The following is a 576,716-nucleotide window of genomic DNA, read 5'->3' on the forward strand; positions in this document are numbered from 1 at the left end:
GCAGAGCCCCGGCGTCCATTCACATGAGGCCACGCCCCCCTTCTCTTATGAATGGAGCTCTCCCACACATAGGTGTTGTTGGGCCGCTCGGCCCGGTGACGTCACGGCTCCAGCTCCGGCTCATTCATTCACGGCCCGGCCAGCCATTGTGAAGGGAGGGAACGGGAGAGAAAGAGACGGCTCCTCACACACACTTCTCCCTGACGTCTGGACAAATAAGTCACGCTACCACCGACGGGCGCACATTGCTAGTACTCCTATAGAGCTGTGTGTAATAGAGCAGACACGGAGGTGTGAAAGAAAAGACAGGATGTAGAGAGGGTGAAGGGTAAAGCACTCTCCCCTCCCCCATTCCGTCTCTCTCCTCACCCCGCCCCCCTTCCTAACACACACAGCAACAAAGCTGAGAGCGCCTCATAATGCATCCCTGCATACACCCAGACGTGCTGCACTCCTGCTGGCCTCCAGGTGGCGCTGTATAAGTCAGGTGCGCTGATAACATGCTGTATAGATACTGTGTGTGGAGTGTGTGTGTGTATATATATATATATATATATATATATATATATATATATATATATATATATATATATATAATCCTGAGGAAGACAAGTTTGTGCCTCATCGAAACGTTGATTAAAACTGTCATTGTGCGTTTACCTTTCAAGACCAGTGAGTGCCACTCATATTAGGCCTGGGGAATATAATTGCCGAATCGATGCATCGCGATGCGACCCTTCGCGATTCTGCATTGATTCGGGGTGACTGCAAAATCGATGAGCTTGACGTCACTTCTGGGGGTGGGCGGCGCTGGCGCTTGATGAGAGTGGCGGCGGCGGCCAGGCTTGCGGAACACGGAGCTCCTCGTGGGAGAGGAGAGGAGGAGAGCGGAGCCTGCAAATCAAACTGCTCCCCGACCCTAAGACTGCCCCCCCCCCCCAAGGCCCTGCTTTCCGCCTGTACCGTGCACTGCATGATATCCGCTACGAGTCCGAGCTCCAAATGCCCGACATCATGAGGCTCATCACCCGGGACCTGTCCGAGCCCTACTCCATACACCTACCGCTACTTCACCCACAACTGGCTGCAGCTCTGCTTCCTGGTAAGTCGGGGGAACTACAGGGCCCAGCATTCCTCCTTACCAGGGCCTGCTATAATACAACTAGGGGCACTACAGAGCCCAGCATTCCTCCTTACCAGGGCCTGTTATACTACAACTAGGGGGAATACTAGTCCCCCTAGTTGTAGTATAACAGGCCCTGGTAAGGAGGAATGCTGGGCTCTGTAGTGCCCCTAGTTGTAGTACAGTAGGCCCTGGTAAGGAGGAATGCTGGGCTCTGTAGTCCCCCTAGTTGTAGAACAGCAGGCCCTGGTAAGGAGGAATGCTGGGCTCTGTAGTCCCCCTAGTTGTAGTATAACAGGCCCTGGTAAAGAGGAATGCTGGGCTCTGTAGTCCTCCTAGTTGTAGTACAGTAGGCCCTGGTAAGGAGGAATGCTGGGCTCTGTAGTCCCCCTAGTTGTAGTACAGTAGGCCCTGGTAAGGAGGAATGCTGGGCTCTGTAGCTCTGTACAGAGCCCAGCATTCCTCCTTACCAGAGCCTGCTATACTACAACTAGGAGGACTACAGAGCCCAGCATTCCTCCTTACCAGGGCCTGCTATAATACAACTAGGGGCACTACAGAGCCCAGCATTCCTCCTTACCAGGGCCTGTTATACTACAACTAGGGGGAATACTAGTCCCCCTAGTTGTAGTATAACAGGCCCTGGTAAGGAGGAATGCTGGGCTCTGTAGTGCCCCTAGTTGTAGTACAGTAGGCCCTGGTAAGGAGGAATGCTGGGCTCTGTAGTCCCCCTAGTTGTAGAACAGCAGGCCCTGGTAAGGAGGAATGCTGGGCTCTGTAGTCCCCCTAGTTGTAGTATAACAGGCCCTGGTAAAGAGGAATGCTGGGCTCTGTAGTCCTCCTAGTTGTAGTACAGTAGGCCCTGGTAAGGAGGAATGCTGGGCTCTGTAGTCCCCCTAGTTGTAGTACAGTAGGCCCTGGTAAGGAGGAATGCTGGGCTCTGTAGCTCTGTACAGAGCCCAGCATTCCTCCTTACCAGAGCCTGCTATACTACAACTAGGAGGACTACAGAGCCCAGCATTCCTCTTTACCAGGGCCTACGGTACTACAACTAGCATCAGGTAACTCTTCTAACCTGATGCCCGGGCCTACCATGATCGGTCTCAGCAGTGCGCAGCATGCCCCAGCCCGCCCGGGTTCCAGCTTCTCATAAGAGATGTCACGTGAGTAAATCAACACTTCTTTCATTCTGCATTGTGAGTGTCCTCCTATAACAGCAATTGCAGACTTTAAAATTGGAATGGATCATTAAAGGAGAAGTGGGGGACCCTGCCTAGTGCCTTGTCTGCTCTAAAGGGAATATATGGAGGACCCTACGTGGCCTGCTCTAAAGGGGGATCTATGAGGGGACCTGCTCTACTAAAGGGGGATCTATGGGGGGACCTGTTTTACTAAAGGGGGATCTCTGGGGATGCTGGCCTGCTCTAAAGGGGGATCTATGGCGACCCTGCACTAAAGGGGATCTATTCCATAGATCCCCCTTTAGAGCAGGGTCCCCATAGATCCCCCTTTAGAGCTCAGTTCCCCTGGATCCCCTTTAGGGCAGGCCCAGGCTCCCCATAGATCCCCTCTTTAGAGCAGGGTCCCCATAGATCCCTCTTTAGAAAAGGGTCCCCATAGTAATCGTGATGCAACGCTGAATCGAATCGCGACCCTAATAATCGCATCGAATCATGAGGTAAGTGAAGATGCGCAGCCCTAATATATATATTTTTTTTTTTTTTTACACTCATCCATTTAAACCAGGACACTCATTAATTACACAGGTTCTGTGGCTGATTAAGGTGGTAATTAAACTCACTTAGTGCCTTACGTGCATTATATTGGCCTCAGAACCTACGTAATTAATATGTGTCCTGGTTTAAAGGGATGAGGTGGCAACCCTACTCACAGGCCACTTTATCACACTTTATCAGGTACATCTTGCTAGTACAGGATTGGACCCCCTTTTGCCTTTAGAACTGCCTTAATTCTTCATGGTATAGATTCAACAGGTTTTTGGAAACCTTCCTCAGCAAGCTGCTTGCTGTGGGGGCACTCAACAGGAGGGAGGGGCCAGGAGCACAGAAGAGGAGGATCCGGGCTGCTCTGTGCTAAACCACTTCACAGAGCAGGTAAGTATAACATGTTTGTTATTTTTATAGTAAAGAAAACAAGACTTTACAATCACTTTAAGGTTTCTTGGCTGTCACTTGGCAACTCAAAGTTTCAGCTCCCTCCCTATAAATTTTCTATAATATTAAGGTCTGGAGACTGACTAGGCCACTCCATTACCTTAATGTGCTTCTTCTTGAGCCATTCCTTTGTTGCCTTGGTGGTATGTTTTGGATCATTGTCATGCTGAAAGACCCATCCAGGACCCATCTTCAGTGTTATGGCTGAGTGAAGAAGGTTCTCATCTAAATTTTTTTTAATACGTGGCCCTGTCCATTGGCCCCTCAGTGCGGCAAAGTTGGCCTGTACCTTTTAGAAGAGAAACACTCCCAAAGCATCATGTTTTCACCTCCATGCATGACGTTAGGGATAGTGTTCTTGGGGTCAGCATTTTTCTTCCTCCAAACACAGCGAGTCCAATTAATGCCAAAGAGCTCAATTTTGGTCTCATATGACCACAGCACTTTCTCCCAATCCTTCTCTGAATTATTTAGATCAAGGGTCTTTAATATGGCTCTACAGCTGTTCAGGAACTACAATCCCCATCATGTCTGTGAATGTCACAGTTTTACAACGCCTCATGGGATGTGTATTTCTGCAACAGCTGGAGGGCCGTAGTTTGAGGATCCCTGATATAGATTTTCATTGGCATGGCTGTACATGTGCCTTCTTGAGGAGGAGGACTCTCCGTGTTTGGAGGAAGAAAAATGCTGACTATGAACCTAAGAACACCATCTCTACAGTCAAGTATGCAGGTGGAAACATGATGCTTTGGGGCTGTTTCTCTGCTAAAGGTACAGACTGACTTTGCTGCATTGACGGGTCAATAGATGGGACCATGTATTGTTAAATCTTGGATAAGAACCTTCTTCCCTCAGCCAGAACACTAAAGATCAATCCAGGGCTGTGGAGTCGGTAGATAAATGTTCTGACTCCTCAGTTTTTTGTACTTCCGACTCACCGACTCTGACTCCTCTGTATTAATATGTATTAATTTTCGACACTGACTTGGGTGGGTGGCATTGCAGTAACTATTCTGGCCACATCACTAACGATCTCTGGATAAACAAGGATGGCTTCTTCAACAGTAAGTTTTGATGAGCGATCATACTTTTCAACTTCTTTTCCTGTTGGAATTTTTTTATTTGGACATTTACTGGTTCTGTAACGCTTATGCGATGTCGCTTTCCTTTAGCAACTTCCATTTTGTCTAAGAAGGAATCAAAGTCTAATTCTTCGTTTGAAGAAGATGATCCTGATTTACCACTATTGCTTAAAATAACTTCATCCTGTGGAGGTATTTCAGGTCGTAATCCCTTCATGGGAACTGCTACATCATAGAGGGCCTTTTTCCCAGTAGCAGTCTGTTCACTGTTCAACAAAAGTCGGCTCATTGGGTCGACATAAATAGCCGCTAACAAGATTTCATTTTCCAGCAAAAGACTCTCTTTTCATCATTGAAGATGCAATGCCCTCAGCTATTAACCCTCCGTTTTGGTTCAGGCGATATAACCGGCTCTTCCATTCCAAGTGGAATTTACCCGGGGTTAGATCGTCACATTGCAACCTCTTGATGACAGTGAAGGGGTGAGAAAGAAGGTTCTCCAGCTCTTTTGTTTGTGTCCACTGGCTTTCAGCTAATGCAAGATTTTCATTGTCCATTTCTTCTATGAAGTCTTTAAGTTCAAGCAAACCCTTCACCATTAAATAAGTGCTTCCCCAGCGAGTTGTTTGATCCAAAATGGCTTCTTTTCCTGCACGTCTTTTCAAAATTGCATCTGTTTTCAGGGCCCTGGCTTCAACAGTTACTTGCCATAATTTGCCAATTAGTATAGCTGCATGGCGATCTTTTAATCCATCTCTTATGGCAAGTTGCAGTGTATGAACAGCACATCGCATATGATGAATAGTAGCAAGCTTCAATGCTTCTTCAACAAAGTTGTCTAAAAAAAATATCAGCATTCTCTTCAGTTTCTAAACTTTCTCCAATACTTGCAGAGCTGTCTTCCTCTAACTCTAATATCTGTTTGTTACCTTCTTCATCTGCGTTCATCTTCTCAATTGTGCTCAACATGTTAGAAGCGTTGTCTGTCACAACACATAAAATCTGTTCCTTTGTAATTTCAAAATCTTCTAGAACACCCTCCACTAACTTCTAAAGGTAATCACTGGTGTGATGTGCCTGAGTGTCCTTTAATCTGAGGCTCAGTGTTATTGTTTTGTTATTTTCATCCACAAATCTAACATTAATAGTAGGGATGCACCGAAATTTCTGCCACCAAAATTTTCGGACGAAAATGGGCTTATCCATTTCGGCCGAAAATGGGTTAAAAATGCAGAAATTAACGATCTGTGCATTAATGAACTAACAGACCGGGCGGGAGGGAGGGCGGGCGAGCGGCCGCTAATAGCTGTCACTATGTGAGCCTTAACTTCTCTTCAATTCCCTGTCAGCGGCACGATGTACATGAATTAACTGACACTCCGGGCGGGGGGAGCGGCCGCTAGTAGATATAACTATGTGATCCTTCACTTCCCTGTCAGAGGGACTGTGTGTGAATGAACTGACCTGACTCCGGGCGGGGGGAGCGGCTGCTAATAACTATAACTATGTGAGCCTTCACTTCCCTGTCAGGCATGTATCTCCTCTGACAGGGAAGTGAAGGCTCACATAGTTATATCTATTAGCAGCCGCTCACCCGCTCTCCCGCCCGGAGTCTCAGTTAATTCATGTACATCGTGCCACTGACAGGGAATTGAAGAGAAGTTAAGGCTCACATAGTGACAGCTATTAGCGGCCGCTTGCCCGCCCTCCCTCCCGCCCGGTGTGTCAGTTCATTCATGTAGTTGTACAGATCGTAGTAGTAGTGACATCACCGGGAGGCGGGCGGCCGGCCAGAGGCGGGACTTTTGAATAATGGACACCGGAGGAGCTGAGTGAGTAGGAGAGGGACGCTGAGGCTGATGCGAGGGGGAGGGGGGGGGGTGATAGCTGAGGCAGCTTACCATTGGTATTAGTATTAATTATGCAGCATGAGGGGGTTAATGTATTGTCACTGCTGCATTAGTGGCCGACCAGTGGCGGTTAATTAACCCCTTTGTGCTGCATTAGTGCAACCAGTATCAGTGTTAATTAACACTGATACTGGTTGCACTAATGCAGCACAAAGGGGTTAATTAACTGCCACTGGTTGGTCACTAATGCAGCAGTGACCAGAAGTGACAATACATTAATCCCCTCATGCTGCATAATACAAATACCATTGGTAATTAAATTAACCTATTGCCAACCCGTCACAGTACATATACTGTGACAGGGTGGCAGCGACAGGTGTACGTCGCTGCCTGTTTTTGGTGTATGCCCCTGTTCCATCTATCTTAAAATTATTTGGGGGAAAAAGTCATTTTCGGTTTTCGGCAGAGGGCATCCTGCATTTTCAGTTTCGGCCCAAAATTTTCATTTCGGTGCATCCCTAATTAATAGCAAAATAATTGACTCTGTGACGTGTGCATGCATCCATTTTAAGGAAGACAAAACATCCTTTCAGAACTTTCTGTAGTTCTTCCTTTTTACATTTGGCCTCCTCAATTATAAGTTTCCTTATACTAAGTCATTAATTATAACTTTTTGTGAATTGGGACATTTAAACTTGCTTTTTTTTTTAATTCCAATCTAAATTTGGTAGGAGTCGGAGTCGGTGCATTGTTTTCCGACTCTGACTCCAGGTACCCAAAATTTCCTCCGACTCCTCGACTCCGACTCCACATCCCTGGATAAATCATGGATGGGTCTTCCAGCATGACAACGACCCAAAACATACCGCAAAGGCAACAAAGGAGTGGCTCAAGAAGTTGCACATTAAGGTCATGGAGTGGCCTAGCCAGTCCCCAGACCTTAATCCTATAGAAAAAGTATGGAGGGAGCTGAAAATTTGAGTTGCCAAGAGACAGACAAGGAACCTTAAGGATTTAGAGAAGATCTATAAAAAGGAATGGACCAAAAACCCCACCTGAGATGTGTACAAACCTGGTCACTAACTGCCAGAAACGTCTTATCTCTGTGCTTGCCAACAAGGGTTTCTCCACCATGTACTAAGTCATATTTTACTTGGGGATCAAATACTACTTTTACTAACTGAACTGCAACTCAGTTTATAACATTTGTATTGTGTGTTTTTTTTGGTTGATATTCTCTATCATTTAAAATACACATATGATAAAAATTATAGACCCTTCATTTTTTTTGTAAGTGGGCAAACTTACAAAATCTGCAGGGGATCAAATAAATATTTTCCCCACTGTGTAATATAATATATATATATATATTGCTCAGCCATAACTTTAGGACAGGTGAAGTGAATGACAGTGATTATCTGGTTAAAATGGCACATACAGTGCCTTGCAAAAGTATTCAGCCCCCTTGAACTTTGCAACCTTTTGCCACATTTCAGGCTTCAAACATAAAGATATAAAACTGTAATTTTTTGTGAAGAATCAACAACAAGTGGGACACAATCATGAAGTGGAACGAAATTTATTGGATATTTCAAACTTTGTTAACAAATAAAAAACTGAAAAATTGGGCATGCAAAATTATTCAGCCCCTTTACTTTCAGTGCAGCAAACTCTCTCCAGAAGTTCAGTGAGGATCTCTGAATGATCCAATGTTGACCTAAATGACTAATGATGATAAATAGAATCCACCTGTGTGTAATCAAGTCTCCGTATAAATGCACCTGCACTGTAATAGTCTCAGAGGTCCGCTTAAAGCTCAGAGAGCATCATGAAGAACAAGGAACACACCAGGCAGGTCCGAGATACTGTTGTGGAGAAGTTTAAAGCTGGATTTGGATACAAAAAGATTTCCCAAGCTTTAAGCATCCCAAGGAGCACTGTGCAAGCGATAATATTGAAATGGAAGGAGTATCAGACCACTGCAAATCTACGGAGACCTGGCCGTCCCTCTAAATTTTCAGCTCATACAAGGAGAAGACTGATCAGAGATGCAGCCAAGAGGTCCATGATCACTCTGGATGAACTGCAGAGATCTACAGCTGAGGTGGGAGACTCTGTCCATAGGACAACAATCAGTCGTATACTGCACAAATCTGGCCTTTATGGAAGAGTGGCAAGAAGAAAGCCATTTCTTAAAGATATCCATAAAAAGTGTCATTTAAAGTTTGCCACAAGCCACCTGGTAGACACACCAAACATGTGGAAGAAGGTACTCTGGTCAGATGAAACCAAAATCGAACTTTTTGGCAACAATGCAAAACGTTATGTTTGGCGTAAAAGCAACACAGCTCATCACCCTGAACACACCATCCCCACTGTCAAACATGGTGGTGGCAGCATCATGGTTTGGGACTGCTTTTCTTCAGCAGGGACAGGGAAGATGGTTAAAATTGATGGGAAGATGGATGGAGCCAAATACAGGACCGTTCTGGAAGAAAACCTGATGGAGTCTGCAAAAGACCTGAGACTGGGACGGAGATTTGTCTTCCAACAAGACAATGATCCAAAACATAAAGCAAAATCTACAATGGAATGGTTCACAAATAAACATATCCAGGTGTTAGAATGGCCAAGTCAAAGTCAAGACCTGAATCTAATCGAGAATCTGTGGAAAGAACTGAAAACTGCTGTTTTGCAAGGAGGAATGGGCAAAAATTTCAGTCTCTCGATGTGCAAAACTGATAGAGACATACCCCAAGCGACTTACAGCTGTAATCGCAGTAAAAGGTGGCACTACAAAGTATTAACTTAAGGGGGCTGAATAATTTTGCACGCCCAATTTTTCAGTTTTTTATTTGTTAAAAAAGTTTGAAATATTCAATAAATTTCGTTCCACTTCATGATTGTGTCCCACTTGTTGTTGATTCTTCACAAAAAATTACAGTTTTATATCTTTGTTTGAAGCCTGAAATGTGGCGAAAGGTCAAAAAGTTCAAGGGGGCTGAATACTTTCGCAAGGCACTGTAGAGGTGGATATAATATGTTAGGTAGCGGTATATGGACATGTTGATGTGTTGGAAGCAGAAAAAATGGACAAGTGTCTAGTCCACATGATCAGAAAATCGGACAAAAAAAAATGCCGTTTTCGATTCGATCGTACACAGCTTTCGAGAGCCAATTATGACAGTTCATGCAAAATTATCAGAGGGGACAAACCTGAACGTTTCTAAACATTGTTGCTAACCAAGTACACACCTTTATGGAAACTGTATTCCTTGATGGCAGTGGTCTCTTTTAGTAGGATAATGTGCCCTGCCACACTGCAAAAAATGGTTCAAGAATGGTTTGAGGAACACAAAAATTCACAGTGTGTAAAATTCAAAACTTCAAACTCCAGATCTCAATCCATTTAAGCAACTGTGGGAAGTGCTGGAAAAACAAGTCTAATCCATTGGGACTCAACCTCACAACTTACAGGACTTAAAGTGATTTGTAACCCCTTTTTAAAAAAACAAAACAACAATATAACAAACCTCTTATACTTACCTGCTCTTTTCAATGGTTTTTGCACAGAACAGCCCCAGTCCTCCTCTTCTCGGGTCCCCCACCAGCATTCCTGGCTCCCCCCCCTCCACCCCGCTTGCTATGGGGGTACCAAGTTGGCCCAAACAAACTATAACCCTCGGTAACGTGAAGCCATTGGATGTGCTATATAAACAACTGAATGTAGCATACAGCACTGTGTTCCTGGTTCAAGGTGGTGAGACCTTCCTACAGAAAGCTAGTCTGCTACTAGGGGGCTCTGTCCAGGGCCACTGATAGGGGGGACCACCAGTCCTCCTGTAGGGGGCCCAGGAACACAGGGGGACCCCAACAGCATAGGGAATCGGTGTGGTCAGGTAGAGTGGCAATTACAGACGGAAGCCCTGTGCGGCTCTCTGCAGCAGCTGAAAGCCAGTTTCTCCCCCTCCTGACAGCTTTTAGCTGCCGTAGGGAGAGACACAGACACAGGGCATTGTTCCTGTAATTGCTTCTCTGACACCGATTTCCCCCCCTCCCTATTCTGCCTGCTTCTGATCCCCACCCTCCCTGTGTACTCCCCTTTCACTGTGACCGCCCCCCCCCCCCTCCTGAAGCACTGCAGGGTTCCCTGTCCTGTAAAAAAAAAAAAAAAAGTAACAAATAAATAATTAAACAGTATAATAATTTTAAAAAAATTGTAAAATAAAATAATTGTAAACATTTTTAATATTTTTTTTATGTAAAAAAGAATTAAAAAGGGCTAATTCACACAGGTTCTCTGTTATGTTTGTGTCCACTAATAATGGTTTTAGTGTATTTTTTGTGGAAATATTGTCTAGATATACTTTGGGGGGGGGGGGGGGGGGCTGCCAAGTAGGCTGTACGGGGCCCCATGATTTCTAACAGCAGCCCTGGCTCTGTCGCAAAATAGTGTGTAATGGGGAATTAATAAGTGGTTGTTAGGTCCCAATTTAGACTGAGTTTTTCTGTAGTGATGTAATAGTTGGAGTTAGAGCTCATATACATACCAGTTTGGGAGGAGCCTAGTGCAGTCAGGGCATGGAAGCCACACACCCCAAACCTATGCAGATGTAGTCAGCATGACCAAGGCTCTGCACTGGGCAGTAGTCCCTGGGTGAGATAATCCAATACCCAGAAGAGCTGGCTGTATCCTGTCTACTGGGAGGGGGAATGCAAAAGGCCATTTAGGCTAGGTCAGAGTTATTTGGGGAACGTATAAATGCTCCTGGAACTTCTAGTGACACCTGGGTAACAAGTTAGAGGAGCAGCTGCAGCAGTCCTGTCTCTGGAACAACATGAAGGAAGTCTTGAGCTGGATGCATCAAGCCTAATAGGTACAGTATCTCACAAAAATGAGTACACCCCTCACATTTTTGTAAATATTTTATTATATCTTTTCATGTGACAACACTGAAGAAATGACACTTTGCTACAATGTAAAGTAGTGAGTGTACAGCTTGTATAACAGTGTAAATTTGCTGTCTCCTCAAAATAACTCAACACATAGCCATTAATGTCTAAACCACTGGCAACAAGTGAGTAAATCCCTAAGTGAAGATGTCTGAATTGGGCCCAATTATTCATTTTCCCTCCCTGGTGTCATGTGACCTGTTAGTGTTACAAAGTATCAGGTGTGAATGGGGAGTAGGTGTGTTAAATTTGGTGTTATCGCTCTCACTCTCTCATACTGGTCACTTAAAGTTCAACATGGCAAAGAACTCTCTGAGGATCTGAAAAAATGAACTGATGCTCTACATAAAGATGGCCTAGGCTATAAGAAGATTGCCAAGACCCTGAAACTGAGCTGCAGCACGGTGGCCAAGACCATACAGCGGTTTAACAGGACAGGTTCCACTCAGAACAGGCCTCGCCATGGTCGACCAAAGAAGTTGAGTGCACATGCTCAGAGTCATATCCAGAGGTTGTCTTTTGGAAATAGATGTATGAGTGCTGCCAGCATTGCTGCAGAGGTTGAATGGATCGGGGGGGGGGGGGGTTTAGGGAGGGCAGCCTGTCGGTGCTCAGACCATACGCTGCACACTGCATCAAATTGGTCTGCATGGCGGTCATCCCAGAAGGAAGCCTCTTCTAAAGATGATGCACAAGAAAGCCCGCAAACAGTTTGCTGAAGACAATCAAACTAAAGCCCCATACACACACGCAGATCGTCGTCATACAAATGTTCGTCTTTTCTCCCCGGGATGTCTGTTGAAAAGTGCAAAGACAGCACAAGGACAGCACAAGAATTTTGTCCGCAGACTTCAGCTGACTGCAGAAGTGATGTCATGTAATGGTTAACTTTCCCTGTGTTTTTTATTTTCTGAGCATGCCCAGTCTTGCAAATCTGCGGTCTGTCGGCTGATTTCTGTACTGACAGGCAAACAATTGTCCGTTCTGGTGTCCGCAGACAAAAATTTTCATGTTTGCAAGAAAGACTCTTGTCCGCGGATTGTGTGCAGACAGCTGTCGGAGGCACCATACTAACACGCATACAATCGGCAGATCATTCGTCCGCCGACGTTTGTATGACGACGATCTGCGTGTGTGTATGGGGCTTTAGGACATGGATTACTGGAACCATGTCCTGTGGTCTGATGAGGCCAAGATAAGCTTATTTGGTTCAGATTGTGTCAAATGTGTGTGGCGGCAACCAGGTGAGGAGTACAAAGACAAGTGTGTCTTGTATACAGTCAAGCATTGTGGTGGGAGTGTCATGGTCTGGGGCTGCATTAGTGCTGCCGTCATTGGGGAGCTACAGTTCATTGAGGGAACCATGAATGCCAACATGTACTGTGACATACTGAAGCAGAGCTTGATCCTCTCCCTTCGGAGACTGGGCCGCAGGGCAGTATCCCAACATGATAAAGACCCCCAAACACACCTCCAAGATGACCACTGCTTTGCTAAAGAAGCTGAGGGTAAAGGTGATGGACTGGCCAAGCATGTCTCCATACCTAAACCCTATTGAGCATCTGTGGGGCATCCTCAAACCGAAGACAGAAGAGCGCAAGGTCTCTAACCTCCACCAGCTCCGTGATGTGGTCATGGAGGAGTGGAAGAGGACTCCAGTGGCAACCTGTGAAGCTCTGGTGAACTCCATGCCCAAGAGGGTTAAGGCAATGCTGGAAAATAATGGTGGCCACACAAAATATTGACACTTTGGGCTCAATTTGGACATGTTCTCACTTTTGTTGCCAGTGGTTTAGACATTAATGGCTGTGTGTTGAGTTCTTTTGAGGGGGACAGCAAATTTCCACTGTTATACAAGCTGTACACTCACTACTTTACATTGTAGCAAAGTGTCATATCTTCAGTGTTGTCACATGAAAAGATATAATAAAATATTTACAAAAACGTTAGGGGTGTACTCACTTTTGTAAGATACTGTTAGTCAGAGCCCTCCCCGTGAGTACTTATGACCCTGGGAATTGAGAGAGCGACAGCCTGGAGCTGGGTTCTGATAGTCGTGGAGAGGAGAGAGACATTGAAGGAAGATGACTAAACTGTAATGTGCAATGTGCGGCTTTCACATTCCTTTTCTGCAGACCGGCCACAATGTCTGATTTGGTGAAGAATGCCAATAGATAGTATGCCTATGTGATGTATCATTGTCATCTTTTAAGTGCTACAGTAAAGTACGGGAACTATAAATTTATGTGAACATTCCTTTCTTTTGACTATAAAGGCTAATGGCTGGGGATGTTATGGTAAGGTCTATGGCAAGAAGCTGGGCACAATATGGCAAAGGCTAACATACTACCAAGCTGTGGGTTATTGTCCTATCCAAGAAGAGGCAGGGTGTGGACTTTAGAAGTTGGCACCAACACACAACTAATCAGAAGTTCCCTTACACACTGTAAGCTGCAGTGTTTGCTAGGGAGAGCCTGTGGGCCAAAAATGCAGGAGTAATAGGCTCAGTCAGAGAAAGGATGGGAAACTTCTTCGGCAAGGTATACTTACCAATCCACACGCCCTTGCCACTTTCCTATTGCAGGAGTACACCCTGTGTATGATCCAGTGTTGGAGTCTACCATGGTGGATGATGTTAGTGCTCCTCCCCACGTGACTTCACATAGGGGTAAATTACTCCCCCCATACCCAGAAGCCTATGCTCTGTTACAGCTAGGGAATGAATGCTCTGATGGAACAGGAAGGCATGAAAGAAGCACAGATAGGTGTTTATACTTTACTGAGGGGTAAACTCCTAATCACTTTGCCCTGAATGTCTAAAGTTCCACATACAGTATATGAGAAATAGTGCTCCAACGTTGGTGTCAGTGAGAGAAAGAGTGCTCTATTGTTTGTCAGTGGGAGGAATAGTGCCCCATCGTTGGTGTCAATGGGAGGAATAGTGCCCCATCATTGGAAGATATAGTACTCTACAGAGATGTATAGTAACGAAGTAGAACTACTTAAGTACTGTACTTAAGTACCGAAATGCGGTATCTGTACTTTCCTAGAGTAGAATTTTTTTCTCCTACTTCTACTTTTACTTCACTACATTTTTTCGATGATTTCGATACTTCTACTCAAGTATTTTTTTTTGTGCTGCATAGTTACTAGTTACTTTAAAAAAAAATTACCACTACCAGAACAGTAGATGGCAGGTTGCATAAAGCTCAAAAAAATGTGCATAATGTCATTTATAAATCAGCGCATACGAAAATAAAGGCTGTGTATAATAAAAGCTGCTATACCAAATCTTTCCAATAAAAAGAAAATATGAAACAAACAAATAAATGGTGCTACAACGCTTAAAGTGCATCAAGAAACTACTAACAAACACAACTTGGCTGTGCGAATAAAGTGCCTGTGCAATCGATATAATATCATCGTTGCCCCCAGTGCCCTGCCCACACTCCACACAGTATCAAAAATAAAGTGATATGAATGTGCTAAAGCCTAAATGCAGTGAAAATAATTATTCCCACAATGTAACAGTAAATTCAATTCATATAAAATATGACAATAAATCACAATAAAATAAGTTATGAAATAAGTTAGGCCAGGTGCGTGCAACAAGTTGAAGTGTGTAAACCTATCTATAACGAAAAGTCCATAAATGAATTCCAGTGTGCAAATCTAAAGTGTCACTTCACTTGTCAGATGCTTCCACCTCCTTCAGTGCTCGAGTGACCGACCAACACACTTAATGGTGGTGGCACTGGTGGATAGTGTCTGGGTGGCACTGTGGCACTGACTGCACTGGTTCAAAAAGCCATATATATTTAATTATTTCAATTCTCAATCTCATAGGTCCTCTCCTCATAAGATATTAATAACTTAAGATTAGGTGATGAACTTCTTGGCGACCCTGGCAGGATGACGGGGACACCCGCCACTTCTGGAGCTGAGCCGATGTGATTCCCCAACATGTGACAAAGTGACGCTTTTATATATAAAAATGAAATAAAATATACTGACTCACAATTATGTAGTAGTAGTAGGTAGCGTGTAGCAGTAGGCAGCACAACTCAATTCAATCAATCCCACAGCCTCGCTCGCGCCGCGGCCCGTGGAATCACTGTCATGATCATCAAGTTAAGACCGCACAGGAGGAGCCATGCTGCCGTCTTCTCGCTCAAAGGTCTCTGCCTCTAGATGTGTTGTGTGTCACTCAGACTCCACCCCTTAGGGCACTTACTGAGAGGAGTTGTGACGCGGGCGGCGGGACACGGGAGCATTTTCTTCGTTATCTCATCTTCTTCTCTCTGTGAGTGAGGTGGACCGTGGAGAGGGCCTAATCCTTGCCATGGCAAATGTGCCATTTGAGAATCAAATAATCAATATAAAATATTAATATATTATATACACACGGGTCATGGGTGGCTTTTTTGAACCAAGAAGAGTGAGACTGACGGCTATGATGATTATCCGACCATCCGTGGTCCATGGACCATAAGTGTTGTGTTGTGGTGGTGCCTGTGCTTCCTGCGGCCTGCCTCTGCCTGTGCTTCCTGCGGCCTGCCTCTGCCTGTGCTTCCTGCGGCCTGCCTCTGCCTGTGCTTCCTGCGGCCTGCCTCTGCCTGTGCTTCCTGCGGCCTGCCTCTGCCTGTGCTTCCTGCGGCCTGCCTCTGCCTGTGCTTCCTGCGGCCTGCCTCTGCCTGTGCGGCTGTGCCTGCACTGCAGTGGCCATTGGCAGTGGCACTTGACTTGAGCAAAGCAAATGAGCACTACTAGTGTGAAGGACAGGTGGTGGAAGCATGTTCTGACAAGTTCTTATAATGAAAATAATATAGACAGCTTTTTGAACCAGTGCAGTGCCAGTGCTACTAAGGTGAGAGGCAGAGAGAGAGGCTATCCAGTCCACCACTTTACTTGAGCAGATCACAGAAGAAAGGTGGAAGCATCTGACAGCAAGTGACAAGCACTTCTTAGATTGCACACTGGAATTCAGTTATGGACTTTTCGTTATAAAGTTTAGTTTACACACTTAAACTTGCACCTAACTTATTCACAATCACAACTTATTTTATTGTGGTATTGTCATATATATTTTATATGAATTAAATTTACATTGTGGGAATAATTTGCACTGCATTTAGCACAGACATGTCACTTTATTTTTGATACTGTGGGCGATGATTTTGAATACAAGAAGAATATATATAATTGCAGGCACTTTATTAGCATTTTTAGCACAGCCACTTTGTTTGTAGTTTTTGATGCATTTTTCACTTTAAGCGTTGTAGGTTTGATGAAGCTGGCCTGGCACATCATCATCAATTGAGCAAATCAAATCAAACCGCGATTAAGAAGATTGCGCATGCTCCTGTTCTGCCTTTTGATCAGCTGAAAAGATGGACGAACCAAAAACACCACCTTCCACCCCTGGCCCTTCAACTTCAAGTGATCTGCCTGGCTGTGAGACTGAGGAAGCTCAGGAAGGAGACCACCCTTGGCTTTAAAAGGGGAAGGGAGGGACATACTTTATCTGTTTTTGTTTACAAAAAGTTACAGCCTAAGGAATTGTGATTGTCCTTTAGGTTAATCATTTGAATAAATCATTTGAAATAATAAAAAACAATATGATGTTCAAACTTTTGACTTCTTTCTTTAATAACTACATAATACAGTACTTCTACTTCTACTTTCAGTACTTGAGTAGAATTTTTTTTTCAAAACTACTGGTACTTTTTACTTTTAGTACTTAAGTAGCAAATTTTTTTGAAAAAACTACTTGCAATACTTAAGTAAAAAAAATGTTGAATACTTTAGTACTTCCACTTAAGTAACTTTTTCTGCGAGCACTTCCACTTCTACTCAAGTCACTTTTTGATCGAGCACTTGTACTTTTACTCAAGTAGAAATTTTGAGTACTTTATACAAGTCTGGTACTCTATCATCGGTGTCATTTAGAGAAGAAGTGCTCATTGTTGGTGTCAGTTAGAGAAATTGTGCCCCATTGTTTGTATCAAAGGAAGCAATAGTGTCCCATTGTTGATGTCAGTTGGAGATATTGTGCCCCATTATTTGTGTAAAGGGAGAATTGTGCCCCACTGTTGGTGTGAGTGTGCTTTATTGTTGGTATCAGTAAGAGGTTTGCTCCATCAATCTACACTATATTACCAAAAGTTTTAGAATGCCTGCCTTTACATGCACATGAACTTTAATGACATCCCAGTCTTAGTCCATAGGGTTAAATATTGAGTTGTCCCACCCTTTGCAGCTATAACAGCTTCAACTCTTCTGGGAAGGCTGTCCACAAGGTTTAGGAGTGTGTCTATGGGAATGTTTGACCATTCTTCCAGGAGTGCATTTGTGAGGTCAGGCTCGCAGTCTCCAAAGGTGTTCTATTGGGTAGAATGGTCAAACATTCCCATAGAGACACACCTAAACCTTGTGGACAGCCTTCCCAGAAGAGTTGAAGCTGTTATAGCTGCAAAGGGTGGGCCAACTCAATATTGAACCCTACGGACAAAGACGGGGGTGCCTTTAAAGTTAATGTCCATGTAAAGGCAAACGTCCCAATACTTTTGGTAATATAGTGTATGTGTCAGTTTGAGAAATTGTGCCCTAATGTTGGTGACATATAATATAATGCCCCATAACCGGTATTAGTAGGAATAATGGTGTCTCATTGTTGGTGCATTGGAAGACATAGTTCTCTGCGGTTCATGTCAGTGGGAGGAATTGTGCCCCATTGTTTGTGTTGGTGAAAGGCATAGTGCCCCACTGTTGGTGTCGGTAGAAGAATTAGTGCCCTTTTGTTGGCGGAAGGAAGAGTGCCCTATCATTGGTGTTGGTGAAAGGAATAGTGCCCCATCATTGGTGTCAGCAGAAATAATAGTGCCCCATCCTTGGTGTCAGTAGAAGGAATAGTGCCCTATTATTGGTGTCAGTTAGCGGAATAGTGCCCCATAATTGGTGTTGGTGGAACAAAGTGCTCCATCATGGGTGTCGATAAAAGGGATAGTGCCCCACTGTTGGTGTGAGAGGAAGAAATAGTGCCCTATTGTTGGTGTCAGTGAGAGGAGGTATTGGTGGAAGGAATAAGTGCCCCATGGTTGGTGTTGGTGGAAGAAATAGTGCCCCATTGTTGGTATCAGTGGGAGGAATAACTGCCCCTCCGTTGGTATCAGTGCCCCATGGTATCAATGGGAGGAAAAAGAGAACCATGGTTGGTACCAGTGGGAGGAATAGTGGTTGGTACCAGTGGGAGGAATAGTGCCCCATGGTTGGTATCAGTGAGGAGAATAGTGCCCCATGGTTGGTATCAGTGGAAGGAATAAGTGCCCCATGGTTGGTATCAGTGGAAAGAATAAGGGCCCCATGGTTGGTATTAGTGAAAGGAATAGGTGCCGTGCCCCATGGTTGGTATCAGTGGAAAGAATAAGAGCTTCATGGTTAGCATTAGTGAAAGGAATAAGTGCCCCATGGTTGGTATCAGTGGAAAGAATAAGAGCCCCATGGTTGGTATCAGTGGGAGGAATAGTGCCCCATGGTTGGTATCAGTGGGAGGAATAGTGCCCCATGGTTGGTATCAGTGGGAGGAATAGTGCCCCATGGTGGGTATCAGTGGAAGAATAAGAGCCCCATGGTTGGTATCAGTGGAAAGAATAAGAGCTTCATGGTTAGCATTAGTGAAAGGAATAAGTGCCCCATGGTTGGTATCAGTGGAAAGAATGAGAGCCCCATGGTTGGTATTAGTGAAAGGAATAGGTGCCGTGCCCCATGGTTGGTATCAGTGGAAAGAATAAGAGCTTCATGGTTGGTATCAGTGGAAGAATAAGAGCCCCATGGTTGGTATCAGTGGAAAGAATAAGAGCTCCATGGTTGGTATTAGTGAAAGGAATAGGTGCCCCATGTTTGGTATCAGTGGAAAGAATAAGAGCTCCATGGTTGGTATTAGTGGGAAGAATAAGAGCTCCATGGTTGGTATCAGTGGAAAGAATAGGAAGCCCCATGGTTGGTATCAGTGAAAGGAATAAGTGCCCATGGTTGGTATCAGTGGGAAGAATATGAAGCCCCATGGTTGGTATTAGTGAAAGGAATAAGTGCCCATGGTTGGTATCAGTGGGAAGAATATGAAGCCCCATGGTTGGTATTAGTGAAAGGAATAAGTGCCCATGGTTGGTATCAGTGGGAAGAATATGAAGCCCCATGGTTGGTATTAGTGAAAGGAATAAGTGCCCATGGTTGGTATCAGTGAAAGGAATAGGTGCCCCATGGTTGGTATCAGTGGAAAGAATAGGAAGCCCCATGGTTGGTATTAATGAAATGAATAAGTGCCCCATGGTTGGTATGAGTGGAAAGAATAGGAAGCCCCATGGTTGGTATTAGTGAAAGGAATAAGTGCCCATGGTTGGTATCAGTGGAAAGAATAGGAAGCCCCATGGTTGGTATTAATGAAAGGAATAAGTGCCCATGGTTGGTATCAGTGAAAGGAATAGGAAGCCCCATGGTTGGTATGAGTGGAAAGAATAGGAAGCCCCATGGTTGGTATTAATGAAAGGAATAAGTGCCCATGGTTGGTATTCGTGAAAGGAATAGGTGCCCCATGGTTGGTATGAGTGGAAAGAATAGGAAGCCCCATGGTTGGTATTAGTGAAAGGAATAAGTGCCCATGGTTGGTATCAGTGGAAAGAATAGCACCCTACTGGTGTTGGTGGAAGGGAATAATGTCCCATATTTGGTGGGAAGAAATAAGCCCCATGGTTGGTGGCAGTTGGAGGTAATGTGCCCCAAGGACTGGTAACATAGTTAGGTAGCCCTGTTAGGACACGTGTGTAGGGAGGCTGGGGATGCTGTGTTCCCTCTCCCCGTCACCAGTATAGGGCGGAGAGAAGGACAACGTGCAGTAGATTGGTCTCACTCATTTCTCTGGCTGCAGACAAGACGTCAGTGAGGGAGGCAGAGTAGTGCTGCCTTGTCTCCTCTTCTCTCCTCCACCACCACCAGGTACCTACCTTTGTAGCAGCCTTCCTCCCTCCCAATCTCTATTATGCTGATCATGGATGAGCTGAGAGAGATGGATTGCAGCGTACTGAAACGGCTACTGAAAAGAGACGGCTTACCCAACCGGAGCACTACCGACAAGCTGTACCATTCCAGCCCGATCAGCCATAGTAATAACGGCAGTGTGGGGGTCGGAGGCACTTGCCTGCTTCTGGACTGTAGACCTTTCTTGGCGCACAGTGCGGGCTTCATCCAGGGATCGGTGAACGTTCGCTGTAACACCATAGTACGGAGAAGAGCCAAGGGTTCTGTGAGCCTAGAACAGATCCTACCGGCTGGGAGCAAGGAGGAGGAAGAGGTACTGACCCGGCTCCGATCAGGACTTTACTCTGCCATCATTGTGTATGATGAGAGGAGCCCCAGAGCCGAGTGTCTGCGGGAGGACAGCACGGTATCATTGGTGGTACAGGCTCTACGCAAGGACAACGACACCACTGACATCTGTCTACTCAAAGGTACAACAATGCACATAGCACAGCACTGGGAGGGGATCTTTATCAATGAAGGAACCAGCTCCATTCATAAGTGTGACTATTCCATCTGCAAACCCCATATGGTAAATGCATACATAAATGAAGAATAGTACAAGCTTTATAGTCACCTGTATCTCACCAGGTGGGGGGGACCCAAAATGACAGCGCCTTGTTTCGGTAGCCATCTTTTTTTTGGGGAGTCTTAGAACAATAGCATCAATGTAGCTTGGGTTCCCAGAGAACACCAACAACAAAAGTCTCTGCATCCATTCTATATTTCTTTAAATGTAGAGTAGACTAGGTAGGTGGTCACTTCTAGTAGTGTCATGTTGTGACTTATTTGGTATCTTCTGACTACTATTTGTTGAAAAACAATTATGGGTTGGCACAAGGTGGGTTTGAGACCTCTCCAAATCTAGATTTTAGAAACTCACATTTTTTTACCCCTACACCAATGTTTTAGAAGCTCATATTTTTGATCCCTACACCTGTATAGGTTTTTGGAGCTCACATATTTGCAAGGTTTTAGAAACTCACATTTTTTTTATTACCTTCGGTAACCTAGGCTTTAGAAGCTTACATATTTGCTCCCTACACCAATCCAGATTTTAGAAGCTCACGTTCTTTTTACCCCTACGTCATCCTAGGTTGAGAAGCTCATATTTTTGATCCCCTCACCTAAATAGGTTTTTGGAGCTCACATTTATGCTCCTTACACCAATCAAGGTTTTAGAAACTCACATTTTTCTATCCCTTCGGCAACTTGGACCTTAGAAGCTTACATATTTGCTCCCTATGCCAATCCAGATTTTAGAAGCTCGCATTTTTTTTACCCCTACATCATCCTAGGTTGAGAAGCTCACATTTTTGATCCCTACACCTATATAGGTTTTTGGAGCTCACATATTTGCTCCTTACACCAATCAAGGTTTTAGAAACTCACATTTTTCTATGCCTTCGGCAACTTGCGCTTTAGAAGCTTACATACCGTATTTGCTCCCTATGCCAATCCAGATTTTAGAAGCTCACATTTTTTGTTACCCCTACATCATCCTAGGTTTTAGAAGCTCATATTTTTAAACTCTGCACCTATATGGGTTTTAGAAGCTCACATTTCTGCTCTCTACATTTTTAGACCCTCACATTTTTGCTTCATACACCAATCTACATTTAAGACCTTCACATTTTTGCTCCCTACACCAATCTACTTTTTTTGGACCTTCACATTTTTGCTCCCTACACCAATCTACATTTTGTACCTTCACATTTTTGCTCCATACACCAATGTACGATTTTATACCCTCACATTTTTGCTCCATAAACCAATCCACATTTTAAACCCTCACATTTTGCCCCATACACCAATCCACATTTTACACCCTCACATTTGTGCTCCATACACCAATCTGCGTTTTAGACCCTCACATTTTTGCTCCATACTTCAATCTACATTTTGACCTTTAAATTTTGACCCCACACACCAATCTACGTTTTAGACCAGTGGTCTCCAAACTGTGGCCCTGGGGCCAGATGCGGCCCTTTGCTTGCTTTTATCTGGTCCTTGGGGCACTTTCATCCACTGATACCAACAATGGGGCATAATTTCCCCCCACTGACCCCAGCGAAGGGCCATAATTCCTCCCAATGACACCAATAATGGGGCTAAATTCTTGCCAATGGCACCAACGATAGGGCACAATTCCTCTCACTGACATCAAAGATGGGGCATGGTTTTTTCCACTGACATCTGGACCTTTTCTACCCCCAATGGCCATAATCTGGCCCCCCAAAAATCTTAAGAACAGTAAACTGGCTCTTTGTTTAAAAAGTTTAGAGACCCCTGTATTAGACCCTCACATTTTTGCCCTCTACACCAATCTATGTTTTAGACCCACACATTTTTGCTCGATACACCAATCTACATTTTAGTCCCTCACATTTTTGCTCCACTCACCAACCTACGTTTTAAGACCTTCACATTTTTGCTCCACTCACCAACCTACGTTTTAACCACCTCACATTTTTGCTCCATACACCAACCTACGTTTTTAGACCTTCACATTTTTGCTTCATACACCAACCTACGTTTTTAGACCCTCACATTTTTGCTCCATACACCAATGTACGATTTTATACCCTCACATTTTTACTCCATAAACCAATCCAGATTTTAGACTCTCAAATTTTTGCTCCATACACCAACCTACAATTTTATACCCTCACACTTTTGCTCCATACACCAACCTATGGTTTTATACCCTTATATTTTTGCCTCATACACCAACCTACGTTTTTAGACCTTCACATTTTTGCTTCATACACCAACCTACGTTTTTAGACCTTCACATTTTTGCTTCATACACCAACCTATGTTTTTAGACCCTCACACTTTTGCTCCATACACCAACCTAAGGTTTTATACCCTTATATTTCTGCCTCATACACCAATCTATGTTTTAGACCCTCACATTTTTGCTCCATACTCCAACCTAGATTTTTAGACCTTCACATTTTTGCTCCATACACCAGTCTACGTTTTATACTCCATATGGTTACCATACATGGCTTTTGTGAATTCGGTAGCACACTGATATAACAGTGTATTAAACCATTTCTCTTGTAAGGTTTGCTGTAGTCTGGTAGGCCACAAGTTAATTCTTATACTCGAGAAAGCTTAAAATGACCCTTTGACCATCACTATATTTTAAAGTTTAAAGAAACAGCTTTAATAGGCCTTAAATGTGGTCCTCTTCAGAAAGGCGGTGTAAGGAAGGGTATCTCACAGCAACTAGCATTGGATTTTTCACTAATTTAAGTAAACAGAAATCCAGACTTTTTGGTATTTCTCCTTTGTAGGACCTTGTTGTAGAAACCCGTCTTTGTGATGTCATTCTTTAGAAGTGTAATATTTTTCTTTTGTGTGCACCAACTAAAAATATTTATTTATATTTATTTATTTTTAAAATCAAATGATACAATGTTATAACATTGTACACATCTCCTATGTGGTAAAAGGTCAGACATATACGTCTATGTCAGTATACATACAAGAATCACATTTACTGCCAGGAATATTGAGCTTGCAGGCAATTTCAGTTCTTTGAATGAGCTGTCAAGTACAGTTATATTTCCTTTCCTTTACGGTTACCCAAATGTATTTGCTATGCTGTTTAACATTTTAGAAATAAAGTCATTTTTATTTATTTGTTGTGGTATATAGATTAGAATGTGAGATTTAGTAGATTTTAACAGTTGACACAAACATTTTGTTTTTATAACAGAATCATCCTAATGTCATTGTTCAATCATACACTTCGATCATATTCTTTCTAGCCAACAATTAGTTTGAGTTTGGTTGTAGAATGAAGTCATTCAGAATCTAAAGGCAGAGTAATATTGAGGTTCCTCAAACTGTCACCCATATTTAATACAGACATGCTCATCTTTTATTTTAATGGCTAAACCTGATTGCAAGCAAGCCTTGACCTCAATGAACCAGGGTGGGAAAATGCCATATGTCGTTAGGTCATTGGGTTCTATTTTTTCTCTTTCTTTACTTTGATCTTTCACCATATAGATGTGTATGATTAAGAGAAATAAGTATTACCTGTACAGTGGACAGCCTTACAAATCTGCTTTGTCTCTCACTATATCATGTATCGGTTAAACAGCGTGAACTGCTAGCTGCAGACATTTTTAAAACCAAATCTATTTAGTAAATACATTTACTACATTTAGATGTTATTGTGTTTAATACTTGTTAGAGGCAGTGCTCCTGTGAAATCCGAGAATGTGAATTTCTATTGATACGTGATGGATCCAACCGTGTTTATATTTAATTCATTGCTGTCTGTAAACCTGCCCTTCCATTCACGGTTTCTCATTGATATCCAGCTATGCCCATTCATGATTTTCTACAACGGAAGAGCCCGCTGATCACAAGACCTTTTTACTTGCAATGCATTCATTTTAGGAATCCTGCCTTTGCTGACTTTTTTCGGTTATTTCTTTTTTCCTGCTGAATATTTAGCATACATTCTTGTCGTTTCTAAGCCTTTGTTGTCTGTGAGTGTGTGAACAGATCTCAATCCCCCCCACCCCACTCACTCAGCCCACCCTGTTATTATCCAATGAAAAAAGACCAGAATTATTACCTTTTTCTTAATCAATGAAACTTCAATATCAACAACTATGGTACTCTGTTTCATTTGTGCGTAATTATGCAAAGACTGACGTGGGTTAATAAATATGGCATGGCCAGAATATCAGTTTTTCTTCCTACATGTGTTACAAACAAAGAGAATGCAGGGCAGACTTCAGAGGCTGGTGCCATCAAAATAAAATATGTGCTAGCTCTTCTAAGCCTATTCACTAAGCATGGTGCACATTGAGTAGTGAGAATGGGATACAAAGGGAAGGTGTACACAATAACATCTTATATAATACAATAGTCTGATCTACTAATGCTTTTGGTTTATATAGGTAACAGCACTTTGATTCAGTTTTTTTTTTCTTTTTTTTTGTGCTGCCGTGCAGACTTTCAGTCTATCCTGCTTTTACAGGAAATATATATATATATATATATATTAGAATAATAAATTATTATATAATATTATTATAAAATAATAATATTATTGTATAATAATAATAATATTATTATTATAATAATATAATAAAATACACACATAAAAAAAATATATATATATATATATTTTTTTGAATGTGTGTATTTTTATTATAATAATAATAATATTATTATTATACAATAATATTATATAATAATAATTTATTATTCTAATATATATATATATATATATATATATATATATATATATATATATATTAGAATAATAAATTATTATTATATAATATTATTGTATAATAATAATATTATTATAATAAAAATACACACATTAAAAAAAAATATATATATATATTTTTTTTTATGTGTGTATTTTTATTATATTATTATAATAATAATATTATTATTATTATTATTATACAATAATATTATTATTTTATAATAGTATTATATAATAATTTATTATTCTAATATATATATATTTCCTGTAAAAGCAGGATAGACTGAAAGTCTGCACGGCAGCACAAAAAAAAAATATGTATATATTATATATAAAAAAAAAAAAATATATATATATATATATATATATATATATATAATTTTTTTATATATATATATAATACATTTATACATACATACATTTTTTTTTTAATTTTTTTTTTATAACTGTTCATGACATGAGCATACTAAGGGTATTGTTTTTTAAGACAAACATGTTGGGCTAGATTAGTCATCATGTTAGTAGCTCTAATGTTTCATTCACATTTCTAACCCTACAGACTTCCATTTCCTTTTCAGTCTTCCCCTTCTTACCACATTCGATGCGTTTCTTTCATTTTGAAAAAGGACCTATTACCTGGGAACAGCAGTAAAAAAAAAAAAGAAAATGTGACCGGATACAACATATAACTGACTATAATACAATTACTGCATATCATATTTGGCACAGCATAGTCCAATATTCAGCCATTTGATATTATTATTATTATTATTAATATACAGGATTTATATAGCGCCAACTGTATGTTTAGCGCTTTACAACATAAGAGCAGACAGTGCAATTAAAATAATACAGTAAGACTCGGAGGACATGTATATGAACCTACTGTTTTCTAGGCAGGAAGGAATATTGGGGGAAATTTTCCTAAAACTGGTACATCCGGTGCAGCTGTTCGTAGTAACCAATCACCTTCTAGGTTTTAGCCCCCCGTACACATAAGGCCGATTTGACATGTCAGTCGGAGCATATTGCCCGCAACGGCACAGCCCGAATCAGTGTGACACCACACCGATTCCCAAATGTAGTTTCCGCACTCCTTTTGCCAACTTCGGGGGCAATTTCAAAAGACATCTGTGCAGGAACCCGCACAGATGTTTGTCAAATCGCCTCCGAACTCACACTGACGTGCAGGATTGAAGAACCCAAAGATTTCAAACCCACCCTCAGTGTGAACGAGGGCTTAGTGCGGGTTTACACTATGTGGGGCGGGTACCGCATGCAATCTTGAACAGGAATTGCACCACATTCCTGTTCAAATTATATGTGATTCTTGAGCAGTGTGATTTGAGCCATTATTCTGTATGGCTCAGATTGCACGGAATCCTCAGTAAAAAATATTTTCGGGGTGTCGTTAACGTAACACACACAACCGCAGTGGTTTGCATGAATGGGGTGCGATTTGGATGTGGTGCGGAATACGCATCCGTTTGAATCAGGACTGATTGTCAAAGCTTAATTGAACAAGCTACAGTTAGAAGCCGATTGGTTGCTATGCACAGCTGTACCAGATTCTGTGTGCTCCGGGTCTTGTAAAGCTCCACCATTGATGGCATCATTAAGAAATTTAACATTCCATTTACTGACACAGAGCATGCTAACCGTGCACAATATTTCTAGTATACAGCATTCATTGGACACATGCAGATTAGGGATAGTAATAGCTGTGGCATTTCATACATATTAAGCGGATATTGATTATAAAAACATGATTGATGGAAATTGTAAAAGGTTTTCTTCTTTGGCGTGGGAGTAGAACATTCTATTCTTAGTGCAGCACTGTAAATATAGAAGATATATTAAAGCCGAGGTAAAGTCACAGAAAGGGCTTGTTCACACCGTGGTGGATTGCTTTTCAAATGGCAGTTGACAGGCGGCTGGGAGGCAATGTGTCACCTCCTCGCTGCCTATTTTAACCCTAAAAAGCACAATCGCGCCACATCTTTGTGCATTGCACGCGGTTGAGGCACAGGCCCGTTTACCAGTACAAAAGGAGGAATACTTTTTTGTTGCAGCATTTGTACAACACCCTCTTCTGGGCGCTATGTTAGGTTAGGGGGAGCAGTCAGGAGGCAGTAAAACTGCAGCATAATCATCTATTTTTAACCCCCCCCCCAATCCCACCAGCTGTGTGTATTAACAAGCCCAAATAGGTGTTCAGTCAGTTTGACATTTTACTAACATACATCAATATTGTAGTCTTACCCCAGCCTTCCTGTTATAGCGATTGCACAGTGTGTCTAAATATATCTGTACCATATAGACAGCAGATCCTGACCATACTGCCCAGTGCACTGTAATCTTAAGCTGGCTATACAGAGATCAAATTCGATCCATGTATGGACAGGCTGGTTGTACCCAAGGTGATCTATCGATCGTCTTGGATACAACCAGCTTGTCAGATTTGTTACACATGATTACTGCCAGTGGCTATAGCCGCCAGAGGTAATTATTGTGTTGTGCTGGCTGGGAAAGCTCCCCATGCCCCCCCTGCTGGCAGAACCCAATAGTACTATAGGAGGGATTTCCCGTGGTGGAAGGAAAGAAAATCAAGTCAATTATGGGGCTGCTTTACAGACCTGGAGAAACCCACCTACTCTCTTCTTCAACACTACAAGTCTGTGTGAAGATGCTTTTGAAAAAGAGTTTGGCTATTTTTATGCTAGCATAGAACACTGAAGGGGAAGAGCAAGAATAATAGGTAATTGCATTTTTTAATTCTTTGCATACCTTATTTCTTCTTTTCCTCCCCCTTCTTGCTACAGTGGCCATTTTTACTTAGGGCAGATACATTCCTCTCCCTTCTCTTGCTGGAATTCTGGGACTGCCTCCTGGTATGTGACAGTGCACATCATATTGGAAGTAGGGGTAGGGGGGGGGGTCTTTCCCTTTCCCCTGGGATCAGATCAGCAGTACAGTGCTTCACTAACCCAGGAAGTAGAAAAAACATTGGTTGTAATTAAAAACAACAAATGTTTAAAGAGGTTGTAACCCCCACCCAAAAGAGAGATCCTGTTGCTTTAAAGCAGGTTAAACAGCATAGTGCTTGTGCTGTCTAATCTGTCCGTTTCAATGCTGTAAAACACCTGGTTGATCCTGCCTGTTCCTGTGTCCACCTATGTAAACTGACCACGGTAATTATGGCTGCTGATCCATGATACCATGTTCAGTTTATGTGCCTCCGTCATCCTATGGTCTCTCCTCTCTCCCCCTCCCTCCCTGCCTGTCAGCTCCTGTGTGTGTATGAGCGATCTTCTCAACCCCCTCCCCTCCTGCCACTATTGGTAGCTGGCAGTAAAGTCAGAGTAGGATTATTGCCAGCCCCTCTGTTATATCAAGATACTACTCTGACTTTTCAACCATTTTAACTAATGAATGTAGGTTGCTTTCAAATCAGCCTACAGAGCTGCTAAATTATCCTAACTGTCTGTTACTATGTGGTATACTTGATATAAAACAGTGCAACCAATGTATCATTTTGGCTTTTGTTTTGTGATGCTTTTGTATGCTTCATGCATTTCTTCATAGCATAACATTGATTTCTTAAATGAGGTCCAAACCTCTCATTTTTTTTAATGTCTAAAATAATGAAGCCTAAATACCGCCTGTTTTAAAAAGAAGCTATGATGCGATTTTAGCGAGCACTGTACATTTTGCCTAACCGTTTTGGTGTGACTTTTTAAGATATAGTCTTTCAATCCCAGATTCGTAGCCTTTAAACTGGGTGCACACCTATCGAAATTCAGCCAGTTCAACAGGTAGCGGCTGAATTTCGATTTGAGTATGGCCCTACCTGTCCGATAGAATTTGATCAGTACTGCTGGAAAACTTTCTTTTAATCGGCTGCTGCAGCCAATCAGCTGCAGCACTGATCAGTGTATTCTGACAGTAGAGGATTCCTGCTAATACAATAGCACAATTGGGAAGATTCCTCCATCCACCTCGCTTGTGTAGGGAGTCTGTTTTTTTTTTGTCCAGCTTTTCGGCTGTACAAAAAGAAAATGATGCCTGTATACGCAGCTTTAAATTCTGTCTGTATATATGTATGGAATGATTAGACCTGGGGCTAAAAGTGATAAAGAATACACCACACATAGTTTATTGTTTTAAGTCATGCTGAGTCAAATGATTATGTTAATAGAGAGGAAAAAGGAAGTCACATCTTTTGCACAACACTACTACATCAGGAAACGGTTGTGGCAAGCAAATAAGACTCGTATCTTATCATATGCAGTAAATATATAATTTAATTAGTAAGTAGCAAGATTTATTTTACATTAAAACACAATTAATATCTGCGTTAAAGTTACTGCATGTGTTTCTTAAACAAAGAAAAACATATATTTCTTTTGGCCAACTTAGCCCCAGACTGTGCTGTAGTAGTAGCTCCTCTAAGCCAAAGCTCAATGGGTTTCAGTGGGTGCATAAAAGTATGGTAGGGCTGGAACCAAATGATAACCAGGACAGTTGATCAGTTCCTGGATTTTTAAAATGTAGGACAAAGGCCACTGTAAGAGTACCCTATACCACAATTTAGCCAGTTCTGCTTTGTGGTTATGTGGGACATCCCAACAACATTTCTCTAATATTGTCATGATTTCCTGCATACTCTAGCAGCCATCTTGAAGGAGACCAAACTCTACCCTGTGCAGTAACAAATCACCGCAAAGGTGACTTTTTTTTTTTCTTTTCTCCTTGCGGTAAATCAACTGTAAACCTACGCTTTAACAAGAATTCTGATTGGTCACTATGGGCAACTTCTCCACTTTGAGGTCATTTTCTTTTTTTCATTTTTTTTTTTTTTTTTATGAATCCGGCTGTTTCTGCACATGTAAACCATTTTATTGTCACACTAATGAAACTATTTTTTTATGTTTTGTGCACAGTATATCATGGGATGGTAAAGAGGAAGGAATGGTCATCTAAATGGATAGGTACACTTTTACTTTTGGCTTTACCACCCCACTACTTGTCACGTTGCTATTTTACGGCAACCTTCTAATGTAAAATATATAATTTTTTGGCAAGATTCTGGTGTTTGCATAAAAGTAGCATTGGAGTAAAACTCACAGATATTTTATATTTTTCCTTCTGTGGATAAAAAGTTAATTCTATGGTAAAATAGGTCTAGTGCTGGCCTTTTTGGCAACCTATAAAATATTAAATAAAATGAGAACATTTTTGTGATAGGTGAGCTATATTTGGTTGAATTCAGTGGATTCACTGATTTGTTATTCCTTTATTTTCAAAGCTGTTCTGAACACTGTAAAACTTATTTGATTTAGCAGTGCAAGAATCAACCTGATGGGCCAGTACCAACCATCTTGTGTTGGCCTGGCTTGATACGGTTTTTCTGCATGCAGTTTATTAAATAATCATGTATTCAATTTAAAAAACAAAGGTGCATGCTGGACCGGTCTCAACCACCATATAATAGTCTGTCCTAACAGGATGAATTCTAGATGGTTGCTGTGGTTTATTGTACTTTCCACTTTACTAATTACCAAGTTTATTAAAAAACATACATGTTGTCCTTAGTAGCAAAAGCACATAAAGTCTAGACTGTGAAGACATCATTGGATATGCTTTTCTGGAGTTATGCATTGTAAAATCTGCTTGCTACATCTTTGTTGTGCTTTCCAACAAAACACAGATTACATAGGGCTCAATGGTAATGAATGTAAAATGCATCTAATACACAAAAGGGTTGATTTACTGAAACAGGAGAGCGCAAAATCTGGTGCACCTGTGCATGGTAGTCAAACAGCTTCCATTTATTTTGTCAAAGCTTAATTGAACAAGCTGAAGTTAGAAGCTGATTGGCTACCATGCATAGCTACATCAGATTTTGCACTCTCTGGTTTTAGTAAATCAACCCCAAAGTGCCTACTTGGAACCATACCTACAACATATCTAAAATGTGAAAAAAATGAACGGACCTTCTATGCCATATCCGAATTCTTTTGGAAGTTACTCAACAGACTAATACTTGCTACTAGTATTTACAAATTATAGTCTGTCTCCCCACCCATAAGGACATAAGGAAAGTGTCATACTCTCATAACTTGACAGATCATGATCGATCATTTGTAAAATGACTGATCATTATTGTAAAATGGCCCCTTCAGTCTGGCAGAGCTGGGAATTCCAACCGCTGAAGTCTCCTAGGGATTTAACAAGCTAGTATGCAGTTAATCTTGCTAGAACCCACAGAGCTCAAAAATATTAGTTTTGGGTAAAGATGGCATTTTTTATATACTGTATTTTTCGCCGTATAAGATGCTCCGGGAATATAAGACGCACCCAATTTTAAAGGAGGAAAATCTAGAAAAAAAAGATTCTGAACCAAATACTGTAGTAAAATATTTTATATCAACTGTATAAAGTTAACAGCAGAAAAATTTTATGTCAACCATGCAACATATTAAGAACTCTCTTTACTCTCATTAACAGTCAGTAAAGTCAGTAAACAGTGAAAGTAACACGGGCATCAAATCAAGTAGGAGCGGGGCGGAGCAGAGCATGGACAGCACACAGTAAACATTGGCCGGAGGAGGCGGAATGTATGAAGCAGGAGGGGCAGACGTGCGGACATTTCAGGGCAGCATAGATTGATATAGTGCCCGGGAGATATGCACAGAAGCGGTGCGATTGTGCCCACACTGCCCAGCAAGGAGTGAGACTGCCCGGGGAGACAGGAGGAGGCACAGCCCGCACTGATGGAGGGAAAGGTACCGTTAAGCTCAGCAGAGCGTTGACATGGTGCCCGGGCAGCACGTGGTTAGACTGTCGGGAGGGGGGGACAAGGCGCGCTATAGGAGGGAGAGGGAAGCCCGAACACACACAGCCTGGCCATGCAGGGAGGGTCAGAGAAGTCTCCACAGCCCGCAGTACATGCGAGCAAGCACCACACAAAGTTAGGGGCAGTTTTAATGCAGGCAAAATGTGTATTTGTTGTATAAGACGCACCAACTTTCCCCCCCCAGTTTTGGGGAAGAAAAAGTGTGTCTTATACGGTGAAAAATACGGTAATTAAACTTTATTAAAGTTTAAAGACAATACAAAAAATACCACAATAGGAAATCAATAAGAGGCTGATATCAAGTCCTGAAATTCTACAGCAGATCTCACAAAACCAAAATGTTAACAGCAAAATAAGCAAGGTCCAGGTATAATCTAGGTATTTGGCAAGATATTATCAACATCTCTGGACAAGCCTCATAAAATGTATAATTGGTGAAGTACATTACTCTATAAATAATTAAGCAATAAAAACAGCCTAAGAAAAAAAAGGGAAAAAAAAAAAGAGAAAACATCCTATCCAAATAATACCTGGGTAGGGAAAAAAAAAAGAGGATTGAGTATTACCATTTATCAAGCTGCCCAAAAAATACATAGGGAAATGATCAATCACCTGGGATCTCAGCAGAATAGTACATCCAGCTCGTCCACATGTCTTTAAATTTCTATTGTTTGTTGTTGACCATGTATTCTCAATGTTCTACCTCCATAATAGTATCTACCTCCATTATCCCATCTGAAAGTTTAGGGCAGGTTTTCTGTTTCCAGAACCTAGGGATTAAGGATTTGCCTGCATTTACGAGATGGGGAGTAAAGTTTCTCTTGTTTCATTGAGGAGGGTACCCCATGAAAAAGAAATTAAAAGGGAGAACTTTATAGTGGTCGAAGGGTCATTTTCTTGAAATCTAAGACTAATTTTGGGACAGGACCATCAAAGGTGGAGAAATGTGCCAAGTTGGTCACACCCTCTCCAACAACGGGCATCATTGGTGGGAAACATCTGTACTAAATGAGATGGAGTCTTGTACCACTTGAGGAGAAATTTATATGCTGACTCCTGGATACAGAAAATGGAGATTGTGTGTGCCGGTTAGAGTGGGCATTTAAAGCTGAAGTCTGGACACAAACTTCTATTTGCATATATTTTTGATAGCCACAAAGCATATAAAGCATATAAATATGCAGTGTGTGCACGGAATGCCATTGCATATCATAAAAAAAAATTATTTGTAAAAGTAGCAGTAGCATCATTACTGTGCTGCACTGTAGAGAGCAGAGCTTTGGGACAAACCCAAATACCAACAATCAAATAAGATTACCGGGAAGAACGAGTCCAGAAGTAGAAGGCCTTTTTCAATGCTTTACTGAACAGTCCATCAAATCCATATGGACCCACGTGGTCATTCTGGACCCAAGAAGGGGCTTAGTTACCAACAGTCGATAGATAGTTTAGACGAAAGAGTCAAGGAGGAGCCCCTTACCAGAGTCCTGCATCCTTAGACAGAGGATGCAAGTAATCTTAAAAATCCTTACCTTTCCTTTCCGGTTTCTCAACCCCTAAGAGGAAGGGGAAAGGTGGAGCCTTGCTGTCTAAATCTTATTGTAGACTGGTCCTCAGATGCTTTCCATGATAAAACCCTGGTGGCTCCCCACCAATATACGCTAGCCCTCTACCCAAGGTACCCCACTGCTTGCAGGGGCAGGGCTGGCATTAACTCCATGTTCCCCCAACCTACCAATGGTATCTTACATATGGGGACCTCTAGCGGCTCCTGTGGAACCTGCACTGCCTAGTAATCCAAATGGCCCTCTACCGCCATCTTGTGCAGAAAGGGGAACTACTGCAGACAAATCTGTGCCCTTACACTACAAAGAGTAAATCTCTCCAATGGAGCCCCAGAGACCAGTAAAAAAGCAACAGCGGTTCTAATCCTTTGCCACTCTATCACCAACTAGAAAAAAAAAAAAAAAATTGGCTTCACTTACGATTTAAAGCACACAAGCTTTGGAAGCGGTCTGGGGCATGTTTTATATTGGCACAGAGGAAGGCATGAATAAAGCACTGATGTTATTGTACATCTGCCTGTTCCTGTTTAGCGCTGCCATGCTGTGTAGCAAAGCTAAACCATCTAAATTTCCTAAAATCTGACTAGAGGGTAACGTTGTCAAAAATATAAAATGTGGTTCCTTATTTTGTCAAGCTGCAAAAAATATTTTTAAAATGAATCAAATTGCACTTTTTCTGTATTTTCATTTATATGATTGCACTTGTTTTATTAAGGTATTCTTCACATTGAACTGCATCTTTGGTTATGGCAGATGGGATTGTTACAGTTCATATTTTTATCATATCATTATTAGTATATTTATTTGCACTAAAGATAACCAGAGACAGACGCCTTACTTTTCAGTCTGGAATTAGCGTTGGTTGCCAGGTCAGCTAATTAAAAATGGACATCCATAAAATCACATGCTGCCCGCTTCCGATACATCCCAACATAGCAGCAAGTAGAATAGTAGCCAGCATGGAGGACTAATTGTAAAACAACCTTGGAGCATGAATATTTAATGTGTCTGGTTTTAAATGTCTGACCTAGCAACTCTAGCAAGCAAACCTGCTCTGCCCGGTCTTGCCTTGCTGCTGCTCATAATTATAGACTGTTACCATTGCTATTCACAGACCATTTTTTTGTGTAATTTAAAGGACCACAAGGCCTAACGCACTGCAGTGCCAAGGTAATAAAAATACATGTAAAAGTATTGGAATGACCGAATGTTTGAGAGAAATACCATGTTTTTTTTTTTTTTGCCAGACATCCATCTTCCTTTTATTCCATTTTCATGGAGCGTACATTGTGATACAACAGATATGCTGCCATAGAAACTGGCCTATGTGATTGGTATATTTTAAAACGGTGGCAAAGCTGTGCGTGAAAATATGAATCATTGCAGTGATACCATCGTATAGGCAGCGCGGCTCCTCTCTTCAATCCCTGCGATGACGATAATTAATGAACACGGGAAGCCTGTCCTTGGATGCTGTTGCAACGTGGGCCCATTCAGAAATTTCTGAGCAACCCTAGGGAAATTAAAGCGGGGCAGCTGCTCTGCTTCCTTCCTGAGCTTGTGTTTCCAGTTGTAGCTAAGGTGTTAATCCTGCCTCCCACTCAGATTTTTCTCATGGTTCCATTCAAAAATGTGAAGGCACTTCTCCTGGGCTAATATTGTTGCAGCTTGGCTCAAACATCGAGCAGAAACAAAAGAAAATACATTGGATTACAGAGTGCTTAGAGCTTTATCATATGTTCATTGGAGGTGTACAGGGCCTGCCTTAGAGTCATGGGGGTGGATTTACTAAAGGAAAATAGACTGGTTTCTTCACAAGGAAAATGCACTTTGCAAGGGAATTACCCCCAGAGCTCAGTAAATGAGGTGAAGCTCTGCTGACTTCTATCATCCAATCATGTGCAGACAAAAATGCTGCTTTTTTATTTTCCTTGCACGTGATTGGGTATCCAGGGGATACATTGCACCACATTCACAAGTGACATTGCACCACATTCACTAAGCTCTAGGGAAAATGTCCTTGCAGAATGCAACTTCCCTTGCAAAGGTAACAGCCAGATTGCCTTTAGTAAATCACCCCAATAGTATTTGTATTGAAATAGATCTATCTATCTAGATCTATCTGTCGAGATAAATATATATATAGAGAGAGAGGTGTATATATATATATATATATATATATATATATAATTATATATATGTGTGTGTGTGTGTATGTGTATATATATATATATATATATATATATATATATATATATATATATATATATAGAGAGAGAGAGAGAGCGCTATATAAATACACACTAAATTACAAAGTTAAGACATGTGTGATAAACAATGCTTTTATTTTTTAAACCACAAGTCACGTACCTAGTAGGGGCGTGCTGCTTCTGCTGTGATTAGTCAAAGCAGAAGCCAATCAGCGGGTTCCAGCCAATGCATGACCACCGGCACCTGCTGATTGGCAAGAAGACAGTCAGAACAGAGTACTGCCTATGTACCCAAGCAAAGCAAGGGCATGACATGCAAAGCAGGGGATAAAATCCAGCACATTATTTAGTAAAAGCACTACATAGTAAACACAAAAACACTGGTTAGGCACACATTTACCCTTTGATTGCCCCTAAAGTTTAACCCCTTCCCAAATGTAATTACTACAGTGGCTGCATATTTTTAGCACTGATCACTATATTAGTGTCAGGGGATCCCACAAAGTGTCAGTGTTCGATTGTCCGCCGTAATATCACAATCCCGCTTTAAGTCGCTGACCCCCGCTATTACTAGTAAAGAAAAAATCAAATAAAAAATTCAGTATATACCATAGTAGATGCTATAACTTTTGCACAAACCAATCAATATATGCATTTTGGGATTTTGTTTTTTTTTACCAAAAATATGTAGCTGAATACATATTGGCCTAAATTTATGAAGAAATTCCATTTTTTAATTTTTTATTTAGTATGTGAAGTCCGCAAGGTTCTAAATGTCAGTTTTTTGGGCTTTATTTGATATGTTTTATAACAGGAAGTTTTTTTTTTTTTTTCTTTTTTTTACATTTTCAGTCTTTTTTTATTTATAGCGCAAAAATAAAAACCAAGTGGTGATCACATACCATCAAGAGAAAGCTCTACTTGTGCGGAAAAAAGGACATATATTTCATTAATGTACAGCGTTGCATGACAGCACAATTGTCTCAGTTAAAGTAAAGCAGTGATGTAAAGCAAAATATGGCCTGGTCACTATAGTAAATCTTCCGGAGGTCAAGTAGTATGTACTTGGGCTCCATTTTTAAGCTCCTAGAAGCGGTTATTAACATTTTTTTTCTGCTCCTAGAAGCTAAGTAGTGTTTTCCTATGTGTCCATGCACCCTACTTTAAGCTATTAGTGTTTTTGAGCTTCAGTGTCTAAGAGCAGAAAAAAACAGTTGTTTTGTAGAGTTTCTTGGAGTGTTTTTTTCCAGTAGAAATGCTCCTAAATGCTACTACGTATAAGGTGAGGGTAAGGAGCATAAGGTTATAGATTGCTATTGTAGGTCCCTGTATTTGAATAATACTTGTCTGACCTAGAAAAAGGTGTTCTGTTCAGGAGTCAGAACTAAGGATTTTTAGATGGTCAGTACAAAAATTTAGGGATTCAGAAGTGAAATGTAAATCATATCAATTTATTTGTGAATAATATTATGTAAGTACAACACCGTACAGATATTTGCTTTGCCGTATTGTATGTGACCAGTATAAACACAAAAAACAAGACATACAACATAATATATTAAAAAATTAACAGGGTACCGGCCGGTGCATAATAAATGACATCACTGGGCTATTATTAATCAGTGTAATTTCTAGCGGTGTACACCGTTTCTGTATCCTTCCTGCGATGTGTGTCTGTGGACTTGTGGGGGGAAAAAAAAATAAAAAATTTTATAGTCAATCGTTTTTTGCTTAATAGAGCAGAGTGAGTGGGAGTTTTCAGTGGTGGGTAGCTGAGATAATTTCTCCTCCAATTGGCATCATTTACACAATCCGAGGGTATGGTAGTATATTTTCCTTTTTATTCCGAGTCTGTACTGTGACTTGTGATCAGGTCCGCAATCGCCGTGATTTCAGACTCCTTCCCTCTTATAGTGTAAATGGAGTATCAGGTTTCAGCGGTTCATTGGTTGGGGATGGTTCATTTTGGTGTTAAATATGTCCTTTGTGAACTGGTTGTTTTGGAGGTTGCAGAGCATATGGATGTCTCCTTTTATATTTTTGTGTTTGCGGCACTGATGGTGGGGTGTCAGGTGGTTTAGAGTCTATCACCGATTCTTGGGGACTATGCAGAGTGTGTGTCTGGGTTCCTTCAATGGGGAATACCTCAGTAGTTTACCCCGTCTCATCAGAGACACTCTGTCAGCCGAGCGACTGATTCTTCACCCCTCTTCCCGAACGGTGTAGTGTTGTCACTTACCTGACCTCCGACCCATTGCCGCACTGCTCTGGTTCCCATCCTCCGCTGAAGTGCCTGGTGCGTGTGCTGATCCCGATCCTCCGGCTCCCGCTGGCTTCCCCCGCCGTCCACGTCTGTGACACTGCTCGTTGCACCGGCGGTGAAGATGACATCTAAATGCTACTAACTGCGTTTTTGAGCTTTTTTTCTCTTTTTTTAAAGGAACGGCAAAAATTCTAATAAAACCCTAACGCTCCTAAAATGCTACTATAAAAAGCTATTACCAGCGTTTTTTTCCCCCAGCTTTTTTAGCTTAAAAAAGATGCTATTGTGCATAGAGACTTAAAGAGTAAGTTCTCCTCTATCCCTCATTACCTGTTATTCAGTATTGTTCTTGAATCAAATACTCAACTACCAAGCAAATCCAGCGGTGTCCTGCTGTGATCCACCAGCCTGGGTCACCCACTGGCATCTTCTCTGACCTCATTGAGAAATGGCTGTCTTTTCTGTGTTCAGGCAACCACCCCCTTGATAACCCACAGCTAACTCTGCCCACCAACCACCATGTGTCCCTGCTGCTGCAGCCTCCTGGGATACAGGATAGGGGTATCCTAAGAGGCAAGAATGGCAGTGGGGAGTAGGCCAAACCTAAACATTTTTTTAAAGTGGGCAGAAGGGGTTTCCTGGAGAAAAAGGGAATTTCTGGAGAAGCTAAATAGTGTTATCCTATGTGTTCATGCACCCTACTTTAGGCTATTAGCGTTTTTTTGAGCTTCAGTGTCTAGGAGTTTCTTGGAGCGTTTTTCCAGCAGAAAATGTAGTAATGAAGCACTTCACTTATTTTGGAACAAAGCAAAGTCACATTTATTTAATTAAATGGGGGGAGAATTCAAGTGTGGAAACGTGTCACATGACCTGGTTATGGGGCGCCAAAAATGCATCTTCTATCTTTCCTATTGCAAGAAAGTAAAACTGTTAACTGTATATATTTAGTGATTTTTAGCTTCCCATTCTAAAGAGAACGTAAACCCTGATTGTATGGCATTTAGTTTGATAAAGCGCTGTAATATAAATGGCTCCTATTTTTATTTTCCTATTTTTATCCCTTGTTGCATCTCTGTTTCCCTACAGCCTCTCCCTGCCAATTCAGTCTATATCCTTGATCTAGAATGGCTTACTGTTAGTGACAGTAGCAGCTCATGCCTGCCTGTCCTATGTGCGTTGGCACCACTGCTCCTTATAGTCCCCAACTGAAGCACATACAACAGGGTGACATTGCTGGAGCAGTGACGGGTTGGTGCCACCCCCCCCCCCCCCCCCCATTAGCAGAAAATGCCTTCATGGTGGGATCGCCAGGTATTCATTCTTTTAATGAAAGTTGTAGTTTAAAAAAAGAAAATAATGTTTAAAATTACATGAACACAAAAAGGCTTTTACGAGATTTTAAAGATTTGGATTGCATCTACAGTGTCTTTCTTTTTAATTAGGCCAGCGTTCCTCTTTCAGACAGCTGTAGTGTAAATAACAGCTCTCAGAGAGCTTGACAATGTCTGCTTTTCAAGATAATGTTTGCAAATATAGCAATTAGTAATCAAACCATGGAAAACATTACGAAAAAGGTTGTTTGTGGAGTTAAGCTTATTTTAAAAAAAAATTGTAATGTGCATGATGAAAGAACCTAGACTGTTGCATGTGTGGGGTTAGAGGGTTCGTACGAAGTGTGGAGGCTGCCACTGCTGACCTCTCCTCCTAAAAAAAATAAAATAATGTACTGGTTCCCTGACCGATACACTTATCCTGCACTATACTTGAAAATGCAATGAGAAAGGGTAATTGAGAGTGCAAATAGCAGTGCCCCATTAAATCACTATATTTTACTGGTGTTTTATAGATATATATATTATAAATATTTATTATCACCTTTTATACATTTGCATGTAAAATGTGAATTTCTGAGTATCAATAGGTCTGGAATAACACTGTAGCTAATGTGAAATTGATAATATAGGAGCTCTCACAAATGTGCTACATAAACACGTATCTCCCCTGCCTGGGAAACCCAGGTGCGACATACAGCTGCCCATTAACCAGTACATCCATACTCGCTTGTATGGTGTATGGGTGTATTCTGAAAATAGAAAATGATCTATTTTTGTAATACACTCAAACGCTGTGCCAATGTTGTAGGATATTTTGTATATATGCAAAAAAAATGAATAAATAATGTGTGTGTGTGTATGTGTATATGTGTATATATATATATATATATATATATATATATATATATATATATTATTATTTTTTTTTATTGTATGTATATATATATGTATATACAGTGGGTACGGAAAGTATTCAGACCCCCTTAAATTTTTCACTCTTTGTTATATTGCAGCCATTTGCTAAAATCATTTAAGTTCATTCTTCTTCCTCATGAATGTACACATAGCACCCCATACTGACAGAAAAACACAGAATTGTTGACATTGTTGCAGATTTATTAAAAATGAAAAACTGAAATATCACATGGTCCTAAGTATTCAGACCCTTTGCTGTGACACTCATATATTTAACTCAGGTGCTTTCCATTTCTTCTGATCATCCTTGAGATGGTTCTACACCTTCATTTGAGTCCAGCTGTGTTTGATTATACTGATTGGACTTGATTAGGAAAGCCACACACCTGTCTATATAAGACCTTCCAGATCACAATGCATGTCAGAGCAAATGAGAATCATGAGGTCAAAGGAACTGCCTGAAGAGCTCAGAGACAGAATTGTGGCAAGGCACAGATCTGGCCAAGGTTACCAAAAGATTTCTGCTGCACTTAAGGTTCCTAAGAGCACAGTGGCCTCCATAATCCTCAAATGGAAGATGTTTGGGACGACCAGAACCCTTCCTAGAGCTGTCCGTCCGGCCAAACTGAGCTATCGGGGGAAAAGAGCCTTGGTGAGAGAGGTAAAGAAGAACCCAAAGATCACTGTGGCTGAGCTCCAGAGATGCAGTCAGGAGATGGGAGAAAGTTGTAGAAAGTCAACCATCACTGCAGCCCTCCACCAGTCGGGGCTTTATGGCAGAGTGGCCTGATGGAAGCCTCTCCTCAGTGTAAGACACATGAAAGCCCGCATGGAGTTTGCTAAAAAACACCTGAAGGACTCCAAGATGGTGAGAAATAAGATTCTCTGGTCTGATGAGACCAAAATAGAACTTTTTGGCCTTAATTCTAAGCAGTATGTGTGGAGAAAACCAGGCACTGCTCATCACCTGTCCAATACAGTCCCAACAGTGAAGCATGGTCGTGGCAGCATCATGCTGTGGGGGTGTTTTTCAGCTGCAGGGACAGGACGACTGGTTGCAATCGAGGGAAAGATGAATGCGGCCAAGTACAGGGATATCCTGGACAAAAACCTTCTCCAGAGTGCTCTGGACCTCAGACTGGGCCGAAGGTTTACCTTCCAACAAGACAATGACCCTAAGCACACAGCTAAAATAACGAAGGAGTGGCTTCACAACAACTCCGTGACTATTCTTAAATGGCCCAGCCAGAGCCCTGACTTAAACCCAATTGAGCATCTCTGGAGAGACCTAAAAATGGCTGTCCACCAACGTTTACCATCCAACCTGACAGAACTGGAGAGGATCTGCAAGGAGGAATGGCAGAGGATCCCCAAATCCAGGTGTGAAAGACTTGTTGCATCTTTCCCAAAAAGACTCCTGGCTGTATTTGATCAAAAGTGGGCTTCTACTAAATACTGAACAAAGGGTCTGAATACTTAGGACCATGTGATATTTCAGTTTTTCTTTTTTAATAAATCTGCAACAATGTCAACAATTCTGTGTTTTTCTGTCAGTATGGGGTGCTATGTGTACATTCATGAGGAAGAAGAATGAACTTAAATGATTTTAGCAAATGGCTGCAATATAACAAAGAGTGAAAAATTTAAGGGGGTCTGAATACTTTCTGTACCCACTGTGTGTATATAATATATATATATATATATATATATATATACACACACACACACACACTATATTACCAAAATGTATTGGTAAGCCTGCCTTTACACGCACATGAACTTTAATGCCATCGCTGTCTTAGTCCGTAGGATTTAGTATTGAGTTGGCCCACCCTTTGCAGTTATAACAGCTTCAACTCTTCTGGGAAGGCTGTACACAAGGTTTAGTAGTGTGTCTATGGGAATGTTTGACCATTCTTCCAGAAACACATTTGTGAGGCCAGGCACTGATGTTAGAGAGAAGGCCTGGCTTGCAATCTGCGCTCATGTTCTATCAGGTTGAGGTCAAGACTCTGTGCAGGCCAGTAAAGTTTCTCCACCCCAAACTCGCTCATCAATGTCTTTATGGACCTTGCTTTGTGCACTGGTCCAAATCATTTGATGGAGGGGGGATTATGGTGTGGGGTTGTTTTTCAGGAGTTGGGCTTAGCCCCTTAGTTCCAGTGAAGGGAACTCTTAAGGCTTCAACATACCAAGACATTTTGCACAATTTCATGTTCCCAACTTTGTGGGAACAGTTTGGGGATGGCCCCTTTCTTTTCCAACATGACTGCACACCAGTGCACAAAGCAAGGTCCATAAAGACATGGATGAGCAAGTTTGGGGTGGAGTCCTGACCTCAACCCAATAGAACACCTTTGGGATGAATTTGAGCGCAAACTGCAAGCCAGGCCTTCTCATCCAATGCCACGCCTCACATATGCTTCTGGAAGAATGGTCAAACATTTCCATAGACGCACTCCTAAACCTTGTGGACAGCCTTCCCAGAAGAGTTGAAGCTGTTATAGCTGCAAAGGATGGGCCAACTCAATATTGAACCCTACGGACTTAAGACCGGGATGCCATTCAAGTTTGTGTAAAGGCAGACATCCCAATACTTTTGACAATATAGTGAGTATATATATTACAGTATAAACATACATATCCTACATATCCTGTGCACAGCAATTCATGTCTGTTGATGGCTGTATACAGCACCTGGGCTGCACGCCGGACTTTATGCTGCACAATCTTAGAGCGCCCCTGTGCCAAAGCCCTAAGTGCATAGGGCTAAGGCGATTCCTATACTATTATTTGATAACGTTTGTTTTTTTTTTTTTTTGTCTGCAGAATGCATTAAAACTTAGCAGATTATATTTGGGTTTGCAGCTGCAAAGGATTTTCACCATTTTGTTTTTCTTTTCGCTGCAGGAGGTTATGAAAGATTTCACTCGGAGTACCCAGAATTCTGTGCAAAGACAAAATCTATAAACAGTATTTCCCTGCCTACCAGCTTAGAGCCTACAGAAACAGGCTGCAGTTCCTGTACAACACCACTTCATGATCAGGTAAAGGACCATATATATTTAGTTTTGTTCAAAAAATGTTTCCTGAACCTATTTATGCTAAGGACATGCTTGTATGCTTTCTAGCAGAAGCGTTAAAGGATAAGGGTTACGGGTTCTGAATAGAGATGAGAGGAATTTGACAGCTTAACACTTTCATGACCAGAAGTCATTGAAGGCTTCATGCTCAAACCAAATGAAGCAGGGTTTGTATTCACAAATTACCTTAACAGTAAAGCTGGCCATACACTAATAGATTTTTTCCTTTAGCCTGTAGGCTGAACACAAAAAAAATCAAATTCTTCCATCCATACTATACAGCCCCTGTGGATGACTCTCCCGCTGGGGCTGGCTATCAAAATACCTGAACAGTAGCTGCATCTAATTGGATGCTGACAATTTTCCCCCAGACTCATTAGATTTCTCAGTAGAAGGGATGTCGGACTGGAGGAGGCCGACCAGGCAACTCACTGATCGAATTTCAGCGGGTTCATCAGGAACAGTGTATAGCCATCCTAAATCTAATTACTAATTTGCCTGTCCATTGTGTCTTTAAAAGACATATTAGGCTCGTATATTGTTTTAATAAATATCATGCTCTGTGTTTTCTATTATTCTATTATAAAAATGGGGAAAATTTGAAAAAAAAAAAAAATGCAATCAAACCTCTAGGCGGGAGGTTTGCCAACAAATATCTGTTACCCTGCGATTGGCTGCCAGGGTGATAACCTGTTCAGAAGACCTGGAGCTGTCAGTGGCCGCTCTTCTCACCCCTCTTTTCTGCTGCCCATTCACAGAAGCCTTTGTATTTTGTGAATGATTTCACATAACACAAAGTGTGATTAGGCAGAAGGAGGGCAGGGGCGGGAATAGCAGCTGCATCAACTCTGCACTTGAGGGAGCTGAGCCCAGAGTTTCCAGCATGGATCTCTGGAAACCATCATCCTGGAGCACAGTAAACCTGTCAGATGTAAATTAAAGCGAAAAGTTCAGGGAGGTGACACGCACTTCCGTTGGACTTAACACATAGTGTGCCTGTGCTTTTTACAAACTTGCTGAATTCCTAGAGTTCAGCTTTAAATAATGTAATGAACAATACAAATTTAGCAATGGCAGTGTATATATGCAGCAGGCAATTTGTTCTGTAATAGCAGGTTCTGAAATTAAAGGACATTTTTTCCTTTAATTTAATCAGAGCAGCCCTGATACTCCTTTTCTCCGGTCCCCCACCATTGCTCCTGGCTCCACCCTCCTGCCAAGTGTCCCCATAGCAAGGAGCTTGCAATGGGGGTACCCAAGCAGGCACGCTGTGTAGCCGCTGCTCTGTGTGCCATTTCACACACGGAGCACGGTCAGCCTACGCCCCGCTCTTTCCTTATTGGCTCATTGGCTGTGGTTTACACAGTAGCAGGAGCCAATGAGGAGGAAGAGACCTGGGAGAGCTGCTGCTCTCAGGTAAGTATTGGGGGGGGGGGCTGCTGCACACAGTTTTTACCTTGATGCATACAATTCATTAAGGTAAAATCCTTGAGGCTTTACAAACACTTTAAAGTGTATGTAAACCGTAACAATGAACTTTAATGTGCTCTCTTTTGGTCAGTTAAGTGTACTCTTGAGAAATACTTGTTGATCCTGCCAGTCAGCACCTAACTTCCTCTACACGCTGCCTGTCCTGCAAACAAACCTGAACTATATAACACTCTCCCCCCCCCCCCCTAAATGTTAGGGAGGAATTCTGTAGCAGTAACATACTTTCTGTTCTAGGGTGACAACTTGCTCCTTACTAGATACAATAAAGTGAGTGAGTATTGTAGCCTTAGGACAAGAATTTATTTTACTAGCAAGATCACTAGTTGAAAATAAAGGTATTCAAAACCCGAGAAAAGAGAATGAATGCAGCAAAATTTTTGTTCTTATGTTTAGATGCATTTTTACTTTCCTATATGCCCCATTCACAACTGTGCGTTTTCGGTTGCTTTAAAAAAAAAAAAAGAATCATCTTTGATGTGCATACAGTTCAGCGCAGTTGGCTTAAACCACACCGTACTGGTGTGTACAGGCCTATATTAAAAAAAAAATTAAAAATCACATGCTTGTTATGAAATGGGGGGGGGGGGTCTGTCCAAAAGAATGTAATTATTCATGTGTTTAAAGGTAGCAAAATATGCCCTTTTTACTGTTAAGTGAAAAAGATCGTATGATTACGATCAGCACATGGAGTCCTTTTCTTAATATTGTGTTTTACTGCTCTTATGTCAAAACTAGATGGCCTGTCCAATATCACTAATGGATTATACTCCATGGACATGTAGGTATCAGTAAGGAAATTGACAAGATAAGAGCATGTTGTAAGTTAGATGTTTTTTAACGATGGGGAAACCTATGTTTGGGTGGTCTGTTTAGCTTTGTTGAAATATTCTTATGCATATCTAGTGTGTTTCCTCCTCCATGCTAAGAAACCATTGTTTTGTATTTCCTTTTGGAACAGGGAGGTCCAGTGGACATCCTTCCCTTCCTTTACCTCGGTAGTGCTTATCATGCTGCCCGACGAGACATGTTGGATGCCTTAGGTATCACAGCCTTACTGAACGTATCTTCCGACTGTCCAAACCATTTTGAAGGTCATTTCCAGTATAAATGTATTCCAGTGGAAGACAACCATAAAGCTGACATTAGCTCCTGGTTTATGGAGGCAATAGAATATATTGGTAAGTATTACCTTTATAATATCCTAAGTACCGTTGTTGTACGTGTATATTTTGGCTGCTATGAAGTTGCTCTAAATGGACCAATATAATTATCACAACTTATTTATCTCAGCAATGTTAAGACATTCACAAAAAAATGTAAACACTTCAAGGGGTTTATTACTGCGCTATTGAACCCAAAAGCAAACATTTATTATATTGCAGCTTACTAAGTCTTAGATATGATGGCTGCATTCGTTGTCTTTTATTTTCATCTGGTGATCTGGCAAGTCTGTTGTTTTTTAAAAAGAACAAGCTCTTACAAATGTATGAGTTACCGGGATGAGAAAAACATTCTGCACAGGCAGGGGTGCATACAAAGATCAGCTTTTATTTATGGAAAAAAGTGTATCCCAAAAGGAAAAAGTTGCTGTAGCTGCTTCTAAAGTGTAAGCTGGAGTTTGGCTTCAATGTGTTAGTGTATTTAAATCTTCTTTTACATCTAACTCTCCCCCAGACTAGAAATACTGCTGTCCAAATGTGCCCCTTGTGCTCGTTCATGCAGAGTTGGGACATTATAATAGAGGAGGTGTGATACTGGCCAGATCACCAGTTAAAAACACAGGGAGAAAAGCCTATAAAAAACAAATACAGCCGCCACATCTAATGATCTGTAAGCTGCAATATATTACACTTTTGGCTTTGGGTTTAATATATAGTATATATTCACATTATACAAATAACAGGTGTTGTGTTTCCATCCCACATAAAATTTAGATATGGGACGCAATTGACCAGTACAAAGTTACTTTCTTTGCGTCACCTACACTGCTACTCAGCCCAGCTCTGCTGCATACCCTCTGCTCTTCTTTCTATGTAAGGTTGCATAACAGTGCTTTGGGCATCCACCCTCTGCTCTTCTTTCTATGTAAGGTACATAACAGTGCTTTGGGCATCCCCCCTCTGCTCTTCTTTCTATGTAAGGTACATAACAGTGCTTTGGGCATCCACCCTCTGCTCTTCTTTCAATGTAAGGTACATAACAGTGCTTTGGGCATCCACCCTCTGCTCTTCTTTCTATGTAAGGTACATAACAGTGCTTTGGGCATCCACCCTCTGCTCTTCTTTCTATGTAAGGTACATAACAGTGCTTTGGGCATCCACCCTCTGCTCTTCTTTCTAAGTAAGGTTGCATAACAGTGCTTTGGGCATCCACCCTCTGCTCTTCTTTCTATGTAAGGTACATAACAGTGCTTTGGGCATCCACCCTCTGCTCTTCTTTCTATGTAAGGTTGCATGACAGTGCTTCTGGCATTTTTGGCATTCCTGCAATCTGATTGTAGAATCTCCTTTAAAGGCCCCCCATAGGCGGATCAAGTTTTGGTTGATGCCTGCTGAATCTTCTGAAATTTGAGCCTTGGGTGGCCCCTGCATGGTCCCTTCACCCCAGCTCCAAAACTCAGATTAAAAATCAACTGAGCTAAGTGAAAGTTTATCAGCCAAACAGTGACTGATTCTATCAGATGCAGGCACTGTTTGGCAGCGCAATAATAGTCAGCAGTGGAGATTCCGCCATTCACTCTATTAGCGGGAATCGCATGATTTAGACACAGGCTGAATGTCAGCCTTTGGATTTACTAACTGCTTTGGGGTATGAGGGCATGCCTAAAAAAAATCAATTCAATTTGAAGTGATATTAAAGTCTTCTTTTTTTTTTTTATTTACATAACAAACCTGTCACACTTACCGGTTCTGTGCAGTGTTTTTGCACAGAGCAGTCCCGATTCTCCTCTTCACTGGTCCCCCACCGGTGCTCCTGGTCCCTCCGTCCTACCAAGTGCCCCCATAGAAAGCAGCTTGCAATGGGGGCACCCAAGCCGCAGCTCTGCATGTCCATTCTCATTACACAGCTGTGTCTCTGCCCCGCCCCTTTTTTCTCCTGGCACAGCAGCGGGAGCAAATGGAGCCAAAATGCTGCTGTCTTGGCCAATGAGGAGGGAGAATCCCTGGAGAGCCGAGGCTCTCGTGCACATTGCTGGATCGCGATGGGGCTCAGCTAAGTATTAGGGGCGCTGCACATAGGTTTTTTTTTTTTTTTAACTTCATGCATTCTATTCTAAAAAACCTTTACAAACAAACACTTTAATATCCATCAGACAGTCCCTCAAACTACATAGACACGAAACAATCTTGTACAATTAGATGGCCAACTTTTAATTTATGCAAAATTTGTAAGGCCCTGGGTATGAAGTAGGAGAAAGGTATTTCTTTACATTGTGCTAAATTGCTGTTCAGCAACTAAAAGTAATAGTTTGCCTACAATGAAATGGCTAAAAATTTAATTTGAGCCACATAGTAAATTCTTTTACAATCTGAAGTGCTTCAGATTTAAGCAATATAAATTAAGAGTTCAGGGAAAATGAGAAAATGAGGGACAAAAGATCTCCTAGAGATTCACAGGGTAGATCCTTACTGCTCTTCCTGTTAAAAAAAAAACAACGTGATGCTTATACACCTGGTCAATGCTCCCAGAACGTATATCTCTCTCTAATGTAGGAAACCACTACTTAACCATAACATTCTGGTTCAATAAGTTAATGAAAGATATCTAGAAGACCTAACAATAGTAAAAAGGTAATGCAGATTCCTTTTGTTAAACCTGGTTTGACTTAAAGAAATTTAGCACCACTGCAGAATCAAACGTTCTGCATTCAACACAGGGTCTCTAAAACTGCTCTATGTATTGGATGAATCACAGCAGGAGGCCTTATGTACCAATATTTGCCTAAACTTAACTACATGTCACAATCCACTGTCCATTTACCTCCCCAGCTCCTGGAGTCCCCTCCACATTTCTTTTTCTCTTCTTCACCCTTTTTGCCTTTGCTTCCCTTTTTTCATATGTACATTCAATATACTTTTCTTCATTAAAGAAAAATAAAAATGTTATTGGGAAATTTTAGGTGCAAAGAGACTTGTATGCATTTGTTTGGAAACCTTGTATAAACTTTAGGTATAACCCAGTCTTTGAACTAAATTATACCTTTGGAATGTTCATATTCTTTTGATGCCTAATTACTTCTGTTAATATTTGTTTTTCACCTCTGTTCTCAACATATGGGATTTTTTAGTTATATTTATTAATTTTTAATACAATTTGCTTAAATAACTGTAAAGCATTACAAAGGGTGATTTCCATTACTTGTAGTACTAATACTTACTTTGTTTCAAAGGGTAACTTCCCTTTTTCCAGCTCCGTACTACAAAGTGCAGATAGAGGCAATTTTTTCATTTGATTGAAATAAATATATAGTGTTGCGCAAATAAAAAATTATTAAATTAATTAATTTGTGCTTAAATTATTAAAAACCCAGAATATTTATATGTGACATAATATTAAAGTGCCAATAGTATATAAATATTTGGGGTTTTTAATAATTTAAGCACAAATTAATTAATTTAATAATTTTTTATTTGCGCAACACTATATCTTTATTTCAATTAAGTACACTATTATGAGAAGTGGAGTGTCTGCGACAAATAACTGATCGATTTAGAGCCTCATGGTCGCTCGCAGGACTTATTCCTTATAATTTTTTCATTTGATACTTCCCTAAATAGATAGGGATGGGGCATACATGTGAGGAATCACAACTTTCCTTTGCCACTAAAGTAATTGTGTTTTTTCTTTTCAGATTCCATCAAGGATAATCATGGACGTGTATTGGTGCATTGCCATGCTGGCATTTCCCGGTCTGCTACCATTTGCTTGGCCTACTTGATGATGAAGAAAAGGGTGAAATTGGAGGAGGCCTTTGAATTTGTCAAGCAACGCAGGAGTATAATCTCTCCCAACTTCAGTTTCATGGGACAACTGCTACAATTTGAATCTCAGGTCTTGACCACTACCTGTGCGACAGAGGCTGCCAGTCCCTCTGCCACACTTTTAGAACGCAGTAAGGCTTCCTCTTCACCCACATCTCCTTTTGTCTTCAGCTTTCCTGTGTCAGTAGCAGCTCCAAACAGCCTTCCTTATCTTCACAGTCCCATCACAACATCTCCCAGTTGCTAGAAGTGAATGAAATATGACCAGAAAACTGACTGGCTTTGGCCACTTTAGGCCCAAAAGACCTTTTATATAGAGAGAAAAACTTACACTGCGGAAAATGTAAATCCTGAAATAGGGGGAACCCCACAAGCAATAATAATTTAGCAGTTTTCCATCTTCAAAGCCATCTGAGGTGTAGTCGTCTCTTTTATTTCAACATTTGATTTTGACTTTTATTATAAATATTTATATATATATAAACATGGATATTTCATGTTTAACTTGTATTTATAACTTTTTAAGTTTCTTTTTTCTTCTTAACAGAGTGGCTTCAGGGCAGCTTTTTTGTCTTAAAGCAAATAAAGTTTGGGAAATTTTTTCTATTTTCCCAAAGTGCCTATTTTTATTTATATGTTCCTCCAATTTCAATCTGGTATTGTATTTTAAATTATTTTGTATTCTGTCCTCCAAAGTATCAAAATGCAATAAGGGAAAAGCAACATTTCTGGAACATCAAGGTTACTAGTTATTGTAATCGAGAGCACAACAAAGATTACACTGGATATTATCATTGGCCATCATTTCTTAAGCTCGAGCCTGGAACTTGCGTTGTTCTGTATGCGTTTCTCTAGTATTTCATACCTATGATACAAGATGGATTATAAATGTTCTTGGCATGTTCTTACCATAAGCTAGCCTGTTAGTGGGCATTTTTTTTAGAGTCTGGAAAATGACACTGGATATGTTATACTCATGTAATAAGCTTTTAGAATGCAGACGTTAAAATTATATTTAATGCTTTAGACAGTCGTTCTTGTTTGGATTACTGTTGATTTCATCCTGTTCATACAGTATCCACATTATGTCTTTGTATGGTTGTGGATGCCAGTCTGCTGCATCATTTGCAACTATATAGTGCTGTGTGTATTTTCATTAACCATGCCTATTTAAGGCGTTGCTCACCTTAGCAATGCTGTCAGTATTCCGCTAACCTGAGTGATGACTTTTTGTTCTGAAAACAAATTGGGTATGCAAAAGGTAGCATATACATTTTACCTGAGTATTTTTCATCAGTGTTGGGTTTTGTAATCCGACTTATATCTGATCCATAAAGAAATGGTCAGTTTAAGTTCCCTTTCATGATCTTCTCATACAGTAGCATTTCAATGCCTTCATATAAGCTGCCTTTTTGATGTCTACAGCTTTCAATCATGCAAATACATTAATTGTCCAGATCCTTTCTAAACATTTAGTTAGAGGTATTGGAAAAGAAGAATGCTAAACAGTAGTTCCTGATGGGTCATCTAAAAATATTCAAAGAATTTTTTTTTTTTTTTTTACAATTTTGAGTTTGTTGATCTATATTTTCCAAAAGCTTAGGTGTCTAGTGACAGGTCACTGGAATCTTAATGCATCATATCTGCAGGATAATTCAGTTCTGTACTTTGACACTTGGTAGTTAGGCATCAGGTATTTCTAGAAAAATGTATGCATTGGAAAAAGAGAATGATTTAGTGTAATGTTAAGACTTAAAAGTGTTATCATCGATATACCTAAAACATAGGCATAATAGGATTAGGCCAAGTATTTGAGAATTTGTTAAAAAAATGTTGATTTGTTAAATTCTTCAGAAGCATTTCCACTTGCAGATCTTATTTTACAGTCAAACCAAACGATCTAGATTGTAATCTACATGACCAGCTTAGCAAAAATCAGAATATGATCCTTGTCCATACGCTCTCATTTCAAAGGACATCCATTTTATTTCCTGTTGATAGAGAATAAAGACAAACTCAATGCCCGGCTTGTTTTGGTGATAAATTTAATGGTAGTTTCCTTAAACTATGCCGTAACAAAGCATATAAAAGACATCATGAGAAAGGCAGTTTTTGTTTTGTACTATTTCATATAGTCTTCCATTAAAGATGCATGGTAGGCTTTTTTAAAATATCATTTTTAAAATGAAATGGCATCTTTAATTTTATCTGTTGTGTTTTGTGTCTTTGTAGGAAGGTAGATACAGGGGAGTGCACCCATAAGTTTTACTTATAGCCCTATTTATACTTGAAGGTACTCATAAATATGAATTTCTCCTTTCCTGATACTAGAAATGTTACAATCCAAAAAAAAACTTTGAACGCCATTGTCTAAAAACCTGAGGTAGTTAGATAATTTCTTTACATTTTTCCATAGAAATAAAGATTAAATTTTCTTCAGCAATCTATATATGGAGCATTAAATATGAACAGGATAGTTTTTGTTTGCTAGAAATATGCAGGTCCTGTGGATTCGCTTATTAACACAAGACCATTAGTGCATGTTAAGATATCCACAGACGTAATAAAAGGGGCAGCTTTCCCACATCTACAACAGTCAGGAATCAGGATCCAGTAGGTAACACATGCCAAGTCGCCTGACAAGTCGGATTAGTGTGAACCGGCACTTAATGGCATTGCTAGTCAATGATATCACAAGATGGTTACGTTTAGCACTTGTTACATTTTCTTCAGTCTGGTGGGGTATATTCTGTATCTCTGCTTAAAGCTTGCATTCCAGACTTCTCGAAAGTTCATTTTCCATTGCCCTTTCCATTTCAGTATTTTTTTTATTAGATTGTTCTTAGAAAATGTTACCATGAATAACTTTTACTTCTAATCTGAAATCCTAGTTAAATAATCCATTGCATCTCACACATAGCTGGCCAAGGGGAGAAGAAACACGGGAATAAAACACAAAAGTTTTACTGCTCCAGGTGAAAGTATCACTCGCATGATGCAATCCCCATGTTGGGTGCTCACCACTGCAAAGTAGTAATGTGAGGAAAGTTGGAGGCACACCGCGCTGTAGCGATGCCAAATGTTTATTCCATATGTTAATCGAGGACAACACAAACACACAGTGGCCGGAGCTGTTAACGTGTTTCACACATATGTTAGTGCTTATAAATAGCATGGTGAGCGTGGTGTGCCGCCAACTTTCTTCACATTAGAAGAAACATGGAGCCACTATTTAAAAAATCATTGCCGTAGAGCACAACTGAAGGACTACAATTTCCACTATTTACTATGGGTGTGCTGCAATAGTCACACTTACTGAGGCATCCATAGTATCCATCATTTATGCTCCACTAAGAGACAGTGCTGCAAGTCTGTGGTTAGGGGCATTACTAGGGGGAGGGGAGTGCACTCTGCACCCATATTAGCTGTAAGTTTAGAATTGTTCAAAAGGACATTTCATCCTACATTTTCTATTTTATTTCTATTCTATCTGGAGATCAGCTTTAAGTGCTAAACTCACAGATCCGTCGAAACAGATTATATACCTGTGCACTTGACAGGGCCCATGTGAAGGTATCCTCTATTTCATGCAGGGCTAGATCTCTGCATTTCCAAAGTAGGATATGGGCTGGGAAGGCAAGGCTATATATTTCCATATATAGTAAAAGGATGCAGACTGCTGCCCTCCCTGCCAGAGCAACCTGTCCAGGTCCCCAATGTTGCTTCCCTGCACAGTTTGTACATTGTTAAAAGAATAGTGTACTGTGTGCTTAAAGGTAACCACCTCTTGCTCTGTACTTCTTTACCTGAACTGCAGTTGACTATTACAGTTGGTTTTAGGTCACTGAGGAAGAGCAGTCAACAAACTTGCGTAGAAGGGGGACAGCAAGCATGTTGGCCTGGGTGGGGAGGGGAGAAAATAAATCTGGCCTGTTGGTAAAAAAAAAATGTTATTGATATATAACATATCTGTTCTAGGGAGCAATTGAATTGGGATACTGGAAACAATTAAAATGAATGTCAGGTTTCTAAATGAACTGACAAGTAAAAATGCTAATGTTCTTCAAGGAAATAAAGTTGTGTTTGGACAATAATAATATTTAGTTTGGCTAGATACATGTTTAGTGGTTCAGTGTTTATAGACCGATCCATACAGGTATTTGGCATTTCTTTTTTATTATTAAGGCACTGTTGTGCTACCCCATACTATTGTGAGAACTCTGCGTCAGCTTGTTGTAGGAGGCTTTAGAGCAGGTGTCTCCAGACTATGGTCCTCCAGTTGTTCAGGAACTACAATTCCCATCATGCCTTGTCATGTCTGTGAATGTCATAGTTTTCCAATGCCTCATGGGACATGTAGTCCTGCAACAGCTGGAGGGCCATAGTTTGGAGATCCCTGCTTTAGAGGAATGTCTCCCTCTTGTACATCATGGGGGAACATACCAACATAATCCTGATGGAGTATTATCCAGCTCAACATGGGCAAAGTATGCCAAGGCTTTTATTAAAGAAAATCATTGCATACAAAAACACCTGTTTATATTCATACCTATGACAACAAGTTTCTGGCATCAGTTTTCTAAAATGACCTTCTTTGTAGCATGTCTGACCAGCCTAAATTATTGAAATATTGGAGCTGCATTTCAATTATATGAGGTAGAAATTTAAAGTTAACAGATTACCAAGGTTTCACAGACTGAATAAGCATCATGTGTGTTGTAATTTAGTTTTAGCAGAAGTGCTTTACCACATGAAAGATATTTTTAAAAAATACATTAATTTCCTAGAAGTAATGTTCTGCAATTAAAATAAAGAGGATTGTTCATGCACTTATACCTGGTGAAAATGTCTGCAGGAGGAAGTGTGCAGGAGGGTAGGGAGACTAGTCTTTACCACTGGAAGCATGAGATTCTAAAATCGATGCAATAGCATAATTCTATATTTTAGTGGAAGTATCTTATTATCATTTTAAGTGGTTTTATTTCATTCTGTATCAGGGCAGCTCTATGATGTGTGTGTATATATGTCTCTGTTTTCTGATTATTTAAAATGTTAATTTATTGCCTGAAAGATTGTTTGAAGAAAAAATAAAAACCCAATTAAAAAAAAAATGAAAATTTGTATCCATGCTTCTGTTTGATAATATTTGCTTTCTTAGTAAAAGAGTAACCAATAGCAAATTGGAATCTTATTGCCATGGATTACTTCACTTTAAATGGTTTCTCTTTGGAATGATTTGTTCAACCATCTTCATATTACAGAATCCAGGTAGCCAAAGTCATTGAAACTAAACCCACGGTATAGCCTTATGGGCCAATCACACTTACCTGCTGTCGTGCTGTAAAAGACGTGAATTTTACTGCTTAAAATGCATTTCAAGTCGAAATCACATACTATGTATCACGTACTATGTGGCTGTTTCACATCCATGGGTTTAAAGTAGGGATCAGCCGATATATCGAGGGCCGATATGCACTTTTCCCGATATATCGGAATCGGCCCCCAAGGTTACCGATATTGACGATATTTCGGGAAAGTACATGTACCGGAGTGATGCCTGCAGCTAGAGGCATCACCCCGGTACCGGCGTCTATAGCCGACGGTCGGCTGTCTTGTAATGACAACCGATGCGGCTGAGTAGCCGCTCGGCTGTCATTACAAGGAGCGGGAGGGGACTACCCCCCCGCCACCTTCCCTGCCTCGCCCGGGTCTTCTGTCCCACCTGGAGACCCGGGCAACCATCCTGCATGGCCGCCGAAGAGAAGACCCGATCAAAGCCGCATTCGGCTCTGATCGGGTCTCCATGTAAAAACCCGGAAGTGATGTAATGACCTCACTTCCAGGTACTCGGTGCCAAATTCAAAAAAATTACAGCATTCAAAACAGCCAAACTTGACATTTTGAATGCTTTCAATTGCAGAGGAGGGGGTTGGGGTCTTTTTTTCCCTCCACAAGACTACCTTTTAAACAACATTTTTTTTTTTATTTTTTAATGTACGAAAATATCGGCTGATACCGATATGCGATGACCAAAATATCGGCAATAAAAAAACTATATCGGTCGATCACTAGTTTAAAGTTCAGGACATGTAGCTTTTGTTGGCACATGCACATATTTACCAGGACCATTGAACACGTGTGTATGTTTTTGCACCTCCTTCAATGTTCATATTACATGAACAAGAATCTTGCATTAAAAGCATGGGTAATCTCATGGGAAAAATGTCCTGTTGCTGCATGTGTGAGAAGACCCCTATGGACCTCTAAGAATCCAGATCCATGAGCAGGCATCATTGTGTCGTACTGCTTTGCCCACTACTACTGTGTTTTTAGCTTTGGATCAAATACAGTAATGAAAACTGTTCACAAAGTGTAATATGAGTGAATCATAAAACATTATCTTAGCTCTGGAGGTTCTCCTATGTATTACCCAACATTTCAGTCTCACCGATTCCAGAACATAGAAAAGGCTACTTTCCTTACAGCTGTTAGAATAGATGCCCTTTAAAACAACCTTCTATTCTCTGAAAACCACTGCAGTAGTAGTAGTATAGAGCTTTCCCTCATAGCCAGCCAGGTTTCAGTATTTCTACTTGAGTCTTCACTGATAAAATTACACAACTACTCTGGTTGCTATGAATACAACACCTTTATTTCTCTTCCTTGGGGTTTCATAAATCTTAAACCAAATAAAGTTGTGCTTATATCATAAAGAAAATAGAAATAGTTCAAAAAATGATGTCACAAAGTCCATAAAGTCACAAAGTGAACTCTTCATCACCCAATTGATTGTGAACCCACGTGAAAAAAAAGCCACCACCACAAAAATTGGCTGCTTACCAAATTATAAATGAACTCCTGTCACGGAAGGTCTTTCTCGCCTGCGGCTATAGCCCAGTCTAGGCCTCTGTTCAAACAATGGGACTTAATGAGGAAACCGATGTCCGTCACTTTTGAGGAGACTCAGTCAAAGATAACTCCAGAAGAAAAAACTTCCATAGTATAAAATCCTTTTAACATTTATTTAAAAAAATAAAGGTTGCACTTCCATAAGAAAATTATCAGAATAGAGGTACTCACCGAGGCCGAGATGCCGAGAGCGGTTCGCTGTTGCGACTAAGCGCACTCCGCCCCTCTGGAGGTGATACAGAGGGTGGATGGCACAAAGAGGCACAAGCTACCAGCAGGCAGGGTAGAGCTTGCGTGGAGGTCCTGTAGAGCTGGAGCAGAGACTGATCAGGATCCAGCAGTAGAAGTCCGGAGCAGGCTGAGGGTCAAACACAGGTAAGCAGACAATCCAGGTCACAGGCTGAGGGTCAAGGCACTGGAGATAGGAGACAAGACTAGGTCACAAGCAGAAGGTCAAGGCACAGGAGACTGAAGGTAAATCCGGGTCGCAGGCAGAGGGTCAAACACAGGTAAGCAAAAGCAAAGTCCGTAAAACAAGCCAAGGTCGGGTCCAGGAGAAGAGCAGAGCAGGTCAGGGTCAATCCGGGTCACAGCAGGTAAACGATCACACAGGAAACAGGAACTCAGGTACAGGAAGCTGAAAGACAAACCAGCAATTCCTCTGAGCACTTGCTCAGCTTTTATAGGCAGCCAGGAAGTCATGTGGAAGTCATGTGGTGCTTGTCATGTGATGACCAGTCTGCAGCTGAAGGTTTCTCTGACAGTGCCCCCCCCCCGAGGGGCGGCCTCCGGACGCCCAAACTGGACATCAACTCCGGGTGATTCACATGAAAAGCTCGGATCAAGCGAGGGGCGTGTATGTTTCTTGAGGGTTCCCAAGAGTTGTTTTCAGGTGGGTACCCCTTCCACTTGATTAGGTATTGGAGAAGTCTACCCCTCTTCCTGCAGTTCAGTATGGCTTCAACCTCAAATTCGTTTTCTCCATCCACCTGGACCGGTGGAGGAGGCGGCTCCTCTCTTCCCTGGAAGGGGCTAGGAATCACTGGTTTTAGTAAGGATGCATGAAAAACAGAATGAATCCTGTAAGAGCTGGGTAAGGCCAATTCAAAGGCCACAGGGTTAACCATCCTCTTGATTTTGAACGGCCCTATGAACTTTGGGCCCAACTTCCGTGAGGGAAAAGGTAATTTGAGGTTAGCTGAAGATAACCAAACTTCCTCACCGACCTTGAAAACCGGGTTCTCCTTCCTTCCCCTGTTGTAGTACTTCTTATAGTCATCCTGGGCCTTTTGCATGGTTTCCTGAATCCTTTGAAAGTTCTGTTGGATGGAGGCTATGCGATCTTGGACAGCAGGAACAGATAATTCAGGGGTAGCATTTGGAAGGAAAGAAGGGTGAAACCCAAAGTTAGACCAGAAGGGCGTTTGGTTGGTGGCTGAATGAACTGAATTATTATACGCGAACTCCGCGTAGGGTAGCAGAGAGGACCAGTCATCCTGGGAGCCAGAAGAGAAACAGCGGAGATACTGCTCCAGAGTTTGGTTCGTTCTCTCTGTTTGGCCATTGCTTTGAGGGTGATACGCAAAGGAGAGACAGACCTTTATTTGTAGTGCTTTACAAAGCTCTTTCCAAAATTTGGAGGTGAACTGAACCCCTCTGTCAGAAACAACACTGTCAGGTACTCCATGTAGCCTTATTATTTCTTTGATAAAAATGTTAGCTGTCTCCAAAGCAGAGGGGGTGCCCACCATGGGCAAGAAGTGTGCCATTTTGGAAAGGCGGTCGACAACAACCAGAATGGAGGTGAAACCTTCCGAGGGAGGAAGATCAACAATGAAGTCCATAGAAACTTCAGCCCATGGGCGTTCTGGAATGGGTAAAGGTCTAAGTAATCCCCAAGATTTGGTGTTAGTCACTTTACTGCGCTGGCAAGAAATACAAGAGAGAACATACTTTTTACAGTCCTGCCTCCAACCAGGCCACCAAAAAGAACGGGCAACCAATTCCAAAGTCTTTTGAGTCCCAAAGTGACCAGCCAGTTTATGGTCATGAAGCAACTTTAACGTCATGGGTCTAGCCTCCGGTGGGACAAAAATTCTTCCTTGGGACCAGAACAAGTCATCTCGTTTCTCCAAGGAGGATATTTCTGGGTCAGTACAATGGCTGGATGCCAACCTGATGGTGGTCATAAGATCAGTGTCTGTGAGCAGAAGGAAGTTTTGTGGAGATAAGATGGTGCTAGGTTCCGTTGACTGGAGAGATTCAGGGAACATCCGGGAGAGTGCGTCTGCTTTCCCATTCTTGAGGCCAGGTCTATAAGAGATATGAAAGTTGAACCTAGAAAAGAAGAGGGCCCACCGGGCTTGCCTGGGTCTTAAGCGTTTGGCTGTCCTGAGGTATTCTAGGTTTTTATGATCGGTGAAGATCATGATAGAATGGGAAGCACCCTCCAACAGATATCTCCACTCCTCCAAAGCGAACTTGATGGCCAACAGCTCCCGGTCTCCCACATCATAATTCCTTTCCGGGGAACTTAGTTTCCGAGATGCGAAAGCTACAGGATGGAGGAGAGCCTTGGGGCCCTGTCTCTGGGAGAGGATGGCTCCAGTGGCAGTTTCTGAGGCGTCTACCTCCAACACAAATGGCAGGGCTGGATCCGGATGCCGTAGGATTGGTGCAGAGGTGAACAGGGCTTTGAGCTTGGTAAAAGCTTCCTGGGCCTCTTGGGACCACTGAAAACGACTGTGTTGGCGGGTTAGTTGGGTGATGGGTGCAACAATGGATGAGAAGCCAACGATAAACCTCCGGTAAAAATTAGCGAATCCGATAAACCGCTGTACCCCCTTTTTGTCTACTGGAGCCGGCCACTCCTGAATTGCCTTGACCTTCTGTGGATCCATTGCGACCCCGTTGGTAGAAATGATAAAGCCTAGGAATTGCACAACAGATTTTTCGAATTCGCATTTCTCTGCTTTAAGGTACAATTTGTGTCTCCTGAGAATTGCAAGGACTGTCTTTACATGAACCCGGTGTAGCTCAATGGTGGCAGAAAAAATAAGAATGTCGTCCAGGTAAACAACTAGGAAATTGTCCAGATATTCTCGAAAAATGTCGTTTACCAGGTGCTGAAATGTGGCCGGGGCGTTACACAACCCAAAGGGCATTACCAAATATTCATAATGTCCAAACCTGGACCTGAAGGCAGTCTTCCATTCATCTCCAGGCCTGATTCGGATGAGGTTATAGGCACCTCGCAGATCCAACTTAGAGAAAATTCGGGCAGACCGGAAACGCTGAAACAACTCTGGGATAAGTGGAAGAGGATAGCGATTTTTTATCGTTATTTTGTTTAGTTCTCTATAGTCTATGCATGGTCTTAGGGAACCATCTTTCTTTTCCACAAAGAAGATGCCGGCTCCGGCCGGTGAAGATGATGGACGAATGAAACCCTTATCCAAGTTCTCATCAATATACGTTTTAAGAGCCGCTAGTTCAGTCTCTGATAGTGGAAAGATGCGGCCAAAGGGTATTTCGGAACCGGGTAGCAAATCAATGGGGCAGTCGTAAGACCGATGAGGTGGTAGGCAATCAGCTTTTTGTTTATCAAAGACATCTCTAAATTCAAGATATACCGGAGGGACGTGCTGGAGATTGTCAGGTGTAGGTGCTACGGTTAAACAGGCGGCTGGAGCTGGAGGAAAGCAATGCTGGGAACAGTAGGGAGAGGAGAAGGAGACTTTCTTCTTGTTCCAATTGATGTCAGGTTCATGTGCCTGTAGCCAGGGGAGCCCCAAAATGATGGGGAACATGGGGGAGAAGATGATGTCAAAGCTTAAAAGCTCCTGATGGCCGGAGTCCGTGGTGACAAGGATGGGCCTTGTCTGTTGTGTGACAACTCCAGAGCGAGGGAGAGACCCATCAGCCAGGTAGACTTGGAGGCCTTGTTCTTTGGTTTGCAGTGGAATGTGTAGTTTTTGGGCCAGTGAAGTGTCTAGAAAACAACTACAGGCTCCGGAATCAATAATTGCTGGTAGATGAACTTCCTTTTCCATTAGCTGTAAGGAGACAGAGAGGGTGACATAAGTCTGGGATAAACCAGGGTTCTGAAAGTTCATGAAAAACTGCAAGCGTGACTTACTGGGTCTCACGGGGCAGGTACGCAGAAAATGTCCAGTTCCCCCACAGTACAGACAGAGATTGGCCTGTCGCCGTCGTTGCTTCTCTTCAGGGGTAAGAGGAGCTCGGACCAATCCAAGCTGCATGGGCTCAGCCTCTGGAGCAGAGGTGACAGGAGTCACTGGAAAGGATGGGTGAACGGGAGAAGGTTTAGGGAGCATCCAACTAGGTCGGGGACCCTGGGAGCGCTCAGAGCGCCGCTCGCGCATGCGCCTGTCTAGCTTGGTAGCGGATTGGATTAAATCCTCCAAAGTGGCAGGGGTTTCAATCCTGGCCAACTCATCTTTCAAAGCTTCTGACAGCCCCTGGCGGTACTGGTATTTAAGAGCGGGTTCGTTCCACCCTGTGTCAGCTGACCATTTTCGAAATTCAGCAGTGTAGTCCTCCACTGGTCTCTTTCCTTGAGACAGGGAGTGTAGCACGGCTTCTGCAGTAGCGGTGCGTTGAGGGTCGTCATATAGTTGAGACATACTTTCAAAGAAAAGGTCCAAAGAATTCAGAAGAGAGCTCCTCTGTTCCATCAGGCTGTGGGCCCAGGCCTGCGGCTCTTCGGTCAACAGGGAGATGACAAATCCCACCTTAACTACTTCGGACGAAAAAGTCCTGGGCTGAAGGGCTAAGTACAAGGAGCATGCATTTTTGAAGGCCCGGAACTTTTTGCGATCGCCTGAAAAACGCTCAGGTGTGGGAACCCTGGGCTCAGGGGTAGCCATGATCACTGTGGGGCTTGATGCAACTTGAGAAGAGGAGGCTCCGCTGGTGGGCGCAGGGGCTGCGGCTGTTGAGGCAGGTGACCCTGAAAGTTGCTGAAGACGACCGTCAATCTGGGCATAGCCTTCCTGCAGTTTCTGGACTGCATCAATGAGGGTTGTGACCTGCTGGCACAGGATCTCAAGAGGAGAACGCGCTCTGTCGGCCTCTGACATGGCTGGTTTGTACTATCAGAATAGAGGTACTCACCGAGGCCGAGATGCCGAGAGCGGTTCGCTGTTGCGACTAAGCGCACTCCGCCCCTCTGGAGGTGATACAGAGGGTGGATGGCACAAAGAGGCACAAGCTACCAGCAGGCAGGGTAGAGCTTGCGTGGAGGTCCTGTAGAGCTGGAGCAGAGACTGATCAGGATCCAGCAGTAGAAGTCCGGAGCAGGCTGAGGGTCAAACACAGGTAAGCAGACAATCCAGGTCACAGGCTGAGGGTCAAGGCACTGGAGATAGGAGACAAGACTAGGTCACAAGCAGAAGGTCAAGGCACAGGAGACTGAAGGTAAATCCGGGTCGCAGGCAGAGGGTCAAACACAGGTAAGCAAAAGCAAAGTCCGTAAAACAAGCCAAGGTCGGGTCCAGGAGAAGAGCAGAGCAGGTCAGGGTCAATCCGGGTCACAGCAGGTAAACGATCACACAGGAAACAGGAACTCAGGTACAGGAAGCTGAAAGACAAACCAGCAATTCCTCTGAGCACTTGCTCAGCTTTTATAGGCAGCCAGGAAGTCATGTGGAAGTCATGTGGTGCTTGTCATGTGATGACCAGTCTGCAGCTGAAGGTTTCTCTGACAAAAATGAATAACACGCATAAATGAAGCCGGCCAGTTCTGCACAGCAGCCCGTCCTTTCGGGACTTAGGAAAACGTGGGGATGTCAGCACTTCACTCCTACCGATGTGTTTCGTCACAATCTGATGTCGTCCTGGGGCAAATCTGCTTTAAATTCAATACACATCAATATGCAGAATATAATGTACTATACTATGTAAATGGGACTGCTATAAGCTTATGACTACTAGTTTTGCAGCTTTTTGGCCCTACAAAATGCAACAAAACTAAAACGTGATATAAAGTGTACTCATTGAACAAATATTACATACATATTTTTGCCAGCTCTTTCTGCTTTGTCACTTAAAAGTTCTAGCATTTTGATTGGCTGCTTTTGCAGATTTTGTTCCATGTCCTTATAGAATGCTAAAGGTTCGAAAAGATGGGAGCACCACACAAGCTTTTATTTGGCAACAGCCAACATGTTTCGTGGACTCAGCACTCCCCATTCACCAGGGTTAAAAAGTAGACAATAGAAAAAATACAAAATCCCTTAAAACATGTTAAAAGAGATATACACTTACTGGCCACTTGATTAGGTACACCTGTTCAATTCCTTGATAACACAAATTGCTAATCAGCCAATCACATGGCAGCAACTCAATGCATTTAGGCATCTAGACGTGGTGAAGACAACTTGATGAAGTCCAAACCGAGCATCAGAATGGGTAAGAAAGGGGATTTAAGTTGAATGTGGAATGGTTGTTGGTGCCAGATGGGCTGGTCTGAGTATTTCAAAAACTGCTGATCTACTGGGATTTTCATGCACAACCATCTCTAGGGTTTACAGAGAATGGTTTGAAAAAGAGAAAATATCCAGTGAGCAGCAGTGTTGTGGATGGGAATGCCGTGTTGATATCAGAGGAGAATGGGCAGACTGGTTTGACATGATAGGAAGACAACATTAACTCAAATGACCACTACTTACAACCAAGGTATGCAGAATACCATCTCTGAAGGCACAACACATCGAACCTTGGAGCAGATTTCAAAGCCACGGCCTATCTGAATATCGTTTCTGACCATGTCCATCCCTTTATTACTACAGTGTACCCATCTTCTGATTGCTACTTCCAGCAGGATAATGCCCCATGTCACAAAGCTCAAATCATCTCACCACGGTTTGAACATGACAATAAGTTCACTGTACCAACACATCTCCATAAGGTTCAGCTCAGAATGCTAAGGATTGATAAAAGCATATGTAAGCCACTCTCTGCCTACTTAACAGATATTAAAGGAAATGTATGGTCACAGCATACACTTTCATTTTAGAAAATTAGCATTATAATAACAATAAAAACAATAGTTATATTTGACAACTCATTATAAGCCTATTTGAAAATTCTCCTTTCATGTTGTCTGTTTGCTGGCTTTTTCTTGCAAAGACTTCCTGGATTCCCTGCATGCTTTGCAGGTTTTATTCTGCTGTTTACTTTCAATTTCTACGGACTACATTTCCCATGGTACCTTGATGGCTGCAAGCACTGATTCCTGTACTGAATCCACATGCTGCTTGCTATGGTGGCACTCGGAGAAGAAGTGGAGCCTGGAATACTAACAGGGGACACCAGAAGTGGAATTTCATGGTTGCTCTCTACAATACTATTGCGCAGAGCAGGTAAGTATAACGTTTGCTATTTTAATTAAAAAAAAAAAAAAAAAATTACATTTATTTTAAAGGAGGTTCAGATGAATATGAGGAAACTTGAAATAACTAAAATACAATATAAAAAATGAATATATGATTTTACATTTTCACCATAGATATGCTTTATTTTGTCTGGTGAATACCATCTCTTTAACATTAAATAAAATAATTATAAACAAGTTACCATAGTATACCATCAGTTAGGTGTGCCTAGCTTAGCCAAAATACCTTTTTGTGCCCCCCCCCCCCCAGCATGTTCCATCAATCCTTATTTCCCCCTTTATCCCAATCTTTAACCCCTATCAAATCTACCCTTAGTTCCTTTAAAAAAAAAAAAAAAATCTGCTGTTATTAAATGACAAAAATCAAGCATGTTGTAAATTTCATGCAATCAGGAAAATATTTTTTCTGCTACCTACTGAAGTTATCCTGCTGACAAGTCCTCTGAGTGCATCAACCAATATTTGATTATTCCATAAGAATTTCCATAAGAATATCACAAGATAACAATTGTTTACACATTTCTGCCTTCACAATCTTAGTCATAGTTTCCAAGCTACCTGAGAGAGGGTAAAATACTCTCCAGCCCAATGGGAGGTGAAACATCAAATAACATAAAATAACAGGTTTTGTACATACAAAGAAAAAAACATAGTATAAGTAGGTATCAGAATATCAGAAGACAAAAAGAAAAAAAAAAAACACAATGGGAACACCTGGAAGAGCAACATATAAAATATCCTGAGGAGAAATTTGTAAAGGGTGTCGTAGACACTAAAGCCCCGTACACACGTACCGATGGTCGGCTTACAAATGTTCCTCTTTTCTCCCCGGGATGTCGGTGTCTGCTGAAAAGTGCAAAGACAGCACAAGGACAGCACAAGAATTTTGTCCGCCGACTGCAGAAGTGATGTCATGCAATGGTTAACTTTCCCTGTGTTTTCTATTTTCTGAGCATGCCCAGTCTTGCAAATCTGCGGTCTGTCGGCCGAATTGTGTACTGACAGGCGAACAATCGTCCGTTCTGGTGTCGGCATACAAATATTTTCATGTTTGCACGAAAGACTTTTGTCCGCGGATTGTGCGCAGACATCTGTCGGAGGCACCATACTAACACGCGTACAATCGGCAGATCCTTCGTCCACCGACGTTTGTATGCCGACGATCGGTACGTGTGTACGGGCCTTTAAGAATTCTGTTGGCCTACACCAGATTCATCAGTGCTTGTGGCCGATTCAAAGACAGGTCTAGGAATCTTTTGGTGCCAGGCTCATAGGTCAACGTGTCTGTACAGGACCATCTGCCTTCCTCAGTGTGCCCACTCTGCTCATCACATTGACATTTGCATGGAGAAGTTATGTAGTAGGAGTAGGAGGAGGATGATGAGGGACTGAGAGACTAATTTCCCATCTGGTCTGCCAGGCTATTGATTGCTATTGATTGACAGCACGTTGCATTGGGTGGATCCATAGCTGCTATTTATTCCAATCACAGCTTTCTAATTCACCTGCTGCTGTGCGCTGTCAATCAAGAGTAAGGCCCCTTTAACACATGGGAGTCCGTCGGCGGACTCTGTTTTCCTCAGCGGGGGATCGATCCGCCGATCCCCCGCTGAGCAGGCAGATGGCAGCTCTGTCTCCGCGCTGTGTGCGGAGATAGAGCTGTCAGGTCCCCGCTGTTCTCTATGGGGGAATCGGATGAGAATGAACCACCTGTCCGTTCTCATCCGATCCCATCCGATCCATTGGACGGATGGAAAATAGGGTTCAAATCCCAACCACAACACTACCTGCCTGGAGTTTACATGGTTTCCATGTGCCTGTGTGGGTTTCCTACAGACACTCCGGCTTCCACCCACACTCCAAAGACATGCTGGTAGGTTATTTGGATCCTGTCTAAATTGGCCCTAGTATGTGTATGTATGAATGTGAGCTAGGGACCTTAGATTGTAAGCTCCTTGAGGGTAGGGACTGAGGGACCTTAGATTGTAAGCTCCTTGAAGGTAAGGACTGAGGGACCTTAGATTGTAAGCTCCTTGAGGGTAGGGACTGAGGGACCTTAGATTGTAAGCTCCTTGAGGGTAGGGACTGAGGGACCTTAGATTGTAAGCTCCTTGAGGGTAGGGACTGAGGGACCTTAGATTGTAAGCTCCTTGAAGGTAAGGACTGAGGGACCTTAGATTGTAAGCTCCTTGAGGGTAGGGACTGAGGGACCTTAGATTGTAAGCTCCTTGAGGGTAGGGACTGAGGGACCTTAGATTGTAAGCTCCTTGAGGGTAGGGACTGAGGGACCTTAGATTGTAAGCTCCTTGAAGGTAAGGACTGAGGGACCTTAGATTGTAAGCTCCTTGAGGGTAGGGACTGACGGCCCTTAGATTGTAAGCTCCTTGAGGGTAGGGACTGAGGGACCTTAGTTTGTAAGCTCCTTGAAGGTAGGGACTCAGGGACCTTAGATTGTAAGCTCCTTGAGGGTAGGGACTGAGGGGCCTTAGATTGTAAGCTCCTTGAAGGTAGGGACTCAGGGACCTTAGATTGTAAGCTCCTTGAGGGTAGGGACTGAGGGACCTTAGATTGTAAGCTCCTTGAGGGTAGGGACTGATGTGAATGTACAATGTATATGTAAGGCGCTGCGTAAATTGACGGCGCTATATAAGTACCTGAAATAAATAAATAATAATTACAGGTAGCGGTCACATTCATGACAGCTTCCCAGCATAGACATGCCTCATTCTAAGCACTGGCATCCCTTTGCACATTAGCTCAGAGCTGGTCTTAATTATTACCAGTTTCCTAATCTGCGAACAAGAGTTAATTCTTTAGGACTCTGTTGCTGCCATAAAGTGGCGGTAGTAAGAACTACCTAAGCTTGTTGCCTATGTCGGTAATGTTACTGAACCTGGCTCAAACATTTGCCTGACTTAGGCGTAGGTGGTAGAGTTAATGCCATATAACCCATTTAAAGCAGATAGTATCTCCAGTACTGTCTCTTTAGCTAACTCACAGTGCTCTAGGAATCCTTTCACATTTACCTTTGTACACCATCTTGGTTTTTGGTCTTTATTATCACCACTTTCTTAGCCTATGAACTGGCGGTAATTCTTTAGGATTCTGTTGCTGCCATAGTGACAGCTTGTTAAAGTGGCAGTAGTATGTTTTTCTGATATTTGGCTGATAACTGATTTCAAGTTTGCTCAATTTCTAAGACCTGTTGGCTGCTAACTGATTTGATGTTTGTTTTACTTTTGTATGCATATTATTGCTAAGTAGACACTAATGTCTACCCATCAAACTGAATTCTGGTAATCTTTGTACCCCTTTATGCTTATTCTTGCATAGGTTGTACTGTGCAATTTTGGGTACACAAATAAAGGAATAACAAAAAGTAGTAGTAGTATATTTGCCTGAATTAGGTGCAGGTAGTCTAGTTAGGGCTTTATTGACCATTTAAAGCAGATAGTATTTCTAGTACTGTCTCTTTAGGTAACCCACAGTGCTATAGGAATCCTTCCTCATGTATTCATTGTTTATTTGTAAAACAAATATTGTATAGTGGAGAATTGATATTCAATAGTTTCAGTAGTATCAATTTTGCTCATTTAAATATCTTTGAAGTAAGCACTGTTGCTATGGCCATTCAAGTATTTACTTTTTCTGAATGTATGTTTATTAGAAATTCCTTGCAGGTTATCAAAATAAGAAAATACACAGATATTGTCATATAACAAAAAAGTCATAACCACGTCCCCTATGTCTCCAGGGGAAATCTTAAAGGTTCAATATTGAAAAACTGGCTTCCCTTTCAGAATGGTCTGCCCACCATACCTAGTACATGATCTGACACTTCTGGGTCTGAGGCCCATTCGCGTGCGCTCCGCCGGGGACCCATTCCGCTGTGCTCACACACAGCGGGAGCCCAGCAGTGAGTACCACACACTCAATGTAAACAAGACAGATTGTCGTTCTGTCAGAAGGGAAGGTATTGATCCTGTGTTTCTGCAAAGCAGGAACCCGGATCTTTGCCTTCCCCTAATCAAAGCACCTCCCCCACAGTGAGTAAGCACAGTCTAGGCACACAGTTAACCCTTTGATTGCCCCTGATATAAACCCCTTCCCAGTCAGTGTCATTAGTGCAGTGACAGTGCATATGTTTAAAAGTGATCACTGTAATAATGTCACTGGTCCCCAAAAAGTGTCAGGTGTCTGATTTGTTCGCCGAAATATCACAGTCCTGCTATAAGTTGCTGATCGCTGCCATTACTAGTAAAAATAAATAAGTAAATAAATAAAAATATCTCTTAGTTTGTAGATGCTATAACTTTGCGCAAACCAATCAATACATGCATATTGGGATTTTTTTTTTTTTTTTTAACCAAAGCAAACCATGTAGCAGAATAAATATTGGCTTAAATTTATGAAGAAATAATATTTAAAAAAAAAAAAATATTGGCTGTGTTTTATAGCAGAAAGTAAAAAATATTGTTTTTTTTTTTCTTTCACAATTGTCTTTTTTTGTTTATAGCGCAAAAAAATAAAAACCGCAGAGGTGGTCAAATACTATCAAAAGAAAGCTCTATTTTTGGGAAAAAAAGGACAAAAATGGTATTTGGATGCGTGAACTTGGATGCGTAAAACTTAGAACTTGTTCTGGTTAGCTCAGTAATAGCTGTCGTAGGAATAAAAGTGATCAAAAAATATATATATATTTAAAGAGGAAGTAAACCCTCCTCTGCAAGTTGTACCTATAGGTTAGTCTATGATAAGGCTTACCTATAGGTACTGTAAATATCTCCTATACATGTACCGTTTAGGAGATATTTACCTTACATGCATCCAGTGACGTCACTGGCGCATGCGCTCTGAAGGAACGGCCGCTCGTGCCGTTCCTTCAGAGCCCCTTGCCGTGACCGTCGGCTCCCGCGCGCGTGCGCGGGAGTGACGTCACCGTGGCTCCGGCCAATCAGATGGTCGGATGCCGCGATCCCCGAAGACGGGCGACTGGACATGTCGCCCGTCATAGAGGTAAGCGGGCGGCGCGGCGGGGGCTCGTTCTAAGGTAAGTATCTGATAATGAGCTAGTATGCGATGCTTTTTTTCAGGGTGAAAAAAATAAAAAATAAAAATTTTGCGGTTTACAACCTCTTTAAAGGTAAAGTGTAAAGATAAATTTTTTATTTATTAACTACTTTAACCCCGCCCACCGTACATATACTGCGGCACTCTGCCGCTTCTGGGCAAAGCGACGTAGTCCTACGTCGCTCGCTCAGGAGACTGTAGGGGGCAAGCGCGCACCACTGGCGGCGCGCTCCCGCCCCTGCTCATTCCCTGGGGAGCCAGCGCGTGTGACCGGCGGCTACGATGGCCACCGGCTACTCGCGATCTCCCGCAGCTGAGGGAGAAAGACAGACGGCTGATGTAAACACAGCCGTCTGTCATTCTCCCTGAAGTAATCATAGAGGCTATGCGATCCTGCTATGTAGGATCGCATGTCTCTGTGCTTACTTCACTAGCCACACCCCCTGACAGTTAGAATCACTCCCCTACGGACACATTTAACCCCTTGATCACCAGTACAGGTAACCCCTTCCCTGCCAGTGTCATTTTTACGGTAACAGTGCATATTTTTAGCACTGATTAGTATAGTAATGTCACTGGTACCCCCAAAAGTGTCAAAAATGTCAGTCAGGGGTCCGATCTGTCCTCCGCAATGTCGCAGTCCCGCAAAAAAAAAAAAAACACAGATCGCCGCCATTACTAGTAAAAAAAAACAATAAAAATGACATAAATCTTTCCCGTAGTTGGTAAACGAAATAACGATTGCAATTTTTTTTTAACAAAAATATATAGCAGAAAACAAATTGGCCTAAAATGTTAAAACACTTTGATTTTTAATTTTTTTTTTGAGAATTTCATATAAAAAAAATGTGAAAAATAATGTTATTTTTTCAAAATTGTCGCTCATTTTTGTTTATAGCGCAAAAAATTTAAAATCGCACAGGTGATCAAATACCACCAAAAGAAAGCTCTGTTTGTGGGGAAAAAAAGGACGTCAAATTTGTTTGGGTACAGCGTCGCATGACCGCGCAATTGTCTGTTAAATTCACGCAGTGCCGAATCGCAAAATAGGGCCTGGTCATTGAGCAGCCAAATCCTCCGGGGCTAAAGTGGTTAAAATAAACAATAATAAAAAAAATTTAAAACGCCCCCATCCCGCTTGCTTGCACACAGAAGCGAATGCATATGTATGTTGCGTCTGCATATGTAAACAACGTTCAAACCACACATGAGGTATCGCCGCGAACATCAGAGCGAGAGCAATAATTCTAGCACAAGACCTCCTCTGTAACTCTAAACTGGTAATCTGTAAAAAAAATTTTAAAGCGTTGCCTATGGGGATTTTTAAGTACCAAAGTTTGGCGCCATTCCACGAGTGTGCCCATTGTTAAAGCTTGACATGTTAGGTATCTTTTTACTCGATGTAACATCATCTTTCACATTATAAAAAAAAAAAGGGGCTAACTTTACTTTTTTTTTTTTTTTAGTTCCTGAAAATGTAGAACTAGTTCTGGTCAGCCCAGTAATAAAAAAAGAAAAAAAAAAAAGGCTGGATGCATTCTTAAATGAACTGAATAGTGACTCGCCATAGTAGTGGGAAGCCTCTCTGGGACCCCTTGGTCCTCATGGGTCCATGAACCCTCCTAGTCATTGCTGTTATATTAGCTCTTGTTTCTTCTGTTCATGTATCACTTCATTGTTTGTCTTCCTTGTGAGCTGACTCCTGTTACCACTTCAATGCTAGCCCCTGCATGGGAGTAACTTTTGCGTGTTCGCTATTTTTTTTTAATACCAAATAAAAACTATTGAAAAGGAAAAATAGAACTGAATACTAACATTTATTGGGATTGTTGATCCAGGGAATATCAATCTGCCTTCTAGGGGATCAGGAAGGAATTTATTTTCTCCGCTGGATTAAATTGAGTCATGCTTTATTGGGTTTTTTTGCCGTCCTCTGGATCAACTGTGGGTATAGGATTGTGTATATGGTGGTGTTCTATTTATTTATTTGATTGAACTAGATGCACTTGTGTCTTTTTTCATCCTAACTATGGAACTAGTTTGGGCCATCTCTTTGCTCTATCCTACTGTAAGCATGTTCACAGTGTTAGACTGACAGCGCTGGCAAGAGCATTAGAGCCCTGATTGGTGCAGAAAGGTGATCTTCTCTTTCTCAGGCTGAGTAATGTTGTGTAGGAGAGCACAGGAAGATAGGTAAAGGTACCAAAGTATTCAGGTACCAAACTGCTCGCATGCCAAAAAAAAAATGAATCACTTCAGGTTCGCTCCATAGCAGTTTTACTGCTACAGGGCGGCATCTGTGGCGGGCGGCATATATACGTGAGCTGGCTCTTCCGGGTAGAATGTGCGCTGCCAGTGGCTCGCTTCCTCTGTGATCGCACACAGCCGGAGCTCAGCGGTGGGTACTGCAGACTCCATGTCCACCAGCACCCACTGATGATCGAGGAGAGAGGCAGAATGGTGGTCTGCCTATGTAAACAAGTTTGAGTGGCTCTGAGGAAGAGGCGTATGCCTTGAAACGCGTCAGCCGTCATCCTAATAGGACAAGGGACATTTGTATGGACTACTCTCGATACTCAAGATTTTGAGTCCGATGTGATTGATTTATACCTTTGCTTGTGAGTAGCCATTTCTATGTTTTAACAATAAAGCCTATATTGAGTATAATGCGCTAGGTCGGTGCGCCTTTCTTTGTGTTTCTTGTTTGCAGTATTGTTGGACTGCCCCAGTCCTTTAAGGCAGCAGGATCCTAGCCATCCAAGACACCATTTGGAAAGTCCCGTGGGCAGAGCAGTCAAGGAGTCTGCTTTTCTAAGCGCAGGAGATAGGTGGTTTATCCACCTTGTTTTGTTTGGAGCTATGTAAACAACACAGATTGCCGATCTGTCAGTAGGGAAGGCATGGATCCTGTGTTCCTGCAAAGCAGGAACATTGATATTTGCCTTCCCCTAGTAACAGCACCTCCAGTACAGTACACAAACACTGGCTAGGCACACATTTAACCCTTTGATCACCCCTGATGTTAACCCCTTTCCAGCCAGTGTCATTAGTACAGTGACAGTGCATATTTTTTTTTAGCACTGATCATTGTAATAATGTCTTTGGTCCCCAAAAATGGTCAAAAGTGTTAGTGTCCAAATTGTCTGCCACAATATCATACTCCCACTATAAGTTGCTAAATGCCACCATTACTAATAAAAAAATATCCCATAGTTTGTAGATGCTATAACTTTTGCGCAAACTAATCAATATACGATTATTGGGATTTTTCTATACCAAAAATTTGTAGCAGAATATATATTGGCCTAATTTGATGAAGAAATTTGATGTTTTAAATTATTTTATTGGATGTGCTATAAAGCAGAAAATAAAAAAAATGTTTTTTTGTTTTTTTTTTCAAAATTATCTTTTTTTTTGTGTTTATAGCACAAAAAAAAAAAAATGCAGAGGTGATCAAATACCACCAAAAGAAAGTTCTATTTGTGGGGAAAAAAGGACATATATTTTATTTGAGTACAGCGTCAAACGACCACACAATTGGCAGTGAAATAAAGTAGTGCCATATCGCAAAAAATGGCCTGGTCATGATGGGGGGTAAATCTTCCTCAGGTCAAGTGGTTAATAATGTTTTAAAACCGCTTCCGGACCGCCCATCACACATTTCTGCAGCAGGGCGGCTCGACTGCGCAAAACGATGTACCTGTACGTCGCATCCTCTTCCTGGTCTGGGGCGCATGCATGCGCCTCCGGCGCCCTGCTCCTGCTGTGATTGGACACAGCATTAGCCAATCAGCGGGTCCTCCAGGAACCGCCCATTGTTCCTGAGAGAGGCAGAATGGCGGTCTGCCTATGTAAACAAGGCAGATCATCGTTCTGTCACGGGAGAAGATGAAGATCTTATGTTCCTGGCCAAACAGGAACCCAGATCTTTGTCTTCCCCCAGTCAGACCATCCCCCCACACAGTTAGAAAGCACTCCTTAGGGACACATTTAACCTTTTGATCGCCCCTGATGTTAACTCCTTCCCTGCCAATGTCATTAGTACAGTGACAGTGAATTTTTTTTAGCACTGATCACTGTAATAATGGAACTGGTCCCCAAAAAAGTGTCAGTTAGGGGTCCGATTTGTCTGCCACAATGTCACAGTCCTGCTAAAAAATCGCTGATCGCCGCCATTATTATTAAAATAAATAAATGTCACAAATATCCCATTGTTTGTAGACGCGATAACTTTTGCGCAAACCAATCAATATACGCTTATTGGGATTTTTATAGCAGAATACATATTGGCCTAAATTGATGAAGAAATTAGATTTTTTTTTCTTTTTTTTATTGGATGTGATTATTAGCAGAAAGTAAAAAAATATAGTTTTGTTTTCAAAATTGTTGCTCTTTTTTTTTTTTTTATAGCACAAAACAAAAAAAAAATGCTGTAGTGATCAAATACCATTAAAAGAAAGCTTAATTTGTGGGGAAAAAAAGGAAATCAATTTTATTTGGGTACAGCGTCGCACCACGGCGCAATTGTCAGGTAAATAACGCGGTGCCGTATCTCAAAAAATGGCCTGTTCATTAGGGGGGTAAAACCTTCCAGGGCTGAAGAGGTTAATACATAACATGCCTAAAATAAGCGTTTTTTTTTTACATTTGCCTGGAGTCTAGTTTTAAACAGAGTGCTGCACAATAGGCTTTCAGTCAGAGACAGTTAAAGCAAATGAATGCGCCAATGAGATTTTTTTTTTTTTTTTACGTAAGTGCGGATGATCTGATTTTGCCTGGTCTCTCTGCATTTGTATCACAACATTCACATAGCGCTTAGCTACAGCCAGCAGATGTGGAATTATGTAACAGAAACAAGAGGGAATCAGGGCTATTTCATAACTCGGATCAGGGTGACGACAAATACCCGGCTTCACAATCACAGAAAAGCTTTCCTATTTTGTCAAAAGGCTGTGATCTCTAAAGAGGAAGCTTTTCACGTATTGCCCTCATCTTTTATTGATGCGTTTATTGCTATTGTATGACGCATGCTTTATTTTGGCTCACAAAACATTTTTTTTTTGACTGATTTTGAGTTAGTGGAAATGCTACATAAACCCCCATCCCACCGGAGCATTTGGATGTGCGATTCTTTAACCACTTTAACCACTTAAGCCCCGGAAGATTTTACCCCTTTCCTGACCAGGGGGTATTTTGCTATTCGGCACTGCGTGACTTTAACGGACAATTGCGCGGTCGTGCGACGCTATACCTAAACGAATTTGACGTCCTTTTTTTCCCACAAACAGAGCTTTCTTTTGGTGGTATTTGATCACCTGTGCGATTTTTTGATCATGCGCTATAAACAAAAAAAGAGCGTAAATTTTGCAAAAATAACAATATTTTTCACATTTTTTTATATGAAATTCCCCCCCCAAAAAAATGTAAAAATCTAAATTTTTTAACATTTTCAGATAATTTGTTTTATGCTACCTATGTTTGGTAAAAAAAATCGCAAAAAGCGTATTTTGATTGGTTTGCGCAAAAGTTATCGCGTTTACTAACAAAGGGAAAGATTTTTGTCATTTTTGGTGGTTTTTTTTTAACGAGTAATGGCGGCGATCTGCGATTTTTTTTGCGGTACTGCGACATTGCGGCTGACAGATCAGACCCTTGACTGACATTTTTGACACTTTTGGGGTTACCAGTGACATTACTGCAGTAATCAGTGCTATACATATGCACTGTTACTGTAAAATTACACTGGCAGGGAAGGGGTTAACTGTATTGGAGAGGGAGGGGTTAAGTGTGTCCTAGGGGCGTGCTTCTAACTGTGATGGGACAGGTCTCCTATTGTAAAAACAGAGATCAACGGTTCTACATAGTAGAACTGTCTGATCTCCATTTTTACACAGGGGAGAATGACAGGCGGCTTGTTTACATAAGCCGCCCGCCTTTCTCCCGCTCTACCGACGATCGTAGTGTGACCGGCGGACATCAGGTCCGCCGGTCACACGCCCGCACTCCTCTGTAAACGAGCCGAGGCGGGCGCGCGCTCGCCCGCTATTGGCTCAAAACCCGGTGACAGGCTAGCGACGTAGATCTACGTCACTCTGCCTGGCCGGGGCTGCCTGCCGCAGTAAATATACTGTGCGCAGTCGGCAACCGGTTAAGACTGGAAGGATTTTCCTCTTAATGACCAGGCCCTATTTTGCGATTCGGCACTGCGTGATTTTAACGGACAATTGTGCGGTTAGTGCGATGCTGTACCCAAACAAAATTTACGTCCTTTTTTCCCCCAAAAATAGAGCTTTCTCTTGGTGTTATTTGATCACCTGTGCGATATTTATTTTTTGTGCTATAAACAAAAAAATGAGCGACAATTTTGAAAAAAAAAATATATATATTTTTCACATTCTGCTATATAACATTCCCCAGAAAAAAAATGTAAAAAAACAAAATTTTTTAACATTTTAGGCCAATTTGTTCTCTGCTACATATTTTTGGTAAAAAAAATCGCAATAAGTGTAATTTGATTGGTTTGCGCAAAAATTATTGCGTCTGCTAACTTGTTTTTTCTTTTTTTTTACTAGTAATGGCGGCAATCTGCGATTTTTTTGCGGGACTGCAACATCCAACCCCCCCCCCCCACAGTTAGAATCACTCCCCTAGGGTCACATTTAACCCCTTTATCACCTATACTGTTAACCCCTTCTGTGCCAGTGTCATTATTACAGTAACACTGCATATTTATAGCACTGATTACTGTAGTAATGTCACTGGTCCCCCTAAAAATGTCAAATATGTCAGTCAGGGGTCCGATCTGTCTGCCGCAATGTCGCAGTCCCGCAAAAAAAATCGGATCGCCGCCATTACTAGTAAAAAAACAAAAACAATAAAAATGACAAAAATCTTTCCCGTAGTTAGTAGATGCGATAACTTTTGTGCAAACCAATCAAAATACGCTTATTGCAATTTTTTTTACCAAACATATGTAGCAAAAAACAAATTGGCCTAAAATGTTGAAAAATTTGTATTTTTACATTTTTTTTTTGGGGGGGGGGGGGTTTCATATAAAAAAAGTGAAAAATATTGTTATTTTTTCAAAATTGTCGCTCTTTTTTTGTTTATAGCGCAAAAAGTAAAAATCGCACAGGTGATCAAATACCACCAAAAGAAAGCTCTGTGGGAAAAAAAGGACATCAATTTAATTTGGGTACAGCGTCACGCGACCGCGCAATTGTCCGTTAAAGTCACGCAGTGCCGAATCCCAAAATAGGCCTTGGTCTTTGAGCAGCCAAATCCCCAGGGGCTTAAGTGGTTAAGCTCCTGATGAGTGGATGGAGAGCCACGAAATGCGTAGAGCTCATAGATATGAAGATACACAATTTGAAGGCTGACTATATGTTATGTATTTTTTGATATATATATTTTTTTATATATATATTTATTCATTATTGTAATATGAAATGTATTTATGTATGACATTCATTTACTTTATGTCAAGTCCTCCATTTATGTATGTCTAAATTTTACCTGTATATTATTGTGTCTAACTATCTATATTATTAATTAATTATTATTCTGTGACTGTATACGATTTTGATATTTAGCAAATGATTTACCTTACACAAAGTCCCACGACCACTGTCTCTTTTTTGTATGTTTAATTTGGGATGGAGGTTTGTCACTGTGCATATCTCAGATCATATTCCCTTCTTAGCTGACAGGGGTGGCGCCCAGTGTGGTCTTCTATTGCTGTAGCCAATCTGCTTCAAGGTTCAATGTTCAAGGTTCAAAGAGATGCTATTCTGCATACCTTGGTTGTAACAAGTGGTTATTTGAGTTGCCTTTCAATCATCTCTAACCAGTCTGCCCATTCTCCTCTGACCCCTGACATCAACAAGGCATTTTCCACCACACAACTCCCGCTCACTGATTATTTTCTCTTTTTCGGACCTTTCTCTGCAAACCCTAGAGCTGGATGTGCCATAAATCCTAGTAGATCAGCAGTTTTTGAAATTCTCCGACCAGCCCTTCCGGCACCAACAAACGTGCCACGATCAAAATCACCCTAAATCCCCTTTGTTCCCCATTCTCATGCTCGCTTTGAACTTCAGCAAGTCATCTTCACCACGTCTGGATGCCTAAATGCATTAAGTTGCTGCCATGTGATTGACTGATTAGCAATTTGTGTTACCAAGAAATTGAACAGATGTACCAAATAAAGTGCCCTGTGAGTGTATGGGTGCATTGGGAGTGGGGCATGCGACCGTTCATATCGCTTCTGCAGTAGATTGGGGGCACGTGAGAAGAATTGAATGTGGCTGATTAACCACTTGCTGACCGCCGCAAGTACATATACTGCGGCGGTCAGCCCCGGCCAGGCAAAGTGACTTACCGGTACGTCACTAGCCTGTCACTAGCTTGAGAGCCAATAGCGGGTGAGCGCGCGCCTGCCCAAGCTCGTTCCCTAACAAGTCAGTGCGTGTGACCGGCGGACCCTAATGTAAACAAGCCGCCTGTCATTCTCCCCTGTGTAAAAGTGGAGATCAGACAGTTCTACTATGTAGGACCATTGATCTCTGTTTTTACACTAGTAGCCATGTCCAATGACAGTTAGAAGCACGCCCCTAGGACACACTTAACCCCTCCCTCTCTAATACAGTTAACCCCTTCCCTGCCAGTGTAATTTTTGCAGTAACAGTGCATATGTATAGCACTGATTACTGCAGTAATGTCACTGGTAACCCCAAAAGTGTCAAAAATGTCAGTCAAGGGTCCGATCTGTCCGCCGCAATGTCGCAGTCACGCAAAAAAAATCGCAGATCGCCGCCATTACTCGTTAAAAAAAAAAACACCAAAAATGACAAAAATCTTTCCCTTTGTTAGTAAACGCGATAACTTTTGTGCAAACCAATCAAAATACGCTTTTTGTGATTTTTTGTTACCAAACATATGTAGCATAAAACAAATTGGCCGAAAATGTTAAAAAATTTTGATTTTTAAATTTTTTTGGGGGGAATTTCATATAAAAAAAAAGTGAAAAATATTGTTATTTTTGCAAAATTGTCGCTGTTTTTTTGTTTATAGCGCATAATCAAAAAATCGCACAGGTGATCAAATACCACCAAAAGAAAGCTTTATTTGTTGGAAAAAAAGGACGTCAAATTCGTTTAAGTACAGCATCGCACGACCGCGCAATTGTCCGTTAAATTCACGCAGTGAAAAATTAAAAAAAAAACCCTGGTCAGGAAGGGGGTAAAATCTTCCAGGGCTTAAGTGGTTAAAAAAAACCTCTTGTGTCAAATTAAAGCTGCGTTGTTTTTGCTTCTTCTGAGGACGTGTGATGGAAGGCAACACTTTGTGCGTCATCCAGCCTCCCCGTAAACCCTTGGTACCTCCCCTACTCCTCTCCCCAATCTTTAATTGGCTCTATAAAATCTTCCTCTTTATATTAATTGTAGTAGTACCAGTGTTATAAATTACTATTATTTTTTTATTATTATTATTATTATTACAGGATTTTACAGCGCTTTACAGAATAAAGACAGACAGTACAGTTATAATACAATTCAATACAAAGGGCCCTGCTTGTTAGAGCTTACAATCTAGGAGGGAGGGTCAAGGGACACAAAATGTAATAACCGTGGGGGATGATCTGATGGCGAAAGTAAAAAGACAGTTTATTAATTAGAAGCAGGATAGGCTTCTGTAAAGAGATGGGTTTATATATAGAGAGATTTGTCAGTCTAGAAGACACCGTATGGTGTTGCTCTGTGGGAGGCCTGAGATGATGATATAGCTTCATTGGAGGAAAGGAATAAACTGCACAATCTTCAAAACCTGGAACTATTTTAGAATAACCATTATCTGATTTACATCAGGCTGGAAACCCTCACTGCATAATGTATTTAAATTGAGGTGAGGCTTCCAAATGATAGTCACCAACTGAATTCATCTATAGGAGGCATCTGTGGTCCCACCACCTGCTTCTTTACATAAAGCTATGGTGGTAGGGGTTTTCTTATTTTTTTTTTTTTACTAGCTGGTACTTAGGTGGGGAGGGGGTGAGGAATGGAAAAAATGTAAACTTGTCAGTGTTCTTGTTTGCTTTTGCAGTGTTGTATATAAAAAATAAAAAAAATGCTGACCCGGGCTTTTTCTGACATTTGTTGTTTACAAGTTAAAATCAGCATTTTTTGCTAGAAAATCACTTAAAACCCCCAAAACATTTTATATATATATATATATATTTTTTTTTTAGCGGAGACCCTAGAGAATAAAATGGTAGTTGTTGGTTGCAATATTTTAAGTTACACTGTATTTGCGCAATTTATTTTGAAAAAAATACACTTTAACCATTTAAGCCCCGGAAGATTTTACCCCCTTCCTGACCAGGGCCTATTATGCGATTCGGCACTGCGTGACTTTAACGGACAATTGCACGGTCGTGCGACGCTGTACCCAAATTGAAATTGACGTCCTTTTTTTTCCCACAAACAGAGCTTTCTTTTGGTGGTATTTGATCACCTGTGCGATTTTTTTGATCATGCGCTATAAACAAAAAAAGAGCGACAATTTTGCAATAATAACAATATTTTTCACTAGTGGATTTGGTTCCCAAGACCCTGTTAGTAAGTTTTAGCCTTCATCCCTGAAAAATTGGTATGGGTTGTTTTGGTACCTCAGGCCAGTGGTTGGGACTTTATGGGCTAGTATAGAATCAAGTTTGGTCAAAGTAAATTTTATTCAGAAAAATGTATTCAAGGAAATTGAAGGTAACAATACATATGTAGAATAATCACATAAAGTGAGGGTTAGAGACCCATTGGTGATTGGTGAAAAGTAAGAAAAAGAGAGGGTGACATGTGTGATGGGTGACAATTGGTATTCCCCCCTATTATCTTCACGCTTGCATGGCGTGGAGTCTGTAGGGGGAGATATCCTTAGTTCCTACGCGTTTCGGCTTACGCCTTTTTCAAGGAATTTTTATCACTGTATCTGTAAGTATATGGTATATAATTAATTAGAATATTGCGCTGCCAATGGAAAACTTTCATTGGTAGCCAATAAAATACATACTTTGAGGGGGAGGGTTGCTGCCATGAAAGACTTTATCCTTGGTCCTTGTTTCTCCACACAGAAATTAGAGGTGGGCACTGGTCTCTGGAGTATAAATTGTGGGTAGATTGATTAATGTATATATGTATATAAGGATAGTATGAGATTTACATGTTGAGGTACTTACAACTGATATAGTATTTGAAAGCACCAACGGTGAGGTAATCCTCCATCTTGATCCTAATGTTCTATTAGGACAGAAAAGGGAGTCCATTTAGAGGAGGGTCATCTCTGTTGTATTAATAGAGGTAACCTAGAATTGAATTACTTTGTATAAAGACAATCAGGGTGTGATATTTCTTTTGGCCACCGGGTGGTGTTCTCATAAGTGTTAACCTATTGGTAAAGAAAGTAGTGCTTTTACTTCTCATGGTGATTTAGGAAGAAAACCATCAATGCATGTTTCGCATTGTGGTTTACTTACAGTTTTAGTTGGTAGGTCCTGTGTCCTTACAAGGTTTGTGGTTCGGCAGAGCAGCAGCGTCCAGGCGTCCTATCGTTCCCTCGGCTAGAGGGAAGTGGCGCCCTGTTGTAATTCCCGGCCTTTATATAGTGCCCGCGCATGCGCAGTAGAGTGCATGACGTAATTGGCTGACTTCCGGGTATCGGGTGCAGTGCGCACGCATCTTGTCAGCTCTGCGGGGATCATGTAATCAGCGGCCGCCAACACAGTAAAAGGGCAGAGATCCTGCTGGGGATCATATGGTTAGATGTATTTTGGCCATCCGCTCGTTTTGTCCCTGGATTAGTGAAAAACCAGGGACACCTGTGCCGGGTGTGGGTTAAATTAAAGGAGCAAGGATTGTAGTTTCCAGGCAGGTTAGGGAGGTAGTATGTACTAGTATTCTGAGTATGAATTTTTTATATAAGACACATGGAATACATACATATATATAATAAATTACAGTGTTGAATATCTGTTTAAACAGCAATTTCAATAAATGCATACATGGAGTTTGGGATATCAATGGTGGTTAGGATGACATGGATGAGGGTTTCCCGGATTGGAGATAGTTTGCAAATTATCCAAGAAAATAAAAACATATATTTAAAAATAAATGAAAATAAAATAAAATAAAATAAATTAAATAGGGAAATCAAAAGTTAATAAAAATTATAAAAAAAAAAAAAAATGAAATAAAATAAAAATTGAAAAATTAATTATATGAAAAGTATATAATAATACTGAAAATAACAAATGGTTGGATGAGGATTTATAAATATATTAGTAATTATACTAATAATTGGAATTGAATGGATAAGGGAAAGATAAATAAAAGAATTATATTTGGTACGGCTATTTTTGGAGGAGTTTCAGTCTGTTTTGCCCGAGATAAATCCTTCTAAGAATGGGCGGTAGCTCGCATTCTCATTTAGTCCTGGTGGCTGTGTAGCATTTAGTTGTTTAATCCAGCGCATTTCTATCTGGAGTAGCAGTTTGTTCCAGTCCCCACCGCGGGGGGGGGGATATGGACTCTGTCTAGGATAGAGAAATGAACTCTGGGCATTTTGTAGTTGTGGTTATTGGTGACGTGGCGGCCCAATGGAAGGTGAAAATTCCCCATGGACATCGTGTTCATGTGTTGATTGACTCGGAGGCCAAATTCTTGGCGGGTCTTGCCCACATAGAAACCCCCACACTCACATTCCATGAGGTATATCACACCCTTAGTCTTGCAATTTGCAAAGTGTTTAGGGGTAAATAAATCTCCGTTTGGTAGTATTTTAGTTGTAGATTTTCGGATGACTGCACATTGTGTGCAGGACCCGCAGGGAAATGTTCCCTTGGTCTTGCATGGGTCTTAGATTTGAACTCGCTATGCACTAGCGTTTGTTGTAAGGAGGTGGTCTTCCTATATGTGATTAGAGGTTTTTCTGTAATCAGATCCTTAATGGATGGGTCTTCTCTCAAGATATTCCAATTTTTTTGCACAATGTTACGTATTTTTTGGTGTTCGTTTGAGAATCTCATTATGATTCTAGTTGGTTGTTGGTTAGTCTTCTCGTTCTGTTGATTTGTTTTTTTGAAAATAAGTTCTTGTCTGTCCTTTTTTTGAGCTTTATTAAACGCTTTCCTGAGACCTGTCTTGGTGTATCCCCTTTCTCTGAGTCTATTAGTCAGGGCATCCACTTCTTTTTGATATTCCTCTTGGGTCTTACAATTCCTTTTTAGTCTAAGGAATTGGCTGTATGGTATCGATTGTTTTAATGATTCAGGATGGAAGCTTGTAGCATGGAGTATGGTGTTGCCGGCGGTCTCCTTACGGTATAGGGTGGTCATTATATTGCCTTCTGGGTCCTTATAGATATATGTGTCCAGGAATGCGACTTTAGATGTACTATATGTCATAGTAAAGTACATATTGTGGTTGTTTTGATTCATTTTGGTTAGGCATCCTTCAATAAGATTTTCTGGTCCATCCCATATTATCAGGATGTCATCCAAGTATCTCTGCCAGATTATTATATTTTCGGTAAATTCGATGTTGTCTTCTGATGTCAGGAATTCTTGTTCCCATTCCCTCATGTATATATTGGCATATGAAGGAGTGCAACTAGTTCCCATTGCTACTCCACAGGTTTGTACGTAGTATGTACCCTTGAATGAGAAGGTGTTGTGATTCAGTATGAAGTCCAGCATGGTGAGGATAAAGTTATTCAATTTTTTGTCATGTTTGCTGTGTTGATTTAATGTTCTTTCTACTGCTTTAAGTCCTTTGGAGTGTGGAATGTTGTTGTACAGGGACTCTACGTCGATGGTCATCAGAATTGCGTCTTTTGGTATGGTTAATCCATCCAGGATCTGCAATAAATGGACTGTATCCTTTGTGTAAGAGGCCAACTGAGTAACATGTGGTCTGAGGTAATTGTCGATAACTTGACTTATTTTTTCGGTAATGTTGCCGTTTCCCGAGATTATAGGTTGTCCAGGGGGGTCTGTTGGATTCTTGTGTACTTTGGGTAGTGAATAAAAAGTGGGGGTTCTGGGGTGTTTGGTCTTAATGAACTCCCAGAGGTTTTGTGATATTATTTGTTCGTGGAATGCTTGATCCACCAATTTGTAGAATTTTTGATAGTATGTTTGGATCATCAGTGGAGAAATGGGTTTATAGCATTTTTTGTTTTCAAGGATTCTTTGACAGATTTGTTTGTAGTGTTCCACGTCTAGGACTACCACATTGCCCCCCTTGTCCGATGGTTTGATTATGATTGTGTCATTCTCACTTAGTTCTTTTAGGGCTTTCTTGTGTTCTTTGCTCATGTTGGTGGGTTGCTCCTCTACTGAATTGTAGGACAAAAATTAATATAAATGACACATCTGGACACAAAAGAAGGCATGAACAAATAAGATGTATATAAAAATTTAATTTTGTTTTCCTGCAATGTGCAGTTTATAAATCTAATTATATAAATAAATAGTTAAGTGTAAAAATTATCAGCCATGCTGCTCAGCCCCCTGCACTGGGGTTAGAAAAGATGAATGACTTGATAGAAGAGATAGCGAATAACTTAGTACCCTGCTGACCGGTTCATTCATTCAGAAAGTGATTTTTCCTCCCAAGCGTATCCAGGGAATGGAATCTGTCTCCTCTCCGTTGAGTAATAGTGACATCCAGAGGCCGTTTCGGCCCACTTGCATTTTTTCTGCCTTTGGGTAGTCATTTTCTGCATTTTCTACAAGTACAGTTTTAGCACAATGAAATATTTATAATGTCGCACTAAGCCTCTGCTGTCAGTGCACATAGCCGCTGCTATTTTTAGCTCATTTCTTGGCAAAGAGTTAGGGTACTTCATTTTTAAATTCCTCACATCCTCCCAAGCGATGGCTTTCTGCAGATGTCACCTGAGGCTGCATATTAAAGTCAAGTTTGAAAGGCCAGTACATATCCTCTGCTGGAGAGCTTTTAAGAACAAAGGCTCCATTAGAGCCTAGTAGGCAAAGTTGTGTTTTGACATTAATAGCCTATCCCAATTAAAAGGCTCGTTTTAGTTCACCAGAGCGCACACTTGAAAATATCTTGAATTTTCTACACCTTAAAATCTTAGACGCTACAGGTTAGTCCTGTTGTAGGTGTTTTTTTTTTTTGCCTGGTTTCCTTATGTGAACATTGCTGTACTGAAGACTGAAGCGATCAACAGCATTCTGTATACCTACCGGTTGGTGGGTACTTGTCTGTCATGCAATACCATAAGGGAGGCATGTGATTGGCCCCAAATTTATTCTGCAGCAGGACAATGACGAACATACACCCACTATCATTAAGAACTATCCACAGTGTAAAGAAGAACAAGGAGCATTGGAAGTGACGGTTTGACCCCAACAGAGTGCTGATCTCAACAACATTAAGTTTGTCTGGGATTATATGAAGAAACAGAAGCATTTGAGGCAGCCTACATCCACAGAAGATCGATGGTTATCTCTTCAAGAGGTTTGGAACAACCTAGCTGCCGAGTTCCTGCAAGTGTGCCTAGAAGAATTGATTCTGGTTTGAAGCCAAGAGGGTAGTCACACCAAATATTGATTTTTTTATTTCGATTTTTCTTCTGTTCGCTCACTTTGCATTTTGTAAATTGATAAAAATAAACAATTAAAATATATATTTTTGAATGCATTCTTACTTTACAGCATTATTTCACAGCTCGCTAAAACTTTTACACAGTACTGTGTGTGTGTATATGTACAGTATGTATGTGTTTATATGTGTCTATGTTTATACTGTAGGTGTGTATATGTACAGTATGTATGTGTTTATATGTGTCTATGTTTATACTGTAGGTGTGTATGTACAGTATGTATGTGTTTATATGTGTCTATGTTTATACTGTAGGTGTGTATATGTACAGTATGTATGTGTTTATATGTGTCTATGTTTATACTGTAGGTGTGTATATGTACAGTATGTATGTGTTTATATGTGTCTATGTTTATACTGTAGGTGTGTATATGTACAGTATGTGTTTGTTTATACTGTGTGTGTATATGTAAAGGATGTGTAGCACCCTACAAGGTAGGTGCTAGGCAAAAGTATAGTGGGCCTTGACTGCCTAACAGCAGGGCCATGATTTTCAGCTGGGCTGTCATGTCTCCCAGGTGTGTCTGCTGAGAGGGGAGTCTCCCCACTGGCTCCATGAGAGGATTCTTATTGGGCAGTGGTGGAAACCCAATCAGTGGCTCATTCAGGCCTGTATCTACCCCAGAAGGCAGATTCTGCCGCAGAGGATTCTGGGAGTGGGACAAGTTTGAGGGGAATGCATGACGCAGCGTCTTTGGTGGGAAGCAGAGTCCCAGGAGGGAGGGTGTCTCGGGTGGTTGCCTGAGAGTCCAGAAAGAGAGCTGAGCTAAGCTGCAGAGAGGATCCAGTGTGCCAAGGACCAATGGAGATAGAGGGGTTCAGTTCCAGGAAAGCATGCCAAGTTCGTGAGTACTGTGAATTGCCCCTGAGAGTCTGCCTAAAGTGTAGAAGGGACCACTCCAGTGAAGGTCCCAGGGAGCCAACTAGTGTCAAGGGGGGTGCCTAGTGAGAGGACCCTGAAGTGTCAGAGGGGATGCCTAGCGAGAGGACCCTGAAGTGTAGAGAGGGCGCCAGCGGTTGGGCCCTGAAGAGTTAATCGTACAGTGTTAAGGGTTGCAGCAGCACAAGCAGTTACAAGGAGCTACCTCAGTCAGTGAAGTAGTGGAGGGAGCTGTTCACCGGACTTTTGAGCTAAACAGAGTGTCAGGAGTCAAATGTCCTATAGTCCGGGATCTTCTGAGTTAACCTGAGTATTAAAGTCGAAGTTCCAGCACAGTTCAGCAGAACAGTATCTTCAAGCGCCAGGGAGCGTTGGCCGGCATTCAGCTGGCGTCAAGACAGCGCTAACAGGCATTTTTCTGTACAGTGTCCCAGTTGAACCTAGTTGAGCCAGGGGACTATCCCACTCATTCAGTGGTGGGATTCAAAAATTTTAGTAACCAGTTCCGACTTTCCCAGCAGAATGACCAGCGTGCCCCCTTTCAATGCACAGTGACCAGCATGCCCCCCTTTCAATGCACAGTGACAAGCGTGCCCCCCTTTCAATGCACAGTGACCACAGCATTGCCCCTAATGATTGCAGAGTGCCACAGCATTGCCCTCAATCATTGCAGAGTGCCACAGCATTGCCCCCAATCATTGCAGAGTGCCACAGCATTGCCCCCAATCATTGCAGAGTGCCCACAGCATTGCCCCCAATGATTGCAGAGTGCCCACAGCATTGCCCCCAATGATTGCAGAGTGGCCACAGAATTGCCCCCAATGATCATTGCAGAGTGCCACAGCATTGCCCCAATGATCATTGCAGAGTGCCCACAGCATTGCCCCCAATGATTGCAGAGTGCCCACAGCATTGCCCCCAATGATTGCAGAGTGCCCACAGCATTGCCCCCAATAATTGCAGAGTGCCACAGCATTGCCCCCAATAAATGCAGAGTGCCAGAGCTTTGCCCCCAATAATTGCAGAGTGCCCACAGCATTGCCCCCAATGATTGCAGAGTGCCCACAGCATGCCCCCGATGATTGCAGAGTGCCCACAGCATGCCCCCAATAATTGCAGAGTGCCCACAGCATTGCCCCCAATAATTGCAGAGTGCCCACAGCATTGCCCCCAATAATTGCAGAGTGCCACAGCAATGCCCCCAATAATTGCAGAGTGCCACAGCATTGCCCACAATGATTGCAGAGTGCCACAGCGTTGCACCCAATAAATGCAGAGTGCCACAGCAATGCCCCCAATAATTGCAGAGTGCCACAGCATGCCCCCAATGATTGCAGAGTGCGCAGAGCATTGCCCCCAATGATTGCAGAGTGCTCAGAGCATTGCCCCCAATAATTGCAGAGTGCCCACAGCATTGCCCCAATAATTGCAGAGTGCCACAGCATTGCCCCCAATAATTGCAGAGTGCCAGAGCATTGCCCCCAATAATTGCAGAGAGCCACAGCATTGCCCCCAATAATTGCAGAGAGCCAGAGCATTGCCCCCAATAATTGCAGAGTGCCACAGCATTGCCCCCAATAAATGCAGAGCACCACAGCATTGCCCCCAATGATTGCAGAGCGCCACAGCATTGCCCCCAATAATTGCAGAGTGCCACAGCATGCCCCCAATGATTGCAGAGTGCGCAGAGCATTGCCCCCAATGATTGCAGAGTGCCCAGAGCATTGCCCCCAATAATTGCAGAGTGCCCACAGCATTGCCCCAATAATTGCAGAGTGCCACAGCATTGCCCCCAATAATTGCAGAGTGCCAGAGCATTGCCCCCCATTAATTGCAGAGAGCCACAGCATTGCCCCCAATAATTGCAGAGAGCCACAGCATTGCCCCCAATAATTGCAGAGTGCCACAGCATTGCCCCCAATAAATGCAGAGCGCCACAGCATTGCCCCCAATGATTGCAGAGCGCCACAGCATTGGCCCCAATAATTGCAGAGTGCCTCAGCATTGCCCCCAATAATTGCAGAGCGCCACAGCATTGCCCCCAATGATTGCAGAGCGCCACAGCATTGCCCCCAATAATTGCAGAGCACCACAGCATTGCCCCCAATAATTGCAGAGTGCCACAGCATTGCCCCCAATAAATGCAGAGCGCCACAGCATTGCCCCCAATAATTGCAGAGCGCCACAGCATTGCCCCCAATAATTGCAGAGCGCCACATCATTGCCCCCAATAATTGCAGAGTGCCACAGCATTGCCCCCAATAATTGCAGAGTGCCCACAGCATTGCCCCCAATAATTGCAGAGTGCCCACAGCATTGCCCCCAATAATTGCAGAGTGCCCACAGAATTGCCCCCAATGATTGCAGAGTGCCACAGCATTGCCCCCAATGATTGCAGAGTGCCACAGCATTGCCCCCAATGATTGCAGAGTGCCCACAGCATTGCCCCCAATGATTGCAGAGCGCCACAGCATTGCCCCCAATGATTGCAGAGCGCCACAGCATTGTCCCCAATGATTGCAGAGTGCCCACAGCATTGCCCCCAATAATTGCAGAGCGCCACAGCATTGCCCCCAATGATTGCAGAGCACCACAGCATTGCCCCCAATAAATGCAGAGCACCACAGCATTGCCCCCAATGATTGCAGAGCGCCACAGCATTGCCCCCAATGATTGCAGAGTGCCAGCGATCCCCCCCCCCGATCCCCATGCACTTACCTCACGGTCGGCTTCTCTTCAGTCCCCGGCTCCCCGCGTCTCCGAGTTCTTAGTCCTCCCGCCTCCTCGTCCAATGGCACGAGGTTTGCCTTTCGGCCAATCAGGAAGCGGGAGGAGCCGCTCCCTGATTGGCCAGGAGGAGGATCCGTGTGACAATAGCGAATTTTCATTCACTATTGTCACAGAATGGGCGGGTCGGGGCGCACTACTCTGCTCCCTGACCTTTATGTCTCATTCAGTTGTACTGCGCGTCCTTAGACGCGCAGAGGGATTCAGCCGGTTCTGCGAACTTGCAGAAAGTTAGTAACCGGTTCTATGGAACCGGTGCGAACCGGCTGAATCCCACCACTGCACTCATTCCCTTCTCCCTTCCCCATTACAAAATAAACAAAACAAAACAAACCAAAGGTGCCGGAAGGGTCATTGTCTCAGCTCTCACACTTGTGTTTTCAACTTAGATGTGTTGGAAGTGTTACCGGTAACAGTGACAGACCCATATCAGGCCCAATGCCTGGAAATATTGCTACACATGTATGTGTCTATATGTGTGTATGTTTTTACTGTGTGTGTACAGTATCTCACAAAAGTGAGTACACCCCTCACATTTTTGTAAATATTTTATTATATCTTTTCATGTGACAACACTGAAGAAATGACACTTTGCTACAATGTAAAGTAGTGAGTGTACAGCTTGTATAACAGTGTAAATTTGCTCCCACCACCACCAGGGCCTTCCGCACGTTATTGAGCTTGCTGCTCTTTTATGCTCGTAAGGCCCTGCTCCTGCACTGGAAAAGACCGATAGCTCCAACCGTCCTCTTTTGGAAGGGTCTGGTGAACAAGGTGACTCCGAACTATAAGGCTACATATTTGAATAGGAGTTGTCCGCACAAGTTTGATAAAGTCTAAAAAGCTATGGCTGGACTGCCCGGCCTCGACCCCCTGCTGAATGGTCATGGGTATCCTATTTAAGCTGTCTGCCTGAGCTGCTGCTAAGTATCTGCTGCTGAACGATTTCCTCGCCTCAAAGTTGCACGGTGACGGGTATTGTATTTTATTACTGTATTCAAGGGTGGGTGCTGGAATATGCTTCCAAACAAATTCTACATCCTAGTGGCACTACTGTGAAGCTGTTGGCGTGCTGGGAATCTCCTGAAGTGTTTTGGCCTCCTTGGAGGCTTATCCATCTATTGTGATGGGCACTGGCTTGTTTCCGGCTGTTCTTGTGTTTTTGTGTTCGCCCTGTGTGGTGCCTATGTTTTATTGAGTCTTTTTCTTATTTAAAATCAATAAAAAGAAATTTATAAAAAAAAAAAAAAAAACGGCCTAGACTGTAAGATGATTGCCAAGACACTGAAACTGAGCTGCAGCACGGTAGCCAAGACCATACAGCGGTTTAACAGGACAGGTTCCACTCAGAACAGGACTCACCATGGTTGACCAAAGAAGTTGAGTGCACATGCTCAGCATCATATCCAGAGATTATCTTTGGGAAATAGACATATGAGTGCTGCCAGCATTGCTGCAGAGGTTGAAGGGGTGTGGGGTCAGCCTGTCGGTGCTCAGACCATACGTCGCACATTGCATCAAATTGGTCTGCAAGGCTGTCATCCCAGAAGGAAGCCGCTTCTAAAGATGATGCACAAGAAAGCCCCCAAACAGTTTGCTGAAGACAAGCAGGCTAAGGATTACTGGAACCATGTCCTGTGGTCTGATGAGACCAAGATAAACTTATTTGGTTCAGATGGTGACAAGTGTGTGTGGCGGCAACCAGGTGAGGAGTACAAAGACAAGTGTGTCTTTTCTACAGTCAAGCATGGTGGTGGGCGTGTCATGGTCTGGGGCTGCATGAGTGCTGCCGACACTGGGGAGCTACATTTAATTGGGGGAACCATGAATGTCAACATGTACTGTGACATAATGAAGCAGAGCATGATCCTCTCCCTTGGGAGTCTAGGCCCAGGGCAGTATTCCAACATGATAACGACTCCAAACACATCTCCAAGACGACCACTGCCTTGCTATAAAAGCTGAGAGTAAAGGTGATGGACTGCCCAAGCATGTCTCCAGACCTAAACCCTAATGAGCATCTGTGGGGCGTCCTCAAACGGAAGGTGGAGGAGTGCAAGGTCTCTACATCCACCAGCTCCATGATGTCATCATGGAAGAGAGCTCCAGTGGCAACCTGTGAAGCTCTGGTGAACTCCATGCCAAAGAAGGTCAAGGCCGTGCTGGAAAATAATGGTGGCTACACAAAATATTGACACTTTGGGACCAATTTTGACTTAGGGGCGGTTTAGACATTAATGTGTTGAGTTATTTTGAGGGGACAGCAAATTTACACTGTTATACAAGATGCACACTCACTACTTTACATTGTAGCAAAGTGTCATTTCTTCAGTGTTGTCACATGAAAAGATATAATAAAACATTTACAAAAATGTGAGGGGTGGGCTCACTTTTGTGAAATACTGTATATGTATAGTATGTGTTTATATGTGTGTATGTTTATACTATATGTCTGTGTATATGTACAGTATGTAAGTTTATACTGTGTATGTACAGTATGTGTTTGTGTGTATGTTTATACTGTAGGTGTGCATATGTACAGTATGTATGTGTTTATACTGTGTGCGTATGTTTATACTGTAGGTGTATACGTACAGTATGTATGTGTGTTTGTGTGTATGTTAATACTGTAGGTGTGTGTATATGTACAGTATGTTTGTTTATACTGTGTGTATATGTAAAGTATGTATGTGTTTATACTGTGTGTGTATTTGTACAGTATGTGTTTATATGTGTGTATGTTTATACTGTATGTGTGTGTATATGTGCAGTATGTTTAGATGTGTGTATGTTTTTACTGTGTGTGTATATATGTACAGTATGTGTTAATGTTTATACTGTAGGTGTGTATATGTACAGTATGTATGTGTTTATGTGTTAATGTTTATACTGTAGGTGTGTATATGTACAGTATGTGTTTATGTGTGTAGGTTTTTTTTTTTTATATAAAATACATATTCTTTATTTTATCAAAAAAGGTTAAAAAAACATGTTACATAAAGACAGACCAATACATCTAAAATGATTCCTACAGTGGAATAACAATTGATACAGTGGGTCCTAATATGTAGTGCAGGTCTTCAATATGTGTGTAGGTTTATACTGTAGGTGTGTGTATATATACAGTATGATTGTGTTTATGTGTGTATGTTTATACTGTAGGTATGTGTATATGTACAGTATGTGTGTGTGTGTTTGTTTATACTGTATGTGTGTATATGTAAAGTATGTATGTGTTTATATGTATACACAAAAAAAAAAATAGTCCAGGCGCTGATCCTATAGAAATGTCCATAGGTGATGATGGAACCGAACAATGCGGTAGCATGTAAATGACCAATAGGCTGTGACGTGCCAAGGCTGCCAAACCCTAAACATGGGATGAAGTCATGAATTGGCAATACTGGAAAAGAAGGGTGGCGCTCACTGGTGTCTATAAGTTACTGTCCTCTATGGATAAAAAGGCTGGAGAGTGTCTCTTTAAATAGAAATGGCATTTATTGAAATCATAAGTGAATAAACAGTTAAAATATTTGCCACAAGTCCCAACGATCCTAGACCTCCTTGGGTTGCTATGGGATACCAAGGGAAATGTAAATTCAACAGATAATGCTCGGTGTAGCCTGGGGATCTGCTGGCGTCCCACTTGATGAATAATAACTAATGGAGAATAGGGTACCTCGAGTGGCGCATAAGCGCCGTTGTCAGGCTGGGAGGGGGACGCTGTGCGCGGCCACCGCACAGTCCCACGTTTGGTGACAGTCTGCCTGCATTCGGGTTCCCGAGTCCTCCGCTGCTTCCGCGACGTGGGGATCGCGTCACCGGAAGTGACGATTAACTGTAGTCAGGAAGTCGGGGCTGATCACGGGCATAAATAAACTTGCTTTCTGGTTGCCGCAACTACATGTTTCGCGCGCATGCGCTTTGTCAAGTTGCGGCAATCGGCAACCAGAGAGCATTTAAAACCAGACTAATGGGCGGGCTTGTGAAAATTCACCAATAGCAAACAACCAAAAACAAAAAAAGAGGGGGAGAGAAAAAGGGAGGAGGAGCAAAACGGAAGAAACGAAAAAGTATATTACAGAATCCCACAGCAACCCTGAGGATGAATATATATACATAACAATGCAACATTGCGCAGAAAAAATAAATAACAATTCGAAATATTGATGCATTATTTAAAAAAAAAAATATGTATTACTAATAAATAAATAATGAACTAAAACTTATTATCAGAGTACCGTCACATACTAAGACCATAATATTATAAAACTACATTATAGTAAAGAATATGTAATAAAGTATTACTGAGTAATGATTAAATAATAGACGTGAACTAATCGGAGTACCGTCATATACTAAGACCATAATATATTAAAAAAAATATATATTAAATATATAAAAGATATCTATTAAAAATTATCAATAAAATACATAAAATGACTTCATCATACTGGACCTGTATGCATACATAATAGATATAGCCGTTACACTAAAATGCAATTAACCATATATAAATCACATCAATAAGAAATATATAGAAAATATCAGTAAAAAAGATAAAATCAATAAAAATATATATATATAAAAAATAAATATATATATATATATATAAAACCATTTAAGACAAAGGGAGTATCTGGAGTACCTACTATCTCGCGGGAACCCGATAAGGGGCCCAGGTATCAGACCACACTGTTGATCTCTAGCTCCTCATTCAACCCATTTGGAGCCAAGGAATTGAATTTATATATCCAAAAAACCTCCCTTTTGCATAAAAGGGAGTAACGCTCGTTGTCCGCTAATGTGCCCTTTGGAATAGTTTCAATAGCCATGACCTCCAAATGTTTGAAATCTTTGTCATGCATTTTGGAAAAATGTCGGGGGACACTGTGTTTGTCGCATCCCTTTTGGATGAACCTACGGTGTTCACTTACGCATTTGCGTAGGGTACGCATGGTCCGTCCTATATAAAGTAACCCACAAGGACACCTTAACACATAAATCACGTACTCTGTAGAGCACGTGATGAAGTGTTTGATGTTAAACGTGTCACCTTTGTTGCTAATGGAGGCACACCCGTGGACAACAGACTGACACGTCAAACATCCCCTCTTTTTACATTGGAAAATTCCTGTTCTGTTGTCGAAGTAAGATCTAATGTCATGGAGGGCCCGTGATTGGATTTTCAGCTTACTGGGAGCCAACACATTTTTAATGGTTCGTGCCCGCTTGAAGGTGACCTGTGGGATAGATGGTAAAATGGGAGCCAATCTACTATCGAGGCGGAGGATGCCAAAATGTTTTTTAATGATATTGGAAATGGCCCTGTACTGATCATTAGATTGGCTCCCATTTTACCATCCTATTTTTATCTTTTATATATTTAATATATATATTTTTTTAATATATTATGGTCTTAGTATATGACGGTACTCCGATTAGTTCTAGTCTATTATTTAATCATTACTCAGTAATACTTTATTACATATTCTTTACTATAATGTAGTTTTATAATATTATGGTCTTAGTATGTGACGGTACTCTGATAATAAGTTTTAGTTCATTATTTATTTATTAGTAATACATATTTTTTTTTTTTTAATATAATGCATCAATATTTCGAATTGTTATTTATTTTGTCTGCGCAATGTTGCATTGTTATGTATATATATTCATTCTCAGGGTTGCTGTGGGATTCTGTAATATACTTTTTCGTTTCTTCCCTTTTGCTCCTCCTCCCTTTTTCTCTCCCCCTCTTTTTTTGTTTTTGGTTGTTTGCTATTGGTGAATTTTCACAAGCCCGCCCATTAGTCTGGTTTTAAATGCTCTCTGGTTGCCGATTGCGGCAACCAGAAAGCAAGTTTGTTTATGCCCGTGATCACACCCGACTTCCTGACTACAGTTCATCGTCACTTCCGGTGACGCGATCCCCACGTCACTTCCGGCTATCGCGGAAGCAGCAGAGGACTCGGGAACCCGAATGCAGGCAGACTGTCACCAAACGTGGGACTGTGCGGTGGCCGCGCACAGCGTCCCCCTCCCAGCCTGACAACAGCGCTTATGCGCCACTCGAGGTACCCTATTCTCCATTAGTTATTATTCATCAAGCGGGACGCCAGCAGATCCCCAGGCTACACCGAGCATTATCTGTTGAATTTACATTTCCCTTGGTATCCCATAGCAACCCAAGGAGGTCTAGGATCGTTGGGACTGTTGTGGCAAATATTTTAACTGTTTATTCACTTATGATTTTAATAAATGCCATTTCTATTTAAAGAGACACTCTCCAGCCTTTTTATCCATAGAGGACAGTAACTTATAGACACCAGTGAGCGCCACCCTTCATTTCCAGTAATGTGTTTATATGTGTGTATATGTACAGTATGTGTTTTTATGTGTGTATGTTTATACTGTGTGTATATGTATAGTATGTATGTGTGTGTATATGTACAGTATGTATGTGTTTGTATATGTAAAGTACGGTATGGTCATAAATGCTTTTTTTTTTTTTTTTTTTAGGTCTCGTTCATAACATCCGCAAGGACTACCACTTCTTTGCAAAGCAATTCATGCTGAGATCACTTTTTCAGAGGCATTTGACAGGCGGTGAAGACGTGATATGTCACCTTCTCAATGCCTGCTTTAACCCCCTAAATGCACCATCCCCATTCCTCAACCATGTACAATGCACACATTTGCAGTGTTTTTGCAGTGTATACCTGGGGGTTTGCTTCCAGCTGCTGCCTCTGCGGCTAAGGGGGAGGAGTTGGAAGTGGTAAAAATGGCTCAATTGAAAGGTTTTATAAACCCTTCCAATTTCACATGGGAACATGCCCTTGGTTCATATCTGTGCATCTGTGTGTGAGGCAGACAATTTCTCTAAATCGGCTGCCCTACTCGCAGAAAGCCAGGTAAAGAATTCCCAAACCGTTTGGTAAAATTGCACCGCATCGAAAATGCACTGTTTGCAAATGCATGAGAGTACTATTAGGAATTAATGGCATCCCTGCATATCTGCTAAAAAGCAGCGCGTTCGCGTGTCAAGAACACACACGATTTGGCACAAGTTCAGCAACACGCAGTAATGTGAACCAAGATAAAAAGACAGTAGGCTCTGAGTATTTATTAGGTTAAAAGTATAAAAGCACTCACATTTGGTAAATGTGACATGGGCATAGCAAAGATCTGTCTTGAGTCTTCCTATCTGCTGTGCTGAGTGGTTGAAATGAGGAAATCCGGTGATCCGCTTCCTGTAGATGCGTCCTTTCGTCTGTGTCTCAGCCTGGTCGGCATGAGATTTCCTGAAGGCAGGGTGTGGACGCAGCGGCTGGTGTCCAACAGAGCGGGTGGTGGGCGGTTACATGTTTCAGTGCTCAGCTCCTTCGTCAGACCTCCTAGGGAGGTCTCCCACTCAGCACAGCGGATAGGAAGACTCCAGACAGATCTTTGCTATGCCCATGTCACATTTACCAAATGTGAGTGCTTTTATACTTTTAACCTAATAAATACTCAGAGCCTACTGCACCTCGAGGCACCTCGTCTTTTTATCTTTATCACTTTCAGAGCAGCTTCTCCTCTTCAGTGCTGCCGAAGTGCAGTGTCTCACCTAAAGCCTGCTGTATTCCACGGAAGCGCCCATACAACAAACCCTTGTTCTCAGTAATGTGAACCAAGCCTTTGATTGGGGGGGGGGGCTTTGAGACTAAAAATACTTTTCAAAGGCACCCTGACTGAAAAAGGTTGAGAAACACTGAGATATACAATTTCTTTCAAAGCCATGTTGTAATTTAGTGTTATGAAAAATTACCCTTCCATTTTAATCTGAAGGCACTGTAATTTCACTGTAAAATTCAGTGTAATATGGCAACTGCAATGGAATCTTCAATTGTAAAATCATATATGCATTTCCACATTTTATTTGACTCTGAATATTTTGAAGGATTTGAAGTTTATAAACTTACTTTGTGAAGATGTCCACACATTTACTTCCTTAAATTCTCCGAAAAATTCAGATGGCCAGCAGATAGGCAGAACTCAGGATAGTCAAATATAACTATTGTTTATATTGCTTTTACAATTCTAATGTTATATATAAAAAGTGTATTCTGTGACCAGAATTTCCTTTAACTCCCTTAGACTTATGTACACTACAGCTCCTAAACATGAGTTTAGGAGCTTTTGATTTTTTTTTTTTGCCAAAGCTCCTAAACTCAACTCAAACTCAACGATGTGTTAATGTACACATAGGCTTTAAGCAGAGTTTAGGAGCTGCTGTGGTTAGGAGATTTTCAACCTCCCTCTTCTGAATGTGGAAGAATCGCGGTCAGGATAGGAACGTTTTGACTGCCGGCCACAAAAAAATGCAAAATAGCATAGTCATTTTGCGTTTTCCTGCAGCCAGCGGTCAAAGTAGGCTATGTGTACTTGAAACCTTATTGTGGGAAGAGTGAAACCTGACACAGAGTGGTACAGGTTTTGATTAAGAATATCCCTGAATTTAGCACCATCCATCTTTCCCTCAACCCTGACCAGTTTCAAAGTCCTGGCTGCTGAAAAACATTCCCACAGCATGATGCTGCCACCACCATGTTTCACTGTGGGGATGATGTTCTTTGGGTGATGTGATGTGTTGGGTTTGCATCAGACATAGCGTTTTCTTTGATGGCCGAAAAGTTCAATTTTAGTCTCATCAGACCAGAGCACCTTCCGCCATACAATTTGGGAGTCTCCCACATGCCTTTTCGCAAACTCAAAACGTGCCATTTTGTTTTTTTGCTGAAAGTAATGGCTTTCTTCTGGCCACTCTGCCATAAAGCCCAACTCTATGGAGCGTACGGCTTATTGTCGTCCTATGTACAGATACTCCAGTCTCTGTTGTGGAACTCTGCAGCTCCTCCAGGGTTACCTTAGGTCTCTGTGCTGCCTCTCTGATTAATGCCCTCCTTGCCCAGTCTGTGAGTTTTGGTGGGCGGCCATCTCTTGGCAGGTTTGCTGTTGTGCCATGTTCTTTCCATTTGGTTATGATAGATTTGATGGTGCTTCTGGGGATCATCAAAGATATGGATATTTTTTTATAACCTAACCCTGACTTGTACTTCTCAACAACATTGTCCCTTACTTGTTTGGAGAGTTCCTTGGTCTTCATGGCAGTGTTTGGTTAGTTGGTGCCTCTTGCTTAGGTGTTGCAGCCTCTGGGACCTTTCAAAAAAGGTGTGTATATGTAATGACAGATCATGTGACACTTAGATTGCACACAGGTGGACATCATTTCACTAATTATGTGACTTCTGAAAGTAATTGGTTGCGCCTGACTTTTTTTTATGGGCTTCATAACAAAGGGGGTGAAAACATACACACATGCCAATTTTCTATTTCTAAAAAATAGTTTTATGTATATATTTTTCTCATTTCACTTCACCAACTTAGACTATTGTGTTCTGATCCATCACATAAAATTCAGATTAACAAGACACTGAACTTAAGACTTTAATGTAACAAAATAGGTAAAAAGTCAAGGGGGTGAATACTTTTGCAAGGCACTGTATGTAGCACTGCCCTCTTGAGGGCTGCTGGTTGATGGGTGTTCCTCAGCACTCCTGTGATCCTGTGAACCGTCCAACCCACCTGATACTCTAGGTTCCGACATTATATGTATACCTTTAAGAACACACTGACACACGATAAAGGAGGTTTTGCTGTTTTACATCCACAGTGAAGCTATCAGCATTCGCTCTGCTGAGGACGAGCTCCGCACGTGGGTTAGGCCTCATGTACTAGGCCTCAGCCACCACCAGTCCTGTAGGCACGCAACAGGCTGATCCACACTCACTGGGTCCTGGAAGCAAGAGAGCGTTCACACTGTGGAGAAGATAGATTTATAGTCTCTCCCATGGTCCTTCGCTTCCCCGCTGCTACCTGGGAGAACAGTTCCCCCAGCAATCCAGATAACAGCCTGCTCTCGATTCAGAACTAAATCTCCCACAATCCAGTTCTTCCACTTCCTGTGAGAAGCCGATCTCCGCTGAAAGCAGTCTTAAAGGGGCACACAGACAACTCCAACAGTAACGATAAGCATATACATGTATATATATTTTAGTAGTCCGATCCCGGCTACACCTACATATTTGGTGGGACTGTTGCAGACTTGCACTCTTCTAGAAAGAGGTAAAAGAACGGATACATTGAGTAATTGACTCAAACGTAATTGAAGATCCAGGGATGCAGAAGTCACACACTTATGATGCTAGATTCTGTGATCAAGCCTGTACTGGGTAAAGTTGGATGTGACAGACACCATTGGTGTGCGACTCCCTACTGAATTTGTGGAGCAGGGTTGGGCTTCCGTTGGGCAGCACCTTGAGTTTCAATGGCAATGGATTTTTTATTCGGGCTTTGAGCGCTGATATCTCTCTACATGTTCAGCAGAGTGTGAAGGACACAAGCCAACGGTGACTAGCTAAGCGAGGCAAGGACCGGGTTTGGTGTAGGAAGGAATAAAAAGGGAGCACATTTCAAGACCTTTGGCCACAACTTGAGGGAGACTGGCCCCACATGGGCAGACACAAATTACACATGCAATCTAGTGCACTCTAAAGCCTGGTACACACAGTTAGTTCAATCCCGGTGGGTGGAACGAAAAAAAACAACTGTCAGCTCCGATTGGAGCCGCTGTGCTAACTATGCAAAGTTAGTATAGCAATCTCCCCCGCTGAGCTGTTGTGTACTGAACACTCTGATCAGCGGTCACTGCCATTGGCTGAGAGCGCTAATCAGGAGTCAGCCGGCTGCTGGTTTTCCAGTATGCATGTCCGACACAAGCCGGACAGACGCACAGGCCGAATTTTGGTTGCTTTTTTTTTTTGGAGCCAGCAAATGTCTCCCGACATCCGGCCCGTGTGTTCTTGGCTAAAGGGTTGAGGAGCAGTCCAGTGGTTAGACTCACTGTCAGAATACACTGATTAGCACTGCTGCTAATTGACTGCAGTGCTGATCGAACAAACATTTTCCAACAAGCCCATTCATGAGAAAAGTCAATCATTAAATTAGGTCCCTGCTATCTTAAAGCACTTGTAAGTTATAACAAACATGTTATACTTCCCTGTTCTATGCAATGGTGTTTCAGAGAGCAACCCTGAACCTTTTCTTCTGGGGTCCGTGTTTCTCTGCTCCTTCTCTTCTGTATCTGCTGCCACAGCAAGTCACTTGCTATTGAGGCACATGTGCAGGCTGATTTCTGAGCAAGGTCTTGTGTGTCCATAGACACAAACAGTGAGGCCCAGCCCCACCCTCCCCCACTCTCTGCTCACAGGAGTTTATTGACAGCAACAGGAGCCAATGGCTCCCGCTGCTGCCTCTCTGCCCTGTGAATGCAGGGAGAGAGCCACTACAGATAGGCACAGCACTGAACTGAGTATTGCTACTGGGATATTTTTTACCTTAATGCAGGGAATGCATTAAAGTAAAAAAAAATGTCTTGGCTTTAGAACAACTTTAATACCTGTCTATGACACTTGAATACTATGTAAGCCCTAGTTTAGTCTTTGAATCCTGCTTCTGTTTCAGATAAAAAGATGCATTTTGTATTTGTTCTATGTTTTGGGAAGTTAGTAAGACCTGAAATTACCATGCTGAACAGTGTAGCAAATGTTTTGGCATAACACTGTGTCTGGTTGCATATTCCTATATTGTTTTTACTTGGCAAACGGAAAAAAAAAAAAAAAAAGAAAAAAAAAAAAGGAAGATCTGTACAATGAACTGCGCGTGTGCAGCCTACTGTACAGGGGGCGGACAGGCAGGTAACTTTGCAGAAGAGACATGCTATGCTAAAATCCTGCCTGTTTGGCAATTTTTAATTTTTCTAACAGTTCCCCATTTTAAATTTTTTACATACAATTCCACTTTAAGGGAAGTAAAATGGGCATTTAGCTTATTTTTTTCAATCAGTGGTGGGGGGTATTGTAATTCCCAGGGACAGACAATGAATAATTTCCTGTGTTTATATACAGTATTCTATGTAATAAGACAGAAAATTTAAAGTACTAAAAAATATAATTGGTAAAAAAATGAGGAAAAAAAAAAGTCTTGTTGGTTTTAAACAATCTGCTAATAATGATAAAGAAACTGATTTAGCATTTAATTTGTAATATACCCCAATACCACTCATAAAATACTTGCAGCACAACCTTGTCTGGCCACCGATGCACAACAAAATGAGGAGAATAATTGCCAGGAATAGGGAGGTTTATTGTTTAGAAAATGTTCCAGGTATTTACAGGAATCCCAACCCTGACAATTCAGTAGCAAAGGTGACCTTTTCGTTTAAAGATATTTTTTATTGAGTTTTACAACACATTAAAAAAAAAAAAGGTTACCTGCAAGAAAGAAAAAAACACCCCATAAGTAGCAACCAATACAACAACACAGCCCGACATAGCCTACATCTGATACAGTATACAGTATAGTAGCCTACAGTATACAGTAAGGAGATAATCCGGCATAACAAAATTGGTGTTATCAATAACAGCCAAATGTATCAAAGGGTAAAACTGTTAGAAACAATGGGTAATCAAGTTCCTGGATCTACAGAGGCAGCCGTATGAGGGCTGGCATTCCAGCAGCCCCATACATTCTCAAAGAGTCAAGGTAGTTTTCGGAACTCATACAATGGGAGGTTGTTGTGGAAATTAATAGGGCTTGAAGCATAGAAATTCCCTTGGTGCGCTGAAGAGCGCACTTGTGGATATTAATACGCGCCAAACGCCATTAATCCCTTGTACTGAAAAGTACAATGTACAGCTCTTTTGTATAAAGTTAGGCCATCGCACTCGGTGACAAGAAAGAAACAGACACGCTGGGTCATATTGATGCACAGTGGGCATCATTTTAAATTTCACTCCTCCCTCTTTAAATTGAAGTAAGGAAGGTTCAATTGACTTGAAATTGTCCAATGAGAACCCCTTAGTGCCACTGTGCATGTGTGGGGACATCAAACATGATGATATCCCCCTTGCACCCACCACTCTGCCTTTCCCGGCTTGAAAAACTCTCAGAAGGAGGCATACCAAATGCCAGAGAGAGTCAAAACCAAGTACAGGGAAAACACAACTAAATATAAACATTACTGAGAGTATGGAAAATAGCAGATAGGAGAGCACAATCTAAAAGGTCAGGAGATAGCCACACATCATTATTGGCTTTTTAAAATAGAAGCCGGCATACAATATGACTAAAAAGGAGTGCTATCAGGCTGCCAGCTTCCACAACTTTGGAGCAATCACTTGTAGATCATCGCTGCATAGCAATTAAATGCGAGCAGACACAATTAGCTGTGTGAGCCGACAGCATCCTATTGTTTTCAATAGGGCTGCCTCCTGTAGCTAATCACCAGGAACCTCAGCTGGAATTCTTATATGTAAACGCTGTGAGGCACACCCATAAGTGTGAATGCAGCCTTATCCAACTCGCTTTGGATAAACTCCAGTCAAATACAGGGAGTGCAGAATTATTAGGCAAATGAGTATTTTTGAGGATTAATTTTATTATTGAACAACAACCATGTTCTCAATGAACCCAAAAAACTCATTAATATCAAAGCTGACTATTTTTGGAAGTAGTTTTTAGTTTGTTTTTAGTTTTAGCTATTTTAGGGGGATATCTGTGTGTGCAGGTGACTATTACTGTGCATAATTATTAGGCAACTTAACAAAAATCAAATATACAGTATACCCATTTCAATTATTTTTTTTACCAGTGAAACCAATATAACATCTCAACATTCACAAATATACATTTCTGACATTCAAAAACAAATCAGTGACCAATATAGCCACCTTTCTTTGCAAGGACACTCAAAAGCCTGCCATCCATGGATTCTGTCAGTGTTTTGATCTGTTCACCATCAACATTGCGTGCAGCAGCAACCACAGCCTCCCAGACACTGTTCAGAGAGGTGTACTGTTTTCCCTCCTTGTAAATCTCACATTTGATGATGGACCACAGGTTCTCAATGGGGTTCAGATCAGGTGAACAAGGAGGCCATGTCATTAGCTTTTTTTCTTTTATACCCTTTCTTGCCAGCCACGCTGTGGAGTACTTGGACGGGTGTGATGGAGCATTGTCCTGCATGAAAATCATGTTTTTCTTGAAGGATGCAGACTTCTTCCTGTACCACTGCTTGAAGAAGGTGTCTTCCAGAAACTGGCAGTAGGACTGGGAGTTGAGCTTGACTCCATCCTCAACCTGAAAAGGCCCCACAAGCTCATCTTTGATGATACCAGCCCAAACCAGTACTCCACCTCCCCCTTGCTGGCGTCTTAGTCGGACTGGAGCTCTCTGCCCTTTACCAATCCAGCCACGGGCCCATCCATCTGGCCCATCAAGACTCACTCTCATTTCATCAGTCCATAAAACCTTTGAAAAATCAGTCTTGAGATATGTCTTGACGTTTCAGCTTGTGTGTCTTGTTCAGTGGTGGTCGTCTTTCAGCCTTTCTTACCTTGGCCATGTCTCTGAGTATTGCACACCTTGTGTTTTTGGGCACTCCAGTGATGTTGCAGCTCTGAAATATTGCCAAACTGGTGGCAAGTGGCATCTTGGCAGCTGCACGCTTGACTTTTCTCAGTTCATGGGCTGTTATTTTGCTCCTTGGTTTTTCCACACGCTTCTTGCGACCCTGTTGACTATTTTGAATGAAATGCTTGATTGTTCGATGATCGCGCTTCAGAAGCTTTGCAATTTTAAGAGTGCTGCATCCCTCTGCAAGATATCTCACTATTTTTGACTTTTCTGAGCCTGTCAAGTCCTTCTTTTGACCCATTTTGCCCAAGGAAAGGAAGTTGCCTAATAATTATGCACACCTGATATAGGGTGTTGATGTCATTAGACCACACCCCTTCTCATTACAGAGATGCACATCACCTAATATGCTTAATTGGTAGTAGGCTTTCGAGCCTATACAGCTTGGAGTAAGACAACATGCATAAAGAGGATGATGTGGTCAAAATACTCATTTGCCTAATAATTCTGCACTCCCTGTATAAAAGACACTAACTAATGCAGATAGGTATTTGATAAAAAAAAAAAAAAAATCATTAAATGTATTTTTTAATTGCAACTTGTACATTTTGACATGGTTTCAGCTTTTTTTTAGGAGTTCAATGATCCTTCTACTTTGGCCTACAAAGGAAGGAACACTTTAAATGTGTACATGGTGGGTTTTCCCTCTTCCCTTAATAGGAGGCTGATATCAAGACAGATCAATATAACTAGCATAAGGCCCCTTTCACACATGCGGACTGTTCAGATCTGCCTGTCAGTTTTTTCAGGCGGATCTGAACAGATGCCCCATGCATCTCTATGGGGCAGCGGATGTGAGCGGAAACATGTCTGCTGACATCCGATTCTGTCTGTCAAATCCGGATGGATCTAAACCCTATTTTCCATCTGTCTGGTGGATGAGATCGGATGAGAAAGAACAGGCGGTCCATTCTCATCCGATTCCCCCATAGGGGACAGCGGGGATCTGGCACCTCCGTCTCCACACACAGAGCAGAGACAGAGCTGTCATCCGCCTGCTCAGCGGGGGATCGGCGGATCAATACCCCGCTGAGCAGAACGGCTCTGTCAACGGAACGGAGCCGCGTGAAAGGGGCCTAAGGGTTTTGAAAGTATTCATCAGCAAGCTGGACAATCTTTATGTGTGATGATACATGTTTTACAATGTCAGAAGGTCCTGTTAGTTACCGTATTTAGGAGATACCCATAATTAGTGTCAATTCTCAACTGGGTATATAAATTTACAAGTTTCTTAGTTCTTTTATTACAATATTCGCAATTTAAACAATTTACTCGGCAGGAAGGTAAATAAATAAGAAATAAGGAAAGGAGTATAGTTTGTAAGTAATTTTGGCTATTTCAGTCACCATGATAGACTGCTGTGTTATGTCAGTAAATAAAGGATGGCTAAAACATGTAGAAATTGTGCTAGTTTACATTTACATACAAAATTCAGCATTTCTTTAGATTTGAGAGGATAGTTCACAGATGAGAAGTCACCATTTAATTGGTGTTTGCGTTCCCCGTCCTCTGGTAATATGGTACTTATATGTTTTTCAGCGAGCCTCCTCGAGTTAATGTGAAAAGTGAAATGGGAAAGCTCTTGGTCCTCCATGTGGCATGAATAGTTTCATGTGCTTCTGTGTTACCATTTATAATATCTAAACTGTAAAGTTCAAGAGACTGCCATCTGTGCCATTAAAAAATAAATGTTTGGGTAAACAAGCTTTATTGTTCAAAAAAGGACAATTGTATGGACTCCATAAAGATGACCTGTCTGAGAAAGTGGGCAATTACAAGAGGAAAGTGGTTGACAATGGCTGACAGGAGACTGAAGGTGCAGCATATATCAAGGTCCAGGGAGAAGCAACGGGTTGAATAGAAATTGAGAAATAAATGGACTTAATCTGATGATTTTCTTTGATAGGGATAGCTAGTTTTCTCCCAGAAAGATTAGTTGGTAGCATGGTGTCGTTCACAACTGATTATACGCTAGTATAATGCGGATCTGCCTGAGGCCTATAGAGTCCTGCCCGTTGACAGCGAAGGAAAACATTTAGATCTGAGTGCACTAAAGGAAGAGTGTAATTCCTGAATGTATAGTAGACATCTAGCATTACTGTTATGAGGTGCTAGTAAAAAGCATGCAAAAGATTGAAAAATATCTCTGCCTTAGTAAGTCCACTTCCACTCTCTTGTGTAGTAGCCAGGACCCATGTTCATATTATACTTGTTATTAAGTTTTCATTTGAACATCTATCAATTGTTGAATGCAGTGTCCCATATTGATTGTTTATTCCACAATAGTAGACAAAAGTTAGTTTATTTTGCCAATTTATTTCTAAGCATGTTCTTATGCTGAAAGCAATGACTCAAATTCAGCCTCTACCCTACTGACATTTACCATTTCTTCTGTCATTGAAATGTAAGTATTCAGATTCCATGTCACCATACTGACAATGTGCTTAATATAGCTTTTTTACAGGCTTCAGCAGCTCCATAGAATACAATCAAGGAAGGCCAACAGTTTGGATATTTAAGATACCTATCAGTGTATGCACAAGCCTGTAAGCGATAAGCAAAAAACGGAATTTTTGTAAAATCTTACCGTAAAATTCCTTTCTCTGAGTCCTCCGGCAGTCGCCGCCACTTCATAATCTTCACTAATGGGGTATTGACCTTTGCTCCGTAGGAGTAGCTAGGCAACAAGATTTGTTAATATAAAAGCTTTTAGCATATCACACCCCTAGGGGGCGGTCCCCTCAGTCAATACCTCCCTGCTTCCTGCATTCTCAACTCAGTTTCAGTAGCATAGCAGTAGAGTACATAAACAAACCCCAAAAGAGGGGCGGGGGCGGCGACTGTCGGAGGACTCAGAGAAAGGAATTTTACGGTAAGATTTTACAAAAATTCCGTTTTCTCTTACGTCCTCCGACAGTCGCCGCCACTTCATAATCTTCACTAATGGGGACGTTCCAGAGCAGTGTAGACATGAGGGGTGGGAAAAACGCAGCCGCGCCTAAAGCAACGCAGTACCCACATCAGAGAAAGGAACCTTACCAAAGTAAGAGAACCAACTGGGCAACAGGAAAACGTGCTCAACAGGAGCAACAACCCAGGAAAGAACAAGTAACCTAGGGGTAAAAATACCCCAACAGCCAAGCACCCAAAACAAGGGACCCTAAGGCACTGCCGCACTAAGAACTTTACGGCCAAAGGAAGCATCTGCCGATGCCTGAACATCCACTTTGTAAAATTTGGAGAAGGTGTGAACGGATGACCAAGTCGCCGCCTTACACACCTGGGCCACAGAGGCCTGATGACGATAGGCCCAAGACGTACTCAGAGACCTGGTAGAGTGCGCCTTCACAGGGAAAGGAGGAACCTTCCCCTTCAAAGCATAGGCTTGCACAATGGTCTGTCTGATCCATTTGGCGATGGTCGCAGCCGACGCTGCCATGCCCTTCCGAGGACCCTCTGGAAGGACAAAGAGAATCCGACTTGCGAAAGGATTTCATCGATGACAGGTAAACCCTGATCGCCCGAACAACATCCAAGGAATGCAAAGCCACCTCCTTTGGATGCTTAGGCTTCGCGCAAAGCGAAGGCAAGACAATGTCCTCATTGAGGTGAAATTCCGAGATCCTCTTCGGAAGAAAAGAAGGGTTAGGTCGTAAGACACCAAGAAGGGAGAGCTGCAGGACAAGGCCGCCAGCTCCGACACCCTGCGAGCCGAAGTGATCGCTACCAAAAAGGCAACCTTCTTGGACAACAGAGACAACGAGATCTCCCTGATCTTCTCAAAGGGAGCATGCTGTAACACAGACAGAACAAGGTTCAAGTCCCATGGAGGTAAAGGATCCCTCCGAGGAGGGGCCAAGTGTCGCACCCCCTGAACAAAGGTGCTAAGCAAAGAATTAGACGCCACAGGGCTTTGAAAGAGAACGGCCAGCGCAGAAATCTGACCCTTAATCGTGGCCAAAGCCAAACGCTGGTCCACGCACGTTTGAAGGAAAGCCAACACTCTCGATACCGAGTATGAGCGAGGGGAATACCCCCTGGACTCACACCAGGCAAAATACGCCTTCAAAGTACGGTAGTAAATCTTCCCGGAAGAGGCTTTTCTAGCCTTGATCAAAGTGGGAATGACCTCAGGGGAGAGACCCCTATCCTTCAGGACCTGGCTTTCAACAGCCAGGCCGTTAAAGCCAGCGACTGTAAAGCAGGATGGAATATCGGTCCTTGAGACAGGAGATCTCCTCGAAGAGGTAGACGCCACGGAGCGTCGACCGCCAGATTCACGAGGTCTGCGTACCAAGACCGGCGAGGCCAGCCTGGCGCCACCAGAATCACCGTGTGCGGTTCCGAGGCCAACCTGCGAAGGAGCCTGGACAGCAGCTGAATCGGTGGAAAGGCATACATCAGATACTGATGCCAGGGCGCCACTAACGCGTCTGAGGCGTCTGCCCGAGGATCGCGCGTCCTTGCCACAAACCTTTCCACCTTGTTGTTTAGACGAGACGCGAACAGGTCCACATCTGGGGAACCCCACTTCGCGCACAGCATCTGAAAGACATCCGGGTGAAGGGACCATTCTCCCTGGTCCAGGGTCTGGCGACTCAGATAGTCCGCCTGCCAGTTCTCCACCCCCGGAATGTGAACTGCAGATATCGCCGGGACGTGCGTCTCGGCCCAAGACAGAATGTCGGCTACTTCCCGAGCCGCTCGGGCACTCCTGGTGCCCCCTTGGTGGTTGATGTAGGCCACCGCTGTGGCATTGTTCGTCTGCACCCGAACCGGACGGCCCTGAAGCCTGTCCGTCCAACGCAGAAGGCAGAGATTTATTGCTCGCAATTCCAGAATGTTGATCGGAAGGGAGGATTCCTCCACCGACCAAGTTCCCTGGGCGGACAGAACGCCCAGAACACCACCCCAGCCCGACAGGCTGGCATCCGTGGTGATCACCGTCCACGACAAAGGACGAAAAGACTTGCCCCCCGACACCGCCGGGGACTGGAGCCACCACAAAAGACCCCTTTGGGCGAGGCGGCTCAACGAAACCCGCAGATCCAGAGATTGCGGACGCCCGTCCCACTTGGCCAGGATCTCCGCCTGAAGATTCCGTGTGTGAAACTGGGCGAAGGGAATCGCCTCGAACGCCGAGACCATCAATCCCAGACACCTCATACATGTCCGAAGAGACGAGCACTGAGTGTCCCTGAGGGACCTGACCTCGTCCTGAAGTGTCCAGAGCTTGTCTTCCGGAAGGAAGACCTTCGCTTGAACAGAGTCCAGGAACATCCCCAGGTAGGGAAGACGAACCGATGGACACAACGTCGACTTTGGAAAATTTACCGTCCAACCGAACTCCTGTAGAGTCTGCATCGTGATGGACAGGTTGTTCACCAGGCCCTGACTGGTCGCAGACCGAATCAAGATATCGTCTAGATACCCCAAGACAGAGATGCCCTGGGCTCTCAACAAAGCCAGGACCGGCGCAAGCACGTTGGTGAAAACCCGCGGAGCCGAAGCGAGACCGAAGGGTAACGCCACGAATTGATCCTCCGCAATGGCGAATCGAAGGTACCTCTGGTGACCCTCGAAAATGGGGATGTGAAGGTACGCATCCTTCAAGTCGATGGAGGCCATGAATTCCCCCGGAACCAGGGCAGCCACCACCGAGCGCAGGGATTGAACTTGCGAATCCGCACAAAGCGGTACAGAGCTTTCAAGTCCAGAATCGGACGTACCTTGCCCTCCTTCCTGGGCACAGTGAACAGATTGGAGTAGAACCCCCGAAATCTGTCCTGATGAGGCACCGGAACCACCACTCCCTGGGCCCGCAGGTCCCGCACCGCCAGGTGCAGATCCTGCAAACGCTCCGGAGACAGCTGAAGATTTGAGGGAAAAAATCTGCTCGCCGGCCGAGAGAGGAACTCGATCTTGTATGCAGATCGAACGATTTCCTGAACCCATCTGTCCCGAATGCGGGCCAGCCAGGGTTGAAGAAAACCAAGCAAACGTCCCCCCACCCCAGAGCCGGGTGAGGGCGCCCCTTCAGGCCGAATTGGCATGGGCAGAGGACCCGGACTGGCCGGACTTCTGCTTACCTGCCCACGGCTTCTTCTGGGAGCCTTGGCCCTTGAAGGGCTTGCCCTTGTATTGCGACCGAAAGGCACGAAAGGACCCCTGAGAGGGCCTAAACAAGGTATTCTTCTTACCGCGAACAAACTTATTCTTGTGAGATTGGGGTAAGAGAGAGCTCTTACCCCCGGAGATCCCCTTTATCAGCGTATCCAAAGACTCGCCAAAAAGGCGAGATCCCGCATAGGGCAAATTAGCTAAAGTCTTGCGAGATGATTGGTCAACCGACCAGCATTTCAGCCAGATCAGGCGACGGTGCAATACCGCCACACTAGAGAGGCGTGCAGCCAAAGGGACTAAATCCAAGTCCGCATCAAACAAATACATGACACCCTGATGAATTTGATCCACCATAGCCAATGTTGTCGGCGGAGCAGAGTCAGCCACCAGGGTGCGCCTGAGCACCTGCGTCCAATCCGCAATAGCCTGGGCTGCCAAAATGGAAGCAAAAATAGGCTTCAGCATAGAACCGGCAACCGTATAAGCATGACGGGCAAGAGACTCCAATCTCCTGTCCGTAGGGTCCCGGAACACCGGGGTATCCTCAGCAGGAATCGCAGTAGATTTATTCAAAATCGCCACAGCATGATCCACCTGAGGCGGCACACACCAACGCTCATCAGTGGTGGGCGTAAATGGATAACGCAGCTTGAACTTACTTGGCACAGTAAATGGCTTCTTTAAATTGCGCCATTGCTCATCAACAGCGCGCTGAAATTCCGCAGGGCAGGGAAAAACCTGCGCTGTTTTGCGCTTCCTTTGTGTCCCATAAGAGGACAGCAAAGCAGGAGGACATGGTTCATCCTGCAAATGCAGTGTTTCTTTGATAGAAGCAACCAACTCAGGCGAGCCAGGGGGAGAATTATCAACCCCTTCTACCTCAGCCTCCCCCTCAGACCCCCCAAGGTCCAGAGATGAACGAGACCCTGAGAAGGGCACTCCAGCCATAGCAGCCCCATCGCCCTCTGAATCAGAGGAAATAGACAATCTGGGCCGTTTTGCGGATCGATCAGCCATTAGCAATTGCACCTGAGAAGCCAAGTTCGCCACAATAGCAGCCAGATCAGCCCCCTCGGGGGATGCAGCAGCCCCTTGGCCCCCCACCAAGGTGGGAGGAAACTTGCAATCCTGAGAATCCATGCCCCAGCAAAAATTGGAAAAAGGAGTACTGTCCCTTTAAGACCGCGGCGAGCGTAGCCCACCGCACACTACTGCATGGATCGACCCCCACAGGGATAAGAACACTGAGCAGGGAAATACAGGATAAGGAGAAGTAAAAACCTGGAGAGGCCACACAGGCTGCTGCCACCGATCGCTGTCCCAGAGCAAAAGGAAGTGATGTAATGACTGACCGCCCTATAAAGCCTATGTAGGCTACACAAACATGGCCGCTGGCTGAGGCATTGTTTGGGCAATGACAAAATGGTGCCGACATGTGGTTGTACATCGATCGCCATCAAAATGACGGCGTTTGGCGCCAAAACACAGCGCCCTACTCACTTAGGGCCGGACACCACAAGTTTGCCTCAAAAAAATGGCGGACCGCAATAGCGGCCGCCGCACAGCATGTCTAACCCCAGTCTGCCCACACAGCACACATAGCAGATCGGGAGAGCCCCCCCCCGCAGCCCACAGAAAAGGCAGCTATTCCACACAGGAATCTGACAGGGAGCTCAGCACAGATACAGACATGCAGGGTCACACATTCACAGACTGACACCCAAACAGACAGGTCCCCACATAGAAATGTACTTACCAGTCCATATGGCGTGGGGAGCCTTCTTCCAGCGACCAAACCGCTGTACCGAGGACAGGGAGTGTCGCAGCCAGGACGCAGTGGAACTGCGGTGCGAAACCGCAAATGGCGTCCAGTGAGGTAGCCACCTCACAGGCAGCATCCCTGCAGCGAACAGGGATGGGTCGTTCAATATGCCAGGGAAACCTGACTGAACGCTCGATGGCAGGCTGGGAAGCCCCTGACCCTGAGCCCTGGGATCCAGGGTGGCCAGTCCGAGACCCAGCTCCGCATGATCATCTTCATCCGAAGAACTAAACTAATGCTGAGAAAAATAACAGCTAGTAAAAGAAAGAGAAAAAATACTCAAATAAAATCAAAAAAGAGGATAGAAAGCTGAGACTGAGAGCCCCAGCAGAGTATCAGCTAGCTACTCCTAAGCTAGGCATTATAAACTGAGTTGAGAATGCAGGAAGCAGGGAGGTATTGACTGAGGGGACCGCCCCCTAGGGGTGTGATATGCTAAAAGCTTTTATATTAACAAATCTTGTTGCCTAGCTACTCCTACGGAGCAAAGGTCAATACCCCATTAGTGAAGATTATGAAGTGGCGGCGACTGTCGGAGGACGTAAGAGAAATGAATGTTTGCTTCCACTTTAATATAACAGTTACAGTGATGATTTCTGTTGAATTAGAGGTGTAATGTATTTCAGTATATCACTTGCAAGCTGTGAAAATAACTTCTTCGTGATCAGCCTGGATGGGGAAAGGTGACAAGTCTTTGCACTGGTGCAACTGCACTGTTAAGAACCCAAAAGCTTTTATACTGTATTAGTCTCATTACCTTGCCAAGATTCTTTGCAACACTCTAGGAACAAAAATGAATAGATAAAATACTCCCTTTTTCATTGTGTTGGGCTCCATATACGGTACAAGGTTGAGAGTCCATAAGACACTGCTGTGCTGCAAAGCATCATAATGCTCCCCATTAAATTTCTTTAAGGAGATCTATTTTGTCATTATTGGTCACCTCATTATTGGTTTTCTCCTTCAGGCTAGAATGTCATGATACATTGATCTGTGGATGTTAAAACTTTGCCAGAAAAGCATTCAAGCCAACTCAATTTATTTCCATGTGGGGTTGGTAAGTTACAGTCATTTTCTTGTAATGTTTGCTCAAGGGATACTTGAAAGAAGTCATCCCAGTACACCACAATCTATTTATATATATATATGTATATATATATATATATATATATTTATTTATATATACACAGACACACACACTGTACTTATAAACATACACAGCGGTTGGAGAAAAATCTGGAAACACCAAATGATTTGCAGGAGTGAAAGTGACGACATGTTTCAAGTTAAAGTGATGTAACATGGAACAACGGGCGGCATAAACTCCAAACATGCAAAGAACACTAGACACACCAAACTGGATTAGTAACGGCCGCAGCCTTGTTTATTGCTTTTCACATATATAAACAATTAACAATTCACCATAACTCTTTTAATCAAGACATACTTTAAAACTAAACAAAATCAGTGGGACGCTCTTCAAATATTCCTCTGGTAAATGGTAAAGACCGCCCTCAGCCTCCTGCCCAAATAGGGGTCCTGGGATTTTCTGGAAAGTTCTGGGGGGTCAGGTGACCTTAAATGACTTATGCTAGAGAACCCTCCAGTACATTCCCAATCAGCTGACCTTTTTTGACTTTTCACAACACCCCCCCCCCCATTGAAATCAATTAGTGGGTGGCTTGAAGCTCCTACTGCCACCATCCAATGAGGGAAAGTGGGGCCTTAAAACAGGCTATCCCCCCTTTATTTTGCTTTGGCTGTGTGATGAGACAGCAAGCCGTAATTCAATGCAGGTTTTGCTATTAATATGAGTCATTTCAGAGCTTACGGAGTTTCAAAAAGGGCAAATTGTTGGTGCCCATTTAGATGGTGCCTCTGTGACTGAAGTTGCCAATTGTATTTGCGGGGTCGCTAGGTACAGTATCAAAGGTTATGACAGTATATACAGTTTCTGGGAAAACCTTGTCTGATAAGCATCATCGCGGTCGACATGGTCAAATGACAGAAAGAGGCAAAAGGACATTGCCCAGGATTGTGACCTGTAATAATATTTGTCAATTCCCATGAGAATTCAGGCCATCTTAGATGCCAAAAGTGGTCCAACACCATATTAGGTAACGATTTTGTTCTTTTACTTGGTGTTTCCAAATTTTTGTCCAACCCCTGTATATATAACAGATAAACCCAGGTCCCAAGCACTGCAAGGCCACTGTCACAGATTCCTGTGTACCCTGTATCACCCAAGACAGAGGTAAGCTACACTTGGGGAAGGCAACAGACTCCTCTGATGTTTTTGCTTTGCTGCATAAGGAAACTGAAGCAAAGTATCAAATAATTACACAGAGTGAAATCTGTAAAAAAAAAAAAAAAGATTAAAATAAAAATTAAATAAAAAATCAAGACTGGAGGATCTTAGGTAGAGCTGAAACACAGAAAGGAAGATAAAGGAAAGGTGCAGATCAACTGGAAACCGTGCAGAGGCTGGGATCAAAAGCACAACGACATTCAAGATTTGTGGGCCATACTGAAGCACTTCCAGTGACCAAGAATTGATCAAGCATTGTCCCCATTGTACTGAGCAAGATGTTTCATTGGTGACATCTATGATTTAAAAAAGCGATGTTAATCACTTGCCGACTGCTGTCAGTATATTTACTGTGGCAGTCAGCCCCTCACAGGCAAAGCGGCGTAGTACTATGTCGCTAGCCTGTGAGGCTCTAGGGGGGGAGCGCGCGCCGCCAGAGGCGCGCTCCCGCCCCCGCTCGTTCGCGGAACACCCCCCGCGCGTGTGACCGGCGGGGTCTTTTGCGATCGTCGGGTGGAGAGGGAGAAAGGCAGGCGGCTAATGTAAACAAAGCCGCCTGTCATTCTCCCCTGTGTAATAACAGAGATCATACGGTCCTGCTATGCAGGATCCTATTTCTCTGTTGTTACACAAACAGACACATCTCTATACAGTTAGAAGCACGCCCCTAGGGACACACTTAACACCTCCTTCTCCAATAAAGTTAACCCCTTCCCTGCCAGTGTTATTTTTGCAGTAACAGTGCATATTTTTAGCACTGATTACTGTAGTAATGTCACTGGTACCCCTAAAAGTGTCAAAAATGTCAGTCAAGGGTCCGATCTGTACGCCGAAATGTCGCAGTCCCGCAAAAAAAAAAAATCGCAGATTGCCGCCATTACTCGTTAAAAAAAATAAATAAAAATGACACAAATCTTTCCCTTAGTAAACGCAATAACTTTTGCGCAAACCAATCAAAATACACTTATTGCAATTTTACCAAACAGATGTAGCAGAAAACAAATTGGCCTAAAATGTTAAAAAATTTTGATTTTTATATTTTTGGGGGGGGAATTTCATATAAAAAAAATGAGAAAAATATTTTATTTTTGCTAAATTGTCGCTCTTTTTTTGTTTATAGCGCATGATCAAAAAATCGCACAGGTGATCAAATACCACCAAAAGAAAGCTCTGTTTGTGGGAAAAAAAGGACGTCAATTTCATTTGGGTACAGCATCGCACGACCACGCAATTGTCCGTTAAATTCAAGCAGTGCCAAATCGCAAAATAGGCCCTGGTCAGGATGGGGGTAAAATCTTCCGGGGCTTAAGTAGTTAAAAAAAAAAAAAAGGTTTAAAAAAATCTTATTCTTATTAAATTATCAGCAAGTGGAGGAAGCAGGTAAGAATTTGAAATAGCACTTGCAGTTCTACAAAGGCAGAACTTTGTATTCTGATTTTACACTGATACATTAGGCATTAACTAAATTCACAATAGCTATCTCCATCATGTATGACGAAAATAGCATGATTTCTGCATATTCTAATTTTCTATGTCCTGTACACCAGTCTGGATCTGTAGGCTTTTCATTGTTTGATGTCTGGTGTGGGGCAACTCTGCATATATGCCGGATTAACTAGAGTCAAGTCGCTGTTTAGGAAATTGTTTTTTAAGTCCTGACCAAATGAAACAAAGAAAGAAAATATGTACAAAACCATTTTACATTCCCCTTAAAGCAAGAGGGTCTATAAAAGACAGATCACTAGTACTTTCTTTTCCAGGCGAGGTCAGCAATGACAACCCTTGGGTTCCTCCTCTGACAGACTTGCAAAAGAAGCAAAATTTAAACATTTCATAATAAAGCCAGATAAATGCTAAAGTCTTGACAACAATTACTTTCTGGTAAATGCTAAAACAATTACCTAAAATGTGTAATAAAAATACATTATAGCTTCCATTCCATGACCATTGTTTGGTTCACATCATTTAATGGTGTTATACGGGTCCTTTTACACCTATGCTGGTAAAGTTAATGTGGGTTTTTGACATGCATGATGTGATTATACCAGATCTGTTTATCTGTTTTTTGTGTATTCATACAACCATTTAGATTAGGAATTTTCCATTGTGAAAATATATTGCCAGCAAACAGAACTGTATGATATGAGTTTTTGTGCATATCTTTTTTTTTAATGGCTTGTTTAACACACTTAAATGCACAGAAGTTCAGCATATATTAAAAAGATATTAAACTGCATTGCATCAAGGTGGACTAAGTTAGAAACAATTACAATCCAACTTAAAATGCATCTCCATGCAGTAAAATGCAAGCCTTTAACCACTTGCCGACCGCCGCACGACTATATACTGCGGCAGTCAGCCCCTCCTGGGCAAAGTGACGTAACGGTACGTCACTCGCCCATGAGCCTGAAGGGGGCAAGCGTGCGCCGCCGCCATCGCGCTCCTGCCCCTGCTCGTTCACTAACATCCCCACGCGTGTGACTGGCGGCTCCGATGTCCGCCGGCCACTTGCGATCTCGCTCAGGAGAAGGAGAATGGCAGGCGGCTGATGTAAACACAGCCATCTGTCATTCTCCCTTAGATCATGACAAAGGCTATGCGATCCTGCTATGTAGGATCGTATGTCTCTGTTATGATCTAACAAGCCACGCCCCTTGACAGTTAGAATCACGCCCCTAGGGACACATTTAACCCCTTGATCACCAATAAAGTTAACCCCTTCCCTGCCAGTGTCATTTTTACAGTAACAGTGCATATTTATAGCACTGATTACTGTAGTAATGTCACTGGTACCCCCAAAAGTGTCAAAATGTCAGTCAGGGGTCTAATCTATCCGCCACAATGTCGCAGTCCCGCATTAAAAAAAAAAAAAAAAAAAAATCGCAGATCGCCGCCATTACTAGCTAAAAAAAAAAACAATAAAAATGACATAAATCTTTCCCTTAGTTAGTAAATGCAATAACTTTTGCCCAAAACCAATTAAAATATGCTTATTGCGATTTTTTTTTACCAAAACTATGTAGCAGAAAACAAATCGGTCTAAAATGTTAAAAAATTTTGATTTTTACATTTTTTTTGAGAATTTCAAATTTCATATAAAAAATGTGAAAAATATTGTTATTTTTTCATAATTGTCACTCTTTATTTTGTTTATAGCGCAAAAATTAAAAATTGCACAGGTGATCAAATACCACCAAAAGAAAGCTCTGTTTGTGGGGAAAAAAGGACGTCAATTTCATTAGGGTACAGCGTCGCATGACCGCGCAATTGTCCGTTATAGTCACGCAGTGCCGAATCGCAAAATAGGGCCTGGTCTTTGAGCAGCCAAATCCTCTGGGGCTTAAGTGGTTAAAAGATAAGTTTGCTTTTTTAAAAAAAAAAAAAAATAATAATAATAAATGCAAATTTTTTGCAGGTAAAAAAAACGGAATTTTTGTAAAATCTTACCTGTAAAATTCCTTTCTCTGAGTCCTCCGACAGTCGCCGCCTCTTCATATTCGTCACATATGGGTATTAGACTTTGCTCCGAAGGAGTAGCTAGGCAACAGAATATGTTAACAATAAAGCTTTAACATATCCCACCCTCAAGGGGTGGTCCCCTCAGTCAATACCCTCCTACTTCCTGCAACCATATCTCAGTTTTAGCGGAATAGCAGTAGAGTATACATTCAAACCCCAAAGAGGGGCGGGGGCGGCGACTGTCGGAGGACTCAGAGAAAGGAATTTTACAGGTAAGATTTTACAAAAATTCCGTTTTCTCTTACGTCCTCCGACAGTCGCCGCCTCTTCATATTCGTCACATATGGGGACGTCCCAAAGCAGTGCAAACATGAGGGGTGGGAAACGCATCCGCGCCGAAAGGCAACGCAGTCTCCACATCAAAGAAAGGAACCTTACCAAAGGAAGGAAACTAGCTGGGCAACAGCAAAAATAAGTGCTCAACAGGAGCAACAACCCAGGAAAAGACAAAAAACCAGGGGATACAAAACTTATCCCAACAGCCAGGAGTCCCCAACAAGGGACCCTAGGGAACAGCCGCACTAAGAACCTTGCGGCCAAAGGAAGCATCCGCCGATGCCTGAACATCTACTTTGTAGAATTTTGTGAAAGTGTGCACGGTCGACCAAGTCGCCGCCTTACACACCTGGGCTACAGAAGCCCCATGACGACAGGCCCAAGACGTACTCAGAGATCTAGTAGAGTGCGCCTTCACAGGCACAGGGGGAACCTTCCCCTGCAAGGCATAAGCCTGTTCAATGGTCTGCCTGATCCATTTGGCAATGGTAGAGGCGGAAGCCGCCATGCCCTTCCGAGGACCCTCTGGAAGAACAAACAAGGAGTCCGTCTTTCGAAAAGACTCAGTCGATTTAAGGTAAACCCTAATCGCTCGAACAACATCCAGAGAATGCAATCTCACCTCCTTAGGATGTTTAGGCTTCGTGCACAACGAAGGCAAAACAATATCCTCGTTAAGATGGAATTCCGAAACTCGTTTCGGCAGAAAAGAAGGATTAGGTCGCAAGACCACCTTATCCAAATGAACAACCAGGTACGGAGACTTGCAGGACAAAGCCGCCAGTTCCGACACTCTGCGAGCCGAAGTGATCGCCACCAAAAAGGCGACCTTTTTGGACAACATAGACAACGAGATCTCCCTGATCTGTTCAAAAGGAGCACGTTGTAACACAGACAGGACTAGATTCAAGTCCCAAGGGGGCAAGGGATCCCTCCTAGGAGGAACCAGATGCCGCACACCCTGAATAAAAGTGCCAACCAAGGAGTTGGAAGCTACGGGACGTTGAAACAGAACGGCCAGCGCAGACACCTGACCCTTTATCGTAGCCAGCGCCAAACGCTGATCGACACCCGTCTGAAGGAAAGACAGCACACGGGAAACCGAGTACGTGCGGGGTGAAAACCCCCTGGACTCACACCAGGCAAAATAGGCCTTCCAAGTACGGTAATAAACCTTTCCCGAGGAAGACTTCCTCGCGTTGATCAAGGTATGAACAACCTCTGGAGAGAGACCCTTCTCCTTCAGGACCTCGGTCTCAACAGCCAGGCCGTCAAAGCCAGCGACTGTAAAGCAGGATGGTAAATCGGTCCTTGAGACAGTAGATCGTCCCGAAGAGGCAGACGCCAGGGGGCGTCGACCGCCAGATTCACGAGGTCTGCGTACCAGGACCGGCGAGGCCAGTCCGGTGCCACAAGAATCACCGTGCTGCGTTCCGAGTGTAACCTGCGAAGGAACCGGGACAGCAACTGAATCGGTGGAAACGCGTACATCAGCCTGTACTGATGCCACGGGGCCACTAACGCGTCCGACGCGTCCGCCCGAGGGTCGCGCGTCCTTGCCACGAACCTCTTCACCTTGTAGTTGAGGCGAGACGCGAACAGGTCCACATCTGGAAGACCCCACTTCGCGCACAACATCTGGAAGACAGCCGGGTGGAGAGACCATTCCCCCTGATCCAGGGTCTGGCGACTCAGATAGTCCGCCTGCCAGTTCTCCACTCCCGGAATGTGAACCGCCGTTATCGCCGGGACATGAGTCTCGGCCCAAGACAGAATGTCGGCCACTTCTCGAGCCGCTCGGGCACTCCTGGTGCCCCCTTGGTGGTTGATGTAGGCCACCGCCGTGGCATTGTCCGTCTGCACCCGAACCGGGCAGCCCTGCAGCCGGTCCGTCCAGCGATGAAGACAGAGCCTTATCGCACGCAATTCCAGAATGTTGATCGGGAGGGAAGACTCCCCCTCCGACCAGGTCCCCTGGGCGGACAGAACGCCCAGAACACCACCCCAGCCCGACAGGCTGGCATCCGTGGTGATTATCGTCCACGAGATCGGACGAAACGACTTGCCCCCGGACACCAACGGGGACTGGAGCCACCACAGGAGGTTTTCCCTGGTGCGATGACTCAACGAGATCTGAAGATCCAGAGATTGAGGTCGCCCGTCCCACTTGGACAAGATCTCCGCTTGGAGACCCCGCGTGTGAAACTGCGCGAAAGGAATCGCCTCGAAAGCCGAGACCATCAATCCCAGACATCTCATACACGTCCGCAGAGACGAGTTCGGAACGTCCCTGAGGGACCTGACTTCCTCCTGAAGAGTCCTGAGTTTGTCTTCCGGCAGGAAGACCTTCGCCTGCACCGAGTCCAGTATCATTCCCAGATAGGGAAGACGAACCGACGGACTCAGAGTCGACTTTGGAACATTTATCGTCCAACCGAACTCCTGCAGAGTTTGCATCGTGACAGACAGGTCCTTCTCCAGACCCTGACTGGTCGCAGACCGAATCAGAATGTCGTCCAGATACCCCAGGACAGAAATGCCCTGGGCTCTCAATAATGCCAGAACCGGTGCAAGCACCTTGGTGAAGACCCGCGGAGCCGAGGCGAGCCCAAAGGGCAACGCCACGAACTGGTAGTGATCCTCCGCAATGGCAAATCGAAGGTATCTCTGATGACCCTCGAATATGGGGATGTGAAGATACGCATCCTTCAAATCGATGGAGGCCATGAATTCCCCCGGAACCAGGGCAGCCACCACCGAGCGCAGGGATTCCATGCGGAACTTGCGAACCCGCACAGAGCGGTTCAGAGCTTTCAAGTCCAGAATTGGACGAACCTTGCCCTCCTTTCTGGGCACAGTGAACAGATTGGAATAAAACCCCCGAAATCTGTCCCGATGAGGCACCGGAACCACCACTCCCTGAGCCCTCAGGTCCCGCACCGCCAGGCGCAGATCCCGCAGGCGCTCTGGAGACAGTTGTAGATTTGAGGGAAAAAATCTGCTCTCTGGCCGAGAGAGAAACTCGATCTTGTAACCAGATCGAACGATTTCCAGAACCCATCTGTCCCGCACACGGGCCAACCAGGGCTGAAGAAAACCGAGCAAGCGTCCCCCCACCCCAAAACTGGGTGAGGGCGCCCCTTCAGGCCGAACTGTTATGGGCCGCAGGTCCGGATTGGCCGGACTTCTGTTTTCCAGACCAGGGCTTCTTCTGAGAGCCCTGGCCCTTGAACGGTTTGCCCTTGTAGTGCGGCCGAAAGGCACGAAAGGACCCCTGAGGGGGCCGAAAATTAGCATGCTTCTTCCCAGAAGCCCCCTTAGCCTTGGGGAAATGGGGCAAGAGAGTGCTCTTACCCCCAGTAATCCCCTTAATCAACACATCCAGGGACTCCCCAAAAAGGCGAGACCCATCATAAGGCAGATTGGCCAAGGTTTTACGTGAAGATTGGTCCACCGACCAACATTTCAACCAAACCAGGCGGCGAGACAACACCGCCACGCTGTGCACACGCGCGGCCAACGGAATCAGGTCCAGGTCCGCATCACACAGATACATGACACCCTGGTGGATCTGATCCACCATATCCAGGGTCGCCGCTGAGGCCGAATCGGCCACTAGGACGCGCCTAAGCATCTGCGTCCAACTTGCGATCGCCTGGGCCGCCATGAGAGAAGCAAACAGAGCCTTAAGCATAGAACCCGTAACAGAATAAGTATGACGGGCAAGAGACTCCAGTCTCCTATCCGTGGCATCACGGAAAATAGGGGATCCCTCTGCCGGGATCGCAGTGGCTTTGTTCAAAACCGCAATAGCATGATCCACTGGCGGAGGCACACACCACCGTTCATCAGTGGCAGGCGAGAAAGGATAACGCAGCTTAAATTTACTTGGTACCGCAAAAGGCTTGCGCAAATCGCGCCATTGGTCCTTAACAGCGCGCTGAAAATCAGCATTGCAGGGAAAGACCTGCGGCGTCCTGCGTTTTCTCTGCGTCCCATAAGCCGCCAAGGCAGCTGGGGGACACACCTCGTCCTGCAAACGTAGCGTCTGCTTAATGGAAGCAATCAACTCATCCATGATTGCAAGCTCTTCAGGCGAGCCAGGGGGAGAATTATCAACCCCCTCAACTTCAGCCTCTACCTCAGACCCCACTAGATCCAGAGAGGAGCGGGACCCCGATAGGGGGGTCCCCGCCAGAACAGCCCCATCACCTTCACCCTCAGAATCAGAGGACAGAGCAACTCTGGGCCGTTTAGTAGATTGAGCAGCCACCAGCATTTGCACCTGTGCAGCAAGGCCAGCCACAATAGTGGCCAAATCCCCCCCTGGGGGGGAAACAGCGGTCCCCTGGCTTTCCACCAAGACTGTGGGAAATTTGCCCTCCTGAGAATCCATTGCCCCTGTATGCCAGACAACCAAGGGTAAACTGCCCCCTTACAGCAAGCGCGGCAAGCGCAGCCCACCGCACCACACTCAGGCACAATGAGACCCCCACAGGGAATATACAGACTGAATACAGGCAATGGAACACAGGAATAGAAGGATAAAACCTGAGGAGACTCCGCTGCTGCTGCTGCCTCGATCGGTGCTTCCAGGAGAGAGGAAGTGATGCTGCCAGGGCGCTCTATGTAAGCCTATGGAGGCTACAAGAAAATGGCCGCCGTGTATGTAAACCATGCGGCCGGAGCGGGCGCCGGTAAAATGGCGCCGTTTGGCGCCGAAATCGCCGCTCCACAGTGCATAAAATCACACACAATATCATCCCATAATATGGATACATGTTAGATCGCCGCAGCGATCGCTGTATATGCCCCAACATGCCATTAAAAACATGCCCCACAGCACACAGCTCCTCACACTGCCCAGCCTGACATACTCAGTGTCATACAGCTCCCCCCCCCCCTTGCAGCCCACAGCATGCAGCCGAGAGATAGGGAGACAAGCAGTGTGATTAAAGGCAGGTTACACAGTCCCAGACTGAGACCCCCCCAGACAGACAGGTCCCCACATAGATACACTTACCTCACATGGCGTGGGGAACCCGCACAGGCGAACAAGCCGCTGCACATGAGGCAGGGAGAGTCGCTACTCAAGACGCACACAATGGCGGTTCAGAAACCGCACAGCGTCCGGTGAGGTAGCCACCTCACCAATCATCCCTGCACCGAACAGGGATGGGTCGTTCACCGTGCCAGGAGCGTTACCTGGCTGAACGCTCGATGGCAGACTGGGAAGCCACTGACCCACGACCTGCGACCAGGGGGATCAGCCCGAGACCCAGTCCGCATGATCCTCTTCGTCCGAAGAACTAACTAATGCTGACAAAAATAACAGCTAAGTAAAGGTAGAGAGAAAACTCAAACAAAATATCAAAAAGAAGAAAGAGTCTGGGACAAAAAGTCCCAGCACAGAGAGAGCCAGCCACTCCTGACAAGCTAGACATTAAAACTGAGATATGGTTGCAGGAAGTAGGAGGGTATTGACTGAGGGGACCACCCCTTGAGGGTGGGATATGTTAAAGCTTTATTGTTAACATATTCTGTTGCCTAGCTACTCCTTCGGAGCAAAGTCTAATACCCATATGTGACGAATATGAAGAGGCGGCGACTGTCGGAGGACGTAAGAGAAATGTGCATTTATTTATTTTGTTGCAGGAGCCTGGGAAGCATTGCACCAGTGATCAGCAGATCGCCAATGCCATGCAGGTCTTCTGCACACTGTCAGTGTTTCTGCTTGCCTGTACATCCTGAACGGGTAATACTCCCTGACAGGAAGAAAATGAACTACCACGGTGCTCCAAATGCTGTGGCAGTTCATGGAGAACTACACGCTGACAGCCGCTAAGGATGTCGGTTTTGTAGATCAGAATAGTTCATATTCCCATTGCAGTTCATTCAGACACATGGTGCTGGCTTTTTCAAACAGTGGCCGCTAGTATGGGGAACTTCTCCCCGTACTGCTGCCACAAAATCCGATGGAACATGTAACATGTTCCCAAAGGTGAACTTATTCTTTAACTGCAACAATATTCATGCATTCCTATTACAGGGCACGATAAGGCGACCTTGGCTCACCGACAGCTGAATGTGCCAAAAAACTTCCAGTGCAATCCACGCAACCAATACATTGTGAAAATGAGACCAAACTGCAGATTAAAATAAATATGTATAGCATTGTTTTGATTTTTGAAAAAGACACCATAAAGACACAGTGCAATTTTATATACAAAACATATAAAAACATTTATTGAAGGGCTGGAGGAATTGCACAGTACAGTTCAATTTTAGGGAAAAAAATGCCATTTTTCTGCCATGTAAAGATGAACTGTAAATTATGTAGAAAGCCCTCATATTAAACACTGTATGCATTTTCCTTTATAATACAAGTTAAAACACAACTTTATTTTTATTTTTTTAAGAATCGATCTAACCTCTTTAGAATCTTTAAGCACAGTATACTTTACTGTGGCATGGAATTACAGTAAACCCCCCTCCATTGCGGGGGTTACGTTCCGGATCCAGCCGCGAAAAGTGAAATTCCGCGAAATAGAAAAACCCTATTAAAATGCATTGTAGGCATGTTTATTTTACTGTCACTGTACGTGTAGAAGCATTTTAAGGTCTTTAAACACACTTTTAAAACAATAGAAACTCATTTAAACACATAAAAGATACTGAGAGACATAGCAAGAGCTATGGAAAACACACAAATATTTAATTTTTAATGATTTATATAGTAAACTAACATTACAAAAAAAAACGCGAATTACCGGGACCGCAAAAACTGAACCGCGATGGAGCGGGGGATTACTGTATACAGAAAATAAAATACCATGTAAACTTTTACATGACACCAAAATAGCAAAATTACTATCCAATAGATATAGCTAAATGTATCCTGGCTGTTTTGAATTTCTGAAGTATCTATATTTTTATAAATGCACATATATTATGATACCCCTGCATCAATGGATTGATAAGTAATGCTCACACATCATGGAGAGTTCTAAATGAGGACAAGCCAATGATTCTAATCATTACCCACTTATTCCAAACTGAGGGAAAGACTTTTGACTGGAGTTAGGCTGGCCATATATTATACAATTTTCTTATTCAATTTTCCTTTCGATTTACCAAAACCATATAGAGTAATATGAGGTCAAACCTAAACACTTTCCATTTTTATGAAATCAGGCAGGCATAGTTGAAGGTAAATCTAAAGGTAATTGAAAAATAAGACTGTAAAATGTATAGCCAGCCTTACACATCATAATTCAGTCCCTTCATTCTGCCAGGAATAAACATGCATAATCCACAAACAAAGCTTATAACAAGGGTTCCGACTTTCCTTGACAGAAAGAACTCTGTGCTAAAACTCTGAAGGGTCTATAGCAGGAGAGTCTACTTTAAATTCAGAATGGAAAAGGGGGAAAAAAAAACACTTTAAAATGACCCTGTCTCTGCAAAAATTTTAAAAAATGTTCCTGTAAGAACACACTTTACAATTTTCCATAGCAGCACCTGTTTGGAGGTTCTTCGCTACTGTAAAAAGTTGCCCAGAGAATAAGACTCTCTTCACCTGTGCTCTCAACAAAGTGTGTGCTTTCCCCTGCCAGGCTGAACGAAAAAAAAAAGACTGACAAATCGCCATACCAATACAAACAATGTTGGTGCGGCGATTGGTATGGCGATCTCCTCCACTGTGCTTTTGTGTTCTGACAGGGGAAGTCCACCCACCAGAATACACTGATCAGGGCTCGCAGCCATGGTCTGCAAGCGCTGATCTTTGATGGACTCACAAATAAGTTGGACTTACGAACGAGCTCCCTGAATGGAACTTAATTTGGGGACTTACTGTACTTCCTGACAAACCAGGAAGTATTTCAGAAATTATAATTCTTTGGGCAGTTTTGCACAGCAGTGGAGCAAAGATTCTACAAAGTGTTGGCACAGATAAATATGAATTATCATCTTTTAAAGGTACATTTTTTTTTTTTTTTTTTTCACTGACAGCGTGGCTTTAAAGGAAATCTCTAGTCACAGCATAAACTATCATTTTAGTACACCAGAGTAGTAATAGCAAAATACAATTCAATATAGGCTTACGTGAAAAATCTCCTTTCATGCTGTGAGTGCTGCCTGTCTGCTGGCCATCACTTTCCACTTCCTGGATTCCCAGCATGCTTTGCAGTTTCTCCTCTGATGATTACTTTCAATTTCTAAGGACTACATATTCCCTTTCTGTATGCAAGCAGTGATTACTGAACTGACTTCTTAAACTCCTCCATCATCTCTGTAGTTTAGAAGGAAGGCTCTGTGAAATGTGTGACACAGCAATGCCTATCAACAGGTGTCACATAATTCAAGGTGAATGTGTCAGGGAGCTTCACAATGTAAGTTTAAAAACTTCAAGATCATTCAAACTAATAGAAATAGGCGATAAATAACTGAAATACAATGTAGAAATTAATATATGATTTTATATTTTTACCATAGATACACTTTAAAACAGATTTTCTTCAAGCTTTCTTAATGAAGACAGACCGAGTGGCTCAATGTAGCTAGCTTAACAATATTTTCCAGGGATCAGAAGAATAATGGGAGCTTTTCAGGATTCTTATATAGGTATACATGTATAGGTTACAGCTCTCTGCCTTTCATTAAACCCTTTTGCTAACAAACAGAGACAAAGGGAAAAAAAACAGTCACAACTAAAACAGAACAGACAAAACTGTTTTATTAATAACACAGCATAAAACAGTCAACTGTGCTGTAACTCACAGCAACCAGACATTAATTTTATTTTTAGTTGGTATTTGACTCTCGAGATGATGAAAAAGCTGAGTGGTTGCTGTGGGTCACAAAACTTTAATAGTCCATCTTATTAAATATGTCTTTGTATCTGTATATAACAACTGATCCTTAATTCAGCAAAAAAAAAAAACAAAAAAAAAAAAAACCCCAGATTAACGATTTACTTGCCAGAGGGTTCTCTGTGTGGAATAAACCACTGTAAACTTTTTGGAATTGAGTTTTAGTGTTAACGCGCCTCCTTCATTTCTAATTTATTTATTTTTGTTTTTGAGGGTAGATAGAGAGAGAAAAAGTGAAACAGAGAAAATGAAAGGTGGGTGTATGTGGGAGAGAGTGAAATTAGCAAGGAGAAGTAAGAAAGGAGGAGAATAAAGTAAATAGGAGGATAAAGTAAAGATGAAATTGAGAAAGAAAAGGGAAGAAGGGAGGGGGAGAGAGAGGAGGTGCATGTGTGTAAGTGAGCGCAAAAGGTGCAGGTAACAGAAGGAAAGGAGGAAACAGGGAAAATGTTTGTGTGTGTGAGCGAGAGTGAAATATTAGATGCAAGAGAGAATTGGTAAAGAACGAGAGAGAGACTGAGAAAAAGGGGAGTTGGGAGAGAGAAAGATGGTAGAAAGGGGGATGAGGGAGAAGAAGCGAGAGAGAGAGAGAGAGAGAGAGAAAGAGAGAGAACGAGAGAGAAAGAGAGAGAGCGAGAGAGAACGAGAGAGAAAGAGAGAGAGAAAGAGAGAGAGAAAGAGAGAGAAAGAGAGAGAGAGAAAAGGGATCATCAAACAATCTGATTTGTTTCTTGGTCATTAAACATTGCATTGCTAATGAACTTTGTGCAAAAGAAAGAAAATGCTTTTTTTTTAAAATTTTAGCTAGGTTTACATTTATACACAAATATAAAAAAAATAAATAGTGGATTACAGTGAATCCTACTTTCAAGGTACTTAAGATGAAAGTATATTAAAATGCTCACGTAAATGTTACCAATACATGTAACGTCCATACCACCTTGGAAATGCTATTGTGGTAATATTTGTAGTATTACTGAAATCTTAGACAATCCTTGTTGTTCCCTCCTTTTTTTGCCAAGATTACCAACTTAAAATGGGCCTGAGAAACTTTACGAAAAGGTGGCCCCTTGTAAACATCTCCTTTTGAGGATCAGTAGCAACTAGGAACATCCTTACCCAGAACAAACCATCAATGTAATACTTAAATATATAATTTATTTCCAGGTTTTTAGTTTTTCCTTTTATGGAAAATGTTCCCAGTCATTCGGGTAACAATTCATTTCTAGCTAAAGGTTTTATAGAGTCCACTCATAATACTAAGTCTTCTGTTCTGCTGTTGTGGCAGCTTGTAATGGTGCATCTGGTTTTACTATCTGGTAAGTGATGAGATATTCCGGGTATGCCTGTACAGAGAATAAAAAAAAGTATTACTACACCATAAAAAGAACTGATTTCACATCAATGCAATTCAAATTTCCCTCACACTGAAACCACTACCTGAGAATGACTACTTTTAACAGTTCCAATGCTCATATGTCATGGTAAACACAATCACACTTTATTATGAAAACTGGTGCCAATACCAATTCAACTGAAAGGCTAAATACAGAGATTACCATCTTCAGATCACTTTCATTGAACATCTACTGTAAGAAGGTTCTATGTTTCCTATTAGTAAAAACCATTTTCCTTTTTCTTAAATAGTTTTTCTTTATTTGTTTCATTTTTTCCTTGGTGTTAAAGCAGACCTTCTACCTCAGTTTGTACATTCGTTAGCCTTTTTTTTTAACTTCTTCTTTAAGAAAACTTTCCTTTAGGTACCTTTTTCTGATTTAATGTTCCCCTGCTTTTCTTTCCTAGGTGACAATGACGTGTCCAGGACTACCCAATTTCTGCAGACTTTTGGAATATGAACATTATATATCCCAAAGGTCTTAAGGTAACTCTCAGACCACTGGCTGCACATGCACGCTGCCTATACCCCACACGTACAGCCAGTACTCTAGCAGGAAAATCAAACAAAAAGATTAGAGTATAGTGAGTCAAGGAAGTAATGGGAGAGAGATTCCTCCACCCTTACTGCAAAATAGCCACAGCAATAAGAGCTGTGAAATGATAAACACATAGGTCTTGCAGGAAAAGCCTGCATTTAAAAGTTAAAACTTATTTTTTGCCATTTCACAACAAAGGTGGCATTTTTTTATTTTGAACAATTCTGGTAAAGTTCTTCTTTAGGGTCCAATGATAAACTAAAACATGGAGTACTTAGTACTTCCTGAAGGGTTACATATCATCTCTACTTTATTACTTTCATAAGGGGTATATCATATTTACTGCTTGCTTTTGCTCTGTGGAGACGATTAGCTGCATTTCTGTCACTTATTCCTTTTTTAAAACATACAGTGCCCTAAAAAATGTATTCATAGCACTTGAAATCTTCCACATTTTGTCATATTACAACCAAAAACATAAATGTATTTTATTGGGATTTTATGTGATAGACCAACACAAAGTGGCACATAATTGTAAAATGAAAATGAAAAATAATGATAAATGGTTTTCAAATTTTTTTTACAAAGAAATATCTGAAACGTGTGGCGTGCATTTGTATTCAGCCCCCCCCATTGCCTTCAGAAGTCACCTAGTTAGTAAATAGCATCCACCTGTGTGTAATTTAATCTCAGTACACGTACAGTTGTTCTGTGAAGCCCTCAGAGGTTTGTTAGTGAACCTTAGTGAACAAACAGCATCATGAAGGCCAAGGAACACACCAGACAGGTCAGGGATAAAGTTGTGGAGAAGGTTAAAGCAGGCTTAGGTTATGAAAAAATCCCAAGCTTTGAACATCTCACGAAGCACTGTTCAATCCATCCTCTGAAAATGGAAAGAGTATGACACAACTGCAAACCTTCCAAGACATGGCCATCCACCTAAACTGACAGGCCAGGCAAGGAGAGTAATATTCAGAGCAGCAGCCAAGAGGCCCATGGTAACTCTGGAGGAGCTGCAGAGATCCACAGCTCAGGTGGCAGAATCTGTCCACAGGACAATGATTAGTCGTGTACTCCACAAATCTGGCCTTTATGGAAGAGTGGCAAGAGGAAAGACATTGCTGAAAGAAAGCCATAAGAAGTCCCTTTTGCAGTTTGTGAGAAGCCATGTGGGGGACACAGCAAACATGTGAATAAGGTGCTCTGGTCAGAGGAGACCAAAAATGAACTTTTTGGCCTAAAAGAAAAATGTGTTGTGTGGCGGAAAACTAACACTGCACACACCATCCCCACCGTGAAACATGGTGGTGGCAGCATCACGTTGTGGGAATGCTTTTCTTCAGCAGGGACAGGGAAGCTGGTCAGAGTTGATGTGAAGATGGATGGAGCAAAATACAGGGCAATCTTAGAGGAAAACCTGTTAGAGTCTACAAAAGACTTGAGACTGGAGCGGAGGTTCACCTTCCAGCAGGACAACGATCCTAAGCATACAGCCAGAGCTACAATGGAATGGATTAGATCAAAGCATATTCATGTGTTAGAATGACTCAGTCAAAGTCCAGACCTAAATCAAATCCAATTAGGAATCTGTGGCAAAACTCAAAACTTGAAAATTGCTGTTCACAAACGCTCTCTATCCAATCTGACAGATCTTGAGCCATTTTGCAAAGAAGAATGGGCAAAAATGTCACTCTCTAGATGTGAAAAGCTGGTAGAGAAAACCCCAAAAAGACTGGCAGCTGTAATTGCAGGGAAAGGGGATTCTACAAAGTATTGACTCAGCACACCAGACTTTTCAGATATTTGTAAAAGGTTTTGAAAACCATTTATCATTTTTCATTTTCACTTCACAAATGCGCCACTTTGTTTTGGTCTATCACATAAAATCCCAATAAAATACATTTACGTTTTTGGTTGTAACGTGACAAAATGCAGAAAATTTCAAGGAGTATGAATAAAAAACCCCACAAGAGCAAGAAATTATATTTTTGGGGTGTGTACTATACCCCACAGTTGTTACAGTTACAGGTAACATACACGTGCATTTTCTCCTTACAGCTTTAGAAAATGATGGATAGGTGATGATTAAAATCAAAGGTAATTGTTAAAAATAATAAAAATGGTTTGTTATGGAATGTTATAACTTTTTAAGAAGAAGAATTTTCATTTTAAATTTAAATGTTTGTACACAGCGAAAACAACATCTGAATGATATAATCAACAATAACATTTTCTAACTTTGTACAGAAGGCCAATCAATTAGAAGAGTCATGCTCCCGTTGTATGATATACATTTTGAACAGGGTGTATTGCCTTGTAGGACACGAGTGGCCTGGTACACACTAGAAATACTGGATTGATCCAGCACTTCACTTGCAAGCACACAGAGTGAAAGGCTCAGTAAAATAAAAAGTAAATGTATTCAAGGACAGGAAGTAGAAACATATTACCTATACCTGACAGATATAAATTAGGAGCAAGCCTCACAGTATTAATGAATCGTGTTAAATGTGTAATTTTCTGCCTACATTAATGTTGATTCATATGCCATAATGAATTGCAAATGATAAATAACGGAACCAAACAACATATTGGATACCTGTTCTCCTCTGTAGATGACATATTCTGCATATGCCAGCCCATTTACACTTGGCCTGCCGATAACAGAGTGATGTCCTGGAGGAGCGTGGGCCATTTTCATTGTGCTGAATTGCAAAAATGATTTGCCAAGTGTCACTCTGCAGAATAACATTTGTCTGAGAGAAAAACAAAAAAAAAGAAACAGAACAGTTAAGATGAATTTCACAGCACATTCAAGTATGACTTCGAAGATTTACTTTGCACTGCAGCCTTTCCTTCCAACTTGGTAGGAGTAAAATGTCACTTACCAATGTATAAGCTAACATATCTGGGCCGCAACTACCCTAAAAAGTTAGTTCTATAAAATTTGGTCCGCCAGACATCTTACAATGTATTTCCATAACATAAGTATTTACCATGTGTTTTCCTATCCTCCTCTTCCCTCACCCGCGATCGCTTCCCACTGAGAGAGGATGACGGTCAGCTGTTGTCTTCTCTCTGAAATGATCACAGCGCGCCTGTGATCCTGGATCACAGGTCCCTATGGTCATTTCACACGCCCCTCCCCCCACAGTTAGTAAACAATACCCTAGACTCACAATAACCCTTTGATCAACCACTAGGTTAACCCCTTCCCTGTCAATGTCATTATTTTTAAATTGTATATTTTAGTTTGGCGAAAGTGTTATTTCACTTTATTAATGTCATTATTACAGTAACAGTGCATATTTTTAGCACTGATTACTGTAGTAATGTCACTGCTACCCCCAAAAGTGTAAAAAATGTCAGTTAATGGTCCGATCTGTTTGCCGCAATGACGCAGTCCGGCTAAAAATCGCAAATTGCCGCCATTACTAGTAAAAATTTAAAAAATAAACAAAATTGACATAAATCTTTCCCCTAGTTTGTAGTTGCGATAACATTTGCGCAAACCAATCAAAATATGATTTTTTTTTACCAAAAATATGTAGCAGAATACAAATTGGCCTACAAGGATGAAAAATGTTGATTTTAATTTTTTTTTTTTTTAATGTTATATAGCAGAATGTGAAAAATATAGTTTTTTTTTGGAATTGTTGCTTTTTTTGTTTATAGCGCAAAAAATAAAAACCGAACAGGTGATCAATTACCACCAAAAGAAAGCTCTATTTGTGGGAAAAAAAGGACATCAATTTTATTTCAGTGTGACCACGCAATTTTCCGTTAAAGTAACGCAATGCCGAAAAAAATGGCCTGGTCATTAAGGGGGCAAATACTTCCGGTCCAGAAGTGGTTAAAAGAGAAGTATGGGGTTATTGCATATTTATATTTGCGTTGTCCGATGCTGCATCTGTCCCCCGGCGCCTCTACACTGAGAACCGAGCAATCGAACACCGCTGTTCGCTTGCTTCTGACAGCTCCCCGAGCAGAGAGATGGTGACTGTCAGTCAGCAGCTCTCTTCTCTGCCCCCTCCTCACTCGTTGGAGCCTCTGGCTGTGGAGAAGTGGGGATCGGCCGGCTCAGACTCTCAGCGGCTCGCTGATATGCTGAGCCGAGTGTCGGTCCTGGCACCTGGCGGATCCAGACTCCGTGGTCGTGATGACGCGGTGCCTGGACTGACATCTGTGATGTCAGCAGAGAGCGGACTTCAGACCGCTCTCTGCTAGAAACAGGCCACAGGAGTGCAGAACAGACTGCACTCCTGTGATTCATTGATGTACAGCCAAATGAGCTTTGGCTGTACATCTCCTTTAAGGGCGACATACCCAGAAGTATATTATGTCTATTTTTCTCTTAACTAAATTTCTCTGACCACCTAATCCCGTTTATGTACTGCACTATTGGATTATGTGTACTTTTCTCTTGTGATATCTGCTGCTTCTATTCACAAGTACACTGCTGTTTTGTATCAAACATTTCTTCTGTTAAAAAAAAAAAAAAATGTCACTAATTTCTATTTTAAGTAATGATTACAATGCTGCTCAGAATTTGCTTACTCTTATACCAGTTTGCCACAACATTTGTTTGTGAGCCCTGTGCTTCAGGGATTATTTATCTGTAGGCCCCTTTCACACGGGATTTCCGATCAGATACGCCTGCCAGTTTTTCAGGTGGACCGGATTGGATGCTCCATGTACCCCTATGGGGCTGTGGATGTCAGCGGTGACATGTCCGCTTACACCTGCTGCTATCCGATCCGATCCGTGAAATCCAGACAGATGGTAACCCTATTTTCCATCCATCTGGAGGATCAGATGAAAATGGACAGCCGGTTCATTTTCATCCGATCTCCCATAGAGGGGAGAGCGGGGCTCTGACAAGTCTGTCTCAGCAAAGTGAGCTGAGGCGGACCTGTTATCCGCCTGATCAGCGAGGATCAGTGGAGTGATCCCCTGCTGAGCAAAGCGGAATCCGCCGGGTGGAAAGCCCGTATGAAAGGATCCTTAGGGTAAATGTAGATCCAGTACTCATAGTGCACCTTTCAGACTACATTTAAATATGATGTACTGTTGTTGGAAATGTCACCATAAATTAAATTGTGCAGCAGAGGCTTACAAATGACCCACAAAACATCCCTAGGTATTCTAAATATTGACAATTTTAGCGATTTTACACCCAATCATTTTCATTAAAGACCAAGTTCACATTTGAGGAAAAAATAATAAATGAAGATATTATTGCAAAAAAAAAAGTGCATTTATTATTTTTCCTATGTGAGACTGCACAGCATTTCAGCCCCTGATTCAGTGGATAGCAGATGCAATGTCAGACTCCTGTAGACAATTCCTCCAGCTTTCTTGCCCATACCTCTGCACGGTCTTTCTGTTTGAAAGCTGGAGAAGTGTCAGTGGGGTATGGGGGCACTTCCGTGGCAGTCCAATCAGAACTATAAACCGGCCTGCCTTGGTGGTTTGCTGTGAATGAATGAAGCAACTATATGGGCAGAAGCCCCACATAGCCACACCAATTTCGAATGTGACAGCAGGCTGCGGGGGAGAGGAACCCCTGCCCGCTATCACAAGGGAAGGGTGAGGGGGCAGATATTGGAACATGTTACATCCTAAATACAGGTGTAACATACAAAATGTTCCAAAGGTGAGCTTAGCCTTTAAGACCCTAACTTTTAGTTTTTTGGAGATAATTAATTATTCACAACTCCAATATTTTTTTTTAAGAGTAAGCAAGGCTGCACATAAATCACAGCAGAGACCAAGAAACGCATTTCTTCCAAATGCCTACATTTGATGGCTCTATGAGGAAATAGTGGATGTTTTGTCATCTCTCCTAGCAAATATCCTTTTTCTTTGTTCCTTGCATGTGATAGGCTATTCTTTGCTGAGTGAATTTTCACTTTACTTCATTCACTAAGCTCAGTGAAAAGTAATTGAGCAAAGTGAACATACTCTACTCTAATAGTACATCAACCTCAATCTCATTTTAAATTACCCTAAACTAAACAAAACATGCTAGGACAGCTCTTATTTGTCCAGTCATAGCTCCTATAGTCGTCAGTCGCAGGCAGAACTAATTACATACACTATATTACCAAAAGTATTGAGACACCTGCCTTTAAAGGAACATGAACTTTAATAACATCCCAGTCTTAGTCCGTAGGGTTTAATATTGAGTTGGCCCACCCTTTGCAGCTATAACAGCTTAAACTCTTCTGGGAAGGCTGTCCACAAGGTTTAGGAGTGTTTTTATGGGAATGTTTGACCATTCTTCCAGAAGCGCATTTGTGAGGTCAAGCACTGATGTTGGATGAGAAGGCCTGGCTTGCAGTCGCCGCTCTAATTCATCCAAAAAGTATTTTATTGGGTTGAGGTCAGGACTCTGTGCAGGCCAGTCAAGTTGGCTCATCCAAATCTTAATGGACTTTACTTTGTGCACTGGTGCGCAGTCATGTTGGGACGGGGCCAACCCACAAAGTTGGGAGCATGAAATTGTCCAAAATGTCTTGGTATGCTGATGCCTTAAGTTTCCTTCACTGGAACTAAGGGGCCAAGCCCAACACCTGAAAAACAACCCACCACCATAATCCCACACCCACCAAATAAGGTGGACCAGTGCACAAAGCAAGGTCCATTAAGACATGGATGAGCTACTTCTTTTGGGCGACAAGCATTCTGCGATTCGGTTTGTGTGATTTTACAGCGATTCGTTGGGCGACAATCGTGGCAAAATTGCACCGCGATCAGGGTGGCATTGGAAGTGATGAGGATGGCAAGCGCGTCCCGCGATTTGTGACAATTCGGGATCGGCGGAAAAAACGTGGCATTTCCACCCGCAATCCGGGATGCCTAGATGTGAATGGAGCCTAAACCTTTTTTCCCCCAGAAGTAAAGAGTGGCTAACTTGTCCTCTAATGACCTGAAAGTGAATATCTCTACATCAAGTTCACTGTAAGGACCACCTATGAATTTATACATTCATCAAATCCCCACTTAATCGACTCTTCTCCAGAGAGAATTTATTAATTTTAGCCAATCTTTCCTCGTAGCTGAACTCCTCCATGCCTCTCATAAGTTTGGGTCACCTTTTCTGTATTTCTCAATATTCTTTTTGTGAAATATTGCCCAAAACTAAATTGCAAATTCCAGATGACCGCTTACGAATGATTTGTACAACGCATATGCTTCTGGTGCTGCACAGGCGAGCTCTGCTCTGAAACCAACACCATTTATTGATTTGAGTAATGGCTCTGGTAGGGACCCTTAACGGTGACAAATAACAGCTATTCTGACAAGTTTTGTTTCAATGTAAAGAGAAATCAAGCTTAGCATTTTAGAGTTTTTAAGAAACAAACCTATGGCAAATATAACACGATCTGTCTTTGTGTGTTGGGCAGCCAGTTCCACCACCTATGCCATATACATATTGGTTGCTTTTGGAAGAGTTTTCTGCAAAATAGATACCAGCTCCGAACATTCCCCCAATGTATGCATGTCGCTCATCAAATCCTTTGTGAATGATCGCATTAATAAATGGAGATCCTGCAGAAAAAAAAAAAAGACAACAGTTAATCATACAAAATCTTTACTAGAGTTTTTATTCAAAATAAGTAAAGACTACATTAACAAGAACCAAGCTCATTAAACAGTTGCTTTGTTTGGACACATTTTACATAAAATGTACACTTGTTGAAAAAATGTATTTGGTTTAAAAATGGGTCGCACAATTCAAGATGGGTTAAAGCTATTTTCTACATTAATACAGTGCTTTGCGAAAGTATTCGGCCCCCTTGAACTTTGCAACCTTTTGCCACATTTCAGGCTTCAAACAAAGATATAAAACTGGAATTTTTTTTGAAGAATCAACAAGTGGGACACAATCATCAAGTGGAACGCAATTTAGTGGATATTTCAAACTTTTTTAACAAATAAAAAACTGAAAAATTGGGCATGCAAAATTATTCAGCCCCTTTACTTTCAGTGCAGCAAACTTTCTCCAGAAGTTCAGTGAGGATCTCTGAATGATCCAATGTTGACCTAAACGACTAATGATGATAAATAGAATCCACTTTTGTGTAATCAAGTCTCCGTATAAATGCACCTGCACTGTGATAGTCTCAGAGGTCTGTTTAAAGCGCAGAGAACATCATGAAGAACAGGCAGGTCCGAGATACTGTTGTGGAGAAGTTTAAAGTCGGATTTGGATACAAAACAAAAAGATTTCCCAAGCTTTAAACATCCCAAGGAGTATCAGACCACTGCAAATCTACGAAGACCTGGCCGTCCCTCTAAACTTTCAGCTCATACAAGGAGAAGACTGATCAGAGATGCAGCCAAGAGGCCCATGATCACTCTGGATGAACTGCAGAGATATACAGCTGAGGTGAGAATATCTCTAATTGGTTCAAAGGGGGGGAGGGGGGGTCACTAAAATACAGAGAGCACAAGGTTGATATCCCAAGGTGACACAGGAGTTTGAACTGAGGGATTTATATGAGCAACTCCCAGAAGAAATGTTTTGCAGGGGAATAGTGAGGCAAAAGGTTTCTGGAACAAAATGAATAAAGCAGAAGGTTGTTTGGGGCCTTAGGGAAGCAACCTTCTTTTAGGGGAAGGAAAATTCTGGCTTGGGTTGTGTCCAAGATTAGATCCAGGTACTATAGATGGTGTGAGGGCTGGAGAGCAGACTTTAGAAGTTTAAAGGAACTGAATCATCCCCTGGATGTTGGTAGCCAAGGTTGTAGCAAAGAAGTTTGTCCAGGTAACCTGTGACATGAATATCTGTTTTTGTAGAAGAACCAGAAGCAGGAAAATGTATGATCATTGTCCGCTGACATCCGATCCGTCAAATCTGGACGGATGGAAACCCTATTTTCCATCCGTCCAGCGGATCGGATTAGAACGGACAAACAATCCGCTCACATCCGATTCCCCCATAGAGAACAGCGGGACCTGACAGCTGTGTCTCTGCACACAGCGCAGAGACACAGCTGCCATCCGCCTGCTCAGCGGGGGATTAGCGGATCGATCCCCAGCTGAGAAAAAAGGAGTGCGCCTGACGGACTCCCTGCGTGAAAGGGGCCTAAAGGGTAGAAGCTTGATTTACTTTCTTACAGCAATATGGGCAGACATATTCCCCAGTTTAGAGAGTTACCTAATGGACTCTACCGAGGTACCCAGGAAGACCCAGCACCAGTGCTACTTATTTGTTGGGGAGAGGTTGTTCTGCCACTGAATGACTTTGACAGTGCTTCCCACGTGTGCGTCGATGCTATCGTGCATGCTTTCCGCCACCAGACCCTCACTGCTCACCACAGCGGAATGCACATAGCAGCGACAGCACACCAGTAGCACACCTTAGGACAGGCTGTAGTCACGCTGCCCCTCCTAGCACACTGCCCACAATTGCCCCTGCATTAGGAAACAATTAAATGCGCACAGCCACAAATGGGAACTTCCACTCAAGAAGGCACTCGCCAATCTGGGCTGCAGGGCTAATTTAAACCCCAGTCCCAATTTAAACCCCAAAGGGGCCCTTTGAGACATGACTCCCCCCTCAGGGGATCACCGCCCTGGAGTTGCAAAGTACCCTACCAGCAACATTTAGGATGAAAGGTACACTGGTTAGCATTGCTGGCAGAATCAAGTGCTGACTAGCAACACTACACGCTGTCCCAAGCTACTCAGCAGGGTCTGGGTATTGTCCCTCTGTGCCCCAGGGCCAAAAGTGACCAATCTGAATAAATCCCTTCCCTTTCTCAGCAGGGGTGTATAGAAAAGGCAGCAAAAAAATAGGTCAATGCCCATAGTAAAAGGTCTTCAAGAAGAGGCACATCATCATCTATAGGCACTAGCAGAAAACCGAGGATTAGCTGTGCTGGGAGAGACTATACCTGGGTAGAGAATACTAATTTTCTTAATGGCCAGTGACCATTTACCTGAAGGTGGCAGCGTAACCTAAGTCGTCAACAATATGAAGGTATTATGTGTCCTGACACATATAAGGGTCCTTTCACACGGCCGCTCCGTGTGTCCGCAAATCATCCTATTTTTTTGCGGATGATTTGCGGACATATTGTAAGTGAATGGCACTGCGGATGTCAGCGGAATACCATCCGCTGACATCTGATTTTCCTCCTTTCAGTTCTGTTCCGTTTTTTCGAATGGAACAGAACCCTATTTTTTCATCCGTGTAAAAAACGGAAAGGAAGGAAAATCGGATGTCAGCGGTGTCATCCGCAATGCCCATAGACTTACATTATGTCCGCATATCATCCGCAAACGGATGGGATGATATGCGGGCACACGGAGCGGATGACACAAATGTCATCCGCTCCGTAAAAAAAAAAAAAAAGTCCCGCAGCGGACTAAAGCAGCGGAGCGGCCGTGTGAAAGGACCCTTAGAAAGAAGTGTGTACTGAACCATTCAGTAAAGTGCACACAGTAAGTAGACAAATAAAAATATTGAACAAAAAACACAGCAAAGTAAAACCAAAGAAAACTTATATGCTATTGCGCTGCTAGATCCCAGCCGTCATTTAACGGGGCACATAAGAGGGTCAAGAGAGTGGTAGGGAACACCAAATGAACTGGATGCAGCTCCTCTCAGATTAGGTCTTGAGATCTTTACAGGCATATATAAAACAAATATAAGTGGGCGCCTCCATCTAGGTGTAGCAATTTAATAAAAAGAATAAAAGAAATAAAAATGTACTCGCTACTTAAAAGTGGATTAAGGCTTGTCATAAACCCATATAGACTTCCATAGGATCATTGTGAGGCTGCAGAGCTCAGCAGGCAAGCGGCTGGCTTAAGCAGAACTCTTGGTGTAAGCACAGCTGTCCGACTTCAGGCTGCAACATAGGCCCCAGTGGGTTTTGGTTGTAACAAAATGGCTGGGGATCCGTTCAGCACCTTCCTTGTCTTGATGATGGTGACAGAAAATGGAGGGGGCGTGAAGTTCTATATGGGTTTATGAATGCATTTTACAGTCCTTTATTCTTTTTAATAAATCACTACATCTAGATGGAGGTGCCCTCTTCTGTTTGTTTTACACAACAAAATAAAAGCCTGTGTGGCAGAGCCCCACAGAAACCCCTCACGGATTCCCTGAAAAAACAAATACATGCTGAAAAAAGGGAGACGTACCATGAAAAAGCATCCGTTCGTTATGGTGGTTGTGGTTTTCTTCAGACACTTCTTTTTGGCGATGACAAAACCTCTCTCTGAGCTTCTTGTTCACTACTTTTTGAATCTATTTTTAACCCAGAAATAAATCACAAAAAAAGAAAGCAGGATTTTCAATAAGACAAGAATTGAGAAGTTCTACTTATTTCCTAGCCTTTCTCATGTTTATACCGAAAATATGTAATGCTTGCATGATTAAGTATAGATTTTTTCTACATGGGAGAATTAGGGTGTATATATATATATATATATATATATATTAATTAGTTGTACATGGGAATGCCATTTCTACATGGGAGAATTAGGGTGTATATATATATATATATATATATATATATATATTAATTAGTTGTACATGGGAATGCCATTTTTAATAACTACATTTATAGGCTCTGCTTTCATACTTCCTGCAGCTTTATCTCATCAGTTAAGCAGGAGCATACTATTCTTCTAGTGGCTACTCTACAAAAGTCCATATTAAATGCAACTAAAATATGGAATGGCAAACATGAAAAATGTCAGTCACATCAGCTTTATTACTCAACATATGTACTAACTAAAGATATTCTATACTTTTGCTTATGTGGTGATGGCAAAGCAACTCAGAACTAATTAAACCTGAAATGACTCCAGTAAATTTACATTATCCTACACATTCCTTTAGAAAAAAAAAAAAAAAAAAAAAAAAAAAAAAATATATATATATATATATATATATATATATAGACTTCACTGCATACATATTATTTTGCAGTAATTATTTTCAGAAAAGGGTTAATTCTTTTTCTCTTGCTACAAAGTATTTCACTAAAATCAAGGACACATGGACAGGATATCCCTAGTATAAATTTTAATAAAGAACACCATTTAGCTGAACATTTTAATGTCCACTTACTCTTATGACATTATATCGGTTGAAAACTCCTCCAGCATTGCCCCCATCTCTGTGCTCACGGATAGAGTTCTGCATCTACACACGTAAAAAACAAAGATTTACTGAAGTGGCATATACTAACTGTATAATATTAGACAGGATTTCACAAGCAGATAACTTATTATAAACATTTAAAATCACAGCCATTGAGGCAATGAGGAGAGAGAGGGGGCAGGGCCAAACTGCGGCTGTGTCTGTGCATGGACACATAGAGCTGTGGTTAGGGAGCGAGCCCGCTCGCGTGCCCCCATTGCAAGCTGTTTGCTCTGCTTGGCAGGAGGGAGGGGCCGGGAGCACCAGTGAGGGACCTGAGAAGAGGAGGTTCAGGGCTGCTCTGTGAAAAATCACTGTACAGAGCAGGTAAGTATGACATGTTTGTTATTTAAAAAAAAAGCCTCAGTTTTGTAGCAAGCCATGAGCAACATAGGAAGAGGTGTGGGATCCCTATGTCCTATGAAGTAGCTCAAGAAAAGTATTTACATGTAAAACCAAAAATCCCATTTTTTGTATTGTACATCACAGGACATCTTCAAATCCATTACAATAGGGTCGTCCCACAGCACTTAATATGAACAGAGAGTAACACGGCAACAAGCCAATAGGCTCCCAAAAAAACAAAACCAGAACAGCTTAGAACCTCATGCAGCCGCTTGCAAGACCCTCTGACCAAATTACGTGTCTGCAGAGGCCCAAATGTCTACCTAGAACTTAGTAAAAGTTTGAACTATGAGCCACAGAAACTTGATGTTGAATAGCCCAGGATGCAGCAACATTTCTGGTGGAATGAGCGGTTACAGGGAACAGCTGAACATTTCCTTTGAGGCTGCAAGTCTGAGAACCAAACTGACAGATCCATTTAGAAATGGTAGATTTTGAAGCTGCTTGACGCTTCCTCAGGCCTTTAGGCAGCACAAAAGACATCAGGTTGTTGAATCAAAGCTGTTGAGGTTACAAGACCACTTTACATTGATGAATGACCAGAAAAAATCTGGTTACAGGCAAGAGCAGCCAACTCTGAAACCCTGCGTGCCGATGTAAAGGCCACAAAAAAAAAAAAAAAAAAAAAAGTCAACCTTACACGTTAAATTCAAATGGAATGTCTCAGTTGGGTTCAAACAGAGACTTCTGTAACACAGAATAATACCAAGTTAAGGTCCCATGGAATTAATGGAGTTCAGAAACCAGAGCACATGGATGGAAGCCTCCAAGATGGCAACTAAACACCTCTGGATCAACTCCGGGCCAGCTGAGACAGGAGATCGTGGAAACTGGGGCACAGAGCCAGGACCAGGCACCACATAAGGGAGGGGGGAGTAAAGGACAGGAGACATGGGGAATAAAGACACCCCACCATCCCACTGAGTACAGCCAACAAAGCGACAACCCATTAGAGGCGCTCAAAATTCCACACTGCAGGATCTCAAGGGGGTTAAACATCACCTATCTTGACAGGCACGCCACTAGGTACTTCAGAGACACGACTTCCCAGTTGGGGAACACCGCTCTGGACCTCTAGAGCACACTGCCAGTCCACCAAAAATATAATTACACAGTTTCCCATTACACAAGGTCCCAGGCTGAATGGCAACATTATAGACTGTCCATGCACGTCCATTGTGGGCTATGGGTACCATTCCTCTTGACCATGGCAATAGGCAACACATCCAGATGAAGCCGGACTCCTGTTACCAATGGGTAATTTGGGAAAAAAACAGCTAGAAAAGACAAATTGTGCAGAGACTGCATAGACATGACCATTGCCTAAGTATAATAGCAAAAAACTGAGGCTGTGCTAAGCTGGGAGAGATTATGCCTGGGTTGGGTATTCCTGTCATTTTTGCCAGTGTCCAGTCACCCTATCTCAGTGATGATGAACCTTGGCACCCCAGTTGTTTTGGAACTACATTTCCCATGATGCTCATGCACTCTGCAGTGTAGTTGAGCATCATGGAAAATGTAGTTCCAAAACATCTGGGGTGCCAAGGTTTACCATCACTGCCCTATCTCAATGGGTATGATGATGCATTGAGATGTACAATAGAGAAAGTTATATATATATATATATATATATATATATATATATATATATATATATATATATATAGCCATACACATTCATACTCACATCCAAGATCATTTCTCAGTGGATGGGCAAATTATGATGTTCCTCTGGTTATATGCAAGAACCAAAGCTCTTTTTACCAGTTGTGCTGATAGGTGGAGAATGGCAGAAAGACTATCTGGGAAATTTGGCAACCATTCAGGAATCTGATGATTAGCTCGGCTAAAGATTTATGTGCATGCAGGTATTTGGTTGAGCCAAATGACAAATTCTTAAAAGGAAAACATAACCATACATCCGTGTGTTGAACTGAGCATTCAGAACTGCTGACGGCAATTGTTTTTGGCTTCCGCCATGAAATATGTAAACCTTAGTTTAACTAAGCTAGGGAGTATAAATCACATATGCAAATGACCTATGTTTTGTGTTAAAAAGACCTACTTGGCCATTAAGAGATGGAAGAATAAAAAAACATTGAGGAAAAACCCTTCAAGGAGTTTGTCAGCAAAAGGAGATAAATACCAATGTTTATTTTGCAATTTTATGCCAGTAAATGTACTTGCAAAAAGGAATAGTCAGTATGATTACCTCTTCTTCCACCGACTGATATTCTTTGTCATCTGGCGCAAGATCCAGCAAAACAGTGCCCTGACTAACACAGTGAAAAGTCAAATAAGGGTTGGTTCCTGAAATAAAGGATAACTCAGTCAAACAAATTGTTACAGTAGCTGAGCAGAGAAAACAGTTAACAAAGTCCCAATACAGAAAGAATAGCAGCAAAATCTGCACTGAAACAGCAAAGTCTTTAAAGAGAAAGTTTTAAGTTTAATTGTGTAAAATGTACCCACACAAAATAAAAACTGGAAAATCACGTCCTTATTGCCACTGTTGAAATGCCTTATTGAAAAAACATGAAAGGCAATTGCAGTTCTGTACTACATGATGTTAAACTGTGCAACAGCAATATTGTTGAGTAGTGTTTATTTTAAAACTGATTTTCAGAATCATAACCCTCACCATAAAACCCAATGTTTCATACTTTTTATTATCATAGACCCCAGAAGGTGTTAAAAATAATAAACAGCTTAGGCTGCAATACTCAAACCTTTAATCCAAAGATGTCCACTATCTTCTGGACTGAAATATACCCAGTGTCATTCAACCCAGAGGAGATACTGTGGGTACAGGAAAACCTACAGTAAGGTGGCAAAGAGATTTCACTGGGGGCAGCTGGCTGAACCCAGAGCTGTGGCTTAAATTTCAATAAGGGTGCTACAAAAAAAAAGTGTCAGATGGTGCCCATTTTGTGTTTGTTTTATACACTGTCATCTTTTAGTGCTTGCATAGCCTAAAACCATTAAGACATTTTAATTCAAGTGATATTATACACTGCATGGTTCTACAGCCGCTATTTAGGGTACAACTTCTCTGCTGGTTAGACATGGTAAAAATTATGTAGTTATATGATTTGGAATGAGGAGGAGGGTAAACCTTAAAGCGTTACTAAACCCACAACCGTAAAATCTGTCATTAGATGCAGAATAGCATGCTTGATATACTCACTGTGTAACATGAGTGATGAATCATCTGCATTGTGTAAAAAGGCTGTGTGATCCTGAATGCACAGATCCTCCACCTCCTGCACATTCACTCTGGACAAGTCCAGATAAGCGCAGTAAGTGTAGTTCAGCTGCACATGCTCAGTTTGGTCTCTATTGCTCAGAGAACACTCCCTGGTTTGAGCGGAGCTATTCAGGTCACATGGTATCAACATCACACATATGGGAGTGTATACAGATCCTAAAAGACAGCCCAGTCCCTCCCTCCTCCTCCATGCCCAGTAACTAAAAAAGAACACAGTGGGTGGGATGTCACATCATGATTAATGGATGTGGGTACATGTAATCAGCACAGGGCCAATCAGCACTGTTCAGACAGAGAATTAAGGGTCTTGAAGGCTGATAGGACAATCATGGGAGAAATGAAAACTCCTCCTACAATCTATCAGCACTCACTGATACAAGTCACAAGACTGCTCTAATTGCTATATACAGCTAATGAGAAAAGAGATTCATCAGTTTATATTTATTAAAATAATTGCATTTCCATGTTCTGTGCACTGTAGGGTACCAGATATAGTGAATGCAGGATCAGGAGTTTAGGAACACTTTAACCACTTCTGGACCGGAAGGTTTCCCCCTTAACCACTTCCCGTGAATCGACATACCTGTACGTCAACTTGGAGAAGCAATTGCAGGCATCATCCCAGTACTGTTCTTTAAAGCCGGCAGTCGGCTTTCAGAAGATAACTGCCGATTGCGGCTCGGGAGCTGCTCGGCCGTTATCCTAGTGAGCGGGAGGGAACGTCCCCCCCTCCCGTTGCCTTCCGCAGCTCTGCCTGGGTCTCCTGCACCACCGGGAGACCTGAGCAACCAGCCGGTATGTCCGCTGGCGCATTGGAGTCCCGAACAAAGTGGATTCAGCTTTGATCGGGTCTCAGATGTATTAACCCAGAAGTGGCGTCATGACGCCACTTCCTGTTTACTCGGCAGCTAATTGCGCCGAATTTAAAAAACTGTCAGTATTCAAAAATGCAGATTTTAGCATTTTGAATACTTTGAAGTGCTGTGGAGGGGGTCTGGGGTCTTTTAGACCCCCAATCCCTCCATAAAGAGTACCTGACATTGCCTATTATGGTCACAACATGTTTACGCTCCTTGCGACAGCAATAGAAGTGATCAGATTTAAAAAAAAAAAAACAAGGCTAAAAAGAAAAATTAAATAAAATAAATTGGAAAAAACATGTTTTTTTAAAGTTCCCCTGTGACCGTGAGCTCGCACACAGAAAAAAAACGCATATGTAAGTCACGCCTGAAAATGGTGTTCAAATCACTTGTGAGGTATCGCCATGGTCGCCAGAGGGAGAGCAATAATTAAAAAAAAAAAAGACCTACGCTGTAACTCTAAACTGGTGACTGTTATATTTTTTTTTTAAAGCTTTGCCTGTGGAGATTTTTAAGTACCCTAGTTTGCCGCCATTCCACGAGTGTGCGCAATTTTTAACCGTAACATATTCGGTCTCTATTTACTCGGCGTGACATCATCTTTCACAATATACAAAAAAATTGGGCTAACTTCACTGTTTAGTTTTTTTAAATGCAGTGAAAAATATTTTTTCCCAAAAAATTGCATTTGAAAGACTGCTCTGCAAATACTGCGTGATCAAAAAAAATATTGCAACAACCGCCATTTTATTCTCCAGAGTCTTTGTTTAAAATTATATATATATATAATTTTTGGGGGTTCCAAGTAATTTTCTAGCTAAAATAATGGATTTTTGTAAGAACTTACCGTAAAATCCTTTTCTCTGAAGTTTATTGACAGACGCAGCTCTGCTTAATCATAGACAATAGGGTTAGGCTCCTTCCACTAGGGATAGGCACTAGGCGGAAAAAACTTGTCCACGCTTATAGGGGCTGTCCCAGACAGGCATAACCCCTCAGGCTCTGCTATACTGCAACTGTTGCAAGCAGTGACAGAAAAAGACCCCATAACTCAAAAGTAGAGGGGCGGGTGCTGCGTCTGTCGATGAACTTCAGAGAAAAGGATTTTACGATAAGTTATTCCAAAAATCCAGTTTTCTCTATCGTTCATTTACAGACGCAGCTCTGCTTAATCATAGACCATAGAGATGTCCGAAAGCAGTAAAAACATGAGGGGTGGGAACAAGACAGGAACAAAAAACCTGAATGCCCCAATGGCCAGCGTAGCCAACCAGGTAAAACAGAGCTCAACCAGAAACAACAGAAGCTCCACCGAAATAACGAACCCTCAAAGAGAAAACAAAAAAAGGAGGTTCTCTCTTAAACTGCAGCCTGCAAAACCTTGTGGCCAAAAGAAGCATCTGCTGATACCAGCACATCTACCTTGTAGAATTTAGTAAAGGTACGCACAGACGACCAAGATGCCGCCTTGCAAACTTGTAGCACAGACGCCTGATGGCAAAAAGCCCAAGAGGCACTCAGCACTCTAGTAAAATGTGCCTTCACTGGAAAAGGAGGAATCTGACCCTTCAGTGAATAGGCCTGTACCACCGTCTGTCTGATCAATCTGGAAATGATTGCAGCAGACGCAGCCAGTCCCTTACAAGGTCCATCCGTAAGGACAAAAAGAGCATACGATTTTCTGAAGGAAGCAGTGGTCTCTAAGTAAACCCTGATAGCCCAGGCCACATCTAAAGAATGTAAGGCATACTCCTTAGGATGCAGAGGTTTAGGACAAAGGGAAGGCAGTACAATGTCTTCATTTAAATGAAAATCAGAAACCACCTTAGGAAGGAACGACTGATTAGGTTAAAGTACCACCTTATCTCTGTGAACCAGCAGATAAGGTGAGCGGCAAGACAACGCCGCCAATTCAGATACTCTGCGGGCAGAAGTGATCACCGCCAATAAGGCAACCTTCTAAGAAAAAGCAAGCAGCGAAATCTCCCAAATTTTCTCAAAAGGAGGCTTTTAAAGAACAGACAGCACCAAATTGAGATCCCATGGTGGTAACGGGGATCGCCGCGGAGGTGCCAAATGGCGCACACCTTGAATTAATTTTTTTGGATAAGGACGTGCTTGGCTAATGGGCATTGAAAATAGATAGCCAAAGCCGCAACTTGGCCTTTGATAGTACCCAAGGCCAACCGCTGTTCAACCCCTTTCTGTAGCAAAGCAAAAACCCTGGCGATAGAAAACGAGGGTGTACTTTCAGCAATTCACACTATGAAATGTATGATTTCCACGTGCGATGATAGATCTTTCAAGAAGTCGACTTCCTAGCCTTCAAGAGAATGGGGATTACAGATTCAGAGACCCCTATCTCTCAACACCTGACTTTCAACGGCCATGCCGTTAAAGCCAGCGACCGTAAAGCAGGATGGAAGATCAGACTTTGACACAACAGATCTTCCCTGAGAGGAAGCCCCCAAGGGGTACCGGTGGTCAATCTTATGAGGTCTGCGTATCAAGACCAATGAGGCCAGTCTGGAGCCACCAGAATGACTGGAATGTTTTCCACCTCTATCCTGCGCAGAAGATGCGGCAGAAGTTTCAACTTCTGTATAAAAATGCATAAATCAGCTGATACTGATCCCAAGGAGCCACCAGGGCATCTGTGGCATTGGCCAGAGGATCTCGAGTCCTGGCTACGAATCTCTGCACCTTCTTGTTGAGACAGGAGGCAAACAGATCGACCTTGCGGGTCCCCCACCGAACGCACAGTAGGTGAAACACCTCAGGGTGTAGGGACCACTCCCCTTGATCCAACACCTGACGACTCAAGTAATCCGCCTGACAGTTTTCCACACCTAGGATATGGACCGCAGGGGGCTGGAACAAATCTTTCTGCCCAAGTCAGAATCTCAGCCACCTCCTTGGCTGCCAGGACACTCCTGGTGCCCCCCTGGTGATTGATGTAAGCCACAGCCGTGGCGTTATCTGATTGCACCCGAACCAGACAACAGCGTAGGCGAGTCGTCCAATGACGCAGACAAAGTTTGATTGCTTTGAGTTCCAAAACATTGATCAGAAGTGGCTGGCATCTGTGGTTACAACCCTCCAGAACAACGGAAGGAAGGACTTGCCGTGGCATAGTGCTGAAGACTGCATCCACCACAATAGAGCAGACTTGGTGTTGTGGCTCAATTGAATTAAGGAGTCCAAAGACTTCGGGATCCTTGTTCCACTTTATCAGAATCTCCCTCTGCAAGGGTCTTGTATGGAACTGAGCAAACAGAACCACTTTGAAGGTAGACACCATCAGACCCAAAGCTCGCATGCAAACTCTGAGGGAAGACAGCTTGTTGTCCAACGACGACTGAATCGACTGTAGCTTGTCCGGGGAAAACCCTCGCCAAGGCTGAATCCAGAGTCAGGCCTAGGTACTTCAGTCTCTGGACCGGAGTCAACGCAGTTTTTTTTAAATCAATGTTTCAACCGAACTTTTGTAGAGTTTGGACAGTGACCTCTAGATTCTCCAACAGAACCGAATGAGAGTCCGCACTCAACAGGAGATCGTCCAGGTATCCCAGTACCGCAATCCCCTTCCGTCACAGCAATGCTAACACTGGAGCCAGAACCTTGGTAAACACCCTGGGAGCAGAGGCGAGACCAAAGGGTAATGCCACAAACTGATAATGCTGCTCCACTACTGCAAAGCGAAGAAAGCGCTGGTGTTCAGCGTAGATAGGGATGTGTAGATATGCATGCTTGATATTTATGGAGGCCAAGAAATCTCCCGGATGTAGAGACGCCACTACTGTACGGATGGACTCCATCCGAAACCTCTGTACCCGCACAAAGAAGTTTAGGGCTTTGAGATCTAGAATGGGGTGCACCTTGCTTTCTTTTCTGGGCACGGTGAACAGGTTTGAATAAAACCCCTAAAAGCGTTCCGAAGCTGGAACCGGCACAATCACCACTTGCGACAGCAAGTCGTGTACTGCCCCTCTCAAGTCCCTTAACCTGGCTGGGGACAACAATAGAAGATTGGACGGGAAGAACCTGTTTCATGGATGAGACTGGACTGTGCTCTGAGAACCTTCACAAAGTTTGCTTTTAACATATGACCCGTTACCACATGTACATGGCAGGATAAGGATTCCACCCGTCTATCCACTGGATCCGAAAAGGTTGGCGACTCTACCACCAGGACCAGAGTCGCTTTATTTAACCTGGCCACCGGGGAGTCCACCTTCGGTTGTACAGTCCACCTATTATCCACCACCTCCGCAAAGGGATAACGGTGCGCACAACGCTTAGGAACCACCAGCATGTGCTTAATGCGTTGCCATTGTTTATCCACAATAGAGTAAAACAAATTAGGACAAGGGAATACTTTACCCGATTTGCGATATTTGAGGGAGCCAAAAGACACCTGCGTACCTGATGCTGTGGTTTCATCAGCCATTTTAAGAGTTTCCCGCAAACTATCAAATTTTCCACCAAGGCGCGTTCTCGCGCGACAGCGGAGGAGGACAAGTCCTCTTCACCGCCAGAATGTGAAGACACCGACCCCTCAGGGTGGTCTGCGTCTGCGGCAACCATACCTGTGTCAGTGAAAAATTGGGTGGTACCCTGCGCTATCACACTTTACAAAGTATTTTCAGGGGAACAGCTGCAAACACCAAAAATGACAAATCCCTAATGTCAAATAGGCAGACAAATAAAGAAAAAATTGTGCTGGGCAATTCAAAATAAATGTGCTGGATCTCAGATAGAATATTCAGAATGTATGGTGGGTAAAATTAAATCAAAGGTGCACTAGTGAAGAATACTTAATGTATAGAGGTGACTCCAAAAGCAATAAAATGATGTAAAATAGCAGAAGTCTACAATAAATGTGATAAAAGAAGAAATATTTTTATGTCCTAAATCCCGTGAATAAAAGTGAAAAATATGAGCACAATTAGTGCAGTAAACCGGTAATTAACTTCAATCTCATCAATACAAATGAAAAAGATAATATTAGAGTGCTGGATTGCAAGCGTAATATATGAAATATTTTATAAAAACCAGGTACTAAATCTTCTAATTATGCTTAAATGATGGAAACACTCATGGGAATCAAACTAAAAAGCTCAGGCAAATAATTACTTTAAGACAAATAGCGTTGGGACTAGTAGATAGATTGCTAACAAAGGCACCCAAAGGTAAGTCCACGGACTCCTCTTAGTGTTAAAAAAAAATAGCATATTGATGAGTCTAACGAAGTCCATAAGTGAGGTTCTATAGGAGTTAAATAGACAGGGCACTCTCCAGCTGTCTCCTCCAAAGTTTTCTCAGTCAGTCCAAGGCAAGAGGGGGGGGGGGGGTGTGTGTGCACGATTAATCGTCAAAATTAGGTTTGCACAAAAGTTATTGCGTCTACAAACTAGGGGAAAGATTTATGTCATTTTTTTTTCTGCTAGTAATGGCGGCGATGAACGATTTTTAGCGGGGCTGCAATATTGCGGCGGACAGGACAGATTGGACACCTGACATTTTTGGGGGGACCAGGGACATTACTACAGTAATCAGTGCTAAAAATATGCACTGTTACTGTACTGACACTGGAAGGGAAGGGGTAAACACCAGGGGCGATCAAAGGGTTAAATGTGCCCTTAGGGGGTGCTTTCTAGGCATGCACCTAGGGGTCTCCTACACTGGGACCCTCCAAACTATCAGGGCAGGACACACACTATCCCAGGACCCTTACAGAGTAGGGATAACAGGGGAGACCCCAGGGGTCTCTGCTGCATTCTCTGCCCTGGGACCCCCACCAGACTCTGGTTACCTAGAGCAGAGAGGGAGGTTATATACCAGCTGAGGATGGCCCATGGGCGTAGCCAGGTGTTTTTTGTTCTGCCTAGTCCTTCTCCTGGAGGAAGCACTATAACCCACTAGTTAAAATTTATAGCGCTATGTCCGTCGATGAACAAAAGAGAAATTATTGCAATGTGAAATGCAACTAGAAGTTTTGCCTGTCAGAATTGACGGGAAGGTTTGGGAGGCTGCAACAGGTATGTAACTCTACTTTATATCTGCAGTAGTTTATTTTATGATTTTATTTTTTATGACACTAGTTCTTTTATGTTGAAATTTATAATTCATGTATGTTACCGTATTTTATGGATAACAGGCAACAGGCCTTACTTAAAAAAAAAATCACTATTTGTATATTTGGAAATTGTGGAACATAAAATGTGGAATAACAATTATGACGACACAGATACTTGCTTACCTTGCTGGCCTCCTAGCAGCCTTTCAACTCCCTTTATCAACTTGTGTCTGTGGCCATATGCATTAATTCCAATTTCCTTTAACTCTTCATGACCCATGTCTGCCAGAACATCCAATGTTATCTAAAAAAATGGCAAAAAACCCACAAACATTATCATACCTAAACGATAATTGGAGCCTCTCAGATTTATACAGCATGGAAGGTCAATTACTACTTCAAGGAAGCTAAACCACTGTACATATTTTGTCTGAAAACCCCCCAATCATAGTAGCCATAAAACCTACACGTGTTGCCTGCATGCTTGCAATTTGCCTTCAATGTCTGTTTATAAAGTCTGGTATATATGAATTATACTGATTTTAACTTGTAAACAAGTGTCCAGAAGTGGTTAACAAACTCTGAAAGCTGTAAGGGAAAAATAAAAAAGCAAAGGAAAAAAATTGCAAAAATGATCCGGCCAGCTAAGTTTAAAAGTGGAGCACAGGGCTTGGCAGTGAAAGGGTTAAAAAATCAATGGGGACTGTTTGACATTTAGGCTCGGTTCACATTGGTGTGATGCAGGAACCCTGCGAATCCACTGTGGGTTCCCGCATTGCACTCGACTCGCTGGTAGTTCACACTGCCATATGCAAACAGCTGGGAGTGTCAATACAAAGTTAATGACACCCCCAGATCAGTTCGCATATCGCTGTGCGAACTGTCCATTCGAACAGGAATCGGATCGCATAGGTGTGAACATCCATGCGATCCGATTCTGGTGCGGACTAAAAAAAGGGTCCTGCACAAGTTTGGTCCAAATGCGATGCAAATTCAGACATACAATATGTATGGCTGAATTCACATCACACAGACATCGCATGCGATTTGCAGAGCAGTGCGGTGCGAAACACATGAGCTCTCTGACATCGCTACAGTGTGAATCGGCCCTTACAAGAATAATAGAGATTTACATATAACAGCAGAAGGAGAAATGAGGTCCATGCGGCGTACAGACCTGGCCAGCTGCAAGCAGTGCTTAGGGGGTGTGACGGTGTTCACCGTCACTGGGAGTGAGGGACAGATACTTGAGGGACGCTAAGAGAATGGTTTGGATGGCTTCAGATGGGACAGTATTATCTGTCAGCAACATCTCTCGGGAAATATATAAAGATAAACAATTTGACTGTTCAGATTGCTAGAATATTGCAGGAATGTCTCATAGACCCTTGCTAGTGGTGTGGGGTTTGTTATTGGTAAGTGCCTGTATTCCATTGTTCTATTGTTTCTGTCTGCCTTAAGATAAACTTATTATGGGATGTATATGTGTATGTGGATAGGCTGCTAAGGGGGAGGGGGGATTGTCCCACAGTGTATATCTCTTTGTGCATGTGTGTGAATAAACAGTTTGAGTTCGTCTTACCCTCAATCTAGAGTTCTGTCTATTATTGGGGGAATATGCTACAAGGGATTGCTATGCTCTTCATACCCCCTTGGATAATCACTAAGCTCTTGTAAGAGCTTGTTCCTGCTTCACTCGATGGGGAAAGAGAGGTTCACCCACGGGAACCTGGAGCCTTGTCTTAGGTCCAGGGTGGGTAGGGGACGGCGAGACCCCAACCAAGCTGCGGCGGTTCATGGGGACTGAGGTGGTTATGGTGTCTGGAGGAGTGCTTGGAGCCCTCGGGAAGCACTAGGAGCATCCGTCAACTGAGATACCAAGTTTGGGTGCCGGCTGATTTGTTACAGGGGGCCTTTCAAACCACTGGGGAAACTTGAGAGTCAGAAAGGTTGTGCCAAGCTTGAAATAACAGGACAATACAAATCAAAATTGTCAACTGCAGCTTGATATATTAATAATCATTTGGACGTATTTTTTTCACTAATAACTTTTTCTATTTTTTTTGGATTTTTTTTCTTCATATGATCACTCTCAAATTGCATAGTTAGAGAAACACCAAGTATTTTTCTTACTAAAATATAATTTGAAACAAGAAAAAAACAGGTGCACTCTAAATTGTATGTCTATTTTAGCAAGACAACCGGTATCAAGTAAGGTTTTTGTCATTTTTAAATGTGCTTCAAAACACTAGTTAACTATGCAAGCAAACAGGAAAAAAACATTGCTTCTGTTTTACCGTGTAAGCGCAAAGATAATGGACTTGGCATCTTTCCTACCTGTTCAGTTTCAAAGATATCCCGAAGGTGTTCTAGGCCCAGACTTTTCAGAAATTGATTGATGTTCATGTCAAGACCTACAACTGTAAAAAAAAAAGTTTATAGAACAATGTATTTCTGACAGAGGAAATATGCAGACATCTACAGAAACCAATCTGATCTCTTACACAATTCCTTATGGCTCATTACCAATTAAAAGTCACAAGGCTTTATTTATATCTGCTACTCTGCTATACAGAATAAAATAAATAATCACTACCACCGAGAACCTAGTTGCTGAGACAGGATATTCAGTATATATATATATATATATATATATATATATATATATATGCCCATAAGCAACAATGGACATTGGTAAAAAAGATTAGAATAAAGATCACGATTCTCGGTGTAACATCATCCTTTACATTATACAAAAAAAAATTGGGATAACTTTACTGTTTTAGTTTTTTTTTAATTTATTAAAGTGTATTTTTTCCACCAAAAACTGCATTTGCGCAAATACAGTGTGACATAAAAGATTGCAACGACCACCATTTTATTCTCTAAGATCTTTGCTAAAAAAAAAAAAATATATATATATATATATATATATATATATATATATATTATAATGTTTGGGGGTATTAACAAAAAAATACTGATTTTAATTTGTCAACAGCAAATGTCACAGAAAGGCTGGGTCTTTCAGAGGTTAAACTGCCCTCACTTACAGACGGAAGTTCACTCCTTTGAGCTAAGACCCTGTCCACACAGGGGCGACCCGACTTGCTGGGGCGACCTGTGAAGTCGCGGTGCACAGCATGCACCGCGACCTCGGAGCGACATGCACGGACTTCATATAATTGAAGTCAATGCAGGTCGCCCCAAAGTAGTACAGGACCCTTTTTCTAAGTCGGAGCGACTTGTGTCGCTCCTATTAGAACGGGTCCTGTGCTAATCTATGGCAGGCGACCCACCGGGACTTGTCAGGTGACCAAGTCGCCTGACAAGTCGCGCTAGTGTGAATGGGGACTTAGGCTCCGTTCACATCTAGGCGTTTTGGGGCGTTTTTCTGCTCTAGGATCAGCTCTCAAAACGCCCAACAAGACAAATCCTATTCATTTCAATGGCCCCTGTTCACATCTGAGCATTTTGACTCTGTAAGCAAAACGCCCAACGCTCAAAAAAGTACATGAGCTTCTTTTTGGGCAGATTACAGGCGTTTTCCATTGGTATCTATTCAATCAAAAAACTCCTGCACAAAAAACGCCTGTAAATCGCGGTAAAAATCGCGGTAAAAAACGGCGAAAACGCTACGCTCAGGTGTGAATGTAGCCTAAAAGAACGAAAAAAAAAACATTGTAAAGCATTTTGTTTATAGTTATCTTAGCAGCCTTAACAATGTTAATAAACATTTGCCAGGGCTCTTTTTTTTTTTTGAAAGCGGTGAGTGAGCAGAGAACGGTTCTGTAAGAATCGGGGACATGTTGTTTTAAGATCGTGTGGGTGGGTGAATCGAGATCGCGATTTTTAATGGTTAATCGTGCAACTCTCACTCAGGTAAACCAAAAACTTGCAGATTGTGGTATTCCCTGATTTGATCACAAAATCACTGCCTTCTCCAGTTCTATATATACATATATTTTCCATATATGCATTTTGGAACATAATATGCAATTTTTGTACATTTTTATGGACTTCTGAAAAAAATTTAAGTGCAGCAATCTCTGATTAAATTTCTATATATGAAAACTTTGCTCATTACTGCAATTCTCTATTGATAGGTGGTGCTTGGACAGATGTATCTATCATGTAAAAATACATTATAATTCACTGGCTTTATTCAACTGCAAAATCTAATGTCTGAAAGGTTTGAAAATAAAAGGGAAAAAACTGTTGATAAAGGCAAAATAAAGTTCTTTCACGGAAATTTTAATACATACATTTGCATATTCCTAATAACCATTTAACATTAAGTTTTACCTTCACTTTCCTTCCTCTCTGTGCCCGCCGCACCATCACCAGCATTTGATGTTCCTCCAACTGCAAGGTCAGTGAGGGGACCCGTCAGATTATCAATACTACTAGCTGCAGACAAACAAGAGGGAGTAGATGCTGGAGAGATGATAGAGGCACTGACTACTGTTGCTTGAGGTTTGAAGCAGCTGGGCAAGGCTTCTGGAGGCATTGCATCTATCAGCAAAGCTCGAATATCGTCTGCCTAAAATATATAGAAAGAAATTTATGTGCAGGTTTCTCCCTAAATGCACTGGTTTAATCCTATCAATGTTAAATACTCTCTTCTGTGAAAAAGTCAGTCCTGACAACAATAACACTGGAGGGAAAAGTTCTGAATTAGAAGTACCAGTAATTCCTTTTCAAGAAAGCTTCCATAATTAGGTGCTTAATAGCAACATTTCAGGGCCTAGCATCAAATAGCAATGCTTCGGAGCCTCGCAGGACCTCTTCATCAGGCATGCGATGAGGCTCCTACGAGGCTCCGAAACATTTCTATTTTCTTTAACGATGTGATCACTGAATAAATCTTTGGATTCATTCTGGACATCCATGGTGTGTTGGTGACACTTTCTTGCTCTATGATTTCAGCCAGTGGTCGCTTCAGCACCCTCTCATACACAGCTATTTCTGAAGGAACGTGTGCATTAGGAATAGCGCGTGTAGGAATCAATGAACTAAGAGTGCTCAGCAGCACCCTCATAGTTAATTCAGAACCACAAGCCCTCAGTTGCAGTACTTGTAGGCATTAATTCACAGGAAACCGTGAATGAATGATGCGGCCGTGTAGATGGAGCCCTACACGACCATGCTATTTTCAAATTTTGACAGGGGGTGTGGAGAAAGAATCCCCCACCCATTGTCACAAGGGGGTAGGGGTGTTGGGGGTTGGGGTGTGTGTGTGTGTGTGTGGGGGGGGGGGGATCAAGGGAGAGAGGCTGCAGATGCAGGAACATGTTACATGTTCTATCCTAAAAATGAGTAGAACTTGTAACTTGTTCCAAAGGTGAACTTATCCTTTAACCACAGGAATAATAGCTATGAGATAGATAGTCCTGCATACCTGATAGAAGAAAAGGACATATAACATTTAAAAAACAGATGCAAAATTACATAGGGTATTACCATGTAAGTTTTGACAATCACAGTTCAGTTTTAACATGATCAATTATTACATTTAAAGTTTTACCATTACCAATTACTACATTTAAAGTGGTTCTAAAAGTAGTTTTTATTTTATTTTTTCTCTTCATTAAGGTAAAAAAAAAACCCCATTCAATAGAAGCTACCCCAGCTCTCCCCCCTCAAACATTTACTTGAGTCCATTCTCGATCCAGTCTGACCCATCTGCAGTAGCTCTTCTCTCCTCTTCCTTCCTTCCAGATTGCTATGGAAGCACTCTAGAAAAAGCTTGGAGCAGAGAGCGCTGGTGGGGATCCCCAGAAGAGGACGTTTGGGCCACAAAACCATTGCACAGAACAAGTATGATTATTAAAATTAAATTAGCACTAAACTTTTTTAATAGGCAATTAAAGCCATGCTGAATCATCTGTCTTAATCAGAGGTTGGAATTAGATTACATTTCTTACAGGTAACACCAGGATGAAATGTAAACCCGTTGATGAAAAAGTATGATACACCTAAGACTGCTTAACAGCTCAGTGGAGCATAAAATGTTATAAAGATCTGGAAAAAAAAATCACATGCTACACAAGAATATTGAGACTAGTCTACGTCAAAGATAAGCATTTGTACAAACTGATCAATTAACTACTTCGAGTCAGCGCCTCCCGGCCCTTTAAGGGGTTTAGGATGCCAGGAGGCGTGGCGGGGTTTATGATCCTCTGCCATCGGGAGCTTTCTCTGTGACCGCCGTGATACGTGCGCGCTCTCGGCACAGCTGTATTCACACCAATTCACGTAAACATACTACTGTTCGACACCAAAGCCGCATATTTGCATGCAGCCAGTGCCAACGGGTTAAACATTTAAAGCAGCATTAAACACAAAAACACAAGAGTGTATTTTTTTAATTCCTTTATTTTCACCTGCCAAACTGGCAAAAAAAAAGCCCGTTATTTTTCAGCTTCCTTTAACAGACTAAGCTAAATCTGCTAGCGCATCTAGCACTACCCTCTCCCCAGACTGATATTGCTAGTGTCCAAGGTTTTTTCCCAATACCCCATTCTTGGGGGTTGTTCTACCCCATGCACCGTCTCTTCCTCTTTGTGTGTAGTTTTCTGAGCATTGTGATAGAGCTTTGCAATTGAAATGGAGTACAGAGAAAAGCTAGTGCTTACCATTGTGTGTCTGAGAGGAGAGAAGATAATGGAGGCAGAGAGAGAGGCAAATTAAGTGAAGATGGGTACATCCCCTAAAATCCCAGCGTCTAAACAAGGAGATATTTTTGTCCTGATGTATGAGGAAATTGGAACCTATCCTGACAGATTTTATAACTTTATCAGAATGTCAATGTCCAACTTTGACAGCTTACTAACTATTGTTAGACCACCTCTAAAATAATGAATATTATGATATATAGGCATAAGTGGGATCACAATGATTATAGTTCATGGTCATATACTGCTTACTGTTGATGGTTGTTATTGTAGCTGATATAACTATCCTGTTTTAAGTTCATCTGAAAAGATACCTAAGTGAAACGCCTGCAAGCTATTTTATTTTATTTACTTTATTTTACCCTACATGTTTTGATTTCTTTACTTGTATGTTTGCAAAGATTCAATAAAAACATTTGAAAGTAAAAAATAATGAATATTAACAAAAGGATAAATGAGAACCAACATGAGAATGAATATCAACATTCCAGGAAGAAAAGGGGAAGTGCATTATTTACTGCTGCTACACTAAATGTGCGTTTATCTGCAGATAGGAACCAAAATTTGTAAATTAATAAAAAGTCTTCTAAACACAGCTAAACTCTGAAATTTAGACACCCATGCGAATGTAGCCCTAAACTGCAAAATATTACATTTTTGTTCTGGGTTCTAATACCGCTTTAGGTTGCTTTAATGTTACTATCTAGAGCAGTACAGGTTAATGAGTGAAAATTTGTGATGTAAGCCGTGAAGCATCCCTCTGGCTAGCAGGACACATTGTATATGTTCCCTTTTAGCCTTGTGTAAATTCTCAACATAATGCCCACCTTGGATTAGAAACATACACACAAGGCTTTGAAAGAAAAGCCAGTAAATCATTGCTAAACCTCAGGGCCCATGCAATGGCACAAAACCTTGTATCTTTATTAGACCCACAATTTTGTTCACTCTTTCTTCTTTCTTAGAGATAACATGCATCACTACTATGTTCAAACATCTGAGCAGCACTGCATGCTAGAGACAAGTATATTAATAACAATTTGTCTCTTGAACAGAACTACAGATAGGTATTCACATATATGTGTCAAGCAGTATTATTAGTAAGAAAAATATAATTCTCTGAAGGCCACAACTGAGAAAGCAACCAAAGAACAACCCACAAATTGGCCCAGGTTGGGAAGCCACTCAGAGAGAACACAATGAATAATGCTAGCAGCTAGAGCCACCGGCATTAATCGCATGCAAAAAAATCTGACAGGCTGGTTCTACTGAAATCAACTGATGGATCCACTTCTGTACAACCAGCCTGCCCATAGATGGATTGGATCTTGGCCAGTCCCTGCTGAACCGCCAAGATTCAATTTATCTATAGCTGGCTTAACTGCTGATCTGTGGTCAACTAGACTTGACTTCAGGGTTTAACATACAAACATGATTTAAGATGCCAGGAAACCACCCTAAAAACAGACAGTTTAAGGGGCTTCTGTGTCTTTTAGTTAAATGACAGCTGCTCATCAAGCACTTCCAAAGCAACTTCTGATGGGATATGTGGAGACTTAAAATGTTACTAAACCCAGGACCCTGCATTCACTATATTTGGTCCCACATAGTATATCAGTGTCTGGCTGAGCACTGGTTAAAGCTTGTAGAAGGAGTCTTCATTCTATTCTGACTGTCCTATGAGGCTACATGACCCCTGACCCTCTGTTTAGACAGTGCTGATTGGCCCTGTGCTGATCACATGCACCTTCCTAAAAAAAACAAAAAAAAACTCTCAAGCAATACACACTCAAGTGAGCATGTGCAGAGGGCCCCCCAATGCTCTGTTCCATCAGGAGATGGATTGGGGTCTCTAAAAGAAGGGGAGGATTGGAGAAGACAGGATCAAACAGCCTTTTTACACAATGCGCAGGATTACCCCTTAGGTTCCACATTTTACTGTTGTGGGTTTAGTAACACTTTAAGCTGGACATAGATGCAATAAAATTCAGCCGGTTCAGCAGGGACTGGCTGGATTTTGATCCATCTATGTCTGTTACAGTTCATAAGAACATCTCACAAATGTGCTTGTTGGAAAATATTTGTTCAATCAGTGCTGCAAAAATTTGCTGCAGCGCTGATCAGTGTATTCTAAAAAGCAGGAGTCCCTATTGTCAGAATACAATAAAAAGGAGGGGAGGATTCCTCTATCCACCTCAACTGTGTGGATGAGGTAATCCGTTCAGTTTTGTCGATCAGCCCTCTGACTGATCAAAAAAAAACAAAAAAAAAAAAACAGACCCATGTAGGCCCAGCTTCACAGTTTTACAGAAGCTACTCACAAAATCTCCGAAAACCAGAGGACCTGCTGTGTGTAGCACTGAGGCTACCTGAGTACTCAGAGGTGCTCAGAGACTCATTAAAAGCACCTGGAAGTTCTGGACAAATGTCAAACAGCTTATGAATGATCTCAAAAACTTGAACTCTGCATTTCTAAACACCGAGAACAGCTCTATATTTGCTTAAAATGGCACTTATTAGATCGGTAAGGAGGTCAAATTATCAACTTATGACTAAGGGTAATACTTATACAAGAGTAATACGTACTGTAGCTAAATCTAATGGCGTCTGGCTTTCCTGGTTCTTCATTGTGGGATCTGCACCATGGGCCAAAAGTAAAGCACATAGTTGCGTCCTTCCTTTCTGAGCTGCTTCATGGAGAGGAGTGAATGCCCATTTATCTGTGGCATTTACACAAGTGTTGTATTTTATCAACAAAGCTGCAATATCAACATGCTGGAGAGAAAGAAAGAAATATGTTGTTTAGTACTTATTTTACTTGGTTCTGCACATGATTTAAAGTGGATCAATTTGGGAGCTGAAGGCAATGAGGTGGAAAGGACTGCAATAATGCTGCATGTTTGTATCACTGCATTGACCACTGGGCATGCCCCCCCCCCCCCCCGCCCCTATGCTTCAATGGCACTTTTCCTGTGAACTTTTTCATTCTCCTCTGGTTGATATATGTACAATGCAAGGATTTTAACAAACCTAATTGCAGATTCCTAACTTTTGTTGTTCTGAAGAAACAGCTGTTTGTTTGTCTGTGTCCATGTGAATCTGAATGGGAGTGATTTTATAATTATCAATCAGCTGCTGCACTAGCAGGGTTCTAATGAGGAAAGTGGGTCTGCTTCTCTTTAGATGTGATCTCTCTCTGAGAGTATCTTACCAAAACTGACGTGTGTTGCAGAGGATGCCCAAAATCTGACTTGTATCTTAGTGCAAATCAGTAAGCCAATTACACAAGCAGGAAATTACATTTATGTGGGGCGTGCTGTACACATTCTGTGCACATAACTCCTCCAGGTAGCCATATTGCATTTTACAGAAATTTACAGAGCTGCAGATTGTAAAAAGGAAAGCTCATTTCATTAACATTCAATGACAAATCACAATTACATAAGCTACATTATTTTTTATATTTGCTAGTTTTTCCCTTTAATGTATTTACTGAAATAGTATGTTGGGCCAAACTTGAACAGTTAAGCAAAGTATAATGCTCTCTGTTGAAATAAACCAACACTTATTTATGAGATTTTATTTTACAAACAATTCAATAATTGGATTTCTTTTAGCAAATCATGCTGTTTAAATTCCATAACAGCCTGCATGATTTTTGGCAGTCTGTGTGTAACCTACTAAACCAGCTGGTCCTGTCTCTGCTGAGAGAGATGGGGAGAGGGAATAACTCTCCTCTTGGTCATTCATCAGCAGTGTAAAATCTAACCTCTCCTGCTATACATACAACCAGGAGTTGCTTAAATTAAAAAATACATCCACTAATTATTGCTTACCTTTTTCTCTTAAAAACTACTACATGTAGACAGGAGCAGCTGCATGGATGTAAATGCTCAGTGTCTGCGTCCGAATCCATGCACCTACTCCTGCTCGCATGCCAAATTTTGACATGCAGGTGTGTCTGTGCAGCCGCTGCGTATGCATCTATTTCTATGGGCTGCCTGCATGCAGCTCCAAGGTGGATGCACACACAGCAAAAAGTGTCTCAGCACCCATCTGAAAAAGCCCTTAATCTAATGGTTTATTTAGATTTTAGTGCACCTATCCTTGGTTAATTATAAAATGATTCATGCAGCTGCCATTTTTTTTGTTTTAGTTGATCTGGTGCAGGCATATTAGGGGTACTCAGCTGTCCTAAGCGAGTCTCTGCCTCTTGTTTGTAGTTTTTAAAGATGTTGTAAACCCATTAAAAGTTTTTTTTTTTTTTTCAACCTGAGAGAGAAACACATAATGAGCTAGTATGCATCGCATACTAGCTAATTATGAAATACTTACCTTAGAACGAGCCCCCGCCGTGCCGCCCGCTTACCTGTATGACGGGCGACATGTTCAGTCGCCCGTCTTCCGGGATCGCGGCATCCGGCCATCTGATTGGCCGGAGCCCCGGGGACGTCACTCCCGCCGACGGTCGCGGCACGGGGCTCTGAAGAAAGGGCACCAGCGGCCGTTCCTTCAGAGCGCATGCGCCAGTGATGTCACTGGCTGCATTTAAGGTAAATATCTCCTAACGGTACATGTTTAGGAGATATTTACAGTACCTATAGGTAAGCCTTATCATAGGCATACCTATAGGTAAAAGTTGCAGAGGGTTTACTTCCTCTTTAAGGTAACCCTACTTTCAAGTTACTTACTGCTACAAAAGTTCCAGGTTCGGAGTTTAGCTTGGAACTAGGGACCACATTTGGCAGAAGTGTAGTAGCAGCATTTGAAGAGGAGTTCCGGCCTATTTTGCAACTTTAGTGATTCCTGGAGTGCTCGCTATGCTGATCAACAATTGGGCATTTTCAATTTTTTTTTAGGGTCCCTTACCTTATTTTCAAGGCATTTGTGATTGTACTTCCTCCTTCTCCCCACTCTGTGGCCACTGCCACCGACATCACTTCCGCCTTTGCATTGCATCCTGGGAGCTGTTTGTCATCACTCCCAGGAGGCTAGAATCAGGAAGCAATCCCAGAACACTCCCTGGAGTCATGAAGAAGGACACAGCAGATTGCACTGCGGCTTCAGATGCCCACATCCAAGATGGCCGCGCTCAGACAGCATTTTTAAAAGTAAGATTTTGACTAAAATCCAATACCGTACACCTTGTAAGTATTAGAATAGCGGTTCTATAAAGGGCGATGGATTAGTATCATAGGGGTATTTTTAGTTAAAAAAGGTATTTGAGGCCAGAACTCCGCTTTAACTGCAAATGTATAGAACAAAACCTCTCTATTTAAGGTGGAATCAATTAATTTAGGTTTTCTAAACGGACTAATTAAAGAGAATGATAGGGTAAATTTGTATTGTTTTACTTGCCATTTAGCTAAGATTAAGATTTAGAATGAAAAAACATTCACACAAAATATTACTGCAAACCCTCTTGCATTAATACTTGAGCCCCTAGCACAGAATAAGAATACAGATAACAGACATCTGATTTTACTCTAACTTTCCTGATATGTATACTTATCCTAGATCAGCAACTCAAAGTTTAAAGCCAGTTGGCCTATTAGCCAGGAAACTAGTATTCACATGAAGTAGGCAATGACAGCCTTCTGTATTTCACTTAGAAAGGTTAATTTTAAAGACAAAAGGTTGCCTGGTAACAAGGCCATGTAAAAGAAAACGGGACATGATACCCTTGAAGTACTAAAGAAAGGGGGGTAACCGCGCTATGCAAATAATGTATGAAGCAGCAGCTTAAAGTGTGACATACACCCAAAAAATATAATCAAAAACGTCATTTCTGACGAAACGTACATCGGTCGCGGCGTGCTGACGTCATCAGAGTGAGATGGAGGACGGCGGAAGAGCCGGCCGGCCGGCGGCTTGTCATTCTGTTCTGAGCGCTCTCAATCCGATGCGTGTAAGTTGCTTTCCTGTGTCTTTATATTAAAGTATACAGTTTTACACTATGGGGTATTTTTTTTTATTTATGTAACCCTGTGACTGATGCCTCCATTGGGAGATACGAATTTCCACTACATTTGGAGGAATTTGAGCTGGAACTTTGGAGCACATAAAATTTTGGAGAATTGATTTTTATGCCTGGCGTTATCTTATTATCCATCTGGTAAGCAGTTTGTGGATTGGGGTGGCGGCCATCGCTTTTGTGTGGAGTGCGGTATCCATCTACATCACTTTTCATTCCTTTTCATTGGCAACAATATATTATCTGTTTTGTAAGCAGATAGCACTATCGGTGGTGGTATTGCCCTCTGGAGACAGTTGGGTGTTCTAATTACACTTTTATTGGCGACTTTATTTTATTTATCTGGTAAGCAGATTGCACACTTGGTGGTGGTCACTGCACTTTCGGTGTTGATATTATACTTGGAATTTTTCACTTCATTTCCCATGGTTTAGAGGGATATATTCCACGTCCATTATCTATTAGCCATTTATTATTTATCAGTTTTACGTTATGGGATCCTATACCATTTTCTTTTCTATGTGAGTGGTCTAAAATGCCTGCTGAGTCATGTTATGGTACAAGACCCGAAACACAGTGGAATTTGATCTGGCTGTAGGATATCCGTCTGGAGATCTTGGGTGTTCAAACCCCTGCATTGGGCATTATTTTTATGCACTTCGGTAAGTAGTTTGTACCACTAGTGGATGCTCACCCATATCCAGTGGACTTTATGAACACTTAATTCAATTCATTTCCTTTGGAGTTTCAATCAGAGACTTAAGGACTTTTTGGAATTTCATTATTTTGATATTGTGTGGTTATAGCACCTTTTAATTTAGTAGCGCGGCTTATTTTTGATTACCCTTGAAGTACTGTATGTTGGATTTAGATCTCTCAGTCATCTTTTTCTCTATCAGGCCTGTAAATTTTTTTAACAAGATGAGTCAATATCAAATCTTACCCCATATGATGCTGCATTGTGTAAGGGAATAAGTCCTCCTTTATCTTGTGCATTTACATCTGCACCATGTTCTAAGAGATATTCCGCAACTTCAAGATTGTTATAGCCAGCTGCAAAGAAAAAAAAAAAGGATATTTTAAACCAAAAGGTCAACTGCATGTCAAAGTAAATCGACACACTGTACTATGTAAAATGATTTCCAAATTTAGGTTTAAAAATCTAATTCTAGTGAACCTAAAATTAGTTTTTGTACTGTCCATAAAATCCATAAGTCTTTGAGGTACACACAGGGACAGAGGCAAAAAATAAAAAAAATGTGGCCAGCCCAGTATAACCCCTCCTACTGCCAGCATGCCTTTGTTTTGTGGAAAAGCAGTACCAAGAGCATGATCACAGACAAGGGTAACCTATTCAGGCACTGCTACAGTACTCTGTTAGCCTTTCCCCATACAAGTTTTCGAACGGTTGACCATTTATCAGTGGAGCTGATGAACTCTTGATTACTGCAACAGGAGAGCCGGACTCCAGCAGACTGACCTAGAGGGAATGCCTGTTCTAATAAGCCTATATTACAGATCTGCTTGTGAGTGCAATGATGTTTTTATACTATAAACAATATTTGTGATACTATTTAAGGACAAGCACTTGTGTTTGTTAGCATTATAGTATTTTCACAATTTGTGAAGAAGGGGTGAATGCTGCTCAGGAGAGCACTAGAAGAAATAGAGATCCAGTAGAGATTCAGTGTTGACATGGAGGAAGGAAGGAATGAAAAGACTCTGAATTTTGTCAGTAAGTAAAGCAAAGCAGCAGTGGATTGAGCTTCCCTATGTATGTGAGCCGACAGAGACATTGTTTGCTGCATTCACCTAGCCTAGAGGCTAACCTATGAGTGACAGTGTGATATCCGCTGTAATCACAAATAATACTTTGCTCCTCACAAGAGCTTTTAGGTTTATTGAACTGATTTAGAGAGCTGTCAATGTGCAGTGCTTTATGCTCTAAGTGTATCCTTTGTTTTATACAGAGGATTTTTTACTTGTTTTTTAGCATATGTATGTTGATTGAAATATTGCCAGATTGGGTTACTGGTCAGTTGAGGAATTGTATGGTTTGAGATCTGAATTATTAACCTGGAGCTACCGCTAAAGGAGAGAGAGAGAGAGCGCATGGATTGTAGTGTTACTGTCCACATCACCAGGTAAATAAAAAGAAACAAAAATGCCTAAAAAGCTGCAATATATTACATTTTTAGTTTTTGGTTTAATACCACTTTTACATAGGTTCTCTAGTGCATTCTGTCATCACTGTATTAACATCAACTGCTAAAGCCCTGAAGAAGGGGGAGGCTTTTTACCTCTGAAATGCATTGGTTGTATATGATGCTCTTAACTATTAAATATTTCAAAAAGTCCTTCAAGTGAGGTGAACTTTTGTACCAGGCCCGCCTCAGTACACAATCAAATTCGTGTTAATTTAGGGGAACAGAAATTCAAATACTGTTGAGACACCCAAAAGCAGTCCAACTGATAGGTGGGCAACAGCCACAAAAAAATCAACATATTCACAATAAAAAAACAAAATTGGAGACTGACTGCAGCTCAAAGAGCTGCCTGAAGCTGGCATCAGATGAGACATGAACATCCACCTGGTGCAGTTTTGGGACTGTGAACAGAAGACTAGGTGGCAGCCTTGCAAATCTGGAAAATCATAGCCCAATGCCAAAAATTCTATAAAGCACCCATAGACTAAGTACAGCGCACCTTGACAGAAAACTGTTGAAACCGAACCTTAAGACCATAAACTCAGACGATGATCTGTCTGAGCCATTGAGAAAGGGTGGAACGAGAAGATTCCCTTTTATAGGGATCATCAGGAATAGCAAATGAAGAGTCAGTATTTCTAATGAAAGCAGTGGGCGGGTGGTATAGGCACACACAGCATGGATTAGATCCTGGCAATGTGGGAAGATCACTTCTGATGAACTGAAGCTTAAAGCGTTTGTTACCCCATCACTTCATATTACTGATATGTGCCTGCTGTACCATGTACTTGTATGAGAAAGTATCTTTTTCTCTTTGTATTGCTTTCTTTGTGTGAAATCCCTGGTATTCCTGCTAGTCCCCTTGCTTTCCTGTTAAAACTGACCACCCTAGGCATGGGAGCACATCGTGGTCAGTTCTTTAGCTGGACTGGGAACTCAGCCTGCTCTCCTCCAATGATCAGACTTGTCCTGACACGCCCCCCCTGCAAGCCTTTCACTGGGAAGCTCAGTGTACTGCTGCTTCTCCTCCCCCAGCTCTTATGCAGCTAAGAACAGAGAGGATGTGATCACTTCTATAAAAGAAAAAAAAGGTATTCAAAAAGTTTTCTTTTTTTTTTATATCTATACAAAAATGTTTTGCATTTCATTTTTATTTTAAACTGAATAGGTTGTTTTACAAAGTGATCATTTACAATCCCTAGTATGGAAGAACTAAATATCTTGGTTGAGGTGAAAAGCCGTATTTACCTCATAGCTAGGCAATGGCAATATAGCTCAAAGTACAAGACAAAGCCTTGAGCACTTATGAACCAGGTCACTGTAGTCAGTCAGCAGAGACACACCAAGGATAGATCCATGTGTCACTTGAGGACCGCAGCCCCTACACAACCTACTAGCAAAGTGATTCTTTGGTAACAGGCTCACACCCGGGGCTGTGGTATGACTGCACCTGGAAAGTACTCTGCAGCTAACACAATTCATGTTAGTTGTGAAAAGCACTACAATGCAGAGCTTAATGCCCGAAGGTCACTTTCCATTCTGGCTCCAAAATCTTACACTCAAGCAGGGTCTGGGAAAAGCTGATATGGATGCATTTAGGGCATATCGACCATCTGAAGCAGCTTGTAGAGGAATACTGATTGAAGAAAAATAGCAAGCAAAAAGGTTAGATTTTTCTCAGCAAGAAAAAGAAACAAAGACAACCTTCCTTTTCTTTCCACTAGCAAAAACTTAAGTGTGTACGAGTAGGAGGGGGTTATACTGGGCTGGCAAAATTTTTTTTTATTTGCCATTTCCAAAATCCTTCTGTAGGCAGCAGTATAACCCAAGAGTCTAAATTATTGTTCCCCTCAACAAGAATACTGTAGAGTCTGTGGCAGAGCTCAGTGCTGGAGGATATGGGTGCAACAAGAATAAATGTATTTTGTCTGAAAGGGCACCTATTCTTTATAGTGAGGCACTCCTCCTCTCACTGATGCTGTGCATTCCTTCTTCCACCGAGTGCCGCCTTACCAAGTGCTAAGGGGGATACTGTGTGCGTGCACTCCCAAGTCAGTCTGCGTGCGCCCATAGGCACACACAGCACTGGCAAGCCATGCACTCACTCTCTGCTCACAGGAGTTTGACTGACAGCTGCGGGAGCCTATGGTAAGGTCAAAAACAGTTTTAAGTTTAGAACCACTTTAAGTTCTGGTGCAAGCTCGAGATCAACTGCAGCAGCCACTTTTGTGCTAGTAGCCTAATCAGCACATGTGAGGGAATAGACCAGCTCTGATTTCCCCGTCTCTTGCCACATATACAAGCGATCCGTTGAATAACTATGGGATATAATCCTAATGTAAGCGAATAAAACAATGAATATCCGAAGCACATTTTTTCTTTTGACAACCATCTTGTTACCATAAACTTCCAGCTCAAAAAAAAAACAAAAAAAAAAAAAAAAAAAAGTGACGAAAACAAAAAGATACATAGTGAAACGTTGTACACATGGGTCTGAATACTTGCCTGCCAAATGAAGAGGTGTAGAGTTTCTTCCCTGGGTATCCCTGCAGTTAATGTTTTCCTGTGTGCAAAGCTTTTGAACTCTAGCCAAACAGCCTTTCTTTGCTGCATCAAGTAAAGCTGCATCTCCCCGCAGCAAATCCTGAATGTCTGTGTCTCCATCTTTTACCAAGTCTAGGGGTGTGTTTCCATCCCTGTTTTTCTTTGTTGGATCAGCTCCATGCTAGAAGACAGAGAAGCAGCGAATTGATACTTTATTACTTTGAGACTCTTTCATGTTCATGTCAATCTTCTGTTGGCTTCCACTTTTTCTCAATATGGAATACCAAAACATGCATAAGAAGGAAGATATATATTGGCATGTTCTTTCATATTTGCCAGTCTCAGAAAAAAATTAAAGTGGTTGTTAAGGCTGCAGGTTTTTTACCTTCATGTATTCTAAAAAAAAAACCTTCTGTGTGCAGCAGGCCCATTTCGATTAAGTGATGTGCTTGAGAGCCTTGGCTCCCCTTGGTCTCTCCTTCTCCATTGCCTGAGAAAGCAGCGCCAGCCATTGGCTCCCACTACTGTCAGTCACAGCCAGTGAGCAAATGAGGGAGCGGGGGCATGACCGAGACACACAGAGCAGAGGCTTGGAAGCGAGCCTGCTTGGATGCCCCCATAGCAAGCTGCTTGCTCTGAGGGCACTCGGTAGGAGGGAGAGGCCAGGAGTGCCAGCTGGGGACCAGAGAAGAGAAGGATCTCTTCTCGGGTCCCCAACAGGTACAAAACAGCTGTACAGAACAGTTAAGTATAACATGTATGTTATTTTTAAACAAAAAAAATCCCATTAGTATTACTTCAACGGATTTGTGTGTAAAATGCATAATATAACAAAGACCAACTTGAAGAATATTCACAACTACTATTTTTACTATTAACTCTGCACACATTTTCCTTGGCCTTTTTGATAAATACTGGGAAATAATTAAAGGTAAAGACAGAGAAGAGAAAGTGGCAAATAAAGTGGCAAATAAAGTGGCTTTGCCTTCTGCCTTGCAGTAGTAGGAGTCCTCATTTAGAATCCCAACCAAGGCACTATCTGCATAGTGTTTGAGTGTTCTTCCTGTGCTTGTGTGGGTATCGGCTGGGTACTCCTGTTTTCTCCCATACCTCAAAAACATGTTTGTAGGTCAATTGACTAAATTGGCCCTAGTATGAGTTTGTATGCATGTGAGGCAGACACCTTAGCATGCATGGTGGTATGTATAATCCTTGAGTGCAGGGTGAATGTACAATACGTAAAGAGCTGAGTAAGTGGTCTGTGCTATGTAAATACTATTAATACATCATGTGCACACAGCCCTAAGCAAACACTGACCATGTTAAATACTGGAAAAAAACTGTGCATGTATGGCTTGAACGAATTTCAACAGTTTTCTATGTGCCCTATTTACCCCATACATGTGCAGTGGTTTGCAGAAAAATGCAGCTTAAGGGACATGGTGTAAACAAGCCATGAATCATGAAATAAAAGCAGTACAATGATGAGATCATTTTTCTGCTCACTCAGCACCAGACGGCATGTTCGCTGTCAGCACACGTATACTACTAACGAGAATGATTGGCTTCTAGTGCTGGCTCTTCTTCCAGACGGAGTGCTGCTATACAAGGGGATGGCATAAGACTGCTATCAAGTAGTTTCATTCAGGCACTTACACTAGATTTTAAAATACAATTTTTAATGAATACATAAATGCATTAATGTAGTATTTAGCTTTATAAATTAAATACTAAATTACACAGAAAAAAAAATTACTGATAACCTACACAACACTCTACAGTAATGTAGCATGTGTTACAATGCCCATATGCTAAAGCCATACCAGCATTTGGACTGTAATGCTGGAACCTTTGTGCAAGTCAGTTTATTTTTAGTTTATTGAAACACCTGAAGAAGCTTACAATCCTTTTCCCCTACCACTCACAGGCCCTGGAGCACCAAGAGAAATTGAGTAAAAACATAGGGACAACATGCACATTTTATACAGAGAGCACCCCAGTTGTGATTCAAACCCAAGACCTAGATCTAAAAAACAAAGCCGCTAACTACGTGAAACCGATATGCTGCCCCCGATATAGAGATTTGTCCTACTGTAAATTTAGCTGCAAAACTACTGAATTCAGCATGGAAAATATGCCTCAGAGCTGCAGGGACACATTCGTGATGTAGTAGTGGGCAAGTGGAACCAAAGTGTGCAGTGAGGGACAAAGGAACACAAGTAGAATAGCTGGAGGCTACTGAGTCCAACCCAGATACAGGTCTGCAATAAATCAAGAATTTAAGTCACTGGCAACAGTGCTGGAAAGTACCATTAAAGGCTATTCAGGGTGTAACATGTGGCAAATGGGACCCTACCCCAAACCTCCACTTCCTGTGACAGTGTGGATTCTTCCTTTGCAACCTCACAATCACATCATTCATTCACAGATCTCTCTGAAATACAAGTCCTCTATGAGATTGTGAAAGCATAACTTGTAGTTCTCAATGTATCACTAGAACAGTGATTACTGCACTGGTAATCTATTGACACTTTCTTCAGCTCCATAAGGCCTCTTGCACGTTTGAGCTTCTGCTTATTTGGATGTAATTTTAGGTGTTTGTTTTGCATGAATTTGCTCGTATTTATGCATGTATTTGCACATATATGCACATTTGAGCACACAATAACTTCCTAGGGAAAAATGTATTCATATTTATTGATTGATGTTGCTGGCTGCTATAGTGCTCGGAGATATATGGGAATTGTCGCTCCCTGCTTCCTTCCATAGGATATGGGATGGTCTGTGTAAACACATTTGGGTGTTTAGACACCCATCTTTCAAAATGTCGGTTCAATAGTGGCTGCCTAGGATTGTTCACACCTAATTTAGTATTTGTGAATAACCCCTCAGCTATTTTTCTCTCCCTGAGAAATATAGGCTGATCACCGGCCCATCTTTATTGGCTTTTTAAAAAAATATATTTGTGGAGTTTATGTAACATGTCTCCCGGTTGTGACTGTACTGTGCTGAAACAGATTGTCAATTACATTCTCAATGCTGTATGAGTGTATTTAACACCATGTACATGGATCCTGAAGAAGCCCCCAAGTAGGGTGAAACGCGTTCATCCCGATCCTTCTACACTTGTATTTGCATTTGTTTAGCCTGTTATATGGATTGATTGTATATGTGGTTGGCTATGTCATTGTTCTATTGATAACCTGTATGACTTTTTAATATCTGACGGATTGATAAATTGATTATGTTTTTATATATTTAAGGATCATATTATTATGTTTTTATATATTTAAGGATCATATTATTAATTACATGTAGTATACTAGTTGTTGGGCACTTTAAAATCCCTCACTCTTCTCCTGCCAATTCCTCCAATTGGGGGAGAGGTGGGGGCCTCCTTCTTCTAATTCATATTTATGCTCATATGCGCGTATTAGCGTGCACCTGTTCAAAACACTAACTGGATTTTTCTATTTTTTTTACTGAGGAATATTCGGTGCTTCTTTACATGCCTGTTTACACAGGCAAATTGTAAATAATGGGCTACATTTTAGCTCAGTAAAAAAAAGCACTGTACTGAGCTTTATCAAGCTGCAGTGTGCAAAAGGCCTTACTGAAAATACGTACTTTGGTATAAACAGGGAACTGAAAAAAGAGTCTGCAGAAGCACAGCATTCAAGTGCACCCAAGATCCACAGAACATAACTGCAATGCTTTACAGGTTCATTTGCAAAAAAATTATAAATGCACATTTATATTCTTCAAATATATGTGCATTTATTGCTTTTTTTTTTTTTTTTTTGGTAAAAGGTAGACTGAAATAAATAAAAAGAAACTGTGTTATTCAACCAAAAGACTTCTGTCCTGAGACTTACACATACCCCATCACACAGCACAGTCTAAATAGATAACACTTTTTCTGTTAACATTCAGCAATACATTGGGGTTCTCTCCCACCCTGAAGACTGCTGGTTTGACAGTTCCTCTTTATTCACTTTCTCCTCTTATCAATATTTTCCTTGTCAGTGCATTTGTATGCGGCACATCAGATCGACTGTAGGCCTGTCCCTGCTCACCTCCATAAGTTTGTGTGCCACTGTACAAGGGAGGAAGAGTCTGATATGTAAAATTCCAGCACTTAAATAAGTTGCATTGGCACAAAAATAAATGTTAGTGCAAAAGGAAAACATCGCAGATTTGGTGTAATATACTTCTAAGGTGCTCAGTGTGCCGATGATGTAAAAATAATAATAATTTGGTGTGTGTATATGTATATAAAAATAGATCACATATACAAAAATAAATGTAATGATTTACTAGTGAACATAGCTTTCTTCATTTGTTTCTTTTATTGTTTCACGTTACCTTTAGCAGAAGTTTGCAGATTTCATATTTTCCTTTAGCAGCAGCTTCATGTAATGGAGTAAATTTCCAGAGATCTGCAACATTGACAGAAGCCCCATGCCTCACCAATAACTCTGCTACTTCGTAGTGTCCATAGGAGCAAGCATTGTGTAACGGAACTAGACCTCTGTTCAATGAGACAATAATTGACATTATAAAAGACAAACTTGTCTTTTATACTTAAACTTGACAAACAAGAAAAACTTGTACACATGAATTTAGAAAAAAAAAAAAAAAAAAGGAACAGACAATAGTACAGTCCTAAATATACTTCAGTTTCATTGATCAATCACATCTTACTGCAGAAGTCTGGAAGCACAAAAAAACATTGAATGAAAAAAAATCTAGAGCATTTATCTGGATTACTATGGACAGGAAAGTACAATGGAAGCATACATAAAGATGTTTTGTAACATCCCATGTACCATGTGTTTGTTCACACTACACGTGTTGGTCAATGCAGTCCGAAAGCATAGGCAAGGAAAAAAGGCTTGTTTTCTATTGTATATTAAAAAAGAATAGCGCAACCATGCAAAAGAAACGACTATTAAATATGGAGACAATCCATAAATAAAAATGGGGATTTTGTTTTCTATTGTGTCAGTTCACGTCAACACATTGGTGTGGCTTGAAAAAAAATGAGGCAGGCAGCATTCTGATGCACTGCAGGGTGCTGCAGTACACTTTAGGTATAAGCAAATACATGTGTTTTTTCTTAAATTAGCAATGCAGCTCACACACAAATGCGCCGCATCATTAATGTAGGATCAGTACCAGCACAATATCCTCAAACATGGCACTACCAAGAGTGATGGACCCCAGAGTAATGAGGTTATAGATCCTTTTCAAATATACACACAGTGGCCACTTTATTAGGTAAACATGTTCAATTGCTTGGTAACACAAATGACATGGCAGCAACTCAATGCATTTAGGCATCTAGACATGGTGAAGAGGACTGAGTAAATATATATATATATATATATATATATATATATATATATATATAGGGGTCCGAAAGTAGTGCAGAAACTACTTTTGGGAACCGGTGCAGCGCTGCAAAGTCGGCGTTGCACAGATATTTGGACAATGCCATTCCCAGGAATAGGCTGCGATTTGACATGTCAAATTGGCCCGGAAAGTATTCACAGCGCTTCACTTTTTGCACATTTTGTTATGTTACAGTCTTATTCCAAAATGGAATAAATTCATTATTATCCTCAAAGTTCTACAAACAATACCCCATAATAACAACATGAAAGAAGTTTGCTTGAAATCTTTGGAAATTTAATGAATATAAAAAATGGAAAAAAAAAAAAAATCACATGTACATAAGTATTCCTAGCCTCTGCAAAGACACTCAAAGTTAAGCTTGGGTGCATCCTGTTTCCACTGATCATCCTTGATATGTTTCTACAACTTGATTGGAGTCCACCTGTGGTAAATTCAGTTGATTGGACATGATTTGGAAAGGCACACACCTGTGTATACCTGACATTTACCATTCCACCAGTTAAAATTGCATGTCAGAGCACAAACCAAGCCAGAAGTCCAAGGAATTGTCTGTATACCTCCGAGATTATATTGAGGCAAAGATCTGGGGAATGGTGCAGAAAAATGGAGCACAGTGGCCTCCATTATCCGTAAATGGAAGAAGTTTGGAAACATCAGGACTCTTCCTAGAGCGGGCCACGCGGCAAAACTGAGCTACCGGGGAAGAATGGCCTTAGTCAGAGAGGTGACCACGAACCCGGTGGTCACTCTGACAGAGCTCCAGCATTTCTCTGTTGAGAGAGGAGAACCTTCTAGAAGAACAACCATCTCTGCAGCACTCTACCAATCAGGCCTCTATGGTAGAGTGGCCACACGGAAGCCACTCCTCAGTTAAAGGCACATGACAGCCTGCCTGGAGTTTGCCAAAAGGCACCTGAAGGACTCTCAGACCATGAGAAACAAAATTCTCTGGTCTGATCATAGAAAGATTGAACTCTTTGGCCTGAAAGGCAAGCGTCATGTCTGGAGAAAACCAAGCACCGCTCATCACCTGGCCAATACCATCCCCTACAGTGAAGCATGGTGGTGAAAGCATCATGCTGTGGAGATGTTTTTCAGCGGCAGGAACTGGGAGACTAGTCAGGATCAAGGGAAAGATGAATGCAGCAATGTACCTAGACATCCTTGATGAAAACCTGCTCCAGAGCACTCTGGACCTCAAACTGGGGTGAAGGTTCCAACAGGACAACAACCCTAAGCACACAGCCAAGAGTGGCTACGGTACAACTCTGTGAATGAGAAATCTGAAAATGGCTGTGCACCGACGCTTCCCGTCCAACCTGATGGAGCTTGAGTGGTCCTGCAGAGAAGAATGGGAGAAACTGCCCAAAAATAGGTGTGCCAAGCTTGTAGCATCATACACAAAAAGACTTGAGACTGTAATTGGTGCCAAAGGTGCTTCAAACAAAGTATTGAGCAAAGACTGTAAATACTTATGTAATTTACATACTTATATAATCACTTATGTGTTTTTTTTTTTGTTTTTTTTTTAATTTTTAATAAATTTGCAAAGATTTCAAACAAACTTCTTTTTTGTTGTCATTATGGGGTATTGTTTGTAGAATTTTAAAGAAAATAATGAATTTAATCCATTTTGGAATAAGGCTGTAACATAACAAAATGTGGAAAAAGTGAAGCGCTGTGAATACTTTCCAGATGCACTATAATCCATAGAAGTTTAGAGTTTAATGCAGTCTATGACAATTGCAATTCATGAGCAAAATATAGTGACATGACAAGCAGAGAAAACAAGTGACACATTTTGAGTAAACAATTACCCTTTGTCTTTGGCATGTACATCAGCACCATGGTGCAGTAGATATTCCACAACAGAAACTCTGTTATAACCAGCAGCAAAGTGCAATGGAGTTGAATGACGACCTTCAAGATCCCTGCAATTCACATTCTGTGGGCTGCATAGCTGCTGTTAGTAAAATGAATAAAATGAACAAAAAAATTACTTTAGAAGTGCAAATATATACACAAAGATTTGCAATTTCAAAAAGATTTTAAGCACATGATTAGTTTAGTAAAGACTGTAGTAGATCAACAACATTATTTCTGCTATTCTTGTCGCCGATGGCTGCCATCATTTTTCGTCCTAGTCAGAAAACATACCTGCATGCCCAGTGTGGTGCGGTGGACAGGAAGTAAGCAGAATATAATCTCCAACATTGGACATTGGAGGAGTTCATTTACTATAACTGGAGAGTTCAAAATCTGGTGCAGCTGGGGGCATGACAGCCAATCAGCTTCTAACTTTAAAGTGTTCAATTAAGCTTTAGGCAAAAAAAAAAAAAAACCTGGAAGCTGACTGGTCTCTGTGCAGAGCTGCAATAGATTCTGCACTACAGTTTTAGTAAATCAACACCGGAGAGTAATCATTTTTAACAGCAAAGGGAATAGCTAGAATCTGACCCAGGGTTTTCATAGTTGTCCCCTCATGATAACAATACATTTTATTAAAATAAATAATTAAAGTAAAAAAAAAAATTATAAAAGCACCCCCACACATACACGCAAATGCAACCGAGCACTCAGGCCCTGCACGTGTATGTAAACAGCGATTGCAACACATGTGAGGTATCCTTGCAAATGTGGGAGTCAGAGCAATAATTCTAGGGCCATTATTCACAATTCACTATACATAGTTTACTGTAAAGGTTTTGAAAGCGATGTCTATAAAAATTTTTAGGTATCACAGTTTGTCGCCAATTATCAGGTACAAGCAATTTGAGTGCTGACATGTTTAGTATCCATTTACTCAAGGAAACATCATCATTTATATTTTAACAAATTCAATTTAGTGTATTTTTTGTTTCTACAGGGACTCTGCTTTCAAAAAAATATATAAGGTTTGGGGGTTAAAAAAAAGTTTCTAGCAAAAAATGCTGATTTGAATGTATGAAAAATAAAAACTTTGCCTTGAATAGTAAGTGATTATAGTAGAAATATGGATTCCCATCTGCATTTAGAGTACAGTGTGAGGAGATTTTAGGGGGATTGACTATCAACATTGGAAATGTTGATTTAGAAGTCCAATAAGTCAACTAAAATGTATATTTATTCCTATTTGATCAATGCTCAGTTTAGAACATGAAAAAAGGATACTTCATTATCACATTAAACATTTTTTCACTGCATTACACAAAAGTCAAATATCTTCTTAGACATAGGGTGATTGTAGCAGTATTCGTGCACTCGTTAAAGAAAAAAATGTAAGTACAGTACTGTCTGTTGTACTTTATTTATTTATTTATTGCACTAACCATAAAATATTCATGACAAGCTTTTGGGATATACCCCCTTCTTCTAAGATTCAAGCAGTACTGCTTGAATCTTAAAAGAAGGGGGTACAAATCAAAATCTTCTCTTGAAAACTTTAATGTCCCTGCACATAAAAAAAAGTATCATTGACCGTATGCATTTTTACAATTTAGAGTACAGTGTGAGGAGATGATGTTTAGGGGGATTGACCATCAGGAACTATCTTTTACACCTGCAAGGTAAGCTTTTTGAAACAAACCAACTATTTTTACAAGGGCCCTTAGCTATATTTTAAGGAGGCTAAAGGTGCACCCTTTAGCTGAACTAATTGGTTGTCATTCAGCATCAACACTGTCTGCAGCACACTTAAAGTAGAAGCAGAAAGGCCATTCTAAATATGAGAGTCATTACCTTAAACAACTTTTTGAAACCGCTAAAACACATTATTTATTAATTCATGTCTTTATTTTAGTGAGCTCTATCTGTTCTCCAGATACAGTGCCTTGCGAAAGTATTCGGCCCCCTTGAACTTTGCGACCTTTTGCCACATTTCAGGCTTCAAACATAAAGATATAAAACTAATTTTTTGTGAAGAATCAACAACAAGTGGGACACAATTATGAAGTGGAACGAAATTTATTGGATATTTCAAACTTTTTTAACAAATAAAAAACTGAAAAATTGGGTGTGCAAAATTATTCAGCCCCCTTAAGTTAATACTTTGTAGAGCCACCTTTTGCTGCGATTACAGCTGTAAGTCGCTTGGGGTATGTCTCTATCAGTTTTGCACATCGAGAGACTGACATTTTTGCCCATTCCTCCTTGCAAAACAGGTCAAGCTCAGTGAGGTTGGATGGAGAGCGTTTGTGAACAGCAGTTTTCAGTTCTTTCCACAGATTCTCGATTGGATTCAGGTCTGGACTTTGACTTGGCCATTCTAACACCTGGATATGTTAATTTGTGAACCATTCCATTGTAGATTTTGCTTTATGTTTTGGACCATTGTCTTGTTGGAAGACAAATCTCCATTCCAGTCTCAGGTCTATTGCAGACTCCATCAGGTTTTCTTCCAGAATGGTCCTGTATTTGGCTCCATCCATCTTCCCATCAATTTTAACCATCTTCCCTGTCCCTGCTGCCACCACCATGTTTGAAAGTGGGGACGGTGTGTTCAGGGTGATGAGCTGTGTTGCTTTTACACCAAACATAATGTTTTGCATTGTTGCCAAAAAGTTTGATTTTGGTTTCATCTGACCAGAGCACCTTCTTCCACATGTTTGGTGTGTCTCCCAGGTGGCTTGTGGCAAACTTTAAACAACACTTTTTATGGATATCTTTAAGAAATGGCTTTCTTCTTGCCACTCTTCCATAAAGGCCAGATTTGTGCAGTATGCGACTGATTGTTGTCCTATGGACAGTCTCCCACCTCAGCTGTAGATCTCTGCAGTTCATCCAGAGTGATCATGGGCCTCTTGACTGCATCTCTGATCAGTCTTCTCCTTGTATGAGCTGAAAGTTTAGAGGGACGGCCAGGTCTTCGTAGATTTGCAGTGGTCTGATACTCCTTCCATTTCAATATTATCGCTTGCACAGTGCTCCTTGGGATGTTTAAAGCTTGGGAAATCTTTTTGTATCCAAATCTGGCTTTAAACTTCTCCACAACAGTATCTCGGACCTGCCTGGTGTGTTCCTTGTTCTTCATGATGCTCTCTGCGCTTTAAACAGACCTCTGAGACTATAACAGTGCAGGTGCATTTATACGGAGACTTGATTACACACAGGTGGATTCTATTTATCATTAGTCATTAGGTCAACATTGGATCATTCAGAGATCCTCACTGAACTTCTGGAGAGAGTTTGCTGCACTGAAAGTAAAGGGGCTAAATAATTTTGCACGGACAATTTCTTCCACTTCATGATTGTGTCCCACTTGTTATTGATTCTTCACAAAAAATTACAGTTTTATATCTTTACGTTTGAAGCCTGAAATGGGGCAAAAGGTCGCAAAGTTCAAGGGGGCCAAATACTTTCGCAAGGCACTGTATATGCCTTACAATGGTATAGGTTCCACCAATTTACTTATATATAAATGGACCAATAAAAGTAATTTCAGTTTCCACAAAACTAACACAAAGCTCATGAACACACAGAATGCTATTATGATCAAGCAAGCTCTACTTCAGTTTTTAACAACCCGTGACAATACACTCCTAAATGAGAATATTTTGTAGTTTACTAGCAGCTTCTGTGCTAATACACTGCATATCAGATGAAAATGACATGTTAAGCCATAATTAATTTCCTGCACTAGGATATCTGCACTGGCATTTGCCAGTGCTAGCACAGTAAGGCACTCAAACATTTTAATATATTGAAGATATACTTTCGACTGTTGGGATCCTAAGTTTGACTCCATCAGGGACACACTGCATATCGTTTTTTATTAATGTAATTTTGATATATTATATATATATATATATATATATATATATATATATATATATATATATATATATATAAAAAAGTCTTCTGAATTCTGATTGAATGATCTATGCAGAAGTGAACCTGATTTTGCACTCTCCAGCTTTAGTAAATAAATCCCTATGCTTCACAAGAATCCAACTAAAAAATCGCCATGAATACAACAGAATGAAGATGAAACTCGCTGAAAGCAAGCATAAAGCCTTATGATTCAAGCTCAATAAATATTTCTAGAATCACAAAAAGAAACCAAAGGCAGGTAGGAATTCAAAGTGAAACAGTGTAAAAATCTGCTTACAGCAATATACTATATTACCGAGAAAGAAAGGAATCCTGCAAGTGGTCAGGTAGACAAGCTAATTTTGGCAAACTCTGCAGCATTAAACTAGGAGAACAGTTATATATTCAATGTGTACCATATGCTCCTCCCTGCATACTCCTGTGACAGTGGGGGTGATCCCACAGGAGGCTGTGGGCAGAAATGAAACATTTCCTTAACGTCAAACAGTAATGAAGCTCTGGAGGTGCATGGACGAATATCTTCCAAACTCTCTGACAAACTCACTCAACTATAAATTATGTGACTTTAAACTGTCCACAAGGTTTAGGAGTGTGTCTATGGGAATGTTTGACCATTCTTCCAGAAGTGTATTTGAGAGGTCAGGCACTGATGTTGGACAAAAAGGCCTTGCTCGCAGTCTCCACTTTAATTCCACCCAAAGATATTCTATTGGGTTGAGGTCACTGGCCTCTGCAGGTCAGTCAAGTTCCTCCACCCCAAACTCGCTCATCCAGGTCTCTATGGATCTCGCTATGTGAACTGGTCCAAATCATTTGATGGAAGGGGATTATGGTGTGGGTTTTTTTTTTTTCAGGGGTGGGGCTTGGCTCCTTCCTTTCAGGGAAGAACTCTTAAGGCTTCAGCATGCCAAGACATTTTGGCCAATTTCATGCTCCCAACTTTGTGGGAACAGTTAGGGGATGGCCCCTTCCTGTTCCAACATTATTGCGTACCAGTGCACAAAGCAAGGTCCAAAAAGACATGGATGAGCGAGTTTGGAATGGAGGAACTTGACTGGCCTGCACAAAATCCTGACCTCAACCCGATAGAACACCTTTAGGATGAATTAGGACGGACACTGCGAGCCAGGCCCTCTCCTCCAACATCAGTGCCTGACCTCACAAATGCTTCTGGAAGAATGGTCAAACATTCTCATAGACACACTCCTAAACCTTGTGGACAGGCTTCCCAGAAGAGTTGAAACTGCTATAGCTGCAAAGAGTAGGCCAACTTAATATTGAACCCTTTGGACTAAGACTGGGATGCCATTAAAGTTCATGTGCGTGTAAAAACAGGTGTCCCAATACTTTTAATAATATAGTGTAATTATTACTAGGGCTGAACGATAGTCGCTATGATATCGACTATCGTTCTGCGGCCGTAGGCGATATTCATATCACCGAGGTCACGATATTTGCATAGGCAGGGGGAAGGGACTCGGAGGAGGACAGGAGGACTCACAGACTTCCGTGTTAGGCAGGGAGAAGTCGGGACACTTCAGCGGTAAGCATACACTGACTCACTCGTGCATTGCAGCCCGCCCCACACGTTCAGTGAGTCTCACTCTCCGTCCTAGTTTTCTCAATGGCACATTCAGGGAGCCAATCACGCCGTGATTAGCTGCACAGCTAACCAATCACGCGTGCCTGCACACCTGATTGGTTCCGCTGTGCCGCTACTCACGGCGTGATTGGCTCCCTGAATGAGCCATTGAGAAAACTAGGGCGGAGAGTGAGACTCACTGAACGTGTGGGGCAGGTTGCAGTGCACGAGTGAGTAAATGTATGCGGCTGTGCTGTGATCCTTTCCTGGCTCCTAGTCCACCGCTCCAGCCTCCTACCACCACCACTATGAGAAAGACTGTCTGTGACTGAATATTCTGATCGATTCCACAGCCCACACTGTCACTGAGTAATTGATTTTACCATATTAACCCTGACCTGCCCAGTGCCCTGTATCTGCAATTAAAATTTAGAAGGCTGCCTGCATGCTTCATGATTTCCATTCCCAGCATCCTTCCCAATCCCTACAGTGTCAGTAACATTAACCCTATGGTACAAGGCTGCAGTGTGCACTGAATCCCATTCCCTACAGTAACATATATTAACCCTGTATGGTCAGAAAGGCTGGATTGACGGGTCCCTCAATATCGCAATATATATCGTTGAAAAAAAAATATCGCAATATATTTTTTTTCCAATATCGTGCAGGCCTAATTATTACTGCAGAAAACATCCAGAAGGTTACTGCCTAACACGTAAAACTAAACTCTGGGTGGAATTCTACTTCAAATCCTACTATAACTATTACTAGAAATGCTTACAAAGCAGAACTGTATTTTACCTTTACAGTATCCAAGTCTCCAGCTTTTGAAGCTTCAAGTAGTCTGTAATCAACATCAGATGTTCGGACAGGTGTGCTCTCTGTTATTTAAAAAAAAATGATATAAAAAATAAAATGCAAGACCTGCTCAATAACGTAATGTAGTTAGTCAGCACATTTGATAACCATTTTTCTTAATTTGATCAGGGAATGAGAACAGCCAAACAGAGCAGTAGAAATGGGCTCTTAACAAAGACATGTGAACTTTACATGAAAGAATAAGGACCAGGATTTTTTATTGCCATGTGAGAGTAACCTGATCAAACAACTTTGAATATCCATAAAATGGAGTAAAGGAGGTTTATTGCTATTGTAAGTACGGTAAATAAAAAAAGGAAGGTAAAACTGAGACCAATGCAATTTGAAAGACACTCCAGCAAATGCCCATGCAAACTTAAAACCAAAAAAATGTAATACATTGCAGCTCTCCAGTCTGTAGATTAGGCTTTTTACATTATATTCTCTGGTAAATCCATGAATAACAGAATCCCTGTACTAGAATTGCTACAATAATGCAATCCACTGTGTATCTATAGAGTGAGCCATGGTTGACACCCAGGTTGGACTTCAAATATGTCATCCTCTCTTTATCCCCATTATATGGACGTGGGAGGATTAGCAGTTTACAGAAGGAAGATAAAATTGTTTGTTCTTTTACTTCAGCTCTCAGGAAATGATAAAGACACTGGATTTCTGGCATGATCAACAGGTAATTTCTGTACTTGATGAAATCGAAAGCGAAATAAAAAAAGTATAATAATGTAGTTACCACAGGGATGGTACATTTAATAAGAAGTGCCCCTGGTGCTGTGACAAGCTGTTCTAACTGAAAACCGAAGTCTCCTGACTCCCAGTCATAATCTTCCAGTGCTGCGTGGATTAAAATGGGAGCCAAACTTGTCACGGGCACTCGTCAAGAGTGATGACTATGCACTCCCTTTTCGCCCCCTACCCTCGTATTATAGCTTCCATGAATAAAGGGTGATCATGAATGGAGGAGGCCAATCTTTCATTCACCTGCCCTGCCTGTCCTCCATTTATAGATCGATTCTCACACATGGAAGCCGTAGTACAGCTTTTAGGAATGGAGGAGGGAGGTGAAAAAAAAAAGGCATAGCCGGCATTTTTTAAGACCAGATCCAGCACTCTTAATAATAGCTGCAGAGGTATTGGGTTGGTGAAAGAGTTCAGATCACTGCACAACGATTGTGGCGATCTTACCCGGAAGTGGGAGTAAATACCTGGTTTTGACAGGTATCCGCACCCCCCCCCCCCCCAAGAGGTGCCAAATGTGGCAGTGGAGGGGAGGAAGGAAGCAAACAAGCAGAGCTTCCCCTACTGGGTGGAGCTCCACTCCAAATGTACGTACTTGTACCCTGTGCTGATTTAAAAAAAAAAAAAAAAAAAATCTTTATCGAAATTAGGCTTTAAATGTTTGTCAATGGGTTTCGATATTTTCTAGCAGCCTGCAAATCAACATTCAATTTCTAGGGGCCAAAAGATCCTTAGAAACTGGTAAAGGTCCTGTTTTTATCTAAAGGATAGGAACACTGTAATGAAATGGTTATTGTGACTTTCAGACACTTTTAAAAAAAATTAAATAGGGCTACATACATTAACTATGTGGTAATCTCAGAGTTCATGGGGTGGCCTTCAGCTTGTAAGGCATTTGACCTCAATTCTAAACATACATTATGGTGCATGCGTCAGGGTAAAGACAGAAACTGACATGAGTTAAGCATTCCCTGTCTTTACCGTAGCACATCTCAAAAAACGGAATTTTTGTAAAATCTTACCTGTAAAATTCCTTTCTCTGAGTCCTCCGACAGTCGCCGCCTCTTCATATTCGTCACATATGGGGTATTAGACTTTGCTCCGAAGGAGTAGCTAGGCAACAGAATATGTTAACATTAAAGCTTTTAACATATCCCACCCTCAAGGGGTGGTCCCCTCAGTCAATACCCTCCTACTTCCTGCAACCATATCTCAGTTTTAGTGGAATAGCAGTAGAGTATACAACCAAACCCCAAAAGAGGGGCGGGGGCGGCGACTGTCGGAGGACTCAGAGAAAGGAATTTTACAGGTAAGATTTTACAAAAATTCCGTTTTCTCTTACGTCCTCCGACAGTCGCCGCCTCTTCATATTCGTCACATATGGGGACGTCCCAAAGCAGTGCAAACATGAGGGGTGGGAAACGCATCCGCGCCGAAAAGGCAACGCAGTCTCCGCATCAAAGAAAGGAACCTTACCAAAGGAAGGAAACCAGCTGGGCAACAGGAAAAAACAAGTGCTCAACAGGAGCAACAACCCAGGAAAAGACAAATAACCATGGGATAAAAAACTCATCCCAACAGCCAGAGGTCCCCAACAAGGGACCCTAGGGAATTGCCGCACTAAGAACCTTGCGGCCAAAGGAAGCATCCGCCGATGCCTGAACATCTACTTTGTAGAATTTTGTAAAAGTGTGTACGGTCGACCAAGTCGCCGCCTTACACACCTGGGCTACAGAAGCCCCATGACGACAGGCCCAAGACGTACTCAAAGATCTAGTAGAGTGCGCCTTCACAGGCACAGGGGGAACCTTCCCCTGCAAGGCATAGGCCTGTTCAATGGTCTGCCTGATCCATTTGGCGATGGTAGAGGCCGAAGCCGCCATGCCCTTCCGAGGACCCTCTGGAAGAACAAACAAGGAGTCCGTCTTTCGAAAAGACTCAGTCGATTTAAGGTAAACCCTTATCGCCCGAACAACATCCAGAGAATGCAATCTCACCTCCTTTGGATGTTTAGGCTTCACGCACAGCGAAGGTAAGACAATATCCTCATTAAGATGGAATTCCGAAACTCGTTTCGGAAGAAAAGAAGGATTAGGTCGCAAGACCACCTTATCCAAATGAACAACCAGGTACGGAGACTTGCAGGACAAAGCTGCCAGCTCCGACATTCTGCGAGCCGAAGTGATCGCCACCAAAAAGGCGACCTTTTTGGACAACATAGACAACGAGATCTCCCTGATCTGTTCAAAAGGAGCACGTTGCAACACAGACAGAACGAGATTCAAGTCCCAAGGGGGCAAAGGATCCCTCCTAGGAGGAACCAGATGCCGCACACCCTGAACAAAAGTGCCAACCAAGGAGTTGGAAGCCACGGGACGTTGAAACAGAACGGCCAGTGCAGACACCTGACCCTTTATCGTAGCCAGCGCCAAACGCTGATCAACACCCGTTTGAAGGAAAGACAACACACGGGAAACCGAGTACGTGCGGGGTGAAAACCCCCTGGACTCACACCAGGCAAAATAGGCCTTCCAAGTACGGTAATAAACCTTCCCCGAGGAAGACTTCCTCACGTTGATCAAAGTATGAACGACCTCTGGAGAGAGACCCTTCTCCTTCAGGACCTTGGTCTCAACAGCCAGGCCGTCAAAGCCAGCGACTGTAAAGCAGGATGGTATATCGGTCCTTGAGACAGTAGATCGTCTCGAAGAGGCAGACGCCACGGGGCGTCGACCGCCAGATTCACGAGGTCTGCGTACCAGGACCGGCGAGGCCAGTCCGGTGCCACAAGAATCACCGTGCTGCGTTCCGAGTGTAACCTGCGAAGGAACCTGGACAGCAACTGAATCGGTGGAAACGCGTACATCAGCCTGTACTGATGCCACGGGGCCACTAACGCGTCCGACGCATCTGCCCGAGGGTCGCGCGTCCTTGCCACGAACCTTTTCACCTTGTTGTTGAGACGAGACGCGAACAGGTCCACATCTGGAAGACCCCACTTCGCGCACAACATCTGGAAGACAGCCGGGTGGAGAGACCATTCCCCCTGATCCAGGGTCTGGCGACTCAGATAGTCCGCCTGCCAGTTCTCCACCCCCCGGAATGTGAACCGCCGTTATCGCCGGGACATGAGTCTCGGCCCAAGACAGAATGTCGGCCACTTCTCGAGCCGCTCGGGCACTCCTGGTGCCCCCTTGGTGGTTGATGTAGGCCACCGCCGTGGCATTGTCCGTCTGCACCCGAACCGGGCAGCCCTGCAGCCGGTCCGTCCAGCGATGAAGACAGAGACTTATCGCACGCAATTCCAGAATGTTGATCGGAAGGGAAGACTCCCCCTCCGACCAAGTTCCCTGGGCGGACAGAACGCCCAGAACACCACCCCAGCCCGACAGGCTGGCATCCGTGGTGATCACCGTCCACGAGACAGGACGAAACGACTTGCCCCCGGACACCAACGGGGACTGGAGCCACCACAGAAGGTTTCTTCTGGTGCGATGACTCAACGAGATTTGAAGATCCAGAGATTGAGGTCGCCCGTCCCACCTGGACAGGATCTCCGCTTGGAGACCCCGCGTGTGAAACTGGGCGAAGGGAATCGCCTCGAAGGCCGAGACCATCAATCCCAGACATCTCATGCACGTCCGCAGAGACGAGTGCGGAACGTCCCTGAGGGACCTGACTTCCTCCTGAAGAGTTCTGAGTTTGTCTTCCGGCAGGAAGACCTTTGCCTGCACCTAGTCCAGAATCATTCTCAGGTAGGGAAGACGAACCGACGGACTCAGTGTCGACTTTGGAAAATTTATCGTCCAACCAAACTCCTGCAGAGTTTGCATCGTGACAGACAGGTCCTTCTCCAGACCCTGGCTGGTCGCAGACCGAACCAGAATGTGGTCCAGATACCCCAGGACAGAAATGCCCTGGGCCCTCAATAATGCCAGAACCGGTGCAAGCACCTTGGTGAAGACCCGCGGAGCCGAGGCGAGACCAAAAGGCAACGCCACGAACTGGTAGTGATCCTCCGCAATGGCAAATCGAAGGAACCTCTGGTGACCCTCGAAAATGGGGATGTGAAGATACGCATCCTTCAAATCGATGGAGGCCATGAATTCCCCCGGAACCAGGGCAGCCACCACCGACCGCAGGGATTCCATGCGGAACTTGGGAACCCGCACAGAGCGGTTCAGAGCCTTCAAGTCCAGAATTGGACGAACCTTGCCCTCCTTTCTGGGCACGGTGAACAGATTGGAATAAAACCCCCGAAATCTGTCCCGATGAGGCACCGGAACCACCACTCCCTGAGCCCTCAGGTCCCGCACCGCCAGGTGCAGGTCCCGCAAACGCTCTGGAGACAGTTGAAGATTTGAGGGAAAAAATCTGCTCTCTGGCCGAGAGAGAAACTCGATCTTGTAACCAGATCGAACGATCTCCTGAACCCATCTGTCCCGCACACGGGCCAACCAGGGCTGAAGAAAACCGAGCAAGCGTCCCCCCACCCCAAAACTGGGTGAGGGCGCCCCTTCAGGCCGAACTGTTATGGGCTGCAGATCCGGATTGACCGGACTTCTGTTTCCCAGACCAGGGCTTCTTCTGAGAGCCTTGACCTTTGAACGGCTTGCCCTTGTAGTGCGGCCGAAAGGCACGAAAGGACCCCTGAGGGGGCCGAAAATTAGCATGCTTCTTCCCAGAAGCCCCCTTAGCCTTGGGGAAATGGGGCAAGAGAGTGCTCTTACCTCCGGTGATCCCCTTAATCAACACATCCAAGGACTCCCCAAAAAGTCGAGACCCATCATAAGGCAGATTGGCTAAGGTCTTACGTGAAGATTGGTCCACCGACCAACATTTTAACAAAACCAGGCGGCGAGACAACACCGCCACGCTGTGCACACGTGCAGCCAACGGAACCAGGTCCAGGTCCGCATCACACAGATACATGACACCTTGGTGTATTTGATCCACCATATCCAGGGTCGCCGGCGAGGTCGAATCAGCCACTAGGACGCGCCTAAGCATCTGCGTCCAACTTGCGATCGCCTGGGCCGCCATGAGAGAAGCAAACAGAGCCTTAAGCATAGAACCCGTAACAGAATAAGTATGACGGGCAAGAGACTCCAATCTCCTATCCGTGGCATCACGGAACACAGGGGAATCCTCTGCAGGAATCGCAGTGGCTTTGTTTAAAACCGCAATTGCGTGATCCACTGGGGGAGGCACACACCACCTTTCATCAGTGGAAGGCGAGAAAGGATAACGCAGTTTGAATCTACTTGGTACAGCAAAAGGTTTGCGCAGATTGCGCCATTGTTCCTTAACAGCGCGCTGAAAATCATCATTGCAGGGAAAAACCTGCGGCGTCCTGCGTTTTCTCTGCGTCCCATAAGCCGCCAAGGCGGCGGGGGGACACACTTCATCCTGCAAACGCAGCGTTTGCTTTATGGAAGCAATCAACTCATCCATGATTGCAAGCTCTTCAGGCGAGCCAGGGGGAGAATTATCAACCCCTTCAACTTCAGCCTCCACCTCGGACCCCACTAGATCTAGGGAGGAGCGGGACCCCGATAAGGAGGCCCCCGCCATAACAGCCCCATCACCTTCACCCTCAGAATCAGAGGAAAGAGCAACTCTGGGCCTTTTAGTAGATTGAGCAGCCACCAGCATCTGTACCTGAGCAGCAAGGCCAGCCACAATAGCGGCTAAATCCCCCCCTGGGGGGGAAACAGCGGTCCCCTGGCTTTCCACCAAGGCGGTAGGAAATTTGCCCTCCTGAGAATCCATTGCCCCTGTAATGCCGGACAATAAAGGGTTAACTGCCCCTTTAAGCAAGCGCGGCAAGCGCAGCCCACCGCACCACACTCAAGCACAATGAGACGCCCACAGGGAATATGCAAACTGAACACAGGCAATGGATAGCAAGAACAGAAGGATAAAACCTGAGGAGACCCTCGCCGCTGCTGCTGCCTCGATCGGTGTTCCTGGAAAGAGGAAGTGATGCTGCCAGGGCGCTCTATGAAAGCCTATGGAGGCTACAAGAAAATGGCCGCCATGCATGTAAAACATGCGGCCGGAGCGAGTGTAGGCAAAATGGCGCCGTTTGGCGCCGAAACCGCCGCTCCACAGTGCAGTAATGCACACGTGACATCCCTGTATAAGAATACATGTCAGATCGCCGCAGCGATCGCTGTATATGCCCAAACATGCCAAAAAAACATGCCCCACAGCACACAGCTTCTCACACTGACCAGGCTGACACACACAGTGTCACACAGCTCCCCCCCCCCCCCCCCTTGCAGCCCACAGCATGCAGCCGAGAGATAGGGAGACAAGCAGTGTGAATAGAGGCAGGTTACACAGTCCCAGACTGACACCCCCCCAGACAGACAGGTCCCCACATAGATACACTTACCTCTCAATGGCGTGGGGGACCCGCACAGGCGAACAAGCCGCTGCACATGAGGCAGGGAGAGTCGCAATTCAAGACGCACAAAATGGGGGTTAAGAAACCGCACAGCGTCCAGTGAGGTAGCCACCTCACCAATCATCCCTGCACCGAACAGGGATGGGTCGTTCACTGTGCCAGGAGCGTTACCTGGCTGAACGCTCGATGGCAGGCTGGGAAGCCACTGACCCACGACCTGCGACCAGGGGGATCAGCCCGAGACCCAGCCCGCATGAACCTCTTCATCAGAAGAACTAACTAACGCTGACAAAAATAACAGCTAAGTAAAGGTAGAGAGAAAACTCAAACAAAATTTCAAAAAGAAGAAAGAGTCTGGGGCAGAAAGCCCCAGCACAGAAAAAGCCAGCCACTCCTGACAAGCTAGACATTAAAACTGAGATATGGTTGCAGGAAGTAGGAGGGTATTGACTGAGGGGACCACCCCTTGAGGGTGGAATATGTTAAAAGCTTTAATGTTAACATATTCTGTTGCCTAGCTACTCCTTCGGAGCAAAGTCTAATACCCCATATGTGACGAATATGAAGAGGCGGCGACTGTCGGAGGACGTAAGAGAAATTCAGTTTTCAAAAGGGTCCCAACTACATTTGTGGCAGTCTTTTTATTAAGCAAACCAATCCCCTAAGGCAACTTTTCTACCTCAGAAGATAGGCCCCTTTCACACGGGCAATCCGATCCGATGGTCTGTCTTTCAGGTGGACCTGATCGGATGCTCCATGCATCCCTATGGGGCAGCGGATGTCAGCGGTGACAAGTCCGCTGACACCCGCTGCTCTCCGATCCTGTCCGTGAAAGCAGGATGGAGGATTTTCATCCGTCTGGAGGATTAGATCGGATGGGATCGGATGAGAATGGACAGGCGGTCAGTTCTTATGCGATCTCCCCATAGAGGACAGCGAGGATCTGACAGCTCCTTCTCCACACACAGAGCGGAGACAGAGCTGTCATCCACCTGTTCAGCGGGGATCGGCGGATCGATCCCCTGCTGAGCAGAACGGACTCCGTCGGGGGGTGCGCCCGTGTGAAAGAGGCCTTAGGCCTTATGCACACTGGATATTTTTAATGCTGTTCTTAGGGGTGTTATTTTTCTACCTCTAAACACCCCTGCATGTTAGCCTATGTGTCCATGCACACATAGGCATTTAAAGGCAAAATGAGAAGAAAAAAAAAAAAAAACACTGCCAGTGTGTCCAGGTGCAGTGATGTTTTGGCAAAAAAGTTTGACGCATGTAAACACGCATTAACGCTAATCACATTTAGCGCTAATTAATTTCAATGGCCAGAATAAAGTATTATTCTAGCCAATAATGAATTAACGCCCGAATGCTGTGCCTAAATGCATACCATTTGTTTACAAGCATCACTCTTTTTTTTTTGCCAAAATGCCACTGCTAGGAGGAAAGGAGTCTATTAAAGATGCCCAAAGCATCCAGTGCATGAGGCCTTAAAATAATTTTCAGATCTCATGAAACACCTGCCGAAATTATTATAGCTACATACGACAGTACATTGACTTTATCAATAACCTGCAGAAAGAATAAGGTATGTGGCATACCTAGAGTAATTTTACACCTGGGCCTATTTTTTTTTTTTTTAACAAACCTCTGTTCTATACAATAACAAAATAATAGTGTGTATAGAAGAGAAATTTGTTGTGTTCACCTTCACAAATAATCAGTGATGAAATGCCCCCTTACCCTGGTGGTCAATAAAGTCTCCCCTTACATTGGTGTACAGTAAAAGCAAAAGTGCTGCTTACTGTTTAAGGAACCCCTATCAATGGGTTTAATTAAAAAAAAAAAATGTTTTTTTTTTTTTGGGGGGAGGGGGGGTTGGTTTCGCAAAGTCAGTTGTGAAACATACACCCATAATTAACCCCCCCCCCCCCCTACCACTGACAGATGCCAGGATGTATAAAGCAATCATGTACAAGTAATAAGAGCTATAGGGAATAGTCCTGAAGTGTCAGCAGACTTTGGAGAACCGTCCCTCATGAGCGGAGTTCAGCGATGCAGTAAGTCGGAATTGCCTCTCCTGCTTACAGGTACATTCTTGCTTTATACATTTTACTTCTATCACATGGTTGCTTTGAGGTAGTGGCTGTTACATTTTAATGAAAGTTATGCAGATTATTACTAAATACTTTATTAAATTCCTAGTTGCATGTCATGTAAATAGTCAGTTAATGCTCATGTATTATTATTGCAATCATGGTCTAATTTCCTGTTTAAATTAGGGGTAGGTCAAGCACACTTTCTTTGAGGAGAAAAGATAAACAGGTTGAAAATATAGTTAGAATAGCAGAACAGAAAACAATAATAAAGCTACATATTAGCAGGTAATGAGCACTTACTTTTTTTTGTTATTGTGCGTTCTGCAGAAGCCAGTGCTAAAGACTGATAAACTCTTCGAGACCTGTATTTATTTTTAATAATATATAGCATCTAGGTGCTGGATCACACTGCCCATTCACACTAGTGCGACTTGTCAGCCTGACAAGTCGTGGACCGTCGCGGTCCATTGTGTAGTACAGGGACCCTTCTAATAGGAGCGACACAAGTCGCTCCGACTTAGAAAAAGGGTCCTGTACTACTTCGGGGCGACTTGGAGGCGACTTGCATAGACATTCATGTTATGAAGTCCGTGCAAGTGGCGCCGAAGTCGCGGTGCACGCGACTTCACAGGTCGCCCCCCAGGTCGTGCCGCGGTAGTGTGAACCGCCACTTAATAAACGTGGTAGGGCTGGTTGTGTACAGAAAGCAAAAATATCTTTGCGTTACAGACAGAATGCTGAAATTGTTATGAAAACTGAAAATTTAAGTGACACAGTATCGTCTATGTCAAACAGTGCATTCAAAAATTAAAACAGTCACTGAGATCAGTGGCCATTTTTTATTTTGTTTCCCGAGTAACAAAATTGCTCATTATATTATCCTCTAACTATTGGGTCATGGATTCTCATTCAGCACGTTGCCAACATTATGCTGTAGAGTTGCAAAATATAAGGAACTAGTGATCTTTTTAACAATGAAGGCAAAGTAGGTGTAAAAAACTTAAGGGAATACTGAGGGGAAAAGTTCTTGAGTCTCTTAAAAAAATTGAAGCTTTGATAGTTTATTGAACAACAGGACATGCCAAACATATAGGCAGAGTCAGAGTGGAGTTGATCAGGAACAAAAAAAGGTAATGGCACAAAACTTTGACCTCCACCCAAACTGTGGACTAAAATCACTTTGAAATTATGTGAAAATCAAAAAAATAAGTGCTTAGAAATAGAAAAATATATGTATTAAAAAAAAAATATATATATATATACACACACACACAGCCTGGCCAAAAAGCCACGTGGAATTAACTAAGCATGCAGTAACTATCCTATTGAATAGTTACTGCATGTGCCCAAAGAATGAGGTCAGCTGACTACCTGAATATAATGACCAGGTTATTCCATCAATGGATTTTTTTCTTCCCTGATGGCACAGGTATATTCCAAGATGACAATGCCAGGATTCATCGGCTCAAATTGTGAAAGAGTGGTTCAGGAAGCATGAGACATCATTTTCACATATGGATTGGCCAACACAGAGTCCAGAACCTAACCGCATTGAGAATCTTTGGGATGTGCTGGAGAAGGCTTTGCGCAGTGGTCCGACTCTCTCATCATCAATACAAGATCTTGGTGAAAAATTAATGCAACACTGGACGGAAATAAATCTTGTGACCTTTCAGAAGCTTATCGAAACAATGCCACTGCGAATGCGTGCCGTAATCAAAGCTAAAGGTGGTCCAACGTGTGTGACCTTTTTTTTTTTTTTTTTTGGGTGGCGACTTTGTTTTTGGCCAACAAAATTACACAAAAGGCCTATTTCTCTCAAATATTGTTCACAAATCTGTCTAAATCTGTGTTAGTGAGCACTTCTCCTTTGCCGATATAATCCATCCACCTCACAGGTGTGGCATATAAAGATGCTGAATAGACAGCATGAATGTTGCACAGGTGTGCCTTAGGCTGGCCACAATAAAAGGGCACTCTAAAATGTGCAGTTTTATCAGGCAGCACAATGCCACAGATGTCGCAAGTTTTGAGGGAGCATGCAATTGGCATGCCGACAGCAGGAATGTCCACCAGAGCTCTTGCCCATGAATTGAATGCTTCTCTACCATAAGCCTTCTCCAAAGGCGTTTCAGAGAATTTGGCAGTACATCCAACCGGCCTCACAGTCCCAGACCACGTGTAACCACACCAGCCCAGGACCTCCACATCCAGCATCTTCACCTCCAAGATAGTCTGAGACCAGCCACCCGGACAGCTGCTGCAACAATCGGTTTTCATAATGATGTGTTGCACTGCGTGAGGCAAATGATGGTCACACCAGATATGGACTCGATTTCGTACCCCCCCCCCAATACAGTAAAACTGCACATTTTAGAGTGGCCTTTTATTGTGGCCAGCCTAAGGCACACCTGTGCAATAATCATGCTGTCTAATCAGCATCTTAATATGCCACACCTGTGAGGTGGATGGATTATCTCGGCAAAGGAGAAGTGCTCACTAACACTGATTTAGCCAGATTTGTGAACAATAGAACAATATTTGAGAGAAATAGGCTTTTTGTGTACATAGAAAAAGTCTTAGATCTTTGAGTTCAGCTCATGAACAATGGGGGCAAAAAAAAAAAAAGTGTTGTGTTTATATAATTTTGTTCAGTATATTCTTAACTACACAACGACACAAACCCCAAGGGAAGATTGTTTTTAAAATGAATGGTCTGGCTACAGGGTCAGTTAACAGGTTGGCACTGCGTACTGTAAAACTGACTTCCGTTCACTGTCACTCAGCAATACCTCAATATGTTTTCAACCAATGATTGTATATTAATCATCTAAAATTATGCTATGTATACTAGCAGTGTACAATGTGTTATGCTTTCCTAGTGAATAACTTAAGTTAACATTTAGAAGGTATGTTCACTTACCACTTAGAATTTGCTGCACAGCTTCATTTCCCATCTGTGCAGCTGTAAATCCTTGCAAAGAGATGATCGATGCATCTGAGCCAAAGTTTAACAGAAGACGACAGGTCTGCAGGTGCCCCGCCAAAGCAGCTCTATGCAATGCTGTCTGCCCAAGCGTGTCTAGAGCGTTCATCTGAACAGTAAACACAAGCACGCATTATAACAAATGCATAATAAACTCTGTGAAAAACAATGTGCAATGGTGCAATCCCAAACTGAAGAACTGGTAATTTGTCACTGACAGCTCTGAACAAACAATTTTTATTTACACATTTCTAGACTGCAAGCTTTAAAAAAAGCTCAGAACTGAAGCAGCTGCAAAAACTTAAATCAAAGTTAGAGTTTATGGTAAGATTGCTACAATAAAACTAAGATTTTAACCGTAATAAAAAAAAACACATGCACAAAACCATTATGCAGGTCTGGACAAGTGCTAAAAGGATTAAGACCCAGGGTATAAATCTTAAAGGCATCAATTTTCACACATAAAATTTTCAAGGTTATAGTAACTCGCCTCATAGGTAAAAACAAAGACACTACCTCGCGCTTAGTGCAGATTAACACAAACAACAAATTGCATGTATTTATTGGTAAATAATGGGAAACTTAAAAAAGTAATAAAACAAACGTTGAAAAGGGACGCTGCACACTATACAGTTAAATTAAAAAAATTAGATGTGCTGTCCCTTTCAATTGTAATCATCTAAAAATTACAAATACAGTGAGATTCACAATTACAAAGTGCTAAACACCCAGCTAGTAGTCTGTTGCTCTCTTGGCTCCACAATTGTGCCTGGGTGTGTAGAGGACAATCATACTGCTGTGAGCACTGAGATGTAATGGTTTTGCAAAATAATTTTTGAGGCTGAACAGAGTGGATGGGACCACGACATACATGATTTGCTTAGAAAGAAAAACTGCTCAAAACTTAATTTTAAAACCAATGATTCAAATTAATGCAAACTTGACAAAGAAGGGGAAACAGGTAAATGTGAACTCCATATACAGTGGGGATCGAAAGTTTGGGCACGGCAGGTAAGAATTTGTATTAACCACTTGCCGACCGCTCACTGAGCTGGTACTGCAGCAAAGTGGCTCGTTATCATCCAGCGACGTAGACCTACGTCGCTGGACTCCTCCCCTTCTCGGAGGCTCGCTCCCGCTGTATTCGGACACAGGAGTCGGGCCAGGGGAGGAGAGGCGGTGATCACCGCCGCTCTTCCCTGATCGTCTGGGATCGAGTGAGGAAAACACAAGCGGGCGGATCTCCTATGTGACAGGCAGGGACAGATTACAGGATTCAGCATAGCTGAACCTGCGATCTGTGCCTGTGTCACACAATCCCCTCCCCCCACACACGTCAGTAAGCATGAGGCATACATTTAACCCCTTGATCACCAATAAAGTTAACCCCTTCCCTGCCAGTGTCATTATTACAGTAACAGTGCATATTTATAGCACTGATTACTGTAGTAATGTCACTGGTACCCCCAAAAGTGTCAAAAATGTCAGTTAGGGGGTCCGATCTGTCCGCTGCAATGTCGCAGTCCGGCAAAAAAAAAAAAAAAATAGCAGATCGCCGCCATTACTAGTTAAAAAAATAAAAATGACATAAATCTTTCCCGTAGTTAGTAGCTGCGATAACTTTTGCGCAAACCAGTAAAAATACGCTTATTGCGATTTTTTTTATCAAACATATGTAGCAGAAAACAAATTGGCCTAAAATGTTAAAAAAATTTAGATTTTTACTTTTTTTTTGGGGGGGGGGGGGGAATTTCATATAAAAAATGTGAAAAATATTGTTATTTTTTCAAAATTGTCGCTCTTTTTTTGTTTATAGCGCAAAAAGTAAAAATCGCACAGGTAATCAAATTCCACCAAAAGAAAGCTCTATTTGTGGGGGGAAAAAAAGGACATAAATTTAATTTAGGTACAGCGTCGCACGGCCGCACAGTTGTCCGTTAAAATAACAGTGCCGAATCGCAAAATATGGCCTGGTCAGGAATGGGGTAAAATCTTCCGGTCTTAAAGCGGTTAAAAATACGCTCATTGAGAATTTTTTTGTCAAAGACATGTAGCTAAATACATTTTGGCCTAAATATATGACAGAAATTGAATATATTGGATGTTTTTTAACCGTCAAAGTAGAAAATGTCAATTTTTTCGCAAAATTTTCGCTCTTATTTTATTAATATTTCAAAAAATGAAAAGCACAGAGGTGATCAAATACCACCAAAAGAAAGCTCTGTTTGTGGGAAAAAAAGGATGTAAATTTCGTTAGGGTACGGCATTGCATGACCGCGCAATTGTCAGTTAAAGTCGCACAGTGCCAAGTTGCAAAAAGTGGCCTGGACGTAAAGCAGGAAAATCCTCCAGTGATAAATTGGTTAATGTGCATAAAGAAGCCAAGGAAAGATGGAAAAATCTCCAAAAGGCATCAAATTACAGATTAGACATTCTTATACTATGTCAACAAAAGTTAGATTTTATTTCCATCATTAACACTTTCAAAATAACAGAAAACAAAAAAATGGTGCCTGCAAGAGTTTGGGCACCCTGCAGAGATAATATCTTGTACTGCCCCCTTTGGCAAGTATCACAGCTTGTAAATGCTTTTTGTAGCCAGCCAATAGTCTTTCAATTCTTGTTTGAGGTATCTTTGCCTATTCTTCCTTACAAAAGTCTTCCAGTTCTTTGAGATTTCTGGGCTGTCTGTCACGCACTGCTCTTTTAAGGTCTATCCATAGATTTTCAATTATGTTGAGGTCAGGAGATTGTGAAGGCCATGGCAAAACCTTCAGTTTACGCCTCTTGATGTAATCCCCCATGGATTTCGAGGTGTGTTTAGGATCATTATCCATTTGTAGAAGCCATCCTCTCTTTAACTTCAGCTTTTTCACAGATGGCATCAAGTTACCATCCAAAATTTGCTGAAATTTTATTGAATCCATTTTTCCTTCTACTGGTGAGATGTTCCCTGTGCCACTGGCTGCAATACAACCCCAAAGCATGATTGATCCACCCCCATGCTTAACAGTTGGACAGAGGTTCTTTTCATTAAATTCTGTGCCCCTTCTTCTTCAAACGTACCTTTGCTCATTCCAGCCAAAAAGTTCAATTTTAAACTCATCGGTCCACAGAACTTGTTTCCAAAATGCATCAGGCTTGTCTATATGTTCATTTGCAAAGTTCAAACGCTGATTTTTGTGGTGAGGACGTAGAAAAGGTTTTCTCCTGATGACTCTTCCATGAAGACCATATTTGTACAAGTATCTCTTTATAGTGGAATAGTGTACCACAACTCGTGTCTGCCAGATCTTTCTGGAGGGATCGTGCAGTCAAACATGGGTTTTGAATTGTTTTTCTCACAACCCTGCGAGCTGTTCTGTCTGATATTTTTCTTGGTCTTCCAGATCTTGCTTTAACTTCCACTGTTCCTGATGCCTGCCATTTCTTTATTACATTCCAAACAGAGGATATTGACATCTGAAAACGCTTTTCTATCTTCTTATAGCCTTCTCCAGCTTTGTGAGCGTCAACTATTTTCAGTTTCAGTTTTCTAAACAACTGCTTAGAAGATCCCATGGTGCTGATTGTTGGAGCATGGTCTTTGAGATTGATATCACCTGGTCTTCCCAGACGATGATTGAGAACAATCCATGACACTGGCAGGTCTCAGCCTTGCAAAGGGGGCAGTGTATGCTATAAATTCTGCAGGGTGCCCAAACTTTTGCAGACACCATTTTTTTGTTTTCAGTCATTTTGAAAGTGTCAATGATGGAAATAAAATCGAACTTTTGTTGACATATTATAAGAATGTCTAATCTGTAATTTGATGCCTTTTGGAGATTTTTCCATCTTTCCTTGGCTTCTTTATGCACATAAATACAAATTTTTACCTGGGGTGCCCAAACATTTGATCCCCACTGTACAGTATCTGAAGGCCAAGTAAATGATATCCTTTTGACATGCACATCACAAGCTGCTCTGGATTTAGCTGGAGCCATTCATGTGTGATTTGGCCGCTATCCTGCAGTACCTATCATTCATCTAAGGCTACTCTGGCTTTGATTAAGGCTGCAGGATACGGAGCCAGATTTCCACCCTGGGGCTATTCGTGGGATGTCAGGCAGAGACCTGTACACAAGTGCTGTTGACCTTTAACTCTTGGGGTCAAACCCTCTGGTAAGCAGGTGGGGTGTTACTGTGATATTAGAGCACTGGATCTACATAAATGCCTGGAACATATAGTTCACAGATTAGATCAACTATTTTATTCATGTGTTATTTATTCTGAATGTCATTCTGAATCTCACTGTATTTGTAATTTTTGAAGTTTAAAGGGACTGCGCATCTCATTTCTTTTGAATATCAATAATTTTTATGGAATTTTTATATATTTTACCAATCAAACAGGTAGATACATACATGTACATGCACATACATTAAAAATGTCCCATCATTTCTTTTAGTGGAAGGAATAGTCCCCCATTGTTGGTATCAGGAGGAGGAATGGTGCCCCATTGTTAGTATTTAGGGCAGGAAAAATGCAACATTGTGGATGCCTTTTGCAGGAAAAGTGCCCTAACACTGATGTCAGTGGAAGGAATAGTGTCCCATCATTGATATCAGTGGATGGAATGGTGCCTCAAGGGCGGGAAAAAGGCAAGGAAAGTCCCACATCTGGTTCGTGGGCCACAGTTTGGAGACCACTGCTCTACATTTTCAAGTGTACAATGCCTTTAGGTAGAATGTAATGTTCTGGTGTAAAGTGGAAGATAACTTTAAATATCTTCAAATAATGTTTTATGCCAATAGTATAAATTATTATTGAGATAAACATTAAAATGACTACCAAACAGACATCATGGGAGAACTGTAAATGTATATATTATGTTTCATGTCCTTGAATGTTCCTCCATAATGTCTGTTTGGGAGTCATTTTAATGTTTATCAACACTATTGTTGAAAAATTCTCTGGGCATCGCAAAAGTCCCCCTTTTCTCCCCTGTTTGGCCCTTGTGGTATTTTTTCAATGTTTTATGCCATTCATACACAGGAAGACCTTGCTTTAGCTGTATTAAAAGATCAGAGAGAATTGCCTAATTGACACTCACTGAAGTGAAACATTTCAGTCCTGACCTCAACCATCCTTTTTTCCAAATTTGGTTTTTCTGCCAAGATCATCTAGGAAATTTCCAGTAGGCTTGCAAATTTCTGCAGTGAATGCGTGTTTTGACTCATTTGCTAACTGAAGCACAACTAAATTTACATGGTTATTAAACCCTAATTCTCTTATAAGTAACAGTAAAGAGCACACTATTCTCAAGCACATTTAAATCTATTTAGCAGTCTTTTTACAGAAGCATCTGTATTTAAGAATCAGAATTTTATGAATAATTACCACTAACACACTACAACCATTAGAAAACAATCTAAATTAACTCAACTTCTTAGAATTTTTACAGTGGAATTACCACACAGTTCCAACCACTTTGTATCATTGAGCTAAACTTCCCAATCCTAAATTCAAGAACATGGTTTAAGCATACTACGGTAGCATTTCATTAAAAATGTAAATATACATTGTTCCACATATTGCCTCACTTTCCATGTCAGTGTGCACTAGGAAATTTCATAACTAACAAGATGCTAGCATGTCTACAACAGTGCCGGTGCTACATTATGTCCTATCACCCTGAGATCTATAATAACATTTGTGTTGCTATAGCAAATTTGATAATTTTATAGCAAATGTTTTTGTTAGTTAGATTCTGTGTTAAAAAACTAGGTTCCCCCTCCACACCATTGATATGCAAATAAACCAGTCCGATTGGTTTAGGAGCTAAACAGAGGAACAAGAAGTATGGGGAGGTGGTGTTTAGTACTTTTGAACTAAGCATGTGTTCAGACAAAAAGGAGAGTTGTTTTTGGAACACAAAGGGAACAACATGTCTGCTTCAGTGCCGGTTCACATTTGCACGATCACAGAGATCGCATGTAATTCGGAACGCACTGCTCCTAAATTACATGCAATCTCTGTGCGGTGCAAATTTCAGCCATACAGTTTGTATGGCTGAATTCGCACCGCAATCGCACTAAAAGATGCACAGGACCCTTTTTTGGTCCGCAGCAGAATCGGATCGCATGGTGGTTCACACTAGTGCGATCCGATTCTGTGCGAACTTGCAGATCGCACTGAGATATGCGATTTCAACTGGGGGTGTCGTTAACTTTTTATTGACACCCCCTGCGTATCGCATATGGCAGTGTGAACTGCCAGGGGTGTGGATGCGATGCGGGAACACGCTGCATGTTCGCAGCATTCCTGCATCGCAGACGTGTGAACTGGGACTCAGACTTGATCTGAGGATTTTGGAGAAAGCAGTCCATCTCCATAATAAGAAGTTGAGTAACGGTTTAGGATATATATGGCATACACATTGAAAATGCTTAAGATAATTAGCTTGTGCATGTTGTAGGCATATTTTTGTAACTATGAATTGTGTGATTTGTGTGATGTATCTAGGGGAAAAAGCTCTTAGGAAAGCTAGGCCCCTACGAGAAGTAGAAATGTATGAATTGTATTTATAGAAAAAAAAAGAAATGTATGAATTGTAATTATTGCCTACGCATGGGATCAACAGGTGGATTGTATCAGTTGTGGATATGTTTAACTGATTCATGACAAATGTTCCCATACATGTGTAATAATATCTCTCACCCACAGGTGGTTTACTGAGCTTTTGATGTTGTGTATTTAAAGATGGCTGCCGCATATCCAATTGACCATGTGGTTGTGGGGGGGAAGTTCAAGCATGTGTTGATGAATTCACTCACAAAATGACCTGTGAGTGGTCAAAAGGAATGATTACATCCTGTGGGTGGTCTCTGGTATATAGGACTATAAAAATAGTTCATAGCATGAGGGATAGTCTTTTTTGGAGCTGTGGAAAGACCTTTTCTAATAACTGAAGTTTAATTCATTTTTTCCTAACGTAAGCAGTCTGTATAGAAAACAAAGAGCCAGAACCAACACCTTGAGATCAAAAGCTGCACTCACTAAATGAAGGATCAACTGTTTCTGAAAATGGTAACCAACGCAAGGGGCCCCTCACTAATGCATTGAGACAACATGCCACAGCCTTCAAACCGTGTGTTAATTCCATATAGGAAGTCAAGAAGATACTTGTGATGGACTTTGTGGGATACATTTTATGACTACTAAACAAACCTTCACAACTTCAACACATCACTTGGAATCCCAATTACAGCCTATAAGGCATACCTTAGAAATTCTAAGCTCACTACTCTAGGTGACTAAAGTTGGTCCCTCCTGGTAAAACCTGTCTCCCAGACTGAAATGGTGTTGATTGGGTTCATCACCTTTTACATTTCACCCTCAATCTTTTTATAAAATGGCCATCTTAATACCTTTTCGTGCACATCACTATCAATCCAAAAGAGGACAAAGACCACAGGCCTGTTCAAGTTTCTGGCCAATCTAACTACTCAATGCAGACACATTGGAGTCGATTTACTAAAACTGGAAAGTGCAAAGTCTGGTGCAGTTGTGCATGGTAGCCAATCAGCTTCTAACTTCAGCTTGTTCAATTTAGTTTTGACAAAAAAAACCTAGAAGATGGTTTGTTTCTATGCAGAGCTGCACCAGATTTTGCACTCTCCAGTTTTAGTAAATCAACCCCACTGTACCTGCATCTCTTTCTTCATCTGCAAAAACCAATATTATACGCTTACACCCTGAAAAGGATCACAATGTGTAACCTTCATTCCACCGATGTGGAGAAGACATTTGACAGGTCCTCATAATTCCTTATACGTAAACATGGATACTGACGCTAAAATCTACCACCTACAAGAGTTCAAGTAAATGATTCTCTATTAGATACCTTCCTCTTAAAAAAAAAAAAAAATGGTGTCAGATGGGGTTGCCCCCTGTACCAACATATGTTTATCTTGTACAAGAGCCATCCTTCTGTACAATCAGGGTCAACCCAGATTTCACAAGTATTCTCCTGGGCTCACAACATCATAAGGTTTCCGCTTATGGGGAGGTCTTATTTTCTCTGTCCTACACTGTCATTTCTATCCCTAAGCTCCTCTCTGAATCCCAGAAATATGGTGATTTTTTCAAATTTCGCTATCAAACACCAAAATCGGAAGCTGTTGCTCTTAAGCAGAACAAATTGCCAAAGATTTCGTACCCTCTGTGAACTGTGCCTATACAAATCCCGAAACCCTTCCTTAGGACAACACAATCATTCCCTAATTTGTGTGGGCCAACAGGCCAGCCAGGGTGAACCATGGTATACTACAAAAGGTAAAAAGCAAGGGTGGTTTATCCCTGCCTGATGTTAAACTCTACCAAACTGTGGTACATCGTAGGTGTATTGTAGATTGGTGACATAAACATGACAAAACCAAAGTGTTAATATCCAGGGATCTCTATACTTCCTTGGTGCAATACGCCCACTCTTAACTCCTAAACTAAATCAAACATTCGGGCCTACATGGTTAAAAGAGCGAAACCCTTCCACATTAAAACAACAAAAAAAAAAAAGTGGAGTTATAACGTTTGCTTTTTTCCCCTCCAAGTAAGAAAAAAATTGTCATAAGCTTAGTATTACCTTTGCTCCATGCTTATGCAAAACCTCCACGACATCATTGTGTGCTCTCTCAGCAGCTATATGAAGTGGTGTCATGAAACTAAAATAAAAAAGAAATAGAAAGTAATTCTCATTTATATATATGTAAATTCCTTATCTTGAGTACAGTACAAGATCACTGAACAATGGCAAAAACTTTTGCAAGGGCATACCCATATAGCCCTGCAAGTGAGGCTTCAGTTTTTTAGCATGCAATAAGAAGTGATCAAGGCAGAGTAGAGGGAAAATTCCTGTCATCTCAAGTGTAAAGTACAAGACACAGAACTGGTATTCGTAGACCTTGGAACATACCTAAACAATAAAACTGAGGGGTGGGTAACAACATATCAACCTGAAACTGACAACAGGCCCACAAGAAACACCATAGTTTAAAGAACCATAACAAAATGCTTGAAGCACCTTGCAGCCCAAGCTTTCATCAGCTGAAGCCTGAACATCAACCTGGTAGAACTTGCAAAAAGTATGAAAAGAGGACCAGGTGGTTAAAAATCCCAGGAGATAACAACAGTCCTACTTGAATGTGTTCTGATGGGAAAGTGAGGAACTTTTCCCTCATGCAAGAAAATTCTGTACATAAGTTTTCTAAACCACATGGTAATGGTGGAGTGGGAAGCAGGGTATCTTATGAGGCCCTCCAGATAGAACAAAAGGGGCACATGTTGTGAAAAGAGGCTGTGGCTTAACCACAAACAATGTAAGGCGATTTACATGTCCTGTTCTGGGACAGGGACAATGTCCTCATTGAGGTGGAAGGAGCAGACCACCTTGGGTAAGAAGAAAGTGTTGGTCTCAAAACCACCTTGTACTTGTGCAAAACAAGAAAGGGCTCTTTAAAAGATACAGCTGTTAACAGATGTGATGGCAACCGAGAAGGCAAAGTTGCCTTTGAATGTCTCTAATCACTTCTTTAGAGCAAAGAGCACCTAGTTGAAATTTCAAGGTAAGTTGAATTCGGGGAATTAAATAGACAACTGTCTGTAAAAAAAAAAAAAAAAGTCCTAATAAGGAATCACAGGGCAAGAGATTTCTGGAAGAGGATGGATAAGGCAGAAACGTGTTCCATGAGGGTACACAGGGTGAAACGCTGGTCAAGACCAGAAGACAGACCAGAGAGAAGAAAGACCAGACAGAAGGCAGTGATAGAGTAACAGCTAGAATTAAACCTTCCGTCATTGCATCATGCAAAAGCGGCCTTCCATTTGTGATGGTAAATCTTGCAGGAGTTCATTTCCTTGCTGTGAGGTGGGAATAATAGAATAATAGATACACCTAACCTTAAGGAATTACGATTCAACAGACATGCTCTTAAAGCCAGTGGAAGAGAAGCAGGATGGAACAAGGGGCCTTGGACCAGTAAGCCTGACCTGTTTGGAAGAGGTCAGGGTTTGTCCACCAGATGTCTGGGTATGTCTGTGTACCACTTTTTTTTTGGTGTGTTAAAAATCACTGGGACCCTTTCCACCTCTATCTTGCACAGGAAACCGGAAAGTATCTTCATCAGAGGGGAAAGCATATACCAGTTGGAGCTAAGTTCAAGGAATCACCAAAGCATCCACTGAGAAGGCTAGAGGGTCCCTGGTCTTGACTCTTTTTTTTTTTTTTAGCTTGGTGTTGAAACTGGAGGCCAGGATGTCCATGTCTCGTTTATTTAACTGTTGAGAACATTCCCCTAGGTCTAGGCATTGTTAGTTAGAAGCCCATTTTACAACTGCCCATGCCAGGTACATGGATGGCAGGGAGCTGGACTTTGAATTTTCACCCAAGAGAGAATCACAGTGTGTTTCCCCTAGGGCAGCTCGCGTCAAGTGACCCCCCTGAGGGTTTAGGTAGGCCACTGCCGTAGCACTGCACCCTGATTAGGTGACCCCTTGCAGAGGAAGGGCCAGTGTTGGGGAGATAATCTGATGGCTCTGGGCCCCAGAATGTTAATGGGATGTCTTGACTCAGCTGAGGACCACATCCCCTGGACAGATAGGGAAATGTAAACCATCCACCCCTTCCCACAACAATTTAGCCTGGCATCCAATTGACACCACCTTCATGGGAAAGAATAACTTTCTCGACTCCAGTGCAGAGTGGGAGATTCACCATACCATCGAGAGGTTTGTCTGGCTGAATAGACGCACAGTCGGTCTAGAGAGCGGTATGTTTGATTCATGACGTAAGGATTTTGCATTGAATTGTCCTAGAGTGCAGATGGGCAAAGTGGACTGCCTATAAGACAGATACCGTAAGGGCCAGGACCATCTGGAAGAAGTGAACTGAAGGGTGTCTTTTGGATCTGAGGGTCGTGTGGGACCGAGGCAACCTTTTTGGAGGAAGGAAGATCCTGACTTGGACTGTGTCCAAGATTATTATCCAAACAAAGGAGCAGTTAAATGAAGTTCGACATACTAAAATTGCATTGAGAACTGGCTGCAGAGCTGGGCCTGCAAGAGTAAGGGGAGCCTTTACAAGATTCTCAAACTTCCTATCTGTAGAATTTTTAAATGAAAAAAACATTTTGATTGGTACTGTGGCGTATTTGTTTAAAACTGAGACAGCGGGATCAACCACCAAAACAGACCAATTTTTGATAATCTTTTTTTCCACTGGATACAATTTGGAAGAGTAAAATTTATTTTTGGAGAGATCCAGCAGTCATAGATTGCCCATTCTATTTGTTAATGAACAGGAATGTCTTAATAGATTTTGCAGGTCTGGCAAGATGGAGAAGAATCAAGTGAAACATTGGTCAAATAGCAGCAATGAGCACATCCACATTGGCAAGCATGTTCTGTGAAGCTGCAGATTCGAGTGTATAGCAGTGTGGGAGTGAGATATCTTCGGCAGCCCTGTCTAACATGGTCTCTGTGTCATCTTCATTCTCTTTTAAGCCTACCTCTTCTCGGCCAAGCGTATCAGGATGGAGACAGAGGAGCAAGAGAAAAAGGAGTTTGGTGTTTAGGAGCCCTAGGCAGCAATGGTTGTATAAGCCATCAGGTGTCTGAGGAATTGTGACAAAGATGCAGAAAAATATGTCTTTATCAGGCAGGCAGCTTGTTGCATGTCTGAAATGGAACTAGAGTCAGATGCAGAGACTGGTGTTAATATCAGATCCTGCTCTGTTGCAAGGTAAGCATCGTCACTGAGGTTGAGTGCTGTGCAGGACTTCAGAAGAACGAATGTTCACCGGAGATCCTGACATGGCTTCCTTTCGCCTGGTTTCTGCCATAGCTACAACTAGGTTTATACCCCTGTAGGGTGCAAAATATAGGGTAACCAGGTCAATAATGAGTTCTTTGCAGCAACTGGGGTTTAGACCTACTTGTTGCAAAGTCCTAGTGGTGAAAAAGAAGGAAGTCCCTGAGTAGCCTTTAAGGGCTCTAGACAGAAATGGCAGTAAGTGTGTGTGACCAGTGCTATGATGGTATTTTAACTGAAACTAAGCTCTAAGTGGCTGAAATGAACGCAGATATATATATATATATATATATATATATATATATATATATATATATATATATGTATATATAGCTTCGCCGGTCACAGTGGGCGTACCTCAAAATTCAAGATCTGGGTTACAGAGGGATGCATGGCCCTGGACCTGTATAGCACCCAGCGGCTGATAATATGCATTGCACAAAGCGCAGAGGTGAGCGTCCATGCAGGATCGAGTGCCCGAAAATCAACATTACAGGACGTCCCTAAAGCATGGGGTCCAGGTATGGCTCCCAAAGTGTTACAGAGGTTACACTGATTGGAATGAACAGCTTCTATTACTGTATTAGAAAAAAGTGAAAGAGTTGATTGAAGAAATCAAAGATAAAGTATTAAGCTAGCTAAGAGCAATATATCTGCAAGGAAGAAGAGGTCTATCACTCAAAGACACTAGCATAAATTTGAAGACCCATAAGAGTAGGATAAAGTTATAGGGGATGCACTCAGGGGGCTTATCCTCAAAGGCTTACCAGTATCCAGTCCCGAAGGTACAAGCCTATAACTCAGGGTCTATGACTACTCACCCTGTGTCCTGCACTTTATGATTAAGAAAACAAATTTGAGAAGTTTTTAGTAAAAACTACAATTTTAACTAAAAAATCTGAAGTGGAGAGGGATTAGAACCCCTGGCTGTTTTTCTTTTTTTAACTATCTGTTAGAGGGATTCACACTCTATTAATCCTGTTCACCAATTTAGATGAAAGTAAGAGTAAGAAAATCCCAAATTGCTGGTTGTCCCCGTATAGGAATGGGGTAATATCTTCCAAAGGGGACACTAGTTCTGGTGAATCTGGTGACAACCAGGAATTTCCTCACTTTAGAGGGAAAGAAAGTGAAGGTAAATCTCCACAATGGGATACTGACGTCAAAAATAAACCTTACAGGGCGGTTATAACTCTCTTATTCTATCCATAATAAAAAATAACCTCATTTTTATGTATGTGACTAGATTTCAGCTTTAAACCACCCAGAATCAAGTGTAAAGTATTTCTACTTCAGAATACTGAAGCTCTAGTTCAGTTTGCTGATCTTAAATTCACAGATGAAACATTTAATTAAAGTTTTAGAATAAAGTTCCAGCAAAGGTAATGAAAAAGATATTCTTTTGATTAACAATTAAAACCAATAATAGATTTTGCAAGAACCCAGGTTTTACTGACATGATTTAAGACTAAAGCCAGCAAAGGCTTGAAACAATATAATGTTCACAGTGCAATGAATCATGCAGCACAAACAGAAAACGTACTCTTTGTTTTTCTCATTGACGCTGGCTCCTTTCCGAAGCAACAACTCTGTTATCTGCTTCCGCTTAGGATGTAACGAAGCCACTGCGCAGTGCTGCAAAAATGTATCAAATGTGAGTTATGCAAAAAGAAAAAAAATATATATATATAAAAACATATTTATATAGATATCACCTAGATTTGTTATATATACCTAGGGCAGTCTTTCTACAAAGTACACAGATGGAATCCTTCAGTCATTTATCAAAAGTCTGGATCAGATAAACAACATATTGAGCAAAAATGCAAGAGTGATCAATTGTAAATTATGCCCCTCTGAAAACTATTTTGATTTTGTAACTGCAGTGCCAAGGATGAGCAATGCCTGTGTCATCTCTGCAAGCAAGAAGTCAGAGAATAAATGGTTTTCTTGGTACACTAGGCTAAACCCAAACACTGCCTCCAGAAACTTAAACTTTCTCTTATGTAATGAAAATAACAAATCATTTGAAGAAACTATATGCCTAAAGGTGTTTTTCATTTAACACGAGACAGAGATCTTTTAAAATATTGCCATTCAGCAAATTCATATAAATGTGTAAAAAGGACGTTCTCTCTATGAAAACCTAATATGTGTAAACGTATAGCTATATATATATATATATATATATATATATATACACACACACACACACAATGTCAAAATTCAAAAAATCCATAGAAATCAAAATCAATAAAAGTCCATCATATAGGTGAGAATTATTGCAGTTCCATCATATTTAAAGTGCGGAGGTGCCAAATGCTGTAAACAAAATTGGAGCAGTCCGTGCTCCCCTCCTGTGTGTCCAAACACTGAGTTGACCACGGGTGGTGACACGCAAGTGGCGGCGTACTTCCAGTTCCCGGTTTTACCTTGTACAAAAGTGAGTGCAATATTGTGTTTTTAGTATTATTTTAATAAACAGAATTACGCTATATATTCCTCCTCTCTTCTGGCATTACACTATAAATGAAAGGAATCCGCACCCATGTTTTGCAAAGCGCACATGACTTCTGTTATGGGAGTCTATGGCAGCTGGTGAGTGAGTGGACAGACAGGAGGGGAGAACGGACTGCACCAATTTTGTTTACAACATTTGGCACCTCAGCACTTTAAATATAATGGAACTGCAATAATTCTTACCTATATGATGGACTTTTATTGATTTTGATTTCTATTGATTTTTCAACTTTGATATTGTGTGTATATGAGTTTATGCTACCATTTACACATATTAGGTTTTCATAGTGAGAGCGCACTTTTTAACATATTATTTATTTCAGGTACTTATATAGCGCTGTCAATTTATGCAGTGCTTTACATATACATTGCACATTCACATCAGTCCCTGCCCTCAAGGAGCTTACAATCTAAGGTCCCTAACTTACATACATACACAGTAGGGACAATTTTTTTTATACAGGATCCAATTAACCTACCAGCATGTCTTTGGAGTGTGGGAGGAAACCGGAGTACCCGGAGGAAACCCACGCAGGCACAGGGAGAACATGCAAACTCCAGGCAGGTAGTGTCGTAGTTGGGATTTGAACCAACGACCCTCTTGCTGCTAGGTGAAAGTGCTAACCACTACACCACTGTGCCGCAGATATATTATGATTTAAGGCACTGCACCTTTTAAAGGAGCAGCAACCTCACCTACCACATTCACTATTTCACAAAGTTTATTTATTATTTCTTACCACATTCATTAGCGCGGGTATATATATACACGTATATATGTTTATTTACATTCAGCACGTTCAGATACGTTAAGTGAAAAATATTTATGGATTAGGACAAAATGAATAAATATCAACAGCACAACTTAGCTATATTTTCCAAAGTAAAATAAAAATGGTCTTCAAACAGGAATTTTGAAAGAAATACTTTTTGGCAAAGCCAAATTATATGGCCATATAATAAAAAGTGGCAGAACATAAGCAAATAATAAAAAAAAAAAGATCCTGTCCCTTTAAAACATGTTATACAGCACAGTGCTGTCTCATTTGGCCCCCCTATACCACCTAAAAAAAACCTGGCTGATCCTGCCAGTTTCTTCCCTCCCCCTGTAGACTGACCACGGTGTATCACGGCTGCTGAACTCTGACACCATGGTCAGTTTATGTGCCTACGTCAGCCACAGGCCTCCTCTGTCCTCCTCTGTGCTCCTTTCCCCCCCTCTCTCCCTGCCTGTCTGCTCATCAGTGCCTGCCCAATGCCCTCCTGCTGCTCTCATAGTTATTTAAAATGATCTAATCCCTCTGTATATCAACAATAACTTCCCCTGTGTCTGTGTTATAGAAAGATAACTGCATGGGCCTGGCAACCATCCCGCGTGTTGAACCACATTTTTCTGCATCTGCTTTGGAGCTGTGTGCAGAAGTGGGTGAACATAGTGCGTGTGCAGTTGGATCTGTGCACCCACTCCTGTTTGCATATCAAAATTTGACATGTGGCTGTGTCCATACAGCCACTGCATTTGCATCCATTTCTATAGGATGCCTGCGTACAGCTCTAAAGAGGATGCAGAAAAACAGTTCAGCACGTACAACAGAAGCCAATGCCTGTGTAAATTAGCTCTTAATATTAATACCTGCACATACAGCTAAAACTCTGCAATGGCTGCTTAACATGGCACACAATGATCTACTGTCAGATGTACCTATTATGCATTCCAAAATTGTGTTGTGTGAGTACAATGCACAAACATTGTAATTCCATATTAACAAATATTTTAAATATAATAATTACCATGAGCAATGACATGATTATTAGATTGTGATCTTTCACCTCAACTTTTCAATACTTTACTAAATGTCTAGGAGGTGTCATTTAAATGAATATAACAAGACTCTTCTAAATTACTCAGTATTCATGCTTCATGCATTTGCTTTCCCAGACACATTCAGGGCTCAAATACATAAGATATGTTTTTTTATGGATTTTTCTGCCAAAATATAGCAAGTGAACAGACAAAGAATGACAACAATGTGATTCAGGATTAAAATGTTTGCATAATTTTCTGCAATTCTCAATGTCCATTCACTTGAAGATCACAGGAACAAAGCTGAGAATGGATGGAACTACTTTGATCTGGACAACGCTATTTATTACACTGGTGTTTTTCATGCAATAAATGAAAATAGACTACACTGCAATTTGTTTATATAACTGCAAAAGAAAAAGCACAAATGCACACGGAGATTACAGCTAGTGACATGCGGGAACCATCCAGTGCGCTCCGGAAAAATGCAGCCATGCTGTGTATTGAATAGGGCAGATAAAAAAAAAATACTTTCTATGTGCCATAAAAGGTATCTGCCATAAGGCTGCATTCTAACCTGAGCAGAGCAGATTTTAGGCTTTTTTTTTTTGGTTTAGTATTTTCAGGCTTATGGGGTGCATTTCAAGTGTTTTACATTGGTATTCAAGATTCAGGTGTTTTGTTTTAGCCAATAGAAAGCACTAAGAAGAGACTAGTTGTTACAAGCTAAATTAAAAACATCGGAACAAAAGCATAAAAACATTTAATTCACGTGTTTCAGGCGTTCACATTCAAAAATGCCCAATTCTGCCTCAAAGGTAGCTCATGTAACTTTTGGAGCATTAGGCTCCATGTACACGGGACGTTGTTAAAAGTCCCTTGGAATGCTGGAATTTTTAGGACGTTTGAAACGTCCGTTCGGTCGCGTTTGTACCCGCGTTTAGCGGGCGTTTGCGTTTAGAAGCGTTCCTAGAGGTCAAAAAAATGATTCTCCTTTAAAATGGAAAAACGCAAACGCTAAACGCGGGTCATCGCGTTCGGACGCGTTCAGACGCGTTCGGACGCGTTTGTGTGTTTGAAACGCCGGGAAACACACGTTCGAATGCAAATAATTGCGTTCTAAAAACAGTCCCTGAACGCAACTGCCTGCAAATGACTGTAAACGAACCTGTGTACATGGATAGATAAGATAAAATGTAGATGGGTTCAGGGGCTTCTGAAAAAAACGCCCAACTGCTCCTAAACGGCCATTTCCAGCGTCCCGTGTACATGGAGCCTTAGGCTACGAGCTACAGGCACCAGAGAGTTCATATGTGAACAGCCACAATAAAATAAATAATATTTTGGATGTGGGCGTCAAGAGCTTCAAGCTACAAACTACTCAGGTGTGAATGGGGTCTAAATGCTTGTGTATGCTATGCATGAGAATGCATATTAACGTAAACAAAATGAAGAAACACATGTTAAGAATGTGTATGTTATACCAGGTCCAGTTTATCACTGAGTCTGGCAGTAGACATGCCGCAAACAAGAAGAATTGAGTTTCCAATTGTAGCACATAAATAAAATATAAATATATATTTAGAAACTCAGGATCCTTCATAATGAAAATAGTTTTTAATATCTCTAAATTATAAATTATTAGGCAAAAATACATTATAATTCTTAGATTTCACTGATGGTAAGGCAATTTAATTGTGGCAAATACTTATTAGTTTGCTGCTTTCTACATACAGTCTGATTGAAATTGAAACGATATGACCTGATGTACTAACATGTAGATTGAAATGAAGTGAAGATTTAGACAACTATGACCTCCATCAAAAAAATGAGTGGCAGCACCTGTATCTCGCATAATTGGCTTAAAGGCACTATAAACCTTTGCACCGTTTTTTTACCTGCAAAAAAGCTGGGCATAAATGGCTCTGATTTTTCAGCTGAACAAAGAAATACTGTACCAATTTCCGCATCCACACATTCGATGTGGATGCAGGAATGCTTCCTGCTGTGTCATTTTATTCTGACAGTGGGACTCCCCAGTCGTCAGAATACACTAATTAGCGTTGCAGGGCATTGACGGCATGTGCGGATGGGGCCAAAACTTTGCAGCAAATTTTATGAGACGTCGATCAAGAGATGAGACATTTCATTAATGGGGATGGCCATAGATGGACTGAAATTTGTTGCTGCTGAACCGGACGAATTTGGATTGTTTTTCATTCTTTTGTGACCTGTTTCTCTTGCAGGTACTCGTCGGCTACCACGCATTGATTTCATATATTCTGACACAAACAGTGTTTGCGCTCAGCATACATGGATACCTTTGCTGATAGCAGCTGTGGTGATTTTCTGATTTCAGCACTGCAGTTAAAATCCTATTTTGGTATACGTGGATAGTGCCGTGTATACCCATCATTAAATTCAGTGGGTGGTTGTTTGGGCGGTTAATGATGAGAATCCAAAAACTTTTGTTGTGTCAGTCATTTTATATGTCCTACTCTTCCTAATGTACTTTTTTTTAATGTACTTTGTTTGTTTTTTCATTCTTTTGTGACCTGTTTCTCTTGCAGGTACTCGTCGGCTACCATGCATTGATTTTATATATTCTGACACAAACAGCGTTTGCGCTCAGCATATATGGATACCTTTGCTGATAGCAGCTGTGGTGATTTTCTGATTTCAGCACTGCAGTTAAAATCCTATTTTGGTATATGTGGATAGTGTCGTGTATACCCATCATTAAATTCAGTGGGTGGTTGTTTGGGCGGTTAATGATGAGCAATACTACGCATTATTCCTGTGCTGATTTCTGATAGGTTCTCTTTTTTTTCGTTCAGCCCACAGGCTGCATGAAAAAAAAAAAACCTATATGCCAAACAAAGACCAGCAATGTACTGGTACGTTGCTGGACTTTGAGTGGTTATACCAGGATGATGCCTGCAGATTTAGGCATCATCTTGGTATCGTTTTTTACAGCAAGCGGTCGGCTTACATGTAAAAGCAATCCTAGCGGATAATTGGCCGCTAGACTGCTTTTACATGCAGTGGGAGGGGACTCCCCCCCCCCCCTCCTGCCGCCTTCCGCTGCCTTCCACGGTTTTTCTCGGGCTCTCCTGTCCCACCGGTTAACCCGAGAGTGCAGCCGGTGGTTCAATTATCTAACCATAGAGCTGATTGGAGATGAGAATGGCTCCAATCATCTCTATGGCCTAAGATGCCGGAGGCTACGAGCATTTCATGACTTCTGTTTCGCCAGAAATAAACAGCGCCATTGGGAAATTGGGAAAGTATTTTATCACACCAATTTTGGTATGGTCAGATGCGTTAAGGTCAGAGGAAAGATCTAGAGTATAAAAGACCCCAATTTTTTTTAAAAAGAGTACCTGTCACTACAGATTGCTATCATAGAGGAAATTTAAATTCACCGTGATAACAATAAAAATGATTAAAGAAAAAAAAAAAATGAAAGAAAAGGTGTCAAAATAACATAAGAAAGCAAATTAAAAAAAAAAAAAAAAAAAAAATCAAGCCCCCCTGTCCCCCCATGCTTGCGCGCAAATGCGCGCACAAGCGTTGGTCTAGTGTCATATGTAAACCGCAATTTCAGCATGCATGTGAGGTATCGCCGTGAACGCCAGGTCGAGGGCAGTAATTGTTGTGGTAGACCTCCTCTGTAAGTCCAAAGTGGTAACCTGTAAAGACTTTTAAAGGCTTTTAAAACCGTACGTAGTTTGTTGCCACGGCACGGGCGTGCGCAATTTTTAAAGCATGTCATGTTAGGTGTCTATGAACTCGGCATAAGATCATCTTTTAAATTTTACCAAACAATTTGGAATTATATAGTGTATTTCTGCATTAAAAATAAAAAAAGTGTTTTTTTTACGCAAAAATTGCGTTTGGAAAATGTGTGCGCAAATACCGTGTAACAAAAAAAATTGCAACATCCACCATTTTGTTCTGTAGGGCCTCTTCTTTAAAAAAATATATAATGTTTGGGGGTTCAAAGTAATTTTCTTGTGAAAAAAAAATATTTTTTCATGTAAACAAAAACTCACAGAAAAGGCTTGGTTTTCAAGTGGTTAGAAGAGTGGGTGATGTGTTGCTAAAATTGAGCATAAAATGCCAGGACTGTTCAAACACCCCCCAAATTACCCCTTTTTGGAAAGTAGACACCCAAAGCTATTTGCTGAGAGGCATATTGAGTCCATGGAGTATTTTATATTTTGCCCTAAGTTTCAGGAAAATGACAATTTGTTTTTTTTTACACAAAGTTGTCACTAAATAATATATTGCTCACGCATGCCATGGGTATATGTGAAATGACACCCCAAAATACATTCTGCTGCTTCTCCGGAGTACAGGGATACCCCATGTGTGAGACTTTTTGTCAGTCTAGCCGCATACAGGACCCGGAAAACCAATCCGCACCTTCTGGCTTTCTAAGGGCGTAAATTGTTGATCTCACTCCTTACTACCTATCACACTTTTGAAGGCCATGAAATGCCAAAATGGCACAAAACCCCCCCAAATGACCCCATTTTGCAAAGTAGACACTCCAAGCTATTAGTTGAGAGGCATGATGAGTCCATGGAATATGTTATATTTTGCCACAAGTTTCAGGAAAATTATTATTTTTTTTTTTTTTTTTTACACAAAGTTGTCAGTAAATGATATAATGCTCACACATGCCATGGGTATATGTGAAATGACACTCCAAAATACATTCTGCTGCTTCTCCTGAGTACAAGGATACCCCATGTGTGAGACTTTTTTGCAGTCTAGCCGCGTACAGGACCCGGAAAACCACTCCCCACCTTCAGGCTTTCTAAGGGCGTAAATTGTTGATCTCACTCCTTACTACCTATCACACTTTTGAAGGCCATGAAATGCCAAAATGGCACAAAACCCCCCCAAATGACCCCATTTTGCAAAGTAGACACTCCAAGCTATTAGATGAGAGGCATGATGAGTCCATGGAATATTTTATATTTTGCCACAAGTTTCAGGAAAATTATTTTTTTTTTTTAATTTTTTTTACACAAAGTTGTCAGTAAATGATATAATGCTCACACATGCCATGGGTATATGTGAAATGACACCCCAAAATACATTCTGCTGCTTCTCCTGAGTACAAGGATACCCCATGTGTGAGACTTTTTTGCAGTCTAGCCGCGTACAGGACCCGGAAAACCACTCCCCACCTTCAGGCTTTCTAAGGGCGTAAATTGTTGATCTCACTCCTTACTACCTATCACACTTTTGAAGGCCATGAAACGCCAAGATGGCACAAAACCCCCCAAAATGACCCCATTTTGCAAAGTAGACACTCTAATCTATTTGCTGAGAGGCATGGTGAGTATTTTGCATCTCTCATTTTTTTTGGAAAATGAAGAAAAAACAGGAAAATGCATTTTTTTTCCTCTTTTTTCAATTTCCAAAACTTTGTGACAAAAAGTGAGATCTGCAAAACACCCAACATGCCTCTCTGCAAATAGCTTAGGGTGTCTACTTCCCGAAAAGGGGTCATTTGGGGGGGGGGGGGGGGGGTTGTGCTGTCTTGGCATTTCATGGCCTCCGAAACTGTGATAGGTAGTCAGGAGTGAAATCAACAATTTACGCCCTTGGAAAGCCTGAAAGTGGGGGTTGGCTTTCGAGGACCTGTACTCGGCTAGACTGCAAAAAAGTCTCACACATGTGGTATCCCTGTACTCAGGAGAAGCAGCAGAATGTATTTTGGGGTGTCATTTCACATATACCCATGGCATGTGTGAGCAATATATCATTTAGTGACAACTTTGTGTAAAAAAACAAAAAAAATAAATAATAATAATATATTTCCCGGAACTTGTGGCAAAATATAAAATATTCCATGGACTCACCATGCCTCTCAGCAAATAGCTTGGGGTGTCTACTTTGCAAAATGGGGTCATTTGGGGGGGTTTTGTGCTATGTTGAAATTTCAGGGCCTCCGAAACTGTGATGGGTAGTCAGGAGTGAAATCAACAATTTACGCCATTAGAAAACCTAAAGATGGAGATTCATTTTCGGGGTCCCGTACACAGCTAGGCTCCCAAAAAGTCTCACACATGGGGTATCCCCATACTGAGGAGAAGCGGCAGAATGTATTTTGGGGTGTCATTCCACATATACCCATGTCATGTGTGAGAAATTTATCTTTTAGTGACAACTTTGTGTTAAAAAAAAAAAAATAAATAAATTGTAATTTTCCCAAAACTTGTGGCAAAATATAAAATATTCCATGGACTCACCATGCCTCTCAGCAAATAGCTTGGGGTGTCTACTTTGCAAAATGGGGTCATTTGGGGGGGTTTTGTGCTATCTTGAATTTTCAGGGCCTCCGAAACTGTGATGGGTAGTGAGGAGTAAAATCAGCAATTTACGCCATTAGAAAACCTAAAGATGGAGATTGATTTTCGGGGTCCCGTACACAGCTAGGCTCCCAAAAAGTCTCACATATGTGGTATCCCTGTACTCAGGAGAAGCAGCAGAATATATTTTGGGGTGTAATTACACATATACCCATGGCATGTGTGAGAAATTTATCTTTTAGTGACAACTTTGTGTTAAAAAAAAAAAAATTTTTTTTTTTTATTCATTTTTCAAACACCTGTGACAAAAAAATTAAATATTCAATGAGCTCAACATGCCTCTCAGAACATTCCTTAGGATGTCTACTTTCCAAAAAGTGGTAATTTGGATAAGTCTTGTACTGCCCTGCCATTTTAGCACTTCATGAATTGAGATAGGCAGTCAGAAATTAAAGCTGCGTAAAATTTCAGTATTTACACCATAGTTTGTAGATGCTATAACTTTTGCGCAAACCAATAAAAATACGCTCATTGAATTTTTTTTTGTCAAAGACATGTAGCTAAATATATTTTGGCCAAAAAAAATGACATAAATTGAGTATATTGGATATTTTTTAAAAGACAAAGTTGAAAATGTCATTTTTTTGCAAAATTTTCGCTCTTTTTTTATTAATATCGCAAAAAATAAAAAGCGCAGAGGTGATCAAATACCACCAAAAGAAAGCTCTGTTTGTGGGAAAAAAAGGACGTAAATTTCGTTTGGGTACCACATTGCATGACCGCACAATTGTCAGTTAAAGTCGCACAGTGCCGAAGCACAAAAAGTGGTCTGGACGGAAGACAGCAAAATCCTCCGGTTGTAAAGTGGTTAAATACTCCTGACCCCAGACATGCCACATTTGACATGTCATTTTTTTTTTGGGGGGGGGGGGGGGCGGAGCAGGTACCTAGTTTTGACAGGTACCCGCTCCCACTTCTGCTCAGGCCACCTAGGTGGCTCGAAGCAAAAGTTCTCCTCTCCCCCTCCCTGCAATTTTCTGTGAAACGTCACAGGTCCCAGGAAGTTGCCCGGCCATTCAAGACGCGCAGTGCGCACCTTACTGTGAAGCCACAAGCTGTCACAGCCGGGTGCCCACACTAGTGATGCTGGCACTGCAGAGAGGAGAGGGAGAGGAGTGAGGCTTCGGGCGGCCGCATCGCTGGATTGTGGGACAGGTGAGTGTGTGTTTATTAAAAGACAACAGCTACACGTTTTATAGCTGCTGACTTTTAATAAACACAAAAACGGCTGGAACGCTTTAAATGCTTCTTTCTGATAATGCCAGAGCTCAAAAATCCTCTTTTTGTTTAGGAGGGGCTGGAGAGCTGTGTTTGCCATAATCCTTCCTGTCTGTACTGCGCTGGAGGATTTCATTATCATTTGTAAATTAGATTTGAACACTGCCTGTCCTAAGAAACTTTTTTTTTTTAACTATTGTTTTTTAATTATTGTTTGGTACATGCTGTATGAATGAGAACATATAACAAACACATAATGAGGTTTTATAAAGTTTGACTGCAAAAGGGTCAGTGCTTTTGAAAAGTCCTCATATAAAATATCTATATAACTAAAGGGATATTTCTGTTGCCTGTCATATATCTAAATCTTTGCTTTTTTAAGATTAGTAAGGCAGGCCCTAAATAGTGCAAATTTCTTTCCTGCAAACCTGGGTTGCAAGAAAGGATTTTGCACGATTCCCCCATCAACACAGAGTTGACAGGAGAATCCCTCCTGTTGAGCCATTGTCCCCCTGCCACTAGACTAGTTATAGCAGCCACTAGCGATAATCACAAGCAAATTGAGCAGGCTGGTTGTACCCAAACTGATAGATCAATCAACTTGGTACATTTAGCCTGCCCACACACAGTTCGAATTTCAGTCGGTTCCTGCTGAATCGGCCAAAATTCGAACTGTCTATGGCCGGCCTTATATTTGGGTTCCCCCTGTATATTATAAATGTTAACCTAATACACAAACAAAAATTAAACGAATCGGTTAGAAAAATGATATAAATATATATATATAATTAATAAATATAAAAATAATATAATGAAAATATAACGTAGTGATTTGCAAGCACATACAGGTGAAAGCTACACAGATTTAAGTACAATGATTTTCATGTAGGAGAACTTTTTTCCAAAGAAAAGGGACCAAGTTTTATGTTATTACCAATGCTGTCTCATGAGACTGCGGTTGCTTAAAATTAATGATCTCCAAAGCTAGTGTTTTTTTCACTTTTGCCAGGTCTGCCTCTCGGGCTGCTTGCAGCAAAGAATGTCCTTTGAATTCATCTGAAATGTAAACAAAGATAATGATATGATTTAATAAAGAACCTTGAGTATAATTTTACAGATAATAAAGATACAATTAAAGTGAAAGAAAACAATATTGTTAACACACAAACAAACATTTCTCAAGAAACCAGCTTTGGAATGTAAGATTATTCTACAAGGAAATTCATTGCAACTGCTGTCAAAAAATTAAACTCATAACCATATAAAATGTTGTTGATAGGTTGCCTTGATATGTTTGCTACAGTAAAAATTCACCTAAAAATGGGATTTTTAACTTACCGTAAAATCCATTTCTCTGATGTACATTGATGGACACAGCTCCTGATCTTCTTGACTATCGGGTTATACTGCCCCCAACAGGAGTAGGACACTAGGCAGAAAAATAACTTGCCTACGTCTATGGGCAGTCCCAGGAGGTATACTCCCGAACGCATTGTCAAATATGTGGAATGGGAACAGCAAGATAAAATTCCCAAGGCTAAACTGTAACCAACCAGATAAACAGGAGCTCAAACAAAACAACTGGAGCCCGCCTGAAAAACTGTACACCCCCAAGAGGGAACAAGCCCACTAAACAGCAGCCTGAAAAACAGGGAAAGGAGGAACCTGATCCTTAATGGAAAAGGCCTGGGTCACTGTCTGTCTGATCCATCTAGAAATATTTGCATATGAAGCGGATAGTCCTTTTTGAGACCCATTTGTAAGCACCAATAGTGAGTCTGACTTCCTAAAAGACTCCGTAGCTGCCAGATACAACCGAATAGCCCGAACCACAGCCAGGGAATGCAACGCTATTTCATTAGGAGGTTTTGGCCTGGCACACAGGGAAGGCAACAAAATGTCCTCATTCAGATGGAAATCAGAGACAACCTTTGGAAGGAACAACGGAAAGGGGCGAAGAACCACCTTATCTTTGTGGACCACCACATAAAAGGAACGACACAACAACGCCGCCAATGGGCGCAGAGGTGATAGCCACCAAGAAAGCCACCTTCTGGGATAGCGTAAGCAGGGGAATCTCCCAAATATTTTCAAAGGGAGGCTTCTGTAGAGCTGAAATCACAGAGGTGAGATCCCAAGGCGGTAGGGGGAACCGCACTGGTGGAGTTTATCCGTGAAACGCGTCAACTACTATGCGTTCATCTCTGGTCTCTGACTGTATTATCGATACACTTTGAATTGATTTTATCTTTTGGATACGAATAAAACAGATTTTATATTTTGCACCTTATTTTGATGGTTGGGATTACCTTATCAATGGAGCGGTTCTTTTGCCCTTTCTGCTGATCTGAGTCAAATGTCAAACCCCATGAATAAAAGTACGCACCAGAAAGTGCGTCACCAAGAGTCGTTGAAAGAAGACCGCCAAGGCTGACATCTGGCTTTTAACGGTACTCAAGGCCAACTTCAGCTCACCCCCCCCCCCCCCCCCCGTTGAAGGAAGGTCAAGACCTTAGCCAACAAAAAAGAGCGAGGGTGAACACCAAGGGACTTACACCACGAAATGTATGCTTTCCATGTACGATGGTAGATCTTCCTAGAAGTAGACTTGCTAACTTTCAGTAGGGTAGGAATCACCGACCCAGACAAACCTCTGCCCTTCAGCACCTGGCTTTCAACAGTCAAGCCATCAAAGCCAGCGACTGTAAAGCAGGATGGAAGATTGGCCCTTGGGACAGCAGATCCTCCCTTAGAGGTAGTCTCTAAGGGGCGTCGGCGACTAGCAGCACCAGGTCGTTGTACCAGGACCACTAGAATGAACGGAATTCCTTCTGCCTATTCTGCGCAAGAGTCTCGGCAGAAGTTTGAGAGGAGGGAAGGCGTAAATCAGACGATACTGGCCCCAGGGGGCCACCAGTGTCTGGACTCCCTGAGCGGATTTACGACCCAGGACACCTCCCCACCCAGACAGACTGGCATCTGTGGTAACCACTGTCCAATACAGAGGGAGAAAAGATTTGCCCTGGCGAAAAGCTGAAGAGCAAAGTCACCAGATCAGAGACCCTTTTGTTTTTTGGCTCAGCTGGACTTGATTGTCCAGAGACTTTGGACACTTGTCCCATTTGGCTAAGAACTGCCTTTGCAGGGACCTCGTATGGAACTGTTCAAACAGGACCGCCCCAAAGGTAGAAACCATCAGGCCTAGCAGCCTCATGCAAGTCCGGAGGGACAACCACCTGCTGGACAGCAAGAGATGAATCGCAGCATGCAACTTCTGGAGCTTGTCCAGAGGAAGAAACACTCTGGCTAGAGCCGAGTCCAGAGTCAGACCCAGATAGTCCAGTTTTGTGGAAGAAACCAGAGCTGACTTCTGATAATTCAGAAGCCTGTCAAACTTCCTCAGAGTCCGTATAGTGATGTCTACGTTGTCCATAAGAGCAGTAGGAGACTCTGCTCACAAGAGAAGGTGGTCCAGATAGCCCAGCACTGCGATCCCTCGCTGACGTAACAATGCCAGCACTGGGGCCAACACCTTTGTGAGGACCTGAAGAGCAGAGGCAAGACTAAAGGGTAATGCCACAAACTTATAATGCTCCTCTCCCTCGGCAAAGCGGAGGAATCACTTATGACAGATTGGAATGTGTAAGTATGTGTCCGTGATGTGGATAGAGGCAAGGAAATCCCTATGATGCAGGGATGCCACTACTGTGCAAATAAACTCCATTCTGAACTTCTGTACCCACACAAAGCAGTTCAGAGCCTTGAAATCCAGAATTGGACGCTCCTTGCCTTCTTTCTTCGGGACCGTGAACAGGTTTCAATAAAACCCCTGAAAACGTTCTGAAGTTGGAACCAGAACAATCACCTCTTGAAGCAACAAGTCTTATCCCCCCCCCCCCAACGAGGGCTTGAAATCTGTCCAGCGATAGACACACATTGGAAGGAAAGAACTTTTCCAGAGGGTAAGAACGAAACTCGATCTTGTAGCTGGACCGTATCACTTTGTGGACCCACTTGTCTTGCACCTAGGAAGTCCATGGGTCCGGAAACCAGCGAAGACACCCCCCCACCCCAAGCACGGGTTAGGTTGCAGCTTCATGCCGAAGGAGCCTTGTCTGGAGACACCCGCTTCAGACTTGCCAGACTAAGGTCGCTTGGATCCTCCCGAAGAGGTCTTGAAAGGCTTTGAACCCTTGTCAGCTGACCCTGAGGGACAAAAAAAAAACTTCCTGTGAGTCGAGGACGGGCCACGACTGTGACGAGGTTCCTTACCCTTAGTAGCCAGTGGAAGAAGGGTGCTCTTCCCCCCTGTGATACTCTTAATAATGTCATCCAAGGTAGCTCAGAACAGGCGATCTCCTTGAAAAGGAAGACTTTTTTAGAGGTCTGGTCCGAAGACCAACATTTGAGCCACAAAACATGCCTAAGGACCACTGTCGGAATAGACAGTCTAGAAAGCAGGGGAGTCGCATCCAAAGAGGCATCACAGATAAACGGCAACCCCTGGACCAACTGGTCCGCCAGCTCAGCAAAGGCAGGGGGAAGATGCTCAACCTCCAGGTCACGGCGTATAAGCTTAGCCCACTTGGTCAGAGTTTGTGACACCAAGACAATGGTGGAGACCGATTGCCGAGCCAGCCACAGTGAACATACTGTGGGCCACAGTGTCCACCTTTCTGTCAGCCGGATCCTCAAAAGCCAGCGATTCTTCTACCGGAATCATGGTTGCCTTATTCAACCTGGAAATCGGGGATCCAGCGCCGGTGGAACAGTCAACTTCTTAAGGAGGGACTCTTAGACCACAAGGGGGCTTTTTGGGCATTCCCACTCTTTTGCGACAAATCTGTCAAAATAGGCAGGAAACTGAAAAACCTTCCCTGCTCTAGATGGCTTGTGAGTGCCAAAGGGAAGCGGTGCATCCACTGCAGCTTCACCTGCATCCTCCATTTTTAAAGTCTCACGCACAGACACAATCAGTGCGTCCACCAGCTTTCTTTTCGTGTGTTGCTACAGTAAAGGAGGAATCATCCTCGCTATCTGAGAACTCAGGGTGCGTGGCTGCAGACCTCTTAGGGAGGGCCCCGTCCATGGTGGCCAGATCAGATTCAGGATCTGGGGAGACAGATGAAGCAGGGGAAGGTGGGGTGCGCTTTTTATTACCCTGCCGCCAAAAGCCACCTCCACACGGGACACAAAGGACTCTAGGACCGACATCAGTGCATTAATGGATGGTTGGGATCCGGAAAGGCCCTGCAGGCTCTGAGAAAGGGTCGGTCAGGTGGGGAAATGTGCTCCAAGGACTCCATAAGGAATAAGGATACTCCACTAAAGTGCAAAAAGACACCGCCAAGGGACACCCCCACCGCTCTGGTAACACCAGCGGTTCGCCAGCAACAGAGTGCCCCATGATCCTGCAGCAGGGAGAGCGAAGAGGACCCCACCAGACTCACCACCCCACCCCACCAGGCAGTCACCAGCAGCACGAGGATCAAAGCACTGTGTCCAGGAATGAAAGAGAACCAGGGGATAAGGAAGGACTCCCACAGCTAAAAACGCTGCCCACAAGGCTCCACAGTAAAGGCCACTATTGATTTCAATGCTGGACTAACGAAAAAGGGCGCCAGCCTATACAGCAAATAGGCTACAACAAAATGGCGGGTCTGTGTGGCTCCCAGGGATCCCTAGGGCCGATGCAAGACACAGATCAGGAAAGGGGGGGTCATGGCAGGAGCCCCCACCAGGTACAGCCCCCCCCGCATGATGAACGCCCGATCGCGAACGGGGCACGCCCCCATAACCAGTACAACATTCTGTTCCAGCTCCAGGAGGTAGCCAGACCATAATACAATCCCAGTAAAGGTGGAGGGGGGATGGGGGGGTAGATGACCCACAGGACCATTAGACTCAGAAAAGGAGTCTAACAGGAAGGAGGGGAGACCGGGGGTCCAATTGTCCCAGGGAGGGGCCCACGTCCACCCCAAACCCCTCCAGGGGGAGAGGGAGGGAAAGCTACTCACCATACCTGGAACAAGGCGGGCACCGCTCCAGACAGAACCTCCTCTCCATCGAAATGGGGGGCTGCCGGCCAGGGGGAACACTGCGACGCAGGCCGAGATCCGGTCGTATGCGACCTCGCGAGGCGTTTAACTCGCTGGCCAGCCCCCATCCAGTGGGGCTATGTAGTGCCTGACCTAGCGTGGAGCTGATTATCCAGCCCATCCCCCAGAAAAATTTATCTAAAAAGAAAAAATTGCCAGGACCACAGATCCCAGCAAGGAACTAGGACTTTTCCTGACTAAGCAGAAAAAAAGAGTACCTATAGCAGAGAGGGGGAGTACACCTCCTGGGACTGCCCATTGGCATAGTCAAGTTCTTTTTCTGCCTAGTGTCTTACTCCTTTAGGGGCAGTATATCCCAATGGTCAAAGAAGATCAGGAGCTGTGTCCGTCAATGAACGAAAGAGAAATAGAAAGTTCCGCTTAATACCCCTCTTCTATCCCACCGCTTTTTTTTTTTTCTGGGAGCAGGTTCCTATTTCTGAAAGTTACCTGCTTCCAGACAATCCAAACAGAAGTTAGGCCCCCTGCCTGCAACCTCCTGGGACATGTAACAGGTCCATTCAAAAATCGCAGTGGGAGATGCCTTTGGAGCTGCGGTAAGTTACAGCTGGGATCCCGAAGCAAGATGGCAGCACCGGGGACCCCAAGTCAGATGAAGGACCAGCCCAGGCGATGGCAGTGCTGGATCCCTGAGTGTGTGTTTATTAAAAGTCAACAGCTACAGTATTTGTAGCAGCATATATTTTTTTTTTTTAGAAACAACTGTAGTGACTGTTTATAGCAGACTGAAACTGGCTAAAATTTCTGAAAATGTATCCATGTGTACAGCCAGTATAAGAAATGAGCAAATAACATTTGTTAGAAAAAAAGTTGGGGGTAGCAGACACTCATCAGTTAGGGAGGTCAGAGGAAACACTAAAGCAGCGTCAATTGCTTTAATGCACATACAGTATATCTAGATGTAAATAAAATGCTGTTAACCTGTTGGTGAGCGCCCCACATACACTTACTGAGGGGCGGCGGCGCAGAATTACATACCTGTACGTGATTCTGCACTTCGGGGTCTGGGGCGTGCAAGAGCCAATCAACGGGTCAGGCAGACTCGATGTCTACCAGCACCCAGGGATCGTTCGGGAGAGAAGCAAAACGGCGGACTGCCTATGTAAACAAGGCAGATCGCCCTTGTGTCAGTAGGGAAGGTAGTTATCTTGTGTTTCTGCTGAGCAGGAACACAGATCTCTGCCTTCCCACAGTACAAGCACCCCCCTCCCCCATCAATATATGCTTATAGGGTTTTTTTTACCAAAAATATGTAGCAGAATACATATTGCCCTAAATTGATAAAAAAAAAAATAGATTTTTTCCCTTTTTTTTTTCTCATTAGATTTGTTTTATAGCAGAAAGTAAAAAAATACATTTTTTTTTTTCAAAATTGCCTTTTTTGTTTATAGCACAAAAAAAAAAAAAAAAAAAGCAGAGGTGATCAAATACCACCAAAAGAAAGCTCTATTTCTGGGGAAAAAAAGGACATAAATATTATTTGGCTACAGTGTCGCCAGACTGCGCAGTTGTCAGTTAAAATAATGCAGTGCTGGATCTCAAAAAAATGGCCTGGTTACGAAGGGGTAAACCTTCCGGAGGTCAAGTGGTTCTTTTGAATAAGAGTAGATGGAGAACCCCAGGCAGGTTTTTATCCCTGCTGGACAGATTCAATCTCAATATTTGTACTGATGATCATTCTTAGGAGACAGAAACTTCATTGAAATACAAAAATGTAACAGTTCTTACCAGAACAAAACGCAAGAAAAAATCTCCCATTGGGGGGGACAACAGTTCCTGTGATCACTAAGAGGACAGACTTATTCATTTTGGAGAGACTATATCTCACAAACTACTGTGTCTCCAGGACATAAAATGAACACTCCAGGACAAAAGGTCTACTCCACTCCTTCCCCACTCTAGCTCCCTCATCATCTCCTCTCATACTTGCCTCCAGGACTTCTCCAGAACCTCTTCTTGCCTCTGGAACTCCCTACTCCAATCTGATCTTACCATGTTCCCTTTCAGTCAATCTTTGAAAATTCATCTCTTTGGGAAGCCTATGCCGCCTTAAATTAAACATTTTTCCAATCAGCTCATACCTCTCACAGTTATTACCCTTTCAGATTGTAAAATCTCATAAGCAGGGCCCTCCTAATCCTCTTATTTTGAATTGTACTGTAACTCTATCGCCCTTTATTTTGTAAAGCGCTATATAACCTCTGTATAATAATTATTATAAATTAAATTTTTTTTATACATCTGTATTTTTAATTGGTTAAAGAATGATTTGCATACATGACATTCTTCCCCAAACCTTATATATTGCTCCCAAGTTATTTATCCTATGAGGCTATCATTTTGCTTTTTTTCCCCTGTCCTCGTACATACAAAACCTAAGATACAAGTTTGATTTTATGAACTGCTGGTCACTGTTATACTTACAAGTTAATCTCTCCTTCAACTCTGGCGTAGGAGCCATATCCACAGCACTTTTCCCATGGCAGTTGACAAGTGTTGGGTCAGCTCCATGGCTCAGCAGCAAGGAACATACTTCAACACGATTTTTTGATGCTGCCTCATGTAGTGGTGTAAATTGCCAAAGATCCATGGCATTAACACAAGCGCCATGCTGAAAACAAGTAAAAATTTGTCAGAATACAGAATATTCTGCTTGCAGGAGAACTTGCGTTACAATTAGCTTAATTATTTAACAAACAACTGACAAATGTATTTGCAAAAATAAAGATATAACAAATTCAAACAATAAGTTGGTCAGAGACACGGTTTTCAAATAATTAACCAAAGACATGAATCTAGCAACAGTGAAATCATTTTACAGGCAATATGTTAAAATACTTATATTAAAAAAAAAATCTAAGGGTACTTGGGATGATATATAATACAAAAAATATACACATTTTTACCTTTAGAAGCAGCTCAGTTACTTCAAAGTGTCCATAGGAGCAAGCATTATGTAAAGGCACCAGACCACTAGATGCAAACAAAGAGAAAAAAAAAAAAAAAAAAAAAAAGCTTTTCTTCATATATTGTCTAACAAATGTTAATACAATGTATTTAAATTTTATTGCATGCACACAAAAATTATAAAGGGCTAGAGGAGCATTTATCAATTCTGTGGCACATCAAGACCTTGCTAAACAAGAGCTGCAAGACAGGCTTTATGACAGGTTCACTACAAAGTTACAACTTGATTCATAAATTCCTCTCAGAATTGCTCTAACATAGCATTGCAACAGAATGACACCTGACCCTGACTCCTTCCTAATTGTGCGTCTGTTTACGGAACGCTCTCACCTTCAGTTATAAATCTACTGTAGACCTTTGCAAATCTATCTTAGTTGGCAGTCTGGGATTACAGGTGCAAGGGTCAAAAATACGTAGAAAAACGGTTACATAGACTTTGGTAAAGAAGATGCAGCATGACTGCATCCTATCGTATGTCTATGAGTTTTGAGTAAGCACTGAATTTAGCACAAAAGTGTCACCTTTTAATAGTCCTGTCAAACCTGTGATATCATTTTACCGCCATGTTTACTGTGGGAAGACAGTGGTGACTCCTTGTGGCTTCACAGCCGGCTCCCCGTTGCGTATGTACGAAAAATTGCTATTTATTGACCTTTGTTGTCCTTGTTCAATAAATGGCATTTTAAAGCTTACTACACTATGAGCTCTTTTCTTGCCTTTGGGTGGAACCTTCTCTTATTGGACATATCGATCCTGTTTGTGTGTTATGTGGAGCCAATTGAGTAATTCCAAGCCGTGCTGTTTTCCCATTACTGGTGAATGTGTATTTGATCATTGTGAAAACAGTCATCCTCTCCCTCTGGTAAGCGGCAGTGTGCTTCACGTGGTGGTGGTGGTGTAGTGTTCTTGGATCAACTGTTGGCTTGCTCTTCACACACAGAGGTGGAAGATTCTCAGTTTAAATCAGAGACTGATATTATGGACTTTTTATTGTAATTCTAAGTTTAAATCAGAGACTGATATTATGGACTTTTTATTCTAAGCGCTGCATTTTATTTATTCTTATGTACACGTGATTTTTTTTTTCGTTTTTTTTATTTTTATTAAATTTGCAAAGTTTTGTCATTGTGGAATTTTGAAGAAAATAAAAATAATGAATTTAATCCAATTTGGAATAAGGCTTTAACATAACAAAACAAAATATAGAAAGAGTGAAGCCCTGTGAATACTTTCCAGATGCACTGCATGTGAACAGCCTACAATGCTTTTTTCGATCACATGTGAATCTATGCTTTTCAGATCGTATCTGATCTGCATAGAATTTGCACCAGTGTGAACTGAGGCTAAAGCTCTGTTTTGCCAGTGTCCAATCAACTGAGGGCAGTTGCCATGCCTAATGGTTTAAAAATTAAAGGAGACTGTGTCCTGCAATGTATGAATAGGAAACACATTGCGTGGTTCCATTCATAAAAAAAAATAAAAATAAAGAGGATAATTTACATTTACTTACCCTTTGTCTTTTGCATGAACGTCAGCACCATGCTGAAGGAGGAGTTGTACAATCCTGACTCTGTTGTATCCTGCTGCCAAATGTAAGGGTGTAGACTGGTAAAAAAAAAAAAAAAATGTTTAATGGTTCTGCGTACGCTACCCAAATTTTTTCATCTTACATACTGTAAATATATCACAGGGGGAGGTGCTATGCCCATACTTAAGAAGAATATACATTTATTGGTGTTTTATGCTGTGCTATGTAATAGTTTTATATCCAAAAACACATTTCTTTATTAGAATGCATTAAACAAAAAAGAATTTAATTGAAAACAAAGGCATGTTTTTCTCTACTATGCAAAGGGGGACTGTGGAGTTATGTTTACCATAATTATTGCTACCTATACCATGCTGGCAGATCTCATTTTAGGTTGTAAAGTAGATTTGAACATTGCCTGTACTAACTAAGCTTAAACCTTCTCCCAACCCCCATGTAAATCCTATTTTTACTACCCTATAGAAGGAAGATGCCTACACTTACCTATTCTCAGGGCACGCCGGTCTGGTCACATGATCTCCCTAGTGGCCAACTTCAGGGGAGAGGGAAGACAACAGTGACAACGGCTGCAATACCTGGGTGGTGATGTCACCCGTAGGCTTACTATAGGGCCCGTCTTTGAAACACTGTCTTTGGACTAAAATGTTACCTCTGTTGCCATAAATGAATATTTAAAAGCAAAGTTTGTCTGTGTTGCTGGCTCTCTCTTTCCAGATTGCTATGTACAGTGAGCCTACAGTGACTTCGAGCCATGGCACCTGTGGTCTTTTCTCAAATATTTATTTGGGCCTTGAAGGTGGTAGCCCTGCTTTTGTGTACTTTCTTTAAATGTGCTTGCTGTCTGTGGTTATGTACAGTGCCCTGAAAAAGTATCCATACCCCTTGAAATTTTCCACATTTTGTCATGTTACAACCAAAAACGTAAATGTATTTTATTGGGATTTTATGCGATAAACTAACACAAAGTGGCACATAATTGTGAAGTGGAAGGAAAATGATGAATGGTTTCCAAAAGTTTTTACAAATAAATATCTGAAAAATGTGGCGTGCATTTGTATTTAGCCCTTTTACTCTTATACCCCTTACTAAAATCTAGTGGAACCAATTGCCTTCAGAAGTCACCTAATCAGTAAATAGAGTCCACCTGTGTGTAATTTAATCTCAGTATAAATACAGATGTTAGAGAACCTTAGTAAACAAACAGCATCATGAAGGCCAAGTAACACACCAGACAGGTCAAGGATAAAGTTGTGGAGAAGTTTAAAGTGTAGGTTATAAACAAATTTCCCAAGCTTTGAACATCTCACGGAGCACTGTTCAACCCATCATCCAAAAGTGGAAAGAGTAGGCACAACTGCAAACCTACCAAGACATGGCCATCCACCTAAACCGAATAAGCACATGGTGTGAAACGCGTTTGCTGCTATCCTGTTTGTCTTGCACATGTCGATGTTGGACTTTTTTATTTGAAGAAATAAAACTCAAGTTTCTACTTTCCTGAGACTGGAAGTGCCACTTTCTTTCTACATGCATATGGACTTCTTAGGTTGCGGACCTTGGTGAGCACCCAGTCTTGCAGGACTACTACAGTTTACTTGGGAATCCTACTGGCCCAGCTGTCAGCACTTTAAGCAGTGATTTGTTTCTTTGCTTCTTTGCATCCACCTAAACTGACAGGCCGGGCAAGGAGAGCATTAATTAGGGAAGCAGCCAAGAGGCCCATGGTAACTATTTTCATAACATTTTGTAAATGTTTAATAAGTTTTGATTTGATATTCCATTGTTTGACACAATTGTGACTACACACTATTACAAATTATTATGCAAATTCTATGTAAGTGTCAAAAAGATTAAATATTTTGTTTTCAGTTTAACTCATGGATGACATTGTGTCTCAGGGCTCTTTTGATCACTGAAAACAATCTCGGTCACCTGTGATAATTAGAGCTCATTCACACTAGCGCGACTTGTGAGGCGACTTGTGTCGCCCCAGGTCGCTTGACATAACAAAAGCCATGTTAATCAATCAGTGCCGTCTTAATTGGCACTACTGAAGTCGCTCCGACTTCAGAAAAGGGTCCTGTACTACTTTGGAGGCGACCTGTTATCCGACTTGTCCCATATACTTCAATGGGAGTCGCCTCCTCATCTTAATTGAAGCGACTTGTTATGAGACTTTCCAGGAAGAAGAGATTAGCCATTATCTCTGCTTGGTCTGTGTGAGTGGCACTGGTGGACACTGATTCGTGGCACTGATACGTGGCACTGGTGGACACTGATTCGTGGCACTGATACGTGGCACTGGTGGACACTGATTTGTGGCACTGATACGTGGCACTGGTGGACACTGATTCGTGGCACTGGTGGACACTGACTCGTGGTACTGATACGTGGCACTGGTGGACACTGATTTGTGGCACTGGTGGACACTGATTCGTGGCACTGGTGGACATCGATACGTGGCACTGTTATGTGGCACTGGTGGACACTGATTTGTGGCACTGATATGTGGCACTGGTGGACACTGATTCGTGGCACTGGTGGACACTGATTCGTGGCACTGGTGGACACTGATACGTGGCACTGGTGGACACTGATTCGTGGCACTGGTGGACACTGATTCGTGGCACTGGTGGACATTGATTCGTGGCACTGATACATGGCACTGATACGTGGCACTGGTGGACACTGATACGTGGCACTGGTGGACATTGATTTGTGGCACTGATACGTGGCACTGGTGGACAATGATTCGTGGCACTGGTGGACACTGAAACGTGGCACTGGTGGGCAGTGGCACTGGTGGACACATACGTGGCACTGGTGGGCAGTGGCACTGGTGGACACTGATACGTGGCACTGGTGGGCAGTGGCACTGGTGGACACATACGTGGCACTGGTGGGCAGTGGCACTGGTGGACACTGATACGTGGCACTGGTGTGCAATGAGGAAATGAGTAAAAAAAAAAAACAGAAAAGGGGAATTAGGTCACAACATATCATATTCTGATTGGCCAAACACAAAGTCGTCTGTCATATAAGTCGCGCAAAATAATTCACAAGTCGCGCTGAAGTCGCGGTAAAATCGCGGTAAAAAGTCGCTCCGACATGGGGCGACTTATGGTCGCGGCAGTGTGAACCGGCTCTTAGATTGCCAGGTGAGCCCAATTTAAGGAAAAACTACTAAAGGGGGGTATTCCACATTATTAAGCAGAGCACCATTTTCATGCAATATGGGGAAGAAAAAGGATCTCTCTGCTGCCAAAAAGAGTGAAATAGTTCAATGCCTTGGACGAGGTATTAAAACATTAGATATTTCACGAATACTTAAGCGTGATCATCACACTATTAAGAGATTTTTGGCTGATTCAGAGCACAGACAGGTTCGTGCAGATAAAGGCACATTGAGGAAGATTTCTGCCAGAATCATGCATCGGATCAAGAGAGCAGCTGCTAAAATATCATTACATAGCAGCAAACCGATATTTGAAGCTGCTGGTGCCTCTGAAATCCCGCGGACATCAAGGTGTAGAGTCCTCCAGAGTCTTGCAACTGTGCATAAACCTTCTATTCGGCCACCACTAACCAATGCTCACAAGCAGAAACGGCTGCATTGGGCAGAAAAATACATGAAGACTAATTTTCAAACAGTCCTGTTCACTGATGAGTGCCGTGCAACCCTGGATGGTCCAGATGGATGGAGTAATGGATGGTTGGTGGACGGCTACCCTGTTCCAACAAGGCTGTGACGTCAGCAAGGCGGTGGTGGATTCAAGTTTTGGGCCGGAATCATGGGAAGAGAGCTGGTTGGCCCCTTTAGGGTCCCCGATGGTGTAACGATGACCTCTGCTAAGTATGTGGAATTTCAGACTGACCACTTTCTTCCCTGGTACAGAAGGAAGAACTCTGCTTTCTGTACTAAAATCATCTTCATGCATGACAATGCACCATCTCATGCTGCAAAGAATAACTCTGCATCAATGGCTGCTATGGGGATAAAAGGAGAGAAATTCATGGTGTGGCCTCTATCCTCCTCTAACCTCAATCCTATTGAGAACCTTTGGAGCAACCTCAAGCAAAAGCTCTATGAGGGTGGAAGGCAGTTTACAGTCAAAACAAGAGCTCTGTGAGGCTATTCTGACATCTTGCAAACAAATTCAAGCAGAAACTGACCAAAAACTCACAAGTTCAATGGATGCAAGACTTGCGAAGCTGCTATCAATAAGGGGCTCTATGTTAAAATGTACATACATATTCGCCAGCACACCATGGATCTTGCAAAAGCAGTCCAAAAGCTTTATTGCAAAAAAGATCACATTAAAACACAGTGCAACGTTTTGGAGCCACGCAGGACCCCTTCGTCAGGTATGTGATCATCACATGCCTGACAAAGGGGTCCTGCGTGGCTCCAAAAAGTTGCACTGTCCAGGTGGTGATCGATTCAGCACCCAATATATATGTGCCTATATACCAGGAAGGTGAACGATGGGAATATGAACTTTACTATGTTAGAATGTAACGTGACCTGTTAAAATGTTTAAAAAGTTAAAATGTTGTTCTAAGTTTGAGTGAAATAGCTTTTGATTTCAGTAAATATGCTGTAAAGACAACAAATGACAATTTTCAGTTCTTTACAACCTATAAAGTGTTTTGAAACTTACTGTGCATAATAATTTGGAACAGTGCATTGTAAGTTTTTTATGTTTAAAAAAGAAAATGCTATTAGGAGGTTTGTTCAATAAAATTTGAATTGTACTCTTAATAGTTGATAACGTGAATTATGCTGACTGTTATTTACATCAATTATTTAGGTAAATGTGAAAAATATAATTTGCTTAATAATTTGGAACAGGGATACAGCTTGTCCTCAACTACCTGATGGCAGCCATGAACATTGATGAGTTAGGTGACATCCAGATCTGCATAGCTCTGCCCACTCTCCCCGCTCCTCCATTGGGTTAGAAATTGTTTAAATACTTCAGTTACCTCTATCCCTGTCATTTGATAAAATGCATGCATGCGAAACGCGTCGCGGCAACTGATCAAGCTCGCGTTCCTTGCTGGTTCCCCCCCTCTGGCCGACCATGACGTCATCCGAGCATGCTTTCGCTTTGCCTGGCCTCCCGAGCGGACACACCCCATCTATCAGGGCTTTTGGATTGGTGCCCTTCTCTCAGCCCATCTGCAGTGCTGGATGGCCCTCTATTCAATGCCCAGGGCCTCCATGAAGTGTTATCGTTTGGTTTTATACCCTAATTTTGGTTTTGTCTATTTTTAAAACCTGGAAATAAACTGCTGACGCTTTTACCTTCTATAGACCCAGTTGATGTTATTCAGCCTTTTAATAAAGTCACCACTGTGGGTGCCGAGCGGAACTAAATACGGGGCAATCTTAGAAGAAAACCTGTTAGAGTCAGGCACAGACTTGAGACTGGGGTGGAGGTTCACCTTCCAGCAGGACAACAACGCTAAACATACAGCCAGATGTTCTCCTTCCAATCTGACAGAGCTTGAGCTATTTTGCAAAGAATGGGCAAAAATGTCACTCTCTAGATGTGCCAAGCTTGTAGAGACATAGCCAAAATGACTTGTAGCTGTAATTGCAGTGAAAGGTGGTTCTAAAAAGTATTGAGTTAGGAGGGCTGAATACACATGCACGCCACACAGCTCTCTTTCTCACTCTTGTGAGAGCTTGCCAGCAAGAGAGGAGGGGTGAGTCATAGAAGAGCTGCAGAGCTGGAGGGGGCTGGATTGGAAGAACAGGAGATCCATGTGTATTCATGAAGAGAGAAGAAATGTGCAGGCAAGCAGTGGTGTCAGTGTGTATTTGTATGGCTGTGTGTGTCCATGTAAATCCAGGAGGTGAAAAGGCAGCAGCTTCAGCTGCCCACAGTTAAAATGGCTGCAGCCAGACTTAGTGGAGAGAGATTTCTGCAGCGTATTTGGCAAGTACAGAATCACAGTATATATAAAATAATATGCAAAGAAGAATCCACATATGCCAACACATCCACTTTATTAACCTTTGTGAAAGTGAGCACCAACAACCAGATGACCACCTTGCAAACCTGTGTCACTGACGCCTGATGACGGAAAGCCCAGGAGCCACTAAGCTCCCTAGTAGAATGCGCCTTGACAGGGAAAGGAGGAACCTGACCCCTGATGAAATAGGCCTGAACCACCGTCTATCTGATCTATCTGGAAATGGTCGCAGAGGAAGCGGACAACCCCTTTTCGAAGTCCATCTGTGAGAACGAAGAGTTTCTGACTACTTGAAACACTCCGTAGCTGCCAGGTACACCCTAACTGCCCAGACCACATCCAAGGCATTCAAGGCAATTTCCTTCAGATGTTTAAGCCTGGGACACGGGGAAGGTAACACAAGGTCTTCATTCAAATGAAATTCAGAGATAACCTTGGAAAGAACAATGGACAGGGGCGAAGAACCACCTTATCCTTGTGAATCACCAGGTAAGGTGAATGACAGGATAACGCCACCAGTTCAGACACCCTGCGCGCAGAGGTGATAGCCACTAAAAAAGACACCTTCTGGGACAGCGTAAGCAAGGGAATCTCCCGAATATTTTCAAAGGGAGGCTTCTGTAGAGCTGAAAACACCAAATTAGGATCCCAAGGTGGCAACTGAGCCTGCTGTGGAGGAACCAAATGTCGGACACCCTGAAGAAAGGTAAGCACCAGGGAGTGTGTGGCCAAAGGTGGTTGGAAGAAAACCACCAAAGCAGACACCTAGCCCTTGATGGTACTAAAGACTAAAGATGCGGTCTGGGGACAATCGCAAGTTGGAAGGAAAAAACCTTGGGACAAGAGCTAAACTCCATCTTCTAGCCGGACCCAATGACTTTGTGGACCCACTTGTCTTGCACCCGGGAAGTCTACGGGCCTGGATACCAGTGAAGACGTCCCCCCACCCCCGATACAGGTGAGGGCGCACCTTCATGCAGAAGGAGCCTTGTCCACGGGTCTGGAGAAGCCCGATCTTGGATTACCAGACCAGGTTTGTTTGGATCCTCCAGAAGAGGCCCTGAAAGGCTTCGAGCCCTTGTCAGTCAACCCTGAGGGACAAAAAAATGTCTTATAAGCAGAAAAGGAAGGCCCACGTCATCGAATGGATTTTTGTAAGAACTTACCGTAAAATCCTTTTATCTGGGATTTTTACGGTAAGTTCTTACAAAGATCCAGATTTCTCTGTCGTTCTTCGACAGACGCAGCTCCATCAGGTAAACTCTAATGGTCCAAACCACATCCAAAGAATGCAAGGCAATTTCCTTGGGATGCTTGGGCTTAGGACAAAGTGAAGGCAGCACAATGTCTTCATTCAAATGGAAATCAGAAACCACCTTAGGAAGAAATAACTGGACAAGCTGCAAAGTCAGAGTCAGGCCCAGATAATCTAGTCTCAAGGAAGGCATCAGGGAGGATTTCTTGAAATTGATGTTCCAACCGAACTCCTGCAGGGTTGTGACCGTGATCCTCAGATCGCTCATCAAGGCTGAATGGGAGTCCGCTCTTATCAGAAGGTCATCAAGGTACCCCAGTACCGCAATCCCCTGTTGGCGCAGCAAGGCCAACACTGGTGCTAGTAAACACCCTGGGAGCTGAGGCGAGACCAAAGGGTAATGCCACAAATTGATAATGCTCCTCTGCTACTGCAAAGCGAAGAAACTGCTGGTGACCAGCGTAAATAGGGATGTGTAGATATGCGTCCTTGATATCTATGGAGGCTAAGAAGTCTCCCTGATGCAGTGACGCCACCACCGTGCGGATGGATTCCATCCGAAACTTCTGTACCAACACAAAGTGGTTCAGGGCTTTGAGATCCAGAATTGGAAGCACCTTGCCCTCCTTTCTGGGCACGGTGAACAGGTTTGAATGAAACCCCTGAAAACATTCCTGAGAAGGAACTGGTACAATCACTCCTTGCGACAGCAAATCGAGTACCGCTCCTCACAAGTCCCTTAACCGGTCTGGAGAAAGGTGAAGATTGGATGGTAAGAATGTGTTCGACGATCGAGATCGGAATTCGATCTTGTACCCTGATCAGATCAATTTGTGAACCCATCTGTCCTGAATCAAGGAGGTCCAGGGTTCCGAAAAGAAACAAAGATGTCAACCCACCCCAGAAGCAGGTGAGGGTATCCCTTTATGCAGATGAGGACTTATCTGCAGAACTGGACTGCCCAGTCTTAGATTTACCCGACCAAGGCTTATTGGAACCCCCAGAAGACCTGAACGATTTACCTTTTTCTTGCGACCCGGAGGCATGAAAAATACGTTTATGAGCAGTAAAGGAGGGCCCCCCCGCCTACGACGCGGCGCCTTACCCTTAGAGGATTGGGGGAGAAGAGTACTCTTACCCCCTATGATACCTTTGATCAACTCATCCAGAGAGGATCCAAACAGCTGATCCCCTGTGAAGGGAAGATCAGTCAAGGCCTTTTTGGAGGCCTGCTTTTAGCCACACCATGCGCCTTATAGCAATCCCCACTGCCGACGCGCTGGCCACCAATGGAGCTGAATCCAGGGATGCATCACACATGAACAAGGCTTGAGCCAACTGGTCCAGTAGTTCCAGCACCGCAGGAGGGGGGGAGCCATTCAGCTTCTGAGTTACTTTTAAGTAACTTCACCCATTCAGTAGCCGTCTGCGCCACCAGAATGTTCACAAAGGTAGTCTTTAAAATCTACCCCGTTATCACGTGGAGATGGCGGGACAAAGACTCCACCCATCTATCCATTGGGTCCGCAAAAGTTGGTGACTCTTCCATTGGCACCAGAATCGCTTTATTTAACCTGGAAACCGGATGATCCACTGTAGGCGGTACAGTCCACCTAGTGGACACCGACACTGCAAAGGGGTAACGGCGTGCAAAATACTTAGACACCACCAGCATATGGTTAATGCGCCGCCATTGTTCATCCACAATATTGTAAAACAAGTCTGGACAAGGGAACACCTTGCTCGATTTATGGGATTTGCGGGAGCCAAAAGACACCTGCGTACCCGACGCTCTGGAGTCATCAGCCAATTCTAAAGTTTCCTGTACTGAAAGTATAATGGCTTCCACCAATGCACGTTACCGCAAGGCGGCTGGGGAGGCCAGGTACTCTTCACTGTCAGAATGCGAAGACACCGACCCCTCAGGGTGGGCTATGTCTGCGGCGGCCATATCTGCCTCAGAGTGTGAGGACCCCGCAGATGGAGGCGAAGGCATAGGACGTTTGTGGCTGGCAACACTTCAAATGACAAAATTCACCTTAGACATCAGATTTTGCAAAAAAACTGTGATTTCAGGCTGGGACTGTGACCCAGAAGGTTCCACAGGCACTCCCCGGGGGTCTGCAGGTGAAAATTTATCCTGGGACTCCATGTTACACTGATTTAAAATTAGAGCAGTGTCCCTTTAAGAACCACCAAAACGTGATCCCACCGTGATTACAGCGGACCCTCAATGCCTGACTAATAGTACTAATAGCAGAGTGGATGAGGAAAAAACTACAGGGAACCCCAGTAAGGTGGTGCTGAGGGCCAGTCCTCCGAGAGGCCAGGGGAACATAGGGTCCAACTATTCCAGGGAGCGAGCCCACGTCCACCCCAAGACCGCCAGAGGTTTTTGGGGGACAATCTACTCACCATACCACGATACCAGGTGGGCGCCACACCGAAACAGATCACCTCCAACCTGGAAAGGGGGTGCTGTCCGCCAGGGGGAAGCTGTGACTCAGGGCGTTCCAGGTCGTCGCGTCCCAGCGAGAAGGTCCACTCGCAGGCTCGTCCCCAACCTTAAGGGCACTGTCGTGGTGAGGCCTAGTTCTGGACTATAACCTGCTCACGCTCGCTGGCCAGGCTGGGAGACCTTAAGGATCTAGATTATCCAGTGCGAAACCACAGCTATTGCTTGTAGTTCCTCTGGATCTTGGTTCGTCAGGAACTAACTTGTGCAAAAAAAAAAAATACCAACTAAACACAAATTTTCTTATTAAAAGCGAAGACTGAAGTCCCAGCAGGGAGCTAGGTCCTATTCCTAAAACTAGGCAGAAATAAACTGATTGCTGATAGCAGAGTGTGTGGGGTTATGCCTGCAGGGACAGCCCCATAGGCTTAAGACTTTTTTCCTGCCTAGTGCCTATTCCTGATTGGAGGAGCTGCGTCTGTCAATAAACAATAGAGAAGAAGTACTCTTCCCCCCAGTGACACCTTTAATGATGTCATCCAGGGTAGCTCCAAACAGGCGATCTTCTTGAAAAGGAAGATCAGTCAAGGCCGTTTTTGATGTCTGATCCGTAAACCAGCATTTGAGAAAAAAGACACGCCGAAGAACCACTGCCAAAACAGAGAGGCGAGCCATCAGGGGAGCCACATCCAAAGAGGCATCACAGATAAACTGCAGCCCCTGGACCAGCTGGTTTGCCAGCTCGGCAAAGGCAGGGGGGAGCTGTTCCACCTCCAGGTCACTGTGCAGGAGCTTAGCCCACTCGGTCAAGAGTTTGCGACACTAGGGCAATGGTGAATACCGGCCTCATAGCCGAACCAGCCAGAGTGTACATAGTGCAGGCCACAGCCTTCGCCTTCCGGATCCTTAAAGGCCAGGGACTCTTCAACCGGAATCATGGTTGCCTTGTTTAATCTGGCAACCGGAGGGACCACCAACGGTGGCACAGTCCCCTTCTTAAGGAGGGACTCCTCATAGGGGTAACGCCTAGTAAAGCGCTTAGGGACCCCAGGGGCACGATTTAGTTGTCCCCACTCTTTAGCGACAATTCTGTCAAAATAGGCAGGGAAAGGAAACACCTTTGCCGCTTTGGATGGCTTATGAGTGCCAAAGGGCACCTGCGCCCTCTGTCGCAGCTTCAGCTGCATCCTATATCTTCAGAGTCTCACAGATGCAATCAGTGCATCCAACAATGCCTTTTCGTGTGCAGTCGCAGAGGAACCATCCTCACTATCAGAGGATTCCAGGCGCATGGTTGCGCATGGTTGCAGACCCAGTAGGGTGACCCACGTCCGCAGCGGCCAAATCAGATTCAGGATCTGATGAGTCAGAAGAGGCAGCCCGTCAGCCACCTCCACCTGGGACACAGGGACTCCAGGACCGCCGTCAGTGCATGGAGGGATGGTTGGGCCCCGCAGCATCAGAGAGGGGATCAGGTGGGGAAACGTGCTCCAAAGACTCCACGTCACCAGGGGGACCCCACAAAAAGGTGTAAAACACTGCTAAGGGACAACCCCCACCGCGCTAGTAGCACCACCCAGTCGCCAGGCACAAAGCACCAAGCGATCCTCAGCTGAGAGGACCCCACCAGAGTCACCACCCACAGAACAGGCCCCGTCACCAGGGAAATCTACAATACACCTGCCTCGATCGGGAAGCAAAATGATCCAGGAGACAGCTCCAGGGGATGAGAAGGGGCTCCCACTGCCGATATCCCTGCCCACAGGTCTCCACTATCATGGCCACTGCTATTTCCAATGGCAAACCACAACAAAATGGCCATCAGTCTACACAAACATAGCCGCCGTGTATAGAAACACACACAGGCTACAACAAAATGGCAGCCCTGCGCGGCACCACAAGGTTTACAGGGACCCGGGAGGGAGACCAGGCCTCAAAGACAGATCCAGGCAGGACAGGGGGGCCTTGATAGGAGCCCAAAACAGATACACCCCCCCAGCACAGTTGATCGCCCTGTTGCTGGAAGCGCAAACCCCCAGGCCCCCATCGCCTTGCCTATATCCCAGGAAAATGGCCAGACCACCCAAACAGCCCCAGCGTTGGAGGGGGCAGGATGAGGGACTTGGCAAGAGGGGTTGCCTGCGGGAAGGAGGGGAACCCGGGGGGTCTGACCACTCTAAGGAGGGGCCCACGTCCACCCCAAAACCCTCCAGGGGGAGAGGGGGGTAGCTGCTCACTATACCAGGAACCAGGCAGGCACTACTTCAGACAGAACCCCTCTCCATCGAAATGGGGGGGTGTCAGCCAGGAGGAATGCTGCGACTCGGGGCAAGACCTGGTCGTATGCAAACTCGCAGCCCAGCCCCCGTCCAGTGGGGCTATGTTGCGGCCGACCCAGTGTGGAGCTGAGGTCTGTGCGCGCTCGCTGGCCAGACTGGGGTGACCACTGGATCTAGATTATCCAGCCCGTCACTTAGTCCGACAGTTAATTGTAGATCTCACAGGGAAAATCCAGGAGTACATTTTTCTATCTAAAAAGAAAAAAATTTCCTAGGACCAAAGATCCCAGCAGGGAACTAGGTCCTTACTCCTGACAAGGCAGAAAAAAATTGTGCGGCTATAGCAGAGAGAGGGAGTGGCCCATGGGTGTAGCCAGAATTCTTTTCTGCCTAGTGTCCTACTCCTGTAGGGGGCAGTATAACCCAATAGTTATGACTATCAGGAGCAGTGTCCGTCAATGAACGAAAGAGAACAATGTTTTTATTACAAATGATGTGAGCAGACTCCAGTTCCTCTCTAACACAAAGATGCATATGACCATTTTATGGATTAAAAAAATAAAAAATGTGAAAGACTACATTCCCACTTGAGGACAAATAAACCTAAAAAAAGTTGCAATATGGGGAACAATTTGGAGGTATACAAAGCATACATAACATTGGCATGTAACATACTTAATAGTTGTCAAGTTAAAGGATAAATTCACCTTCTGGAATAAGTTACATGTTCCACCCCAGCCCTGGGGGGAGGGGCAGCCTCTACCCCTAGCCCCCCCCCCCCCAGTGACAGCAGGCAGGCATCTTCTCTGGGTGCCCACTGTCACAGTTTGGAAATAACACACCCATGCAGGTTCTGCCCGCCCGCCAGGCTGCATCATTCATTCACAGAATGTGAATGGGAGAACTAGCCTTTACGACTGTCGGCTTGTAGTTCTCAATGAACTACTATGGCGCCGTTGAGCGCTCTAGTAGTTCATTGACTCTTCCTGTCAGTGTGTATCTGCTTACCTGTATGAGCAGACAAACACACTGACAGTTCTTCAGGGGTCTTGCAGGACACCCGCCATACTGAATTTTGAGTTTTCACTAGCTATAAGACATAACCATCAAAATTGAAAGAAAGAAATACTTCAAATATATCACTCTGTGAGTAATGAATCTATATACTATAGGAGTTTCACTTTTTGAATTGAATTACTGTAATTAATTTTTTGATGAAATTCTAATTTTTTGAGATGCACCTGTGTACTAAGTATCACCACACACACTAGACTGAAAGGAATAATTAGAGGTCCTTTATTTATAGTTAACAATAAACTGATGAGCTGTAAAGGTATTTAAAGTGTCACTTATTGATCGTTTTGTGTAATGTCCTTTTTCACTATTTTGCCGGTGCACACTGTTTTGAAGTACATATATTTTGTATTTATTTTTTCAACACTGCCTCATTTAAGGGACTAAATTGTGTTTTAATGTATTTTTTTCTTGAAAATATAGACTTGACAAACAGCTATGCAAATATCGTGCGATATAAAAATTTGAAACTACCATCATTTTATTTTAAAAGGCCACTGTTTTCAGAAAAAAAATATAATGTTCTGGGGATTTATATAACTCTATAACCAAAAATGAATATTTTAAAATGTGTGTGAAAAATGAAAACACTTCTACAGATTGTGTACTATTCCTTTCAGGCATAGTTTGAAAACATTTAATTGTTTATACAGAATATTATATTAAGTGGTCTATTAACTGAAAGAATATCCCAAAATACATTAAGCATTTTCTTATATGCTAAAACACGACTGCTTCAAAAAAAAAAAAAAAAAAAATGAGGCTTTTACCAAATTAACTCGGGAAGAAAGAACACTGCATCACACTATTGTTAGAACTGCTATACACTTAAAATGGCAGTCACGAAGAACTGCTGTCTTATCCTGTATTTTTGGAGTTGGCTTCTATATTAGGCCTAAATGTGTTAGCATTGAAAAGGCAAATAAGTGTACATTGTAAGCTCCAGTAACATGTCTGCCAGAACATTTAGCATCACATTTATCTAAGGTGATTTCTTTGCTTTTCTCTACACTTAGTATTTTAGAAATCTAGACACTACAACCCTCCAAGCAGTGGACCAGGCACTGAAAAATACGTGGGTGCTGTAGGAATAAAGCAGGAATAGAAAACTGTTAATGCGAAAGTGAACTGCTGTTAAGAGCAAAACACCAGCTTTTCTTGCTGTATTACAGAACACAATCTATTCAGCGGTTTTTATGATGATCATATAAGTGTATCTCTTGGGGAGTCACAGATATAGAAGTATTTTCCTTTATTTTACAGCAGTGGTACTAAATCAAAAATCTACCCTCCACCTTGATGAGGAGGGCACACCATCAGCCACAGATGTATTTATACAGGGCGTTAAAAATCTTGTTGCTTGTACCTTTATTTTCTTCTCACTCTTGGGTCATGTAATTGCATTTATTACCAAATAGACATTAAGCCCGCTAAATTAACGAGCGCTATGTGGTCAAACATTTGTAAAAACAGACTTGTTCCAGTACAAAAAAAGTGGACAACCATGCAGTTAATTTCTATCTTATCGTATTTATTCTTTAGAAATGTTAAAGAAGAATATTGTAAAAAATTTCACTTTCCTAAAATTTTTTTGATGTAGTAAACAAATTGTGATGTAGTAAAAAAAAAGTGTTGTATTGGGGGTTCAGAGTGTTGGGGTATTGGAGATACAGAGAGGTGGAGTAATGGGGGTTCAGAGTGTTGGAGATGCAGAGAGGTGGAGTAATGGGGGTGCAGAGTGTTGGAGATGCAGAGAGGTGGAGTAATGGGGGTGCAGAGTGTTTGAGATGCAGAGAGGTGGAGTAATGGGGGTGCAGAGTGTTGGAGATGCAGAGAGGTGGAGTAATGGGGGTGCAGTGTTGGAGATGCAGAGAGGTGGAGTAATGGGGGTGCAGAGTGTTGGCGATAAAGAGAGATGGAGTAATGGGGGTGCAGAGTGTTGGAGATGCAGAGAGGTGGAGTAATGGGGGTGCAGAGTGTTGGAGATACAGAGAGGTGGAGTAATGGGGGTGCAGAGTGTTGGAGACGCAGAGTGTTGGAGATGCAGAAAGGTGGAGTAATGGGGGTGCAGAGTGTTGGAGAAGCAGAAAGATGGAGTAATGGGGGTGCAGAGTATTGGAATAGCAGAGAGGTGGAGTAATGGGGGTGCAGAGTATTGGAGATGCAGAGAGGTAGAGTAATGGAGGTGCAGAGTGTTGGAGATGCAGAGAGGTGGAGTAATGGGGGTGCAGAGTGTTGGAGATGCAGAGAGGTAGAGTAATAGGGATGCAGGGAGGTGGAGTAATTGGGGTGCAGATAGGTGGAGTAATGGGGGTGCAGAGTGTTGGAGAAGTGGAAAGGTGGAGTAATGGGGGTGCAGAGTATTTGAATTGCAGAGAGGTGGATTAATGGGGGTCTCTGCACCTCCATTACTCCAGCTCTCTGCATCTCCAACACTCAGCACCCCCATTACTCCACCTCTCTGCATCGCCAAAACTCTGCACCCCCATTACTCCACCTCTCTGCATCTCCAACACTCTGCACCCCCATTGCTCCACCTCTCTGCACCCCCATTACTCCACCTCTCTGCATCTCCAATACTCGGCAACCCCATTACTCCACACCTGTGCATTTCCAATACTCTGCACCCCCATTAGTCCACCTCTCTGTCTCTCCAATACCCCAACAGTCTGAACCCCTAATACAACACTTTTCACCCCCATTACCTCACTTCTCTGCACCCCATTACACCAATACAAAACTTTACACCCCTTGCCCCTCCTATTACACCTCATTCCCCAATATGCTCTCTCTGTACTCAATTACATCTCATTCTGTCCCTTCACCCCCAATACTCTGCACCCTCTTCCTCCCCTGACATAAAGCGCCCCCTGCTGGTCACATCTGGGCTGTTCCCATCTGCAGGGTTTGGGATGAATGGTCAGAGGTCATGAAATAAAGCAGAGTGGTCACATGAGCTAACAATCAGTAGAAATGTGTGAGTAGTGAAGAATGGTGACCGCCCAGTGTGTGAGCTCAGCCCCTCCTCCTCCCCGTACACCACACACCTTCCTGTCATTGTATGACTCAAGAGAAGGCAACTCCGTCCCACCTCAGCCCCGTCCCCTCTCAGTCAGCTGTTCGTAAGTCTTAAAATTTCATTGGACCTGGAAAATGTCTTGTGCGCATGCGCACCGGGGCTCGCACCAGCTGGTTGTGACGTAGCGTCACCGGAAGTGACGCGGGTCCGGATTTACGAACAGCTGACTGAGAGGAGGCGGGGCTGAGGTGGGACGAAGTTGCCTTCTCCTGGGTGATACAATGTCAGGAAGGTGTGTGGTGTACGGGGAGGAGGAGGGGCTGAGCTCACACACTGGGCAGTCCCCATTCTTCACTAATGAATGAAATGAAATTTTAGAACACCGGCTGCCCGAAGTCTCTGCGCTCCAAGTCTCAACGGCTGTCCGTGGGGCACTTGCGTAGTAGCGCAATCCCACAGACACAGGGACTAGACGCAGAGACACTTGGACTTTATTATATTAGATACCACAGAACAGCCTAAGTTAGCAGTAGAGCTAAGCCTCAGCACATCAAATGTCCTGTGATTTTGTTTGCTTCAGCCATTACACACCCTCCCTTCCAGGCAATTAGTGTTCGAGTAGAGTGCACTGTGAGTCAAGCATCTGATCCACATAGGGGGCAAGACACATGCATGACTGAAAGCACACTCAGCTCTAAACAGCTTGGAAGGGAGGGCTTGCAATAGTAAAGCAAAGTCACAGGACGTGATCGGATGTGGTTTAGTTATATCCCAAACCCAGGCTTTGCTTCAATGCTCAGAACTGCAATCACATGACCTAGAAGAACCAGGTGGCTGCCTTGCAGATTTAAAAAACAAATATGGCTGAAATACAATAGCAGAGAGGTATGATCATCATCCAGACAGCGAAGGGAAATTTCTCTAGGATGTTTCAGGGCAGTACATAGAGAGGGAAGAAAACTGTGCAAACCATCTAGGAAACAAAGGAGGAAAGGAGGCCTTAACCCTCCTAACAACCTTATCTTTGTGTAACACTAAGAAGGGCGCTTTATAAGATAAGGCTCAAGTGACTCACCACACAGCGGTGAAAGAAACAAGGAAGGCAATCCTGTGAGTGACAGTAGATGATAGAATATCCCTGACCGGTTCAAATGGTGGTTTATGAAGGGCCAACAAAGGCAGGTTGAGATCCCACTGTGTCGGGGGGGGGTAATGTGGCAAGCCATATTTGTAGGATGGCCAGGACCAAGTTGAAGAAATGATAAGATTTTGTCCCATGAAGAACTTTATGGGATGGAGTTTCCCAACCTTGACCTATGCAAAATAAGCACTCCAGGTAACACTTTGCCAGAAATCAACATCTTACTTTTAAGAATGTAGAGATGACTGATCCCTCAGGGCCTAGGTTTCATTCTGTGCTGCCCGAATATTGAGTGGCAACAGCCTAGAGCGAAATTGGGCACACAGGACTGTCTTTAAAGGGAGCTATCAATTAGTTCCAGAACCCTCACAAAAGCAAAAGGCACTGTGGTTCTTAAAGTGGGACTGGAGGGACAGGAGCTCATCCAGGGGAAGGTAAACCCTAGGCAGGGCTGTCCAAGACTAGGCCCAGTCCAGAAAAAAGAAACAGAAGAAACAGAAAAGAACAAAAGAAAGTCACCTTTTCTTTGGAGCCGTGGGCTTGCCCCAAGGGAGCCTTGGCCATTTCTTTTTTAAGGGTTATAGGGTATTCTTTAGACCATTGACCTCTTCCCCTCTCCCACCCGTGACTTCCTTGATGTGACTGTTAAAGGAGTAACCAAGAGGTATTTACCCATCATTAGTCAGCCTCATAAAGCTCCTTTTGCACAAAGTTATGCAGACCCTCTCTACATTCCATCCTGGGGCATTCCTTCCTATAGCAGGTATTCCTCCCCAGCTGCCTCACTTTACCATACCCCATCCTACCACAGACATTATACCCCAGTTGAATCAACCCCCTGTGACAGATATCCTTCCCCTGAAACCTCAGTGCTGGACCACAATGGTTTCAGACGGACAAGAGGAAGGAAGCTTCCAGAGAAAGATTCTTGACAGAAGTCAAGTCATGGGTGACTTCAGATGGAATAGGGGAAGGACAGAGGGATCCAGCACAAAAAATCTTAATGTCTTAATATTGTCACCATCACACCTGCTTCTACTGCCTGCTGTAATAGACTCCTCACTGTTCACTGTTGTACCCTCCACACTCCTCTTCTGCACTTACTGACCTTTATTATATCTTCTGGACTCCTGTCCTACACATACTGCTTGCCAAAATACCCTCTTCTATTATAGGCTTCTGTCAAACCCTTTACACATCTTTTCTACAAACACTGGCCAATGTCATACCCTCCTGCACTCTTTCCCTACACAACACATGATTTGTAATATGCCTAAACTTGTCTATCCTGGAACTGGCATAAGCTTGCTACTTTTGTGTATGTATGGGCCACAATCAGATGAAACCTTTTCTGGAAAAATGTGATACCCCTTTAAATCTACTACTTACCGAACCCCTGAGATGTACTCAACCCTGTATACTTATTCTTTTAGTTCAAAATTCTGATTATAGATTTTCACAGTAACAGCTAAAGTGACCAGACTCCTCCCTATCATCCAGCCCATCAGCATGCTACATCTATATCAATCTAATCATGGATTCAAACCTAATTCCATTTGTTTTTTAATGTAAGTGTATTGGCATACAAATAGATTCTAGCTTGCATAAGAGCCTGATTTTACTGGAGGCTTGTATGTGTTGAGCTGAATACAACATATTTCCCGTTTCCTCAGCTGTAGATTGAACCATACTGCCACCATCTGCTGTACAGTCTGCAAAATAACAGCCTTTTTGTAATCTCAGAACTACTATGTATTTTGGTACTGCTGTGACATCCTTTTACAAACCCTATTTACTATAGAACTGGAAGCCAAAACAATATTCTACCATTAATATAGTTTACTATTTTATAGTGTGATTGGTGCATTTTCTTTATCCGTATGAGAGATTTTTTTCTATACTAAAATCAGTTTACATTCACAGACGATTTTAATCAAGCTCCTGAAGAGTGAATATAAGCTCCACGAAATGCATATAGCCATCAGATAAGAAGATATATTTATTCGGTTATTGACCATGTACTATTTATTAGACACTATACGAGTTATTAGATGTGAAGACATATGTATTTGGATATTTGCCATGTACCGTTTATGAGATAAATAAATATAATATAATATATATAATATATTATATCTGCTATATATGATTATTTATTATAATATGAATTGTGTGTATGCACGGCAAGATATGTCTTTTACTATCTTTTCTATGTCGGTCTTGCATTTATATTTTTTGCAATTCCACTGGGAATAACGGAATTTTTGTAAAATCTTACCTGTAAAATTCCTTTCTCTGAGTCCTCCGACAGTCGCCACCTCTTCATATTCGTCACTATGGGGTTATTGACCTTTGCTCCGTAGGAGTAGCTAGGCAACAGAATATGTTAATATCAAAGCTTTTAGCATACCCCACCCCTAGGGGGTGGTCCCCTCAGTCAATACCCTCCTGCTTCCTGCATTCCTACCTCAGTTTCAGTAGCATAGCAGTAGAGTACATAAACAAACCCCAAAAGAGGGGCGGGGGCGGCGACTGTCGGAGGACTCAGAGAAAGGAATTTTACAGGTAAGATTTTACAAAAATTCCGTTTTCTCTTACGTCCTCCGACAGTCCCCGCCTCTTCATATTCGTCACTATGGGGACGTCCCAAAGCAGTGTAGACATAAGGGGTGGGAGAAAAAATCGCAGCCGCGCCGAAGGCAACGCAGTACCCACATCAGAAAAAAGGGAACCTTACCAAAGGAAGGAAACCAACTGGGCAACATGAAAAACTTGCTCAACAGGAGCAACAACCCAGGAAAAAAAATAACCTAGGGATAAAAACATCCCAACAGCCAAGGGTCCAAAAAAACAAGGAACCCTAAGGCACTGCCGCACTAAGAACCTTGCGGCCAAAGGAAGCATCTGCCGATGCCTGAACATCCACTTTGTAGAATTTTGAGAAGGTGTGAACGGACGACCAAGTCGCCGCCTTACACACCTGGGCCACAGAAGCCGATGATGACAGGCCCAAGACGTACTCAGAGATCTGGTAGAGTGCGCCTTCACAGGCATGGGGGGAACTTTCCCCCTCAGAGCATAGGCCAGTTCAATGGTCTGTCTGATCCATTTGGCGATGGTAGAAGCCGACGCCGCCATGCCCTTCCGAGGCCCTTCTGGAAGGACAAATAGAGAATCCGTCTTGCGAAAGGATTCAGTCAATGACAGGTACACCCTGATCGCCCGAACAACATCCAAGGAATGCAAAGCCACCTCCTTTGGATGTTTAGGCTTCGCGCAAAGCGAAGGCAAGACAATGTCCTCATTGAGGTGAAATTTCGAAATCCTTTTCGGAAGGAAAGACGGGTTAGGTCGCAAGAACACCTTATCCAAGTGAACCACCAAATACGAAGATCTGCAGGACAAAGCCGCCAGCTCCGACACTCTGTGAGCCGAAGTGATCGCCACCAAAAAGACGACCTTCTTGGACAACATAGACAACGAGATCTCCCTGATCTTTTCAAAGGGAGCATGTTGCAACACGGACAGAACAAGGTTCAAGTCCCATGGAGGCAAAGGCTCCCTCCTAGGAGGGACCAGATGCCGCACCCCTTGAACAAAGGTGCTAACCAAAGAATTAGACGCCACAGGGCGTTGAAAGAGAACGGCCAGCGCAGAAATCTGACCCTTAATCGTGGCCAACGCCAAACGTTGGTCCACGCCCATTTGAAGGAAAGCCAACACTCTTGATACCGAGTATGAGTGAGGGGAATACCCCCTGGACTCACACCAGGCAAAATAGGCCTTCCAAGTACGGTAGTAAACCTTCCCCGAAGAGATCTTTCTAGCCTTGATCAAAGTGTGAATGACCTCAGGGGAAAGACCCCTATCCTTCAGGACCTCGGTTTCAACAGCCAGGCCATCAAAGCCAGCGACTGTAAAGCAGGATGGAATATCGGCCCTTGAGACAGGAGATCTTCTCGAAGAGGCAGATGCCACGGAGCGTCGACCGCCAGATTCACGAGATCTGCGTACCAAGACCGGCGAGGCCAGTCTGGCGCCACCAGAATCATCGTGTGTGGTTCCGAGGCCAAACTGCGAAGGAACCTGGATAGTAGCTGAATCGGTGGAAAGGCATACATCAGGCGATACTGATGCCAGGGAGCCACTAACGCGTCTGACGCGTCTGCCCGAGGATCGCGCGTCCTTGCCAGGAACCTTACCACCTTGTTGTTTAGACGAGACGCGAACAGGTCCACATCTGGTGAACCCCACTTCGGGCACAACATCTGGAAGACATCCGGGTGAAGGGACCATTCCCCCTGGTCCAGGGTCTGGCGACTCAGATAATCCGCCTGACTGCCATTCTCCACCCCCGGAATGTGAACCGCCGTTATCGCCGGGACGTGCGTCTCGGCCCAAGACAGAATGTCGGCCACTTCCCGAGCCGCTCGGGCACTCCTGGTGCCCCCTTGGTGGTTAATGTAGGCTACGCTGTGGCATTGTCCGTCTGCACCTGAACCGGACGGCCCTGCAGCCTGTCCGTCCAACGCCGAAGGCAGAGATTTATCGCTCCCAATTCCAGAATGTTGATCGGAAGGGAGGATTCCTCCTCTGACCAAGTACCCTGGGCGGACAAAACGCCCAGAACACCACCCCAGCCCGACAGGCTGGCATCCGTGGTGATCACCGTCCACGAGAAAGGGCGAAAGGACTTGCCCCCCGACACCGCCGGGGACTGGAGCCACCACAGAAGGTCCCTTCTGGTGCGATGGCTCAAAGAAATCTGGAGATCCAGAGATTGCGGTCGCCCGTCCCACCTGGTCAGAATCTCCCCTTGGAGACCCCGCGTGTGAAACTGGGCGAAGGGAATCGCCTCGAAAGCCGAGACCATCAATCCCAGACACCTCATGCACGTCCGGAGGGACAAGCACTGAACGTCCCTGAGGGACCTGACTTCTTCCTGAAGCTTCCTGAGCTTGTCTTCCGGCAGGAAGACCTTCGCCTGAACAGAGTCCAGGATCATTCCCAGGTAGGGAAGACGAACCGACGGACACAGCGTCGATTTCGGAAAATTTATCGTCCAACCAAACTCCTGTAGAGTCTGCATCGTGACGGACAGGTCGTTCACCAGACCCTGACTGGTCGCAGACCGAACCAGAATGTCGTCCAGATACCCCAGGACCGAGATGCCCTGGGCTCTCAATAAAGCCAGAACCGGCGCAAGCACCTTGGTGAACACCCGCGGAGCCGAAGCGAGACCAAAGGGCAACGCCACGAACTGGTAGTGAGCCTCCGCAATGGCGAATCGAAGGTACCCTCGAAAATGGGGATGTGAAGATACGCATCCTTCAGATCGATGGAGGCCATGAATTCCCCCGGAACCAGGGCAGCCACCACTGATCGCAGGGATTTCATGCGGAACTTGCGAACCTTGCTTTCAAGTCCAGAATCGGACGTACCTTGCCCTCCTTTCTGGACACAGTGAACAGATTGGAATAGAACCCCGGAAATCTGTCCCGATGAGGCACCGGAACCACCACTCCCTGAGCCCGCAGGTCCCGCACCGCCAGGTGCCGATCCCGCAAGCGCTCCGGAGACAGCTGAAGATATGAGGGAAAAAATCTGCTCGCCGGCTGAGATAGAAACTCGATCTTGTATCCAGATCGAACGATTTCCTGAACCCACCTGTCCCGAATGCGGGCCAGCCAGGGTTGAAGAAAACCGAGCAAACGTCCCCCCACCCCAGAACTGGGTGAGGGCGCCCCTTCAGGCCGCATTGTTATGGGCAGCGGACCCGGACTGGCCGGACTTCTGCTTACCTGTCCACGGCTTTTTCTGGGAGGCTTGGCCCTTGAAGGGCTTGCCCTTATAGTGCAACCGAAAGGCACGAAAGGACCCCTGAGAGGGTCTAAACGAGGTATTCTTCTTACCGCGAACAAACTTAGTCTTGTGAGTCTGGGGTAAGAGAGTGCTCTTACCCCCAGAAATACCCTTTATCAGAGTATCCAAAGATTCGCCAAAAAGGCGAGATCCCGCGTAGGGCAAATTAGCTAAAGTCTTGCGAGAAGATTGGTCAACAGACCAACATTTCAGCCATATCAGGCGACGGTACAACACCGCCACACTTTGGAGACACGCAGCCAAAGGGACCAAATCCAAGTCCGCATCACACAAATACATGACACCCTGATGAATCTGATCCACCATAGCCAATGTTGACGGCGGGGCAGAGTCAGCCACCAGGGTGCGCCTGAGCACCTGCGTCCAATCCGCAATAGCCTGGGCTGCCATAATGGAAGCAAAAATCGGCTTCAGCATAGAGCCTGCAACCGTATAAGAGTGACGGGCCAGAGACTCCAATCTCCTGTCCGTAGGGTCCCGGAAAGCCGGGGTATCCTCAGCAGGAATCGCAGTGGATTTATTCAAAATCGCCACCGCGTGATCCACCTGAGGCGGCACACACCAACGCTCATCAGTGGCGGGAGTAAAAGGATAACGCAGCTTAAACCTACTCCGCACAGCAAAAGGCTTCTTCAAATTGCGCCATTGCTCATCAACAGCGCGCTGAAATTCCGTAGAGCAAGGAAAAACCTGCGACGCTTTGCGCTTTCTTTGCGTCCCGTAAGCGGACATCAAAACAGGAGGACATGGTTCATCCTCCAAATGCAGTGTTTGCTTGATAGAAGCAACCAACTCATCCATGAGTGTAAGCTCTTCAGACGAGCCAGGGGGAGAAACATCAACCCCTTCCATCTCAGCCTCCCCTTCAGACCCCGCAAGGTCTAGAGATGAGCGAGACCCTGAGAAGGGCACTCCAGCCATAGCATCCCCATCGCCCTCTGAATCAGAGGAAATTGACACTCTGGGCCTTTTTGTGGAACGATCAGCCACCAGCATCTGCACCTGAGCAGCTAAGTTAGCCACAATAGTAGCCAGATCAGCCCCCTCGGGGGAAGCAGCAGCCCCTTGGCCCCCTACCAAGGTGGGGGGAAACTTGCTTTCCTGAGAATCCATGCCCCAGTAGACTTAAGAAAAAAAGGAGTACTGCCCCTTTAAGATCGCGGCGAGCGTAGCCCACCGCACTCACTGAATACACTGACCCCCACAGGTATAGGAACACTAGGCAAGGAATACAGGAATATGGAAAGGTAAAACCTGGAGAGATCACACAGGCTGCTGCACCGATCGCTGTCCCAGAGGAAAAGGAAGTGATGCAAGACTGACCGCCCCTATGAAGCCTATGTAAGGCTACACAAACATGGCCGCTGGCTGAGGCTCCATAGGCAGATACAGAACAGCGCTGACATGAGGCCTGAGCGATCGCCGCCAAAATGGCAGCGCTTGGCGCCAAAAACGCCGCTCTTTCCACACAGGACCGGCCACCATAGCTCGCTGTAAAAAGATGGCGGACCGCAGCAGCGGTCGCCGCACAGTATGCCCAAAAAATGTTGCACAAGCATGTCACACACAGCACACAGCATGTCTCACAGAAAACTCAGCCTGTTACACAGAGCAGAGCAGGAGAGCCCCCCCCCCCCCTCTTCAGCCCACAGAAAGGCAGCTATTACTGACAGGGAGCTCAACGTTTTTACACAGACATGCAGGGTCCCACAGTCCCAGACTGACACCCAAAACAGACAGGTCCCCACACAGAATACACTTACCATCCGGATGGCGTGGGGAGCCCGCACAAGCGATCAAACCGCTGCACTAAGGACAGGGAGAGTCGCAGCCAGGACGCAGTGGAACTGCGGTGCGAAACCGCAAATGGCGTCCGGTGAGGTAGCCACCTCACCGCAGCATCCCTGCAGCGAACAGGGATGGGTCGTTCATACATGCCAGGGAAACCTGAGCTGAACGCTCGATGGCAGGCTGGGAAGCCACTGGCCCTGAACCCCGGATAACCAGGGAGGCCAGCCCGAGACCCAGCTCCGCACGATCATCTTCATCCGAAGAAACTAAACTAGTGCTGAAAAATAACAGCTAAGTAAAGAAGAGAAAACACTTGAAATAAAATCAAAGAGAGAATAGAGGCTGAGACTGAAATCCCAGAACAGGATAAGCCTGCTAACTCCTGAGCTAGACAATTGAAACTGAGGTAGGAATGCAGGAAGCAGGAGGGTATTGACTGAGGGGACCACCCCCTAGGGGTGGGGTATGCTAAAAGCTTTGATATTAACATATTCTGTTGCCTAGCTACTCCTACGGAGCAAAGGTCAATAACCCCATAGTGACGAATATGAAAAGGCGGTGACTGTCGGAGGACGTAAGAGAAATGTGATTTTCTGTTTATTATATTGTTGTGTTCCCCTCATTTTGTAACATGTAATAAATCAATACTTTGAGATTTTATTTTAGTTGGGTCTTTTTAGATTTTTTTTTTTTGGAAACCTACCTCAAAATCCCATTACCATTATCCCCCTCTTTTATACGTAGTACTAGGGATGGAGGTTCGTTGCTGTTAATACCTCAGATCATTCGCTTCTATAAAAAACAATTAGTACTTAAAGAGGTTGTAAACCTGAAAAAAAATGTTTTCTTCTTTTTGCAACCTGTAAGAGAAACACATAATAAACTAGTATGCACCTCATACTAGCTCATTATGAAATACTTACCTTAGAACGAGCCCCCGCCGTGCCATCCGCTTACTTGTATGACGGGCGACTTGTCCAGTCGCCCGTCTTCCGGGATCGCGGCATCCGGCCATCTGATTGGCCGGAGCCGCGGTGACGTCACTCCCGCGCGCGGGAGCCGACGGTCACAGCACGGGTCTCTGAAGGAACGGCACCAGCGGCCGTTCCTTCAGAGCGCATGTGCCAGTGACGTCACTGGCTGCATGTAAGGTAAATATCTCCTAAACGGTACATGTTTAGGAGATATTTACAGTACCTATAGGTAAGCCTTATCATAGGCTTACCTATAGGTAAAAGTGTCAGAGGAGGGTTTACTTCCTCTTTAACCTGATGGTGAATATGATAGGTCCCATTGTGACAAGTTGGGAAATTTGTAGATCATTGGTTGCGCCAAACAGTGAGTCTACTCTACGCCAGAAGTATGTTTCAGGCTTTTTCTGCCCACTTTTTTTTTTTAAAACAAAGCAAAAGAAACACGTGGATATCTTCCCACACAGGTGGTTCTCTTCATCAATTCCATAAACATAGAATATTCAGCCTCATGGCTCTTTCTTTGCAGCTTTACTGCTTAGGCTTCTTGCCTTAGTCCTCCAGATCGTCAAACACACAGTCCCAGTGCTCACGCACAAAACTGCTGTACCTTTGTCAGCTCTGACTGTTTCTCCTGCAGCTCCCAGCTGCTACAGCCTCACAAGCTTGTGCCTTTGTCTGTCCCAACCTGGACAGTATGGAGCAATGTGCTCCTCACAGTTCCTTTCATGGACTGACCCCCTCGGGAGGGTGGGGCCACTCACCTCTAATTCTGGCTCGAACATAAACCTAGCACACACCCGAGCCATTAGTGTGTCTGTTTCCTAGAAAATCTGGCCCAGACTGCCATTTTAACCAGTGGCACAGGCTCCACCTGCCACACTATGTATGCTAAACCGTGTTAATATGCCCAACTATGACAGAGAAACTCTAGGTGCCATGCAAAGGTTATCTTCCCACTGATTCACTGAAATACTTCTTGTTCCCACCTGCATTTACTCTGTTGGTGGAATTTATCTAGGGTGTTTAGCAAGTAAATGTGTAAAGATACCGGATTACAGTGCCAGTGTTTGATGTCTGAAGTAATGTGTCAAACACTGGGGTAGAGTCAATATTTACAAGCTTAAATTCTTCCCTGAGCCTGCAAGGAATGGCAGAGCTGCATGTATTGGTAAAAAAACATGTTACTGTGGGGTTAATTTTACGAAGAGTTGAAAGTGCAAAATGTGGAGCAGGCGTTCCAAGGGTCATAGTCAGCATTTTCCTTCCTCCAAACACCGCGAGTCTAGTTAATACCAAAGAGCTCAATTTTGGTCTCATCTGACCACAGCACTTTCTACCAATCCTTGTCTAAACCAGTTAGATGTTCGTTGGCATGAATGCACATGTGCCTTCTTGAGAAGGGGGACTCGCCGTGTTTGAAGGAAGAAAAATGTTGACTATGACAAAAGGAACACCATCAAGCACAGAGGTGGAAACATTATGCTTTGGGGCTGTTTCTCTGCTAAAGGTACAGACCAACTTTGCTGCATTGAGGGGCCAATGGATGGGGCCATGTATTGTAAAATCTTGGATGAGAACCTTCTTCCCTCAGCCAGAACACTGAAGATGGGTCATGGATTGGTCTTTCAGCATGACACTGACCTAAAACATACCGCCTAGGCAACAAAAGAGTGGCTCAAGAAGAAGCACAATAAGATCATGGAGTGGCCTAGCCAGTCTCCAGACCTTAATCCTATAGAAAATTTATGGAGGGAGCTGAAACTTCGATTTTTCAAGTGACAGCCAAGATACCTTGAGGATTTAGAGAGGATCTGTAAAGAAGAGTGGATCAAAATCTCTCCTGAGATGTGTGCAAACCTGGTCACTAACTACAAAAACGTCTTACCTTGCTTGGGGTGCTTGTCAACAAGGGTTTCTCCACCAAGTATGAAGTCATGTTTTGCTTGGGGATCAAATACTTATTTTACTCACTGAACTGCAACTCAATTTATACCATTTGTATCATGTGTTTTTTTCTGGATTTTTGGTTGATATTCTATATCAGTTAAAATACTCTGATAAAAATTATAGACCTTCCAATTCTTTGTAAGTGGGTAAATTTACACAATCTACTGGGTATAAATAATTATTTTCCCCACTGTACTTTTGTCAGGTTCAGAGTCCATTCACACTTGTGAGACTTAAATATCGTGCAATTGCCACTTAACAGTGCCTCTTGATGGGACTTTAATAGGACTTTGGATGAGTGCATATTTGTTACGACTCTGGCTTTGACCAATGTGATCGCTTTGTTAATGCTCCACAAAGTTGTTAGACGTGTGAAGAACGGAAAAAGTTGAATTTTTGTAAGAACTTACCGTAAAATTAATTTTCTCCGAGTCCTATGACAAACACAGCTCTGGAAGTTTCTTCACTAATGGGTTATGTGTGCCCTCTTCAGGAGTAGCTAGGCAGTGAAAACTTTCACTAGGCACGCCTTTAGGGGCTGTCCTATCCACATGACCCCAGACACATCTGCTCATAGAATCAGTTTCGTAGTTAAGCAATGAAGTTGAACACAACCAACCCCAATATAGAGGGGCGGGAGCTGCGTCTGTCAGAGGACTCAGAGAAAAGAATTTTACGGTAAGTTCTTACAAAAATTCAATTTTCTCTAATGTCCTCTGACAGACGCAGCTCTGAAAGTTTCTTCACTAATGGGACGTCCCATAGCAGTGTAGGCAAGAGGGGTGGGAAGAACGCAACCAACTGTTAATGTTTCAACAAGGCTAAAAAATTTAGCCAACAGGGCAATAGAAGCTCAACCATTCCAACAGTAACTTACCCCAAAACAAAAATTCACCCCTGAAAGAGAACACTCAGTCTCTTCATCAAACAGCAGCCTGCAAAACCTTGCGGCCAAAGGAAGCATCCGAGGATGCCATCAAATCAATCTTGTAGAATTTTGTAAAGGTGTGTACAGACGACCAGGTCGCCACTTTACACACCTGAGTCACAGAAGCCTGATGGCGAAAAGCCAAAGAGGCACCATACCCTTCAATGAATAGATATAACAAAAAACTATCAGCGCAAAACCAAATATGTGATATAACACTCAAAATAAGTAAAAACACTGTGCGTGAATAATGTACTAAAAAAGTGCTTGAATATCACTGTGCATAAAACGTATATAGCCGGCAGCATACACCAATCGTGTTCACATCCCACAATGAATTAAAATAAATACAAAAAATGTGCTGCGCCAGACGTGCACCAATAAACATAAATGATGTTAATATAATCGATATCTGAAGTCCATACAAGACAGCACCTTCAATGAATAGGCCTGAACAATAGTCTGTCTGATCCATTTTGATATGGTTGCAGAAGACATAGCCAAACCCTCACGAGATCCCTTTAGGAAGGACAAACAGCGAATCAGACGTCCGAAAGGATTCTGTGGCCGACAGGTAAACCCTGATCGCCCGAACAACATCCAGCGAATGCAGGGCAAATTCTCTAGGATGCTTGGGCTTCGCACAGAGTGAAGGCAACACAATATCCTCATTCAGGTGGAAAGCCGACACCACCTTGGGAGAAAAGATTGGTTAGGTCTTAGAACAACCTTATGAACGACCAGATAAGGGGAACGGCAGGACAGAGCCGCCAATTCAGACATCCAGCGAGCAGAGGTGATAGCTACCAGAAAGGCAACTTTCTGAGATAACAAAGGCAGATACATTTCTCTAATATTTTCAAAGGGAGGTCGTTGTAGAACGGACAAAACCAAGTCAGATCCCACGGAGGTAAAGGGGACCTCGTTGGCGGAGCTAGATGACTCACCCCTTAAATAAATGTGCGAATCAAGGAGTTAGTCGCCAAGGAACGTTGGAAATAAATGGCTAAGGCCGACACCTGACCTTTAATCATGCCTAGAGCCAAATGTTGCTCCACTCCTTTCTGCAAGAAAGCCAAGACCCTCGCCACAGAAAAGGAACGAGGATGCAACCCTTGCAACTCACACCAGGCAATATACATCTTTGAAAGTACGATGATATATTTTCCTGGAAGTAGCCTTCCTAGCTCTCAACAAGGTAGGAATCACAGCATCAGAGAGACCTCTGTCTCTCAACACCTGACCTTCAACCGCCAAGCCGTTAAAGCCAGCGACTGTAAAGCAGGATGGAAGATCGGTCCTTGAGACCGCAGATCTTTTCTCAGAGGCAGCCGCCATGGAGGCTCGACGGCCATCCTTACCACGTCTGCGTACCAAGACCGGTGAGGCCAGTATTCCGCTACTAGGATCACCTGCACCGTCTCCACCGCCAACCTACAGAGGAACCGAGACAACAGTTGTAGCAGAGGAAAGGCATAGATCAGCCAATAACGGATCCTGTGGCTCCACGGCGTTGGCCACAGGATCTCGAGCCCTGGCCACAAAACGCTCTACTTTTCTGTTTAGATAAGATGCAAACAGATCCACCTCCGGAGTTCCCCATCGGGCACACAGGAGGCAAAAGACCTCAGGATGCAGGGACCATTCCTCCTGATTCAGAGTCTGACGACTCAGGTAATCCGCCTGCCAGTTCTCCATCCCTGGGATGTGAACTGCAGAAAGAGCCGGAAAGTGCTCCTCGGCCACTTCCTTGGCCGTCCGAGCACTCTTGGTGCCCCCTTGGTGATTGATGTAAGCCACAGCCATGGCACTTTTGGTTTCAACTCGAACCAGGAGACCCTGTAACCGAGGCATCCAATGGAGCAAGCAGAGCTTGATCGCCCTGAGTTCCAGGACATTGATCGGTAGAGACGACTCCACCGTCGACCACGTTCCTTGGACGCAAAGAGTGTCCAGTACTCAAACCCCAGCCCGTCAGGCTGTCATCCGTGGTGATCACCATCCACAACAGCGGCAGAAAGGACCTGCCTTGGCTCAGAGCGGGCAACAGAAGACACCACGAGAGCTCTGACCGCGTGAGATGGCTCAGACAAATCATCCTGTCCAAAGACTGCACATCCTTGTTCCAGTCAGCAAGAATCTCTGCTTGCAGAGGTCTCGTATGAAATTGGGCAAATGAGACCTCCTCGAAGGCCGACACATCAGCCCCAGAGCCCTCATACAGGTTCGCAGAGAGGAGTGATCGTTGTCCTTCAGGATGCTGATCTCGCCCTGCAAGGTCTGGAGCTTTTCCTCTGGGAGAAAGACCCTCGCTTGAGCGGAGTCTTAGATCATGTCCAGATAACTCAGTCGTGCTGACAGAGTCAGCGCAGATTTCAGGAAGTTGATGGTCCACCCGAACTCCTGAAGCTTCTGAACTGTGAATGCCAGGTCGCCCGAGCTCGCTCTTAACAAGAGATCGTCCAGATAACCGAGGACCGCAATCCCCTTTTTGCGGAGAAAAAAAGCCAACACCAGGGTCAAAACCTTGGTGAAGACCCTGGGAGCGGAGGCTAGACCAAAGGGTAATGCCACAAATTGATAGTGCTCCTCCGCCACCGTGAAACGGAGATACCGTTGGTGGCCTTCGTAAATAGGGATGTGCAGATACGCATCTTTAAAATCGATGGAGGCCAGAAAGTCCCCTTGTTGCAAAGACGCCACTACAGACCGGATGGATTCCATCCGAAACTTCTGTACCAGCACAAAGTGGTTCAGCGATTTTAGGTCCAGAATTGAACGCACCTTGCCCTCCTTCCTGGGCACCGTAAACAGGTTTGAGCAAAAACCCAGAAACCTGTCCTGCACTGCCTCCCTGAGATCGGCCAAGCGATCCGGAGACAGACGGAGATTTGATGGGAAGAACCTGTCTGCTGGGCAAGACTGGAATTTGATCTTGTACGCTGTACAAATCAATTAGTGAACCCATTTGTCTGGGATCCGAGACTTCCAGGGTTCTTGAAAATGACGCAGACGTCCCCCCACCCCTGAACCAGGTGAGGGCGTCCCTTCATGCAGAGGAGGACTTGTCCGTCGAACCAGACTGACCGGCCCTGGCTTACCTGACCAAGACTTCTTCTTTCCTCCAGAGGCTCTGAACGGTTTGCCTTTTTCCTGCGCCCCCGAGGCAAGAAAAAGCCCCCGGAGAGACTTGAAGGAAGGTCCTCGCTTACTGCAAGGCGCCTTGCCTTTTGAGGATTGGGGGAGAAGAGTACTCTTGCCCCCTGTTAGGTCGTTGATTAACTCATCCAATGAGTCACCAAAGAGGCATTCACCCAAAAAGGGAAGGTCAGCCATGGCCTTCTTAGAAGCCTGGTCCGCTGACCAGCTCTTCAGCCACACCATGCGGCGTAATGCGACCCGCTACCACAGACACTCTGGCAACCAGAGGGGCCTCATCTAGGGCCGTATCACACAGGTACACCATGGCCTGGGCCACCTGATCCGTGAGTTCAATTAGAGTCAGAGGAACCGAGTCAGTCTGCAGGTTGCTCTTAAGCACCTTGATCCATTCCGTAACCGTCTGAGAAACTAAGACGGAGGCGAACACGGGTTTGAGCAGCAAACCTGCCACCAAGTGTAAGAGGAGGTAAAGTGCCTCGTACGCCTGTCCAACGTGGTCTTTAAACACAGGGGAATCTTCCAAGGGTACCACAGTTGATTTATTCAACTGGGAAATAGTGTGATTCACCTTAGGTGACACTGTCCAGCGAGTGGAAACCAAGTCTGCAAAAGGATAACGGCGCAGAAAGTGCTTGGGCGCCACCAGCATGTGCTTAATGCGCTGCCATTGCTCATTTACGATTTCGTGAAAATCCTCGGGACAAGAAAAAACCTGACCCGACTTCTGGGCTTTGCGGGAGCCAAAGGCAAACCGCTTTCCTGACTTTGTGGGCTCATTATCCAGTTGTAATGCTTCCCTCACTGAACAAATCAATGCTTCTACCTGAGCGCATTCCTGCGCTGCGGCTGAGGAGGACTCATCCTCTTCATTATCTGACTGTGAGGACAGGGATCCCTCAGGGGGACCGTTGTCCGTGGCAACCATATCAGGCTCTAAATCAGATGACTGAGAAGGCATAGGCCTTTTTTGAGTAGCAACTTGTTTCATTACAAGGTCCATTTTGGACGCCAGAGTTTCTAAGGCTGAAGACAGAGACCCCAGAGAAGGTGACCCGGATGGCCCGGCTGCACAAATAAGTTCAGAGGAGAAATTTCCACTTTGGGACTCCATTTTAAGCAATGCCAAAATTGAGTACACCAGCCCTTTAAATGTTGCGCTCGCAGTCCGCACTGCTATACCGCGCTATAGCCGGAGTCCCTCTTTAAGGCTAGCAGGTATCCTGACAGGAGCTAAGTGTGTCTGAGGAATGTTAAAAGGACTAAAAAAAACCTTACTACTAGCCAACCTGGATAAGTAAACCGCTCTGTCAGTCTGTCAGCAGCAAGTGAAACTCGAATACAAAAGAATAGGAAACATAGCCAAAATGGCCACCGCCAATACAACGCGGCTGCCCACACTTAAGATGGTGCCCGAAAACGGCGCCAAACACTCAGGGAAACAAGGAAAATGGCTGCTGCCCTTACATAGATGCAGCCTGATGGCCACACTTAAAATGGCAGCCGAAAACGGCGTCAGCGTTCAGGAGCCCAGGCAATGAGGCCTTCATGGGGACCTACTACAGGGGACCCCCCAGGACAAGTTAACATTGTCACACCTCTTCCCCCAGGCGTTAGTCGCCGCTATAGCACCCCCAGTGGGAGCAGGGAAGGCAGGACTTGTCCTGACAGACCAGGGGGATATTTTAGGAAACCCAACCCTTTTATACCCAGTAGTGGGCCCACAGCTCCGCCACAGGCATCTGTCACAGGGACACGGGGGGCTTGTAGCACTCACCATACCATGGACCGTGGGGGCTCTGCTTCGATACAGCTCGCCTCCAACCCAAAGTGGGGGTGCTGTCAGTCAAGAGGGGTATGCTGCAAATCAGGGTGTTCCAGGTTGCGGCGTCCCAGCGAAAGCATCTGTTCGCAGGCTCGTCCCCATCCGTCGGGCTCTGTCATGGCGAGGCCTGGGCGGACCACAACCTGCTCACGCTCGTTGGCCAGGCTGGGAGACCGTAAGGATCTAGATTATCCAGTGCGAAACCTTACCAGTAGTAGTTCACCAGGAGGATCCCCCTCACACTAGCTAGCGATAGTGAGCAAAGAAAAATAAACAAACATGTCTTAAAAGAAATAAAAACTGAGACCGAAGTCCCAGCAGGGAACCTAGGTCCTACTCCTAAACTAGGCAGCAAGAAACTGATTCTATGAACAGGTGTGTCTGGGGTCATGTGGACAGGACGGCCCCTAAAGGCGTGCCTAGTGAAAGCTTTCATTGCCTAGCTACTCCTGAAGAAGGCGCACATAACCCATTATCGAAGAAACTTCCAGCGCTGCTTCTGTCAGTGGACGTAAGAGAAATGTATTTAGTTTTGACTGTTTTTTTTATTTTCTTACGAATTCTACGTTTTCAGAACGATTCGAATCGGTCGTAATTCAATGGACCGATTTGAATTCTGTGTGAAGAATAACTGGTTGCTAAGGAGGGGGCCAGGAAGTCAGCTGCCACATTCTTAACAACTGATAACTCATCAGCTGTCTGCGGGTTTCCCCACTGACAGCCTAATGTAAAAAATAACAAAACAAAATAAACTTTAACAAATGGCGTGGGGTCTCTCCCCCCCAATGCATACAAGGCCCCTTGGGTCTGGTATTGATTTTAAGGGGAACCGCATGCAAAAGCTTTTCCACTCCCCTCAAATCCATACCAGAATCTTATCCGAGCATGCAGCCTGGCAGGCCAGGAAATGGGGGGAAACCATACCAGGCCACATGCCTTAAACATGGGAGGTGCAGTATGACAGCTCTTAAATACCTAAGGGGCAGGGAACCCCCCTTTGTGACGCCATCAGCCAATGGCAGGCTGGGTCGATGACGCCACAAGGGGGTGGTGCCTCCCTTGGTTATTTAAGAGTTGTCACAAGGTGGAGCAGGCAGATAGTGGGAGCCTTCTACGGGGCCAGAGTTTTTTTTTCCCAGGTCAGCGGTCGCGACGGACGTTGTGATTGAGGATGAATCCACACCGAGTGACATTAAAAAAAAGAAAAAAGTAGGAATCGTCTAAAACTGCCTACTGTAAATTTTTTACACTACGCTTTTTACTTGGTGAATGAGTAAGGGTACCAAGTACCCCTACCCATTCACATGGGGGGGCACGGGATCTGGTGCCCCCCCCCCCACCCGCAGACCGCCAAAACCATTGGCCAGGGTGGTGGGGAAGAGGCCCTTGTCCCCATCAACATGAGGACAAGGTGCTTTGGGGGGAGGGGGGGTGGCAGAGCCCCCATTGCCCCAAAGCACCCCCATGTTGAGGGTATGTGGCCTGGTTTGGTTCAGGTGGGGGCTACCTCATGCCCCCCCTTTACTGACCTGCCCAGCTGCATGCTCATGTAAGGGTTTGGTATGGATTTCAGGGGGGAACCCATTCCTTTGTTTTTTTTTTATTTTTAATATTGGCATGCTTTTTTTTTTCCATTGCTGGCATTCTTTTCACAAGTCGCACACAAGTTGCACCCAAATTGCATCTATATCTTTCAGGTGCGACTTTCAAGTGATTTTTGAGGGTTTACATTGAGGTCTATGGAGCTCAAAGTCCCATGAAAGTCAGACCAAAAGGAGTGCAGGAACGACTTTGAAGTCGCTGTGACTTGAAGTCTCACAGATATAAACAATTATCATTGGGAAACACGGGGTGTGACTTGTCATGTGACATTAGGGTCCAGAGTTGCATGACAAGCTGCACAAGTGTGAACAGACTCCAAATGTTTTTTTTTTTAGATTGCCTAGGTAGGTAGGTGTATTATGCCTTTTCCGATTTCACCTGTCACTGGCTCCCATGGCTGTCAATCAAAGTCAGTTAGCCAATCAGGAGAGAGGGGGCGGGACTGAATGGCAGCTCCTTGTCTGAATGGACACATGGAGCTGCAGCTCAGCTCGGGTGCCCCCATAGCAAGATGCTTGCTCTGGGGGCACTCGATAGGAGGTAGGGCCAGGAGCTCCAGCCAGGGACCCGAGAAGAGGAGGATCCAGGCTGCCCTGTGCAAAACCACTGCACAGGGCAGGTAAGTATAATGTGTTTGTTATTTTAAAGTAAAAAAAAAAGACTTTACAATCACTTTAATTTGCCATTAATATAATGTCCTTGACACTCCCTGTGAATGAACTCAAAGCACAAACAATCGTATCTTCTTTTCAAGCTACGGTCTGTAAACTACTAATTCCCATCCTCCCATGATATGGAGAAAAGTAGAGGAAGAACTATTTGTAGAGCAAATCAGGAGAGCAGCCTGAATGACAACAATGACTCACTTCATAAATGAAAGAGAGCAAGGCATCTTTCACACGAGACAAATCCGGTTTTGCTCAGCAGGGGATCTATTCGCTGATCCCCCGCTAAGCTGAGAGACCGGATGACAAGTCTGTGTCCACTCCGTTTATGCAGAGCAGACATGGACACAGCCTGCTCTCCTCTATGGGCAGTTGGATGTAAATAGACTGGCTGTCCGTTTACACCCGAATGGCCATCGATCTAGCAAGATGGAGGGGAAGAAGAGGTAGCTGGGTATAAATCGACGCAAGTCCGTTTACATCTGACAACCCATAGAGGAGAATGGAGGGTCTGCCTAAAAAAAAGACAGACTAAAAAAAAAAAAAAAAAAAAAAAGAGTTATGTAGCTGCCACATCTAGGGACTGGTAAGCTTCAATATATACTTTTTTTTTGTTTTGGGGTTTAGATCTGCTTTTACCACTTAAGCCCCGGAAGATTTTACCCCCTTCCTGACCAGGGGGTATTTTGCGATTCGGCACTGCGTGACATTAACGGACAATTGCGCGGTCATGCGACGCTGTACCAAAACGTCCTTTTTTTCCCACAAACAGAGCTTTCTTTTGGTGGTATTTGATCACCCGATTTTTTGATCATGCGCTATAAACAAAAAAGAGCATAAATTTTGCAAAAATAACAATATTTTTAAAAATTTTTTATATGAAATTCCCCCCCCCAAAAAAAATTAAAAATCAAAATGTTTTAACATTTTCGGCCAATTTGTTTTATGCTACATATGTTTGGTAAAAAAAAATCGCAAAAGGCGTATTTTGATTGGTTTGCGCAAAAGTTATCGCGTTTACTAACAAAGGGAAAGATTTTTGCTGTTTTTTTTTAACGCGTAATGGCGGCGATCTGCGATTTTTTTTGCGGTACTGCGACATTGCGGCGGACAGATCGGACCCTTGACTGACATTTTTGACACTTTTGGGGTTACCAGTGACATTTCTACAGTAATCAGTGCTATACATATGCACTGTTACTGTAAAATTACACTGGCAGTGAAGGGGTTAACTTTATTTGAGAGGGAGGGGTGGTGTGTGTCCCTAGGGGCGTGATTCTAACTGTGATTGGCTGTGGCTTGAGGTGTAGGAACAATGATCAACGGTCCTACATAGTAGGACCGTATGAGCATTGTTTCTACACAGGGGAGAATGACAGGCGGCTTGTTTACACTAGCCGCCTGCCTTTCTCCCTCTCCACCGACGATCGGCGAGTGACTGGGGGGGGGTCCGTGACCGCGCGGGAGCGCGCCTCCGGCGGCGCGCGGGAGCTCCCCAGAGCCTCACAGGCTAGCGACGTAGACCTACGTCGCTCTGCCTGTGAGGGGCTGACTGCCGCAGTAAATATACTGTGAGCAGTCGGCAAGTAGTTAAAGAAAAAAAAATACTTTTTAATTAATTTTGTATAAATTTCAAATTGTATATACTTTTCTTATTCTGTCTTTGAGTCCACAATTTCCCACTGTAGCACCATACAGGGAATTCAAATTGTGTTAAAGCCCCATTTCTGTCTGAAAATGAATGGACAGACCAGATATTTATGCAGACCACATGCTCTCAGTACAAGTATTTGCAGAAAAAGGCAGCAGTGTACATTATTACCAAGCGTGAATAACAAACTACTGAGTAAATCACTAACACATAATGATTTGGAAAAAGGAAACCACGTCTACTTATTTACTGAAATATGTTGCAGGAAAATATACAAGGCTAATATAGAATTGTTTTGTACACATTTTCTTCATTATGGTTAGGTCTTAAAAAAAAAAAAAAGTTTTAAAGCTTTTTTGTTTATATAGTTAGGCATGTATTTATTATGCATTAATTATGCAATCTTATATGCTAAAAGCAGGTGGAGCACTAGTCTACTTTTAACAATGTTATATAGTCTCAGCTTTACTTAAAGAGGAAGTAAACCCTCCTCAGTAACTTTTACCTATAGGTAAGCCTATGATAAGGCTTACCTATAGGTACTGTAAATATATCCTAAACTTGCACCGTTTAGGAGATATTTACATTTCATGCAGCCAGTGACGTCACTGGCGCATGCGCTCTGAAGGAACGGCCGATCGTGCCGTTCCTTCAGAGACCGTGCCGTGACTGTCGGCTCCCGCGCGTGTGCGCGGGAGTGACGTCACCGCGGCTCCGGCCAATCAGATGGCCGGATGCCGCGATCCCGGAAGACGGGCAGCTGGACATGTCGCCCGTCATACAGCTAAGGGGACGGCACGGCGGGGGCTCGTTCTAAGGTAAGTATTTCATAATGAGCTAGTATGCGATGCATACTAGCTCATTATGTGTTTCTCTTGCAGGTTTCAAAAAAAGAAAAAAAAAACTTTTGGGGGTTTACAACCTCTTTAAAGAAGCTAGTATTCTACAGAGTTTAGTCATGACATCAATGATTCTGTCTTTATCAGGCAGCTTAGTTTGAGGTTTCAATCAAACAACTTAAAGCAAGCTTCATTTGCTGGGCAGTCTCTGTAGTAAATGCATAACACTTTTAGAGAAAAAGGGAAAAAAAAAAGCGAAAACACACAGTAGTTGAACTTTTTGACATTTTAACTTCTTAAATAGTGATCACAATGTCAAAAAGTTTAACCACTGCAAAAAAACCACAACAACTTTAATTAGCTGACTAAAAAATTGTCTTCTTCATCTAGTGATGGTCAGGATGTCCCTGACGAGGTCCTAAGGGTAAGACAAATAGGGAGTCCATTTTCCTGATAGATGCAAAAGGTTTGTGGCAGATTCTGATGGCCATTATGACATCCAGGCGGTAAAGAGCAACTTATTGTGGGCACAAAGATAGGTACAATGCCCTGAACATACAAACTCAAGAGGACCTGCCAGCGCGTGCATGCGGATGACATCACAGCTGAGGTGACATCGGGTAGAGCCACATCTGTAAAGTCATCACGCACGTGCGTTGGCAGGTCCCGGGCCCATGCTTTGGATGTTTATACCACTTGTTGATCTTTACACTCTTAAGTGCAATAACCATTTATTAAAGCTTTTAAAGATTTACTGCACTATGAGGCTTCTCCTATTCCCAGCTTTAAAATGATATGCTTGCTGGACGGAGCACGGTGAATTCTGAGAGCTGGCTTTGTGATCGCTCTGTGGGGGCACCATTGCTGCATCTCACTAGCGGGGTTACAGATCTGTTTGGAAGCCCGCTGGTGGGAGCACTGGTTCTTCTTATTGAAAAGCGTGTTTCATCTCTATGGTCATCCTCCTGCTGGGTTTGGGAACAGCATTTTGAACGCGGCAGCACTACAGGTTTGTGTGTATAGCATTAAGCACCATAAGGCTCCATTCACACCTGAGCGTATTGTTTTCAGGCATTTTTTTCAGGCGTTTTTTGCAGGTGTTTGGAGGCAGGCACTAACATCTAACAAAAATGCTTGTAATCTGCCAAAAAAGAAGCTTGTGTACTTTTTTTGAACTTCAGAGATTAGCGTTTTACGAGCTGAAAAACGCTTAGGTGTGAACAAGGCCTGAGTTATGTGGAAACACTTTATGTGGATTTGGACTATTCACTATATATATTTATGAGTTTTATATTTATTTTTGTAAAGGTTTTAGAAGCATATTTTTACATTTGAAACTGTTGTGATTTATTGGCTGTCACATAATAATTTGTATTTTTAAAATAGGCGTTTATACACATGGTTTAACTGCTTAAAGAGACATGCGCATCTTTTTTTCTGTTTAAATAAAATGGTGGGTGTTGCAATTTCTTTATGTCCAGCAGTAGCTTTGCAGCATTTTTTTTAAAAATGCAATTTTTGGAGAAAAATACACTTTAAAATTTTTAATGAACACAAATACAATATGATCCCCATTTTTTTGGTAAAATAAAAAAAAGATAATGCTATGCCAAGTAAATAGAAACCAAACATGTCAAGCTTTAAACATGTGTAAGCTCATGGAATGGCGACAAACTACTGTACTGTAAATTATCCACAGGCGACACTTTAAAAGCCTTCACGGGTTACCAATTTACAGTTACAAAGGAGGTTTGGCCTTAGAATTATTGCTCACATTCTGATGTTTGCGGTGACATGTGCGATCGCTGTTTACATATGTGTGCAGGACCGACACGTGCATTCCCCTTTGTGGGGGGGCACTTTTTTATTTTTACATTGTAGATCATTTTTATTACTAACACAAGTAAAGAATAACATCCCGTGTGATATTGCGGATTACCTATTCTTGGATGTGAAGGCTCCATTCGTTTTCAATGGCCAGTAATTTTTGTTTTTCAACAGATGTAGCAGTTAGGGGATTGAGATAAAGTTTAACACTGACAGGGGTACTTACAATGATTACATTTTGTTCATTTATATAAAAGGTTTATCCCAAAAGAAAAAAAACTGCTGTATCTGCTTATAAAGTGTTAGATGGAGTTTGGTTTCAATTTGTCAGTGTAACTAATCTGCTAGTGCATCTAACAAGGATTCTCTCCCCCCCCCCCCTCCCTCCGACTTTCAATGCTGCTGTCCAAAGGTGTCTCTGTTGCTCCTCCATCTAGAGTGGGGGCACTCTAATACAGGATGAGTGTTACTGGTCAGGTGGAAACAAAGAAGGGAAAAAAGCCTAAAAAAAAGTAAACAAATGCAGCAACCACATCTCATGATTGGTAAGCTGCAATATATTACATTTTTGGTTTTGGGTTTAATACTGTTTTAAGCATGAAGTCTCAAACTGATATTAAAGAATCCAGCAATGCAACCGGGCAACAGTCATACAAACTTAATATATACAATTTGATGACTTTATGGGTAGAGGGCGAAAACACAGAAAAATATAGTACACAAGGGCTCAATACTATTTTATGCCTTGATGACCTAGGAGGCAGTGAAGGAAATGGCAGGGGTTAAAGAAAACCAGCCACAAAAACCTGGTCAACTGAAACTTGGCATATTATTATATTATCAATAATATTATTATTATTATTAAATAAGGATTTAAAACTAGGGAATTTGGGTGGAGAGTAATTATCAAAGAAAAATGCCGGCACAGTCCCCTGAGAATAAAATGGCAAAAGTAAACCTCTGCCAGCTTGGATGCTGAACAGCGTGTTTCCTTTATTGGAACATATTCCTTCTATTTGACATGTAACTTTACCCAGAGAGGATTCTTGGTAGCTATGTATTTTTTGAACCTTGTGTGTCTTTCACTCATGGTCCATTGGTATTTATTTTCATTTGGGAGCCTGTGAGCTCCTTCTCTCTGCACATACGCTGTGTACATTTTTGACAATATCAATATAGGCTCTATGGAATGGCCGTTGAATTTTAGTTTGGTGTTTCTATTGAGGGTATGTGTGTGTGTGTGTGTGTGTGTGTGTGTGTGTGTGTGTGTGTGTGTGTGTGTGTGTGTGTATATATATATATATATATATATATATATATATATATATATACTTTGAGAGAGCCTGAAACACATCTGGATCCTGAGGAAGTCCAAAGTGTGGGTGAAACGCGTTGATACATCGCATTACAGGATGTGCTGCAATACACCTTCTAGATACTGTATTCTCGTATGATGTTTTTACTGTCTTGCCTTCAATAAAATTTATATTTTTACAATCTGTATTTTATCTAATTTATACTCTTGGGCACACTAAAATCCCCATCCACCTTGTCCACAGGGTCCACCTGTAAGACTTGGTTTACTTTTGCCAAGGATTTAAAAATAGCACCAACAGTTTGCGCAGTGCTTTACAATGTGGGGGCAGCCAACACAGTTACAATACAATTCAATACAGGAGGAATCAGAGGGCTCTGCTCATTAGGGTTAAATGATACAAAAGGTAATACATGTTGGGAATGAGCTGATGGAGAAAATCAATAGTTGTACACTGGGGCAGAATAGGCTTCTCTGAAGAGAAGAGTTTCTAGGGATTGTCTAAAAGTGGACAGAGTATGAGATAGTTCAACAGATTGGGGGAAAAGGGCTCCATAGGATGGGAGAGGCTCAGAAAAAGTCCTGCACCAGTACATAGGAGGAGGTGAAGAGAGAGCTAGAGAACACAAGGTCTTGGGAGGAACGAAGAGAGTGATTAGGTTGGTATTTTGAGTCTAGGTTAGTGATGTAGCTCGGGGCCGAGTTGGATGGCTTTGAAAATTGTTGTTAGTATTTTGAATTTAATTAATTGGGTGAGTGCCAGACAATGTTGAGACTGGCAGCGAGGGTTGGCAGACACTGAGCAATTTGTAAGGTGGAGGAGTCTAGCAGCAGCATTCATGATGAACTGAAGGGGGGGGGGTGGCCTATGTAAAGTTAAGCCAATGAGGAGGGAGCTGCAGTAGTCAAGGCAAGAGAGAACAAGGGAGTGGATTAGGAGCTTTGTGGTGTCATTGGTTAGAAAGTGGCATATTCTGGAGATTTTTCAGAGGTTGAGGTGGCAAGCTTTGGAAAGTGGTTGGATGTGGGGCCAAAAAGGGAGTTCAGAGTTCAGGATTACACCTAGCACCCTAACATGCAGGGATGGGTTGATGGTTGTGACATTGATCTTGACAGAGAAGTCAGGGGCACGTGGAAGAGGTAACATTATGAGCTCGGTTTTGGACAGGTTGAGTTTGTGGAAGTGGTGTGACATCCAGACTGATATGTCGGTCAGTAAATTAGTGATGTGTGAGGAGACTGATGTTTTGGCCTGAAGGCGAGAGAGATAGATTTGGGTGTCATCAGTATAGAAATTACATTGAAAGCCATCAGAGGCTACCAGCTGACCCAGGGAGGAGGTAAATATTGACAATACAGGTAGAACAGAACCTTGGGGAAACCCGATGGAGAAAAGTAAAGGAGAGGAGGAAATACAATTGTAAATGACACTAAAGGTGCGGTGGGATAGTTAGGATGAGAGCCAACAAAGACTACTGTCACAGAGACCAAAGGAGTAAAGTTGTAAAGTATAAAGAGAAGAAGGGGGTGGTCAACCGTAAAAAAAGGCAGCCGAAAGTTTCAGAAGTAGGAGTACAGAATAGTGTTTTTTGCTTTCAGCAAATTGTTTGAGAGCTTTAGCTGAACAGTTTCTGTGGAGTGTTGAGGGCGAAATCTAGACTTATGCCCCGTACACATGTGCAGATTATCTGAAGACTTTTGTCTTCAGATTTACCTTTTCTATGTAGTGCAAGGGCCTGCCGTATTGCATACAAATTGAAAGTGTTTAGGTTTGACCTCATATTATATGGTTTTGGTAAGTCTGCAGACAAAAGTCTTCAGATAATCTGCACGTGTGTACGGGGCATTAAGGGGATCGAGAAGGTTATTCTTAATGAGGTGGCCACTCAGTTGTAGACCAGGTGTTCAAGAAGTTTGGAGGAAAAGGTGAGCAAGAAGATGGTGCACAGGTTAAGATTGGTTGGGTCCACGGAAGGCTTTTTAAGTATGGGGGTGACTAGTGCATGTTTTAGAGTGTTGGAGAAGGTGCCAGAAGAGAGATTGAAGTTGTGAGTTAGAGAGTGTAGGATAGAGCCAGAGGGTGACCACAGTTATTCGAAAGGGAATAGGGTCAAGGGGACAGGTGGCTAGGTGGGCCTTAGAAAAAAGGTTAGCAAACTCATCTATACTAGCAGGGTTGAACAAGGGAAGAATTGATTGTACCTGTGGACATGGGGTGTTAAGAGTAGAGTGGGGATTTTATCACAAATCGTATCAATCTTATTTTTTAAGTTATTGCCAATCTCCAGGGAAGTGAGTGAGTTAGTAGGTGGAGGGAGTGGAGAGCGAAGTAGAGAGTTAAAGGTAGAGAAGAGTTGACGGGGATTGGATGAGAAGGTGTTAATGAGAGTGATAAAAATAGGTCTGCTTGGCAGTGTGGAGGCAAAAATTGTAATTTTGGAGGGAAGATTTATATTGATTGAAGTCTTTGTGAGACTTAGTCTTACGACACAAACACTCAGCTACTTTTTTTGAGACTTCTGGTGTCATCCGTTTCACAGGGTTGTAGGGGTTGGGGTCTGATTCTGCAAGAGTCAGGGGGGCGAGCTTGTTCAGGGTGGAGGACAGGGATCTATTTTAGAAAGAAGCAGCTAGATTGGGGCAGGACAGGGGTATCATTTTGTCATAGAGGTGGTCAGTAGCAGAATAGAGAAGAAAAGGGTTGGAGTGGCAAATGTTTCTATAGGTAATTGTTGAAGGGAGAGGAGGTGGAAGACAGGGAAAGAGCGAAACGAATAAGGTGGTGATCAGAGAGAGGAAAATAATTTTTGGAGAGGTTGCTTGGAGTGCATAGGTAGGAGAATACAAGGTTGAGGGTGTTGCCATCAGAGTGCGTAGAACCATGTACCCATTGCCTTAGGTCAAATGAGGCGGTTAGACTTAGGCCTCATGTACACTTCTGCTGGTAAGCGGACGTTGAGGAGCAGTTGGGAGTTTTTTTCAGCAGCCCCTGAACTCTCCTCTAGGTTATCTTATCTGTCCATGTATACGGAGACGTTTAAACTCGTTTAGAGGTAGTTGAGTTTAGTGGTATTTTTTTTAAAGCAAAAAAATGCGGTCAGACGGAAGTTTATTGGCATCTGAAATACCAAATGCTTGTAACAGCGTGCAAACGCGTCTAAATGCAGTAACTCACGTTTTTATGTGTTTTATTTACAGGTGTTTTCAATGGGGGTACATTTCGGACCAATTAACAATGTAAAAATGCTTCTAGACGCTCATAAACGCAGCATGTAAACGTAGTAAAACTGATGTTTTTAACCGTTGGTTACTAGCTGTTAACTTCCAGTGTTCAGGAGAGTTTTTCAAACGTCCCGTGTACATGAAGCCTAAGAAGTTTAGAAGTAGCTGGAGTGTTAGTATTAACAAGGATGTTGAAGTCACCGAGAATGATTGTGGGAAATTCAGAAGAGAGAAAGTATGGTAGCCAGGCAGCTAAGTCATCAAGGAAAGTTAAAACCGGTCCAGGGGTTTGGTAGATCACAGCAATTATTAAAGAAATTGATGAAAATAGACATATACAGTGAGCTTCAAATGATGAGGGATAGAGAGGGAGGAGAGTGAAGAACCTGGAAGGTGTTCTGTGGGGATAGGAGGATTCCCACTCCACCTCCCTTGCGTCCCAGGGTCTAGGGGAGTGAGTCCAGAGAGGGCCACCATGGGAGAGGGAAGCAGGAGAAGCAGTGTCAGATTTATGAAGCCAGGTTTTGGTGACAGCAAGTAGATTAAAGGAGTTAGTGACAAAGAAGTCATGGACAGAGGTGAGTTTGTTGGAGACAGAGCAGGCATTCCAGAAGCAACAGGAGAATGGGAGGCTGGTTTTGGGAAGAAGAGGAATGGAACCTAAATTGTGTGCATTGCAGTTGCTGCCAGAGTGTAGAGGGTGATGGATGTGTTGGCTACAGTTTAAAAAAGGAGTCCCAGCATTTGGGGATATATCTCCAGAGGATAGGCGAAGCAAAAGGGTGAGGGAGGTAATATGAGAGTGCTAGCATGTGGGATTAGAAATAGGAGGAGATTATGAGTGCAGTAAAAAGGAGAGGGCAGAAGTGAGGATAATATATATAGATTGTGGGGTGAAGAAGAGGGGTGAAGGAAACAAAGTTTAAGCAGAGAGGATACAACTGTGAAAAGGAGAGATAGAGAGCGCATGTTACACAGAGGAAGGAGAACTGAATGCGGAAATAAGGTTTCCTGTAGGCTGGTGTTTTGCAAATTACTTTGCTGTAGATTTTGCTTCATGCAGTTGCTCAAATGCAAGAGCAGAAGGTCCACCCAATTAAAGAGTCCCACTTTATTGGAAAAACCCCAACATGTATCAACCAAACATGTGCCCCATATAATGAAAATTCGTTTTGTCCTGAATACTCCCCCCCTGTTAAGTCTCCCTAGTAGTTCTTTGTATGTGATAGGTACATTCGCTGACAAATAGGAAGGCAAAGGAGGTGGGAGGGGGTGGAACCATGTAAAAAAATATGGGATTTTATATAACTCTAGGTACCCATATTTGTTCTCTTCTGTTCTCTTGACTGTGACTTTCAATGAAGCGAATCTGATGAAAAGAAGCATAGGCATCAGGATTTTACTAAGTGCCTACCAAAAGGAAAGAAATAGTTATTAAAAGGTAAAAAAAAAAAAAAAACTCCAGTGTGGTAGTGGTTTCCCAAAAGCTAAGCTCACCTAGTAGATATGGGTAAAAGGAAGAGGCGAGAGAAATTATGCTTCAAATGATTATCAGAATATATAAAGTACGTTCCGAAATTTTTTATAGTTACTTTTTCCAGCTACTACACCCAGTGAAACAGATGACAAATGTATAAAAAGATACATATGTTACATTTATATATTAATATATTTATTAATAATAATATCTGCATGCCGAGAAGATATATTTTGAGGTTTGCTGTATAGGTGCAAGTAGTCAGACTATAAAACCTACATACAATGAGCTATATTTGATTCTAATCTGCATTTCCATCCAATAATGCACAGTTTATGCATTTTATTACCAATCTCATTTTAGTTAATTATTGCATTTCTAGAATACTTGATTTTCTAAATACATGAACATATAAAGCTTTATCCCAGGACAGTAAGGCTTCATGCACACAGGGCGTTTAAAAAAAAAAAAAAAAAACGAGCTTCAAAGCCAGTACCAACGCCAGGAAAAAGCGGCTGTAAAAATGTGCTTTTAGAAGCGTTTTGTGTTAATGCACATTTAGCGGTCCTTCTCTGCCCTCTTCTATTTTCCACTCCAAAATCCAATTACTACAGCTTAAAAACACTTGACGCAGCTTAACCCTGTATACAGCGTTAACATGTGTTTAGCTTCATCAGGCATTTTTACAGCTGTAACACTGTAAAAATTCACTAGCCCTGGGTTTTTTTTTGCAACTTGAAAATGCCTATGCTACTTACAGCTCCTAGAATAACATGGAGAGGCGTTTTTAGCCTGGGTTCACACTACTGCGATGCAGAGCACAATTCTAGTGCGCATCGCATTTCCCCGGCAGGTAGTTCACGCTGCCCTCTGCGAACCGCTGCGGGTGTCAATACAAGGTTAATCGTACCCTCAGATCGGTTCACAGATATCAGTGCGAACTGTGAATTCAGACAGGAATTGGACCGCATGGGTTTGGAGGTCAGCCATACAAACTGTATGGCTGAATTTGCATCGCATAGACATCGAATGTGATCTGCACAGCAATGCAGTGCGAATTACATGCAATGTCTGTGTTCACAAAAGTGTACACCCAGCTAAAAAAAAAAAAAACACCTGACACCCTTAGGAGCAGCTGTAAAAACATCCAGTGTGCATGAGGTCCAAATGTCACTGAGTGGTTAGGCAATGGAGAGTGATCATGTTTACTTTGTTAGGTATTCAATGTAATCTGTGCAGCTATAACAAAAAGATCAGCTTTTTAGTATAAAAAAAAAAAACAAAAAAAAAAAAACAGTGCATGACGTGATTTTTATGGTTCTTAAATAAAGCCAGTTATACAGCTGGTTATTAATCCATGAATGCTCTTGTGGCGTTTACTGCCTGTTTGCTCTGCTTGTGTGTTCTCTCTCATAAAGTTGGCTTAAATTATATATGCTGACATCTTCAACCAATCTAAGCTGATAATAACTGCATACTGAAACACACTAGGGTACACATCTAACACAAGGGAACAACATGTAAATCAATACAGCACTAAAGAGGTGGGGTGACATGTAGTAGACTTTCTATTTTTTTTTTTTTAGAACATTATTCAGAACAGAAGAAAAATATATATTGTGAAACCCTGCAGAACAAAAAACTGGATTTTTGTTCCTACCTTAAATTCATTTCTCTGAAGTTTATCAACAGACGCAGCTCCTGATATTCATAACATTGGTTTATACTGCCCCGCAGGAGTAGGACATTAGGCAGAAAAGAATTCTGGCTACACCCATGAGCAGTCCCAGGGGGTATACTCCCTCTCTCTGTTATAGCCACTCAGTTTTGTTATAAGCAGTGTCAGGAGAATTATAACTCCACAGAGGGATGGGTGCTGTGTCCGCCAATGAACATCAGAGAAATGGATTTTACAGTAAGTCATAAATCCCATTTTCTCTTTTGTTTACTGACTGACATAGCTCCTGATATACATACCATTGGGACGTGCCAAAGCAGTGTTAAACATGAGGGGTGGGAACAAAAAGAAAAAATAAATCCCCCAGGGCTAAACATTAGCCAATCAGGCAACAAGAGCTCAACCAAACAACTGGAGCCCACCTGAAAAAAAACACACCCTCAAAGAGGATCAGGTCCTCTTAAGCAGCAGCCTTCAAAACCTAGCGGCCAAAAGAAGCATCCGCAGATGCCAACACATCCACTTTATAAAACTTTGTAAAAGTGTGCACTGACAACCAGGTGGCCAGCTTGCAAACCTGTGTCACTGACACCTGATGATGGAAAGCCCAGGAGGCATAAGCGCCCCAGTAGAGTGTGCCTTGATAGGGAAAGGAGGAACCTGGCTCCTGATTGGAATAGGCCTGAACCTCCGTCTGTCTGATCCATCTGGAAATGGTTGCATAGGAAGTGGACAACCATTTTCGAGGTCCATCCATGAGCACAAACAGAGAGTCTGACATCCTAAAAGACTCCGTAGCTGCCAGGTACGCCCTAATTGCCCGGACCACATCCAAGGCATGCAAGGCAATTTCCTTTGGATGTTTAGGCCTGGGACACAGGGAAGGCAACACAATGTCCTCATTCAAATGAAAATCAGAGTCAACCTTTGGAAAGAACAAAGGACAGGGGCTAAGAACCACCTTATCCCTGTGAAACACCAGGTAAGGTGAAGGACAGGATAAGGCCACCAGGTCCGACACCCTGCGTGCAGAGGTGATAGCCACTAAAAAGGCCACCTTCTAGGACAGCTTAGGCAGAGGAATTTTCCGCATATTTTCAAAGGAAGGCTTCTGTAGAGCTGAAAGCACCAAATTAAGATCCCAAGGCGGCAACAGAGCCCACACTGGAGGAACCAAATGTTGGACACCCTGAAGAAAGGCACGCACCAGGGAGTGTGTGGCCAAAGGTTGTTGGAAGAAGACCGCCAAGGCCAATACCTGGCCCTTGATGGTACTCAAGGCCAATTACGGTTGAACCCCTCAGTTGGAGGAAGGTTAAGATCCGAGCCACCGAAAAGTAGCGAGGATGAACCCCAAGAGACTCACACCATGCAATGTAGGTCTTCCACGTATGATGGTAGATCTTCCTAGAAGTAGATTTTCTAACTTTCAACAGTGTAGGAATCACCGTTTTCTAAATGACTGAATCATAAACCCCTATCCTGCAGTACCTGGCGTTTAACAGCCAAGCTGTCAAAGCCAGCGACTGTAAAGCAGGATGGAAGATCGGTCCTTGGGACAGCAGATCCTCCCTGAGAGGAAGCTGCCAAGGAATATCGGCGACCAGCCGCACCAGAACAATGTACCAGTCCGGAGCCACTAAGATTACCTGAATTCCTTCTGCCTTGATCCTGCATAGAAGTCTGGGCAGAAGCTTGAGAGGAGGGAAGACGTAAATTAGACCACACTGACCCCACAGGCCATCTGTGGCATCCGCCAGAGGACTCCTTGACCGAGCCACAAGTTTCCACCTCGGGAATGTGTACAGCGGAGAGGGCTGGAACAAATCATTCTGCTCACCTTAGAATGTCAGCTATCTCCAGACTTGGCGATTGACATAAGCCACAGCCATGGCAATGTCCGATTGAATGCGCACCTGACAACCCTGTAGTTGATCCGTCCAATGATCCAGACACAGTCTGATTCGCTCAGAGTTCCAAGACATTGATCGGGAGTCTGGACTCTTCCAGCGTCCAGATCCCCTGAGCAGAATGCTTGCCGAAGATGCCTCCCCAGCCAGACAGGCTGGCATCTGTGGTGACCACTGTCCAATACAAGGGGAGCAAGGATTTGACCAGCCAAAATGCCGGAGAACGAAGCCACCATATCAGGGACTCCTTCGTGCCCCGATTCAGAGTGTCCAGAGACTGTGAAATCTTGTCCCATTTGGTCAGAATTTCCCTTTGCGGGGACCTCGTATGGAACTGTGAAAATGGAACCGCCTCGAAGGTACACACCATCAGGCCCAGCACCCACATGAAAGTGCGGAGGAAGACCATTTGTTGGACAGCAGGAGGCGAATTGCAGCCTGCAATTTCGGGTGTTTGTCCAGAGGAAGGAGCACTCTGACTAAAGCAGAGTCCAGAGTCCGGTCCAGATAGTCCAGCTTTGTGGACGGAATCAGAGCAGACTTCTGAAACGTCAGAATACAGCTGAACTCCCGCAGAGTTCGTATTGTGACCAGGATCTCCACCAGAGCAAAGGGAGACTTCGCTCGCAGAAGGAGATAGTCCAAGTACCCCAGTACCGAGATCCCCAGTTGACATAGTAAAGCTAGCACCGGGGCTAACACTTTTGCGAAGACAGGAGGAGCAGATGAGAGACCAAAGGGTAACGCCACAAACGGACACTGTTCCTCTCCCACAGCAAAGCGGAGAAAATGCTGGTGACTGGCACATATTGAAATGTGAATTGCCCGCCCATTTCTTCCTTTTGGTTGCCCGCCCATTTACTCCATACGTTTTGGACTTGCCCACCCATTTCTTCCTTTTGGGACGTTATGTGCATAGTTACACTGGACTGCAACTTCCAAAAGATATAGAACTCTTACTATTTGGGTACCTCAATCCTGAGGCTTTGACCATCCCGAGAAGTTGTTGGAAAACACTAACCGGCCACAAACACTGGCTAATAACTTGTTTAATGATAGCGAGAAGACTGGTATTAAAACATTGGATGGCCACCTCCCCTCCAACTCTTACAGAGTTAACAAATGATATGCATCTTCTCCGTGATAATGAAGCCACGGGCTTGTATCTACACCCCACTAACTCTGCCACCCGGTTCACCCAAAAATGGTCTAACTTTCCTCCCAGGAATGTGGTTTCTCCTACAACTCCTACCTAAGACCTATTAAATAACTATCTGAACGCAAGTGTGTTTGGGGATGGCACTTCGCTTCACATCTAGCTGGTGTACTCACCCGAAACCAAGTGCCATCACTAGTACTTCTGAAAATGTCTCTTGTATACTACTGATTGCCTATGTGATGCACAGTTTCCACATATTCCAGATACACGTACATAGTGTATGGTAACAGAACTCTGTTACATGTAACGGCTTCTTTACTGGTGACCTTTAACTCTCTATCCCTTTAATGAATCTATCATTTTCCCCTTTCCCTCTCCACTTGTTCCTACACTTTCTGCCCCTCCCTCCCTCCTCCTCGCCTTCTTCTTTTATACCCCCTTCCTCCTCACCCTCCCTACCACCCCTAGCGTTCTATCCCTTTGTTATTGTATGCTCCTTACCTCATCTTCCCTGATTTCACTCACAATGTAAAATTCAAATACACTGCGAAGTTCCTTTCTAGCTCCATTCTGTATCCTGGAGTTCCTCGCAATACTTTTCATAATGAATGAGAACGATATTCCTGTCACAATTACGCCTATGTAACAGTATTTTCGTGGTTCTATTTCTTGAACACTGTTTGTAAATGAGTTTTAGAACTTCAATAAAATGTTCTTAAAAAAATAAAAAATAAATGTGAAGGTAGGCATTCTTGATATCGATAGAGGGGAGGAAATCCCCCAGGGATGCCACCACAGTTCGAATGGACTCCATTCTGATCTTCTGTACCCGCACAAAGCAGTTTAGCGCCTTGAGGTCCACGATTGGACACACCGTGCCTTCCTTCCTGGGAACTGTAAACCGGTTTGAGTAAAAACCCTGAAAATGTTCCAAGGTCAGAACCAAGACAATCACACCTTGAAGGAATAGGTCTTGTACTGCCCCAAATAGGCCCTGTAAGCGGTCTGGGGACAGGTGCAAGTTGAAAGGAAAAAATCTTGCCGGGGGACAAGAGCGAAACTCCATCTTGTAGCCAGACCTAATGACTTAGTGGACCCACTTGTCTTGCACCTGGGAAGTCCACGGGTCCTGAAACCAGCGAAGACGTCCCCGCACCTCCGATACGGGTGAGGGTATACCTTCATGCAGAAGGAGCTTTGTCCACGGGTCTGGAGAAGCCCGATCTTGGCTTGCCAGACCAGGTTCCTTAGGATCTTCCTAAAGAGGCCCTTAAAGGCTTTGAGTCCTTGTCAGTCGACCCTGAGTAAGGAAATAACTTCTTATGAGCTGAGAAGAAAGGCCCACATCTACGACGAGGTTCCTTGCCCTCAGTAGCCTGTGGAAGAAAAGTACTCTTTCCCAACCTGGCCCCCTCTTGCCCTATGTGCGGAGACCCTGAGGCCTCCTTTTTCCATTTACTTTGGAGCTGCCCCCAACTGCAGGATCTATGGCGACAGATTGTCACTTTCCTCCACGATAAAATGGGATCTCCCTTACAGCTCTCCCCTAAGGAGTGCCTCCTGGGGGTTTACCCAGATGCAGATATGCCCAAATCCACTACAATATTCTTACAGGAAACGTTGTTTGTTGCACGTAAACTAATAGCCAGACAGTGGATGAGGAATGCTCCCCCTACTTTTGGGCTCTGGCTCAAAGAAATAAACAATATCCTTCCCTTCCATAAACTCCTATACAAACACAGAGGATGTCTCCATAAGTTCAATAAGATTTGGGACAGATGGGTGCAATGCCCGGATACGGGCCAGTAGCGCTGTATACTTCCGTCCTTTGATGGTCACGTTCACTGCTATCTGTATGATCGACTGTATGTTGCTACACTGTTTTCCTGCCTTATGTGCTTGTACAGTTTTTATATGACTTCTTTGTAATTTTTGTACTTTTGCAAAACTCACTTTATATTTTTTTGTATTGTACCAAACTTTTAATAAAACTCACTGTTTAAAGAAAAAAAAAAAAAGTACTCTTTGCCCATGTGAGACCTTTAATGATGTCATCCAGGGTAGCTGCAAACAGGTGATCTCCTTGAAAAGGAAGATCAGTCAAGGCCTTTTTTGAAGTCTGATCCGCAGACCAGTACTTGAGCCAAAAAACACACCGAAGGACCACTGCCAAAACAGAGAGGCGAGCCATCAGGGGAGCCACATCCAAAGAGGCATCACAGATAAACTGCAGACCCTGGACCAGCTGGTCTGCTATATGCTCGGCAAAGGCAGGGGGGGGGGGGCTGTTACCCCTCCATGTCACAACGTAAAAGCTTAGCCCACTCGGTCAGAGTTTGCGACACTAGGGCAATGGTGAATAACCGCCTCATTGCCGAATCAGCCAGCCACAGCCTCCGCCTTCCGGTCAGCCGGGTCCTTAAAGGCCGGGGACTCTTCAACCAGAATCATGGCTGCCTTGTTTAACGTGGAAACTGGAGTGTCCACCACCGGTGAAACAGTACACTTCCTAAGAAGGGACTTCTCATAGGGCCAACACCTAGTAAAGGGCTTAGGGACCCCAAAGAAACGCTTTGGTCGTCCTCACTCTTTAGCAACAATTCTGTCAAAATAGGCAGGGAAATTAAACACCTTTGCCACTCTGGATGGCTTGTAGGTTCCAAAGGGCACCTGCGCCTCCTTCAGCTGCGTCCTTCACCTTCAGGGTCTCACGCACAGATACAATCAGTGCATCCATCAGCGCCTTTTCGTGAGCGGTTGCAGATGTGGAGGAATCATCCTCACTATCAGAGGATTCCAGGCGCTTCGTTGCAGACCCAGCAGGGTGACCCATGTCCCCAGCGGCCGAATCAGATTCAGGATGGGATGAGACAGATGAGGCAGGGGAAGGCTGGGGGCGCTTTTTGCTAGCCTGTCACCCGAAAGCCATCTCCACCTGGAACACAAAGGACTCCAGGACTGCCGTTAGTGCATGAATGGATGGTTGGGACACGGAGGGCCCCGCAGCCTCAGAGAGGGATTCAGGTGGGGAAATGTGCTCCAAAGACTTCATGAGTAACCAGGAGACCTCACAAAAAGAGTGAAACACTGCTAAGAGACAACCCCCACCGCGGTGGCTGCATCCTCAGCAGAGAGGGAGAGGACTCCACCAGACTCACCACCCACAGAAACGGGCACCTGCAGCCACCAGGAGAATCTGGACTACACGTGTGGTGATCAGGAAGTAAAATGATCCAGGAGTCAGCACCAGGAGATGAGGAGGGGCTACCACCACCAAAATCGCCACCCACAGGGCTCCACTGTCACGGTCCCTGCTATTTCCAATGGCAAACCACAACAAAATGTCCGCCAGACTACACAAACATAGTGGCCGTGTATCGAAACACACAAGCTACAACAAATCGGCAGCTTTGTGTGGCACCATGAGGCTTACAGGCATCCAGGAGGAAGACCAGGACAGATCCAGGCAGGACGGGAGCCCTGGCAGGAGCCCCCACCAGGTAAACCCGCCACCCCCCCACTGCACAGTTGATCGTCTGGTCGCCGACGGCCGCAACGCCCCCCCCCCCCACTCGGCCCCTATCGCCAGTTAATGCCCTGCCCCCATCCCAGGAAAAGTGGCCAGACCACCCAAAAAGCCACAACATGGGGGGGGGGGGGGGGAGACAGGATGAGGTTCTTGGCAAGGGGGAGGGGCCTGCGGAAAGGATGGGAACCCGGGGGTCCGACCATCCCAGGGAGGGGCCCACGTCCACCCTAAAACCCTCCAGGGGGAGAGGGGGGGACAGCTACTCACCATACCAGGAACCAGGCGGGCCCCGCTATAGACAGAACCCCTCTCCATTGAAATGGGGGGGCTGTCGGCCAGGAGGAACGCTGCGACTCAAGCCGAGACCTGAATATATACCACCTCACAAGGCGTGTAACTCGCAGGCCAGCCCCGTCAGATTATCCAGCCCGTTGCCCAGTCCACAGTTGATTGTAGATCTCACAGGAAAAAAAAACAGAAGAAAAAGTTCTATCTGAAAAGAAAAAATTGCCAGGACCAGAGATTCCACCAAGGAACTAGGTCCTTACTCCTGACTAAGCAGAAAAAAGTGGCTATAGCAGAGAGAGGGAGTATACCCCCCTGGGACTGCCCATGGTGTAGCCAGAATTCTTTTCTGCCTAAAGCCTGTCCGTCAATGAACGAAAGAGAAAATCGAAATATAAACAAGCAGTATCAGAATGATTAAATAAATTCAGTAACAGGGACTCAGAGGAGGCAGGGGGGATCAGTAATTTTAGTGTGCCCTTTTCAGGGGCAAGGGGGGATACTTTTAAATGCACAGCGCAGCATAATCAGTCTATAATGTATAGTGCAAGCAGTGAGCCAGAGGAAATGAGGGTACAGTTTGAAGAGTCAAGCATATAGGAGATTTTCTCAAGTGTATTAAAATAGGTACACCTTCATAAAAAAAAAAACAGTTTACCCCAGCTTTTGATCATCTAGCACTAAATACCTTGTGATTGCTTACATTAAATGTACAAATGTTTTTCAAACATATTCCATTGGGCCGCATAAAGTGCAATCCAATCGCTGAGGATTATACAATCTATGGCACAACATATAGTATACAGCTGAGCAATATGGAGCATATAAAGTACAGCAAAGAGTAAACATCTGAGCATTGTAGAATATATAATGTGCAAAACAGTGAATAGAGTTGACCAGAGTGGCATACTTAAAAGTGCATTAGCCTGATTTCCCCACTGTGGACAGAGTAGAGGTGGGTTAGAACTACAGGTTTTTCTATTATCTTTTTCCAACTTGAGAGATAAATCTGTTCTGCTTTTCCTGGAGGTCATTTCACCAGGACTAAAGAGGGAAAATCTAAAATTGTGAGCTGTAACAGTTGAAATAGAAGAACCCTTCCAATGTCGGCACTTGTTCTAGTGACAGCTAAGAGGGGAAAAAATGGGCTTTAAATTTAGCTAGGTAAGAGGTACACCCCAAAGCACGACACGCCTTGAAGTACAAGGAGGTGAATAAATAAAAAATAAACCAGGAGCGATTTTTACTGCATTTGAACCCATTCAAAATCAGCAGGCCATGATAACACAGTTCACACAACTAACACAACAATAAAGTAAAGCACACTGTGGCACATGCATAAGTAAAACAAGTGAAAATGGGCCATTACTGAGGGTTGCATGGTAAATGAGCACTGAATGGAAGCTGCACAGTAACATTTTTAGGTAACAGAATGTAAGAGAGCAAAGTAAGGATGTGCCATGGTCAGGGGGTTCAAAATAAATGTACATTGAAAATGAGGTAGGGGGTGCATCATAAAAAGGTTAATCTGTATTAATTGGGAAATGGACAATAAACCAGAAATATCGAATAACAATTTACGGCAGAATGATAAAGCACACTGAATGATACCTTTTCACAGTGGGAATAGCTTCAGTGCCTTGAAAAAATATTCATACCCCTTGATATTTTCCATATTTTGTCATGTTACAATTAAAAACGTAAATGTATTTTATTGGGATTTTATGTGATAGACCAACCCAATGTGGCACATAATTGTGAAGTGGAAAGAAAAGAATAAATGGTTTTCAAAATGTTTTACAAATAAATATCTCAAAAGTGTGGCGTGCATTTGTATTCAGCCCCCTTTACTCTGATACCCCTAATTAAAATCTAGTGGAACCAAATGCCTTCAGAAGTCACCTTATTAGTTAATAGAGTCCACCTGTGTGTAATTTAATCCCAGTAAAAATATAGCTGTTCTGTGAAGTCCTCAGAGGTTTGTTAGGGAACCTTAGTGAACAAATAGCATCATGAAGGCCAAGGAACACACCAGATAAGTCAAGGATAAAGTAATAGAGAAGTTTAAAGCAGGGTTAGGTTATAAAAAAAATACCCCAAGCTTTGAACATCTCACGCAGTACTGTTTAATCCATCGTCTGAAAATGCAAAGAGTATGGCACAACAGCAAACCTACCAAGACATGGCTGTCCACCTAAACTGACAGGCCGGGCAAGGAGAGCATTAATCAAAGAAGCAGTCAAGAGGCTAATAATAACTCTGGGGAACTGCAGAGATCCCCAGCTTACTTGGGAGAATCTTTCCACAGGACAACTATTACATACCACAAATCTGTCCTTTATTGAAGAGTGGCAAGAAGAAAGCCATTGTTGAAAGAGAGCCGTAGGAATTCCCAGTTGCAGTTTGTGAGAAGCCATGTGGGGGACATAACAAACATGTGAAAGAAGGTGCTCTGGTCAGATCAGACCAAAATTGAAAGTTTTGGCCTAAAAGCAAAATGCTATGTGTGGCGGAAACTAACACTGCACATCACCCTGAACATACCATCCCCACCGCGAAAAATCATGGGAGGCAGCATCAGGTTGTGGGGATGCTTTTTTTCAGCAAGGAAAGGGAAGCTAGTTCGAGTTGATGGGAAGATGGCTGGAGCCAAATATTGGAGTATCATAGAATAAAACCTGTTAGAGTCTACAAAAGACTTGAGATGGGGAGTGAAGGGGTGGGGGGAGGTTCACCTTCCAGCAGGACAACTACCCAAAACACACAGCCCGAGCTACAATAGAATGGTTTAGATCAAAGCATATTCATGTGTTAAAATGGCCCAGTTAAAGTCCAGTCCAAAATCCAATTGAGAATCTGTGGCAGGACTTGAAAATTGTTGTTCACAGATGCTCTCCATCCAATCTGACTGAGCTTGAGCTATTTTGTAAAGATGAATGGGCGAAAATGTCACTCTCTAGATGTGCAAAGCTGGTAGAGACATAGCCAAAAAGACTTGCAGACATAATTGCAGCGAACGATGGTTATAAAAAGCATTGACTCGGGAGGGCTGAATACAAATGCACGCCACACTTTTCAGATATTTGTGAAAAATTTTGAAAACCATTTATCATTTTCCTTCCACATCACGATTATGTGCCACTTTGTGTTGGTCTATCACATACAATCTCAATAAAATACATTTACGTTTTTAGTTGTAACATGACAAAATGAGGAAAATGTCAAGGGTGTGAATACTTTTTCAAGGCACTGTACACCCTCCAATTTTTGAGGATGCATTTTTTTGAGGATGCTGAGAGATTTCCCTGAACTACCGGTTGTAGTGACTGCTGCCACCTGGGACAGGAAGTGAGTAGAAACATCCCCAGCAGTGAAAAGAAAGCAATAAAATATGTTGGCTGTTTTTTGCCAACTAGTTCTTAAAAAGAGGCATTATATTTTGGTCAATTTGAACAGTGCTTTACTACTTAGTGAATCAGTAACCTGAGAGAAGTATTTGCATAGTAGCGGTCTTATACCTCAAAGGTATAAGACATTTCCCACAACTTAAGCTGGCCACAGACCATTCAAATTTTACTTGCAATTGTTGCTAGCGGCAGTTATAGCTGCTAGCAAAAATCACAGTGTTCTCCTGGCTGGAATGGTTTCCCCCGCCCCCGGGAGAACACAATGGCTCCATGGGACGGATTCCCCTTTCAGCACTTTGTGTTGATGAGGGAATCAAGCTAATTGGTTTTATATAACACACTGTAATTTTCACTAGCTGCTTTTTTTGTCCCTTTTCTTCTTTGTTAGGCTGGCAATGGATTCAAAATGTTTGATTGATGAAGGGGTCCTGCGCGCCTCCAAAATGTTGCACAACTCTGTTTGCAAAGAGATCTTTCTTTAATAAAAAAAAAGTTTGGACTTATTTGTTCGCTGGTGAGTATTTACATTGTGTTGTGCATGCTCCAGTATCCAGCTGTGGACGCTACAGCACCTAGTACTTTTGAGAGCACACTCCAGAAACGTGTGCAATGGGAATATAGACTATTATCTGGCAATGGCTTCAGTGATATTTTCAAATCTTAAGGGCGGCTTCACACTGCCCAGTTGCGATTTAGCTAAAGTGCAGCTAACCCACGTAACTGCGGATTTCTCAACTCTGTCCAACTGATCATCCCATAATGCAAGATGCTCTCTTGCCAAGAGACAAAAAAGGAATGATCTCTAGGAGTTATTCCATACTCCTTAATGCCTTCCAGGATCCTACTGTATTGCCCTGTAGACAGGGATGGGAGAAAGGCATAGGTGCTATTGATGGTGAGTCCTGGGAACTTTGTTTGTCATCTTCCCCATTAGTCTCAGTGTCGGCCTCTCAAAATTTTTCTCACAAATACTTACTACACAGAGATTATAGAACATCGGTTCAACTGCATAGATAGGGGAAAGGAGTACTCCCTTGTGTCCACAATGTGAGAGTGATCATGGTGATCTTATTTACCTGCTTTGCAGATGCCCTAAACTCTTCTGCTATTGGACAGAGGTCTTGGACACGATAACACAAGTGTTTATGTTCAAGATTTCAAGAGATCCCATTGCGTGTCTGCTGGGTGCTTTGGAAGTGGAATCCTTAACTCCACATGACCATATTGTGGTCTTCCGCTTGTTATATACCGCTCTTAAGCTGATTGCTCAATATTGGATTGTTTCCCGGGTGCCTTCCAGACAGCAATGGGTGGAACAAGTAAATAAATTTGCTAATCCATAAAAAGTTAACTTGTCAACATATAAATGTTTCCTGTAAATTTTACTCTATGTGGCAACCATGGGTAGATGTCCCAGGACTTGCACCCCACCAGCTGGTAAGGGACATCTTCAGGTTTAAATCCCTATTAGGTATTACAAGAATTTTGGCGTTAGATTTTGTCCAGGTATTGCAGCTTCATTGTTTCTTTGGCCTTACGTGCCGGTTCACATTTGTGCGATGCGGGAATGCTGCGAATATGACGCGTGTTCCCGCATCGCATCCGCACATCTGGCAGTTCACACTGCCATATGCGATATGCAGGGGGTGTCAATTAAAAGTTAACGACACCCCCAGTTGCGATCGCATATCGCAGTGCGATCTGCAAGTTCGCACAGAATCGGATCGCACAAGTGTGAACCACTGTGCGATCCGATTCTGATGCGGCTCAAAAAAAGCCTCATGTGCGAGTTTGCTGCGGATGCGCTGTGAATTCAGCCATACAAAGTGTATGGCTGAACTCGCATCCGCACATGAGATCGCATGTAATTTAGGAGCAGTGCGCTCTGAATTACATGCGATCTCGCAAACCACACAAGTGTAAACCGGCACTACAGGTCATATTTTTTCCCCCTAGCCCTCAGGGCTCTAAGGGCTTTGTACTGTTTCGTTTTTAGTTTTTGTTTACTCAAACTATGTCATTAGGACTATGCTAGTCTTCTATTTGTTTGTTTAGCATATACAAATATGTATATTTTTTGTCAACAGGCTGTTAAGACCCCGTTCACACTGGGGCGACTTGTCAGGCGACCTGGTCGCCTGACAAGTCGCCTGCCATAGAGTAGCACAGGACCCGTTCTAATAGGAGCGACACAAGTCGCTCGCTCCGACTTAGAAAAAGGGTCCTGAGCTTCTTTGGGGCAACCTGGAGCGACCTGCATTGACTTCAATGATATGAAGTCCGTGCATGCCGCTCCGAGGTCGCGGTGCGAGCTGCGCACCACGACTTCACAGGTCGCCCCGGCAAGTCGGGTCGCGCCTATGTGAACCGGCTCTAATTCTCTGAGATACTTCTTTTATTTTTATATCTCTGCTCTGTATTACTGTACTGTGCCTTATTTGCTAAAGTACGCTTAATGATATGTATTTACTGGTTTGTGCAATAAACATTTTATCTGAATAAAAAAAAGATCAGCTAACCCAACATTTTCATGCAGGTTAGCTGTGCTTTCCCACAGACTTCAATTATGTCCCATGGTTTTGGTGCACTTTCAGAAAGAGCACTAAACTGCGGGACATGATAGAAGTCTGTGGGAAAGCGAAGCTAACCCGCACAAAAACTGCAGGTTAGCTGCGCTTTGCCCAAAACACCATGGGGCAGTGTGAAGGCGCCCTAAAGCATTTGTATAGAATTAGCACCTAACCCACCCAAAATAACACTACATCACTGTAAGTGCCCAAAAATAGCTTGTTTTTCTATTATTTGAGGTCATGTGACTGCTAGATTAAATTCTTCATCAGCTCAGACAGATGGAGGTAGAGTCAGGCTCTGTGCTAAAAGCTGCTGCTTTGACAGGGTTACTCCATATAGGAATCTCTGTCAATTTACAGCTGGGATGGGCATGAAGAGGTAGCTGTCTGTACAATTACAAGCCGATTACAAAAGCGTACATGACACTATGCGGCAGTATGGCGTCCTGTACAGTCATTCAGGAAACTCTCTGGACGGCACAGCAACACAAAACCAGAAGCATCCCCTAACGCTGCTTGTAAAAGCGATCCAGTGGCCAGTTAGCCACTTGGATTGCTTTTATAAGAGAGCTGGCTGCCGGCTCTAAATTACTGTACCGGGATGATGCCTGCAGCGGCGGGCACCATCCCACCATAACCACTTGAATTCCAGTGACGTATGTCACTGGTCCAGGAGAGGTTAATGCATTCTTCCCTAGTTGCACATATACTATGGTTTCACTCCCCAACAGTCTTTTTAACAGTTATGAACACAGAAAAGTGGTGTTGTATAAACCTCAAGTAGCTCTAATCAGAGCTTACACAGGGCTGAGGCTTTTACCACCAGCCTGTGACCGCAATAAATCAACCACCAATGCTGTCAAATGGAATCACACACATTGTTCTCCACACATGAATGCAGCAGCAGGGAGGAAAAGCTAAATATAAGTTGCTGGAAAGAAAAGCATTAAAGTGGTTGTAAACCCTTCCATATACCCAGTGATGGGACTTGGCCTCAGGTGATACACATAAATTAAACCAATCCTCCTACATAAGTTGTACCTGCCCATCTGCAGGCTTCTCTTCTCTACATCCATTTAAAATCCAGAATGTATGTAGCTCATTTGAGGGGGGGGGGGATTACACACTGCATAGCTCAGTGGAGAGAGTTCTGAGAGCTGATTGGAGGAAAGGGACACACCCCCTTCACACAGCACAAAGGAACAGAGTGAAGGCTGTTAATCACAGGCTGTGTGCTGGAGCTCCCTCCCCTGTCACCATTTTTCTCAGAAAAACTTGTCAGAAGTGATTTATGCAAATACCAAAGCAATGAAGCAGAAGACAGAAATGAAACTTAGTGCTCTTACTTGAGGCAAGTACACACTATAGAAGGATATACGTTGTTTATATTTCAATGTCTGAGGTTTACAACCACTTAAAAGCAAGTTTACTGCATTGTGCTGCCTGGGCAAAGCAGAGTTGTGTTCTTAATCATATCTCTAGCAAAAGTTTCTTTAATTTTGGACACAATGCAGAAGTGTCAAGACCTCTGTCAGGCTTTTATTGCTGTTTCTTTAGCCATTGAATTTATGTCATTTTCTCTCTTCTTGTGTGGTCACAAAGGCACGAACATGGTAGCACAATCTCTTCTATAAGGGGCACACAGATGGTAAGATCAATTTTTTACTGCTACTAGTGTCCACATTGGGGAGATCGCCTCACTTTCTTTGTGGTCACCAGGACAGGAAGTGACATGAAACCTGGTCAACAGTGAAATTAATGGAAATCAAAATCTGACATAGGTTGGAAATAATCCTTCCCAATCCTAACTAAAATCAAAAATGTATTTTGATCTGAGCTGGGTTTTAAACACATGTTTAAAGTGTTACCTGTCAAAGCCTTTGTCATTTAATAAAGCCAGTCCTGCGATTTGGACTTAGACAAATGGTACTCCAATTTTCTTGTTCAGCAAATTAGCTTTCTTACATTGCTTCTCTACCTTCAGTAATTCTTTAGGCAATGAAACAGCACCACTCTCACTGACCAATTAGCCAGCAGGTGATCCAGGAAATAGTAAAGCTGAATCAGGAAGTAGTAGCGCAAACTTCCTGCCTAAAGCAGTGCCGCTTACTTCACACAGCAAAATTACAAGGCTTTTGGCAACTTAGACAGAAATTACATGTACAACCCCAATTTCAAGAAAGTTTAGACGCTACATAAAATCAGAATGCAATGATTTTTCCGATCTCATAAACCCAGATTTTAATTACAATAGAAAACATATCAAATGTTTAAAATGAGAAAATGCACCATTTTAAGAAAACAATAAGGTATTTTTGAAATTGATGTCAGCGACATGTTTTAAAAAGTTGGGACGGGGAAACAAAAAACTGGTAAAGTAAGTGGAAGAGCTGGAAGAATAATTTTGCAAATAATTAGGTAACACGATTGGGTATAAAAAGATTATCCTAGAGAGTCAGAGTGTCTTAGAAGAAAGGATGGTGAGAGGTTGACTAATCTGTGAAAAGCAGCGTCTAAAAATTGTTGAACAATTTCATAAAAATGTTCCTCAACATAAAATTGAAAAAAAAAAAAAAGCGCTTTTAGGAGTAGCCATCATCAGAGGAGACAATGAGTAGATATATTCTTCTCACCTGATGTATAAGTATAGCGCACTTATATGAAGAGATGCTACTTTGTATTAAGGGCCCTCCATTATATATAATCTTCCTCTGTCTCCAAGCAGTGTGTGTGTTCTGCTTTGGTCTGTGTCTCCAGCTCAGGATTAGGCTCTATCAGACTTGTGTACTTGCTGGCTCCTTGACTGCAATGAGCAGTTCTTTACACATACATATGAGATTGTGAATGCAGGTTAGATACAAAACTTGACTTTAGTCAGGTGTTATCAAACTAAACGAAAACACTTTATAATATGCATTTCTGAGCAGGTGCTCCGCCTCCCTCATCAGGAAAAGTGTTACAAGTGAGCGGTGGCAACATAATATATATATATATATATATATATATATATATATCATCATCTACACTACATATTATCATCAAAAGATTCAGAGAATCTAGAGGATTCTCTGTGCGCAAAGGACAGGTCAAAAAACAATATTGGATGCCCGTAATCTTTGGGCCCTCAGACGGCACTGCATTAAAAGCAGCCACGATTCTGATGGACATCACTGTATGAGCTCAGGAATACATCCAAAAGTCACTGTCTGTGAATACAGTTCGCCATGCCATCAAAAAAGTTAAAGATCTATCCATACCACATCTATCCAAGAATCCATTTCTGAACACGATCCAAAAAATTCCACCGTCTTCTCTGGGTCAAAGCTCATTTAACCGCTTGTCACCCATCCACAGTAGTTGTACTGCGAACAGGCGGCAGCTGCAGGCCAGGCGATGTACTAGTATGTTGTAGCCTTTCTTCCAGGTTTGGGGCATGTATGCGAGTGCATCAAATTTTTTTATTGGGTATGTTTCATAACAAAAAGTATAAAATATCGGGGGGTTTTGTTTAAAATATTTGGAAATTTTTTACTTATACCGCAAAAAATAAAAATGCAGTGATCAAATACCACCAAGAGAAAGCTTAGAAAATGTATTTTGCTTACAGTGTTGCATAATCGTACAATTGCCAGTTAAAGTAGCTGCTGATTAGCAAAAAATGCCCTGGTCATGAAGGGGGTAAAACCTTCTAGAGGTTAAGTGATTATGGTCTGTTGCAAAGTGGAAAACAATTCTGTGGTCAGACAAATCAAAATTTGCCATTCTTTTTGGCAACCATAAGCCCACCAAACTAAAGAGGAGGGGGACCTTCCATGTTGTTATCAGTGCTCAGTTTAAAAGCCTGCATTTGTGATGGTAGGGGTGTGGAAAGGGCAGCTTGCACATCTGGAAAGGCATATCCATGTCCATGCTGAAAGATATATCCAGGTTTTAGAGGATATACTCCCATCCAGATGTCTTTTTCAATGAAGACCTTGCATATTTCAGCAGAACACTGCTAAATCATATACAATTAAGATAAAAGCATGGCTTCGCAATATTAGAGTCTTGGTGCTTAACTGGCCTGCCTGCAGTCCAAACCTTTCACCATCAAAAATATTTGGAGCATCTTGAAACAAAAAAATACGATAAAGAAGACCCAGGACTGTTGAGCAATTAGAATCTTATATTGTGCAAGAATGGGACAACATTCCTCTCCTAAAGCTTTAGCAATGGGTCTCCTCAGTTTCCAGATGTGTTGTTAAAAGAGGGGATGCTACACCATGGTAAACATGACCCTGTCTCAACTTTTGTGAGATGTGTTGCTGCCATCAACTTCAAAATTCCCATATTTTTTTCTTAAAATTGTACATTTTCTCAGTTTAAACATTTGATACGTTTTCTGTTTTCTATTGTGAATAAAATCTGGGTTTATAAGATTTGCAAATCAATGCATTCAGTTTTTGCGTAGATTTTACCCAGCATCCCACCTTTTTTGAAATTGGGGTTATATTTAAACTGTGAATTTAGCATTTTAACCTCAGTTCCACTTTCAGTGTTGCCATGTTAATGCTGTAGCATGAAACAGTAGCAAAATTGGAAGTATTTTTTCCCACAGACATTGCAATCGCTGTATCATCATAACTCTGGGATATTTTTTTTTACTGTGCAACTACTCCAAGGCTTAGTCAGTGCTCTGCATACGGTGGGGCTTCTTTGCCATCAACGGTTAAACTCCCTTTCTCAAATCTACCATTCGTTTTCCAGGACATGTAAGCTCTGCCTCTTCAAAATGCCTGAACTTTGCATGAACTCCTCCATTACCTGCAAAATCCAATCACAGTGCTAAAACTTTACACTACTTTTGCTTAGTAATGAAGCAATAAGGTTCTCAGCTGCTTTTGAAATGGTGTCATGGTGATCTGTGGCAGTTAAGTAAAAAGATAATATTTGCTAAGGTTTAAAAAAAGTTTGGCACCATTTGAATAAAGGGTTAGTGGATTTTTACCACAGAACTGCTTATGCAGGTAAGGGCCATCTGTACTTAAAAACAAACTGTACAGCTCTGAATAAAGTTGGATAATGCCCTTGCTATAGTTGTAGGCCATTTACTTACCCCCCGAACCCTGGCCCAGAGATCAAACCATCCTGTTCTGCCTTGTTGCTAGGATGTTGCTGAGAAACTTTAAGCCATTAAAACTCGCTCGCTTCATCACAGGATGCGATATAAACTCCCGCACATGTGTGTTCCTCTGTCCTAGCATCACTCAAAGCTACAGAGACAGTGCATGAGTGAAGGTGAGTGTATGAGTGAAGGTGAGGGGGTTTGAATTGGCTGGGGATGTCATGGCAATATTCTAGTTGCAAGGCAGGATGGGATGATGCCATCTCTGTGAGTTTCTCAGTCCGGCTTTGAGAGGTATGTAAATGGCCTACACCTATAGCAAGGATATTACCCAACTATAATCAAAATTGTTTTTACCTACAGAGGCCCCTTACCTGCCATAGGCACTGTTTTCGTAAAGGTGAACCCTTTAGCACACACAAGTGGACTAAAATTATTTTGTTTAGATCTGCCTGGAGGTCCTTTTTACATCACATATAAAAGAAGTACTGCCCACGGCAAATTTTTTCCATTGCTCCAATGTTACAGAATACCTTTGTGATTTTAAGATATCAGTGGACATCAGCACATAGTAAACATAGGTGACAAGATATCAGTATACAATTCATATATGCTCACCTTACGTCCATCACTGGCATGACAATTTACATTTAAAGGGGTAAGCAAAGCCATGAGTTTTTCCTCGTTCCCGCTCCTAAAATAACAAATATCATTATATGCCTTTAAATCAACAAATTACTCATTTATAAATACATGTAGCACACATTTCCAGGAGTGCTAGGAAGAATAAAAAGAACTCCTCAGTAAATGAACTTCCAATTTTAGAAAACCTACACATATCCCTTATAAATAAATTCAGTGCCATATACTAGTTAATATGCAGTTTTCAACATGGTTACCAAAACAAGCTTTTGTATTGGGTTCTTAAAATTAAACTTACAAACAGCTGGTCTTTTAACATAAAATGAATCTAAAGCTGTCACAAATCCCCCAGAGTGAAAACCTAAAGGTCAATCAAAACTGGATGGACCAACTAGGGTTCTAGTTTCTTTTGAATTGGATTACTGTCGGTATCTTTCGCATAATGTGCCAATTAGTAGCGCTGAATGTTAGTCCCATGATCATTTACTAACTGTAAAACTGTGTTGCTCTCTTTTTCTCCTGCGTTTTTTTATGTATCACTCATTGGTTTTGAATAAAGTTTCATAAAAAAAAAAAAAAAAAAACTGGATGGACAGTGAGATCATTACTACAGGCTGTGACAGAATGACACTGGTTGAGTGTCATTGCAGTACATTTCAGAACCTTGGCAAAAAGCAGACTTCCACAAGAAACAGAGATAGGGGGGACATCAGTGTGCCTTGATTATGGCTCATGATCAAAACTATTTAGCTAAATAGGTTATAAAAAAACAGACGAAAAGAAAATAGATTACATATAATGCATGATTCTATCGTTAAGGTTTAAAACCTTTATTTGAGAACCAGATTCACTGTATCAGTTTGAAAGGAACTACATTGAAGTCCACTTGCAATCAGAAATAATGCAGTGCATGATGTAAATAATGTCATAAGAGGTCCAAAGCTATGCCCAATGAGTGGCTAGTAGCAATTTTTGCATCATGTCTACACAGATCATATCTAATTATTTACACTTAATCACAGCAAAAGTCTATTCAATAGAAATCACTGCAAAAAAATCTAGTAGAAATAAACACAAATACAAATCACTACACAAAATACAGTTAAAATAAAGCACAAATACATGTGTCTGTTCCACTTACAAAATCATATGATAAGCATTCTTATTCATTTTATCTATGAATACTCATTTAGCATTTAAGTAGCATGTCACTTTGTCATTATTCAATTATGCTCACCATTTTTTATACAAATTCCTATCATTTCAAAATATTTCCAGTGGCCCGAGGTGATGATGTTTTTGTGTAAAATTAAACTGGATTCAAAGAATGGTTTAAGCATTTTTTTAAATGCTATTTCCTAATGAAACCCATGGAAAAGGTAACAAAGGATTCCACAAGTGAGAACAAATCGTACTACATCAAGGAACTCTAGAGATGGAGAAAGCTGGTTCCTTAACAAATTAAAGAATAAGGAGATCGCACTGCAAAATGCAATGTGAAAGAAAAATATACGTGTACTATGCAAAGATCTCCACATATTAATATAAGCCATTCTGAAGGGGAACAGCTTTTACTCTATTAACACAGCAGCAATGGAAGGATGAAATGAACATGACAGAATACACTCTGACATTTGGATATGTGACCACAATATATTTCTGCTTACAGCTATACATCACATAACGTTAAGCTAAAGCCACTATATTTGGTATGTCATCTCTATGAAACCTCTGTTCCGTTTTCCACAGGCAGCCAAGGGTGCCAAGATCCATACTAATGAACTTGGCCAGCTGTGGAGTATGCAAGCGAACAGCAACAAAACAATAACACCGCAATGCTATTGTAAGCTGGTTTTATCTCATTACCCCATAACATCCCCCCCCCCTCCCTCCCTTCCATCACTGCCCTAAAAGCATTGGAGATTTAAAGAGCACTCACCTGGCTGCTTCCAGGAGTTCGTCCTTCTTGTATTCTCCTAAATGATTGCAAAATATCATACTGTTAGCATTGAGCAGGAGGCAGAGTGAGAAATATACAAGCTATCTAAGAACAAAATAAAATAGACAGGGAAAAAATGAAGGAGAGAAAAAAAGGAGGAGAGAAAAGAGGGAGAGCAACAAGCCCACACCCAGGATGGGTGATGGAGCAGTGACGTTAGCCAGATTGTGAAGGCAGCATCATCAGTGCCTTGGAGACGAACAGCAAATTGACGCAGCTCCTTGTCCAATCCTCCCATGAAATGGCTTTCTTTAAACAGCCAATGAATGTTAAATCATGTGTCCGGTTACACATTCTGCTCTAATAACTGAAAGGCAGGCAAAGACCATGTCCCTTTTGCTTCCCTCATCGCTCCCTCTCCAGTCATCTTTTGTGAAGAACCACACTATACATGCTAATGGTAAAGCCTTCATGGACAATAGAAAGTCATAGGGCAAATCTTCAAATGGTACAAATTATAATCACATCTGTGCCCCTCCCCTAACCTATACAAGCATCTCTCGAGGATGTGACACACGACGCATTTGACTACCAGAATTCCTTTGTGCATTGCCCTTTATATTTAAAAAAGCAACATGAACATATGACAACTAGTGCACACAATAAGGACATCAAACAGCAGGCACGAGATCACTCAAAAGGCCAAAGAGGCAAATTACAGTCAAAGCAGTGACTTAAAGCAGATCAAACAAATTCTCTATACACATTTCATAATCTATGTATAGGTAAACCAAATAAACAGTGAGGGAGCGTGATGACAAATATAAAAAAAACAAACAAAAAGGTTTAATCTCCACACTAACGTAGGTACACACATACATATTTAGTGTAAAGGAGAGTGTAAGGTGCCCTTGCTGCTATTCTATATAACAGTGATGGTGAACCTTGGCACCCCAGATGTTCTGGAACTACATTTCCCATGATGCTCCACTACACTGCAAAATGCAAGAGCATCATGGGAAATGTAGTTCCAAAACATCTGAGGTGCCAAGGTTCATCACTCTTTACAGACTCAGGACTTCTAAATTGACACTGGAGATTTTTTTATTTTTTTTTTAACCTTTTACATTTTTTCTGTTTATATATACATACACACACTGTATATACTGTACACCCCTATCATTTACTGAAATAGATTACATAAATTAGGAAAATTATAAGGATTGGACTGGAAAATAACAGTTTTATCAGATGCAGATAAGTTTATAACTATAGTAAAAAAAAAAATGTAAAAGGTAAACAGCATACACAATTACACATGTAGGAAAAAAATTTAATTTGAACCTACTCCACTGCTGAAAACCATTGCAAAGCTCTTGCAATCTGTCTAGATCAGTGGTAGTCAAGTTACTAGACATGTAGGGGGCTCAGGTACAGTCCCTGATCTCACCATGGAACCACACATTATGAAGATATCATACATGCATTTGCCAGACTCTGCAGATTATAGAAGTGGCCTGACACAGTGGGCATACTGTAGGAGGCTAGTTAGAGACTACACATATGCTGCAGGAAATGGGCATATTTCAGCTATGCAACAGGAGACAGAGGCTGCTGACATTTTCCAGGATAGATAGTCAGAAACCAGGGAAAAGTAAGGGCTCTTTCACACAGGTGTGCAATCTGGATCTGTCTGTCCGTTCTTAAGATGGATCCAGACAGAACCACAATGTTTGTCAATTGGCAGGCAGATGTAAACGGACATACAACCGTTTTACATCCAAGTCCGTTTAGGTCTGCGTCTTTTCTGTTTTTGTGGGCATGCGCATAAATGTCAATGTAAAAAGATGGTGTCTGTTTCCTTTATGTCTATTTTTATGCAAGAAACATTTTTTGTTTATACTTTTGTCACCTATGACTAGTTTCGTCAACAAAAAAAACGGAATTTTTGTAAAATCTTACCTGTAAAATTCCTTTCTCTGAGTCCTCCGACAGTCGCCGCCTCTTCATATTCGTCACATATGGGGTATTAGACTTTGCTCCGAAGGAGTAGCTAGGCAACAGAATATGTTAACAATAAAGCTTTAACATATCCCACCCTCAAGGGGTGGTCCCCTCAGTCAATACCCTCCTACTTCCTGCAACCATATCTCAGTTTTAGTGGAATAGCAGTAGAGTATACATTCAAACCCCAAAAGAGGGGCGGGGGCGGCGACTGTCGGAGGACTCAGAGAAAGGAATTTTACAGGTAAGATTTTACAAAAATTCCGTTTTCTCTTACGTCCTCCGACAGTCGCCGCCTCTTCATATTCATCACATATGGGGACGTCCCAAAGCAGTGCAAACATGAGGGGTGGGAAACGCATCCGCGCCGAAAGGCAACGCAGTCTCCACATCAAAGAAAGGAACCTTACCAAAGGAAGGAAACCAGCTGGGCAACAGCAAAAATAAGTGCTCAACAGGAGCAACAACCCAGGAAAAGACAAAAAACCCAGGGGATACAAAAAACTATCCCAACAGCCAGGAGTCCCCAACAAGGGACCCTAGGGAACAGCCGCACTAAGAACCTTGCGGCCAAAGGAAGCATCCGCCGATGCCTGAACATCTACTTTGTAGAATTTTGTGAAAGTGTGCACGGTCGACCAAGTCGCCGCCTTACACACCTGGGCTACAGAAGCCCCATGACGGCAGGCCCAAGACGTACTCAGAGATCTAGTAGAGTGCGCCTTCACAGGCACAGGGGGAACCTTCCCCTGCAAGGCATAGGCCTGTTCAATGGTCTGCCTGATACATTTGGCGATGGTAGAGGCCGAAGCCGCCATGTCCTTCCGAGGACCCTCTGGAAGAACAAACAAGGAGTCCGTCTTACGAAAAGACTCAGTCGATTTAAGGTAAACCCTTATCGCCCGAACAACATCCAGAGAGTGCAATCTCATCTCCTTTGGATGTTTAGGCTTCGTGCACAACGAAGGCAAAACAATATCCTCGTTAAGATGGAATTCCGAAACTCGTTTCGGCAGAAAAGAAGGATTAGGTCGCAAGACCACCTTATCCAAATGAACAACCAGGTACGGAGACTTGCAGGACAAAGCCGCCAGTTCCGACACTCTGCGAGCCGAAGTGATCGCCACCAAAAAGGCGACCTTTTTGGACAACATAGACAACGAGATCTCCCTGATCTGTTCAAAAGGAGCACGTTGTAACACAGATAGAACGAGATTCAAGTCCCAAGGGGGCAAAGGATCCCTCCTAGGAGGAACCAGATGCCGCACACCCTGAATAAAAGGTGTCAACCAAGGAGTTGGAAGCCACGGGACGTTGAAACAGAACGGCCAGCGCAGACACCTGACCCTTTATCGTAGCCAGCGCCAAACGCTGATCGACACCCGTCTGAAGGAAAGACAGCACACGGGAAACCGAGTACGTGCGGGGTGAAAACCCCCTGGACTCACACCAGGCAAAATAGGCCTTCCAAGTACGGTAATAAACCTTCCCCGAGGAAGACTTCCTCGCGTTGATCAAAGTATGAACGACCTCTGGAGAGAGACCCTTCTCCTTCAGGACCTCGGTCTCAACAGCCAGGCCGTCAAAGCCAGCGACTGTAAAGCAGGATGGTAAATCGGTCCTTGAGACAGTAGATCGTCTCGAAGAGGCAGACGCCAAGGGGCGTCGACCGCCAGATTCACGAGGTCTGTGTACCAGGACCGGCGAGGCCAGTCCGGTGCCACAAGAATCACCGTGCTGCGTTCCGAGTGTAACCTGCGAAGGAACCTGGACAGCAACTGAATCGGTGGAAACGCGTACATCAGCCTGTACTGATGCCACGGGGCCACTAACGCGTCCGACGCGTCTGCCCGAGGGTCGCGCGTCCTTGCCACGAACCTCTTCACCTTGTAGTTGAGGCGAGACGCGAACAGGTCCACATCTGGAAGACCCCACTTCGCGCACAACATCTGGAAGACAGCCGGGTGGAGAGACCATTCCCCCTGATCCAGGGTCTGGCGACTCAGATAGTCCGCCTGCCAGTTCTCCACTCCCGGAATGTGAACCGCCGTTATCGCCGGGACATGAGTCTCGGCCCAAGATAGAATGTCGGCCACTTCTCGAGCCGCTCAGGCACTCCTGGTGCCCCCTTGGTGGTTGATGTAGGCCACCGCCGTGGCATTGTCCGTCTGCACCCGAACCGGGCAGCCCTGCAGTCGGTCCGTCCAGCGATGAAGACAGAGCCTTATCGCACGCAATTCCAGAATGTTGATCGGGAGGGAAGACTCCCCCTCCGACCAGGTCCCCTGGGCGGACAGAACGCCCAGAACACCACCCCAGCCCGACAGGCTGGCATCCGTGGTGATTACCGTCCATGAGATCGGACGAAACGACTTGCCCCCGGACACCAACGGGGACTGGAGCCACCACAGAAGGGTTTCCCTGGTGCGATGACTCAACGAGATCTGAAGATCCAGAGATTGAGGTCGCCCGTCCCACCTGGACAGAATCTCCGCTTGGAGACCCCGCGTGTGAAACTGCGCGAAAGGAATCGCCTCGAAGGCCGAGACCATCAATCCCAGACATCTCATACACGTCCGCAGAGACGAGTGCGGAACGTCCCTGAGGGACCTGACTTCCTCCTGAAGAGTCCTGAGTTTGTCTTCCGGCAGGAAGACCTTCGCCTGCACCGAGTCCAGTATCATTCCCAGATAGGGGAGACGAACCGACGGACTCAGTGTCGACTTTGGAACATTTATCGTCCAACCATACTCCCGCAGAGTTTGCATTGTGACAGACAGGTCCTCCTCCAGACCCTGACTGGTCGCAGACCGAACCAGAATGTCGTCCAGATACCCCAGGACAGAAATGCCCTGGGCCCTCAATAATGCCAGAACCGGTGCAAGCACCTTGGTGAAGACCCGCGGAGCCGAGGCGAGACCAAAGGGCAACGCCACGAACTGGTAGTGATCCTCCGCAATGGCAAATCGAAGGTATCTCTGATGACCCTCGAATATGGGGATGTGAAGGTACGCATCCTTCAAATCGATGGAGGCCATGAATTCCCCCGGAACGAGGGCAGCCACCACCGAGCGCAGGGATTCCATGCGGAACTTGCGAACCCGCACAGAGCGGTTCAGAGCCTTCAAGTCCAGAATCGGACGAACCTTGCCCTCCTTCCTGGGCACGGTGAACAGATTGGAATAAAACCCCCGAAATCTGTCCCGATGAGGCACCGGAACCACCACTCCCTGAGCCCTTAGGTCCCGCACCGCCAGGTGCAGATCCCGCAGGCGCTCTGGAGACAGTTGAAGATTTGAGGGAAAAAATCTGCTCTCCGGCCGAGAGAGAAACTCGATCTTGTAACCAGATCGAACGATTTCCAGAACCCCTCTGTCCCGCACACGGGCCAACCAGGGCTGAAGAAAACCGAGCAAGCGTCCCCCCACCCCAAAACTGGGTGAGGGCGCCCCTTCAGGCCGAACTGTTATGGGCTGCAGGTCCGGATTGGCCGGACTTCTGTTTCCCAGACCAGGGCTTCTTCTGAGAGCCTTGGCCTTTGAACTGTTTGCCCTTGTAGTGCGGCCGAAAGGCACGAAAGGACCCCTGAGGGGGCCGAAAATTAGCATGCTTCTTCCCAGAAGCCCCCTTAGCCTTGGGGAAATGGGGCAAGAGAGTGCTCTTACCCCCGGTGATCCCCTTAATCAACACATCCAGGGACTCCCCAAAAAGGCGAGACCCATCATAAGGCAGATTGGCTAAGGTCTTACGGGAAGATTGGTCCACCGACCAACATTTCAACCAAACCAGGCGGCGAGACAACACCGCCACGCTGTGCACACGTGCAGCCAACGGAATCAGGTCCAGGTCTGCATCACACAGATACATGACACCCTGGTGGATCTGATCCACCATATCCAGGGTCGCCGCCGAGGCCGAATCGGCCACTAAGACGCGCCTAAGCATCTGCGTCCAACTTGCGATCGCCTGGGCCGCCATGAGAGAAGCAAACAGAGCCTTAAGCATAGAACCCGTAACAGAATAAGTATGACGGGCAAGAGACTCCAGTCTCCTATCCGTGGCATCACGGAAAACAGGGGAACCCTCTGCAGGAATCGCAGTGGCTTTGTTCAAAACCGCAATTGCATGATCCACTGGCGGAGGCACACACCACCGTTCATCAGTGGCAGGCGAGAAAGGATAACGCAGCTTGAATTTACTTGGTACCGCAAAAGGCTTGCGCAGATCGCGCCATTGATCCTTAACAGCGCGCTGAAAATCAGCATTGCAGGGAAAAACCTGCGGCGTCCTGCGTTTCCTCTGCGTCCCATAAGCCGCCAAGGCAGCGGGGGGACACACTTCGTCTTGCAAACGTAGCGTCTGCTTAATGGAAGCAATCAACTCATCCATGATTGCAAGCTCTTCAGGCGAGCCAGGGGGAGAATTATCAACCCCCTCAACTTCAGCCTCTACCTCAGACCCCACTAGATCAAGAGAGGAGCGGGACCCCGATAAGGAGGTCCCTGCCAGAACAGCCCCATCACCTTCACCCTCAGAATCAGAGGACAGAGCAACTCTGGGCCGTTTAGTAGATTGAGCAGCCACCAGCATTTGCACCTGGGCAGCAAGGCCAGCCACAATAGTGGCTAAATCCCCCCCTGGGGGGGAAACAGCGGTCCCCTGGCTTTCCACCAATACTGTAGGAAACTTGCCCTCCTGAGAATCCATTGCCCCTGTAATGCCAGACAACCAAGGGTTAACTGCCCCCTTTGAGCAAGCGCGGCAAGCGCAGCCCACCGCACCACACTCAGGCACAATGAGACCCCCACAGGGAATATACAAACTGAATACAGGCAATGGATAGCAAGAACAGAAGGATAAAACCTGAGGAGACCCCGCTGCTGCTGCTGCCTCGATCGGTGTTCCTGGAAAGAGGAAGTGATGCTGCCAGGGCGCTCTATGCAAGCCTATGGAGGCTACAAGAAAATGGCCGCCGTGCATGTAAACCATGCGGCCGGACCGGTAAAATGGCGTAGTTTGGCGCCGAAAGCGCCGCTCCACAGTGCATAAAAACACACACATTACATCCCAATATAAGGATACATGTTAGATCGCCGTAGCGATCGCTGTATATGCCCAAACATGCCAAGAAAAAACATGCCCCACAGCACACAGCTTCTCACACTGCCCAGCCTGACACACACAGTGTCATACAGCTCCCCCCCCCCCCCTTGCAGCCCACAGCATGCAGCCGAGAGATAGGGAGACAAGCAGTGTGATTAAAGGCAGGTTACACAGTCCCAGACTGAGACCCCCCCAGACAGACAGGTCCCCACATAAATACACTTACCTCACATGGCGTGGGGGACCCGCACAGGCGAACAAGCCGCTGCACATGAGGCAGGGAGAGTCGCAATTCAAGACGCACACAATGGAGGTTAAGAAACCGCACAGCGTCCGGTGAGGTAGCCACCTCACCAATCATCCCTGCACCGAACAGGGATGGGTCGTTCACTGTGCCAGGAGCGTTACCTGGCTGAACGCTCGATGGCAGACTGGGAAGCCACTGACCCACGACCTGCGACCAGGGGGATCAGCCCGAGACCCAGTCCGCATGATCCTCTTCGTCCGAAGAACTAACTAATGCTGACAAAAATAACAGCTAAGTAAAGATAGAGAGAAAAACTCAAACAAAATATTAAAAAGAAGAAAGAGTCTGGGACAGAAAGTCCCAGCACAGAGAGAGCCAGCCACTCCTGACAAGCTAGACATTAAAACTGAGATATGGTTGCAGGAAGTAGGAGGGTATTGACTGAGGGGACCACCCCTTGAGGGTGGGATATGTTAAAGCTTTATTGTTAACATATTCTGTTGCCTAGCTACTCCTTCGGAGCAAAGTCTAATACCCCATATGTGACGAATATGAAGAGGCGGCGACTGTCGGAGGACGTAAGAGAAATAGGATTTTTGACTTACCGTAAAATCCATTTTTCTGATGTTCATTGACGGACACAGCTCCTGATCTTCATAACCATTGGGTTATACTGCCCCCTACAGGAGTAGGACACTAGGGAGAAAAAGAATCTAGCTATGCCTATGGGCAGTCCCAGGGGATATACTCCCTCTCCCTGCTATAGGGTACTCAGTTTTGTTACAAGCAGTGTCAGAAGAATTACAACTCTACTGAGGAGTGGATGCTGAGTACGTCAATGAACATCAGAGAAATGGATTTTACAGTAAGTCAACAATCCCATATACTATTTCGTTCATTGACGGACACAGCTCCTGATCTGCATAACCATTGGGACATCCCAAAGCAGTGTTAAACATGAGTGGTGGGAACAGCAAAAAAAATCCCAAGGCTAAACAGTAGAGAACCAGGCAACAGGAGCTCCACCAAAACAACTGGAGCCCACCTGAAAAAAACAATACACCCTCAAAGAGGATCAAGTCCTCTAAAGAGCAGCCTGCAAAACCTTGTGGCCAAAAGAAGCATCCACAGATGCCAACACATCCACTTTATAGAACTTTATGAAAGTGTGCACCGACGACCAAGTAACCGCCTTGCAAACCTGCGTCACTGACGCCTGATGACGGAAAGCCCAGGAGGCACTAAGTGCCCAAATAGTGTGCGCCTTGACAGGGAAAGGAGGAACCTGACCCCTGATGGAGTAAGCGCCCGTTTGATCCATCTGGAAATGGTTGCAGAGGAAGCAGACAATCTTTTCCGAGGCCAATCCGTGAGCACAAACAGTGAGTCTGACTTCCTAAAAGACTCCGTAGCTGCCAGTTACACCCTAATTGCCCGGACTACATCCAAGGCATGCAAGGCAATTTCCTTCGGATGTTTAAGCCTGGGGCACAGGGAAGGCAACGCAATGTCTTCATTCAAATGCAAATCAGAGACAACCTTTGGGAGGAACGATGGACAGGGGCGAAGAACCCCCTTATCTCTGTGTATCACCGAGTAGGGTGAACGACAGGATAACGCCACCAGTTCCAACACCCTGCGCGCAGAGGTGATAGCCACCCAAAAAAAAAAAAAGGAAATGCCTGAGACAGCGTAGACAAAGGAATCCCCTGAGGATTCTCAAAAGGGAGGCTTCTGGAGGACCGAAAGCCCCAAATTGAGGTCCAAAGGTGGCAACGGAGACCGCACTGGAGGAATCAAATGTTGGACACACTGAAGAAAGGTACGCACCAGGGAGTGTGTGGCCAAGGATTGTACTTGAGGCCAATTTCTGAGCAACCCCCCCCCCCCCCCCCTAGAAGTAGATTTCCTAGCTTTTAACAGCATTGGAATGACCGACTAAGATAAACCTCTATCCATCAGCACGTGGCGTTCAACAGCCAAGTCGTCAAAGCCAGCGACTGTAAAACAGGATGGAAGATTGGTCCTCGGGACAGCAGATCCTCCCTGAGAGGAAGCTTTCAAGGAACGTCAGCAACCAGCTGCACCAGATCAGCATACCAAGCCTGGTGAGCCACTGACCAGAATCCCTTCTGCCTCGATCCTGTGTAGAAGTCTGGGCAGAAGCTTGAGAGAAGGGAAGGCGTAAATCAGACAATACTGACCCCACTGGGCCACCAGCGCATTTCTGGCATCCGCCAGAGGATTCCGTGACCGAGCCAAAAACCTCTGCACCTTTCTGTTGAGCTGAGACGCCAGCAGATCCACCTCGGGGACACCCCACCGGAGACACAACTGATGAAACACCTCCCGATGAAGGGACCACCCCCCTTGGTCCAACGCCTGCCGACAGACGTAATCTGCCTGCCAGTTTTCCAACCCAGAAATGCGAACGGAGGAGAAGGCTGGAACAAACCGTTCTGCCCACCTTAGAATTACGGCTACCTCCAGAGCTGCCAGGAAACTTCATGTGCCCGCTTGGTGATTGACATAAGCCATGGTCATAGCATTGTCCGAATAAATGTGCTTTGGACATCCCTTAAGATGATCTGTCCAATGGTCCAGGCACAGTCTGGTCGCTCAGGTTGGCATCCGTGGTGACCACTGTCCAATACAAGGGGAGTAAGGGTTTGCCCAGCCGAAGTACGAAGCCACCATATCAGGGACTCCTTCATTCCCCGGCTCAGCTGGTGTCCAGAGGCTGCAGCGTCTTGTCCCATTTGGCAGAATCTCCCTTTGCAGAGACCTCGTATGGAACTGTGCAAACGAAACCGCCTCGAAGGTAGACACCATCAGGCCCAGCACCAGCATGCAAGTCTGGAGGGATGACCATCTGCTGGACAGCAGGAGATGAATTGCAGCCTGCAATTTCTGGAGTTTGTCCAGAGGAAGGATCACTCTGGCTAAGGCCGAGTCCAGAGTCCGACCCAGATAGTCCAGCTTTGTGGACGGAACCAGAGCAGACTTCTGAAAATTCAGAATCCAGCCAAACTCCCTCAGAGTTCATATGGTGATTTCCAGATATTCCACCAGAGCAGTAGGAGGTCATCCAAGTAGTCCAGTACCGCGATCCCCCCCATTGGCGTAGCAAAGCTAGCACCAGGGCTAACACTTTTGTTAAGCCCCGAGGAGCAGAGGTGAAACCAAAGGGTAACACCACAAACAAAATGCTCCTCTTCCACAGCAAAGCAGAGGAAGCGCTGGTGATCGGCGCATATTGGAAAGTTAAGGTAAGCATCATTGATGTCGATAGAGGCAAGAAAATCCCACCTGATGCAGGGATGCCACCACTGTGCGAATGGACTCCATTCTGAACTTCTGCACCCGCACAAAAGCAGTTCAGCGCCTTGTGGTCAAGGATTGGACACACCTTGCCCTCCTTCCTGGGAACTGTAAACAGGTTTGAGTAAAAATCCTGAAAACGTTCTGAAGTCGGTACCGAGACAATCACCCCTTGATGCAACATGTCTTGTACTGCCTCAAACAAGCAAGTATGTACACTGTCGGTGCTCAGCACCTATTCCCTGCGCTCTGAGTGGTGCAATCCTCTATCCAGCTTAACTTGTAGATGAGAACAGATAACTCGGCAACCTTCCAATGCTTCAGCCTTGCAGCCCCTCACTAGACCAGGGTGGTCTGGGAAAACTGTAAAACGACAAACACAAGGGCGCACCAGACTAGTGCATTATCTTTTGAGCAGGTTTATTAAAATAATGGATTAAAAATACTTACAAATGAGTTCTTGAAAAAAGGCACATCGAACAAAGTATAAGATCCTCAGCATCGAGATCGGGATTGGATCGTCCCCCGAAGCTGTAAAGGCTTACGCGTTTTGAGGCATAGCCTCTTCTTCAGAGGGGGACCAAACAAAAAGTGTAAAACACTGCAAAGGGACAACCCCCACAGTGCTCGCAGTACCACCCTGTCGCCAGGCACAAAGCAACAAGTGATCCCCTGCAGAGAGGGAGAGAAATCCCCTGCAGAGAGGGAGAGAAATCCCCAGCAGAGAGGGAGAGAAATCCCCAGCAGAGAGGGAGAGAAATCCCCAGCAGAGAGGGAGAGAAATCCCTAGCAGACTCACCACCCAGCAGAAACAGGCACCTGCAGCCACCAGGATAATCTGCACTTCACGTGCAGCGATCAGGAAGTGACAAGATCCAAGAGGCAGCACCAGGGGATGAGAAGGGGCTCCCAACGCCAAAATCGCCGCCCACAGGGCTCCACTGTCACGGCCGCCGCTACACAAACATGGGCGCCATGCATAGAAACACACAGGATACAGCAAAATGGCAGCCCTGAGCTGGGCCACCACAAGGCTCCCTGGGAGCCAGGAGGGATCCCTAGGTCGCAAGGACAAGCCCAGGCAGGATAGGGGGCAGGAGCCCCCGCCAGGTAGTGCAAGCTCCCCTGCACAGCCGATCGTCTGGTCGCTGGTGGCACACTCCCCCCCCTGCCCCCATAGTGCCCTGCCCCCACCCCAGGAGGTGGACCTGACCACCCACACAGCCCCAGCAAAGGTGGAGGGGGGATAGGATGGGGGACAGATGAAAGGGGGTGCCTGATGGGAAGGAGGGGAATTCGGGGTCCGACCGTCCCAAGGAGGGGCCCACGTCCACCCCAAAACCCTCCAGGGGGAGAGGGGGGACAGCTACTCACAATACCAGGAAGCAGGTGGGCACCGCTCATAACAGATCCCCTCGCCATCAAAATGGAGGGGCTGTCGGCCAGAAGGAACACTGCGACTCGCCCGAGACCCAGACAGATGCGACCCCGTTAGGCATTTATCTTACAGGCCTGCCCCCGTCCAGTGGGTCTATGTCATGGCCAACCTAGCATGGAGCTGAGGTCTGCCCGTGCTCGCTGGCCAGACTGGGGTGACCACTGGATCTAGATTATTTAGCCCATCACCCAGTCCGGAAGTTGATTGTAGATCTCACTCAATCCGGTGCTGTGCCTGGCTCCAGTCCTCTCTCCCTCTTCACATAGGAGGTACTGACAGCCAGCAGCAGGAGCCATTGGCTCCCACTGCTGTCAGTCAGTCAAATTCCATGAGGACCGGGGGGAGGGGGACAAGGCCAGGCCACACTGCCTTCATCAATAGAAGAGGCGGAGCCTTGGGGTTCACTCTTAAAACTACTGCTTGCACATTAGATATTCTTTACCACAAGACCGATTAAAAATGAACAAAGAAAAAAATACATATATTATTCGAGAGAAAAAAATGGACAGTGCAAAAATAAAGTGTTTACCAACCATTTAAATAGCAGAAACTGGTGAATTAAATATTGTTCCTTCACTGACCTTTGTTCTAGTTCTAAGTGGTTGAGCATCAAGGACATAGATTTTGCCCTTTTAAAAATGTATTTATGCTAGTAGATAATAGTAAATGCTAACAGAGATTTAATTTAATTTGATCCTATTAAGTCATTCTCAAACATTTGACTTAGTCCCGGTTCACACTGCCACGACTTGTCAGGCGACTTGGTCGCCTGACAAGTCGCGCTCCATTCTATGCAATGGAATGGTTCTAATCAGAGCGACTCAAGTCGCTCTGACTTAGAAAAAGGTTCCTGCACTACTTGGGGGCGACTTCGGAGCGGCTTGCATTGACTTCTATTAGAGAAGTCGTTTGCAAGCCGCGATGAAGTCGTGCTGCACGGGGCGGCTTCAAAGTCAGGGCGACTTTGAGTAGCCCCAGTGTGAACCGGCTCACATACCCCCGAATGATGCAGGAGATTGCCCCAGTAGTTTCAACAAAGCAAACAAGCAGCTGTTGCTGCAATACTCCCATTATCTCAAGGACTGTGCCCAACAGCAATTCCTTACCGCCATCAGATGTTCCCAGGCTTGGGGTTAAAAGGCCTACAAAGTGCAGGGTGTCAAGGACCTGCCTCCAGAGGGTGCCTCACTATGGTGCCCTGCACTCCTTTACAATGATCCAGGGAGCACTCTGGTGACCAGTTTGAAGACATCTAAATTCCGTTTTTTTTTTTTCTTTAATGCATAAAATACAGCTGTGGGAAGAACTAAGGACCAGAAGTGAGCTTCACCCACTGCAGAAATAAGTACGCAATTACCATTTTCAACAAGAGTGTTCTATATTTGCTGTTGTTAACACTACTTCCATGTACACAAGTCCCACTCCATTTATATCAATATTTATATCAATTCTTTGGGGTTAATTTATAAAACATTTGTTGGATAGATGTCACAATCATTCCATCCAGGCTCCATGAATTTTCTCCATATTTTCTCTTCTATTTGCCTCCCAATGATCGTCAGCTCTATCTAGTGGCCGAAACGCAGTCGATTTTTTTTAAATACATCAATCAGAAAATATAGCATTTGACCACTAGATGGAGCAGATAACCATAGAACGTTCTAGTTTAGGCCTGGTTTACTCCTGAACATTTTTTAAGCACATGAGAATGCATGTGTCATGAAAAATACATGGAGTCAAATGAAGGCAGTTCACATCTGCATGCTGTATTGTAAAACATGAGGCATGTCCAATTTTACATGCATTTATCAGCCTTTTCTGGCCCATTAAATTCTATGAAGTACATATCAATGCACATAGTGTGCATTTTCATCTTGAAGTGGGTGAGCACATGACAGTTTGTTATCCCATGGTTAGTTACCTTCCCTGGATACCTGCCATGTGCTCAGTTGCAATAAAGATTGTGACATTTGCTGCAGCAGTGTAATATCAGCCACGTTTCCTCAACTCCATACACCGAAAACCAGGAAGCACATTTCCTCATGATGTCACTACAGGAAAATCATCTTCATCGGTTAACAACAAAAATTCACAACGCATGAAAATGCATGTAAAACCCACAAAAACGGGCACTTAAAAATGCAAGCAAAAATTAATGACAGCGAAAACAGGCAAAAACAGGGCCTTACAGAAAATACAGAAAAAATGTGTGCAGCCTGAACAAATGCTTGTGACATTCATCCAATAAATGCTTTAGAAATTCCCAGGACCCCATTATTTGAAGACCAAGGTATGCATAGGGCCCAGTGCATGCATCCTAAGTTATAACTGGGCCCAGGGAATGACTTGCAATGGGTCCTATGCATATCTTCGAATTGTTTTTATGTACCTTTTGCTTCAATTAAGATTGTATACAGTATATCTAATTTGGCCTCCTGAGGAAGCTGAACTTCCTTCTGGGAAATGCGTTGAGATTCTGACTAGTCCCACCCCCAGCCAACATATTTAGATGATATGTACTACCTCTGAATACATGTGTTGATGATCATTAGTGTACAGTAAACCCCCGCTCCATCGCAGTTCAGTTTTTGCGGTCCCGGTATATTGCGTTTTTTTTTTTTAATGTTATTTTACTATATAAATCATTAAAAATGAAATATTTTTGTGTTTTCCATAGCTCTTGCTATGTCTCTCAGTATCTTTTATGTGTTTAAATTATTTTCTATTGTTTTAAAAGTGTGTTTAAAGACCTTAAAATGCTTTTACACGTACAGTGACAGTAAAAAAAACATGCCTACAATGCATTTTAATAGGGTTTTTCTATTTCACGGATTTTCACTTTTCGCGGCTGGGTCCGGAACGTAATCCCCACAATGGAGGGGGGTTTAATGTATATATACAAGCAGATTATAGCACAAGCTGGGAGTATGACTTTTGGATGAGTCCGAGCCATGTGATTTTTTGCAAACATATTTTGATTTCATTATTAATGTTTTAAGGTGTATACTAATAAAAAGAAATTGACTTTTTATAAGTGAGTTCATGGCCCAAAGTTCCAAATGATTTACATTTTCAGTTTTTATAATCCTTATGAGTGAAACCATAGAGACCATCAAAAAATAGAGCACAATAATAACCAACTTGCTCACTCCCCCGTGAATCAGTCAGCTAGGGGCTTGTAGAGCAATCTACTGGTATCCATACAGATAAGATCATGCTTGATCTGGCTTGTCAGTGATCACCACATGTTTTTTGGGAACCCTAAATTTAACCTAGTAGAAGAGATGTGTGACGTTCATGGTTAGTAATGTGTAGAGCGGTTATTAGTATCCACTACCTCCCAGACATAACAGTGTTGCCATTAACAAAGCCTTTATTTCCTTGACATCATTTAGAGCCGGTTCACATAGGCGCGACCCGACTTTGCTGGGCGACCTGTGAAGTCGCAGTGCGCCGCTTGCACCGCGACCTCGGAGCGGCATGCACGGACTTCATATCATTGAAGTCAATGCAGGTCGCTCCAAAGTAGCTCAGGACCCTTTTTCTAAGTCGGAGTGACTTGTATCGCTCCTATTAGAACGGGTCCTGTGCTAATCTATGGCAGGCGACCCACGGCGACTTGTCAGGCGACCAGGTCACCTGACAAGTCGCCCCAGTGTGAACCGGCTCTTAAGGATAAAACCATATTTGTTTGGCCATTACCTAAGACCAGCATTTTACTTTCTGGACTTCCATGCTTGTATTTTTAAAATGTTTGACACTGAGCAGCCTCTCACCATATGATCCAAAGTTCCAATTTGAGTATTCGCCATGTAAAAAGAACTGCTTTATGCATGCAGACCAGCCAGTTTGCTTAAGGTTCCCTGTACAGTGAGTAACTGAAATCCTATTTCATAATGCATGCAAGTTTCCAGGGCCAACACCACTTGGCGGAGCGGGCTGGAAGGTACCCATTACTTTTTTAGTTGTATGTACCACGACTACAAGGTCATTCTTCCCAGTAGCCATCAATGTAAGGAGCATTTTTCCACCGACCCCTAATGAATTGGCTTTAGTAGGAGTTCCCTGAGATGTATAAAAAAAAAAAAAATGTCAAGGTTTCCCATGTTGTAAAACTTTGTATATGGCTGCTGACAGCGGATAATGTTCTCTCCACCTAAAGAAAGTAATTTAACTGAGAAAGGGTTCATGCTATCGTATCCAATTTGCCATTCATTTTAAATGGAGCCTCAGCACACTAGGCAACACACCTGCACATCCGTGTCACAATGCACTACTTTCATTGCATTGCTGAAAAATGGTCAGGGGCAGATTTAGCTGAACTGGGTTATGTTAGAAGCCCATTAAAAAGGAACAGATTTCCTTAACATGCCGTGCGTTTAATGTGCGTCTAATAATGCATAGAACAAGCTTGAACCTGGCATGAAATAATAAGGGGATTCACTCCAGAAATAAAGATTATTCTCCCACTTTACAAGACTCTGGTCCGGCCACATCTTGAATATGCCGTCCAGTTCTGGGCACCGGTCCTAAGGAAGGAGGTGCTGAAACTGGAGAGAGTCCAGAGAAGGGCAACAAAGATAATTAGGGTAATTGAGGACATCAGCTATGAGGAAAGACTACAAGCATTGAACTTATTCTCTCTGGAGAAGAGACGATTGAGGGGGGATATGATATCAATGTACAAATACTGTACTGATGACCATAGCATAAGGAACAAACTTTTCAGAGGAAGGGAACACAATAAGACTAGGGGGCACTCACTTAAACTAGAAGAAAAGCGGTTTAACCTTAAACTACGTAAGGGGTTCTTTACTGTCAGAGCAGTAAGGATGTGAAATTCTCTTCCACAAGCAGTGGTATCAGCAGGGAGCATCGACAGTTTCAAAAAACTATTAGATGGGCACCTTAAAGACCACAACATACAGGGATATACAATGTACGATTAACAGTAAAAGCACACACACATCATAGGTTTAACTGGGTGGACTGATGTCTTTTTTCAACCTCACCAACTATGTAACTATGTAACTCACAGCCCACTTTGTAATGACAAAAGTTTGGGATTCTTTTGAAAAATCATATTAATGCTGTGCAGACTCCTAATTACAGATAGGCCTGAAATAACAATTACTCATAGGCCAATATTAACACTAAAGAGGCAATCTGAGAAAGGAAAACATTGGAGAACATTAGGGATTATTCGAATAGCTAGCATGGGTGCATTTGTGACAATGCTAACTGCTCATAAAATTGTTTCTTGTTTTCCCATCAGCAATGTGTCAACATCGAACACCTACCTTCACCTGTCTCCATTGTTAAAGCCGGAATTCATCCAGAAGGGGGCATTCGGCTTGTCTGCCTCCTTCTATCCCCCTTCTCTTTAAAGTGGTTGTAAACCCTCATATGCCCAATCATGTGAACGGTCTCAGATGATACACAGAGATTAAACAAATCCTCTTACATGGGTTTTACTTGTTTATCTGCAGTCTTCTCTTCCCTACACCCCTTCAAAGGGGCCGAATCATGTTAAAATCCTTCTGCATCTGTGAGGGGCAGAGGAGGGGGTGGAGAGGCTGCAGTTACAGTGTATGACAGCTGACTGGAGTAAAGGAACACACCTTCCTTCACACACCACACAGGGCGAAGGAAGGATACAAAGCTGTATTCCGATTAGACAAGCTGTATGCTTATCTCCCTCCAATGTCACAAATTTTATCTCATATGTCGGGAAAACGTCTCAGAAGTGACTCATGCTGATAACAGAGTAATGAAGCATCAGGGAGAAACAACACTTAGAGCTTTGGAGAGAGACAAGTAAACACTACAGATATACAGGTATGTGCTTTGTTCAGATTTCATGACTGAGGTTTACAAGCACTTCATTTTTTTTGATGGGGAGGGGAGTGGGTACCTGGTTTTGACAGGTACCTGCTCCCACTTCCAGTCGGAATGCCATGGCAATCTGAGTGACCCCCCCTTTTCCTTCCAGCCTTCTGGGAGACATCACAAGTCCCAGAAAGCTGCAGGCTCATGCACAGCATGCCAGCGCCTGGACCCCGAAGAGCTGTCTCATGTTAGGACCGCACTGGATCCCTAGACAGGTTAGTGTTGTATTATTAAAACTCAACAGCTACAGTATTTGTAGCTGCTGAGTTGCATTTTTTGTTTCTAGGGTGAAGAACTGCTTTAAAGTATAACTGAAGACAAATTTCAGTTATTGGAAAGAGTGGAGAGGGATTACAACACTGTCAGGTTTTTTCTGTCAACCCGCTAGGAAAATTCACTCTCTATTTGTCATATTATTATTATTATACAGGATTTAAATAGCACCAACTGTTTGCACAGTGCTTTACAACTTAAGGGCAAATAGTACAGTTACAATACAGTTCAATACAACACAGGAGGAATCAGAGGACCCTGCTTGTTAGAGCTTACAATCTACAAGGGAGGGTCAATAGCTGTGAGGGATGAGCTGATGAAGAAAATGAAAGTTTAGTTGTTAGTGGTGGCAGGATATGCTTCTCTGAAGAGAAAGGTTTTCAGGGATCAACTAAAAGTGGATAGAGTTGAAGATAGTCGGACAGATTGGGGTAGGCAATTCCAAAATATGGAAGAGGCTCGGGAGAAGTCCTGGAGGTGAGCATTGGAGGAGAAGACAAAAGAGCTAGAGAGCAGGAGGTCTTGGGAGGAACGAAGAGGACAATTTAGTTCGTATTTTGAGACTAGGTTAGTGATGTAGCAGAGAGCCAAGTTGTGGATGGCTTTGTATGTTATTGTTAGTATTTTGAATTTAATTCATTGGGTGAGCGATGTCAGTGGAGGGATTGGCAGACAGAGGTAAATCAATGAGGAGGAAGTTGCAGTAGTCGAGTTGAGAGATGACCAGGGAGTGAATTTGGAGCTTTGTGGTTTCATTGGTTAGAAAGGGACATATTTTGGAGATGTCGTGGAGGTTGAGCCGGCAAGCTTTGGAAAGTGATTGGATATGGGGCCGAAAGGAGAGTTCAGAGTCTAGGATAACACCTAGCACCCTGGCATGTGGGGATGGGTTGATTGCTGTGCCATTGCTCTTGAAGTCAGGAGAAGGGGCATGTGAGGGAGGAAATACAGTCAGGTCCATAAATATTGGGACATCGACACAATTCTAATCTTTTTGGCTTTATACACCACCACAATGGATTTGAAATGAAACAAACAAGACGTGCTTAACTGCAGACTTTCAGTTTTAATTTGAGGGTATTTACATCCAAATCAGGTGAACGGTGTAGGAATTACAACAGTTTGTATATGTGCCTCCCACTTTTTAAGGGACCAAAAGTAATGGGACAGATTAACAATCATAAATCAAAATTTCACTTTTTAATACTTGGTTGCAAATCCTTTGCAGTCAATTACAGCCTGAAGTCTGGAACGCATAGACATCACCAGACGCTGGGTTTCATCCCTGGTGATGCTCTGGCAGGCCTCTACTGCAACGTCTTCAGTTCCTGTTTGTTCTTGGGGCATTTTCCCTTCAGTTTTGTCTTCAGCAAGTGAAATGCATGCTAAATCAGATTCAGGTCAGGTGATTGACTTGGCCACTGCATAACATTCCACTTCTTTCCCTTAAAAAAAACTCTTTGGTTGCTTTCGCAGTATGCTTCGGGTCATTGTCCATCTGCACTGTGAAGCGTCGTCCAATGAGTTCTGAAGCTTTTGGCTGAATATGAGCAGATAATATTGCCCAAAACAGTTCAGAATTCATCCTGCTGCTTTTGTCAGCAGTCACATCATCAATAAATACAAGAGAACCAGTTCCACTGGCAGCCATACATGCCCATGCCATGACACTACCACCACCATGCTTCACTGATGAGGTGGTATGCTTTGGATCATGAGCAGTTCCTTTCCTTTTCCATATTCTTCTCTTCCCATCACTCTGGTACAAGTTGATCTTGGTCTCATCTGTCCATAGGATGTTGTTCTAGAACTGTGAAGGCTTTTTTAGATGTTGTTTGGCAAACTTTAATCTGGCTTTCCTGTTTTTGAGGCTCACCAATGGTTTACATCTTGTGGTGAACCCTCTGTATTCACGCTGGTGAAGTCTTCTCTTGATTGTTGACTTTGACACACATACACCTACCTCCTGGAGAGTGTTCTTGATCTGGCCAACTGTTGTGAAGGGTGTTTTCTTCACCAGGGAAATAATTCTTCGGTCATCCACCACAGTTGTTTTCCGTGTCTTTTGGTGTTGCTGAGCTCACCGGTGCGTTCTTTCTTTTTAAGGATGTTCCAAACAGTTGATTTGGTCACACCTATTGTTTTTGCTATCTCTCTGGTGGGTTTGTTTTGTTTTTTCAGCCTAATGATGGCTTGCTTCACTGATAGTGACAGCTCTTTGGATCTCATATTGAAAGTTGACAGCAACAGATTCCAAAAGCAAATAGCACACTTGAAATTAACTCTGGACCTTTTATCTGCTCCTTGTAAATGGGATAATGAGGGAATAACACACACCTGACCATGGAACAGCTGAGCAGCCAATTGTCCCATTACTTTTGGTCCCTTAAAAAGTGGGAGGCACATATATAAACTGTTGTAATTCCTACACCGTTCACCTGATTTGGATGTAAATACCCTCAAATTAAAGCTGAAAGTCTGCAGTTAAAGTCATCTTGTTTGTTTCATTTCAAATCCATTGTGGTGGTGTATAGAGCCAATGAGATTAGAATTGTGTCGATGTCCCAATATTTATGGACCTGACTGTATGAGCTTGGTTTTGGATAGATTGAATTTGAGGAAGTGGTGTGACATCCAGAGAGATATGTCAGTTAGTAAATTAGTGATATGTTTACAATTATCACCTAGAAAGTTAAAGAAAATCGAACATTTTGTCCCCAGGAATAGAGTGGAAGGTTCCCAATGGGGAGTTCTGGGTTGAAACAGGGATTCCCTCACTTTGGAGGTATTTGCTCTCATTTCCTGTTTTGGCTATGTGACAGAAAGTGAACAAAAATCTCACCAACAGGACACAGATGGCAAAAAAAAAATACGTATAACCCTCCCTTACTTTATCCAAAATAAAATAAAAAGTTTTGTATTTAGCTTTGCTTAAAAGCCGGAAATTTGCTTATTTCAGAAATGTCCTCTCTCCTGCCTCCTCTTCCCCTTCTGCCTCGTACACTTTTGCAAAAAAAAAAAAAATATATATATATGTGTATATACTGTATATGTATAAAAAGAAAAAGTTTTTTCTTTTTTTGCTATATAGCCCTTTGAGACGAGGACAAGTGTTAGGTTTTTTTGGTCTTATGTAGGGCGAGGTTCCGCTTTAACCACTTCCGGACCGCCCACCGCATATATACTGCGGCAGAGCGGCCCGGCTGCCCAAAATCACATATAGGTACGCGATTTTGTGAAGGGGTTCCCTAGGGGGGCGTGTACTGCTTCCTCTGTGATCAGACACAGCGAGTCCGACGGCTACAATGGCCACCGGCCACCCGCGGTCATGCAGGGGAATGACAGAATGCCTGTTTGCCAATGTAAACAAGCTGAAACACAGATCTCTCATTTCCTCTAGCACATCTATCCCCCACGCAGTTAGAAAGCATTCCCTAGGAGTACACTTAACCCCTTGATCACCCCTGTTAACCCCTTCCCTGCCAGTGTCATTTATACAGTAACAATGCAATTTTTTTTTTTTTATAACTGAGCACTGTATTGGTGTCACTGGCTCCCAAAAAGTGTTACAGTCCGCCACAATGTCACAGTCCTGCTAAAAATCGCTGATCGCTGCCAATACTAATAAAAACAATAAAAATAAATAAATAAAAAAGTCCATAAATCTATTCCATGGTTTTTAGACGCTATATCTTTTGCGGAAACCAATCAAAATATACTTATTAGGATTTTGTTTCCTAAAAATAGGTAGCAGAATACATATTAGCCTAAATTGATGAAAAAAATGGATTTTTGTAAGATCTTACCGTAAAATCCTTTTCTCTTAAGCTCATTGACAGACGTAGTCTTCTTGATTCTCAAGAGCTGGGTTATGTTGTCTCCGCAGGAGTAGGACTAGGCAGAAAGACAAAACGTTCTGGCTCCACCTTAGGGGCAGTCCCTGAGGGTATATCCTCCCTCTCTCTGCTACAGGGAATCAGTTCTGTTCTAAAGCAGTAACAGAGAATTTAACCCAACCCAACTCAATGATAGAGGGGCGGGTACTACGTCTGTCAATGAGCTTAAGAGAAAAGGATTTTACGGTAAGATCTTACAAAAATCCATTTTTCTCTATCGCTCATTGACAGACGTAGTCTTCTTGATTCTCAAGAGCTGGGACATCCAGAAGCAGTGCCCAACCGGTGCCAAACTAGAAGTTTTAAAGGCTCATTATAAACAAAGAATGAGACTCAAATAAAAATTCCAACGGAAAAAACCCTTGAGGTAGACCACTGGTCTCCTCAAATGGCGGCCTGCAAAACCTTGCGGCCAAACGAGGCATCAGACGATGCCATTACATCAACTTTATAATGTTTTGTAAAGGTATGCACCGACGACCAGGTAGCCGCCTTGCACACCTGGACCACTGACGCCTGATGGCGAAAGGCCCATGACGCACTAAGTGCCCGAGTGGAGTGCGCCTTAACAGGGAACGGGGGCTCCCGACCCTTAATAGAATAAGCCTGTACTACCGTCTGACTAGACAGAAAAAAACTGATTCCCTGTAGCAGAGAGAGGGAGGATATACCCTCAGGGACTGCCCCTAAGGTGGAGCCAGAACGTTTTGTCTTTCTGCCTAGTCCTACTCCTGCGGAGACAACATAACCCAGCTCTTGAGAATCAAGAAGACTACGTCTGTCAATGAGCGATAGAGAAATTTAGATTGTTTTTACATTTTTTTATTGGGAAAGTTTTATAGCAGAAAGTAAAAAATATTGTTGGTCTTTTTTTGTTTAAAGAGCAAAAAATAAAAACCCCAGGGGTGATCAAATACCACCAAAAGAAATCTCTATTTGTGGGAAAAAAAATACATCAATTTTATTTGGGTACAGCATCGCACGACCGCGCAACTCTAAATTAAAGCAATGCAATGCCCTGGTAATTAAGTGGGTAAAACCTTCCAGGGCTGAAGTGGTTAAAGGCAGAGGAGGACTGCATTTGGGAACAGTTGCTCAACACAGACCCAATGCAAAAACAAGGCAATGTCCCTTATGTCCTATGGCTTCAGTTCACAAACAAAAGAAAGTAGGATATGTGGTATTTTTATGCGGAGCATTTTGAGGCACTGTGACGCATTATAACACACTGCAATGCATAACAGTAACATTGAAATTAAGAGAAAAAAACAAAAAAAAGATCACTGCACACATCGCAGCACACATTACAAAATGAGTCACATGCTGTGGTGTAAATGAGCCATAAATGGTACAGCCGTATATGCTTTCGTGTATGCAGCCTTGGTCTGACGGGGCAGCATTACACTACATAAATCACATGGGGACATTTCTATATTAATAATCAAAAGTCTTACCTATTCAAGAATGTAAAATGTCCGTTATGTGACCTTGGATTAATAGTTCTTCCGCCAAGAATATATTAATTTAATGAATTAATTTTGATAAACATGGAACAGCTGCCAACAATTCCCACAATTAAGAAAATTACCATAACTACATACCACTTTTCCAAGCAGCTACTGAACAGATGATCTTGATATCACCAATATTAAATTTCAGAACATACAGTTAAAACCAGGGTTACTAAAACTGAAGTTATATTAAGCAAGTTGATTCGCCTAACTACCCAAGTGGCCCCAAGTCCACATTGTAAGTAAAAAGATTGCGTTGACAGCAGTACCATGTAGACAGTCTGTTTTATCTTTGTACAGTGAGCTGCTGGAATTCTTGAGAATATGACTACACCTGTCCAATCACTTGTTATTGATCCCTCCTGAATGCTTAAAACCTCCATGGTTGGTGTCAGGATGGAGAGTGGCAGGGGATTGCAAACATTTATTCAACAAACTCCTGTATGAAGAATAGAGCCAGAAGTGCTCAGCTCCGAGCACTTCAGGGTTCAGAGTTGTCAATGTCTGGACACTCCGGCAAGGGAGAAAGCAAACCAAGCACAGTCTGTGCTCAACAGGCTTCAAAACGGTGCAGAAGTGATTTTAGAGTTACCCTCCCCTGTAATGTCTCCTTAAAGAGAACTTGTCACCTGCATTATGTTTTCATATGGGGGCTCATCCGCCCCCTTGTGATATTAACCACTTAAGCCCCGGAAGATTTTACCCCCATTCCGACCAGGGAGTATTTTGCGATTCGGCACTGCGTGACTTTAACGGACAATTGCGCGGTCATGCGACGCTGTACCTAAACGAATTTGGCGTCCTTTTTTTCCCACAAACAGAGCTTTCTTTTGGTGGTATTTGGTCACCTGTGCGATTTTTTGATCACGCGCTATAAACAAAAAAAGAGCGTCAATTTTGCAAAAATAACAATATTTTTCACATTTTTTTATATGAAATTCCCCCCAAAAAAAATGTAAAAATCAAAATTTTTTAACATTTTCGGCCAATTTGTTTTATGCTACCTATGTTTGGTGAAAAAAGCGTATTTTGATTGGTTTGCGCAAAAGTTATCGCGTTTACTAACAAAGGGAAAGATTTTTGTCATTTTTGTTGTTTTTTTTTTTAACGCGTAATGGCGGCGATCTGCGATTTTTTTTGCGGTACTGCGACATTGCGGCGGACAGATCGGACCCTTGACTGACATTTTTGACACTTTTGGGGTTACCAGTGACATTTCTACAGTAATCAGTGCTATATATATGCACTGTTACTGTAAAAATACACTGGTAGTGAAGGGGTTAACTTTATTTGGGAGGGAGGGGCTGTGTGTGTCCCTAGGGGCGTGCTTTCTACTGTGATTGGCTGTGGCTTCAGCTGTAAGGACACTGATCAACGGATCTACATAGTAGATCCATGTGATCAGTGTCTTTGCAGCGAGGAGAATGACAGGCAGCTTGTTTACACAAGCTGCCTGACATTCTCCCTCTCCCCCGCCGATCGCCGAGTGGCCGGCGGACATCGGGTCCGCTGGTCACACGCGCGGGGGGGTCCGTGACCACGCGGGAGCGGGGGCGCGCGCTCGCTCCCTAGACCCTCACAAGCAAGCAACGTAGCCCTACGTTAGTTTGCCTGTGAGGGGCTGACCGCCGACGTAGATAGTCGTGCGGCGGTCGGCAAGTGGTTAATAAAGTTAAGTTAAATAAAAAGTAAAAAATTAAAATGATTATTAAAAATAGATGTAAAATAATGTACAACTGTAGGTGCATGCATCAGGCGTGCAAGCATGCAAAAATGATTGTGCCACACATCTAAAATCACCGTGCAAGCTGTAATGGGAGCAATAATTTGCCTTCACTTTTAACTTTAAATTAATGACCTGTAAATACCTATAAAACATAATTTATAGAAAATTTGGGGTACTGTAGTTATTCGCCATTTCATGGGCATGCTCAATTTTAAGGCTTGACATATTTAATGTCTATTTACTCAATACAAACTTTTATAAATAATTGTGTATTACAGGGCTTGACAAATTTGATTTGAATGTAGGAGCCAGCAAAAAAAGTTTAGGTCAGGCGAGTTTGCTGGCCAATCAAGCACAGTGATACCATGATTAATAAACCAGGTATTGGTACATTTGGGTGTGGGTAGGTGCCAGGTCCTGCTGGAAAATGAAATCAGCATCTTCATAAAGCTGGTCAGCAGAGGGAAGCATGTGAAGTGCTCTAGAATTTCCTGGTAGAGGGCTACACTAACTTTGGACTTGATAAAACACAGTGGACCAACACCAACAGAGTACATGGCTCCTCAAATCATTCCAAAAAAAAAATTCCAATTAAAGGAAAAAAATTGCCAGGACCAGAGATCACAGCAAGGAACTGGGTCCTTACTCCTGACTAGGCAGAAAAAAAACTGAGTGCCTATAGCTGAAAGTGGGTGTGTATACCCCCTGGGACTGCCCATAGGCTTAGTCAAACTTTTTACTGCCTAGTGTCCCACTCCTGTAGGGGGCAGAATAACCAAATGGTTAAGAAGAATCAGGAGCTGTGTCCGTCATTGAACAAAAGAGAAACTGAATTTTGGGTTATTCACTAGCTGTAAGCCATAATTATCAAAATGAAAAAAAAAGAAATGCTTGATATATATCACTCTGTGTGTAACACATCTATAAAAATGTATGAGTTTCACTTTTTTAATTCAATTACTGAAATAAATGTACTTTTCGATGATATTCTAATTTTATGAGATGCACCTGTATTTTCTGAAAGAAGACACCCCAGAGAATAAAACAGTGGTAGTTCCAATTTTCTACCCATATAACCGTAAGGGTCTAGGAAACATGAAATTTCAGTAAAGAAAAACATTAATGTTAGTCTTGGGGGGCACAAAAACTATAAAATTACCAAACTGTTTGGTAAAATATAAAAGCTGAGGTTGCACCGAGTAAATAGACACCCAACATGTTAAACCTTAAATTTGCATGCACCTGTCAAATGCCGACAAACCTCAGTACTCTACATTTTCCATAGGTGACACTAATCTGATGATCTTTTAGTGTTAGGGCTCTTTCACACGGTCCGCCTCCATAGGCGGATCCGTGCTGCTCAGCGGGGATCGATCCGCCGATCCCCACTGAGCCGGCGGATGACAGCTCCGTCTCCGCTTGCAGTGTGGAGAGGGAGGTGTCACAGCCCCCGCTGCTCTCTATGGGGGATCGGATGAGAGCGGACCGCCTGTCCGCTCTCATCCGATCCGATCTGATCCCTGAACGGATGGAAAAATAGGGTTTCCATCCATCCAGATTTCACGGACAGGATCGGATACGGGTGTCAGCGGGTGTCAGCGGAGGTGTCTCCGCTGACATCCGCTGCCCCATAGAGCTGCATGGAGGATCCGATCAGATCCGCCTAAAAAACTGACAGTCGGATCTGATTGGATCGCCGTGTGAAAGAGCCCTTACAAAGGAGGTCTGGTGCTAGAACTATTGCTCTAATTCTAGCGTGCGTGGCGATATGAAACATGTGTATCTGTCAGGAAAGGAATCACCATTCAGCAACAATAGAACACCGGAGGCAGAGCAGGTGTGTCACCACGCCCATCTCCCCAGCCCTGGCCCTATATAAGACGCTCTTCAGGTGTGCTCCAGTGCTGGTTTATCGTCAGCTCCTGTACCCGTGACCTGTCCGTTTACCTGTGTTCCTGTTTTGACCTGGCTTGCTTCTTTGACCTGTCTGCATCTTCCCCCTTGATCGACCTCGGCTTGCCTGACCACTCTTTGCTCTGACACCCCTGCTGGATCTCCTGTGTACCGACCTTGGCTTGGATCCCACGGACTCTCTCTTGTCTTGCCCCTTTGCTACCTCCCACTTGGCTCATTACTTCCGGACTGATTAACTGTGTATGTCCCTCGGCCTGGCATTAACCTTGTGTCTTTTTTCACTGAGCACCTTTAGATCACCTGGAAGCGGACCTGGGTGTCCATATCATACCATCCATCCATCCGGATTTCACCTGCATCCAGTGCTCCTTGGGACGTGTCATCTCCTGTCTCACCTCCAGGGGTGATCCGCACCGAGCTGCAAGGGAAGCCCTCTCAGCACTTTGGCCTCAACTAAGGTACCTGACAGTATCACAATCAAGGATTTCAGGCGTAAGAGCCCCGACGTGTGCATTTACGCTTGTACGTACGTAAGTATATGTGGGGGTGCCTCAATTTATTTATTTATTTGGGGGGGTGAAGAATTTATGTGCCCTAGTGTAACTAGTTAAAACATTTTTTTTTAACCTAAATACCCCTTTGTGATTTCTCCTGTACTGAATTGTTATACTGATTGCCCTAATATTGTAAAGTGTGGCGCGATATAAATCCTGCATAATAATAAATGGATTTTTGTAAAATCTTACCGTAAAATCCTTTTCTCTTAGCTCATCGACAGACGTAGTCCTCGGTGATACACCACCTTCGGGTTATGTTACCTCCGCAGGAGCAGGACTAGACAGGAAATTAAAAAGCTCTGGCCACACCCTAGGGGCAGTCCCAGAGGGTATATCCTCTCTCTCTCTGCCTCAGCAAATCAGTTATGTGAAAAAGCAGTGCTTAGAGAATTTAACCCAACCCAACTCCAAAACAGAGGGGCGGGGACTACGTCTGTCGATGAGCTAAGAGAAAAGGATTTTACGGTAAGATTTTACAAAAATCCATTTTTCTCTAGCGCTCATCGACAGACGTAGTCCTCGGTGATACACCACCTTCGGGACGTCCCAGAGCAGTATCACAACTGAGGGGTGGGAAAATGGAAATCAAATCCCAATCTAGAAGGCCCAACCGGTGCCAATTAGAGGTTTACAATGCTCATCCTTAATGATGAGACTCAACAAAAAAATTTTTCAAACAGAAAAAAACCCTCGAGGTAGACCACCGGTCTCCTCAAATTGCGGCCTGCAAAACCTTGCGGCCAAATGAGGCATCCGCCGATGCCGTCACATCAATTTTATAGAATTTAGTAAAGGTATGTACCGACGACCAAGTGGCCGCCTTACATACCTGGACCACTGACGCCTGATGGCGAAAGGCCCAGGAAGTACTGAGCGCTCGAGTGGAGTGCGCCCTAACAGGGAACGGAGGACTCTGACCCTTAATAGAATAAGCCTGTACCACCGTTTGTCTAATCCATTTGGCAATGGTCGCGGCAGATGCAGGCAAACCCTTTCTGGGGCCATCCGTGATCACAAAAAGTGAATCCGTCTTACGGAATGATTCCGTAGCTTTCAGGTATACCCTGATTGCCCGAACCACATCCAAGGAATGCAACGCATGTTCCCGATGATGCTTGGGCTGAGGACACAAGGAAGGTAGTACAATATCTTCATTCAGATGAAAATCTGAAACCACCTTAGGAAGAAAAGATGGCTTAGGATGAAGTACTACCTTATCCCTATGAATCACTAGGTATGGGGACTGGCATGATAATGCAGCCAGTTCTGACACCCTGCGAGCAGAAGTAATAGCCACCAAGAAGACCACCTTCTGGGATAAAGTAAGCAAGGGAATCTCCCTGATGTTTTCAAAGGGAGGTTTCTGTAGAACCGACAAAACCAAATTAAGATCCCAGGGCGGTAAGGGCGCGCGGACTGGAGGAGCCAGGTGCCGCACCCCCTGGATGAAATTCCGCACCAAGGATTTGGTAGCTAAAGGTTTCTGAAAGAAGATTGCTAATGCTGAAACTTGACCCTTGATGGTGCTCAAGGCTAGCTTCTGCTCAACCCCTTGTTGCAAAAAGGCCAATATTCGAGACACCGAATAGGTACGTGGAGGAAATCCTAAAGATTCGCACCACGCAATATAAGTCTTCCATGTGTGATAATAGACTTTGCTGGAAGTCGCTTTCCTTGCTTTAATAAGGGTAGGAATGACAGAAGTAGACAAACCTCTGTCCTTCAGTACTTGGGTCTCAATGGCCAGGCCATTAAAACCAGCGACTGTAAAGCACGAAGGTAAATAGGTCCTTGAGACTACAGACACTCCCTGAGACGAAGTTCCCACGGAACGTCTGCGACTAACCTGTCCAAGTCGGCCAGGCCGGCTTGAAGAGGCCAGCCTAGAATTTCTAGGACCACTGGCGCTGATTGGATCTGAACCAGGCGTCCCTAGAGGTATCTGGCCCCGACCATCCGAGAAAGTCTGGTCGTTTTCTGTTCCCACACATTTATCAGATACCTGATAGTTATCAGGCAAGGTGATCTTTTCTGGTTGAACCTCAGGGACCGAAGTCACCCGACTAGAGGCTACTTGGCCTATCTGGTCAATCAGATCCGATTCCTGTGAGGTATCGGGACTAATCTTAGGAAAAGGTAAAGGAAAAGATCTATACAGGGAACGGTAACTACCGCTTCCTGTACTTAAATGTTGGAAGGGAAGAATCGCACCGGTAGTAGTGGTTGATGCTCGATCTAATGTCCTGAATACCGGTGAAAACGTCCCCCCACCCTGAAATTGGGTGGGGGCGCACCTTCAGGCTGTGTACTCCTTTACTTCGGGTTTGGCTGGGTTGGTCCTCTGCTTGTCCGACCAGCCCTTCTTGAACCCTCCTGGAGGAGTCTTGCCTTTCCCGGAAGTACCAGCCGGGCGTCCTTTATGGGCGGTAAAGAAAGGTCCTCGCTTGTTGCGAGGTTCCTTAGCTTTTGCAGCCTGTGGCAAAAAAGTACTCTTGCCCCCGGTGGCATCCTTAATGATTTCATCTAGGTTGGCTCCAAATAGACGATTCCCCTGGAAAGGGAGATTGGTCAAAGTCTTTTTGGAACCTAGGTCAGCTGACCAGCATTTTAACCACAGCATACGTCTGAGGATCACTGCTAACTTAGATGCATGCCCTAACAAGGGAGTAGTGTCCAAGGCTGCGTCACAGATAAACCGTAGCCCTTGTATGATCTGTTCTATCAAATCAGATGTCTCCTGGGGAATATCTTTTCCCCTAAGATCTTGGCGTACCATCTTCGCCCATTCTGTAAGTGTCTGGGAAACTAGACCAATAACAATTACTGGTCTAAATGCTGACCCTATCAGAGAAAAGATAGTGCGGGACTCCGCTTCTATCTTTCGATCCACCGGATCCTTAAAGGACGACGTGTCCTCCACTGGAATAACCGTGGCTTTATTCAGCCTGGAAATAGGCGGATCCACGACTGGTGGTACCGTCCATTTCTTAATGATGGATTCCTCAAACGGATAGCGTCTAGCAATACGCTTGGAAATAGTAAAGGTACGTTTAGAATGTTCCCATTCTCCTTTAATCTGATTTCCAAAACATTTAGGTACAGGAAAAGCCTTCGCCGTCTTGATGGGCTTATTAGTCCCAAAAGGCCTCTCTGTTTCAGTTGCCTCTGCCGGTAAAGCCTCAAGTTTTAAGGTTTCTTGCACTGCCACAACTAGTGCGTCCACCAATGCTTCTTCCTGAATTATAGCAGGAGAAGAAGCGTCCTCCTCACTGTCTGAGGGGGCTTTACCTGGGATAGCAGCCCTTGCAGAGGAACCTGCAACTGCAGTGACCATCTCTGAATCAGAGTCAGAGGTGTCAGATAGTATAGGGGTAGGCGGGGGTCGCTTCCTTGACCCCCGTCCCTGACAGGCCGCCTCCACCCGAGCCACCATAGACTCCAAAATTGCTGTAAATGACTCTATACTCTGTACACCGGCGGGTCCCGAGGCCCCCTCGAGGGAAACAGGTGGGGGAATCTGTGTGGCAGGGTCCATAATAACTCCAGTTACTTCCTGGATGATATAATTCAAAGTAAAGAAAAACTTTTTTTTTTTTTTTTTTTTTTTTGACCCTCAGCGCCACAAAAAACCCCTTAGTGTTACCTGCTAGGGATCCCTATCGATCGAGAGAGAGAGAGAGATAGACCCCCAGGCTCACCACTTGATGTTCAGAGTTGAACTGCAACAGCTTACAGCGCTGTCTTAGACAAACAGGAAGTCTTTTGGCTGGCTGCCCAGGAAGAAAGGAGGCGGCTCCGCCCCTCTGTACGCCTTCCGGCGCCTACCCCAAGCTCCACGAGGTGTAGAATCACCTAAAACATGGCCGCCCCATGCTGGAGACACGAGGCTACGCCAAAATGGCGGCTCGTGCGATCCTAGCAAAAAAAAAAATGGCGGCGGCCTGTGCTGACTAGCGGTGTGCTGCAGGCACACAACACTCTCTCTGCATGGGGATATGGCGTGTTTGGCGGTACCGGCCCTGGCGGACCGCATGGCCGTTCGGGAGGCCTGCTATTAGCTGGAGATCTGACTTGGAAGGCAGTCTACATGTCCATGGCTTCTGACTGGTAGGTAGCTTATACTTAACCCATAAGATTCCCAGAATGCCACAGATTACATCTTTAAAACATGTATACAATAGATTGTTAGCTCCCAAACCAAGCCTCCTGGCTTTTGCACACATAAAATCACACTCAAAGTAGGAGGATTTGTGACATGTTATAGGATAGAAAGAAACTCTTTCTTACCATACAGAGAGGGGCCCGCGTTCACCACAAAACCCGTCAGGGAAAACAGGGGGAACATACTACTCACCATACCGGAACCAGGCGGGCACCAACTCCTGACAGTACCCCTCTCCACCGGGGCGGGAGGGCTGTCGACCGATACAGACGCCGTGACTCATGGTCTTTGGCGTTTCAGCGAGACGTTTAACTCGCGGGTTCAGTCCTTTAATGGGACTTTGTCGCGGCCGACTCAGCGCGGAGCTATGGCCTGCACGCGCTCGTAGGCTGAACTGGGGTGACCACCGGATCTCAACATCCAGCCCGTCGCCCAGTTCAGCTTTCTTGCTTGAAGATCTCACAGGAACACTGGAGAAAAAAAAGCTGTCCAAAAATCCTTTTAGAAAAAAATTTCTTGCCAGGACCTAAGATCCCAGCAAGGTATCTAGGTCCTTACTCCTAACTAGACAGAAAATAACTGATTTGCTGAGGCAGAGAGAGAGAGGATATACCCTCTGGGACTGCCCCTAGGGTGTGGCCAGAGCTTTTTAATTTCCTGTCTAGTCCTGCTCCTGCGGAGGTAACATAACCCGAAGGTGGTGTATCACCGAGGACTACGTCTGTCGATGAGCGCTAGAGAAAATGTGGATTTTTTTTGGCTACAGGTTCTCTAAAAGACACTGCATGGCTTCCCTGTGCTCCACTAAATGTAATGCAATGCACATCGCACTGCATTACATTACATTAATTCCTGGCCTTGATGGCCGGGAAAACTGTCAGCGGGGACCTGGAAGTGACATCATACATGTCACCTCCAGGTCAGCAACATGAAGGGGAGGAGAGCGGGTGTGTGTCCGCACTTAACTGTACCTGGCGGCACCCGCCACTCCTGTTCCGGGCCTCTTTATAATGTTCCCTGTGAAGTCCCAAACTTCTACTTTTCCCCTTAAATTCTGTTCTGGAAGAGCAATGCATGTTAGTTGCAGTCATATGCACTGCTCTGCACACACTACAAATCCCATAGTCCCTAGTCTGTCTCAGGTGCAAGCAAGAGAGGGTGGCTACATTCCTAAACACAGTGAGACCATGGAGAATGAACGCAGCCACCCACTAACCGAACGTAGAATCACAGCAGCAATAAACTGTAATTTCCAGATTTGGAGAGCAATGGAAGGTACTTTGTCGAGGTAAGAATACATACTTGAATATATATTTTTTTGTTTTTGAAGCCGTTTAGTGTCACTTGAAATGTCAGTCATGCACAAAAGTTGCTTTCAATATTGTTCTAATAAACAGTTGGAAAACTAACCTTGGGCTTCCTTACAGACTTGGGTGACCACCCCCCAACCACACCCCCCCACAACTTTTTTTTATTTATTTTTTTATGTATATTAAACATTTTGTTCCCTCAAGCATGTAATTATGAATCCATGACAATAAAATGTAAGACTTTTTTGTGCTGCTGCCTACACAAACCAGAGATGCAAGCCCACGTCTTCAGAAAGTAATGCGCACATTGTACGAAACTGCTGACTACAAAAGCATTCAATACACTTAACATTAAAGCAGCTGCACAATTTATGAAAATGCCAGCTTAACCCTAAAATAACTATAGTGGCTAGGCACTTTGTTGGCATCCTGATGGTGCCTGTACAGTTCCAGCCATGATGTTAGTTATTGAGAAAAGTGGTGTGGGACATTCAACCTGCACACCGGCAAGTCTCAATAAAACACCAATGCTGGGGGGGAACAATTTCCACTGACACAGGAGCACCATGACAGTACAGATGGGCCTCTGTATAGAAACTCCCTAAAGTAGCATATTAAACTGAAGAGAAAAACAGCTGAAGGAAAATCATGTTTGTTTAAAAAAAAAATATATATATATATATATATATAAAAAATAATCAAACTATTATTATTATACAGGATTTATATAGCGCCGACAGTTTGCGCAGCTCTTTACCATATAAGTATATATAGCTAGAATATTCCTCTGCAGAGCTGGGGAAAAAACATCAAACTTCCAAGGACATTAGCAAAAAAAACTGAGGCACGACGGTTGGAGGTGGGGTTATATGGAGGCTGGGTTAATAGATTTGTTTGCCATTGTCCAACCTTCTAAAGAGGATAGCATAATCCTTATGTCAAAGATTTATTACATTCCTGTGTCCCTCATTATTCAATAAGTGGACTTTAAGTGGAACTTCGCCCATAACAACTTGACCCAAAAAAAAAGGTTTAGCAAGGAACATACATTCCCCATTAACAATTATGCTGCCAAAATTAGTGTGTGCTGTAAATTGCAGCCAGCACTATTCTTGCTTCTTTTTGCCAGTGGCTTCCATTTCGCTGTAGCCCAGAGCCCCCGAGCAGCAGTAAATCTTTAGGCTGTCAGCAAATCAGCCTCTACATTTTCAAAACAACTTAGTATGTGCAGAACAGGGTGAGACAATGGATAGTTGAATTTTAAACTGTATAGGCACTTTAATCTTAATGTTTTACATAGCTATACCAGCAAAAGGGGACAGCCTGAAGTGATCTAGCAGGACTTAATTTTCTAAATAAAGCTGAACTTTAAAGTGGTTGTAAACCCTTCTATATACCTAGTTAAATGATGGGCCTCAGGCGATACAAGGAGATTAAACAAATCATCCTGCATAAATTGTACCTGTTTATCCAGTCTTCTCTTCTCTACATTCAAAGTGCAGAACTTATAAAGCTTGTCTGAGCTGTCAGAAAAAAAGGGGTCAGAGAGCTGAAATTGAACACTGCAGAGCTGAGGAAGAACAGCTCTGAGAGCTGATTGCAGTTTACACAGCACACAGGAAAAGAGCTGAAGTTGTCAATCTGCTGGAGCTCCCTCCTCTGTCACCATTTTTCTCTTGGTGGCATGAAAATTTGTCAGAAGGGATTCATGCTGATAGCAAAACAAAAAGCAGAAATGAGACACAGTGCTCTTAAATTGAGAAAAGTACACACTATAGTGGGATATGCTTTGTTCATATTTCATGTCGGAGGTTTACATGAACTTTAACCACTCTGGCACTCCGCTCCTACATGTAAAAATCATCATTTTTTTTTGCTAGAAAATTACTCGGAACCCCCAAACATTATATATATATATATATATATATACAGTGGGTACGGAAAGTATTCAGACCCCCTCAAATTTTTCACTCTTTGTTATATTGCAGCCATTTGCTAAAATCATTTAAGTTCATTCTTCTTCCTCATGAATGTACACATAGCACCCCATACTGACAGAAAAACACAGAATTGTTGACATTGTTGCAGATTTATTAAAAAAGAAAAACTGAAATATCACATGGTGCTAAGTATTCAGACCCTTTGCTGTGACACTCATATATTTAACTCAGGTGCTTTCCATTTCTTCTGATCATCCTTGAGATGGTTCTACACCTTCATTTAAGTCCAGCTGTGTTTGATTATACTGATTGGACTTGATTAGGAAAGCCACACACCTGTCTATATAAGACCTTCCAGATCACAATGCATGTCAGAGCAAATGAGAATCGTGAGGTCAAAGGAACTGCCTGAAGAGCTCAGAGACAGAATTGTGGCAAGACACAGATCTGGCCAAGGTTACAAAAAGATTTCTGCTGCACTTAAGGTTCCTAAGAGCACAGTGGCCTCCATAATCCTCAAATGGAAGACGTTTGGGACGACCAGAACCCTTCCTAAAGCTGGCCGTCCGGCCAAACAGCTATCAGGGGAGAAGAGCCTTGGTGAGAGAGGTAAAGAAGAACCCAAAGATCACAGTGGCTGAGCTCCAGAGATGCAGTCAGGAGATGGGAGAAAGTTGTAGAAAGTCGACCATCACTGCAGCCCTCCACCAGTCGGGGCTTTATGGCAGAGTGGCCCAACGGAAGCCTCTCCTCAGTGTAAGACACATGAAAGCCTGCATGGAGTTTGCTAAAAAAACACCTGAAGGACTCCAAGATGGTGAGAAATAAGATTCTCTGGTCTGAGGAGACCAAAATAGAACTTTTTGGCCTTAATTCTAAGCGGTATGTGTGGAGAAAACCAGGCACTGCTCATCACCTGTCCAATACAGTCCCAACAGTGAAGCATGGTGGTGGCAGCATCATGCTGTGGGGGTGTTTTTTAGCTGCAGGGACAGGACGACTGGTTGCAATCGAGGGAAAGATGAATGCGGCCAAGTACAGGGATATCCTGGACAAAAACCTTCTCCAGAGTGCTCTGGACCTCAGACTGGGCCGAAGGTTTACCTTCCAACAAGACAATGACCCTAAGCACACAGCTAAAATAATGAAGGAGTGGCTTCACAACAACTCCGTGACTGCTCTTGAATGGCCCAGCCAGAGCCCTGACTTAAACCCAATTGAGCATCTCTGGAGAGACCTAAAAATGGCTGTCCACCAACGTTTACCATCCAACCTGACAGAACTGGAGAGGATCTGCAAGGAAGAATGGCAGAGGATCCCCAAATCCAGGTGTGAAAGACTTGTTGCATCTTTCCCAAAAAGACTCCTGGCTGTATTAGATCAAAAGGGGGCTTCTACTAAATACTGAGCAAAGGGTCTGAATACTTAGGACCATGTGATATTTCGGTTTTTCTTTTTTAATAAATCTGCAACAATGTCAACAATTCTGTGTTTTTCTGTCAGTATGGGGTGCTATGTGTACATTCATGAGGAAGAAGAATGAACTTAAATGATTTTAGCAAATGGCTGCAATATAACAAAGAGTGAAAAATTTAAGGGGGTCTAAATACTTTCCGTACCCACTGTATATATATATGTATATATTTTTTTTTTTTTCAGCAGAGACCCTAGGGAATAAAATGGCGGTCATTGCAACTTTTTATGTCACGTGGTATTTGCGCAGAAATTTTTCAAACACATTTTTTGGGGGGGGAAAAACAGTTTTGTGAATTAAAAAAACAAAACAAAGTTAGCCCAATTTTTTTGTATAATGTGAAAGATGATGTTACGCCGAGTAAATAGCATAACATGTCACGCTTTAAAATTGCACACACTCGTGGAATGACACCAAACTTCGGTACTTAAAAATCTCTATAGGCGACGCTTTAAAAATTTCTACAGGTTACCAGTTTATAGCTACAGTGGAGGTCTTTACATTTTTATATATATATATATATATATATATATATATATATATATATATATATATATATATATATATATATATATATAGTTGAGTTTATTTTACACTTTTCGTAAAAAATTTTTTTTCCTGATCACTTTTATTCCTAGTGTTAGATTAGTGAAGGACAGGTATTCTTTATATAGAGATCTGAGGTCAATAAGACCTCAGATCTCTCCTACATGCTAGAAAGCCTGAAATAAAAAAATAAAAAAAAAACAATCTCAGCTGAATGCTGAGATCAGTGCAGTATTGAAACTGCCCCGGGCCTCCAAGAGTCATAGAGACTGCCGAGGACCATCTGGTCCTCGTAGTCTCAATGGTACACTTCCGCCGGCGGCCGATTCCTTCTCCGGCTCACCGATCGCGAAGCGAGCCGGTAGAAGCACCGGAGGGGATGTCCCCTCCCGCCGCCTGTAAGAACAATAAAGCGGCTGTTCAGCCGCTATGATTGTTCTTATGGTGAAGGGGATCGCCAGGGGAAAACAATGATATCTGAATGATGCCTGCAGCTGCAGGCATCATTCAGATATCCCCACTTAAACCCCAGGACGTCATAAGACGTCCACCTAAGGGGAAGTGGTTAAGCTTTTTGTGATGCAAAAAGCAGCAGCTCCCCTTTGTTAGTGAGTGGCTGCTGCAGAGGAGATGAAGGTGCACGGACAATGGAGAGGCAATGGTAGTACATGGGTGACAGTACATGGGTGACAGAACAGCTCTAGCAATTCAATCCTCTCAAGTACTCCCTGACGCAGGGGTGCAGGAGCTTCTGCATCATGTGATGAGAATGATGTGGATTCAAGAAAATGTATTTACACATATCTCTTTAAAAAATAGTACACAGAATAGGTAAAAAGGGAAGCAGTTTATATAATTCAATCTATTTTAAGTTTTAAAGCGGAGTTCCAGTCTATTTTGCAACTTTAGTGATTTCTGGAGTGCTTGCTATGCTGATCAACAATTGGGCATTTTCAATTTTTTTCAGGGGGGTCCCTTACCTTATTTTCAGGGTATTTTTGCTCTTACTTCCTCCTTCTAGTTCCTCTGTGGCCACGGCCTCCGACATCACGTCCGCGTTTGCATTGCATCCTGGGAGTGGTTTGTCATCACTCCCAGGAGGCTGGAATCAGAAAGAATTTACCAGAACACTCCCTGGAATCAGGAAGAAGGACACAGCAGATTACACTGTGGCTTCAGATGCCCACATCAAAGATGGTCGCGCTCAGACAGCGTTTTTATAAGTAAGATTTTGACTAAAATCCAATATTGAACACCTTGTAAGTATGAGAATAGCGGTTCTGTAAAGGGCGATGGATTAGTATTATTGGGGTATTTTTAGGTAAAAAGGGTATTTGAGGCCGGAACTCCGCTTAACTTCCTCTTTACAGCAGCAACTACTGCTACTATAAAATAGCAAATGTTAATATGAATATAAATAGAGTTTTTGATTTATCGTAAAATCCATTTTTCTGATGTACATTGACGGACACAGCTCCTTGTCTTCATAACCATCAGGTTATATTGCCCCCTACAAGAGTAGGACACTAGGCAAAAAAGAATTCTGGCTACACCCATGGGCAGTCCCAGTGGGTATACTCCCTCGCTCTGCTACAGCCACTCAGTTTTGTAACAAGCAGTGTCAGGAGAATATTAACTCCACAGAGGGGTGGGTGCTGTGTCTGTCAATGAACATCAGAGAAAAGGATTTTACGGTAAATCAAAAATCCCATTTTCTCTTTCGTTCAATGGCAGACACAGCTTCTGGTATTCAAAACCATTGGAATGTCCCAAAGCAGTGTTAAACATGAGGGGTGGGAACAAACAAAAAATTGCCCAAGGCTAAACAGTAGCCAACCAAGCAGCATTGGCTCAACCAAAAAACCGGAGACAGTCTGAAGAAAAAAAAAAAGGAGGATCAGGTTCTCTTAAACAGCAGCCTGCAAAACCTTGTGGCCAAAGTAAGCATCTGCAGATGCCAACACATCCACTTTATAAAACTTTGTAAAAGTGTGCATCGACGACTGAGTGGCCGCCTTGCAAAACTGCCTCATTGACGCCTGATGACAGAAGGCCCAGGAGGCACTAAGCGCCCCAGTAGAGTGCGCCTAAACAGGGAAAGGAGGATCCTGACCCCTGATGGAGTAGGCATGAAACACCATCTGTGTGATCCATCTAGAAATGGTCGCTGATGAAGCGGACAACCATTTTCGAGGTACATCCATGAGCACGAATAGAGTGACTTTCTAAAAGACTCCGTAGCTGCGAGGTACACCGTAATTACCCAGACCACATCCAAGGCATGCAAGGCAATTTCCTTTGGATGGTTAAGCCTGGGACACAGGGAAGGCAGCACAATGTCTTCATTCAAATGAAAGTCAGAGACAACCTTTGGAAGGAACGACGAAAAGAGGCGAAGAACCACCTTATCCTCCTTATCTCTGTGAATAACCAAGGTAAGGTGAACGACAGGATAACGCCGCCAGTTCCGAAACCCTGCGTGCAGAAGTGATAGCCACTAAAAAGGCCACCTTCTGGGACAATGTAAGCAGGGGACTCTCCCAAATATATTTTCAAAAGGAGGCTTCTGCAGAGCTGAAAGCACCAAATTAAGATCCCAAGGCGGCAAACGGAGCCCGCACTGTAGGAACCAAATGTCAGACACCCCGAAGAAAGGTACAGCCGTGGCATTGCCTGACTGACAACCCTGAAGACAATCTGTCCGATGATCCTGACACAGTCTGATTGCTAAAATTTCCAAGACATTGATCGATAGTCTGGATTCTTCCAGCGTCCAGATCCCCTGAGCAGAATGCTTGCCAAGGATGCCTCCCCAGCTGGACAAGCTGGCATTTGTGGTGACCACTGTCCAATACAAGGGCAGGAAGGATTTTCCCACCCAAAGCGTCGGAGAACGAAGCCAACATATCAAGGACTCCCTTGTTCCCCGACTCAGCCGGATCTGATTTTCCAGAGACTGGGGAGTCTTGTCGCAATTGGTCAGAATCTCCCTTTGCAGGGATCTCTTATGGAACTGTGCAAACAAAACCGCTTCAACGGTAGACACCATCAGGCCCAGCACCTGCATGCAAGTCTGGAGGGACGACTGTTTGTTGGACAGCAGGAGGCAAATTGCAGCCTGCAATTTTTGGAGTTTGCCCAGAGGAAGTAGCACTCGGACTAAGGCCGAGGCCAGAGTTAGGCCCAGATAGTCCAGCTTCGTGGTCGGAACCAGCGCAGACTTCTGAAGGTACAGAATCCAGCCAAACTCCCGCAGAGAGTTTTTTATTTTGGAGTTTGGCTTTAAAAGCTGCCATATAAACAGGCTGTGGGCTATTTAGTAAAGGTTACCTGGGCAGCTGTGGTCCCTGGGCTCTCCCACTCCGCCTAAGAGCCCTGGGACCACAGCTGCCCAGGTAGCCTTTACTAAAAGTAACCTTTACTATCAGCAGACAGATCCCCGCTGAGCAGGCGGATCTGCTTGACATTCCATGTTTTTTTATTTATATATATTTTTTTTTGTGGGGGGGGGTGGGGGCGTGTTGTTGGGGGGGGGGGCATGGGGGTCGCAAGGAGTAGCAGAGGAGAGATTCTGGCTTCTAAAAGGTAGCTGCAGGGGATTGGGTTTGCGGACGGGGGGGGGGGGGGGGTGTATTAGTGCTGGGGAAAAAGGGGGATGATAGGAAAGGAGAGTGGGGGGGGGGGGGAGTAGTTATAAGTTCATGGTCATTGAAGTGACATGAGCTTATAGGAAAGGGAGAAATTAGGTCCCTATGGTGTACAGACCTGGCCAGCTGCAGGCAGTGCTGTAGGGATATACAGACCTGGCAGTAAAAGGGTTAAGAGAGATTCTGTTACTTACTCTTCTTCCTCCTCCTCAAGTATAAGTGTTCGGGCCTGGGAAATAGACACTCAGGCCCAAGAAGGTACATCCTCTTCTATACCTGAAAGTTTCAATGAAGCAACAGAGACAACGTGGCAGAGGTGAGAAGCAGCAGTTAGGGGGTTCTTCTTACAATTAAATTGCTTTGAGATTAAATTCCCCTTGACAGGGAAAGGAGGAACCTGACCTGATGGAATAGGCCCAGATCTCGGTCTAAGACGAGGTTCTCTGCCCTTAGTAGCCTGTACTCCTTCCCCCTGTGAGACCTTTAATGATGTCCTCCAGCGTAGCTCCAAACAGGCCATCTCCTTGAAAGGGGAGATTAGACAAGGCCTTTGTAGAAGTCTGGTCTGCAGACCAGCATTTAAAACAAGACACGTCGATAGACCACTGTCGAAAAAGAAAGCCGAGCCACTAGGGGAGCTGCATCCAAAGAGGCATCACAGATAAACTGCAGCCCCTGGCCCAGCTGGTCTGCCAGCTCAGCAAAGGCAGGGGGGAGCTATTCTCCCTCTAGGTCACAGCATAAAAGCTTAGCCCACTCAGTCAGAGTTTGCGACACCAGGGCAATGGTGAATACGGGCTCCACTGTCATGGACGCCGCTATTTACAATGGCAAACCACTGCAAAATGGCCACAGGACTACACAAACATGGCCGCCATGCATAGAGCACACAGGCTACCACAAAATGGCGCCCTGCCCCCACCCCAGGAGGTGGACCAGGTAACCCCCAGAGCCCCAGCATAAATGGAAGAGGGGGGGTAGGATGGGGGGGCAGATGAAGTAGGGAGATGCCTGACGGGTAGGAGGGGAACCCGGGGGGCCGACCGTCCCAAGTAGGGGCCCACGTCCACCCCAAAACTCTCCAGGGGGAGAGGGAAGACAGCTACTTACCATACTAGGATGGAGGCAAGCACCGCTCCAGACAGAACCTCCTCGCCATCTAAATTGGGGGCTGTCGGCCAGAAGGAATACTGCGACTCGGGTCGAGACCTCGTGAGGTGTTTAACTCACAGGCCAGCTCCCATTCAGTGGGGCTATGTTGCAGTTGATCTAGCGCAGAGCTGAGGTCAGCGCTTGCTTGCTGGCCAGACTGGTGTGACCACTGGATCTAGAATACCCAGCCCCTCGCCCAGTCCGGCAGTTGATTGTAGATCTCACAGGAAAAAAACAGGAGAAAAATGTCTATCTAAAGAAAAAATTGCCAGGAGATCCCAGCAAGGAACTAGGTCCTTACTCCTGACTAGGCAGAAAAAAACTGCGTACCTATAGCAGAGAGAGGGAGTATATCCCTTGGGGCTGCTCATAGGCGTAGTCAGATTCTTTTTCTGCCTAGTGTCCTACTCCTGTCGGGGGCAGTATAACCCTATGGTTATGAAGATCAGGAGCTGTGTACATCAATGAGTGAAAGAAAATTTTATTTTTTAATTTCTTTCATTGGGAATGTTTTATAGCAGAAGTAAAAAACTGTATTTTTGGAAGAATTTACCGTAAAATCCGTTTCTCAGAAGTCCATTGACAGACACAGCTTCCATACTTCTTATCCATTGGGTTATGCTGCCCCTGCAGGAGTAGTTCTAGGCAGGAAAAAGTAATTCTCCACGCCCACGGGGCTGTCCCCACAGGCATAATCCCAAACCCTCTGCTCCAGCAAGCCAGTTTCGTTGTAAGCAGTAAAGAAGATACAAAAACCATCCCCATAACAGAGGGGCGGGTGCTGCGTCTGTCAATGAACTTCAGAGAAACTGATTTTTTGGTAAGTTCTTACAAAAATCCAGTTTTCTCTATCGTCCATTGACAGACGCAGCTTCCATACTTCTTATCCATTGGGACGTCCAAAAGAAGTGTAGGTATGAGGGGTGGGAAGAACGCAACCAGATAGTAACTTTAACTCCAAAGGCTAAACTTAGCCTACTGGGTAACATGAAGCTCAACCAAGAACATCAGGAGCTCACCCAGGAGAAAAAACCCCTAAAGAGAAAAACTATTCTCTTATGAAACAGAAGCCTGCAAAACCTTGTGTCCAAAGGAAGGATCCAATGATGCCAACAAATCAACCTTGTAGAATTTTGTAAAGGTGTGCACAGATGACCAAGTCACTGCTTTACAAACTTGCACTACTGAGGCCTGATGGCGAAAAGCCCAAGAGGCACTCAGCGCTCTAGTAGAATGAGCCTTCACAGGGAAAGGAGGAACCTGATCCTTGAGTGAATAAGCCTGAACAATCGTCTGCCTGATCCATCTGGATATGGCCGCAGCAGATGCAGCCAAACCTTTTCGAGGTCCTTCAGTAAGCACAAAGAGAGTCTGATCTCCTAAAAGACTCAGTTATCATCAGATAAACCCTTATCGCCCGAACCACATCCAGAGAATGCAAAGCAATTTCCTTGGGATGCTTAGGCTTAGGACATAGGGAAGGCAACACAATGCCTTCACTGAGATGAAAATCCGACACCACCTTAGGGACGAAAGACGGATTAGGTCGGAGAACCACTTTATCTCTGTGGACCACCAAATAAGGATAGCGCCGCCAATACAGACACTCTGCGAGCAGCAGTAATAGCCACCAGAAAGGCAACCTTCTGTGACAAAGAAAGCAGAGAAATCTACCTATTATTCTGAAAGGGAGGCTTTTGAAGAACAGACAGAACTAGATTAAGATCCCCACGGAGGCAACGGAGATCTCATTGGAGAAGCAAGATGATGCACCCCCTGAATAAAGGTGCGAATCAAGCTATTAATAGCCAGCAGACGTTGGAAGTAAATAGCCAAGGCCGACACTTGGCCCTTGATAGTGCCCAAAGCCAAACGCTGCTCTACTCCTTTTTGTAAAAAGGCCAAAACCCTAGCTATGGAAAACAAGCGAGGGTGCAGCTGCTGCGATTCACACCATGAAATGTACAATTTCCATGTACGATGATGGATCTTCCTGCCCATCAAAAGTGTAGGAATCACCGAATCAAAAAGGCCTCTATTCCTCAACACCTTGCTTTTAACAGCCAAGCCGTTTAACCCAGCGCCTGTAAAATAGGATGGAAGATCGGTCCCTGAGACAGCAGATCCTCCCGCAGAGGAAGTCTCCATGGAGAATCTATGACCATTCTTATTAGGTCGGCGTACCAAGACCGCCAAGGCCAGTCTGGTGCTACCAGAACAACTGGAATTCCTTCCACCGCCACCCAGTGAAGAAACCTCGGCAGGAGTACGAGCGGAGGAAATGCATAAATCAGCCGAAGCATCTGTGGCGTCGGCCAGAGGATCCCGGGACCTGCCCACAAACCGCTGGACTTTTCTGTTGAGGCGAGATACAAACAGATCCACCTCCGGAGTCCCCCACCAGACACACAGGAGATGAAATACCTCTGGATGAAGGGTCCATTCCCCTTGATCCAGCACAATCCGCTTGCCAATTCTCCACACCCGGAATGTGGACTGCGGAAAGAGCCAGAACATTGGCTTCTGTCCAAACCAGAATCTCGACCACCTCTGTGGCTGCCAAGGTACTCTTGGTGTCCCCTTCATGATTGATGTAAGCAACGGCCGGGGCACTGTCCAATTGTATCTGAACTGGAGACCTGCGTAGCTGACTCATCCAGTGGAACAGGCAAAGCTTGATTGCTCTGAGCTCCGCAATATTGATCGGCAAGGAAGACTCTTCTGTCGACCAAGTCCCCTGGGCACAGAGCTTCCCCAGCGCTCCGCCCGAGCCCGACAGTCTGGCATCCGTGTTGATCACTGTCCAGAACATCGGCAGGAAGGACTTGCCCTGACACAAAGCTGGCGACTGGATACACCAGGAGAGAGCCGATCTCATGCGATGGCTCAAACAAATCTTCTGGTCTAACGACCAGGAGTTCCTATTCCATTTTGCAAGAATCTCTTTTTGCAGAGGCCTCGAGTGAGACTGAGCAAATGGGACCACCTCGAAGGTCAATACCATCAGACCCAGGGCCCTCATGCAAGTCCATAGGGAAGACAGATCGGTTTCCATCAGCAACCCGATTGCCCTTTACAACTTCTGAAGCTTTTCCAACGGAAGAAAGACCCTCGCCAGAGCAGAGTTGAGAGTCAGCCCCAGATAAGTGACCGGTACGTATGGCGTCAGAGCAGATTATTTTAAATTGATCATCCACCCAAATTCCTGAAGGGTCTAAACCTTAATTGAGATGTTGCCCAACAGATCTGAATGAGAGCCTGCTCGCAACAGGAGATCGTCCAGATATCCCAAAATCGCAATTCCTCTCTGATGTAACAAGGCCAGGACCTTGGTGAAAACTCTGGGAGCGAAGGCGAGACCAAAAGGTAACACCACAAATTTGAAAGTGCTCCTCTGCCACCACAAAGCGGAGGAATCGCTGATGTCCCTCGAAGATGGGGATACAAAAATATGCATCTTTGATATAGATTGAGGCTACAAAATTCCAGATGCAAGGATGCCACCACCGACTGAATGGACTCCATTCGAAACTTCTGCACCCGCACAAAGCGGTTCAGAGCTTTGAGATGCGTGATTGGATGCACCTTGCCCTTCTTTCTGGGCACCGAGAACAGGTTTGAATAGAAACCATGAAAGCGTTCCTGCAAAAGAACCGACACAATCACTCTTTGAGCAAGGAGATCCTGCACAGCCTCCCAGAGATCTTTAAAACGATCCGGAGACAGATGAAGATTTGACTGAAAAAAACCTGTCCACCGGCCAGGACCGAAATTCTATCTTTATCCACCTTCGGCGGTACCGACCAACGGTTGGAAAATTTCCTCAGCAAAAGGGATAGCGGCTTTTAAAGCGCTTAGGCACTACTAGCACATGCTTGATGCGCCGCCATTGGTCATTAACAATATCATGAAAATTCTCAGGACAAGGAAAAACCTTGCTCAATTTTTGGGTCTTGCGGGAGCCAAAAGACACCCATGTCCCCACCAGTGTGGGCTCATCTACCATTTTTAAAGTTTCCCTTGCTGAAACAATCAGGGCTTCCTCTCTGATTTAGAGGACCACACCAATGAAAGAGAAGGCAGTGGCCTTTTTTCGGCTAGTAACCTTTTTCACAACAAAATCAACCTTGGGCGCCAGACTTTCCAGGGCTGCTGAAATTGTGGCCAGCGACTGTGATCCGGACGGTCCGGGCGTCGCACTAAGCAGGTCTGAGGGTGAATTTGGGACTCCATATTCAATGCAACCGAAAAAAGTAGTACTGTCACTTAAAAAACCCCGATCGCGGTCCCCACTACAGATTGCTGCAGCCTGCGGAGTCCCCCTTAAATATACACCGACAGCAGAGACCCCAGTACTGTACCACCTTCAGAGGAAACCTCCTGAATCAGGCTGTGCAGCAGGAAGAAGGAGTCACAATTGCAAGTGCAATTTCAATTCAATAGGAAGCACAAGGAAAATGGCTGCCCCATACAAGTCAATGGGAAAATATTTTACATTGCCCACACTAAAGATGGCGGCGCCCATGGCGTGCCATGCGGTCAGGGACCCCCATATGAAGGCCTCAAGGATCTACCACCAGACCAAGGTACCATTGCCCCCCCAGAGGATGCCAGGCGCCCCAGCAACACCAGCCCCCAGGGGGGTGGAAAAGGGGGACAGGGCACCAGGCCGGATAACCGGACAGGCCATAGGGATCTTTTAGAAAGTCCAGGTCCTAGTATCCCCAGGAGAGGGCCCACATCCCCCCAAGGCCACCGAGGGGCAAGGGGGGCTACATTTACTCACCATACCATGGACTGGGTGGGCTCTGCTCCAGGCAGAACCACCTCCCACCCGGAGTAGAGGTGCTGCCAGCCGAGGGGTACGCTGCGACTCAGGGCGTTCAAAGTCGTTGCGTCCCAGGGAGGGATCCACTCGCAGGCATGTCCCCACCAGAAAGGGGCTCTGTCGTGGCGAGGCCTAGTGAGGGACTATAACCTGCTCACGCTCGAAGGCAAGGCCAGGGAGACCTTAAGGATCTTGATTTCTAGATTATCCAGTGCAAAACCCCAGCCACCATTGCTTGTAGATCACCAGGAGGATCCCCCTGATCACTAACTGGCAAAGTGAGTAAAGATAAATAAAAAAAAAATATTCTGAAAAGAATGCAAATGGGGTATACAAAAAATCCCCCACCACGTTCAGTAGCCAAATGCAACCCAATCCACTGAATGGGGATGCCTCACAATCATGTACAGCGAAAGCCAGTTGCAGTGAGATGGTGCAGGTTTTTAGGAATTAAACCAGGTGGTGAGGAGGCAATATAATGCTTTCTTGCCACCTGTCAAACACTTTGAAAAGTGATCCACTGTGGACCACTCTTCAGAGGGCAACACTAGTGAACCCTAATCTACAGCAATAATGTCCCTCATATGTGTCACTCAAAACATGCTGGGTATTGAACAAGAGCTCAAAATTCAAATGCAGTATTGTTGATCTCTCCTCCTACCCCAGCGCCTGGTCTGGACAGATTTTTCTATCTAGGGCCCAGGTGCAGTGCTTCTCTTGCAGGTGGATCCTCTGGAGCAAAGAGCCTGGGACCAGCCAAGCATTGCTAATACATCTAGTCCTAACCCTTCCTCCTGGGCAAAGAGCTGGGCAACTAGGGCTAGGGGGACTCCAAAATTCTGTGCACCAATGTGCTAATCCATGCTGTGCAGCCATTAAAAAAATAATAATAGTAATAATTCTCCGGGCCCCCACGTGATTAATCCGCAGTAGCGCTCTATTCAATTACATTGAAGCCCAGGGGCTTCTATATCAATACAGATATCTATATCTATATCTGCTTTCTATCCCTCCCACTGAACATAGAGGGCTGCAGAAGCAATTTTTTTTAAATAGCTGCACAGGATTTGGGAGTCCCTAGTTGCTGTACCCTCCACCACCTGTGAGTTGGCAGAGCCGGGCCCAGTACAAGAGAGCTAGTGATACCCCTTTATCAGCAGCCCTGCCTGTGAGTAGGCACTGTTGTGTCACGAGACTCACGGAGACTGCTTTTTGAACAACGGAGCTGCTAAGAGGTGTTTTAGAAGGGGGAATCAGTACAGGAATCCCTGATTGCAGGCAGCAAGGTACCATGGGATATATAGTCATTGGCAATTTAAAGTAAAAAGCAGAGGAGAAGCTTCAAAGCATGCAGAGAATCCAGGAAGTTGCGGAAAGAAATAGCCAGCAGACAGGGAGCAATCACAACACGAAAGGCGATTTCTCAAGTATGCTTGTATTAGATTCCCAAATATAACTGTAGTTTGTCTTGTTATAACAATGCTAATGTTATAATATGAATGTTTACACTGTGATCACAGATTTCCTTTAACTTCAGCATGTTTTAACAGACAAGAAATAAAAAAATGGCTCTGCCAGCAAAAAGGCTAATGAGCAGGTAGCAAACATAATGGCCTGAATGGTGAATTTTTATGTTATTTCACATTATTTTAGCATGTCAAAGTGCAAAGATAAGCAGCTCTTCATCTTAGGTCTTGATCAGTTAGCTCCAAAAGACATTTTGCTGGTCTGGCCCTTTGGGAGAACATTGCTGATTTATGGAATATGCACAAAGCACCCTCATTAAAAAACTGGGTAATAAAGGCCTAAAGCCCACTTCATGCAAGCATTATCTTATAAACTCTAACCTGAAGAGCAATGTGTATCAGCTAGAATGTTCAAAGCATTTAAAAGAGGAACTTTACCTTTATTATAAAAATTACAACAAAGATACCTTAGCAAAATGTTTAGAAGTGGCAAATCTACAAACACACTTTGAGGTCCTTTGAAAACCTGTTGTATATGTAGACTTAATCGGTCATAAGCGACTATGCTTTTAACAAAAACTGAATTTTTGTAAAATCTTACCTGTAAAATTCCTTTCTCTGAGTCCTCCGACAGTCGCCGCCATCTTCATATTCGTCACAATGGGGTATTAGACTTTGCTCCGAAGGAGTAGCTAGGCAACAGAATATGTTAACATTAAAACTTTTAACATATCCCACCCACAGGGGGTGGTCCCCTCAGTCAATACCCTCCTACTTCCTGCAACCATATCTCAGTTTCAGTGGAATAGCAGTAGAGTATACAACCAAACCCCAAAAGAGGGGCGGGGGCGGAGACTGTCGGAGGACTCAGAGAAAGGAATTTTACAGGTAAGATTTTACAAAAATTCCGTTTTCTCTTACATCCTCCGACAGTCGCCGCCATCTTCATATTCGTCACAATGGGGACGTCCCAAAGCAGTGCAAACATGAGGGGTGGGAAACGCAGCCGCGCCGTAAGGCAACGCAGGCTCCACATCAAAGAAAGGAACCTTACCAAAGGAAGGACACCAGCTGGGCAACATGAAAAAAACTTGCTCAACAGGAGCAACAACCCAGGAAAAACAAATAACCCAGGGATAAAAACGTATCCCAAACAGCCAGGGGTCCAAACCAAAGGACCCTAAGGAACTGCCGCACTAAGAACCTTGCGGCCAAAGGAAGCATCCGCCGATGCCTGAACATCTACTCTGTAGAATTTTGTGAAAGTGTGCACGGTCGACCAGGTCGCCGCCTTACACACCTGGGCCACAGAAGCCCCATGACGACAGGCCCAAGACGTACTCAGACATCTAGTAGAGTGCGCCTTCACAGGCACAGGAGGAACTTTTCCCTGCAAAGCATATGCCTGTTCAATGGTCTGTCTGATCCATTTGGCGATGGTAGAAGCCGACGCCGCCATACCCTTCCAAGGACCCTCCGGAAGGACAAACAAAGAATCCATCTTGCGAAAAGACTCAGTCGATTTAAGGTAAACCCTTATCGCCCTAACAACATCCAAAGAGTGCAACCTCACCTCCTTCGGATGTTTAGGCTTCGCGCACAGCAAAGGTAAGACAATATCCTCATTGAGATGGAATTCCGAAACTCGCTTCGGAAGAAAAGAAGGATTAGGTCGCAAGACCACCTTATCCAAGTGAATGACCAGATACGGAGACTTGCAGGACAAAGCCGCCAGCTCCGACACTCTGCGAGCCGAAGTGATCGCCACCAAAAAGGCGACCTTTTTGGACAACATAGACAACGAGATCTCCCTAATCTGTTCAAAAGGAGCACGTTGTAACACAGATAGAACAAGATTCAAGTCCCAAGGAGGCAGAGGTTCCCTCCTAGGAGGGACTAGATGCCACACTCCTTGAACAAAAGTGGCAACCAAGGAGTTAGAAGCCCAGGACGTTGAAAAAGAACAGCCAGCGCAGACACCTGACCCTTGACCATAGCCAGCGCCAAACGCTGGTCGACACCCGTTTGAAGGAAAGACAACACTCGAGAAACCGAGTACGTGCGAGGTGAAAACCCCCTGGACTCACACCAGGCAAAATAGGCCTTCCAAGTACGGTAATAGACCTTCCCTGAGGAAGGTTTTCTTGTGTTGACCAAAGTGTGAATGACCTCAGGGGAGAGACCCCTATCCTTCAGGACCTCGGTCTCAACAGCCAGGCCGTCAAAGCCAGCGACTGTAAAGCAGGATGGAATATCGGGCCCTGAGACAGGAGATCGTCTCGAAGAGGTAGACGCCATGGGGCGTCGACCGCCAGATTCACGAGGTCTGCGTACCAGGACCGGCGAGGCCAGTCCGGGGCCACAAGAATCACCGTGTTGCGTTCCGAGTGCAACCTGCGAAGGAACCTGGACAGCAATTGAATCGGTGGGAATGCATACATCAGCTTTTACTGATGCCACGGGACCACCAACGCGTCCGACGCGTCTGCCCGAGGGTCGCGCGTCCTTGCCACGAAGCGTCTCACCTTGTTGTTCAGACGAGACGCAAACAGGTCCACATCTGGCAGACCCCACTTCGCGCACAACATTCGGAAGACAGCCGGGTGGAGAGACCACTCCCCCTGATCCAGGGTCTGGCGACTCAGATAGTCCGCCTGCCAGTTCTCCACCCCCGGAATGTGAACCGCCGTTATCGCCGGGACAGGAGTCTCAGCCCAAGACAGAATGTCGGCCACTTCCCGAGCCGCTCGGGCACTCCTGGTGCCCCCTTGGTGGTTGATGTAGGCCACCGCCGCGGCATTGTCCGTCTGCACCCGAACCGGACAGCCCTGCAGCCGGTCCGTCCAACGGCGAAGGCAGAGATTTATCGCACGCAATTCCAGAATGTTGATCGGAAGGGAGGACTCCTCCTCCGACCAAGTTCCCTGGGCGGACAGAACGCCCAGAACACCACCCCAGCCCGACAGGCTGGCATCCGTGGTGATCACTGTCCATGAGATAGGACGAAAGGACTTGCCCCCCGATACCATCGGGGCCTGGAGCCACCACAGAAGATCCCTTCTGGTGCGAAGGCTCAACGAAATTAGAAGATCCAGAGATTGGGGTCGCCCGTCCCACTCGGACAGGATCTCCGCTTGTAGACCCCGCGTGTGAAACTGGGCGAAGGGAATCGCCTCGAAAGCCGAGACCATCAATCCCAGACTTCTCATGCACGTCCGGAGGGACGAGCACGGACTGTCCCTGAGGGACCTGACTTCCTCCTGAAGAGTCCTGGGCTTGTCTTCCGGCAGGAAGACCTTCGCCTGGATCGAGTCCAGGATCATTCCCAGGTAAGGAAGACGAACCGACGGACTCAGCGTCGACTTTGGAAAATTTATCGTCCAACCAAACTCCTGCAGAGTTTGCATCGTGACGGACAGGTCCTTTTCCAGACCCTGGCTGGACGCAGACTGAACCAGAATGTCGTCCGGATACCCCAGGACAGAGATGCCCTGAGCTCTCAACAAAACCAGAACGGGTGCAAGCACCTTGGTGAAAACCCGAGGAGCCGAGGCGAGACCAAAAGGCAACGCCACGAATTGGTAATGATCCTCTGCAATGGCGAATCGAAGGTACCTCTGATGACCCTCGAAAATCGGGATGTCATGAATTCCCCCGGAACCAGGGCAGCCACCACCGACCGCAGGGATTCCATGCAGAACTTGCGAACCCGCACAAAGCGGTTCAAAGCCTTTAAGTCCAGAATTGGACGAACCTTGCCCTCCTTTCTGGGCACAGTGAACAGATTGGAATAAAACCCCCGAAATCTGTCCCGATGAGGCACCGGAACCACCACTCCCTGAGCCCTCAGGTCCCGCACCGCTAGGTGCAGGTCCCGCAAACGCTCCGGAGACAGTTGAAGATTTGAGGGAAAGAATCTGCTCTCCGGCCGAGAGAGAAACTCGATCTTGTAGCCAGATCGAACGATTTCCTGAACCCACCGGTCCCGCACGCGGGCCAGCCAGGGTTGAAGAAAAAAGAGCAAGCGTCCCCCCACCCCAGAACTGGGTGAGGGCGCCCCTTTAGGCCGCACTGTTATGGGCAGAGGGTCCGGACTGACCGGACTTCTGTTTACCAGAACACGGCTTCTTTTGGGAGCCTTGACCCTTGAACGGTTTGCCCTTGTAGTGCGACCGAAAGGCACGAAAGGACCCCTGAGGAGGCCGAAAATTAGTATGCTTCTTACCAGGAGCCCCCTTAGCCTTGGGGAAGTGGGGCAAGAGCGTGCTCTTACCGCCCGTGATCCCCTTATCAACGTATCCAAGGACTCCCCAAAAAGGCGAGATCCATCATAAGGCAGATTGGCTAAGGTCTTGCGCGAAGATTGGTCCACCGACCAACACTTCAACCAAACCAGGCGGCGAGACAACACCGCCACGCTTTGCACACGTGCAGCCAACGGCACTAAGTCCAAGTCCGCATCACACAGGTACATGACACCCTGATGGATTTGATCCACCATATCCAATGTCGCCGGCGAGGCCGAATCAGCCACTAGGACGCGCCTAAGCACTTGCGTCCAACTTGCGACAGCCTGGGCTGCCATAAGAGAGGCAAACAGAGCTTTAAGCATCGAACCCGTAACAGAATAAGTATGACGGGCAAGAGACTCCATTCTCCTATCCGTGGCATCTCGGAACACCGGAGTATCCTCTGCAGGAATCGCAGTGGATTTGTTCAAAACCGCAATTGCGTGATCCACCGGGGGTGGCACACACCACCGTTCATCAGTGGCAGGCGTGAAAGGATAACGCAGCCTGAACCTACTTGGCACAGCAAAAGGTTTGCGTAAATTGCGCCATTGTTCCTTAATAGCGCGCTGAAAATCATCAGTGCAGGGAAAGACCTGCGATGTCTTGCGTCTTTTCTGCGTCCCATAAGCCGCCAAGGCAGCGGGAGGACACAGTTCATCCTGCAAACGTAGCGTTTGTTTTATAGAAGCAACCAATTCATCCATGATTGCAAGCTCTTCAGGCGAGCCAGGGGGAGAATTATCAACCCCTTCAACCTCAGCCTCCACCTCGGACCCCACGAGATCCAGGGAGGAACGGGACCCTGATAAGGAGACCCCAGCCATAGCAGCCCCATCACCTTCACCCTCAGAATCAGAGGAAATAGAAACTCTGGGTCTTTTAGTGGATTGAGCAGCCACCAGCATCTGCACCTGAGCAGCAAGGTTAGCCACCACTTCGGCTAAATCCCCCCCTGGGGGGGAAACAGCAGTCCCCTGGCTTCCCACCAAGGTGGCAGGAAATTTGCCCTCCTGAGAATCCATTTGCCCCAAAAAAATATGCCGGAGAATAAAGGGTTAACTGCCCCTTTAACAAGCGCGGCGAGCGCAGCCCACCGCACACACACACAAGCACAATGAGACCCCCACAGGGATAAAACTGAACACAGGCAATGGATGTAGGAAGGAACAGAAGGATAAAACCTGAGGAGACCCCTGCTGCTGCTGCCGCCTCGATCGGTGCACCCAGGAAAGAGGAAGTGATGTAATCAGGGCGCTCTATTAAAGCCTATGGAAGGCTACAAGAAAATGGCCGCCCGCAGTGAAAACATGCAGCTGGAGCGAGCGCAGGCAAAATGGCGCCGTTTGGCGCCGAAACCGCCGCTCCCCCACTACTGTGATGCATAGAACACCACCCATGTAAAAAAACATGCCGGATCACCGCAGCGATCGCTGTATCGTGCCCCAAACATGACAAAAACATGCCCCACAGCACACAGCCCTTCACACTGTACACAGGCTGACACAGACAGTGCCACACAGCCCCCCCCCCCCCTGCAGCCCACAGCATGCAGCCAGAGGCAGGTTACACAGTCCCAGACTGACTCCCCACATAGATACACTTACCTCATAATGGCGTGCGGAACCCGCACAGGCGAACAAGCCGCTGCACATGAGGCAGGGAGAGTCGCATCCAGGACGCACAAAATCGGGGTTAAGAAACCGCACAGCGCCCAGTGAGGTAGCCACCTCACCAATCATCCCTGCACCGAACAGGGATGGGTCGTTCACTGCGCCAGGAGCGTTACCTGGCTGAACGCTCGATGGCAGGCTGGGAAGCCACTGACCCACGACCTGCGATCAGGGGGATCAGCCCGAGACCCAGCCTGCACGAATCCTCTTTATCAGAAGAACTAACTAACGCTGACAAAAAGAACAGCTAAGTAAAGAGAGAGAAAAAACTCAAACAAAAAAATCAAAAAAGAAGAGAAAGGCTGAGGCAAAAAGCCCCAGCATAGAGAGATCCAGCTACTCCTGACAAGCTAGACATTGAAACTGAGATATGGTTGCAGGAAGTAGGAGGGTATTGACTGAGGGGACCACCCCCTGTGGGTGGGATATGTTAAAAGTTTTAATGTTAACATATTCTGTTGCCTAGCTACTCCTTCGGAGCAAAGTCTAATACCCCATTGTGACGAATATGAAGATGGCGGCGACTGTCGGAGGACGTAAGAGAAAAAGAGTTTATTAGGCACCAGAAAGCATGTCCAGTAAAATATCTGAACTCAAGTACCAGTGGAGCCTCAGGACTTAATAACTGATGTGGATCTCAGCTTCTCAAAGCACACTTCATCATTTTTTTTTTTATCAATTTTCAGCACTTGAGCATTTTGTAGTTGATATACGAGAACTGTCCAAAATCAAAAGACAAACAGTTCCTTAATGTTTGTTCTGACCTGTCATTCTACTGGCTAGATGCTCATCAATTAATACTTTACTAGCAATTCTAAACAAAAATCCTTTTGAGGAGGGAATCGTTTAAGCTTATTGGCTGTTGGAATGTAGGAAACTATTGTATAATCAGGACTAAATAAATGATGATCCTTGATTAACGGATGTCAAAACTACATCTAGGCAATCCACAAATGCTTGTGCACACCATCTCAGACACACAAAGAATGCAGTGCCAATGCTACTTTTGGACCATATTGGCCAGTCTCCATACCTTTCCTGCCTTCCAAAAGAACTTTCAACATAAAGAGAACCTGTACTCAGATCATGCACACTACATACTCTTAACCAGCAGTAAACACGCTTGAAAACAAGCCCTTAATCTTCATTAAAAGAGATGTATGTGTTTTTTTTTTTCTCAGAATCATACTTACCTAGGTGGATGCAGCATTGATCCAGTGGGGAGAAGGATCACAGTGTGGCCGGCTGTGTGAAAGTGGTTGGCAGCTATGGAGCTGCCACATCACTTTCACATTGAAGTCGAGAGCCAGCTCTACACAACCCACACAGGCTGATGGCTGCTATCAGCTTATGATTAAAGGTTCACTCCTTGGATGTACATACTACGCCCAAAGGAGCTGAACTGGTTAAGCATTTCTCTAGAATTTTCAAACTTATTATATAGTCCTGGAGTGAAACATTTTAATATGTTCTTATTTATGGCATTAAGGTTTAAACAAACTCACAGATACATATTTAGCCTCTCTGGATGGTCTGAGGAGGCCTGTAATGCTGTACAGTGCTTTGAATGGTGGTCTTACCGAGGCCTGTAATGCAGACCGTGTTTTGGATGGTGGTATGAGGGGTCTGTAATGCTGCACAGTGCTCTGGATAGTGGTCTGAGGGGAGTCCTGTAATGCTGCACAGTGCTCTGGATGGTGGTCAGAGGGGGGGCCTGTAATGCACAGTGTTCAGGGATAGGGGTCTGAGAGGCCTGTAATGCTGCACAGTGCTGAATGATGATCTGAGGGGAGGCCTGTAATGCACAGTGCTCTGGATGCCGGTGGTAAGAGGCCTGTAATGCACACAGTGCTCTGGATAGTGGTCTGAGGAGAGGCATGTAATGTACACACTCACAGTGCTCTGCTCTGTATAGTCGCGAGTATAAATGTCCCTCCCTCACACTTTTCTTTTATTTTGTTTTAGTCACTGTAAAAAGGCTGCTGCTGAAAATTTTGCAGAAAATGTCTTTGTTGACGAAATTAACACTGCTAACACCGCTGATCGCTCGGATCTCAGGGGTCCCTGATCAGCGAGAGCTGATGACTGTCAGTCACTGCTATCTCACTGGAGCGCTGGGCTGTGGAGGGCAGGGGCAGGAGTGGCTGGCTCAGCCTCCCAGCGGCTCGCTGAGAGGGGTGCCGGTCCAAGCATGAGGGCGAATCCTGACTTCATTGTCGCGATTTTGCCCCAGCCTAAACCCACTCTGATGTCAACCCACTGTCTGCTGAAAACGGGTCACAGGAGTGCAGAACGAACTGCACTCCTGTGATCCACAGAAGTACAGCCAAACAAGCTTTGGCTGTACTTCTCCTTTAGGCTCAGTTTACATTAGCCAGACTGCAAAGTCGATTGACTTTCAATGCAACTTTAGAGCCTGACTTTGATGTGACTTTTTACACTCTGTGGCATTGAAGTCGTATCAAAGTCAGACCAAAGTAGTGCAAGAACCTTTTATAAAGTCGGACAGACCTTGTAGCATCAGGCTGCATTTACTGTGACCATTTCCAGATGGATCATGCAGATGGTGGTGCAGGCCTATTCTATTATGGGTTCCTCCTTTCTCTGTCAAGGAGCATTCTACAAGGGTGCTTAGTGCCACCTGGGCCTTCCGTCATCAGGCCTCAGTGGTTCAGGTGTGCAAGGGAGCTATGTGGCCGTCTGTACACACATTCACAAAGTTTTATAAGGTGGATGTATTAGCATTTTCGGATGCTGCTTTTGGCTGCAAAGTTTTGCAGGCTGCAGTTGCAGAGGCTCCTTCCTCTTGAGGGTGTATTTTTTTTCCTGGTGGTGAGCTATAGCCATTCATGGTTGAGCTCCTGTTTTTACCTGGTTGGCTATGTTTAGCCTTGTTGGGAAATTTAGGGTCTAGAAGACATGGAGTTGTGTCCTTCAGTGAACCTCAGAGAAAAGGATTTTACGGTAAGACAAAAATCCATTTTTTTTTTCAATTTACTTACTAAACCCTAATTTACTTTAAACCGGAGTATCACTGATCCTCCCCTACCCTTACCATCCTGGCTGCATGACCATTTACAGGGCACAGCACGGTGGAGAGTTGGCTGTGAAGCCTCAAGAAATTCTTGTCTGCGTCCTACAGTCAACATGACAGCGCCGGCGAAGAACTAGCCCAGGTGAGGATAGTGCTGCATCTCTGGAGTGTCTCTTTAGAGTCAGCAGCTACAGTGTTTGTATTATCACTGAGAGTGACAGCTCTCATATGGAAACATTGAATTTCACATGTCATCCAAATTGGGGTCTCACAAGTCGGATCCTATGCTGCATTAGTGTAAACCAAGCCTCAATCTCAGTATCTATAAGCATTCTGGATAAACTAACTTTTAAAGCTCAAAACACAGACAGGGAATTGTGGTTTCTCTGGGCAGATCCTGGCAGTCTGCCAGCACTCCAATGTAAACAATCAGCAAGTGTATTTTGCACTATACACCTGTACGCTCGACTTTACAGTCATGTGAATGAGGCATAAACAAGGAAAACATATCATCCAGTATCATACAGACAATATGTTACACAATTAACACAAATGTTGTTGCAAGACTGGTGGGGGGAGCTTCATTTCTCAACATGTTTCAGAGACTAGCATCCATTCCTCAGATGTGCGGAGGTGTTGATATGTTCAAGCTGCGGGAAGTTCAATGAATCTAAAACTTAAGTCACATTCATCTGCACAAATCCTTCCCCAGTAGGGTAGTAGTGGGGTAGAGGTCTGCAAAAGGTTATAAAGTTCAACAAGCATTTTCTAGTACATTGGTGTAGAACCCGGATGGCGGCTAGATGTTAAAGCAGTTGTAAAGGCATGAGGTTTTTTTTTTATCTTAATGCATTAGAATAAAAAGTCTTCTGTGTGCAGCAGACCCCCTTAGTCCCCCTAATACTTACCTGAGTCCCATCTCTATCCAGCGATGTTCGCGAGTGCCTTGGCTGTCCGGGACTCTCTCTCCTGAGTGGCTGAGACACACCTGTGGTCCCATTGACTCCCGCGTTGGCTGCCACTGCTGTCAATCAAACTCAGTTAGCCAATCAGGAGAGAGAGAGGGGGGAGGGCTGAACTGCAGTTCCATGTCTGAATGGAGCTGCAGCTCAGTTTGGGTGTCCCCATAGCAAGCTGCTTTCTGTGGAGGCACTCAACAAGAGGAAGGCGTCAGGAGCTCCAGCCAGGGACCTGAGAAGAGAAGGATCTGGGCTGTTCTGTGCAAAATCCAATGCACAGAGCAGGCAAGTATAACATGTTTGTAATTTTAATAGAAAAAAAAAACTGAACTTTACAATCACTTTGATCTCCCAGAATTCGGCCGTTGTGGGCATTCCATATTAAATCAATACCTTATTACATTGTAAGATTCTGAGAAACTTCCAATGCTTCACAATAAGCTACTTGAGCCCAAACAGGAATCCACTTTCAGAAGGTCAGGCAGGATTTTTAATGCAGAAGAGACATGCTTTGCCTCTTCTGCATTTAGGTTATCTACCTGCCTTTCTGCCCTTGTACAGTGAGCTGCACGCGCACCCCAAATTTGGACATTGCTTTAATTTCACTCCCAGTGATAATACAAACACTGTAGCTGCTGACTCTAAAGAGACACTCCAGAGATGCAGCACCATCCTCACCTGGGCTAGTTCTTCGCCGGCGCTGTCATGTTGACTGTAGGACGCAGACTAGGATTTCTTGAGGCTTCACAGCCAACTCTCCACCGTGCTGTGCCCTGTAAATGGTCATGCAGCCAGGATGGGAAGGGTAGGGGAGGATCAGTGATACTCCGGTTTAAAGTAAATTAGGGTTTAGTAAGTAAATTGAAAAAAAAAAAAATTGATTTTTGTCTTACCGTAAAATCCTTTTCTCTGAGGTTAACTGAAGGACACAACTCCATGTCTTCTAGACCCTAAATTTCCCAACAAGGCTAGACATAGCCAACCAGGTAAAAACAGGAGCTCAACCAACCATGAACAGCTATAGCTCACCACCAGGAAAAAAAATACACCCTCAAGAGGAAGGAGGCTCTGCAACTGCAGCCTGCAAAACTTTGCAGCCAAAAGCAGCACCCGGAAATGCAAATACATCCACCTTATAAAACTTTGTGAATGTGTGTACAGACAGCCACATAGCTCCCTTGCACACCTGAACCACTGAGGCCTGATGACGGAAGGCCCAGGTGGCACTAAGCACCCTTGTAGAATGCTCCTTGACAGAGAAAGGAGGAACCCTTAATAGAATAGGCCTGCACCACCATCTGCATGATCCATCTGGAAATGGTCACAGTAAATGCAGCCTGCCCCTTATAAGATCCATCCATAAGAACAAACAAAGAAACTGATTTCCGAATCAACTCAGTCACCGCCAGGTACACCCGAATAGCTCTGACAACATCCAAGGAATGTAGAGCAATTTATTTAGGATGTTTTGGTTTAGGACATAAGGACGGCAACACTGTCTTCATTCAAATGAAACCCTGAGACAATCTGAGGAAGGAACGCCTGATAGGGTTGTACCACCACTTTGTCCCTGTGAATCACCAGGTAAGGTGACCGGCAGGACAACGAAACCAACTTTGACACCCTACGCGCAGAAGTAATAGCAACCAAAAAGGCCACCTTCTGCGACAGAGTGAGCAAAGGAAGTTCACAAATGTTTTCAAAAAGGAGGCTTTTGAAGTATCAACAATACCAAATTGAGATCCCATGGAGGTGCCAGGGATCATACCGGAGGAGCCAGATGGTGAACTCCCTGCACGAAAGTGTGAACCAAGGACTCCGCCAATGGCCTTTGGAAAAATATGGCCACAGCGGAAATCTTGATGGTGCCCAGAGCCAAACGTTGATCTACATCTAGTTGTAGAAAATCCAACAGGTGAGACACAGAAAAAGGAACGGGGAGAACCGGAGAACCCCCCCCCCAGGCCCACACCAAGTAACGTACGCCTTCCAAACTTGATGATAACATTTCCTAGAAGTAGATTTACTAGCTTTCAACAGAGTAAGAATCACCGACTTCCAAGGAATGTCTGCTATCAGCCTTACCAGGCCTGCGTACCAAGACCGGCATGGCCAGCTTGGCACCACTAGAATAGCTGGAATCCCTTCATCTCGATTCTGCGACAGAACTTGTATTGGAGGAAAAGCGTAAATCAGAGAATACTGACTCCAGGGGGCCACCAGGGCGTCTGCTAGAGGATCCCGAGACCTTGACACAAACCTCTGCATCTTCCTGTTGAGACAGGAGGCCAACAGGTCCACATAGGGAGTCCTCCACTGGAGACACAGCTGATGAAATACCTCTGGATGGATCCTAATCGTCTGAATCTCCAGGATGTTGATCGGCAGACTAATCGCCTGAATCAACAGGATGTTGATCGGCAGACTGGACTCCTCTCGAGTCCAAACACCTTGAGCCGAGTACACTCCCAAGACACCTCACCACCAGGACAGACTGGCATCTGTGGAAATCATCGTCCAATACAGGGGAACAAAGGACTTCCCCAGGCGAAGCACCGGAGAGCGGAGCCACCATATCTGAGACCCTCTCGTACCCTGGCTCAACTGGAGATTGTCCAGCGACTGCGGATCCTTGTTCCATTTGGCAAGAATCTCTCTTTGCAGAAGTCTGGCATGGAACTGAGCAAACAGAACCACCTCGAAGGTGGAGACCATAAAACCCAGCACTTCAATGCAAATCCTGAGCGACGACCGGCGGTTGGACAACAGAAACCAAATCGCATCCTGCAACTTCAGTAGTTTCGCCTGTGGAAGAAACACCCGGGCCGAGGCTGAATCCAGTGTCAGTGTAATCCAGTTTGGTGAACGGAGTCAGAGCTGATTCCTGAAAATTCAGTGTCCATCCAAACTCTTGTAGAGTTTGCACAGTAATGTCCAAATCGATGTCTAGAGCAGATGAAGACTCTGTACGCAGAAGCAGATCGCCTAGGTAGCCTAGTACTGCAATCCCCTTCTGCCGAAGCAGGGCTAACACTTTTGTGAACACCCGAGAAGCTGAAGCAAAACCAAAGGATAACGACACGAACTGATAGCGCTCCTTGCCCACGGCAAAGCAAAGAAAAAACGCTGTTGCCCGACATGTATTGGAATATGAAGGTGAGCATCCTTGATATCGGTAGAGGCCAAAAGATCCCCTTAATGAAGGAATGCCACTACCGTGCGAATGGACTTCATCCAAAATTTCTGAACCCGCACAAAGTGGTTCAGTCTTGAGGTCCAAGATCGGGCGGGACCTTGCCTTCCTTCCTGGGAATTGTAAACAGAATTGAATAAAAATCTTGAAAACGTTTCGACTCCGGAACCAGCACAATGACTCCTTGTGCTAAAGGTCCTGCATTGCCTTGTAGAGGCCCTGCAGCCGATCGGAGACAGGTGTAAGTGGGAAGGAAAGAACCTTGCTGGAGGCAAGGACCAAAACTCGATCTGGTAACTGAGCCAAATCAACTCATGGATCCATTTGTCCTGAATGAGCAGGGTCCACGGGTCCAGAAAGAAACTAAGACGGCCCCCCACCCCAGATATGAGTGAGGGCACCCCTTCAGGCTGAGGAAGGCTCATCTGTGGAACCAACAGGGCCCAACCTTAGACTTACCATTCCAGGGTCTCTTGAAGCCACATGCTAAGTTACGGGTGGATCTCAAACCCTTTTCCTACAATCCAGACGGATGACAGGGCCCTTTGAAGCCGAGAAAAAAGGACTACGTTTACGACGAGGTTCCTTGCCCCTAGCAACCTACGGAACTAATGTACTCTTACCTCCGGTAAGGCCCTTAATGATCTCCTCCAACGGTCACCTACTAAAGGTAGGTCAGTCAGTACCTTTTTCTAGAAGCCTGGTCGGCCGACCAGTACTTCAACCAAATAATGTGGCGAAGATCACCGCCGTCCCAGATACTCTGCCAGCCAAGGGGGCCGCATCCAAAGATGCATCACAAATGTACTGTAGACCCTGAATCAACTGATCCACCAGCTCAGGAGGGTGTTGACCCCCTTCCAGATCCCGGTGTAAAATTTTTGCCCATTCCGTTAAGGTCTGGGATACCAAGGTGATAGCAAACACCGGCCTCAACATTGAACCTGCCACAGTGAAAAGGTAACGAACCAGAGCCTTGGCTCTCTTGTCCACTGGATCCTGAAAGGATGGAGAATTCTCCACCGGCAAAAGTGTGGCCTTATTTAGCCTGGAAACCATGACAGTCCACCGACGATGGAACCATTAGTTTCTTCAGGAGAGACACCTCAAAGGGATATCTCTTAGCGAAACGCTTGGTTATTACAGCCATGCGTTTCGGGAAACCCCACTGACAAATGACAATCTCGTCAAAATAGGCAGGAAAGGGGAACACGTTAGTCACCTTGGAAGATTTGCGGGTGCCAAACCGCACCTGCGTTGCCGACTCAGTATTAGCTGAGTCCTCAAACTTTAATGTTTCCCGCACTGACACAATTAACGCCTCCACCAGCACTTTTTTATGTGCGGCTGCAGAGGAGGAGGATTCATCCTCACTGTTAGAGCACTCAGGGTGCGTGGACACAGACCCAGTGGGCTGAGTTGCATCCGCAGCAGCAAAATCCACCTTAGACTCCGAGAAGGCAAAGGATTCAAGTGAAGGCGGGGGGCGCTTCTTGCTAGGCTGCCTTTCAGGGCCATATCAACCGACACAAGTGACTGCAGGGCCGCCGCCATGGCCTCCAAAGCAGACTGAGACCCAGAGGGTCCTGCAGCTTCAAAAAAACCCCAAACACCACTCAGAGCATCACAAGTAGCAGCGCACCCATGGCGCTGTATATAGCAGAGGAAGAATCGTATACCCACAGAGACTAACCACCCCAGAGCTGGAAAGCGCAGAACAGCCTGCCACACTGTGATCAAAGAGGAAGAGGAAGCGCTGACACAGACACTAGAGGCCCCCACTGCACCTCACCGGACTACAAGAAAATGGCCGCTGCTATCTATTACACAGGGAAACCCAAAACACGGCTGCGGGACTACACAAACATGGCGCCGGGGATAGAGAAAATCGTCCACGGAAAAATGGTGGCCCACAAACCCCGGGACCCCAGGGAAGTAATAGTCCACCAGGGGGGGAGCCCCCAGGTGCCCCCGCCCCCACAGTGCAAAGAATGCAGGCACCCCTAAAAGGAGGCCGCCAGCCATGCACTCTCACTGCCCTCCAGCCGAACACCAATTTAGCCCCCCACCCCAAAAAAAACGCCCGAGCACCCCAAAAGGGGACTAGGGGAGGGGACGGGTGATGACGACCAATGTGGGGGAAACCCGGCTAGGGAGAGGGGGGAAATGTGAGGGGAGGAAGCGCTACCATCCCCAGTGAGGGCTGTGACCACCCCAGCAATTCCCAGAGAAAAGAGGGGGAACACTAGTCACCACACCTTGGCATCAGGCGGGCCCCACTCCCGGCAGTTCATCGCACCATCTTGGAATGGGGGTACTGCGACTGATCGGGACTGCTGTCATGACCAGGGCTATGCGGCCTCGCAAGGCGTTTCACTCGGCAGCTAGCCCCTGTCCAATGTGGCTATGTCGCAGCCAACTTAGCGCAGAGCTAATCGTTGGGTCGCGCTCGCAGGCCAGACTGGGAAGACCATAAGGATCTAGGATATCCAGTGCGTCGCCCAGTTAAGCTGTTTATTGTAGTTTACACAGGAACAGAAAATAACAAAGAGAAAGAAAAAAAACTCTATTCAAAAAGGAAAAATGCCAGGACCGGAGATCCCAGCAGGGAGCCAGGTCCCTACTCCTGACTAAACAGAAAAAACTGCAGTCCTATAGCAGGAAGTGATAGTATACCCCCTAGGACTGCCTCAGGGGCGTAGCCAAAATTGTTTCCGCCTAGCCCTACTCCTGAAGAAAGAGCAGCACAAGCCCTTGAAGACATGGAGCAGTGTCCGTCAGTGAACGAAAGAGAAAAAACACAATTCATGTGTATACGTTTTGAAATAAAACATTTGAGCTGTAGAAATCTACTGAATTCTGATATACGATGTTCTGACAAATTTAGGAATGCTCTTTTTAGTGCTCAATCCATAAAAATCCTGCAGTCTACAGTTATCAAACATGGCTGCCAGTTAGCCATTATCTAAAACAGATAATCACAGCACACAATGAAAGTGAATGCCAATTTTTTCTGCAGCTTCACAGACTACCCACACTTAATTGTTTGGATGTCAACAATGCAGCTTTTCAAACCAACCCCATCAATCGTATGGGCGCTTGGGAGCAAAATCAATTGTAGTCCTGACAGTAATTGAAAGCAAGCCACTTAAAATCGAGTTATGTTGATAGGAAGAAGCCTACCCGTGCCATGAATTAGGGGGAAAAAAAAAAATTAACACCTGTTTTTCAACAAAGTGTGCAATGAAAAGCAAGGATTATTGTTCTAGTATCAATGGGAACCTCAAACACTGTATCACATTTACAGACAGTTATTACATTATATTATATACAGCAACAACTACAAATATGGTAAAACATAATGGAGGGATGAACATACATAATTTTTTTCACCCACAAATCAGATGCACACACACACACAGTTATGTTTACACCTGAAGCCATAATGCACTCCCACGTTTCCTTAACAGTTGAAAATGTATGTGATTGTAACTTAAAACATTTATTTCTGATTTGAAAAAAGAGTGAAGGATTAGAACATGTCTGGTTTTACTGCTGTCCACAGCTTCATTAGAGCAGTGTTTGTCAACCTTTTTTTAGTCAAGGGACCTTTTAAAAATTATGGACAATCTCGAGGCACCAGTGTTAATTTCGTCGACTAAAACCGACTAAAACGTTTTCGTCGACTAACACAATTCAGATGACTAAAATACGACTAAAACTAAAATGGCATTTTAGTCAAAAGACTATAACTAAAACTAAATCGAAATTTGCTGCCAAAAATTAACACTGGTGCATGCTCAAAGCATAAATAATAACATATTAGATTTTTCACTCCAGGACCAGCAGTAGTATATAATGAGTTTGGAAATTGTAGAGAAATGCTTAAATAATGCATTACAAATTACAATTGAACTACACCCATTTGATTATAGATGACTAAAATTAGTTTTAGTCGACTAAAATGTAGGGCGTTTTAGTCGACTAAAATATACTGGAGTTTTAGTCGACTAAATACGACTAAAACTAAAACACTTGCAGAAGACTAAAATGGGACTAAAACTAAAATGCCATTTTAGTCCTAAGACTAAGACTAAAACTAAATTGAAATTTGCTGCCAAAATTAACACTGCGAGGCACCCCATTCCAAAATGTAAAAATTATTCTAATAGTTTTACATAATGTAGCAACATCCACACAAGTAGGACACCCAACGTTAGAGGTGATTTATTCTTCAAAGGCAAATACACTTTTACAAACTGATACTGACTACTGTTCCAATGTTTCTCTTCTCCCTCAGTTTTTCTCCATCGCTCAGCTAATGTGACCCCGACGCTGATGGAGAGGGGCAGGGTCAAACAAGAATGCTATTCCAGTGAATGACATCCTCCATGTCAACTGATGATGCCATTGGTTGTTAAGGTCTACAAGGTTGTAATGGTGCACAATGAAAACCTGTGGCTTTGTGCAACTAAAAGGCAGGCTTCATCTGCACGCCGACTTGTATACAATTTTTTGGAATTCTTAGGCATTTTCCAAGGCACCCCTAAAGAAACCTCAAGGCACCCCAGAATGCCTGGGCACCCTGGTTGAAAAAGGCGGCATTAGAGAGATCCTCCCCCCCCCCCCCCCCATTCACTGTCCTGGGAACAACTTTGTTTTTTACCATACAAAAGTGAAGAAAACTCTCCAACAGCTAGATGTTCAAATTATTCCAAACTTCATACCAAAAAGTTTATTTTTAGCTTTAGATACCTTAAAAATTACCATTAGTCTCTCGAACTATACAGTAGATCTTCTGAAAGCAGTAAACAAATTCCCAATGACTAAGCTCTGTGGGCGGAGTGAAATGTGTTGGGGACGAATTTGCACAGCAGTTTTTCAAACGCATATTTTTTTAAAAAACTGAACTGGATTTTTTAAATTTACCGTAAAATCATTTTCTCTTAAGTTCATTGACAGGAGCAGTCTCTGATGCATATCATTAGGGTTATACTGCTCCCTACAGGAGTAAGACACTAGGTAGAAAAAAAGTTCTGGCTATGCCTATGGGCAGTCCCAGGGAGTATACCCTCTCTCTTCCTGCATAGGATGTCAGTTTTGTATCAAAGCAGTGTCAGAGAAATAATACCAACCCAACTCCTTAAAGTCGTTTTCCTCGATTTAAGCAGAGTGGGAATCACTGAAGCAGACAATCCTTCAGCACCTGACCGGAATTCCTTCTGCCTCGATCCTGCGAAGAAGTCTTGGCAGTAACTTCAGAGGAGGAAAGGCATACATCAGCTGATACTGACCCCATGGGGCCAACAGCTCGTCTGCCAGAGGGTCCCGGGAGTGGGTCACAAAACTCTGTACTTTTCTGTTGACCCGAGATGCCAACAGATCCCATCAGGGACCGAAGCCACCAAATCAGGGACTCCTTGGTCACCCGGCTCAGCTGGATCTGAATGTCCAGGGAATTTGGATTCCTGTTCCATTTGAGAAGGATTTCCTTCTGGAGGATCCTCGTGTGGAATTGAGCGAAAGGGACCACCTCGAAGGATGACACCATCAGTCTCAGCACTCTCATACAGGTCCAAAAGGACGACCATTTGCCGGACAGCAACAGCTGAACCACAGTCTGAAGTTTTTGGAGTTTTTCCAGCTGAAGAAACACCCTGGCTGAGAACGAGTTCAAAGTCAGGCCCAGGTAGTCCAGTTTCATGGAAGGGACCCAGGACGACTTCTGAAAGTTCAGAATCCACCCAAACTCCTCCAGAATTCTCATAGTGATCTCCAAATTGGTTACCAGTACTGTAGGAGACTCCGCACGCAGAAGTAGATCGTGCAGGTAACCCAGGACCAATATCCCCTGCTGCAGCAACAGCGCCAGGATCGGAGCCAACACCTTTGTGAAGACCTGAGGAGCAGAGGCGAGACCAAAGGGCAACGCCACAAACTGATAGTGATCCTCTCCCACGGCAAAACGGAGGAACCATTGGTGTCCTGCACAGATAGGGATGTGATGTCTATGGAGGCCAGGAAATCCCCCTAAAGTAGGGAGGCCACCATGTTGCAAACCGATTCCATCTTGAATTTTTGAACTCGCACAAAGCAATTTAGTGCTTTCAGGTCCAGGATTGGATGCACCTTGCCTTCCTTCCTGGGAACTGTGAACAGGTTTGAATAAAAGCCCTGAAAATGTTCCCCACACAGAACCGGAACTTTTACCCCCCATTGTACCAGGTCCTGAATTGCCCCAGAGAGCGCCAGCAAACGATCCGGGGACAGTGGCACATTGGAAGGGAAAAACCTTTCCGGAGGGACAAATTGAAACTCGATCTTGTATCCGGACCGTATGACCTCCTGAATCCATTTTTCTGGTATCCGGGATAGCCACAGGTCCGGAAACCGGTAAAGACGTTCCCCCCACCCCAGATACGAGTGAGGACCCCAGATATGGGTGAGGGCGCACCTTCAGGCTGAGGTGGTCTTGTCCGCAGGTCTGGGAAACCAGACTTTTGTTTGTTAGACCAGGGTCGCTAGGAATCGCCCGAGGGAGCCTTGAAGGGCTTTGCCTTATCGACTGACCCTGAGGGATGAAAAAAACTTCTTGTGTGCTGAAAAGAAGGAGCCCCCTCTATGACGAGGGTCCTTACCCTTGTTAGCCTGTGGAAGAAACCATACCAACCATACCAACATGTATCAGTATGCTAAGAATAAACTTGGCAAAATGAGATGAAACCTTGGAATTATGAAAAATTCCAATTTTTCTTTTTTTTTTCATAATTCCAAGGTTTCATTTCATTTTGCTAAGTTTATTCTTAGTATACTGATACATGTTGTTATGGGCTACTTGGTTGCGGTGTTGTCCATGGCTCCGTCTGTCCCTAGGAACTGCGATGCGCCCCGCCCGCTTCCCCTCCCTCCCCTTCCTCTCTGACCCAGCTGGGCGGGGTTGGAAGCATGGGATTATGGGGGGCAGCCGCAGCGCATCGGCGCCACGCATTTTCGTGCTGAACGTGACGTCACTTTTTGGTGCCTGCGTCCTGTCACGTGGTTATTATTAGTGTTCATATGGGGAGGCTGCACCTGGCGATTCCTGTCGGCTTGGCGGCTTCCCATTGTTTGAGCACCAGTGTGACGCTGGGTGTGAACCCTGTGTTTGATCCTTGTAGGTATGTATGCATAAAATGTGGTTCCTGCGCTATCTTGGAAGGGTTGCACTAATCACCCTAATGCTGCTAGTACCTAAACTGATACCAAATAAAACAGTATAAACATATAGTATAAAAGGGGGGGGGGGGGGTTGTACTGCGCTTTAGGAATTGCTCAACCAGCAATTCAGATAAAACCTTGGTTATACATTCACTCTTCTCTAATCACAAATAATAAAATACTTCTAAATATATATTCATAAAATTTAAAACAATATGTTATATATTTCATAAACAGTGAATATCCGTGATATTGATATTTTAAAGTGCTAATGTGACCATTTATCTACATAAAAAATGTGAAGAGGGTTTATATCATGCTATAAAGTGATAATTGTGCATCAGAAAATATCCGTATGTTTTTTAAAAGTGCTAGTGTTCCAATTATATTAAATTATAAAGTGCTTATATCATATAAAGTGAACCGGTGCATAAATCAATAAACCACTGTGTATAGTGTTAAAATGCATTCCCTGAGAATTCCCTGAGGAAGTCACGTGGTATTCGTGACGTAACGCGTAGGAGGAAATACCCAGAAGTGACGTGGCGGAGCGGGACGGAGATCCCCGAATGCGCTACACAGACAGCAGCGGTTTTTCATGTGAGTTGGCTATATTTTGTTTATAAATAAAAGTCTGATATACTGCACCATGATGGCCCCATTATTTATATGAGCCTGAAGGAACAGTGGATACCGTTAAGAATGCGAGGAAGGACCCTAGAAAATCCCCCATAGGAAATCAGTGCAAAGCCCCAGGAGAGAGGACTGGAAAAAATTAGGAGACACAAGGATCACCCCAGGAGGAAGTGGACGGCCTTGGATCAAAGGAACCAGAACCATTAATGGTCAAGTGATACTGGCGTATTACTGACCTCATCGAGGTGAGCATTTAGAACACCTAGAAGTGATTGCACTGAAAGGATGTGGGACATGAAGAGTTAAAAGGTGGAGGAAGAGTTTTAACCACCAAGGAGCACTGTTACCATAATAACCTGTTTGCACTGAAGTTTTATTGGACACTAATAATACAACTGCCTTTATGTTTTAAACATTTTATTATCACTACATGATTGAATTTATGAGAACAGGAATATTAGCATTTTAACACTATACACAGTGGTTTATTGATTTATGCACCGGTTCACTTTATATGATATAAGCACTTTATAATTTAATATAATTGGAACCCTACCACTTCTATAAAGATACGGATATTTTCTGATGCACAATTATCCATTTATAGCACGAGATAAATGGTCACATTAGCACTTTAAAATACCAATATCACGGATATTCACTGTTTATGAAATATATAACATATTGTTTTAAATGTTATGAATATATATTTAGAAGTATTTTATTATTTGTGATTAAAGAGTAGATGTATAACCAAAGTTTTATCTGAATTGCTGGTTGAACAATTCCTAAAGCGCAGTACAACCCCCCCTTTTATCCTTGTAGGTATGTTTTTCTTTCTTGGTTCACTTTCTAGTCTAGCACTGCCCTACACCTCTGTTTATTGTCTCACGCTAGTCATCACTTTCACTCAGATATTCACACTTCACCTGGGTGTATCATAGTGGTTATAGACAGCTATAATTATTTTATATTTTTATTTTTTTTTTTTGCACCCTGCCTTTTTTCCCTTCCAGGTGGTCTCTTTATGCCTTTACGGGTATATACCCTACACATCTCCTTTTTTACCTATTTGGTGACTTTATATGCTATCCTTCTTGTTTTTCATGTCTCTTGGATTATCCACTCATTACAAATTGGTCCTATGATACACTCAGTACTAGGTCACTCTTTTGGGTTTCGGCTTCTTCGTGATCTCACCCAAACGTCACTCTCATAATCATTTTTATTTACATCTATTATATTTACCTATGCAGTCTTTGATACTGTTATAGATATATACTTCTACAGTGAGTGAAGGGTTTGAGATCCCTCATCAGAGAGCTGTTCTACACACCTGTTGACTCCTCCTACCTGCTTGATACATACAGGCTTCGCTCCCTCAGTTCCCTGGCTGGACTTACCCTCAAATGATGTGTTACCTTTAAAAATTACATACAATTGATATCATACTGTAAGTTACACTCTGATTGGGTTGAGACCTTGTGATTATTGGATATATACTGTTGTTCATGTATGTACATTTTTTCTAGATACTTGAACTATGCATACTCCTGACGAAATGAAATTTGTTCACGAAATGCGTTGAGTCCTCTACAGGCCATTTTATTATTGCAAGTTTACTTATGCAATCAATTGCTTTAAGACCGTATTTTTTTTTCTACTTTTATACCTTATCAATGTTTCATTATCATGATATTATTGTATTACTTTGTACCATTGTTATGGTTTTACGTATATCTACAATTGTATCATTCATGGTTATTCCCACGTTATGGGTTATATATCCAGCAATACTGGTTCTACAAATGAATCTACCATTTACTATATATTTGTTTCTTTTCTTTTACGCAGTCCCATCCTTGCAGAGTAGCTGGTCACACCTCATATAAAAGTCCCAATTTTATGTTTTTCTTTTTTGCTCTACTCCATTCTGGTGTAAATGGGACACATATTAAAACAACAGTTTTTTTTTGTGCCCTTGCAGAGATAGTTTTTCTAGTGCAAAGACCAGCAGATCGGAAATCACCTGTTGCTTGGCTGTGATGTTGTCCCTCTGTCTTGATTTTTTTCATTTCCACAGACTTTGAAAATATTTATTGCTTCTGATTGGGCCTTTTCCTACAACATTGCACTGAGGTTGTTCTAAAAAAATATTCTATATTCTGCATGTTGGGATATTGACCCACACATGTAAAACATCTAAATGGGCATCTAAATGGGCATCTAAAATCATGTTGTAAGATGCACTAAAACCTAGGCACCTGTTGTGGATACGCCCTTTAAAGCGGCTCTTTCAGTAACTTTACAAGTCTTCTTGAATAAATCCCTGGCATGCAAATACAAAGTGGAGAAGCAAGAGCCTGTAAAAATGATAAAATATTTGGATTTTTTGCATGCCTGCAAAATCCTTTTCTTGGAGTAACGTAAAGGACATGGGTCTTCATTTATAACAGATACAGTATCTCACAAAAGTGAATACACCCCTCACATTTTTGTAAATATTTTATTATATCTTTTCGTGTGACAACACTGAAGAAATGACACTTTGCTACAATGTAAAGTAGTGAGTGTACAGCTTGTGTAACAGTGTAAATTTGCTGTCCCCTCAAAATAACTCAATACACAGCCACTGAAGTGTCATTTCTTCAGTGTTCTGTACCAGCCAGCCACAGGCATTGTACCAGCCAGCTGCCCACAGCCCCTGTGCCACTCACCCACCTACCACAGGGTGCCAGCCAGCCACCCACCACGGGGTGCCACCCAGCCAACCATCCACCACAGGGTGCCAGCCAGCCACCCACCACAGGGTGCCAGACAGCCAGCCAGCCACCAAAGGGTGCCAGACAGCCAGTCACCCACCACAGGGTGCCAGACAGCCAGTCACCCACCACAGGGTGCCAGACAGCCAGCCACCACCCCACCACAGGGTGCCAGTCAGCCACCCACCCACCCACCCACCCACCACAGGGTGCCAGTCAGCCACCCACCAGAGGGTTCCAGCCAGCCACCCACCAGAGGGTGCCAGCCAGCCACCCACCCACCCACCACAGGGTGCCAGCAAGCCAGCTATTAAGCATTTAACAAAAATTAACATGTCCAGTACCAGATTTGTGCAAAAAATTTGTCTTTTTTTTTTCAAAACTTTTTTTTTAAATCAAAGTCAAAGTTTATTAAGCCATAAGAATATACAGCAAGAATCAAAAGACAAGTGAAAAATACAATACTGTCCACCATACTTGAATAGCAAAACATTAGAGCACAAAAACAACTAACCCCCCACCCCCCAAAACAAGATCCCAAAACTGCCAAAGGGTCCCCCTCATGGGCCAGAAGGGCCCAACCTAGCCATACAATATAACTCAACATCCAGCCAGTGCGTGCAATACAGTGAAACATAGCACCCGCTGCGCGGTATATAAAGTAAACTTCTAAGTAGAGCAAGTCAGTGACGACTGCAGCCACCTGTCCCAAATTTTGTGATATTTACCAGGACACCCCCTATTAACATAGATTAGCTTCTTATACGGCAGAGTAGCATTAATATCAGCAATCCACTCGGCCAGAGTAGGGGGCGAGGATTGCATCCAACTGCGAGCTAACAGCTTACGAGCGCTAAATAACGTCTCATGTATAAATTTCAGAGAGTTTTTATCGACCTCTAGATCTGGGAACAAGCCCAGAAGGCACTGCCTGGGATCCAATGAGACCGGGGAGCCCATTTGGTCATGTAGAAACCGAACAACTTGTTGCCAGAAACAGTTAGTTCATTGCCAGATCATATGTTCAAAGGTGCCAGGAGATAGGAGGCATTTAGGGCAATCCGGGGAGCGGGAAGGATCAAACTTCGCCATTCTGACAGGCGTGAGATAGCATCTATGTAAAATATAAGTTTGTGTCAACCTGTCAGACATCTTGGGAGACACCAATTTACCCACTTCCAACACCTCACTCCAATCATCGTCCATGTCCCCAGCACAATCCACCCAGGGGGCCTTGAGGGCGTAGGCCAGCTGTGTCGACGAGGGAGTAAGAAGCATATCATAAAACATAGAGATCAGCTGTCTTGGCTCGTCCCCCTTGGCGAACAGCAGTACATCCAAAGGCTGCAAATGGGGACATGCATCACCAAACTGTGCGGAGAGGGCGTGGCGCAACTGAAGAAACCGAAAGAACATAGAATTTGGTAAATGGAACTCAGCTTTCAGGCGGTCAAATTGTTTGGGGCGACCATCGTGGAGCACATGGGACAGTAAATAAATGCCATGCTGAATCCAGATCCTCGGGTCAGGAATCAGCAGCAGCTCCCCTAAATGTCTGTTAAACCATAAGGGCCTGTCATCGTGAAACAAAGGGCAGCCCAGTTTTGCCATTGCCAAGTCCCAAATCCGTTTGGCATGGAATCTAAAGGTATGTCTGCTGGAACCCCCCGGCGTACCCCCAAGGCCTCTGAGAATATCACAGAAGGGGTGCGGGAAATGGCCAGGAGATTGCACGCAGACAAGGGATTCATAGCGCAGCCTGTCGAGCTTGTTAAAATAGAAAAAATGAGAGAGTTGTGCAGCAATGTAATATAAACTGAGGTCAGGGACCGCAAGGCCTTCCAGTGTAGTGGGGCACTTCAGCGCCCTCCAAGACAACTTGTGTCTGGATGGCCCCCATATGAAAGACTTAAGGACAGACTCCAGAACCCGAAAATATTTCAACTGAATATACACCGGTGAGTGCCAAAGGATGTATAATATCTTAGGCAACAAAACCATTTTCACTAAACCAATACGATTTTTTTCAAAACTTTAAATGTACAAAATATCGGCCGATACCGATACATTGTGACCAAAATATCGGTATCGGCCCTGAAAAAAACATATCGGTCTATCCCTAATCAAATCCTTACAATCCTCTATATACGTGCATATCAGGGACATGCAGCCAGGGGAGGCAGGTGAGGCAGAAAACATAAAAAAAAAAAACGTTCGAGGGTTGTAGCTCAAGGACCTGGAGTCACAAAGACCCCAAATTTGGGGGGTAGGTAGCCGAAGCCTTACCCCATCACTGGGGGGTCCTAGCACCTATGGTTCTGGAGATACGGGGCTCGTTGTGCAACCTGTAAGAAGCTACATACAGTGCGGCCAGTTTAAATACAAGCTGGTACATGTTATTTGCAGCAGACTGAGAGGATGAGCTCACAGTGCCTCTGACTTCTTGTCAAATGCACTGAGCTCAATAGACAGCTTGGAGCCTTGGACCAATGGTAAAGCACCATTGGTGCAAGCTGTCCAATAAAAATGCTGCAAAATAATATATTATTATGCTATATGTTGGAACATAAAAAATTATTAATTTACTGTTAAATTACTGGTTTGAAGTTACAATTTCAAACCTCATTAATTTGTGCGTTAAACACTTCTCGACTAGAAGGGTTTTCCCCCTTGATGACCAGGCCATTTTTTGCGATACGGCACTGCATTGCTTTAACTGACAATTGCGCAGTCGTGCGACATTGTACCCAAATAAAATTGATGTCCTTTTTTTTCCTACAAATAGAGCTTTCTTTTGGTGGTATTTGATCACCTCTGTGATTTTTATTTATTGCACTATAAACAAAGAGCAACAATTCTGAAAAAAATATATATATATATTTTTTACTTTCTGCTATAAAATATATTTAATAATAAAAAAAATAAGTTTAAAAATCAATTTTTTCATCATTTTAGGCCAATTTGTATTCGGCTATATATTTTGGTAAAAAAATCCCAATTGTATATTGATCGGTTTGCGCAAAAGTTATCATGTCTAAAAACTAGGGGAAAGATTTATGTAATTTTTATTTATTTATTTATATTTTTTGTTACTAGTAATGGCGGCGACCATCGATTTTTAATGGGACTGCGACATTGCGGCGGACAGATCGGACACCTGACACACTTGAGGGACCAGTGACATTACTACAGTAATCAGTGCTAAAAATATGCACTGTTACTGTACTAATGACACTGGCAAAGAAGGAGTTAACACCAGGGGGGCGATCAAAGGGTTAAATGTGTCCCTAGAGTGTGCTTTCTTTGTGGGGGTATATTTACTGAATGAACACAGAGACCTGTGTTCCTAAATAAGAGGAACACAGGATCCCTGTGTTTATTACTGACAGAACAGTGGTCTGCTGTGTTTACAACAGAAGACCGCCGTTCTGTCTCCACAGGGAGCGATCACGGGTGACCGCAGGCAATCTCGCAGCCGCCGGACCCGCTGATTGGCTCTCCCTGTGGTGAATGGGCATGCTCGCGCCCCCACTAGCGGGACAGAGCGGACCTGTCACAGTATATGTAAAAATGATAATTTTTACATGTAGGAGAGAAGAGTCAGAACAGGCCAATTCTGACTCTTCTCTCCTACATGTAAAAATTATCATTTTTTTGCTAGAAAATTACTCAGAACCCCCAAACATTATATATATTTTTTAAGTTGGATTGTTTCACTGTTTTACCGTTTGTTTTAAATTCTCCTGCATTTCACCTTTTAGTAAATAACCCTGAACCCTTTATTTTTTACTTGTTTATTACTGAATATTACTGTTATATATTTGGCTTCAGAAAATAAAGAGACATGTTTTATTTTTTCTACAATCTTTATCGTCATCCTTGCTGGTAATATTGTTTCCAGCATCAACAAAAAGGGTGACCGAAAAACATCTTGCAGGGACAGCGTTTGTAAAATATGTATGTTAAATGTGTAAAACTAGTAGAACTGCAAATCGCCTACATAATGAGAATCAAATATGTAACTTGTGTTTATGTAACCTGTGTGTATCTATATTTTTCACTATTAATGAAGTACCAATAGTACAGAAGGGGGGGTTCCGAGTTCGGTACTGTACTCCAAGAAACTGATTTTATAGGTACGGAAAAAATCCACAATCCAATTTTTTCTCCCAGATCCTCTGATTGAGGCAGTGGCCGCAATGTAATCTTCAGAGCTCGCATCACATCCAAACAGTGGAGAGCCACCTCCGTTAAATCTTTAGGAGAGGGACATAAGGAAGGGGAACATAATACCCTCATTTTAGTTAAAACCAGACATCTTTGGTATAAAGGAAACATTTGAATGCCAAACCACCTTGTCCTTAAGTAACAACAAAAAGGGTTTCCTACAGGATAGAGTAGCCAGCAACGCAACCTCTTTGACTGAGGTAATAGCCACCAGAAAAGCATCTTTCGGGTGAGATCCACCAAGGGAATAACCCAGATCAGTTCAAAATGCAGCTTTTGTAAGTCTGAAAATACCAAGGGAAGGTCCCACGCTGACACCAGCATCTGATGAGGCAGTTATGTGAGCAATTCCTTGAACAAAGCCATTAATCAGGTAGGATAGGGGCTTCTGGAACAGAATTGCCAAGGCCAATGGTGGGGGTAGAAGCTTCCCTGCTCAAACCAACAGAAATATATCTTACAGCTACAATAGGATATCTTACAAGACATAGCCTTTCTTGCCTTAATGATTCACTGATTCCAAGATGCCCCTTTCCCTTAGCATCAACAGTCATGTTGTTAAAACCATAAAAAAACCTAATAAAAAGGGACCTTGCAATGGAAAGTCTGGACGATCCAGAAGAGGCCAGAGTGGTTCCATAAATCCCTCTTGGCCAATTGGGGCCACCAGAATGTCATTGAAGCCCTTTCCACCAATATTCTGCAAAGCAGATGTGGTAACGACTGAAGTGGGGGGGGGGGAGCACAAAAATCAGATGGAAATGATCCCTTGGAGTCCCCAGAGTGTCTACTGCCAGCACTAGAGTACCCCTTGTTCTGGTTTCCTGCTGAACCTGGATACCAGGAGGTCCACGTCCGGAGTCCCCCAGCAACAACAGATCCCCATATACACCTCCGGGTGTAGTGATCATTCCTCCAGCACCAGCTCCTGTAAACGTAGAAAGTGAGAGTACCAATTTTCCACTCCCAGGAGCGTGCACAGCGAACATTCCCCTCAACTTACGTGACTTCTTGTGCTTCCTTGGTGGTTTACATCAGCACCTGCTATTGCTTTGTTGGACTGTATTCTGACCCTTGAGAAAGTCTGTCCACCACCAATGGGAAAGATAAATTACTCTCAGTTCCAGGACATTAATTGGAAGTCGAGCCTCCCTCAGAGTTCAATTCCTGTGCCGTAACTGTCCTCAGCACTCCTTTCCAATCCAACAACCGAGCAGTTCACCTGAAGAAAGGATCAGCCCAGTTCAAGTGACAAACTTGGGAAATCCCTGCTCTGGATGACAAGCACATAGTATGATCCCGGGATAGGTGCTACCTGTTCCAGGCTGACAGAATGTTGTACTGAATTGGTCTGGGATAGCATTAAGCATCCAGGACTGTTTCAAGGCTACCACAATGGACAGAACCCCCATGGATGTTCTCACTGAGGGTTTGGCTGTGGACCAAAGGGAAGAAGCCCACTCCCATAGAGAGACAAGTTTCCCCTGTGGAAGGGACACTGGATCGTATCCAGTACCAATTCCAAATAATCCAAATGCAGGGACGGGACAGAACCGATTTCTGGAGGTTGAGCATCCAGCTGAAGTTCTGTAATATTTGGATTGTGTGCTGAAGGTTCTCCCTAGGGGAAAAAGCTGACCTCTCCCTCAAAAGCAGATCGTCCAGGTGTCCTAGGACATGAATCTCTTTCCAGCACATGGCCAACACTGGAGCCATAACTTTCCTAAAGACTTAAAGAACTGCAGCGAAGCTAAAGGGGGAGCCACAAACTGAAAAGGATTGTCTTGAACAGCAAAGTGAAGGAAACATTGATGTGGGGGATAGATTGGGATGTGTAAATATGCATCCTTGACATCAAATTCCCCAAGCCAAGCTGGCTGAACTCGCAGATTCCTTTTGTCATTTGTGACTTTCGGAAAAGGATTTATTAATTTGAGGTTCAGAATGGGTATGACCTCCCGGCTTGGTTTGGGAACCATAAGGTTTGAGAGCACCTGGTATCTCTCTTCCATGGAGACCTGTATTCAAAACTTCCTGAGGCTTAAGTTGGAATACAGCATTCAGTAAGTCCACTCTGTGCTGAGGAGACAAAGGCACATTTGATGGACAAAAACAAGGTGGAGACCAGTGCTAAAATTCAAGATTGTAACCAAAGAAAATTACCTCCCGTGCCCAGGAGTCCAGGATCTCCTGCCACTAAATATTTGCAAAGGCCAGCACGCATCCCCCCCCCCCCCCCCCCCACACACACACTAATCTCAGGGTGGTGAGTGGGATGCTCTTTTATTGTGAAATTGACTTGGGACCCAGCTTAGACAATCTGGAGACCAAGTCATGTGGTGAAATGAATAGCCCGGTTTAGCCCTGAAGCCTGGGGGGGGACAAAAGGAGGACTGCCTTTGGATTAAAGGATCTAGCTTTCCAAGGGAGACCCTCACCTTTTTACTGGGAAGAAGAGTAATTTTTCCACCTTAATGCAGGCACCCAAAGATTCCCCAAAAGGCACGTAATTTCAAAAGGAATTCTTCCCAGTTTCTTAAGCCAGAGAATTCTCTGCATTTGTACAGACAGTAGTATAATACATGATAACTGAATGTATGCATCACTCATGCCATCAACACAGTAGCACAAGGCTGCTGATAATATTTCCAATTAGCATTGGAAGGATGAGCTATTGGTAAAACCACTGGAGTTCTAGCCAAATGCCTTTACCATACCCTGTGCATCTGACACACCACCATGGCAAACACACAACACAGTCTCTGTGGTCAGCCCAGATTGAGAAATTGCTCAAAGCATAATTTTCCCTAATGCCTTATCCAGCAAATCCTTGAAAGTAGGAAAATGTTCAACAGGAACTGCAAGAGATTTATTGAGGCAAATTTGGTACCCTTAGGCACCACAGAGTCTAGCTTAAGACATTTGCAGACCAAGTCAAAGATGGCGCCTGAAATGTATCCTCTTGTCTTTGTCCCAAGATGACGCTCAAACGTGCAGTAGGAGTCTGGAGGTTCAATTTCACATTGAGGAACATTATTCTGAATTGTTCAATAATTTTTAGATGCAGCTTTTACAAATTGGTGAACCATTGCCCATTTTTCCTTCCGAGACACTCTGACACTCTAAGTTGCTCTATTTATACCCAGTCATGTTACTGACCTATTGTAAATTAACCTAATTAGTTGCAAAATATTCATCCAACTGTTCCTTGTTAGTACTACTTACTTTAAAAGCTTTTTGTTGCCCCAATCCCAACTTTTTTGAGATGTGTTGCAGCCATACATTTCAAAACACATTTTTTTTCTTAAAATGGTACATTTTCTCAGTTCAAAAATGTGAAAAAAATATGGGTTTATGAGATTTGAAAAACATTGCATTCTGGTTTTATAAAGATTTTACACAGATTCCCAACTTTTTTGGAATTGGGGTTGTACCAAAAACACAGAAACTACGATAAATTTCTTACACTGGGATTTTCCACTTTTCCTCGAAATTTGCACAGGCTACTCAACCAAGAGGTATCAGACCTTTAAAGCAGCGGACCATGTGGGAAGACAGTCAAGATGACCCGACTGTCATCCGGGTTTATCTTTTCATGTGCTTACTTGAAGGATCTAATGGGTATTTTGCCCTGGGTTTTTCATTGATGTTGATATACTTATAAACCTATGATTGTTGTTCTTCTGTTTACGGTAAATGTGTATTTTATCTATTGGCTGTGGATGTAACACTCTGAATAAATTGTTGTATAGAGCAGGGCTCGACAAAGCCATGGCGACCAGAAATCGGGTCTCGGCGCCTGGGCTCCGGCCAGCCCATCTACCGCTGCCAGTAGCACCAGACAGAAGCAACTCCTCGGGCTGCCACCCACTGAGCTTCTCGCCTTCTTACTTCCCTTGCATGGGGAAGGGATGATTGGGCAGCCTGTCAGCCTCTCCCCTCCCCATCAGCCAGAGTTTCTCACCCCCTTTTGGCCTTCCCCCAATCAGGAGGCGAGCTGGGGACTGCAGCTTCTGCAATTGTCTGGCTGGTAAGATGACGAGGACAGTGCTCGGAGGAGCCGACAGTAAGCCCTGGCTCTGCCCGATGGCTGAGACTGACCTGGCCGAGCCCTCCAGGAAGGGCAGCTCGAGATGGGGCCCTGGAGCTGGCAGAACTCTACTCTCCAGGTGAGAGGAGACACCCCAGGGGCCCCACCCACAGTGTAAAAGGAGGGGGGACACTGTGTGAAAGGAGTGTATGGGGGAAGGGGGGACACTGTGTGAGAGGAGTGTATGATTCGGACCACATTGTCCCAGGAATAGGTGTTCTCTGCCTGATGTGTCCTGCAATTTTAGGACAGGAAGCATAGAGACCCCCCCCCCCATTAGATTAGAGTCTCTTTATGTTAGCACAGAAAGCTAAGAAAAAGATATGTCACTATTAGGAAGAACAATCCATATTGCTAGTTCATTCCTAAGAGAAATGCGGCTCTGTGTGATCTATCCACGACTGCTTTAACACATACGGGGTCCAGATAGATTACACAGATATGCAAGTCTCCATAATCTTTTAATAATATGAATGAACAAGCAGTGCAATTGTTCATTGATAACTACGAAAGATCACTTAGAGAAGGGACATGGGCTCTGTGCTGGCTGTGCCTCATTCCACAGGAGCCCCCATAATTTGGACTTTAGAATGGGGGGGAGCTTTGTATTATGGTTGTGTAGTTTAATATACTCTCTCTCTGTAGCCAATACTGAATTTTCTAATTTAACTTTTCCTGTGCCACCCCAAAAAAGGGGATAGCCTACATTACCAATTCTCTTCACTTTAAGAGATTGACCAATGTACTCACAAGATCTCTCATTGTTGTATTTATTTCACATTTACTGTTAATATGTTCTGTAAATGTTGAAACGTCAACAAAAATTACAATATTAAAAGAAAAAAAAAAAATGGGGAAAGCTACAGCTAGCATAAAGATTTACACTTAGGGCATAACGGGACCACCAAACAGCGATATGCACTTGGTGCCCTGGGGAATTAAATACAATTTTACAATTTTTTAGGAGAGTTCTTAAGACTCCGTTCACACTGTCGGATCTGACTTCGGGGCGACCTGTGAAGTCGTGTGCAGCGCGACTTGCACGGACTTCATAAACTGAATGTCTATGCAAGTCGCTCCAGGTCGCCCCGAAGTAGTACAGGACCCTTTTTCTAAGTCGGAGCGACTTGTGTCGCTCCTATTAGACCTGTTCCTGTACTACACTATGGGACGCGACGGACCGCGACTTGTCAGGCTGACCAAGTCGCGGTCCAAGTCGGATCAGTGTGAATGGGCTGTTAACCTTTAGGAAAGCTAGTGTTGTTCAGTTTATGTTATTCATTTATAAGGCAACAACAAATTTCACAGCACATCAATGCACAGACTTTTCACATCAGCACTTGCTCATAGTCCTAAAGTCTATTACTACAGTCATACACACATGGACCCCAGTGCGTTTCTAATAAAAGACAGTTAACCTACCAATATATGTATTTTAGACTGCACATAAAACTGAAGCACCCAGAAGAAGCTACACAATATACAAAGTCTTTACATATTTGTGGCCCTACTAGGGATCTCTGTGCTGCAAGCCTAGAGGCTACCTACTAAGAAAGCGGCTTAAAATCCTCTGTAGACCCTTTCTTAAGACCGGACAACAGAAGTGAGTAAATTGCTAAGAAAAAAAAAAGAAAATGTCTATGTGCACAGAATGTCCTCCACATTTTCCAAGCAAGTATCCATCACCCTACTGTTTAAAAAATGTGTTTAGCAATTACTGTGCAGTCACCTTTCAGCTGTCCTGTATAGCCATAAAATATGCTCTGCTGAGGAGAAGTTTTTCTATGCTGCCACATTAACCACTGTAGGTGGCAGCACAATTGCTGCTATTTATCACAACCAATAGCAGAAAGAAGCATACGAACCACCAACATTCTAGTATCCTACACAATGAAATGCAGAATGTTACTAGACAGTCTGTTCAGAAAAATACATTTGTCTTTTCCCTCAGGCTATGCAGCATATCATGACTGCTTTGTTCACTTTGTAATATGCTTTTGATATCCTTAGTGACAAATTGCTGGGAATAGGGAAAAAGGTTCTGCTCATTTTATTCACCAGCCGACCCAACGCTGAAAGGTGCAGGCCAAACAAATGCCAACAGAAACATCACAAAAAATCTCTGTAATCGATGTTGCTCGCCCAAATCTATGCTTTCAGTTTAGTTTTATATTCTTTAGGGAAGCAGAGGTGAAAAAAAAGCCATGCCCACTAAGGAAGAAGCACAAATAATATTGGTACTTTGAAAGCTGATTGCTGACAAATATCCACTGGACCACGATTTTCTTAAAGGGTTTGTAACCCTTGTTTGTACGAAACAATGCCTCTAAATATCTTTTTGAGAAGTGTCTTTAGGTCTGTCACGTGACTCCTGGCCGCTCTGATAACACAATCCAGGGCAACAGCAGGAGAAGCCAAGAGCTCCTTCTGACGTCAGTCGGGAGTCACGTGACCGCAAAGCTGATCACTCGGCTCCTCCTGCTGTAGCCCTGGATTGTATTACAGCGGCTGGAAGTCACGTGACAGACCTAAAAGACACTTCTCAAAAAGGTATTTAGAAGCATAGTTTCTTACAAGCAATTATACAATGCAGGATACGAGCTTAACAGAGAGGGGCTGGCAGTGACATTTGACTGGTTTATTACCAGCAGAGGGGAGGGGGGGAGAGCAGAGAGGAGAGCTACAGATGACGAAGGCATGCAGGCTGACCAGGGTGGTCAGGGCTCATTAGCCATGATTATCGTGGTCAGCACAGAGAGGGGGACACGGGAGGTGGCAGGATCAGCCAGCTTTTTTACAGTTTCCAGAGGGGCAGGGTAGACAGCACAAGCACTGTGCTGTTTAACCTGCTATAAGGAATTAGGGTCTCTAATTTTTTATTTTTATTTTTACATTTTATTACAGCCCGATCGAAAACTAGAAATAAAAACCTATTATGCTTTTCTAAAGAAGCTCTATTATCCTAGTTACACGTCTATGCCAAATTTGGTATTCAGAGAAAGAATTTGTATTTCATTAAAATACACAGATCTAAACTACTCATCAGAAAGCACCACAAACGTAAGTAAATATGTAAGAGTGGAAAACAAAGAGGGAGTAGGAGAAAAAAAAAAGACAGGGAAATAAACTATAGGCTGGTTCATAAAAGAGAAACAAAACATATCCTACCTGTAAGGACAGCTTTTGCTGATGGGTCAGCCAAGTCCAGGGCTGATTTGCCATCGGTGTTTCGGATGCTGGGGTCTGCTCCGTGCTGCAGCAATACTGTACAAGGAAAACAGAAACAACGTCTGATCTCTGGGAAACACAGGTTACTCACAGCAGACACTTTCCTCGGAATGCTGTTACAATGAATATTCATTTCCCCCCTTTTTCTTCGTCTATATCTTGAGAACCTTAGCAGCAACACAGCCTCTGATTAGAGGATAAAAAAACAACAAGTTGACTAGTGAAGGTATGAGCAGATCATGTGACTGCACACATAGAAATCTGGATATCTAGCGATACAGAGTTTCTCTCATCCCTCCCCCTTTGTTTCCTTTAAGCAACTGTAACTGAGAAGCAGTGAGCGCACACAGGCTCATGCTGACACACAAGCTGCATCTGATGCTGCTCCATCCGACACGACTCATTACTGGCAGTCATGTCTGCTGTCTTTGCCTTGCAAATAAATGTTCAAATACTCTGCCTTTAGAACCGGAGAATCGTTAAAGGCAAAACTGACATGCAAAGAGACAGATGTGTGTGTCGTTTCTGGACAACGCTGATTTGAACGTCTTTTACAGATTATACAATATCTAACATTTCCAGAAAAGCAATATGATACACTAACACAAAGCAACCAAATTCACTTACCAAATGAGCACAGTCAGAAGGATAAAAGATAGAAACCCACTAAGCGACATTTATTTTGCTAAAGCACAGTGCCTTCACAGTGCATTTTACCATTTTTAATACTTTCTTGCATCTTAGCACCATTTCTCAACTGCAGCCCTTTTGCAACCACTTCATGTACACATGCATGTACTCCAGCAGTGGCTGCATGGAATTTCTCCCAGCTGCTTTCCTGATGCAATGTGTGTTAATGACTCACTTGTTACCTCCATCAGGAGCATATTTGACAACAACTGGGAGACAACACCACAGTATTGCACCCTATAACAGGAAGTACATGAATAAGGACCTTCAAAATAGGGATCGCCAGGTATTACTCTAAAAAAAGCTGTAGATGGAAAAAGATTAACCACTTCCAGTTCAGGCCTTTTCTGGCATTTTTTGTTTACATATAACAATCAGTATTTTTTGCTAAAAAATTACTTCAAAACCCCCAAACTTTATATATTTTCCTTTCAAACAAAGGTCCTAGAGAATAAATTAGTGGGTGTTGCAATTTTTAACCCTCCTCTTATGTTAGGGTCAGAACCGACCGTTTTCAGGTTTTGAATGTCTATAAGTATCACATAAATTTGTTTATTGCATCAAGATTTTTTTACTTTGTCAGGAACCTCTATTTAAACAATGTAATAGAAAAAGAATCCTTTTCACTAAATTATAAAATACTGTGGTGAAAATTAAGACGTTTATGGTGTTAGGGTCAATTCTGACCCAGTTATAATATAGGATTTTAGGACACTAATAAGTGCCAAAACTGAAATCATAAACACTCTCTCTGCTTAGTAACACTGACAGCCAATCACCTCTCAACCCTGTGAGCTGTAGTTAGGGAGGGGCCTATCTCTTTTCCTACTTGTCTGGTTCTCTAAATAAAGTGAAGAAACATAGGACCAATACATTTCAGAGTTGCTGACTTTATTTTACCATTTTTTAAATTTGAAAATGAGAGGTATGCTATCAAAAGAAAGGTCTAAGGGGTCACACCAAAAATATTAAAACCAATCTTTTCAAGGATAAAGAAGCCTAACAAGGTAACCAAGAGGTAAGAAACAAATTGGATGATAAATAATTGTTCAGAGGGTATTTTATGGCTGATTTAATCACGGGTCAAAACCGACCCGTTAACATCATGGATAGTAACAGAAAGCTAGCATAAGAGGAGGGTTAATGTCACAAGATATTTGCGCAGTGGTTTTTTTTAAATGCAATTGTTTGGGAAAAAATACACTTTTTGAATTTTAATGCAAAAAAACAATACATAACTCAATTTGTTGCAAAATATAATAGATAATGTTATGCGGAGTAAATAGATACCAAACATGTCAGAACATCAGGTCATTGCTCCTGGGTTACCATAGCGGAGAGCTGATCAAAGCTGATCCTGGTCAGTCAGGTCTCTCGGTGGGATGGGAGAGCCAGAGCAAGCCAAGAAAGGTGATGGAAAGAAGGGAGTATCTCCTCCCGTGGCTTGTAAAAGTAGTCTAGCGGCTTGCTAGCCACTAGGATTGCTTTTACAAGAGAGCCAGCTTCCAGCTATAAAAAAACAGTACAGGGATGATGCCTGCAGCTCAGTATAACCACCCGAAGTCCAGTGATGTACAGGTAAGAATACTTTCAGAAATATAAGTGTTAATAGTATATTTTTATCAATTAATAAAATGGAAAGTAAATGAACAGAAGAGTAAACAAAATTAAATCAATATTTGGTGTGACCATTCTTTGCCTTCAAAACAGCATGAATTCTTCTAGGCACACTTGCACACAGTTTTTGAAGGAACTCGGCAGGTAGGTTGTTTCAAACATCTTGAAGAACTAAGTACAGATCTTCTGTGAATGTAGGCTGCCCCCAAGCCTTCTGTCTCTTCATGTAATCCCAAACAGACTCTATGATGTTGAGATCAGGGCTCTATGGGGGCCAAATCATCACTCCCATGAATCCTTGTTCTTCTTCACACTGAAGAAAGTTCTTAAAGACATTGGATGTATGTTTGGGGTTGTTGTCTTGCTGCAGAATAAATGTGGGGCCAATCACACACCTCCCTGAAGGTATTTGTAGAAATGCAGCCCCAAACTTGCAAGGGACCTCCACCATGCTTCATTGTTTCCTGCAGACACTCATTAGACCCCATTCACACAAGCGCGACTTGTCAGGCAACTTGGTCGCCTGACAAGTCACGGTGGGTCGCTCGCCATTGAATAGTACAGGACCCGTTCTAACAGGAGCGACACAAGTCACTCCGACTTAGAAAAAGGGTCCTGTACTACTTTGGGGCGACCTGGAGCGACTTGAATTGACTTCAATAATATGAAGTGCACAGGTCGCCCCAACAAGTCGTGTCGCGCCCGTGTGAATGGGCGCTTATTGTTTTGCTCTCCAGCCCTTCAGCAAACAAACTGCCTCCTGCTACAGCCAAATATTTACAATTTTGACTCACCAGTCCAGAGCACTCGCTGAAATTTTTCTGCACCCCAGGTCAACTATTCACGAAAACATAAATAATAATAATAATAAAGAATACTACTGCCCAAAGATTTAATGGGATGTAGGCTGCCCGGGCTTTAGTTCACATAGGATTTCTCATGACAATAAGGAGTATTTTCTCAAAATAATGGGATTTAACAATACTGACATTTGTCCTAGGTTGGCCATACATTATACAATTTTCCTATTCAATTTTCCTTTAGATTTACCAAAACAATATAATATGAGGTCAAACCTAAACACTTTCAATGTGTATGCAGGCCCTTACACTACATAGTTGAAGGTAAATCTAAAGAAAGTTGAATAAGAAAATTGTATAGTGTATGGCCAGCCCTACTGTTGTATGTGAAGCATGAATTTAATTAGACCGTTCACCTTGTAAGGCAAGCAATAGCTGCCTTGCCCTGCCCTGCCAAAGGTTGCTATAACTAATATAATACTGGTATGACCTAATACTGTATAGTAAAATTATATATACACCCTGCTCCAATATCTATTGGTGCCCTGCTAAAATGCCAGGTATTTCTGGGTATGGGCACATTTCGCCACAAACTCATAATGCAGTGTTTAGAGTGTAAACAGGCAGACACAATACACTAGCACCTTTATGGCATGGGAGGAAGGGGGTGGATCTCGCATTTACTGAATCCTCAGCCAAGGCTGAAGTGATAGAAAAAAAGGACTGGAGGGTACCTACTGTGCAGTCAGTAGTGGGGGGAGTGCACTTTAAAGCTGCATTAAAAAAAAATACGTTTTTTATATTGCAGGTTACCAATTCTTAGATGTGATGGCTAAGTTGGCTTACTTTTTTAAGGCTTTCTTCCCTTTATTTTCACCTAATGATCTAACCAGAAAGTCTTTTTTTTTCTTCTCAACAGAACAAGCTGTTTTGCAGATATAGCAGTTACAGGGTTGAGACGAACCATTTATCACTGGCAGGGGTGCTTACAATGATTAGCTTTTATGTAAAACCTTTATCCCAAATGCTGTAACTACTTATAAAGTGTTATCTGGAGTTCAGCTTGAATTTGTTTATGCATCTAACACTCCCCTTCACTCAGATTAACAATGCTGCTGTCCAATGGTGCCCCTGTGCTCCTTCATCCAGAGTGGGGATTCATTAGGATATTAAGTTTCCTGAGTGGTCCTGTCAGCATGCTCCTGCCCAACATCCTTCAAATTAAAAATCAAAGGAGCTTGGTGAAAAAATGCCAGCATGCATCACTATATGTCTTCAAGGGCAGCCTAGGAGCTCCAAAATATAGGGCAGTTTATAACAAAAATTTCAATCAGCTCTTTTGCTCAAGATCTTACGCTTGCCTCTCCCATCTGCCATGCCTATTTGTATGTAAGGTCACCCAATTGAAAGGGTTTGTTACCCCAACATTCAATAGTCCTTATATGTGCCTGATGTACCATGTACTTGTGTTAAAAAGGATCCTGTTCTCTTTGTATTGCTTCCTTTATGTGAAATCCCTAGAGATCCTGCCAGTCCCTCTGCTTTCTTATTTCAATCTGACTACGTTAAGCATAGAAGCACATCTTCCCAGCGTGTATCATTATAAATATACACACACACGTTTTGCCTTTGCATTTCTATTTTAAACAGAATGAGTTGTTTTACAAGGTGAGGGTTCACATATACAGTACTTTCATTCTGAACCAACAGTGAGGCACGAGTGATGAGAGAAACTTGTTCATTTCCAAAATACCAGGACGGCCTGGTTCAGAACTCCTGGGACCTTATGGAAGCCATCTAATGGTACACACGGCTGTGCATTTCTTTCCTGCAGCCAATTTTTTGCGGTTTAAAGCCAGTACAGAACCTAAGGCTCGGTTCACACTATTGCGATGCGGGAAGGCTGCGAATTCGCAGCCTGTTCCCGCATCGCACACGCACCCCCGGCAGTTCACACTGCCATATGCGATCCGCTGGGGGTGTCAATGTAATCTTAATGACACCCCCAGTTTGATCGCATATCGCAGTGCGATCGTGCAGTTCGCACAGGATCGGATCGCACAAGTGTGAACCGCTGTGCGATCCGATCCTGATGCGGCAGCAAAAATGCCTCCTGTGCGTCTTTGCTGCGGGTGCGGTGCGAATTTAGCCATACAAACTTGTATGGCTAAACTCGCACCGCACAGCTGATCGCATGTCATGTCGGAGCAGTGCGCTCCGACATGACATGCAAACCCGGCACACGCAGTAGTGTGAACCGGGGCTAAAGCTGCATTTTCCGGGAAGACTATTTCAGATTTTGATTCATCCAACTACCCACCTCAGCAGACTGTTAACATATCATGTTGACATGAGTAGAAGTACATTTTAGTCACTTAATATGTCGATGCTGGTTGAGTTTGAAGAAACAGACATTGCATTTCAAATCAATATTACATTTATAAGGGGGAAATTATTACTATCTATCTAAAAATAACATTTAAATTGCTGGGGAAATAAAACAAAATGCTACATTAGAACTATTTATACAGATTGTGGTTAGTATTGGATTGACTCCAGACATTGTCACTGACCTATCAATGACATCTGCCAGTCTCATAAATCTTACATTAGGAATAGCTTTCAAACTACTGTAGAGAAGAAACACTGGGCACAATTAAATGTAAAATGTTGTCTTTAGTCACAAGTTTACTTGCACAATATTCAGAGAAAAGCTGCTCCAAGCATGAAATTTCAGTACATTTATTTTCACCAATATGCTAAGTAATATGCTAATGCAGCATATTACAGGCAAGGCAAATAAACAATGCTATACCAGTGACATTTGGTAGCAAAAAAGTAAATATATCATGCACATTCTTTCAACAAGTAAAGCCAGCCCAAATTAAAAACAGGCCCCGAGAGGTTGTCTACTCACACCTGTCTGTTGCTGTGTGATGCGTTGTATCATATGTTGACATGTGTTGTGTTACAGCTGCTCATTCATTTTGAATGGGCTGCCACTTCACAGAAAATGACCAAAGAACAGCAGCAAATATGCATCTGAGCTGCAATGCCTTAGTGTATTGAGGATCCATACAAAATAAAACACACCTCAACACTCTGACCATGTAACTTGCATTGCACCATACCGCAAAATTGTGTTCCAGCTCTAAATGTATTCTTAAACAGTAAGGCTCCATGTACACGGGACCCTAAAAAAAAGTCCCTTGAAATGCTGGAATTTTTAGGACGTTTAAAACGTCCGTTGTGTCACGTTTGAACCCGCGTTTAGCGGGCGTTTGCGTCTAAAATCGTTCCTAGAGGTCAAAAAAATCATTCCCCTTTAAAATAAAGTGCGGGTCATCGCGTTCAGTCGCGTTTGGTCGCGTTTTTGCGTTTGAAACGCCGGGAAACACACGTTTGAACGCAAATAATTGCTTTCCAAAAAACGTCCCTGAACTCAACTGCCTGCAAATGATTGTAAACGACCCTGTGTACACGGACAGGTAAGATAACATTGAGGTGGGTTCAGGGGCTTCTGAAAAAAATGCCCAACTGCTCCTAAATGGCCATTTACAACGTCCCGTGTACATGGAGCCTTATGCCTCGATTATTGGCCGGGAATTTTCGGCCAACGTCCAATCGTCCGATTTTCGGCTTGTTAGTATGATGCTTTCGACAACCGACTCCGACTTTTCGGCCGAAAAAAAACTGGTGTGCAGGCTATAAATTTTTGTTGGCCGTCAACACAACGGCCAATTTTCCGTCAGTCAGTACAGATTTCAGCAGACAAAAATCTGATGAGCAAGACTGGGCATGCTCAGAGAAGAAAAAACACACGGAAAGTAAACCAGCACATGACATCACTTCTGAAGTTGATTTTTGTTGGCCGAGAAAATTCGTGTGCAGTCTAGGCACATTCCAACCAACAAAACACAACTCTGGACAAAAGTCGGACGATCGGTCGGCCGATAATCGTTGCGTGTGTACGAGGCATTAGGCTCCAAAGCAATTTATTTTCTTTGTCGCATACATGTAAAAATTACATAAACCCCCAGAACAATATACATTTTCTGAAGGAAGAGGCACTGTAGAATAAAAAGGTTATAGTTGCAGTTTTTCGTTTGATGTGATATTTGTGCAACTGTTTATTAAATGCAAATTTTCCAGAAAAAATATCATAAAATACATTTTAGTGCATAACCACACCATATAATATCCATTTTTGGTTAAAATATAAAAGATGAATTTGCATCGAGTAAATAGATACCTAACATTCTATGTTTTAAAATTGTGTGCACCCGCAATATCGCCAAAAACTATGGTGCCCACAAATCACCATAGGCGATGCTTTAAAAGCTGTTATAGCTTATCAATTTAGAGTTAAATAGGAGCTCTTGTGTCAGAATTATTGTTCACATACACGGTTTACATACACGTTTGCACCCTGAGCGTGCGTTTGCGCAGGTGTGTGGGGCAACAGGTATTTTTTTTTTATATATATTTTATAATTTTATTTATTTTCACTTTTTTCTTTTCTTTTTTTAAATGTATTTTTACGTGATTGCTATCACAAGGGGTTAATAAACCCTATGTGATAGCATTGGGTAGATGACAGGTACTTTTTTTGGAGACATTAAAGTCTCCCAATGTCACATCCGTCCTTCACACCATCTAACCAAGCACAGATCGGCTTCTTCAGAGGTGTCTCCTGGCTGTACTGGCCAGGAAGGTGTGCATATAAAACGGGAAGTGACATCACTTCTGGTTTAATTGTTTGCATGCGAGATTGAGGCTGGCCATACACTACACAATTTTCTTGTTCAATTTTCTTTTGGATTTACCAAAACCATATAATATGAGGTCATACCTAAACACTGTCAATGTGCATGCCAGTGCATCAGGCAGGCCCTTGCACTACGTAGTTCAAGGTAAATCTAAAGAAACTTGAACAGGAAAATTGTATAAATGTATGGCCAGCCTGAGGCACTGATTTGCCACAGGCTCACTGCAGCCTCCCTTCCCCCCCGCCGGCGGATGTGTTCTCGGGCTGTAAGCGCTGGACAGCCCAGGATACCACAGGAGGAGGGCAGGCCGCACCGTGCAGCTGGCTGTGTGAAAGTGGTCAGTACCTATGGAGCTGCCGCATCACTTTCAACTTGAAGCCGGTCGCCGGCTCTACAAAACCCACACAGGCTGATGGCTGCTGCTGCTTTGTGATTAAAGGTTCACTCTTTGGACATACATAGTACACCCAAAGAGCTGAACTGGTTAAATACATAAAGAGCCTGAAGTCAGGAAGCTGGAAAAGCAAATAGCAACTAAAACAGGGGGAAGAAATATACCAGAGATATAGGAGCCAGAAAAAGAAAAAAAAATTTTTTGACTTACCTGTGAATTCCATATCTTGGAGTATAGTTTAGGACACAGGCTGGATAATTATAGACCCTGGGTTGTAGGCTGCTAACTTCAGGTGATTGGACAATTTGTTTGAAACACCCCCACTGGCATACTCTCTTAACCGTTTTCTACTCTGTAAGAATTGTTTTAGCATGCAATGCAGAGAAACACAGGAACAAAGATGAGAGTGGCCTGTCTCTTGTACTTCACTTTAAGATATGAAATTTACACAATTCCTTTCATCTTAATCGTACAGTAAAAACTTAAGCTGGATATTCCTAGACCCGGGGACATCCCGAAGCAATGAATCAGAGGGATGTGCAACTACATAGTAAACAGAAATGTGCCAATGGGCCCAAAAAAACAGACAAAAAGTCAAGGACCCGACTCAGAGTGATGCTGAAAAAACGTGCAGCCAAAAGCTGCATCTGCAGGGGCCTAAACATCCACCTGGTAGAACGCAAACCTTACAAAGCTGAGCAACAGAATGCCCAAGAAACCCCAACCAATATGGTGGACTGAGCGTGTAAAGGTACTGGAGGTACCTTATCCTTTAGAGCGGTAAGCTCTTACAATGAGTTGTCTTATCCATCTAGCAATAAGGAACTTGGATACAAGGTGTCCCTTTCAAAAATCTGCTGGCAAAACAGAAAACATTTTTCTCAGATGTTCATTGATGGACTCCGCTCCAGAATCTTCTTGACCATTGGGTTATACTGCCCCTACAGAAGTAGGCTGGAAAAAAAAAAGAACTTTACCACGCCTATGGGGCAGTCCTAGGGGATATACTCCCCCTTCCTGCTATAGGCACTCAGTTTTGTTGCAAGCAATGTCAGAAGAAATATAACCCAATTTAATAGAGGTGTGGGTGCTGTGTCAGTCAATGAACATCAGAGAAAAGGACTTTACTAAGTGAGACAAAAATCAAATTTTCTTTATCGTTCATTGACAGACACAGCTCCACAATCTTCTTGACCATTGGGACGTCCCAAAGCAGTTTCAAACATGAGGGGTGGGGGGAAAAAAAAGCAGAAAAAATTTGCAAAGGCTAAACCTAGCCAACCAGGTAACATGGAGCTCAACCAGGAACAACTGGAGCTCACCTGAAAAAGATACACCCTCAAAGAGGACTAGTCCTCTCAAAACAGCAGCCTGCAAAACCTTGCGGCCAAAAGCAGCATCCCCAGATGCCAGAACATCTACTGTGAAAGTGTGCACAGACGACCAAGTGGCCGCCTTGCAAACCTGCATCACTAACGCCTGATGGTGAAAGTCCCAGGAGACACTAAGCGCCCGTGTAGAATGCCTCTTAATAGGGAAAGGAGGAACCTGACCCTTGATTGAATAGGCCTGCACCACCATCTGTCTGATCCATCTGGAAATGGTCGCAGCAGACGTGGCCAACCCCTTGTGAGGTCCATCCGTAAGGACATAGAGTGAGTCTGATTTCCTAAACGCCTCAGTTACCACCAGGTACGCCCTGATTGCCCGAACCACATCCAGAGAATGCAAGGCAATCTCCCTATAATGCTTAGGCTTAGAACAGAGGGAAGGAGACACAATGTCTTCATTCAGATGGAAACCAGAGACAACCTCAGGAGGGAATATGTGACAAGGGCGAAGCACCACTTTATCTCTGTGAACCACCAAGTAAGATGAACGACAAGACAAAGCAGCCAGCTCCGACATCCTGCGTGAAATATTAACAGTTACCAACAAGGTTACCTTCTGGGACAATGTAAGCAGAGGAATCTCGCCAATATGTTCGAAAGGCGGTTTCTGAAGAACCGACAGTACCAAGTTGAGATCCCACGGGGGCAACGGAGACCGCACTGGGGGAGCCAATTGGTGAACCCCCTGAACAAAAGGTGCAAACCAAAGAACGCGTAGCCAAAGGGCGTTGAAAGAAAATCTCCAAGGCCGAAACCTGGCCCTTGATGTTACCCAAGGCCAGGCACTGTTCCACACCTCTTTGGGGGAACGCCAAAATTCGAGTGGAAAAAGGAACGGGGGGGGGGGGGGGAACCACCAGAGACACACCACACAATGAACGACTTCCAGATGCGATGGTAAATCTTTCTAGAGGTAGATTTTCTAGCTTTTAATAGTGTGGGGATCACTGAGTCAGACAACCCCCCTATCCTTCAGCACCTGGCTTTTAACAGCCAAGCCATTGAAGCCAGCGACTGTACAGCAGGATGGAAGATCGGTCTTTGAGCCAATAGGTCTTCTCTGAGAGGGAGTCTCCAAGGACATCAGCAACCAGCCGCACTAGATCCGCGTACCAAGACTGGCGAGGCCAGTCTGGGGCCACTAGGAAGATCGGATTTTCTTCTGCAGAGAGGGCTGGAATGAAATGTTCTGCCCACCTTAGAATGCCGGCTACTTCCCAAGCCACTGGGACACTTCTTGTGCCCCCTTGGTGATTAACATATGATACGTCTGATGAAGGAGCTTAGTGCGCATGCTCCGAAACGTGTTATGTCACTTCCGGAAGGCTTGCGGTTCACCGCTGCCTTCACTTGATCCAGCTCCTCCACGGTCCTTCATGTATCGTCATCACCCGGCTGCGGGCCAGTCGGAATGCGGAGAGACTGTACACAGGAAGCGATCTAGGAATATGGAACACAGATTAAGGCTATTCCCATGTGAGTTGCTATATATTGTAATGTAATAAATGTTTATGCTACTCAGTGACGCCTGTTCTCCTTTTATTGACATATGCCACGGCCGTGGCATTGTCCAACTGAATCCGTACCGGGCACCCCTGAAGATGAACCGTCCAATTGGCCAAACAAAGTCTGATCGCCCTAAGTTCCAGTATACGGATTGGTAGTCTGGACTCCTCCAGAGTCCAAAACCCCTGAACACAATTCATGTCCAATACACCTCCCTACCCAGACAGGCTGGCATCCATGGTGACCACTGTCCAGTACAGGGGAAGGAAGGATTTTCCCTGTCAAAACGCCGGAGAGCGAAATCCACCAAATCAAGGACCCTCTTGCACCCCGGCTCAACAGAATTAGATTGTCTAGAGACTGTGGATTCTTGTCCCACTTGGCAAGAATCTCTCTCTGCAGAGGTCTCATGTGGAATTGTGCAAACGGAACCGCCTCAAAAGGTAGACATCATCAGGCCCAGCACCTGCATGCAAGTCCTGAGAGACGACCGTCTGCTGGACAACAGAAGTTGAATTGCATCCTGCAGCTTCTGGAGCTTGTCCAGCGGAAGAAATCCCTTGTTAATGCCGCAATCCCCTGCTGTCACAACAATGCTAACACCGGGTTCACCACTTTCGTGAATACCCGAGGAGCAGAGGCGAGGCCATAGGGTAACTACACAAATTGATAATGCTCTTCACTCACTGCAAAGCGGAGGAAGCGCTGATGCCTGACATATATCGGGATTTGGAAGTAAGCGTCCTTGATATCGATAGAGGCTAGAAGATCCCCTTAATGAAGGGATGCCACTACCGTACCAATGGACTCTATCTGGAAGTTCTGTACCTGCCCAAAGTGGTTCAGGGCTTTGAGGTCCAGGATAGGACGAACTTTGCCTTCCTTCCTGGGAACTGTAAACAGGTTTGAATAAAAACCCCGAAAATGTTCAGAGTTTGGAACCTGTACAATCACCCCTTGCTGTAGCAAATTTTGTACCGCCCCAAAGAGACCACGCAAGTGGTCTGGGGACAAACGCAGGTTGAAAGAAAAAACCTCTCTGGAGAATAACACCGAAATTCAATCTTGTAGCCGGACGGAATCAGCTCCTGGACCCACCGGTCTTGAATCAGGGAGGCCCATGGGTCTGAAAAGAAGCGAAGGGGTCCCCCCACAGCAAATATGGGTGAGGGTGCCTCTTTAGTCAGAAGAGGGCTTGTCTGCAGGCCTGGAAGGACCTGCTCTCGGCTTACCAATCCAGGGCCTTCTTGGAACCACCGTAGGCTGACCTAACGGATTCGGATCCTTTGTCTTGAGGTCCTGAGGAATGAAAAGGACCACGTCTGTGACGAGACTCCTTGCCCCTGGAAGCTTGTGGGAGAAGAGTACTCTTCTCTCCTGTAAGTCCCTTAATGATTCCATCCAGGAAAGACCCGAACAGGCGATCCCCCACAAAGGGGAGATCTGATAAGGCGTTCTTCGAAAAGCTACCCGGACAGCCTAGAAACAAAGGGAGCCGCACCCAGAGAGGCATCACAAATAAACTGCAAACCCTAGACCAACTGATTCGCCAGCTTCGCAAAGGCAGGGGGAGACTGTTCCCCCTCCAGATCCTAGCGCAATAGCTTTGCCCACTCCGTCAAGGTCTGGGATACCAAGGTAATGGTGAACACCGGTCTAAGGACTGACCCGGCCATAGTAAACATGTGTCAGGCCAAGGTCTCCGCTCCCCTATCAAAAGGGTCTTAAAAAACGGGAGACTCCTCCACCGGAATTAGAGTGGATTTATTCAGCCCGGAAACCTGAGAATCCATCACAGGTGTGACTGTCCACTTTTTTTTAACAGGGACTCTTCAAAGGGATACCTTCTAGTGAAATGCTTAGGTAACGCCACATTGCATTTAGGGCAACCCAATCGACTCGCGACAATTTTGTCAAAATAGGCTGGAAAAGGAGAAACCTTTGCCGCTTATGAGGATTTTCTGGTACCGAAGGTGACCGACGCCTCCAACGAAGTCGCAGCTGCGTCCCCCATTTTTGAAGTTTCCCCCACTGATACAATCAATGCATCCACCACTGCTTTTTCATGCGTGGCTGTAGTAGAAGAGGAATCATCCTCACTATCAGAGCACTCAGGGTGCGTTGACGCAGACCCAGTAGGGCAACTCCCGCCGCAGTGGCCAGATCAGACTCAGGATCTGATGAGACAGAGGAGGCAGGTGAAGGCAGTGGACGCTTATTGCTGGTCCGTTTATGGAGGACCATATAAGCCTTAAACACTAAGGACTCCAGGGCCTCCGCCATTGCAGACAGGGTGGACTAGGACCCAGAAAGGCCCACTGCCTCTGAGAGGGGGATCAGGTGGTGAAATGTGCTCCAGGGACTCCATGGTTAACCAGGGGAACCACACAGGCAAAAATAAGAAAACACTGCTAAGTGACCCACTGCTACCGCTGCTATAGTAGAGAGCGGGAGAGCCGCAAGGCACCCACAGGAACTCACCACCACCGGTCAGGCACAGAACAGAGTTCCAGATGCTGCACACCATGCGTCAATCAGAGAGAAAGTCCAGGAGTCAGCACTAGGAGCCCCCCCAATCAAAGCCTATAAGGCTCCAAAAACATGGCCGCTGCTCTATTTAATGGGCAACCACAATAAAATAGCCGCCGGACTACACAAACATGGCTGCCGATATATACAGTCAGCCATTCACAACAAAATGGCGGCTTCCTGGACCCACAGGAGACATTTTGACAGTAAAGGGGGGCCCTGGCAGGAGCCCCCACCAGGACAACTCCACCTTAAAAACTGTGTGTTCGGCTGCCGGTGGCGCACCCCCACCCAAGCCCCCACCGCTCGCTCGACACCCCCAAAATGAACCTGGACAGGTATGGCCACCCCCTGGGGATGGGGGGGAGATAGGTGTGGGTAGACAGGGGGTGGTCCACAGGGGACACCGACATATGGGGGGGAAGTTGTGTGGGAAGGAGGGGGTACATGGGGGTTCAACCGTCCCAGAAAGGGGCCCACATTCACCCCAAAAGGCCATCAGGGAAAGGGGGGGGGACACTACTTACCATACCAGATGGGCACCGCTCCAGGCAGACCACCCCACCATCAGAATGGGGTTGCTGCAGGCCAGGAGGCACACTGCGACTCAGGCCGGAACTAGGACGTATGCGCCCTAGCGAGATATTTAACTTGCCAGTCAGCCCCCTGTCCAGTGGGGCTATGTCGCGGCCGACCTACCACAGAGCTGAGGCCTGCACGTGCTCGCTGGCCGGATGGGGGAGACCGTAAGGATCTAGAATATCCAGTCCGTCGCCCAGTCCAGCAGTTGATTGTAGTTCTCAAAGAAACAGAAAATAATAAAAGAAAAAAAATTCAGTTTAAAAAAGAAAAAAATGCTAGAAACAGAGATCACAGCAAGGAATTAGGTCCCTACTCCTGACTAGGCAGAAAAAAAACTGAGTGCCTATAGCATGGAGGGGGGAGTACATCACCTGGGACTGCCCCATAGGGGCTGAAAAGTTTTTTCCTGCCTAGTGTCCTACTCCTGTAAGGGGCAGCATAACCCGATGGTCAAGAAGATTCTGGAGCTGTGCTCGTCAATGAACGAAAGAGAAAGTCAGTTTTTTGGACAGAGGCAAAGCCTTTCAGATTTCTTTAGGATGCCTCGGAGCAGGTGGAAGGCCGATACCACCTTAGGTAGAAAAGGAGGGATAATTACTGTTCACCTAGAAAGGTGAATGTTCACTAGGCAAATAGTTTGTTCACTTAGAAAAGTGAATGTTAGTAAATTCGAGCTCCCTTTTTTTTTTTCATTTACCTGAACATGTTTGGGTATCCAGAGAGAACAAAGTTTTCCTCTATCTACCATCATTCACATTACAAAGTGAACATTAACTTTGCTAAGTGAACAGCCTCTATTCCTTTAATAAATAAACCCCTTTGTCCTTGTGAAGAAATCAGGAAGGGCTCCTAACAAGAGAGTCACCAAATCTGAAACATGTTTGGCAGACGTGATAGCCACTAGGAAGGCCAAGGGGAGTTACCTAATGGGTTCCAATTGTGGTTTCTGTAGGGCAGAGTACACATAATTCAGATCCCAAGGAAGCACAGGATTGAAACTTGGACAAGGTCAAAATCTGTGCCTTAAAGAGTACTTTTTTCTAAAGTCCCCACTGCAGAAAGACCAAAATGTAAAAGTACCGAGTAATATCTGGGGTTGGAATGCAATGTCCACACTAAGCAAAAAAGGACCCAGGTACAGCAGTAGCTTTTTCTCAAAGGGGATTTTTCTGTGGGAATGACAGAGTCAGATATAAACAGCCATGCAGTAAAAGAAATAGTCTCCCTCAAGAACTAGTTTAAAAATGAACCTAAATGAACAAAACATAACTGGATATTAAAGGTGAATAGGTAAGAAAACCATGGATTGTTGATCCAGGAAATATCCAACTGCCTGCTGGGGGATCATGAAGGAATTTATTTTTTCTCCATTGGAGAAAATTAAAACATACTTTATAGAGATTTTTTTGCCTTCCTTTGTTAGCTGTGGTTATGGGATTCTGTATACGGAAGATTTCCATTTTTTTTTCCATTGAGTGAACTAGATGGTCTTAGGTCTCTTTTTTCAACCTATGTAACTGAGAAGCAAAATGGAGCAGTGTTTCTTGAGACGGCAGGTCTGGACTGTTTTGGGAGGGACCAGGGGTCATCCCCTAGAAGTTTGAGTAGGTCGGTGTCCCAAGTTTTTCTGGGTGAGTTAAGTGCAATGAGAATCAGTGTACTTTACTCGCTTTGTTTCCCTGGGTCGTCCGCTCCCCTGAACTGTTAGGGATTAGAACAAGGGCACAAGGCTGTGCAGGCTTGAGAGGCTGTCATCTGCTAAACCATTCTATGTGTGGAAAAAACAACATTCCTATTTCCAAAGCTGGGCTAAAAATCCACCAAGCTAGGGAGTTATTTGCTTGTCTAGAGTCAGCACAGGGAATTTGAGGGATGGATTATGAACAGAATGTCGGTGACTGCCGGTAATTGGAGGTTCATCACAGCGGCTGTTACATTGCATCAGGATGGTACTGCAATAGGTGCATGCTCGGCCATCCGTCATTCTATGCTATGTGAACTTACCCTGTGTGAAAAGAGTGGTGCAGGGCGAGCACCCAGAGCATGTGAGTGGAATATATTATTTTAAATAAAGTCTTTTTATCAGATGATATCTGGCTGTTGGATGTTTGGATATGGATGTTTGTTTTTCCTTCTATACAAGAGAACAGCTGATGGTAATCACCTAATATTGGGAGTCTGGTTCGAATAAGAAAAGAGGAGGCTTCATATTACAACCCTGTGAGTGTCTATCTGCATATTTCAACCAAGCTTAATTGCAAGGTCACACACAGTGAGGTGAGCACCCACCCATTGGGGGGTCACGAGAGTGGTGGTGACACACCTGACAAGACAATATTTATTTTCATTTTTGTATCACTATTTATCACTGGTGATTGGGACTGTTGGATTATCAATTCGTGGAAGGAATTGCGTATATATGTTCCCATATTTGTTTTAGCTAATAAGCATCTTCTGCACAAACTTATAATATGTTTTATTTTGCTGATTTTATCAACACTTCATCAATTTATCTATATATATTTTTTATCTAATTTATTTAATTTTATTCACTACACAGATTTCACCTTTATTAATATATTTTTTGCACACTGCGCAGCACTTTGTATATCATATTTACCATACAAAAATAATCCCGTGCTCTAAAATCAAAATAAATTGAAAGTTACTATCCCAAGTGTTTGCCTATCCCAAGTGTTTTACTATCCCAATTGTTTAAATATTAAAATACATGACACTTAATATCAAAATGTCAATTCTAAAAAACCTACTGTGCAACAGTGAATAATCTATATAACAATGTAAAAAAGCAATGTGACATCAATAGTAAAGTTTGTGCGATTTTGGTGCAATGTTTTATAAATTGTTTGCTGCTCCGTGCTCTATGGGTGTGACATCATACAGTTTGTGCGATTTTGGTGAGATTTTTAAAAATTGTTTGCTGCTCTGTGCTCTATGGGTGTGCCTCCAATTATTCCACTATGTGTTGGCACCTTAAGAGGTGCTCCCCCTATAGATGGATTCTCACCTCTATAGTTGTGACCAATGTTTAAGCTTGGTCATGAAGCGCTTTTTATCCCCACTGGGATATTTTGGGGTTGTTGTTCCTCTTGTCTCCTCAAGGGGGTGCTCTTCGATAGATGATGAAGCTCCTCATAAGATGTAGTTAGTGTTTTTTCATAAATAGGGGAGTAAGAGCACAATAGTGCTTTACCTCTTTAAAATGTTTTATTGAAATAAATACAAGGGTACACTCACGTCTTTGGTGCTTATCGCACAAACTGTATGGAACTGTAACTTTCAATGCATTTTGATTTTGATTTTAGAGCACAGGATTCTTTTTGTATGGACTATTAATATATTTTACAATGTACCACCACCGTCATTCACCCATCGGTCATGTTTGTATATGCGCAGCACTATAATTATATAATATTGTTTGTATGTGTATAGAGAAAACACAAAGTGATTGCAGCTCACAGGATACACTAAATTTTTTCACCTTAAAGCAATGAAAAAACCTTCTGACTTCACAACTCTTTTAAAGTATACCTAAAGGCAAAACTTTTTTTTAAGTTTTGGATAGAGTGCAGAGGGATTAGAACACCTGTCTCAGTAGAGAAAAATTTGCCTGAGTTTCTGCCACAGTTCCTTTGCGCCTGGTTTTCACTAGTGAGGGTAGTTCAATGTGGTGTTCTCCCATGTAGGGTGCGGAAATGGGGTAAATGTGTCAGGAGGAAGATACCCAGCAACCCAGGTGTCCACCACTGTTCTGCAACAAGTCCTCAAGGCAAATGGACAGGAGGAAGTGTCCGAGTACCTTATAAATGCTCTGAGTGGAAGAGATAATAGAGCAACTTCTGGTGTAATGAAACATCCAGACATTCACCTCAGACTAACCTCTGAATGGTGGAATTTTAAAAAAGATTGAAACACTCCAGAGTGAATAAACATAAAAATTAGTGGTGCACTGAAATTTCGGCAACCGCACACACCAGAGTCAGAGCCAGAGTCAGAGCAATGATTCTAGCACAATACCTCCTCTGTAACACTAAACTGATGGCTTTTGAAGCGTAGCTTATAGAAAATATAGGGTACTGAGGTTTGACGCCATTTCACGGGCGCACACAATTTTGAGGTTTGCTAGCAACGAGGTGGAGTTCTTGTGGCTGGAGCTTCAAATGGACAAAACAGTAAATCAATTGCGGGTGTTTGTTATAGGCCCCTTGGTGAAAGGAGGAGGAAGAGACCCATCTTGTTTCACAGTTAAAAGGTGGCGGGGAGGCAGGGCAATGGTATAATCATGGGGGACTTCAACTGTCCTGATACTGATTGGGCAGACAGCACTGCACACTTAACGAAGGGTACCCTTTTCCTTGAAAATAATACAGAACAATTTGATGTGTCCAATATTTGAAGCCCCAGCTCTGCTAGACCTACTAAATACAAACCACAGAGCTGATTCCAAATGTGGAAGTGAGGGATGACTTAGGAAACAGTGATCAGAGAGTAATTACATTTGCTGTAAATTATAGGAAAAAGAGACACGGGGGGGTTGGGTACACTTAATTTCAAAACAGCAAACTATACTACGCTACACTCAATGTAAGGCGAGACTATTTGGAATCAAATTCTCGCAAAAAAAAAAAAAAAAAAAAAAAACACTGAAGAGACGTGTGAGTGTTTTCACAATATCTTAACCACTTACTACCCGCCCGCCGTCAAATGACGGCGGAGCGGTGTAGCTATTATCCTGGGACGCCGTCATATGACGGTGCACCAGAACAGCTTCTCTCGCGCGCCCCCGGGTCCTAGCTTTCCATGACTCTTTACCCATGTGATCGGCTGTGTCCAATCACAGCCGGTCACATGTAAATGAGGAAGTGCCGTTATTCGGCTCTCCTCGGCTCACACTGTCAGTGTGTGACACGAGGAGAGCCGATCAGCGGCTCCTCCTCATAGGGGACACAGAGAAATGTAATCAGGGCACTGATCACCAGTGCCCTGATTACACAAGAGTGAAATAAAATGCCATAACTGCCCACCATGAGTGCCCATAGTGCTGCCAGCCAGTGCCCATCAGTGCCTGCTCATCTAGGCACTGATGGGCAGCACTATGGGCACTGAGTGTGGGCACTGATGGTGCTGCTCATCAGTGCCGACCGTCAGTGTCCATCAGTGCCACCCATCAGTGCTGCCTCTCAGTGCCCAGCAGTGCCACCTCTCAGTGCCCAGCAGTGCCACCTCTGTGCTCATCAGTGCCACCTATCAGTGCTCATCAGTGCCGCCTATCAGTGCCACCTGTCAGTGCGGCATATTAGTACCTCCTCATCAGTGCCACCTCATCAGTGTCCATAAGTGTCACCTCATCAGTGCCCATAAGTGCCACCTCATCAGTGCCCATAAGTGCAGCCTATCAGTGCCCATCAGTGCCGCCTCATCGCACATCAGTGAAGGAGAAAAATGTATTTATTTTCAAAATTTACTCAGAAAATAAGAAAAACTTTTTTTTTTTTCAAAATTTTCTGTCTTTTTTTCTTTTAGTAAGAAATAAAAAACCCAGCAGTGATTAAAAAAATGATAAAAATTTCATATGGGTACAGTGTAGCATGACCGCGCTATTGTCATTCAAATTGTGAAAGCGCTGAAAGCTGAAAATTGGCCTGGGCAGGAAGGGGGTGAAAGTGCACTGTAGGCAAGTAGTTAAACAATGGCATTCATCGGTGCATTCCACTGGGCAACAAATATAAACAAACAAAAGTTAAACTTTGGCAGCTAATAAGTTGAAAAGACATATTAATGAGAAAAGGCTGTCGCCTAAAAAATATGACTTAAGACTGAAGGGTCACAACCAGCATTTGAAAACTACAAAGAAATGCAAGGGTGCGATCAGGGCAGCAAAAATAGACTATGATTGTGGATTTATTTTATTTTCAGCTAGTAAAAAATATAAATTAAACTTTTCATGCTTGGCGTTAAGCTTTCACATTTTTCTTCTTTGTGTATTCATTAGTATTTTTTTGCACATAAAGAAAATAAAAACATCTTCCCAGGGGATGATCACATGTGTACCTAAATCACTATCTACATAGAATCTGGTTAGTGGGTATCCTTCTAAAACATTTCATACACCCACCCAAGTCATACCATCCGCTCAGCAAGATGTATCCACAATATAAATTCTATAATTAATTACCAATTCTAAATTGTTTGCTTAGTGGGCAAATGCAACACAAGAGGTGTCATTATAATTCATAAAAAGAATGAGTACAGTTGATATGGTATGTAAAGTAGAGGTAAATTAGTGTGGTTTTTGTAAGATTCGCTAAATGAAGTGTGGCAGCATAGGCCTGGAATGTAGACGGCAACTGTCAAAAGCAATGTAGGAGACTAAGTGATGAAGAAAATTATAAAATGTGAAGTAGAACTGAAACAGCATGAGAAGATGAAACTTATTATGGTGGTCATGAGTTATTTTATTGCAAAACCACACAATATTTCAAAAAAATAAACATGGTATTTACATGAAACAACAATAAGAAATTACATGAAATTATACCAGTAACAGAAAATAAAGACATTACCAAGGCATACATAAAAAAGAGAATTTTAGTAGCAAGAAGTGTTTTAACCCCTTGCCGACCACCTGCCGCAGATTTACTGCGGCAAGGTGGCACAGCTGCAAGAATCACAGTACCTGTACGTCGCTTGCGCCCGAGGGTGATCAAATTTGTTACAGAACCAATCACTCGCCATAAATCATTGGCCTGGACCTGCTGATTGGCTCTAGCGAATCACAGAATGTCCTGTGCCTGTGTAATGTAAACACAGGCACGGGAAATTTTGCAATCTCCCCTGCTGGAGACCTTTTCCCTTCCAGCGAGCGAGGAGAGAGCATTACCAGTGAGTACACAAGCACTACACTGACACAAGTACACATAGGCGCATATTTCACCCCTTGAATGCGAACCCAGTTAACCCTTTAACTCCCTGTCACAGTGTCACTATATACAGTGTACAGATATTTTACTGATCACTGTATTAGTGTCACTGGTGAAGTCAGTGTCAGCAGCAGTCCCAGATAGGTAATATATGGCGGGTACCCTAAAACCTAATAAAGTTTGAACCCCCTGATCACCCCATTTACCCCTTCACTGCCCTGTCACAGTGTCCTTAGTACAGTGTACATATCTTTTTTCTGATCACCGTATTAGTGTCACGGGTGACGTCAGTTAGCGTCAAATTGCCCGCCACACATTCAGTAATGCATTTTAACCTTTTGATTGCCAGTGACACACACTAAACACCTCCATTACTAGTATAGTGTCTGAACGGATCAATATCTTTGATCAGATCAGAACTATACTAGCATCCCCAATAGAATAGTATAGTGTTCCCAAAGCGCAGCGTTAGCAGGATCAGCCCTGACACCTGCCAGCATCTGCGTTTAGCCCCTCCGCCTAGCCCCCAAGAAGTGCAGTATCAGTGGATCCCGGTCATTTCCAATACACAACAAAACCCCAGTGTTAGAAGAGTCAGGTCTGAACTCTGCTAGAACTAGCAGTTTAATTTTTTGGTAGCGGTTCAAACAGTCCTTGATAACCAGGTGCTTTTTTACCTGCGAGTCTCACTAAGTAATGAAGAGAGATAACACCGCTCAGGCTAGTCAAAGTCCACGATTCAAGGTGGGTGCTGAACCTCGGCTCGCCACCAGCAGAAGCATGAAAGAAGAAAATGGTTGCACACCACCATGAAATCCGATGAAGAAAAGTTCTTTATTCACATAAGTGGTACAAGGTACAGCAGGGTAGGACATTATATGAGTTTCACACGACTGCTATGTGCTTGTTCACTAAGTACCTATAAATGTATTGGCCAAAATGTACAAACAGAGGTAACTAGTGAAGAGGCCTACGCAATGCGGAGCATGACAGATGAGAGCAATGGGGAAGCCTCATTGTCCGAATCAGGCTCGGTATTCAAAGCTGCAGAAAGCAGTGGCACCCTGTCAGATAGCTCTGATAATGAGTAGTGGTCCCTGCTAAGGTTAGGCATACCCAACCCCGTTCTCAGGTTGCTGAGGTGCAAAAATCGCATAGATCTTGTATGCAGCAAAGTGTCAGTACTAGTGCCGCTCAAGCTTCTGGTGAACTGGCGAGCACCAGCAGGTTAGTACATCCTGGTCGTAGACAAATCAGCACTGCAGTAGCACTTAGTGGCGAGTTCCAAGAGTGCAGTTCAAGCTGGTGCGGTGGCTAGCACAAGTAGTGTCCCGCAGCCACTAAGAATTCAAAGACAGGCCCATACAGCCCATAGTGTCTTTCCTCATTCGCTTTCAAATCCTGATTGGGATCCTACCACTTCTGCAGGGTCCGTACTTCCCCCATTCACTGGCCAACCTGGAATTCAGGTGGAAATAGCCGTTTTTTTTTTCCCCTTGGTTTTTATGAGCGTTTTTTTTCACGGAACATTTTATGACCGCAAACCCAAATTTGACCATTGCCAGAGAGTGCGCATGGAAACATATTGCTGTTTCCGAATTTAGAACCTTTCTGGGGCTATCCTCCATCATGGGCATTACTAAAAATAGTGAGTTGCTGTCATATTGGTCCACTGACCCAATTCATTATATGCCTGTGTTCTCTGCTGTCATGGCCAGGGCTAGATACGAGCAAATCTTGTGCTTCATTCATTTCAATAAAAATGAACTTTGTCGTCCTTGGGGTGACCCTGGATATGACGGGCTCCACAAAATTCAGCCCCTCGTAAATCACTTTAACCAAAAATTTGCAGCCTTGTTAACACCCCAACAAGCTGTCTGTGATGATGAGTCCCTGATTAAGTTTTCTGGCCGCCTTGTTTTCAAACAGTTTCTCCCCAGCAAGTGTACCAGATATGGGGTCAAGATGTATAAGCTCTGTGACAGGGCAACAGGCTATACAAGTAGTTTTAGGATTTACGAGGGAAAAGATTGGATAGTTACTGCATGTACCCAAAGAATGAGGTCAGCAAACGACCGGAATATACTGTATGACCAGGTTATTTCATCAATTGATTTTTTCTTCCCTGATGGTACAGGCATATTCCAAGATGACAATGCCAGGATTCATCAGACTCAAATTGTGAAAGAGTGGTTCTGGGAGCATGAGACATCATTTTCACACATGGATTGGCCACTACGGAGTCCAGAACTTAACCCCATTGAGAATTTTTGGGATGTGCTGGAGAAGGCTTTGCGCAGTGGTCCGACTCTACCATTATCAATACAAGATATTGGTGAAAAATTAATGGAACACTGGGACGGAAATAAATCTTGTGACATTACAGAAGCTTATCTAAACAATGCCACAGTAAATGCGTACCGTAATCAAAGCCAACACAATTTTAAGAGTATGTGACTTTTCTTTTCAGCCAGGCAGTGTAGTTTTATACAATTAAATCCTGAAATTTGTTAAGATTTATTTTATTTTAGTGGGATTATTATATTATATTATATGGTTTTGGTAAATCTAAAGGAAAATTGTACAGGAAACGTATAATGGCCAGCCGTAGGCCCCTTTCACACTAGCGGACCGTTCAGATCCGCCTGTCAGTTTTTCAGGCGGATCTGAACGGATGTCCCATGCGTCTCTACAGTGTGAAAGGGGCCATAGTGCTTAGGTCTTGTTACTACTGCTCAGTGTTTATAAACTTCTGAGGCAGAAGACATAAATCTGTTTAAATTATTTATGCTGGCTGGACTGCAGATGTAGTGTGGCACATTGTGCTCAAACACTCATTTACTGCTGAAAGGCAGGTACTCTATTGTGCAAAAATTATTGGAAAGTGCAGTCTATTGTGTCTAAATGTATTCGCATGCAAGTGTCCTTATTTGATAATAATCAATTACACGGTTTTATGCTGTAAGGTAGGTACTCCAATTTGTGAGAGTACTAGAATACCTTTATAAAGAAGTGCAAGCACTACTTACAGTGGAGTTCCACCCAAAAGTGGAAGTTACGCTTTAAGGACTCCTGACCCCCTTACATGCCACATTTAGCAAGTCAATTTTTTTTGGGGGGGGGGGGGTGGGGGCGATCGGGGGGGATGGGGGGGAGCGGTTAACTAGTTTTGACAGGTACCTGCTCCCACTGCTGCTCGGGCTGCCTATGTGGCTCAAGTGGAAGTTCTCCTCCTCCCCTCCCTGCAATCTTCCGGGACACGTCATAGGCCCCAGAACATTGTCCGGCTATTCAGGACGCGCAGTGCGCACCCGGCTGTGAAGCCGTAAGCTGCCACAGGTAGGTACCTACACTAGTGATGCCGACCCTGGGGAGAGCCAAAGGAGAGAACTGAGGCCTTGGGCGGCCTCATCACTGGATCATAGGACAGGTGTGTGTTTATAAAAAGTCAACAGCTACACTTTTTTGTAGCTGCTGACTTTTAAAAAACACAAACGTGTGAAACTCTCCTTTAAAAGATTTATTAGAACAAGTGTGGTTTTACTGCTGCCTGGGGCTCTGTAAAGAGAATTGCCCTCACTCACTGTTCTGAGGACAACCTTTTCCCCAGACAGAGAGTGAAGGTAACTGTCCAACTGAAACAGTTTTTTTAAATCCTTACTAACTTCAGGTTTGTCCTTACTTTAACCACTTAAGCCCCGGAAGATTTTACCCCCTTCCTGACCAGGGGGTATTTTGTGGTTTGGCACTGCATGACTTTAATGGACAATTGCGCGGTCGTACGACGCTGTACCCAAATAAAATTGACGTCCTTTTTTCCCCACAAACAGAGCTTTCTTTTGGTGGTATTTGATCACCTGTGCAATTTTTTGATCATGCGCTATAAACAAAAAAAGAGCATCAATTTTGCAAAAATAACAAAATTTTTCACATTTTTTTATATGAAATTCCCCGCCAAAAAAATGTAGAAATCAAAATTTTTTAACATTTTAGGCCAATTTGTTTTCTGCTACATATGTTTGGTAAACAAAAAATCGCAATAAGCATATTTTTATTGGTTTGCGCAACAGTTATTGCGTTTACTAACTGAGGGAAAGATTTTTGTCATTTTTGGTGTTTTTTTTTTTTAACAAGTAATGGCGGTGATCTGAGATTTTTTTTTGCGGACTGCGACATTGCGGCGGACAGATCGAACCCTTTTTGTTTGGGCCAAGACGCCCACTGTATAACAAAAAAAGGGAATAATATATATATATATATTTTTTTTTTTTTAATTGCAGAATGTTTTATGTAAAGTATCCGATAACTTGGTATTACTAAATACAACATTTCTGCCATGTTGGACTCATCAGAAGTTGCTCATTCTATATTTTCAATGCAAACTTTTAATGTTTTTGATACTGATGCCAAAGCCCCCGTAGGCTTACAGGCTTCGCATGCCAACAGGTATATGTTCTTAAAGTTAGGGTCAGCTCTTCTGTCCAACACATCCTTGAAAGAAACTGCATCCTCCAAGGGTAACGCAAAATCTTGCTAACGCCATTAAGTTCCCATCAAAAAAAAGGGTTTTTTATCATCTTCCTTCTTGAACAGGTTCAATTTTGAGTATTGGCTGCAAAGATAACACTTCCACTCAACAGAGATAATTTACTGAATTTCATCAATAAATGGGAAGCCATCGATTTTCTTTCCTCATGTGCATAAAACGCTTTCTTTTTCTTCAGCTGATCTTCAATTTTATCTTTCCATAGTAGTGCCTTCTTCACTGCTTTAATTAACAGATTCACTGCAGATTGTCAAAACCACACGCTTGATTGTATCTCTCATCCAAGGATGAACCCAAAAATGAAGCGGATAAGGACTTTTCGGGGAGAATTCTCATGGATGGATCTGGTACAGGTATCGCTATACTAGCTTAGATATATTTTTCAAAGGGATGCTAAAGTTCTAGGGATGCAGCAATATAATCAATGTTTTGCAGATAGGAAAAAAGGTGCTAAAAATGGGCACAAAAAATGTGACACGATTTTGAAGTGATTTTCATAGATCATGTGACTCAAAAACTGCATAAAAAACTCAGCAGGGGTGCGTTTTTGCCAGGTTTTCAATTAATTTTAATGGGGAGGTGCATTACACGACAACAGAAGCGCAACGGACCAGTGTGAATTTAAAGGGATGCATTTTACTTGCACTTTTTTTTTTTTTTTTAAAAAACACAAAAGTGCTTTAAAAACTATAAATTGAAAAATCAAATACATATATATATATATATACGCATACACACATATATATATATATATATACGCATATTTTTTTTAAAGAACTGTCAAATTCAGCTTTTCGTTTTTGGCCAAGTCCATCCTGAATTTTCGGTTTTGGTCCAGAGTTTTCATCTCGGTGCACCCCTAGATAGTTCACAATAGGACTGTACAAAAGCACAAGTTTTATATATTAATGTGCAAGCAACCGGGCAAGTCCCAAAAAGTATCAAAACAAACAAAATAATGGATGGAGCAATAAATTATGCATTATATATATATATATATATATATATATATATATAAAATATACACACATGCACTGCTCCAAAAAATTAAAGGAACACTTTTTTAATCAGAGTATAGCATCACGTTAATTAAACTCCTGGGGTATTGATCTGGTGAGGTAGCAGAGGGGGTTGCTAATAGGTTTCAGCTGCTTTGGTGTTAATTAAATTAACAACAGATGCACTAGATGGGCAACAATGAGACAACCTCCAAAAACAGGAATGGTTTTAAGGTTTTTCACCTTTTGTTACCTACTCATTTTTTCCGACTGTTTTTCACATTTAGCTAGGGTCAGTGTCACTACTGGTAGCAGCATGAGGAGATACCTGGACCCAATAGAGGTTGCACAGGCACATACATACACACACATACATACACACACACACACACACACACACACACACACACACACACACAGTGCCATGCGAAAGTATTCGGCCCCCTTGAACTTTTTGACCTTTTGTCACATTTCAGGCTTCAAACATAAAGATATAAAGCTGTAATTTTTTGTGAAGGATCAATAACAAGTGGAACACAATCGTGAAGTGGAACGAAATTTATTAGATATTTCAAACTTTTTTAACAAATAAAAAACTGAAAAATTGGGCGTGCAAAATTATTCAGCCCCCTTAAGTTATAACTTTGTAGCGCCACCTTTTGCTGCGATTACAGCTGTAAGTCACTTGGGGTATGTCTCTATCAGTTTTGCACATCGAGAGACTGAAATTTTTGCCCATTCCTCCTTGCAAAACAGCTCGAGCTCAGTGAGGTTGGATGGAGAGCGTTTGTGAACAGCAGTTTTCAGTTCTTTCCACAGATTCTCGATTGGATTCAGGTCTGGACTTTGACTTGGCCATTCTAACACCTGGATATATTTATTTGTGAACCATTCCATTGTAGATTTTGCTTTATGTTTTGGATCATTGTCTTGTTGGAAGACAAATCTCCGTCCCAGTCTCAGGTCTTTTGCAGACTCCATCAGGTTTTCTTCCAGAATGGTCCTGTATTTGGCTCCATCCATCTTCCCATCAATTTTAACCATCTTCCCTGTCCCTGCTGAAGAAAAGCAGGCCCAAACCATGATGCTGCCACAACCATGTTTGACAGTGGGGATGGTGGGTTCAGGGTGATGAGCTGTGTTGCTTTTACGCCAAACATAACATTTTGCATTGTTGCCAAAAAGTTAGATTTTGGTTTCATCTGACCAGAGCACCAGTTGGCTTGTGGCAAACTTTAAACCACACTTTTTATGGATATCTTTAAGAAATGTCTTTCTTCTTGCCACTCTTCCATAAAGGCCAGATTTGTGCAGTGTACGACTGATTGTTGTCCTATGGACAGAGTCTCCCACCTCAGCTGTAGATCTCTGCAGTTCATCCAGAGTGATCATGGGCCTCTTGGCTGCATCTCTGATCAGTCTTCTCCTTGTATGAGCTGAAAGTTTAGAGGTCTTCATAGATTTGCAGTGGTCTGATACTCCTTCCATTTCAATCTTATCGCTTGCACAGTGCTCCTTGGGATGTTTAAAGCTTGGGAAATCTTTTTGTATCCAAATCCGGCTTTAAACTTCTCCACAACAGTATCTCGGACCTGCCTGGTGTGTTCCTTGTTCTTCATGATGCTCTCTGCGCTTTAAACGGACCTCTGAGACTATCACAGTGCAGGTGCATTTATACGGAGACTTGATTACACATAGGTGGATTCTATTTATCATTAGTCATTTAGGTCAACATTGGATCATTCAGAGATCCTCACTGAACTTCTGGAGAGAGTTTGCTGCACTGAAAGTAAAGGGGCTGAATAATTTTGCACGCCCAATTTTTCAGTTTTTTATTTGTTAACAAAGTTTGAAATATCCAATAAATTTCGTTCCACTTCATGATTGTGTCCCACTTGTTGATTCTTCACAAAAAATTACAGTTTTATATCTTTATGTTTGAAGCCTGAAATGTGGCAAAAGGTTGAAAAGTTCAAGGGGGCCGAATACTTTCGCATAGCACTGTACATACACAGTATCTCACAAAAGCGAGTACATCCACATTTTTGTAAATGTTTTATTATATCTTTTCATGTGACAACACTGAAGAAGAGAAGAAATTACACTTTGATACAATGTAAAGTATTGATTGTACAGCTTGTATAACAGTGTAAATTTGCCTTCCCCTCAACACACAGCCATTCATGTCTAAACCACAACAAAAGTGAGTACACCCTAAGTAAAAATGTCTGCATTGGGCCCAATTAGCCATTTTTCCTTTCTGGTGTCATGTGACTTGTTCGTGTTACAAGGTCTCAGGTGTGAATGGGGAGCAGGTGTGTTAAATTTGGTGTTATCGCTCTCACTCTCTCATACTGGTCACTGGAAGTTCAACATGGCACCTCATGGCAAAGAACTCTCTGAAGATCTGAAAAAAAGAATTGTTGCTCTACATAAAGATAGCCTAGGCTATAAGAAGATTGCCAAGACCTTAAAACTGAGCTACAGCACCGTGGCCAAGACCATACAGCAGTTTAACAGGACAGATTCCACTCAGAACAGGCCTCGCCATGGTCGACCAAAGGAGTTGAGTGCACGTGCTCAGCGTCCAATCAAGAGGTTGTCTTGGGAGATATACAAGTGCTGCCAGTATTGCCGCAGAGGTTGAAGGGGTAGGGGGTCAGCCGGTCAGCGCTCAGACCATACGCCGCATACTGCATCAAATTGGTCTGCATGACTGTCGTCCCAGAAGGAAGCCTCTGCTAAAGATGATGCACAAGAAGGCCCGCAAACTGTTTGCTGAAGACAACCAGACTAAGGGCATGGATTACTGGAACCATGTCCTGTGGTCTGATAAGGCCAAGATAAACTTATTTGGTTTAGATGGTGTCAAGCGTGTGGTGGCAACCAGGTGAGGAGTACAAAGCCAAGTGTGTCTTGCCTACAGTCAAGCATGGTGGTGGGGGTGTCATGGTTTGGGGCTGCATGAGTGCTGCCGGCACTGGGGAGCTACAGTTCACTGAGGGATCCATGCATATGTACTATATGTGTAAATGCCCTAAAACTCCAGAGTCCAGCTAAGCAAAAAAAACACATTAGCAGCGCTACATGAATTGGCTCCGCTGAAAAAAAAAGTCTCTGCAAGAATCCTTAAAGGCGTGATCCTTTTAGCAGGAAAAACGAGGGATAGAGTCCTTCACCAGTGTTTGAGGATCTTAACATGTACCATCCCCGCACCTCCAGTGGAATCCTCTAGGTAGTAAAAACTCACCGGACGGCCAGTGGGTACTGCGCCTTTAATGATCCAAGGACTGATTGTCCTGCGCCTTCCACCAACAGACCCAAGAAGCTGCACTCCTCCTTAATCCGTGTGATGTCCAGGCTTATTCAGCAGTGTAAAGCCCAAACCCAATCACTCCATAGTCATATGAGTTGCAAAGAAAATGATAAAGGGACTCATAGGGTGATATTGTTAAAAAAAAAAAACAAATGGTTTATTCCAAAAAAACAATTCCCCGTCCCCTCATCCAATGCACTTACATATATTATGACATTCAAAAGCAAAGCATAACCTCTCCTGGTGCACCGCTTTACCGTTCCACACTCCGCCACTTGGTACGTAGCTGTACGAAGGTTCCGGGTTACGTCACACGTCCAGGCGTTCAGGTTACTATGGTGACCGTGTGCTCATGCCCTGGCATGTTTCGTCATCACGCCTTCAACTGAGGGCTTTTTATGCATATGTACTGTGACATACCGAAGCAGAGCATAATTCCGGCCTGAACCGCAGGGCAGTATTCCGACATGATATCGACCCCAAACACACCTCCAAGAGGACCACTGCCTTGCTAAAGAAGCTGAGGGTAAAGGTGATGGACTGGCCAAGTATGTTTCCAGCCCTAAACCCTATTGAGCATCTGTGGAGCATGCTCAAAATGGAAGGTGGAGGAGCGCAAGGTCTCTAACATCCACCAGCTCCAGTGGCAACCTGGTGAAGCTCTGGTGAACTCCATGCCCAAGAGGGTTAAGGCAGTGCTGGAAAATAATGGTGGCCACAGAAAATATTGACACTTTGGCTGAATTTGGACATTTTCACTTAGGGGTGTACTCCCTTTTTTTGCCAGCGGTTGAGACATTAATGGCTGCGTGTGGAGTTATTTTGAGGGGACAGCAAATTTACCCTGTTATACAAGCTATACGCTCACTAATTTACATTATAGCAAAGTGTCATTTCTTCAGTGTTGTCAAATTAAAAGATAAAAAAATATTTACAAAAATGTGAGGGGTGTACTCACTTCTGTGAAATACTGTAGATATCACACACACACAAACATACAACCATCACAGAGCCTTGAGATCCCCGATCGGACGAGCCTTGCCTTCCTTCCTGGGAACTGTAAACTGATTTGAATAGAATCCTTGAAAACGTTCCGACTCTGGAACCGGTATAATAACTCCTTGTGCTAGCAGGTCCTGCACTGCCCCGTAGAGGCTCGTGAGACAGGCAAATTATTTGAGGTAAATTATTGGAGAGGATTACATTATCTCTGGTGGGGACTACTTTCCCCCCTTTGATCCTATATGATATACAGATTGAGTTACTCACGCTTTCTGTTACTACTTATTACTCGTATATGTACATTTTTTCTAGATATTCTTTTGTGCATCTTTTGGTCTACGAAACGCGTCGAGCAATAAATGATGCCCATATTGTACTGAATATACCTAGTTCATTCTTGTATAACAATAATCTCTCATGGTTTACTTACCTCAATCATCATATTGTAATGTATCCATTGTTATGGATTTATGACCTTGTTGGTGATGTTATGTGTTCTCATCACATTATTTCATTTTCAATATGTACTCAATTGTTTCATGCTGTGGTAGCCGCAATAAATCCTGTGATTTTATTACATGTTTTCTACTTCTGGCCCATTTTGTGCATTGCTCCTTATTCAAAGTCCCAACCCTTTTTTATGTCTCCCGCAAAGTTACGGGTGGATCTCAAACCCTTTTCCTGCGATCCTGACGGACGAAAAGGGCAACTTGTGAGCTGAGCAGAAAGGACCACATTTACAACAAGGTTTTTTGCCCCTAGCAACCTGCGGAAGTAATGTACTCTTACCTCCTGTAAGACCTTTAATGAGCTCCTCCATAGGAGGCCCCGAACAAACGGTCACCTACAAAAGGTAGATCAGTCAGTACCTTTTTAGAAGCCTGGTCGGCCGACCAGTCCTTCAACAACATCATGCAGCGAAGGATCACTGCCATCAAAGATACCCTGCCGGCCAAGGGGGCCGCATCCAAAGATGCATCACAAATGTACTGTAGCCCCTGGATGAACTGCCCCGTCAGCTCAGGAGGGTGTTGATTCCTTTCCAGATCCTGGCGTAAAAAAACTTAGCCCATTCCGTTAAGGTCTGAGATACCAAGGTGATAGCAAACACTGGTCTCAAAATTGAACCAGCCACAGTGAAAAGTTAACAGACCAGTGCCTCAGCTCTCTTGTCCATGGGATCCTTAAAGGATGGAGAATCCTCCACCGGCAAAAGTATGGCCTTATTTAGCCTGGAAACCTGAGAGTCCACCAATGGTGGAACCATCGGTTTCTTCAGAAGAGACTCCTCAAAAGCATATCTCCTAGCAAAACATTTAGGTATTCCAGTACACACAAAAGGTAGGAAATGGCGCCTCCCAGTGAAGCAATGTATAAATTATAATTTAAATAAATAAATAAGTACAGCTGCCTTCAATTTTTTTGGAAAACTCAAAAAAAAAAAAAAAAATGAAAAAAGGAAAAAAGTTTTGAGGCGCCGTACCTGAAAGTGCTTAGTGCTAAATAAATATATCCTAGAATAATATAAATGAATAAATTAATTAGATAAATGCATATAAATATAAATGTAGAAAAAGTCCATCAATTCATAAAGTGCACAAATACATCCAATGTGCAGATAGAAGTGCTTAGTGCTAAATAAATATAAACTTAACTAATGTAAATAGGTAATTAAATCAATGCATATAGATATAGAAAAAGTCCATCAATTCATCTTGCACACATTAATCCAGTGTGAAGAGAATTTCACCATGATAGTGATAAGGTGCTTTAACAAATCCTCTTGCTTAAGGCCCCTTTCACACAGGGGGATCGTTCAGATCCGCCTGTCATTTTTTTTTTGGCGGATCTGAACGGTCCCCCTATGCATTCCGCTGACATCCGATCTGATCCGTCAAATCTGGACAGATGGAAACCCTATTTTCCATCCGTCCAGCGAATCGGATCGGATGAGAACGAACCGACGGTCCGTTTCAATCCGATTTCCTCCATAGAGATGCATGGGGAACTGACAGCTGTGTCTCCGCACACAGCGCGGAGACACAGCTGTCATCCTCCTGCTCAACGGGGGATCGGCGGATCGATCCCCCGCTGAGAAAAACAGACTCCGTCCCACGGACAGAGTGTGTGAAAGGAGCCTGAAGGTGCTCGTGCCTGTGTTATCTTCCACCCATTATCCAATGTGAGGGTAACTCACCAGAGAACAGAGGGCCTCACTTGCTCTATATTTGACAGGTAGCCTCCTAGGATGGATGGTATATTTTTGATAGGTAGCGCCCTTGCTCACAGAATGTTGTATTAGAGTCGGTTCACACTAGCGCAACTTGTCAGGCGACTTGTCAGCCTGACAAGTCGCGCTCCCTCGCGGTCCATTGACAGCTACAGGACCCGTTCTAATAGGTCGCTCCGACTTAGAAAAAGGGTCCTGTACTACTTCAGGGCGACCTCGGAGCGACTTGCATAGACTTCCATTGTGTGAAGTCCCTGCAAGTCGCTCCGAAGTCGTGGTGCATGGTAATGCACAAGTCACCCCCGAAGTAGTACAGAGTCGTGTCGCCCCAGTGTGAACCAACTCTTAGACTTGTCCACCAGTCAGAAGGGTTGTACTGTTTCCCCAAAAAAATAGAGTGGACATACAATTTCGCAATATCTTTTGGCGTTTATGAATGATAGCTAAAGAACCAATATTTAATCACTCACATTTAAAAGTGCCAACATCGGCAGATATGATCAGCCAAATAGATGATTTCCTGATGACGCGTCAACACAAAATGCATTGAGGTTGGTCCAGAGGTTACAACTTCCGGACTGTCATTTTCGCTCTTTGCTTGGAACGCGATGTGGAACGCTCGTCGGAATCAAGCGGCGTTCATCCTTTTGGCTGATCATATGTGCCGATGTTGGCACTTTTAAATGTGAGTGATTAAATATTGGTTATATAGCTATCATTAATAAACACCAAACTATATTGCACAATTGTATGTCCTCTATTTTTTTGGGGAAACGGTACAACCCTTCCGACTGGTGGACAAGTCTAATACAACATTCTGTGAGCAAGGGCGCCACCTATCAAAAATATACCATCCATCTTAGGAGGCTACCAGTCAAATATAGAGCAAGTTGGGTCGAAGATAACACAGACACAAGCACCTTTAAGAAAGAGGATTTGTTAAAGCACCTTCTTGGTGAAATTCCCTTCACACTGGATTAATGTGTGCACTATATGAATCAATGGACTTTTTCTATATCTATATGCATTGATTTAATTAATTATCTATTTAAATTATTTAAGTTTATATTTATTTAGCACTAAGCACTTCTATCTGCACATTGGATGTGTTTGCGCACTTTATAAATTGATGGACTTTTTCTACAATTATATTTATATGCATTTATCTAATTAATTTATTAATTTATATTAATTCTAGGATATATTTATTTAGCACTTAGGTATTCCAACCATGCGTTTCGGGGAACCCCACTGACTAGTGACAATCTCATCAAAATAGGCAGGAAAGGGGAACACCTTAGTCACCTTGGAAGATTTGCGGGTGGCAAACTGCACCGGCGTCACCGGCTCAGCGTCAGCTGAATCTTTCAACTTTAAAGTTTCCCACACTGACATAATTGGGGCCTCCACCAGTGCTTTTTCTTGCGAGGCTGCGGAGGACGACGACTCACTATTACAGCACTCAGTGTGCATGGACGCAGACCCAGTCGGCTGACTTTCATCCGCGGCGGCCAAATCCACCTCAGACTCTGAGGAGGCAGAGAATACAGGTGAAGGCGGGGCGCTTCTTGCTAGGCCTCCTTTGCAGGGCCACCTACGCAGAGGGATCCCCGCTGTGGAGATAGGGGAAAAAACATGAGGGGGATTGAGGACACAGGAGGGGGGCTACCATCCCCAGGGAGGGCCCACGACCACCCCAGCAATTTCGTGAGAAAGGAGGGCGGCACTACTCACCCCACCATGGCACTAGGCAGGCGCTACTCCCAGCAGTCCACCGCACCATCTTGGAATGGGGGTGCTGCGGCCTGAGGTATGCTGCCACTCTGACCAGGGCTTTACGACCTTGCGAGGTGTTTCACTCGCTGGCCAGCCCCCGTTCAGTGGGGCTATGTTGCAGCCTTCCTAGCACGGAGGTAATAGTTGGGTTGAGCTCCCAGGCCAGACTGGGAAGACCATAAAGATCTAGAATATCCAGTGCGTCGCCCAGTCCGGCTGTTGATTGTAGTTCACACAGGAACAAGCTGATTGTAGTTCACATAGGAACAAAAATAATAAAGAAAAAAGTAAAAAATTCCATTTAAAAGGGAAAAAAAATGCCAGAACTGCAGATTCAAGCAGAGTCAGGTCCTTACTCCTGACTAGGCAGAAAAAACTGAAGTCCTACAGCAGGAAGCGATGGTATATCCTCTGGGACTGCCTCAGGGGCATAACCAAATATGTTTCTGCCTAGTCCTACTCCTGAAGAGAGACAGCATAAAGCCCAATGGCCCAGAAGACATGGAGCTGTGAAAGAGAAAATATGATTTCATTTTTTTTTTTGGGGTTACACACGTTCACCAGTCAGTATCCCTAATCAAAGCCAGACTAATCATATGGTGACGCTGTTCTGCACTGGTGATGGTTTGAAAAAAAATTAATTGTAAAAAAAATGTTTTATTTTTTTTCTTCATTTTCCAAAAAACTGGGACAAAAAAATTACATCTTCCAAAAGCTCACCATGCCTCTAAATATCACAGACAGCCTACTTTCCAAAAATGGGTAATTTTGGGGGGATTTGTACTGTTCTGGCATTTTAGGGGCCTCCAGAAATGAGATGCTGTCAGTACACCAGGATTGATAAATTTTCAAATATACTGTATATATACACACATCATAGTTTTTAGATGCTAGAACTTTCAAAAAAACAACTAATATACACTAATTGTGTTTTTGTTTTGTTTTGTTTTTAACCAAAAGACATGCAACAGAATACATTTTGGACAAAATTTATGAAGAACTTTGATTTTATTGGATATGTTTTATAACAGAAAGTACAAAAATGTCCCTAAAGGCATCTGTGTGTTCTGGGTCATACATGTGTCCCTAATTGCAGGTAACCATTCCATGTGTGAATACATGCAGACAACAGCTGCAGCTCTAGTAAACCCACCATTGCTTTATAAAGGCAGAGAGGCAGGAGTGTCCACAGCCACCTGTCAGCCCAGCCACAGCAATACCCAGTATCTTGCCGCTGTCCCTGCCCGTTCGCTTGCGTGAAAGAAGCCTAATGCACAATATTGGACAAGTGTGTGTGTATATATATATATATATATATATATACACACACACACACACATATTAGAGCTGCACGATTAATCGTATGAAAATCGCGATCTCGATTCACCCCCCCTGACGATCTAAACCTGACATATGCTCGATTCTTTGCATAGCTGCAGAGAGAACAGCTGTGGAAAAAAAAAGCCTCCTGCAAACAAACGCCTATCAGCATTAAGGCTTCGTTCACATGTCAGCGTATGGATCGCGGGCAGAACCGCCGCGGTTCCGCCCGCGATCCGGAGATTATTGCAAATCACGGGACGCCTGTCCGTTGCCCGTTGATTTGCAATAGACCCCCAAACGCTGAGCGATGTTGCCGCGATTTCCGCCTGCCGAATCGCGGTAACATCGCGCAAAAAAAAAATCGCGGGACGCATTACGACCAAAAAAGTACAAGAGCTTCTTTGGAGCATAATGCGTCCCGCGATTTTTTTTTTGCGCGATTTTACCGCGATTCGGCAGGCGGAAATCGCGGCAACATCGCTCAGCGTTTGGGGGTCTATTGCAAATCAACGGGCAACGCACAGGCGTCCCGCGATTTGCAATAATCTCCGGATCGCGGGCGGAACCACGGCGGTTCTGCCCGTGATCCATACGCTGGCATGTGAACGGAGCCTAAGTCTCCCAGTAACTATAAACAAAATGATTACATTGTATCTTTTCCTTCCTTCTGCCAGGGAGAAAGGAAGTTTAACCTCTTAAAGACTAAACCTTTTTATGACACTTGTTGCTTGCAAGTTAAAATCAGTTTTTTTTGCTAGAAAAGTACTTAGAACCCCCAGACATTTTATATATTTTTTAGCAGATACCCTACAGAATAAAATGGCGATTGTTGTAATATTTTATGTCACACTGTATTTGCGCAGCAGTCTTTCAAACGCAATTAATAGACTTTAATGAATAAAAAAAAAAAAAAAACGTAACAGTAAAGTTATCCCAATTTTTTTGTTACACAGAGAATCGTGATCTTTATTCTAAGCTAAAAAATCGTGATTCTCATTTTGGCCAGAATCGTGCAGCTCTAACACACATTATATATATATATATATATATATATATATATATATATATATATATATATACACATACACACACACATACAAACACACAGTATATATATTTGTGCATGCTGCTTTTTGCAAACAGGAAAAAAGCAACTAACTACTTTTAAATTACTTTATTAAATCCTTGACCCCGCCAAAACACAAATATGCAGCCCCAATGCACTTTTTGCCGTGGGGCCGCATATTTGCATATCTCCCTTTGTGCCCAGAGAACGGCGCACAGTGAGCTCCCAGGATCAAGACCAGGGTCTCACCGGGAGCCCCAGGCCCAGTACTAACGAGTGGGACCCAGTCACCTGATCGCTGTGTTAGCCTCCGATTGGCTACCACAGTGATCAGTCACTGTTTAGACAGCCGCCGTGTTTCTCTCTTTCTGTGAATAAAGAGGGAAGATACATTGTAGCTTTGACTCTACTTGCAGAGAAAAAAAAATATATATGTAAAAAAATTACCAAGAACAAGGTTAGACCTAGGTCAGGGCCAGGGATAGTGCTTGGGTCACATAAGGGTCAAAGGTCGAGGTCATATTTTGGGCATGATTTTTTTTTTTTTAATTAGTATCAGTGTGTTTTAGGTAAAACAAAACAAAAGCAAAATGCACACTAGTTTCTGGGCTGTACTACGGGTACAAACAACAAACATAACATACAGTCAGGTCCATAAATATTGGGACATCGACACAATTCTAAACTTTTTGGCTCTATACACCACCACAATGGATTTGAAATGAAACAAACAAGAGATGTGCTTTAACTGCAGACTTTCAGCTTTAATTTGAGGGTATTTATTCCAAATCAGGGAACGGTGTAGGAATTACAACAGTTTGTATATGTGCCTCCCACTTTTTAAGGGAGCAAAAGTAATGGGACAGATTAACAATCATAAATCAAACTTTCACTTTTTAATACTTGGTTGAAAACCCTTTGCAGTCAATTACAGCCTGAAGCCTGAAACACATAGACATCACCAGATGCTGGGTTTCATCCCTGGTGATGCTCTGCCAGGCCTCTACTGCAACTGTCTTCAATTCCTGTTTGTTCTTGGGGCATTTTCCCTTCAGTTTTGTCTTCAGCAAATAAAATGCATGCTTAATCGGATTTAGGTCAGGTGAGTGACTTGGCCATTGCATAACATTCCACTTCTTTCCCTTAAAAAACTCTTTGGTTGTTTTCGCAGTATGCTTTGGGTCATTGTCCATCTGAACTGTGAAGCGCTGTCCAATGAGTTCTGAAGCATTTGGCCAAATATGAGCAGATAATATTGCCCGCAACACTTCAGAATTCATCCTGCTGCTTTTGTCAGCAGTCACATCATCAATAAATACAAGAGAACCAGTTCCATTGGCAGCCATACATGCCAACGCCATGACACTACCACCACGCTTCACTGATGAGGTGGTATGCTTTGGATCATGAGCAGTTCCTTTCCTTCTCTATACTCTTCTCTTCCCATTACTCTGGTACAAGTTGAACTTGGTCTCATCTGTCCATAGGATGTTGTTCCAGAACTGTGAAGACTTTTTTAGATGTTTGGCAAACTCTAATCTGGCCTTCCTATTTTTTGAGGCTCACCAATGGTTTACATCTTGTGGTGAACCCTCTGTATTCACTCTGGAGAAGTCTTCTTTTGATTGTTGACTACACATACACCTACCTCCTGGAGAGTGTTCTTGATCTGGCCAACTGTTGTGAAGAGTGTTTTCTTCACCAGGGAAAGAATTCTTTGGTCATCCACCACAGTTGTTTTCCGTGGTCTTCCGGGTCTTTTGGTGTTGCTGAGCTCACCGGTGCGTTCTTTCTTTTTAAGGATATTCCAAACAGTTGATTTGGCCACACCTAATGTTTTTGCTATCACTCTGATGGGTTTGTTTTGTTTTTTTTTCAGCCTAATGATGGCTTGCTTCACTGATAGTGACAGCTCTTTGGATCTCATATTGAGAGTTGACAGCAACAGATTACAAATGCAAATAGCCCACTTAAAATGAACTCTGGACCTTTTATCTGCTCCTTGTAAATGGGACAATGAGGAAATAAAACACACCTGGCCATGGAACAGCTAAGCAGCCAATTGTCCCATTACTTTAGGTCCCTTAAAAAGTGGGAGGCACATATACAAACTGTTGTAATTCCTAAGCCTTTCACCTGATTTTGATGTAAATACCATCATTAAATTAAATTAATTTAATTAAAGCTGAAAGTCTGCAGTTAAAGCACATCTTGTTTGTTTCATTTCAAATCCATTATAGAGCCAAAAAGATTAGAATTGTGTCGATGTCCCAATATTTATGGACCTGACTGTATGTGGTATCACTGTGATCGTCAGAAGGAGAATTTATTTTGGGTTGTTCTTTGGTGGTAGATTATGGTAGTAACAAGCAATCCACAGATACTTTTTTTTTGGGCTAGTTTACCTTTGATAAAAAAAAAAAAAAATAATAAAACTTCCGATATAGCCATAACCATTTACTACCAAAATAAAGCCCAATTAGTCCTGAAAAAAACAAGGTATAATTCACCTGGATGTACAAAGCAGTTGCGATATGTACGGTTTTACTAACACATGTCAACGTTGCAAAATTATACTTAGGCATTAAGATTTGTATTACCCTTAGACATGATGGGGTTGAGGATGATAGCATTTGACCATCCTAAGCAAAGTCATACTTTATGAATGGGAAAAGTATACCTTATAATTTACCTAGAGCATACTTTTATGTACAATGCCATAAAGGATTGGCAGTACTTGGAAAGTAAACCTAAACCAATTCTATGTGAAACAAAACAAATTACACGCTTTTGTCTGTAGAAAATGAATACCCAACCAGCACAGATATTCTCCAGTTACAGAAGGGGCTTTTATATAACCCATGACCTTACAGTTAGCCTTCATTTCTAAAAAAAAAAAACACACAAAATTGTCACAAAAATCAAGCGGTGCAATAACATAACAGTAAAATCAATCAAAACAGATATATGCAACTAAACTTTTGGGGAAACGATTCAGAAAATTAAAATCAGAACATGTATATTATTAACCAAAGAGTATACATGAAAGCTATAGATCAGTGCTCAATCTAAATCAAGGGTTGTTTTATTTTTCTGCTAGAACACTAAAATCACATTAAGCGTTAAAAAGAACATAGATAAAGGTGGGATAAATAGATTCAGGGAACAGTCCCATAAAGGGGGCAGCAGGTGGTATCAGTGCTAATGTACACAGGTGTGTGGGATGAGATTAACAGGAAGTTTCCATGCATTAACATCAAACTGTGTGGATGGAGAGCACAAACAGATCTGAAACAAGCTTTAAATGATTTTTAATGCCCATGCAATAAACCTTGGATTTCCACCAACAGTAAATGGAAACAGTTCCCAACAACTAAAGGACAGCTGTATTTTTGGGGCGGATTGGCTACTTGCCTTCCAGGATTCACCCAGCTCTGAGTAAAGGAAACATAACCTATAACCAAAATAAATTTAAAAAAAATAAAATAAAATAAAAAATCTTACCTGAAAAGATATTGTTTCCGGCAAGGAGGATTCTATTAACACAAGTTTTGTTATATTTCTTAATTAAAATTAATTTCATTGTGCCGTAGTTCCAAAGCTACTGCTCTGTGCTTGTAGAGTGGAAGAGCAGAAAGCTGTAGCAATATGCATCATTATTCAAGATTATCTTTCTAAATTGCCAGATCAAGGATAGCCACAACCCCCACTAGAAAATTGCATCTCAAACATCAAATGATTTAGGCAGATTATATGCAGCATAATATTTGGGGGGGGGGGGATTATTTTAATACAACAGAGATCCTGATTTTTAGATGAACACAGAAAATAAAGGTGGGTGGGAAGAAGGAAATGCAAAAGCAATATATCTAGATCAGCTTTTCTTTATAATATGTACCTACTAAAGTAATATATCCTTATGTCATATTCAAAAAGAACAAAAACTGAAAAATTATATTCTTTTACATCATGATAGCATAAACAATGTTCTGCTCTAATGTATCAAAAAGGCATCAGAAGAACGCTTTCTCTGATCAATATAGGTCTCGATCTCTGCATTCAACTCCCAATATACCCAGCAGTTGTAAAACTACAACACTGTGTATGTACTACAAATTGGATTTTAGGGTAGGTCTACAAAGTCTGAATATCTGAAGGGTTCGGTAATACCGGTTTTGCTCTCTAAAGAACAATCTGCGTTCAGATTGCTCTGCAGAGAGCACTTGTGTTAAACCCCTAAATACCGTACAATCGCACAATTGCACGTGTTGTGTGAGGTTGTACTGCTACCCCATTCACTTGAATAGGTAATGCTCAGTGCTCGCCAAGCATGACAGGGGTTATAATTACAGCAATGCTGCAGCTTGGAGGTGAGCAGGTGTGTTTTTTGTTAACCCCAAAGTTCTCCTTTAAATCTGGTCAGCTTTCAAAAATTGCAGTTCAACTTTAACAAATGTGACTCTACAAACTTGCACAATGCCGACTGAAACACTCAACACTGTGTACACACGAATAGGAGAATTTTTTTATTTTCTTTGATGCAAAGTGCTGAAGCTGTTGCTGTGAAGCTTTTTAAAGGCTGGTGTTTATATTGATACTGGCGGCTCTCTTTCTCTCTCTATATATCTATATCCATATATTTCAATAAGTTGGGAAACAGCACAACAGAACGGCCAAGTCAATCAATTAACAGGTCCAACAATAAAAGGGGTTAACAGACCCAACTCAAGAGAGTTGCTACAATACCCATGCAGCCAAAATCCACAGAAGCTTGAACATCGACCTGGTAGAACTTGCAGATATAAACTGAAGACTAGGTGGTGGCCTTGCTAAGCTGGGCAACAGAGGCTTGATATTGAAATGCCCAACTGAAGTTAGAATAAGCAAGCAGGAGCCAGCAAAACAAACCGCCGATGCGGTGTCCACAGATGCTTCTGGTCTCGGCCGTAGACCGAAAGTGAGGTCACCCGGCTTCTCCCGACGCGTTGCGTCACAACAGACACGTGACTTTATCAAGGGTATAGACGCTGAGTGACGGTCTCCGGGTATAAGTCAACCGGAAGCATCTGTGGACACCACATTGGCGGTTTGTTTTGCTGGCTCCTGCTTGCTTATTCTACTTTAATTGTAAGTGCTTTTATTCTTTGCTACATTAATGTATTTACCTACTACATTATGAGCGCCTCCTCTTGTCATTTGGATGATTAAGTGGCATAGGAAGTCACCAGGATACAGGCCCCTAGAAGGAGAGGAATTTCCACTGCGGACATCCACTTAAGATCGAAGGAAACATCCATTATCCATTCTCATTTACACTTCGCTGGATAACCCCCTGATGTCCTTGTTGGTGATTTAATACACCAAAATGCTCTTTTGAGTGTTAATGGAGGTGAGCGGCCATTGCACTTAATTTACGATTAAAGCTCACAAATTAATCGCACACGAATATCACTGGATGTGATTCTCATTTTTATTCACCGGAACACCTCTGAACTTTTTTCACCTTTTGATATTTATTTTTGTGCACAGCACCTAGTGGCACATGGACTATTATTAATGCTGTTAGCATTTTCACAGTGTTTTTGTATGTTGTTTCATTGCATTATTTGCACCTTTATTGCCATTTATTGATTATTCATTTGCTGTTTAGCATTTCCACAGTCACCTTTGTGTGCTGCTCCATTGCACCGTTTGCACCTTTATTACTGAAGATTTATTGATCACTTCACCAGCACTTCAGCACTTTTTGCTTATTTGCATATTTTGGAAATATTTGATCACTTTTATCAGCATTTTAGCTATTATTTGAATGTTCCATATTGCATATTGAATTTTATTTACATATATTGTTATTTTCATCTCAGAATATCTTTGAACACTTTTCATCTACTTTAAGTGTCCTGTGGCCCACCAATTTTAGAAATTGAGCACTGATTCCCCCCTTCTTAACTTTAGACCAGTATGTGGGGACACTACTATAATCAGCTGCTAATTTCGGTGATCCACTCTTCCTCTTATTTATTTATTATTTTGACATTCATTTACCTCACTGGTAGCGCATTGGTTTCTCCCACTTTTCAAAAGTTTAGTTGTTAGTTGGAGGTGGGATAGGCTGAAGTGATGAACTTTCAGGGATTCAGGTGAAATGTGAGGCGCTAACACCTATAGTATATTATTCCAAAACACAACCTCAGTTAATAAAGGAAACAATATAATGAGGTGAGTATCACCAATAAAAAGTGCTATAGTGACTGTGCACAAATTAATTGCCTATAAAAATAGGTGATAGTGCAAATATGAGCAGATTGTAAACATATAATGAATAAAGTGCTGGTGCTTAATCTTACACAGTACACGTGTTGTGATTATGAGTGCTACAATAGATACATAAATAATATGCTTCATGCAATAAATAAACACCAAACCGTGACACACCATATATTGATTACATAATAATGCGTTTGCCAAAAAAAGTTCATAAAAAAATAATGTGACAATTTCCGAGAATGCGTGGTGCTTTGTTGTGCGTTTTTTTTTCTCTCTTTAACGTACTTCTTACTATTGGTGGGATGCCAAAGTGATGCAATGGGTGTCTGATCCTTCACCCAGTGAGCCGGGGTCACTTACAGATGCACCCAGACCTCAAAGGACCTATGGTGCAGGTAGAGCTCTTTAAAAGATCTTTCAGCGACACCCTCCTCCTAAGTGGGGATTCAGGGGTAGTTTTCCCTCAGAATGGATGGCTCAAAACTCCTGTTTAAATGGCTCAGATTCCAAGTGGCTCAAGAAAATGACAGGGAGAAAACCTCATGGTGCAGTATGTATTTATTAAATGAAAGTAAGCAGAAGAAAACAACTCACGTTTGCTGGTGCCACACAGGCACTTGACATAGGCAGTATAAAAAGACAGGCAGGGGAGCCCCTATGCTGATCACCAGGAAGCCGCTCCTTACTTCCGCGTTCAAAGCTGCAATTACCGCAAACCGGATGCGACGTCGGGCTTGCTGGACCTCAATGCATTTCGCCACATCAGCGTATCGGGAAGTGTTCAGCATGGGTCACTGAGATGGTAAATAGGCCTTAACAAGCTCTCATTGGTTGTGTGATCTGGGCGTAGTTATGCTAATTCCCAACATGTGGCCATGATATGTGGGCAATACGGTCCGTTTTTTCCATATTTACTGTGGGCAAGTTCCTGTTGGGAATTAGCATAACTACATTCTTATGAGTGGAAACATCTGACTCTGGAGTTGTTCAAATTGTTTATGGGCCTCACTCTAACATGAGGCTTACAAAAATTATAAAAAATAAAATAATGCAATACATGCCTACTGATCCACCACCCCATCCACCACATGCCCATTTATTCTTCTGTAATGCCAAGGTCCCGCTAGGAGATGATCATGCGCTTCTTTCACTTCAGTGACACTACCCAGTGCCCTCCCAGAGATCATCCAAACTATGAAAAATTATAAAAAATTCGCCCACTTATTTTTTTCCCAAAGATTTGCTGAACTTTATGTCCCTGATCAAAATATGTGTGTGGAGAAGTCCCTTTTACACTTTACTGGCCAGCCAGAAAAAAAATAATATACACTCAGGTCCATAAATATTGGGACATCAACACAATTCTAATATTTTTGGCTCTATACACCACCACAAAGGATTTGAAATGAAACAAGCAAGACGTGCTTTAACTACAGACTTTCAGCTTTAATTTGAGGGTATTTACATCCAAATCAGGTGAAAGGGGTAGGAATTACAACAGTTTGTATATGTGCCTCACACTTTTTAAGGGACCAAAAGTAATGGGACAATTGGCTGCTCAGCTGCTCTATGGCCAGGTGTGTGTTATTCCCTCATTAGCCCATTTACAAGGAGCAGATAAAAAGGTCCAGAGTTCATTTCAAGTGTGCTATTTGCATTTGAAAATCTGTTGCTGTAAACTCTCAATAGGAGATCCAAAGAGCTGTCACTATCAGTGAAGCAAGCCACCATTAGGCTGAAAAACAAAACAAACCCATCAGAGAGATAGCAAAAACATTAGGTGTGGCCAAATCAACTGTTTGGAACATTCTTAAAAAGAAAGAAAGCACCGGTGAGCTCAGCAACACCAAAAGACCCGGAAGACCACGGAAAACAACTGTGGTGGATGACTGAAGAATTCTTTCCCCGGTGAAGAAAACACCCTTCGCAACAGTTGGCCAGATCAAGAACACTCTCCAGGAGGTAGGTGTATGTGTGTCAAAGTCAACAATCAAGAGAAGACTTCACCAGAGTGAATACAGAGGGTTCACCACGAGATGTAAACCATTGGTGAGCATCAAAAACAGGAAGGCCAGATTAGAGTTTGCCAAACATCTAAAAAAGCCTTTACAGTTCTGGAACAACATCCTATGGACAGATGAGACCAAGATCAACTTGTACCAGAGTGATGGGAAGAGAAGAGTATGGAGAAGGAAAGGAATTACTCATGATCCAAAGCATACCACCTCATCAGTGAAGCATTAAGATGGTAGTGTCATGGCGTGGGCATGTATGGCTGCCAATGGAACTGGTTCTCTTGTATTTATTGATGATGTGACTGCTGACAAAAGCTGCAGGATGAATTCTGAAGTGTTTCGGGCAATATTATCTGCTCATATTTGGCCAAATGCTTCAGAACTCATTTGACGGCGCTTCACAGTGCAGATGGACAATGACTCGAAGCATACTGCGAAAGCAACCAAAGAGTTTTTTAAGGGAAAGAAGTGGAATGTTATGCAATGGCAAAGTCAATCACCTCACCTGATTCCAATTGAGCATGCATTTCACTTGCTGAAGACAAAACTGAAGGGAAAATGTCCCAAGAACAAGCAGGAACTGAAGACAGTTGCAGTAGAGGCCTGGCAGAGCATCACCCGGGATGAAACCCAGCATCTGGTGATGTCTATGTGTTCCAGACTTCAGGCTGTAATTGACTGCAAAGGATTTGCAACCAAGTATTAAAAAGTGAAAGTTTGATTTATGATTGTTAATATGTCCCATTACTTTTGGCCCCCTTAAAAAGTGGGAGGCACATATACAAATTGTTGTAATTCCTACACCGTTCACCTGATTTGGATGTAAATACCCTCAAATTAAAGCTGGAAGTCTGCAGTTAAAGCACATCATGTTTGTTTTATTTCAAATCCATTGTGGTGGCGTATAAACCCAAAAAGATTAGAATTGTGTCGATGTCCCAATATTTACGGACCTGACTGTATTCGAAGCAAAATGGGCCAGATATAGAGTCAAAATCTGTAAGCTTTGTGAACGAGCCAAAGAACATCAGTATGCGTTACGCATGTATGAATAGATTTCGGTGTACCTGCCCTCCAGAGAGACCAAAACAACCACTCCGAGAGATGGTTCAGAGCATTCTGCAGATCTGACTGTCCTTGAGAAGATTTTGGTTCGTTTAAGAGGATAATGGGGTAGAGAGTTTTGAACTCTATTTTGTACCCCTTTGAAAGCACTGGTTGAACCCATAAGTCTAGAACATATATGACCCAATAAAAGGCAAACTGTAACAGTCCCCCAACACACACTTAGGAGTGAGGGCGCCATTTCACTTGTGAAGAGGGTTGTGGGTTGGACTTGGTAGGTTTTGTAGCCTAAAGAAAAAAACTGTGCAATTTCTTTCGAAGCAGTAGAAGGAAGAGGGTTAAGGAATTGTCTATTGTGAAAGAAGTGCTCCTACTCCCATATGTTTGATGAATTTGGCAAATAGATGTCCTTCTTCAAAGGGCATAAATGTGTGCCAACGTTTGCAGCCAGATTCAGCTCCCCAGGCTTTCAGCCATAATATGCTGCACCTATGGATAGAAACGACAGCCATTCTGGAGATCATAACTTCAGTGGCATGACTTGTTATAGGGCAATATTACAAAACAGTAAGAAAGAGTGTAGTATCTGCAAGCGCCCTACCAAGGTTCAGTCCTGAAAGGCAGGATTCTTGTAGTTTTTCTTTGCCCTAGTCTGTTTGCCAGATTTCTTTGCTGAAATCTGGCAAACAGAAATTGCAGTAAAAGACGGTTGCAGAGCTGTGCCTGCAAGGTTAAAGAGTGTTTAAAAGCATCTACAATTTTCTGTCAGCAAATATTTAAATGAAGGAATATCTTCTATAGGCACAATACGAGATTTAGGATAGCAAGCTCTACTAACTGGACAGAAAACTATTTTAGTGAATTCTTTTTTCAACTGAATAGCTTGGCAATGAGTTTTAGAGGGATAAAAATCTTTTAAGGGTTAACCCAATAGTCAGAAGTTGCCTTTTCTCTTTGCTCATGAATAGGGAATGTCTTTTTAAACTTAGCAGATCTCCAGGTACCCAAAGAGCACAGAGAGAATAGAGGGCAATAATGCTGAGGCTTTTGTGCACAGCAGAAGTGAGCATATTTATGCTGGCAAGCATACTGCGTGAAGCCATAAGATCGGGTGTACGAGAGGCTGGGGGGGTGAAAACATTTCTGCATCCTCCTCTATCAAGATCTATTGGTACCCCTCATTCCCCTCAATGTCTGTGGCCCTAAAAAGGGGTATTTCAGTTTTTGACTCCGGCAGAGATGGCTGGGGTGGAGAAAGCAATACAGCAATGGCTGTTTTAAAGCTATTAGTTGTCCAAAAAGATCTGACATGGTTCCAGAAAAATCTGCCTTGGTCAGTCCTTGCATACCTGAGAAAGAGCATAGCATTGGCTGCAGAGATCTGTGTTAAAAAACAGGGTTCCTGCTACTGTAATTTTGAGCAGCTTGAGTGTTTTGCAGGCCTTCAGCAGAGCAAATATTTGCCTGAACTTTTGCCGCAGTTCCATTGGGCCTGGTCTCTTCCATTGCCATCTATGAGGATATTCCCCTATGGCAGTGATGGCGAACCTTGGCACCCCAGATGTTAGGATACTCATGCAGCAGGGTGCATAAATGGGGTAAGCATGTCTTTGTCAGGCTGAGCCTCGTCCACATACAAAACACCCTTTAAATGAGGATGTACGGGAAAATATTGAAGATGCTGTGGCAGACACCATGATCCAAATCCTTTGGAGTAGAGAACTCAAGAAGCAGTAACTTAATCCCGACAACTTTCGCGAGAAGACTCACAAAGGCCTCCTGGGTCTGAAGTAAACCCTGACCCTGGGGTTCTTGATGAGGATTCTTCCTCATCTCCTTCTACCAGAATATTCTCATTATTACCTCCTATACTGCATATCCTATACCTCATCCTCCACTGGTTCCTCTTCCATAAACAGAGGGGAGAGGAGAGCGGTCCAAGCTGGCAAATATCCCAGAAAGCTACTGTTGTACCCAAGAAATAGCAGATGGGAATCCCTCCCTTGTCACTGAATGAAGGAGCACCGGAGGTAGCAGAGATACCAGATAGATAGAGAGAGTGGGAGCTGCATGGAACATACAGACCACCAGGAGAAACACTGCACGAGCCTAAAATGTGAACAGTACAAGACAGGAAACCAGATGCTTTGTGTCACGTTTGCATTTTTAGATTCCAAATGCTTTACTGCTCATGTAAAAGTGGATAATCCAGCACAAACCATAACCTAATACAATAAGCAAAATTAGTTGTACTTACTGAGATACACTACATTTACACAAATTGTCACAGCAAGTTACAGTGCACAATCATCTGCAAAGGAATTCCCAGGAGCCTGTGATATAGTGTGCACAGGGAAGAGGGCAGATCTCTTACTCATCCATTAAAATAAGCTATTAAAAGTGCTTGTATATTGTATCACACTGCACAGACACACGTAACATATCAACCACTGCAAAGGATTTTCTGAGTCCTAAGATTTAGTGTGCACAAGGAAAGAGCAGATGGTTTGGCTAACTATTTCTAATCTAGAAGAAACTGCTTCTAAGGAATCACACAGTGGGAAGGAGCAGGATGGGTTTGATTTAAATAAAGTCAATTAAATTATATTTTTTAAAGAGGAACTGTCATCTCTGTCCCGCAGCGGCTCCTCCTCTGACCCACTGTTGACTCACTGACAGTCCCATTCACTTTAATTGGATGGCTGGTGATGTGGCAGTGATACAAGGTGAGGGACGTGGTGGCAGCAGGCGAGTGGATGCCCGCTAACAGGTGCTGCCATGATGGTTTTGAAATGACAGGTGCTCTTTCAAAGTAAGGACTTATTCTTGCTGGTAGTTAGAATCTTCAATATTTGCAAACAAAATCAAGATTTCCTATTTAGAACAATAAGCTGCCAGGTTAGTGAAACAGCAATATTAGAACCTATTCAATCATACAGTTTGTAGTATACATAGATTTGCAAAACAATTGGATAAGGGAATATTCCTGAACTCCGTTTAATCTCATGGTTACTGTGACATTGTGTGAATGCATCATCGCAGTGCATGTTATCTTAGCTTGCAGAGCTTGGATTTATTGAATGAGTTTACCATAAAATGTAAATATTGCAGAATCTACAGCCTCATGCTACATAACTAAGCTCCATTTCATGTTGAATAAATTAAATTATTAATGTATCTTAAATAGAAATTTTTACTCCAAAGCATTTTATTAAAATAAATTTGATACAAATCAAAAAAATACAATTTTTTTTTTAAATCATTGATTTTTATCCACCCTGCTGAGGAGGAGAAAATTAAAGAGCAGCACATTAATTTTTATCAAGCACCAGATGCAGATGGCACAGAAAATGGTGAGGCTGGAACTTGAAAAGGTCTGCCAATAGTGCACATGAAAAAGCAACAAGTTAATAAAACACTTACCTATGCAAACGTCTATCTTTCCTTTAATTGCTGCTTCATGTAGAGGGGTATAGTTCCAATTGTCTCTTGCATTGGGGTCTGCACCTTGGCAAAGCAGAAGGGTCACAACCTCTGCATGTCCAAACGAACAGGCATTGTGTAGTGGAATAAGGCCTCCATCATCTCTAGCGTGAACATTCGCTCCGGTCTGCAGCAAATGTTCTACAACATCCTTTCTACCGAAACCTACAATTCACAGAAATAAACTTATATTAAAATTTTAGTGAATAAAATACAGCCATTAACGTTTTGATTGAGACAAGATACACAAAAGGGTCTTAAAGGGTATCAGTACCTTAGTTACAAGTTGCCCTATAATGCATAGCCCCCACTCCTGAGTGCAGCCCACCTGCAGAAATGCCGTAGTCCTTAAGCACAACATCAGAAGGCATCCCCGCCACACCTGTTTAAATCTGTGCATGCACCTTAAGCTTTCCTATTCATTGCTATGGGGAGCCATACTTATGACAAACCACAGAGGTCCCCCAGAGTATAGCTTGCCCTATAGGAATGAATGGGGCTATGTGCCTGTGCAGGATGAAAAGGACCTGGCGGGAAGGCTTTCTAAAGCAAGCCCGTAAGGATCACAGGGTCAAGGACAAAAGGAAGGCGGTAAGTATTTCTCCAGTTGGGCTGCACAGGGCACACCAAAGGACAATGTAGTAGTGTAATGTAGACGTAACCTAGGTGGCTGTAAGCCACTCTTTCCGTACGTGGCAGCAATGTGCACTGTAAGTTGGTATTATACTAGAAATCCAGTATGTTCCTAACTTCTTGTGTGAGCTGACAAAACGAAGGGGAGTGTACTAATGCTGTAACAGGCAGAAATTGGAGCAGTTGTGCATGGCAACCAATCCGCTTCTATGTTTCATTTTCATAGTTTAACCTCCCTGGCGGTCTGATTATGTCCAGATTTCTGTGCGAAAAGCGGTACATTCTTTTGCATGGAAATATGTTGTTTTATATTTAAAAACTCACCTTCCCCTGCGATCCCCCACCATCCTCCCGCTGTCCTCCCAGCCAATGCCGGCACCTGTCTTCCGGTTCCCTTCCCTGCGAGCGTTGCGATGCAGTGGGGTGAAACCGGCGACAATTTCAAAAATGTAAAATACACTAAATGGCATGATACAAAGTTGTGATCCTAACGGATTACACTGTATCATGCAATTTCACCTGGTGACTTTCCCAGTGCCCTGCCTGTGCTTTTCCAGTTTTTTGTGCCTGAAAAATTGAGAACGACCATGGCGTCCAAATAGCATTCTTTTTGCTCAAAAGAGCTTTTAGCTGTTGCTCTTTTCCAGTTTATCTAAAAGCGCTTTTGCGCAAAAAGAACGCTTTTTGGACGCCATGGTCGTTCAAAATTTTCCAGGCACAAAGCACTGGAAAAGTCACCAGGTGCAATCCTGTGGTGAAATGGCATGATACAGTGTAATCCGTTAGGATCACAGCTTTGTATCATGTCATTTGTGTATTTACACTTTTGAATTTGCCGCCAGATCCAACCCCCTGCGTCGCAACGTTTGCAGGGAAGGGACCCGGAAGGCAAGTGCCGGCAATCGGCAGTGCACAGAGCGGGGAGAGAGTGTAAGGACAGCGGGGATCACAGGGAAGGCGAGTAACATTCTGGGGTAATCCCGAGTGTGGCTGGGGGTTACCGCTTTGGGTACTGAAAGTTAACCCCTGAGCCACACTCGGGAATACCGCCAGGGAGGTTAAAGGAATCTATGGTCACAGCTGTCAATTTAGAATATCGGCATTTTAACAACAATCCATACCTATCCAATGTAAACTTATTTGAAAAATCTCTTCAACAACTTGCTGGATTATCTGCATGCTTTGCAGCCTCCCCTCTCTTGTTTACTTTCAATTTCTAAGGACTACTAATCCCGTGGTACCTTGCTACCTGAAAGCAAAAAATACTGTACCGACTCCAGAAACTTCTCCTCCCGACACCTCTGTGGTTCCACTAATATTAAATTGTGATGAAACATATTGGGTGGAGCTAAAAATCTGACGTCACAACGTACACAAGCCGAACACTGGTGATATGCCTCAATGTTTTTGGAGTTTTTAAATTTATTACACTACTGTATGTGGAGCCCTTTTTTCTGATATGGTCAAGGTACTTTGATACTGCAGCTTTTATCTGATCATCATATTATGACGGGGAAGCACATTTGACCTTCAATAGTTAAGGGGTCTTGGCATCTGGTAAAAAAGCCTATGGTCTAGGTTGGTGGAGTGTGTCACTGGCTGCACCATGTACCACGGATTTGAAATGGCACGATAGATCACATCAACTGATATAAGATTTTTTTTATTACATTAACTTTCCTATACATTATATGAATTTTTAATAAAATATGAAAAAAGCACATCCTTCCATACTGTGTACTTGGCCGTGTACTAAAGCTCTGAGTGTCATTTCTCTCTGCTGCCGTGTTCCTCTGTAATCAGCATGACTCCATTCTAGCAGCTTTTCCCCAACACCAAGAGTTAACCACTTTAAGACGGGAAGGATTTGCCCCCTTCCTGACCAGGCCCTATTTTGCGATTCGGGACTGCGTTACTTTAACGGAAAATTGCACGGTCGTGCGACGCTGAACCCAAATCAAAATTTTTAACATTTTCAGGCCAATTTGTTTTCTGCTACATATTTTTGGTTAAAAAAAAAAAAATCACAATAACCGTATTTTGATTGGTTTGCGCAAAAGTTATCGCTTCTACTAACTACAGGAAAGATTTATGTAATTTTTATTGTTTTGTTTTTTTACTAGTAATGGCGGCGATCTGCAATTTTTTGCGGGACTGCGACATTGCGGCGGACAGATCAGAACCCTGACATTTTTGACACTTTTGGGGGGACCAGTGACATTACTACAGTAATCAGTGCTAAAAATATGCACTGCTACTGTAATAATGTCATTGGCATTAAATGTGAGCCTAGGGGAGTGATTCTAACTGTGGGGGGGCGTGGCTTCTGAGATAACCATAGAGACACGTGATCCTATATAGCAGGATCACATGAGCTCTGTAATCATCTCAGGGAGAAGGACGGACGGCAGGGAGAAGGCGGAATGATCACAGGTGTCAGGCGGCAATCGGAGCCGCCTGACACGCATCGGCTTTCCCGCTGACGAGCGGGAGCCTGCCGCCGGCGGAGAGCGCTCGCCCCTAGACTCCTGAGAGCGAAGGCCGTACATGTATGGCGATTTGCCTGGGTGCGGTTACCTGCCGCAGTACATCTGCAGTGGGCGGTCATCAACTGGTTAAAATGGTGATGGGGAGGGAGCTGCAGCACTCAGCCTGCGATTGTTATTCGCAGCTGTGCTTGTTCTCTGTACTGTGTGAAGGGGGGTGTGTCCATTTCCTCCAACCTGGGCTCAGAGTTTTCGGCCATGTGAGGATTTTGAGATCCTCGCCCCCTGCTCATACATCTAAAGACAAATCTTTTCTTCTGTATGATTTCAGCACAATCTACAGACAAAATTGCTGCAGATACACATCTACAACTTATGTAGGAGAATTTGTTTTACTCTGTAAATCACCTGAGGCCAGTCACTTCACTGGGTACATCTGAGGGTTTACAACCACTTTAAAGCTAACAAGTTAACTTGCTCTGGGGCCCATGACAAGTTCTCCCTCTAGTCATCCCATCCTTACAAGATGGGAAGGCAACATGAGTTGTTTTGTATGCGGTACAAGTGGCAGTTTAGAAAGTTTTGTAGCTTTTCAGTTTAAAGTGGTATTGAATCCAAAAACAAAAATGTATTAACTTGCAGCTCAACGGCTTCTTAGGTGTGGTGGCTGCATTAGTTTACCTTTCTTAGACTTTTTTCCTGTACAGTCACCTGGTGATACAGCCAGTAAGTGAGTGTGTTATTTTTCAACTTACTTTAGCACACCAAGACAAACTATTTACCACCGACAGGTGTGCATTTAAATGATCAGCTTTTATTGATTTAGCCCCTTTCACACAGGCATCATTCCATTCAGTCATGTTTTTTCAAAGAAAAAAACTGATTCAGTTTACATCTACACTGCTGGCATCCTTAAAAAAACATGAATCATCCCTGTTGTCAGTGGGGGGTTCCCCACGACCACCAACTGCTGTCGCCGCTTGCCAGCGTCAAGTTACTTTAGGAAAGAGAACCTTGTTTTGTCATTGTCCATATATGGACATATCTAGACTGTATAAATGGAAGAGGGGGGAAGGCTGGGAGAATGCCTTCATCCCAATCAAAGAATACTCTTCAATGGAATAGGGACTATTGTAGGCATATAAGACAAAGTTAAGTCCATTGAACAGAAATATAAAAAAATACATTTTTTTTTACATATCAGACTAAAAAATATTGGATATTAAAAAGGGAGGGTATTTTTTGATATCTAGACAGTAAATGGTCAAGATGTCATAAGTGGGCGGGCTCACCCAGCAACATCACCGTGACCCCTTTGTTGACTTTAGCAGCAGGGCAGATTGACACTGCCAGTTCTCCTGTCCAAAAGTAAACAAAGGGGCTGGGTCATGGAGTGACATCACCAGATTACCCCACCTCCTTATGGCATCATTAAACCATATATTGACATCTGCACATAAGGGTTTTACCGGGTGACCCTGCCCCTTTGTTTACTTCAGCGGTGGGGAGAACAGGCCATGTCATTTACGTTCAAGAAAGTGACGAGAGTGGTCTGATACGGCTGGCTTTTTTTCTTTTTGTGCAGGTCAGCGGCCATCGTTCATCATGACTAACAAGGACCTACATCGCTGTATGAAATGATTGACAATGAATCTACATCAGGGGGATTTTTTTTATTTTTTAATAAAGGACTTGTTAAAAACTGTGATGTGTGTTTATTTACACTCATTTTTATATACATATATTGTAATATGGGGGACAATTAGCTCAGTGATAGATGCATTTCTCCAGTGATTCACTGCAGTCAGGTATACATTTTAAGGGCATGGCAGCCCATTTTTATTAAAAGGCAAACAAACAGTCTGTAACATAGGCTTTCCAAGGCAGGGGTTCTTCTCCAGTCGATACAAAAACTGAAAATACCAGCCCACCTGGCTCTCACACTCTTGTGCAGTTTTCCAATAGCAGTACCCCTGCTCTTTATGCTGGTCACACAGACCACAGGTTCCTTCAGTGTGGAAGACTTCACACTAACGCACACATCTCCTCTAGTGTAATGCACACAGCTCCTCTAGTGTGGTCGACTCCACACTAACGCGCACACACACGTGCTCCGGCTGCCACTGACTCCCGGAGATTATCGGAGTCCTCCTGACTCCCCACGAACAGACCTCCTGTCTGTTGGATGAAGCAGTCTCCAACTGGGAGCCCTGAGGTCTTCCTAGACCTTCATTATAAGGGCTGTGTTCACCTGACTCTGAGCACACACCCTGCTGGTCATCAACAAGACACAGAGTTGGAGATTCCGCCCCTCCCAAGACACTTTGAAATCTCCAAACTACAGAGCCCCTTTCAGGTAAACCAAAACCTGGAGAAAGCTGCAACAGCAGTCTTCTCCACTGCACATCTATGCACTGTAGTCTTGCACAGAGCCAATGTGCACACTCTGTGTCCTTTAAATGACCACTTTCTCCGTGACAGAGTCTCCACCTGTCACTAAATTATATATATATATATATATATATATATATATATATATATATATATATATATATATATATGGGGCAGGATCAGGATTCCGGTTTCCGAAAAGTCCCCCTTCACACCCCAACAACTACAAGGCCTTGGTTGTGGGGAAGTTTCCCTTGTCCTCATCAACATGGGGTCAAGGTGCATTGCCGGGGGGCTTCGGCAGACGCTCGTACCCCTTTTTCCTAGTCTGTTATGCTGCATGGTCGGATAAGGGTCTGGTATGGATTTTGGGTGGAAAATTTACGCTGTTCTATTTTTTTTTTGGCATGAGATCCCCCAATTTAGGGGGGTGGAAGATATGCCATTTATTTATTTTTTTACAGCAGGGATGATCATGGTTGTTAGTACACTGGAGGGTGTCAGCTCCTAACAATCAATGCAAGAAACAGATGCAAAAAAAAAAAAAAAAAGGACCGTTGTATGTTTATGTCCATTTAGGTTCGTTTGGATACTGCAGAGGAGGCCCTGAAAGGCTTCAAGCCCTTGTCAGTCGACCCCGAGGGATAACAAAAACGTATTTTGAGCCTAAAAGGAAGGCCCACATCTACGAAGAAGTTACTTGCCCTTAGTAGCCTGCGGAAGAAAGGTATTCTTCCCCCCCCCGTGAGACCTTTTATGATGTAATCCAGGGTAGCTCCAAAAAGGCAATCTCCTTGAAAAGGGAAGATAAGTCAAAGCCTTTTAAGAAGTCTGGTTTGCAGACCAGCATTTGAGCTAAAAGACACGCTGAAGTAGAACTGCCAAAACAGAGAGTCGAGCCACTAGAACAGCCGCATTCAAAGAGGAATCACGAACTGCAGCCCCTGGACCAGCTGTCAGAGTTTGCGATACCAGGGCAATGGTGAATACCGACCTCAGTGCCGAACCAGCCAGAGTGTACATATTGCGGGCCACGGCCTCCACCTTCCTGTCAGCCGAATCCTTAAAGGCTGGGGACTCTTCAACCGGAATCATGGTTGCCTTGTTTAATCTGGAAACCGGAGGACCAGTCCACTTCTTAAGAAGGGACTCCTCATAGGGGTAACACCTAGTAAAGCGCTTAGGGACCCCACGGGAAAGGTTTTGGTCGTCCCCACTCTAGCGACAACTCTGTCAAAATAGGTGGGGAAAGGAAACCCCTTTGCCACTCTGGATAGCTTGTGAGTGCCAAAAGGAACATGTGCCTTCCTCGCAGCTGCATCCTACACCTTCAAGGTCTCAAGCACAGATACAATTAGTGCTTCCACCAGCGTCTTTTCGTGCACGGTTGCAGACGTGGAGCAATCATCCTCACTATGAGGATTCTGGGCGCGTGGTTGCAGACCCAGCAGGGTGACCCACGTCCGCGGCGGCCAAATAAGATTCAGGATCTGATGAGACTGATGAGGCTGGGGTAGGCGGGGGACACTTTTTGCTAGCCCGTCGCCCAAAGACCACCTCCACCTGGGACACAAAGGACTCCAGGACCAGGTACTCCAGTGCATCGATGGATGGTTTGGGACCTGGAGGGCCCCACAGCCTCAGAGAGGGGATCAGGTGGGGAGATGTGCTCTAAAGACTCCATGAGTCACCAGGGGGACCGCACAAAAAGTGTAAAAACACTGCAAGGGACAACCACAACCACACTGGCAGAACCCCTCGGTCGCCAGGCACAAGCAGCAAGCGTTTCTCAGCAGAGAGGGAGAAAACCCCTCCAGACTCACCACCCAGCAGAAACAGGCACCTGCAGCCACCAGGATAATCTGTACTCCACACACAGCAATCATGAAGTGAAAGGATCAAGGAGTCAGCACCAGGGGATGTGGAGGGGCTCCCACCGTCGAAATCGCCCCCCACAGGGCTTCACTGTCATGGCCACCACTATTTTTAATAACAAACCACTGCAAAATGATCTGGGGACTACACTAACATGGCTGCCGTGGATAGAAACACACAGGCTACAACAAAATGGCAGCACCACGAGGCTTACAGGGACCCAGGAGGGAACCCAGGCCTCATGGACAGACCCAGGCAGGACGGGGGGGCAGGCAGGAGCCCTCACCATGTATAACACCCCCCACCGACTGTCAATCGTCCAGTCGCCGGCGGCGCACCCCCCAGCCCAAACAGCCTCAACATATGTGGAGGGGGAAAGGGGGGTAAGATGGGGGACAGATGACAAGGGGGGTACCTGATGGGAAGGAGGGGAACCCAGGGGTCCGACAGTTCCAAGGAGGGGCCGATGTCCACCCAAAAACCCTCCAGGAGTAGAGGGGGGGGGGGACAGCTACTCACTATACCAGGAACCAGGCAGGCACCGCTCCAGGGAGAAGCTCTCTCCATCGAAATGGGGGGCTGTAAGCCAGAAGGAACGCTGCGACTCGGGCCTAGACCCAGTTGGATGCGACCTTGTGAGGCGTTTAACTCGCAGGCCAGCCCCCATCCAGTGGGGCTATGTTGCGGCCAACCTAGCGTGGAGCTGAGGTCTGTGCGCGCTGGGCAGACTGGGGTGACCACTGGATCTAGATTATTCAGCCTAGCACCCAGTCTGGCAGTTGATTGTAGCTCTCACAGGAAAAATCCAGGAGAAAAAAAAAGGTCTACCTAAAAAGAAAGAAATTGCCAGGACCAAAGATCCCAGCAAGGAACTAGGTCCTTACTCCGGACTAGGCAGAAAAAAAAACTGAGTGCCTATAGCAGAGAGGAAGTCTACCCCCTGGGACTGCCCATGGGCGTAGCCAGACTTTTTTTCCAGGACCAAAGATCCTTGTAATAGAAAAAAGGATTACAGGTCCTCTTTATGGTGAGACCCGGTGTCAAAAAGACCCAACATCTCTTCTTTCACTTTAAAAGCAAAAGATCAAAAAAAAAAAAATGAATCTTTCAGCCTGGACCGAGCGGGACGTCGCTCTGGTCTTTCAAGGCCATAGTATCTACTCTTTGATCCCCAATGGGAGTACCTGGCCGAATTGTCCAATCTTTTCTCGGGTGAACCGGCGAAAACGGTAAGCCAGAAAAACACGGGTTTATTATTTTTAGCGCAAAAAACTAAAAAAACTCAGTGATGATGTGGGGGGGGGGGGATATACATTTCAGTTGGGTACAGTGTTGCATGACCGTGCAATTAAAGGGGGGGGGGGTAAATCTTTCAGTAGTCAAGTGGTTAAAAGAAACACTGGCCTAATGTAAAAAATCTGATCAGTGTGTGTTAATATATGAAAACCTTGTTTCTGTGCATAGTTTGTAATTTTCCATATACAAGGGAGCGGCTGGTGCATTTCCTTTGTGCCTTTATGATCCTCTTATCTCACTGAAAGTCTACCAGGAAGGGTCTATTCTAAATAAAAACAATAGCCAGCAGTAGCAGTTTTTTTTCTTTATTCATTGCAGGTCATTTGTACTCAAAGCAATGTTGTAATAATGCTGATATGTGCCCTACTGAACTTGGCAAACATGGATTAACCACTTCAAGACCAAGCCTTTAGCTGACAATTATCACATACTTATTCATTTATTTTTGGTATTTCTAGATCACCGTCAATTTAGGCAGCAGTTTAAATGAGTATCAGGACCACATGTGTGGTGCCATCGCTGTTTATGTACCAATGCGGGACACCATTAAATTTTTCTTATCACTTTTGATAGCAATAGGCAGTGACAGGTCCTCTTTACTAAGACATCTGGGGTCTATTAGACCTCCCATCTCTCCTCAGCCCTTAAAAGCTTTGGATCGTACCAAATTCTATGTGAATGTCATGGTCTTACCTTCTTGCTGTTCTCCTTCGTTTGACATGAGCTGGCGGCCATCTTGGTTTCTGGGTTTCTTGTAGCCTCCCACCCTGCGGCTCCTCCTTCCCACTGGGAGGAGCTGGATGCCTAGCTCATATATATAGGAGGTCTGTGGCTTCAGTTCCCTGTTTGGTCCCCCTGTGTTCACATGCTACTAAGACTGCTGCTACTTCTGGTTCCTGTTCCTGGCTTCGTCTGACTACCCTGTTGGTTCCTGATCCTGGCTTCGTCTGACTACCCTGTTGGTTCCTGATCCTGGCTTCGTCTGACTACCCTGCTGGTTCCTGACCCCTGGCTTCGCAAAGACTCTGCATCGGTTTCGCCATCCGTTTGGACTTTTGCTTTATAGCTTGTTTTTCAATAAAGCTGTCTTATTTTCGCTTATCTGTTGTTGTACGTCTGGTTCATGGTTCCGTGACATTAGGACCAAGCCATGAATTCTGACGGTACAGGGCCATCCTCGCTACCCACGCTGGTTGCCAGACTTGATCAGCAGGGTCACCTGTTGGGTCGGTTCGCCGTGGCGTTGCAAACCCTGCTTGAACGCACGGTACCACAGGCCACGAATTCTGACGGTACAGGGCCATCCTCACTACCCACGCTGGTTGCCAGACTTGATCAGCAGGATCACCTGTTGGGTCATTTCGCCGTGGCGTTGCAAACCCTGCTTGAACGCACGGTTCATTTCGCTCCCGTTGCCGATGGGTCGGTTGTCGCTCCTGGGTCCGCTCCTACTGCCGCTCCGGTTGTTGCGCCAGAGTCTACCCCGACACCTGTTGTTGCGCCCGCGGTGTTTCGGGGTATGTCCGGATCTCCCCCCCTTCCACAGCGCTTTGGGGGAGAGCCAACTCAGTGCCGAGGTTTCCTTAACCAGGTGGGCATTTATTTCGAGTTGCTGCCACATGCCTTTCCTACTGAGAGATCAAAGGTGGGCTTCTTAATCTCGCTGCTCTCGGACAAGGCCTTGGCCTGGGCCAGCCCTTTATGGGAGAACAACAAGAAGGTAAGACCATGACAGTGAACCAATGTTTTTGTGTTTTTTTTTTTCAAACCAGTAATGGTTAGTGTACAATCAGTGAAAACCGGCTCCTCTCGCTGGGTGTAAAAGCAATCCGGTGGCTATTTAGCCGCTAGGAGTAGTTTCACAGGAAAGAACATCGCCAACTCTAAATAAAAGATACTGGGATGATGCCTGCAGTTACCAATGAAAGTCGGACAATGTTTTGGCAAACAAGTGGTCAAAAAACAGGAGGTGGGTGAGGATACTGGTAGAACTGACAACCAAGGAGCTTGTCACTATTTGGATATGAAATTGATTATTGGATCCACCCATCATTATGTAAGTATCCAGAGAAACCTCCTTCAAAATGTAAAAGATTTTGTATAATCACTGGTACACATTAAAATAACATAACACGCATGCATAATCCTGTTTTAACATATCTAACCCAGTGATTTGGCAATTCACACTTTTTACCCATTAGTGCCGGTTCACATTATTGCGGATGCGATGATCGCATGTAATTTGGAGCGCACTGCTCCTTCATTACATGCGATCTCCTGTGCGGATGGGAGTTCAGCCATACACTTTGTATGGCTGAATTCGCAGCGCATCCGCAGCAAACACACACAAGGCATTTTTTGAGCCACCTCAGAATCGGATCGCACAGTGGTTCACACTTGTGCGATCCAATTCTGTGCGTACTTGCATATCGCACTGCGATATGCGATCAAACTGGGGGTGTCGTTAACATTTAATTGACACCCCCTGCCTATCGCATATGGCAGTGTGAACTGCCAATGTGCGGATGCGATGCGGGATCACGCTGCATGTTCGCAGAGTTCCCGCATCGCACAAATGTGAACCGAGCCTCAAAAGTGATTGTAAAGTCTTGTGGATAGAGATCTGGTTCAGGTAAGAATAAGGGGGAGGGGGGGGGGAGCTGGTGCTGAAGCTGCACTCAAAAGGTTTTTAATAGAATGCACGATTTGCATGGGAATCAGAAACAATATCTTTGGAAGGAATGACGGACAGGGACAAAGAACCACCTTGTCTCTGTGAGCCACCAAGTAAGGTGAACAACAGGATAATGCAGACAATTCCGACACTCTGCACGCAGAGAACATTGCCACCAAAAGGGCCACCTTCTGGGACAGCATAAGCAAGGGAATCTCCCGAAGATCCGGGAGGCTTCTGGAGAACAGAGCACTAAGTTGAGGTCCCAAGGTTGTAACAGAGACCGCACTGGAGGAGCCAAGTGTCGAACCCCCTGAAGAAAGGTACGCACCAGGGAGCGCATGGCCAAACGTCGTTGAAAGAAGACCAAGGCCGACACCTGGCCCTTGATGGTACTCAAAGCTAGGTTCTACTCAACACCCCATTGAAGGAAGGTCAAGACCCGAGCCACCAAGAAACTCACACCACGCAATGTACATTTTCCATGTACGATGGTAGATCTTCCTAGTAGACTTCCTAACTTTTAACAGCATTGGAATCCCCGACTCAGACAAACCTCTATCCTTCAGCACCTGGCTTTCAACAGCCAGGCTGTCAAAGCCAGCGTCTGATGGAAGATTGGACCTTGGGACAGCAGGTCCTCCCCGAGAGGAAGCTTCCAAGGAACGTCAGTGACCAGCAGCACCAGATCGGCGTACCAAGCCCAGCGAGGCCAGTCCAGGGCCACTAAGATGACCAGAATCCCTTCTGCCTCGATCCTGTGTTGAAGTCTTGGCAGAAGCTTGAGGAAGGAAGGTGTAAATCAGACGATACTGAGCCCACAAGGCCACCAGCATGTCTGTGGCGTCCGCCAGAGGATCCCATGCCACAAAGCTCTGCACCTTTCTGTTGAACCAAGACGCCAACAGGTCCACCTCAGGGGAGCCCCACTGGAAACACAACTGTTGAAATAACTCCGGATGAAGGGACCAGTCCCCTCGGTCCAATGCCTGCCGACAGATAATCCTCCTGCCAGTTTTCCACCCCCGGAACGTGTACGGCAGAAAGGGCTGGAATTAAAAGTTCTGCCCACCGTAGAATGCCGGCTACCTCCAGAGCCGCCAAAACACTTCTTGTACCCCACTGGTGATTGACATAAGCCACGGCCGTGGCATTGTCAGATTTAATTTGCACTGGACACCTCTGAAGACGATCCGTCCAATGATCCAGGCACAGTCTGACCACTGAATTCCAGAACATTGATCGGTAGTCCGGACTCTTCCAGTGTCCAGACTCCCCCCCCCCCCTCCGAGCAGAGTTTATAGGGGTACCGCATAATAAATCACTTATGGACTACAAGGTGACGTTTTTGCAGTCCCCACTCTTTAGCAACAATCCTGTCAAAAATAGGAGGGGAAAGGAAACACCTTTGCCGCTCTGGATGGCTTAAGTGCGCCAAAGGGAACCGGTGCCTTTGTCACAGCTTCAGCTGCATCCTCTATCTTTAAAGTCTCAGACACACACAGTGCATCCACCAGAGGCTTTTCGTGAACAGCAACAGGTGTAGAGGATTCGATCTGAGAATTCAGGATATGTGAACGCAGACCCAGCAAGGTGAGCCAAGTCTGCGGCGGCCGAATCAGATTCAGGATCTAAAGAGACAGATGAGGCAGGGGAAGGCGTTCCTTCAGAGCCCAGTGCCGTGAACGGCGGGAGTGATGTAATCGCGCCTCCGGCCAAACAGATGGCCAGAGGACGCGATCCAGGAAACAGGATGCGGAACATGTCGGCACTGCGGGGGCTTCTTTTAGGCAAGTACTCCATAATGAGCAAGTATGCGATGCATACTAGCTCATTACGCTTTTGTCTTTACAGGTTTTTATTTCCACATTTTTTTCAGAGGGTTTACTTCCTCTTTAAGATGATCAGGAGCTGTGTCCGTCAATGAACAAAACAGAATACATATTCTAATTAATTTCTTCATTTTTCAAAGAATTGTAACAAAAAATTGCAACTTCAAAAAACTCGCCATGCCTTTTAATAAATACTTTGGACTGTCTACTTTCCAAAAGGGGGTCATTTGGGGGGTATTTGCACTGTTCTGGAATTTAGGGCCATAAGAAATTCAAAGAACATCAGGATTGACAATTTTTAAATATACTGTATATACCATAGTTTGTAGACGCTAGAACTTTCACACAAACCAATTAATATACACTTACTGGGATTTTGTTTTTACTAGACATAAAGCAAAATACATTTTTGCCTAAATTTATGAAGAATTTAATTTTATTGGATATATTTTATAACAGAGTAAAAAAATGGGGATTTTTTTTTCAAAATTGTTAGGTTTTTACCATTTATAGGAGCAAAAAATGAAAACAACCCAGTGATGAATAAATACTACCAAAAAAAGGTCTACCGTATTTTGCGGCGTATAAGACGACTGGGCATATAAGATGACCCCCCTACTTTTCTCGTTAAAACATAGGTTTTGGGCTATACTCGCCATATAAGACTACCCCCCCTCCGAAACAAGGAAACACCATTGAAAAACATCAGATTTTTTATTAAAGTGTTTATGACATACTGAATGCTTATCATGTTCATCATCTGACATCATAAGTTCATTAATGACATCTTGGGATACAGTTGTAAGACAGTCATCGTATGGATCTAATTCTAAATCAGATGGTGTGGCTTCAGCTTCGGCCTCCCCTTCATCTTGCCACAAGTAGTCATCCTCCATACCATTCACGGTACTGTTAAGTACTGTAATCTCTCCGTATATCTCCACAGAACAGTACTGAAAATACTGTAATCTCTTAGTAAATCTCCAAGGAATGGTACTGTACGGTAAGTACTGTAATCTCTCAGTATCACTGTGATTGGCTCAGAGCGGTATACTACATGGCCGAAGCTACGGTACAGTATACCGGTACAGGATTCCCGCACAGCCAGTGCCTTGAGAGGATTAAATATGCCTCTACCGGTAATATGTTTACTTACAATACCTTGGAGAGTTTTAAGAGCATACATTTACGGTACCTAGATTACACTTACTACTGTCAGACTCGGCGTGTAAGAAGACCCTCACATTTTTGGGGGATTTTTTTGGGGTTCAAAAGTCATTTTATACACTGGAAAATACGGTATGTGTGAGAAAATTAAAAAAAATTTAATTTGGCCATTTTTCAGGAAATCTGAATAACACAAAAACTTTTCTTTCACTCGTGGTTAGTGTTTGGCTGAAGCCATTTATTATCAATCAACTGTGTTTACTCTTTTTAAATCATAATGACAACAGAAACTACCCAAATGACCCTGATCAAAAGTTTACATACCCCAGTTCCTAATACCTCCTAATACCATGTATTGCCCCCTTTAAAAATCAATGACAGCTTGAAGTCTTTTGTGGTATTTGTGGATGAGCCTCTTTCTCTTCTCAGATGGTAACGCTGCCCATTCTTCCTGGCAAAAAGCCTTCCTGTAAATTCTTGGGCTGTCTTGCATGAACTGCACGTTTGAGATCTCCCCAGAGTGACTCAATGATATTGAGGTCAGGAGACTGAGATGGCCACTCTAGAACCTTCACTTTATTCTGCTGTAGCCCATGACAGATCAACTTGGCCTTGTGTTTAGGATCATGGTCATGTTGGAATGACTAAGTATGTCCCATGCACAGCTTCCAGGCTGATGAATGCAAATTTTCCTCCAGTATTTTTTGATAACATACTGCATTCATCTTGCCATCAATTTAGACCAAAATTTCCTGTGCCTTTGTAGCTCACTCATCCCCAAAACATCAGCGATCCACCTCCGTGTTTCACAGTAGGAATGGTGTACCTTTCATCATAGGCCTTGTTGACTCCTCTCCAAATGTAGCCTTTATGGTTGTGGCCAAAAAGTTCAATTTTGGTCTCATCACTCCAAATTACTTTGTGCCAGAAGGATTGAGGCTTGTCTCTGTGCTGTTCGGCGTATTGTAAGCTGGATACTTTCTGGCATTTGCGTAGTAATGGCTTTCTTCTGGCGACACGACCATGAAGCCCATCTTTCTTCAAGTGCCTCCTTCTTGTGCATCTTGAAAACAGCCACACCACATGTTTTCAGAGAGTCCTGAAGTTATTTGTGAGATTTTCTTTGCATCCCGAACAATTTTCCTGGCAATTGTGGCTGAAATTTTAGTTGGTCTACCTGAACGTGGTTTGGTTTCAACAGAACCCCTCATTTTCCACTTCTTGTCTAGAGTTTCAACACTGCTGATTAGCATGCTCAATTCCTTGGCTATCTTTTTATATCCCTTTCCTGTTTTATACAGTTCAACTACCTTTTCCCGCAAATCCTTTGCTTTCCCCATGACTCAGAATCCAGAAATGTCAGTGCAACACTGGATGAAAGATGCAAGGGTCTGTCAGGAGTCCAGAAACTCATTGACCTTTTACACACACACAAATTACAAGCAAACAGATCACAAGTGAGGATGGTTACCTTTAATAGCCATTCAAACCTCTTTGTGTCAACGTGTGTGCATGTTATCAGGCCAAAATCACCAGGGTATGTAAACTTTTAATCAGGGTCATTTGTGTAGTTTCGGTTGTCATTATGGTTTAAAAAGAGCAAACACAGTTGATTGATGATGAATGGCTTCAGCTAAACACTAACCATGAGTGAAAGAAAAGTTTGTGTTCATACATATTCTCTGAAAAATGGCCAAGAAATCAAATTCTGCCAGGGTATGTAAACTTATGAGCACAACTGTATGAGTGAGATTGTGTGGTGTGCTATAATTTTGAATATTTCTATGTACTTGCTTGATACCAATAAACTTTTTTCTAGTCAGTCCATCGGGTTGAAGTAATTTTTGAGACTTTTTGATACCTATTCAAGAAGTGGATGAGCAAAATCAGTTTTTTATTTTCAGTTATTGTATTATGTCTCCTTGCCGATCGCTCCCATTCTCTATATAAGACAATAACTATTTATGTATTTATTTATTTTTATTTGTGATTAGGGGCAGTTAGAGGGTCCACTTCTCAAATAGGTTATGTACAATTATAATATAATATGACTTGTGTAGTAATTGTATACGTTTTTTTTTTTTTTAAATGAAAATATTCAACATGGTATACATCTATCTGGTCTGTGGACAAGCACAGTGTGGTCTCAAACTGGTTCTTCCTAGGTCCTCCATCGACTTTCTAGGGCCCACATGTGTCAAACTTGCAGCCCTCCAGCTGTTATGAAACTACAAGTCCCATGAGGCTTTGCAAGGCTGACTGTTACAAGCAGGACTCCCTCAGGCAAAGGCAAGATGGGACTTGTATTTCTGCAACAGCTAGAGGGCCACCAGTGTGACACCCCTCCTAGGCTTTTCCTTTTCTCAATGTGCCACCATAGAAAGCTACTTCCCATGGAGGTGCACCTGCAGACTCACTTCCAAGCAAGGCTGTGTGGGTCTATAGACACACACAAGAGTGGCTTCGTCCTAACCCCTGCTCCCTCCGCACAGGATTTGATTGACAGCAACAGAAGTTCTGAGTCCTGTGAAGAGAGGGCACAGTGCTGGATCGAGATAGGACAAGATAAGGGGGTGATATGACCAATGGGACATTTTTATCTTAAAGCGGAGTTCCGGCCACAAATTTTTTTTTTCAATAAAAATACAACAGGGACAGTCAGGGCTAGTACATTCCACAATGGATAGCCTCTGTACTGTCCCAGGTCGCACTTCCCTTTTAGAAGAAATACTTACCTTGAAAATTTCTTCTCCAACGCTGCCATCTCGGATGTGGGCAGCTGAAGCCAGCGCGATCCTCTTCCGTGTCCTCTTCTCCCAGAATGCGCTTGCACCAGCCCCGCTCCTCACTTCCGGTGCGGGATGCCCAGAAGCTGTTTAGCAGGGAATGAGGCGCCGCACTGGAAGTGACGAGCGGAGCTGGTGCAGGCGCATTGATTCATGGGAGAAATGACGTTCAGCTCCCAGGAATCAATGCAAAGAGGAAGTGACGGCGCGGGCCGCGGCCGCAGAGGGAGGAAGTGGAAGAAAGGTGAGTATATTTTTCTTCAATAACAAGGTAAGTAAACAAAAAAAAAAAAAAAAAAAAAAAAACAATTAACTATCCATTTCTTTAGCAGGTGACCAAAGCAAGTGGATGGCCCAAAATCGAGTATGTCGATTTTGTGGCCGGAACTCCGCTTTAAAGCAAGGATATCATTAGGGTAAAAACAGTCTTGCCTTTAGAACAACTTTAACTTTCAGTGGCAGCGAAACCTGCACACACGCTGCCAGAATAAATGTACTTGCCCCTTAGCATTGTGCACTTTAAATAAACAAGGTCGTTTTTTTTCCTGTGTTCTGTGGACATGCATTGGGGGCCCACTAAAAGAATTAAAAAAAAAAAAAAAAAAAAAAAGTTTTTTTTTTTTTCTTAACTCAACATGTATTGACCCATCACAGATAAGAACATCAATACACACAATGTCAATGGTCCCTAAAGTGGAATTCCGGCTGTACACCTAGTTAGCCTCAAAGCTGTCCACTCCCCCCTTCCTAACATTTATGCTAGCCAACCTGCATAAGAAAGGTCATGTGATCCAGCTTCCTTATGTCAGCCAGTGTGGCTCCAAGGAAGAAGAGGAAGGGCAGACAACACAAGGACCATTGGAAGTCTATGGATGACATCACTGCTCCAGGCTTTACTACCCTATGTCAGTGCACACTCTCCTCTCCCCTACAGCCGCCGCTGGCAAACACAGGGGGATTTTGGGACCAGCCCAGCCTGACAATTGGTAAGTATATACACCTTTGTCACACAGGTGTTAGAACGGGGGAGAGAACCATTTTAAGACAAATTAGGTTTACAGTCAGAATTTTACTTTAATACAGTATATAAAACTATGGACACCAATAAACAAGAGATACTGGTAAAAATCAAGTACAATTGTATAAACTATCTTTCCATTAAAATTAAATAATAAATAAAAACCAGAATGAGTCACAACTTTAAGTGCCGGGTCACACTTGTGCGATGCGGGAAGGCTGCGAATTTGCAGCCTGTTCCCGCATCGCAAACGCACATTTGGCAGTTCACACTGCCATATGCGATATGCAGGGGGTGTCAACGAAATGTTAATGACACCCCCAGTTTGATCGCATATCGCATTGCAATCTGACAGTTCGTACAGGATCGGATCGCACACTGTGAACCACTGTGCGATCCGATCCTGATGCGGCTGAAAAAATGCCTCATGTGCGACTTTTGTGCGGGTGCAGTGCGAATTTAGCCATACAAAGTGTATGGATGAATTCGCACTGCACATCCAAATGCATGTAATGAAGGAGCAGTGCGCTCCGATATTACATGCGATTGCCGCACACGCTATAGTGTGAACCGGCACTAAAATATACTTTCAAATGAAAGAAATGCGTATTTGAATTGTTTGTGGTTGTTTTATGATCCTATACAGAACTGTCACAATGGGACTTACTCAACAATGTAAAGAATGCATAGAGCAGTGATATGATCTTAGGCCTAGTTTATTCTTGCTGTTAGAGGGTCTTCTCACTGCCTGTCAAATGCCCTCTGAAGAGTGATCCAACGTAGATCATTCTTCAGAGAGCAACATAGGTGTAAACAAAGCCTTACTGAGAAAAAGAAATAAAAAAAACACACACTGCCTTTATAACAGTTGTGTGCTTTACAAATGTGCTTAGCACAGTAATAAGATAAATGTAAGAAAAAAATGGATACGTGTAAAGCAGTTTAGTCACCAGCCTCTACTACATTCGTGGCATTCTCACCACAGCGGTAAGTAAAGAGAACGCAGAAGGACAATGCAGGTTCAAAACCACAGCCTGCTTTTTTTATGAATAAGTGTGGAGCAACATTGTGGAGTCCCGCGGAGATCAGAATAGGCACACAGAGTTTTCAGGTACACAGACATATGCAATTATAGTAGTTTAAATACATTAAGGATTACTTAAACACTGGTTTACAGTGGCACAAAATAATACGTAGGATTTAAGAACACTGAATAACTACAATAAAGGTGCACAGAATTTGAATCAGACTGAAAACCTGTTTATTATCAATCAACTAATGTAATTTTTTCAGCATGGTAGAAGATTTTACAACAGGTGTGCATTCTCAACATACGCCCACCAAATATCACTAATCTACCATTCACATCAGGCCGTTTTGACATTTCAAATCGGATGCCAAATTGGATCCTATTGCCAGGACGGCACTGTGCAAATCGGCACTGCACCAATTCCCAAAAGTAGTTCTTGCACTACTTGTGGCAACTGCAGGGGTGATTTCAATAGACATCTGTGTATGAACCTGCACAGACGTCTCTCAAATCGCCCCCGAAGTTGGATTGAACTGCCAGTTTAAAACTTGGCGAGTTCAGCTGAACGTTCACAATTTCAAACCTGCATTCAACGTGAACAGCGTGAAAAAGCACAATTCAAACTCTCTCTACAAACCACTTTCGTAATCAAACCAAGCCAAAAACCAGGGTCACTCAAGCCATGATACAAAAAAAAAAAAATCAAAGCCACAATACACAAAATAGCATTGCTTAATACACTAAAATATGTCAGCCTTGGATGGAGAAAAAGCTCCCCTTCTAAGCTTTGTTGCTTTCCTTCTTGTACCCTAATTCATACCCCTTCACAAATCAATACTTACCAGTAACCATGATGATCCATATACCACTTTAAACACCCTGGGTCCCCCCCCCCCCCCAAACCTTGGGCCCCCTTCACACTTGTGCAACTTGTCCTGGGACTTGGGACTGCAAAGTTGAAGGACAAGTCATACTCCATGATTTCCAATGAGTACTGTTCACATCTGTGCGACTTCAAAGTAGTCCCTGCACTACTTTGGTCCCAATTTGGTGCGTTTTGAGGTCCACAGACATAGGCATTGCTTCAAGACAAAAATCGCTGCAAATTTGCACGACTAAGGTCGCTCAAGCGTGAAAGGGACCCAACACCTAACTGCCCTTATTAGGTACACCCCGATTAACTGGTCTCACAGTACAAACACTTTTGTCTTTATGTTAAATTTACCTAAAATGATAAGAATATGAGAAAATGTACTGTGGGCATTATGCAAAAATCATAACTATCCTGTTGTACCATCAATACTGCATAAGACAAATTCTAACCTGCTTGCAATTCTTAAAAATATTGAGGAAGAAATGTACATACTAATGGAAAGTATGCGTTATAAAAGATTTAAAGCAGATCCGGTCTTCGTCCGGCTCGGATGAGCCAACAGAAGCACTGGCTGGTCAATCGGGACTCCCGGTGGCATGGGAGATCCCAATAAAGCTATGGAAGGTGGCAGGAGCAGGGGTCCTCCCACTGCTTGTACAAGCAATCCAGCGGCTAGTTAGTCGCTAGAATTGCTTTTACAAGAGAGCGGACGGCCAGCACTAAAAAAAAAAAAAAAAAAAAAAAAAAAACACAACAGTACTGGGATTATGCCTGCAAGTATCATCCCAGTATAACCATAAAGTCTATTGACAACTATAAAGTCCATACCACACACACTTGCCCTGCACCACCCCCCAGAATTTGTAGCGCACCTAGCTACTATGCATGGAAAGAGAAACTGGAAGTGAGAGGAAAAGGAGATGTTTGGGAGCTGACAAAGAACATTATAAAGGAGGCGGTAATACAAGGAAGCAGAAAAACAAAGTAAGAAATATCATAAAAATAAAATACAGGATCATTAGAGTGGAACAAAACCCTCCTATTCTTTACATCCAAGGAAGCTGCCATGGTGCTGCACATGTGATCAGCTATTACAGCAGCCACTTGATGGCTTGACAGTTCAGGTAAGAGCTAACATAAGCATGCTAGTAGCTCTAACAGTTAAATGCAGGGGATGCCTTGAATTAGAACTATTTTGGAAACCGCTAAATCGTCGGGATCAATTGCGCTTAAAGTGGAATTGAAGTCTTTTTATAAAAGACTTATCAGGCAAGTTAGTATTGCAGAAAAGACATGTCTCTTCTGTAATAATATTCACCTACCTGCCTGCTCACAGCAATCCCTGGTATGTAAACGGAGCTGTGCATGTGCAGCTTATCTTAGAGCACTGGACCAATCCCTGTGTCCGGATGAGTGGTTCCTGCACCAGCCAATGAAGAGGGCTGAAGACTGAATCTAAATGCGCTGCTTTACTCATGAGAAACATGGGTAAAGTAGTCCTGGGAACTTTTTAAAAAATAAAAAATGCCGCGTGGAACCAGCACCACGTGGTTTTGGTCACTTGAAAACACGCCATCTTTTCCAATGCCTGGGGGTTGGCATAAAGCTAGGTTCACATCAATGCATGCGTGGTTGTTACATTTTTTAGACCTGGTTTCCGGTGCGTTCTGTGTTTTTTTTTTTTAGGAGCCTTTTTGGGATGTGTTAATGTTGCTAGGAGGAGGCGTCTTGCCATGCATGAAAATGCACCAAAAAACACATGTGCATGCATTTTTGATGTGATTCCATTGAAGTCTATAGAGCCAAAACAAACCCTGCTGTGTGTTATGCCCCATACACACATGCAGATTATCTGCAGACTTTTGTCTGCAGACTTACCAAAACCATATAATATGAGGTCAAACCTAAACATTTTCAATTTGTATGCAATCCGGCAGGCCCTTGCACTACATAGAAAAGGTAAGTCTGCAGACAAAAGTCTGCAGATAATCTGCACGTGTGTATGGGGCATAAAAAAGAAAAAAGTCCTTGCACCTTTCCAAAATATGGTGAACTTGTGGAAACTGCATAGAAGTGATCATGATCCATAGGAACTAATGTTAAATTGACCATAGCGCGTTTCTGGAAATGCACTGCAAGCCGCATAGGTGTGAAGCCTTAGGTTAGGGTCACATCTGTGCATGCAAATTGCACACGTTCCTGTACCCACACACAAAAAATTGTGCTGCCTGGTCCAGAAGTGGGTTAAAAAAGTTCAGGGCCCATTCACACTAGGAACTGCATGCGTGTTTCTGTGCGATTCACATGCAGTTCTGTGTAGTGCGATTTCAGCCCATTCATTTTGAATGGGCTGAAATCGCAGCGCACCAAAAGTGGTACATGCACTACTTTTGGCAAACTCTCTGCAACTGATCGAATGGTACATTTGTACCCTGTGATCCGGTGTGGGCAAATGCACTGTGTTTGGGGTTTCGTTAAAGTAGAAGTTCAGCTTAAAACTAACTCTAAGGCTCGGTTCACACTATTGCGATGCGGGAAGGCTGCGAATTCGCAGCCTGTTCCCGCATCGCACACGCACCCCCGGCAGTTCACACTGCCATATGCGATCCGCTGGGGGTGTCAATGTAATCTTAACGACACCCCCAGTTTGATCGCATATCGCAGTGCGATCGTGCAGTTCGCACAGGATCGGATCGCACAAGTGTGAACCGCTGTGCGATCCGATCCTGATGCGGCAGCAAAAATGCCTCCTGTGCGTCTTTGCTGCGGGTGCGGTGCGAATTTAGCCATACAAACTGTATGGCTAAACTCGCACCGCACAGCTGATCGCATGTCATGTCGGAGCAGGGCGCTCAGACATGACATGCGAACCCGGCACACGCAGAAGTGTGAACCGGCTCTTAATCTACTCGCAGCCACATTCTAAGACTGACCTATCTAGCCCTGTAAAGAAGAGATCACTATACATACCTAGTCTGGGTTCACACTTCTGTGATGCCACACATTGCATGTGATTCGCACTGCATTGCTGTGTACATCACATGCAATGCAAATTCAGCCATACAATTTGTTTGGCTAAAACTGCATTGAATTCGGACCAAAATGGTGCTGGACCCTTTTTTTGGTCCACACTGGAAAAGGATTGCATGGGTGTTCAGACCCAGGCTATCTGATTCCAGTGCAATTTCACAGTTCACACTGCATTCTGACAAACCAATTTGGGGTGTCATTACCTTTACATTGACACCTGCAGCAGTTCCAGAGAGTAGTGTGAACTGCCTGCGAGTCAGATACAATGCAGGAACCCTCATAGGAATAGCATTGCATAAGTGTGAGCCCAGCCTTAGGCCCCTTTCACACAGGCGGACCCGTTCAGATCCGCCTGTCAGTTTTTTTGGCGGATCTGAACGGTCCCCCTATGCATCTCTATGGGGCATCGGATGTCAGCGGAGATATGTCCGCTGACATCCGATCTGTCAAATCTGGACGGAAGGAAACCCTATTTTCCAGCCATCCAGCGGATCGATCCACCGCTGAGATAAACGGAGTCCGTCCGACCGACACAATGTGTGAAAGCCCTTAGGCTGAAACTCCACTTTTCTTGAGAAAAAAAAAAAAAAACATTCCCCTCTAGGTGATCTCTGTACATTACAAAGATGTGACAAACTTTGTTGCAGATTCCTACCTTTTGTTATTTATTCTAAAGCAGAGATCCTCAAACTACGGCCCTCCAGCTGTTGCGGAACTACACATCCCATGAGGCATTGTAAAACTGTGTACATGATCACACACACGATCCTGCACTTCCAGGTAGGCGGCACGAATGCAGCAAGAGCCGATTGTTGGGTACCGTGGTCTTGATGTTCGCCATCGCCCAATGGTCATTAGCCAGAACAGCATTCTGCCTATGTAAACAGCAGATTGTCGTTCCGACAAGAGGGAAGGCATGGATCCTGTGTCTCTGCAAAGCAAGGACTAGGATCTAGGTCTTACCCTAGTAAAAGAACCTCCCACAGTTTAATACAATACTGGCTAGGCACACAGTTAACCCTTTAGTTGCCCCTGATGTTAACCCCTTGCCAGCCAGTGTCATTAGCACAGTGACAGTGCATCTATCACAAGAGCAGACCGATCAAGTCCGCCTGTCTCTCTTTCAGGTGGACCCAATTGGGCCACCCATTGTCCTCTATGGGGAGGTGGATGTCAGCGGACATGTATCCGCTGACACTCATCTGGCATCTGATCTGCTGAAAACAGACGTATGGCGATACGTTCGCCAATTCCAGCAGGTAGGATCGGATGAAAACAGACAGGCTGTCGGTTTTCATCCAATCTCCCCATTGAGGAGAGTGGGACTCTGACAGGTCCATCTCTGCACAGTGAGTGGAGATGGACTTTTTAGCGGGGATCAGCGGAGCGATCCCTGCCGAGCAAGCAGAGTCTCTAAAAACAGATCTGCCCCGTGAGTAAGAGGTCTTAGTGTCACTGGCTTTCACAAAGTGTCAAAAGTGCTAGTGTCAGAATGTCCACCGCAATATCTATAGGTCGTGGATCTCTGCCATTACTAGTAAAAAAATTAATTAAAAGAGGAAGTAAACCCTCCTCTGTAACATGTACCTATAGGTAAGTCTATGTTAAGGCTTATCTATAGGTATTGTAAATATCTCCTAAACATGTACCGTTTAGGAGATATTTACCTTACATGCAGCCAGTGGCGTCGCTAGTGCCGTTTCTTTAAAGCCCCGTGCCGTGACTGTCGGCGTGCGCGGGAGTGACGTCACTGCGTCCCCTGGCCAATCAGATGGCCGGATGCCGCGACCCCGGAAGACGGGCGACTGGACATGTCGCCCGTCATCCAGCTAAGCGGGCGGCACGGCGGGGGCTCGTTCTAAGGTAAGTATTTCATAATGAGCTAGTATGCGATGCATACTAGCTCATTATGTGTTTCTCTTGCAGGGTCAAAAAGAAAAAAAAAATGGGTTTACAACCTCTTTAAAATATTCCATCGTTTGTAGAGGCTAGAAAAAAAAACCCAGAGGTGTTTAAATACCACCAAAAGAAAGCTCTATTTACAGGGGAAAAAGGCACACATTTTATTTGGGTACGGCATCGCACAACTGCGCAGTTGTCAGTTAAATGTGCCATTTTACAAAAAAACTAAATGGCCTGGTTATGAAGGGGGGTAAATCGCTAACCTTTCACTGACACCCTCTGCAGAGTAGGATCTGAAAACAGCGCGGAACACGGGTTTCTCGCACCGCGTTTTGCTGTGAACCCTCAGGGATCCTTTTCCAGCAGGAAAGGAAGGTAGAGCAGCCTATTCAAATGAAAGGGCAAACGCGGCACGCAGAACCGCAAAGATGTGCACTCATAACAGCACCCCCAACGCGTTTTGCCCATGGGCATTAACAGGCGCTGTGCCAATGACTATAGAGGAGAAACATGCAGAGTCCCGCACCTGCAGCGAAGTGTAGCGGGGTAGACTTCCTTCCAGCCATGTCCTTGGCGTTGACATTCCCCGGTTCCAGCAGTCTTCTGACCCGGGACACGTCTCCGTTCCTGCATGCCTCGAACAGCTCTCGGAAAGCTCCACTCACAGCACTCAGACCCCCCACAGGCCCCGGCCCTCCTCCTCCTCCCGCTGCTCCGCTCTCCGGGCTCTCGGCTGGGCTGCCTCCTGACGAAAGGCTGGAGGAGGAAGAGCTGCTGCTACTACTGTCCGAGCTGGGGGCCGGGGCTGGAGGTAAGGAGCCCGGGGATTGAGCGGCTTCCCCCGGGGGAGGAGACAGGGGCCTAGGCATGAATTCCCCCTCAGGCTGGCTGTCCGGGCCTGTTCTCTGTGAGGCGGGTAACATCTCTGGGCTCCGGGGAGGAGAGAGCGGCGGGGAGGCCACACTGCTAGGAGGAGGTGAGGTGGACGGGGAAGGCGGCTGCTGTGGCCCCGCTGTGCCGGATACTTGTTGTTGTTGCTGCTGAGAGCGTCTGGAGGACACAGCCGCCATCTCCCCGATATAGACAACACGGGGCTCCGCTTCTCCTCACTACAGGGAAGAGTGTTACAGGCCCACCGGCTCCTTCATTCCCCCCCAGTACGGCCTACCAACACAACAACCGAGCGATACACGGCACACGACGTCATCAGCAAAGGCGGGGCTGAGCGGGCATAAACAATACCATCAACCCGAATCAGTTCTGCGGCCTAACTGGATAGGGCCGGACTTCCGAGGGTGGGCGGGACTTTTTATGATGCTGCGAAGTGCTATTGGGGAAGGCGTAGCAAAGCGTGAGGATTGGTGCAATTCTTTTTTTCTTCCTTTCCTAGCTTTATCAACAACTTGGCCAACGTGACAATGTGTGCTGTCCATTGCTTGGTTCTACCGTGGACTCGGCTTAACCACTTAAAGCGGAGTTCCACCCAAAAGTGGAACTTCCGCTTTAAATAGTCCTAACCCCTGACATGCCACATTTGGCATGTAATTTTTTGGGGGGCGGGTACCTAGTTTTGACATGTACCCGCTCCCACCTCTGCTCGGAGCACCGCGGCGCCCTGAGCGGAAGTTCTCCTCTCTCCCTCCCTCCCTGCAATCTTCTGGGACATGTCAGAGGTCCCAGAAGATTGCCGGCCAATCACGACGCATAGCGCAACTCGCGCATGCGCAGTGCGTACCCAGCTGTGAAGCCGCAAACTGTCACAGCCGGGTGCCCACAGCAGTGATACCGGCGCCGCGGAGCAGAGCGGGAGAAGACGGCGCATCGCTGGACCATGGGACAGGTGAGTGTGTGGTTAGGCTGGAACTCCGCTTTAAGCCCCGGAAGATTTTACCCCCTTCCTGACCAGGGGGTATTTTGCGATTCGGCACTGCGTGACTTTAACGGACAATTTCGCGGTCGTGCGATGCTGTGCCTAAACAAATTTGACGTCCTTTTTTTCCCACAAACAGAGCTTTCTTTTGGTGGTATTTGATCACCTGTGCGATTTTTTGATCATGCTCTATAAACAAAGAAAGAGCGTCAATTTTGCAAAAATAACAATATTTTTCACATTTTTTATATGAAATTCCCCCCCAAAAAAATGTAAAAATCAAAATTTTTAAACATTTTAGGCCAATTTGTTTTATGCTACATATTTTTGGTAAGAAAAATCGCAAAAAGCGTATTTTGAGTGGTTTGCGCAAAAGTTATTGCGTTTACTAACTTAGGGAAAGATTTTTGTCATTTTTGTTGTTTTTTTTTTTAACGAGTAATGGCGGCGATCTGCAATTTTTTTTTTTGTGGGACTGCGACATTGCGGCGGACAGATCAGACCCTTGACTGACATTTTTGACACTTTTGGGCTTAACAGTGACATTACTGCAGTAATCAGTGCTATACATATGCACTGTTACTGTAAAATGACACTGGCAGTGAAGGGGTTAACTTTTTTTTGAGAGGGAGGGGTTAAGTGTGTCCCTAGGGGCGTGATTCTAACTGTGATTGGATGTGGCTTGAGGTGTAGGAACAGTGATCAACGGTCCTACATAGTAGAACCGTATAATCACTATTCCTACACAGGGGAGAATGACAGGCGGCTTGTTTACATCAGCCGCCTGCCTTTCTCCCGCTCTAACGGACAATCGTGAGTGCCCGGCGGACATCGGGTCCGCTGGGCACACGCGCGGGGGGGGGGGGTCCGTGTAAAAGCGGCGGCGGGTCTATGAAAATATAAATCACGGAGCCGAGATCTCCGTGATTTATATTTTCATACACCCGCCGCTTTTACATTTAGTAGCCGAGATCAGGGAAGTCACAGGGGTAGGAGCGGAGATGATTTAATGTTGCAGCGGAGATGATTTAATGTACCCGCGGCAACAGCTGATGCGGTGTAACGTTAAAAAACCCTACCCCATGAAAATTCCCTACCCTCCGGAGCTGTGAGCATGCGCAGTGGTAAGCTGCTCAGCTGTTCCATGACGTATGTGGGCAGGAAGTGACTAGAGTAGGGAATTTTCGCGATTTAGGGTTTTTTAACGTTACAACGGCACTGCGTTTCTTTACCTGACAATTCGTTAGGGTTGTCACCTCATCCCTTTACCGACTTGCTGCCCCCCCCCCCCCCCCAGCGGAGCAGTGCAGTTCTCGTTCTGGGAGGATGTCATATTATGGCGCCCCAGAAGGGCCGCTCTTTTGCGCACGGCGTTCGTGGCAAATAGGAGCCTGTCCCGGGTAATTTTACATTGTCCCTGCAAGCGCCCGTCAATCGAGCTGCTCGTAAATGCCCGTCACGGATAGCCGGTGCCCGTAAAAAAAATGATTGCGGGCCGACATCGTAAGCCGTTCCGACGCCTGCCAGGCTCGGGAAAGCTCGGCCGGGCGAGCGCATGCGCAATTACATAATGACGCCGTCAGGCGCCATTAAAACCTAATTATACCAGATAGTATAGTTAGGTTTTATCGTACTTCTTTACACCTTTTTACATATTACATTGTTTGTATGGTCACACCTGAGCACATTTGACACTTTAGAATTGCAGGGAATTGTGATGAGAATTTTAAACTTTAGGCAGAAGTAGTGCAGCTGGATGGGAGAATTATTCCAACTCTGCTACTTTGGCCTTAGGTTTGAAATTCCCTTTTCAATTTCCTGTAATTATCTCTTTATTGAGTAGACCCTATAAATCTGATAAGTAGGCAGGGATTAATTATGTGGAGTGGGCGGAGCTTCAGTGAAGTGGGTGTGGTAAGTAATTGATAGCTGTGCTGCAAAGTGTCCCTGGAAACTTTTTTTAAATGTTGGCAAATATGAGAGATCCGTGTTCCTGCTTAGCAACAACACAAGATCTCCATCTCCCCTCTCATAGAACGGCGATCTGCCTTGTTTACATAGGCAGACCTCCATTCTGCCTCTCTGGCGGAAATGATCGTATGGGCAAACATTGGGTCCATCAGACCCTCTGATTGGCTCCCGCTGTGTCTAATTACAGACCCGGAGCTGGAAATGGTGTAAGCGGTTAAGGCCCGTACACACGTAGCGATTGTCGGCCATAAATATTCGGCCACCGTCCGATCGGCTGATTGTCGGCTTGTTAGTATGATGCTTCCGACAACCGACTGCGACTTTTCGGCCGAACAAAATCTGGCGTGCAGACTTTAAAATTTTTGTTGGCCAACACCAGAACGGCCGATTGTTCCTCAGTCTGTACAGAATTCGGCCGACAAACAGCAGATGAGCAAGACTGGGCATGCTCAGAAAAGAAAAAACACACGGAAAGTTAACCATCACATTACATAACTTCTGCAGTCGGCTGTTGTTGGCCGACAAAATTCGTGTGCAGTCTTTATCACTTTTCAACCGACAGGACAGCACCGGACAAAAGACGGCCGATCGTTCAGCCGAAAATCGGTACGTGTGTACGGGGCTTAAAAGAGGACTTCTAGCCTGTAAAAAAAAAAAAAAAAATGTAGCTGCTGATTTTAAAACATAACTTTACCCATAACTAAATTGCTTGTTGCTGGAGGGTGGCATTTTGCTGAAGCCTAGAGCCCCCAAACAGCACTAAATCATAAATTGGAAGTAAACCCAATGATTTAATGGCAATGCTGGATTGCTAACTGTCACATTTGGTTGTGTCCTCAATCAAACTGTCAAACCATCAAATGGCTGGTGTCATAACTGATTACATGTGCAGCACCATGGCAGTTGCAGTTTAAATAGAAGCAGCATCCTTGGCTCTAGAACTAGCCCTAATTCTGCTTTAGGGCCAGTTTACACTGGTACAATGCCAGACATTGCATGTGATTCGCACCACCATTACTGTGCAGATCACATGCGATGTCTGTGTGATGCCAATTCTGCCATACAAACTGTATTCGGACCCTTTTTTTTATTCGCAGCAGAATCGGAACGCATGGGTGTTCACCCTGCCCTCTGCGAACCAAATGGCAAGAGATTTTATGCGACTATCTAATCTTGGTTACTTGGGGAGCAACAGCCCAGTCTGAATAATGTGTCTGGACCGAAACCCGGACACATACTTCAATTTCTGAACTGTCCGGGTGAATCCTGGACAGGTGGCAACCCTATTAATACCCTGCCTGTCAGCCATTTGTTTACAAATCAGCTTTACTTCCACTTTGAGCTCCATTCACACCTGAGTGTATAATTTTCAGGCGTTTTTCTTGGGCTTTTTTCAAGCGTTTTTAGGATTTTTTTTTGGCTTTTTTCAGGCGTTTTTTGGAGGCAGGCAAGGCAAATCTAACAAAAACGGTTGTAATATGCCAAAAAAGAAGCTCATGGACTTTTTGGAGCTTCAGTTATTTCACTTCAGACGACAAAACGTTCATATGTGAACAGGGGCCATTGAAATGAATAGGATTTTGCTTGTAGGGCGTTTTGAGACTTCAGAGATAAGCGTTTTACAAGCTGAAAAACTCTCAGGTGTGAACAGGGCCTTAAAGCGGAGCTCCCCCCAAAAGGGGAAGCTCCACTTGTTTGGTTCCCCCTCCGCTGCCACATTTGGCTCCTTTCGAGGGGGAGGGGGGAACGGATACCTGTCAAAACCAGTTACCCGCTCCCACTTCCAGGTAAGATCGCCGCAACTGTCTACAAAATTTCCAGCTCCTCCGCTGCCTTCTGGAAGACACACAAGTCCCAGAAGACAGTGGGACCATTCAGAAAGCGCAGCGCGACTTGTACATGCGCTGTAGGAAACAGGCTGTGAAGCCGCAAGGCTTCACTTCCTGTTTCCCTTAGTGAAGATGCCAGCACCTGCACCCAGAGCTGATGGACGGATCAGCTTAGGGTGCGTACATCGCGGGATCCCTGGACAGGTAAGTGTCAAAATATTAAAGTGGAATTATAGTCAGAAAATTAAGTCTTGTTAGCTCATTTCAGGCTGGCCCATTTTTCAGGTATAGCTATGTATCTACATTAACTGCTTGCCGCCATAGTTTTACTGCTGCAGGTTGGCTCAATCCCGCAAAATGACATACCTGTACCTCACTTTGCGGGACCGCTAGCGCGGGCACGCGCACCCATTGGCCACAGGGGGAGCCAATCAGTGGGTCCGGTAGCCGTGATTGCCACCAGGCACCCGCAATCGCTCCCCTTGAAGACAGAATGGCGGTCTGCCGTTGTAAACACGGCAGACCGCTGTTCTGTCAGTAATGAACACAGGGCTCCTCCTATTTAGGAACACAGGTCTCTCTGTGTTCATTCAAAAAGCCAATCCCCCCACAGTTAGAAAGCACCCCCTAGAGACACATTTAACTCTTTGAACCCGCCGTTCTGTGAGAGGGGAAGATGGAGATCTTGTATTTCTGCTAAGCAAGAACACGAGCGCGCGCTCTCTTGCTTCTGGGACTCGTGGAGGACAGACCGAGCTGAGAGGTGCCGGAGGAGACAGTCAGTGACAGAGGCCTGAAAGTGTGGCCTAGAAAGAGCGGAGCCCATCCTCAGAGTGCGGAGGCTGGGAGTCACAGGAAGGTGACGGATCCAGTTGAGCTGAGTGTACAGAGGGTGACGCTGGACTGACTAACCGGAACAGCGAGAGCCAAACATTTCCAGTGATGCAGCATTGTGAGGAGATATTCTGCTTGGGGACCGGATAGTCACATGTGGACACTGTTGCTGTGAAAAAGTGCCTGGTGACACCGAAAATCGCAAGTATAAACTTGCATCCATCACACACTGACAGCAGATAGGATTTCATAGACACCACTACATTTGGATTATAAATATCACACTGAAGAGCGATAAAGAGCTCCAACTGCCGGCGAAGATTCTGCAAGGCTATGCTATGTTTTTAGGCTTGGATTAAAGGGGCGCGGTGCGTTTGCAGTGTGGAAAAATGCAGCAAACTTTACTTTTTTTTTTTAACTGTGCTGAACTGCACTGCAATGATGTGAACTATGTCCATAGGATTACCTATATTCTAAGCTATCTATACAGTTGGAGTGCAGTTCAAAATGCATTTGGTGTGAAAGGGCCCTTAGAAAGATATCAGTAGTGGGGCACCAACACACACATTGATGATTGACCATTTGATCTGTTAGTAAGAAGCCTGGAGCAATCACTCTAGGCAGCATACATGGAAAATTTACTGACCTCAATCCAATCCTTTTTATTGTCAAAAGTAAACATAAATCCAAAGTACATTCAGTGTGCACCGTGGGTGGCTTGCAAATGATTCTAATTTTTTAACCCATCTAATCAATTTAACTTTTTGACTCAATACCAAATACCTAAAGCAGATCTTTTTCTTTAAGTCTTTGTAAACCCTTGCATATACCTTGCATATACCCAGTGAAGTGATTGGCCTCAGGTGATACACAGACATTAATTACTTCCGGACTGTCCACGGCCGATTTACTCCGTGAACCGACGTAGGTCTACGTCGGTCAGGCACCTGCAGCTAGGTCAGCGGGGACTCTGAAGCACGGGGAAGGCGGCTCCAATTGCCGCCTGACACCCACAATCGTTCCCCACTGAGAGAGAAGAACGGTCAGCTGTTGTAAATGTAGGATCACAGGTCTCTGTGATCATTTCACAAGCTCCGCCCCATTCAGTTAGACTCACTCCCCTAGGCTCACATTTAACCCCTTGATCACCCACAGTGTTAACCCCTTCCCTGCCAGTGTCAACCCCTTCCCTGCCAGTGTCATTAATACAGTAACAGTGCATATTTTTAGCACTGATTACTGTAGCAATGTCACTGGTTCCCCCAAAAGTGTAAAAAATGTCAGTTAGGGGTGCGATCTGTCCGCTGCAAAGTTGCAGTTCCACAAAAAATCGCAGATCGCTGCCATTACTAGTAAAAAAACCACAATAAAAATGACATAAATCTTTCTCGTAGTTAGTAGACACGATAACTTTTGCGCAAACCAATCAAAATACGTTTATTGCGATTTTTTTTAACAAAAAACATTTTTTTTGGTAATGTTTTATAGCAAAAAGTGAAAATTATTGTTTTTCAGAATTGTCGCTCTTTTTTTGTTTATAGCGCAAAAAATAAAAATTGCACAGGTGATCAAATACCACCAAAAGAAAGCTCTATTTGTGGGAAAAAAGGACATCAATTTTATTTGGATACAACGTCGCACGACCGCGCAATTGACCATTAACCGGTTGCCAACTGCCGCAAGTACATATACTGCAGCGGTCAGCCCCGGCCAGGCAAAGTGACGTACTGGTACGTCACTAGCCCGGGAGCCAATAGCTCCCGCCTCGGCTCATTCACGGACACCTCCGTGCGTGTGACCGGCGGACCCGATGTCCGCCGGTCACTGGCGATCGTCCGCTGTGAAGGGAGAAAGGCAGGTGGCTAATGTAAACAAAGCCGTCTGTCATTCTTGCACTGATCTAACAGTCCTGCTATGTAGGACCGTTGATCTGTGCTGTTACACACACAGCCACATCCCTGCACAGTAAGAAGCACGCCTCTAGGGACACACATAGACACTGCATCTCTAATAAAGTTAACCCCTTCCCTGCCAGTGTCATATTTACAGTAACAGTGCATATGTATAGCACTGATTACTATAGTAATGTCACTGGTACCCCCAAAAGTGTCAAAAATGTCAGTCAAGGGTCCGATCTGTCCGCCGCAGTGTCGCAGTCCCACAAAAAAAATCGCAGATTGCCGCCATTACTCGTTAAAAAAAAAACAACAAAAATGACAAAAATCTTTCCCTTAGTTAGTAAACGCAATAACTTTTGCGCAAACCAATCAAAATACGCTTATTGTGATTTTTTTTACCAAACATAGGTAGCAGAAAACAAATTGGCCAAAAATTTAAAAAAAATTTGATTTTTACATTTTTTTGGGGGAATTTCATATAAAAAAATGTGAAAAATATTGTTATTTTTGCAAAATTGTCGCTCTTTTTTTGATTATAGCGCATGATCAAAAAATCACACAGGTGATCAAATACCACCAAAAGAAAGCTCTATTTGTTGGGAAAAAAAGGATGTCAAATTCATTTAGGTACAGCATCACACGACTGCGCAATTTTCCTTTAAAGTCACGCAGTGCAGAATCGCAAAATACCCCCTGGTCAGAAAGGGGGTAAAATCTTCCGGGGCTTAAGTGGTTAAAGTAACACAGTTCCAAATTGCAAAAAATGGCCTGGTCATTAAGGGGGCAAATCCTTCCGGTCCAGAAGTGGTTAAACAAATCCTCCTGTAGTTGTGCCTGTTTATCTGCAGTGTTCTCTTCTCTACACCCATTCAAAGTCCGGAATTCATAAAGGTTGTCTGGGCCAGTGTTTCTCAAATCCGGTGTTGTAAAATTTTGTCGGACCCGTGAAAAAATCGGACCTCGTCACTTTCGGTGATAGAGCTTCACAAAACAGCGGATGGGAGTCGTCCGTGCGCATGCGCAGAAGACATTTTTCGAGGTTTGGCAAAATTATAACAGAGAGCGGACAGCTGATTGAGAGGAGGCGGGGCTGAGGTGCGACGGAGGACGGAGGACACATATGCAGAGCTGGTGGAGGAGGCGGGACGGAGGTGCGGCCGTGTAATATATGCAGGACTTTAGCGACTCCTTGTTTTATTATCTTTAGCAATTATCGTATTATTTATCCTTAGGATTTCATTACATTTACTATTTCTTATTTTGTATTATATAAACAGTAAATGTAATGAAATCCTAAGGATAAATAATACGATGATTACTAAAGATAATAAAACAAGGAGTCGCTAAAGTCCTGCATATATTACACGGCCGCACCTCCGTCCCGCCTCCTCTATTCAGCTCTGCAGATGACGCGGCGGTGTCTTCCATCCCACCTCAGCCCCGCCTCCTCTCATTCAGCTGCCCGCTATGTGTTATAAGCTTACCAAACCAAGATAATGTCTTATGCGCATGCGCACTTGAGACTCCTATCACCGGAAGTGACGAGGTCCGATTTTTTCACGGGTCCGACAAAATTTTACAACACCGGTCCTCAGGGCCCACTAACAAGCCAGGTTTGCAACAAAACTGAAATACATCACAGGTGATATAATTTGCTGCTCAGTGATTGCAGTATTCCAGTCTGCATCTCCCCAAGGTAATACTTAAAATCTGGTCTGTTAGTGTGCCCTGAGGACTGGAGTTGAGAAACACTGGTCTGGGCTGTAAGAATAAAAGGGACGGAGAGCTAAAATTTCACTCTGAGTGAGGAGAGCTCTGAGAGCTGAATCGAGGGAAGGAACACCCCCCCCCCCATCACAGAGTTGAGGCTTTCAATCACAGGCTGTTTATTAGAGCTCACTCCCCTGTCACCATTTTTCTCTTGATGTCAGGAAGACTTGCCAAAAGGGACTCATGCTGATAGCAGAGGAAAGAAGCAGACGGAAATGACACTTAGTGCTCTTTATTGAGACAAGTACACACTATAGAGGAGGGGGGGGGGGCTCAAGCCGTCTCTTCCGTTTTACCAGTACACCGTTGACAGCCAACGGGAAGATTGTAAACAAGTAGCTTTGCAGCTTACGCATGCGTTTGCAAATGTGTGCTAACTAAACCCCTGTTTTTAACGTATACTGTTGGACAGGTAAATTCGGTTGGTGAGTAGACTGGTTGGTGAGTTGAGCTAGGCATTTTCTCTGGTTTTGTCTTTAACGCGTTTTGCCCTTCCATGTGCTCCTTGCTGTGAAGGCCAGTTATAGGTTGGGGCAGGGGTCATTTCTTTGTTACTAGATCGGAAACACAGCCCTGCATTGCTGGTCCTTCCCCTGCCCTGCCGTCCCGGTACTTCAGCTCTGAGTCTCCGCTGCCTCCCCTCACTGCAGAACAGAGAGCTGCACATATCACAGTACACGAGCTACCGGAGTTAACTGTTCACATTAACCAGAAGTTAATTGGTTGCTAGGAAGCAGGGTGGTCCCCGTTCAGTAGAACTATAGGCAAAACTTTTTATTTTCATTTTGGATCGAGCAAGGCACGGTTATAACCCCTGTCAGAATTTTTTTCGCCATCTGTGTCCCATTGCGGAAATTTTTCTTCACTTCCTGTCCCATAGCCAAACAGGAAGAGAGAGAAAATCACTGCAAATTAAGGGAATTCCTTGGGGACCAGAACTAGTGTCCCCATTGGAAGATTTTCTCTCTAAAGCTAGCAATTTTCTTTAGATTTATTCCGTTAGACATACCAAAACCATATAATATGAGGTCAGACCTAAACACTTTATTGGGGGGGGCTGAGGGGGGGGGGCTGCTGCACACAGAAGGCTTTTTATCTTAATGCATTGAATGTATTAGGATTAAAAATCTTCTGCCTTTACAACCCCTTTAAGCAAGGATGCCTTATTCCTGGACAAAGCTTTATTAAGTAATTTCTCTAATTCTGCACAAGGGTACCCCCACTCAACAAAGTTATTCAACATGAGCCTGGCTTGACTCAAAAAAATGTCATCTGTCGAGGAGATCTGTCGTATTCAAATGATTTAGAGCAATCATTTAACTTCTCAGAATGAAAGCTATCATAATGCAAATATAGTTTCCTACCTGTAAGCTTTTTATATACATCCATCAGATTGTGTCACCAGGTCAAAAAAGTAAACTGAATCAGTACCATACTCCAAAGAGAAGCTGATCATAGCAGCACAGTTTTCCAGAAATGTATTAAATTGAAGAAGCTTAGATTCAGAGCCCTGCCAAAAGAACAATATATCATCAATATAGCGAAACCCAGTGCGAACCTACTGCACAAAGGACTCATAGTAGTGTGTGGACGGGGCCCATTTGCCCTGCACGCCGGGGTACCTTATGTGAGGAGCATGCTCATCAATGCCCAGGATCAGGCAGAGACTGCAGTCATGTGAAAAGTATACACATTAAGCCTTCACTGTGTGCAGTAATAAAGTTCAGAGTTCCTCTAAAAAGCGACTTTCCTTATGACACCATACACTGTATGTGTGCATTAGGAGGGACGTGCCAAGCCTGCGTCCACTCCACCAGTCCAGCGTACCTCTGTTACCTTGCTCCGAATGACAGAATGGGGTCCCGCTGGGCACATAGTGCTGACCTCATGCATGCTTTTAATTTAACTCTTCCCTTCCCTTACCTCATGACCAGGCCATAGTTCTCCATAACGCGGGTTCAGATTCGGTTGCTATTGGATACCCACCGCTAGGAAGGAAGCCAAAACATCGACCCCCTCGCTACCAGAGTCTTTATGACTGGTTGCTTCTAGCTTGTCCCTTCACTTGGATACCCATAGCAACTACAATCCTCTTGTTGTCTTGCTGAGTTAACCCTTTTCTAGTAATGTTACTTCATACCCCACATGTGCTTTAGAGACCCAGGCTCTTTTGGAATATGCTAGAATCAACATGCACCCCTTTGAATAATTTCAAACCATGCTCATATCGGTTAACATGACTTTACTGTAAAAATGCTGCATGACAGTACAAAACTAACAACATCCTTTCCCTGATCCTAACTAAGATAGTGTTGTGGCCCAGGCATACCTCCACTAGACGAGACGAGAGTCCATAGTTGTATTGTCCATGTTTGGAATGCTGTCTGTGATAATGGTATTGTACATGGCTGGGTTGCTATCTGTGATCCCCCGTTTCTTCAGGGCCACTTTTATTCCTGCAGGTGCGATACACCTGTACCCGAATTTCCATTTTCTTGAGCCCTTGGATCTCTGCTGTCCCCCTTTTAATAGCACAGGTGGGCCGGCCAGGACCAAAAGCCCGGAAACTATTCTGAAAATATTTAACCCTTTCCCCAGCCTGGGCTGGCTGCTAGATATCTAATTGCACACACATTTTTAACCTGCCTACACATAGGCTTAATTTTCTTTCGAGATGGGCCAAAAATAAATTGACATAGCTGAGAGCCACATTTGTGCCCATTGCCATGCCGTGGAGCTGCTGCAAAAACTGGATATTGAAAACAAAATAGTTGCGAGTATAGAATTCAGCTGCTGTATGGCAAAGTCAATCAGGCCAGTAGGAAGATGTTAATCCATCAATACTCCCTCAGCCCTTTATCATGCAGCATGGATGTGTACAAACTATTAAAAAAAACTGTAAGCCTATGATAAGGTAAGCCTTATCATAGGCTTACCTATAGGTACAACTTGCAGAGGAGGGTTTACTTCCTCTTTAAGGTTCTAAAACCTTAGTTCAGAGGCTTTAAACATCAAGGGCCTTAGTTCAGGCAGCTTTAAGACCCGGTTGCCTAAATTTAGGTTGCTTTAAGTGATCAGGGTCCCTCGATTAGGGAGCTTTAAGGCTTGGGGACTTTAGGTTGCCTTCGTTTACATGACTTTAAAAATCAGCAACCTTTGTTTAGGGGGTTTTAGCAGAAAGGGGATTTAGTTTAGGGTTTTAAAGGTCAAGGGTTTAGTTTTTGGTGCCTAAAAGATAAGGGGAGTTTGTTTAGATTGCTGTAAGGGTATCGGATGTAGTTTGTAGGGTTTTAGGAGTTGGGATGCTTAGTTTTAGGGGGATTTAGGGGTGCCAACAAAATTGCCCCCAGGAGTATTATAAGAGAAAGGTGGATTCCTTTGTAACTAGCTGTTACAACTAACAGGAATGTCAATCTAACAGTAGGGTTCTATCAGCCCTCCAGAAATACTGGAGTCCAAATACGACCTGCAAATTCCTTATGCAGGAATTTCAGTGCAGCAACGTGATCCTAATGTATTTTAGCTTACAAAGCCTTAATCATAGCTAACATATTGTGTTTTGTTGTTTCCCCTTAAATGCTGTTCAGTCCCTCAGGAAATGGGCGTCAAGAGCCAAATCACTTCCACAGCTGTAATTCATTGAAATCCCATGGCAATGCCACTCAAAAGCCTCTCATATAAGGCAGGGAAACCAACTTTTAACACATCAAACACATAAGCAAATAAGAATCTTCTCACACTAAAAATGGACTGATTACATTTCCAGACAAATGAGTTACTACAATATGCACATTCAAAAAAGGGAAAAATAAATATATTAATTTGTTAGGGAACTATGTGGGAGGCAACAAACAAAAAGTGTTTTTTGCAATAACTAATTCATCTAAAAACATAATATCCTGCATATCTCATTATCTTCCAATGGCACCACCAAATATTAGGTATGGCCAGGAATTTACTGTATGAGATATGTAAAATATTAAAGTATATGTCAACCTTTACCTTGAAAAACATTATAACTGTAATAACTATTCAGTTTAAAATAGAAATGAAAGGCAAAACATTTGTGTATATTTACAAAAAATTATAAATGCTTTTTTTTTCTTTTATTATGTATGATCACACAATCTCTGTTCTCAGCTGCTTGGAGAGGTGGGGGTGAAGAAACAGCAGCACACTAATCTTTCCTGTCAATGGTTGTGCGGGAGGGATCGTGTGTCAGCATAAGCCTGTTTGATTGAAGGACTGGCAGGTTGTGCTCTCAGCACAGCCAGAAAACTGAATAATGAAAAATGAATATGGTGACACGCGCTATGACATCACTTCCGGGATGAATACCGAAGTACGTCATTAGTGGGACTATTTACACTATTCCCACTTTAATACTATATAATTCAGTTTCATAACAAATCTAGCGATTCACCCTATTGGCGTTTAGTTAATTTTAACATGGGATCAGCAAATTTGAAACACGGTCTGCCATATACTGTATAGTTTGCACAACCAATATGAGGTCACTTCCTGGTTGATATGGAGGCTTGGACCGCACGTCACCGCCGCCATCTTTGACAGGTGGGTGGAAGTGCTTGTGGAGGCAGCTTCCTGGCTCCAGTATATATAAATCCTACGATTATGGTACATACGCATGGCAATTCTGTGATTATATCCTGTTGTATGAAACGCGTCAGAACCTCATACTGCCATCTCTTCAATACATGCGTTGTCTTACAAGATGTTTTGTAAGTGTATTCCTTTCTTTTAATACATTTTTGCTGAAGCAGTTTTACACTATGTTTGCACTATTTGGTTACTTTCATGTATGCACCATCCGTTTGGAAGTCTGGGTGTCCCTTTGCTGAATATCCTGGTCATCCTGGCATTAACATCTGACAATTGTATGCTGTTGGAAGAGACCTGCTACCATAATCTACTTTGAATGACCCATATTCTATATGGAATCTTGGGTCCACATTTTCTGGTGAGTGCATTCTTATTATTGTCGGTGTTGGAATCTATCATTATCACCACATTTATCTTTTGTTTGAAAGTCATCTTTTCACTTGGGACTTTTTCATTATTAATATGGACTTTGTTTCCTCTTATTTGGCATTATTGAGGATTGTTTTGTTTTTTTAATTGTGACATTTTTTTCATATGAGTGTCACTATATTCACTTGATGTCTATATTATGGTTAGCACATATATGGTTTTTAGCGCTACACTTATTCATTAATGATTTGTTACCACTACTTATGTCAGGTTGAAGTGCTGGCAGCTTTTCACAGACTATTGAATTAGCGCGGTTTGATTTTACTTTATCATTACAGCCAGAAAACTGACCACGCTGCAATGGATGTGCTCCCATGCCTTGTGTGGTCAGTTTGAAATAGAAAAGCAAGGGGAACTTGCAGAATCACCAAATATTTCACACAAAGGAAGCAATGCATTGAGAGCAGGATACTTTTTTAACACAAGTACATACTACAACAGACACATATCAGGAATATGAAATGTTGGGGTAACATATTCTTTATATTTTTTCTGACACTGCTTACTCTCCCTGCCAAAACCACATCATACATATGACTACACAATAGTAGCATCTACAAAGTTTTGCATTATGGATTCCTTTTCACTCTAAATGTCTATCCTTTATGAAAATGGAACCAAAAAAAAATATTTATTTATACAAGTCTGTTCATTATCTATTTCTTTGCATAAATTACTTAAAGTGTCACTAAACCCAGGACAGTAAAATCAGTGTTTATATGCAGTAAATCATGCTTGTTATACTCACTGTGGAACCTAAGAGGTTAATCCTCTGCATTGTGTAAAAAGGCTGTTTGATCCTCTCTTCTCTGATTCTTCCCTTCCTACTGTTCCTAATCCATCTTCTGATAGAACAGAGCCTTGGGGGCAAGCTGCACATGTTCAGTTTGGTGTGTATTGCTAGAGAGTTTTTGTTTTTTCTTGAGAGAGTGCATGTGATCAGCACAGGGCCAGACAGAGGGTCAGGAGTCTTGCAGCCTTATAGGACAACCAGGGGAGAATGAAAACTCCTCCTTTAATCAGACACTGATAGAAGTCACATGACTGCTATATACTGCTGATGAGAAAAGGTATTTAGCAGTTTATATGTACTAAAACCAGAGCTTTTTTTTTTCTGCGGGAACGTGCTGGAACGTCGTTCTGCCTCCTCCGGCAGCCCTCTCCTCTGCAGCCTGTCACATAACACAGAAGCTGGTAGAGAAAGATTTCTTTACCATTCTCCACCAGCTTCTGTATGCTAGCGCTGGCATCAAGGGCATGTGCCCCACATCTGATTGATCGGTGCCCTGGGACCGGGTCCAGATGCTGCAACTGTCTGTATTAATGGTATTAATGGGGGATTCCAGAGGCAGCTATCCCCGCCTGCTGCCTGTCAGATCTGTGCAGCACGCAACCGAGAGAAGCTCTTTGAAACGCCTCCTCGGTTCTGTGCTACACTGATCTGACAGGCGGAGCTGCACAGAGGAGACTTCACAGTAGGCTGAGGAAACCAAAAAAGCCTGAGGTGCCTTATGGAATTGAGGTGGCTGCACTGCTCTAATGCCAATGCGGGGGAAAGAGCTGCAGAGGGAAAGGGGGAGGAAGGGGCTGGTTGTGCAGAGAGAGAGTAGAGCCTGTGAAGTTGTGGATGTTCTGCAGAGGTCAGAGCTGGGAGGGGGTTTAGATTGCGCAGAGCTGAAAGCAGGAGGATTCATACGGGGTTAAGAGAGCTGGGAGAGGGGGGCTGGAGGTACATAGGTGGAAGATGGGGGGGTTGTAGAGGTTTAGAGTTGTGGATTGGGGTGAGCTGTAGATAGGGGTGCAGAAGTGAAATGCGGAGGGGGGGGAAAGATAAGCTGTGGATGAGGGTGCAGAGGTAATTGTGGACTGGGGCGGGGGTAAGTTGCGGATGGGGGAGTGTGTGTGCAGAGGTGACATATCAACCGAGGTGAGCCTTGACTACATCTATTATTTGCCAACACTTTACTTCTCTTTCCTGAGTAATGGCGGGATTGGGGGTGGGAATAGGGGAGGGGATTTGACTGGGGGAGGGGTTCCTATTCTTTGGGAAAAAAGCCCTGACTAAAACTATTGCGTTTCCATGTTCAGTGTACTGTGGGAGACAAGATATAGTGAACACAGGGTCCTGGGTTTAGTAACACTTTAAGGTTAATCATATGTGGGGCAAACATCATTTTTATTTCTGATAAGGGCTGAAATTTCATCAATGGAGAAAACAGGGTTTTTATTGCAAATCACGACTTCTTTTACCCAGAGTAACGCTTTTTTATTTCATGGAAGGTAAAATATGCCATGTCTCCCCCCTTTGTACTTCCAAAAAATGTTTAGAGACATTTTAGAGTCTTATTGTTTGGGGTTCTACCCATCTTTATAATGTTCCCTTATCCTAATATAGATAAGTGCGCTCTACATACTGTATGACAGTGCTCCCCAACCTTTTTATCGCCGCGGACCGGTCAACGTTTGATAATTTTTCTGTGGCCTGCTAAGGGGGGGGGTGTCGACGTCAATGCAGAGTGCCCACAGCGTGCCCCCAATCAATGCACAGTGCCCACAGCATGCCCCCAATCAATGCACAGTGCCCACAGCATGCCCCAATCAATGCACAGTGCCCACAGCATGCCCCCAATCAATGCACAGTGCCCACAGGATGACCCCAATAAATGCAGAGATGCCAGCGTGCCCCCATTCAATGCAGAGAGACCATCGTTCCCCACTTTCAATGCAGAGATGCCAGCGTTCCCCCCCCCCCGCGAGACCAGTCCACTTACCTCACGGCAGCTTCTCTTCAGTCCCCGGGTGTCCTCGAGTCCTCAGTCCTCCCGCCTCCTCCTCAGCCAATGGCATGAGTTTTGCCTTTCGGCATATCAGGAAGCGGGAGGACCCGCTCCCTGATTGGCCAGGAGGAGGATCCGTGTGACAATAGCAAATTTTCATTCGCTATTGTCACTCAATTGGGCGGGCTCGGGCGCAGAGTGCTCTGCGCCCCGGCCACCACAGTAAAATAGTTTAAAGTTCCTCGAGCGGCCCGGTAACGTTTAATCCACGGACCGGTACCGGTCTGCAGCCCGGGGGTTGGGGAACACTGCTGTATGAGACAAGTTCTGCATTATATTCACCACACAGGCATTACAATTAATATACAGTCATATAAGGAATACACCTCCTGTTGTCAATGACTTCATCTCCTTCATTTTGGTGGACCCTACAATATTCACAAGTAACACATCTACATATTTAGGAGCCTTTTATTGTCAGCCATGTAGAATCTCTAATTTCATGTGTGTTAAATTAGGTGGGAGAGTGGACTCAAGAACCAACAACCCTTGTGTAATGTCTGTTCCCCGTCTTTGACACCATGAAGTATAGGTACAGTGCCTTGAAAAGTATTCATACCCCTTAAAATTTTCCACATTTTGTTATCTTACAACCAAAAACGTAAATTTATTTTTTGGGATTTTATGTGATTGACAAACACAAAGTGGCACATAATTGTGAAGTGAAAAGAAAAGGATAAATGGTTTTCAAATTTTTTACATATAAATATCTGAAAAGTGTGGCGTGCATTTATATTCAGCCCCCTTTACTCTGATACCCCTAACTAAAATCTAGTGGAACCAACTGCCTTCAGAAGTCACCTAATTAGTAAATAGAGTCTGTGTATAATAGACTGTGTGTATGTAGTAAATTACCTGTGTGAAATTTAATCCCAGTATAAATATAGCTGTTCTGTGAAGCCCTCAGAGGTTTGTTAGAGAACCTTAGTCAGCAAACAGCATCATGAAGGCCAGGGAACACACCAGACAGGTCAGGATAATGCTATGGAGCAGTTTAAAGTAGGGTTAGGTTGTAAAAATATATCCCAAGCTTTTAACATCTCAAGGAGCACTGTTCAATCCATCATCCAAAAATGGAAAGAGTATGGCACAACTGTAAACCTACCAAGACGTGGCCGTCCACCTAAACAGACAGGCCAGGCAAGGAGAGCATTAATCAGAGAAGCAGCCAAGAGGCCCATGGTAACTCTGGAGAAGCTGCAGAGATCCACAGCTTAGGTGGGAGAATCTGTCCACAGGACAACTATTAGTTATAAAGTATATAAATATGGCCTTTATGAAAGAGTGGCAAGAAGAAAGCCTTTTTGAAAGAAAGCCATAAGAAGTCCCATTTGCAGTTTGCGAGAAGCCATGTGGGGGACACAGCAAACATGTGAAAGAAGGTGCTCTGGTCAGATGAGACCAAAATTTAACTTTTTGGCCTAAAAGCAAAATGCTATGTGTGGTGGAAAACTAACACTGCTCATCACTCTGAACATACCACCCCCAACGTGAAACATATTGGTGGCAGCATCATGTTGTGGGGAGGCTTTTCTTCAGCAAGGACAGGGAAGCTGGTCAGAGTTGATGGGAAGATGGATGGAGCCAAATACAGGGCAATCTTAGAGGAAAACCTAGAGTTAGAGTGTGCAAAAGACTTGAGACTGGGGCTGGGGTATACCTTCCAGCAGGACAAGACCCTAAACATACAATCAGAGCTACAATGGAATGGTTTAGCTCAAAGCATAATCATGTGTTAGAAGGGCCCAGTCAAAGACCAGACCTAAATCCAATTGCAAATCTGTGGCAAGACTTGAAAATTGCTGTTCACAGATGCTCTCCATCCAATCTGACAGAGCTTGAGCTATTTTTCAAAGAAGAATGGGCAAAAATGCCACTCTCTAAATGTGCAAAGCTGGTAGAGACATACCCAAAAAGACTTGCAGCTATAATTGCAGTGAAAGGTTGTCCTACAAAATATTGACTCAGGGGGGCTGAATACAAATGCATGACACATTTTTCAGATATTTACAGTATCTCACAAAAGTGAGTACACCCCTCACATTTTTTGTAAATATTTTATTATATCTTTTCATGTGACAACACTGTAGAAATGACATTGCTGCAATGTAAAGTAGTGAGTGTACATCTTGTATAACAGTGTAAATTTGCTGTCCCCTCAAAATAACCCAACACACAGCCATTAATGCCAAACCGCTGGCAAAAAAAGTGAGTACACCCCTAAGTTAAAATGTCCAAATTGGGCCCAAAGTGTCAATAATTTGTGTGGCCACCATTATTTTCCAGCACTGCCTTAACCCTCTTGGGCATGGAGTTCACCAGAGCTTTACAGGTTGCCACTGGAGTCCTCTTCCACTCCTCCATGATGACATCGCAGAGCTGGTGGGTGTTAGAGACCTTGCACTCCTCCACCTTCCATTTGAGGATGCCCCTCAGATGTGCAATAAGGTTTAGGTCTGTAGACATGCTTGGCCAGTCCATCCCCTTTACCCTCAGCTTCTTTAGCAAGACAGTGGTCGTCTTGAAAGTGTGTTTGGGATCGTTATCATGTTGGAAAACTGCCCTGCGACCCAGTCTCTGAAGGGAGGGGGATCACGCTCTGCTTCAGTATGTCACAGTACATGTTGGCATTCATGGTTCCCTCAGTGAACTGTAGCTCCCCAGTGCCAGCAGCACTTATGCAGCCCCAGACCATGACACTCCCACCACCATGCTTGCCTGTAGGCAAGACACACTTGTCTTTGTACTCCTCACCCGGTTGCCGCCACACACGCTTGACACCATTTGAACCAAATAAGTTTATCTTTGTCTCATCAGACCACAGGACATGGTTCCAGTAATCCATGTCCTTGGTCTGCTTTTCTTCAGCAAACTGTTTGCGGGCTTTCTTGTGCATCATCTTTAGAAGAGTTTTCTGACAGCCATGCAGACCAATTTGATGCCATGTGCGGCGTACGGTCTGAGCACTGGCAGGCCGATCCCCCACCCCTTCAACCTCTGCAGCCATCTTGGCAGCACTCATACAGTGGGTACGGAAAGTATTCAGACCCCCTTAAATTTTTCACTCTTTGTTATATTGCAGCCATTTGCTAAAATCATTTAAGTTCATTCTTCTTCCTCATGAATGTACACATAGCACCCCATACTGACAGAAAAACACAGAATTGTTGACATTGTTGCAGATTTATTAAAAAAGAAAAACTGAAATATCACATGGTCCTAAGTATTCAGACCCTTTGCTCAGTATTTAGTAGAAGCCCCCTTTTGATCTAATACAGCCAGGAGTCTTTTTGGGAAAGATGCAACAAGTCTTTCACACCTGGATTTGGGCATCCTCTGCCATTCCTCCTTGCAGATCCTCTCCAGTTCTGTCAGGTTGGATGGTAAACGTTGGTGGACAGCCATTTTTAGGTCTCTCCAGAGATGCTCAATTGGGTTTAAGTCAGGGCTCTGGCTGGGCCATTCAAGAACAGTCACGGAGTTGTTGTGAAGCCACTCCTTCATTATTTTAGCTGTGTGCTTAAGGTCATTGTCTTGTTGGAAGGTAAACCTTCGGCCCAGTCTGAGGTCCAGAGCACTCTGGAGAAGGTTTTTGTCCAAGATATCTCTGTACTTGGCCGCATTCATCTTTCCCTCGATTGCAACCAGTAGTCCTGTCCCTGCAGCTAAAAAACACCCCCACAGCATGATGCTGCCACCACCATGCTTCACTGTTGGGACTGTATTGGACAGGTGATGAGCAGTGCCTGGTTTTTTCCACACATACCGCTTAGAATTAAGGCCAAAAAGTTCTATTTTGGTCTCATCAGACCAGAGAATCTTATTTCTCACCATCTTGGAGTCCTTCAGGTGTTTTTTAGCAAACTCCATGCAGGCTTTCATGTGTCTTACACTGAGGAGAGGCTTCCGTCGGGCCACTCTGCCATAAAGCCCCAACTGGTGGAGGGCTGCAGTGATGGTTGACTTTCTACAACTTTCTCCCATCTCCTGACTGCATCTCTGGAGCTCAGCCACAGTGATCTTTGGGTTCTTCTTTACCTCTCTCACCAAGGCTCTTCTCCCCCGATAGCTCAGTTTGGCCGGACGGCCAGCTCTAGGAAGGGTTCTGGTCGTCCCAAACATCTTCCATTTGAGGATTATGGAGGCCACTGTGCTCTTAGGAACCTTAAGTGCAGCAGAAATCTTTTTGTAACCTTGGCCAGATCTGTGCCTTGCCACAATTCTGTCTCTGAGCTCTCCAGGCAGTTCCTTTGACCTCATGATTCTCATTTGCTCTGACATGCATTGTGATCTGGAAGGTCTTATATAGACAGGTGTGTGGCTTTCCTAATCAAGTCCAATCAGTATAATCAAACACAGCTGGACTCAAATGAAGGTGTAGAACCATCTTAAGGATGATCAGAAGAAATGGAAAGCACCTGAGTTAAATATATGAGTGTCACAGCAAAGGGTCTGAATACTTAGGACCATGTGATTATTTCAGTTTTTCTTTTTTAATAAATCTGCAACAATGTCAACAATTCTGTGTTTTTCTGTCAGTATGGGGTGCTATGTGTACATTCATGAGGAAGAAGAATGAAGTTAAATGATTTTAGCAAATGGCTACAATATAACAAAGACTGAAAAATTTAAGGGGGTCTGAATACTTTCCGTACCCACTGTACATCTATTTCCTAAAGAAAACCTTTGGATATGACACTGAGCGCATGCACTCAACTTCTTTGGTCGACCATGGCGAGGCCTGTTCTGAGTGGAACCTGTCCTGTTAAACCGCTGTATGGTCTTGGCCACCGTGCTGCAGCTCAGTTTCAGGGTCTTGGCAATCTTCTTATAGCCTAAGCCATCTTTATGTAGAGCAACAATTATTTTTTTCAGATCCTCACAGAGTTCTTTGCCATGAGGTGCCATGTTGAACTTCCAGTGACCAGTATGTGAGAGTGAGAGTGATAACACCACATTTAACACACCTGCTCCCCATTCACACCTGAGACCTTGTAACACTAACGAGTCACATGACACTGGGGAGGGAAAATGGTTAATTGAGCCCAATTTTGACTTAGGGGGTATACTCACATTTGTTGCCAGTAGTTTAGACATTAATGGCTTGTGATGAGTTATTTTGAGGAGACAGCAAATATACACTGTTATACAAGCTGTATCCTCACTTATTTACATTGTAGCAAAGTGTAATTTCGTCAGTGTTGTTACATGAAAAGATATAATAAAATATTTACAAAAATGTGAGGGGTGTACTCACTTTTGTGAGTAACTGGATTTGTAAAAATATTTGAAAACCATTTATCATTTTCCTTCCACTTGACAATTATGTGCCAATTTGTGTTGGTCTATCACATAATATCCCAGTAAAATACCTTTACTTTTTTGGTTATACCATGACAAAATGTGGAAAATGTCAAGGGGTATGAATACTTTTTGAAGGCACTGTAAATTCAGCTTTATGATATCAATCATTTCTTTAAATCCTACACTATACATGGTAACCCTCAGTGGAAATTGTATGGCTCCCTTTCTAATTAATAAATGAATTGCTATTTTACCTGTAAATGTAACCAGTTAGTGTTTAATCTGAGATATTTCTTTTTTGGTTTGTGTTTAATGTATTAAAAGCTGGTCTCGTATGAGAGGCCGTTGAGTCTTACAACTGAGGGATTTCAATTAATTACAGCTGTGGAAGTGATTTGGCTCTTGACGCCTATTTCCTGTGGGACTGCATTTAAGGAAAACAACAAAATACAAGTTAGCTAGGATTAAGGCTTTGTAAACCATAACACATTACCTGGATTAGATTGCCTGGATTTTAATTAATAAAGAACTTGCCAACTCCATATTTGGTGTATATCTGAGGAGGGGGTAAAGGTTTAAAGATTTAAATGGGATCTATAAAAAGCTTTTGAAAATACAAGAGTGAACTTAGTAAAAGAGAAGTGAAAATTGACAGATCTGGATCAGAATTGGGATGATGACCCACAAAAAGTCTGGAGATTTTAGCATGTACATACATCCAAATGCTAGAAGAGGTAATATAGATAATAAATTACTGAAATCTGTTGGGTCTACAGGACAAAGGCAACCAGGTCTCCAGAGCTGAACAAATCTATGAAATCTATGAATTTTGCATTTTTCTGTAACAAAAGAAGAGTCACACATGTGTCCTTTTATTTGCCTTATTAATAGTAGTGTAAAATTTGGTAAATAATAGTATAAGGAGCAGTGACAAGGTTAGAGGAGAGGAATAAATAATATTCTATTTTCTTGCATTAAACAATAATATGATTATTATTATATGAATAAGCAAGAACAAGGGGGAACTAACAATATGTGCTATTTTTGTTGTGTAAGTACTGACAGATAGATGCACACTGTATTTCTGGGGATAATGGTGTACAAAATGCCTCCAGCTTGCCATATTTCATTGCATTGCATTTTACAGAAAGTTTCATAGCTGCTGATTAAAAAGAAAAGGTAATTTTTAATAACATTAAATTACAACATGCTCTGTGCCGCAGTTATATATACATTTTTTTATTTGTGTAACACACTGCATTATTACTGATAACAGGTTTTTAAATGGCCACAAGATGGCAATGCTCTGCAGTTTAGTTGGCACAGGAACCAGTGCAGAAATATAAAAAATATTGGGACTTATATGCTGCAAGCAGGACTTCTTCACTTAGTTTAGCTGGAATAGAACTACAGAATATGCTTATTGTGATTTTGTTTACCAAAAATATGTAGCAGAATAATACAAATTGACCTAAAAGGATGAAAAAATTAGATTTTTACATTTTTTTGGGGGGGGGGGGGTGTTTATAGCAGAAAGTGACATTTTTTTTTTTCAGAATTGTCTCTATTTGTTTGTTTATAGCACAAAAAATAAAAATCACACAGGTGATCAAATACCACCAAAAGAAAGCTCTATTTGTGGGAAATAAAGAACATCAATTTTCCTTTCAGTACAGCGTCGCACGGGCGTGCAATTTTCCGTTAAAAGAACGCAGTGCCGAATAACAAAAAATGGCCTGGTCATTAAAGGGATAAATCCTTCCGGTCCAGAACTAGTTAAAGTGATTGTAAAGTCTTGTTTTTTTTTTAAATAAAAATAACAAACATATTATACTTACCTGCTCTGTGCAGTTGGTTTTGAACAGAGCAGCCTGGATCCTCCTTTTCTTGGGTCCCTCTTTGGCTCTCCTGTCCCCTCCCTTCCTTTGAGTGCCCCCACAGCAGGCAGCTTGGGGGCACCCGAGCCGAGTCACAGCTCCATGTATCCATTCAGACACTGAGCTGCTGTTCGGCCCCGCCCCCTCTCTCTCCTCATTGGCTAACTGACTTTGATTGACAGCAGCGGGAGCCAATGGCGCCGCTGCTGTGTCTTAGCCAATAAGGAGGGGAGTCCCGGACTGCTGAGAAAGTCGTGGACAGTGCTGGATCAGGAAAGGGCTCAGGTAAGCATTAAGTGGGGCTAAGGCTTTTTATCTTCATACATAGAATGCATTAAGATAAAAAACCTTCTGACTTTACAACCCCTTTAAACTCTTGTCTGATGTTGTGACAATCCCCCGATGACCCTGATGAAGCAGCTGTAAACTGCGAAATGCGTCTGAATTTATCAGCGGGACACAACATTTATCCATTTATTTGTATGATTTTATTAAAGTTGATGTACAGTATAATTATACGTATCATTTTTACATGATGGTTTTGTAGTCTTACACCAATCATTTTAATGGGATCCAGTAAATATATTGTTCTATATACTTGTGTTATTACTTGAACACGGTGCCTTTAAAGTCCCCTAGCATTAAAGGTATTTTTTTCTTCCCCTCTGTTCACTCTACATTGTTGTTCTTGACTTTAAATATAATGTACCTAAAGTTAAAGATTAGGTTATAGAAAAAGTATCATAGTACATGTAACAGCTTTAGCTATTTACAGTGTCATTAGATAGTCACAATATTTAGGCTGATGGCTGCAGACAAAGTGCGTATAGTAGTGATCACTGCAGGTATAACCTGGCTGTGCAGAGAACTGCGAATAGGTGCGGTTGCCGTTGAACTGTCATTATAGTGAGCATGGCGGCCAGCTGCACCTACCTGCTATGAGCCGCAAGAGGAACTACCGCTATAATTCACACCAGCCCTATTTGCCGGTGTAAATGTAGCGTATGTATGTGCTGTGTAAGGGGTTGTGGGGCAAAATTAAAATCTGGGGGACTGAAGCCCACCCCAGCATGCTCCTAGTTTCAGTCATGCAGCATTTATTTACCTGGCGCCCCTCCATATTCTGCCGCCAGTGCTATTGCAAACATGCTAGCCCTGGCATCTCTCCAGACATGCATTTTCCCTGGCTTGTCAATGTAGGCTGCCGCAGCTGCTATCTTTGCATGGCATCCCCAGTGTCATTACAGACGGGCATGGGCTGGGCTTGTCTGTGTCGGCCGCTGTGGCTACTGTGCTTGCACGGCATCCCTCCAGACAGGCCCAGGCCTCATGCTAAATTCTTTGCATCCTGTGGGCTGCGGATTGGACACCCCTGCTTTGCAGAACCCCGTGGGGAAAAAGTAATAAATACACTTTTTTTCCTGCAAAAATATGTGCAATTATTAATTTCCTTAGTGGTGAATTTAGCCTTTAACTATTGATTGTCTTAGTTTATAGTAGAAGTTTCTGTAATATTTCAGGTTGTCAGTAAGCAATGCGCTCTGTCAGTAATTTTTTTCATGTTTTGTCAGTAAAAAAAGTAATTGGGAGTTGGCAATACTGATCCCTGTAACTGATACATCTGTAAGACACTATCTTCTTTTAAAAACAACAGATTTACTAGCTCGATCACCAGGGAAAATAGAAGAAAGAAAGCCTAAAAATGAAAACTAGTGCAGCCATCGGGTCTAAGAATTGGTAAGCTGCAAAATAAAAAATGTTTTGGGTTTAATACTGCATCAAAATTCCCTAATTTGAACACAGGGAAACCACTTAAAACAGCAGACACGCACTGAAACTCATCTGCATGCAGATTGGCTATTATATTCCCTGTCAGCCACCCACTACAATTACAGGAGCATGCATGCACACCCACACATTGTAAGCTCTCATAGATTTGCAGCAAACATACTGGGTTTACAGACAAAGGTAATGCACAGGTACCACAATGTTCTCTCTAGTGTAAATTTTCTGATTAGTATGCAGAAGGCCAACCTACTAATTTTATATTTAATATTCCAAAAACATGAAACAATGCATGTAATTATACAGAAATAATAAAGAAAACAAGAAAGAAAATTTAAAAACAGGGATAATAGCTATTTGATATATAATAAATAAGGGAGAAAACAGATGTAAATGTTACCTTTTGGAAGGTATTGTTTTATCCTGTAAGTACATTGTTCAGTTCCATGCTACTTAAAATGGATGTAAACCTCTGACATGAAATATGAACAAAGCATATCTCTCTATAGTGTGTACTTGTCTTAACCAAGAGCACTAAGTGTCATTTAAGTCTGCTGCATTGTTCTTCTGCTATCTACATGAGTTACTTCTGAGAAGTTTTCCTGACACTAAGCAGTAAAAAGGTGACAGGGGAGGCAACTCCAGTATACAGCCTGTGATTGACAGCCTCGGCTTTGTTCCTGTGTGCTGTGAGAAGGGGGGTGTTTTCCTTCCCTCCAGTCAGCTCTGCTTTCTGGAAGCTCAGGAAAGCTGTATAGATTCTGCACTTTTACCGGCTGTAGAGAAGAGAATATTGCAAATAGACAGGTACCACCTACCTAGGAGGATTTGTTTCATATATGGGTTTCACCTGAGGCTAGTCACTTTACTCGGGATCTGTAAGATTTTACAACTACTTTAATGTTATAGCAATAGAGAGGTGGGATGACTCTTCTACTTGGCAAATCACATTTGGGGGAGGTACCTTACCAGGTGTAAGGAAAGTTCTTGCCTCCTATGTGACTGTAGGGTATATGGACCAGCCAGTTCTGATGGCTGGCTCAAATTTAGGATTAGGATTCTGCAAATCTATAGATTTGTGACCTCACAAATGTGCTTCTGGAAGAATGTTCAGACTTTCCCATAGGCACACTCCTAAACCTTGTGGACAGCCTTCCCAGAAGAGTTGAAGCTGGTATAGCTGCAAAGGGTGGGCCAACTCAATTATGAACGCTATGGACTAAGACTGGGATGCCATTAAAGTTCATGTGCGTGTAAAGGCAGATGTCCCAATACTTTTGGTAATATAGTGTATATTTGTGGTAAAACGTCTTATTTAAGGCCCTTGTGAGAGCCTGCTCATTGATTGTTTTTAATAATTGTATTTAGTACTTTTCTCCCTGGGGACTCAACGCACTTTACCTGCTGTTGGGGCAGATGGTGAGTCAGTAAATCATCATACTAGGGCAAATTTTAGACTGAAGCCAATAACCTACCAATATGTCTTTGGAGTCTGGGTGTAAACCCACACAAGCAAACTCCGTGCAGATAGTGTCCTGATTGGAACTAACTCGAAATGAGGATCTCAGTGCTGCCAGACACAAGGACTAACCAACAAGCCATGAATTGCAAGCTCCCTAAAACCGTACTGTTCTATTTAGCTTTATCCTGTTTAATGTCTAGGTTTTGCCATCTAAATTCTTCTAAAGTGGACTTGTTAGGAAAAAAAAGGCAAGTAAAATTATTTCTTAGTTTGCGATAACAAAGGATGACCCTTTCAGAACAAAGATAGGAAGCATGTTTAATAAGATCTTATGTGGTAGAAATTTAAGTTATCGTTCTTAACAAGAGGTCAGGAGAAAAGGTTGTCTGAACTGCTGTCATACAGCAATAGATATGAAGATGACATATTTTATTGGAATGTTTCCATCTTGGCTGCAAAAACAGAACTCTCCAGCTTCTAGAAAATGTACCCTCATAAAAACCTGGCACAGATCCTGCGTAGAATGTCTCCAAGCAGTTGTTAATAAGATTTACAATTTCTGTGTGTAGGCTTTTTTCTTTCAAGAATCCTCAAAGTAACAGTCATATGAGAGACATCTGAAACAAAATAGATAATAAATACATATGTATGCTTAGGGAAGATTCTAAGATTCACCAATGCATTTGGTCATATAGTAAATCAGTAAATCTTCAATCAGTCAAGTGCAGATATACACTATATTGTCAAAAGTATTGGGACGCTGACCCTCACACGCACATCAACTTTTATTGCATCCCAGTCTTAGTCCGTAGGGTTCAATATTGAGTTGGCCCACCCTTTGCAGCTATAACAGCTTCAACTCTTCTGGGAAGGCTGTCCACAAGGTTAAGGAGTGTGTCTATGGGAATTTTGACCATTCTCCAGAAGCGCATTTGTGAGGTCAGGCACTGATGTTAGACGAGAAGGCTTGGCTCACAGTCTTCACTCTAATTCTTACCAAAGGTCTTCTAACAGGTTGAGGTAGGGACTCTGTGCAGGCCAGTCAAGTTCTTCCACCCCAAACTCGCTTATCCATGTCTTTATGGACCTTGCTTTGTGCACTGGTGCGCAGTCATGTTGGAACAGGAAGGGCCAACCCCAAACTGTTCCCACTAAGTTGGGAGCATAAAATTGTCCAAAATGTCTTGGTATGCTGATGCCTTAAGCGTTCCCTTCACTGGAACTAAGGGGCCAAGCCCAACTCCTGAAAAACAACCCCACACCATAATCCCCCATCCACCAAATGATTTGGACCAGTACACAAAGCAAGGTCTATAAAGACATGGATGAGCAAGTTTGGGGTGGAAGAACTTGACTGGCCTGTACAGAGTCCTGACCTCAACCCAATAGAACACCTGCAATCCAGTCCTTCTTGTCCACATCAGTGTCTGACCTTACAAATGCGGTTCTGCAAGAATGGTCAAACATTCCCATAGACCCACTACTAAACCTTGTGGATAGCCTTCCCAGAAGAGTTGAAGCTGTTATAGCTAAATATTGAACACTGCGGACTAAGACTGGGATGCCATTAAAGTTCATGTGCGCGTAAAGGCAGGTGTCCCAATACTTTTGACAATATAATGTATCTAAAAAATTGAAATGTCCACATAATATTACTTTGAGATTCAGTACTATTATGTTTAAACCAGAAACAAGATATGGAGAAAAGTATCAGGATCAGAGGCAGCCACAGGCCAGAGGTTTGCATGCCCGTCATAAATATCAAGGTAAATAATTTTCCCAAACCCTTTCCTTTGATTCAAAATACCCTTTGATGCTAGGGTATTTGCATTATCTTTTATAATACCAGAAGCTGTGCAGTCAACAAATGAGGATAAACTAGATGTATGGCAGCACTGCTCTGGTTGCCATGTAGGTACCAGAACAGCACTCAGCAGACAACATTGGTGCTGAATTGAGTACCAGTACAGTACAGGACACTGTGGTGGCCACCATTTTAGTTTCTTCCAGCAACAAAAATACCATAACAACTTATCCCATTGGATTGCATTATAACCCATCTTTTATGTCTACAGTATATCCCTAGCAGCACCATTGAATATAAGGCCGAGGTTCTGACTTCACTCTAGGGCAGTGATGGCGAACCTTGGCACTCCAGATGTTTTGGAACTACATTTCCCATGATGCGCATGCACTCTGCAGTGTAGTTGAGCATCATGGGAAATGTAGTCCCAAAACATCTGGTGTGCCATGGCTCGCCATTACTGCTCTAGTAACCTAGGAAAAAATGCATTACTGACCACAGCTTTTCATTTGGGGATATATTTGGGGATATGAATTGGTAATTGACTATAACTGGAAACAGGGGGGAACGCATGTTACCACTGCATCTTAACTGATCTTAGGATGTTCTATTTTAAAGCACTTTTATACATCAACACTGTAAGTGTTCTGGATTTTAATAAATTCGTTTTTTTTTGTATGGTTTTACACTATGTGGAGTTTTCTTTTCCATTGAGTCTTTGTGGAGAAGAAATTGTGGCCCCCTATTCTATCATTCTATCTGGATTTTCTAATGTGGGAATTTTCTGTATCCAAGCAATTTATCAGTTGATGCTGTTATTACGGTTGAAGCCCACCTGGATGTCCTTTGACTTTTTTATCCATTTATACATGCTGGTTTTGACCCACTTGGCGTAAGCTTATGGGAGTCCATTTCATCCGGTAAGCCCTCCTCTGACGTTGGTGTGCACGAGTTTGACTATTCACGTGGAATAACGTTTGAAGATTTTTTGCTTTTCGCTTCACATTTTGGACTCACCTTGGACTTTCCTTTATTCATTTGCAGTGATTAGCCAATATCAATATTGTATTATTTGGCTATATTGTATGTGTGTTTAGTATTAATTGTCACATAGATATCATTCATCTTTGCACTATCTATGCACCATATATGCACTTTATTTTTCATTATTTACCAGCGCTGCACTTTATACATTTCAATTGACTATAATTATTGGCTTTTTATCCGCTATAGCTAACAAGGGGAATATCCCATTATCATGTCACAGCAAAAGAATAAATATTACACAAATGATGGACATTTTCACATCAGGGACAGCACTGCTTGGGTAGAAAAGGGCAATCTTGTGACAAGAAAGTAACTTTTTTTACGTACCTCCATAATAATTTGAGATTGTCTTTCTCAATCTGTTTGTACACTTCAGAATAGTGTATGTATGTTTACCTCATCACTTTCTGACATGGCTAAGAGCCCATTCACACTAGCACGAGTTGTGGGGCGACTTGTGTAGCCCCAGGTCGCTTGACATAACAAAAGCAATGTTAATCAATCAGTGCCGTCTTAATTGGCACTACTGAAGTCGCTCCGACTTCAGAAAAGGGTCCTGTACTACTTTGAGGCGACCTGTGATCCGACTGTCCCATATACTTCAATGGGAAGTCGCCTCCTTATCTTATTTGACACGACTTGTTATCAGACTTTCCAGGAAGAAGAAAGAGATTAGCCAGGCATTCCTCACAGACAAAGTCGCCTGTCTCTTCAAAGTAGTGCACAAGTCTCTTCCAAGTCTCTTCCAAGTCTCTTCCAAGTCTCTAAACAAGTCTCTTCAAGTCACGGGGCGACTTTCTGGTCGTGGTAGTGTGAACCGGCTCTAAAAGTGAAAATGATGCAGCACACAAAGGGCACTGTGATAAAATTGGGCGTTGCTTAATTGGAAGGATTTTGCCTATGTATGCATGGTTTGACTAGTGCAGCTTAACCACTTGCCGACCAGTCACGTTGACTGTACTGCGGCAAAGTGGCTCGATTCCGTCCGGCGACGTAGACCTACGTTGCTGGAATCCTCCCCCTGTAGGCGGCGCTCGCACGCCGCCGGAGGCGTGCTCCCACTGTTTTCAGTCACAGCGGGAGTCGGGCCAGGGGAGGAGCGGCGGCGATCGCCGCTGCTCTTCCCCGATCGTCGGGGAATCGAGTATGGAGATCCACCCGCTTGTGTAAACAGAGCGGGCGGATCTCCTACGTGACAAACAGTGACAGGTTGCAGGGTTTAGCATAGCTGAACATGAGATCTGTCCCTTTGTCACTCAGTCACCTCCCCCCACACACGTTAGTAAGCACCAGGCATACATTAACCCCTCCCTTTCCAATAAAATTAACCCCTTCCCTGCCAGTGTCATTTTTACAGTAACAGTGCATATTTATAGCACTGATTACTGTAGAAATGTCACTGGTACTCCCAAAAGTGTCAAAAATGTCAGTCAAGGGTCCGATCTGTCCGCCGCAATGTCGCAGTCCCGCAAAAAAAATCACAGATCGCCGCCATTACGCTTATTGTGATTTTTTTTACCAAACATAGGTAGCAGAAAACAAATTGGCCAAAAATGTAAAAAAAATTTGATTTTTACATTTTTTGGGTGGGAATTTCGTATAAAAAATGTTAAAAATATTGTTATTTTTTCAAATTAAACGCTCTTTTTTTGTTTATAGCGCAAAAAGTAAAAATCGCACAGGTGATCAAATACCACCAAAAGAAAGCTCTGTTTGTGGGGAAAAAAGGACGTAAATTTACTTTGGGTACGGCATCGCACGACCGCGCAATTGTTAGTTAAATTCGCACAGCGCCGAATCGCAAAAAGTGGCCTGGACGTAAGACCGCAAAATCCTCCGGTGGTAAAGTGGTTAAATTGGATCTTCACTGCATCTGAGCACCACAAACCAAAAACGCAATTTAATTTATTTTTAATTCATTTAATTAATTATTCAAAGCAAACGCCCCCATCCATTCATGCCTCCATGCTTTATTTTGTTGAGAAGTCACTTTGAAAAATAATCACCTAGCATTTCTGGCCATGGTCATCCCTAGTAAGGGCTAATGATTCATGTAGCATTTACTTCCTGGAATCCATCTGCCCTTAGCTCAAGTATGCATGCAGAAGCGTGTGCTTAACTGAGTAAACTTCTCCTATCCTCCCCTCCTGAAGACTCCTGGGATGTATGACATAATTTGCCTAGGCAGGAAACCAGGAAGTAACTGAAGAAATGTATGAAAAAAAGTTTGAAACAAGTAAATGTGATATGCTTTCCTATCTATTTACTAATTCTAACAGTATGAGAATTAAAAATAATCAATATTGATTGAGAGAGTGAATTTCCACTGACCGGATTAGGAAACTGCTGTCTCATGTCTGTGGACATCCTTGCCACATCTAGCATGTACACTGAGTAACAAGGGAAATTTGATTATCTCTGAAAACCATCACCAGTATGTAGGTAGTCCCCAGGATTAGTCAATAAATGTGAGCTTGTGTTGTATTTTCCAAGTTGTACTAAAAAATTTCCTCGCTGAATTGCTGCTTAGCAGACCTCAGCTAATTCCTAATTGTGCAATAAGGGATTCAAATTGCTCATCTGCTGTTTCATGATTAGCTGTGTGTATTCATTGATTTGTGCTGAAAGTAGCAATGTCTGCTATTTTACAAAAGCTACAGCTTTATTATGTATGTTTATTCTGCAATAATCAATTCTCTTTATTTGCAATATTTAGAATTAATACATTTTGTTTTTACAGAGTCTGCATTTCTAATATTTTTTCTACCTTTCTATAAAATAAAATAAAATAAAATAAAACAGATTGTTTAAGGCTGAAAAGTGCTAGCTAGATAACTATAGTCACCGTTGGACTTCTGTTACACCAATTTTGCAGTTTTTCTATGTTTCCTCTCAACATAGTTGTAATACTTGTTGATCCTGGCAGTAGATCAGTTATTCTTCCACTTCTAAAAATGTGCGATGCGTTTTGTTACGAAACAAAATTTGGATTACATTTTAGTTTTTCGGGAGTCTAATGTATCAAAATCACAATACTAAGGCTCCATTCACACCTGAGCGTATCATTTTTAGGCGTTTTTCAGGCCGGTCTTCAGGCGTTTTTTGCAGGTGTTTGAAGGCAGGCATTGATATCTAACAAAAACGCTTGTAACCTGCCAAAAATGAAACTCATGTACTTTTTTGAACTTCAGGCGACAAAGCAACGCTCATATGTGAACAGGGGCCATTGAAATGAATGGGATTTTGCTTGTTGGGCGTTTTGAGACTTCAGAGATAAGTGTTTTACAAGCTGAAAAATGCTCAGGTGTGAACAGGGCCTAACACATTTCGACAAAGCCAAAATAAATTATAATAAAACAACAATTTAATTTGCTTCATTTGGATGACATGATACTAAAGTTTGGGCCTTTAGTTAATGTTTTAAGCGTCCAAAATAATGTAACAACATTGATTTGGATCCATTTCATTTTTATTGTGCATTAAAATAATAAAAAATGCACAATATGTGAAATGAAAACATGCAACAAATGCAGTAAGGCAGGCAGGGGGGTTATTTTACTGCAGAAGAGACTTTGCACGTGACTTCTGCAATAAAGAGCCGTTTGTTCACATTATTTTTTTCCAACTTTAGTTCCGCTTGAACAGGCCAAGTTTAAAGAGTAACTCCACTTTTGTTGAGAAAAAAACAATTCCCTTCTGGGTGATCCATGTACATTGCAAGCATTTTACCAAATGTTGTTGCAGATTTCTACCTGTTCCTGCTGTAAATGAATAGTTGTTTGTTAGAACATGTCTTTTGCAGGACTGATTCTGAATGGGAGGTACTAATTGATTACACATAGCTGGTGCACTTTCAGGGTTGCAGTGTCGGTATCCTTTTAGACTGGGTTTACACTGGTGTGATCACAGACATTACATGTGATTCATACCGCATTGCTTTGCACATCACCTGCGATGTCTGTGCGATGCGAATTCAGCCATACAGTTTGTATGGCTGAATTCACATCGCATTAGGACCAAAATGGTGCAGGACCCTTTTTTAGGTCTTCACTGGAATCGGATCGCATGGGTGTTCACAACCATGCAATCCAATTCCTGTCCGATTTTATAGTTTGCACTGCGATCTGCGAACCATTTGGGTGTGTCATTACCTTTACATTGACACCTGCAGAGGTTCGCTGAGGGCAGTGTGAACTGCCTGCAAGTGAGATGCGATGTGGGAACCCGAACTGGAATCGAGCTGGTTCCCGCATTGCACAAGTGTGAACTGAGCCTTAGAAGTGATTAACCCTCAGGCTCTGTTCACACTAATGCGATGCAGGAACCACAGTAATTCCTGTGTGGTTCCCGCACCGCATGAGAATCACAGGCAGTTCACACTGTGCTCTGCGAACCGCTGCGGATGTCCATATAAAGTTAATGACACCCCCAAATTGGTTCGCAGAACGCAGTGCAAACTGTGGAATCAGATGGAACACTCACGCAAACTGATTCCAGTGTGAACAAAAAAAAAAGAGTTCTTCACATTTTTGGTGCGGATCTAGTGCAAATTGAGCCATACATAATGTATGGCTCAATTTGTACTGCACTGAATTCAAATATAATTTGTACAGGAATCTGATGAGATTCCTGTACAAATGACATGCGATGTAGCAGACCGCATCAGTGTGAACCCAGCCTTAGGGAGCATCTCACCAAAATGGCATTTTTGTTGCAGAGGATGCCTAAATTTTGACTACAGTATTTTAGTGCAGAGTTCTTTGCACAAGCAGGACATTACATTTCTGTACCAACTGTGTACAGAATGCCCGCAGGTTGCCATACTGTGTTGAATTTATAGACATTTACAGCATCTGCAGATTGAAAGGGAAAGGTAATTTTTATGACCATAAAAATTTATTATAACCTCTGTAGCAATTGTACATGCTATATATTTTTTCATTTGCGACAAAAGTGGAGTCGCCCTTTATGTTACAAAGTTGTGAAAATTTTATTTAAAACTGACAGCTTACAATGGCCAACTTTTACTCATTTGGTGTAAACCGAATTTACCAAAAGAAAGAAAAAAACAGTTTTTGTAACATGTTTTCTCATAGTTACATTTTAGGCCTCATGCACACTGGGTGTTTAGCCCAAATGTATGGGAATCCAATGAGTAGTAAGTGCTCAGGGATGAATGCCCAAAACACAGACTGCTTGCGTTTCCGGTCCCCACGCTCATACTGACTTAAATGTTAGCGCTACTCTGTGCACTCTCCAGCCCCGTCTAGTAGCAGCAAATGTAACTATGTCAGCCTCCCTTAGAGTTTTACAGGTTGCGGGCAGTGGGGCAGAATAGTATGCCTGTGCCATCCAGTGTGTATGAGGCCTTAAAGTAGATGTAAACCCGATTCAATAAAATTGACCTTGGTACATATATCTGCAGTGTTTTCTTATACCTCTCCAAAGACCTGAGTCCCGTGGCTTTCTCCTGCTCTGTTCTTCTGTTATGAGCATGATAACTTTTGACAAGTACTCCGTCAACAGAGATAAAACCAGGCTGAATTTTGTGTCGGGGTGGTGCTATATATAGATTAGCAGAAAGCTGGTCTATTCACAGCACATTCCTTCCTTCCTCTGACTATATGGAAAGGGGTGTGTGCTTTTCCTCCAATCAGTTGCCACACAGTGTATGCCAACACAACACTCTCAGTGCTGAACAGGAAGAGAAAATGTCTAACAGGACATGCACTTTCTAAAGAATATAGAAAGCTGAAGACAGCACAAATACAAGTAAAACTTATGTAGGGGGATTTGTTTCACCTCTGTGTATCATCTAAGGCTGTTCATTTCACTGGGTAAATGTGAGAGTTTACATCCACTTTAACATACTCATGCAAGTTAATTACACAGAGCAGTCTCTTACCTCTTCTTTGGTGGTCCCCACCAGCGCGCCCCCTCCTTCTCCCTGCGACTGCCCACCATAAATAGCTGGCTGCTGTGGGGGCACTCGTGCGGACACGCTTCTGAGTCGGGCTGTGAGTGTCTATAGACTCACACAGCCTGGCTTGGCTATGCCCCCCGATCCCTGCTTACAGTATTTGACTGACAGCAGCTGGGTCTAATGGCTCCCCTGCTCTTAGTGAAGCCTGTGATCGCATAAAGAGGCAAGAAAAGACCCGCAGACAGGCACAGCGCTGGATTGATAGTGGACGAGGTAAGTGTTTAGGGCAGGGGTGGGGAACCTGCTGCCCGCACGATCGTTATGTCCGGCCCGCACAATCATTGCGATCCGCCCCCCCGTGCCGCTGTGTCAGAAGGAGCCGATGGCACCGTCCTGACACTGTGAGTCTCCGAAAAGGGTGGACCCGGGACGCAGAGCAGTGCGCCTCGAGCCCGCCCATTTGTGTGACAATAGCGAATGAAAATTCGCTACTGTCTCACGGATCCTCCTCCTCCTTGGCCAATGCCATTGGCCGAGGAGGAGGCAGGACGCGCGAGGACTCGAAGAGACGCGGGGACTGAAGAGAGGAAGCCGCCGCTACAACAGGTAAGTCAAGTGCACTGGGGCTTGGCACGCTGTTCACTCTGCATTGTGGCCAATCAATCAATTGTGGTCAATCAATGGTCAGTCTGCAATGTGGTCAATCAATGGTCAGTCTGCAATGTGGTCAATCAATGGTCACTCTGCATTGTGGTCAATCAATGGTCAGTCTGCATTGTGGTCAATCAATGGTCAGTCTGCATTGTGGTCAATCAATGGTCAGTCTGCATTGTGGTCAATCAATGGTCAGTCTGCATTGTGGTCAATCAATGGTCAGTCTGCATTGTGGTCAATCAATCAATTGTGGTCAATCAATAGTCAGTCTGCATTGTGGTCAATCAATCAATTGTGGTCAATCAATGGTCAGTCTGCATTGAAGGGGGCACGATGATCTCTGCATTGAAAGGGGGCACGCTGTGGTCAGTCTGCATTGTAAGGGGGCACGCTGTGGTCACTCTGCATTGAAAGGGGGCACGTTGTGGTCTCTCCGCATTGAAAGGGGGCACGCTGTGGTCAGTCTGCATTAAAATTGGGCACACTGTGGTCAGTCTGCATTAAAAGGGGGCACGCTGTGGTCAGTCTGCATTGAAAGGGGGAACACTGTGGTCAGTCTGCATTTAAAGGGGGCACGCTGTGGTCAGTCTGCATTGAAAGGGGGCACGCTGTGGTCTCTCCGCATTGAAAGGGGGCACGCTGTGGTCAGTCTGCATTGAAAGGGGGCACGCTGTGGTCAGTCTGCATTGAAAGGGGGCACGCTGTGGTCTCTCCGCATTGAAAGGGGGCATGCTGTGGTCAGTCTGCATTGAAAGGGGGCACGCTGTGGTCAGTCTGCATTGAAAGGGGACACGCTGTGGTCTCTCTGCATTGAAAGGGGGCACGCTGTGGTCTCTCTGCATTAAAAGGGGGCACGCTGTGGTCTCTCTGCATTGAAAGGGGGCACGCTGTGGTCTCTCTGCATTGAAAGGGGGCACGCTGTGGTCACCAAACTGAGTGACTCCAAAGGCTCTGTCTTATCAGCAGATGGATTGGGAACAGTGGAAAAAAGGGGAGGATCAGAGAAGACAGCATCAAACAGTCTTTTTACACAATGCAGAGGATTAACCCCTTAGGTTCCACAGTGAGTATAACAAGCATGCTTTACTGCATATACAGACTGATTTTACTGTTGTGGCTTTAGCAACACTTTAAATTGAGACCAAACATCACCAAGGTTACACCAAGCCTTTAGAAAACTACATAATTATAAACTTGAGAAAAAGTTAGTCATTGAAATATTGGTGTTCTCATACCAAGTCTTCTCCGATCTTAACAGCAATGTATGATATACAGTATATATATATCGTATAATATCAAATGTGTGTTGCCTTATGAGGAGTTTATGTGTAGTCTCCAATAGAGTGTTGCCTGATGAGGAGTTATGTATAAATCTCTGTTACAAACCTAAGCGTAAAAAGGAATGAAACCGCCGTTTAGTGGATGTACCACCTTTGCAGCATGTACGAATTACCCGAATGCGGTCGTTCTGCCGAAAAGCCACCTTAACCAAGTGGCTTACATTAGCAGGAAACAGTCTCTAGCCGCAGATAATAAATCCCCCCCCCCCTAAAAACGAGACAAAGCTCCGAGTTGAAGGAAAAACAGGAACACCATTTATTGGAAGAACACAGCACACTTTTATACAGAATTTGGAACATCCTGCCCCCAACAACCGCTTTCCTATTGGTCAATTGTAAAGTACCTGCAGTTACCCTTCTGGTCCTCCTTAGCCATGCAAATGAGGAATTGAAAATGAGCCAGCAGTGATTGGTCAGATAGCTTGACCAGAAGGACTGCCATGTGCAAGGAGACAGAAGCCCCCAGGGGGCAATCAATATACACAATAGCCAGACACAGAACAATGGTTCCCTAACGAGCCCTCAATACACATTACTCTGAGTGTCAATACATCTCTTAGCAGACAGCAAGCAAGTTCATTAGCACACCCGACAATAGGTGATTGGAGAGCCACCTCAGACAGTCCGTCTCCTCATTGAACTTCCTGGAATGACCATATTAGGAGTGGTACTTCCTGTCCATAGACCTCATACTATACAGGGAATAACATCGTCATTTTACAAGGGAGACATTATTCCTGAATGTGACTGTCCCATTTGTAGTAGTCCAAACCATGCAAGGTGTTTGGCTAAAACATAGGAGAATAAAGGGGGCTGAACGGGCCGTGAAACAGCCGAACAAACAGACGAAAGGAGGCAGCAACAATATAATACAAAGTCAGATGGTTCTGTCACATGGCTCCCTCCTTGTGGGACACTCCGGCAGACCCGGCTTGACCCTTGCGGGTCAACGTGGGGATGACCAGGACTAGGAAGCCGGAGTGATGTCTGTTTGTCGGGACAACCCATCAGCATTGCCATTGTACTTACCGGGTCTGTAAGTGATGGTAAAGTTATACGGTTGCAGGGCTAGACTCCAGCGTAGCAACCTGCCATTGTCCCCAGAGACTCGGTTAAGCCACACCAACGGGTTGTGATCAGTCACAAGGGAAAATTCCTGCCCGTACAGATAGGGACTCAACTTTTTCAGGGCCCAGACCAGGGCCAAACACTCCTTCTCCACTGCCGCATAACTCACTTCCCGGGGTAACAGCTTTCTGCTGAGATATGCGACAGGGTGCTCTCCTCCATCCTCCCCGACTTGGCTCAGCACAGCCCCCAGTCCATACATGGAAGCATCTGTATGGACAAGAAAGCGTTTGTTAGGAACTGGGGCAGCCAAGACAGGGGCATTCACAAGAGCTTGTTTTAATGCCTGGAACGCGGCTTCACAAGCTGGATACCACAGGACCTGCTTAGGGAGATTCTTTTTAGTCAGGTCTGTCAGGGGTTTAGCAATAGCGCTGTAGTCAGGGACAAAGCGTCGGTAGTACCCTGCTGTCCCCAAGAAGGCTAGCACCTGGGTCTTAGTGATAGGTGTGGGCCAGTTAGCCACTGCCTCTACCTTGGCTGGCTCTGGTCTCTGGCTCCCACACCCCACTCGGTGACCCAAGTACTGTACCTCTGCCATACCTAGATGGCACTTTTCTGGCTTCAATGTCAGGCCAGCGGCCCGAATCTTATCCAGCACCACCCCTACATGAACCAGGTGTTCCTCCCAGGACCCACTGAATATCGCAATGTCATCCAGGTATGCGCAAGCAAATTCCTGGAAGCCATCGAGGAGTTCATCCACCATATGTTGGAAGGTAGCCGGGGCATTCTTCATCCCGAATGGCATGACCTTAAATTGGTACAGGCCAAACGGGGTGATAAATGCCGACTTGGGGATAGCATCCTCGGCCAGGGGAATCTGCCAGTAGCCTTTGCACAGGTCTATGGTGGTCAGATAATGTCCCCTGGCAATACGATCAAGTAAGTCATCTACCCGGGGCATCGGATAGGCGTCAGTGGTGGTCCGCTCGTTGAGTCGCCTGTAGTCCACACAGAACCGTGTAGTTCCATCTTTCTTAGGCACTAGGACTACAGGCGAGGCCCAAGGACTATCGGAGGGCTCGATAACCCCAAACTGGGTCATCTCCTGTATTTCCTTCCGCATTCCTTCTCGGACTGCTTCAGGGATGTGGTAGGGGGGCTGTCGTAGGGGGTTCTGTCCGGGGGTCTCTACCTTATGTACAGCTAGAGTAGTATAACCAGGTTCTTGGGAGAACGTCGCCTGTTTCTCCCACAGAAGCTGTTGAGCCTGAGCCCTTTCCGTGGGGTTTAACCGGTCCCCTAGCGGTACTAAGGCAGTAAGGTCAGTCTGGGGGTCCCTTCCTAACAAGTCTGGTAGGGGTAGATTCTCGGGGTCGTCTGCAGCAGGAGCACATACTGCAGCGACATCCTCTGGTCTCTCCTGATACTCCTTGAGCATGTTCACATGAAAGGATCGCTGGATCCCTTCATCTGCACAACTGGCTATGATATAGGTAGTATCAAACATCTGAGCTAACACTTTATACGGTCCCTGCCAAGCTGCTTGCATCTTATCTGTCTTAACAGGCTTGAGCACTAGCACTTTCTGCCCAACCTGGAAGACTCGCTGCCGGGCACCCCGATCGTACCATCTCTTCTGTCTCCCCTGGGCCGCCTGGAGACTCTCCCTTTTCATCAGAGACAGACTCTCCATGCGGTCCTGGAGTTCCAGAACATAGGGCACTATGGGGGTCCCCTCCTGCTCTGTCTCTCCCTCCCATTGTCCTCTGATGAGATCAAGAGATCCACGGACCCTTCTCCCATAGAGTAACTCAAAAGGGGAGAACCCAGTAGATTCCTGGGGCACCTCTCTGTACGCAAACAACAGATGAGGTAGGAACCTCTCCCAGTCTCTGCAAGCGTCAGTAAAGGTCCTCAGCATTTGCTTGAGGGTGCCGTTAAAGCGCTCGCAGAGACCGTTAGTCTGTGGGTGATAAGGTGAGCTAAGTAGCGGTTTGATGCCACACACCTTCCACAGCTGCTGGGTAAGCACAGCGGTAAACTGGGTCCCCTGATCGGAGAGAATCTCCTTAGGGAACCCCACTCTAGTGAAAACCTTAACCAGGGCATCAGCAACTGTCTCTGCCTCTATATTAGACAGCGCTACTGCCTCTGGATAGCGTGTGGCATAGTCCACCACTGTAAGAATATATTTCTTACCGGATGGGCTAGCCCTGGCCAGTGGACCCACTATGTCAACGGCTATGCGGGCAAAGGGCTCCCCAATGATAGGCATAGACATAAGCCTAGCTTTTGGGTGGTCCCCCCGCTTCCCTACCCGTTGACAAGTGTCACACGTATTACAATATACCCGCACAGCCTGATTAAAACCGGGCCAAAAGAAATTCTGCGTAATTCTATGGGCTGTGCAGCGGGACCCTAGATGTCCAGCTAACGGTACATCATGCCCAATTCGCAGAATCTCCTGACGGTACTTAGCAGGTACTACCAGTTGTCGATTCGGAGAAGGGGCCAAACTTTTCTGGGAAGGTTTAGGGATCCTGTATAACCTATCCCCCACCCACTCATACCACTCCCCATCTGGTCCTTCCTCTCTAGCATCTGCCTTAGCTCTATACTTCTGTAGGGTTGGATCTGCCCGGGTTTCCTCCCAAACTCCTCTGGGGTATCCTAACTTAAAGGGGCCTGATCTGAGGGAATAGTCGGGGAACAAGGTCTTACCTGGGTCTCAGCAGCAGGTGGATCGGTTCCGGCAGCGCGGGTCTGGGCACGCGTAGTCACAGCATTAGCTTCATTGGGGCCCATGGGAGCATATGCAGAAACAAGGGGGGCCAAGTCATTCCCAAGAAGAACATCCGCAGGCAAGTCTTTCATAACCCCCACATTAACATGTCTAGCCCCCACTCCCCAATCCAAGTGTACTCGGGCAACAGGTAGGCGAAAAACAGAACCCCCTGCTACCCTCACAGCCACAGTGTCTCCGGTGTGTTGATGTTCAGACACCAAATCTTTCTGGAGCAAAGTCATAGTGGCACCAGTGTCTCATAACCCGCTGACTTCCCTTCCGTTCAGCTTAACCATCTGCCGGTGCTGCTGCCTGTTGTCTTGATGAGCGGCTTGGACTGGGTCTGCTTCATGGAGGACGCCCCAACATTCCTCCTGCTCAATGCAGTGAGCAGCAGGCAGGGAGTTGCATGGATTTCCGCCGGCTGGCCGTCTCCATGACTGCGCCTGGTTGGCTGTGTTCAATGGGCACTCCGGCCTTTTGTGCCTAAGCTGTTTGCATCCAAAGCACCGGATGGGTTGCAAATAATCCCTGGAGTTAAAACGGGGTGGCTGGGCATAGCTGTTGGTTGCAGGCAAAGCCGGGGTGTGTGTGCTGGAGCCTGGTAAATAGTAGCACTGGTGGGTGCTGCTTGTCGGTACTCCACCCTGGCAGGGGCTTTGGGCACATTATCATCCAGCTTACGAGCGTCTGTATATTCATCTGCCAATTGAGCGGCTTCTGGGAAAGTGGAGGGTTTACGGTCCCGGGCCCATTCTCTGACCCCGGCAGGTAACATAAACACTTGTAAGATCTCCTCCCCAGATACAGCTTGGCATCCTGCCATCCAGTGGGTTGCTGCATGGTGTACTCTGCATGCCCACTCCATATAGGAGTCACTCGCTTGCTTGGGGGTCTCTCTGAACCTCCGCCGGTATACTTCTGGCGTTACTGCATACCTGGCCAACAGGGCATCTTTAACGGCCTGGTAATCTATAATTTCCTCCTCTGGGATGGCCCGAAAAGCATCACTGGCCCGGCCGGACAATTTCCCAGAGAGGATGGTGACCCATTCGTCCGTGGGCACCCTGTGTAAGGTACACTGCCTTTCAAAGTCTGCCAAAAATCCATCAATCTCCCCCTCAGATTCCACAAAAGTTTTAAACGCAGCAAAAGGTACCTTCTTTCTTCCCACATTATTATGGGGTACCTCCGCTGCCACAGCTCCTCTTCCTTGCAGTTGTGCTGTTACCGCTGCTTGCACCTGTTTCACAATGTCAGCTGTAGGGTTGGGGCCAAAATAAGCCAGCCTTATTTGCACTGCCCGGTTGAATTGTATTTCCTCGGGTGTTAAATCCAATATGCCGGTCACATTAGCTCTCTCCCTTTCTTGTGCTGCATCCATCTCCAACAGTTGAGGAATAATCTCCCGTTTCTTTAAATTACCTGCTTGTCGTCCTCTACGTTGCAATACATTTTTGAGGGTAATCCGTTTCAGCCCCTCATACTGAATTGGTAGTTGTTCTGGGCGGTGGGACTCATCCCGTCGCTTGCCACCAATTGTTACGAACCTCAGCGTAAAAAGGAATGAAACCGCCGTTTAGTGGATGTACCACCTTTGCAGCATGTACGAATTACCCGAATGCAGTCGTTCCGCCGAATAGCCACCGTAACCAAGTGGCTTACGTTAGCAGGAAACAGTCTCTAGCCGCAGATAATAAATTCCCCCCCTAAAAACAAGACAAAGCTCCGAGTTGAGGGTAAAACAGGAACACCATTTATTGGAAGAACACAGCACACTTTGGAACAGAATTTGGAACATCCTGCCCCCAACAACCGCTTTCCTATTGGTCAATTGTAAAGTACCTTCAGTTCCCCTTCTGGTCCTCCTTAGCCATGCAAATGAGGAATTGAAAATGAGTCAGCAGTGATTGGTCAGATAGCTTGACCAAAAGGATTGCCATGTGCAAGGAGACAGAAGCCCCCAGGGGGCAATCAATGTACACAATAGCCAGACACAGAACAATGGTTCCCTAACGAGCCCTCAATACTAGGGATGATCGAACTTTTGAAAAGTTCGGTTCGACCAGAACACCCGAACTTCACGAAAGTTCGGTTCGGATTTCAGAACCCCATTGAAATCAATGGGACCCGAACTTCTGTAATCAAAAAACACCATTTTTAAGCCCTAAAACCCAATAAATGCCCCTAAAAAGTGCCTAGGGTTCTGGGTCATGCCCCAGGGACTATTAATCACACAAAAAAAAGTTCTTAAAAATTGTCGTTTTTGATAGATAGCCAATTATTGAAAAAATAAAAAAAAAAAAAAAAAAAAAAGAGATTTCTTTGGATTTAGTGTCTGGGGGGTCTAAAAGTTGTACCTGTGAAGTTTCAGCTCTGTAGCATGTCCAGAACCAGAATTACAGCATACCAAACCTTCAAAAATGACTTTTTTGCTTAACCGCACCTTTCTTTTGCTCCTAATCAACGGCTCAGCCAATGTGTATGATGGGGACATAATGCAGTGCACTGGGAACAAGATTAGAGGTTTTTTTGGAAAAAGGTGCTGTCTCTTTAAATGTGCATATAATTAACGGGTGTATTTCCACAATGGGGCTTTTATTACCAAATGTTTCAAGAAGTCCAAAGATGTATGTAATTGCACTTTATTTCATGTAAAATGGTGTTTGGTGCACTTTAACTTGAAATCTCACAAGAAACAGACATATATGCACGGATACATTGAGGGTTAGGGGTAGGGGCCACAATGTAGTGCAGAGTGAACAAGATTAGAGATGTTTTGGATGAATACTGTTGTCTCTTGACTTTGAATAGAAGTAAAGGATGCTTAAAAATTGGGCATTTGGTGGTGCGGACGATGCCTTGACACCATATCCCTATGAAAGTGCTGGTAATGAAAGCAATAATTGCCTTTGTAAGGAAAAAAATTACAATGATATGCATCTGTGTGACAGGTGCGCAAAAATTGTTGTTTGGGTGTTGGCGGAGCCATACCACTGTAAGCCCAAAGAGCTGGTGTTGAAGAAGGCGTAAAAATTATGAAGGTGTGCACCTGTGGAACAGGTGCGCAAACATGGTAGTTTTGGTGTTGGCGGAGCCTCCCCACCATAACCCCAAAGAGCTGGCTTTGAAGGAGGCCCAAAAATTGTAAAGGTGTGCACCTGTGGAACAGGTTCGCAAACATGGTAGTTTTTGTTTAGCATAGCCTCCCCACCTTAACCCCAAAGAGCTGGTGTTGAAGGAGGCCCAAAAATTGTAAAGGTGTGCACCTGTGGAACAGGTTCGCAAACATGGTAGTTTTTGTTTAGCATAGCCTCCCCACCTTAACCCCAAAGAGCTGGTGTTGAAGGAGGCCCAAAAATTGTAAAGGTGTGCACCTGTGGAACAGGTTCGCAAACATGGTAGTTTTTGTTTAGCATAGCCTCCCCACCTTAACCCCAAAGAGCTGGTGTTGAAGGAGGCCCAAAAATTGTAAAGGTGTGCACCTGTGGAACAGGTTCGCAAACATGGTAGTTTTTGTTTAGCATAGCCTCCCCACCTTAACCCCAAAGAGCTGGTGTTGAAGGAGGCCCAAAAATTGTAAAGGTGTGCACCTGTGGAACAGGTTCGCAAACATGGTAGTTTTTGTTTAGCATAGCCTCCCCACCTTAACCCCAAAGAGCTGGTGTTGAAGGAGGCCCAAAAATTGTAAAGGTGTGCACCTGTGGAACAGGTGCGCAAACATTGTCGTTTTTGTTTTAGCATAGCCTCCCCACCTTAACCCCAAAGAGCTGGTGTTGAAGGAGGCCCAAAAATTGTAAAGGTGTGCACCTGTGGAACAGGTTCGCAAACATGGTAGTTTTTGTTTTAGCATAGCCTCCCCACCTTAACCCCAAAGAGCTGGTGTTGAAGGAGGCCCAAAAATTGTAAAGGTGTGCACCTGTGGAACAGGTTCGCAAACATGGTAGTTTTTGTTTAGCATAGCCTCCCCACCTTAACCCCAAAGAGCTGGTGTTGAAGGAGGCCCAAAAATTGTAAAGGTGTGCACCTGTGGAACAGGTGCGCAAACATTGTCGTTTTTGTTTAGCATAGCCTCCCCACCTTAACCCCAAAGAGCTGGTGTTGAAGGAGGCCCAAAAATTGTAAAGGTGTGCACCTGTGGAACAGGTGCGCAAACATTGTCGTTTTTGTTTTAGCATAGCCTCCCCACCTTAACCCCAAAGAGCTGGCGTTGAAGGAGGCCCAAAAATTGTAAAGGTGTGCACCTGTGGAACAGGTGCGCAAACATTGTCGTTTTTGTTTTAGCATAGCCTCCCCACCTTAACCCCAAAGAGCTGGTGTTGAAGGAGGCCCAAAAATTGTAAAGGTGTGCACCTGTGGAACAGGTGCGCAAACATTGTCGTTTTTGTTTTAGCATAGCCTCCCCACCTTAACCCCAAAGAGCTGGTGTTGAAGGAGGCCCAAAAATTGTAAAGGTGTGCACCTGTGGAACAGGTGCGCAAACATTGTCGTTTTTGTTTTAGCATAGCCTCCCCACCTTAACCCCAAAGAGCTGGTGTTGAAGGAGGCCCAAAAATTGTAAAGGTGTGCACCTGTGGAACAGGTGCGCAAACATTGTCGTTTTTGTCATAACCAAAATGAGGTTCTGTGAACGTAAAGAGAATGAGAGGAGGGTTTGAGGGTGGCACCATGGTCCAGGCTTAAACTGAGGCTCAACTGCCACATCACAACGATAGCCTAGTCTACAAGGTCTGCATCAGGTGCATCAAAGCTTGATATCCACGACTGATTCATCTTAATGAATGTCAAACGGTCGACTGAGTCGGTGGAGAGTCTAGTTCGATGGTCTGTGACGAATCCTCCTGCTGCGCTGAATGCCCGTTCCGATAGGACACTGGAAGCAGGGCAGGCCAACAACTCCATGGCATACTGGGCCAGTTCTGGCCAGTGGTCTAATCTTAAGACCCAGTATGCCAGTGGATCGGATTCGTCACATGAAAAGCCCTCTGTGTCACTTTGTGTCCTCACGTAATCGTCCACCATGTGATGCAGACGCTGTCGATGCGATGTGGCAGCTGAGAGGCCTGGGCGGTGAGGACTAAAAAAAGACCGAAAGGCATCCGTCAACCGCACGCCTTCTCCAACGCTCCTCTCGTGACCACCAGTAGAATCCATGGTAGGTTGTCCCCGCCCCTGCACCCTACGGGAGTCGGGGAACATGTTCACCAGATTCCTCTTGAGACTGTCCTCAAGGGATTTGATCCTGTGGACTCTATGGGTGGATGGGAAAAGCTCCGAGACTTTACACTTGTACCGGGGGTCAAGTAGGGTGGCCAACCAATAGTGGTTAGTCTCTTTAATGGCCTTGATTCTGGGGTCCTTTCGCAGGCTCTGGAGCATGATGTTTCCCATGCGTCGCAAATTAGCGAAGGCCTGAGAAGCTGACTCCTCGGGGTCACTCATAACGACATTATCTTCAACGGGCTCCTCCTCCTCCCAGCCACGTACTACTCCAAAGTGTCCCGAGGGAGTCAAACTAGGCCTTGCAGATTGCCGCATGTCTTCCTCCTCCTCCTCCTCAAACCCTGCAAAAGTTCCCGCAGAATCGTCCTCCTCCTCCTCTTCCACCCCTGGATCCTGCTCGGGCCTCTGGGAGCTAGGCATAATGGGGTCAGGATTCTCAGGATAAAGGGGGCCTTGAGAGGCAAGGAAGTCCTCCTCTTCCTCCTGCTGCTCTGCCTCCAGTGCCCTGTCCATAATGCCACGCAGAGTGTGCTCCAACAAAAACAGTACCGGTAGGGTGTCACTGATGCATGCGCTGTCCCGGCTGACCATCCTTGTGGCCTCCTCAAATGGCGAGAGGACAGCGCATGCATCCTTAATCAAAAGCCACTGCCGTGGTGAAAAGAAGCCCAGGCGCGCAGAGCCAGTGCTGGTGCCGTACTCGCATAGGTATTCATTGAGGGCCCTCTGCTGCGTGTACAGGCGCTGCAGCATAGCCAAGGTGGAGTTCCAGCGGGTGGGCATGTCACAGATGAGGCGGTGTACCGGCAGGTGAAACTCGCGCTGCACTTCGGCCAAACGTGCAGTGGCACTGTACGACCGCCTGAAGTGACTGCACACCCTTCTTGCCATCCTTAGCACATCCTGCATTCCCGGGTACGAGTTCAAAAACCGCTGTACCACGAGATTCAGGACATGCGCCAGGCATGGCACATGGGTTAACTTTCCCTGACGAAGGGCGGCCAGGAGGTTTGACCCATTATCAGTAACCACCATCCCTGGCTGCAGCTGGCGTGGTGTCAACCACCTCTGGGCCTGTGCCTGCAGAGCCCCAAGAATCTGAGGGGCAGTGTGCTGCCTGTCCCCTAGACACACAAGCTGCAGCACTGCGTGACACCTTTTGGCCTGAGACATAGAATAGCCCTTTGAACGTTTACGTGGTATCTCATCATATTCAAAGGACCATTCTGCAGAGGAGGGCATGGAGGAGGTAGAGGAGGAGGAGCAGGAGGGGGTAGAAGTGATCGATCTACCCGGATCAGCGACACCACCAGCTGTTTGCAGACGTGGGGGCAACACTGGCTGCAGCACCGAGCCCTGGCTACAATCCCTTCCACTGGCAAGCAGTGTCACCCAGTGAGCAGTGACAGAAATGTACCGTCCCTGCCCATGTTTGCTTGACCAAGTGTCAGCCGTCAAGTGTATCTTACGGCTGACTGACTTGGCCAGGGATGACACTACATTGCCTTCCACATGTTGGTATAGGGATGGCAGGGCCTTACGGGAAAAGTAATGCCGACTTGGCACCTGCCACTGTGGAACTGCACATTTTGCGAAGTCACGGAAGGGAGCAGACTCTACCAGGTTAAATGGTAATAGTTGCAGAGCCAGTAGTTTAGCCAAACTACTGTTTAGACGCTGGGCATGTGGGTGGCGGGGAGTATACATTTTTTTTCGTTCCAGCATGTGTGGAATCGAAATTTGGCGTCTAGATGATACAGCTGGTGGTGTGCTGGAGGTAGATGCGACACTGCCTGCTATATCATCATCCCTGCCAGTGGAGGCTGCCAACAGGTGACGAGTGACTATAGCAGGGCCAGGAACAGACTGATGTGCAGGTGGAGCAGGTGGAGCAGATGGAGCATGAGGAGGAGGGCGAGGAGAACTAGGAGGCCGACTGACCAATCTTTGGCCCTTTTGTGGGTTCTTTAAATGCTCCTGCCAACGGGCCGAGTGGTGGGTTGTCAAATGCCTGTTTAGGCAGCTTGTACCCAGGTGGTTGACATTTTTGCCACGTTTTATACCCTTCTTACAAATCTTGCAGATCGCAACTGTTTTATCTGCATGGGATGTCTCAAAAAAGGCCCAGCAAGATGAGGTGTGTATAGTGGCCCGGGAGACAACAGGTGCGGCCTTAGATGGAGTAGGCCGTCTGCTCTCCCCTCTTGCTTGCTCTGCCTCCTCCTCAACCTCAGACCCAACATCTGACTCCATCAAAGACTGAGCATCAGGCCTGGCCTGGGAGACAACAGGTGCGGCCTTAGATGGAGCGGGCCGTCTGCTCTCCCCTCTTGTTTGCTCTGCCTCCTCCTCAACCTCAGACCCAACATCTGATTCTATCAAAGACTGAGCATCAGGCCTGGCCTGGGAGACAACAGGTGCGGCCTTAGATGGAGCGGGCCGTCTGCTCTCCCCTCTTGTTTGCTCTGCCTCCTCCTCAAACTCAGACCCAACATCAGACTCCATAAAGGACTGAGCATCAGGCTGGAGTAGATGGCCGACACTGTGGTCAAACAGCTCAGCTGACTCCTCTGCCATGTCTGAAATTGGGTCTAAGGGAGGACATGAGGTGGACATGGACTCATCTGTATTTGTTCTGACAACTGCAGAAGACTGACCACTTTTCTCTGCCTGGGTCACTGTAGTTGCAGATGATGCCGATGATGAGGGTTTGTTCATATAGTCCACCACCTCCTGTACATACTGTGGACGTATAGCTTGGCCACTGCCGGAGAACAATCCAAATGGTGGCCTGGCTGAGGACTGACCACCACGTCCACCCCTGCCTCTAGACACCCTAGAAGCTGTGCCCCTTTCCGCAGCAGGGCCACGTATGCCTTTTCTTGGTCTACCAGGCATATTTGTCACTGATGCGTTGGCAACTGTGTGCGGTGAAAAACGCACACTGCTATGCGACCCACAGTTGTCGCTGGATACAGCACAGCAGTTGCGGTTCACGCACAGTAGCAAAGCCTTTTGCACAGTGGACCTAACGCTTTGAACAACAGGCGTTAGGTTGTCACTGATGCGTTGGCAACTGTGTGCGGTGAAAAACGCACACTGCTATGCGACCCACAGTTGTCGCTGGATACAGCACAGCAGTTGCGGTTCACGCACAGTAGCAAAGCCTTTTGCACAGTGGACCTAACGCTTTGAACAACAGGCGTTAGGTTGTCACTGATGCGTTGGCAACTGTGTGCGGTGAAAAACGCACACTGCTATGCGACCCACAGTTGTCGCTGGATACAGCACAGCAGTTGCGTGTCACGCACAGTTGCAAAGGCTTTTGTACAGTGCACCTAACGCTTTGAACAACAGGCGTTAAGTTGTCACTGATGCGTTGGCAACTGTGTGCGGTGAAAAACGCACACTGCTATGCGACCCACAGTTGTCGCTGGATACAGCACAGCAGTTGCGGTTCACGCACAGTAGCAAAGCCTTTTGCACAGTGGACCTAACGCTTTGAACAACAGGCGTTAGGTTGTCACTGATGCGTTGGCAACTGTGTGCGGTGAAAAACGCACACTGCTATGCGACCCACAGTTGTCGCTGGATACAGCACAGCAGTTGCGTGTCACGCACAGTTGCAAAGGCTTTTGTACAGTGCACCTAACGCTTTGAACAACAGGCGTTAAGTTGTCACTGTATTTTGCTGCCTAGCAAGCACGTATACCTGCTGTGATACAGCAGCACTGTGCCACGTGCTCACTAAACAGAACCCTCACACTTTCCCTACAGAAACTAAATTTTCAAATCTAACTAATGTAGTACAAAGTTCCCTAACTACACTAGATATCCCTTTCCACTAAATAGAAAGCTCCATACAGCAGAAGACTGACACTGTCCCTTAAGTTTTTTTTTTTTTTTTTTTTTTTTTAACTCTAAGAACCAGCACAATCGCTGTATCTAACTACACTGGCTGTAAGCTAAATACAATTCTGCTATATGGAGCTTTAGAACCACTCGATATGTAGGAAATGTAGTGTAGCAAGCAGGAGTCAGACAGAACTGCTTCAACTCTCTTCAACAGGCTCTGGATAACTGTGCTAGGGGTTAGGCGGGGCCATCTTATATAGTGTGGGGCGTATTCACTCCTGATTGGCCTCTGGTCCCCGTAGTCACTCCAATCACGTTCCTAGGAGACTCCTGCCCCCTCATTGGCTTTTGCAGACGTTTCTGGGCCAATCACGGGCTTTTAAAGCCCAGTTCCTGTCCCAGTGCATTTTGGGCGGTTCTGGTGGCCGAATACCGAACTTTTGCCGCAAAAAGTTCGGTATTCGGCCGAATATCGAACATCCAATGTTCGGGTCGAACCGATGGTCGACCCGAACCGTTCGATCATCCCTACTCAATACACATTACTCTGAGTGTCAATACATCTCTTAGCAGACAGCAGGCAAGTTCATTAGCACACCCGACAATAGGTGAATGGAGAGCCACCTCAGACAGTCCGTCTCCTCATTGAACTTCCTGGAATGACCATATTAGGAGTGGTACTTCCTGTCCAGAGACCTCATACTATACAGGGAATAACATCGTCATTTTACAAGGGAGACATTATTCCTGAATGTGACTGTCCCATTTGTAGTAGTCCAAACCATGCAAGGCGTTTGGCTAAAACATAGGGGAATAAAGGGGGCTGTATGGGCCATGGAACAGCCGAACAAACAGATGAAAGGAGGCAGCAACAATATAATACAAAGTCAGATGGTTCTGTCACAATCTCCATTAGTAATTATTAATAGATGGATGTAAATATACATTTTTCAAGATTTTGAGTATTGATTTCAGACACATGGATGAATATGAAGGTTAAATGGTGTGAACCAGTCGGACCTGTAGTATTAATCCAATTTAACAAGTCCATTTGAAATGCCACCTACTATTTACAGTTAAACACATAAAAGGATAAGTCTGTTTGATGGGTGAGCCGTTTGCTACCTGGGAGGTTGCCTGCTATTTACACATACTGATATGCAAAATAGTACCACGCTGTAATTAAGTTCTGGTTAGCCAGACATCCTGGGGCCAAGGTGAGAGTGTATGTCATTCAGCCTCCATATCAGAACTCTCATTAAGATATGCAATGAAGATGGACCAACTGTTAAGGGTTGGACAATCTGTCCCGGTTCAGAGCAAAGCAACATGTATAATTAAATTCTCCCTCCAACAGAGAGGAGGGGTTAGCAAGGGGCAGAATTATGCTAAGCTAGGCGAGGAGGAAGTTGTCCAATCCTAAACGAGATACGCCCAGATGGAGGAACAGGGCAGGATAGCTGAACCAATCAGAATAGCCCTATACAAGTCTATGGGCTAGAGGTGTATATTATTGCAAGGTGAGGAGAGGGGAGCCATGGACCTGAGAAGGGGACCCCATATCATCTTAAACCACTGGTAAAATATCAGGACACCTCCTAGCACTTAAAATGTATACATGTTTGTAGTATTTGTTGTCTGTCTTGCGGTGCATATCATAATAACTTGAATCCCATGCGCTATATGTGTTCAGTTAAACTTTGAATATTGTCCTTTTTGTATGTATTAGAGATAAAATTGTTGTCAATTAATTTAGGCTTCAAGGCTACTCATCAATAAATTCATATTGCTGTTTTGAAGCTGTTACTCGTTGTCAAAGAACTCTCCTTTAACCCGAATATTGTCTGAGGTAAATTAAATCTCATATCTTCCGGGCAACATGTGCTTCTGAAAGAATGGTCAAACATTCCCAAAGACACACTCCTAAACCTTGTGGGTAGCCTTCCTAGAAGAGTGAAAGCTAATATATGTGCAAAGGGTGGACTAACTTAATATTGAGCCCTACGGACTAAGACTGGGAAGCCATTAAAGTTCATGTGCGTGTAAAGGCAGGTGTCACAATACTTTTGGCATAGCTCCCAACTGTCCCTGATTTCAAGGGACTGTCCCTGATTTGGAACAAAGTCCCTCTGTTCCTCTTCCCTCCTCATTTGGGTCTAATCTATATAGTTGTTTATAAAATACACTTTTTATCTTTCAAAAAATGTTTCCCAGTGCTGAACATTTCATCCAATTTCTAAATTGCTGCATTTGTACATTTCAAAAGCCAGTATAAAGGAATAGTTATGGTAAAAGAAAAAGCACTTGTGGGCTTAACTAATCACTTTTTTGTATAATTCTCCTTTACAGGGGCATGTCCTATGCCTACATACTTTTGCTAATAGTGTCCCACGTTCCCAAACCAAAGTTGGGAGGTATGCTTTTGGTAATATAGTGTTTATATATATATATATATATATATATATATATATATATATATATATATATATATATATTGTAACGCTCCTGCGTTTTTATTGTAAGCTGGATTTGCAGCTGCAGAATCTCCACTCAGTAGTCATGTAGAGATGTGTTGGAATACCAGATCCAACTCTCCAGACTCATCACTGTGGGCCTGTCTGCTTCAGCATACAGATATACACACACTCAATAAGATGTTCCTGGAGTGATAGGATGTATATGATAGTATGGAGGTGATGTGCTGAAGGGACAGGTGTGAGCAGTGACAGTAATGGTAAGCACTTGATAGTAATGTTCAGGAGAGTAGTAGATGGTAATAGGTAGAATGCAGATAGGTTAGTAATCATGTATAGTAACAGGTGGTAAGGACAGCAGATGACATAGACAGGATAGACTAACCCAGTGCAAGGATAGATGGTAGTAGACTCAAGAGCTAGTAATCTATGTAACAGTGCAGATGGTAGAATTAGTAAGCATAGATAGTAACAGTCCTTAATGTGCAGAAGATGATAGTGTAAGTTAGTTATGGAGGTTTCCCCTGTGGGGTACTTATCACTAGTAAGGTTTAGTAAGTAGAGGGGTCCAGTAGTGAGGGAGTGATCCGGTAGCGAGATACGGGATCAGATGCGAGATTCCGGTCTGTTCCAGGTAAAGGTGAATAGCTGGAGGTTCCGACAGCAAGACAAGGCTTGTGAGCATGTAGACACACATTGAACGAACAACGTGAGAGAGAATGCTGGCGATTGAAATAGCCGCTCAGCGGCGCTCAGCGATGACGTCATCCGTCTTAAAGGTGTATGCGTTCCACCTAACTAGAAAGGTGGGACGCAATGTTTTGAAAGGAAAATGGTAAATAAGGGTACCAAAGGTACCAGAATCTTACAGTACCCCCCCCCCCTTAAGGCCGGCTCCGGAAGGCCTATAGCACTGGTTTCTCCGGGTATTTCGAGTGAAACCTTCGTATAAGCCTAGGTGCGTGAACATCAGAGGTATCCAACCAGGTGTCGTCTTGGGGTCCATAGTTCTTCCATCTTATGAGATATTGGAGTCTTCCTCTGTGGATACGAGAATCCAAAATCTCCTTAATCTCATATTCTTCTCCGCCTTCAACTTATACTGGAGGTGGAGGCAAGATGGTAGGCCTTATTCCTTGATTAGGAACATGTGGCTTCAGTAGCGACACATGAAAGATGGGATATATTTTGAGATCTGCCGGTAAGGTGAGTTGCACTGCAGCTTTTCCAATGAGTTTCTTAATTGGGAAGGGTCCCAGAAATAAAGGTCCAAGCTTTTTGCTAGGGATCTTTAATCTTAAATTTTTTGTCGATAGCCAAACGAGGTCCCCAATAGCATATTGCGGAGAAGGTCTTCTACGAAGGTCGTAGTACCTTTTTTGTTGACTATGAGCGTGTGTGATGGTGGTATTAAGTAAACCCAGAGAGTCTTTTATTTGGGTAAGATAATCTGAGGCTACTGGGTTACTTGATGGTAGAATGCGTGGTGGAAGAAGTGTGGGATGAAACCCATAGTTCAAGTAGAACGGACTTTGCTTAGTAGTACTGTGGGTTGTGTTGTTATAAGCAAATTCCGCCAGAGGGAGGAGATCCACCCAATCATCCTGTAGGTATGATGTGTAGCAACGCACATATTGTTCTATACACTGGTTGACTCTTTCAGTCTGTCCGTTGGTCTGAGGGTGGTAGGGAGAAGTGAGCTTTCGCTCAATCCGTAGTATTTGACATAGAGCTTGCCAAAATTTGGAGATGAACTGTGAACCACGGTCGGATAAAAGAGTCTTTGGAATTCCATGTAATTTGAACACATGTTTCATTAGTAGTTCCGCTGTTTGTTTAGATGAAGGTAGTCTGCGAATAGCAATGAAATGTGCCATCTTTGTCAGATGGTCCACTGACACTAGAATGGTATTAAATCCTTTGGAAGGTGGTAGTTCTACTATAAAGTCTAAGGACACAACTTCCCATGGGACCTGGGGTATTGGTAGACTGCAGAGTAGACCAGATGGTTTTGTAGTGTCAATTTTGGACCTTGCACAGATGTCACATGAAGAAACAAATTTTTGTACAGACGTCTTCATATCAGGCCACCAAAACTGCCTGGTAAGCAAATTAAGGGTTTTCGTCATACCCATATGTCCTGCCATGGGCACATCATGTGATAATTCCAAGATCTTGGTGCGCATAGTAGGGGGTATGTAGAGTTTGTCGTTGTAATAGAGGAAGCCTTCTGCATCAGTACTTAGTTGTGGTGGAGGTGAATCCAGTCCTATACTGTGCAAAATCTCTTCCTTCAGGGAACGAACAACACCAATAATACGTTCATAGGGTATTATAGGAACAGAAGGGATTTCGGCGCAGTTATCTTCGGTTAATCGTGATAGCGCATCCGCTTTTTTATTTTTGTCTGCAGGTGTGTAGGTCACTAGAAAGTTGAATCTTAGGAAGAATAATGACCATCGTACCTGTCGGTGGGAAAGAGTTTTGTTAGTCTGGAGGTATTGAAGGTTTTTATGATCTGTATATATGAGTATTGGTAATTGGGTACCTTCAAGTAGATGTCGCCAACTCTCCAGTGCCAGTTTTATGGCAAGCAACTCCTTTTCACCCACTGGGTAATTCACCTCTGGGCTGCTTAGTGATTTTGAGAAGAAAGCAACTGGGTGGAGTGGTGAAGTATTTGTTGGTCGTTGGGAGAGAACTGCTCCTACTGCCATATTTGACGCATCTACCTCCAGAATATATTGGAGGGATGGGTCTGGATGGCGTAGTATGGGAGCAGAAGTAAAGCTTGTTTTTAACAAGCGGAAAGCTCCATTTGCTTCTTCTGACCATTGGAATGGTTTCTTTATACTTGTAAGTTGTGTGAGAGGTCTCACAATAGCAGAGAAGTTCTTGATGAACTTCCTATAGAAGTTTGAAAATCCAAGGAATCGCTGTAATGCCTTACGAGTTGTTGGTATAGGCCAATCCAGAATACAGGATATCTTGCTCATATCCATCTTGATTCCGGTTTTGGATATGATGTATCCTAAGAATAATATTTCTTCTTTATGGAATAGGCATTTTTTTAATTTCACGTATAGATTGTGTGCGAGTAATCTGGATAACACAAGTCTTACATGTTTTATATGTTCAGACAGAGATCGAGAATAGATAAGTATATCGTCCAGATATACCACAACACAGACATCAAGTATGTCTCTAAAGATGTCGTTTATGAACCTTTGAAAAGCTGCGGGAGCATTACACAACCCGAATGGCATCACAAGATATTCGAATAATCCGTATCTGGTTCTGAATGCTGTTTTCCACTCATCTCCGTCACGGATTCGGATTAGGTTGTATGCCCCTTTTAGGTCCAATTTTGAGAAGTAAGTAGCCCCACGCACTTGTTCAATGAGTTCAGGGATGAGCGGTAAAGGATAGCGATCTTTTATTGTAATGGTATTTAATTGCCTATAATCGATAATAGGCCTAAGACTTAAATCCTTATTGCGGACAAAGAAAAGTCCTGCAGCTGTGGAAGAAGTAGAGGGTCTGATGAACCCTTTTGTCAAATTCTCATCCAAGTATTCCTTGAGATGAGAGAGTTCATCCTGCGAAAGAGGATAAACATGACCGAAAGGCAATTTGCTGTTAGGGAGTAGATCGATAGTGCAATCATAATCCCTATGGGGAGGCAATACTTGAGCATTTTTCTCAAGGAATACTTCGGACAGATCCTGATAGCATAGTGGTGCAATCTCGTCTGACACCACAGACAGGATCTTTCCATAAGATGGGAGGTTACACGTAATCTCACAATAGTGAGAAGGGAAAGTCCGTCTTTTCCAATCTATGATTGGTTGATGTGTGTGTAACCAGGGGAGTCCCAAAATAATGGGAAAATGGGGTGAAGATAGTATATCAAAGGAGGTGGTCTCCATATGAGACTCGTTAGCAGTGACAAGGAGTGCTTGTGTCTGATTGGTGATTGGACCAGAAGATAGCGGGATACCATTAATGAAACTAACAGAAACAGGTTTAGGTTTTGAAATAATAGGTATTTTATTTAAGGTAACAAAACGTGTATCGATATAGTTCCCACAAGATCCTGTGTCGATCATAGCCTTGGTAGTAATCCTAGTCTGGTCCCACTGTAATGTTAAATGAACAAAGAGATAAGGTTTAGAAAAGGAAGTCGTTAATCCCCCTAGCAAGACATGTGAACACTCACCCTCTTTTTTGCGGACAAGGGGACAGACGCTTATCGAATGATCCGGGGATGCGCAGTACATGCAGAGATTACTGGATCTTCTCCTGGCTCGTTCAGTAGTTGATAAAGGTGGGCGTATGGTTCCTACCTCCATAGGAGTAGGGTCAACGGCCGAAATCCGAGAAGGACTAGACAATGGCATTCCCATTTTCTCAGCCCTTCTTTCTCGCAGTCGCCTGTCAATGTTGATACTGAGTTGTATTAAGGCATCCAAAGTGCCAGGTAAATCCGCTCGGGCGAGCTCGTCTTTAACGGCCTCTGACAACCCGAGTCTGAACTGAGTTCGCAGAGATGTATCATTCCACCCTGAATCAAGGGTCCATCTTTTGAACTCTGCTACAAAGTCTTCTACAGGTCTCCTTCCTTGTTTTAAAGCCCTCAATTGGATATCAGCAGTACTCTGCCTATTGGGGTCATCATATAAACTAGCGAGTTCCGCTAGGAATAAAGGATAGGAGTTGAGAAGCTGATCATTTTTCTCAAAGAGAGAGTCTGCCCAGGCCCGTGGATCACCCGTTAAGTATGAAATGACGGTACAGACTTTAATTTGATCAGTAGGGTAAGTACGAGGTTTTAGCAAAAAAAAGCAATTGACATGCGTTTTTGAATTCACAAAATTTTTTCCGATCACCTGTAAACACTAGAGGAGGGTTTATTTTGGGTTCAGGGGGCTGAACAGCAGTAAGCTGGGAAAGGCGGGTTACCTGCTGTCTCAGAGTCTGATTGTCTTCTTTTACTTCAGTAAGAGCAAGTATTAATGCATTTACTTGTTGTGTTAATTGTGTCACTTGAGTGGGTAATTCTGCTGAATCCATTTTTTTTTTTTAAGGTTCGTTCAATCTGTAACACTCCTGCGTTTTTATTGTAAGATGGATTTGCAGCTGCAGAATCTCCACTCAGTAGTCATGTAGAGATGTGTTGGAATACCAGATCCAACTCTCCAGACTCATCACTGTGAGCCTGTCTGCTTCAGCATACAGATATACACACACTCAATAAGATGTTCCTGGAGTGATAGGATGTATATGATAGTATGGAGGTGATGTGCTGAAGGGACAGGTGTGAGCAGTGACAGTAATGGTAAGCACTTGATAGTAATGTTCAGGAGAGTAGTAGATGGTAATAGGTAGAATGCAGATAGGTTAGTAATCATGTATAGTAACAGGTGGTAAGGACAGCAGATGACATAGACAGGATAGACTAACCCAGTGCAAGGATAGATGGTAGTAGACTCAAGAGCTAGCAATCTATGTAACAGTGCAGATGGTAGAATTAGTATGCATAGATAGTAACAGTCCTTAATGTGCAGAAGATGATAGTGTAAGTTAGTTATGGAGGTTTCCCCTGTGGGGTACTTATCACTAGTAAGGTTTAGTAAGTAGAGGGGTCCAGTAGTGAGGGAGTGATCCGGTAGCGAGATACGGGATCAGATGCGAGATTCCGGTCTGTTCCAGGTAAAGGTGAATAGCTGGAGGTTCCGACAGCAAGACAGGGCTTGTGAGCATGTAGACACACATTGAACGAACAACGTGAGAGAGAATGCTGGCGATTGAAATAGCCGCTCAGCGGCGCTCAGCGATGACGTCATCCGTCTTAAAGGTGAATGCGTTCCACCTAACTAGAAAGGTGGGACGCAATGTTTTGAAAGGAAAATGGTAAATAAGGGTACCAAAGGTACCAGAATCTTACATATATATACCGTGTATATATATATATATATTTTTTTTTTTTTATATATGCAACTTATAACTATTGGGCCCTTGTGTTGCTGTCTTATCATGTGTTTACTTGTTTGTTTACCGAAATTTTGCATCATTTTCGATTAATAAATGGAAGCAGCCTGCCTCTAATGTTTACATAAACGGTTTCAGCACGTAATAATGCCGACAAGGTGGGGATCTTGTTGAAAAATGTAACTATATTATTATTTAATAAGATATCCTGATCTAGTAAAATCCTGTATTAGTAAATCTATTGTTACCAGCAAGGCTTCTCTTGAGCACACAAAGGAGGTTGATATTTCCGAACCATCATCAAGAGACTTGTATGCTGAAAGACACATTTTCTATCTAATCTGATAAATTATGGTGTGCAGAAGCACGCTGTTCTGATACCCATTTTAAAGTTGAACTCCAGGTGCATAGAAAAACACAATTTATTCTTGATCCAGTAGAACAGTGTTTTAGATTTTCTATATAAATTGTCAATCTTGCAATGCTGACACCCCTTGTTTTAGAGTTAGCAACTCTTAAACAGAAAAACGGGACTTTCTTATTTAGCATTCAGGACCATACTTATACAACGCTAAATCATCAGTCAAAAGTTTTAATTTTTTTCACACAAATACAATAAAGCATAACTAAACTGCATCTGAGCACCATAAAGTGAGAAACACTATTTAATTAATTTTTAATAATCACCCTAAACTCACCGTTCGTTGTCTCCAAGCTTTATTTTGCTGAGAAATCACTTCGAAAAACACCCACCAGCATTTCTGGCTGGGTCATCCTAGCCCCCTTCCTACCCAGGACAATTTTCAGCTTTCAGCTCTGTCACACTTTGAGTGGCAATTGCGCAGTCGTGCTACACTGTACCCCCATGACATTTTTATAATTTCTTTCAGAAAAATAGAACTTTCTTTTGGTGCTATTTAATCACCACTGTTTTTTTTTTTTTTTGCTAAATAAACAAAAATAAGAAAATTAAGCAAAAAAATAATATTTTTTTCATTCATTTTGGCTACAATGTATACTACTACATTTCTTTGGTGAATATTATTTAGTCTGTAGGAAAGTTATAGAGTGCACAAACAATGATAAATATCGCTCAATCCTGATGTACATTTCTTGAGGCCCAAAAATGCCAGGACAATACAAATATCCCCCCAAATTACCACTTTTATGGAAAGTAGACAGTCCAAGATATTTAGTAAGAGGTGTGGCACGTTTTTTGAAGTTGTTAATTTTTGTCACAATTTTTTGCAAAATGAAGAAATTTTAAAAAACAGGTTTTTTTCCACAATTTTTTTACATACTGTCACCAGTGCAGTACAGCTTTTCTTTTCTTTTAATATTTGTTTCTTTCCTATTACAGTTTTTACTTTTTTTTTACATACTGTGACCAGAGCAAAACATTGTTACCATATTAACACTGTACTACTCTGGGCAGGTGATTAGGGTTTTTTTTAATACACAGTATGATTACTTATAACAGTGAATTTCACTGTTATAAGCAAACCTTTTTTTTCTGAATGAAATCTATTCATTTAGTGTTTACTATTGTGATAACATGTGATTGTTCACAGCTAATCACATGGTATAGATGGGCTGTGATTGGCCCTGTCTGTACCATGTGATCTCTGTAACCAATCAGAGATCAACACAATAGTACATAATGAATGGAAGCCATCTATTGTGTACAATTGTCATGTGATTGCTGTGATTGGTCACAGTGATCACATGGTACCAGCAGCAGGCTTTTACACTGATCTGTCATACGCTGTGTCTGGTGGACACAGTGGGTGTCAGATAGCGCCACAACACAACCGTGGGGCTCGTACAATATAAGACAGAAGACATCCACCCAAAATGGCAAACGTCCTGCCCGGCCGTCATTTTACTATAGGCCAGGTGGAAAGGTAGGAAGTAGGACATGAAAGGTAATACCCCTTGGTAGGTATACTTCTGCTGGCCAGCCTCCCTTCAACCTGTAAAGAATTTAGGAGCACTCGGAAATAAGACATCCAGACAGGTATGGTCTTTCAGTCTGTATTTGACTGGATTCAGGTCAGGACAACTTATACAGTTCATAAAGGGGATGTGACATTATTTTCCCAGACCAACTTAAAACATACATATATTATTAAAGCACAATGGACATAACATATAAGTGGTAGGAAACAGATGTATACATAACAGGAAAGCAAACTCAGGAAAGAAACATGTCAGAATAGCAAAATACTTTGCGACCAAAAAATATTTACATCCTCAACAGCAAAAATGTCTAAGTTAGAAAGAGAGAGATATTCAGTAAAATTAAAATGTTAGAGCATAACTCTAATCATTCAATTAAGCATGATTATATAACATGTAAATAAAACATAACTCCAACAGGACAGATGATTCATGTTGCATTTACTTCATGGAATCCATCTGCCTTTAGTTTAGGAATGCAGATAGGAGGGGTTGCTTAGCTGAGAAAACCTCTCCTTCCCTCTTTTCCTCCTGAAGGCTCCTGGGATGTATGATATCATTTTCCTAACCCTGGAAAGAAGTAATTGAGGAAGTGTAAGAAACAAGTTTAAACAAGTAAATATGATATACTTTCCCAGCTATTTGCTAATGCTAGCAGTAGAAGGATTATAATAGTCAAGAGAGAGTAAAGTTCCACCTAATAGGTGAACATCCAAACCCAGTTAAGTTTACAGTAAAACAATCTATAACGAATATATAGTGACTATCCCTTTACTTCCAAAAAGTATGTCTACTTAGTAAAAATGTGGTTGTATCTTTTTCACTGGAACATGACCCATATATAATTGTCAATGGCTTTGGGGTCTGCTTCTTCAGAACTAATGGTCAAGTATCTTTCTGGGCACATACATTATCGGTTAGGCTACTGTGCCAATCTATTTTATTCTAAACATACAAAACATCAGATTTTGTTTTACACATCACATTACTTTCTAGTAGTTATTACATTACACATTTTGCATGATAGTTTTACTTACAGTAGCTTTACATATATAGTATACACCAATTAGCCATAACATTTTGACGACCCACCAAATATTGAGTAGGCCCCCCCTTTCACCATAAAAACAGCCCTAATCCGTCAAGGCATGGATGCCACTAGACCTCTGAAGGTATGCTGTGATATCTGGCACCAAGACATCAGTAGCAGGTGCTTTAAGTCATGTAAGTTGTGAGGTGAGGCCTCCATGGATCAGATGTGTTTTTCCAACACATCCCACAGATGCTTGATTGGAGTGTGGCAGGGTGCATTATCCTACTGAAAGAGCATTTGAGGAATACCATTTCCATAAGGGGGTGTACTTGGTCAGTAGAAATGTTTAGGTAGGTGGTACATATAAAGTAACATCCACATGAATGGCAGCAGGGCCGCTGATAGGGGGGACCACCAGCCCTCTTGTAGGGGGCCCGAGCACACAGGGGGGCCCACACAGAGAGGGGGATTAGTGATGGACAACAAATACAGAAATCTTCCTTCAGCACCTGAACCTGATCTGTCCCTCTCCCTGCTATCAGCTTTTATCTGCTGAGAAAGACAGTTGTTCCTCACTAATCCCTCTCCCTGTGTGGGCCCCCCCCCCTCCCAGCACTGGCTCTAATGTTATCTCTGCTCAGGAGTTTATTTGTAACTTTGTTTCTCTCCCTCTGTCTCTCTGATCACTGAGCTCCAACTGCCCAGCCTGTATATTTTTTTCATCTCATCTTCATTTTTATTTATTAACATGGGTTTTTTGTTTTAGATTTAGCAGGACTTAGCTATGTTATATTTGTGTCCACTAATAGTGATTTTGTTGTAATTTTAGCTAAATATATCTTTAATATTTTCTTGGGGGGGCCCTGCCAGGTAGTCTGTATGGGGCCCCGTGATTTCTAACAGCAGCCCTGAATGGCAGGACCCAAGGTTTCCCAGCAGAACATTGCCCAAAGTATTACACTGCCTCCACTGGCTTGCCTTCTTCCCATAATGCACCCTGGTGTTATTTCTTCCCCAGGTAAGCTATGCACACACACCCAGGCCATCCCCATAATGTAAAAGAAAACATGATTCATCAGGCCAGGGCTCCTTCTTCTGTTGCTCTGTGGACCAGTTCTGATACTCATAGCTCCACAGGAGAGATGCCCCCCATCAACAAGAAAGAAAATTGGTTAATGTATGACCTGCCTTAGTTCCATCATTACTGTCCTTAAAGAGATGCTGTCATATTGTCTGTGACAGTGTCTGTGTACAGCCCACCCCCTGACTAATTTATACTCACCTCTCCAGGGCTCCATTACTGTTTCTTCTTCTGTGGCTGCCACAGCAAACTGCCCAGTGCTTCCAGGTATGGAGGAGAATGTGACTTCCACCAGTGGTGCAGTGCTTGGGCCTATCGGCCATTTACTAGACCCAAGTACTTTCACAAGATAGAAAAGGAGAAATGACTGCTTCCTCTGAGATGGAACAACATCCAGCAGCAAAACACTGGAGACGCGAGTATAACGTGGTTTACACAGATAGACAGATACTGTCTAGACAGTCACAGGCAGAGGGAGGCTGATGCAACAAGAACTGTGCTGTCAGGCACGTTATTGGACTCCTCACAGCTCAATCACCAGAGCAGCTGCAGTCTCACCTTCATACCCAGAAGAGACTTTTAGGTATAAGAGGGACAGGCTTGCCTGGCCCACAAAGTGCTCTGAAGCACTGTTACGATAGTGATGGAACACCTTGGTAAGAACTGTCACTATGTGAAAAAAAAGACGCACAAGACAGAAGGACAGGTAAATGGTGGAATTTTTTTCTTTACAGGGTGCCCACTAGATCACAAGGGAATATAAGCAACACCTTCCTGCCAGACACTGAACACCAATGCTGTGGTGGTGGGGAGTTATTATTGCAGTCAGCCACTGACCACCAATGTAAGGGGGTTATTTTTACTACCATCCACTGACCACCAATGCTGGGGCTTGGGGGCTATTTGTGCAGCCAGCCACTGACAACCAATTTTGGGAGTAGGGGGCTATTTGTGCAGCCAGCCACTGATTACCAATGCTTGTGGGGTCTGCAGCCAACCCCTGGCCACCAGTGTTGGGGGAGGGGGGTATTTTTGCCACCAGCCACTGGTCACCAGTACTGGAATGGGAAATTATTTTTAAAGCCAGCCAAAATTGACCACCAATACTTCTGACCAAAGGGTTTATTGTCTCAACAGTTGCTGTTTGCTAAGTAGTCATTGACTATTTTATGATGTTCTTCCTTAACTACCTCCTGCCTGTCGTATAGAGAAATGACAGTGGACAGGATCCTCTCTCGTTCTGGGATGACCTTATATGACTTCGATGACGCAACTCTTTACCCATGTGATCGGCTGTGTCCAATCACAGCCGATCACATGTAAACAGGGAAATCAGTGAAGCCTCATCAGCGCACATCAGTAAAGGAGAAAAATTACTTATTTACAAAAATTTCTGACAGAAACAAAAAAAAAAGTATCTCCTATCTCTGTCAAAGTTCTATTGGAGGAAACGCGTCAACAAGGAGGCATGCCGTCACAACGTCACTTGCGGCCCATGCTGCAGCCGGACGCAAGTATCTGTGGAAAATCCTCTCTGCTACTAACTTTCCAGGCTGAATATTTCCTCTTTCATGTAAGTGCAACACTTTATAAATAAAATTATGTTTAAAGGGCAATGTACTTGCCTTCATTCATTTTATGTCTCCGCGGCGGATACAATATATGTGAGGACCCATTTGAGAAAGCCACCCTGCCTATTTTGAAGGAGAAGGGAGCAGCAGCCTTTTTATCACAGTGGTTTTCAAGCACATATATGATTTATTTCTGGTAAGAGGCCATTTTGTCTTTACACCGGTGGTGAATAACATGGTTGGAGGGGAATATCACGTGAAGAGTATTGTTTGGATTTTATTAATTGCACTTACCTTATTTCCTCCGGGTAAGGAGGAATTTCACCAGGTGGAGGGACATCACAGTTGTTTATTGATTCTGTTTGTTGTTTCCTGCACCTTGTTATTGCATCAATCTGACCACCGATTTTGAAGATATTTCACTTTGGACTGTTGGACTATTGATTTATGCACCATTTTCATTATTATTTGCACATATTTATATGTTTAATACTGTTGGATTATATATTCACCTGTATCACCTTATTTGCATATATTTATATGCATTTTACATTTTGAATTAGCGCACTTTTATTCTATTCATTCATACAGTCTATTTGCCTTTAGTACGTAAATCCACGCCAGTGTCTCTCCAACAGTGGTCTCCAAACTGAGGCCCTGGGGCCAGATGTGGCCCTTTGCCTTTCTTTTTTTTTCCTTTCTTTATCTGGCCTTTGGGCCACTATTCCTCCCACTGATACGAGACACTATTCTGCCAACTGACATCAATAACGGTGCACCATTTCTCCCGCTGACACCAATATTGGGACACTATTCCTCCTAATAAAACCAATGATGAAGTATTATTCCTCCCCCTAATACCAAATGTGGCGTTGTTTACTCGCAATGATGCCAGGAAAATTTCCACTCCTGCTGGCCACAGCCCAGCTCCATAAAGTCTGAAGGACAATAAACTGGCCCTTTGGAGACTTCAAGCTTGGAGACCCCCTGCTCTAGAATAAAATGCTGCAAATATAACATGCAGGCATCTGGAGTTTCCTGAACATACCTGCAGTAGGTTCAATAAGCACACAGACACAAGCGACTAATAAGCTGTTCTGACAGACAAAGCTCCAGCACTTTCTGATATGTTGGCATACATTCCTAATGTGGCATTGAAGTAAGATCAAATTGGATTTGTGCTGAGTGGAAATGACACAACGGAACTATTTTCACAAGTTGGTGATCTCTAAAATTCCGAATGCCAGTGTAGATTCTTCTTATGCAAAGGGTTCAGTACTTGGGACACGAGGATTAATAGGGTGGGAAAACGTTTTTCTTTTTTACCTTTAATTTTTATTTTTTTTTACATTGTTTGTAACTCTGCAGCAACAGATCAATAATGGTAGTTGCCTATAGTTCATTGTCATGAGCAGGCAATGGAGCATTACTGCAGTCTATTGTCTATTGCTCAAAAATGGCCACCAGATCTTGCAGGAAATCCTAATTACAAGATCTCGGTACAGAATTTGCGCATTACCATAACACTGAATCACTAATTTTGTGATCTCAATCTGACTCTGCTACTTTATACTAAAATGAAATAGAAAAGTGAATATATTTTACATTGGCATGCATTTTTAATTGTGCAGACTACATTTAATTAAAAAAAAAGATAAAAATGTTATATTTAGGTTTTCATCTGTTCTGTAGCCAAAGGAAATATAGAGAGTGGACACTACTAAAGTAAACAAATAACACTATCTGTATCCTATTTAAACCCTTTAATTGCAATCTATTGATTGTCTCTACTTGAGAAGCCAATGGACGATCCCATTAAAAAGCATCAGCAGAACTGTGTCCATGTTTATTTAAGCTGCTAGAAAAATAATTGCTTTTTATGAAAGGAGCCGAACAAATCATGGTTTAAATCCAAGGGCTTATTGCTCAGGCAATAAGCCTTAATCCCTTTGCTGTAAAGATGAAATGATCTTTAGCCACTGAATTCAAATGAAATTGAAATAGTTATGGCACCTATCATTCCATTTTCATCACATTGCATTTTGCTTGGGTAGAGATTTAATGTAGTAAAACGAAGACAACATCATTTTTTATGGCTTCAGTATTGAAAAGCACAACAAAATTATTACTGTAATGACGCTGCCAGCTCTAAGTCTTCATAAGGTAACCTTACACAGGCCGGCCCCCATAGCTGAAAAACCATTTATGTGCCATTAATCTGCACATGTTGAACACAAATTGACAATAATAAGCTTTTGTATGGGTGGTATGATTGATCATTTAGTAGCCTCATCATTATCTTTTTTTTGTTAAGTTTTCTTTGGCTCCCTCTTTTGGAAGGGATGTTAGAAGCCTTTGTAGAACAAGTCTGGTCATGTGTGTATGGCCATTTGAATTGTCGTTGGTCCTAACATTGGACAACAGCAGCTCCCTGCAAAAGAAGACACTGTATACTCACCTCTCCATTGGTCCATGTTTACTAGTACCTGTAATTCTGTTTTCTGTAGTAATGTAGGGGTCAGAGCATTGAACCCTAGTGTGAAATGTGGGGCACGGGCATCCAATACTACTGGAAGTGTCAAATACTAAAGATTCTGAAAGTGGATGCAACACTAAAATGGAGCGAAGGTAGGAGACATAGGCCTTTGGGGAGGTTAGTATATTGTATCTTTTTTCGTAAGAAACTGTTTTTGCCAAATATTTGGGGCAATGTTGAGATCACTTCAATGGCCTATACTTGTTAAAGCAGAGCTTCAACTCCACCACACTCTCTAAATGCTCCACTAAATATAAAGAAAATTCTGGGTGTAAAAAATTAAGTAACATACTTACCTTTCTCCTAACTTTCATAGGTACTGCATAGGGTGAAGTGACATCCTTCTGGTAGGATCTCCGAGAATGCCAAGCAGCCCAAATCTCATAAGATGACACACCTGCACAGTGCAGGATCACCTGCTCGAGAGATTTGGGCTACTTGGGATTCCTGGGATCTTGCTGGGAGAATGGTGACATCACCCTTCACTTAGATGACGCAGGCAGAAGAGGGAGAAAAGCAAGTATATTAAAGTAGTATTAAACCTTTTCTTAACTTTACACATTAAGTACAATAGAATAAACAATCTCCTGCTCTCTTAGTGCTGCCTCTCTGAACATTCAGTCTTCACAGGAAAGAATTAACAGGGGATAGTGCAATCTCAAGTCATTCTTTTAGTTTGGAGGAGGAGGGAGGGACTGGGAAGCGCCTGGCCTTCCTAAGGTATGGGGCTGTGTGTTTCTATTGATGAACAGTGCGAGAAGATACAGCTCTAGTTCCTGGATGCAAAGCTGGCTCCATAGGAGCGACCTTGAAACAGAAAACCAGGAACAGCAATTATGGCATTCATGGCATCAGCCTAAACAGGAACGAACATAGGCAAGGAATATAAGATAAAGAAGCTGCATACTAAGTAAGTGGCTAAATCAGCTGTTGGGTTTATTATCACTTTAACTATTTTCATCTACAGGGGCAGGAGGCTCAAACTAAATTAGTTGACCTTGCTTTTTCAATTGATAAATCTAACTGGCATTAGCTGGTCATAGATGGTCAGATATTCCTTTAAGGAGGAAAGGCAGGGGAACAGCTGCCTTTCCTCTGTATCAGTGGAAAGGTTGCAGTTTTTCATGTGACCCAGTTCTGGGCTCAAATCTACATTATTACCAAAACAAAAGGAGCACCAGATTCGGTCTATTGTTGCCAACCATTGTGTAGGCCAAACCAGATGCAGAAACTGGAAGAAAAATGCAAAACAATATATGACCTACTGGCATTATTGTTTTTTATACCGTAAAAAATACATTTCCCTGGAAGAGAACATATACATATTACAAATGAATACTGAATGGTAAATGACTGTTGTTACTAAAATGTGAGCCTGGGAGTAGTTGCCGGTTGTTATTTGCAACAAAAGGGGTAAAGGGGTAATAAAGGTTACTGTTTTAGTCAGGGCAATTTACAGATATCATATTTAATATACATCACTTTGTATACTCCTGCCTTCTATGGCATGCATACAGGAAAGACTTGGGAAAAGGTATAAGCAGGTAACTCAGCGATAAACAATACTGACTTGTTCACTAAATTAAAGGCCAGTAAAAAAAAATTAATAATAATATTAAACTTAAATTTTATATAGTGCCTCTAAAGCTTTACAAGGAAAACACAAGAAATACACAGGAAAAAGAGACAATTAAGTGAAAGCTTGTCTTTAGACTTTATTTGAATGAGTTTAGAGAAGATGACTTTAAAGTTCTTTGGAAGTGAATTCCTGTAACGCTCCTGCGTTTCATGTATGGTGTGGATTTTCAGCTGCAGAAATATTCCACTTCAGTAGTCATATAAGAGAGATGCTGAGATACCATTCCCAACCTCAATGACTCATCATGTGTGGAAGGTCTTAATTCAGCTAGTAAATACACACACTCAACAAGCTGGTTCCTAGAGTGACTTTATGTATGTAGTAACACAGTGATGAAGATTTAAGAGACAGGTTGAGTGGAGGTGGTAGGTGACAGACACTTGAAGGTAAGACAGTAGCAGATGGATGCAGTTAGGTTTAGCAATCATGTATGGTAGCAGATGACAGAGTAGCAGGTGGACATACAAGAGAGATCAACCCAGTGCAGGAATAAGTAGCAGTAGTCTTAAGAGCTAGCAATCTAGATATGCAGATGTGATAAATAGTCTTTACTATGCAGAGCTAGATAGTGTAAGCTTAGTATAAGTTTATAGAGGGTTCCCCTGCGGGGTACTTAGCACTAATAGCAATACAGCCGAAGGTTGGTTCAGGAGGAGCGGATGATCCGGAAGCAGGATACAGGGATCAGCGCAGCGAGGTTCCGTCAGCGAGGTATGCTTGCAAGCACGAAAGCTTCAAGCCAAGTTAGCATCCAGGTAAGGGTGTTTGAACGAACACATGTGAGTGAGAACCGGCGATTTAAATAGCCATCTAGTCCGGCGCTGAGTGATGACAGCTTCAGTCTTAAAGGTGTATGCGCACCTTTCCAAAAGAGAATGGTGGGGCGCATACACTTGTGAAAAGAGTAATTTAGGGTACCAAAGGTACCGGAACATTACAATACCCCCCCCTTAAGGCCGGCACCTGAAGGCCTCTGGAGCTGGTTTGTCTGGGTATCTCCCATGAAAATTGCGGATTAATCTAGGGGCATGTATTTCAGAGGTGTTTAGCCAGGTGTCGTCTTGGGGCCCATAGTTCTTCCATCTAACCAAGTACTGAAGTCTTCTTCTGTAGATACGAGAATCCAGAATCTCTTTTATCTCGTATTCTTCTCCACCTTCAACTTGTACAGGAGGCGGAGGTGGAATATTAGGCCTTATTTCTTGGTCCGGAACATGGGGCTTCAGTAGCGACACATGGAAAATGGGATGGATTTTTAGGTCTATTGGCAATGTAAGCTGTACTGCACCTTTTCCAATAAGTTTTTTGATTGGGAAAGGTCCCAAGAACAGAGGTCCAATCTTTTTGCTAGGGATCTTCAGTCTTAAATTTTTTGTTGAGAGCCAAACGAGGTCTCCGATAGTGTACTGTGGAGAAGGTCTTCTGCGAAGATCATAGTACTTCTTTTGTTGACTGTGAGCGTGTGCAATGGTAGTATTTAATAAACCCAGAGAATCCTTTATTTGGGTAAGATAGTCTGAGGCTACTGGGTTGTTTGAAGGAAGGATGCGTGGTGGAAGAATAGAGGGATGAAACCCATAGTTCAAGTAGAACGGACTCTGCTTGGTTGTACTGTGGGTTGCGTTGTTGTAGGCAAACTCTGCCAGAGGGAGAAGATCCACCCAATCATCCTGTTGGTAAGAAGTGTAACAACGTAAATACTGCTCGATGCATTGGTTGACTCTTTCAGTCTGTCCGTTGGTCTGCGGATGGTAAGGAGAAGTGAGCTTCCGCTCGATCCGTAGTATGTGACATAGTTCTTGCCAGAACTTAGAAATAAATTGGGATCCACGGTCAGACAGAAGAGTTTTTGGGATACCATGTAATCTAAAGACATGTTTCATCAGGAGTTCTGCCGTTTGTTTGGACGAAGGTAGTCTGCGAATAGCAATGAAATGTGCCATCTTTGTCAGATGGTCCACTGACACCAAGATGGTATTAAATCCTTTGGAAAGAGGCAATTCTACGATGAAGTCCAAGGACAAAACTTCCCATGGAGTTTGGGGTATTGGTAGACTGCATAGTAGACCGGATGGTCTCGTAGTGTCAATTTTGGACCTGGCACAGACATTGCATGAAGAGACGAATTTTTGTATAGATGTTTTCATGTCAGGCCACCTGAATTGCCGGGAAATCAAATTAAGAGTCTTTGTCATACCCATATGTCCACATCATGAGATAATTCCAAGATCTTGGTGCGTAGGGTAGGTGGTATGTAAAGTTTGTTGTTGTAGTAGAGGAAGCCTTCTGCATCAGTATTTAGTTGTGGTGGGGGTGAATCCAAACTTATACCATGCAAAACCTCTTCCTTCAAGGAACGGACAACTCCAATAATGCGTTTGTGAGGTATTATAGGAACGGAAGGGATTTCAAAGTAGTTTTCTTCAGTTAGTCGTGATAGTGCATCCGCCTTTTTGTTCTTATCTGCAGGTGTGTAAGTCACTAGGAAGTTAAACCTTAGAAAGAATAGTGACCATCGTACCTGTCGGTGCGAGAGAGTTTTGCTAGTCTGAAGATATTGGAGGTTTTTATAGTCCGTGTATATAATTATTGGTAATTGGGTGCCTTCGAGTAAATGTCGCCAATTCTCCAGAGCCAATTTTATAGCAAGCAGTTCCTTTTCACCCACGGGGTAATTTATCTCGGGACTGCTCAGGGATTTAGAAAAAAAGGCGACTGGATGAAGTGGTGAAGTGTGGGTTGGTCGTTGGGAGAGTATTGCTCCTACTGCCATGTTTGACGCATCTACCTCCAGAATGTATTGGAGGGATGGGTCTGGATGGCGTAATATGGGAGCGGAAGTAAACCTTGTCTTTAACAAGTGAAAAGCTTTATTTGCTTCTTCTGACCATTTGAATGGTTTTTTTATGCTAGTGAGCTGTGTGAGGGGTCTCACAATAGCAGAAAAGTTTTTAATGAACTTCCTGTAGAAATTTGAAAATCCCAGGAATCGCTGTAGCGCCTTGCGTGTGGTTGGTGTAGGCCAATCCTGAATGCAGGATATTTTACTCATGTCCATCTCGATTCCTGTTTTGGATATGATGTAGCCTAGAAAGAGTACCTCGTCTTTATGAAACAAGCATTTCTTCAGTTTCACATAAAGGTTATGTGCAAGCAATCTCGATAGTACAAGTCTTACATGTCTTATGTGTTCAGACAGGGATCGTGAATATATAAGTATATCGTCCAGATATACCACAACACAGACATCTAGTAAGTCTTTAAAAATATCGTTTATAAATCGTTGGAAAACTGCAGGGGCGTTGCATAGCCCGAATGGCATCACAAGATATTCGAACAATCCGTATCTGGTTCTGAATGCAGTCTTCCACTCGTGTCCATCACGGATTCGAATGAGATTGTATGCTCCTTTCAGGTCCAATTTTGAAAAATAGGTAGCTCCACGCACCTGCTCAATGAGCTCAGGGATAAGCGGTAGAGGATAGCGATCTTTTATTGTGATAGCATTCAATTTCCTGTAGTCGATGATAGGTCTGAGACTTGAGTCCTTATTGCGAACAAAAAAGAGTCCTGCTGCTGTGGAAGAAGTGGAAGGTCTAATAAAACCTTTTTCCAAATTCTCATCCAAATAGGTTTTGAGATGGGAAAGTTCATCCTGTGAAAGAGGATAAACATGACCGAACGGCAATTTGCTATTTGGGAGTAGATCAATGCTACAATCATAGTCTCGATGAGGAGGTAATGCTTGAGCATTTTTCTCAAGAAAAACCTCAGAAAGATCCTGATAACATAGTGGTGCAATCTCATCTGTCACCATAGACAGAATCTTCCCGGAAGACGGGAGGTTACACGTATCCTCGCAATAGCAAGAGAGGAAGGCCAAGGACCGTTCCTTCCAATCTATGGTTGGTTGGTGTGTGTGTAACCAGGGAAGTCCCAACACAATGGGAAAGTGGGGTGATGGTATTAAATCGAAGGTAGTAGTCTCCCTATGAGACTCGTTAATAGTGACTAGAAGTGCTTGTGTCTGATCGGTGATCGGACCAGAGGATAACGGAACACCGGTAATAAGATTTACTGAGACAGGTTTAAGTTTAGAAATAATAGGAATTTTATTTGAAGCAGCAAAACATATATCAATATAATTTCCACAAGATCCTGTGTCAATCATGGCCATAGTAGTAATCCTGTTCTGGTCCCACTGTAATGTCAAACAAACAAAAATGTAAGGGTTAGTGAATGAAGTTGTCAATCCCCCTAGGAGGACATGTGAACACCCTCACCCTTCTTTTTGTTGACTAGGGGACAGACATTTATCTTGTGATCCGGGGATGCACAGTACAAGCAGAGATTTTCATATCGTCTTTTGGCTTTTTCCATAGTTGATAGCGGTGGGCGTATGGTTCCTACCTCCATAGGAACGGGGTTAACGGCCGGAATCCGAGAGGAAACGGATAATGGCATTCCCATTTTCTCAGCCTTTCTTTCTCGTAGTCTTCTATCTATGGTAATACTGAGTTGTATTAATGCATCCAGGGTTTTTGGTAGATCCGCTCGGGCGAGCTCGTCCTTAACGGCTTCTGATAGGCCAAGCCTAAATTGGGTTTTCAGAGATGCATCATTCCATTCTGAATCAAGGGTCCATCTCTTGAATTCCGCGACAAAGTCTTCTACAGGCCTCCTTCCTTGTTTCAAGGATCTTAATTGAAGATCGGCAGTACTCTGCCTATTGGGGTCATCATATAGGCTAGTGAGTTCTGCTAGGAACAAGGCATAGGAGTTGAGAAGCTGGTCGTTTTTCTCAAAAAGAGAGTCTGCCCAGGCTCGAGGATCGCCTGTTAGGTAAGAAATAATAGTACAAACCTTAATGTGATCAGTAAGGTAGGTACGAGGTTTTAGCAAAAAAAAGTAACTCACATGCGTTTTTAAATTCGCGAAATTTTTTGCGATCGCCTGTAAATACCAAAGGGGGATTTATCTTGGGTTCAGGGGACTGAGCAGAGGTACCGGAACATTACAATTCCAGAGTTTTGGAGCATGGCAGGAGAAGGCTATCTCCCACCAAGTGTAGGTGAGTGGACTGGACACACAAAGGTTATGGGGGAAGGGAGTAAGTTGATAAACGTTCAGAGAGATAATGGGGTGCCGAGCCATGAAGAGCCTTATAGGTGAGCAAGAGACTCCTAAAGTTTATGCAACACCTAACGGGAAGCCAGTGCAAGGACTATTTTGAACACATTGAAGTCGATTAATAGTGGATTTAGGTACACCACCGAGTAGCGCATTCGGACTTTAAATATAGCACTTGAAATTTGGAAGGTTGCAATGTGCTAATTAGCTGCTACTGGGCAGGGAGGGAAAAGGGTTAACTTACTTCTTGGGTCTCCGTTTTTGGCAGGCGGCTGCTGGGTTCTGCCCACCTCCCTGTGCATATAAAATCAGGAGGGAACTCTGCCCAGACGAGTCCAGCTGCATGGGGGACGGAATGGCTGACGGCTACCATGTAACCCAATCCTTCAGCCAAGCAAGCACCCGGAAGGAAAGGGGAGCCTGTATGGGAAACTGCTATTGAGTCATGTAGTCCCACAAAACACAGCCTGCTGCATGGAAAGGGAAGACACAAAACAGCCAGCAAGGTGTGGGAGAGTGCCTCTGTCTAGATTCCAGCAAATCAGCTACAAACCTGTGTCCTGGAGCCTTCGTCATATAGGGGGAATTGCTGGGACTTGTAGTACTCCCTGAAGGTACCAACCAGGGACTCGTCCAAGAATGGACTCTTTCCTGTGCAGGTATGCTGGGGCAACCACATCCCTGTAGTTGGGGGTTAGGGGTATTAGGGAAATGTTTGCACTCTATTTCGTACTGTTACCTGTGTATACCATCACGTTAATTTATTCAAGCAAAGATTTTGAAACTTTGCCTTTGCTTGGTCTGAAGTATAATGCAAGTAACCAGCACATATAGCCCACAACTCAGTTCACTAGCACATTGGGGTATGAAGACATCAGTACAAAGTGTTAATACAGTGTGAAGTTACAGTGGTTACAAAGGGTAACCGAGGTGTGGCAAGTAGCCTGTTAAGCGTGTTCATGTGGCAGGTGAGATATCCTCTTGCAGCAAGGAAGATGTTGCTGGCACTCCTTCTGCAGCGATCCATCTCCCATAGCAGCGGGGCAGATCTGCACTGCCTGTCGGAACCATGAAACAGACTGAGACAGAAAATGCAGTAAAAATCACACCTTTAATGTAATAGTAAAAATAGTACAGATTGCTGAAGACAAGCAGAATAAGGACATGGATTACTGGACCCATGTCCTGTAGTCTAATGAGACCAAGATAAACTTATTTGGTTCAGATGGTGTCAAGCGTGTGTCGCGGCAACCAGGTGAGGAGTACAAAGACAAGTGTGTCTTGCCTACAGTCAAGCATGGTGGTGGGAGTGTCATGGTCTGGGGCTGCATGAGTGCTGCCGGCACTGGGGAGCTACAGTTTATTAAGGGAACAATGAATGCCAACATGTACTGTGACATACTGAAGCAGAGCATGATCCCCTCCCTTCAGAAAAATGGGCCGCAAGCCAGTATTCCAACATGATAACGACCCCAAAAACACCTCCAAGACGACCACTGCCTTGCTAAAGATGCTGAGGGTAAAGGTGATGGATTGGCCAAGCATGTCTCCAGACCTAAACCCTATTGAGCATCTGTGGGGCATCCTCAAACGAAAGGTGGAGAAGTGCAAGGTCTCTAACATTCACCATCTCCATGATGTCGTCATGGAGGAGTGGAAGAGGACTCCTGTGGCAACCTATGAAGCTCTGGTGAACGCCATGCCCAAGAGGGTTAGGGCAGTGCTGAAAAATAATGGTGGCCACACAAAATATTGACACTTTGGTCCCAATTTGGAGAATTTCACTTAGGGGTATACTCACTTTTGTTGCCAGTGGTTTAGACATTAATGGCTGTGAGTTGAGTTATTTTGAGGGGACAGAAAATTTACACTGTTATAAAAGCTGTACACTCACTACTTTACATTGTAGCAAAGTGTCTTTTCTTCAGTGTTGTCACATGGAAAGATATAATAAAATATTTACAAAAATGGGAGGGGTATACTCACTTTTGTGAGATACTGTATATACTCACACTCGTTTAGTGCACATACATAGTATTGCACAGAGGTCTTTAAGTTTCAAATGCAAGTTTCACTTGGTGTGCAGTGCAGATAAGCCCCCAATATAGGGCTAATTAGGGATCAGCTGGATATGGATTGATTATAAAAGGGGGGGATTATATCCTTTATATCAGGCAAACTGCAGCCCCATTGGACTATGGGTGATACGCCAAGGGGAAGGAAAGCTGAATTTTCAACTGTGCACAAAAGGCTCACCAAAACCTGGACACAAACTAGCTACCCCTGTCTAAGATGCTAACCTTGTGTAGCCCATGAAACTGAAAGATCTCCCGAGCGAAAATGGATGCCAGTTCTTTGGATGTAGGCAACTTCTTAAGTGCAATACAATGAGACATCTTCGAGAACCGGTCAACCACCATAAGAAGTCTAGGCCATCAGAATTAGTTGAGAAATAGACCAAATGAGCTGATTCTTCCCAGGGTGACCAGCTGCCTTTGGAGAATGGTATGTATGGAGAAAAGCAGTGTGCAGATTCTCAGGGACAAAGCAGTGGTCACAAGGTTTTTCAGTAGGGGAATGGATCTAAGCAGCAAGAATTCTGTGACCCAAAGGTGAAGTGAGACTAGTGCGAATAGTGGCTAGAATGCGATCCGGAGGTAACACAGAAGTAGGAACTGACTCCATCTTGGAGGAGGAGGAAAACTGTTTTGACAATGCATCAGCCCTTACATTTTTAGTACCAGGTAAGAATGAGACTATGTAATTGCAACCTGACAGAAAAATAGCCCATCGTGCCCTTCTGGAAGATAAGCGTTTAGCCTCCGACAAGAATGTTAAATTCTTATGGTCAATCAAAGAGAGGATCGACACAGTGGTACCTTCGAGGAAATGCCTCCATTTTTTATGAGCTAAAATGATAGCTAGCAATTCTCTGTCCCCAATCTCGCAATTGCATTCTGTAGGAGAGAATTTCTTAGAAAAGTAGCCACAAGGATGCATAGCACTCTCAGAGGTAGGACGTTGAGACAGAAGGGCGCATACTCCAGTCTCAGATGCATCAACCTAAAAAATGAAGGGTAACGTAGGATCTGGATGTGCCAGCACAGGAGCTAAAATAAAGGCAATCTTGAGAGACTAAAAGGCTTTAATGGAATCTGGAGACCAATTCAGTGGGTTGCTGTTCTTCTTGGTCATATCAAACAGGGTTTTGACCAGAGAAGAGAATTTACAAACACATTTCCGAGAATAATCGGCAAAGCCAAGAAAACCTTGTAGCGGACGTAGATTTGTGGGTCGAGGCCATCGTAGAACTGCAGATAGTTTCTCTGGGTCCATCAAAAAACATAGCAGTAGAAATTACATAACCCAGAAATTTAACCTGTTCAGGATGGAACTCGCACTTTTCCAACTTACAATATAGGTTATTATCTCTCAACTTCTGTAGCACATGGGAGACATCTGTGTGGTGGCTCTCCAGGGATATTGAATATATGAGAATATCGTCAAGATAAACCATCACACATTGCTGCAACATATCACAGAGGACATTGTTGATAAATTCCTGAAAAACTGCAGGAGCGTTGCAGAGACCAAACAGCATTACGAGGTATTCCTAATGTCCGGTCCTGGTATTAAACGCAGTTTTCCATTCATCGCCCTCCTTGATCCTCACAAGATTGTATGCCCCTCTCAAATTGAGCTTAGTGAAAACCATGGCTCCGTGAAGAGCTGCACAAGACCTTAACCACTTTCTGAAAACATGTCTTATGCATTATGGCATTATGGCAGCCAGGAAAGAACCTCAGCACGATGCCAATCAAAAGAGGGGTTGTGTCTCTGTAACCAAGGATAACCAATGACCACGGGTAATGAGGTGAGGAAATGACTTGAAATTGGATTAACTAATGGTGCAGAGCCCCTATGGCCATGGTCACCGGAGAAGTCTCATGATTCACATGGGCAGGCTTTAAAGGTCTCCCATCAATAGCTTCAATGCAAGTGGAGTGGCATGAAGCTGCACTGGAATCGAATGCTTAGACACAAAGGTACTATGAACAGGCCTGCAGCCCCAGAATCTATTAGAGCCTGTGTATCGATGGACGGCTCAGACCAAGAAAGGGTAACTGGAACTAGAGGCTTATCCTTCAGGATAGCAGAGGACGCAAAAATGCCACCTAAGGTCTGTCCCCTACAGGACCTCAGGTGCAGATGTCGGATGGGTAGGACAATTTTTCAAAAAGTTACCTGTCTGGCCAGAGAAAAGGCATAATCTCTCCCTCCTCCTAAAGGCCCTCTCTTCAGCAGAGAGACATGTGAAACCCAACTGCATGGGCTCTACTTCACTGGCAGACTCAGTGCCAGGAGGCATGGGAGGTGAGGGAGGCACTGGTGGGAATGCAAAGCTCCGAGCCAAAGGCACAGGAGGCTTCCCCAAGCGATCCTTAAAGGAAGGTCTCTTGGAGTCTGGAGTCAAAGAGAATGGCAAGCGTGATTAACTTCTCCAGATCCATTGGTATATCTTGGGCTACTATCTCATTTTTATTGTTATGAGAACATGAGAAAAAGCAGTCATGAGGGCCTCATTGTTCCAAGGAACCTCTGCTGCCAGAGTACGGAATTCAATGGCGTAATCGGCAACAGTTCTCGTACTCTGTTTGATGGACATGAGGCTCTTGGAAGCCACAAACTCGGGGCTATGGGTTTTTGCATCTCCAATAGAGGGTTTGCCTAGGCCAAGGCTCTTACAGAAAGCAAAGAAATAGTGAAACCTACTTTGCTTCTGTCCATGGGGAACGCCTGAGTGTAACGCTCCTGCGTTTTTATTATAGGCTGGATTTGCAGCTGCAAAATCTCCACTCAGTAGTCATGTAGAGATGTGTTGAATACCAGATCCAACTCTCCAGGACTCATCACCGTGGGCCTGTCAGCTTCAACATACAGATATATACACACTCAATGAGATGTTCCTGGAGTGATAGGATGTATATGATAGTATGAAGGTGATGTGCTGAAGGGACAGGTGTGAACAGTGACAAGGATGGTAATCACTTGATAGGTTTTGTATAGGAGAGTTCAAGATGGTATTTAGGAATGCAGATAGGTTAGTATCGAGTATGCTAACAGGTGGTGAGGACAGCAGATGACAAATACAGGATAGACTAACCCAGTGCAAGGATAGATAGTAGTAGACAGGAGAGCTAGCAATCTATGCAGCAGTGCAGATGATAGATGGTAGTAGGCTCAAGAGCTAGCAATCTATGTAACAGTGCAGATGATAGGATAGTATGGATAGGTGGTAACAGTCCTTAATGTGCATAGGTAGATAGTGCAATAAGGTTATGGAGGGTTCCCCTGCGGTGTACTTATCACTTGTAATGTTAGTAGTTTAGAGAGGTCCAGTAGATAAGGAATGATCCGGTAGCGAGATACAGGGATCAGTAGCGAGGTTCCGGTCTGCTCCAGGTAAAGGGAATAGCTGGAGGTTCCGATCGAGAGACAGGCTTGAAAGCATGTGGATAACAAGGCAGGTTGAACGAACAATGTGAGTGAGACCGCCGGCGGTTGAAATAGCCGCTCTGCGGCGCTCAGCAGTGACATCATCGTTCTTAAAGGTATATGCGTACCACCTGAAGAGAAAGGTGGGACGCATTACAGAGAAAGTGGTGATTAAGGGTACCGGAGGTACCGGAATCTTACAGTACCCCCCCCTTAAGGCCGGCTCCGGAAGGCCTATAGGACAGGTTTCTCTGGGTGTTTCGAGTGAAAGTTCCGTATAAGTCTAGGCGCATGAATATCAGAGGTATCTAGCCAGGTGTCGTCTTGGGGTCCATAGTTCTTCCATCTTATGAGATACTGGAGTCTTCCTCTATGGATGCGAGAATCCGAAATTTCCTTGATCTCATACTCTTCTCCGCCTTCAACTTGTATTGGAGGTGGAGGCAAGATGGTAGGCCTTATTCCTTGGTTAGGAACATGGGGCTTCAGTAGCGACACATGGAAGATGGGATGGATCTTGAGATCTGCTGGTAGGGTGAGCTGTACTGCAGCTTTTCCGATAAGTTTTTTAATTGGGAAGGGTCCCAAAAATAAAGGTCCAAGCTTCTTGCTAGGGATTTTTAATCTTAAGTTCTTTGTCGATAGCCAAACAAGGTCCCCAATAGCATACTGAGGAGAAGGTCTTCTACGAAGGTCGTAGTACTTTTTTTGTTGACTGTGAGCGTGTGATATAGTGGTATTGAGTAAACCCAAAGAGTCTTTTATTTGGGTAAGGTAAACCGAGGCTACTGGGTTACTCGATGGCAGGATGCGTGGTGGAAGAAGAGTGGGATGAAACCCATAGTTCAAGTAGAACGGACTTTGCTTCGTAGTACTGTGGGTTGCGTTGTTGTAAGCAAATTCTGCTAGAGGAAGGAGATCCACCCAATCATCCTGCAAGTATGATGTGTAGCAACGTAGATATTGCTCAATGCACTGGTTGACTCTTTCAGTCTGTCCGTTGGTCTGAGGATGGTAGGGAGAAATGAGCTTTCGCTCAATGCGTAAAATTTGACAAAGTGCTTGCCAAAATTTAGAGATGAATTGTGAACCACGGTCGGACAAAAGAGTTTTTGGAATTCCATGCAACTTAAACACATGTTTCATCAGTAGTTCCGCTGTTTGTTTACATGAAGGTAGTCTACGGATAGCAATGAAATCTGCCATCTTTATCAAGTGGTCCACTGACACTAGGATGGTATTAAATCCTTTAGAGGGTGGTAGTTTTACTATGAAATCTAAGGACACAACTTCCCATGGAACCTGGGGTATTGGTAGACTACAAAGTAGTCCAGATGGTTTTGTAGTGTCAATTTTGGACCTTGCACAGATGTCACATGAAGAAACAAATTTTTCTACAGACGTCTTCATATCAGGCCACCAAAACTGCCTGGTGAGCAAATTAAAGGTTTTCGTTATACCCATATGTCCTGCCATGGGCACATAATGCGATAACTCCAAGATCTTGGTGCGCATAGTAGGGGGTATGTAGAGTTTGTCATTGTAATAGAGGAAGCCTTCTGCATCAGTACTTAGTTGTGGTGGAGGTGAATCCATTCTTATACTGTGCAAAATCTCTTCCTTCAAGGAACGGACAACACCAATAATGCGTTCATAGGGTATTATGGGAATGGAAGGGATTTCGGCGCAGTTATCTTCGGTTAATCGTGATAGCGCATCCGCTTTTTTATTTTTGTCTGCATGCGTGTAGGTCACTAGGAAATTAAATCTTAAAAAGAATAATGACCATCGTACCTGCCGTTGAGAGAGAGTCTTGTTAGTCTGGAGGTATTGAAGGTTTTTATGATCTGTATATATGAGTATTGGTAACTGGGTACCTTCAAGCAGATGTCGCCAATTCTCCAGTGCCAGTTTTATGGCAAGCAACTCCTTTTCACCCACTGGGTAATTCACCTCTGGGCTGCTTAGTGATTTTGAAAAGAAAGCAACTGGGTGGAGTGATGAAGTGTTTGTTGGTCGTTGGGAGAGAACTGCTCCTACTGCCATATTTGACGCATCTACCTCTAGAATATATTGGAGGGATGGGTCTGGATGGCGTAGTATGGGAGCAGAAGTAAAGCTTGATTTTAACAAGCAGAAAGCTTGATTTGCTTCTTCTGACCATTTGAATGGTTTTTTTATACTTGTCAGTTGTGTGAGAGGTCTCACAATAGCGGAAAAGTTCTTGATGAACTTCCTATAGAAGTTCGAGAATCCAAGGAATCGCTGTAGGGCCTTACGAGTTGTTGGTATAGGCCAGTCTAGAATACAGGATATCTTACTCATATCCATCTTAATTCCAGTTTTGGATATGAAGTATCCTAGAAATAATATTTCTTCTTTATGAAATAGACATTTTTTTAATTTCACATATAGTCTGTGTGAGAGCAGTCTGGACAACACAAGTCTTACATGTTTTATGTGTTCAGGCATAGATCGAGAATAAATAAGTATATCGTCTAGGTATACTACAACACAGACATCAAGTAAGTCTCTAAAGATGTCGTTTATGAATCTTTGGAAAGCTGCGGGAGCATTACATAGCCCAAATGGCATCACAAGGTATTAGAATAGTCCGTATCTGGTTCTGAATGCTGTTTTCCACTCATCCCCGTCACGGATTCGGATTAGGTTGTATGCCCCTTTCAGGTCTAATTTGGTGAAATAAGTAGCCCCACGCACCTGTTCAATAAGTTCAGGGATGAGCGGCAAAGGATAGCGATCCTTTATCGTAATCGTGTTTAATTGCCTATAATCGATAATAGGCCTGAGACTGGAATCCTTATTGCGGACAAAGAAAAGTCCTGCAGCAGTGGAAGAAGTAGAGGGTCTAATGAACCCCTTTGTCAAATTCTCATCCAAGTATTCCTTGAGATGAGAAAGTTCATCCTGTGAAAGGGGATAAACATGACCGAAAGGCAATTTGCTGTTAGGGAGTAGATCGATAGTGCAATCGTAATCCCTATGGGGAGGCAACACTTGAGCATTTTTCTCAAGGAACACTTCGGACAGATCCTGATAGCATAGTGGTGCAATTTCATCTGACACCACAGACAGAATCTTCCCATAAGATGGGAGGTTACACGTATTCTCACAATAGTGAGAAGGGAAAACCAAAGTCCGTTTTTTCCAATCTATGATTGGTTGGTGTGTGTGTAACCAGGGAAGTCCCAAAATAATAGGAAAATGGGGTGAGGATAGTATGTCAAAGGTGATGGTCTCCACATGTGATTCGTTGGTAGTGGCAAGGAGTGCCTGTGTCTGGTTGGTGATTGGACCAGAAGACAGTGGAATACCATTAATGAAACTAACAGAAACAGGCTTAGATTTTGAAATAATAGGTATTCTATTTAAGGTAACAAAGCGTGTATCAATATAGTTTCCACAAGATCCAGTGTCGACCATAGCCTTGGTGGTGATCCTAGTTTGGTCCCACTGTAATATTAAATGAACAAAAAGATAGGGGTTAGAAAAGGAAGTCGTTAATCCTCCCAGCAAGACATGTGAACACTCACCCTCTTTTTTGCGGATAAGGGGACAGGTGCTTATCAAATGATCCGAGGATGCGCAGTACATGCAGAGATTTCTGGATGTTCTTCTAGCTCGTTCAGTAGTCGTTAAAGGTGGGCGTATGGTTCCTACATCCATGGGAGTAGGGTCAACGGCCGAAATCTGAGAAGGACTAGACAATGGCATTCCCATCTTTTCAGCCCTTCTTTCTCGCAGTCGTCTGTCGAAGTTGATACTAAGTTGTATCAAGGCCTCCAAGGTGCCAGGTAAATCCGCTCGGGCGAGCTCGTCTTTAACAGCTTCCGATAACCCGAGTCTGAATTGAGTTCGCAAAGATGTGTCATTCCACCCTGAATCAAGGGTCCATCTTTTGAACTCAGATACAAAATCTTCTACAGGTCTCCTTCCTTGTTTTAAGGCCCTCAACTGAATATCAGCAGTACTCTGCCTATTGGGGTCATCGTATAAACTAGCGAGTTCCGCTAGGAATAAGGAATAGGTGTTGAGAATCTGATCATTATTCTCAAAGAGAGAGTCTGCCCAGGCCCGTGGATCACCCGTCAAGTATGAAATAACGGTACAGACTTTTATTTGATCAGTGGGGTATGTACGAGGTTTTAACAAAAAAAGCAATTGACATGCGTTTTTGAATTCACTAAATTTTTTCCGATCACCTGTAAACACTAGCGGAGAGTTTATTTTAGGTTCAGGAGGCTGAACAGCAGTAAGCCGTGAGAGCTGGGTTACCTGCTGTGTCAGAGTCTGATTCTTTTCTTGTACGTCAGTCAGAGCAAGTATTAACGCTTTTACTTGTTGTGTTAATTGTGTCACTTGAGTGGGTAATTCTGCTGAATCCATTTTTTAGGGTTCGTTCAATCTGTAACGCTCCTGCGTTTTTATTATAGGCTGGATTTGCAGCTGCAAAATCTCCACTCAGTAGTCATGTAGAGATGTGTTGAATACCAGATCCAACTCTCCAGGACTCATCACCGTGGGCCTGTCAGCTTCAACATACAGATATATACACACTCAATGAGATGTTCCTGGAGTGATAGGATGTATATGATAGTATGAAGGTGATGTGCTGAAGGGACAGGTGTGAACAGTGACAAGGATGGTAATCACTTGATAGGTTTTGTATAGGAGAGTTCAAGATGGTATTTAGGAATGCAGATAGGTTAGTATCGAGTATGCTAACAGGTGGTGAGGACAGCAGATGACAAATACAGGATAGACTAACCCAGTGCAAGGATAGATAGTAGTAGACAGGAGAGCTAGCAATCTATGCAGCAGTGCAGATGATAGATGGTAGTAGGCTCAAGAGGTAGCAATCTATTTAACAGTGCAGATGATAGGATAGTATGGATAGGTGGTAACAGTCCTTAATGTGCATAGGTAGATAGTGCAATAAGGTTATGGAGGGTTCCCCTGCGGGGTACTTATCACTTGTAATGTTAGTAGTTTAGAGAGGTCCAGTAGATAAGGAATGATCCGGTAGCGAGATACAGGGATCAGTAGCGAGGTTCCGGTCTGCTCCAGGTAAAGGGAATAGCTGGAGGTTTCCGATCGAGAGACAGGCTTTAAAGCATGTGGATAACAAGGCAGGTTGAACGAACAATGTGAGTGAGACCGCCGGCGGTTGAAATAGCCGCTCTGCGGCGCTCAGCAGTGACATCATCGTTCTTAAAGGTATATGCGTACCACCTGAAGAGAAAGGTGGGACGCATTACAGAGAAAGTGGTGATTAAGGGTACCGGAGGTACCGGAATCTTACACTGAGGCAGCATCCCAAAGTATATTCCAATCCTCTGCTTTGAACTGGATCGCCTCCAAAATGCTGGGGAAGCGAAGCGGAACCAGACATACCTCTTACAGAGGTAACATTCGCAACAGCAGCAGGCCTGCAACACTGGTTGTACCAGAACAGGCACAGTGGGAGGATTCAGGTAACCAGTACAAATCAGGAGCGTCTGTAACGCTGTGGCAAGCTGATTCATGCAGTGATCCTGCTCATTCAGTGAATTGCCTGCATCTTCTGAATTCATGACCTTTGCCTAATGTCAGGAACCATGAATCAGACTGAGATAGAAAATGCTGAGACACAAAATGCTGTAAAAATCACACCTTTAATGTAATAGTAATGTAATAGTAAAAATAGTACAGATCAGGAACGTAGTCAAAACGTAAGCCAGGATTCAGAATCCAGAATGGGAAAATCATACAAGCCAGTGATCAGGGAGCCAGAAATCAGCATAGTCGGAAGCAGACAGTAAGGATCTGGAACCAGATGTCACGGTTCTCGCCATGGCTTACAGACAGCCAGGCGTGGTCGCTGTTAAGTACCTGACATGGGATTTGAACCTGTGTACTTTGACATTCTGTCCTGTTATCCTGCCTCTGAGCCACACTTCAGCTCATATGGATCCAGTCTTGTTAATCTGGTATTGCCTGCAGCACTAGCGGGCTGGACTTCACCTGAGTGTGCTCTTGTCTCTCATTGTCCACCTGAAGCTAATTGCTCAATTAAGCAAGCTATTAAACACTGCCTTTTGCTTGGAGCAGTGTCAGTTCATTGCTGATCTTTGTTCCTGTTTGACAGACTTTGTTCCTGTGTTCCTGTTTCCTAAGCGTGTGTTCCAGACTGACTCCGGCTTCCATCCTTACCTTCGCTCCTTGTTGTTCCTGTGATCCTTATCCGGACTCGTGCCATCCAGTGACTACAGTTATTCCTGGACTTCCCTTCCCATGGCATTCCTGCTGGTCCTGCTTATTGGAGCACCTTCCCTGCCAAGCCCAGTGCACAAATTCACAGCCGAGGTTGCTTTCTTACCTGGTCACCTTGGACTGTGGATATTTGCAAGGGTGAGCGTACATCTCTGCGTTACAGACTCCAACAAAGGTAAGCCCCGTGACATAATGAACTGACCATATGGAGTCCGCAGAGATGTGCAAGCAGCTCACCCAGCAGGTGTCCAGCCTGGCCCAGACTGTGGCTGAATTGCAGCAAGAAGTGCTGATACTTAAAGGCACAGTACGCCCAGCCCTGGAACCTGCACATCCAGAACCCTATGTCCTGTTACCTGACAGATTTGATGGTTCCCGTTCCTCATTTACAACCTTCCGGATGGATTGTGAGCTCCTGTTTGTCCTTAAGCCCAGGACCTATTACAGTGACTTTATCAAGGTTCATTCCGCTATTAATCTGCTTTCCGGAAGGATGAAGACATGGGAATTCCAGATGCTGCAGGAGAAAAGTCCTATCTTGGACAATTGGGAGTCATTTATAACTGCTACTGACTCTCATTGTATTACCTCCCAGAAAGCTACTTCCAAGCCTGCTCCCGATTCCCGCAGACCTCGGGCACCTAGAGAAAAAGGAAACCCATACGAAAATGACTCTGCCTTGTCACAGTACAAGCCTGCCTGCACCAGCTGGCCTTGTCACCCTGACACTAATCCAGTATGCCTTGATCCTCCAGAGGTTAAAGAGGAGCCCATGGAGATTAGCGCCGTGCGCACCAGGCTGTCTTCCAAAGAAAGAGACCGTAGGAGAAACAGCGGCCTTTCTTTCTATTGTGGCAAGAGGGGACATTTTATCACATTTTGCCCAACTCGTCCATCCAGGCCTAAGGCTCTCCCAGTGGATACCATGCAGATCCATCCTGTCTTCCCAGAAACACAGCCTGGAAACTGCCATGGTTGCTGCCAGCCCTGTCCCCGTTCTGTGTCTGAAAAGGGCACCCAGACTATGGCAATCATTGAAACCAATACCCCTGTGGAAGTCCCTCCTCCAGCTCCAGTAATGTCTGTACCTCTTTCCAAAGAAACTCCTGTTCTAGAAAGCACCTTCATTGCTTCCTGCCCTGACAACAAAGTTCTTTCACCTGACTGCACATATGCTTCTAATGGCACTGTGGTACGTAAGGAGTACCTGAAGTTGTTTGAGGAAGTATTAAAAGCTGCGAATCCCTATCCTGTAAAAGACCTCTGCAAAGAACCTGTTCCTGTCCGGAGGGTGTCTTTAACCACTTAAGCCCCGGAAGATTTTACCCCCTTCCTGACCAGGGGGTTTTTTGCGATTTTTTTTTTTTTTTTTTACTGCGTGACTTTAACGGACAATTGCGCGGTCGTGCGACACTGTACCTAAACGAATTTCACGTCCTTTTTTTCCCACAAACAGAGCTTTCTTTTGGTGGTATTTGATCACCTGTGCGATTTTTTTGATCATGCGCTATAAACAAAAAAAGAGCGACAATTTTGCAAAAATAACAATATTTTTCACATTTTTTTATATGAAATTCCCCCCAAAAAAATGTAAAAATCAAAATTTTTTAACGTTTTCGGCCAATTTGTTTTATGCTACATATGTTTGGTAAAAAAAATTGCAAAGAGTGTATTTTGATTGGTTTGCGCAAAAGTTATCGCGTTTACTAACAAAGGGAAAGATTTTTGCCATTTTTGGTGTTTTTTTTTTTTAACGAGTAATGGCGGCGATCTGCAATTTTTTTGCGGTACTGCGACATTGCGGCGGACAGATCGGACCCTTGACTGACATTTTTGACACTTTTGGGGGTATCAGTGACATTACTGCAGTAATCAGTGCTATATATATGCACTGTTACTGCAAAAATGACACTGGCAGGGAAGGGGTTAACTGTATTGGAGAGGGAGGGGTTAAGTGTGTCCTAGGGGCGTGCTTCTAACTGTAGTGGGACAATGCTATTGGTGTAAAAACAAAGATCACACATCACACAACTCTTTTGGTTGTATGTACCAAATAGTGTCTGCCTTTAAACATAAATAAACAATTCTTCTGAGTTAAAAAAAAAAACATCCAAATAATTTGAGTGGATTAAAAACCCTTTTACATATATAAGTATGAATGACATACAATTGGTTTTTAAAATATTGATGCATTTAAAATATGTTTAATAAGATTATATATATATATATATATATATATATATATATATATATATATATATATATATATATATATATATATTTTTTTTTTTTTTTTTGCTGTCTATTTTTCTTTTATTGTGAATCCTAGGCAAGTTACAATTTTTTTTGCAGAAATGCATAATGTATCATTACCAAGGACACAGGTGTTTATACATTTTTTATATGCATATTTTCATATTCAAGATGTGTATATACAGTATAATGTTTAGTGCTAAACTATATTTAAAGTTATTTTTTTCTACATTCTCTTCTTTTGATGTAATTTTCAGATGATAGTGCTGCAAGAATATTGGGAACTCTGTGTCACTCCAATTCTTAGTTACTATATTCCAGTAACCAGTATCTGATTGCTCAATCGACTTTTCTTGAAGGAACACGTTGGAAAATTTTCCATCGAACGGTGGCTGCAGCCACTTATCAGTGTATTCTGACAGCTACAGTTGCCGCTATCAAAATACAGAGGGGTTGATTTACTAAAGCTAAAGAATAAAAAATCTGGTGCAGCTCTGCATAGAAACCAATCAGCTTCCAGGTTTTTTTTGTCTAAACTTAATTGAACAAGCTGAAGTTAGAAGCTGATTGGCTACCATGCACAGCTGCACCAGATTTTGTACTCCCGAGTTTTAGGAAATCAAATCTGAGGCAGGGGGGATTTCTCCATCCTCTTGTTTGTGTGAATGGATGCCCACTAGCTAAATGAAGTCAACTAACCGTGTATGACCGGCTTTTAATGACAGGATCTTAAAGAGGAGTTCCAGCCTTTAAAAAAAAAAAAAAAAAAAAAAATTAAAAGTCAGCAGATACAAATACTGTACATAGCTGCTGACTTTTATTATAAGGACACTTACCTGTCCAGGGATCTCGCAATGTCAGCACCCCAAGCCGATCCCTCCATCGGGTCCAGGTGCAGGCCCTGGCATCTTCACTAAGGGAAATAGAAAATTAAGCCTTGTGGCTTCACAGCCTGTTTCCTACTGCACATGCGCGAGTCGCGATGTGCTTTGTGAATAGTCCCGCTGTCCTCTGGGACCTGTGTGTCTCCCAGAAGGCAGCAGGGAAGGGGGGGGCAGGGGGGAGGGGTAGGACAAGGGGCCTGGAAATCTTGTAGATCACTGCACAATAATTATGGTGATCTTACCCGGAAGTGGGAGCAGGAACTTGGTTTTGACAGGTATACGCTCCCTCCACCCCTCGAAAGGTGCCAAATGTGACAGCGGGGGAAGGGGGGAGCTAACAAGTGGAGTTTCCCCTTTTGGGTAGAGCTCCACTTTAATCATGTGTGAGTAGGCTTCACAGCAAAACCATTAGGGTGGCCCATGTGTCTATGTCTAATCTCTGCCTCAGATACAATTCTCCTAGCAGTAGCATTGAAATTCCTAAACTTATTTTTATCTCAAAGGCTTTATTGAGAACACAAACAGAAATACAAAGTCATCATCCAGAGACAATATAAATATACAAATACAGGGACAAATAAACAATGATACCATAATCTGACAGTTTCAAAGTTCAGTGTATCTCCCCCCTAACCACCATACACTCGCCAAGTAATATAGCGTAATCGATATCACAATATTTTGTCCAGAACCAATTCGACAGGGGCCAGACCTGTGTGTCTAGCCAGGGGGACCAAACAGCTTTTAACTTGCCTGGGCGCCCTTTATGTTGAAAGTTATACTTTTCTAAACGTAATGTGTCACTTATTTGGGCTATCTACTCCTTACATGAGGGCGGGTCAGTTGACTTCCAGTGTCTAAGAATTAGTTTGCGTGCTTGAAATAGGGCCCTTGCTATTGCTTGTTTCGTAACCTCTTCCAACTGCAGTTCTTTCAGAATACCCAGAACACAAGGTTTGGGGTCAGCAGGAATAACAACTTGAAATACTCTGTTTGGGTATCCAGGATGCTCCTCCAATAAGGGTGTAGTTTGGTATTAGATCACCATGTTCTCTAGAACACCTGGTACAGGTTGGGTTCTCTCTTAGCCCCATTTTGTATAATCTCACAGGAGTAAAGTGGACCCCGAGGAGAATATACAACTGCAATAAAGGCTGTGCAACATTAAGGGAACATGACTGTGCCGCCTGTAGGACCTGAAATTCCCAAACTTTATACACTATACATTCATCTAAGTGAACTTGTCATATACTTTGCCACCTGCATAGAACACTGTCTATCCATTGGATATCAGCAGTGGACATCACAGTTTATTTAACACCCATCCCCCATTGGGATATGTTAATGAAACTACTGTGTGTTGTATTATTTTAGGAGTGCTTGGTTTATTAACTCTAGGTACTTGGTCCACTTGGGTGATTTCCAGTTGTCAGGACAGCAGCAAGGGGAGTTGGTATTTGGTCTGCAGTGACCCATATTTTTGGAACACTGGGCTGTACTACTATTCCTATCCTTTTTACTGCGGTACCTTTATGTTATCCCCAAGGTGGAACAATCCATTGATGCACAGCCTGTAGATATTTACACACATTATGTGACAATTTAGTATGACTGGGCTGTGAGTATGTGAGTGTGGCATCAGGCGCACATTCTTTACTTTTGGGTTTAAGACAAAGTTGTCTTTTTTACTGGTTATGGTGGGTAGTTCTTTTTGATATTTTTTCAGTGTAATTTTTTGTATTTTAAACAATACATTTTTGTAATTTTGCTACTTTTCACTTCTAGTCTTGTTTTTGTAACTACACCCAGTGGCTTATATATATGGTCCTTTGGGCGGTTCTCTTGGCCTGCCTGTTCTTTATATATGCTTGTTATTTGGCCATTGAGTCCCACTGTTTATTGATGCAGTGAGAGGGTAAAGTATAAAGAGTATCTGTATCTTGGATACTGTATACTACCTCAGTTCCCGTTGCTTTTTGTTTTCTCTGTTTGGCTCCTTTCACTTACAGCATGCTATGGAGTCACTATTGACTACAGTTGTGCCTCCCTATAAAACTAAACAGTGCCACGCTAAAAACATGTAAACAAGTAAGATTACTCTAACAAGTCAAGAGCCACATGCAAACATGTCAATCATAAAGTGTATAGTGCAACTTTGAACCAAAGTGCAAGAGCAAAATTGTGCAATAACACATAAATATCTAAAAATAACTCTAAATATCACATAAATATATAAGAGTGCAAAGTCCACATGATGTGAACAATGTCCAAAGACAACATTGGAATCCGTAATCAAGGAAATAGATATTCCGTGTTCAAGGATGGAAAATAAATCACCATTAGTGCATCGATCACCATAAGGGGAAATCAGGAGCGCTTACCAGAAAACGTGGACTTTAATGCCAGCAGCAAAGAGTCAAACAAGCAGTAGGCTTAAAGCCTTGTAAATACGACCCTTGATTGTCTGCGTCTCTTCAGATCTCCCAAAAGCTCAGAAAAACAAAAGTTTTCTACATAGTGTAATCCAGTCAGAAAAATATCTTTATTTAAAAAGTAGAAAACATTTTATACCTTCCTACACTGAGAAGCAAACAGCCCTTTCACATAGGTTGGCAAGGAACTTCCCTGCCTCTCTCTCATTAAGAAAAACTCCGGGGGGAATGTTTTTCCCATGCAGTGGGGCTGTGCTCGCACTGCATGGGTTACTTGCTTGTTTTGTCCAGGGGCACACAGAAATGCTATAATTACCGAATACATCGATCCTCTGGAAAACAGCGCTCCCCCATGTCTAGCTGTGGACTGTTCCTGCTCCCCTTATGTCTAGAGACGGTCTATCGGTGTGATGACATCAGGAACAGTCCGTGCACAAGACTGCTAGAGTATATCTCTACTCTCCTCACCTCTAGACAAAAACGAGAAGTTACCCCATGCAGTTCTTTAATATGTTCATGTTTTGAGGTTTATGTCTAATTTGTTTAAATTATTTTAAGGTTTATTAATCTGTTTTTCAAATGGTTATTTTTGATACTTGCCAGCTTTGCATCACCAGAATATAGAAAATTGTCTTTGTTGAACACATACAGTATATGGTTTCTAAAAGCTCCGCTTTGTATCAAGACTGTTGTGACTGTTACTGTGCGAAATTTTGTTGCTACCTGTTTGTAAGTCCCCGAAGTACTCCCTGAAGTACTCAGAGTTGTATAAAGTACTCAAAACCCATACTTGAGTAAAAGTACAAGTGCTCGATCAAAAAGTGACTTGAGTAGAAGTAGAAGTGCTCGATCAAAAAGTGATTTGAGTAGAAGTACCAAAGTATTCAACATTTTTTGTACTTAAGTATTGCAAGTAGTTTTTTAAAAAATTTTGCTACTCAAGTACTGAAAGTAAAAGTACCAGTAGTTTTGAAAAAAAAATTGCTACTCAAGTACTGAAAGTAAAAGTACAAGTACTGTGTTTATGTAGTTATTAAAGAAAGAAGTCAAAAGTTTGAACATCATATTTTTTATTATTTCAAATGCAGCTTTTATTTATACATACAGTAGCATTTATTTTCGTATGCGCTGATAATACACATGTTTTGAGCTTCATGAAACATGCCATCTACTGTTCTGGCAGTGGTAATTTTTATAATAGTAACGAGTAACTATGCAGCACAAAAAATATATATCACTGTAAAAGTATTGAAATCATCGAAAATATGTAGTGAAGTAAAAGTGGAAGTAGGAGAAAAAAATTCTACTCTAGGAAAGTACAGATACCGCCTTTCCGTACTTAAGTACAGTAGTGAAGTCGTTCTACTTAGTTACTATACATCTCTGGAAGTACTGTACATGTTCTTTTCAAGTCCTGAGCTACTAGCCAGGCTTAAGGGTTACTCCCCTAATTCAGCCCCTAAATATGCCCTCATAAATTATCTCATTAAATGACACTGTTAAATGTTTAATGCAGAAATAAGTTACAAAAATAAATATTAACAAATTTATCAGTGCCCATCAATGCATCCTATCAGTGCCCATCAGTGCAGCCTATCAGTGCAGCCTCACCAGTGCCCATCAATTCAGCCTCACCAGTGCCCATTAATGTAGCTTCACCAGTGCCCATCAATGCAGCCTGATCAGTGCCCATCAATGAAGCCTCACCAGTGCCCATCAGCACAGCCTCATCAGTTCCCATCAATGCAGCCTCATTAGTGACCATCAATGCAGCCTCACCAGTGCCCATTAGTGCAATCTTACCAGTGCCCATCAATGCAGTCTCTCCAGTGCCCATTAATGCAGCTTTACCAGTGCCCATCAATGCAGCCTCACCAGGGCCCATCAATGCCTATCAATGCAGCCTCGCCAGTGGCCATCAATGCAGCCTCGCCAGTGGCCATCAATGCAGCCTCGCCAGTGGCCATCAATGCAGCCTCGCCAGTGCCCATCAATGCAGCCTCATCAGTGGCCATCAATGCAGCCTGATCATTGCCAATCAATGCAGCTTAACCAGTGCCCATCTATGCAGCCTCACCAGTGCCCATCAGTGCACCCTCACCAGTGCCCATCAATGCCTATCAATGCATTCTTACCAGTGCCCATCAATGCCCATTAATGCAGCCTCATCAGTGCTTATCATTGCCCATCAATGCAGTCCCACCAGTGCCCATCAATGCAGCCTGATCAGTGCCCATCAATGCCTATCGATGCAGCCTCACTAGTGCCCAATTATGCAGCTTCATCAGTGCCCATCAGTGCAGCCTAATTAGTGCCCATCAATGCAGCCTCACCAGTGCCCATCAATGCCCATCATACAGCCTCATCAGTTCCCATCAATGCAGCCTCAACAGTGCCCATCAATGCAGCCTCACCAGTACCCATGAGAGCAGCCTGACCAGTGCAGGTATCAGAGAGAGGAGAGGAAGAGGAGAGACAGCTGGATCATCACACAGAGCGGAGATTGCCCGCTGTGACAGCTTTGATTTGAATTGCGCAGCGCTCGCAGTTACACAATAGCATTGGCTATTTCTTGATCTGTACCCCTAACCTTTAATGGAATAAAGTTGTATCTGGATCTCTAAGCAGTGGCATGGCACTTAAATTTCAACCCTTCCTACTAAAAATGTTATTCTAATTGGTTTAAAAACACAAGACTACAGATCCAAAATGAAATGTGATAGCTAAACATAAACATGCATATGACTGAGTGAATGCAAGAGCTTTGGCAACATTTTGACATCAAAAATTCCTAAAACAAATAATATTTCAGCTATCACTCACACGATAACCAATTTCGAATGAAAAATATATTTGAGATAATGAAACAGTTCATTGCTGATGCTAGAAAATTAGCATTATATGGTAAGTTAAAAGCAGCAATCAATTCAGGCTGATGCCTTCAAACAAGGTCTTGATGTTGCTTTGCTCTAAGATTGGAAATACAATCATTTATGATCAAATATGCACAAGCAAAAAAAGATGTATGCAATTGTAGTTGAACTATATATATTTTTTATTATTAAACATATAGGTGACAAATAACTGTGCAATCAGATCACAGATCCTTGGAGGTAACCATAGACCATTTGCATCTGTTCTTGGTAGTCTACAGGGGATATTACCACAGAAACAAAATATGACATTGTAGCAACTCCCAAGACTAGGAATGTTATGCCAGTTTATATTGTATAAAGCCACCTGCCACTCAAAGACAAGTCACTACTGATGAAGCATGTGAGACCAAAGTGCATTTATTTATCTTCAGCTTCCTATTTGAAATAGGAAAATTGGACAATTAAGAATGCACAGCTAATGACTCTCAGCGTTTACCATTGAAAAGAGTCATAATAAATGGCTGATTGAAAACACAGCATTTATGTTTCATTATGACTGGTGACTCCTGCAAAGGTGAAGGGCTGCTTGTTCCCAAATCAATGAGAACTGAAATGATAAAACAAATATTTCAAGGGCATATAGGAGTCATGAAAACTAAAATCAGAGTTTACATAGTCTACTTGTCAGAAGTCAATTCTCAAATTGAGGAAATAGTGCTCAAATATTCACTCCGAGACCCGCTTCCTGATTGGCCGAAAGGCAAACCCCATGCCATTGGCCGAGGAGGAGGCGGGAGGACTGAGGACTCGAGGAGACGCGGGGACTGAAGAGAAGCCGTCTCTACAGGTAAGTGCACTGGTCTCGGAGGGGGCTTGGCACTCTGTTCACTCTGCATTGAAAGGGGGCACGCTGGTCTCTGCATTGGAAGGGGGCACGATGATCTCTGCATTGAAGGGGCACGCTGCTCTCTGCATTGAAAGGGGGCACGCTGGTCACTGTTTTGAAGGGGGCACGCTGGTCACTGTTTTGAAGGGGGCATGCTGGTCACTGTGCATTGAAAGGGGGCACGCTGGTCACTGTGCATTGAAAGGGGGCACGCTGGTCTCTGCATTGAAAGGGGACACGCTGGTCACTGTGCATTGAAAGGGGGCACGCTGGTCACTGTGCATTGAAAGTCGGAACTGGTTACTAAAATTTTTGAATCCCACCACTGATTACAATACAATACATTACATCACTTCTGAAGTTGTATTGTGTCATACGAGAATTTGCATAACTTCAGTAACCTCTTTATTTTCGATATGATACTAGCATGCAAAGAAAAACAAAACAAAAAAAAAAGATTATTCGGACAATATTTTCATTGTGTGTACAAGGCTTTAAAAGTAAAAAGGCACACATGCTCCTCACAAGGAATTTGAAGAGGACTAACAATATAGCTTCTTATGCAATCAAGAATAAAACAGGAACTTTTCAATCCCACCCTTTGCATGAAGTCCAGATATTTAATGACTCCTATGCTGACCTTTATAACAATCCCACACAACCCACCTGCCCCATACCCTTTTCAGCATATTCAGTAATATCGCTTACATGATAGCCATGTCCCCAAAATCGCCAACATCAAAGCACTTCCTTCAAACCAGACCCCAGGGCCACATGGGTTACTCCATCTTTACTACAAGTCAATTTTATCACTTTTTCATTACTGTAATTCTTAACCACTTAAGCCCCGGAGGATTTTCCTGCTCAAAGACCAGGGCCTATTTTGCGATTTGGCACTGCATGACTTTAACAGACAATTGCGCATTCGTGCAGCGCTGTACCCAAATGAAATTGACGTCCTTTTTTCCCCACAAACAGAGCTTTCTTTTGGTGGTATTTGATCACCTGTGCGATTTTTACTTCTTGCGCTATAAACAAAAAAAGAGCGACAATTTTGAAAAAATACCAATATTTGAAATGAATATATATATGAAATTCCCCAAAAAATTTAAAGATCAAAATTTTTTAACATTTTAGGCCAATTTGTTTTCTGCTACATATTTTTGGTAAAAAAAAAATGCAATAAGCGTATTTTGATTGGTTTGCACAAAAGTTATTGTGTCTACTAACTACGGGAAAGATTTATGTAATTTTTATTGTTTTTTTTTTTTACTAGTAATGGCGGCGATCTGCGATTTGTTTTGTGGGACTGCGACATTGCGGCGGACAGATTGGACCCTTGACTGACATTTTTGACACTTTTGGGGGTACCAGTGACATTACTACAGTAATCAGTGCTATAAATATGCACTGTTACTGGTAAAATGACACTGGCAGGGAGGGGGTTAACTTTATTGGTGATCAGTGGGTTAAATGTATCCCTAGGGGCGTGATTCTAACTGGTGGGGGGGGCGTGGCTTGTGATGTAACCACAGAGACATACGATCCTACATAGCAGGATCGTATGATCTCTGCAGTTACATCAGGGAGAATGACAGGCGGCTTTGTTTACATTAGCCGCCTGCTTTTCTCCCTCTCCAGCGGGAGATTGCGAGTAACCGGCGGACATCAAAGCTGCCGGTCACTCGCGCGGGGATGTTAGTGAACGAGCAGGGGCGGGAGCTCGCCTCCGGCGGCGCGCAGTAAATAGTCGTGCGGCGGTCGGCAAAACCAGACAAATATCATAATGTATTCTCTTATTATAGGCCAATAGAAATCTGACTTGAAAATTTTCATGAAACTTTTAGCCCTTAGATTGAAACGAATCCTGCCTGCGCTTATTCACAAGGACCAAGTTGGCTTTATGCCATTTAGCAGATTGGAGACAATACTAGAAAGATTATTGACCTCATCATTGTGGCCAAAAGAGAGAAGAGAGAAGCCTCATTACTTAGCCTGGATGGAGAAAGGGCCTTTGTATTGAACCTTTTGATGCTCATATCACGAAGGGCCCCATTCATGAAATTCTAGTTAGAAATAGGGAGTTTAAGATCTCTCTATTTGCTGACAATATACTTTTTACTTTGACCCAAATGCACATCACCTTCCCTAATCTCCAAAAAGTTCTGGATCTAAAAGACTCACTGTTGGCTATAAAATGTAATACTACCAAAACGAAGGGTCTTCCACTAAAAGTGTCTCCCAGACCCTTGTTTATTTTTCTAAATACTTCCTATATACTTGGAAAATGACAATACTAAATATTATTTCTAATATGTCTATACTCTAACATTAGAAATTCCTTACTTCAATAGAAAACTTAACACATTTCTTATTTATTTAGGCCACAGAGCAACCATCGTAAATGGCAATTTTACCTAATTTACTATACCTTTTTGAGACCTTACCAATCCCGGTACCTATATTCCACCTCAAAAGCATACTAAGATGACCTACTGGATGTTATCTGGGGCTGTAAAAACACAGGATCTCCAGATCAGTCCTCTATGCTTTCCATAACTGTGTTGGCCATGCACCCCCGAATATGAAATTACCAAGCTGCTTATTTGCATGCACTGGCCTCCAGGTCTAATTCATGTGTCCAACCATTGGACTGAGAGGGAGAAGCTGTGGATAGCACCAATCCATCCCAAATCAATGCTGTGGTGTAGCAATGTAGACATCTAAGCAGTTATAGACTTCTTATAAATATGTGGCAACTAGGGTTGAGTGAACACGGACTGTATTATTCGTGTTCGTACCGAATAATTGGATTTTTGTTACCCGAACACGGTCCCGAAAACTTTACTGTATGTTGGGGTAAAAATCCGTGTTCGGTCATTTTATTTCCGGGTTTTGCATGCATTGGCGCTCTTTTCATGGCGGGCTTTCAACAGCCAATCAACAAGCGTTTAACTGGTGTGCCTATGCCATCCCAGCCATGCCTACAAATGTATTAGTAGCTGTGATTGGCCGTCTGAAGCATGTGACCAAGTCTTTATAAGTTCGAGGCAGCGCCGCTGTGGCGTTATTCTGCTGTGTACTAGTTCAGGGACAGAGCACACATACGTGCTGGCTGCTGATTAGGGACAGACAGGCAGGCAAAACTCATTTGTGTCCGCATAGAATTGAGGGACAGGTCGGAGTGTGTTAGGCAGGGCGAGTTGTAGGCATTTTAGGGAGAGAGTCTGCTGATTTTTAGGGTCAGTTTTCTACGATCGATTTTGCTGTGTGGGAGGGGTTTGCAGTGACCGATCTACGATCTTATCAATCCTTTTAGGGAGAGAGTCTGCTGATTTTTAGGGTCAGTGTGTTCTACAAACTACAATCGATATTGCTGTGTGGGGTGGGGTTTGCAGTGACCGATCTACGATCTTATCAATCCTTTTAGGGAGAGAGTCTGCTGATTTTTAGGGTCAGTGTGTTCTACAAACTACAATCGATATTGCTGTGTGGGGTGGGGTTTGCAGTCACCCGATCTACGATCTTATCAATCCTTTTAGGGAGAGAGTCTGCTGATTTTTAGGGTCAGTGTGTTCTACAAACTACAATCGATATTGCTGTGTGGGGTGGGGTTTGCAGTGACCGATCTACGATCTTATCAATCCTTTTAGGGAGAGAGTCTGCTGATTTTTAGGGTCAGTGTGTTCTACAAACTACAATCGATATTGCTGTGTGGGGTGGGGTTTGCAGTGACTGATCTACGATCTTATCAATCCTTTTAGGGAGAGAGTCTGCTGATTTTTAGGGGCAGTGTGTTCTAAAAACTACAATCGATATTGCTGTGTGGGGTGGGATAGGAGATAGGCAGGTGTCAGTGGTCCACATCCATTTTGCTGTGTGTGGGGTGCAGTGAACACAATCTTTTTGGGGTGCAGTGAACACAATCTTTTTGGGGTGCAGTGAACACAATTTTTTTGGGGTGCAGTGAACACAATCTTTTTTGCCCACTGAGGAGGAGGGAGAAAAGTGTTTTTCTATCAGGCACTGTGTGCAGCATTTTTCCTTCAGCTGTGCTGTGCTGACTGATCATACACTGCTGTGTTCAGTTCACATGTGCTATTATTGAGTGGTTTCAAAAATCATACACTTTTTTTCTATTCCACTATTCAATATACAGCCTTGGGTTAAAATAAATTAAATTGTGGCCTGCAGCAGAGCTGAATGATATTTGGGGTTTTTGGGGTTCATCTCATACTTCTGAAGATTTGAGGGTGCTGCCTGTTCCATACTCCTCCTACTCCTCATCCAGCCTTTTAGGGGTACAAACAATAGTAATTGGGGCCTAGTGTGCTTCTGTACGTGTGAGATACATACACTTTTTTTTTAATCATATTTTCTATTCCGCTATTCAATAAAAACCTTTGGGGATCAGTTAAATTGCGGGATAGTCTGTGTTGGTACGTGTGAGATCCACCTTTCCAAGTTTTTGGGGTTCATCTCATACTTCTGAAGATTTGAGGGTGCTGCCTGTTCCATACTCCTCCTACTCCTCATCCAGCCTTTTAGGGGTACAAACAATAGTAATTGGGGCCTAGTGTGCTTCTGTACGTGTGAGATACATACACTTTTTTTGATCATATTTCCTATTCCGCTATTCAATAAAAACCTTTGGGGATCAATTAAATTGCGGGATAGTCTGTGTTGGTACGTGTGAGATCCACCTTTCCAAGTTTTTGGGGTTCATCTCATACTTCTGAAGATTTGAGGGTGCTGCCTGTTCCGTACTCCTCCTACTCCTCGTCCAGACTTTTAGGGGTACAAACAATAGTAATTGGGGCCTAGTGTGCTTCTGTACGTGTGAGATACATACACTTTTTTGGATCATATTTCCTATTCCGCTATTCAATAAAAACCTTTGGGGATCAATTAAATTGCGGGATAGTCTGTGTTGGTATGTGTGAGATACACCTTTCCAATTTTTGGGGCGCATCTCATACTGCCGAGGATTTGAGGGTGCTTCAGTCTGCCTCCTGCCTGTTCCGAACTCCTCCTACTCCTCATCCTGCCTTTAGGGTACAAAAAATTGTAATCGGGGCCTAGATTGTGTTTGTACGTGTGAGATACACCGTTTTGTAAAATTTATCCTATTCCGCTATTCAATATACACCCTGTTTGAGTGTAAAAAATTAAATTGCAGGATAGTCTGTACCGGTACATGTGAGATACACCTTTTTAAATTTGTTTGGCGCATCTCCTTCTACCGCCGAGGATTGCAGGGCGCTTCAGTTTTTGCTCCTGTTCCCAACTCCTCCTACTCCTCTTCCTCATCCTGCCTTTAGGGTACAAAAAATTGAAATCGGGGCCTAGTCTGTGTTTGTACGTGTGAGATACACCGTATTATAACATTTTTCCTATTCCGCTATTCAATATACACCCTTTTGGAGTGTAAGAAAATTAAATTACGGCATAGTCTGTATCGGTACGTGTGAGATACACCTTTTAAATTTGTTTGGCGCATCTCCTTCCACCGCCAAGGATTCAGGGCGCTTCAGTTTGCCTCCTGTTCCCAACTCCTCCTACTCCTCTTCCTCATCCTCCCTTTAGGGTACAAAAAATTTTAGTCGGGGCCTAGTCTGTGTTTGTACGTGTGAGATACACCGTTTTTTTATCCTTTTTCCTAATCCGCTATTCAATATACACCCTTTTGGGGTAAAAAACATTAAATTGCGGCATAGTTTGCATATTTGACTGTCAGATACACCCGTGCGATACTGTTGTTGTTTTGTTCCGCTATTCAATAAACACCTTTCTAGGGCAAGATCATAAATTACAGAAATATGAGGAGACCGCCAAATAGGGGCCTTGGCCTGGGTTGTGGTGCTGCTGGTAGAGCTCCTGTTGCAAGGAGAGGACGTGGTCGATCTGTGCCAGCTACACGCACAAGTGAAACACCTTCCACAAGTGTGAGTAGGCGACAGAACCTGCAGCAGTATTTGGTAGGGCATAATGCGCCTCTAGACGTGATGAGGCCTGAAGAAGTACAGGCGATAGTAGATTGGGTTGCTGACAGTGCCTCCAGTTCCTTCACATTGTCTCCCACCCAGTCTACTGCAGAAAGGTCAGAGTTGGCACCTGCAGCCAATGTCCAACCGTCTTTCACCTCACCCCCTTGGAAATCAGGCAAGCAGTCTGAGCCCCAATCCATACAGCAGTCTCTTGTTCTTTTTGAGGACTCTGTCAGCAGGGTTTCCCAGGGCCATCCACCTAGCCCTGCCCCAGAAGTGGAAGAGATTGAGTGCAGCGATGCCCAACCACTCATTTCTCAAGAGGAGTACATGCAAGGACCATCGCAGCACGTCTCCGATGATGACGAAACGCAGGTGCCAACTGCTGCGGCGTTCAGCATTGTGGAGACCGACAAGGAGGGCAGGGGTGAAGACTGGGTGGAAGATGATGTGGAGGACGATGAGGTCCTCGACCCCACATGGAATGAACGTCATGCAGGTGACCTGAGTAGTTTGGAGGAAGAGGCGGTGGTCGCACAGAGCCACCAGCACAGCAGAAGAGGGAGCAGGGTGCAGAAGCGGAGCGCCCGTGCCCTAGACACTACGCCTGCTACTGCCCAACGCAGCAAGGGAACGAGCGCACCAAAGTCAGCTCAAAGGAGTTCTCTAGGGTGGAAGTTCTTTAGAAAATGTGCTGATGACAGGACACGAGTGGTTTGCACCCTGTGCAATCAGAGCCTGAAGCGAGGCATAAACCTTCTCAACCTGAGCACAACCTGCATGATCAGGCATCTAAGTGCAAAGCACCAGCTGCAGTGGAGTAGACACCTTCAAAACCAAGAAACGTCTCTGGCTCATCCTGCTTCCTCTTCTGCTGCAGTCTCGGCCGCTCCAGCCACATCTGTAGTGATACCGGCACCTGCCACCCCGCAAACAGAGGATCTGTCAGCAACACCACCACCTGGGTCACCAACCGTCTCCACAATGTCCCGTGGAAGCGTTCAGCTTTCCATCTCCCAAACACTTGAGAGGAAGAGGAAGTACCCCCCTACCCACCCATGATCCCTGGCCCTGAATGCCAGCATTTCAAAATTCTTGGCCTTTGAAATGCTGTCATTCCGTCTAGTGGAGACGCACAGTTTTAAAAACCTTATGTCGGTGGCTGTCCCACAGTACGTCGTGCCCAGCCGCCACTACTTTTCCAGGCAAGCCATCCCTTCCCTGCACAACCAAGTGGGGGAAAAAAATCAGGTGTGCACTGCGCAACGCCATCTGTGGCAAGGTCCACCTAACTACCGATACGTGGACCAGTAAGCACGGTCAGGGGCGTTATATCTCCCTAATGGCACACTGGGTAAATGCAGTGGCGGATGGGCCTGAGGCGGATAGCAATTTGGCGCATGTCCTTCCACCACTGAGGATTGCAGGGCGCTTCAGTTTGCCTCCTGTTCCTAACTCCTCCTACTCCGCTTCCTCATCCTCTACCGCCTCCTCATCCGGACAGCGTAACACCTTCACCACCAACTTCAGCACGGCCAGGGGTAAACGACAGCAGGCAGTTTTAAAACTTGCCTGTTTGGGGGACAAACCACACACCGCGCAGGAGTTGTGGAGGAGCATGGAACAGCAGACAAATGAGTGGTTGCTGCCAGCGAGCCTCAAGCCCGGCCTGGTGGTGTGCGATAACGGGCGAAATCTCATAGCAGCTCTGGGCCTAGCCGGTTTGACGCACATCCCTTGCCTGGCGCATGTGCTGAATTTGGTGGCGCAGAGGTTCCTTAAAAACTACCCCGATATGTCAGAGCTGCTGCAGAAAGTGTGGGCCGTCTGTGCGCACTTTCGGCGTTCTCACCCTGCTGCTGCTCGCCTGTCAGCGCTGCAGCGTAACTTCGGCCTTCCCGCTCACCGCCTCATATGTGACGTGCCCACAAGGTGGAACTCCACCTTGCACATGCTGCAAAGACTGTGCGAGCAGCAGCAGGCCATAGTGGAGTTCCAGCTGCAGCACGCACGCGTGAGTCGCTCTGCGGAACAGCACCACTTCACCACCAATAACTGGGCCTCCATGCGAGACCTGTGTGCCTTGTTGCGCTGTTTTGAGTACTCCACCAACATGGCCAGTGCCGATGACGCCGTTCTCAGCTTAACTATCCCACTTCTATGCCTCCTTGAAAAAACAATTCGGGCGATGATGGAAGAGGCTGTGGCACAGGATGAGGAGGAGGAGGAGGAGGATGAAGAGGTAACATTTCCAAGGCTTTCAGGGCAGTCATTCGCAAGGGGCTCCGAGGGTGGGTTCCTGCACACACAAACGCCAGGGACACAATTGTCCAGCAGGGGCACAGTTCTGGAGGATGAGGAGGAGGAGCTGGAGGAGGAGATGGAACCATGTTCACAGCAGGGTGGCACCCAGGCCAGCTCATGGCCATCACTGGTGTGTGGCTGGGGGGATACAGAGGACACGGACGATACACCTCCCACAGAGGACAGCCTTTCGTTGCCTCTGGGCAGCCTGGCACACATGAGCGATTACATGCTGCAGTGTCTCCACAACGACCGCCGAGTTGCCCACATTCTAACTTGTGCTGATTACTGGGTGGCCACGCTGCTGGATCCCAGTTACAAGGACAACGTACGGCCCTTAATTCACTCACTGGAGCGCGATCGCAAGATGCGCGAGTACAAGCGCACGCTGGTAGACGCGATGCTGCTGGCATTCCCACCTGACAGCGGGGCCACAGTGGAAGCACGAGGAGGAGGAGGAGGAGGAGGAGGAAGAGGTCGCCAACGCAACCAGGGCACCGCCAGCACCTCAGAAGGCAGGGTTAGCATGGCCGAAATGTGGAAAAGCTTTGTCAGCACGCCACAACAAACAGCAGCACCAGCAGCTCATATGGAACGTCTTAGCAGAAGGCAGCATTTCACCAACACGGTGGAGCAGTATGTGTGCACACGCCTAGACGTACTGAATGAGGGGTCTGCCCCCTTCAACTTCTGGGTTTACAAGTTGGGCACATGGCCTGAGCTTGCCCTTTACACCTTGGAGGTGCTGGCGTGCCCTGCAGCCAGTGTATTATCTGAACGGGTATTTAGCACGGCTGGGGGCGTTATCACAGACAAGCGCAGCCGCCTGTCCAGAGACAATGTGGACAAGCTCACGTTCATTAAAATGAACCAGGCATGGATCCCACGGGACTTTTCCGTACCTTGTGCAGAATAGCGATGGATACCGACCTTACCCAGCCATTGTTCCATTTTTGCTCTTTCTCACTCTTTTGGGGTGTACCCTCATTTAAAATTTGTGAAAAGAAGCAGTGTTGGCTACCTCGTCCTCCTCAGGGCCAGATTAACGTAGGGGCTATTGGAGCTGCAGCTCCAGGCCCCTACATTTTTATATAGGCCCCGGGTTGGCCATATTCACTGTTACCGCTCTTCTGTCACTTGTAAACACAGAAGTCTGGCTTCTATGCTCGCTTCCCCAGGCAGCTCCCTCAGAACCTCCCCACACAGCACGAAGGCCGGACAAGGAGGGACAGTTGCCGATGCATGGATGTGTTTATGGGCTTCAGAGACAGCATCCCATGTGGAATTAGGCATGCATGGCTGCACCCTTCCTCCTCTGGGTGCATGCCAAGGAACGGCCCTTAAGGCCCTTCAAAATCCTCAGCACCAAGCCCATGATGCTCTTAATCTGGCCTTGGTCCTCCTCCACCGCCGCTTCCACCTACACCGCCCATAGGTGTGCGCAGCCTATTGCATTATATTATATTAAATACACATGCATGTGTTTGCCTACATGTACATGGCCCCGATACATTACTCTCCCTGCTGGCAAAGAGAAATAGAGCAGAGCAGGTCCGAGGGAGATCTTTCCCATCTCCTCACTGGCAAACAGAGCGATAATGCTATGTGCCCTAGGTGATTAGGGTGTGCCCAGGTACACCCAGTACACCCTGTGCACACGCCTATGACACCGCCACATCCACCACCACCTCAACCTCCCTCCTACTCCATATGGGCCTCGTCCTTCAGAGATGAAGAACATTGTTTTATTTTTCTGTTTTTTTTTTTGTTGTTTTAAGTTATTTCCCTATCCACATTTGTTTGCAGAGCACTTGCCATGCTCTTAACTACGTTTTGCTGCCATTTGCAGCAGTCTAGCCCTTTCCATTGGTGTTTTAGAGCCATTTTAGTGCCTGAAAGTTCGGGTCCCCATTGACTTCAATGGGGTTCGGTGTCCGGGAAAAGTTCGGCAAAAGTCCGGGACACGGACCCGGACTTTTTTTTAAAGTTCGGCCGAACCCGCCGGACACGGCCATCCAGGTGTCCGCTCAACTCTAGTGGCAACATGCAAAACGCCAATATCCCTTGATGACAAATTCGTCCTTATCTAAACCCTTTTTATTTATTCTACTAATTCCAGATAGTTTAACCTTAAAGACATCTCATTCCTGGATGCCTAACACTTTATTTCATTGGGACACCTAATGGATGTCTCAAATAGAAATTATATTTGCCAAACATGCTTTGGATGGATATTTACAAATTCATCACCATGCCCAGTTACTTACTACCTTTTTTTAATTGACCCCCCTTTGGGGAAATTTCTCTAACAAGTTCTCCTTGTAAAGGATTGATATCTGATGTCTATAATTTGCAGAATACACTCCCTTTACCAGCCTCATAAAAACACTCTGTACATGAAAACATGGGAAAAGAGTTTGGGGGAAGAGTTGCCTCCTGAAATATGGTAAATAATATGGCCTCAAGTGCTCAATATCCACTATATACATGGAAAATCAAATTGCTTTTCCACTGGTAGCAGGACCCAGAACATTTTCATAATTTATACACGCCAGCCAATGACTGATCTTTCTGTTATAAAAATAACTTTGGTCGCTTCAACATATCTACAGATACTGCCTGCATATTAAACTATACTGAGAGACTGTTCCATACTTTATTCAGTTGAGTGTTTGACATCTGGATGCCCTTTCCTCCCAAAACCTACCTTTTAAATTTACCTCTGACTTCTATTTTTATAAACTCCAAATAGTAGTTATCTCACATACTTGCTGCCGCTGAATGTTTGGTAGCTCTTAAACAGAAAAGCATTCAGCCTACTTCTCGTGGGGCTCCATAAGAGGATCTGACATGTCAAACTTATGGAAAATGTAACTTCTTGTCTCGTTCCTCTTGAGCAATACAAGGAAGCTGTGGATACTTACAGAAGAGTCTGATCTCTTTCCTGTAAACACTCTCTGTGCAGTTGTCCGATTTCCAAATTGATGGTGGGTCTAGATGGCTGGAAGGATCAGAATAGGACACCTTTTTTTATCTCCTCACTTTCGTTTCTCACTTTCTTCTACTCCTTCCACATTTTTTTTTTCTGTTAGCGAAGTTCCCACTATAACATATTGTCCTTTTGTTCAGGACTCCAAGTTGGGTGATTTTTCACCCATCTATATAAATATATAAATATATATATATATATATATATATATATATATATATATATATATATATATATATATATATATACTAAAAAGACATGAGCTATATATATGCAGTGGTGTTTCATGTTATACCTGCAGCTGTAGGTTCACGGATGTTGTTTTAGATACATTGAGACTGGTGTACTAAAGGCAAATGGACTGTGCATTTTGCAAATTCAGTTGCTCCATTAGTGAATGCGATGAATCCATACTTTGCAAAGCTTACCCAATACCCAATCATATGAAAGAAAAAAAAAAAAAACAGCCTTTTTGCATGCACCTGATAGGATGATGGAAGTCAGCAGAGCTTCCCCTCATTTACTAAGTTCTGGAGCAACTGCACTTGCAAAGTGCACAGTCTATTTGCCTTTAACTCAACCCCATGATCACTTTCAACTGTGCATTGTGACTTTAAATGTTACTTTTTTTCAACTTTTTTTATTTTGTAACAGCTGTCATAGCATTGAAAACTGAAAAACAGCCTGCTAATGAAAGATGTGTAGGGGGTTAACATGTATCATGTTGTCATCATCATCATCACTGTGATTTTAAATATTATTGGGAATACATGGTGGCACTGTAATAGGTTACATTATATTGTTTTCCCTTATTGTTATCAGGCAATGATCCAGGAAGTACAATATGTTAGTAGAGTCAAGGAGGGGGGCAGCACTCCGACTGTACCTTCCAAGAACTCCCCTAATATGTTGGAATCAGGTGCTGGCTTGGAGTCCGTCACTCCTCTACACATGCTAAGTATAATAAAAAAAAAAAAAAAAAGCCACAAACTGTACTATGGATTTTTGTGAGCCATGTTTATTGCTTAACCTCAATGGAGAAACTGCCAATAGATTCAGTTCTTGTGGTGCAACTTTAAAGTATAACAATAGCCCAAACTTTTTTTTTAAGTCTTGGATCAATTTCCCTATTTGTTCTTTTTACCATTATCATTGAAAGTGAAAGTAAAAGGAAATTCCAAATATGGGGTTGTTCCCAGAAAAGTATTAGCAAGGAATTCTTCCTATGGGGACACTAGTACTGGTCACCTGGGAAGCCCTAAGGGATTGCCTAATTTTCAGGGATTTCTTTTCACTTCGTGTTTTGGCTATGGGACAGGAAGTAAAGGAAAATCTCCCCAATGGAACACAGATGGCAAAAAAAAAAAAATATATATATATATATATATATATATATATATATATATCTGACAGGGGTTATAACCCTCCCTTACTCTATCCAAAATCAAAAAGTACAAGTTAATCAGTGCAAAAGTGGATTAATGCAGCTTAGATGTTGGTCATAAGCAAAGTATTAGGAGGTCAGAAGTACATGTGGACCTGTTGAATGATCTCAGAAGCATCTTAAAACAATCCCAAGTGCAAGATGATCTGCACAATCCCTTAGGAAAGTAGAAGGGTAGGGAGGGTATAAGGGAAAGACATGGAGCATAAAAATCTAGTGAACCTTTTTTTTCTTGCTTTGCGGTAACCTGTATCTTGTAAGACATTACCAAAGCACTAGTCCTAGCTCATTTGACATTTGTTATACTTTGCTGCGCACTCATTATTTAAATTATTAATTGAGGAAAATGTCATCTTTATGACTAATTTTAGCGGTCTATTAATAAACTGGTAAAATTAAGCTGTTTATTCTTGCAAAGGAAGCAGGTTTTGTCTTTAAACAAAGTAATTTTCCATACACTCTATGGGGCTATTAGATCAAATATTCTGTAGTGTATAGTACATTTCTCTTTAACTTCACCTTGCAACGATTTTTCAGACTTCTAGCTTTATGTCTCTATTATGTTGCTACTTGTACTAATGTGCTATTCATTGCTTCAAGTACCTTTGAGGAAACTTTCATTTTCAGTTAAAGGGTATCTCGTGGTAAAAACATATTTTTCTTACATCTCTGAAATACATGCTGATGGGGAAATTGCATATTGTCTCACAATATGTAAGAATGCAAGCCTCCATAATCTAGTTACCTTAGATGACTTCATACTATAGGAATGTCATTGTAAACTGACTGTATGGACAAGCCAGCCCACTAATGTCCTTTAAGGATCCTTCCTTAGAACGTCATTTTGCTCCAATAGGGGTGGGTTGACCAATACTTTACATTTGAGACCGATATACTTTATACTACAGCAAAAACTTGGAATAACTGTCGCATCCCAGAGCTGGATTATGCATGAGTCTGGTCTGGTTATCTGTCCCACACTGCGATAGCTGGTTGGACCCATTCTCAGACAGCATCTTTAGTTAGGTTTTCTTGTTATATTTTCTATTATTACATTTGGTATCTGTAATTTTTTTAAATGTTAGACCTATAAGTATTTGTGTAATCTCTCTTTGCACATCTCAAATACAACCCCAAAAAACTCAAACTATCACATATCCGTGATAAAATACATGCATATTTCCCCACACTTTTTACTCTTTAAAGTAATTATAAGGTCAACATTTAGTCAAAAATATTTTTTCTTAAAAAATCAACACAAGGTGCGTTACTTGCAATCAATGAGAAGTTTCTATTGCACTGCTGGCTGAGGCTTTAATTGAAATCCTCTACCCATTTACCGCACAACCCACAAAGCTGTAATCTTCGCATGCAGCTGGGGTTAATATAAGCTAAGGCAGCAATCATATGGACTTGTCAAGAGTGTTGACTATTATTCTCTATTCTGCCCACCTCTTCCATTCATAGAAGCTGTACTACACCTTCCATGAATGAAACATTATCTACAAATGGAGGAAAGGTGGATTAATGAAAGGTCCACTACCTCCATTCATAGATTAAGTTGCATTCATAGAAGCTATAGTATGGTTTCTATGAAAGGAGAAGGTGGGTGGAAAGTTGGCACTCTTGACGAGTGTATATGGCAGGTCCCTCAACTCATATTATTGCCTGTGGCACCAGAACTGTGGGGGTGTGGGTTGGGAGTGGAAATAGGAGGATTTCCAATTTCAACTAAAACCGCAGCATAAGGGACACTTCTGATTGACTGTAACATCCCTTGTGTTGATTTAAAAAAAAAAAAGACTAAACTTGGGCTTTAAGCATTTTAAGCAGCTGATTTAATTACCCACTGAGTATGTTGCTTCTTCATCTTTCAATCCTTGCCTATGTTCCTGTTGAAGCTGGTGACATGACTGCTGCCCCAGGTTTCCTGTTTTAGGGTGGTTTCTTTCTTTTGCCATTTCCACAGTTCTACTCCCTGCATGAAAAGGTGACTCCACAGGATGCTGCAAAACAAAGGAGCTACCCTGAAGCAGGAAACCTGGGGCAGGAGTCATGGCACCAGCTTTAGCAGGAACATAGGCAAGGATTAAAAAATGAAAAAGTTGCCTACTCAGTAAATGATCAAATCAGCTGCTGAAAGTGCTTAAAAAAGAGGGCTTATCACTTCAGTTAAACAAAAACACATACATTTTAAAGTGATACTAAAGTCTTGTTGTTTTTTTTTTTTTTTTTGTTAAAAATAACAAACATGTTATATTTAGTCTGAGCAGCTTGCTATTGGGGCACCCGAGCCAAGCCGCAGCCCCCTGTGTCCATTCAGACACAGAGCTGCAGCCCAGCCCCACTCCCCTTCTCTTCTCTTTGATTGACAGCAGTGGGAGCCAATGGCGCCCCGCTGCTGTCTCAGCCAATAAGGAGGGGAGTCTAGGGCAGCCGAGACACTCGTGCCATAGAATGCATTAAGATTAAAAAAACGTCTGACATTACAACCACTTTAAAGTAAATAACAGTGAATGTGATTTTCACCAAACATTAATTTAAAACATATTGGGGTTGATTTACTAAAGCCGAACAGACTGTGCACTTTGCAAGTACAGTTGCAGTTTGCAAGGGCCTTTGCTTCAGAGCTTAGCAAATGAGGGAAAGCTCTGCTGATTTTCATCATCCAATCATATGCAACCATAAATGCTGTTTTTTTTGTTGCCTTGTATGTGATTGGGTATTAATTTCAAATTGAAACTTCACCTCATTTGCTAAGGTCTGAAGCAAATGCCCTTGCAGAGTGCAATTGCATTTCCAAAGTGCTCAGTGTAAGTATATTTCCATCTAGTAAGTCAACCCCAATGACATGTAATATTCACTGCTTTATAAATAGATACCTGTATGTCAATGCTGACTTTTTCTGCACTGTTTGCTTTTTCAATAATGGTGTTACAGTAACAGTTTTTTTTTTAAATTATTATTTCTGTACAGTACTGCTTCACTAGATGTTATAGCAATACCAGCAAATAGTGGGTTGAAAATCAAAGAACATGCGGATTAACATTTTTCAATTTCATATCTTCTACACTAAATTCTAACCTCTGACTTTCTAAGCCCATCAGCTATCAATGTACTATACATATAAAAGATCTAAATACAAAAGCAAGTGCAGAACTAAGCAAACCCTAACCCTCGAACTATATAAAAACAACCCTGAAAAAGAAATGGTATAATAAAGGTAAAAAGCAAATTCAGTGTAAAACTCAATATGTAAAGTACTCGTGTAATATATATATATAATAATAAAAAACTAAATTTGACATAAGCTACTTATATAAATATATGAAGTGCTTAATCAATCAAAGTACAGTTCATGTGCAAAAGTTCATATAGCGATTCTGCAGCAATCCTCATATCTTCATCAACAATTTTAGTCCTCTGAGTGACCACAGACCCAATCTTATTCTAATACGTCACTCTGTGTGAACTCCACTCCACCCACAGTGAACAAACTCTCACCTGTAGCCATGAGCATTGTTTATATAGTAAGATCAAGAAGCACTTTGGTCCAGCTCAAGCTTTTCAAGATAAACAAGCTTTTTAGAAATCATGTAAGGGATCTATAGTGTTTTACATTATAACATTAACTTTATTAAAATCAGTTAAAAGAACTGAGCCGAAAATGCCACTGTATTGATATAACCGAATGCACACCCATCCCCCTCCCAATGTAGTGTCATCACCAAAGCTCCACCCTTTGTGTTACATACATTCATTGACTTCCTCAGGTATATCACAGTATGAATATTTGCACATGGACTGCACATTGTTTAAAGGCTAAGTTCACCTTTCAGAAAAAATAAATGCACACATTTTTGCCAAAAAAATAAATAAATGTGCATTTATTATTATTCCCTTGGAGCCTGCGATTCCTGGTTCTCTGCTACAATGTCATGCTCTTGCAGACACAGCTTTCTTGCCGATACCTTTGTATGGGATTTCTGTTTGAAAGCTGAAGGAAGTGTCAATGGACTACAAGGGCACTCATCAGAGCCATTGAGAACTACAAGCTGTCTGCTGCTGTGGCAGACAAGACTTTACGTTTCTTCTTTCAAAGATAGCTGTAAATGAATGACGTGACTGTGGGGGAGAGGAACCCCAGCCTGCTGTCACAGGGTGGGGAGGGTGCAGAAGGAGGTGCTGGAGCAGGTCACATGTTACACCCAATGTACGGATGTAGCGTGTAACATGCTCAAAAAGGTGAACTTATCCTTTAAGCTTTAAGCACTTCATATGTGTATATAAAATGATTAAAGTAGACTTTTTACAGATTTTTTGTGGCTATATTTACCTTTTTTATTTTTTACCTGGGCAAATTCTTCCAAAGTGGATAAATTACATTAAAAATATGTAAAATTTTACCAGTTCAGCATCCCAAAAAATATAGACAAAACCTGATTTTATTGGGTTAAACTCTCTAACTCCAAAAAATACAGAGATATCTCCAGCCTATTGGTGACACTCAGAGACCACTTCAATCCCCAACTAACAGGCCACCATGACCATTTATGCATGCCTGAACTAGCGATGCCCCTATGAGCTCAGCTACCTCTGTACCATGTTCCTCCCTTCTCTTTTATTCCTCCTCACATAGTTTTCTTTTTTTCTTTTCCTCTTTCACTCCTTTGTTACACTTATTGTCCTGGCCCTCCTCAACCATTGATATGTTCCCTCCATCTCACCTATACTCAGAGATGTATAGTAACTAAGTAGAACTACTTCACTACTGTACTTAAGTACCGAAAGGCGGTATCTGTACTTTCCTAGAGTATAGTTTTTTTCTCCTACTTCCACTTTTACTTCACTACATTTTTTCAATGATTTCAATACTTCTACTCCGATATTTTTTTTTTGTGCTGCATAGTTACCCGTTACAATTATAAAAATTACCACTGCCAGAACAGTAGATGGCAGGTTTCATGAAGCTCAAAACATGTGTATTATCAGCGCATACGAAAATAAAAGCTACTGTATGTATAAATAAAAGCTGCATTTGCAATAATAAAAAACAATATGATGTTCAAACTTTTGACTTCTTTCTTTAATAACTACATAACACAGTTACTTTCAGTACTTGAGTAGCAATTTTTTTTTCAAAACTATTGGTACTTTTACTTTCAGTACTTGAATAGCAAAATTTAAAAAAAACGACTTGCAATACTTAAGTACAAAAAATGTTGAATACTTTAGTACTTCTACTCAAGTCACTTTTTGATCGAGCACTTCCACTTCTACTCAAGTCACTTTTTGATCGAGCACTTGTACTTTTACTCAAGTATGGGTTTCGAGTACTTTATACAACTCTGCCTATACTCTTCTCTCTGTCCTATACTTCCATCACCTGGGACTCCTTTTCTTTCTCCTACCACTTTTGGTAACACTGCCCGATCCATCCAATACAGAGAAAATAAGCAGTAGGAGTAGTTTATGTGGGTGATACTAATCCACTATTGAATCTACAATGGCCAGTTGTATTAAAGTAGATTGTGCCAGATTTGGTACTATCATTGTTACATGTACTACCTCAAGGTCGTAGAGTAGAGAGTTGCGTTTTATTTTTGAAACTTGTATTCTTATATGACACATCACGATACTTGTGGAACCTGTTATTCTTTTATATAAAAAATTATGTAAACTAAGTGCCACTGGATTGACATGAATTAAATGCAGAAATGTGAACACGTCCATAGACTACCAAGAGAAACTTGTATTCTTATGTGACACATCACAATACTTGTGGAACCTGTTATTCTTTTAAATAAAAATTGATGTAAACTAAGTGGCACTGGACCGACATGAAATAAATGCAGACATGTGAGCGTGTCCATAGACTATAATGACACACATCTCTACACATTTTGCTCAAATGCAGTGTGAACAAAGCTTAATAGTTTTACAAAGGTGGCTTCATTCATGTTGTATTATGAAATCATCTAAGTAATTGTGGTAAATTTTACCATCTGACAAATGCTAGACAAAAAGCAAGATGGGTACACCTATGTTATCCTCTAACAGAAATGATTTATTTGTTTAATTAAAATTGCAAGGGTAAAGCACACTGTGTTCTAACCATAAAGCTGCACCATTTGAAATAAAACATATTTTAGGATGCGGTTACAAGCTCCTATTATTTATTGGCCAGATATAAGACCTGTAGTTCGGATCCTTAGTTAATTTCAAATGTAAATTCTAAAATGGCAAATGGAGAGGCATAAATTGTACTAATGAGCACTGTAAGCATCACGTCCTGCTCTCTGCTAGCTTTCAAAATACGTTTTATTGCACATTGTGAAGTGAGTTAGATGCAATTGCTAATAACGTTTAAGGCTTGGTATCAGAATAATTATTTTTATAGATTGAATGGAAACTTTTTGAAACTACATACTTGGTTGAATAACATTTGTGAAATGTTGCAATATTTTTGGTTGTATTTGGCAGTTACTGTGACTTTCTAAATACTTTAATTGGCATCTACCATAGAAAAAGGCAGACAATATTACTTTGTTCTCATAGTTCTTCATAAACTGATAACTTGGCTTTTGGTGGTGGGTTTTAGAGAAAGTATGTCAACATGGTATAATATTTACCCACGCATATTGGAAATCTATACATAAGAGCTCTGATCTGGGCACTGGACCACGGGTTATATAGTATTGTACCCATACTGGATTCTACATTGACATTGATGAAGAATGTATCCCCAGCTGTGTGGCCTAATTACCTGGTGGTCTGAGAGAGCCTACAAAATTAATATGTGATTAAACATGCTGACATCTATGCAGAAGTATATTATTGGGTATTGGTTTGCTTTTAAGGGTTGTGAAGGCCAGGTGGTCCATTTTCATCCGATCTCCCCATAGAGGAGAGCTGAGTGAGCAGAGACAGACCTGTCATCCGCCTGCTCAGCAGGGATCAGAGGATCGATCCCCGCTGAGCAAAGCGGAGTCCGCCGAGTGGACTGCTCGTGTGAAAGGACCCTAAAGCCTAGTACACACGCAACGATTATCGGCTGACCGATCGTCCGTCTTTTGTCCAGAGTGGTGTTTTGTTGGTTGGAATGTGCTCTAGACTGCACACAAATTTTCTCGCCCAACAAAATTCTACTTCAGAAGTGATGTCATGTGTTGGATTGCTTTCTTTGTGTTCTTTCTTCTCTGAGCATGCCCAGACTTGCTCATTAGATTTTTTCCTTGTCGAAATCTGTACTGACTGCACGAAAATCGGCCGTGTTTTGACGGCGGATAAAAATGTTATAGCCTGCACACCAGATTTTTTTCGGCCGAAAAGTCGGAATCGGTTGTCGGAACCATCCTACTAACAAGCCGAAAATCGGCAGATCGGTCGGCGGACGAAAATTCCCTGCCGATTTTCGACGTGTGTGTACGAGGCTTTAGGCAGAACAATTCAAACACAAGCACCACAGTGTGCAGGATTAAATCTCACATCTGCACTAAAATTAAATGATTTGATTATAAAAACAACTCTGCAAATCAAGAAAAGAAAAAAAAAAGGACATATACAGTATATGTATAGCTGATGCCGTTTAAACTAGGGTGATTGGAATGCAATTTTAAAGGCGACGTTTAGCACAGCAGAGCCTTTAAAAACATTTGTATTTCTCACATTCATTAGCAATCCACATATGTACTAGGAAGATTCACCTGCAGTGTATGTTTGTTGAACATCAAATTCACTTCTTTATAAGTATGCCTCTAAGAATATTTTAGGATGTGCTGTTACTATTGTGGATCTGACACCGATCAGAGCCAAAGCTGCTAATTTGTAACATATATCTCTATAGGCTGGCAGGTCTACCTACTGACTCCTGACAGCTTGCACCTGCAACCTCTTTACCAAGCACTGAAGTCACCTGACGTATTCATTGACATGGCTGAGAATCCCTGGCCATGTAAGCAAATTGGTGGGAATTGGAAGGGTCACATCATTGCCTAAATCTGGCCACATGGGGACACTAGGTAGCTGCCATTCTGTTAGTGGTACTGTTATGAATGGTCATGTACGCTGGGTCATCTGTTTTTTTTTTTTGCGAGGCACCAGGCATCATTATTGATAGTGGATTTACAAAGGGCAATTTTTTGCTTTTTTGTCTTGTCAAACATTTGGGTGTCTATATTTCTAGGTTACTTTTTTTTTTTTGGAGGGGGAATGAGTAGGGGTACCATATACCCCTTACTCATTTATATGGGGGGGGGGTGGTATCTGGGTACCTCTTATTTTTAGAGGGGGCTTCCAGACTGCTAGAAGCCCTTGCCTGCAAATTCCCACAAACCATCATTCTGGGTTTTGGAGAGGAGGCCCTTATCCTCATCAACATGGGAACACGTTTCTTTAGGAGTGGGGGTTCACAGTGCATGCTAGGATTAAGGGACTGGTATGAATTTTTAGGAGGACCTCACACTTTTTTGCATGGGGTACTCTATTAAAATTTATACCAGATTAAACTTTTTTCATTTTTGCTGTAAAATGTGCTACAACAAAACTAACATTTACAACGAAAAAAAAAAAAGATACAGTTCAAATTGCTGGCAAATGACATTTCATTTCTGGCTTTCATTGCTCCAAAAGTCACCCAATATACATAACAGACCTCTAAGGGTCTGCTTTGTATTTTGGGGGGCCTTTTGCATCTCTATGCAGTTTTTGCATTTTTCTTTCTATGAAAAAAAAAGGCCAGGAGTAAAATGTAATTTGCTGGCAATTTAAAACACTTTTTACCTTTGTAAATGTTAGTGCTTTATAAAAACTTTTTTTTTGTATTGGTACATGTTCCCCAGGGCAATATCCAACCCCCAACCCCTCCATGTTATTGTTTGACAATAATTTTTCTATTAGCCCAGAAAATGGACGTTTTTGATTTGACAGATTTAAACCTCATTAACTACAATAGGTTTCAGGTTCAGAATGCTAACTCCTTTGAAATTCACTGAATCTTGCTTGAACTAAACCCAGGGCAGTACCGCTCATACCTACTGCCTACCATAACCCAGGGCAGCTTGGCTCATACTTATTACCTACTATTCATGTGTACTTCATCCTGCTAGGCTAGTGTTTCTCAACCAGGGTCCCACGACACCCTGGGATGATGTCTGGGTTCCCAAGTGGTGCCATGAGCATGGGACCAGTTTGCCCTGGATCAGCATTATGAGTTACTATAGTGTAGTAGGGCTGGCCTTATGGGATGAGGATGGTTTGCCTGTACATACACTTTAAATATTTTTTCCTTTATTTCTGCTGGATCCAGCATGCAAGGTGCCCTTCATGTAGGTAATTTTAACATACCAAGAAAGTAGTCATTTCATTTTGTGACATCTGTAACTGTTGCTACAGATTTACTCATCATTACTTGTCTGAAAGGAGGTTGTAAAGTATAACCACAAATTATGAAACTACCACTGACCATGTTAGAAGTAGATGCCTTTCCTGGCTAATTTTTGCCTGGTTAGAAACATAGAATAGTGAACGGTGTCAGTAGGGCAGTCGACTTTTATTTTTATCATTTTATTTTTTTAAATTATTGATTACAATTTTATTTTTTCATTATTTCTTTGCAATATTTTTTTAAAATGATTTTTACAATTTTGTAAGAGTTGTGGGGGTCGTTGGTGAAATAGGTCTAAACAGGCCCCTGGTGTCTCACTTTTGAGATAAAGAAAGGGACTGAGGACAGATTCCGCGATCCCTTTCTCTGGAGCCTCAGCTGCACTGGACAGTGAATGAATAGGAAGCACTCTTTGCTAAGCAACTTCCTGTTCATTCACAAACGGAAGCATAGTAAACAGAGTTTACTATGCTTCAGATATGAATGGACACAGAAATGATCTTTACCTAATGCTCACTGTGTTCATTTAGAAAAGGAAGAGACAGGTAAATTACCTATTAGCTGGCCCCTTCCCCGCTCTCTATCCTAAAATATCATGTAAAATGAAGTGCTCCTGAGGAAGCGTATTAACGTGAAATGGCGATAGAGCAGTGCTGCATGCCAGAGGTCCATAGCCACCAGTACTACTCGGAGTCTGTTGGCTGTTTATGTAAGTGCTTTCATTGACGTCTGCATTTTATGGATCAATATTGGATGTTTTATTCAGCTTTTAGAGTTGCCTGTTATGCTTTATTTTAAATAAATACTACACCATGAGAAGATTTTCTCTCTCCTATGTCTGCTGATTTGTGCACCTGTCCTGTTGGAGTATTGAAGGAGATATCCCCTGGTGTGAACCCCCTTATATCTGGCTTTACTCAAGACCTGATATTATATTAAAAACGCATTTGCTGTCCTAACCAGGCAGCATATCGGTCTGGTGAGTGCGCATTCTTATCTTGGTGAAGGATCACTGGTGGAGGAGTGTTTGTGTTAATTTTATTGGCACTGAATATCAACACACATCTGTGGATTTATTTAAAGGACTTTATATGTTGTTACGGACTGAATTGTCATACACACCCTTTTTCACATCAGTATTTTGGATTATTTGTCATTTTAAATCATTATTTGAGCGCTGTAACCTCATTTTACATGTTATGTTGGTGTTTGTATATTCACACTGTTTGCAAGCTGCTATTTTATTTTGAGGCTTGACATTTGTTTTACTTTATTTTATCCTAATATATCACCTGCAGTAGTCAGCGAAGAGGAAAGGAGGGAAGCCAGCAGCACTGCGGGAGTTGGGGGGGGGGGGGCGCTAGAGCAGCAGGGGGAGATGGCACTGCACAGGGAGATTAAGGTGTGCCCAGGCACATCCTGTGCGCATGCCTATGATACAAACCATTTACCTTTATAGGCACGCATCCTATATTTACCTTCCCTATAGT

General features: G+C 43.6%; 2 protein-coding genes across 3 annotated transcripts; one reads left to right on the forward strand and one right to left on the reverse strand.

The window, feature by feature from the left end:
• The first annotated feature begins 20,081 nt into the window (after nt 1-20,081).
• On the forward strand, nt 20,082-51,707 carry DUSP4 (dual specificity phosphatase 4). The gene is made up of 4 exons (XM_082262167.1): nt 20,082-20,688; nt 43,565-43,701; nt 46,187-46,406; nt 50,081-51,707. The coding sequence occupies exons 1-4, from the start codon at nt 20,220-20,222 to the stop codon at nt 50,455-50,457; spliced, it is 1,203 nt and encodes a 400-aa protein (XP_082118293.1). The 5' UTR covers nt 20,082-20,219; the 3' UTR covers nt 50,458-51,707.
• Nucleotides 51,708-127,246: 75,539 nt separating this feature from the next.
• On the reverse strand, nt 127,247-457,691 carry TNKS (tankyrase). Of its 2 annotated transcripts, none has more exons than XM_082255809.1 (27): nt 456,939-457,691; nt 431,359-431,583; nt 381,053-381,148; nt 297,421-297,457; nt 295,458-295,533; nt 228,849-228,943; nt 227,278-227,344; nt 226,796-226,982; nt 219,187-219,308; nt 207,865-207,956; nt 203,100-203,178; nt 194,413-194,584; nt 182,172-182,251; nt 175,798-175,940; nt 172,928-173,093; nt 168,524-168,743; nt 164,755-164,864; nt 160,424-160,612; nt 155,466-155,703; nt 153,498-153,580; nt 151,344-151,464; nt 143,166-143,263; nt 140,477-140,551; nt 139,543-139,648; nt 135,750-135,936; nt 130,982-131,138; nt 127,247-127,794 (listed from the first exon to the last, which is right to left on the reverse strand). In XM_082255809.1, the coding sequence occupies exons 1-27, from the start codon at nt 457,480-457,482 to the stop codon at nt 127,708-127,710; spliced, it is 3,852 nt and encodes a 1,283-aa protein (XP_082111935.1). In that variant the 5' UTR covers nt 457,483-457,691; the 3' UTR covers nt 127,247-127,707. The 2 variants fall into 2 exon arrangements, with proteins under 2 accessions (XP_082111935.1, XP_082111934.1); XM_082255808.1 differs by having other exon boundaries at nt 175,798-175,943.
• Nucleotides 457,692-576,716: the final 119,025 nt, after the last annotated feature.

Source organism: Pelophylax lessonae (genome assembly GCF_965119305.1).
Source record: "Pelophylax lessonae genome assembly, chromosome: 1".
In the NCBI taxonomy this organism is placed as follows: domain Eukaryota; kingdom Metazoa; phylum Chordata; class Amphibia; order Anura; family Ranidae; genus Pelophylax; species Pelophylax lessonae.

Bases quoted from the DNA above. Each gene is read 5' to 3' on its own strand.
- DUSP4 (XM_082262167.1), top strand. From the start codon at position 20,220: ATGCTGATCATGGATGAGCTGAGAGAGATGGATTGCAGCGTACTGAAA. The intron at 20,689-43,564 runs GTACAACAATGC...TTTTCGCTGCAG, and splicing joins TGACATCTGTCTACTCAAAG to GAGGTTATGAAAGATTTCAC. The intron at 46,407-50,080 runs GTAAGTATTACC...TTTTCTTTTCAG, and splicing joins GGAGGCAATAGAATATATTG to ATTCCATCAAGGATAATCAT.
- TNKS (XM_082255808.1), bottom strand. From the start codon at position 457,482: ATGGCGGCTGTGTCCTCCAGACGCTCTCAGCAGCAACAACAACAAGTA. The intron at 381,149-431,358 runs GTAAGTGTTTTA...TTCCTTGTACAG, and splicing joins AAAGATAGACGTTTGCATAG to TATTGCTGCAGCACGGAGCA. The intron at 226,983-227,277 runs GTAAAAATGTGT...ACTTGTTTTCAG, and splicing joins TAACTGAGCTGCTTCTAAAG to CATGGCGCTTGTGTTAATGC.